The 576,716-nt window shown below is 37.0% G+C and overlaps 3 long non-coding RNA genes across 3 annotated transcripts; 1 reads left to right on the top strand and 2 right to left on the bottom strand.

Moving 5' to 3' along the window:
• Positions 1 to 88,918: 88,918 nt before the first annotated feature.
• On the bottom strand, positions 88,919 to 94,724 carry LOC129651479 (uncharacterized). The gene is made up of 3 exons (XR_008714170.1): positions 94,687 to 94,724; positions 91,272 to 91,331; positions 88,919 to 89,616 (listed from the first exon to the last, which is right to left on the bottom strand). It is a non-coding gene; the product is annotated as an uncharacterized LOC129651479 (long non-coding RNA).
• Positions 94,725 to 151,687: 56,963 nt separating this feature from the next.
• LOC129649903 (uncharacterized) lies at positions 151,688 to 510,337 on the top strand. The gene is made up of 6 exons (XR_008713420.1): positions 151,688 to 152,303; positions 243,332 to 243,414; positions 260,716 to 260,921; positions 307,852 to 307,923; positions 419,522 to 419,722; positions 509,612 to 510,337. It is a non-coding gene; the product is annotated as an uncharacterized LOC129649903 (long non-coding RNA).
• Positions 506,892 to 567,390, bottom strand: LOC129649904 (uncharacterized). Its single transcript, XR_008713421.1, has 2 exons — positions 567,274 to 567,390; positions 506,892 to 507,028 (listed from the first exon to the last, which is right to left on the bottom strand). It is a non-coding gene; the product is annotated as an uncharacterized LOC129649904 (long non-coding RNA).
• Positions 567,391 to 576,716: the final 9,326 nt, after the last annotated feature.

The raw sequence follows: 576,716 nt of genomic DNA, 5'->3' as shown, positions 1-576,716 counted from the left end.
CTATCTGTCATAAAGCTGTCAAGGGAAAAACCTAGGATTAAAATTTAGAACTGTTTATTCCTGCTACTGCTGCTGCTAAGTCGCTTCAGTCGTGTCCAACTCTGTGCGACCCCACAGACGGCAGCCCCCCAGGCTCCTCTGTCCATGGGATTCTCCAGGCAAGAACACTGGAGTGGGTTGCCATTTCCTTCTCCAATGCATGAAAGTGAAAAGTCAAAGTGAAGTCGCTCAGTCATGTCTGGTTCTTAGCGACCCCATGGACTGCAGCCTACCAGGCTTCTCTGTCCATGGGATTTTCCAGGCAAGAGTACTGGAGTGGGGTGCCATTGCCTTCTCCAGTTTATTCCTAGGCCATTGCAACTAAAGAAAAAAATGTCCTGAATTTCAACTCTATTTATGAACCAATACTTGTAATCCAGCACAATGAATAAATCTTATTTGGACTGGATATAGTAGAAAAGTTTGGATGGGCTAGTGTTATTAAACAAAAAGAACATGGAGAAGGGTATATAAAAATTGCTCTATTGAAAATCTGTGTATACTTAAGTATTAAGAGAGCCATTTAAATATGCATGCTGCTGCTGCTGCTAAGCCGCTTCAGTCGTGTCCGACTCTGTGTGACCCCATAGACGGCAGCCCACCAGGCTCTGCTGTCCCTGGGATTCTCCAGGCAAGAACACTGGAGTGGGTTGCCATTTCCTTCTCCAATGCATGAAAGTAAAAAGTGAAAGTAAAGTCACTCAGTAAGTGTCCAACTCTTCATGACCCCATGCACTGTAGCCTACCAGGCTCCTCTGTCCATGGGATTTTCCAAGCAAGAGTACTGGAGTGGGTTGCCATTGCCTTCTCCTTAAATATGCATACAATATTGGAATAATAGCAATAATTGGGAGGAAGTGAATATTTTGTATACATGGGGGAAAACCAATAGCAGTTGCCTAAAGAATCTATAGCCTCAGGGTAATCAGTCTGTTTTTTGGTAAGACAATTTGCAAAATATAAATATGTTGTTATAGAAGTATATAATTATACTTCAGATGACTATATTGAAACTCAGAGAGGCTAGAAGACTACATAGCACAGTATCTTTTCAATCAGTGAGATATTAAAAAGTGGTGTCAATCTTTTACCTCATTGGAAAATTAGTCCCATTTTTTTCTATTTTAGGAAATACTTTCTACTCTTCTTGACTTCAGTGACTTAGCATACTGGGTTGCTATTTATCATTTTACCTAAAAGTGTCCAAATTTGAGACATCCTATTCATTTAGATAGCTTAAAGTATCAAATTGAACTTTTATTTTATAATTTATTCATCACAAATGTATTGAGCACCTACTTTTTGTTTGAAGCCCCAGTGTTTTTTAAGAAAATAACAAATGAAGTTCAGAAAATAGCTCCCACTCAACTGACTGATCAGCATGTCAGAGTAGATCAGAGCATTCAATTTGGAAATAGGACTGGGAGGCTTTTTGCCCAGCTTTGTGTATAAATATTTAGGTGAGTCTAGATTAGATATTGTACCTCTCTGAGTCTTTATAGTTGTAATATATATCTTTATAGTATTCTATAAAAGTTGTGTGTGTGTGTGTGTGTGTGTGTGTGTATGTTAGTCGTTCAGTCGTGTCCAACTCTTTGTGACCCATAGTCTGTATCCCACCAGGCTCCTCTGTCCATGGAATTCTTCAGGCAAGAATACTGGAGGGGGTTGCCATTCCCTTATCCATCTATATATGATAATTTTGATAATTTGTATTATATATGGTATCTAATTGCATTATTATGTAATTATTTTATATAACATTTATATTTATGCATTTATATAAGATATATACATAATACCTATATATTTATCTCTGTAAATATATTCATTATGTTAAATGCCTATATATGTATTTATGTATATGTACATTTATTACATTATGTTATATTTCACATCTATAGCAGTTGTATATATACATTATATATGATTTATACATATAGTAGCTATAGCTATATTTTATACATATAATTGCTATATATGGAATGGCTAATATAGTAGTACAATAAATACTAGATACTTTATTAAGTCCTCCTTCTATGGAAAAGATAGTAGGAATTTTAGGACTAGTATTAAGGAGAAGAGAGGGCATGTATTTCATTATTGGGCAGTGTCAGGTTGATTATTAATACATTGAATTATTAACACATTCAACAAACTATGTTGGTCACACATCATGCACAGAGACTGGATATGTAAGTTTCAGTTCCTCATTTTAGGAAATCTATCATCCACTGGGAGTGACAGATACTGTAATATGTAACACTGATGATTCACTCTAATAACATTAAAATATAACTAATTCCTCTGAAATAGACATCAAGGTGAACTTGAAGAGGTGAATATGAGTTTAGAGCCTGGGTGGAAGTAGGCTAAATTATGAATATTTAAACTTTATTAACATATCAGAGATACGATGGTGACATATTTGATATATAAGTGTGGTAATAATGGTCAGGGGTCAGGGAATTGAAAAGAATAACTATCATAGAGGAGCTGAGGGAAAGCATTTAAGAAGTGCAAAGCAAACATGATTCACCAGAAAATGGCAGAATAAACATTCTGCAAAGAACAGAAAAGGATAAAGTAGATAAGGAAAATGTGGATTCACTTGATTCTAGGATGAAGATGGTTTCACTGGTGATCCAAGTATTCAATGAAGCTGATAGGTGAAGAGGATATGAAAATTCACACTGAATTTGACCAAAAGCTAGTCATAGTTGAATTTAGAAAACACAGCTTAATTTCAAGTGATTTGAAACCCAATTCTACAATTTACAAGTTATGTGACCTTGAGCAAGATAATTGGAACCATAGTTTTTGCCATCTTCCCTTATCTATTATGAGTGTAAGTGTGTGAGGTGTGTGGGGAGGGTCAGGGGAGAGAGGTGACTGGTGCTGAGCTAAGTTTTAATGCATCTACTCTATTACATGTAGGCACTAATATTTTTTTTTGAATTCTGAAAGTTTCAGATCTGGAATTTTATAGACTCATGCTAGGAGTATCCTCCTTATGGATCTGTGGAGTTTGCATTCCTAGTTAGCAGTGAATGGTGGGGATCCTCTTTGGATTCCTGTTGATTCTCTGTTGTCCTTCAGCACTGGAATTGTTACAGGCTTCTATCATCCAGGATTCTGCCTTTGATCTCATGTGCTTCATTTTGGCTTCTCTAAGCTGACATGCAATAAGTATATAATTTTTGGAATTCATCTGGCATGTGGAAATTGAAGCAGGGATACTCCGAGGGCTATCATTAGTGTTATTGAGGAAAACTCCATTCTCTGCAAAATAATAATAATAATCATAGTCCTCTGAATGAATGCTAATAACTTGGTAGTGGAAAATTATTTGATATTTCAAAGGCCAAAAGTAGGCTTATGTATGACTTTTCCTGTCTCTCTTTGGTACAGTTCTGTGCCTTTGCCATTGGTTTTATGTTGCAGTGAAAAAGATGATAGGAGAGATGTGTATTAAAACTGAAAGAGAACTGAGAAATACTCAAACAATTAAACAAAAGGATTTTGATGATAAATAAGTCCTGTTTATATTCCATTGCACAAAGTCGGAGATACTAATGACTGGTTCATATTATAGTTCAGGCTAACCAGTATGAAAAATGCCAATAAAATTCCTCAGCATTCTGAGTGAACCTGGTCCTCAGTGTCACTGGTATCCCATGGGTCATGGTTGTTTACAGACTGTATCTTAGCATTATAACGATTAGCCCTCACCTTCATCACCCATGTGTGTCATGAACAGAGTGACAAAACTGAACAAATAAAGGAGAATGGAGCTTCTTTTGTGAAGATAAGAATTGAAACATAACTAATGTGATATGCCCACGTGTCTCTCAAACTGTAATGTAAAAACTTTTGTCGATCTCCCCAGCCCCTTGATTTCCTTGGGAAGGAAGCAGGATCGCTATATTTCAATTCTCCATTTCATTTTTCTTCTGTAATAGAGATACATCCTGAATGATTTACTAGGTGTTTTTTCTCCTCTTTTTTCCTGGACTGTCTGACAGGTGAAGGAGAGAGTCTGTCAAAGCATAACATTCGAAAGGTCAGATTGAGACAGAGGAGAATTCATTCTTCTGACAAAGATATAACAAGACAAAATGGATTTTTAGTTGTCCCTAGCAGATATCTCTATAATGCAACATATTAGACATGTATAAAAGAGGTATGGAAGGAGAAATCAGAGATGTGGGTAGGAAACCTGTAGCATAAGAATTATCACCCAGTTATGAAATTTAGGAAGAGATGAAACATGAAGCATATCTTTAAGGAAAATTATTATTATTTGCAATGCATTTTGTCTATGTTGACATAAAAATGCAGGCTTAAGGAACTGTAAATATAATTTAAAGTATATGGACTGAAAAAAAAATTAGGCAAAAGGAAAGTGAGGATAAGAGTGGTTATGTGGGACCAAGATATAGATTGCAGACTTTAGAGTTTGAGCTCGGTCCAAATACCACTCCAAGTATTCTTCAGGTCATTGCAAAGATGGGCACGTGGTCACTTATAAAATTCAAAAAATCCATAACATAAAATTAAACTATTCAAAAGAATCATAGCCATTTCTAATACTGGTATAAAATTTTCCTTCAAAGTTGAGTCTATAGTAAAGAGACATAGATACTGTTATGAACATCTTCCTTGGTCTGCAGATACTGTATAGCAATACATTTTGTTAGAATATTCCACTAAACATCTCACATATCCAAAATATGATGCCAATCTATAATGTGGCAAATGCAGCCCTGGTTTTGGATTTGAAGAGGAAAAGTTTCAGGTGTTTATCTTGGAAAAGGTACTTTGATCTGTTTGAGTCTTTTTTTCTCAACTATTAAAGTAAGAGAAAAGATAATTGTATCTCCTGGTACATAGGTAGTCTAAGCTTATTCCAAAGCTTATTCCACCATCCAAAGAAAAGTAGGTTAGGGTTAGGGTTATTCCAGTCTAATAGAATGTGCTGAGTAAAGGTCAGATTTTTTTCCCCCTCATGAAGTTCTCTATAAGATTCTACTACACTATAGCATTGCAATCGCATTCTTGCTGTTGCTGCTGCTGCTAAGTCACATCAGTCGTGTCTGACTCTGTGCGACCCCATAGACGGCAGTCCACCAGGCTCCCCCATCCCTGGGATTCTCCAGGCAAGAACACTGAAGTGGGTTGCCATTTCCTTCTCCAGTGCATAAAAGTGAAAAGTGAAAGTGAAGTCGCTCAGTCGTGTCCAACCCTCAGCGACCCCATGGATTGTAGCCTATCAGGCTCCTCTGTCCATGGGATTTTCCAGGCAGGAGTACTGGAGTGGGGTGCCATTGCCTTCTCCGAAACACATTCTTATATATTGAAAAAATGATTTTTATAACATATTTGCCTCAACAGAGTTACAATATTATTTGTATATATGAACTGCATTTTTCAGTGAATACCACCTCCTTCTGCATTTCCAGCACTTAATCATGCTCAACTCTAGGACAGAGGCACCTTCTAAGGCCTTCTTACTTTTGTTCCATGCAAAGAGCTTGGCAACCATGGAAACAGTCCTGACTGCTCATTTTGCACATTTCTTCCCCAGTGTGTTAATCAGACACAGCTACTTACTAGATAGCATCAGATAACCCCATGCATACTCATTTTAAAAAGAAAACTACTCTAGCTTCTTTGTACTACCTTCACAAGATATTAAAGAGAGAAACATAACAAACATGATATATTTTACACTGTTTCAACCTTTCTCAGAGAAAAGGTACTGAAATTCAGAGAGACTGTTGGGAAATTCTAGCTGAAGTGGTGGGCGTTTTGTTTATTTCATCCAGAAGTGCTATTTGCTGTTATTTCACATACTGGGATCTAGCATTACTTTTCATTCCCTGGTAGCTGAATAAGGAGGTGGACTGTGTGTAATAATACAGAAAGAGAAGTTATTAGTTGTGAGCAGAAGGTAGGTACTACTAGTTTTATCAGTTGAATATGGTTCATAGTAGGAAATAGGAACCAAAATAGGGAAAAATAGGAACAAAAGAAAGAAAAACCTCTTGAAAATAGGTGAAGCCAAATAGTGAATAATAGATTGTTCCCCTTTGGTGTAATCATATCCTATGTTTTGTGATAACAAGTTTTTTGTTTTATCAATATGTGTATTTTTTAAATTTTATATGATATTTTAATGAAATATAAAATATGAAAACATTTTATATTTTATATGATAAAATATATACATATATTTTATCAATATATGTATTTAATTGAAGTATAGTTGATTTTTAAATGAAAAAATATTTTTAAACAAATGATGAGTTTTGCCGGAGGTTGAACTTCATGTGAATGGAATCATACTGGCGCGTTGTTTCTGTGTCCATTTCTTCTGCTTAATTTTATGCTTTGGAAATTCGTTTGTTACGTTTTAGTAGTAGTTTCTTCTCCTTCATTATTGTGAAGCATTCATTATGTGACTATATTACAATTGATTTATTTATTTTCATGATAACTATTTGAGTAATTTCCAGGCTGGTGCTATTATGAATAATACTGCTATGAGCACTTTTGCGCATGTGTGTGGATCATTAATTTCTTTAGGATATTCAATGAGGAGTTGAACTGCTAGGACATAAGATATGTGAATCTTCAAATTAACTACTTAATGTCAGATTATTTTCTAAAGTGATTTACTGATTTGTTCTCACAACAACAATGTGTGAGAATTCTCATTGCTTCATATACTCACTGATAGTATTATGGGGAAATTAAATTATTTGGGGGAAGTGGGGTCCACATTAGTGTTCAGCTGGAATCTCCAAGAAGTGGGCCATATACATACAATACTTTAAAAATCTTTTGAGATCTATTAATCACATCTATTCAGATAAAATCTAAAATCATAATTTTGTCTTAAATTGTAACATCTGCTTCCACCTGTCAATGGAAAAAAAATCTGTATATTTTAAAACTATATTTGTTTAGTGTTTCTGAAGTATATCATGAAATATTCAACATATACATTTAAAGAAATTCAAAATTAATTCCATTTTTTCTAGAGGAAGGAAGTGTATGAACCTTTTCCAGAAACATATCCATTAAATATTTTACAATCAAATAGTTGAATGTGAAACTTGCAATTCAATTTGTAATAAAAACTGAGGAGAAAATCAGGGTTATTTCCACTTTATTTTATAAAGCAATAAATATAGTAACAATGAATAACAGAAATGTGTGAAATTTAAAATCCACAAATTGTATTTTTTACTGACCATATTTCCTGTCTTGGCCTCAGGAATAAGGCAGATATAATGAGGAAGAAAATTCGCTAATGTGTTTTGCTGAATTCATGCCTGGATGCATGCACTCCCAGACACCAAGCCCATATTGATTAGCTAAACTTTGCCGGTAGCGGAACATGGCTGACTGCTGCTGTTCTGCCTTTCTTCACAGCATCTGCTGGCAGACTGCACAACAAGTCTGATTATTTCTCTTTTGTTATTTTGTTTTCTGTGAGGTCAGCAAAATCATCCTGTTGTCACAGTCTCTATTGGAACTCCAGGATACAAAATAGTGAAATAAACTTCTTTGAACAAGAGGGCTATGCTGTTTGGGGTACCATTAATTTTTTCATTGGCTTGTTGATTTACTGTATTCTAAGGGCAAGTACTGTATAGGCAACTACAATTAGAAAGCAAGCCTTTTATCCATTGGCAAGACCAGAGTACACTTATACACCTTCACACAGCACTTCCTGGGCTCAGAAAATTCAGGGGAAAACTTCCAGATTCACATAAATTTTGTTGTCTTTAGCCCCTAGAGTTCTCACTGAAGAAACAAGTGGCCAGAATTGTTGGTGTGCTGAACAGGACTTCAGAATGTTATTTTTTTGATCAGATACACAGCCTTTCACATGGGGCTTCCTAAAATAGAATAAGACTCTCTGATCCCCTGCATTTGTGAGTGCCTTCCCTTCCCTTCAGACTTTAGCCTAGATCCATAAAGATGGATAAAATCCAGCCAACTCATTGGGAAAGTCCCTGATGCAGGGAAAGATCAAGGGCAGAAGGAGAAGAGGGCATCAGAGGATGAGATGGCTGGATGGCATCACCAATGCAATGGACATGAATTTGGGCAAACTTTGGGAGATGGTGAGGGACAGAGAGGCCTGGTGTGCTGCAGTCCAAGGGGTTGTAAAGAGTCTTTATAACAAGTACTTTTTTTTCCTAAGGTATAGGAGCAGGTTGACTTTTGAAACCAGGATCTTTTAAAATCACTTTCAATGACTAGAGTTCTCACTGAAGAAACAAGTGGCCAGAATTGTTGGTGTGCTGAACAGGACTTTTATTGAATAAGATGAGGAACATGCAAGGATATTCATTCATATCAGTTTATATATTAAATATATATTAACTTTAAAAATTAGTTCTCTTCATATAATGAGGAGTTTATGTCTCTTTTACTTCTTATAACTTCCACTCCCAACAAGCAGCTCAGAGACCAATGAATGATGATTTTCTACAAACCATCTTCAGTTAAATATAGGAAATGAATAAGTAGAGCATATTTAGCCTGAAAAGCATCTACTTTCATACCAGTATTCACTCAACATTTCAAAATCTGTATTTTTAGGGCCTAATACTATATTACAGAGTATATGTCTAGGATTGCCCTTAAGATGAGGTGTGGGATCAAAGGTTAGGGTTTATAAGGAGAAATATTGTGACTCAGTGTAAAAAAGAAATATTTAATGTCAGAAGTAGAACCATATGTCATGATCTCCCCATTTTCTAAAACTAGTATGAAAATTAACTATCAACACTTCAGCTCAATTCAGTCACTTAGTCATGTCCAACTCTTGCAACTCCATGTACTGTAGCACTCCAGGCTTCTCTGTCCATCACCAACTCCCAGAGCTTACTCAAACTCATGTCCATTGACTTCGTGATGCCATCGCACCATCTCATCCTCTGTCATCCACTTCTCCTCCTACCTTTACTCTTTCTCAGCATCAGGGTCTTTTCCAATGAGTCAGTTTTTCACATCAGGTGGCCAAAGTATTAGAGCTTCAGCATCAGTCCTTCCAATGAATATTCAGAACTGATCTCCTTTAGGATGGACTGGTTGGATCTCCTTGTAGACCAAGGGACTCTCAAGAGTCTTCTCCAATACCACAGTTCAAATCCTCAATTCTCTGGTGCTCAGCTTTCTTTATGGTCCAACACTCATATCCATACATGACTACTGGAAAAATCATAGCTTTGACTAGACAGACCTTTGTTGGCAAAGTATTATCTCTGCTTTTTAATACACTGTCTAGGTTGATCATCTTTTCTTCCAAGGAGCAAGAGTCTTTTAATTTCATGGCTGTAGTCAGCATTTGCAATGATTTTGGAGCCCAAGGGTTGTGTCATCTACATATCTGAGGTTATTGATATTTCTCCCAGCCATCTTGATTCTGTCCTTTCTTCAAAGAAACTCTCTATTTCAAAAGAGGATTCTCTTCTCACTTGTCTTTCCCTTTTTTGGTATTATATCATTTACTAAGTTTGTATTTACTAAAGTTTGTATTATACTATATGTATTTTTTAGCTTGCTTGTTTAAAGTACATCAAACTTCACAAGGATAAGAGTTCTGTGTTCTTTTCATCTATATTCCCAGTGACCTTCAGATTTAATAAGTATTTGCCAGATAAATAGCACTATAAGATCATGACTGTTACAGAAGCTGAAAGGCAAAGGAAGATAGTGTCTGTATTGGTGTTTCTAGAAGTTTTTCCCAGAAGATGTGGTTTTACATGAAGCTGAATTTTACATGATAATAATAAAATAAGAATTGCCCAAGTGAAAATGGCTGAGCAAGAATAATTTACTAGGTTTCTTCCTGATATTGGCTTCGCTTGTAGCTCAGTTGGTTAAGAATCTGCCTGCAGTGCAGGAGACCCGGGTTCAATCCCTGGGTCAGGGAAGATCCCCTGGTGAAAGAAATGGCAACCCACTCCAGTATTCTTGCTTGGAAAATCTCATGGACACAGGAGCCTGGGGGGCGGCGGTCCATGGGGTCGCAAAGAGTCAGGCACGACTGAGCAACTAACACTCACTTACTTACTTACTTTCCTGATATTAGGGGTTACAGAAGGTAAGGAGAAGTTAATGAGAAAAAAGAGGGTATAAAAAATGACCTAGAAGTCTTACCATCAGAATTTATCCAACTGCTGATCCTTTGGAAAGCAGTCTTGGAGATGGAGGGCATGAAGTTGACAGAGTTAGTTGTTTCTGTTTGCGCAGACTGCTGACTGCCAGATGTAAGGTACTGCATGAAAGCGGAATACACAGGCAGAGGACAGAGCTTTATTCTGCTATCTTACTGCCAGGGACATTGATTTTACTCATTCTGAATAAAAATTTACACTTTGCTTGGATCAAAGTGCTTAATACATAGTAATTTCTATTGTGTGTGTGCTGAGTCAGTTTAGTCATGTCCAACTTTTGGGACTCTATGGACTGTAGCCCTCCAGGCTCCTCTGTTCATGGGATTCTTCAGGAAGAATACTGGAGTGGGTTGCCATTTCCTCCTCCAGGAGATCTTTCCAACCCAGGAATGGAACTGAACCTGCATCTCCTTTGGCTCCTGCAATGCAGGCAGATTCTTTACCCCTGAGCCATGGGGGAAGCCCAGTAATTTCTATTAGCCTTCTATTACTCAGTTTTGGTTACCCCTCTACAAAAACAGCATAGATAAACTTCTTTACGAAAATATACTCATTCTTTTCTAAAAAAATTATTGTAAGAAATGAAACATGCAAAAAATGAATTTGCCATATCCAATTGCAACATGCTAGAGAAAGCAACTGAGTGGACTCTGGATAAAGGAAAGTGGAGATAAGTCAGTGCACACGCATGCATGCATTCTCAGTCTCTTCAGTACTGTCTGAGTCTTTGAAACCCTGTGGACTGTAGCCCACCAGGCTCCTCTGTCCATGGGATTCTCCAGGCAAGAATACCAGACAGTATTCTGTTACTTATTTTGCTTTCCAGAAATCATTATATCGAAGAAGGCAAAAAAGAATCTTTTCTTTTTAAAGCCTTGGTTCTCCTTTTTATCCTTTTCTTTTCTAGAATTGAACTTCAAATTTGCATTACAAAGTCTGTAATTGGAATTCTAACTTGCAAATATGAGCTGCTTTCCATTTTAATTTTCATGAAAACAAAGAATCAATCTGTGGAAATAAAGTCTATGGAGTTTTCTGAAAATGTATACATGATAATTTAGGCTTATAAAACTTTTGTGCTTAGTTTGTAAGATACACAACAAGGAAAATCAAACATTTTAAACAGATTTTTTAAAGAAATTGTAGGCACAGTCCCCACTGATTCATGGACTGTTCTGAGAGGAACATGAAATATCATGAAACCCCTTTGCTTTAGTTGACAGAAAAGACCTTGGGGCTCAGTGAGGTGAAGTAAGTTTGAGTGGGTGGGTTGAAGTGAGGGATTTGGGGTAAAACTCAGGGTTCCAGTACATGTTGGCCTTATAGTCTACATTCACTAGTATAATCTGGAGAAAGTGCCAGTGCAAATTGCTTTGCTAAGTGATTCTTAAGAGTCTAGACTTTTTATCCAATGATCTTCTCTATATCATTAAAATTTTTTTATTGAATTATAATTACGATGTGTTAGTTTCTACTGTACAGCAAAGTGACTCAGCTATGTGTATACATATATCCCCTCTTTTTTGAATTTCCTTCCCATTTAGGGCACCACAGTGCATTGTGTAGAGTTCCCTGTGTTACACAGTAAGTTCTCATTAGTTATACGTTTTATACATAGTATCACTAGTGTATCTATGTCAGTCCCAGTCTCCCAATTTATCTCATCTCTGCATTTTTCCCTTGGTGTCCATACATTTGTTCTCTATGTTTGTGTCCTTATCTCTGCTTTGTAAATAAGATCATCTATATACGTCTTTTTCAGATTCCACACAGTATGTGTTATTTGTTTTTCTCTTTCTGACTTCATTCTGTATGACAGTCTCTAGGTCCATCCACATCTCTACAAATTATCCAATTTCATTCATTTTTGCATAAAATAGTAAGATTAACTACTTCTTATAGGGCTATTTTGAGAATTAAATGATATAATGTAGATGAAGTATTCATCCTAGGGCATGGCAAGCAGGTAAGAGATCAGGATGTGCATGTGTTGTTAAAAAAAATGATACAATTTCATGTTGACCTTCAATATCACTACATGTATCAAAATAACTTCAATGGTGTTTTATAGTGAACAAAGCTACTATATGTGTATATTTTATATACTTATGCTTCCTAGTTAAAAAGAATATTCAAGTAAACTACCAACCAGAAAATTAATTAATCCCTCACCAAGGGAGGGAATTACAGAACAAGAATGTGAAGGAAAACAATACCTTAGAGGTTTTGATCAAGTTTCTCAGTTTGGGAAGAATATGGAATAGATGATTGGACAAGCAAAATGGTAAGGCTCAGGGGATTTTTCTACTTCTCTTATACTTTCAGAATAAATGACTGAATGGCTTCGTTGAGGATTTTTAAGAAAATCCAACACATTGATGTTCAAGTGGAATTTCAGAAGCATTTTCCTTTTTATTATTCTCAATAAATTGCTGTAATGATTTTATTCATTTTTGTTTATTGTCTGTTCTCCTCCAGAGACTTAAAAAAAAAATCCTCAGAGTAAACATAATCCTCTAAATCACTATGCAGAGTATGTAAAGTTGCAATTATTCCATTAAAATTCTAATTAAATTAAGAAGAAAATCAACAAGAAACGTAAACATTCTGTGACTACTGATGGGAAGAGTGACTGTAGTTATTAAGCCCTTAATGCTATATGGGAGAAGGGAGGGAGGAGATGATGTGAAGCAGACAAAGAAAAAAAAAAGACTAGAATCAAAAAAGTATGTCATAAAGAACAAAACAAAACAACTAAATCTCCTTTGCCTAGCAGTCATGCTTTGCATTTAGATTATGTTTGCAACATTTTCAAAGCATTTTTTTCATCTGTCATTTCATTTAATCTGTACTGCTGTGGACCTCTGGCTTCAGTGTCATTATATTTTGTAGCTAAAGGAGTTTAAGAATCAAGTATAAAGTTGTTTGGGGCACTGTTGGAAAAATCAGAATGATGACGCAGGTTTCTGAACTCTTTACTGTTTCTTTTTCTTTTAAATCTGCACTATATAATCATTCCATGGCAGAAATTCAGAGTATAGTTGAGTCTAGAAATACTAGGCTTCTCATCTAAGTCCAGAGTTATATTGACTATTTGTTGTTATTAAGAAAATAAGAGAGAGAAGGAGAGAGATTTCTCTAGAAAAAGGACAAATTAGAAGGGCTCCCCTTCTAGACATGTATGGTTCTAGGGAGCATGGTTAGGAGAATAAAGGATGCCTTGTGAGAGAAGGGCCACCTTTTCCTGCAGGTAGACATGATCCATATTCTGGACTCAGGGTTGGGATAGTGAGTTTCAGCTGCTACTCAACTCTTGCCTGACTTTTGGTGCATTTCACAGACATATTTAATGGGTTCATTCTATCTACTTTATAGTTCCTGTCCTTTAGATCCCCTCTACCACCACCTCCACCTTTTATTTTATTTATTTATTTTTTTTTCACCTCCACCTTTTAAAATCATCACATCAGACTCCAGGGAAAAGAGCACAAGCAAATAAAAAAACTCCAAGGTTGGTACAAGAATAAGATGATCACAAAAAATCAGTGTTCTCTAACTTTCTTGAAACTAAAGCATTTAAGTAAAGAAGATTTGAAAAGTGAAAGTAAAGTCGCTCAGTCATGTCCAACACTTTGTGACTCCTCTGTCCATGGGATTTTCCAGGCAAGAATAGTGGAGTGGGTTGTCATTTCCTTCTCCAGGGGATGTTCCAGACCCAGGGATTGAGCTCCAGTCTCCCACGTTATATGCAGATTCTTTATTGTCTGAGCCACCAGGGAATCAAAAGAATTTTTACAAGTGAAAGTCACTTAGTCATGTCTGACTCTTTATGACCGCATGTACTGTACAGCCCATGGAATTCTCCAGGCCAGAATACTGGAGTGGGTAGCCTTTCCCTTCTCCAAGGGACCTTCCCAATCCAGGGATCGAACCCAGGTCTCTCACATTGCAGGTGGCTTCCTTACCAGCTGAACCACAAGGGGAGGCCCAAATGAGATTTAGAGCTCCATAATCCTAGATGGGGATCGTGGTTTTTGTTGTCTTTGGTAAATAAGGCTGACTAGTAGAATATAGTTTGCTTCTGGCTCTTTTTCAAGGGTTAGACCTTCAGTCCGTATATCAGGGAAGATATGTCAGGAAATAGTGAACAAAGGAAAGCCTTGTTCATTCACTAAGTTGTGTCTGAGTCTCTGTCACCCCATACACTGTAGCACTAGCTTCCCTGTCCTCTGTCTGCCAGAGTTTACTCAAATTCATGTCCACTGAGGCAGTGATGCTATCCAATCACCTCATCCTCTGTCCCCCCGTCTCCTCCTGCCCTCAGTCTATCCCAGCATCAGGGTATTATCCAATGAGTCTGCACTTCACATCAGGTGGCCAAAGTAAGGAAGGCCTGATCATCCTTAAATATTTCACCAGAGTTTCACAGGGTGTCACATTAAAGTCACCTTTTAAGAAAATGAAGATGCCTTCTCTGGGAAGCAGATGATGTACATGACTTTCTGCTCATGAATAGTGATTCAGAAAATGCAACTTTAGTGTTTTAAAGATTAGATGTAACTTGAAGGCACAGGTAGATTTCATTCAAATCTGTTTTGCTTTGCTTGATGTCCTTCTTAATGCCAACTTTCATGAAGGACTCAAATACAAACAGAAACACATTATAAAATTAATTACAATAATGTTGAATCACAATTACTAATGGACCCAAACCTGGTTGTTTGAGACCTAATAGCCATGATATTCTGACATATAGAGTAAAAGAAAGAAATTGCTCTGGGTACTGGTTACAAATGTGAAGGAAAACTTTATTCAAGACTATTGCCATAGGGAAAAAAGGTTGCACTCAATTCCATGAAACAAAAGGCTAGAGATTTTTGAAGCTTTGGATGAGCTAGTGGAAAAGTACTAGAGGATGTTAGGGAGTAAGTTGGTCATTGTGATTAGGCTCTCAGGATTTGCTAATTGAAGTATATCAAATTTAGGCCCCTGCTCTCACCCAGAGACTGGATGGATAGAGGCACTCTCTTCTTGATGATTACATTTCAAAGGGATTTGCTGGCTCCCAGGTTCTTGACAAAGACAAAGACATCCCTGGACTGTAGAAGATTTATATCTCAAAGGGGCAGAGAAAGAAATTACAATTGCACATTTTTCTAAACTAACTGTTCTAAGAAAAAGGTCAAATGAAAGAAACTCAGTAAGAAACTTATCTAAAATTCTACCGAATTGAGGGCAACATGGAGGTCGGCCGCTGGAGTTGGTCAAAATTAGACCCTTTTGATCTTCTTACACTTACACTTCTTACACTTACACTTACATTTATTATTTGAAAATAAATAAATGAAACTCTTGTAAGCAGTGTTATCTTAAAGATACGTGGTGGGCACCCAGACTATTAAAAAATGTAAGGAGAGGAGCAGCAAACTGAGGCCATGGGACAAACATGATCCAGTAATTTTCTACCTTCCTCACTTCCTTCCTTCCGTCCTTCCTTCCTTCCTTCCTTCCTCACTTCCTTCCTTCTTTCCTCCCTCCCTCTTTGTCTCCCTTCCCTTCTCTTTTCATTCCTATTCTTTTCCTTTCTCCCCTCCACTCCAATACTTTAGTCTGTTCTGGTTTAGTCGCTAAGTTCAGTCAAACTCTCTGTGACGCCAAGGACTGCAGCACACCAAGCTGTATCTCCAAAGAAAAATAAGACTTTTTTTAAACAGCGTCAGAACACTTCTCTACCTAATAAATTTAGTATCAACTTAGTAATCTTATATCGTATACAGTCCATATTCAGATATAACAGTCCACAAATTGTCCAGTATTTTGAAAAATTCATTCATGAAGAATTCAATCAAGGATTATGCATTGCTTTCACTTATCATGTCTGTTTCAGTTCAGTTCAGTCACTCAGTTGTGTCCAACTCTTTGCGACCCCATGAAAGGCAGCATGTCAGGCCTCACTGTCCATTACCAACTCCTGGACTTTACCCAAACTCATGTCCATTGAGTCGGTGATGCCATCCAACCATCTCATCCTCTGCCGTCCCCTTCTCCTCCTGCCCCCAATCCCTCCCAGCATCAGGGTCTTTCCCAATGAGTCAGCTCTTCGCATCAGGTGGTCAAAGTATTGGAGTTTCAGCTTCAGCATCAGTCCTTCCAATGAACACCCAGGACTGATCTCCTTTAGAATGGACTGGTTGGATCTCTTTGCAGTCCAAGGGACTCTCAAGAGTCTTCTCCAACACCACAGTTCAAAAACATCAATTCTTCAGCACTCAGCTTTCTTTATGGTCCAATTCTCACATCCATGCATGACTACTGGATAAACCATAGCCTTGACTAGACAGACCTTTGTTGGCAAAGTAATGTCTCTGCTTTTTAATATGCTATCTAGGTTGTTCATAGCTTTTCTTCCAAGGAGTAAGCGTCTTTTAATTTCATGCCTACAATCACTATCTGCAATGATTTTGGACCCCCCAAAAAATAAACTCAGCCACTGCTTCCACTATTTCCCCGTCTATTTCCCATGAAGTGATGGGACCAGATGCCATGATCTTTGTTTTCTGAATGTTAAGCTTTAAGCCACCTTTTTTACTCTCTTCTTTCACTTTCATCAAAGGTTCTTTAGTTCTTCTTTACTCTCTGCTGTAAAGGTGGTATCATCTGCATATCTGAGGTTACTGATATTTCTCCCAGCAGTCTTGATTCCAGCTTGTGGTTCTTCCAGCCCAGCATTTCTAATGATGTACTTTGCATATAAGTTAAATAAGCAGGGTGACAATGTACAGCCTTGACGTACACCTTTTCCTATTTTTAACCAATCTGTTGTTCCATGTCCAGTTCTAACTGTTGCTTCCTGACCTGCATAAAGATTTCTCAAGAGGCAAGTCAGGTGGTCTGGTATTCCGATCTCTTTCAGAAATTCCAGCTTATTGGGATCCACACAGTGAAAGGCTTTGGCCTTTGGCATAGTCAATAAAGCAGAATTAGATGTTTTTCTGGAACTCTCTTGCTTTTTCAATGGTCCAGTGGATTCTGGCAATTTCACCTCTGGTTCCTCTGCCTTTTCTAAAACCAGCTTGAACCTCTGGAAGTTCATGGTTCATATATTGCTGAAGCCTGGCTTGGAGAATTTTGAGTATTACTTTATTAGCATGTGAGATGAGTGCAATTGTGCAGTAGTTTGAGCGTTCTTTGGCATTGCCTTTCTTTGTGATTGGAATGAAGACTGACCTTTTCCAGTCCTGTGGCCACTGCTGAGTTATCCAAATTTGCTGACATATTGAGTGCAGCACTTTCACAGCATCATCTTTTAGCATTTAAAATAGCTCATCCAGAATTCCATCACCTCCACTAGCTTTGTTTGTAGTGATGCTTCCTAAGGCTGACTTGACTTCACATTCCATGTGAAGCTCTAGGTGGTGTCTGCTCTAGGAGAGTGATCGCACCATCATGATTATCTGGATTGTGAAGATCTTTTTTGTACAGTTCTTCTCTGTATTCTTGCTACCTCTTCATAATATCTTCTGCTTCTGTTAGGTTCATACCATTTCTGTCCTTTATTGAGCCCATCTTTGCATGAAATGTTCCCTGGTATCTCTAGTTTTCTTGAAGAGATCTCTAGTCCTTCCCATTCTATTGTTTTCCTCTATTTCTTTGCACTGATTGCTGAGGAAGGCTTTCTTATCTCTCCTTGTTATTCTTTGGAATTCTGTATTCAAATGGGTATAGATTTCCTTTTCTCCTTTGCTTCTCTTTTCACAGCTCCTCAGACAGCCATTTTGCTTTTTTGCATTTCTTTTTCTTGCATTTGCTTTTTCTTGCATTTCTTTATCTTGATCCCTGTCTCCTGTACAATGTCATGAACCTCCATCCATAGTTCATTAGGCACTCTGTCTATCAGATCTAGTCCCTTAAATCTATTTCTCACTTCCCCTCTGTAATCGTAAGGGATTTGATTTAGATCATACCTGAATGATCTAGTGGTTTTCCCTACGTTCTTCAATTTAAGTTTGAATTTGGCAATAAGGAGTTCCCTTTAATTTGGATGATTCTTTGTACCCAATACTTATTTGAGGAGCCTAGGTCAATAATTTTGTAGAATATTTTGCAACCAAAATTTAACTTATTGCTCCCTCTTTAATACATCAGGTAAAACTTATCACCATTTTTTATAAATAAAGATTTATGAGACACAATTATATTCATTAGTTTATATGCTGTTTATTACTATTTCCATGCTATGATACCAAACTGAATGGTTTTAACAGAGACTATTTAGTTAACTGAACCTAAAATACTAATTATCACTTTTGAGATAAATCTGTTGGCCCCTGATTTAGGATTTTATCTTTGAAAGAGCAGAGCTTAAATTTCTGAGTTACCCATATTTAGCTGTGTGACCTTGGAAATGACACTTAGCCCCTCTGAGCTTCACTTCAGTTTTACCTATCTTACTTCATAGGGTTTTTATGAAAATTACATGTAAACTTGCTTTGTTGTTGTCATTTAGTCACTCCATTGTATCAAACTCTTTTGTGACCTAGCCTACCAGGCTCCTCTGTCCATGGGACTTCCCAGGCAAGAATACTGGAGTAGGTTGCCATATCCTTCTCCAGGGAATCTTCCTAACCCAGGTATTGAACTGTTGCTGCTGCTGCTGCTAAGTCACTTCAGTCGTGTCTGACTCTGTGTGACCCCATAGATGGCAGCCCACCAGGCTCCTCTGTCCATGGGATTCTCCAGGAAGAATACTGGAATGGGTTGCCATTTCCTACTCCAGGGGATCTTCCTGACCCAGAGATTGAACCCGTCTCTCTTGTGTCTCCTGCTGCTGCTGCTGCTAAGTCACTTCAGTCGTGTCCGACTCTGTGTGACCCCATAGATGGCAGCCCACCAGGCTCCCCCATCCCTGGGATTCTCCAGGCAAGAACACTGGAGTGGGTTGCCATTTCCTTCTCCAATGCATGAAAGTGAAAAGTGAAAGTGAAGTCGCTCAGTCATGTCCAACTCTTCGTAACCCCACAGACTGCAGCCTCCAGGTTCCTCCGTCCATGGGATTTTCCAGGCAAGAGTACTGGAGTGGGTTGCCATTGCCTACTCTGAGGTATTGAACTAGCACCTGCTAATTTTGATAGTCTAGTTTAGTATATTAGCAATATTTAATACCTTGTAGAGAGATGAAACTTCCAAGGAAGAAATGTGTTTTACTAAAATTAAATTTGTACAAGGAATAAAATGGTGCTTGAAAAGGCCCATACCCTGTTAGTGGAGGAGTTTTTTGGGATATTTAAGAGTTTATCCCTACATGTGTGTATTTTGTTTGTGCCAGTATTTTTGTTGCAAACATTCCCCTTGTTAAGAGAAGAGTTTGTACATTCCCTTCCTAAGAGACATGACTCTCAAAGAGATAAGATCTCTCTTTAGTATTATACTGTGAATCTTGTTTTAAACCACCACTCGTCAGGGTGGTTTCAGTCTTCAAGCTGTAAACCAATATGAGTATATGGAAAAATGAAATAAAACCAAGTTATTGATTATGTTATTCAACTGATAAATTAACTAAGATTGGGAAATGTCTATTTCAAGTTTTCTTATTATCTGTGATGATAAGAACTTCTCCTTATGGCTTATGTAAGTAATTTATATTACTTCTAGGTTTAGTCTCTAGAACAAGGAAATAAATATTGCACCTTTTCTATTTCAAAGCATATTAAAGAACACCAAAGCACTCAACCTATCTCAAATGATCATTTTGCATTCACTCTTGTATCATTAATTTTCCAGATGGAAGATAATAATCTTCTTACATATTTTTTCTTAAAGTTTTCCTCAGAGTTCATTATAGTTTTCCTATAATCTAACTGCATTTTCTTAACTTTTTTTTCTATTTAAATGGCAATTTCACATTTAAATACAAAATACATAAAGTGCTCAAATCCTGTGTATACTTCAATAAAATTTAACACAGCAAACACACACATTTAAGCAGCTTCTAGATCAAAATGTGGAAATTACTAGCGTTCTCTTAACCTATCTCTCAATCACTGCTTCAAGGTTACACTCCAGAAATTAGCAGTATTCTGATGTCTGTTATCATGATTAGTTCTTCTTCTTCTTGACCCAATACATGTGGGATTAAATAAGTACTTACTCTTTCGTGTCTCACTTTTGTGAAACATTCATGCTATTGTATTCATCAGTAATACAATATCTTATTTTGATTTATGGTATTTGATTACATGGGCATACCACCAATTTGTTTTATCTATTCTAATGCTTTTGAGCATATGAGTTATTTTCACTTGAAGGCAATTATGGATAATGTGGCCAAGTTTAGTTGCTCAGTCGTGTCTGATGCTCTGCAAGCCCATGGACTGACTGTCGCATGCCAGACTTCCCTGTCTCAACCTGAAGCTTGCTCAAACTCATGTCCATTGAGTTGATGATGCCAACCAACCATATTGTCCTCTGTTGTCACCTTCTCCTCCTGCCTTCAATCTTTCCAAGCATCAGGATCTTAAGTGAGTCAGTTCTTCATATCAGGTGGCCAAAGTATTGGAGTTTAAGCTTCAGCATCAGTCCTTCCAATGAATATTCAGGACTGATTTCCTTTAGGATGGACTGGTTGGATCTACTTGCAGTCCAAGGGACTCTCAAGAGTCTCCTCCAATACCACAGTTCAAAAGCATCAATTCTTTGGTGCTCAGCTTTCTTTATAGTCCAACTCTCACATCCATACGTGACTACTGGAAAAACCATAGCCTTTACTAGATGGACCTTTGATGGCAAAGTAATGTCTCTGCTTTTGAATATGCTGTCTAGGTTTGTCACAGCTTTTCTTCTAAGGAGCAAGCGTCTTTTAATTTTATGGCTGCAGTCACCATCTGTAGATGGTTGGATTGCATCACCGACTCAATGGACATGAGCTTGAGCAAGCTTGGGGACTTGGTGATGGACAGGGAAGCTGGGCATGCTGCAGTCTATGGGGTCGCAAAGAGTCAGACATGACTGAGCAACTGAACTGAACTGAGTCACCATCTGCAGTGATTTTGGAGCCCCCCAAAATAAAGTCACTGTCACTGTTTCCATTGTTTCCCCTTCTATTTGCCATGAAGTGATGGACTGGATGCCATGATCTTCGTTTTTTGAAAACTGAGTTTTAAGCCAACTTTTTCACTCTCCTCTTTCACTTTCATCAAGAGGCACTCAATTATATTTTGGGGATATTTGTATACATTTCTATTAGCAACTACTTATGAGCAGAGTTGCCAGATTTTGGGGCTTCTCAGGTGGCACTAGCAATGAAGAAACTGACTGCCAATACCAGAGATGTAAGAGATGCAGGTTCAATCCTTAGGTCAGGAAGATCCCCTGGAGCAGGTCATGGCAAACCACTGTAGTATTCATGCATGGAAAGTCTCATGGACAGAGGACCTTATGGTCCATAGGGTCACAAAGAGTCAGACACGACTGTAGTGACTTAACACACACACACAGTGTTCTGTTATGTTCAACTTTAGTAAACATTGTGAGTTTTCCAAAATAGTTATACCAATTTTTACTCTCATCAGAAGCATCTGGAAAAAAAAAAGGAAATAAAAGTAGAACATGAGAATTCTAGTTACTCCACATTTTACTTGCTATTGGCAGTCTCTTAATTTTTATTCTGGTTGTTATATAATAGTATCTTTTCATCTTTTGTAGTTTTAAATTTACATTTCCCTAATAACTAAACATGTTAAGTGCCTTTGCACAAGTTTATTGGAGATCAGCATACCTTCTCTGGGAAATATTTAAAGCTTTTGCCCATTTTTTAAAAATTATGTTTTTATCTTTTATTATTGATTTATGTGGGCTTCCCTGGTGGCTCAGATGATAAAGAGTCTGCCTGCGGTGTGGGAGACCAGGATTCAATCCCTGGGTTGGGAAGATCCCCTAAAGAAGGAAATGGCAACTCACTCCAGTATTCTTGCCTGGAAAATCCCATGGGTGGAGGAGCCTGGCAGGCTACAGTCCATGCGGTCACAAAGAGTCAGACAGGACTGAGTGACTTCACTTTTACTTTATTGATTTATAGGAACCCTTTGCATATTTTGGTAATAGTCTTTATTTTTTATATGCAATTCCAAAATCTTAACTGTGTCTTATCTTTTTACTCTTTTGTATTGATTTTGTTTATGAACAGAGGTTTTGGGTTTTTTGTTTTTTGAAATCCAAATAATTAATTATTCCCTTTATGGTTATGTGTCTTACTGAAAAATCTTGGGCTACCATATATCAGGAAGATGTTCTGCTGTTTTATTTTCTGGAAATCCTTATCATTTTACCTTAAAGATTGAGACCTTTAGTCTACTAGAATTCATTTTTACTTACAGTATTATATATGGGTTTCCATTACTTTTTATATGCAGACTATACCAGGTAGTAAACTTGATAGCTTTCACTTTTATTTTACATGTTGATATTCTCAGCAAGCATGTAGTTTTCTGCTGTGGTGTTGATCCTGTTCAATTAAGTAATTATGTTTCTATGATGTGAAGACTCTATTTCTATGATTATGTTTAGTTGATGTATACTTTTCTTGGTCATGCCTTGAATACTCCAGAAAAGTTTAAAAATACTTTATAGATACATTCCTATCTAAATTCTTCTTTCAAAACTCTTTCTGACCCATCAACCCATTTCTGTCTTTGTTTTATAAAGGTCTGTACTTTAGAAAAGAGATTTTCATAGTATAGATAATATAGATTTTGAGAATAATTATCTTTTCAGGGGTTTCTATTGAGGAACAGAAATGACCACATCCAAAACCTCCTTCTCAGCTGCTGATAAGATTATTTTACTGATTAACACCTTTTCCAAGTTGGATTGGAGGTGAAAGTAATTCCATTTGGCAAGGCTTCATCCCATTTGCTGACATCTTCATTAACCTCACTGATAAAGAAACCATTTCACAATACAAATTTCTCAAGGCTGGAGATTGTATCTTCACAGAGAGTCACCTAACAATACTAATTTGAAGTATGAAACATGCAGGTTCAATTGCTTCAATAATTTCATTGTGCCCTCTCCTTTTATTTTTCCTATTTAAAAGGTTGACAAAAAGAAACCAATTATTTCACATTAACTAGTAGAGTTCATATTCAAAAGGACATTTTATATATATTCAGAAAAGAGAGTGCAAAAGTAAAGCTCAAAGTGAATGAAAGTATCATCATGCATGCTTAGTTGCTCAGTTGTGTTTGACTCTGCAACCCCATGGACTGTAGCACAAAAGACTCCTCTATCTATGGAATTCTTCAGACAAGAATACTGAAGTGGTAGCCATTCCTTTCTCCAGGGGATCTTCCCGACCCAGAGATCAAACCTGGTCTCCTGCATTGCAGGCAGATTCTTTACTGTCTGAGCCGCTAGAGAAGGGAGAAACAAATGGATGAAAATCTGTGAAAAGAAAGTAATATAGTTCTGTTTGAATTTTATTAAACACAAGAAAAAAACCCTAGAGTTGAAAAAATGCATATTAGCCATTCACCCTTTCCTTTGCACATTAAGTTTTTTGTTAAATTTTTAAAATGTGGATTTTTAAGTTTCATAATCAGTTAAATATCTTTAATTAACTTTAGCTTATATGACCTACATATAAGTCATATAAGCCATTTTCTCAACTTTATAGCAATTTTTCCAGTGTCTGCTGTCTGTTCTTCAAAAGCAGCTTTTAATAGGACTTCTAGAAATAGCCAGGGATGTGCAGGTAATGATGTTGTTGTTTAATTACCCAATCATGGCCGACTCTTTGCACCCTGGACCCTTTGCACCTTGTACCATGGACTGCAGCATGCAAGGACTCACTGTCCCTCACCATCTCCCTAAGTTTGCACAAGTTCAATTCCATTGCATTGGTGGTCCTATCCATCCTCTGGTGCCCTCTTCTTCTGCTCTCAATCTTTCCCAGCATCACTGATTTTTCTAATGAGTCAGCTGTTTGCATCAGAAATCCCAAAATACTGGAGTTTCAGCTTCAGCATCAGTCCTTCCAATGAATATTCAGGGTTGATTTCCCTTAAGATTGACTGCTTTAATCTCTTTGCTGTCCAAGGGACTCTCAGGAGTCTCCTTCAGCACCACAGTTCAAAGGCATCGATTCTTCGACGCTATACCTTCTTTATGGTCCAGTTCTCACACCCATACGTGACCTCTGGGAAAACCATAGATTTGACTATATGAACCTTTGTCAGCAGAGTAATGTCTCTGCTTTTCAGCACACTGTCTAGGCTTCTAGGTTTGTCATAACTTTCCTGCCAAGAAGCAAATGTCTTCTGATTTCATGGCAAGTGATGTAGATGACCTTAAATCATAGAAAAGCATGAGATTGAGTAAAATATTTGTGAAGCAAGGGTCTTTCAGTATATATTACTTTTGTTTTTAACACTGTGTTTAACATAATTTTAAATAAATAGCTGTGTTTTAACAACTAACTGCAAGATACTTAAAATTCAGAGATTTCCATATGTCTCAAGACAATTCCCTAATAGAACTCTGTCCCTAGGAGGTTCAGCCTTAGAGGCCCTGACTGTAGGACCTTGATAGAATTTAGGATGTTGGGCAGAAAAGAATTAGAAAATGTGGCTGCAAATGAGCTTTTTGAAATATGAAAGGAGAAAGAATACATCTTTAGCTTCAGGTTTTCCGTCTTAGAATAGTTGGTTCACTAGCACTCGTTTGTATTGATATAAGTTAATTTGTATACTGTGACACCTCAGGAAACATGATCATGCTTTTGTCTGAACAAAGCACGCAGAGTGCTCTGCCTGAAAAAGTGTGGTTTAAATCAGAGGTTTCTAAGCATTGGCATGCATCTGAATCACCAGGAGGGCTTGGTAAAACATGGATTTCTGGACCCAGCTCCTAGTTTTCTGATTTGGTGGGTGACCTGTGGAACCTAAGAATTTACCTTTCTAATAAGTTCCCTAGTGATGTTGTTGCAGTCCTGAGGACAAAAGTTTGAAAATCACTGGTTTCAATATTTTCAGTTTCATTCTGTTACCATGAAGGGTCAATCCTGTGTTGCATAGAGAAGCTAACATGCATTTATTGTGTAGCTTCAGGTATTAACTGCAATTACCTTGTCTTCTAGTGTCTGCCTTCAGTTATACTTAATGGAGATCCTAACTGGCTAATCTTAACTATGATGGTTCCTTTTTCCATCTGCCTCTCTTTAAAAAAGAGAGACAAATATTTACTATTTGAGTGCTTATACTGCTTTCTCCCTTCTCTTTAATTCTCCTTTCTTCCTTCTTTCCTTCCCATTTTCTTCCTACCTTCTTTATTCTTGTTTCCCTTGCCTTTTACTGTTTCCCCTTTCCCTTTCTTTTCTTCAGTCTCTGCATTTCTTCCTGCTTTCACCCCTTATCCAAGCCCCTTATTTGTTCTCCACAATTATTTTTATAAATGACAGTGCCTTTTCCCACTCCAGTAGCTATCAAGATGTGTTCTGTACTTACCACAATTGGTGTCTACACTGAAGAATTATTTGTTATAGTATCCTGTAAATACTTTTATTTGTTTAAATACAGAGATACAGCTGTTCATAAGCAAAAGAATGAATGTCTCCTTAGTAAAGCTTCTGGTTAAGTAAAAGTCTAATCTTTAGTAAAGTATCTAGATTTATAAAAGGAGTAGTGAGGGTAGGGAAGGGTCAAGTCATTGTCAAGGTACTTTAAAATCCTTCAGATATTGTTAATTTTAGGGTTTTTTGGTAACTTTTAAAAATTGTTTTTTTTAATTTTTATTTTTAGATTTTAACTTAATTTTTGTCTTATATTTAAAATATTTTGGTACTACCTGTCTTAAAAACATCTGCATATTATACATATATATCAATATATGTATATATATGTACACACACATACATAATGATATACTATAAGCAAGTAGTATGCATGATTGCATGCTCAGTCACTCAGTCGTGTCTGACTCTTTGCAACCCCATGAACTACACCACGCCAGGCCTCCCTGTCCATCACCAACTCCCAGAGTCCACCCAAACCCATGTCCATTCTGTCAGTGATGCCATCCAACCATCTCATCCTCTGTCATCCCCTTCTCCTGCTCTCAATCTTTCCCAGCATCAGAGTCTTTTCAAATGAGTCAGCTCTCCGCATCAGGTGGCCAAAGTATTGGAGTTTCAGCTTCAGCATCAGTCCTTCCAGTGAATATTCAAGGATGATTTCCTTTAGGATGGATTGGTTGGATCTCCTTGCAGTCCAAGGGACTTGCAAGAGTTTTCTCCAACACCATAGTTCAAAAGCATGAATTCTTCGGCGTTCAGCTTTCTTTATAGTCCAGCTTTCATACCCATACATGACTACTGGAAAAACCATAGCATTGACTAGACAGACTTTGTTGGCAAAGTGATGTCTCTGCTTTTTAATATGCTGTCTAGGTTGGTCACATCTTAGGTCCAGATAAGGTCACATTCTGAAATTCTAGTAGACATGAATTTTGGGGGCATAGGTGATAGAGAATGGTTCACACAATAGACCATCTTAACAAAATACTATTAATGATGACTAAAAAAAAGACAAGTTATAGATATCAAATATTGAAGAGCATCAGTTCAGTTCAGTTCAGTTGCTCAGTTGTGTCTGACTCTTTGCGAACCCATGAATTGCAACAAGCCAGGCCTCCCTGTCCATCATCAACTCCCGGAGTTCACCCAAACCCATGTCCATTGAGTCAGTGATGCCATCCAGCCATCTCATCCTCTGTCATCCCCTTCTCCTCCTGCCCCCAACCCCTCCCAGCATCAGAGTCTTTTCCAATGAGTCAACTCTTCGCATGAGGTGGCCAAAGTACTGGAGTTTCAGCTTTAGCATCATTCCTTCCAAAGAAATCCCAGGGCTGATCTCCTTCAGAATGGACTGGTTGGATCTCCTTGCAGTCCAAGGGACTCTCAAGAGTCTTTGCCAACACCACAGTTTGAAAGCATCAATTCTTTGGCGCTCAGTTTTCTTCACAGTCCAACTCTCACATCCATACATGACCACAGGAAAAACCATAGCCTTGACTAGACGGACCTTGTTGGCAAAGTAATGTCTCTGCTTTTGAATATGCTATCTAGGTTGGTCATAACTTTTCTTCCAAGGATTAAGTGTCTTTTAATTTCATGGCTACAATCACCATCTGCAGTGATTTTGGAGCCCTCAAAAATAAAGTCTTCCACTGTTTCCACTGTTTACCCATCTATTTCCCATGAAGAGATGGAACCGGATGCCATGATCCTCGTTTTCTGAATGTTGAGCTTTAAGCCAACTTATTCACTCTCCTTTTTCACTTTCATCAAGAGGCTTTTTAGTTCCTCTTCACTTTCTGCCATAAGGGTGGTGTCATCTGCATATCTGAGGTTATTGATATTTCCATGTGTAAAGTAGATTGCTAGTGCGAAGCTGCTGTGTAGCACAGGGAGCTCGGATTGGTGCTCCGTGTCGACCTAGTGGGGTGTGATGGGAGGATGGGAGAGAGGTTCCGGGGGGGGTATACATATATATATATACATATATATATATATATATATGTATATATATATATATATATGGCTGGTTCATGATGTTATACAGCATTGTAAAGCAACTATATTCCGATAAAAGTGTTAATAATTTTTTCCAAGGATGCAAGATAAAAATTAAAGATGTCTAAATGAGTTTAGAATTTATGTTGTTGATAATTTAAAGGTAAAATATCATAATTATATTGTCACAAAGTCTTTCAGACTTGCATCCCTGGGTATGGCTCCAGAACATATAGGGGAAGCCTCTTGGTGTGAGTTTTATTCCTCCTTATTATTATAAAATAAATTCCAAGATAGTGTCTGAGGTATCAATGATTTGGTGATCCTGATGGAGAAAAATAATACTTTATAAAATAACAAGTTTTAGAAATTATTTTAAACCATGGCATTTCTACAAAGGTCAGTAGCAAGCTCCTTAGTACCTAAGTGATTGTGCATTTCTGTGTGTGTGTGTGTGTGTGTGTGTGTGTTTAGCTTTGGTGGTGAAGGGGTAGGGAGTTACTTTTTATCTAATGTGTGTCTACTCAGTATGATAGTAGGATGTTAAGAAAGGGAAACATGCACTTTCATCATAAAGCAGTTTTAATTTAATTCTTATGGGAAATATACCTTTCATTTGGCTGTAATAAAAGTAAAGGCTGAAATTTAGGTTAAATATGTATCTGTCTTGTAATTAAATAAAAGACTTAAGATGTTTTTTCCATGGGTAGAAATAGATTTGCCATATAAAACTGATATGTTTTAGATGGCAGTTCTATTTGGAAACTTCCATTCATAGAATTAAAAAATCAACTTTCATTGTCTTCCACAAATAAATATGCTATTGTCACTTTAATTTGAAGATTATAACCCAATGGGACTCCTCATTTTTAAGTACATATATAATTCCTTTTCCTATTATCTTTATTGTCCATCCTGCTCTTTTAGGTTTAAAGTTTGTGTGACCATATATTAGACGTAAAAGGATAGTCTCTTAGAACTTGTGTCCAGTCTTTTAATTTGCTGATTGAGAAATGTAAGGTGATAGTCATTTTACTTGTACCAAGTCATAGATAATCAGTACTTCAGCCAAAATTAGAATCTAGGTTTTCTGATTACTAGTCCAGTGGACTTTCCATTGACTCAAACTACCATAGCAAAAGGCTGCTGTTGACTTATTACCTCTTTACTTCCTTTTGGTCTTCATTACTACTTCCTTGCTAAAATATTCTTCAAGTCCTTATGACTCAGTTTTCCTGTATGTGCAGATACCTGTTGACTGTACACATCCATTTAGAGTTTCTTATAAAATAGACATTGTGAGGTAAAACATTGCATGAAACTTGACTGAAGAGAGCATCAGGACTTCTTACTGAGGAATAATTTGTAATAATTGATAGATAGGTTTTTGGAGAACATGTTCATCAACTTTTTATTAGGTGATTATAGTGTCTTTCTTTGATCTTGCTGATAATTTTTGTGTAAAAATTTTAAAAAATTACATATGTCTAATTGTGTATCTTTTCATTATAAAAACTGAAATATGCATTATCATATTACCACCTTGAGTATACATAAGCAAATTAATATACATATATAATGATCTAGCCTAACCCCTTTTGTTTCTTTTTCTGGTTCTTCATTGACTTTTAACTAATTGTATCACCTGTGTTTAGCATATTTATTTTATTTATTTGGTATGATCTATTTATTAATTTTTTAATAAAGTTATATGAATATATAACTTTACAAATAAAATATTAAGCTTATCAGTCCTTTTATTAGCAGGCTTTTTCATCTTTAGTTAATAAATAATTTTCTTTAAAATGCTAAAATTATTGCTTTAATTTTTATTTTTTAAAATGTGGCATCTTTACAGATTTCTAGAGAAGATTGTGACATGAGCATATTTTTGGCTGTTTTTTCTAAACTAGTTGAAATGATTAAGGCAAAGTAAAGAAGAGGGCAAGTCTACATCAGCATTGAGAGCAAGTGAAGGATGTTAAATACATGTCAAGAGAGGGTGGGAAGATTTGGGAGAATGGCATTGAAACATGTAAAATATCATGTATGAAATGAGTTGCCAGTCCAGGTTCGATGCACGATACTGGATGCTTGGGGCTGGTGCACTGGGACGACCCAGAGGGATGGAATGGGGAGGGAGGAGGGAAGAGGGTTCAGGATGGGGAACACATGTATACCTGTGGTGGATTCATTTTGATATTTGGCAAATCTAATACAGTTATGTAAAGTTTAAAAATAAAATAAAATTAAAAAAAAAAAAAAAAAAAAAAAAGAACTCTAAGGAAGCAATAGGTGCTCAAGAGAAACACAGAAAATCTTGACTTTTAGAGGTACTCTAGATGAGAAGATTAAGGTTTGAATCAGAAAGGGAGAAGTTCTAATGAAGCAGAGAATACACCTCTTAATGGATCCTGTTCAATGGAATTGGTTTAGAGTTACTGCAGGGGCCTGTATTTTCTTTGAGTAATGATTATATAGTTGACTTTTTTTATTTGAGTTTTACTTAGTGTTTTCTATATGTTTCAACTGTAAGCATATGGTATTTTATAATTAGGAAATTTTATACCAGTTATATAAAACAATGATGGTGACCATTCCTTGGTTTTTTGAGTTTGTTTAAATTCTATGAGATGCATTAAGTTGAAATTTACTCTGAAGAAAAATGATACAGATTACCTAACATTTTTTCATATTTACTAGGTCAAGAGTTAAAACAATAGAATTGTTTTCTGGTCTAGCTACTCTCCTATTGATGTTGATCTCAGATCTAGCAGATGTAAAAAAAGGTGTATAAATTACATCTTCATGAATCTGGTACATTAGGCAAGAGTATCAGTCAACACTGTCAACTTATTGAAATTTTTGAGGAACATTTTAACACTTTGATGATAAAGAAAACCCATAGAGACATAAATGTGAAAGGACTAAATTTATGATTGATCCTATAGTATATAAATTCCAAATCTGAGGGCCTTAGGTTTAAACTTAAATTTTTCACTATAGAGGCAAAATTTCCACTCTTTTATGGGAAACATAATAAGATTGTTTCCAACTTTATTACACCCATACACAGGATCTCCCCATGTTAAAATAATGCAGCCTAGACTATAGTATACATTATTGTCAGCAGTACTGAGGTGTGGCTGGAAAAGATAACAGTGGATTCTCAGAGGATTAAAACAAAGTAGAGTGATAGTATATATTTTCACATGAGCTCTGAAAAGGTGAAGTGCATAATATGAAAAGTATAAGGATGGGAGAAATTTTTTAGATGAAAAAGATCTTTGAAATAAAAGATTAATATTCCCAAAAGATTTTAGCATAAAAAAAAAATTCCCATCAAAATAGGAAATGTGAACCTCTATGGAAAAAGAAAACAATCTCTTTAATTCTGCTTTCAGTTACTTTTCCTGGAGAAGGAAATGGCAACCCACTCCAGTACTCTTGCCTGGAGAATCCCATGGATGGAGGAGCCTTGTGGGCTACAGTCCATGGGGTGGCAAAGAGTTGGACACGGCTGAGCGACTTCACTTTCACTTTCAGTTACTTTTGGTCACACCTTATTTCAAACAAATTAATACATAATAAGATAAATGTTCCTCAGTCCCCAACAGTTATTATAAAATATGATCTACAGATTCAAGATTAAAATTGGCTCAGTTTAGGACACAGTTGAGTTTTTAGAGAGAGTAAGTCTAAAAACCCAGTTTGTGATTCGTTCTCTCCTGTTCATTAGATATTTAATTCTGTATAACTAAAATTGAGATAATTTATGTGAAAGGACTTTGAAAAATTCAGAGTGCAATATAAATGGTTGTTATAATATTGTTACATGATAATACAAACAGATACATTTTAACAAGTTTGTCATAAAAAAAAGTGAGGAATAGTAAGCCTTTTGAAAGACAGTTAAATTAAGTTGATAGAATATACTGGATAATACATATGTTTGCACATATTTGCAGAATAGTTTTTAATATGCAGAAACTTAATTTTGGATAAATCTGTATGCTTGAAAATACTGATGCTGTTAACCTAGATTCTAAAAATCTTATCAAATCCTAAATTATGACAGAAAAATCTAATGCGCAAATTGATGAAGAAGTGTTTAATAATGTTTAACAATAATTATCATAAGAACAAACCATCAGTTTTCTTTCTAAAACACTATTCTGCAGGAATCACTTATAGCCAGTTATTCACCAGGCTTTGTAGTTTAGAAAGAAGAAAGCCAGCAGGACACTGATACAATTATTTGACTGTTTTAATGATAACCAAATAATACGTTCTAGTACCAAGTCCTCTTTTGAAATTGATTGTGCTCTTTTGTCCACAGACACATCATAAAGGTGCTATATTTCATACTTTCTTAAGGTACATAAGGCTTGATCATCATTTCTTGTCACTTACAAAGTCATAAACACGAACCCAGAGGTATAAGGACCTTGCTGAAGGTTTCTCAACTCATCAGTCCTAAGTCAAGACTCCTAATTCTCAGGCTGGTGCAGTTTCCATTGCACTATGGAGTGTGTTATGAATGGAGCGATAGCTGACTGGACTAGCACTGCAGAGTTGGGACAACCTGGTGATTCTTTTTGATGTTGGCAGCACTGCCCTAGGAATAGGGAAGGGAGCTCCCATCGAATCCTGAAAAGATAACCAAGTCTTCTGAATGCCTTACTGTCCAGAATTTATATTGCAGGCCCCATGTAGGAGTCTGTGTTGCTCCAAGGTATATAAGGGTGCAGGAAGAAAATTTTTGAACTTCTATTAACTAAAATATGAAAGCTAGACGTTACTAATAAGTAATATACAAACAGATATCATCCAATTAAAGTGAGTAAATATGTATTTGGGGTTCATGCTCAACATTATTTTACTTTTAGAAGTACACAATAAAAACATGTGGAGATCATCTAAATTGCTAAAATTGATGAATACATTATTTACATTAATGCAATTTGGAGGCCCAGAGTAAATTTTTAGAATGCTTTTTTAATTATGTTATCAAATTATGAGTGAATCATACACTGAAATCCCCATTAATTAATTCAAGTTCATTACTTTAAATGTTTATTGATTGATTATTATGTGCCAAATACTGTGGTGAATGCTAGGAATACAGCAGTGAAGGAGTGTAATTCCTACCTTCATGAACCTTATTATTTATTTATGAAAAGCTGGAGGTTTAGAAACCAGACAGGATTTGAGAGATTATCAGTTTAGTTCAGTTCAGTTCAGTTCAGTTGCTCAGTGGTGTCCAACTCTTTGGACCCCGTGAGTCTCAGCACGCCAGGCCTCCCTGTCCATCACTAATACCCAGAGTTCACTCAGACTCATGTCCATCGAGTCGGTGATGCCATCCAGCCATTTCATCCTCTGTTGTCCCCTTCTCCTCCTGCCCCCAATCCCTCCCAGCATCAGAGTCTTTTCCAATGAGTCAACTCTTCGCATGAGGTGGCCAATGTAGTGGAGTTTCAGCTTTAGCATCATTCCTTCCAAAGAAATCCCAGGGCTGATCTCCTTCAGAATGGACTGGTTGGAGCTCCTTGCAGTCCAAGGGACTCTCAAGAGTCTTCTCCAACACCACAGTTCAAAAGTATCAATTCTTTGGTGCAAAGCTTTCTTCACAGTCCAACTTTCACATCCACATATGACCACTGGAAAAACCATAGCCTTGACTAGACAGATCTTTGTTGGCAAAGTAATGTCTCTGCTTTTGAATATGCTGTCAAGGTTGGTCATAACTTTTCTTCCAATGAGTAAGTGTCTTTTAATTTCATGGCTGCAGTCACCATCTGTAGTGACTTTGGAACCCCCTCAAAAAATAAAGTCTGACACTATTTCCACTGTTTCCCCATCTATTTCTCATGAAGTGGTGGGACCAGATGCCATGATCTTCGTTTTCTGAATGTTGAGCTTTAAGCCAACTTTTCACTCTCCTCTTTCACTTTCATCAAGCGGTTTTTTAGTTCCTCTTCATTTTCTGCCATAAGGGTGGTGTCATCTGCATATCTGAGGTTATTGATATTTCTCCTGGCAATCTTGACTCCAGCTTGTGCTTCTTCCAGCCCAGCGTTTCTCATGATGTACTCTGCATATAAGTTAAATAAACAGGGTTGTAAATATGTAAATATACAGCCTTGAGGTACTCCTTTTCCTATTTGGAACCAGTCTGTTGTTCCATGTCCAGTTCTAACTGTTGCTTCCTGACCTGCATACAAATTTCTCAAGAGGCAGGTCAGGTGGTCTGGTATTCCCATCTCTTTCAGAATTTTCCACAGTTTATTGTGATCCACACAGTCAAAGGCTTTGACATAGTCAAGAAAGCAGAAATAGATGTTTTTCTGGAACTCTCTTGCTTTTTCCATGATCCAGTGGATGTTGGCAATTTGATCTCTAGTTCCTCTGCCTTTTCTAAAACCAGCTGGAACATCTGGAAGTTCATGGTTCACGTATTGTTGAAGCCTGGCTTGGCGAATTTTGAGCATTACTTTACTAGCCTGTGAGATGAGTGCAATTGTGCGGTAGTTTGAGCATTCTTTGGCATTGCCTTTCTTTGGGATTGGAATGAAAACTGACCTTTTCCAGTCCTGTGGCCACTGCTGAGTTTTCCAAATGAGCTGGCATATTGAGTGCAGCACTTTCACAGCATCATCTTCCAGGATTTGAAATAGCTCAACTGGAATTCCATCACCTCCACTAGCTTTGTTCATAGAGATGCTTTCTAGGACCCACTTCACTTCACATTCCAGGATGTCTGGCTCTAGGTGAGTGATCACACCATTATGATTATCTTGGTTGTGAAGATCTTTTTTGTATAGTTCTTCTGTGTATTCCTGCCACCTCTTCTTAATATCTTCTGCTTCTGTTAGGTCCATACCATTTCTGTCCTTTATCAAGCCCATCTTTGCATGAAATATTCCCTTGGTATCTCTAATTTTCTTGAAGAAATCTCTAGTCTTTCCCATTCTGTTGTTTTCCCCTATTTCTTTGCATTGATTGCTGAGGAAGGATCTTACCTCTCCTTCCTATTCTTTGGAACTCTGCATTCAGATGCTTATATCTTTCCTTTTCTCCTTTGCTTTCGCTTCTCTTCTTTTCACAGCTATTTTGTAATGCCTCCTCAGACAGCCATTTTGCTTTTTTGCATTTATTTTCCATGGGGATGATCTTGATCCCTGTCTCCTGTACAAAGTCACGAACCTCCGTCGATAGTTCATCAGGCACTCTATCTATCAGATCTAGTCCCTTAAATCTATTTCTCACTTCCACTGTATAATCATAAGGGATTTGATTTAGGTCATACCTGAATGGTCTAATGGTTTTCCCTACTTTCTTCAATTTAAGTCTGAATTTGGCAATAAAGAGTTCATGATCTGAGCCACAGTCAGCTCCTGGTCTTGTTTTTGTTGACTGTATAGAGCTTCTCTATCTTTGGCTGCAAAGAATGTAATCAGTCTGATTTCGGTGTTGACCATCTGGTGATGTCCACGTATAGAGTCTTCTCTTGTGTTGTTGGAAGAGGGTGTTTGCTATGACCAGTGCATTTTCCTGGCAAAACTCTATTAGTCTTTGCCCTGCTTCATTCCTTATTCCAAGGTCAAATTTGCCTGTTACTCCAGGTGTTTCTTGACTTCCTACTTTTGCATTCCAGTCCCCTATAATGAAAAGGACATCTTTTTTGGGTGTTAGTTCTAAAAGGTCTTGTAGGTCTTCATAGAACCATTGAACTGCAGCTTCTTCAGCATTACTGGTTGGGGCATAGACTTGGATTATTGTGATATTGAATGGTTTGCCTTGGAAATGAACAGAGATCATTCTGTCATTTTTGAGATTGCATCCAAGTACTGCATTTTGGACTCTTTTGTTGACCATGATGGCTACTCCATTTCTTCTGAGGGATTCCTGTCTGCAGTAGTAGATATAATGGTCATCTGAGTTAAAGTCACCCATTCCAGTCCATTTTAGTTCGCTGATTCCTAGAATGTTGATGTTCACTCTTGCCATCTCCTGTTTGACCACTTTCAATTTGCCTTGATTCATGGATCTGACATTCCATGTTCCTATGCAATATTGCTCTTTACAGCATCAGACCTTGCTTCTATCACCAGTCACATCCACAGCTGGGTATTATTTTTGCTTTGGCTCCATCCCTTCATTTTTTTGTGGAGTTATTTCTCCACTGATCTCCAGTAGCATATTGGGTGCCTACTCACCTGGGGTGTTCCTCTTTCAGTATCCTATCATTTTGCCTTTTCATACTGTTCATGGGGTTCTCAAGGCCAGAATACTGAAGTGGTTTTCCATTCCCTTCTCCAGTGAACCACATTCTGTCAGATCTCTCCACAATGACCCTCCCGTCTTGGGTTGCCCCACGGGCATGGCTTAGTTTCATTGAGTTAGACAAGGCTGTGGTCATAGTGTGATTAGATTGACTAGTTTTCTGTGAGTATGGTTTCATTGTGTCTGCCCTCTGATGCTCTCTTGCACACCTACCATCTTACTTGAGATATAGAAGCAATTAATCCCCTATTTTATAGATAGAATCAGACTTAGGGAGGTTAGAGGTCTTATATGTGTTTAGTTTAAGGGATTTTGGTTTGTAGAATTCTCATAAATTTCCATCTTCTTCCTCCTGCTACTCCTTTCCTCAACCATCAAGTGTATGTTGGGCATTTTCTACCCCTGTTTTACTCAGCTGAATTCCTAGCGCTTTTGCTGATATTGACCACCATAGACCTGCTTTCTAACAACACAATTCCTCTCACTTCTCTGTGATTACACTCGTTCTCAAACTTTATTATTGGGAAGAAAGTATCTAACAAAAATGATCTATATTTTAAATGTTTATGGCAATCTACTTAAACTAAATTATAACTCAACAGAATTCTCATTTATTGAGTACTTAGTAAGTTTGAGACTGTTCTTCAAAGGGGATGATTCCTGAAGTCCCTACACTGTGGTTAGTGCAAAACTGTTTACAGTCTTGGTGGTCAATAAATGTTGATTAAATGGATGAATAACCTTCCAGTGTGTATCCAGATCTTGTGAAAAGTAATCTACTTGTGTGGAAATAGAATGACACTTGAATTCATAGATTGATTTTAATCTTATTTTTCTTCTTATTTTCTAGTGACCTTGCTTAGTTATTTAACTTTTCTAAGCCACAGTCTCTATTTAAAGTGAGACAGTATCTCACTTTGAGTTACAAGTAATGTTAGTATTGCAACTAATGTAGGTAAAGTGCCTTGGATATTGCATATAGTAGGCACTCATTGATTTAAAAAATAGTTAAAACAGGAATAAATCTTTTAAAAGAATTGTACTCAATGTCAAACTTATGAGAAACATTGACTAAGCTAAGTTTTTCTCAATATGGGGAAGAAGAACATTGGTGTATGGACTATTGACTGGACTATTGATAGAGGTGAAACCTATAAGAATCATGAAGTGTGAAACTTTTTAAAAATAAAACTTACTTTATGTGGTTTTGGCTTCCTAAGACAGAAGAAATAAGGATAAATTCAGCACAATCTTCTTCACGATAAACAAGAGGAAGGGTATTTTATTTAGATTGATGCCAGGGCTCCCCACGAGTTAACTCCATAGTCTTTGTCACGAGAATATTCAGTGGTCATGAATACGTACACAGACATAATGGGTGTGATGCCAGGTTAAAAAGTTATCAATAATATCTTAATTTTTCTAGAAAAATATTATGTTAATATTTATGAAACTTTAATCCCCAAAGTGGTATATTTCTCCAGTAAAAATCAAGTTCTTGGAAAGATATTGATGCAGCTCATAGACTTAAAGAATAATTTGAAAGCCCAACCTCTAGAAGCCCGGGGACCAGGGAGTTTTTGGAGGTCCAAGTAACAGCAACTAAAAGTTGACCTCTTTGAGGTGTCATCCTCAAATCGATCATTTCAAGAGATGATTGGTCAGGGCACCTTGACTAACAGTCCTGCCAAGTTTACATGAGGTGTGGAATGAGCAGTTACTCAAAGCAAATTTGAGAATTCTCAAATATGTTTAGAAGTATGTTTAAAAAAATTCTATGAACCAACTTAGTGTTATAAATATGTTTACTTTAAATTGAAATATATGACTTTACTAGTCATACAGCTAATATGAAGCTATGGTATAAAATTTGGTGTTAGTTGGGGTACTCTTAAAAAGCAGATACTTAGATGTGATGAGACATGAAAAAGATTAATGAGGCAAAACAGATATGAAGGACAAAGGAGAAGAGAGCTATAGTAAGAGGGAGAGACTTCAGAACAATTAGGTAAGAAGATTTTGATTTTTGAGTAATTTTTAGGGGGAAAAAAAAAAAAAAAAACTTAGCCAGGCTGTTAAGAACTTCTCTAACCAAAATTGTTTAAGAAGTACTAAATAATTACCTGTTAGAGGAGATGTTACTAGAGCCACGGTGGTTGCTCAGTCCTTGGCTCTGAGTGATCTGAGGAAAGCATGACCTGTGTGTGAATGAATCTACTTGTCTATCCAGAAGGTGGCATCTGAGGTGACCATTTGACCATGCTTCCTGTACCAGCAGGTCTGAGCAACACATTTCCATGGTTGCTACAATTACACAGGGAAAAACAAATTCTTTTCCTATAATTCCCCAGTTTCCTAGTCACTCAGTTTTCTTCCACACCATCTGTTTTCCCCAAATAAATGGTGCCTCACTATATACGGAATTTTTGTTCCTTAATCTGTCTTGCAGATCTTTCCATATTGTTTCATTAGAGATACTTTATTCTTTTTACCTGTTAATAATTCCATTGGGTGAGAAGTGTAAATGCACCATTCCTCCTTTGATAACTTTTTAGGTTATCATTTATTTATTTTAATTTTTTTAAGTAATTTATTTAATTAGAGGCTAATTACTTTGCAATATTGTGGTAGTTAGGTTATCTGTTTAAATGTCTGGGTGTCTGACCAATGCCAAATAAATTTGATTCTATTTTCTTTTATATACATTTGTGGATAAATCCTAGAAATAGGATTACAGTCACAAGTTTTAATTTCTTTTAAAATTAGTCACTTTATTTAGAGATAATTTTAGGTCTAAAATTTTAGAGATAATTTTAGGTCCCCATGTAGTTCTAAGAAATAATACAGAGGTTTACCCAGTTTCCAACAGGAATAACTTGTAAGCCTATAGTAATTGCAATATAGCAATTGGGATATTTAAGTTGTAAAATCACCTATTAACTATCTTATAAAGATTTTCTCCAGTGGCACTCATTTGTGTGTCTGTGTATTTGTATGTATAGGGATATATGTTTCTGTGCAGTGTATTTAGTTTTATGCAGTTTTATTATTAGTATAGGTTTATGTATACATTAGGATAGTCAAGATACTATAAATAGTTCCTTGACCATAGGAAACCGTTGTGTTGCCCTTTAATAGGCACTGTCACTTCTCTTTCATTATCCTACCCTAACACATGGCAATTACTAATCTGATCTGTTTCTAAAATTTTGTCATTTCTAGTATGTTCAGTCTTGGAACTGACTATTTTCATCAGAAAAATTCTCTTGAAATTTATCATAGGTCATGGTGTATATCAGCAGCTGATTTTTTTATTTATCATTGCTGAAGAGTATCACATAGTATAGATGTGCCAGCTTGTTTAACTGTTCAACCACTGAGAGACATTTGGGTGGTTTATAGCATTTGGCTATTATAATAAAGCCTCTATGAACTTTCATGTATAGGATTTTGTGTGAAAAGTCTGTCCTCTATTGGATTGCTTTATATCCTTGTCAAAATTTAGTTGATGATATTTCTTTAGGTCTTCTTCTGGGTTCTCTTATCTGTCTCATTTATCTAAGTATTTATCCTTCTGTGAAAGTCAGATTTTCTTGATTACTATAGATATATAATAAGTCTTAATACTGGTTCATAAGTCATTCTTAAGATTATATAGTACATTTATGACTGTAAAGTTCATTTGTCTCAACTTTCTTTCTAGAACCTAGGGTCTTCTAAAAAATTAAGCCATACTTTTCAATGTAGATTTATTGGCACCAATATCTGGTATCTTTTAATTCATGTTGATTTCTAGTTATAATATGACTTGGTCAAAAAAAAGTTGAAGGAATGAAGTAAGAAAATAAGTAAAGGAAAATGAAGCAAATTAGAAAGGAGGGGAAAAGAAGGGAAGGAAAATAAATTTATTTTTTCAAATAGAATTTTACCCTAGTACCTCAGCGCTGTTGCACAGAGAATTCACAACTATTCTGTTGTAGTGACGATTGCTATGCCTTTTTGGAAAAAGCCTGGGAATAGTTATTTTGAATTTAATGGCAGGGGGCATGCTATTTTTTTACCTAGAACTAAAATATTTTTATTTTCAAAGTTCCTTTTCAGGATCAAAGTTTACTGTAATAGAAGTTTCACTAGGATTTAAAGTAGGTCCTGTACTCAGTTGAACTTTGCAAGGAAGCTAATCAATGATGGTGGGATATCTATGGACTATTTATGGTTATATTTGTGATTTTTTTCCTGAAGAACTGCTTGGAAAATGAGGTTTATTTTTATAATTTATTGTATTTTTCCTTTGAAAGCATATTTTGTTTATGAGTCCAGGACTGTAAAAATAAAACCATTTGATTACTCTGTAGTGTTTATGATGTTCTATATAGCTCAATAAATTCAACAAATGCAACATTGATGAGAAAGAGAAAATGTGTTTTTGTTTATTTAATTTGAAAGGTATAGATGTAGCCATAAAATTCATCTTAATTTCAGAAAAAATACATTAAATCATTCCACTTGTTTACTTGGTGGGGATAAGGGAAAGAGAGGCAGTGAGAAATTAGCAAACTTCCTTACAAAATCAGAAAACATTGAATAAAGGTTTCATTTTCATATTAGATGTGAGAATAAACAAATGTTATTTCAAGAATCATCCTTACAGAAGTCCTATGATGTTATAAATTTTTTTCATGGATAAATTTTTACCCATTTTAATTAATTAGCTAATTGTCCCCTTGGAGCCATAAGAATATGAAGTTAACTTTTAAAAAGTAACTGAATCACATGAAGCAAAAGAGATAAGTAATTGTACAACTGTTAATATGAGGCAAATTGTTAGTCAATATAGTGTGAAGAATTTTGAGAACATTATTGTAATGAATTGAAAAATGACAAATTATAATTTCAGTCAGCATTCTGCATCCACAGATATGGAGACTGGACAGCACTAGACATAGTACATAAGGAACTTGAGTATCCATGTATTTGGGTATCCGTAGAAGTTGGGTATGGTGGGTTTTGATATCCTGGAGCCAATCTCCCATGGATACCAAAGGATGACTGTACATTCCAAAGTATTTCTGAATTGACTGAAAGGTTTTAAATAGCTCAATAGCTATTTTTGCTCTCAGAGGTAATCTTAGGTACTGCAAAGCATTAAGGATGAAGGAATTGCTGTTTTACTAAATGATAGAACATCTCTGATATAGTATAGACTAGAGAAATTGAAAACTTTTGTAGATAAATTCCGAACAACTATATGAGACATTGGGCTTCCCTGGAGGCTCAGATGGTAGAGTCCGCCTGAAATGTGGGACACCTGGGTTCGATCCCTGGGTTTGGAAGATCCTCTAGAGAAGGTAACAGCTACCTACTCCAGTTTTCTGGCCTGGAAAATTCTATGGACAGAGGAGCCTGCAGGCTATAGTCCATGGGGGGCAAAGAGTTGGACGCGACTGAGTGGCTTTCACTCACGCATACCAGCCATAGAGGTCTCCCTGCTCACAGAAATAAGACAAAAGGATAATGAAGAAATAGATTTTGGGAGGAAGAGTTTAAAAGATGGTAGAGGTATATTTTCTAGATTTATCATTTGTTAGTTATGGAAAAAGTCTTTAGGACTATCCTGTCTCCTAATTTTTACTGTATTTTCATTTTTGATTATTTGTTTTCTTCTCTGCTAAATCATTCATTTGTTAAAGGCAATAACTTATCTGTCTACCCTGGAATAGGTTTTAGTGTGCTGAAAATAGTTACTAAATTTTTTTTTCTGGGATATAAGTTATTCTAGACTTGTATAAAAGGCATATTGTAAAGTAATTAACCTACAATTAGAATAAATTAATTAATTTTAAAAAGGCATATCTTCAAATATACAAAATTAAACCATGATTAAGAGAGAAAATTTCTAATTTCCAGCTTGACAGAATGTATGTAACTTGTCAGTGCATTGAAAATTAGTATGATGTTGTGATGGAGGTAAGCTTTCTGGTTTTGAAATATAGTTGGTTTTGAATCCCAACTATATTCCTTAAAAAAAACTTTTTTATATCTGTTTTCTCATGTACATCCTGTTGATTCAAACTGTAAGATAATGAGTCAAACATACTGTCAAATTTTACACAGCGGGGACCTGCTTATGTTGACTTGTTCTGTCACAGTCTAAATTGGTGACCACCATGTTTTGGGATATTCATGAATTGTACATAATTAATGGGCTTTCCTGGTGGCTCAGACAGTAAAGAATCCACCTGCAATGTGGGAGACCTGGGTTCAATCCCTGGATTGGGAAGATCCCCTGGAGGAGGGCCTGGCAACCTACTCCAGTATTCTTGCCTGGAGAATCCCCATGGACAAAGGAGCCTGGCCAACTACAGTCCATGGGGTCGCTGATTCAAACTGTAAGATAATGAGTTAAGCACACTGTCAAATTTTACACAGTGGAGACCTGCTTATGTTGAGTTGTTCTATCACAGTCTAAATTGGTGACCACCATGTTTTGGGATATTTCATGAATTGTACATAATTAATGAGCTAACTACTATGTACTACTTATACAGTACTTTCACACCAAAATTCTACAATCAGAATATTTTCATGAGCTAAGAATTAAAATTAAGTTGTAGATGTATTCATTATTTGTGGGCTTATATTTCAAAAATTAATACATCTCAATAACCACATGTCAAAATATGCTAGAAAATTCCCAAATACTATCCAGTAGTGTAGCTAGCCATAGCCTTGATACCAAAGACTAGTGTTTGTTAATAGAAGAATTTTAGGATCATTTGAGTTTGTGTTATTTAAATAATTCTTATCCTAGTGCTGGTCAAATGCTTATATTCTGCTCAGGCAACAAAATTTCATGCAAAAGAAATCAGTAGAGCCTTGTGCAATTAGAACTTTTATTGACATCAGTTGCACAAATGAGGCTTCGGTAGAATCCTTTGTTCTTCTCAGTAGAATTCTTTGTTCTTTTTCCCTTTGTTCATTCATAAGGTGAGACAGGATATGTTGTGCTACGTTACCAAAGCTTGTCCTCATAAAATGTATATACAGCTTGATGAGTCAACTGATGTTGATGATCTGTTAGGTTACTAATATGTGTGAAGTAAGTAAAGAAGAAAATGATCACAGAGCAGTTATTGTGCTTTGAAAAAAAAATGTGATTAATGTAAAAGGAATCAATGTGTTCAATCATATCACAGACTTCTTTAGGAAGCCTAGCTCACCAGGGCTCCTTTTTGTTGCCTACAAAAAAGCAATTGGAATTTTTTTTATATGTCGGTGGGAGGAAAGAATCTTGATCATACAATGCATGTTGTACCTTCTTGCACTTGCTACTTAGACTTTGAATGAATTTAAAGTATAGATTTTTCTCGGATGTTATGAACACTAAATAACATCATAGGTATACTCTGAACTTTTGCCTTCTTGGAGGTTTTATTGAAGAAGTAGATACCAAGCAAATTATCCTTTGACAAACAAATGAAGGTGGCTCTCCTGGGGTGATTTAGTTACTACAATTTTTTAGAAAGTGGTAAAAATTACATTTTAGCTTATATAACATAGCAAAAAAGAAAACTAATCTTTCTTCCAGAAGATGTAACTTTTTCATAGGTGAGGTCAATAAATATTATATGGATAAGCAGGAAGAAAATATTAGAATATAAAGATATGTTGTGTTTTAAAAGAACTATATGTTTTGACAAAACATTCTAAAAATATATTTTAACTAAATTTTTATTTTGTGAAGGAGCATTTGTTTTAGAAAATAAAGGATGGATGCAGTAATTGGTGTGATAGTATTGGATCCATTTCATTTGAATTTTGTCAGTGATGACAATTTGATACACTAGTCTGTCCCAGAACCTGAATAATGTAAGTTAGTGAAACTTGAGTATTTGGTTTGTTTAGTTAGCTCCATTTGTATAAGCAGCAAAGTGACTACATAGGAAACTGGAATATTCTATTTTAGAGTGTAGATGTGTAAATTACTATTCCTAAAGGTATCTCAGAATATAGCATACTCCACTCAACTATCCAGAATGTCAAAAAGTTCAGTATTTTCTGTCTCTTAAGATGTCAAGCCTAATTTTTCCTCACATTCAAAAGGCAAGTACTGTTTGCCACTGAAACTCAAACTGTTCAGATAGATCTTCAGTTCATTCAATCTCTTGCCATTTTTGCTACCACTTTCATCTCACGCATAAAGAAATTAACAGCACTGTTAATTTTGTCCCAGGAGTAATGCTGAGTTGTGAAAATCTTTCTGTAAGCTTAAACACAGATAAGTCTCCTTGAGAGGCAGACAAAACACTGAAAGTTCCAAGTACTCATTACACTGCCAGAGGATCACGTCCTGGCATTGGTGGTGGGGCTGAGCTGCTTGTTTTTATCCCACCCATTTTGGGGACTGAAAATTCTATTTCAGGCTGCTGCTGCTGCTGCTGCTAAGTCACTTCAGTCCTGTCCGACTCTGTACGACCGCATAGACGGCAGCCCACCAGGCTCCCCCGTCCCTGGGATTCTCCAGGCAAGAACACTAGAGTGGGTTGCCATTTCCTTCTCCAATGCATGAAAGTGAAAAGTGAAAGTGAAGTCGCTCAGTCATGTCCGACTCTTAGCGACCCCGTGGACTGCAGCCTACCAGGCTCCTCCATCCATGGGATTTTCCAGGCAAGAGAACTGGAATGGGGTGCCATTGCCTTCTCCGATTTCAGGCTACCCTGAACCTATTCAGGCTCTGGGAAGGAATTCCTGTCCCAAACCCACTTGGTTCTTTTGTCAACTGCTTTGCCAAATTGTCCGGAATTCCTTAAGTGGCAGCACATTAGATTCAGCCATATGAAGACTTGATTAAGGAGAAGGCATATGTCTTGGTAGGATGTGGCTGAGCACAATTCAGAGTCTGCAATTTTGCAGACATGAAAAGATCTTTCACCACTAGACTTGATGCAGGATCAACTAATGATTGTTTCACTTCTTACCTCCATGGTTATTTTTCATGTTTCACTTTTACTTGTCTTTGTGTTGAGATTACCTGCTTGCAATCTGAGAAATGTTAATAATTTAGAATCTTTGGGATGATAGATTGGGTTCCTGTCTATTCCTTCTCAAAAGTCCTCTGGGCTCCTTAGTCAAACCAGTTTCCTCTTTTTCAGGAAAATTTAAGAAATGCTAATCAGTACTTTTCTCGAGGGTTCAGGATGGGGAACACATGTATACCTGTGGCGGATTCATTTTGATATTTGGCAAAACTAATACAATTATGTAAAGTTTAAAAAAAAAAAGACAAAAAGAGAATTCTGCATTATTGAACAAAATACTATTTGTATTTGACATGGGAGAATCATCACTATTATACATCAATACAAAAACTAACAACTGTCTAAAGAGGAGTGATAAAGTATATATGGCATTTCCCAAAGTAATTCCTCATTTATTGAATAGTATTGAATAATGTAGTACTGAGAAAGCTACTGAACCATTTAGCTATAAAAATGTTTAAGGCACACAGCTTTTATGTATTTTTTAATCATTACCTCAAAACTAAAATATGTTCTAATTTTTTATTATTTTATATTTATAACTTAAAAAATGAAAAACAGTGTCAATGAGTTTAAAGAGGTATAAAGAGCAGTTTTGAAGCAAATTGCAGGAAGGTTAAGACTCACTGGTCCGGTACAGATTAGGCCATTTGGGCTATATTTATTAAATGAATTGAGGACTTCCCTGGTGGTTCAGATGGTAAAGTATCTGCCTGCAATGCAGGAGACCTGCGTTCAATCCCTGGGTTGGGAAGATCCCCTGGAGAAGGCAATGGCAACCCACTCTAGTACTCTTGTCTGGGAAATCCCATGGACAGAGGAGCCTGGTAGGCTACAGTCTATGGGATCCCAAAGAATTGGACACAACTGAGGAACTTCACTTTTCCTATTAAATGAATTAGAAAATTAATATGATTTTATTCAATGAATGAATGCATGAATAAACATAATTTAGAGATAAAAAAACTTTATAAACATTATTTGAAAAGATTTTCCATTTATGGATTTTATGAGAAGAGAACATCATACACATAATTTTTATGTGCTAAAAATGATTCAAACAATGTTTTTAGAAATACTATCAACAACTGACAAAAGTTGTGACAAGCAACTAAGCAATTTCCAAGATTTAAGATATATATTTTCAGACAAAGGAGGCCAACATATCCTACAATCCTTATTAGGACTTAGAATTTAAGCATCATTGTCCTTAAGCTCATGCTGCTTCTGACCAGGCAGTAGTGGTTCTAACTCATGCACGCTCTTTTAAGACCTTCTCCGTCATTACATTTGAGATTTTTTTTGTAAAGCAGAAGTGCCTTTGCTGCTGCTGCTTGCTGCTGCTAAGTCGCTTCAGTCGTGTCCGACTCTGTGCAACCCCATAGACGGCAGCCCACCAGGCTCCCCTGCCTCTGGGATTCTCCAGGCAAGAACACTGGAGTGGGCTGCCATTTCCTTCTCCAATGCATGAAAGTGAAAAGTGGAAATGAAGTCGCTCAGTTTTGTCCGACTCTTAGCGACCCCATTGACTGCAGCCCACCAGGCTCCTCCGTCCATGGGATTGTCCAGGCAAGAGTACCGGAGTGGGTTGCCATTGCCTTCACCATGCCGCAATGATCGATAAAAATGATGTTCTTTGTATCAAGGAGAAAAGGTTCATATACATAATATAGAGTGCCCTGACTTAGGTATGAAAAATCCCTTGGGAGAGAATAAAGATCTGCACAGAGAGAACAACAAATAAAATAGGGACTGAAGGATTATATGGTATTTAGAATCTTCAAATGCTGCCTCACATTTATTCTGCTTACCTTTACTTCAACTCAGAGTCAATAATACTGCAGTACACCTAAGAATCATAGCTTAAGAAGTGTTGCCTAAAATAGTTCAGAACAAAACTAATTCATGTTGTAATACTTGAGGATATCTGCCTCTAGACATGGTATTTACATACAAGCAAAAATCATTTTAAAATCTAATTAACTATACCAGAATTCCAGACCTGTCCTTTTCACTTATGTTAATTATACATGAAGTTTTAAGTGATATCTCAGATTATATACCAACCTCAATCTGTGAATCAAGATGAAACACAGATTTAGAAAACATCCTTTTATACAGACTGAAATATTCACTGGTTGTCTTTCATTTTAGCAGTCGGCTTAGCATTGTGTTTATCCTTTAATCGGAGTGTTAAATTAGCTTAGTTCTCTGTGTCTAGTAGCTTCATTAAAAACATGATTATTTGCCACCAGAAGAAAGAAAATATTTTCTTTTCATATGCAATTCAAATGCCTTACAAAAAAAAAAAAATGTATCCCTGTCATTGTATTGTGAGCTTAAAATAGGAATATAGTTTCAGTTTGGTAAACTCTGATTGACTTATCTTTCATTATACATGGTCTTTCTCTTACCTTGTTTGATAGCATTCTTACGAATTATAGCACTCCTTTGTACTAAGGCATTGTTTCCAGAAGGCCCCTGTTAAAATGCAAATATGCCATCTGGCAAGCCTTTACCTCATTAGCTCACACCATCTCAGCAGCACATATTATGTATCATATTAGATATGGAAGAGACACTGAGCTGATGAACTCTAAGAGAAGACGGATGGAAAAATCCCAAGAAGGGGGTGCTTTGGGATATGGGCTAGCGGCAGTAGAGCTGAAAGGGAAGAGTAAGATGCAGAGTAGGGGAAACAGAAAACAGTTTTTCCAAGTTTGGCGTTTCATCCAGATCCTGGCTGTGATGGATTCAAAGAGACACAGAAAGCTGGTGCTGGAAGAGAAATTCACAAACATGTGATCGAACACTTTTACTTTACACACAAGTAATTGGAGGTTGCAAAGAGCTAAGTGACCGCTTTAAGTACCCTCAGCTGGATTCTGATCATTTGCTCTTAAACCCCACAGGGCCTGCACTTACCTAATGCCTTAACATTTCACAGTGTGTAAAGGTGCACAATTATTCACATCCAATTTTATGTGCATACTTGGCAGCTTTTACTGTCTTCAAGTGCATTGAAATCCCCTAAATATTTCTGTTGTGTTCTCTCACAGCAGTTGATAGAATAGGGTGATGCCTGCTCCAGTCATTGCTGACCAAGGTCAATCTCTCAGGAGAAGTCGAGTTTGGTTAAAAATTCAGGGAAATTAAACTCCAGGGTAGCCCTGTCTAGGAGACTGTGTGCTAAAATATTTAACAACATTTCTCCTGGGTTCATAGTCTTATACCCAAGTCCTGACATACATGGAGAAAAGTCTTATGCCCTGTGCTACAAACCATGTAACAACCCCTACCTTCCTTGTCCAGTTTCTGACTGCCACACGTGTGACTACATTGTCAAGTTGGGGATTTGAGGTGAGTAGGAGAGGCTCTATTTCTACAGATACATAGCAAATATGAGCAGAAACAGTTTATTTGTAACTGAAGAAATGGCTGTGTTTTGGGTTTTGAAACAGCAATGGATGAGATTTCTCAGGAAGTGGCCAGTAAACCTCTGAGATGTTGACATGTTTTATTAAAAAAAATTATAATTAGCTGGATTTCCCTCAGAAGCCCTAATTTCAAATTGACAAATTCTATGTCATTGCCCATACTCATTTTAAACATAACCACATTTTTTTTCTGATTATGAAACTAATGTGCTCAACTTGTGAAAGATATGGAAACTAAGAGAAATAGTCAGGCTAAAACATCCTCTTCCATTAAATTCCCTTATCTAGAAATAAACTCTATAAACCTCATATTATATTCCTGTTCGGGAATGTTAGTAGTGAATTCAGCAGTTTCACCATCATCTTCTGAAGTCTCCTCAGAGAAGCTGAGACTGTATGTCCTTGACTTCCTTCTCTGTGAATCCAGGTTAGAGTTTCCTAAGTGAGAGGCAGGAGATTCGAATAGAAGAAAATGAGAAACTATTATTAATATTATTTGGGAGAAGTGGAAGTGAGAGTAAAGAGCACACAAAAGATGGAAAATAGCTTTCTTAATGAAGAACTACCCACCTGCCTGCTTGCTGGCCGAGACAGCTATTGAGAGAGATTATGGAGAATTGCAGCAGCTCCTTTTGGAGAAATGAAACTCTTCATACCCTGGAACACACATTAAAATGTCTGCCGTTTCCTTAACTGAAGACTGACCATGTATTTTCCTTTTATTTTTAAAGTGTGTGTGTGTCTGTGTGTACACAGGTATATGTATGCACACACACATATATATTTGTCTCGTTTTGTATCTCAATATTATATTAAATGAACTCTATCATTAAACACCTTATTTTTTATATAATATTTTAAATCATTTTGGCATCTTTAATCTTTCTCCAATATGTGGCACTTTAAGATTATTCCATTTCAATAATGTCATAAATGGTAAATTCACAAAAGCAAGGAAAATTTTAGTTTATATAGCTGATTATTCCCCTAATAGATAGCCAGAAATAACTGGGGCAAAGAATAGAATTGATCATTAAGGCATTTGATATATATTGGTTTTTGTTCCGAAAGATTGTACAGATTGAATTATCATTAGCAATTTTTGACTGCTTTCATTAATTTATTGCATCATTAATATTAAATAATATACTCATTCTTGTCAAACCATGTATTGTTATGTATTTTAGAAAACTAGACAACTACCACTTGTGATTTGTTCAGAGTAAATGCACAATAATTGTTGATGATAGGAAACATGGTAGAATTATTGAAGAAGTAAGAATGGATTTTAAAACTGATATAACACTTCGTTTGCACCCAGGAGTTCCAAAAGGCAACCAAAATATCTTTCTCAGATGGAGCTCTGAAAACTCCCATTAAGTATTTTTGTTCGTTAGCAGACTGCTGTATGACTCTAATTATCAAGGCGATTGGCAAGAGTTTCAAGAAGAGCAGCCTGTTCTTTGGGACTTTAAAAGGAGAATACAGAATGGAGCATAGATCCAGCTGGTAGCCAGTGAGGTATTAATGGCATGCGATCTTCCTGTCCCCCTGACAAGTGAAAGGCGCTCAGTCGTGTCAGACTCTTTGCAACCCCATGGACTATAGAGTCCATGGAATTCTCCAGGCCAGAATACTGGAGTGGGTAGCCTTTCCTTTCTCCAGGGGATCTTCCCAGCCCAGGGATTGAACCCAGATCTCCCACACTGCAGGAGAATTCTTTACCAGATGAGCCACAAGGAAAGCCCAAGAATGCTGAAGTGGGTAGCCTATTTCTTCTCCAGCGGATCTTCCCGACCCAGGAATCGAACCGGGACCTCCTAAACCTGATGTGAGTAACACCTATAGGTTTTAAGTAAAATTGTTTATTTTTAAATTCTTTGAGCCATAGTCTGGCACTCTAAAGAAGAAAGAATTCCATCATGATTATATCTGATGGAACGATAGCTCTGGTCCATTGCCTTAGAGTGTAGAAAAGATCAGTGTCCTGAAAACATTCAACTTTTGCTACAGTTTTTCAAAAAGTTTAAATTAGAAACGGAAAGCAGCTGTACACAAAGAAGTAAACAGAAGAGGACCCTTAAAGGTGTCTTAAGAACAAGATCACTAATATGCCAGAATTTTTCTAAGAAAGATAAACAACAGACAGAAAAAATATCAGCAGGAAAATTTGGTTGACATTTAATAACTGGGAATACATTCTTTGAAGTCTGAGCAAATTGAATCACAAATAATGGCATGGTAAACAGCTAGAACATGTACATTTCTGGGCTGTAAAATTCCTGTCACTTATTTTAGATATTTTTACATAGAAACTTACAATATCACTTAGGTATTGCAGACATAAAATAGCATACCTAAAAATGATAAAATAATGGAATACATTTTAATTTAATGTGTATCAACCAAGTAAAGTTATAATCTGGTAACTTCCAAAGACCTGCTTCTCTTTGACCTCATATATTTTATTCTATATTGAAACTCTGAATTTTACATAGCCAATTTCTTGGTCTAAGTGCTAACATTTTTTTTGTTTGTTTGTTTCCAGAGAAATCTGTAAATTGTAACTCATAGCCTGTCTCATAGAATGTATCCTGTGACATAGAATTGAAACAAAGACAATGTCTTTCTCTTTTTGGAAACAGGATTTTTGCCAAAGTTCTCTTAATGTTCTTGCTTTCTGTTCATGCACAGAAAAGTCAGATAGTTATGGATTAATCAGCATTACTTGATTTTCAGACAGCTTTCTAAATAAATCTTGATGTTTACCTTAGTGAAATAGTACTTAGAACTTCCTGTGATTTAATTATATCTCATTTAGAATAATTCATTTCAAAACAAACAAAAGTATATTCAACAGTGCCATTATCCAGGAAAAGCTACATAATCTACTGGGCCTGGTGCAAAATTAAAATATGGATCAGATCAGATCAGATCAGTTGCTCAGTCGTGTCCGACTCTTTGAGACCCCATGAATCGCAGCACGCCAGGCCTCCCTGTCCATCACCAACTCCCGGAGTTCACTGAGACTCATGTCCATCGAGTCAGCGATGCCATCCAGCCATCTCATCCTCTGTCGTCCCCTTCTCCTCCTTCCCCCAATCCCTCCCAGCATCAGAGTCTTTTCCAATGAGTCAACTCTTCGCATAAGGTGGCCAAAGTACTGGAGTTTCAGCTTTAGCATCATTCCTTCCAAAGAAATCCCAGGGCTGATCTCCTTCAGAATGGACTGGTTGGATCTCCTTGCAGTCCCCTTTGCCAAATAATTATTAAGACATCAGACAGCAATAGCAGCACACCATTATGGCAAGTATGGGTTCTTCCAAGTGCAGAGTCCTGGGGAACATACACTTTGCACACTATTAAAATGGGAAATTAAGTTAAAAGCTTTTAAATAGAAAGAGACTATAGACCCATTTCAGGTGAGACTCAAGCCAAAATTTGATTACCTGTTCCATTCAGGTAAAGGGTCTGTGTTCAGTAGAATATAAGCTGGATATCTCAGTGTGTTCTACAGATTTGCCATTACATATTGTTGGTCACTGTAGAATGAGATTTCTCAACCATGGCACTTGGACTAGATAATACTGGAGTGGGTTACCATGCCCTCCTCCAGGGGATCTTCCCAACCCAGGGATGTCTCCTGCTTTGGCAATCGGGTTCTTTACCACTAGCGCCACCTCAACTGCCCGCAAACCAAAGTTGTGACAGAGGTGTCTGTAGACATTGCCAAATATTCCCTGGGTTAAAAAAATCATTGAATTACTGTTTTAGAGGCTACCTCATCTTGGACTTTACTGTTGACAAAGACCTTTGCCCTAAACAAACTTCAGTGGAGCTCCCTTGAGTCCTCTTTTAGACTAGACTCAGTGGGAGCTCTGCTGTTGGCCACTTTCGTTCAGTTTTAGCAACTAGTAGGTCAGTATAGGGAAAATCCCCCACCCTCCATATCTTAGAAGATTCCTCATCCCCCATTCTTGGTATCTGATTACCCTCTGTATCTGTTTAAGTTTCTTATCCCCCACCCTTAGTTAGTATCTTATCACCTTGGCATGGCTTAAGCAAAAGTCCTGTCAAGTTGGCTTATCCAGAATCTTCCTTACTCTTGATATTTCCTCTTAGTAATTTTCCATCCACTGACCCCCACCCTGCTGCTTGGCTCTAAATCTCCAGCGGTCCATATTGTGGACTGCTCTCCCCTCTATTAAAAAACTTGATCCCAGTAGCCCCCTGAATGAAGTCTGCCTTCTAGTCCTTTAGTAAGATGTGAATATTTTCTTTAACACTGTTCAAGAGAACCTCTGGGAGTGTTTGTTAAAAATTCAGTTTCTCCAGAATTTCAATCTCAGAGATTCTGATAGTGTAGATCTGGAGTAGGACTCACATATATGCATTTTAGAAAGAGCCTGGGTGACTCTGATATAGGTCATCTAACTTTATACTTAGAAAAATACTGATGTATGGATGGATCAACACAAATAGAGCTCTACCATTTGATGAGTAGAGCTTAATGATGACTGGATGCTATTGTCATATTTACTTAGGACAACACACACGCATATGGCCTCCAGATTAATGTTCAAGTCTCCAATTCAATTTGCTTTTGTAGACACAGACACAATCTGCTTTGCAATTAGGTAAGCACCCATCTGGCAGAGAGAAAATTTGGAGGCTGTAAAATAAAACAGGTAAAGATTTTTCTTTGTCAGCAAGGCTGCCTGAAATAATGATCAGCAAATGAAAGTACCGTAGGACTGAGCATTTGTGATTCTTGCAGGGGGAATTGGAATGGATGGCCCCTTGAAACAATATCTGATGTCAGATTATTAATGGAACCCTCCTTTATTTCTGACTAAGCTTAATTAGTTAAATATTTTTTGAGCATAAACAAGGTCAGATATCTGAAGGAAAGCTCAACCCATTCAAGCAATTACAGAATTTACAGAAATAAGATTTTAGAAATTAAGCTAATTCCCATATAATTGATAGAATCTTTTTTAATTTGCTTCCAGATGTTTTGGATTTCATACTGTGGCATGTTCACATGGCTAACAGGCAACAGAAACAACAGGAAATCCATTTCTTTCTGGGTATCCTCTCAGTTTTTTTCTGTGAATATATAAAGTCTCTCTCAGTGTATTTCTGCCTCAGGAACTCAGTCCCCAGGTTCTGCCTTCTAACTCCACTGTATTGAATGTCTTTATTCAGAAAGACAGGGATCAAATCTGATTAATATCAATTAATGAGTAATCAAGTCTCAAAAATTTCACTATTAATTTTACTTTTTTCCTAGTTACTCACTCACTGCCACTGACCATCCAGTCACTTTCAATCTCATGTTTAGCTAAGCTTCAAAGAATCCAATTCAAACAGAGTCTCTGAAAAACTCTTCCTCTCATCTCATACTCACCTAGGAGGCCAGAAATATTACAATCCAGATTGTTACAGCCTACCTTTTAAATACCCTTTCTACTGGAAATACATTCTATTGGAAATTGAAGATCAGTTGAAAAGAACAAATAAATCAGGATGCAGAACCCTGTCATTCCCATCTCATAAAAGTACAGCCTTGTGGCATCTTTCAGAGTCCATTTGGGTCTCAAAATTAGTAACTCCTTTGCATACAACTGTCAGGGTCAAGTGGTTTTCATTACATTTCACTGGTTTCTTTCAAGGAATCTATAATATATGTTCATCAAGGCTCATTTTCCTGGATGCCATGAATGTTGCTCATTGAATGAAGTACTTCAAGAAAATAATATGGAAATATATTATTTACAAATCATGAGATGACAAAATTTAGGCATAAGGAGGTCTAACTTTAGTCCAAAATATTTTTTGTGATTTCTTGCATTTTATTAATGTGCTGAAGAATCCTAAATAATTATGGGTTAAATTATTTTTAAAACCCTGTCCAATTTTAAGTCTTGATCAGAAACTAAATAGCTCAGTGAAGACCCTATCATGGAATGTGAAATATATGTACTATTCGGAATGGATAAAAATGTGCGGGGAAATCTCTGAATATGTATGTGCACAAACATGGATTTTGTGAACATGCATTTCAACTTTTCACACTTCACTGCAACAGTAAAGAATTGAAAGTCATGGACAAAGTGGGAAAATTGTACGTTTTGGTGCATTCCAAGCTGCTTTGGTACAGATAAATTTTTCAAGACACACTTCACAATGTTTCAGGTGGGATTTAATACTTGGAGTTACTGGTAACTCTTCTAAATCATGAAGAGAGAGAATACTAACAACTTGAAAAATAATTTGCACCTAGGTTGAGTCTGATATAGGGCCTTATTTGACCGCAAATGTAGATGTCTTCCAGTGTAAGATCCCTGGACTGGGACAAATTTAAGAATGCAGACATTTGGATGAGAAAGGAAGGAATTCCTCTAAGTGGACTGCCACCTTTTTCATTTTTATTTATTGGGTGAATCATTCTTATAGATTCTCATGGCACTGGATATTTATAACCCAGATCTCCTGCATCCTAATGGTACAACTTCAAGGGTATTTCCTCTTAAAACTCCAAGTTTTTGTCCATTGAAGTCCCTTTGCCAGAGTGCCCCACTGTAGAAACTTGGGGACCCATGTTTTTTCGATGCATTTATTTTTACTCTGATTTAATTATATCGTGCTACTTTTTCAGAAGGTCTGAATAGAAAGATATCTAATTTATAGAACTAATATTTTTAGGCTTTCTCTTGCCAATAAGTTTCACACGGGCAAACCTTTTTCATATGTATTTGTCTTATTTTTTACTCACAATCACCCTTTGAGGTAGTCGAGATGGTTGTTATATCCGTCCCACCAATAGCAAAATTTAGTCTTAGAGCTACTGAGAGTTCACTTCCCGAAGAACATACAGAGTAAATGACAAAGAACGGAGCCTGAGTCTGTGTATTATTGATACCATGCTCTTTTCATAACTCGATGTTGTTGCTTTGTGCCTCCTGTATATCAAAGAAACAGAAAAAGTGATCACGCCTGAGAGATAGCCTATGTAATTAAAAGGAACCTCATAATTCCTGTAAAAGAATGGATAAGGGTAGAGATCTCTGAAATAGGGCAATTAAATGGTTAATTGCAGAATAAATATCTTTCTATGATGTTCACTGAAATTGTATTTAATGTCTGATTTGCGTATTGCAAACCTGCTGTTTATTCTGGAATTAATCGTCTTCCTAAGTTGTCATCATTAGAACTAAGAAAAGTGATTCTGGCTAAAGTTGCCTAAAATAGAATTAGGTTTAGTTTGAATACTAGGCTCTAGGATAAAATAAATGATAATGGTAGTCATATTCATGAAATTGTATTATAGTCAGTTTTCTGATTTGTCACAGTGGCTATATGAAATTAATACAGATTCTGAAACAAATGCCTAAAACATTTGAACAAATGCCTAAAATTGTGGGAGTGACCTTGGAATTGCTAATGGGTAGAGAATGAAGGAGTTAGGGGCATCAAGACACAAAAAAATTACAGTGGCTTTAACAGGCTGTTGGTAGAAATATGGAAGCTAATGACTCTGCTGATGAGGAAGTGAGGATTATAATCAAGAAAGACTGTATTATCTAAGGGGGCTTCCCTGGTGGCTCAGTGGTAAAGAATCTGCCTACAATACAGGAGACCCGAGTTTGATCCCTGAGTCAGGAAGAACCCCTGTAGGAGGGCATGGCAACCACTCTAGTACTCTTGCTGGGGAAATCCCATGGACAAAGGAGCCTGGCAGGCTGCAGTCCATAGGGTCGCAGAGAGTCGGACAGTGGATATATTGTCATAAACAGAGTGTTAATAGAAATGTGAATGTTAAAGGTGCTTTTGCTGAGAGATCAGAAGGATATATGCTATTGGAAAGTAGAAGAAAGGTGATTCTTGTTATATAATGACATAAAACTTGGCTGGATTGCATCCTACAGTTTTAAAGATGTCAGAATTTATAGGGAATGAATTTGGATATTTAGCTGAGGAGATGTAGAAGCAAAGTGATAAAGGTACACACTAGCTTCTCCTTGCTGCTTGTAGTAAAATGTGAGTATCAGTATCAGTTCAGTCACTCAGTCATGTCTGACTCTTTGCAACCCCATGAACCACAGCACGCCAGGCCTCCCTGTCCATCAACAACTCCCAGACTTCACTCAAACTAACGTCCATCGAGTCAGTGATACCATCCAGCCATCTCATCCTCTGTCGTCCCCTTCTCCTCCTGCCCTCAATCTTTCCCAGATTAGGGTCTTTTCCAATGGGTCAGCTCTTTGCATGAGGTGGCCAAAGTACTGGAGTTTCAGCTTCAACATCAGTCCTTTCAAAGAACACCCAGGTCTGATCTCCTTTAGGATGGACTGGTTGGATCTCCTTGCAGTCCAAGGGACTCTCAAGAGTCTTCTCCAACACCACAGTTCAAAAGCATCAATTCCTTGGTGCTCAGCTTTCTTCACAGTCCAATTCTCACATCCATACATGACTACTGGAAAAACCATAGCCTTGACTAGATGGACTTTGTTGGCAAAGTAATGTCTCTGGCTTTTTAATATGCTGTCTGCTGCTGCTGCTAAGTCGCTTCAGTCGTGTCCAACTCTGTGCGACCCCATAGACGGCAGCCCACCAGGCTTCCCTGTCCCTGGGATTCTCCAGGCAAGAACACTGGAGTAGGCTGCCATTTCCTTCTCCAATGCATGAAAGTGAAAAGTGAAAGTGAAGTCGCTCAGTCGTGCCCCACCCTCAACGACCCCATGGATTGCAGCTTACCAGGCTCCTCAGTACATGGGATTTTCCAGGCAAGAGTACTGGAGTGGGGTGCCATTGCCTTCTCTGAATATGCTGTCTAGGTTGGTCATAATTTTCCTTCCAAGGAGTAAGTGTCCTTTAATTTCATGAGTGCATCACCATCTGCAGTGATTTTGGAGCCCAGAAAAATTAAGTCAGCCACTGTTTTCACTGTTTCCCCATCTATCTGCCATGAAGTGATGGGACTGGCTGCCATGATCTTAGTTTTCTGAATGTTGAGCTTTAAGCCAACTTTTTCATTCTCCTCTATCACTTTCATCAAGAGTAGATCACAATAAACTGTGGAAAATTCTGAAAAAGATGGGAATACCAGACCACCTGACCTGCCTCTTGAGAAACCTATATGCAGGTCAGGAAGCAACAGTTAGAACTGGACATGGAACAGCAGACTGGTTCCAAATAGGAAAAGGAGTACGTCAAGGCTGTATATTGTCACCCTGGTTATTTAACTTCTATGCAGAGTACATCATGAGAAACGCTGGGCTAGAGGAAGCACAAAATGGAATCAAGATTGCCGGGAGAAATATCAATCACCTCAGATATGCAGATGACACCACCCTTATGGAAGAAAGTGAAGAAGAACTAAAGAGCCTCTTGATGAAAGTGAAATGTGAGAGTGAAGAAATAAGTTGAGTGAAGATTTGTTGTTGTTGTCTGGTCTCTGCCATGTCCAGCTCTTTGCAACCCCCTGAACTGCAGCATGGCAGGCTTCCCTCAGAGTTTGCTCAAATTCATTGAGTCACTGATTCCATCCAACTGTCTCATCCTCTGTTGCCCCCTTCTCTTCCTTTCCTTAATCTTTCCCAGCTTTAGCATCTTTTCCAATGAGTCAGCTGTTTGCATCAGGTATTCACAAAGTATTGGAGCTTCAGATTCAGCATTGGTCCTTCCGATGAATATTTAGGACTGATTTCCTTTAGATTTGACTGGTTTGATCACCTGATTTAAAATTATTAAACAAAAATAATCTGGGGTTTTATGAATTGGAAAATTCTCAGTCTATCCACATTGTACAAGATGCCAAAATTAGGAGATTCACTGTTCTGAAGAGATAGTCATGGTTGTGGCTGGATAACTATTGGTTAAAGCCTTCAGAGCATCAAAAATGTGGAGCATTGCCTCACACATTGGAATTTTTAAAGAGACTAGGCATATGACTTATGGATATATTCAACCATCTCAGCAGAAGCCAAGAATAGAGATGGGAGTTTTTAAAGTAAGATCCTGTCTTTTTGTGTGAATCAACATTTATATTTATTAACATTAACTCAATGCATGGCATGACTTTATATTTTTCTATCTGATTTGGCTAAGTATTCTCTGAGAGTAAATTTTTAAAAAAAGTTTTTTTAGAATAGCTTTAGATTGATAGAAAGTTTCAGAGATAGTACAGAGAATACCCATATACCCAACACCCAATTGCTTTTATTATTAACATCTGTAGTAGTAGGTATTTTGTCACTATCAATGATCCAGTATAGACTCATTATTATTAACTGAAGTCCATCCATTCTTTACTCAGATTTCCTTAGTTACTACAGTCTTTTTGTTGTTGTTGTTGTTGCTGGAATTCGTGTCAGTTCTGAGTTAGTATCCAGTAATCCCTAAAACACTATTTCCTTTTTCCAATGCATCAGATCAGATCAGTCACTCAGTCGTGTCCAACTCTTTGTGACCCCATGAATCGCAGCACGCCAGGCCTCCCTGTCCATCACCAACTCTCAGAGTTCACTGAGACTCATGTCCATTGAGTCAGTGATGCCATCCAGCCATCTCATCCTCTGTCATCCCCTTCTCCTCCTGCCCCCAATCCCTCCCAGCATCAGAGTCTTTTCCAATGACTCAACTCTTTGCATGAGGTGGCCAAAGTACTGGAGTTTCAGCTTTAGCATCATTCCTCCCAAAGAAATCCCAGGGCTGATCTCCTTCAGAATGGACTGGTTGGATCTCCTTGCAGTCCAAGGGACTCTCAAGAGTCTTCTCCAACACCACAGTTCAAAAGCATCAATTCTTCGGCGCTCAGCCTTCTTCACAGTCCAACACTCATATCCATACATGACCAAAGGAAAAACCATAGCCTTGACTAGACGAACCTTTCCTGGCAAAGTAATGTCTCTGCTTTTGATATGCTATCTAGGTTGGTCATAACTTTCCTTCCAAGGAGTAAGCGTCTTTTAATTTCATGGCTGCAGTCACCATCTGCAGTGATTTTGGAGCCCCCCAAAATAAAGTCTGACACTGTTTCCACTGTTTCCCCATCTATTTCCCATGAAGTGGTGGGACCAGATGCCATGATCTTCGTTTTCTGAATGTTGAGCTTTAAGCCAACTATTTCCCTCTCCACTTTCACTTTCATCAAGAGGCTTTTTAGTTTCTCTTCACTTTCTGCCATAAGGGTGGTGTCATCTGCATATCTGAGGTTATTGATATTTCTCCCGGCAATCTTGATTCCAGCTTGTGTTTCTTCCAGTCCAGCATTTCTCATGATGTACTCTGCATATAAGTTAAATAAACAGGGTGACAATATACAGCCTTGATGAACTCCTTTTCCTATTTGGAACCAGTCTGTTGTTCCATGTCCAGTTCTAACTGTTGCTTCCTGAACTGCATACAGGTTTCTCAAGAGGCAGGTCAGGTGGTCTGGTATTCCCATCTCTTTCAGAATTTTCCACAGTTTATTGTGATCCACACAGTCAAAGGCTTTGGCATAGTGAATAAAGCAGAAATAGATGTTTTTCTGGAACTCTCTTGCTTTTTCGATGATCCAGCAGATGTTGGCAATTTGATCTCTGGTTCCTCTGCCTTTTCTAAAACCAGCTTGAACATCAGGAAGTTCATGGTTCACATATTGCTGAAGCCTGGCTTGGAGAATTTTGAGCATTACTTTACTAGCGTGTGAGATGAGTGCAATTCTGCGGTAGTTTGAGCATTCTTTGGCATTGCCTTTCTTTGGGATTGGAAGGAAATCTGACCTTCCATTCCTGTGGCCACTGCTGAGTTTTCCAAATGAGCTGCCATATTGAGTGCAGCACTTTCACAGCATCATCTTTCAGGATTTGGAATAGCTCAACTGGAATTCCATCACCTCCACTAGCTTTGTTCGTAGTGATGCTTTCTAAGGCCCACTTAACTTCACATTCCAGGATGTCTGGCTCTAGGTCATTGATCACACCATCGTGATTATCTGGGTCGTGAAGATCTTTTTTGTACAGTTCTTCTGTGTATTCTTGCCATCTCTTCTTAATATCTTCTGCTTCTGTTAGGTCCATACCATTTCTGTCCTTTATCAAGCTCATCTTTGCATGAAATGTTCCTTTGGTATCTCTGATTTTCTTGACGAGATCCCTAGTCTTTCCCATTCTGTTGTTTTCCTCAATTTCTTTGCATTGATCGCTGAAGAAGGCTTTCTTATCTCTTCTTGCTATTCTTTGGAACTCTGCATTCAGATGTTTATATCTTTCCTTTTCTCCTTTGCTTTTCGCTTCTCTTCTTTTCACAGCTATTTGTAAGGCCTCCCCAGACAGCCATTTTGCTTTTTTGCATTTCTTTTCTATGGGGATGGTCTTGATCCCTGTCTCCTGTACAATGTCACGAACCTCATTCCATAGTTCATCAGGCACTCTATCTATCAGATCTAGTCCCTTAAATCTATTTCTCACTTCCACTGTATAATCATAAGGGATTTGATTTAGGTCATACCTGAATGGTCTAGTGGTTTGCCCTACTTTCTTCAATTTAAGTCTGAATTTGGCAGTAAGGAGTTCATGATCTGAGCCACAGTCAGCTCCTGGTCTTGTTTTTGCATAGACACCATGAGAAAAGGCCTTTGGCTCCCAATAGGAAAGGCTAGAGAAAGATTAGCAGTATACCATTTAGGTAGTGTAATGTGATCCTTCTCCAAGAGTACCCAAACTGTCTTTCATTTAAGGGGTTCTAGGTCTATAAATTGATTCAAGTCAGGAAATTGATTGAGGGGCCATGTGTTAGGCTCTGTGAAATAACAAGTTATGGCATCAAACCTGAAGAGGGGGTTGTGGGAATCTCTAATTCATAGCCAAATTGGACAGAAGTTGTGGGTAACTGGGGACCTACTCCTGACCATTGGTGTCTGAAGTGGTCAACAACCTTGTGGGACTGGGCTTTTAGCCTGTGAGGTGTGCACTGACTCTGGTTAGTGTCAGAATTGAAATGAGTTGTAAGACACCCAGCTGGTGTTGGAGGATTGGTCAGAATCTATGGAGGTCAGTTAGTCAGTGGAATTTTAGCTCGTATCCATCTCATGTTGAGCCCAGTGGGTCCCTACACTCATCTTGCGGTTATTTCCTCAGTTCTGGAAGGCATGATTGAAATAAATACATTCATTGTCTAGTGGAATCCTCTCATTGGTTTCCCGATCAATGGAGTTAGGGCTGTTGTGGTAGGAAGGACCAAGTGGAAGCTACTTGAACTGACTCTATATAGGAAAATATGAGACCAGTAGTATTTTATTCCTAAGGGAGATTTCAGAGATTAGTGCCACCATCAAGGACTTGAAATATGCAGGTATAGTTACTGTTATCACAATCCCGTTTAATTAACCTTGCAGAAGAAAGATGGACCTTGGAGAATGACACTGAATTACCATAAGCTTAACTGGGTGATGAATTAAAATTGAAGCTGCTATACCATATATGGTTTCCTTGCTTGAACAAGTGAACACATCCACATCCAAGTATGTAGCTATTGATATGTTTTTCTCCTAGACATCTTTTAGAAGAAAGCACCAGAAGCAGTTTGCGTTTGTTTAGCAGGAACAGTAGTACACCCTACTTCAGGAGTATATAAGTTCTCCAACCCTATGTAATAATTTAATTTTGTAACTTATTTCCTGTGTCAGGAATTTGATCACTTTTCCCTTTCATAAGATTTTGCACTGGTTCATAACACTGGTGACATTATGCTGATTGGATCAAGGGAGCAAGAAGCAACCACTACTCTAGACTTATTGGTAAGACCTTTGAGTGTCAGAGAATAGGAAATAAATGTGACAGATATTGAAAGGTTTTCTCCCCCAGTGACATTTTTAGGAGTTCGGTGTTATGGAGCATGTCAAGACATTCCTGCCAAACTGAAGAATAAGTTGCTGAATCTGGCCCTTTCTGCAACAAGGGAAACACATCTAGTGCGCTTTCTTGGATTTTGGAATCAACATATGCTTTATTTGGGTGTGTTACTGGCCCAATGACTCAACAATTTGTTAGTTTTGAGAGGGGCCTAAAACAAAAGAAGGCTCAAAGACAGGTCCAGGCTGCTGTGCAGGGTGCTCTGCCACTTGGCCCACATGACTCAGCACATCCAAAGATGCCAGAAACACTGGTGTTCAGATAAGGAGCTTTTGGCAGGGCACTAAAGGTGAATCACAGCACACATCCTTAAGATTTTATAGGAAAGCCTTATAATTCTCCACAGATAACTGATTTACTTTTGAGAAACAGATTTGAACTGCTAGTGGGACTTAGCAGAGACTGAATGCTTACCATGAACCACAAAGTTACCATGCTACCTGAGCTACCATTAATGAACTGGGTGTCACCTAACCTATTAGGCCACAAATCTGAGTGGTACTCCACTCCGTTATCAAATGGAAGTGGTGTTTGCATAATTGGGCTAAGTAGACTCTGAAGGTGCAAGTAAGTTACATGAAAAAATGGCCCAAATACCCGTGGTCCCTAATCCTGCTACACTGCCTTCTTTCTCCTTTTCTGCACCTGTGACTTCATGGGAAGTTCCCTATGATCAACTGACATAGGAAGAAAAACCTCAGGCCTGGTTTACAGATAGTTATGCATGGCATGCAGACACCATTCAAAAATGGACAGCTATAACACTTATAGCCACTTTCTGGATATGCGCATAGTTCATATCCACAAAAACATTAAAATATGTTATGTTTATGATTTTATTATATACTTGGTCAACAGAAAAATTCTATATTTGAATTAGGTATAAATTAAATCTAAATATTTTTCTTGCAGTTTTACACATTGGATGCTTGAAAATGTTTTCAAAGTTAGGGCCTAGCTCCATATATTCAAACTCTGTCACTTCTCAATACATATCTGCTGGAGACCTTGCAATATACTCATGTCAGGTCTGGCCTTGCCATATTTTTCATATCGCAGTGTGAGTCAGAAGAGTGAGTTAGTAGTAATAACATCCCTACACAGGGAGCTAAGTGCACAGCACATAAAAATATTTCACTAAATTAAACTCAATATTTCCACAACTTAACTTTCCCTTATCTCAGTTCTCAAAATGTACATAGTCATTATCAAAACCACTGGACAAAAAGGATGTGTTAAGATGTGTTTAAGTGGAAATAAGAGTAGCCTTAACCAGTGATGGTCAAAATAGTTTATTTTCCACACACACACACGCACATATGCACTTCTAAGGTTCCTCCCAGGGTCATGCAGAGGGCTCTCTAAAAGTGAGGAGCCTTGGGTATTAATCTACATTAGCTTTATGTACATCTACCTCTGCTTTATAGAAGACATGCTGTATATTTAAGGATGAAAATAAGTTGGCCAAAACTAAAGGGAAAAAAGCATTCTAAGCAATGTGTACAGGATACACAGAATTTCTCTGGAGATACTTGAGGGAAATTTACACATGGGGAAATATAGATATTTCTATGTGAACTAATATAATTTCAGAAGATGGAAAGAGGAAGTCATATCATATTTTTCCAACAACTGAAAGTAAAACTCTCATCATTCATTATCTCTATTATCTATCGTTAATCTATCTATCATATGTCCAGGACTGAGATAAGATTTCAAAGTTAAGTTTCAGTTCAGTTCAGTCACTCAGTTGTGTCCGACTCTTTGTGACCCCATGAATCGCAGCACGCCAGGCCTCCCTGTCCATCACCAACTCCTGGAATTCACTCAGACTCACATCCATCAAACTGGTTAATAATCTATGGAAAAATAAGAATGTAATATATTCTACCTAACAAAACTAATTTGCACTTCTGAACAAAAATTAGTGGCAAGTCAGTGATTTTCTAGAAGTTTCCATTTCTTTGCAGATTCTGGACCTTAGTTAATAATGTTAATAGGGAATAGTATGCCAAATAAAATTCCATAATCCGTATCACCAGATAACCCATTAGATGTGCTTGTTATTCAGTACTTTATTTTGTCATTTAAAGTGCAGGAAATAACTCTTTTATCCTATTTTCAAATTCTATATAGTTTTTCTCAAGAGATGAGCTAGGGCAGGCTTCCCTTCAAGTATCTCCAAAGAAGTTCTGTGTATGTAGTTCACATTGCTTAGAATGCTTTTTTCCCATTAGTTTTGTCCAACTTATTTCCATCCTTAAATATATAGCACATCTTCTATGAAGCAGAGTTAGATTTGAAGTCTTCACCCCTTTTTCTCAAGGGGTGAGTTAGGTAGTCTTAAGTGGCTTGATGTCTAGACAAAGTAGTTTCTTTGGTTGCTTCTAAGCAAGGTAATAAGATTATTGATGTTTTTAAATCTTAACACTCTTATAGTTGGAAAAAGGAGAATTCAAAATCATCTGTACTAATAAACAGAGTTGTCAAGTACTATTACATTTGAGATAGTTTGACAGTGGGGAGTTTATGTTATTGTCATAGAACAGAATTAAATGGAACTGGTCTGAACTCTTCATCCAACTGACCAAGCTAATTATAATGCTAATAATCAAACCATTGGGTACTCTTCTCTGTACAGAATTTTCTACTTGAAAAGGATTTATGAGACACTTTCATTTTATTTCAAAATTCATGAAGCTTCTTCTATGATTTACTGAAATCTACTGTATATGGAAAACATTTTGTAAACATTCTAACATTTTTCTGAAGATTTATGTTATATAAATTTGATACTTTCCTCTAAGTTATATAATTCATTTTCTTTTCTTTGAAATGTAGAATAAGTAGTCCTTAGAGACATTACTATTACAGATTCATTTATAAATGCTACTTTTTAATTTTTTCAACTGTTCAACTGCCATTGTCCAATGGCAATGCCCCCAAAAATAAAAATATTACCATGCTTTTTTAACCAATTAAACTTTAAAGTAAGAATGACTTTTAAATTTCATAATATAAATATACAATATCATAATAATTCAACATTTCTATCAGTTTCAAAGTTTCTAAGGAGCTGTGGCTTTTCTCTGCAGAAATAGGCTTTTACCCTGTGTGGTTCATATGGGAAGTCAAACCAGTCTTTCAAGCTGGATTTCCCTTGTTGATAATTAATCAACAGAATATTCCCGGAATATCACTTAACTCATCTTCTGATGCCCTGCATGAATCATAGCTCCGGAAAGGAAGCGTCAGCGCACTTCACTAATGGGATCAAATGACTAAAATAATGGCGCAACCCTAAGATTGCATTTAATTGAATTTAGAATCTGTTACACTCAATCTAGAATAGGGTTTTCCAAATATGGGTTCATAAGATATCGTTTGCCTTTTTTTGGTCTCTTGTTTTGTTTTTTTTTTAACCACTGTCCACAGAGAACTGTTAATGCATTCTCTTCCCTTCCTCCCTCCTACTCCAGTATTTCTGGAGTTTGAAATTCAAATTTGATTTTTATAGCAATAGTCTTCTAGGGATCGGCAGCATCATGCCTGTAAGTGATGTAATCCTGGTGAGGAAAAGGAGACGGAGGTAGACCTGTGTGCTAGATGCGGAGCTGTTCAGTGCCACAGTGTGCAGCCACCAAAATTAGACCTGCCAGATGCCATTCTGGGTGAGCTGCTCTCAGAGAAAAGAGCAAGATTTCTCCCTCCGGATCAAAACTAACTTATGAAATTGTGACTGTAGTTATCCACTGGAATTGAGTGGCATTTATTTCAAGAGTGGTTTTGGCAATTTAAATTTGTTGCATAATCTGTGAGGGATAGAAATATATGGGACAAAACGCAGAAAACAGTATAGCAGTTTTCAGACACCTAATTCCTGGACATGATTTCCTATGAGGTGTTACTAGGCTGATAAAACAGCCAAATTTCCTGGTGCTTGTCAACTTGTTTATTGGCACATGTCAGTTAATCAAACACTAATGGTGAAAAATAGGAGAGGCCTGTTACTTGATTTCAGTTTATAGTAATGACTCCAACTCCCACTTAACCAAACATTTTATGTTTTGTAAAATAATACCATGAGTATTTCCTTCTTTCTCTCCCTTAATTTACACACACACACACATTTTCTTGTTACTTCAGAATATAATTAATATATCAAAATATTTTTAATGTTTATAGCACTTTTAATATGGAGAGGGAAATAGTGGATTAGTAGACTCTTGGAAATACCCAGCTTGAAAGATGCCATCTTAATGGAATTCATTTTTGAGCTTTCCTCTTTCCTGCTACAAATGTATCTCACTAGAATGAAACTCAATATGTTAAATGAAATTACCTGTTCTATTTCCTGAGTAAGACTGTATACAGAATTGAAAATCCCATAGTATTGAATGTAGTAATTGCAGTATTGCTTGTTTGTAGGCCTTGTCTCAAAGTTACAAATTATGTGGAGATCTGTTAAAATGTTGTATGATATGATGTCACTGCAAAAGTATTTTTTTCATCTTATTTGAAGAACATATAGTGACTGAGAATCTCTCATTTTCATCCATCCCTTGAATAGAATTTACAAAGCAATGAACAAAAAGAATGGAAGCAACTGCAAAGTTAACTTCCACTCATTATGTCAAGCGACAAAAGAATTTAATGTTTAAAAGGTCTTGGAATTAGAAAGATTATTTTCAATAAAATGTGAATGAAAATGACTTCATTAGAAAGCCAGTCATAAAACTCTCCTAATGAGATAAAACTTAAAGATATCTGAGTTGATATTTCTCTCAGAGAAGAGATAACAAAATGAGCTCTGGTGAATGTAATGCTCGGTTTAATGTCACTGCTTTTAGCCTGTAAATATATTTAATTATCTTTAAATATATTAATTATATTTTATAGTAATAGCTAAATTTATTGACAATTGTTACTTTATACCTTAGAGCACTCTTTTTAATACCTGTGATCTCATTCAATCCTCAGCAGCAATCCTAGGTGATATTATTAATTTTCTCTATTATGAATTTGAGGAAATTAAGGTATAGAGATATTGGTAAATTACGGAATAACCTGCTTTCTTCTTTCCCAAATATACAAACATTAAGATTGTTTTTTACTTTTAATGGCATAGTACTGTGGTATAGAATTATATAAACTCATCTCTCTTTCAGAATGCCTAATGCCTTTTTGGAATGAAGCATCTGTCAGTAGGTAGATTTGCAGTATGTATATTATAAATCTAATCCTAGATACTCAAAGCCAGCTAACTTCATAATGTTATCAAAATCAGGTCTTGCTCCCTCTCCCTTAGACCTCTGATTTCCCCTTGCTGGTGTACAGATTTCCTTTGATCTGCCTATCTCCTATTTGTTTATTATGACCTGCTCCAATGGTCATCTTGGTAAGAAGCATCTTCTTAAGATGGTACCCTAAACTCAGGTGATTATTTTAATGCTTTTGCTACTCTCCTGTCACACACACATATTCATGTTTTGCTCCCTTTCCTTAACATAGAAAAATGAGGAATGTTCTGTGATTTCAGATTTCAGAAGGTTGCTTATCCCAAGCCCAGTTTCCTATGAGACTTTGTCTACTTCTGTATGCTTGCCTGTCTCCTCTCAGTTTAAATGTCTGTGACTAGTGACTCTCTTGGGATCCAATATCCAGGGTTCTAAATTCACATTTCTACCATGGCACAAAATTGTATTTAGGATTGGAAATCTATCATTTACTTTGAATCCATTGTAATTCCAAAAAATGATGTTTTTATACTTTAAATTCAATGCCAGTCAAAAAAAAAAAAAAAAAAAAAAAGCTTTGTGACTTTTAAAAACCAATTTTTACTTTAAACAATAATATTTTGCTAGCTTCTGAGGAATATATTAAGTATGGTATTAGTCGCTCAGTCATGTCTGACTTTTTGCAACCCCATGGACTATACCCACCAGACTTCTCTGTCCATGGGATTCTCTAGGCAAAAACACTAGAGTAGGTTGCCATTTCCTCTTCCGGGTATCTTCCCAACTGTACATTGCCGGGGTCCAGCCCCGGTGGATCCAGGGAATTCAAAGCGGGGACGGCATCGGCGAAAATCAGGAAACAACTGCATAATTAAACGCTTATTAAGGCTATAAAGAGTGGTGAAATAAGGATAGCTCAGCGAAGAAATTCAGTGAAGAAAAGAGGCTGAATAAAATTCCAAAGCAGGGAATTTACGTCACCTACGAAGGCCGCAGGCGTCCTCCCGTTCTCCCGAAGGAGAGGAGACACTAAGGCCTCCCCGGTCAGATCTTAGAAGCCCAGGCAAAATTAGTAGGCTTGACAAGCTTCCCTGCCTCAGAGGAAAAGTTCAGCTAGAAGGTGAAAGAAAGAACGACATGGGGAGACCAAATTTCGGTGAACAAAAAAAAGGGCATACTTTATTTTCCAAAGTAGTTTTATACCTTAAGTTGTGCATAGAGAATAATGGGGGAAGGGGTAGAGTCATGCAAAGACAGCAGTTCCTGATCCTTATCGAAGCCAGACTTTCAAACTTATCATATGCAAAAGTTTAGGTGATTTACATCATCTTCTGGCCAGGATGCCTGTTAACATTTTAAGAAACTTATTTTTCTCTAAAGGTGATTATTCCAAAGTCAGGCGCCAGCCTCCAAAAAGCACTGGATAAAGTTGCATTCCTATAGGGCAAAGGTGAGGTGGGCTCAATCAAGAAAAGAATTAACTCAAGGGTCCAAGGTTACAAACATTGAGGCTACTACTTACATTTCTATACACCCATTATATCAATCAATACACCGCCAAGGACACAGTAGGTAAGGGATATGGAGACTTAGCAGCAAACATTGGCCCAACAAGTGAAAAACCCTTCACCAATACAATTTCTAATCAATCTTTTAACTACTCAAAGGAATCTGTGTTTAGATAGTTTAGAACATCTCCTGCCTCTCACAGTTGGGAGGCTCTGAACAATCACATGTTGCCGGAAAAAACCTATTCAGGCAGGCTAGAGGACTTCCAAAGGAGTTTGTAGGTTGAAACACTGTCACACCCAGAAATTATTAACTGGAGCTGTAAGCTAACTCTTTTTTCAGAGTGAGATAGTGGGGGACAGCCCCCCGTAAAGTCAGAGGTGTAGGTGAGAACACAAAGCAGAAAGTAGGCAGACTCTGGTTTTGGGGGTAGATGCTCAAGAATTTCCAGGGAGACTCCTGAGGCTCGATCCCGCCTTTGCGTATGCCAAGCCTCCTTCCTGAAGACCTTTGCCAGGGGCGGAGCTCACTCCCCGCAGTACATAAAGGGAACTTCATTAATGTGCATTAGAGGATACCCCAGGTTATTAAAAGAATATAAAATTTCTATTCTTACAGCCTTAGTAGCTGTTCAAATGTTTTTGAAAAGTATGCTGACAGGTGCTTAGTCAAATAGAGCCAACTGCTCCAAAACTTAATCTAAATGATAAGTGATTGCTTTGTTTTGAATATATTTCAGCTAAATACTTGAGTAATTCCTGAGATGTGTACTATTATTTATAGTAACACAGTGTCTCAACTCACATCTTTATATGTATATATAAATAAAAAATTTCCTTGATGTTAAAGAAATCACTAAGTTTTCTATTTGCCCCTAATATGTGCTCCATTAAATTTCAAAGTGTTAGTAGCAAGAAATATGCTACAGCTTGACAATATTCCTACTATTTAAACCTAGTTGTTTTACAAAATATATATTAGTATATAAGATATACTTAATGAACTTGGAACCACATGCTGACAGGAGGACAAAGGTAAATTTGCATAGTCTTAAAGGGAAGAAAGCTATTGTTTTAAAGTTGTTTTGAAGAAAGCACTGGGAATTCTATGGAGTCAACAAATGGGATTCTAAATTTTATGAAATGGTATTAAGTAGTTGTTTTCAGGAATGAGCATGTGTGTTTTTCTTGGTTTTAAGATTTTCTCCAGGAATCCAAAGATATTCATGATCCCCAAGTCAATATGAACCACAGCAACAAAAATTGCATTAAAAAAAGATTTTATTAATTCCAGAAACATGGTGAACTAGTGACTGAATCAATCTACAAAATAATGTCCTACTAATGTGAACTGTCCATAGTGAGGATTTTCCTTTAGGAAGTATGAGTTGAAGTCTGGAATATAAACTAGATAATAGCTCTGAAATAACTCCAGAAAGAATGAAGACAGAGAACCAAAGCAAAAACAACACCCAGTTGTGGATGTGACTGGTGATGGAGGTAAAGTCCGATCCTGTAAAGAGCAATATTGCATAGGAACCTGGAATGTTAGGTCCATGAATCAAGGCAAATTGGAAGTGGTTAAACAGAAGATTGCAAGAGTGAACATTGACAATTTAGGAATCAGCAAGCTAAAATGAACAGGAATGGGTGAATTTATCTCAGATGACCATTATATCTACTACTGTGGGCAAGAATCCCTTAGAAGAAATGGAGTAGCCATGGTAGTAAAAAAAAATAGTCCGAAATGCAGTACTTGGATGCAATTTCAAAAACGACAGAATAATTTCTGTTTGTTTCCAAGGCAAACCATTCAATATCACAGTAATCCAAGCCAATGCCCCGACCAGGAATGCAGAAGAAGCTAAAGTTGAACAGTTCTATGAAGATCAACAAGACCTTCTAGAACTAACACCCCCTAAAGATATCCTTTTCATTATAGGGGACTGGAATGCAAAAGTAGGAAGTCAAGAAATACCAGGAGAAACAGGCCATTTGGCCTTGGAGTACAGAATGAATCAGGGCAAAGACTAATAGACTTTTCCCAAGAGAACGAACTGGTCATAGCAAACACCCTCTTCCAACAACAAAAGAGAAGATGCATGTACATCACCAGATGGTCAATAGCAAAATCAGATTGATTATATTCTTTGCAGCCAAAGATGGACAAGCTCTATACAGTCAGCAAAAACAAGACCAGGACCTGACTGTGGCACAGACCATGAACTCCTTATTGCCAAATTCAGACGTAAATTGAAGTAGGGGAAACCACTAGACCATTCAGGTATGACCTAAATCAAATCCCTTATGATTGATTATACAGTGGAAGTGAGAAATAGATTTAAGAGCCTAGATCTGATAGATAGAGTGCCTGCAGAATTATGGATGGAGGTTTGTGACATTGTACAGGAAGCAAGGATCAAGACCATCCCCAAGGAAAAGAAATGCAAAATGCAAAAAGGCAAAATGCTTGTCTGAGGAGTCCTTACAAATAGCTGTGAATAGAAGAGACATGAAAGGCAAAGGAGAAAAGGAAAGATATACCCATTTGCATGAAGGGTTCTAAAGAAGAGCAAGGAGAGATAGGAAAGCCTTCCACAGTGATCAATGCAAAGAAATAGAGGAAAATAATAAAATAGGAAAGTCTATAGATCTCTTCAACAAAATTGGAGATACCAAGGGAATATTTCATGCAAAGATGGCACAATACAAAACAAAAATGGTATGGACCTAACAGAAGCAGAAAATATTAAGAAGAGGTAACAAGAATACACAGAAGAACTATACAAAAAGATCTTCATGACCCAGATAATCACAATGGTGGGATCACCAATGTAAAGCCAGACATCCTGGAATGAGAAGTCAAGTGGGACTTAGGAAGCATCACTACGAACACAGCTAGTGGAGGTGATGGAATTCCAGTTGAGCTATTTCAAATCCTAAAAGATGATGCTTTCAAAGTGCTGCACTCAATATGCCAGCAAATTTGAAAAATTCAGCAGTGTCCACAGGACTGGAAAAGGTCAGTTTTCATTCCAATTCCAAAGAAAGGCAATGCCAAAGAATGCTCAAACTACTACACAATTGCACTCATCTCACAATCTAGCAAAGTAATGCTCAAAATTCTCCAAGCCAGGCTTCGACAGTATATGAACTGTGAACTTCCAGATGTTCAAGCTGGATTTAGAAAAGGCAGAGGAATCAGAGATCACACTGCCAACATCCGTTGAATCATTGAAAAAGCAAGAAAGTTCAAGAAAAACGTTGACTTCTGCTTTATTGACAATGCTAAAACCTCTGACTGTGTGGACCACAACAAACTCTGGAAAATTCTCAAAAAGATGGGAATACCAGACCACCTGACTTGCTTTCTGAGAAATCTGTATGCAGGTCAGGGAGCAACAGTTAGAACTGCACATGGAACAACAGACTGGTTCCAAATAGGAAAAGGAGTACGTCAAGGCTGTATATTGTCACCCTGCTTATTTAACTTCTATGCAGAGTACATCATGAGAAACATAGGGCTGGAGGAAGCACAATCTGGAATCAAGACTGCTAGGAGAAATATCAATAACCTCAGATTAGCAGATGACACCACCCTTATGGCAGATAGTGAAGAAAAACTAAAGAACCTCTTTAGTTCTTTAGAAAGTGAAAGAGGAGAGTGAAAATTTTGGCTTAAAGCTCAACATTCATAAAACTAAGATCATGGCATCTGGCCCCATCTCTTTATGTCACATAGATGGGGAAGCAATGGAAACAGTGAGAGACTTTATTTTATGGGGCTCCAAAATCACTGCAGATGGTGACTGCAGCCTTGAAATTAAAAGACGCTTGCTCCTTGGAAAAAAGAGTTATGACCAACCTAGAAAGCATATTAAAAAGCAGAGACATTACTTTGTCAACAAAGGTCCATCTAGTCAAAGCTATGGTTTTTCCAGTAGTCATGTATGGTTGTGAGAGTTGGACTATAAAGAAAGCTGAGTGCCAAAGAATTGATGTTTTTGAACTGCGGTGTTGGAGAAGACTCTTGAGAGTCCCTTGGACTGCAAGGAGATCCAACCAGTCCATCCTAAAGGAAATCAGTCCTGAACATTCATTGGAAGGACTGATTCTGAGGCTGAAGCTCCAGTAGTTTGGCCACCTGATGCGAAGAGCTGACTCATTTGAAAAGACCCTGATGCTGGGAAAGATTGAAGGCAGGAGGAGAAGGAGCCAACAGGATGAGATGGTTGGATGGCATCACCGACCCAATGGATTTGAATTTGAGTAAACTCCAGGAGTTGGCGATGGACAGGGAGGCCTTTCGTGCTGCAGTCCATGGGGTTGCAAAGAGTAGGACATGACTGAGCGACTGAACTGAACTGAACTGAATAAAATTATTTCAAAACTTTATTGGTAGAAAGCAGAGATGGTGTTTATAGGGCAGATAGAACATTATAAAGTTCATTAATTCAATCATTTAAAGATACATACTGCAATTAGTAATTTACTCTAAGTCATTTCTCATGGAGCCAAATTTTTATTTTGACTTGAGATTTTATTTTTCTAGTTATATCAGTCTTTGCCTTGAATGGGTATCTTATAGCCGTACTCTAATCATGTTACTTCATTTCACTTTTATACTACAAAATAACACAAAATTTATTTTATCTAGTTTTAGTTTATATTATAGCCATGTGGAGTTTTTTCGTACTAAAACCACTATGTGTATGTTCCAAATTATCTATCTCATGTAACTTTCTGTAACTTCTGTAATTTGTCAATATATTAAACCACTACCCTAGACTCACCAGTTCTTAAGGGGCTCATCTGATAATACCAGTTATGATGTTAAGTGGTGAGAAGCATTATCCTTTATAACTTGTCTGGGTAGAGAAGAGAGTGTGAAATATGGAAAAACTTCATTCAGAAGGATTTTCCTTAGCCACATGGTATTAAATATTTCTCTGTGCACTTCAGTTTTCACATCTGTAAATAACATTTCACAAAATTATTGAAAGGATTAAATGTAAGAATTTATATGAGCCAACTTCACAAACTATACAGTGCTTGCACAAATGCTAAACTTTTTTCATACATTTAAACTTATCTTACCTCATGAGATTCTGAATCCTTCAAAGGGCGAGTTGTTTCTGGTTTGGGGGCTATTTTTGATGACTTCACCTTAGAGGAAACAGCTTGCCTAAGGCTCAACATGTAGACCTGCTGCTTTGCAAGCTCCCTTTGCTCATTTTTGGCAGGTTGTGCTGATTTATTGAGCTATTTGATTTATTCAATGTACCATGTCTTTGACTGCATTTACTCTATAGCAGTCACTCAAAATGCAAACAAACACATCATATGCTCTTTAATTACTCCCATCCCCCTTATTATCAATCACTGTCAATACCAATGGGACATCTGCGATCCATGCCATAAAATTAAGGTCAGCACACTTGGGTTTGCAAAAGTGAATAAGAGCAATTCAGCCTAAATTCCATAACTTAATGTTTAATGCTAAAACTGGTTCTCAGGAAAATGGTATTCAGGATAAGTCTTGCTCACAGTAAAAATGGAATGGAAAAAAGATATGATAATTGGGCAAGAGACAGGAAAGAACAGTAGAAGTAAAAGAAAAAAAAAGAGGAAGGAAAGAAGAGTAGGAAAAAAATTGTTGAAAGAAATGAGGAAAGAAAATATAAAGATGATAATATAGTTTCTTTTAATACTACTCATCCTGATTTAGAGAAGAATGCAATAATATTTAGCATGCACACACAGAAACACACATACATATACAACACACACACACACAATTGTAAAACTCCCAATAGGCCAGTCTTTGATACCAACTTAGAATCTTACTCTATTTTCTTCACCTCTTTTGTTGCTAATTCATTATTTATTCTGTTTTGTTTTCTTTCTCTTAATCTTAACCATCCTTAACTTTAGTAATTCTGTGTACACCTGCTTCAGGTAATACTGCAAATATGATCAATCTCTGCAATTTCCCATTGGTCTACTTTTGCAGAAAGCTTTCTGTCATGTTAATCCTTTTGTATACTCACAGAAAATACCCATTTTGAAAGGAGGCACTAATCCAACCAGTCCATCCTAAAGGAGATCAGTCCTAGGTGTTCACTGGAAGGACTAATGGTGAAGCTGAAACTCCAATACTTTGGCCACCTCATGCGAAGAGTTGACTCATTGGAAAAGACCCTAATGCTGGGAGGGATTGTGGGCAGGAGGAGAAGGAGACGACAGAGGATGAGATGGCTGGATGGCATCACCGACTCGATGAACATGGGTTTGGGTGAACTCCGGGAGTTGGTGATGGACAGGGAGGCCTGGCGTGCTGCGATTCATGGGGACGCAAAGAGTCGGACACAACTGAGCGACTGAACTGAACTGAACTGATACCAGTTTTCCATTAATTATTTTATCAATACTATATAATTTCAAGTCTGTCCCAGGTTTTCATAGATTTGTGGATGAAAATAATATTTTATATTATATTATATATACATATATGTGTATATATAATGTATATAATATATATGTATGTTATATATGTATGTATATATGTGTATGTGTGTATATATATGTATATATATATATACAAATATATGTATATATATAATATATTATTTTCATCCACAAATCTATGAAAACCTGGGACAGATTTGAAATTATATGGTACTGATAAATATATATAGTACTGAGATATATATATATATATATATATATATGTATGTATGAATGTATACAGGCATACCTTGGAGATATTTTGAGTTCAGCTTCAGATCACCACAATGAAACTAAGATTGAAGTAATGCCAAGTCACACAAATTTTGTTTTCACAGCACATATAAAAGTGATGTTTCTATTATACTATTAAGTGTGAAATAGCATTCTGTCTTTTAAAAGAAACTGTATACCTATCTTAATTTATAAATGCTTTATTGCTAAAATACAATAACCATCATTTGAGCCTTCAGTGAGTCATAGTAATAACATCAAATACCACTGATCACAGATCAGCATAACAAATATAACAATAATGCAAAAGCTTGAACTGTTGTGAACATGACAAAATGTGATACAAAGACATGAAATGTGCAAATTCTGTTGGAAAAATGGGACTAACACAGTTGCTCCATGCATGGTTGCTATAAATCTTCAATTTATAATTAAAAATGCAGAACCTTCAAGGCTCAATAAAGCAAAGCATAACTGTGTATATTTGAAAATTCAAACAGTGTTGCATATGCTCAATAACTTAGGACAGAATATCATTTTTATGCTATTGGGAGAACAGTAGAACTTCTTAGCCTGTATGTAACCTTAATGCTGCTGGATAAATACATACTTGGTAGCAGTGGCAAATGCCTCACTGCAATTTGTTGAGCTGTGTTTCTAGGGGGGCACTTGTGAAAATCAGCATTTGAGTAAGCTTTCTATTTGTCCAAAGGGTCTGAAATGCCTTCAAATTATATTTCCTCTCATTTGATTAGTCACTTCAGCTTATTGCAAGACATGGGTAATCTTCTGAGACAGAACTTTTCAAGTTTTAATGTTTATACAGTTATAATATTTGACAATGAGATATTTCATCAATTCCTGTTGACTTAGCAAAATTTATTGAAAACTCTATAAGAAAGAATATGATCAGATCAGATGAGTGGCTCAGTAGTGTCCGACTCTTTGAGACCCCATGAATCACAGCACGTCAGGCCTCCCTGTCCATCACCAACTCCCGGAGTTCACTCAGACTCACATCCATCGAGTCAGTGATGCCATCCAGCCATCTCATCCTCTGTCGTCCCCTTCTCCTCTTGCCCCCAATCCCTCCCAACATCAGAGTTTTTTCCAATGAGTCAACTCTTCGCATGAGGTGGCCAAAGTACTGGAGTTTCAGCTTCAGCATAATTCTTTCCAAAGAAATCCCAGGGCTGATCTCCTTCAGAATGGACTGGTTGGATCTCCTTGCAGTCCAAGGGACTCTCAAGAGTCTTCACCAGCACCACAGTTCAAAAGCATCAATTCTTCAGCGCTCAGCCTTCTTCATAGTCCAACTCTCATATCCATACATGACCACAGGAAAAACCATAGCCTTGACTAGACGAACCTTGGTTAACAAAGTAATGTCTCTGCTTTTGAATATGCTATCTAGGTTGGTCATAACTTTCCTTCCAAGGAGTAAGCATCTTTTCATTTCATGGCTGCAGTCACCATCTGCAGTGATTTTGGAGCCCCCCAAAATAAAGTCTGATGCTGTTTCCACTGTTTCCCCATCTATTTCCCATGAAGTGATGGGACTGGATGACATGATCTTCGTTTTCTGAATGTTGAGCTTTAAGCCAACTTTTTCACTCTCCACTTTCACTTTCATCAAGAGGCTTTTGAGTTCCTCTTCATTTTCTGCCATAAAAGTGGTATCATCTGCATATCTGAGGTTATTGATATTTCTCCTGGCAATCTTGATTCCAGCTTGTGTTTCTTCCAGTCCAGCGTTTCTCATGATGTACTCTGCATAGAAGTTAAATAAACAGGGTGACAATATACAGCCTTGATGTACTCCTTTTCCTATTTGGAACCAGTCTGTTGTTCCATGTCCAGTTCTAGCTGTTGGTTCCTGACCTGCCATCAAGAGGCAGATCAGGTGGTCTGGTATTCCCATCTCTTTCAGAATTTTCCACAGTTTATTGTGATCCACACAGTCAAAGGCTTTGGCATAGTCAATAAAGCAGAAATAGATGTTTTTCTGGAACTCTCTTGCTTTTTCCATGATCCAGTGGATGTTGGCAATTTGATCTCTGGTTCCTCTGCCTTTTCTAAAACCAGCTTGAGCATCAGGAAGTTCACGATTCACATATTGCTGAAGCCTGGCTTGGAGAATTTTTAGCATTACTTTACTAGCATGTGAGATAAGTGCAATTGTGTGGTAGTTTGAGCATTCCTTGGCATTGCCTTTCTTTGGGACTGGAATGAAAACTGACCTTTTCCAGTCCTGTGGCCACTGCTGAGTTTTCCAAATTTGCTGGCATATTGAGTGCAGCACTTTCACAGCATCATCTTTCAGCATTTGAAATAGCTCAACTGGAATTCCATCACCTCCACTAGCTTTGTGCATAGGGATGCTTTCTAAGGCCCACTTGACTTCACATTCCAGGATGTCTGGCTCTAGGTCAGTGATCACACCATCGTGATTATCTTGGTCATGAAGCTCTGTTTTGTACAGTTCTTCTATGGATTCTTGCCATCTCTTTTTAATATCTTCTACTTCTGTTAGGACCATACCATTTCTGTCCTTTATCGAGTCCATCTTTGCATGAAATGTTCCTTTGGTATCTTTGATTTTCTTGAAGAGATCTTTAGTCTTTCCCATTCTGTTGTTTTCCTCTATTCCTTTGCATTGATCGCTGAAGAAGGCTTTCTTATCTCTTCTTGCTATTCCTTGGAACTCTGCATTCAGATGTTTATATCTCTCCTTTTCTCCTTTGCTTTTCTCTTCTCTTCTTTTACAGCTGTTTTGTAAGGCCTCGTCAGAAAGCCATTTTGCTTTTTTGCATTTCTTTTCCATGGGGATGGTCTTGATCCCTGTCTCCTGTACAATGTCACGAACCTCATTCCATAGTTCATCAGGCACTCTATCTATCAGATCTAGTCCCTTAAATCTATTTGTCACTTCCACTGTATAATCATAAGGGATTTGATTTAGGTCATACCTGAATGGTCTAGTGGTTTTCCCTACTTTCTTCAATTTAAGTCTGAATTTGGCAATAAAGAGTTCATGATCTGAGCCACAGTCAGCTCCTGGTCTTGTTTTTGTTGACTGTATAGAGCTTCTCCATCTTTGGCTGCAAAGAATGTAATTAGTCTGATTTCGGTGTTGACCATCTGGTGATGTCCATGTGTAGAGTCTTCTCTTGTGTTGTTGGAAGAGGGTGTTTGCTATGACCAGTGCATTTTCCTGGCAAAACTCTATTTGTCTTTGCCCTGCTTCATTCTGTATTCCAAGGTCAAATTTGCCTGTTACTCCAGGTGTTTCTTGACTTCCTACTTTTGCATTCCAGTCCCCTATAATGAAAAGGACAGCTTTTTTGGGTGTTAGTTCTAAAAGGTCTTGTAGGTCTTCATAGAACCGTTCAACTTCAGCTTCTTCAGCGTTACTGGTTGGGGCATAGACTTGGATTACTGTGATATTGAATGGTTTGCCTTGGAAATGAACAGAGATCATTCTGTCATTTTTGAGATTGCATCCAAGTACTGCATTTTGGACTCTTTTGATGACCATGATGGCTACTCCATTTCTTCTGAGGGATTCCTGCCCACAGTAGTAGATATAATGGTCATCTGAGTGAAATTCACCCATTCCAGTCCATTTCAGTTCGCTGATTCCTAGAATGTCAACATTCACTCTTGCCATCTCTTGTTTGACCTCTTTCAATTTGCCTTGATTCATAGTCCTGACGTTCCAGGTTCCTACGCAATATTGCTCTTTACAACATCGGACCTTGCTTCTATCACCAGTCACATCCACAGCTGGGTATTGTTTTTGCTTTGGCTCCATCCCTTCATTCTTTCTGGAGTTATTTCTCCACTGATCTCCAGTAGCATATTGGGCACCTGCTTACCTGGGGAGTTCCTCTTTCAGTATCCTATCATTTTGCCTTTTCATACTGTTCATGGGGTTCTCAAGGCAAGAATACTGAAGTGGTTTGCCATTCCCTTCTCCAGTGGACCATATTCTGTCAGATCTCTCCACTATGACCCGCCCATCTTGGGTTGCCCCACGGGTATGCCTTAGTTTCATTGAGTTAGACAAGGCTGTGGTCCTAGTGTGATTAGATTGACCAGTTTTCTGTGAATATGGTTTCCGTGTGTTTGCCCTCTGATACCCTCTTGCAACACCTACCGTCTTACTTGGGTTTCTCTTGCCTTGGGCATGGGGTATCTGCTCACAGCTGCTCCAGCAAAGGGCAGCCATTGCTGCTTACCTTGGATGAAGGTTATCTCCTCACCACCGCCCTTCCTGACCTTCAACGTGGGATAGTTCCTCTAGGCCCTCCTGCTCCCGCACAGCCATGGCTCCTTGGATGTGGGGTTGGTCCTCCCGGTCACCACCCCTGGCCTCAGGCTTAGGGGCGTGGGATATCTCCTCTCGGCCACCGTCCCTGTCCTCAGACGCTGGGTATCTCCTCTCAGCCGCCCACCCCCCCCCCCCCCCGACCTTGGATGCGGAGTAGCTCCTCTCGGCCATTCCTGCGCCGTTGCAGTCTGGCACTCTCGGCTGCCGCCCCTGACCTCGGACTTGGGGTAACTCCTCTTGGCCGCCGCTGTTCGGGCATGGGGTCCTCCTGGCTTCTGCCCCTGACCTAGGACGTGGGGTGGCTCCCAGCGTGCCGGTCACAGCCGCCTGTGCTTAGTGCGCCGTTAGCAGCCATAATCACTGTCAAATTAAAAGGATTTCAAATAGTCAAAATAACTGCATAAATATAAAAACCAGTATTATTGATAAATGATATGGACCAATGCTTATATGTTTCACATCTAAATATCATAACAACCTTTGTGGTAAGAATTATTAACTCAGTTTTTATCTATGAATAAAATTCAATGCAGAAAAGTTAAGTTACCTAATTGTCTGAGTCACTCTGTGATAACTATCTGCTATCTGTGACAGATAGCATTGCCACAGAGGTGTCTTGAGTGAAAGACTACATTTCTTCCACTATACCATGTGGTCCTTTTAGGGCAAATATCCTATTAGAAAGAGAGTATGCAAATAGGAAAAAAAAAAATGTGCAATTTGTAAAAGTCTGAGTAACTGTTTTTTTTTGTTTTTTTCCCAAGTGAAGCTCTAAAACTTTCAACATTGATTGCTAAGTACTTGGAATGATTTTGGTGATCGGCAATGCATTGTTCTGTGTCCATTTTTTTAAATCGACAGATATCCCTAAAAGCAGTGAAAAATAGGAAGTGCATCTCAGAAGGGCACAAAGTAAGTTTGAAAGGGCAAGTTTGATTTTCTATTTTTACAGCTCTTCTCTTCTTTAAGATGATACATTTTGTGAGGTGAATTTTTTTTTTTTTTTTAATTCTGGAACATACCTCTGATTTTTGATTTTGAAGGTATTCAGAGGGGACCAGTTCTTCAAGTGAAAATTGTCACTTTGAGAATATGGATGATTTATCAGGTGCAGATTTTTTATTTCTTGCAGAATGTACGATGAGGTGAGATTCTTTCCTAACATCTTACAGATTAGTATCAAAAGCCTGAACAATACCATTGAAATCAAGGACATTCCTCAGAAAAGCAATCAATTGTTATGGAATAGATAATATGTTTTCTTGCAAAGCAAGAGAATAACTACCATTTGGGTGTTATTAATCTTCCCTGAAGTCATTTTAACATTCCAATGTGCTGTTAAACTCTTTTCTTTTTTTCTTTCTTCTTTTTTTAAGGAAATACAAGAATGTGTACTGATTTATTATCAAATTACAGGCAGCTGTATAGCTCAATCAAGGAAATTAAATTAATTATTTTCCAATAAGTCACACTATTGTTTGCTCCATGTAGTATAAATATGTCTTAAAGTTGTCCTTTTATAGGGTAAAAAGGAGGTAGACTGGTTAAAAGGAAATGCCTCTGTTTAAATGCGTCTGTTTAGCCAAAGTCAGACATGTCTATATTTATATAAATATGTGTGTATTTCTTTTCTAAATATATATATATACACATATATATACCTAGTACAAAATTAAAAAAAAAAAACTATTGTAAATAAATCCATATTAAGCAAAAAGAATGCCATTTTCTTCAATGCTATTTAATTTTGTCTCTCCCTCATTTTTGTAGGAACGGGGTGCCCTCCAGGGCCCCAAAAGTGGGCTCTTATCTAACACTCAGGAAAGAATTGTTTGAGGAGACACATACTGACAAAGCAAGAGACTTTATGGGTAAAGGGCACCCGGGTGGAGAGCAGCAGGGGTGAGAGAACCCGGGAGAACTGCTCTGCCATGTGGCTCGCAGTCTCGGGTTTTATGGTGATGGGATTAGTTTCCAGGTTGTCTTTGGCCAATCATTTCTGACTCAGAGTCCTTCCTGGTGGTGCATGTATCATTCAGACAAGATGGATGCTAGCCAGAGGGATTCTGGGAGGTGGACGGACATGCAGTATCTCCTTTTGACCTTTCCTGACCTCTTCTGGTTGGTGGTGGCTTATTACTTCCATGTTCCTTACCCAGATCTGCTGTTGTAAGACAACTTATGCAAATGGATCCTAGGGAGCCTGGCTAGGGTGAGCGGTTTCAGTCAGTGTGTTTCCCCTAACATCATGATAATTTTAATTTACTGGGAGATATTCTTTAGAGAATAATTCATGGGTGTATGAGTGTACCATTGCTGCTATAAATCACTTTAGTTGTAATAATGCTTGCTTTCATGTGAACTTTTAAGTTATATTTATTTAGGGGTATTATCTGTAAAATGATCTAAAATAATATTCATCTTATACACTTAATACAATGGCAGTCATGTACTTTTTAGCAAGTTAAAATCTTATCTTCCAAATTATGTTTTCCTTCTGGTTTTACTAAAGTATATTTGTAGTTAACAAAAGATCACAAATTGCCACCATTCACATTTGATATTAACACTTATTTTTTATTCACGTAGCGCTGTCTTGCACAGAGTATACTCCGTTTTATTTGAAACTTCTTTAAATTTTGAGTGCTTGATTTCATTTTCATTTATCAGCATATTAAGGATAGCGGTATATTATGCATATTTATTACTTTCTAGTAGCTTATTCTCTGATGAAAGTGGGAACTCTGTTTTCAAGAGTACAGTAACTAAAAAGTTATTATTTCAAAATATAGCTTCAAAACATTCATTTCCTTAGCATTTTTAAGCATTATGTTGTACTCTAGGTATAAAAAAATTGATGAAAATGTATTCCTTGACCTAAAAGACTTCAGAATGACAGAGAAAATATCCCTATAAAAATTATAATGAAGCATGATAACTGTTCTAAGTGTACAACATTTCCAGCTCTGTACGTAAAATGAAGTTTTGAACTCTGTGATAGTCAAAGATCTAGGTAATGCTGAAGTTAACAGTAGGAGATTGTGTTAAACTACGCCCTGCAAGGTGGTGCAGGAAGTCAGAGAGGGGAATGTGATGAGGCTTACAGAGTGTATGACATAAGTCTGTGTAAATTCATCATCAAATGCAGTGTCCTGTAAGGGGTAATAATGGGTGTTTATTGAATAGGAAAAGGAGAGTCAATAGAATTATAATGACTTAAACCTAAACAACCCATGGCTAACTAAAGAATGCCAAGCAGCAATGAACTGTTTTGAAAAGTGTTTAAGAACTTACCTGAAGCTAATGAAGCTCTTGATAAATCACATAGATGACTTTGCTGCTAACATCCTAGTGCTTAATTTTTTACTTTAGTCTGAGACATTAATAAGTTGAGACATCTCAACATGGATGCATTTCCCTTGAAACAGTGATCAAACGAACAAACCTAATTGGTTACAAAATTATGCTATATACCTAAAAAAATATTACTGTTTATCTCTAGTCTGTTTCTAAGCTGAGTCCACTGTAACATCTTAATCAGTTTGGTTAATAGAATATGTCTATCATATGGAAAGTTTTATTGAATAGAGATGTGTATAAAATTGGCACTCAGTCCAGGTATGGTGTAACAGTATTAACTGAATTCAGTTCAGTTCGGTTCAGTCGCTCAGTCGTGTCCGACTCTTTGCAACCCCATGAATCACAGCACGCCAGGCCTCCCTGTCCATCACCAGCTCCCGGAGTGCACTCAAACTCATGTCCATCGAGTCAGTGATGCCATCCAGCCATCTCATCCTCTGCGTCCCCTTCTCCTCCTGCCCCCAGTCCTTCAAAGCATCAGGATCTTTTCCAATGAGTCAACTCTTTGCATGAGGTGGCCAAAGTATTGGAGTTTCAGCTTCAGCATCAGTCCTTCCAATGAATATTCAGGGCTGATTTCCTTTAGGATTGACTGGTTGGATCTCCTTGCAGTCCAAGGGACTCTCAAGAGTCTTCTCCAACACCACAGTTCAAAAGCATAATTCTTCAGTGCTCAGCTTTCTTTATAGTCCAACTCACATCCATCTATGACTACTGGAAAAACCATAGCCTTGACTAGACGGACCTTTGTTGGCAAAGTAATGTCTCTGTTTTTTAATATGCTGTCTAGGTTGTTCATAACTTTCCTTCCAAGGAGTAAGCATCTTGAAATTTCATGGCTGCACTCACCATCTTCAGTGATTTTGGAGCCCCAAAAAATAAAGTCAGCCAAGGGAAGTAAGCATGGGGCATTTTAGAGGCGAGAACTCCAAGCAAAGGGGACCACAAGTACAGAGACCCTTAGGTGGGAGCACATGTGGTATATTCCAGAACCAGTAAATTTAGATTAAATTATTGAGAAGATTTAAGATAAATTGGAGCAGGGAAACATACTAGAGCATGATGATGATCCAGGGTGGTGTTTTTTTGGTGTGCTAGTTGTTATGTTTTGTTCTTGTTTAGGATGAATAATAGAAAAGGAGGAAATATAGAGATTCAGGAGAAATATTGGCTGGAGAAAAGTCTTTGAGCAGGTAAGAGAAGATTTTACAAGCTGAGGATCAGAGTTTGGGCTTAAAAAAGTGCATGGAGGAAAGTCAGAATATTGTATAGGGAAAGAGACAGAGAGGATGATAGACATTGTGTTTGAAGCACAGGAGAGGTTTTGTTTGCATGTTTGTTTAATTGCTTCTCTTTTCCCAGTGATAAGGGAAGAGAGGCATCAGCTAAGGATAAGGAGAGCAGGGAGGATTTTGAGGGTTTGAGGAGAGAAAAAAAAAAGGTATAAAATAGTTGTCATAAAAGAGGGAAAGAGATTATGGAACTGCAGGAAATGTAGTAAAGTTTGATGGGCTGGAAGTTAAGGTAAGGCTTGTCATTATAGTTATATGTTTAGCTTCCCTGATAGCTCAGTTGGTAAAGAATCCCCCTGCAATGCAGGAGACCCTGGTTCAATTCCTGGGTCTGGAAGATCCACTGGAGAAGGGATAGGCTACGCACTCCAGTATTCTTGGGCTTCCCTTGTGGCTCAGCTGGTAAAGAATCTGCCTACAATGCAGGAGACCTTGGTTCAATCCCTGGGTTGGGAAGATCCCCTGGAGAAGGGAAAGGGTACCCACTCCAGTATTCTGGCCTAGAGAATTCCATGGACTGTATAGTCCATGGGGTCACAAAGAGTTGGATATGACTAAGCAACTTTCACTTCACTTACCAACCATCATTAGGTTGATAGAGAGCTGGATTGGTTAGGGTTAGATTTTGTTGTTGTTGAGTGGGCTGATTCTAAGGGAGAGAAGAGAGTGATTCTAGCACTGTCTTATGAATCACAAGGATAATCTAGATAAAAATCTAGATAAGAAGAGAAATGAGCTATTAGAGATGAGAGTGTTGGAAACAATGGAGAGTTACTCCAAACTGTAAAAGAGTTTTTCAAAGCAGTTGTACCAAAGCAGTACTCCTTAAATATTTCATGGTATGTCAGATAGGTTATAAAGCTTGTAATAAATAAATGATCTGGGCGTTCTAGCTGTTCATGCCTAACCAGGCCTCCTAGAGGGCTAGAAAGATCAACATAGCCACACATTTATATTTTTATTCACTGCTTATTACTGTATAGTCCATTTTAAAAGCTGTTATATGAAAGAAGGTCATAGTAGACAAGGAATGGGTATTTAAACTGAGATTTTGGCAGAGTCAGGCCTTCATTTTTAGGGTAAAACCTTGTTGTTGGTGGATTTTTAACCAATGGAGTTCAAAATAGATTTGACTTTAGGGTAGAAAATGAATTTTCATGCGACAAAGGTAGCATGGAGAGGTTATTCAAATAGATAGGAAATTATTGTGGCTTTTATTAAGTTGGGAGAATTGGAAGACTTGTGAGAAGTAATTGGATTCTTAATCTAGCCATGGGATAATATTAATTAACTTTAATAATTGACAGGATATAAAATTAAAAAGAGATGGAGGAATCAGAATTGATACCTCAAATTTCTGCCCTTATTATCTACATGGGTGCAGAGCTAACAGCTGACTGAAAATATGGAAGTAAAGTTTTTCAGGGAAAAAAATCAATGTAATTTGGGACAAAGAGAAATATTGAACATATGGTAAAGATGATGGGTTGAGGGAAAAGATCAAGGATGGAGATATAAATTTGAGAATAATCTGTATAAATTGCATATAAAATATATGCCTATATGCCTCACAAATTCATCAGTTATGCATGCAGATTTTTTTCATTTACATGAGTATATTTCTTGTAAATTAAACTAAATACAACATATATGTTAAAAAAACATTTAAAAATAGAAAGTAAGCAACCCTGGATTCTCTAAAAGATCTTCATCAGGCGGGTGACTAAAAAATGATGGTTTCTAGTTGCCTAGTAGAGTTACTATCAAAAGTAGGAGATGCAAAATATAGTGAGTGTTTGAAATTGCTTGGATTTAAATATATTTGCCATATTTAAATAATATGTCATTTCATTTTCCTAATCTCTTCAAGTAGGTTATTCATTGAATTTAATTAAATTTAAATGAATTACACTGAGTATCATGGCATATAGTTATTCTTCTAGTTTTTTTTTCCTTTAGCTTATACATTTCTGAACATATGAGAGTCATGTTTCCTCCTTTGTATGCAATGAACTGATTGCCAACTATAATTTAGAAGCTTTTAATGAGACAACCTGAATAAATTCAGAGCTCTGCACACACAAAGCAATACAGATTGTCACTCAAGAGATGTTTTAGGTTTATAATGCACCCACAGAATCCAAATATGCTGGATCTGCAAAATAAAAAGGTGGGGATGGGAACAGCCACTCAGGTTTTATTTTTATCTTGCATGTAAGATATTGGATATTAATTTTCTTGTTTATTGGATACCATTTCTCCTTACTTGTTGAGGCCCATATTGTCTTTAGATTCAACCAAGATTAAAGCAGGAACAATTATCCTGCTTGTTCCCCCTCTCTGCCATGAATCCACCTTAAGGTGGATATATCATAATTTATTTGGTCAGTCTCATTCAGGCATTTCACTTTTTTTTTTTTTTAGTTGTAAAGAATGTAGTAACTTAAGTCTGTGTACTGAGTTGGACAAAAAGGTTTTTTTGGATTTTTCCAGCTCTTATGGAAAAGCCCAACTGAACTTTTTGGCCAACTGAGTATTTGCCTAATTGTGCACTTTGGCCATGCCTCATAAATGTTAATGAGGTATTCTTATTGACTTTGTGATATAAATATTATGAATAATTGTACTTTTGATTTTCTTGGAAGTTTAAATGGATCCTTTAATAATATTTGAAAATTTGGATTTTCCCCAATTATTATCTTAATAAACAGAGCTTAAACAAACAACTTAGGCATAAGTTTATGTATTTGTTTCATAATAATTGTTTTCCTCCAGATTTTAGTTATTTGTCTTCGTGTGAATATATGCTTTTACTGGCTTTTAAAACAAGTAAAGGATTATGCTAATTAATATACTCATTAGCAATGTATATGTGTGTATGTACATATCTAAGAGGGAGATATTGGCACTTGAGTAATAACCATCACTGATTTACATCACAGATAAACGATAACCCAAATCCTTCTCCATACCTACTTTTCTAGCATGATATTGGGAAACTTTCCCTAATTCACTAAATGCTGAACACACTTCAGGGCCTTTATTCATGGTGTTTCTTCCACCTGGAATGTTCTCCTTTGCTCCTTATACCCTCAATCTTGCTTATTCTTCAGTTCCCCGCCTAAATTGCACCTCAGTCAGTAGGAACCTGATTTGCTCTTTAAGGTAGCCATTCCTCCAGATCCTTTACGTTCTTCCAGCCCCCTTCTACTGTATTTATCACAGTTCACAAAATTTATCTGTTAGGCTTATTTCACTCTGTATAATTGAAAAGCACCAATACAGATTACTAATGCATATATATGGAATTTAGAAGGATGGTAACAATAACCCTGTATACGAGACAGCAAAAGAGACACTGATGTATAGAACAGCCTTTGGGACTCTGTGGGAGAGGGAGAGGGTGGGATGATTTGGGAGAATGTCATTGAAACATGTATAATATCATATATGAAATGAGTCGCCAACCCAGGTTCGATGCACGATACTGGATGCTTGGGGCTGGTGCACTGGGACGACCCAGAGGGATGGTACTGGGAGGGAGGAGGGAGGAGGGTTCAGGATGGGGAACACGTGTATACCTGTGGTGGATTCATGTTTATATATGGCAAAACCAATAAAATATTGTAAAGTTAAAAAATAAAAAATAAAAAAAAAGCTAAAAAAAATATATATATATATATCTATCTATCTATATCTGTTAGGACTTGCTTATTCTCTGTTCCATTCCCTAGATTTACATCTCCCTTGAGACTTAGAGATCTTGCCCTTTTCATTCCTCATTGTACATTCAGTTCTGAGTATGGTGTCTAGAAATTAATAGGTTTAGATGAATATTTGTTGAATTGTTGGGCAAATGAATAATGAAGAAATGAATGACTGGAGGTAAGAGACTCTTTTGTTTTCCTTTTCCGTGAATAACTAAAGGAAACTAAATACATGTAACTAATAATATAATACTTCAGAATTCATTGTAGTTACATGCTTTATTATTTTTAAGGTTAGTCAATGCATTATCTAATTAAGAAACATCCAAATTTAAACAAGTAATCACCAGCTCAATGATAGAGTAGTATTTTTTCGATTCATGTTGTCATTGTCTTATTTATTGGCATTGAACCAGAAAAAATCAGGAGGCTATATTTCACCATTAGAAAACCTACCACACAACGAAAATATTTAATCAATTTAATAAACATTTCTCAAATGATATGTAAGAGAAATGATTATTTTCATAGCAATATTGAAATTTCCAAGTAATTGCAATTGCAGTAAAAAAATTAATTGCTAATGAACTGTGTTTGAGATCTAAGTAATGCATAAATATTTTTTTTGACAGAAGATCTTTTTATGTTAACTGCTATTAACTGTATCCTGAAACAAATAGGATTTTAAACTATTTTGATTCATTTTTTCCCTGAAGTTTTGCTGGCTCGTTACTATTATCATATAGTGCTATTAAAGGGCATAATTTTGTGATTGTCACTTATAAAAATGACAGCTTTATTAGAGTAGTAGGAATGATTTTTTTTTTTCAATTGTGTAGCCAGTTCATCCCTGCATGTCACCGTGACAGTCACACTGAAGCCCTAAAGAATTTGGCTGCTCTTGAGTTCACAATTCTCAGACATTACGGGTGTTTCTTCTCTTCCTGCTTTCTCTTCTGTTCTGCCTTTTATCTAAAAGAGACACAACCATGAGTTTGAACAAAGTGCTGTTTCTATCCTTAAATAGCTAATGGTTACCTTCAAGTGACCTTCAGGGGTGTCCTGTTTACCACCCTTTTTGTGGGTGCTCAGATTTCAGTTCAACTTTACAGGAGATACACGTCCACTTTTAATGACAGGGTCCCTGTTGCTCTGATGAATGTCTGTCCCCTAGTCCTGATTGACACCAGCAGGCTGTGGAGGATGACAAATTGTCAGACAACAGATCAATCTGTTTTCTCCATTAAGTAATGAGGAATGAAAGGGCAGAGGCTTGGGGTGGGGGTGCTTTCTGCGATTACCTGGAGGCCTACTAAAGATGTTTGTAAATCAAGCATGTCAGCAGTATGCATATGCTTATTATACATGCAGTAGTGTGCATGTTTGAGTGATGAGGATCGAATACTCAACAGATACCTTCAACAATAAAACCACAAATAAAAATGATGAGAAGAAAAGTATTGAACTAGCTGTGAATGTAAAACTTCGTATCCCCTGGGGATGCTAAGAATACGCTGAGTAAAGAGATGGAAAGTATTAATAAAACCACCAGAATAATAGCCATTTGAAGAATAGGGAACTGTGTTAATTATTAGTTATTACCTTTTTTGCAAGTGTCTTTTGATTGACAATGAGGATTCATGGGAACAGCTTGAATTATAAAATATTTGTCATGGAGTATATTTCATAAAGACTGCCTGGGAATTATCATGGAATATGTATTTTGTCCAATTTTGTCAACTCAAAATTCCAAAAGAAGAGAGATCTACAAAAAATAGGTAGTTTTCAGGGAAATGATAGATATTTTTTATTTTCCTCGACTCAGCAAGCTAGAATTTATATGCCACTTTTTGGTTACATGATGTGCTTATGAAACAGTAAAGAATAAAAGTTAGGGGCTTAGAATGGAACTATGCTAACACTATGGTTATTAGGTGACCTTAGAACCTGCCTTCCAGGATGGGTATATACTATCTTTTTGCTTTTTCTCTTGGTTTCACAGTAGACACAGTGTAGTAGGTTTAACCAGAAAGAGGAATTTCTTAGAAAGACAAAAGGAACATTTCTAACTATCTAAGGAACGGGATACAATTACTCCATAGAGACAGATTTTAGCCTGGGCCTAGGAAAATTAATCCATCAATCTCTCTCATTTGCATTATTCCTTCCTACAATCTCTTCTGTTCTATTCATACAGACTATATATATATACACACACATATATATATGATATGTATGATATATATGTGATCTATGATCATAGATCATATATATATGATCTGTATAAAGACCAGATAGGTGTTTTCAATATTTCATCTTAAAAAATAATCTCTCTTTAACTATCCAGCCACATAAAAGGAACTACTAAATCTATATTCCAAATTTCCAAACCAAACTTCAGTTAACAACTTAAGTCAGGTGCATATCTAGTTGTGCTCAAAAAAAGAAAGAAAGAAAAGCCAATTAATTTAAGTGTACCTATGAGCATACAGACAAAGAAGAGACTGTTCCAGAAAATGGGAGACAGCTGCTCCCAAAGGGGGCTGCCTTGACAGCCAAAACAGTAAGATTCTCTGATAAAGAATGTTTTTGAAAAATTCCAGTGCAAGTAATAATTGTATACAGACCTTACTTCTCATAGAATTTTAGTTCAAGATTGTCAGTGCCTCTGGGAAAAATGATGACCCCTAAAACAAATCCAAACATATTTGAGATTGTAATAAAGTTTTAATTACCAGAAAATTTAAGGCCAACACACTTATTTTCATTGTACACTTTTAAGGACATACTTTATTAATTGCAGTGAGAGAAATTTAGTTTTAAAGTTAGGTCTTAAAGGATTATAGATGCCACTGGTGTTTGGAAATGATTTGAGTTAGTCTATACTAAATGGCAACAAAAATTTAAAAAACAAAGCAGCAATGAGAATACACATTATGAGAGACCAAGGGTATTGAATTACTTGCAGAATTTGCTTATGAACACATGTATACCTGTGGCGGATTCATTTTGATATTTGGCAAAACTAATACAGTTATGTAAAGTTTAAAAATAAAATAAAATTAAAAAAAAAAAGGCTTTAAAAAGTGTAGGTATAAGAATTGAAAGAGACACATATACCCCAATGTTCATCGCAGCTCTGTTTATAATAGCCAGGGCATGGAAGCAACCTAGATTTCCATCAGCAGATGAATGGATAAGAAAGCTGTGGTACATATACACAATGGAATATTATCAGCCATTAAAAAGAATACATTTGAATCAGTTCTAATGAGGTAGATGAAACTGGAGCCAATTATACAGAGTGAAGTAAGTCAGAAAGAAAAACACCAATACAGTATACTAACACATATATATGGATTTTAGAAAGATGGTAACAATAACCCTGTATGCGAGACAGCAAGAGACACAGATGTATAGAACAGTCTTTTAGACTCTGTGGGAGAGAGTGGGGTGATTTGGGAGAATGGCACTGAAACATGTATAATATATAAGAAGTGAATCGCTAGTCCAGATTCAATACAGGATACAGGAAGCTTGGGGCTGGTGCACTGGGATGACCCAGAGGGATGGTATGGGGAGGGAGGTGGGAGGGGGGTTCAGGATTTGGAACACGTGTACACCCGTGGTGGATTCATGTTGATGTATAGCAAAACCAATACAGTATTGTAAAGTAATTAGCCTCTAATTTAAATAAATAAATTTAAATTTAAAAAAAGAAATATATGTCTAGGAAAGGTTCATTTAACTTCAAAAAAAAAGTGTAGGTAGAAAACTATTTACTGAAACAAGTTCCTGACTTTTAAATTGCATAATTTCAATTTCAATATATTAAGTTCATTTGAAATGAATGAAAGTCTCAACAAAATGCTACCATCAAATATATGTGGCATTTTTATCATGTTTCCTGACTTCTTTTTGTTTTTTTCAATATAAGCCTCTTGAAATTACAAGTTTATGCTAGAGATCATTTAGTATAAATTTCCTATGCTCCATAGGAATTTTTCCTGCTGTACTTCCCTCTGTCACTCCACAGACATTTCCATGACCTGAACCAACTGTCAGGGTTCCCAGATACTCTATGTATTTGCCATATAAGGCCACCCCCAAAAACTGAACCAAATGATAGTTTAAACTACATGTAATCAGAGTTCTGTCTTTGTTAGAGAAACTAATATAATAGAATATTACACACTAAGTTTAGAGTGAGACAAAACTAATAGTATATGTCAAAAAGAGGGGAAAATCTTATAAAATTTGCAAAAATAGATGCACTAAAAACTTATCACATGGCCAAAGTCTCTTACACTAAGGATTTTTAAATTGTACTTATGAAGACTCAAGAGAATTTAAGATGATTGGAAAAACATGACCTTGCATCATAAAAAAAAAAAAAAAATTAGTTGGTGAAGATATAAAAAAAGGTAACTCTTGTTCACTGTTGGAGGGAATGTATATTGGTACAGCCACTATGGAAAACAGTGCAAAATTTCCTCAAAAATTAAAAATAGACTACTAGAGGATCCAGCTATTCCACTTCTGGGTACATATCCAAAGGAATTCAAGAGTCTTCTCTAGCATCACAATTCAAAAGTATCAGTGCTTCAGCGTTTCGCCTTCTTTATGGTCCAACTCTCACATCTATACATGACTACTGGAAAAACCATAGCTTTGATTATATGAACTGTTATCGGCAAAATGATGTCTCTGCTTTCTAAAACACTGTCTATGTTTGTCATAGCTTTTCTCCCAAGAAGCTCTTTCTGAGTGGGAACATTCAGCCATCTGTTATCTAAGCAATATTCAAATATATAATACAGTGTTATTAGGTATAATCATCCTCCTGTGCATAAGATTCCCTGAACTTGTTAATTTTATAACGCCTTTAACAAATATTCCCCCATTTTCCTCTTTGTGATCCTACGGATTATGTGACCCCATGGAGTCGTGTCTGACTCTTTGCTAGACTGCCAGGCTCCTCTGTCCATGGGATTCTCCAGGCAAGAAGATTAGAGTGGGTTGCCATTTCCTACTCCAGGGGATCTTTCCAACCCAGGGGTTGAACCTCATCTCTTATGTCTCCTGCATTGGTAGGCAGGTTCACCAGCGCCACCTGGGAAGCCCCTTCCACACCCCAGGCCCTGATAATCACCACTTTACTCTCTTGTTTCTCCCAATTTATCTGTTTTAGATTCACATATAAGTGATAAACAGTATTTGTCCTTCTCTGTCAGACTTATTTCACTTAGCATAATGCTCTCAAGTTTCATACAAATTGTTGTAGATGGCAAGATTTCCTTCTTTCTCATGGGTGAATAATATCCCTTTGTGTGTGTGTGTGTGTGTGTGTGTGTATGTGTGTATATATATATATATATACACATATATACATATATATATATATATATATATGTTTAGAGTTCCCTCGTGGCTCAGACAGTAAAGAATCTGCCTGGAATGTGGGAGACCTCGGTTTATCCCTGGGTTGGGAAGATCCCCTGGAAGAAGGCAAGGCAACCCACTCTAATCTTCTTGCCTGGAGAATCCCATGGACAGAGGAGCCTGGCAGGCTAGCAGAGTCAGACATGACTCCATGGGATCTCAAAGAGTTGGATATGACTGAGTGACTAAGTGTGTGTGTGTGTGTGTGTGTGTATACATTTATATATATCACACCATCTTCATCCATTCATCTGTTGATGAGCACTTAACTTGTTTCATATCTTGACAGTGAACACGCAGGTGCAGTAATCTCTTTAAGATCTGAAGTCAAGGAAATATTTACCAATAACCAGATATGGGCCACATGTCTGAGAGAATTCACATGAAGCCCTAGAGAATCAGCAGCTCAGAAGAAACTGAGGGGTGATGGAAACTCTAAAGGGTCTCACTGAATAAGAAAAGATCAGGATCGAGGAAGAGGGCTAGCTGTAAGAAAATCCATTACTTTTGACATAGGAAGTCCAGTTAGTTTTTCAACACCCCCACAGCACACATACAACACACGTACACCTTAAAAGGGAGAAAAGGAGTCAGCTTTACATCAGCCAGATCTAGAATGCAGAAGATGAGTAGAGAGCAGTGAACAGTTAGGTGCAAATAGCATAGCTCTTTTTATCTTTTACCACCCAGGCTCTTTCCATCATCTGATGAGTGGGGCATAATAGAATCAAGAAAGTAGAAGCCTGTCTGCAGGAGAGGTCTCAAGCAGCTGTGGGCCTCGCTGGGGCAACAGGAATTAGCTATAACTTACAATTGTATTGAAAGTTTTGACTATTTCATTAGACTGGACATTTAATTACTGAATTTAAGAACTGATGACAGAGGGACTGTAAGGCATTCTATTACTTAAAACTAATCAAAGACATAATGGCTCTGCCAAAGTTTTCATCCAGGAGTGTGGAGAAGCTCTGTCTGAATAACATTTAAATGAACAAAGTAAGTTTACTTTTGTCTTAGTCATCATGAATTATATTAGACACCAAAATATCCCATTCGGTGATAACATTTAATGCAGTATATGTGAAACTTGTGGTATTCACTTATTCAACAATTATCTGCTCTGAATACTCTGTGATGATTACATTCCTAAGTAATGGAGATAAAACATGAACTTAACAGAAATAATCCTTCCTGGACTGTTAACAGAACGTTCAGTACAATGGTAGAGAAAAATAAATAGACTTATTACTTGACAGCAGAGGTACAGAGCTGTGGGTGTGCTCCAAGAGCAATGGGGATACATAGCAGTATAACTCAATTTGGGCTTGAGTAATGAGAAAAGGGATCCCAAATTAAGATGTATCCAGATAGAGGTCTGAAGGCCACGTAGATTGTAGCCTAATGGGCAGACTGAGAAAGAATTTTCAGGTAGAAGAACTAGTTCTGATACTGAAAGAGAACATGGGTCATGCAAGGACTTAGAAGTTGAATGGGTGTATGAATCCTACTTTAAAAATAGAAGTATAGCATGATTCTGGAGAGAATTTCAAAAAATCGGACTGGAGAGAGAAAATCCAGATGACAAAAAGTAATACAAAAGGTGCTACCCAAGTGTGACTTCATTTTAAGGGCAATCAGCAGTCACTGAAAGATTTTCAATAGTTAATATATTTGCATATGGAAAAAAGAATTTTCTGAAAATATCAGTGGGCATTTTTGGCACCAGCTGGTGTTAAGGGAGTTATTTTAGATGGGCAAACAACGTTGTGCCCACATATATTAATAATTTAAATACACGTACTGAAACCCTACTGTCAGGAAAATTACAGATATTTTATTTAATCCTGTTTTGCCATGATGAAATGTATTAGCCATTTTTGTTACCTTTACCTTAGAATTAAGAATGCTGAATTACAAAGTGGTAAACATGTAGTTCATGAATCCACACCTAGAAAGTGGTAGAGCAGGAAATAAAGCTCAAATTTTTAACCCCAAAATCTAGACCATTCTGTTACCTACTGCCATAATTCTAGACACTGTGAGGAGAAGCTGAAACATTTAACTAATGATTAACTAAAGCTTAATCATTTAACTGATTCAAGCTTCACATTCAAGTGAACTCATGTCAGTTTTACTGATCCAAGATCACTTGCTCTTAGCATCCAAAAATTCTTGCACTATTTTCAGTTTTATGGACATGAACTTATAACTACAGTCTGCTTTTCCTCCTCAGTTGTAAAATTACTCCCATTTACCCTCTGTAATGTCCATGTATTTGTATGGTTGCTGCTGCTAAGTCACTTCAGTCGTGTCCGACTCTGTGCGACCCCATAGACGGCAGCCCCATAGACGGCAGCCCCCCAGGCTCCCCCGTCCCTGGGATTCTCCAGGCAAGAACACGAGTGGGCAATCAGCAAATTCTCTTCTCTATAACAATATATATTCATGCAGTCTTCAAGGCCTTTCTCACACAGTTCTAGTTCTGGGATCCATAGGTTTTATTGGAATACTCCAACAGTAACATTATACTGTAGGCCTGTACATTAAAATGATGTATCATAGTAATTCTAATGCAGTTATTCTAGTATGATTTAGATTGTAATCCTAAAGCATTATCTAGATATAACACTAAAGCAATCTCTGAGGAAATTTTGTTCATTCCAGCCAGGGAAAGGCAAGTCCTATTTCTATTTCATGCATGAATTATTAAATATGTACTTAAAGGGATAGCAGCTCTTTTAATTTGGCAAAGCTCGTGGTTTTAATTGGTAAAATTGACAAACGACCTAAAGTTTGCACCATCTAGACCCAAGGGAAACAAAAGAAAAGGAAGCAAAGAATGCATACTTGGCCTGGAACTGAGCTGTCTTTCTGTGAGTAGGAAAAAAAAAATTCTAGCAATTGTTTGACAGAGCTACCAATTAGTGTCCGACTCCATAGAAGAGATCATAAAGTTGAAGGAATTTCTGCACAATTAAGGGATGTAAACATAGGGACTTTTAGAAAACACAACTCAAAGAAAATAATGTGTCAGGCCCTTATAAGTGACTGAACATGCTATTAAAGCAGATGAAAAACCTAGTGGAGCAGTACTTGCTTGCATTAAGATGGAAGCTACCTACGGTCCTCAGATTTTACTACTTACCATTTCATCTTGGTGACATTTAGTTTAACCATGTTTTAGTAGAATACAAGGCAGAGGGCAGCTTCTGTTCTATACTCCGGTGCTTCTGAGATTATCCCCTTATCCTCGAAGCTCTCTAACTCTATATTCTTCAGAACAAAAGATGCAAAAAAAGAGACATAGTATGTCAACAGAATACAGATAAACAATTTAGAACATCCAGACCCCCAAAGACACAGAAATTACATGGTTGTTTTACTTTTGCAGCACAGATCCAGGTAAAAGACCTAAGAAATTACATGGTTGTTTTACTTTTGCAGCACAGATCCAGGTAAAAGACCTAAGTCTGTAGAGTCACAGCTTTGCAAAATCTGAGTCACTTTCAGGATAAATTGTAAGGTGTTTTTCCTTATCTTTTTTTTTTTAATACCAGTTCAGAAAAGTTTAAAGAAAAACACTATAGACATCCCTATAAAGAAAGAAAGTCACTCAGTTGTGTCTGACTCTTTCCAACCCCATGGACTGTAGCCTACCAGGCTCCTCTGTCCATGGGATTTTCCTGGCAAGAGTACTGGAGTGGGTTACCATTTCCTTTTTCAAGGGATCTTCCTGACGCAGGGATCGAACCCAGGTCTCCTGCATTGTAGGCAGATGCTTTGCCATCTGAGCCACCAGGGAAGTCAGATAGAATTTTTACCTATTTGCTTTATCTCTTTGTGTACAGAGGAGACACACACACACACATGCTCACAGAAGTATAGTTGTTTTGTTGCTGAGCAATTTGAAAAGAAATTGCAGCCGTAAGTATATTTTAAATCCTTCAGCATGCATATCCTAAGGAAAAGGACTTTTTCCTATATAATTAATTATGGATAGGATGTATACTTCTAACAACTAAGAAAATTAGCAAGTATATAATATCTAATATCGACAGAATACTCAAGTTTTCTCAATTGTCTTTGATTTACTTTCCAAATGAGAATCGAATCAAGGTCCACATATTTCATTTTTAAATAATCAATTTAATTTTTCAGAGCAGGCTTGGGTGTATAGCAAAACTGAACAGAAAATACAGGACAGTTCCAACATATATATTTTTAAAAATAATTTTATGTATTTTTGGCTGTGCTGGGTCTTCGTTGCTGCACGGGCTTTTCTCTAGTTGCAGAGAGCAGGGGCCACTCTCTGGCTGTGGCGTGTGGGCTTCTCATCATGGCGGCCTCCCTCGTTGTGGAGCACAGGCTCTAGGCACATAGGCTTCAGGAACTACAGCGTGTGGGCTCAGGGGTTGTGGCTTCTGGACTCGAGAGCACAGGCTCAATAGTTGTGGCAAACAAACTCAGTTGCTCCGTGGCATGTGGGATCTTCCTGGAATCCATGGATCGAACCCATGTCCTCTCCATTGGCAGTCCTCTCCATTTACCACTGAGCTACCAGGGAAACCTTCCAAAATATAATTTTAAAGAAATTTCCTTAATCCATTTTAATCTAAAATATACTCCTTGCTTTTTAAAATTCCATTGCCTTTTGAAGAAACCAAGGTTTTATAGAAGGCCTCATAGTCTGGGTTTGTCTAATTTCTAACGGTATCATGTAATATGTAACCCTATTCACCTTATTTTCTGTAAACAGAAATAAATAGCTCTAAGGGCTTATTTTCAAGTTAAAATTTTTTCACAACACTACTTTATTTGTAGGAGACACTTTATAATTGCATCACATGAGGAGGCATAGATGTCAGCTTCTCACAATATTAGTGATGATAATAAGTTGGATAACTTGTTTAAAGTGATAACCTGTAGGTTTCCTTAGTTTAAAAGTCTGGTATTCCCCTGTGTGATTTATGAATAATCTCTGGGGTGATACCTTGTCACTGTGGGGATATCTTTTCCCTCAAAAACTTTTAAATCCAGTGGTTTTCCGTGCATCGATGAAGCATGACTGAAACAATCACAGGGATTTGAAATTGATAATTTAGTAATTCTGTCATTCATTTTACATTTATGAACTGGCATTACTCTGTAAAGAGCTTTTCCTCATCGGCACTTTGTGATTTTTAAATATAAATTATTTGATTGTACCTTGGAAAAAAAAGTGTTGAAGGATTATTTACAGGTATTAACATTAGGGTAAGATGAACTGGAGCACTGGAAGGAACAGGTGGATATTTACCTTTTCTTTATAAAAATTTGTATTGTTTTACAATAAATTGGGCACACATAAATATTGTAATTAAAAATTAAAAGACATTGAAAATTGATCATTCCAATTTCAAGTGCAGTTTAATTACTAAGTTTGTGAATAAAAATCTATAGTTTTGAGCATTTAATGTGTGCTGGCCAATCTGTAAATTAACAACTATCCTTGCAAGTAGAAATCACTGTTTTGCAGAGGAGGAAGTAGATAAGAAAATGTATGCAGTTAAACATATTGTCAAATACTTAATTACTGATTAAGTTTCAGAGCCAAATTAGAACCTAAATATTTCTCTGTTCAAGAAAGCTTTGCTTTCTGTATTTTTCCTTATTAGCTCTCTTCCATGGAACCATAAACTTCACATCAAACTTTTCAATGGATAGAACTAAGGTGAACTTAGAATCTTTTGAAAGAAAATGGATTTGATTAGCTTGTTAGAATGTACTCAGAATTTGATTTTATTCAGTTATGGTGAAGGCGATAGATCAGGAGACTATTGCTACTCACAGTCTCCAAGAGAACGAGGCATGCCAAGCACTCAGGGCCATATGGGGAAGCACCCGAATTTGTCAGGTATCAAATGAACTGGCATGAGCCAGAGGCTTTTTTGTGGTTTTTATGAGAAGAAATAGGCCAAGCAGAGTAGGAAAGCTGAGCCGGTTTAGGATTGGATAGTTTGAATAATTTCAGGGATCTCTAGACTGTATGGCTTCCCAGGTGGCTCAGTGATAAAGAATCCACCGTCCAGTGCAGGAGATGCAGGTTTGATCCCTGGGTCAGAAAGATCCCCTGGGAAAGGCAATGGCAACCTACTCCAGTATCCTTACTTGGGAAATCTCATGGACAGAGAAGCCTGGCAGGCTACAGTTCATGAGGTCTCCAAAGAGTCGACACAACTTAGTGACTAAGCAACACCTGGACGGTATGGGTGGTTGCTAGTGGCCTGGTACCTGGCCCTGAGGTGAGTTAAGGCAGGAGGACAGAACACACCGCACACAGTGTCCTGGGATTGCAGGATTCCTATCAAAGGAGATAGACCAGGGATATTCACTTGGGACTGATTGTGCATTTAAAAGGTGTGTTTACTGGCAGCTTGTTTGCTATTTCTGTGAATTAGCTCTCCCTGAAAGGGTCAATCACTCTCTGAGTCTGCAAAGTCCTAATATGGCAAGATGTAATAAAATATATCAAATTTATTTTTTTTTAATATATCAAATTTAAAACCATATTAGTACAATTAGCAGTAGGCATGCTGAAAAGTTAAGAAACTATGATGAATAGGTTAGAATTCCCTGTAAGGTTATTCAAAATTGTGAGATTCTACACTTGTTAACACATAACCAAAAGTAATGCAAACTTATTAAAGAGAACTTATTAATTAACAAATGTTAATTTCATATCAGATGATATGTCTGTTAAGCACTGGATTTTATTTTTAATCAATGGAGAAACATAAGATACATATGCTCAGTTCAGTTCAGTCACTCAGTTGTGTCTGACTTTTTGCAACCCCATGGATTGCAGCACACCAGGGCTCCCTGTACATCACCAACTCCCAGAGCTTACTCAAACTGATGTCCATAGAGTTGGTGATGCCATCCAACTATTTCATCCTCTGTCGTCCCCTTCTCCCTTGCCTTCAATCTTTCCCAACATCAGGGTCTTTTCAAATGAGTCAGTTCTTCACATCAGGTGGCCAAAGAATTGGAGTTCCAGCTTCAGCATCAGTCCTTCCAATGAATATTCAGGACTGATTTCCTTTAGGATGGATTGGTTGGATCTCCTTGCAGTCCAAGGGACTCTCAAGAGTCTTCTCCAACACCACTGTTCAAAAGCATCAATTCTTTGGCACTCAGCTTTCTTTATAGTCCAACTCTCACATCCATACATGACTACTGGAAAAATCATAGCTTTGACTAGATGGACCTTTGTTGGAAAAGTAATGTCTCTGCTTTTTAATATGCTGTCTAGTTTGGTTATAGCTTGTCTTCCATATGTACATAATAAGATAATATACATATAGAAGTATATTAGGAAGATATTGCCAGTAATATAACTATAATTTTACTTTTCAGTTCAGTTCAGTTCAGCCGTGCCCCACTCGTTGCAACCCCATGAATCGCAGCACGCCAGGCCTCCCTGTCCATCACCAACTCCCAGACTTCACTCAAACTAACGTCCATCGAGTCAGTGATACCATCCAGCCATCTCATCCTCTGTCATCCCCTTCTCCTTCAGGGCTCCCTGTACATCACCAACTCCCAGAGCTTACTCAAACTGATGTCCATAGAGTCGGTGATGCCATCCAACTATTTCATCCTCTGTCGTCCCCTTCTCCCTTGCCTTCAATCCCTCCCAGCATCAGAGTCTTTTCCAATGAGTCAACTCTTCGCATGAGGTGGCCAAAGTACTGGAGTTTCAGTTTTAGCATCATTCCTTCCAAAGAACACCCAGGGCTGATCTCCTTCAGAATGGACTGGTTGGATCTCCTTGCAGTCCAAGGGACTCTCAAGAGTCTTCTCCAACACCACAGTTCAAAAGCATCAATTCTTCGGTGCTCAGCTTTCTTCACAGTCCAACTCTCACATCCATACGTGACCACTGGAAAAACCATAGCCTTGACTAGACCGACCTTTGTTGGCAAAGTAATGTCTCTGCTTTTCAACATGCTGTCTAGGTTGGTCATAACTTTCCTTCCAAGGAGTAAGCATCTTTTAATTTTATGGCTGTAGTCACCATCTGCAGTGATTTTGGAGCCCAAAAAAATAAAGTCTGACACTGTTTCCCCATCTATTTCCCATGGGTTTCCCAAGTGGCTCAGTGGTAAAGAATCTGCCTGCAATGTAGGATAAGCAGATTCAATCCCTCGATCAGAAAGATTCCCTGAGAAGGAAATGAGAGCCCACTCTAATATGTTTCCCTGATGGCTGAGTGGTAAAGAATCTGCCTGCCAATACAGGAGACATGGGTTTGATCCCTGGGTTGGAAAGATTCCCTGGAGAAAGAAATGGCAACCACTCCAGGATTTCTTGCCTGGGAAATCCCATGGACAGAGGAGTCTGGCAGTCTCCTCCGTGGGGTCATAAAGAGTAAGTCATGACTTAGTGACTAAGCAACAGCAACAAAAATATTACTTGCATTAAACTATCAGCAACTTTTGGAGTTTAATTGATTGTACTGGATATTAGCATATGGGTTCTAGATGCCCCTATACTTTCTTTGAAGAGGTTAATGTTTGTAAGTACTTTACCTATAGTTTGTATGCCATGTGGACAGCTTGTATTGTTTACCATATTGTCATGATAAGATGTACCATTTGCTCCAAAACAAAGTAAAAAATATTTTACACGTTCATTCCCATGTATTTATTAGTTTTAGTAGGAGTCCTGCTATTGGCATAGAGTGAGAGTTCTACATTTATCAGATGTCAGTGGCAAAGATGTGAGATTTACAAGATGTTAGGTGGCTTCCATCTGGGTAGCACTGGAGCATCTGCCAGTGCGTATGATCAAGCAGAGGACTCAGACAGCAAGTGCTGAAAAGCGGCAGTCTGACTCTCATTCTGTTGGATAAACAGAATATTTTTGGCTCCACCAACATATCAGTGGAACTAAAATAAATGTGCAGCAATCAAATCAGCTTCTAAAAAAAGTTACAACTTTATTTTTAACAGCCAGCATATTAATATGGAAATGGCAAATGATAAGAAATCACTTTTCTAGAATTTAAATGCCACTGTTAACTGCATCTATGATAAGCTTCAGAAACCTTCTGCTCTGAATAACCATTTCTATAGAAAGGTGTATCCAAGTTATTCATTTCTTTGTGCTTTAGTCTGAAGCTGTGCAAAATGGGGCAAATAATACCAAAATCAGTTTTAATATAAGAATTAAGATTTTGCAATGTGTTTCAATAGAAGATGCACTGATCACTTGTTAGCTTCATTCACTGGCTCCTGACAAGGACTGCATATTACAAAATCATGGAGAAAAAGAGATAGTCTATAAAGCTTACATGTACACAGGTCAATTCGTATAAACAATGTCCACTTGTATTTCTTTCATATATATATATTTCTTTTAGATTTCTTTTGCTTTTAATATTAATTTTTACTTATTTTAGTCCCAGTTATTTTACTTTCAATTATTTTTACCAACCTGTCCTTTTTGCCTATCTCATAATAAATTAATTTTATAATGATGCAAAAAGTAAGAAAATATGTTTTAGGCTTTATCTCTCTATACAGTGTGCATTTTATTATGAAGACTTAAATATGCAAAAAAAATCAGAGTAGGACAGGGACTCTTATATAATCTATAAACCTATATACTAATGTTTTTCCACATTTAACTGATAGATGTGTTTTACCTTCTTATTAATTTTTTTTCCTTTGTGAAGTATTAAAACACAAATCCCCTATGCCATGCCAGTAGCTACTTTAGTTTGCATCTTTAAAATCATGAATATTCTCTTGAATATTACAAAGACATTGTCACATCTAAGAACACTAATGTTAGTCTGTTTTCTTTCACTAGTTTTAAACAAATGGACTTCTTTCACTAGTTTTATACAAAAGTTCACTTTTACTATTATGGACTCTATTCTACAATTACTCTGAATCATATTGCAGGTACAAAATATTACTTTATACTCTTCTAAGTGAAAATAATTATTTGTAGCCCTGAAAGTACGCTTTCAGTCATGTCTGACCCCATGGACTATCACTCCCCAGGCTCTCCTGTCCGTGGGATTTCCCAGGCAAGAATACTGGAGTGAGTTGCCATTTCCTTCTCCAGGGGATCTTCCAGATCCAGAGATCAAAGCCACATCTCTTGCATCTCTTGCATTGGCAGGCAGATTCTTCTACCACTGTGCTAGCTGGGAAGCCCATAGCTCTGAAAGTATATACTAAATATTCATGGTGGAGCCAAGCCCTAGTACAGAACACAGATTTAAAGATTCAAGTGCCACCTTTTAAAACCATGTGCATAGTCTCCAATGCATCATAAAATACTAGAATGTATAAATTATTTTAATGATAATTTAGGGTGTAATGACTTAAATTCAATTCAGAGATAAATATTTAGGTCAAGCTTATCCTCACTTCATTATAGATCTGACCAATTGGGGGAAAAAAAAAGATCAATCAATGGCATATCTACTTAACTGTCCTAGTGGGGATTCTGATTTCTGAAAGCATTACTTTTGGCCCCTTAATTATTAGTATTTTAATTGTGTGAGTACCTTTATTAGACTATGTAAAATTATCATTATAAGAACACACAGGCAAAATCTGTATAAAGCTGCATTTCTAATGTTTCTGTGACAGGTGGGATCATGTCAAGAAAGCCCAAGTTATCCTGTTTTCCATTTTTGAAGTGTTTCAATCAAGGAAATGAAAGAAGTGTACAAGTGTTCATGGTTTAGTAAGAACAAAGGACAGGAAAGCCTCTCCTTCCAATGATTTCAGCCTTCAAAGCAATGCATGGGTCTCAAGAATGTGCCCCTCAAGCAGCTGAAACCAGGAGAACCTCTAGGAATCTTTCAGCAACTCATATGGAAGCTATTTGAATACTATAAACCACTGCTAAGAAATAAATAGGCTGGGGAAACCATTAAATGACATATGAACAAATATTAGCAGATTATGTAATTCAGAGTAATACTCAGAAAATCTAAGGTGGCAAATAAGAATGACTTCCAGGACTTTCTACCTAAGTTATCTATGGTGTGGTGTGTGAAGTAGTCTACCTGGTATCTACCTTTCAGGGGTGCAGGCATACTGCTTTGCTCCCTCAGTTGACTCCATCTTCTTCCAGACACCCACTTTTCTAACTGGGGAACTGCTCAGAAAAGCAAGCGCTGTCTCCTTTCTCTCACTTCCTACTACTTCTTCTGTCTCAGAGTAATTTCTTCCTACAGTTTTTTGTTACTCATAAAAATTGTTTCTACTAAAATAATTTCAGTAACTGTAAGATTGTATAAAGAAAAAAATTGTTTCTAGCAATTTCTTCTTGGTGCTCTGAAAATAACTGTATTAATTAATTGAACATCTAAGAGTTAAATGCTTTTTGAATAGTATTTGGCTACCCTCTTTGAATGGGTCACTGGGAGGAGAGGAGGGAAACACATGCAATATAATACCTTTGTAAATTCTTCTACTGTGTCCTCTGGAATAGAAATGATGAGATTGGGCGTTTGTATTAAGGGATGGTATAGAAATGATAAAAATAAAGGGAGAAGAGATAATCATTACTTTTACATATTGTATATGTAGAAAAGCTACAACGCACTGTGGTCTTATGTGTGAGAGAGATTCTGAATGCTTCAGACCCAAGGCACAAATTCTGGCTGGGTTTCATATTTTCACCAGATGTCCTACATGGGAACTGGTGATTCTCAAATCCTTGATCTTGTTTCAGATTCTGAGGGCACAGAGACAAGGCACTTCTTAAATAATGCAACTAGTGCAATCTCCTAGATAAATGGCAAATTAATCAGTCTCTAAATCCTTGTTTTTTGAAGACTTGTGCATTTTTAAAGAAGACAGAGTAAATTGTTTAGTGACTTGGTACCATTGATTTTCATTATGGATGGTGTTGGCTGGGTCTGTGTCAGGTCATCAGGGAGAGATAGCCTTTGCATAGCTAAATGAAATGGGAAAAGAGGCACTTCTAGTTTCATACTCAGGAGAAGAAACTCAAAGTCATAAAGAAGTTTTGCATGACCTTCCTTTAAGAACATCTTTTGCCCACTGCACGGTTTTTAGGGAATGACAAGAATCTCTCAGCACAGATAGCAACAGGATGTCTCAGCTTCAATGGTGCAAAAAAATTCCCCACGTGGGACAATTTTAAAGAAAGATGAGTCTGGAACAATATGAACAGGATAATTTAAAATATTCTATTGAAATCCATAGTGAATTTCATGTCTATGGTTGAACATGTTTAGAATAGAACAATCAAATCAAATGAACACTACTTGCTTCAGCTTATGCAGAGAACTGAAGTTTTGTGTTTTCAAAAGTTCCACTTAAGTTAGGTTTTCTGTGGTCTGATGAAGGTTTAACCACACATTTCATCTCCCAAGGCAGAATTCGTTATTGTTAGTCCCAAGATAGCTATTCTTTTCTGGATGGAATTCTCACACATTTGACTTGGACATAAAATTGTTTTCAGTTTCTACCCAAATTTCTCTCATCCTTCTCCATTTTGCTGAAAGGTTGGTTAAACTTTATTCACTGTTGATTCAGTTTTTTTTCTTTTTTAATGTAACCAACCTTACTTATTTATTCCCCAACCCAGATTTATTTAGTTTATATAAGACTTCAGCTTCAGAGTTTCTGTAAATGAAGTGTTTTCAGAGACTTCAATCTTTTTGAAATGAAATCTATAATTTTTGTGCTTCACAATGGCGCTTCTGCTGCTTTTTTTTTTTTTTTACAAGAAATCACACAGTTGTCATATTGTGACAACTCATTGAATTACTCCAGAGGAAACTGTAGTTCTTAAAGGATTTTCAACTTGATTTTTTTTAGATATATGCCACAGCAATTCCCTTTTTTAATGATAACTAAATGATTTGAGTCAGCAAGCTGTTACACAGTTTAGTAGAAAGAGAGGAGTTGTGCCTGGCTGGAATGAGGTATTTGTGAGATTTAGCCCTTCTAATCTATGATAATTTTCTTCTGAATATAGTGATCAATAGCTATTAAATAAATATATAAATTAAAAACATACTAAAAACACTCCCACATAATGGCAAACAAATCTTATTAGATGAGATGTTATGATACAATATTTCAGAAAATGTCATGGTAATTTTAGAGTCTATAAAGGTTTTTGATTCACTGACTGATGCTTTTGAACTGTGGTGTTGGAGAAAACTCTTGAGAGTCCCTTGGACTGCAAGGAAATCCAATCAGTCCATTTTGAAGGAGATCAGCCCTGGGATTTCTTTGGAAGGAATGATGCTAAAGCTGAAACTCCAGTACTTTGGCCACCTGATACGAAGAGTTGACTCATTGGAAAAGACTCTGATGCTGGGAGGGATTGGGGGCAGGAGGACAAGGGGACGACAGAGGATGAGATGGCTGGATGGCATCACTGACTCGATGGACGTGAGTTTGAGTGAACTCCGGGAGTTGATGATGGACAGGGAGGCCTGGTGTGCTGCAATTCATGGGGTTGCAAAGAATCGAACACAACTGAGTGACTGAACTGAATTGAACTGAACTGAACTGAAGTATGCCTTATATAAAGTTTAATCAAGGCCTGTTTAGAAGACAGTTAATGGTACTTAATACTTTTTTTGTTGTCCACATCATAAAAACAGTCCCAAGATATCAAATAATGATTTTTCATTTTCATCAGGTCAGTGAAGAAGGGTTTTAATATTCCCTTGTATATCCATTTGAATGTTGTTCTCCAGAGAGGAAAGTAAACATTGTGGTTCTAATCTAAAATGTCTAATCCTCAGACTATTCTAAGAAGTGTTAAGTTTCTATGACAGGAGATCACTTTTTTTTTCATTGATCAATTACCATTCCAGGGAACCTCTCAGTTATGAAACCTCAGGTAGACACTTTCAGAGAGCAGGAAAGGTAAAGTCTAATTTCATTTGCTTTCAAATTATTTGTGCATTCACATTTTGCCCTTATGTTTAATATTATGACTCATTTTATCTCTTAGTTGCAAATTTTTGTCCTGCATAGTATGAAAAATAATTCATCAGGAGTATTCCTAGAAGTTCATGTAATAGTTTTAATATATAAAAAGCTTTGTGACACCATTCCTGCCTTATTTATTCTTGATAATAGACTGCAAAATAAGGTATTATTTAAGAGACAGAGAAATAAAGGGAGAGACAGAGAAAAGAAGGAAAATGGAGGGGAGGAGAAAAAGGAAAAATAATAGAACAACTGGAAATTTGACAGACTTCACATAATATTTCCATTGTTTATCAATATGCAAGAATAATTGTGTGATTAATTAATTAAAAATTAATTGTCAACCTTAAAACTACATTGATAATGATGCAGTGTTTTGCTATGTGGATTACTACCTCCTATGTTCCTTTGAGTTTGAAATTTATCAATATGGATTTCTTACACAATAGGCAGGATGCAACAAAGTGTTCACTCCAGTTATTGATGAATAGGTCATGTTTTGGGAGGAATAAATGAAAGAGAATATGTATTGAACATATTAATATTTTCATCACTTGCACAGTAAATGGTTCTCTTTTTTTAAAAAACATATCTGTATAGAAAACAATGGTATGAATTAAATATTGGTAATTGGTGATGTAAATTATTTATCGGTAATTTACTGGTGAAAAATTTAGAATATGTATGTAATACATGCCATGTATATTCTCAATATATATTTCTATGTATATATTCTATATATGTAATTCCATATGTATTACATACTTATATATTTATAATTAGAGGTGTTGATTATATGGGGAAAATAATGTTGGACAGGTATCTCAGAAGTTTCCTATGAAGTAGAAACCAAATGTGTGTGCACTTGTATATTTCTGTACTTAAGAGAAAATGTACACATTTTCAAAATTCAGGATGCATACTGAGGCCTAGACATTAGGAGTGAGAGCAGGTGGTAAGCACACTTACAGGGTCAAAGAAGGTATCACAGGAGAGGAGGAAGCCCAGTGGTGAAGTTTGGAGGATGAGTTCAAGAGCATGACATATCAGAGTAATTGCCTGGTCAAATTTTGGATGTTAGTAGTTGTTTTTATAAGTTCTTGTGACCTCAAGGCAAAAGTAGACAGATTTTTCAGGGCCACAGGATGATTTGAGTGATAGGGATTGGAGAATAAGAAAAAAAATTGGATATTTTGAAGTCAAGTAAACTGTCTTAAAAACCCTGATAAATAACATATATAGTTTACTGGAGAAAATCTTATCAAATGACTGGAGCTGGCGCCTACTTGTCTTAAGATAAGTCTAGTCTTTCTCATGACATTCCAGTTATACATGCTACTTGCTGGTCTCCATTTGTAGACTATATGCTCTTTGAGGATAATGTCCATTAATCATCTGATTCATTTACAAGTGAGTTGTCATGGTTTATTAATATGATGAACATTTGAGTTAGAAAAAAAATTGGATTTCAACTTCCTAAGATGTTATTTATTAGTTGTTTGAATGTAGGCAAATTAGTTGAACTCTCTGAACATCATAGTCCTTAGATTACTTTTCAGAATTGTTGTGAGTATTAGGGAGAATGTCAATAAAAGGAGTTGAATTGTATTCCATCCATAAGGTTTAATAGCTGGTAGATATATTGGACACCCACAGTGTCTGACTCATGTAGATACTCTGTTTATCCTTCTCTAAATATACTTGATTCACTGAATGGCTTAGTTTGGATTCACTCAATAGTAGAGACAGAGACAAAGAAGTAGTTGTACCTGTTCCCCTCCTCGTGGGATTTAACTATCCTGAACATCTGGAACAAGCAAGTTCCTGTGCATTTGGAGAAGGTCAGAGCAGAAATGCATGTAACAGACTCTGGAAGAACCTGTCAATATATGCGGAACTGTCTCGTGCTGTTGTGCTGAAATCACAGCAGCTTTGTGGGATATGGTACATAGCACAAAGAAGGGTCTCTACAACAAATAAATCATGACAGTTGTGCTTAGAATTTCAAAAGCATAGATATTAGAAGCGGAGAGGTGGTTTTCTGCTTTATATCTGTATTCTGCATACCTAGCATAGTTCCTGGCTCGTATCAGATATTTAAAAAGAGTTTCTGATTTAAAATACATTAATCTACTAACAGGGTCCTACAGAACTGCCAACAAGTGCATGCTTATATTTTATGGTAAAGGGCAGTGTACCATTCTTCTTAATTAGCTCAGCATATTGACTGACACTGTTGCTGAAGTAATCCTCATAATTCTTTTGGCTTTTAATTAGTATCGTAATATCATTTTGAATTACCTAAATGTAATATTCTTGGTCAGTAATCAATGATAAAAGCCTACAGTATTATAAAGTATATAAAACATCTTTTGTGATTATATAAATGCTATTTTATAGTAGAGTTCTAATGGATTTATTTTCGTAAGAACATGAGAATACAAAAAGGCCATTTAACAGAAAGGAAAACAATTATGAAAATTCTCTCTTGACAGCAAGTTATTTGTATCACTTGTAAGGTGATACCTCTTTACTTAGTTAGATATGCAGTAATAAAAGAAGCCCTCTCCAAACGTGTATACATAGGATGCTGTTATTTTAACTATTACCTGGTTTATGTAATTTTTATTTTTATTGTTTCTATCATCTTTTCAGAGAAAAATATTAAAACGTCATGGTATTTTACTATGAATTAATGTGGTTTCTCTTATATACAGCTTTGTGTTTTGGTTTCTATGAGCTTTCACAAGGAATGTTTAAGCCCAGCAGTTCTGTGCAGTACAACTATCTTTTTTTAACAAATTTCTCAAGAGGGAATCATGGTCATTCTTGCACACTACATCTTCCCACTGTGAGAAGAGAAGGTGCAACCACCTGTCATCTTATAGGAGAAAGGGGAGTTGTTAGAATATATGCCAAATGTATTGTCTTTCAAATAGCAGAGTAGAAGTATGTTGTTTGGAGAAACAATGTCAGCAGAATAGGACAGCATTTCCTCTTGCAAAAACACAGTCTCAAAAGCAAGAGACTGGAGAGGTGATAATCTTTCTGACCCTCAGAACTCTGTGTTAGAGTTTCATCGTGTGTCTGAGTGTTATTTTTTTTCTTTTGTTTATTTAAGAATCAAGATACCAGATAAATCACTAAACCAGGAATGAATTTGAAATTAAGATCACTGAAGTTTTTCTCATGCCAATAAAATCCCTCACTGCAACCCCTAATCATAAGTGTGTCTAGTTCATAAAATACACTGACTAAAACATGTTGAAAAAAATTCAAACAAGTACACTTAGAATAATAAATATTGATGATACTAAGCTTCCTCATTATCTGTTTATTTTAATATAATTGACAACTGCTCTTTTTTTTCAAATTTATCTTAATCCAGAAACAAAAATGCAGACATAAACACATTTTTATATGATAAATTAGTGTCTGGGACATTTGAATGCTTCTTTGTAAACAAACACGGCTTTGTAATAACAATTGTGGAGTGATTAATTCAAAAGGCTAATGACCTCATAGAAGATGCAGTTTTATGCTTGAAATGATAACGGATGCCACGTAACACACCACTCAAACAACCTTCCTGTTTCTCTCTTGTTAGGCTACGGGGATTACAGACACATTCTTGTGGTTCAGTTGCATCCAGTTAGGCCCATTAGCAGGAATGTCTTTTCAACTCAGGTATGAAGCTGCAGTTTCTAACCACAGAATGTCTTTGCACTAGGAAAAGACACTTCTTAAAGTCAGTAGAGGTTTTTAAAAGACAAGAGAAGCTTTACAGAGTGTCCAGAAGCAGCATCTCAAGGGAGAAACTGAAAGGGATGGGGACCAAAGGGAGAATCTGTAGGAGAAAAAATAGGATGGGGACCAAGTTATGTAGAATTCAGGAGGTACAGGCTGTCTTCAACAAACTGTTAACTCCTGCTCTGTTGTTCCATCACCTGGCCTCAGAGCCTTTCAGTTTGCTTTCCATTTTAAATTTCTTTGGGCTCAAATACCCTTTTTCCTCCTTCACCTCTATTTCCCAGCAGAAGATTGAAATAAATAGAGGTGAGCAAGTCTAGAAAATATTGCAGAGTTTGTGTTAGTATTTTAGCAGGAAGAGCTTTTCTGCAAGACTGCAATAAAAAGAACTACAGTCTATATTCTTCTAAAGCTGCCTTCAGACTCCTTCCAGCTCTGACCTAATAAGAGAAGTGCTCTCTAAAGGTCTCCTCCTAACTATCCAGGGAGCCTCCTTTTGGCTCCTTTCCAATTATTCTTGAAATTAGTATTTTGATTCTTTGTTCTTGTTATTCAGTCACCAAGTTGTGTCTGACTCTTTGCAACCCCAGGGACTGCAGCCCACCAGGCTTCCCTGTCCCTCATCATCTCCTGGAGTTTGCCTTGGTGATGCCATCCAACCATCTCATCCTCTGTCACCTTCTTTTTCTGCCTTCAATTTTCCCCAGCATTAGGGTCTTTTCTAATGAGTCAGCTGATTGCATCAGGTGGCCAAAGTTTTGGAGCTTCAGCTTCAGCATCAGTCCTTCCAAAGAGTATTCAGTGTTGATTTCCTTAAGGATTTACTGTTTTAATCTCCTTGCTTTCCAGTTTTTTATTTTGATTTTCCAAATTTGGATACTACCTATACTGAATGTTGTCTCTATCTCTCCTTTAAGGCTCTTCTAATGTTGTTTGGACTTGCCCAAACATGACTCATAATTTAACAGTAGGTGGAACCAATACTTACTGAGGCTAAATGTTCTTATATTAGAGCTGTGTCCTTGTTCTGAGAACACTGTGCAAAACCTTTAAAAATTATTTAAAGATTTTTGTTGTTGTTGTGTGTATGAAATTTGTAATGATCAACTTCAGTGAGAAAAGTTGTTTCTCTCTCTTTTTTTTTTTTTTTATTACTTTTAAAATGACCTCACCTTGATTTGTTTCTCAGCTTTGCGTTGGCAAACTCTTGTCGTCATATTTATTTACATAGTCATATATTTTTGCTTAGTTCACTAGGAGTTCCTCAACTTTGAGGAGACTATATTCCCAAGGTCTAAGTCAATGAATGACAGATACTGATTATTCAATACTGTTTGCTTACAAGAATGAAATAAGAAGGCAAGGATATCATTGTACCTTTTCAGATGATAATTAATTTTTTATTTCTCTTATAAAATTTTTTATTGAATAAGTATTTGATTAGTCATGCTGGAGTCTTTGTGTCACAGGTAAGAAGAAGCCTACAATTTAATTTTAACTAATTATTTACTAACATTTATCTAGTGATCCAAATGCTTCACATGTTTTGGGGACCTAGAATATAGAATTTTTTCATTTCTTTGAATTGTCTTTTTTTCTTGTTTTGTCCTTTTTTAAATTAGTGTTGACTCACTTGTGTTTTTCTTCATCCATTTTTTCTTGGTTTGTATTTGTTTTTTGGATTTATTTACAAATTTATTTTTATGTTGTTTTTTAATTGAGATATAACTGACGAATAAAATTATGAGATATTTACAGCATTGTTGTTCAGTCGCTAAGTTGTGTCTGATTCTACAACCCAACTGACTACAGCATGCCAGGCTTCCCTGTCCTTCACCATCTCCTGGAGTTTACTCACACTCATGTCCATTGAGTCAATGATGCCATCCAAACATCTCATCCTCTGTTGCCCGCTTCTCCTCTGCTCTCAATCTTCCCCAGCATCAGAGTCTTTTCTAATGAGTTGGCTCTTCACATCAGGTAGCCAAAGTATTGGAGCTTCACCTTCAGCATCAGTCCTTCCAGTGAACATTCAGGGTTGATTTCCTTTAGGATTCACTGGGTTGACCTCATTGTTGTTCAGGGGATTCTCAAGAGTCCTCTGGCACCACAATTCAAAGCATCAATACTTTCTCACATCCATACATGGCCACTGGAAAAATCATGGCTTTATAGTATACATTGTGACAATTTGATAAATGTGTGCACTGTGAAAGGATTCCCACCACTAAATTAATTAACACATCCTTCACTTTACATATTTACTTTTTTGTGTGTGAGAACATTTAAGTTCTATTCTCTTAGCAAATTTTAATTATACATTGAAATATTAGTGTTGTCAGATACAGACCATGCAGAAGGGTTTCTAATTCTTTGTAACAGTGTTTGGGTACATTCCTAGCATTCCGATCCTAAAGTCCCAGGCATATGTGTGCTATGTACTATGTGTACTATGCATAATTGTATATATATCCTGTACTATGTATAACTCGCTTACACGATGAAAAATATCTCACTCCCTTAAAACATCAAAAGCATCCCCACTGAAAAATTCTACAGGATCTTGAGATAGAAATCAACATTTATTGAGTATCTATATTGTGCACATCCTTGTATTTGAACTGTGGAGACAGAGAAGGACTTGGGAGACGTATAGATGTTTAAAGTGCTTTCTCTTTCTGTGGGAGTTTAAAATCCAATTAGGAGATTACAAAGAACTTGAAAGCTAGAAATATGAAAGTGCTTATGTTCAGATTGTTTGTCATTACTTACCAATAACTAGCTCGCTGCACATTCTAAACTCACTTTTCCAATGAATCAGTATAAGCAACATGTGATAAAGATATGTAGCAAGGAGCGCATGTTTCAAGGGACATCAGGTGGACCACTAAGATCATAGAGGCTTTATTCATCTTGTGGAATAATTCAACATTTTGTATTGCTCTGCTGATAACAAACAAGAATACTCTCAGGGATATTAGGTACTACGTGGCTGACTTTGGGCAATAAGCGAATAGGGGATAAGTCTGGCATAACTTCCTGGATTATTAATTTTATTGGAAAGCTATTTTATAAAATTTTATTTTAGAATAAACAGATACATTGTCACCAATTACATTAGAGAATTTATATGAGTTGTAAACATAAAGCAGGTGATTCTGAAGATGTTTAATTCTTCTAACAGACTGCTTTAAGTTATATTCTTAGCCTCAGGGTGTGGAAGGGCTGATGTTGAAGTTGAAACCCCAATACTTTGGCCACCTGATGCGAAGAGCTGACTCATTTGAAAAGACCCTGATGCTGGGAAAGATTGAGGGCAGGAGGAGAAGGGGACAACAGAGGATGAGATGATTGATGGCATCACCAACTCAATGGACATGGGTTTGGGTGGACTCTGGGAGTTGGTGATGGACAGGGAGGCCTGGCGTGCTGCAGTTCATGGGGTCACAAAGAGTCGGACATGACTGAGAGACTGAACTGAACTGAACTGAACAGGGTGTATATGTTTGTTTGCTCTATTATAAGGGACATGTAGTGGAAAATTTTAAGAACACTGGAATTAATCAATAGTCTTCTAATCAAGCAAATCATTGCTAAAAAAAAGTCTACATCCAAGACCAGAAGAATAGTACAGTTCAGTTCAGTTCAGTTCAGTCACTCAGTCATGTCCGACTCTTTGTGACCCCATGGACTGCAGCATGTCAGGCCTCCCTGTCCATCACCAACTCGCGGAGTTTACTCAAACTCATGTCCATTGAGTTGAAGAACAGTACAGTGAGTGGCAATGAACCCTTTTAATATTTGTCGCCACAATCCTGAACTCCTCCTTTATGTAGAATTATTATGCTCACCAAGGAAGTGCTGATAAATGGGTTAGAAAAAAAATGAGACTGAATTAGCTGTCTGAAATTTCTAGGTCCTTCCTGATGAATCGGGGAACTTTCAAACAGACCATAAGCTCAGTCCCCAAAATCAGTTTTCCGAAGGACATAAGCTTTCTTTTCGATACAGAAACAAACTTTTGAAAATAGCTGTAGTACTGGCAGCCATGAGCATGAAAGTGCTGAAATCATAAATAGCTCAAGAAATAAAGGAACATTGAAAGACTCCCGGAGAAATTGATGAGACAATGTAGGTTGCCCACTACCTATATATTGCTTAAGCGATCCAGGTAAGAAACTATAGATGAATTGTAAATGAATACTCAGTGGCTTCTGCTTGAAAAATGATGGATAAAACTGCCCATTAGATGGTACTGATGAATAAGCACCAAATTCAATGTCTATTAAGGTTTATTTTTCATAAATGCTACCATAATTTAATTAAAGAGACAGAGAAGGTATTGAGGATTTGAACGAGTATTCTTTCAGTTTTTGCTTGCCATGAATAAGCATTTGTATTGCTATTACTATGAATTTGCCTCTTTTGTTATATCTAGAATGAAAATAACACCTTCATCCCAAGGTTTTCATGAGAAATAAAGGAGTAAATACCAGCATAATGTGCTGATAAAGTGAACACACAATAAGCAAGAGCTTTTAATTAAGCAAGGATGGTCTTCAACCATTCCTCTTTATTATTCTCTAGGAAAGAACACAGTCTGCCTGTTTCTGTTATCCGTTCTGATGACAGATGAACAAGATTTCAACCTGTCTAGAATTCTATATTTCTTCCTACCCTGAACCTCAAACAATTAGAATTTTATTTGTCATGATTATTTAAATTACAATCTTCGCAAGGTGGAGTGACACATCAAATTGCTTAGTTCAAACGTTTTATTTTCTCTGTGTACCCACTTACACTTGGCAAATTTGAATGCAGTTGCAGAATGTGTCATTTGACAGATATTTTGCACTGACCTGTTATGGTTCAGTACTATAGTTGTCACTGGGAAGGTAGCATGAATTCAGGAATAAGGCACACGAAAACTAAAAGAGTATTGTTAAATACTGTAGCAACTGTAAGAAATAAGTACAGTATGTTTGGGAACAAAACACAGAAGTGGTTAGTTTACATGTCTTGAGTGGGATGGGAAGGGGCAATTTGTAAAGAAGGTTTTTTGGAAATACTGCATCTTAAGAGTAAAGAGGATTTAGGACAGAGGAAGGGAAACCACTTATTCTTGGGCTAGTCTGCCTCTGCTGCAGGTATTTTACACATTTCAGCATTACTCGATTCAGATGTTTCTTTCTCAGTATCTGCTATCACTCATACCAACAAATAAGTTATCTGCTTTACAATGAGGCTTATGTATAACTCCTGCTATGCCAGTTAAATGTTATCAAATTGACTTAGGAAATGAAGCAAACTATGCATTCTCATCAATCACCTGGCATAGAGATAGCCCCCCTGCTGCTGCAGCTAAGTCACTTCAGTTGTGTCCGACTCTGTGTGACCCCATAGATGGCAGCCCACCAGGCTCCCCTGTCCCTGGGATTCTCCAGGCAAGAACACTGGAGTGGGTTACCATTTCCTTCTCCAATGCATGAACGTGAAAAGTGAAAGTGAAGTCGCTCAGTCGTGTCCGACTCTTCATAACCCCATGGGCTGCAACCTACCAGGCTCCTCCATCCATGGGATTTTTCAGGCGAGAGTCCTGGAGTGGGGTGCCATTGCCTTCACCCCACCCAAATCTGAAGAAGGGAATTTAAAAATGAAAGACTCAGACGGGAAATAGAATTAAAAAAAAAAAAAAAGTTTTGGCTTTACTGAGCACTGTCTACAATGGATACTTTTTTGAGGCACGGTGTGGTGAGTTTCTTCTAAACCCTTTTTCTCTATTTGGAGGGTTTAACATCTCATGAGTTTTTCCAGATGGCAGAGCCTGCTTACTATTATAAACATTAAAAATGACAAGCGTGTGTCTGCTTATCTTTGCAACCAAGGCCTTGGGCATATGATATAGACATTGCCCATCAGATACACTATCCCAAAGTTCACATCAGATGGTAAACTCAAAGGCATGGATTCTCTGGAGAATCTATCCTGACAGCAGGTGGCAGCAGCAGTGGCAGTGCCATCTCATTTGGTCATGTCTGTGACTATGAAAACAGTAACATTTAATGTTCCGGAGCAGAGGCTGAGGTTACTACCGATGTTGCCATGACTACCACATAGCCTTCCCTGAATTTTTACACGTCTCACGTTTTACTCAGCAACCTTTCCAGCAATCCTATATACTTCCTAAAATTCTTTCAATGTATTTTATTCTTAAGGATAAGAGTAGTTTATGTTGCTTGAAAATAAGGACCAGAAATGATTTAAAATAAGGGAGAGGGCCTTGGAAAGTCACTGTAACTGGTATTTTCCACGTATGACTATGCCAGATATGGAAGGAAGTGGCCCTGACAAGGTCTTGCAGACATGAGTGGCTATTTGTAACTGTCATGCACATCTTTTGGACTTTATAAACTCTTTTTAGACTTATTCTCTGAGTTTCATCAATGTTACTAATATTAACTTTTAGTAGATTTTTTTTAAAGCTTCTATTCTACCACATTTGTCCTAAAGAGGACCCAAGGATAATTTATAAATATATTTGATCAATTAAATATTTGCTTCTACCACTCTTTGTAATGGGAGCAATGGGAATTAGGACAAAATTTTCTTTATATGTGGTCATGTCATCAGAGGGGCTTCCCTGGTGGCTCAGATGGTAAAGAATCGGACTGCAGTGCAGGAGACCTGGGTTTGGTCTCTGGATTGGGAAGATCCCTGACAAAGGGAATGAAAACTCACTCTAGTATTCTTGCCTGGAGAATTCCATGGACAGAGGAGCCTGGCAGTCTATAGACCATGGGGTCACAAAGAGTTGGACATGACTGAGCAACTAACTATTTATGTCATCAGAAAACAGAGACAATTTTAGCTCAATATAATATAATATAAAAGGTCATATAAGACAAACCCACGACTCACATTATAGTCATTGGTAAGGCTGAAAGCTTTTCCTCTAAATTCAAGCACAAGTAAAGTGTTTCCACTCACTGCTGCTGCTGCTAAGTCACTTCAGTTGTGTCCGACTCTGTGCGACCCCATAGATGGCAGCCCACCAGGCTCACCTATCCCTGGGATTCTCCAGGCAAGAACACTAGAGTGGGTTGCCATTTCCTTCTCCAATGCATGAAAGTGAAAAGTGAAAGTGAAGTCACTCAGTCGTGTCCGACTCTTAGCGACCCCATGGACTGTAGCCCACCAGGCTCCTCCATCCATGGGATTTTCCAGGCAAGAGTACTGGAGTGGAGTGCCATTGCCTTCCTATTCAAAATAGTACCAGAAGTCCTAGCCAGAGCAATTAAATAGGAAAAAATAAATAAATAAAAGAAGAAGAAGAAGAAGGAAGAAAGAAAAGACATCCAATTAAAAAGTTAGAATTGCATTTCTGAAGCCAAAAACAACTATTCTCAATTCCAGTGTGCACAAATAACTACTAATTACATTTTAAGTAATTTTTTGGGCATATTATCAGTGAAATAGAATAAAGTCTAAGTGGATATTATTTTTATAATTTTCCTTCCATAACATTAGTGAATTAATATCTTAAACTTTAATGAATACTGTTTTAGTCCCTTTGACTGCTATAACAAAATACCAAGACAACAGAAATTCATTGGTCACAGTTCTAGAGGCCGAAAACTCCAAGATCAAGGCAATAGCATAGTCTCTTAGTGGGCCCTCTTCCTGGTTCATACCAGACACCTTGTTGCTGTGTCCTCACATGGTAGTGTGTGTGTGCTAAGTAGCTTCAGTAGTGTCTGACTCTGTGCAACACTGAGAACTGCAGTCCGCCAAGCTCCTCTGTCCATGGGATTCTCCAGGCAAGAATACTTGAATGGGTTGCCATGCCCTCCTCCAGGGAATCTTCCTGACCCGAGGATGGAACCGCAGGTGGTTTCTTTACCACTAGCCCCACCTGGGAAGTCCAAGGGGCTTCAGATCTCTCTGGAACCTCTTTGTTAAAAATTTCATACATGACAGTTCCACCCTCATGCCTCAAGCACCTTCCAAAGGCCCCACCCATTGGTACTATCACATTGGTCATTTGGATTTCAGCATATGAATTCAGGGGTGGGAGGACATAAGTATTCAGACTAATAATATTAAATATTGTAGCATATACTTATTATATATGACAAATACTGATCATATCTCATACTAAAAAAATTACGATCATACCAAATAACCTATGAAAAGTGAGAGAAGGAATAATTGGTTGAATACATTCTCATATGCTCTTTCTATGAATTTACTCTACACAGAAAATATAGTGAAGGGGATTTTCACCATCTGAGAATATTCTAATCTAGCTCTTTAGTTAATTTATTGATTCACAGAAAATTATATAATAATCAAGGGTTTTATTTTAATGGTGGGAATTAGACAAAGACAGAAATAATTGAACAATGAAGGGTAAGAGATGGAAGGTACAGTAGCAGAAATATGTATTTTTAAAATCAGAAACACCATTTGTAAAACACTGGTAACATATAGGGTAAGCAAAAAGTCTTGACTTTCTGATAAAGTGAACACTGTGACCTTCTAATATTGAAAAACTGACTGGAACCAGTGAGATGGTAACTGAGAAAAATGTCACAATACAGGTGGACTGTTACAGGGATTTTCTTAAGAGGATACTAAAATATTAGGATCGAGTGACTTAAACAGATCTCAAAGGAATATTAACCTCTCAGTGTGAATAAGCCTTTCTTCATACACTTAGAAATATTGATCTCTGTGATAAATAAAATAATAACCCGTAAGACAGTTCTCTATTTGACCTGCAAGAAGACATATCAGTATGGCCCTCAGGGTAAATGATGTTAAAATGAAGAAAAAACTTTATTCCTAGTTTCACCTTACTACAAGTTACTGATGTATATTCAGACAGTGTAAAAAAAAGATAGTAGGTAGTTTAAGCTATGACTGTTAATAGTCTAAGACAATGACAGCTCATACAGTGGTTTGCTAAAAAGGTTTTTTTAAACCTCACCCTTTGATTTAGGTGCTTCCTAAATAGAAAGCAATGTAAAAGCAGTTCTCTAGTCTCTAAGATTAATGGCTTGTTGAATAGCTACTATAAGAAATGGTAACTTGGAAAGAAAGGAAGCAGATGGCCAACCTCAGATTTTTTAAAAGGAAAAATATTTATAGACATGATCATCAAGATTTAAGCTCAAATCCACCAAATTTATTGAGTACCTGTTATGCCTGAGAGACTATGCTAGGTACTTAAGTATTTATTTATCTATCACGGACTCGATGGACTTGAGTCTGAGTGAATCCGGGAGTTGGTGATGGACAGGGAGGCCTGGCGTGCTGCAATTCATGGGTTCACAAAGAGTCGGACACAACTGAGCAACTGAACTGAACTGAACTGAAACCTCACAAAGTATGTATTTATTCATATGCATTGAAGTTGATAATTAACACAGAACAGATGTAACTTTGGTTCTTAACACTGATACTCATTAGTAGACAACTTGATATGAAGAACGATAAATTTGGTTGAGGAAGAAACAAAATCTATACATTGAATTGTCAACTAAGTAGTTTATTAAGGAGTTAAATACAAATAAACATATGACAAACACTACATAATAATTTTAGGGTTAACTTTAAGCCTCTTCTCACTGTTCTGCCATTTCTGTCCTTAATTGATGTTGCAGAACTTTGTGCATAGCAGGCAATGTGGGAAGGACGAGCCTTGTTGATGGTGCATGCACTCGGTCAATACTAAAAGCCGCATGCCTTCTACACATGAACGCCTTCAGAAAATGTCCTTTGCTTTCCTTTCTATCATTACTTAGTGCAGTGAGGGACACCTGAATATTTCTAGGAAGTGTTTTCAATTTATTCAAAAGCTTATTCTTCAATGTCCATTTTATATACTTGCAATTGTGCACTAACTACAGCAGGACTTTTTGCTTAATCCCTTTCATTCCAGCTGCATTTGAGTGACAACAGCAGTTGCTAATGTATCGTATCAAAGGTTGTCCTTTTAGAAACTTAAATGAATTAGAAGGTCTTGTATATAGGAGGACAGACAACAATTTAGATGTTGTAGAAAGGGCCCCAGAATGTATTTACAAATAGCAGTTATGGAAGCGGCTTGAATGAGTGTGAATGGAAATAGCTTTAAGTTTTCTCGTTCTTAAAAAAAAAAAAAAGTCATTTTATTTAGAGCTGACCTAGCTCAAATATTCCTTTGGACATGGCTTTTGAAGTCTTTAAAAAAACACTGACACCATTTCACTCATCTATCCTCATTCCCATAAATCTAAGGAGGTTTGGCAAAGTTTTGCAATTATGGTGGGTGAAATAGGGACTCCATGTATCACACTCTACGCAATACACCAGAAAGACAGGCATTTTCATCTGTCTAAATTTACTTTTCTTCTTAACAAAGGAAACCCCTTCCCACCAGGGCAGTGTCTCAACATTTGTAGGTCTGGGAGAGTGATGGCATAATCTGTGATTTAAAACAAAAATTGAATTAGTTACAAACTTCTAAAAGTCAGCGTCTTTTTATGTATTAAAAATGGTAATGTCTAATATCTTTCAAAAAATTGGATAGTATGGTAAGGCAGTTGTTATTGCTTACCAGACATTATATGCAATTCTCTCTATACTTTTTATTGTCTTCTGAACACTGAAGCATTTTGGTCAGCTCCCATTTATTACTGTATTCACATTGCTTTTCTTTATCGTAAATGTAGATGAAAATAAAACATATCTTGAACCTATGCCTCTATTAAGTGTGAAGAAATAAAGAATAGACATAGAAGGCTATAATTTACACTGGCTGTAGTAGTTGATACTGTGACTTCTGTAAAAACTCATTATTGGGTTTGTGTGTGTATATGTGATGGATAGATATTCACATTATCTATATTTATATTACTATCTGTATCAAGCCTTTCAGTGTAGTCACTTAATGACTTGAACTGGTTTGTTTGTTTGTTTTTTCATTTTAGTTGCTTCAATGGCTGTTATAAATCAGACACTTGAATAAAATTTAGTGAATAAACACTTAATACTTAAAATATAATGAAATTAGATCAGGAGGTAATGATCTGAAAGGAAATCTTACCAAAATTTCAACAAAATGTTTTCTACTGACTTTAGGACTTGTTTCAATTAGACATTAAATATTTCTCCTTGGCATAATACTGGCAAAACCTTAATGCATTTAATATTTTTACTTTCTCTACCATAGATTCTGTCACCAACCTATTTTATGGCAAAGCATTTTTTTTTAAAAGAAGAGAAAATGCTCTCCAGCAACCTGAACGGTGTGGAGCTAGACAGAGATGAAACGTGGTGATGAATAACGATTTAGCCGATGATCCCAGGGACAGCATAGAAGGAGGTCACTAGGAGACACAGAGTCAATTTAGAAAATCGGAGTCCAGAAAGGAAGAAAAAATATTGGAAAATAGGATTTACAGTTGTTTTCCAAGAGGCAAGGTCCTAGGAACAGTTTTAAGGTCTAACTCTGCTTTTTTTCTTTTGGTCCAAAATGACTTGTAACTATGCCACATGTATGAGTATAGAATCTTAAAGGCATTACTCTAATCTGCACCTAATCTAGGAAATTAACTATAGATGAATTTAAGTCATATTTTATAGTGATATACTTTGATTAGACTTGTATGGAAGTCTTGTTTCCTTGACTTAAATAATATAAAACATCAGTTTTTATTATTAGAGTGGAAGATACTCCAATTTAATCAGGCACACAATTAGTAAATTTTTATATGATAAAGGTCTACAAATAACTAGTATTACCCAGGTTATTATTAAATAAAAGGTAAATAATTGTTTATTATATTAATAAGAATAATTTCTTCATGTTTCTCTACATATTTGTGGAATATATTGTTGTAAATATATTTTATTATTTATTTTTATTTAATAATGCTAAACATTAATTTCAGAAAAAGATATTTGGATGAACTCATGTGTAGGAGAAGAAAACGTCTCACCCTAGGGCATAGTGATATGCACATTACTTTTTCAAGATTTTCAGTAAAGAAATGAGCTTGTTTTAAAATACAAGGTAAGGACTCAGAATTCTGTGTTGCTTGCAATTCCTTTGCTGTGGCTCTCATTCACATATGTTATGGTGCCTTCACTTGATTAATGTCCTCCTTTTATAGAACTGATAGAGACCTCAAACAGACACTGAAAAATACAAACAAACTTTCACTGAAACAAAGCAACACATTTAGAAATGCCACAGATAGAATTTCCACAAAACGGAGCATACAAAGAAATAACCTGTACATTCATATATAAGGCTTCTTGAATTATATATTTATGACAATTATGGAAAATTCTATATTTATCTTACAACTTGATACAAAATGGTAGCTTAAGAGTCAGAAGGTCTAGTTAGTAATGGATGTGTCATTTGTGGAGAACTGTGGGAAGGTTACTTTGTATTTGTGAACCTTCAGAGAGCAGGTATTAAGCTAAATCCTTTCAACAAGCTTGTGCTAAGAGACTTGTGATCTGGGGTTATACATGTATACAGTGGTTTCTTTGGTTATATGAGTTCTTTGCATGTACTGTCTGTTTAGGAGTAAAATTCCCTGAGGTTAGAGACTTCAAGTTTCTTATAATGCACCTTAAAAAGGTTAATATCCTTTTGAAAAATAAATAATTTTGAAAAAAATCATTTTTAATCCATAGTTTCAAACTGTGATGCTAAAACATTTTTTTTTGAAGGCTAAACTGATATCTACTATCAGTTTCTGTGATTTGCTTCCATCAGAGAGCAGCCTGACATGGATAATTGTATAATTCTTCATTTTTTATGCTTGTATGTCACCTGAAAAATTAAGGAAACTGTAGCATGTTCATGGAGGTTCTCTTCATGTCTACAAGGCCAACAGGCAATACTTCTCTTGTCCTAAATTAATAAGAATTTAATTGGATTATATTTCTCAATACATCTGCACCAATCTGTTCAGTTCAGTTTGGTCTCTTAGTCATGTCCAGCTCCTTGCGACCCCATGGACTGAAGCATGCCAGGCTTCCCTGTCCATCACCAACTCCTGAAGCTTACTCAAACTCATATCCATTTGAATCGGTGAAGCCATCCTACCATCTCATCCTCTGTTGACCCTTTTTCTCCTCTTATGTTCAATCTTTCCCAACATCATGGTCTTTTCCAATGAGTCAGTTCTTTGCCCAGGTGACCAAAGGATTGGAGTTCAGCTTCAGCATCAGTCCTTCCAATGAATATTCAGGACTGATTTCCTTTAGGATGGACTGGTTGGATCTCCTTGCAGTCCAAGGCACTCTCAAGAGTCTTCTCCAACACCACAGTTCAAAAGCATCAATTCTTCAGTGCTCAGCCTTCTTCACAGTCCAACTCTCACATCCATACATGACCACAGGAAAAACCATAGCCTTGACTAGATGAACCTTTGTTGGCAAAGTAATGTCTCTGCTTTTGAATATGCTATCTAGGTTGGTCATAACTTTCCTTCCAAGGAGTAAGCGTCTTTTAATTTCATGGCTGCAGTCACCATCTGCAGTGATTTTGGAGCCCAGAAAAATAAAGTCTGACACTGTTTCCACTGTTTCCCCATCTATTTCCCATGAAGTGATGAGACCGGATGCCATGATCTTCATTTTCTGAATGTTGAGTTTTAAGCCAACTTTTCACTCTCCACTTTCACTTTCATCAAGAGGCTTTTTAGTTCCTCTTCACTTTCTGCCATAAGGCTGTCATCTGCATATCTGAGGTTATTGCTATTTCTCCTGGCAATTTTGATTCCAGCTTGTGTTTCTTCCAGTCCAGCATTTCTCATGATGTACTCTGCATAGAAGTTAAATAAACAGGATGACAATATACAGCCTTGACGTCCTCCTTTTCCTATTTGGAACCAGTCTGTTGTTCCATGTCCAGTTCTAACTGTTGCTTCCTGACATGCATACAGATTTCTCAAGAGGCAGGTCAGGTGGTCTGGTATTCCCATCTCTTTCAGAATTTTCCACAGTTTATTGTGATCCACACAGTCAAAGGCTTTGGCATAGTCAATAAAGCAGAAATAGATGTTTTTCTGGAATTGTCTTGCTTTTTCCATGATCCAGCAGATGTTGGCAATTTGATCTCTGGTTCCTCTGCCTTTTCTAAAACCAGCTTGAACATCAGGAAGTTCATGGTTCGTGTATAGCTGAAGGTATATGTATTATACCTAGTTATAAATAATATACACTTTAGGGATCCAGACATTCATCAAGAAAATAGCATAAATGTATGTTGTTGAAGTATGTCATATGATGCATTTAAATATATACCACTTTGATATAGTTATTATATGTAAATATTTTAAATAATCATATATCATAATTATTTAGGGATGTATAGGTTAATAATGTGGAGAAGGCAATGGCACCCCACTCCAGTACTGTTGCCTGGAAAATCCCATGGATGGAGGAGCCTCGTAGGCTGCAGTCCATGGGGTCATACAGAGTTGGACATGACTGAAGTGACTTAGCAGCAGCAGCAGCAGGTTAATAATGAATCTCCCTGGAAGGTTTAGCTGTTTACTGAACATAAAAGATTATTAAATACACCAAAGATAAAATCTTCCAATTTCTAAATGTTTGATTTACCTGAAAATATACCTTTAGTAGAAAATATCTTCAAATCTTGGACATAATTTCATCTGTTAAAATTATAATATCATACTTGTCCAAGCGTTACTGAAATGATTAAATTAGAATATCTATGTATAATACAAGGCAAATTGTTTGAGGAAACACTATAATAATAAAACAGTAAAGCTGTGTTGAGGGGTATGTAAAACTATTTGATTTGTTTGCTGTGTTTAGAATGACTCATCCTCTAACTATTTGAAATCATTGTTTTCAGTTAGTTTCCTGAAGTAAAATACTTGAAATTTTTGTTTTAATTTAACTGTTAAATTTAAAAAAAGCACTAAAAATATAACCTAAATTTTATTCAGTTACCTTTTTCCCCCAAATTAATCAGTTATTTGATGAATGTTTAAAGCATCTAGTCATAATTCCATTGGGTTATTTGTTCAGTTTCTGCTGAAAAGTAATCAAGAAATTTTTATTTCACATTTGTTCCTAGATGAGTAGACCCTGCAATTAAGCTGCCTTTAAAATCTGTAATATAATAGATGTTTTGTTAGAATATTAATGTATTTTATAAATGCAGTGTATTTTGATGTTGTTAAAATGTTACATTAGCCATTGTATCTAATTACAAAAAGATTTGGCTCTTGTGAAATGTATACATCTTGTAGAGTGTGATTAAAGGCTGTTATTTTTAGGGGTGTAATTTGGGGAGCAATTTTCTATAAAACTGCTTAAACTGTTACTTTATAAATTTGAAATCATTTGGCACAATATTCATTTAACCAAATTACTGTTCTAAGAGCAATTCCACCTTCTAAATGGTTTTCAAAGAGTTAGTGAGTATGTGGCTCTCATTAACCTCTAGCATTTATGGCTTGAGTGATGGTTGTCCTTCTCTGAACAAGTCATATAGTTTACTTAACAATTCTTGGTTCTGGCCTTTATCTATAGCTCCAAAAGTTGCTAACATTGATTGAACTTCATTTATAGACAGTTTCTTCAAGGAGAAGAACCAATTTTCAAGGTTAAGATTCAAGTCTTCTTTTAACCAACCAGTAAAGTAAAATGGATAATTCATTTATTCTTCCATTAAAATTATTAAGAGCCTACTATTTATAAGTTATTAGCAGGTGAATCAAATTCAAGGACACAAAGTTTAAGACTTTATCTTTAAGCAAAGCAGATTAGGGGAGAGTTTCTTGCAAGATGGCAAGATTGGAAAAAAGCTTTAGGAATGCTCAAGTTATATAAATTAACCAAATGTTATAGAGGAAATGGCTTTAAAACTACGTTTGTAAACCAAGCTACAGGGTTGAGAAACTTGAGGATTTGTTTAGCATTGACAATTTGAAATTGTGTGGTGCTCAAAAAATGAGAAAAACAGACATGTAATATGTCAGTAGGGGCAGAATACAGCAGGTGTTATTAAAAACATAAAGAGAGAGAGACTACAGATATTCTTCAGCAAATAGTGGCTTAACATAGATGTGAGTAGCAGAAGAATGTGAATAGAGGCCCTGGTGGCTCAGATGGTAAAGCATCTGTCTACAATGCAGGAGACCTGGGTTCAATCCCTGGGTCGGGAAGCTGCCCTGGAGAAGGAAATGGCACCCCACTCCAGTACTATTGCCTGGAAAATCCCATGCAAGGAGGAGCCTGGTAGGCTACAGTCCATGGGTTTGCAAAGAGCCGGACATGACTGAGCAACTTCACTTCACTTCGCTTTGGTATGTATAGAATACATTTGGAATAGAGAAAAATAGAAATGTGAGGAGACTGAAAAAGGAAGATGGAACTAAGAATAGGAAAAGTATTTTCAAGAGACACTGAAGAATTGATAGGACTTCAGTTCAGTTCAGTTCAGTTCAGCTCAGTCGCTCAGTCAGTTCAGCCGACTCTTTGAGACCCCATGAATTGCAGCACGCCAGGCCTCCCTGTCTGGAGAAGACAATGGCACCCCACTCCAGTGCTCTTGCCTGGAAAATCCCATCGATGGAGGAGCCTGGTAGGCTACAGTCCATGGGGTCGCTAAGAGTCGGATACGACTGAACGACTTCACTTTCACTTTCCACTTTCATGCACTGGAGAAGGAAATGACAACTCACTCCAGTGTTCTTGCCTGGAGAATCCCAGGGATGGAGGAGCCTGGTTGGCTGCCATCTATGGAGTCGCACAGAGTCGGACACGACTGAAGTGACTTAGCAGCAGCAGCAGAAGGCCCCACTGTCCATCACCAACTCTTGGAGTTCACTCAAACTCATGTCCATCGAGTCAGTGATGCCATCCAGCCATCTCATCCCCTGCCGTCCCCTTCTCCTCTGGCCCCCAATCCCTCCCATCATCAGAGTCTTTTCCAGTGAGTCAACTCTTCGCATCAGGTGGCCAAAGTACTGGAGTTTCAGCTTTAGCATCATTCCTTCCAAAGAACACCCAGGACCGATTTCCTTTAAATGGACTGGTTGGATCTCCTTGCAGGCCAAGGGACTCTCAAGAGTCTTCTCCAACACCACAGTTCAAAAGCATCAATTCTTCGGTGCAAAGCTTTCTTCACAGTCCAACTCTCACATCCATACATGACTACTGGAAGAACCATAGCCTTGACTAGACGGACCTTTGTTGACAAAGTAATGTCTCTGCTTTTGAATATGCTATCTAGGTTGGTCATAACTTTCCTTCCAAGGAGTAAGTGTCTTTTAATTTCATGGCTGCAGTCACCATCTGCAGTGATTTTGGAGCCCCAAAAGATAAAGTCTGACACTGTTTCCCCATCTATTTCCCATGAAGTAATGGGACCAGATGCTATGATTTTGGTTTTCTGAATGTTGAGCTTTAAGCCAACCTTTTCACTGTCCTCTTTCACTTTCATCAAGAGGCTTTTTAGTTCCTCTTCACTTTCTGTCATATGGGTGGTATCATCTGCATATCTGAGGTTATTGATATTTCTCCTGGTAATCTTGATTCCAGCTTATGCTTCTTCCAGCCCAGCATTTCTCATGATGTACTCTGCATATAAGTTAAATAAACAGGGTGACAATATACAGCCTTGACGTACTCCTTTTCCTATTTGGAACCAGTCTGTTGTTCCATGTCTAGTTCTTACTCAGAAATTAGAAGTAAACGAAAAGGAGAGTCAAATTTTATTTGATTTTGACAATTTGATTATTAGGGTTTCTAGTTTTACTAATAGAGAGTGATATCATAGAAATAAATAGTTGTTAGGAGAAATATTTCACATCCTAAATATTTTGAATGTGACACCTGGGCACATATGCTACTATGAGACTGAGGAGAGGTAAAGTGAAGCCTTTGAGAACTATCAGGGTTGAAAGCAAACTTGTGTGAGTGATTCTAATAGAGGAGGTTACATGGAATTATGAGATTGCTTGAACTCTTTGAGGGTTCTTGGAAAAACAAAATCAGTCCAGGAATAATTTCTGGGAAAACATAACAGGTGTTTAGAAGCAAAAATGCAATAGAAAATAAGAAATGAAAACAGAGAATTGGGACAGTGAAGAGAGAGCATCTTTCCTCAAAAGAAGAAGGAAGAAGGTTTTGAGGAATCACCAAAGTTAAAAGGAAGGGCCAGAATGCACTACCCCCTGCATTCATAAACAAAAAGACTAATTGTTGAGCAGGGAGAGTCCAGTCTCATTAAGAATCTTGTGGACATTTTGACTCTCTTCCTAGGAAAATATAAACTACACAAAAAATTATATTTCAGATGACTGATGAATCTTTAAAGTTTATCCAGAGCCTCTAACTTAAGGAAATGTTGCAAAAAATATACCTTTTGATAACAATTTCAACAAGTTTCAAAGCACAGGTTAAGCTTATATAATGGGTTATGGTTTTGTTTAGTCCCTAAGTGGTGTCTGACTTTTTGCAACCTGAAGGACTGTAGCCCCACTCCCCCACACCCACCGCCAGGCTCTTCTGTCCATGCAATTTCCCAGGCAAGAACACTGCAGGTACATTGCTATTTTCTTCTTCAGGGAATCTTCCCATACCAGGGATTGAATTAATGTCTCCTGCATTGGCAGGTGGAGTCTTTACTACTGAGCTGCCAGGGAAGCCCCATGATTCCTTATAGACCTTTCTTCTCAGATTCTATCTCATTTACAATAACTTACTTTGTTTTCAATTTTCTCCTTATTTATGATTAATTTTAAGACTTACTATAAGGATAGAAATGTGTATGAATGGAATGGCCAGTGGTTCTGGTTTACAGCCCTCAGTTCAGTTACATCACTCAGTAATGTCCGACTCTTTGTGACCCCATGGACTGCAGCATTCCAGTTGTCCTGTCCATCACCAACTCCTGAAGCTTGCTCAAACTCATGTCCATTTGAAACAGTGATGCCGTCCAACCATCTCATCCTCTTTTGACCCCTTCTCCTGCATTGATCTTTCCCAGCATCAGAATCTTTTCCACTGAGTCAGTTCTTCTCAACAGGTGGCCAAAGGATTGGAGTTTCAGCTTAAAAATCAGTCCTTCCAATGAATATTCATGACTGATTTCCTTTTGGATGGACTGGTAGGATCTCCTTGCAGTCCAAGGGACTCTCAAGAGTCTTCTCCAGCACCACAGTTCAAAAGCATCAGTTCTTCTGCACTCAGCTTTCTTTATACTCCAACTTTCACATCCATATGTGACTATCAGAAAAACCAAAGCTTTGGCTAGGTGGACCTTTGTTAGCAAAGTAATGTCTCTGGTTTTTAATATGCTGTCTAGGTTGGTCATAACTTTTCTTCTAAGAAGCAAATGTGTTTTAATTTCATGGCTGCAGTTACCATCTGCAGTGATTTTAGAGCCCCCAAAAATAAAGTCTGTCACTGTTTCCATTGTTTCCCCATCTATTTCCTATGAAGTGATGGGAAAAGATGCCACGATCTTAGTTTTCTGAATGTTGGGTTGTAAGCCAGCTTTTTCACTTTAATCAAGAGGCTTTTTAGTTCTTCTTCACTTTCTGCCATAAGGGTGGTATCAGCTGCCTATCTGAGGTTATTGATATTTGTCCCAGTCAAGCACAAGCTTGATTCCAGCTTGTGCTTCATCCATCCTGGCATTTTGCATAATGTACTCTGCATATAAATTAAATAAGCAGGGTGACAATATACAAGGTTGATCTACTCCTTTCCCTATTTGGAACCAGTTTGTTGCTCCATGCTCAGTTCTAACTTACTTCTTAACCTGCATGCAGATTTCTCAGGAGGCAGGTACGGTGGTCTGGTTTTCACCTCTCTTTAAGAATTTTCCAGTTTGTTGTGATCCACACAGTCAAAGGCTTTGGCATAGTCAATAAAGCAGAAGTAGATATTTTTCTGGAACTCTCTTGCTTTCTTGATGATCCAAAGGCTGTTGGTAATTTGATCTCTGGTTCCTCTGCCTTTTCTAAATCCAGCTTAAACTTCTGGAAGTTCACTGTTCATGTGCTATTGAAGCCTGGCTTGGAGAATGTTGAGCATTACTATGTTAGTGTGTGAGATGAGATGCTTCCCAAGGCCCCACTTGATTTCACATTCCAGGATGTCTGACTCTAGGTGAGTTATCATACCATCATGATTATCTGGGTCATGAAGTTCTTTTCTGTATAGTTCTGTGTGTTCTTGCCACCTCTTCTTAATATCTTAATATCTTCTGTTAGTTCCCTACCATTTCTGTCCTTTATTGAGCCCATCTTTGCATGAAATGCTCCCTTGGTATCTCTAATTTTCTTGAAGAGATCTCTAGTCTTTCCCATTCTATTGCTTTCTTCTATTTCTTTGCATTGATCACTGAGGAAGGCTTTCTTATCTCTCCTTGCTATTCTTTGGAACTCTGCATTCAGATGGGTATATTTTTCCTTTTCTCCTTTGCCTTTAGTTTCTCTTCTTTTATCAGCTATTTGTAAGGCCTCCTCAGACAACCATTTTGCTTTTTTGCTCTTCTTTTTCTTGGGGATGGTCTTGATCACTGCCTCCTGTACAATGTCCCAAACCTCCATCCATAGTTCTTCAGGCACTCTGTCTATCAGATCCAATCCCTTGAATCTATTTGTCACTTCAACTGTATAATCGTAAGGGATTTGATTTAGGTCATACCTGAATGGTCTAGTGGTTTTCCCTACTTTCTTCAGTTTATATCTGAATTTGGCAATAAGGAGTTCATGATCTAAGCCACAGTCAGCTCCCAGTCTTGTTTTTGCTGACTGTATAGAATTTCTCCATATTTGGCTGCAAAGAATATAATTAATCTGATTTTGGTATTGACCATCTGGTGATGGTCTAATCCCAGGAAAATTTCATTCCTTAGCCAATCACTGCATGGTTAAAATAGATAGAAGGAATTAAGAACACTCTTAAATGGAAACTGCAGAAAATACTGTATATATAGTCCTCAAAGCTGTGGAGGTTTGTACCTTTGATAACATTTAAAAATGGACTCTGTCTTTTTTTTTTTCTTTCCTGCTCAGTATTATCCTCTTTTAAGGGAAAGCTTCTGAACTATCATCTTTAACAATTCATCCACCTCAGGGAAATTTCAAAAAAGAGTAAAACCCTGTAAGAAATATTTGTGTACAACTGAATGATTTATTAAGGAAGTGCTTCTAAATGAAATCTGCAATGGAGTGAGAAAAGCAGGCAAGAAGGGGAAGAGGCCTAGAAGCGATTTCAGGAAAAGTGCCAGACTCAGCTTGTTTCATCAAGGAACTCTGGACAATACATTAAACCTCAAAATCTGCTCCAACTGGAGGCAGGGAGCAAAATTTGCTAATACTGCTTCATCTTTCATAGTCACTAGTGTTGAAAGGCTTGGGGAGGGAGGGTTAATAGTAATCTCCAAGGCATTTAGAGATACCTTCAATGCAGGCAAAGCATTTGCAGTGTTCCTTGTGTACTGCTGATGATATTGTTGAAACGTTGATAATATTATCCAAAGAATATTGTGCCTGGTAATATTCTTTTCTATGAAATAAAGTTGGATATTAATATAGTCAGTATAGCTTTGTTTACCTGAGGGTAAGCCAGATAGAAGCTCAGTTGGTAAAGAATCCACCTGCAATGCAGGAGACCCTGGTTTGATTCCTGGGTTGGGAAGATTCCCTGGAGAAGGTATAGGCTACCCACTCCAGTAGTCTGACCTGGAGAATTTCATGGACTGAATGGTCCATGGGTTCACAAAGAGTTGGACACAACTGAGTGCCTTTCACTTTCACTTTTCAACCCAGATAGACATTTTTTATCCTTTTACAATTAACCTGTATATATTTTTATATTTTAAATGGATTTCTTGAGAGTGACCTATAGTTAGGTCTTGTGTTCTTTATTCAAACTGGCAATCTTTGTTTTTAATTGGGTCATTTTAACTGATTGCTTTAAGTATGATTATTGAGATGATTAGGTTTAAATATATTACCTTGCTAAATCTTTATATCTTATATCATCTGTTCTACATTCCCTTTTCTACTCTTACTACCCCCTTTTTTATTTTTAATGATTCTATTTTATCTCCTTTGTTAACTTCATAGCTATAATTCTTTGTATTGATATTTTTGTGCTTACTGTAGAATTGAGTCTAGAGCTTTAATTCATCACCATCTACTTTTAAATGACATTATAGTAATTCATTGTAAGGTGAATTTTAACTTTTAAGGTGACTGATGAATACAATCACCTGAATATTAATTTCTATGTTTGAGCTTTGTTTAGGGATGCAGGTTAGTTATTTGGGAACAGTGTGATCATTTTAGGGTTCTGATTTTTAAAATTTTGTGAAGTGAGACTGGAACAGTATCTGTCTAGGCTTGGACTGCAAGGAGATGAAACCAGTCAACCCTAAAGGAAATTAATCCTTGATATTTATTGGAAGGACTGATGCTGAAGCTCTAATACTTTGGCCACCTGATGCAGAGAGTTGACTCATTAGAAAAGACCCTGCTGCTGGGAAAGATTGAAGGCAGGAGGAAAAGGGGATGACAGAGGGCAGAGGATAAGATGGTTGGAAGGCATCGCTGACTCAATGGACGTGAGTTTGAGCAGACTCTGGGAGATGGTGAAGAACAGGGAAGTTCAGCTTGCTTCAGTCCATGGGGTCCCAAAGACTCAGACACGACTGACAGAACAACAACAAACTCTAGAGGCAAAGTTCATTTTTGGAATGTTGTGGTTTTCCAGCTGGCTACTGGGAAATATACTATTTTGAATCCCATTTGAGCGATGGATACTGTTTCATTTAAACCATTTGATAGCTTCTTTTCTGAAGAGTTTGTAAAATATCTATCTTTTAAATTAGTTTAGACTGTTTCTGAAGTATAATTGACCTATAATACTATATTAGTTCCTGTTTATACAATGTAATGATTCAATTTAATATTTCTATACATTTCAAAATAGTCACCACAGGTCTAGCTACAAATTGTCACCACAATAAAATACTATGTAACTATTGACTCTGTTCCTCACACTGTACATTTCATACTCATGCTTCACTTATATAGCAAATGGGCATTTGTATCTCTTAATATCCCTCACCTATTTCTTTCCTCTAGCACCCTCTCCCTGCTGGCAACCACCTGTTCATTTTCTGTATCTATGACTGTTTCTATTTTTTTATGTCCATTTGTTTTGTTTTGTTTTTTTTTTCAGAATTGACATATAAGTGAAATCATACAATATTTGTCTTTCTCTGAGATATTTCATTTAGCCTAGTATCCTCTAGGTCCATCCTTGATAACACAAATGACAATATTTTGTTTTTTTTTATGGTTGAGTAATATTCTATTATATATATTTTTATATATATATCATATTTTCTTTATTCATTCATCCATTGATGAGCATTTAGGTTGCTTTTTATCATGGCTATAATAAGTAATGTCATAATGAACATAGGGGTGCATATATCTTTTCAAAATGTATCATTGTCTTTGACTAAATACCCAGGAGTGAAATTGATGGGTTAATGGTAGTTCAAGCAGAAAAACAAACTTATAGAAAAGGAGATAATATCTCTGTTTACCAGAGATGGAGGGATGAGGGGATTGAATGAAGGAAGCAGAAAGGTACACATTTCTAGTTATAAGATAAATAAGTAGTACGGATTTAATATATAACATGATAAATATAATTGCCACTGTTATATTTTTTTATGAAAGTTTAAGAGTAAATCCTAAGAGTTCTCATCACAAGGAAATATATTTTTTTCTGCTTTTAAATTTTGCATTATGGGCAGATTCTTTATACCATCTGAGCCTCTGGAGAAACCCATTATTTGATGATATATATGAGTCAAATCATTATGTTGTAAACTCTATAGAGTGCTATACGTGAACTTCCTGATGTTCAAGCTGGTTTTAGAAAAGGCAGAGGAACCAGAGATCTAATTGCCAACATCTGCTGGATCATGGAAAAAGCAAGAGAGTTCCAGAAAAGCATCTATTTCTGCTTTATTGACTATGCCAAAGCCTTTGACTGTGTGGATCACAATAAACTGTGGAAAATTCTGAAAGAGATGGGAATACCAGACCACCTGATCTGCCTCTTGAGAAATTTGTATGCAGGTCAGGAAGCAACAGTTAGAACCGGACATGGAACAACAGACTGGTTCCAAATAGGGAAAGGAGTTCATCAAGGCTGTATATTGTCACCCTGTTTATTTAACTTATATGCAGAGTACATCATGAGAAACGCTGGACTGGAAGAAACACAAGCTGGAATCAAGATTGCTGGGAGAAATATCAATAACTTCAGATATGCAGATGACACCACCCTTATGTCAGAAAGTGAAGAGGAACTCAAAAGCCTCTTGATGAAAGTGAAAGTGGAGAGTGAAAAAGTTGGCTTAAAGCTCAACATTCAGAAAACGAAGATCATGGCATCCAGTCCCATCACTTCATGGGAAATAGATGGGGAAACAGAGGAAATAGTGTCAGACTTTATTTTTCTGGGCTCCAAAATCACTACAGATGGTGACTGCAGCCATGAAATTAAAAGATGGTTACTCCTTGGAAGGAAAGTTATGACCAACCTAGATAGCATATTCAAAAGCAGAGACATTACTTTGCCAACAAAGTTTCATCTAGTCAAGGCTATGGTTTTTCCTGTGGTCATGTATGGATGTGAGAGTTGGACCGTGAAGAAGGCTTAACGCCGAAGAATTGACACTTTTGAACTGTGGTGTTGGCGAAGACTCTTGAGAGTCCCTTGGACTGCAAGGAGATCCAACCAGTCCATTCTGAAGGAGATCAGCCCTGGGATTTCTTTGGAAGGAATGATGCTAAATCTGAAACTCCAGTACTTTGGTCACCTCATGCGAAGAGTTGACTCATTGGAAAAGACTCTGGTGCTGGGAGGGATTGGGGGCAAGAGGAGAAGGGGATGACAGAGGATGAGATGGCTGGATGGCATCACTGACTCAATGGACGTGAGTCTGGGTGAGCTCCAGGAGTTGTTGATGGACAGGGAGGCCTGGCATGCTGCGATTCATGGGGTGGCAAAGAGTTGGACATGACTGAGCAACTGATCTGATCTGATCTGATATGTCAGTTATATCTCAATAAAACTTGAAGCAAACAAAAGAAAAAAATATTACCTGACATGTACTTTATAGCATGTATATTCAATCTCAGTAAATGTTTCACATGCATTTGAACAGTAATTAGATTTTACAGCTGTTGGCTATAGTAAATGGCAGGTTAGGAGAGATCGTAGACAACAATATTCACTTTTTAAATATTCTTATTTATTTATTTGACCAGTTTGATCACCTTACAGTCCAAGGGACCATCAAGAGTCTTCTCCATTTGTGTTTTATTTAGAGTTTATAGTCCATTTGTATTTAATATAATTATTGATATCATTAGTTTTAAGTCTGCATCTACTATATTCATTTTCTGTTTGTCCCACCTGTTCTTTTTTCTTCTGTTTTCACCTATCTGGTTCTTTATATATTTTTATTATTAGGCTTTATTTAGCACTTTAGTATTACATTGTATTTTCTTTATTATCAGTATTGTTAGTGATATTTTATTGCATTATATAAAATATTATAATCTAATTATTGTATCTATGTTTCTATTAAGTTACTAGCTCTACCAATCAGGCAGCTCAGATAGAAACCTCTTGTTCTTGGACTTTAGTTTTAACTTACCTCTGATCAGGGTACCAGGTCTACTTTTACATTACCAAATCTTTTAAATCCATCACCTTGTCTTTAAAATTAATCAGTATGACTGCCATTGTTCAGGATCATATCACCTTTTACCTAATGAAGTATAGTGGCCTAACTAGTTTGTCTTCTTAGTTGCTAATTCCCAGTCTATCAATTTCAGATTAATTTTGAGATTCATGGTCTCATATAATGAAATGGGAGATCAAGTGACATGTGAGATCAAAGTACTTTAAAGATAAGGTTTTATATGGATATGTTTGTCCTGTGGATTTGTTCTATAATGGAGAAGCTACTGTGAGAAAAGAAGAATGGACAGAAAGAAAAATTAACTGGGGGAAAAGAAAGAGAATATTGAGGACTATTTTCAGTGAGTGTAGGTATTAGGTGTAAGGATTATGTATAAAATCAACAGTGGTGATGGAAACCAAAGGCTGGTGAGTGGCTAGAGGATCTCTTAACTGTTTGAGAAAAAGAGGATGCTCCCTGGAGAAAATCATCTTCAGTTTATGTCCTTTCTTTGTGTCCTTAATCTACTCAATTTCATGGTTATTTGCAGATACTGAGCACTCTGAATGGTTTAGTGGAAAGATAACTAGATGACTAAAGATGGGTGAATAAGTGAGACACTTTTGTTTATGTTTCATTTCACTGGGACTAAGGCCTGACATTTCCCCCCTAGTGTGGCAAAGAAAATTAAGGTTTTCAAAGGAAAGCATTTCTGGAATGTTGAGAAATGTAGAGTCATTGCCATAAAGTGAAGAATATCAAAAATGCAAAAATTCCAGATTGGTAGGAAGAAATATTGAAATGGCTAAAGGCATCGTGAATGACATGACATTTACACAGTGCCTACATAAATTTAAATGGTATGTCATAGGATTCAAGTAAGTTGGCCTTGTATTTTCAAAATGTTTTCTTTCAAAAATATTGTATGTCTGTTATGCTAATTGTAGAAATTAAAAGGTGATACTAGAAAATCTATTTTAATCTGAATTAATGTCTGGCAATCTTAAAGTTCCAAATTAAATTCAAATATATTCATGCTCCCTCAACATTGCAATGTTCTTATGATCTGATAGTATTCTAAAGCTTTGGATATGTTATGACATGTTATTCATACAAAATTAATTATTGAAAAAAATTGAAAGATTATCAACTGGATACTTAATAAGCAATATCATCTGGGATTTCTGCTTAAAATAGAAGTAGACTTTTTTCTTAATTTATCTGTATATATGTAAAAGAAAAGAGAATTCCATGGACAGAGAAGCCTGGCAGGCTACAGTCCATGGGGTTGCAAAGAGTTGGACATGACTGAGAAACTAACAGAGAAAAGGAAAGAAAGTGAAATTCTCTCAGTTGTGTCTAACTCTTTGTGACGCCACAGACTGAACCGAATTCTCCAGGCCAGAATACTGGAGTGGGTAGCCATTCCCTTCTCCAGGGATCTTCCTAACCCTGGGATTGAACTCAGGTCTTCCCAGCCCAGGCATCAAACCCAGGTCTCCCACATTTCAGGTGGATTCCTTACCAGCTGAGCCACCAAGGAAGCCCAAGAATACTGGAGTGGGTAGCCTATCCCTTATGCAGCGGATCTTCCCCACCCAGGAATGGAACCTGGGTCTCTTGCATTGCAGGCAGATTCTTTACTAGCTGAGCTTCCAGGGAAGCCCCTTTTGGTAAGGTTGTTTGTTTGTTTGTTTGTTTTTAATGTTTCTTTCCCTGACTGTACCCTCTGTGAAAGTATAGTAATTGCCAACTGATTGCTACCTTGCTTTCAACAATGCTCTGGATTATAACTGCTTCACAGACTGACCCGATCAAATTCAAGTTTTTTAAACCAATACATCCTGAGGTAGATGTATGAGGTTTTTTTTTTCTAAATCCAGGAGGGCCCTTTTCAAACTTCTCCTTCCCCTTTTCTACCTTCTCCTTCCCCTTTTCTGTCTGGCAAATTAGCTGATCCACAATTTAGCCACTGAGTCTATCAATTCCTCCAATTGCCCTTTCATTCAATCTCCACTTCTTTTGAGAGCAACCTTAGGCTTCATAACTACTTAGCAAAGAAAAAACCCTGTGTCACTTTATTAGGCTTATTACATTAAGTTGGACTTCCCAGGTGGCGTTAGTGGTGAAAAAAAACCAAACAAACAAACCTGCCTGCCAGTGCAGGAGGTATAAGAGACACAGTTTCAATCCCTGGGTCAGGAAGATCCCTTGGAAGAGGAAATGGCAACCCACTCCAGTATTCTTGCCTGGAGAATCCCATGGATAGAGCAGCCTGGAGGGCTACAGTCCATAAGGTTGAAAAGAGTCAGACATGATTGAAGCATCTTAGCACAGCATGCACAGTAACATTTTATTCAATGAGCTTTAAAATATTTTTTTCTCATTGCTTTTGTCTTGCATTCCTTTCTCTTGTGGAATAGCCATCCCATCAAGATGACCACAAGAACACATCAGCTGTGTAAACTTCACCTGATTCTCTCGCTTGGGTGAAAACTTTCTGGGCCATGTGAGGCCATACATTCATCATTCCTTTGAATTCCTTTAGTATTTATTATATATCATTCTGCATTGTTATTTCCCTTTGTGTCCATATTGTTAACTGAAACCCAAAGAGATTGGGAGTTATTTTCTGGCATGTTCTATGTTTTGAAGACTTTGCTAAAAAAAAAAATATATATGTACTTTATAGTATATTTATTGGTTCCAGTCACCCTTTGACTAACCATTCCTATTTTTCTATTAATATCTTCTTTTGAAATCTACATCCCTTTGACTACTCTAACCCATTCACATTTATTTGTTTTTCTTCTCTAATTTCATAGCATTTTCCCTTACATTTATCGATATAGACTATTGTATTTCTAATTTTGAACTGTGGTGTTGGAGAGGACTCTTGAGAGTCCCTTGGACTGCAAGGAGATCCAACCAGTCCATTCTGAAGGAGATCAGCCTTGGGAATTCTTTGGAAGGAATGATGCTAAGCTGAAACTCCAGTACTTTGGCCACCTCATGCGAAGAGTTGACTCATTGGAAAAGACTCTGATGCTGGGAGGGATTGGGGGCAGGAGGAGATGGGGATGCCAGAGGATGAGATGGCTGGATGGCATCACTGACTCGATGGATGTGAGTTTGAGTGAACTCTGGTAGTTGGTGATGGACAGGGAGGCCTGGCGTGCTGCAATTCATGGGGTCGCAAAGAGTCGGACACGACTGAGCGACTGAACTGAACTGAACTGAATGTAAATTTACATGTCTGCCTCTATATATTTAAAGGCAAGTATCCTGTCTATCGGTGAAGGCAATGGTGCCCCACTCCAGTACTCTTGCCTGGAAAATCCCATGGATGGAGGAGCCTGGTAGGCTGCAGTCCATGGGGTCACAAAGAGTCGGACACGACTGAGCGACTTCACTTTCACTTTTCACTTTCATGCATTGGAGAAGGAAATGGCAACCCACTCCAGCGTTCTTGCCTGGAGAATCCCAGGGACGGGAGCCTGGTGGGCTGCAGTCCGTGGGGTCGCATAGAGTTCAACACGACTGAAGCAACTTAGCAGCAGCAGCAGCAGTATCCTGTCTATGATTTATTTTACAACCATTCTACATTCACTGAGAGTTTTCTCTGATGCCAGTTATCATCCTTTTCCCTAACAGATACCAGGGATTGAGAGAATCTTAAACAGTTAGTACATGTGTTGTAATAGATAAATGTATGAAAAATATTTTATTCAGAACACATATTTGCTGATATTGTTCATGTTCAATAAATATTTTATTATTTTCTTGGATTAATAATAAGTATAGAAGATTCATGTATATTTGCAATTTTAGGCACCATTTATCTGACCAGTTGCAGTAGTATGAATTTATGAAGAATAGACTCAGCTACTGAGTACCTACATTTCAGTTAACTTGTTGGAATTATTTGTAATATTTAGTTTTCACTTTCCCAGTATATAAAATGAGGCATTTGGTTAATTGAAAGCTGTTGATTTTTGCACTAAACAAATCATGTCTTTCCAATGAGTCTGAGTGAGAAAATTAAATACATTTTTTCCATGAGATTTACACTTTTATGTGCAAGTCAGAACTGGCCTGCATAGCGGGTGAAATAATGCTACATGGTTCAGGCTCCTAGGCCCCCATGTTTCATAAATGTCTATAATATATCTCAAAAACATTGTACACACTGTGACAGAACCCAGAATCCAATAACTCTCTGCCTGGGAAAAGTAGTTTCCCTTTTTTGAAAAGCTTGTCTGTTTTGGTGAAATCATATAATTACTGGATGAATAAGAAATCTGAAATAAAGGCACAGGCATCCTTCCTTTATCCTGACCTTGCTTCTTAACTTATCAGACTCACCTAGTTGGCCAGCCAGCATGCTCTTTTTTTTTGCCAAATTTATTTTTTAATCATTCAATGTGACAAAAAATTGCCATTAGTACTAGAATAGTTAGACAGCAATAATGGTTTGCCACGTTGAAAGGAAATGTCTCTAGAGCTTTGTCTGTGGGAGATCAGAGTCCTGTCAAAACATTCTATTCCGTTGGATTAATCTCTTAAATATGTTAGAATACTTCCATTTATAGAACTCTCTTGTGACTTATAAGCAGTGATATTCAGGTACTGACAAATGGATTGATAAAATCTTTCTGTGGCTTAATGATAGAAATAGAGCAAGACAAGCTAGGCTTTTTCTTTTTCTTTTTGCACTAGTTATACAGGAATACATTGGTCTTAAGGGGTCAAACCATTCCTCCTTTGAATTTATATGATTCTATGATTTGCCCTTCCATTCTGTGATGCTGAAAGAATTTTTTAAATATTAGGCAGTGATTTTTTTTCTGATATAGGAATTTTTTAAACAAATATTGTATGAGATTGTGTTTATCTTATGCCTAGGACATTAGCATCTGGAGACACATACTGTTATATATTATATGAAAACCACTGCAAAAGGTATTATAGAAGATAATACACTTCATAATTCCACATAGCATCCAAAAAAATTCCCAGATACTTCTTGACTAACCACCTTTTATTGCAATTAACATAAGTAGTGCTCCTTTTCTCAAAATCTGTTTTTATAAATATTTTAGCACAAAATTAATTAAGATTTTTCATTCAATATGGCAAAGATATTGGCTAACCTCCACGATAAGACTATTAAAATTGTAATAGAGAAATAAAAATGACATTATTAAAGAGACTATTAGGACAGCAATTTAGCAAATCTTTAGATTTTATAATATGGAAGCGACTTTTGCTTTCATTCATTATTATTTCATTGGTAAAGGAATTGACCCCCATGAAAGAAAAAACACTGGAAAAAAAATTATATGAAACAGCTGTTTAGATATTGGACAAAAGGCAAACAAATGGAAAGAATGGAAAGAAAAGAGGCAATATCTACTCTTACCCTGGCTTCCTACCTGGAGGCACTTTTGGCAACACCACAGAGAAGGGGGAAAACCAAGCAGAACATAATAGTTGTATGGAGTTAGACTGAGATCAAAGTTCAGCCAGCCTGGGACACTGGAAGGTTACTGAAAGTGAAAGTGAAGTTGCTCAGTTGTGTCTGACTCTTTGCGACCCCATGGACTGTAGCCCACCAGGCTCCTCCCTCCATGGGATTCTCCAGGCAAGAGTACTGGAGTGGGTTGCCTCTGAACCACCAGGGATGTAACTGTGAAAAATAGGAGCTTCTGAAATCTGCCTAGGGGCCTACTGGAGTCTGTTGCTAAGTAGTGTATGTGTAGGGTGAAATTCCCAAAAGACAAAGCAAACTATCAGTGACATAAAATGAAATCACTCAACAGTATATAATGTTAGGAAATATGTAAGTTCTAATAAAGTAGAGAGAATTTGTTGAAACTTGGGGCATTCTGTAGATGCTCCAAAAGGGTTGTATTTTCTAGGAGGACTAAACACTATATACTCAAGAAATACCCTAACAAAGCTGATGTATAAACCTCAAGAGATTAAGCTGCTCTACAATTAACTTTATTCCAAAGCAATGATTGCTTTTCAAAAACAACAGAATCCAGACAACATCTACTATTCACAATATCCAACATGTTCAAAAAGAAGGAAACTCTCTTAACCTAGCAAAGGACACCTATGCTATGCTATGCTAAGTCACTTCATTCGTGTCCAACTCTGTGAGACCCCATAGACAGCAGCCCACCAGGATCCCCCGTACCTGGGATTCTCCAGGAAAGAACACTGGAGTGGGGTGCCATTGCCTTCTCCAAAAGGACACCTATTTTTTTTTTTTTTTTAATACATCTAACCTTATATATATCACTTTCCTGGTGGCTCAGACGGTAAAGCGTCTGTGTGCTGCTGCTGCTGCTGCTAAGTCACTTCAGTCGTGTCCGACTCTGTGTGACCCCATAGACAGCAGCCCACCAGGCTCCCCCGTCCCTGGGATTCTCCAGGCAAGAACACTGGAGTGGGTTGCCATTTCCTTCTCCAGTGCATGAAAGTGAAAAGTGAAAGTGAAGTCGCTCAGTCGTGTCCGACTCTTAGCGACCCCATGGACTGCAGCCCACCAGGCTCCTCCGTCCATAGGATTTTCCAGGCAAGAGTACTGGAGTGGGGTACCATTGCCTTCTCCGAAAGCATCTGTCTACAATGCGGGAGATCTGGGTTCTAGCCCTGGGTTGGGAAGATCCTCTGGAGAAGGAAATGGCAATCCACTCCAGTACTATAGCCTGCAAAATCCCATGGACAGAGGATCCTGGTAGGCTACAGTCTATGGGGTTGCAAAGAGTCGGACAAAACTGAGTGACTTCACTTTCAACCTTGTATATGGGCTTCCTTGATAGCTCAGTTGGTAGAGAATCCACCTGCAATGCAGGAGACCCTCATTCAATTATGATGGAAGACTATTTTTTAATTTAGGGAACTTGATCAGGATGTCTGTTCTCACTATTTACAGACAATAATGTCTTGGATTTTCCAGCTACTTTAATAAGGTGATATAACAATATAGAGAATAGAAAATAATTGATAAATTTGTTTTTATTTTCTTTTATTTATTTATTAATTTTTTTTTTACTTTACAATATTGTATTGGTTTTGCCATACATCAACATGCATCCACCATGGGTGTACATGTGTTCCCCATCCTGAACCCCCCTCCCACCTCCCTCCCCATACCATCCCTCTGGGTCATCCCAGTGCACCAGCCCCAAGCGTCCTGTATCCTGCATCAAACCTGGACTGGTGATACGTTTCTTATGTGATATTATACATGTTTTTATTTTCAAATACCAAGGTCATTTATGCAGAAGAGCCTAAGGAATCGCCAAAAAGCTATTATAACTGGTAAAGGATTTAGTAAGTAATAATGAAGATGTAGAGAAACTAGAGCCCTCATACAATGAAAATGAAAATGTAAAATGAATCAATCCCTTTGGAAAATAATTTAGTAGTTTATTAAAATGTTAAACATATACTTAACATAAAATCCCCAAATTCCAGAACTAAGTAGTGACCACTTGGGACATATGAAAACATATGTACATATAAAGACTTTCTGCAAATAATTATAATGGTTTAATTGTAATAACTCCCAAATGGAAACTATCTAAGTATATATCAACTGGCGAATGAGTAAGCTAGATCCACATAATGAAATACTAATTAGAAATAAAAACTATTGATATATGTATGTATAATATATAATGTATATATATGATATATATAGTATTTATATATAAATATACATATATGAGGGTCCAGGAGTCTCCAGCGGGGGCATGGGTTGGTGGTGGTCCACTGCAGGGTTGGGGGCACTGAGTATAGCAATGCATGCATGGGACCTTTTGAAGGAGGTCACAGTTATCTTTATTACCTCCACCATAGTTTGGCCTCAGGTCAAATAACAGGGAGAGAACACAGCCCCACCCATTAACATAAAATTGGACTGAAGATTTACTGAGCAGGGCCCTGCCCGTCAGAACAAGATCCAGTTCCCCCTCAGTCTCCCCCATCAGGTAGCTTCCATAAGCTTCTTATCCTTCTCATCAGAGGGCTGCTGCTGCTGCTGCTGCTGCTGCTAAGTCGCTTCAGTCGCGTCCGACTTTGTGCGACCCCATACATGGCCTCCCACCAGGCTCCCCCGTCCCTGGGATTCTCCAGGCAAGAACACTGGAGTGGGTTCCTTCTCCAATGCATGAAAGTGAAAAGTGAAAGTGAAGTCGCTCAGTCATGTCCGACTCTTGGTGACCCCATGGACTGCAGCCTACCAGGCTCCTCCGTCCATGGGATTTCCCAGGCAAGAGAACTGGAGTGAGGTGCCATTGCCTTCTCTGTCATCAGAAGGCAGACAGACTGAAAACCACAATCACAGAAAACTAACCAATCTGATCACATGGACCACAGCCTAGGCTAACTCAGTGAAACTATGAGCCATGCCATGTAGGGCCACCCAAATGGATGGGTCATGGTGGAGAGTTCTGACAAAATGTGGTCCACTGGAGAAGGGAATGGCAAACCACTTCAATATTCTTGCCTTGAGAACCCTATGAACAGTATGAAAAGGCAAAAAAATAGGACACTGAAAGATGAACTCCCCAGGTTGGTAGATGCCCATGTGCCACTAGAGATCAGTGGAGAAATAACTCCAGAAAGAATGAAGAGATGGAGCCAAAGCAAAACCAACAGCCAGCTGTGGATGTGACTAGTGATGGAAGTCAAGCCTGATGCTGTAAAGAGCGATATTGCATAGGAAACTGGAATGTTAGGTCCATGAATCAAAGCAAATTGAAAGTGGTCAAACAGGAGATGGCAAGAGTGAACATCAACATTTTAGGAATCTGCAAACTAAAATGGACTGGAATGGGTGAATCTAACTCAGATGACCATTATATCTACTACTGTGGGCAAGAATCCCTTAGAAGAAATGGAGAAGCCATCATAGTCAACAAAAGAGTCTGAAATGCAGTATTTGGATGCAACCTCAAAAATGACAGAATGATCTCTGTTCATTTCAAAGGCAAACCATTCAGTATCACGGTAATCTAAGTCTATGCCCCAACCCGTAATGCTGAAGAAGCTGAAGTTGAATGGTTCTATGAAGACCTACAAGACCTTCTAGAACTAACACCCCAAAAAGATGTCATTTTCATTATAGGGGACCAGAATGCAAAAGTAGGGAGTCAAGAAATACCTGTAGAAACAGGTAAATTAGTCCTCGGAGTACAGAATGAAGCAGGGCAAAGACTAATAGAGTTTTGCCAAGAGAATGCACTGGTCATAGCAAACACCTTCTTGTGACCACACAAGAGAAGTCATCACAGGATGATCAATACTGAAATCAGACTGACTATATCCTTTGCAGCCAAAGATGGAGAAGCTCTATACAGTCAGCAAAAACAAGACCAGGAGCTGACTGTGGCTCATTACATGAACTGCTTATTACCAAATTCAGACTTAAATGGAAGAAAGTAGGGAAAACCACTAGACCATTCAGGTATGACCTAAATCAAATCCCTAATGATTATACAGTGGAAGTGACAAATAGATTCTGGGGATTAGATCTGATAGAGTGCCTGAAGAACTATGGATAAGGTTTGGGACATTGTATAGGAGGCAGTGATCAAGACAATCCCCATGAAAAAGAAATGCAAAAAGGCCAAATGGCTGTCTGAAGAGCCTTTACAAATAGCTGTGAAAAGAAGAGAAGCAAAAGGGAAATGAGAAAAGGTAAAATAACACATCTGAATGCAGAGTTCCAAAGACTAGCAAGGAGAGATAAGAAAGCCGTACTCAGTGATCAGTGCAAAGAAATAGAGGAAAGCAACAGAATGGGAAATGCTAGAGATCTCTTTAAGAAAATTAGAGATACTAGGAACATTTCATGCAAAGATGGGCACATAAAGGACAGAAATGGTATGGACCTAACAGAAGCAGAAGATATTAAGAAGAGATGGCAAGAATACACAAAAGAATTATACAGAAAAGATCTTCATGACCCAGATAATCATGATTCTGTGAACAGTCACCTAGAGCCAGATATTCTGTAATGAAAAATCAAGTGGGCCTTAGGAAGCATCACTATGAACAAAGCTAGTGGATGTAATGGAATTCCAACTGAGTTATTTTAAATCCTAAAAGATGATGCTGTGAAATTGATGCACTCAATATGCCAGAAAATTCGGAAAACTCAGCAGTGGCCACAGGACTGGAAAAGGTCAGTTTTCGTTCCAGTCCCAAAAAAAGGCAATGCCAAAAATTGTTCAAACTACTGCACAATTGCATTCATCTCACATGCTAGCAAAGTAATGCTCAAAATTCTCCAAGCCAGGCTTCAACAGTACATGAACCGTGAACTTCCAGATATTCAAGTGGATTTAGAAAAGGTAGAGGAACGAAATCAAATTGCCAGTATCCACCATATTATCAAAAAGGCAAGAGAGTTCCAGAAAAACATCTATTTCTGCTTTATTGACTGTGCCAAAGCCTGTGACTGTGTAGATCACAACAAACTGGAAAATTCTTAAAGAGATGGGAATACCACACCATCTGACCTGCCTCCTGAGAAATCTGTATGCAAGTCAGAAGCAACAGTTAGGACTGGAAATGGAACAACAGACTGGTTCCAAAATGGAAAAGGAGTATGTCAAGGCTGTATATTGTCACCCTGCTTATTTAACTTATTTGCACAGTACATCATGAGAAACGCAGGGCTGGAGGAAGCACAAGCTGAAATCAAGATTGGTGGGAGAAATATCAATAACCTCAGATATGCAGATGACACCACCCTTACGACAGAAAGTGAAGAGGAACTAAAAAGACTCTTGATGAAAGTGAAAGAGGAGAGTGAAAAGGTTGGCTTAAAGATCAACATTCAAAAAACTAAGATCATGGCTTCTGGTCCCATCACTTCATGGGAAATAGATGGGGAAACAGTAGAAACAGTGTCAGTCTTTATTTTGGGGGGCTCAAAAATCACTGCAGATGGTGATTGCAGCCTTGGAATTAAAAGACGCTTACTCCTTGGAAAGAAAGTTATGACCAAACTGGATAGCATATTAAAAAGCAGAGACATTACTTTGCCAACAAATGTCTGTCTAGTCAAGGCTATGGTTTTCCAGTGGTCATGTATGGATGTGAGAGTTGGACTGTGAAGAAAGCTGAGCACAGAAGTATCGATTCTTTTAAACTGCAGTGTTGAAGTAGACTCTTGAGAGTCCTTTGGACTGCAAGGAGATCCAACCAGTCCATCCTAAAGGAGATCAGTCCTAGTTGTTCATTGGAAGCACTGATGCTGAAGCTGAAATTCCAATACTTTGGCCACCTGATGTGAAGAGTTGACTCATTGGAAAAGACCCTGATGCTGGGAGGGATTGGGGGCAGGAGGAGAAGGAGACGACAGAGGATGAGTTGGCTGGATGGCATCACCAACTCGATTTACAAGAGTTTGGGTAAACTCCAGGAGTTGGTGATGGACAGGGAGGCCTGGCATGCTGTGATTCATGGGGTTGCAAAGAGTTGGATACTACTGAGTGACTGTTATGTACTGAACTGATACCAAAGTAAAACATGTATTTCTGCTTTATTGACTATGCCAAAGCCTTTGACTGTGTGGATCACAATAAACTGGAAAATTCTGAAAGAGATGGGAATACCAGACCACCTGACCTGCCTCTTGAGAAATCTGTATGCATGTCAGGAAGCAACAGTTAAAACTGGATATGGAACAACAGACTGTTTCCAAAAAGGAAAAGGAGTACGTCAAGGGTATATACTGTCACCCTGCTTATTTAACTTATATGCAGAGTACATAATGAGAAATGCTGGGCTGGATGAAGCACAAGCTGGGATCAAGATTGCCAGGAGAAATATCAATAACCTCAGATATCCAGATGACATCACACTTATAGAAGAAAATGAAGAAGATCTAAAGAGCCTCTTGATAAAAGTGAAAGAGGAGTTGAAAAAGTTGACTTAAAGCTCAACATTCAGAAACCTAAATTCATGGCATCCAGTCCCATCACTTCATGGGAAATAGGTGGGGAAACAGTGGAAACAGTGTCTGACTTTATTTTGGGGGCTTCCAAAACCACTGCAGATTGTGATTGCAGCCATAAAATTAAAAGACACTAACTCTTTGGAAGCAAAGTTATGACCAACATAGACAGCATATTAAAAAGCAGAAGCATTACTTTGCCAGCAAAGGTCCATCTAGTCAAGGCTTTGGTTTTTCCAATAGTCACATATGGATGTGAGAGTTGGACTACAAAGAAAGCTGAGCACTGAATAATTGATGCTTTTGAACTGTGGTGCTGGAGAAGACTCTTGAGAGTCCCTTGGACTGCAAGCAGATACAACCAGTCCTAAAGGAATCAGTCCTGCGTGTTCATTGGAAGGACTGATGTTGAAGCTGAGACTCCAATACTTTGGCCACCTGGTGTGAAGAGCTGACTCATTAGAAAAGGCCCTGATGCTGGGAAAGATTGAGGGCAAGAGGGAAGGGGACCACAGAAGATGAGATGGTTGGATGGCATCACCGAGTCAGTAGCACATGAGTTTGGGTGAACTCCAGGAGTTGGTGATGGACGGGGAGACCTGGCATGCTGCGGTTCATGGGGTCACAAAGAGTCAGACACAACTGAGGGACTGAACTGAAGTGAACTGATACCAAAGTATAATACCATGAAATTTCAGGGTACCAAAGAAAATTTTTCCAAGAAGGTTAGAATATCACTTCACAAAGTAGTCAAATAAATAACTTGAAATCTGACTCTTAGAATTTTTATTAGAAACTTGATGATAAAAGAAAATCATGGAGACAGACACTGCAAAAAAGCTTTTTAAACTTACCAATGTTACTTAACAATATCTTTAATTATATTATTAATAATGGAGCTCTGAAAGCATATTTTTAATGTACTTTTCTAAGGAAGTTTCTTAAAGATGTTTTCCAGTTAAACTGAAATAAATAGAAACACATGAGCTTACTATTTTACAAATACTGCAACTCAAGTCTAGATATAAAGAAAAGAATTTGGCTGAGAATCATTATGCTGAGAAAAAAGGAAGTAAAGTGCCAGGTTTACATATTTTGTAAAGTTCTCAAAAATGCACATTAGCCTACACAGAAAGAAAGCTAATCAGTGGTTTCTTGGAGATAGAAGTGAAAAAAGGTATAGTTTACAAAGTGGCATGATGGAATTTGGGAATGTCGTGGGAAGATCTGTTATTTTAATTGTGGTAATACTTGCACAGGTTTATATATATGTCAAAGTAGAAGCAATTGTGCACTTTAAACAAGCGAAATTTAATACATTTCAATTATAGCTCAAAGAAATTGTAAAAACAAAAAAATAAAATCATATTTGAGTTGAAAATACACTTGACTAGCTTTTCTCTTCTCCAACATGTCCCTGATTACAAAAATCCACTTAGTTATTCAGTAAGATGTCAAAGCTCTGGTCCTATTGAGCATCAGGAAAAGATAAATGTGTCTTCTATTCTGCAGGTATGGAAATATATTTTGTAAATAACTTTTTTAAATAGGAAAAAAATCAAACCTTTGTAGTATACTAAGCACATTGTAAATGTATTAATTCTCCATCTCTTGTAACCACTTAAGGATAGCCATCTTTTGGAAGGATGATTTTTGAGGGATTTGTTTTTAAACTCTGTAAAACTTTTTTTTTTTTTTGCTTGAATTTGAGGTTAAACTTTTAGTAATAAATCAGAGACAATAAGTGTGTACAAATTTTTTATGTGTCCTGATGTTTCAGTTATTTATTGCTCTGTAACAAATGGCCCTAAATTTTCTTGTGTAAATAATAATAATTATTTTACTCAAAAATTTCATCTTGGACAGGAGTCAGTGGAAGCAAATCATGTCATTTCACAAGGTGTCACTTAGACCAGCTCAACTGCTGCAGACTGAAATCACATGAAGACTCTCCTGCTTACACTTTTGTGGTTGATTTTGGTAGTCCGCTCAGATCTCAGCTGAAGCCATCAGTCAGAACATCCACATATGGCTGCTCTGTATCCTCATAGACCGCTAGCTGGTTTCCAGGAGCTACCATTCTGCAAAACCAGGTGGACGCTGCTTATTAGTTATCTCGTGCTGTGTAAATACCTCCAAACTTAGTGGACTGAAACTACAACACATTACCTCGCAGTTTCTTTGGGTCAGGAATCTGAACATATTTTAACAGAGTGTTAAACAGTGCTGTGTGAGAGTGTTTCACAGGTTATAACTCAGGTGTTAACTTGGGTTTTAGCCTTCCTAAGTTTGGGGAAATTAGCCAAGATGGTATGTTCAGGCACTCTCGCCCACGTTTTGCTAATAACGACTAACAGCTGAGCTCGCTTGTAGCACTGTGCATGCGCGTCACAAGGTACTCGCTTGGTCATGGCCTACTTTGTACTGTAGGCCTGTATGCGCTGCACCTGAGAAGCAGCAGCATTACTGCTGCGTCAGGGCTGTGTCTGTTCAGTCATCCGGGAGAGGAGAGACTATAGCGTGTCTACCGCGTCACCCAGGATAGAGGCTGTGCTTGGCTGCCGCGCCAGCCAGGAGAGAATAAATGTGTCTGCAGTTCCTACATCTCCTCGAGTCTCCTTCCAGCCTTAGTTCGTGCCTTGCCTACCCTGGTGTTAGCGCACCGTGTGAACAGCAAGACAATTGGCCTTGGCGTCAGGAACAGGATCAGCAATAAACTAAGGTTTGATTGGACACATTTCGTTCTAAACTTGCTCACTAGGTTGTTGGCAGAATTGTTTCTAATAGGCTGTTGGACTGAAGGCCGTAGTTTCCCACTGGCTGTTGGCCAAAAGTCATCCTCGGTTCTTCAGTATGTGAGCCTCTGCAACTCGGTAACGTGCTCCAGCAATGTGTGCCTGCTGAGCAGGCAGTAGAGAGAAAGTCCAGTAAGAGAGCAATCAATCTTCATTCCCATTATCTCATGACCATTAGGAATTCCTTTCTGAAAATAAGTATGATTATCAGTATCTTAAATATGAAAAAGAGGACATTAGGAAATATTTGAGGATAAAATAGAAGACCTTTTTTAAAAATATATCTATTATTTTTCAGATTCTTTTCCATTATAGGCTATTATAAGATATTGAATAATGTTTTATATATGGTAGTATGTATCTGTTAATACCAAATTTCAAATTTATCCCTCCCCCACTTGTTCCATTTAGTAACCATTAGTTTGTTTTCTATGTCTGTGAATCTATTTCTGTTTTGTAAACAAGTTCATTAGTATGATATTTTTAGATTCCACATATAAGTGATACCATATGATATTCATCTTTGTCTGACTTCACTTACTGTGAAAATCTCTAGGCCTATCTATGTTGCTGCAAACGGCAGTATTTCATTCTTTTCTATGGCTTAGTGATATTCCATGTGAATAATATCATATTTTCTTTATCCATTCATATGTTGATGGACTTTTAGGTTGCTTTCATATCTTGACTATTATAAATAGTGCTATAGTAAACATTGGAGTGCATGTATCTTCTTAAATTAGTTTGCATCTTTTCCAGATATATGCTCACAAGTGGGATTGCTGGATCATATGGCAACTCTATTTTTAAAGCAAACTCCCTACTGTTCTCCACAGTGGCTGTACCAATTTACATTCCGACCAACAGTATAGGAGGGTTCCCTTTTCTCAGCACCTTCTCCAGAATTTATTGTAGACTTTTTAATCATGGCCATTCTGACCAATGTGAGCTGATTCCACATTTTCGTTCTGATTTACATTTTTCTTATAATTAGAGGCATTGAGCAATTTCTCATGTACCTCTTGGCCATCTATATGTCTTTTTTGGAGAAATGTCTGTTTAGATCTTCTGCCTATTTTTGATTAGTTTGTTCTTTTGTTATTGATCGGTATGAGCTGTTTATATATTTTGGAAATTAAGCCCCTATTGGTCACATCATTTGCAAATATTTTCACCCATTCTGTAGATTGTCTTTTGTTTTGTTTATGGTTTCGTTTTGTATACAAAAGCTTGTAAGTTAGAATTGTCTTTTGTTTTGTTTATGGTTTCGTTTTGTATACAAAAGCTTGTAAGTTTGATTATGTCCCGTTTATTTGTGCTTTTATTTCTTTTGCCTTAGGAGACTGACCTATGAAACTATTGGTATGTTTTCTATCAGAGAATGTTTTGCCTATGTTCTCTTATAGGAGTTTTATGGTGTCATGTCTTACACTTAACTCTTTAATGCGTTTTTAGTTTATTTCTATATATGGTGTGTGAACGTGTTCTAACTTCATTGATATATGTGTGGCTGTCCAACTTTCCCAACACCACTTGCTGAAGAGACTGTCTTTTCTCCTTTGTGCATTCTTGTATTCTTTGTAAGAGATTAACTGACCATTACTCTTGTGTGAACATGTTTCTGGGCTCTCTGTTCTGTTCCATTGATCCATATCTTTTGTGTGTGCACCAAGACCATGTTGTTCTCCTTACTATAGCTTTGTAGTATTATCTGCAGTCTGGATGTGTTATGCCTCCAGCTTTGGCTTTTTTCTCTCAGGATTTCTTTGTCAATTTGGGGTCTTCTGTGGTTCCATATACATTTTAGAATTATTTGTTTGAGTTTTGTGAAAAATGTAATGCGTAAATTGATAGAGATTGCATTAAACCTGTAGTTTGCTTTGAGTAGTATGGCCATTTTGACAATGTTAATTTTTCCAATCCAAGAACGTGGATTATCTTTCCATTTATTTGAATCATCTTCAACTTCTTTTATTCATATTTTATAGTTTTCAGCATATGCCTTTCACCTCCTTGGGCAGGTTTATTTCAAAGTATTTTATTTTTCTTATACAATTTTAAGATTTTTTTGTTTTACTTTCTCTTTTTGATATTTTATTGTTTAGTGTAAAGAAATGCACCCAATTTATATATGTTAATCTTGTATCCAGCTACCTTGCTGAATTTACCAATTCCAGTAGCTTTTGTATGGAGACTTTAGGGTTTTCTGTATACAGTATGTCATCTGCATGAAGTTGTACCTCTTTCCTTTCCATTTCAATACCTTTTATTTCTTTTTCTTAAAAAAAAAAAAGTGGAGTATAGTTGCTTTACAATATTGTGTTATTTTCTGCTGTACAGCAAAGTGAATCAACTGTACATATAGCCCCTCTTTTTTGTATTTCCTTCCCACTTACATCACCAAAGAGCAGTGAGTAGAGTTCCCTGTGGTATACAATAGGTTCTCATTAGTTATCTATCTTATACACAGTAGTATGTATATGTCAATCCTAATTTCCCCATTCATCCTGCCTCCTCCTCTCTGTTCCACTTGGTGTCCATATGTCTGTTCTTTATGTCTGTACCTCTGTTTCTGCTTTGCAAATAGGTTCATCACTACCATATTTCTAGATTCCCTATATATATATATATATATAGGGAATCTAGAAAAATACAAAAAATACAAAAAAATACAAAAAAACTTGTTTTTGTATCTTACTCCTCCTCAGTTTCATTTTTTTGCTCTCTCTTTAAAAAAATTCTATATATATATATATATATATATGTTAATATGTGATATTTGTTTTACTCTTTCTGACTTACTTCACTCTATTTGAGTCTCTCAGTCCATGTGTATCTCTGCAAATGGCACGATTTTGTTCCTTTTTATAGCTGAGTAATATTTCATTGCATACATGTGCCACATCTTTATCTGTTCCTCTGTTGATGATCATTCTTATCTGATTGCTGTGGTTAGGACTCCCAATACTATGTTGATTAGGAGTGTTGAGGGTGGGTATTCTTGTCTTGCTCCAGACTTTAGTGGGAAGGCTTTCAGCTTTTTATTGTTGAGTATTATATTGTCTCTGAATTTGTCATAAATAACTTATATTATTATGTATGTTCCCTCTGTACCTTTTTGGTAAGAGTTTTTATCATGACTAAATGTTGAATTTTATCAAATACTTTTTCTGCATCTATTGAGATGATCATGAGTTTCTTTGTCTTTTCTGTTGCTGATGTTGTATATTACATTGATTTGCACATGTTGGGCCATCCTTAAAACCCTGGGATGAATACAACTTGCTTATGGTATATGATCCTTTTTATATATTGTTAGATCTGGTTTGCTAATATTTTGTTAAGGATTTTTGCATCTATATTCATCAAATATAGGTAGTCTCTTTGTCTGGTTTTAGTATCAGGTTCATAGTGGCTTCATAGATTAACTTTGGGAGTTTTCCCTATGGAAGACCCTTTAAATTTGCCAGGTCTAAGGTAAAGAAATGACCGATAAACTTCCTGTCCTTGAAGACCTAATAATCTCACACTTTGTAATGAGAAACACAGATACTAGAATTTTTTTAAAGAGAGAGCAACAAAATGAAACTGAGGAGAAGGAGTAAGATACAAAAACAAAAGTGCAGAAAGATGGAGAAATGTGGAGAGGAGAATCAGCTCTTGAGAGGGTCTTGTTCCACATTATTATCCCTTACTTGGTCAATGCAGCAGATGTTATAGATCCATACAAAACTCATCAATTGTGCTCTTAGCTTTCCCCCCACCAAAAAAAAATCATGGATTGAGATTAACATTCCAGTTTTATGAACTGAGTCTAGAAGCATAAAATACTTTAGTGAATACTAGCTGTAAAGAAAGCTGTGCTACACTGAGGTTTAATATCACCTGCCTACACATCAGTTCAGTTCAGTTCAGTCACTCAGCCATGTCCAACACTTTGCGACCCCATGAATAGCAGCACGCCAGGCCTCCCTGTCCATCACCAACTCCTGGAGTTCACTCAGACTCACGTCCATTGAGTCAGTGATGCCATCCAGCCATCTCATCCTCTGTCGTCCCCTTCTCCCCCTGGCCCCAATCCCTCCCAGCATCAGAGTCTTTCCCAATGAGTCAACTCTTCGCATGAGGTGGCCAAAGTACTGGAGTTTCAGCTTTAGCATCATTCCCTCCAAAGAACTCCCAGGGCTGATCTCCTTCAGAATGGACTGGTTGGATCTCCTTGCAGTGCAAGGGACTCTCAAGAGTCTTCTCCAACACCACAGTTCAAAAGCATCAATTCTCCGGCACTCAGTTTTCTTCACAGTCCAACTCTCACATCCATACATGACCACAGGAAAAGCCATCACCTAACAAACACACACATACATTAACCCAGAATTTGTACTACTAAATCTTTACCTAGGAGAAATTAAAATTTATGTTCATACAAAAAATATGTATATTTATAGATATTTCATTCATAATTGTCTCAAATTGGAAATAATGAAAATGTGCTTCAACTGGTGAATGAACAAACTGTGTAAATTCTTACCATAGAAAAATCATATGGCGATTAGAAGGAGCAAACTGCAATAATTGCATGAACTCAAATGGCGTATTCCCAGGGAAAGAAAGCAGATTCAAATAGCTACATGCTCTCTATCTTGTCTGACTGTATAGTTTGTAGGACCCAGTGCAAAATGGAAATATGGAGCCTATTGTTCACAAATTAGGACTTTCAGTACAATTACAGTAGAGCTGTAAACCAAGCACAGAGCCTTCTAAGTGTGGGGTCCTGTACGACCGTCTTAGTCAGAATCCCTTGAATCTGGCACTGACTATTTCATTTCATTATTATGACATTCTCAAAAGGCACATTTCCAGGGAAAGAAAAAAGATCAGTTGCTGTCAGGGACTAGAGTGAAAGGGAGGAGTTCACTGCAAAGAGCATAAGGGAATTCATGAGGGTGATCAGACTGCCCTCTGTCTTGCTAAGCATGGTGGCTACAAAATTATATGTGTATGTCAAAATTTATAGAACTGGCCACTAAAAAGGGAAATTTTTTTCTATGTGAATAATATAAATCTGACTTTTAAAAACCTGCATATATAAAGAGAGTGTATGTTAACATTTTATTGAATAATTCCAGAGAAATATGCTCATGCTTATGAACATCATACGACTCAAAGAAACAAACTATAATGGAAAGATCAGGGATAATGAGCTGGGTTGAATATCATCTTGGCTTCTTACTAGCAGGATGAAATAACTTCTGTCATTTAACCTCTTCGAGTCACAATTTCATTATCTCTAAAATCAGATGGCAATAAGGATCGTCAAACTTACAGGAGGCTTATAAGGATCAAATAAAATAATACATGTAAAAATATTTTTCAAAACTATCATACTGAAGCATTTTCAAACCAGCAGTGGTAATAAAAGCACAAACTTAATACCATCTTTTTTCCCACAGATTTATTGTGTCATTCATGGTGCACACCACTCATTCAGAAAAGACAATCAATCACAAATTCACCTTAGCAGTGTCCTATAGAGATGTAATTTAATATATAACACATTTGAAACCTGGAGAGAATTACTTGTTTTCACAGTCAGAGGGATACAGTTTTGGGGAAGAATCAATTTTCTACCTGGAGAACTGTATTTCTCGAAGTAGGGAGTATTTTCCTCCATAAGGCTAAAATGAATGTACAAAGCAATATCATTCTTCTCCTTTATTTTTAAATGTCATTGTCTACTTTTGACAGTTTGGGAAGCTTCAAGTAGTATAAATAGTATGACTAAACAATGTGCTAAGTTGCTTCTGTCATGTCCTACTCTGTGACCCCATGGACTATAGGCTGCTAGGCTCCTCTGTCCATGGGATTCTCCAGGCATGAGTACTGGAGTGGGTTGCCATTTCCTTCTCCAGGGGTTCTTCCTGACCCAGGGATTGAACCAGCATTTCTTACATATACTGTATTAGCAGGCAGGGTCTTTACCACTAGGTAAAGGAGAAGGCAATGGCACCCCACTCCAGCACTCTTGCCTGGAAAATCCCATGGACAGGGGAGCCTGGTGGGCCACAGTCCATGGGGTTGCTAAGAGTCAGACACGACTGAGCGACTTCACTCTGACTTTTCACTTTCATGCATTGGAGAAGGAAATGGCAACCCACTCCAGTGTTCTTGCTTGGAGAATCCCAGAGACGGGGGATCCTTGTGGGCTGCCGTCTATTGGGTCACACAGAGTCGGGCACGACGGAAGTGACTTAGCAAAGACTAAACAATAATTGATTATAAATGTATACAAGGATTAAATAGTTAAAATTTGCACAGTTTATACAATTCTTGAGATACTTTTCAAGAAATGTAACTGGATACATAATAACAAATGTAAATACTGCAAATATGCAGCTTAACAATTATTATATGGGAAATTTTCTAACTAGACATATGACTTATATACTTTTAACTTGGAAGAGGAAAAGAGCTGAGTTCTGAGTTGCTTTATGTCCCCTTTGTGCCTGATAATGTAATTTCCATATAGCACCTTATCACACTGCAATATAAGTGGTTTATTTAGTACAAATTGGATAGGGTGCTGACTAGTGTCAAAATACTGTTATAACTCTGTTTTCTTATTAGATATGCAACATTGGTTATGAGACTTAACCTTTGTTGAGTCCCTGTTTTCTGAACAATTCAGTGCCAAGAAAAATACTTGACTTGCAGCAATCTCTGAGTAAATATCAACTACTTTCCCTAACACATCATGATGGACTACTTCACAGAAGTGATAAAATGGTCAAGTATAATAATGGATGTGAAATGTAAAAATACTTTTTTTTTGAATGTAAAGTTCTATTCCCAGATGGAAAGAGAGAAAGACTATTAGCCACTTGAGAAAAAAAGACCTTGACCACTAGCAAAACTTCTGTTACTAACCAGCTAAATTACCTTGGATAAGCTTTATACTATCTCTGGGTTTTTACTATAAAATAAAGTGTTCTAAATTTAGTTCTAATTTCTGAAATATTTGCTCCAATTAAAAAAGCTAAATACACATTTTATATAATGCTATTTGCCTCTATTTGAAAATATATAACTGGACACTTAACTAGAAAATTCAAGATTAGTGAAATATAAAGTGCTTCAAAGATCCCATTTTCAAACATATTCAAATTTTGCTATAGTATACCAACAAATGATTTTGTGGCATTAAACCATTTTGATTCTTTTAGCGTATGATAAAGTAACACAGATTTTGTTATGTTTTAGTTTTAGTAAAAAAAAAAAAAATGCATGGTGATGAAAGAGAAATATACCAAGAAAACTTTGTTGTTGTTGTTGTTGCATATCGGTTTTTTATTTTTTTGTTATTGTTGGTGATATTGACAGTTTGTTCATATGTTTGTTTTTTCATTCTTAAATTTCTGTTGATGTTACAGAATTGGTATTTTTGTCTCAACTATATTATAGAATTCATTAAAGCTGGATCATAGGTTATATATATATTTCAAATCTCCACACCAGCTAGACAGTGTCTTACACTTAGTAGTTGCTTAACAGATATGCATAGGTTTATGGATTCAACTCTGATGTCAGTGCAATTAATCATACTTTTTTGAATATTGATCCATGACTGGGTTCAGATAAAGGACAGGCTAGACAACAAACTCCTTAAATTTCACTGTGGAATTTAAAAACAAACTGCTTCAAATTATTTGAGATTACAATGAGCTATAATCAATTATAGTTATTCATTGTTGGACATCTAGGTCTATTATACAGTCCAGTGTAAGTGTAATTGTCTTATTATAATGATACAAAGAGAACTTCATAGAGATAAGACTAATGCATCTTCCCTAGACAATTACAGTCTTTTGTCCATTAGCCAGAATGAAGTAAGCTCTGTTTCCATCAGTCACAGCTTCTGACTCTGAAAGAGCGAGGGGGAAGGGGAGAACAAGATCTGATGCTCATGAGTAATTCCATTTGTCCCTTCTTTGGCTGGGCTCCAGTACCTAAGAGAAGGAAAAACTCATTGTGAATTGTGTCCTTTGTACTTCGTAATCAATTACACTTTACTGATAATAATGTCTTGCTTTTGCCTGAGACTTAGTGACCAATTACCTTCTATAAGTGATCTTTGCCACATGGAAGCCCTCATTTTGGGTACCTTAATTAACTTTCCAAGGACTTATAATCTGACTTAATCAGTTTATGTGATTCTTTAAAATTGCACAGTCAGTATCATCTCATTTCATTAATTTGGCTTAATTATTACACTTGCTACTTAGAAATTTTAGATTAATGTTAACTGAACCGAGGGACTTGTCTTAGATTCTTTTCACTGTCATTTCAGTTTGTTCATATAATCTTAAATAAAACTTAAATTTGCCCAATGTTAATAAAATGTTCAAACTTCCAATGTCATTAGCATCTAGAGTAGTTATTAAAAACAAGTTGATTTCAGAAAATGCCTTCTACTCATTTATAAATTGTCTTGAGTAACTGATTTTTGATAATAACCATGAATTAAAACAGTGCACAGTGAAATGTGTAAGAACATACTTTTAAGAACAGGCCGTTCACACTTTGGAATATCAGGGCAAAGGCTTTGCTGGCTTATAGTAATACAGATGTCCAGATTGCAGTTCAAGACATAACCTTTATTATGCATAAGTATTTTTTTCTTTGTGAGAAGTAACTTTGCACATAAAATTTTATGCGATTTTCAGGCTTTTTTTGACTACAATAAATCTTTTACTGAATACCCTCTATACTAGGATGGTGAACACAAGTGAGTAAGTCAGAAAATAGTTTGACTTAGCAAATCTGTAAAGTTATTACATGATAAGGAGGAATGTATGTATTCTGTAATCTAGCCTGGATAAGAGAGTGTGATTTGTTCCATCTAAATGATTTGTTTAATCTACATTCTCAGGATGTATTCTGATTTAAACATATTCCCACTTTTTTCTAATCTTTGGGATGTAACCTAGGGAAAGAACATGGACTTGTGTTTTAGATGGTTATTTAAATGCTGCCTCCAATTTCCAGACCTTGATAAGTAATTAAGTCTTTCTGAGCTACAATTACTTCATTTGTAAGAAGAATATATAATATAAATTCCACAGCATTATCGTCAGAAGAGTGATGGCATATGTAATATGCCCAACACAGTACCATGTATATATATATATAGTCAATACCCAATAAATGTCACTTCCTTTAGCTGTGGTTTCTTGTCTATGTCGTTTTGTTGTTCATAGCTCAATCATGTCCACCTCTTTGCAAGCCCACGGACAGCAGTACACCAGGCTCCCCTGTTCTTCACTATCTCCCAGAGTTTGCGCAAACTCATGGCCATTCGGTTGGTGATGCCATCCAACCATCTCATCCTCTGTTGCCCTCTTCTCCTGCCTTCAACCTTTCCCAGCATCAGGGTCTTTTCCAATGAGTTGAACTGTGGTGCTGGGGAAGACTCTTGAGAGTCCCTTGGACAGAGTGGAGATCAAACCAGTCTGTGTCCTAGTTTTACTGATCTATTCACATAATACTATTGTATAAGTTTTGCAAATTATTACAAATTACTTTTGTGCCAGTTGGCTGAAAAAAGTAGGAGTTACCATCCTTATTATTTCTGGAATGATTCTAATCCTTTTAGCTATAAAAATAAAAAGAAATGACTGTTATAATTCTTAGCTGAAAGTATGTCAGACACTTTGAGATGTTCAAGCATCTGTAATCTGGATCTATTAGAAAGATTTTGGTCTTTTTCCCACTTTCCTTTGGCCTTCACTGTACACTTAAAGAATTAGAGTCACTACCAGTTGTAGAAAAATATTAAAAGGGCAAAAACAGTCCTAGCTCTGGAAGCATTCATCCTTCTGACTATTGATAATAGAGTCCCAAATTACCTGACAGTAGGAAGTTGATTTTCTCAATAAGCAGATCAAGCATGTGAGAAGTTTAATGGGAAGTCTCTTAGATTCAGTATTTGAAGAATGGAGAGGAAGAGAAGAGGTGGGAGAGAAGGGAGCAGACCAGGCAAAGGGAGAAGTTGAATAACAATTTATTTCAGTGGGAATATCAGATGACCCCACAGGATTTCCAGCTGTTCCATGGGCTGAGGTGACTGGTTCTTTGTATGCATGTAATGCTCAGTCATTGGATACAAAATATTTGATAAGGGATGTAATCTAGAACAAGGGAGCACTCCTAAGTTGAGGTGGTGGCCCGAGAAGGGTGGGGAACTAGAAACTGTGAACTGTCTTCTGGTAACACTGCCAGCAGCTCAGAAATAAATCCTTGACAATTGAAGGGGGATCAGTGTGGCACACCTTGTTGGCTTTTGAGACTTTTAACTTGTATGATGATTTACTCATTCTCAATCCCTCAATATATGTACATAACAACCTTCAGTCGTTTCTTCTACTTGTCTCTGCTGGCTCATCAGATGAGAATTACCAGACTCCCATGAGTCCTGATTTACTGTCTGCTCAGAGTTTAGGTCTGTTTCATCTCCCAAGAGATAACTGAGTTCTTCATTTTGTGAGAGATGCTAAGTTAGGTTTTGCCCAAAACATTTCAGTAATGCAACTGCCCATGCGTCAACAAAATAACAAAGTAGATTATGCTTCTGTCCTCATATCTGTCTACTAAATGTGTGTGTGGAGAAAGAAAAATTGAAGATAAATCTTTCACCAGGTTGTGTTTATCCATATGAGTAGGTAACAGTTCCAGGTGGCAGATGCAGATACGGTTGTTTTATTCAGTGTGACAGGTAGTTCAAATCTAGTATATATTAGTTCCTAGAGAAGGAGAGTGTTTTCCTTTTCCACAGCAGGATAGATATTGAAATTTTTATCCTTGGCGACAGTTGCTCCTTTGACTCATAGTCATAGGTGTGAATAATAATTATCGATGTATTATCATCCCTTCTGGAATTTTTGCCATTTGCAAGTACCTATTTATTTTCTTTTTCTGTACTCTTTAAACCACAGGAATGGACTCAAAAATAAAACCCCAATCAAAATGGATAAAATAAAGAATTTCCTCATGCATGTGTGATCTGTAAGAACCCTATCTGTGGAAAGGGCTAACAGGTCTCATTAAGGGTGTACACTAGGGAAGATGAGGAAAAAGCAAATAAACGAAAGTGTAACTGGATAACAGAGGTCTGTAGTACCTTTCTAATTTGCCTTCAGTTTTCAAGCACTAGGGGACTACTGTTTTCTTTCCAATTGGCCTGAGAACACTGTAAACAAATAGGATTCTTTCAGTATAGAACAATTTTTTTCTCATTATGTAACAAGGTTTTTTTTTTTTATTATATAATTAGTTCCCATTATAGAACAAGTTCATTTGAATTTTTGTACAAGTCAAAATTTTCTCACATAAATTACGTTTCTGGGGGGAACTGTTCAACTGAACATTTTCTGGATAGTACCCTTTCTCCTTGTAACATCACAACACTGAACTTTGATCGTTTCTCATCCTTATCCTTTATTTTTCTAATCGGTACTATACTGTGAAAATAATGAGAAAACAGAGTGTCTAAGCATAACAATTGGGAGAATACTATATCCAACAAGGATACTCTCTTGTGGGGCTTTTTTAGTTCAGAAAAATACAGTGATCCCTGCAGTGTGGTTTGATATTTGAGGTCCTTGGTGTTTCTTTATCTCATGGTGTCTTTCAGCTTCAAGTTGGATAGGCCATTTGGATCTTTCATAGAAAATATGGCAAGATCATAGAATTTTTCTTTAAAAGTGCCTGATGAACTTTCTAAATCTTGACAAATAATGGAAACAATGTTGCATTGTGCCATATGACAAATCTGTTTCATTATGGAATATTAAAGAAAACTTACTAACTACAAGGAAAATTGTTCAGCTTATGAATGAAACTTCATTCTACATCTTGTGATTGGAGTTTTTTTCCTATTTTTGGCAATTACATTACTGTGCCAGAAATATTTTGTTTTCAGTTCTGTTGGTATCTTCTGATACTCGTCATTTTCTTTTTATGGCTTTTTAATTATTTCATTAATTTCACCTATCAGCATGAAGGATAATGCTCATTCAGAGAACGACATTTCTCCATTTGGCAAATTATTGCTATAGAGGGTATTGTGGGTTTGATGCTGAACTTGATAAAATATCCTATTTAAACATTCAAATTTGAGATTCACATAGTCTTTATATATGAGAACATTTCCTAGTAAGTATCATTTAGGAGGTCTTAACTTACAATATTTTATAGCATCCAGAATTAACAATGAAGAAAATAATTAGGAAGACTGGGATAGAAGAGACTGGTGAGTGTTCAGCTGAAACACAAAGTAGAAATAACTCAATTTATGGCTCTGTGTTGAAATCACGCCTACAAGTCACCATGGGGAGAAATAGAACATGTGCTGCAGATGCATGTGATAACTGATGAAACACTGAATTTATTGTCTGTTTGGAGAGGAGTCACAAATAAAAATTCAAATGTGTTATGCCTGGCAGAGAGGGTGACATCTACAAGTCAATTCAGTGAAACAAAGGACCCTGAAACTCTCCCATTTTTGAATTATCAGGTCAGCTTAATTCCATGGAGACTTGTCATTTCTGTGAGAAATGAAACCCAGCTGATGTTATTGCTAGACACAATCAATTCACTGCATACCATGAAGGCAAAGAACCATATTCTCCAGGGAAGAGATTAGTGGTTTTCTTCTTTTGGAGGAAAAAAAAAAAAAAAAACAATTTCAAAGTGACTTTTTGAGCAGAAAGAAAATGCAAGGGCCTCCCAGGAAAAATAATAGGTTGAACTTAGTAAAGGGGAATGGGATTTACCAGACCCAATGAAAATTCCTGCAGTCACATTTAGGAAGAACTTTGGCCAAAGTGGATGGACAGATGGAGCTATTCCCCCTATGTCCCCTTAAAAAGGAAAGTAAAACAAATACTAATGTGTGACCATTCTTTTCTTAGTTTTGGTAAATAATTAACCAGTTCACAAATAATAGACAAGACTATATGTTATGGATATAACCTCCCTAGGTTGGGAAGATCCCCTGGAGAGAAGGGCATGACAACCCACTCCAGTATTCTAGCCTGGAGAATCATAACTAAACCACGTGAAAGGTATCCTAATTCTTTAGGTACCAGAGACTTCTCCAGAGAATGTAAATGATAGAAAAGAAAACCAACCTGGAAATTACAAGTTCTGAATTTTAAAACACTTAGAGCCTATTTAGAGCCTTTTTTTTTTTTTTTTTTTTGATTAGTCTATTCAAGGTTTTTCAATTTTGTTTTCTTTTCAAAGAATCGGCTTAGTTTTGTCAATCTTTTCTACTATCCTCTTGTATTTTCCATTTTTTCCTACTCTAGTCTTTATTTTTCCTAACTTCTGCTTACTATGGGGTTAATTTGTTCTTGTTTTTCTAGTTCCTTGGGGTGTAAAGTTAGGAGTTCTTTATGCAAGACTTTTTTTTTTTTTTCCCTTGATGTGTGTTATTATAAGCATTCTTGTTAGAACTACTTTTGCTGTTTTAGTATTTTGTGTCTTTTTTTTTTTCATTTCTGTCAAGATTTTTTTTAATCCCCTTTGATTTCTTCTTTGATTCATTGATTGTACAGGAATATATTTTTAATTCTCAATATATTTCTCGATTTTCCAGCCTTCCTCTATTTATTGGTTTCTAGTATCATACCACTGTGATCAGAAAAAGTACTTGATATAATTTATAATTATATTACTGAATTCTAATTATATTACTAATTAATTTACTGAATTTTCTGAGACTTGTCCTGTGGCCTAACATGTGTATCCTAGAAAATGTTCTATGTGTACTTGAGAAGAATATGTATTCTATTGCTGTTGGACATAATATTCTATATATGTCTGTTAGGTACATTTGGTCTCCAGTGTTCAAAGCCACTGTTTTCTTATTGATTCTTGTCTAGGTTATTTATTCAGTGTTGAGAATGGACATTAAAGTGCTCAACTATTTTTGTATTGCTGTTTTCTTCCCTTAAAGTTCTATTAGAATTTGATTTTAATATTTAAGTGCTCTGCTACTGGGTGATAAATAATTAGATTTGTTATATCTTCTTGACAGTTTGACTCTTTTGTCATTATATAATGACCTTCTTTCAGTCTTTTGTCCATATTTAGCTTAAAGTCTATTTTGTTTGTTATAAGTATAGCTATTCCTACTATCTTTTGGTTACCATTTATTTACAAGAAATATTTTTCATTCCTTCACTTTGAGTCTACCTGTGTACTTAAGTCTAAAATAATCCTCTTGTAGACAGTACACAATTCGATCTTGTTTTGTTTTTTGTTCGTTTTTAAATCCATTCAACTGCCTTATGTCTTTTGATTGAATAATTTAGTCCATTTACATTTAAAGTAAGCATTGATAGATAAGAATTTCATGCTGCCATTTAGTTCATTGTTTTCTGATTGTTTTATAAATTCTTTGTTCCATGTTTAATATCTTGCTGCCTTCCTTTCTGATTTGATATCTTTTGGGAGTAGTATGCTTTGACCTCTTTATCGTAATCTTGTGTGCAGCTACTATAGGATTTTGCCTTTGTTACCATGAGGTTTACATAAAATATCTTATATTCATAAAGTCCTGTTTTACACTGATAACAATTAACTTTCATTTTCATTAAGTAAAACCTACCTTCATCCTCAAGTTAATGTTCTTATAAGCATGAAAACCCAATCACTGCTACAGACTCTGAAACACTGTCCCAGGTCCTCAAGAGCTTGACTTTACTATACAACACTATGCCTGTAATCAACAACAGTGTGTTGTAGACTTAAAAATGTAAGAAGGTATATCCCAGGTAAAGTGTTTTTATCACAATAAAATGCTTTTTAAAAATTTAAAAAGAAGAGAGCATGATTCCCCCTGACCCCCTTCTCCCTTTTTCTTTTATAAAAATAAGGTACAATACAGATGACCGAATTATTCACAAGAGCTTCAAGCCTGGAAAGCCAAGAAAGATTCTGTTTTCTAGGTAGAGACAATCTGCTGTCATGTTCTTTGCTGTACAGTAGGTTAATGGTCTATGAATCAACTCGTTAAGGAGCTCTGTTTAATGCTCTTGTTAAATCCAATATCAGTTTTACCCCTCAGCCTCAGGCCTTTTTTTTTTTTTTTTTTTTTGGCTTTTACATTTCACTTGGAAACCTATCTTCAGAGACATGTATGGTATAATGAGTAGTGCCAGTGGAAGCAGGATCATCTCACAGATTCACTGTTATAATCATAATGTTTCCTGAAACACTTAGGGACTGTTTAGTTTAGCGCTGGTCAAGGAACCTCTGTCAATATTTAATCTGTATTGACTGTTGGCTCAATTACAATGCATAAATGCTAATTATATCCATCTTCCCCTGTCAAATGATTACTTCTTGTGACAAAATTCTATTGATACTTTTGTCCTGACCATTCAAAGTTTCAAAAATGCTTGGATTTTTACTTTGATGTACTGTATTAGTTTTCTCATACAATGCATAAAACATTAAGTTATAACAGTTTTACCCTTTGTGAAACAGAGTTAACAGGTCCCATCACAATGTCATGTTACCACATTTGCACTTACTCTGTTTAGCATCATTCTGTAAATGAAAAAAAAAAAACAAAACATCTTTTTTATTGTTGTTGTTTAACATCCATATGAAATGTGACCTGGCAAAATACAACGTTCTTGGAAACATTGTTTTAGCAACAGTAAACTGAATGAACAGTTTCTGCTCTTGGAGTACTAAACACTTTGTCTATGGAAAAACCACCTAAATGTACAGGGAAAATTCTTCCTATTATAAATACAATAACTTGATAATATTACAAGTTTTAAGATAGCAGAATGAGACAGTGATTCTTTTCCTTTCAGTTCAGTCAGTCGCTCAGTCGTGTCCGACTCTTCACGACCCCATGAATCACAGCACGCCAGGCCTCCCTGTCCATCACCAACTCCCGGAGTTCACCCAGACCCACGTCCATCGAGTCAGTGATGCCATCCAGCCATCTCATCCTCAGTCGTCCCCTTCTCCTCCTGCCCCCAATCTCTCCCAGCATCAGAGTCTTTTCCAATGAGTCAACTCTTCACATGAGGTGGCCAAAGTACTGGAGTTTCAGCTTCAGCATCATTCCTTCCAAAGGAATCCCAGGGCTGATCTCCTTCAGAATGGACTGGTTGGATCTCCTTGCAGTCCAAGGGACTCCCAAGAGTCTTCTCCAACACTGCAGTTCAAAAGCATCAATTCTTCAGCACTCAGCCTTCTTCACAGTCCAACTCTCACATCCATACATGACCACAGGAAAAATCATAGCCTTGACTAGACAGAACTTTGTTGGCAAAGTAATGTCTCTGCTTTTGAATATGCTATCTAGTTTGGTCACAACTTTCCTTCCAAGGAATAAGCGTCTTTTAATTTCATGGCTGCAATCACCATCTGCAGTGATTATGCAGCTGCGACCTGCGCATTAAGCGCTGTGGCAGTGGCTGCGACCAGCGCACTAAGCGCGGCTGAGAGGAGCTACCCCACGTCCAAGGTCAGGGGCAGTGGCCGAGAGTTGCAGGCTGTGACGGCGCAGGAACGGCCGAGAAGAGCTACCCAAGTCCAAGGTCAGGGGCGGCGGCCGAGAGGAGATACCCTGCAAACGAGGTCAGGGGTGGTGGCCGGGAGGAGCTACCCCACACCCCCAGGCCCGAGGCCAGAGGCGGTGGCCAGGAGGAGCTACCCTAGGCCCGAGGCCAGGGGTAGCGGCCAGGAGGACCAACCCCACATCCAAGGTGCAGTGACTGCGCGGGCTCAGGAGGGCCTAGAGAAGCTATCCCACGTTGAAGGTCAGGAAGGGCGGCGGTGAGGAGATACCCCTCGTCCAAGGTAAGGAGCAGCAGCTGCACTTTGCTGGAGCAGCAAAGTGAAGAGATACCCCACACCCAAGGTAAGAGAAACCCAATAAGATGGTAGGTGTTGCAAGAGGGCATCAGAGGGAAGACACACTGAAACCATACTCACGGAAAACTAGTCAATCTAATCACACTAGGACCACAGCCTTGTCTAACTCAATGAAACTAAGCCATGTCCATGGGGCAACCCAAGATGGGTGGGTCATGGTGGAGAGATCTGACAGAATATGGTCCACTGGAGAAGGGAATGGCAAACCACTTCAGTATTCTTGCCTTGAGAACCCCATGAACAGTATGAAAAGACAAAATGATAGGATACTGAAAGAGGAACTACCCAGGTCAGTAGGGGCCCAATATGCTACTGGAGATCGGTGGAGAAATAACTCCAGAAAGAATGAAGGGATGGAGCCAAAGCAAAAACAATACCCAGCTGTGGATGTGACTGGTGATAGAAGCAAGGTCTGATGCTGTAAAGAACAATATTGCATAGGGACCTGGAATGTCAGGTCCATGAATCAAGGCAAATTGGAAGTGGTCAAACAAGAGATGGCAAGAGTGAATGTCAACATTCTAGGAATCAGTGAACTAAAATGGACTGGAATGGGTGAATTTAATTCAGATGACCATTATATCTACTACTGTGGGCAGGAATCCCTCAGAAGAAATGGAGTAGCCATCATGGTCAACAAGAGAGTCCAAAATGCAGTACTTGGATGCAATCTCAAAAATGACAGAATGATCTCTGTTCGTTTCCAAGGCAAACCATTCAGTATCATAGTAATCCAAGTCTATGCCCCAACCAGTAATGCTGAAGAAGCTGAAGTTGAACGGTTCTATGAAGACCTACAAGACCTTTTAGAACTAACACCCAAAAAAGATGTCCTTTTCATTATAGGGGACTGGAATGCAAAAGTAGGAAGTCAAGAAACACCTGGAGTAACAGGCAAGTTTGGACTTGGAATATGGAATGAAGCAGGGCAAAGACTAATAGAGTTTTGCCAATAAAATGCACTGATCATAGCAAACACCCTTTTCTTTTCCTTTCAGAAATCATCAAAAGTTATAATAAATAGAAATGCATACTATATTGAGATAAAATTATGGAGTGATAATATATGAAGTAGGGGAGGTAAATGTTCTGAGGTAAAATGGAGATAATAGAAGATGCCTGGATCTGCAGATTTGGGGCAAAACCAGCTCCAATACTTTGGCCACATGATACGAAGAGCCGGCTCATTGGAAAAGACCCTGATGCTGGGAAAGATTGAGGGTAGGAGCACAAGAGGGCAACAGAGGATAAGATGGTTGGGTGGCATCATTGACTCATGGATATGAGTTTGCACATTCTCTGCAAGACAGTGAAGGACAGGGAAGCCTGGAATGCTGCAGTCCATGGAGTCGCAAAGAGTCAGACATGACTGAGCAACTGAGCAACCATAACAGTGTTTGCCCCTGCAAGTGAGAAGGATATCTTGCAGGGGAAACTATAAATTACTTGTTTGAAAATGCAGACAAAATTTACATAGTTTGATGCTGAAAGATTCCTGATGCACTATTGCCCCAAAGAGAAGTGTTGGAGCTTCAGCTGAATGAGAAATCAAATAATTGAGTGGAAGATTGACTCTAGACAACTAGCATCCCAGAAACTGCTAATCTCTATTCACTGTGGAAAGATAAAAGCTAAAATAAATCCCACTCGCACATGCCAACAAGATATGCAATATAGTACAAGCATACTTATACATAAAAACCTACATAAAAACCTATTTTCATAGTTTTTCAGCGTCAAGAAAAAATGAACAATTAAAAGCCACACTGGGATGCTTGGTAGGAAAAAAAGAGATACTACTGAACAAATGAAATTCCTTCCAAGCATATTAATGTTACAACCCAAATAATTTAATCAGCCAAAGAACACTGAGGGCACATGCAACAAATCTGGGAAAATACAGAAAAAGATAAAATATGAACTATCAGAGTTCAGAAAAAGTAGTAGATGGTGAAATAAAACTGTTCTAAAATTTTAAGTCATACTGAGTGAGTGTTAGTCGCTCAGTTGTATCTGACTCTTTGCAACCTTATGGACCGTAATCTGCCAGGCTCCTCTGTCCATGGAATTCTCCAGGCAAGAATACTTGAGTGGGTAGCCATTCCCTTCTCCAGGAGATCTTCTGGCCCCAGGGATCAAACCCAGGTCTCCTGTATTGCAGGCAGATTCTTTACCATCTGAGCTGCCAAGCCACTTGTAAGTCACACTGGAAACAATGTAAGAGAAACTGCAATATAGTTGTTCTCCAGTTTGTTGGGTCACCCACTTGGGGGTACGGAATTTGATTTTATTGTGAGTGCACCCTTTCTACCCATCTTGTTGTGGCTCCTTCTTTATGTCTTTGGTTGCAGAAGATCTTTTCTGATAGATTCCAGTCTTTTTCTTCAATAGTTGTTCTGCAGATAGTTGTGATTTTGGTGTGCTCATGAGAGGAGATGGAGAAGGAAACGGCAACCCACTCCAGTACTCTTGCCTGGAGAATCCCATGGACAGAGGAGCCTGGCAGGCTGCAGTCCATGGGGTTGCCAGAGTCGGACATGACTTAGCAACTAAACCACCACCATCACCACCACCACCACCGTGAGAGGAGGTGAGCTGAGGTTGTTTTTACTCAATTATCTTGGCTGCTCTCCTGACCATTTAGTTGGCATTTCCCTGGCTGCTAATGAAGTAGATGATCTTTTTACATGTTTATTGACCATCCTATTTTTTTATGTGAATTTCTTAATGTACTTCCTGGTCTATTTTTATCTTGGTTGTCTTATCTTTCCTGTTTTTATTTGAAATCATATATACATTTAAAATTATGTTTTATGAATATCTTTTCTCAGCCTATGGATTGGCCTTCTACTTTCTTGTATTATTTTTCATTGACAGAAATGATTTCAATTTAGTTTGATTGCTTAGTCTTTTTCCTTATATAGTCTGTGCTCTGTATGCATCTTATGAAGCCTTTCCTACTCTGCAAGTACACTATCTTCAATACTTTAATTAAAAAATCACCTTGAATATCAATAACCTCAGATATGCAGATGACACCACCCTTATGGAAGAAAGTGAAGACGAACTAAAAAGCCTCTTGATGAAAGTGAAAGTGGAGAGTGAAAAAGTTGGCTTAAAGCTCAACATTCAGAAAACTAAGATCATGGCTTCTGGTCCCATCAGTTCATAGGAAATAGATGGGGAAACAGTGAAAACAGTAGATGAATTCTTTAAATTATTTTTTCAGTCAGCATAAATCCATCTGTGCTGCTTCATTGATCAACAGTTTGTTTGTTTTTTTATTGCTGATAGTACTTTTTATTATTTATTTTTATTAAAATATATTATTTTTATTCCATCCTGTGGGTATAGTAGTATATTTAATTGTCATCAGTTGTAGGTCACTTTTGTTGTTCTCATTTTTTATAATAAAGTGTCAGACTTTATTTTTGGGGGGCTCCAGAATCACTGCAGATGGTGACTGCAGCCATGAAATTAAAAGACGCTTACTCCTTGGAAGGAAATTTATGACCAACCTAGATAGCATATTGAAGAGCAGAGACATTACTTTGCCAACAAAGGTCCATCTAGTCAAGGCTATGGTTTTTCCTGTGGTCATGTATGGATGTGAGAGTTGGACTGTGAAGAAGGCTGAGTGCCGAAGAATTGATGCTTTTGAACTGTGGTGTTGGAGAAGACTCTTGAGAGTCCCTTGCACTGCAAGGAGATCCAATCAGTCCATTCTGAAGGAGATCAGCCCTGGGTGTTCTTTGGAGGGAATGATGCTGAAGCTGAAACTCCAGTACTTTGGCCACCTCATGCGAAGAGTTGACTCATTGGAAAAGACTCTGATGCTGGGAGGGATTGGGGGCAGGAGGAGAAGGGGACGACTGAGGATGAGATGGCTGGATGGCATCACTGACTCGATGGATGTGAGTCTGAGTGAACTCCGGGAGTTGGTGATGGACAGGGAGGCCTGGTGTGCTGTGATTCATGGGGTCGCGAAGAGTTGGACACGACTGAGTGACTGAACTGAACTGAACTGAATTTTAGATACACAGGAAATTGCAAAGGTAGGACAGAGAGCTCTCTTGTACCCTTTATGCTACTTTCCTAGCAGATCACATCTTATATACTCTGTACACAGCAACAGCAGGAAATTAACTTTGGAACCCTGTGTGTGAAAATTTTATCATCTTACCACAAGTTACTTCATGTTACCACCACCATAATCAAGACACAGAAATATTCCTTCACTATAAAGATTTCTCTTACAATACACATTCATAGTCACACCCTTGCCTCCCACCTACCATTCTTAACTCCAGGAAACCACTAATTTGTTCTCCATATGTATAATGTGTATTGAGAATGTTCTGTAAATGGAGTCGTATAGTAGATGACCTCTTTAAATTATTTTTTCAGTCAGCATAAATCCATCTGTGCTGCTTCATTGATCAACAGTTTGCTTTTTTTATTGCTGATAGTACTTTTTATTACTTATTTTTATTAAAATATATTATTTTTATTCCATCCTGTGGGTGTAGTAGTATATTTAATTGTCATCAATTGTAGGTCACTTTGGTTGTTCTCATTTTTTAACAATTACAAATAAAACATGAACAATCATGTAGAGATTTTTGTGTGGATATAAGTGGCTTTTATCTCTCTGATAAATGCCAAGGATGCCAAGGGGAATGATTCTTGAATTTTATAATGAATGTATGTTTATATATATATATATACACACACACACACATATATATACATATATATATATATATATTTAATTAAAATGTTTTCAAGAGTGACTGTAGCACTTTAAATTACCACCAACAGAGATTCGGTTTTACTGCACCCTTGTTAGAATTTGGTATTTTAATATTTTTTATTTTTAGTTCTCCTGATAGATACCCTAGTCTTAGTTTACATTTTACTGATGACTATGCATTGGAGAAGGAAATGGCAACCCACTCCAGTGTTCTTGCCTGAAGAATCCCAGGGACAGGGGAGCCTGGTGGGCTGCCGTCTCTGGGGTCGCACAGAGCCGGACACGACTGAAGCGACTTAGCAGCAGCAGCAGCAGCAGTGATTTGAATATCTTTTCATGTATTCATTTGTCATCTTTATATTCACCTTAATAATAAAGTGTATATTTATGTCTTTTCATTATGTATATTATCTATCTATATATACACTTATATCACATATAATTATATATGTAATAAATAATTGTATGGTTTTCTTTAATACATGTAAAACTGAGATTTGAGAGTGCTTTGTGTCTTCTTGATGCATCTCTTTTGTTGTATGTGTGATATACAAATATTTCCTGTTAAACCGTAGCTTGTCCTTTCACCCTTCTCTTGAAGTCTTTGACAGAGCAACTGATCATTTTTATAATGTTTAATTTGCTGTGTTCTTGTATTGTCCATGCTTTTGGTTCAGTGTTTCATAAGTTTTCAATGAGCCCTAGGTTACAAAAATTTCTCCTACATTTTGTTTTATTTTTATATTTAGTTTATGATCTATTTTAAGTTAATTTTTATATATAGAAGATACAAGGTTTACATTGTTATTATTTTTCATATGATTTTTCCAAGTGCTCAATAGCATTTATTGAAAAGGCTATTCTTCCTCCAATGAATTGCTTTTTCACTCTGTCAAAAATCACTTGACTGTACTTCTTTGAGTCATCTCTGGGTTAACTATTTGGTTCTATTGATTATGTGTTCCTGTGTCAGTAGCACATGGTCTTGGTTATTGTAGCTATCTAGAAAGACAATATTTAATGATTCTTCCAATTTTATTATTACTTTTTCTAAAGATTGTTTGTTAGCTCTTCTAGGGCCCATGCCCTTCCTTGTATGTTTCAGAATTAGCATGTCTGTCTACAAAAAACTTATGGGTGTTTTGATAGGAATTACATTAAGTTTTTGCATCAATTTGAAGAGACTGGCATCTTTATACTGTTGATTATCCCAGTCCATGAATATTTTTCTTATATAATTGTCTACACAATTTTCTACTTAGTTACCTGCGTCATATGCGTAATAGTCCATTAATTCTCTGGTTACACACAGGAAAAATCTGCACGCCTGATTCTTTTTCGTTTATTATGGGAATGTATATCCTGTTTCCTTGCTTTATTTGTATGCCTCTGCATCCACACCATAAGCTTTTAATTCTCATAGCTTTTTCTTAAACTTTTGTATCTGGAAGAGTAAGTACCTTATCTTAGTTTTCTACAAAATAATCTTTACTATTCTTGGACATTTGATCTTCCTATAAATTTTAGAATTAATGTCTTGATTTCTATGAAATAAAAGACTGAAACTAAATTAAATTTATAGGTTAATTTGGGAGAATATCAGCATATTTATGACAAAGAGACTACCTAACCTTAGGCATGGTATATTTCTTTGATTATTGAGTCTTATTTAATGTCTCTCAATAAAGTTTTATTATTTTCATTAAGGTCTTTCACATAGTTTATTAGATTTATGGCTGGATATTTAAAATTCAGTTACTATTGTAAATGTCATTATTTAAAATTAAATTTCCTAACTCTGAATTTGGTATGTGAAAATCTACTTCATTTTCAGATATTGATCTTATATCCAGAACTATTTAGAAATTCTCTTTAATTCTATTAGATAATTGAGGAATAAACAAGAGTAATAGGAATTGGGAGATGGTCGGGGTATGTACTATTGAACAAGGAGTAGAATCTTAAACTCCTGTATTTTTCTTCTGCTTTTCTGTAATCACAGACAATACAGTCTGATTACGGTTTTCCTTTTGTTTTGGCCACTCAAACACCAAAACCAAATTTGTCTACCTCTCACAAATGTGTCGATTGAATGCATTTTGTGTTTTTCTTTTATCTGTTATCTTCATTCCATTTCTACCATTACTTTTCGCTTAATCCCAGTTTTATATACAATAATAATTGCTGAGATTTTTTCACATATTTCAAGAAACTAAGCAAATTGTCAAAGATCACACAACCAGTAAGTGGCAGAGTCCATAACAGAATCCAGAAGATTTGGTTTCAAGACTTGTGTTCAGTTATTTAACTGCTATTAAGTACCATGGCATAGTTTTCAATATGACAGTGCAATATGTTTATCATTAATACTGTAATCAGTGGGGAGATACAACATATGTTTACAAGTAAAGATGTGGCAGGCTCAGTTTCTTCCTCATTGACTGTGCCATGAATGAACGTGATGGTCATCAACATGAACCAGAGTGAGAAATTTAGAAAATATCGTAGTAATTCAAGCAATGCTTCTGATTCTGAATAGGCAGCTTCCATTAAGATGAAACAGTGAAGCCTCATTTATGTGATGGTTCTATGGCAGAATCAGTGATACTAAGAAATTAATTACATGTGAGGAATGAGAGATATGTAGGGGGTGAATGTGATTATTAGGTTTTGTGACATGAATGATCAGGTACATGATGAAATAGAAAAGAGAGAACGCAGACTTTTGTGGATAATCAGAGACCAGTTATGAATAGGTTAAGCTAGGATGTGTGCAAAATTCAAGGTAGGAATATATAATGCAGAGTTAGAAACATGGGTAAAAGCTGGAAATTGGGGAGGCTTAAATATATATATTCCAGTTATTCAGCATGTAGGTAGCAGTTATAATCATGGGCTCAGATCCATTTCTTTTGTAAGAAATATAGAAAGAGAAAACAAGTACAAGGACAGGCCAGAGTACATCCCAGCATCTTTGATAATTTTTTTGGCTATGCTACGTTTTCATTGCTGCATGTAAGCTTTCTCTAGTTGCAGTGTGTGGGCTTACTGCAGTAACTTCTCTTGCTGCAGAGTACAGGCTCTAAGGCGTGCGGACTTCAGTAGTTGTTCACAGGCTCCAGAGTGGGGACCCAGTGGCACATGGGCTTAATTGATCTGCATCATGTGGGATCTTCCCAAATGAGGGCTCAAACCAGTGTCCCCTACATTACAAAGCAAATTCTTAACCATTGGACCACCAGGGAAGCCCCGTTTCAAAGATTTTTTAAGTGATTTTCTAAACATCAGTGTCTTGGCTTTGTCAGTTTCCTATGCTATGTATTATATAAGTTTCTCCTCTCTCAGTTTATCATCTATGAATAATGACATTGAGAATAAAAATTCACTTTCACTAAGCACTTATCTGGGCCAGACTCTGGCCTGTAAAGAATTTCTCATGCACCATGTCATTTAAACTTCCTAACAAGCTATTACTACAGTGGATATCAGTTTGTAAATGAGGAAACAATAATTTACCCAAAGTTACGCAGCTTATTAGCAGAGAAACTGGGATTTGATATTCCGCACTTACTCCCATTGTCATGCTTTCTGTCTAGCAGGAAGAATATTTTGATAAAATACTGATCTAATAAGGACTTTGTGTGTGTTAGTCATTCAGTCGTGTCTGACTCTTTGCAACCCTGTGGACTGTGGCCTGCCAGGCTCCACTGTCCACGGTATTTTCCAGGCAAGAATACTGGGGTGGATTGCCATTCCCTTCTCCAGGGGATCTTCCTGACCCAGGTATTGAACCCGGGTCTCCTGCATTGCAGGAGGATTCTTGAGTTTGGTGAGGATTAAATGTGATAAAGCAGGTAAAGTATTTAGCTTAGTTCCAGGTGTTTATTTCAAATAAAAATTTGAGTTATTAATGTTATAGTTTTGCTATGTTATTTCTTTTGATTTCTGTGGATACTGACTGGTTAATTCTAATTATTCCTATATCACTGAAATTATAATTTAAAAATTATACATTTAACAAAAAGCATCATTTTTATGTCTATATTACATATGCACATATACAAATGTATTGCATCCATATATTTTGTTCTCCATATTTTCTACCTTTTTAATGAGAGCTCAATTTTCCATCTGTTCACTGTCATATTAAATTTAAAGAGAGACAATTTGCCTGTGTACTGCTTCTTTCACTGTATCTTCATTTGACCTGAAAATCTATTATCAAAAGCTGTACAAATTGAATCATTAGACTGACTTTAACAGCATATTTTAGTTCAATTGCAGTATCTCCGTTGCCTCTGAAAGCAGTTAAATTGAAAAGAAATCATGCCTTCATACTTTATGAACATGTAGTTTCTTGTCAAACCAACATATTATCAACTTACTTCAAAGAGTGAAACCAAACTACCAGAACAGATTCATTTCTATCTTGAAGCCTCACTTCAGTAGTTTGGCTAGAGTTCTGATTTCCAAATGCTCCATCAGAATGACCTCCAGTAGAGGTTACTCTGTTTCTTCCAGTGAATGGCTGTTCAGTGACACTGACAAAGAAATAACTTTCAGTTATTTCTTAGATACTTGTCATAAGATAGTTGTCATCTTAGATACTGCAACAATGGGTATGTCCTTTGCCACTTTGCAAGTACAAAGCAATGTTTATATACCAGTTATCTGATGAACTGCTGAATTAGTCAGTTTTGTAAATTGTAAATATCCCAGCTTTATCTTTTAACATCTGTTTGACCTTGGATGGGGTCCTTAACTCTCTAAGCTTTAGTTCTGTCTTCAATAAAATAGGGTTAATAAATTGTACCTTCAACTTATAAGAATTATCTAAGTCAACCTTAACTCTATAATACTTGATATATGCCAAGTCCTCCTTAAATCCCTCAACATTTCAACATTCCTCTGAGTTTATCTCTTGTTTAAGATGATAGTTCTTATGACTTGGAAATTCCTTATCTGTGAGAGCATTTCATTGAGATACAGTCCTCTCTCTTCTATTAGCAGTCTTTGGACTCCTCTGTCCACTTCACTGAGTGCTTTGCAGTTTACTGAAATATTTGCTCTTGCAGTTGCTGAGGTTTCCCACAAAATATGTAAAGACATCAATATAAAATTGATAAACTAAATATAAAATGGGAAAATGCACTGTAACACTACCTAAATAGTCAACAACAGTTTACCTAGAAAGACAGCTCGACAGAGAAAAATTAAAAAAAAAATAAAATTAAAATTAAAAAAATCTCTACGTATAGAAGTGACATAAATTTGACCATTTATCTTAAAATTGACAGGGATCATCTACATGTTAACAGAGTATAACATAATTCTTAATTTGGGGGATATAAAACACTAAGGTCTAAACTCAAGGCCTGATTTCCTCAGTTCACCATGAGTTGGTTTTCAATAACTTTTTCCGGGTTATCAGTTCAGTTCAGTTGTGTCTGACTCTTTGCAACCCCATGAATCGAAGCACGCCAGGCCTCCTTGTCCATCACCAACTCCCAGAATTCACTCAAACTCATGTCCATCGAGTCAGTGATGCCATCTAGCCATCTCATCCTCTATCATCCCCTTCTCCTCCTGCCCCCAATCCCTCCCAGCATCAGAGTCTTTTCCAATGAGTCAACTCTTCGCATGAGGTGGCCAAAGTATTGGAGTTTCAGCTTTAGCATCAGTCCTTCCAATGAACACCCAGGACTGGTCTCCTTTAGAATGGACTGGTTGGATCTCTTTGCAGTGCAAGGGACTCTCAAGAGTCTTCTCCAACACCACAGTTCAGAAGCATCAATTCTTCGGCGCTCAGCTTTCTTCACAGTCCAACACTCACATCCATACATGACCACAGGAAAAACCATAGCCTTGACTAGACAGACCTCTGTTGGCAAAGTAATGTCTCTGCTTTTCAGTATGCTATCTAGGTTGGTCATAAATTTCTTCCAAGGAGTAAGCGTCTTTTAATTTCATGGCTGCAGTCACCATCTGCAGTGATTTTGGAGCCCCAAAAAGTAAAGTCTGACAGTTTCTACTGTTTCCCCATCTATTTCCCATGAAGTGATGGGACCAGATGCCATGATCTTAGTTTTCTAAATGTTGAGCTTTAAGCCAACTTTTTCACTCTCCTTTTCACTTTCATTAAGAAGCTTTTTGTTCCTCTTCACTTTCTGCTATAAGAGTGGTGTCATCTGCACATCTGAGGTTATTTATATTTCTCCCAGCAATCTTGATTCCAGCTTGTGCTTTTTGCAGCCCAGCATTTCTCATGGTGTACTCTGCATATAAGTTAAATAAGCAGGGTGACAATATACAGCCTTGACACACTCCTTTTCCTATTTGGAACCAGTCTCTTGTTCCATGTCCAGTTCTAACTGTTGCTTCCTGACCTGCATATAGATTTCTCAAGAGGCAGGTCAGGTGGTCTGGTATTCACATCTCTTTCAGAATTTTCCACAGTTTATTGTGAGCCACACAGTCAAAGGCTTTGGCATAGACAATAAGGCAGAAATAGATGTTTTTCTGCAACTCTTTTGCTTTTTTGATGATCCAGTGGATGTTGGCAATTTGATCTCTGGTTAAACATCTGGAAGTTCATGGTTCACGTATTGCTGAAGCCTGGCTTGGAGAATTTTGAGCATTACTTTACTAGCGTGTGAGATGAGTGCAATTGTGCGGTAGTTTGAGCATTCTTTGGTATTGCCTTTCTTTGGTATTGGAAGGAAAACTGACCTTTTCCAGTCCTGTGGCCACTGCTGAGTTCTCCAAATTTGCTGGCATATTGAGTGCAGCACTTTCACAGCATCATCTTTTAGGATTTGAAATAGCTCTACTGAAATTCCATCACCTCCACTAGCTTTGTTTGTGGTGATGCTTTCTAAGGCCCACTTGACTTCACATTCCAGGATGTCTGGCTCTAGGTGAGTGATCACACCATTGTGATTATCTGGATCATGAAGATCTTTTTTGTACAGTTCTTCTGTGTATTCTTGCCACCTCTTCTTAATATCGTCTGCTTCTATGAGGTCCATACCATTTCTATCCTTTATCGAGCCCATCTTTGCATGAAATGTTCCCTTGGTAACTCTAATTTTCTTGAAGAGATCTCTAGTGTTTCCCATTCTGTTGCTTTCCTCTATTTCTTTGCATTGATAGCTGAGGAAGGCTTTCTTATCTCTCCTTGCTATTCTTTGGATCTCTGCATTCAGATGCTTTTCTCCTTTCTTTTTCTCCTTTGCTTTTTGCTTCTCTTCATTAATGATGATATAAAAAAGTGCTCCTTCATATAATACTTGCATCCTATTTGTAGCAACTTCTTTGAAGTCTGTTATTTACATTTTCTAAACATTTTTTTTTTCTCTTTACCTAACATCCAGATTATCATTTTTTTCTCTCCCCTCATTAGCAGGACACTAAATACATAGTTTCTCTGTCTAGAGTTCAGGGTGAATTGTTAGGTCCTTATAGGTTGGGGTCTCACTAAACCAGAAGTTCTCTGGACCCTGTTGTTTAGAGGATTTTATAGAAGTTTCAGTACATAGACATGATTGATGAAATCATTAATCATTGGTCATTGAACTCAATCTCCAGTCCCTCTCCCCTCTCCAGAGGTCCAGGTATGAGACTGAAGTTCCAACATGCTAATCACATGGTTGACCCCTCTAGCAACCAGCCCCCATCCAGAAGGAATCTATAGATCCATCAAAAATCATCTCTTATCCTATCCCTTGTAACACTTGAGAAATTCAAGGCATTTAGGACTCTGTGTTAAGAACTGGGAACAATGAACAAACATGTGTGTGTGTGTGTGTGTGTGTGTGTGTGTATGTCTTATTGCATCAAACGTTAATTGTGGGCTTTTCTTAGTACTTTGACAAAGTGTTAAGTCCTTGAGTTTGCCCATCGTTTGCATCAGATCTGGCCTCTATTAGTAAGCACCATTTGTCCCACTCTCACCTGGGCTTGCTATACTGCAGGCACACTAGGTTTTCTGTTTCTGTGCTGCTCCATACCACTATACTCTCTTTACTTTTCATTGTCTTCTTAAAAAATCAAATATATATTTTAAAACAGTTTTAGGTTTACAGAAAAAGTAAGCATAAAGTCCAGAGTTTCCCATATACTTCCTCACCCATTGACATACAGTGTCTCCTATTATTAATATATACATACACATGTGTTACAATAAGTCAGTATTACTGACTAAAATCCATAGTTAACACTAGAGTTCACATGTCATATCATGTAGGTTCTGACACGTGTGATATCTGTCTACTGTTATAGTGTCAAATTATCTTGTAGAATATTTTGATTACTCTAAAATTCTCCTATGTGCCATCACTTCCTTCTTCCCTATTGTCCTTCTGAACTCTTGGCAACCACTGATCTTTTAACTGTCTCCAGGGTTTTTGCCTTTTCCAGAATATCACATAATTGTGAATATACATTATGTAGCCTTTGCAGATTGGTTTTCTTTAATCAATGATTTTCTTTCACTGTATGCATTTAAGACTTCTCTATGTCTTTGGAATATTAATAGTGTATTTCTTTTTGGTACTGAATAATACTCCACTGTCCAGATGTACTACAGTTTATTTATCCATTTGCCTATTGAAGGGCATCTTGCTTGCTTCCAAGTTTCGGCAACTATGAATAAAGCTGCTGTAAACATTCATATGCAGGTTTTTGTGTGGACATACATTGTCACATTCTTTGGATAAACCACAAGGAGTACTGAATCACAAGGAGTTGCTGAATCACAAGGAGTTGCTGAATCATGTGGTGAAATGCGTCTTGTTTTATAAGAAACTGCCAAACTGTCTTTCAAAGTGGCTGTACCATTTTTAATTTCCACCAGCAATGAATGGGAGTCCTGTTTTTTCATATCCTCACCAGTATTTTACATTCTAAGTGTTCTGGATTTTGGACATTCTAATAGGTGAACTAATCACCATATATAAACTGTGTGAAAAAGGTGTCATCCTCAATGCCATCATCAGTAAAGATATTTTTTCTTGGTCTTTTGATCTCTTAGGTGAGTCACCACTAATAATGATCTATGCAAATTTGACCTTTTTTACAGATCATTATAGATATAAGTGAATAAGACCTTATGGATAAAATAGTGCCGTGTTAAACACTTATCCCCCAGTGCTCAGGATTTCCCACCAGCAATGCTCTTTCTAATTCCTGTACTGTAAGAGATTTGATTTATGATCTTCTAGACAGGAAAAAAAATATCCAGAGAATATTGTAATCTAATTTTGCTTACAAACACAATACAAATATTTATATATGATTATTATTTAATTATGACTTCCTTGGTGCCTCAGATGCAAAAGAATCTGCCTGCAATGTGAGAGACCCGGTTTGATCTCTGGGTCCAGAAGATCCTCTGGAGAAGGAAATGGCCATACCCACTCCAGTACTCTTGACTGGAGAATTCCATGGACAGAGGAGCCTAATAAATTACTTTTAATCAATGTGGATGTGTGTAGAAATTATTAAGAGTATTCTGTAAACAGATCTTAATCTGAGTTCTGAGTATGCTTCTGAAAATGACTCAATACCTTTGTGTTCATTGAACTCATTAATAAAATGTGTGGATTAAATCAATTAATGAATACAACCTAACGTAATTACAGCCTCATGTTGTGTCCATTGAATGTTAACTATTGAACATTATTGCTATTCTCACACCATATCTTTAATTATGATAACTGCTGATGTATATTGCGAGTATACTACATATCCCAGTCTAAACCAGGCCACTACCATCTTACACAGTGGTGGTGGCTGACCAGGAGGTAGCAGTGGGAGATCTTAGTGGTAGTCAACCTGGAAATCAGAGAAGTAGGGGAATCTCTTTGGGAACTACCTGGAGCTCATCTCTATGGTGTAAAATTATGACTGCTGAGGGGAAATGTTGCTCACACAATAAAAGTTTTTTCTTTTGCTTTGGCAGTTTCTAATGAGAATCTCTGCAAGGTGAACAGCTAGCACCTTTTCTCTTTGTTTATAAATTTAATCAAAGTCCCTGTTTTCCTTATTTGTGGAGTCAAATTAATTGTGATCTAAATTATTCCACATGAATTTTTGCCATATAAGGTAATATCTAAAATACAAGAAGTCACGCCCATTTGAAAAACATATCTATAAATCAACAGTCTTGTACATATTCCATGATGTCTTTCCCTCTGGGCACTAGAGTAATATATATTGTTTCATCACAATAAATTTCATTTTAATAGAATGGCAGAAGTGGATTCTACAAATGCCTACACAGGAAAATTATATAGTCACTTCTGAATTGAACACAATCTTAAAAGACTGTAATATGCATAGATTTAATTCTGAACTCCCTGCCCACTTCTCCAAATAGTTATTTTTGTAGATTCAGTTCAGTTTAGTCACTCAGTCATGTCCGATTCTTTGCAACCCCATGGACTGCAGCACGACAGGCTTCCCTGTCCATCACCAACTCCCCAAACTTGCTCAAACTCACGTCCATTGAGTTGGTGATGCCATCCAACCAACTCGTCCTCTGTTGTCCTCTTCTCCTCCTGCCTTCAATCTTTCCCAGCATCAGGGTCTTTTCAAATGAGTCAGTTCTTTGCATTACGTGGCCAAAGTATTGGAGTTTCAGCTTCAGCATCAGTCCTTCCAATGAATATTCAGGACTGATTTCCTTTAGGATTGACTAGTTTGATCTCCTTGCAAATGAAGGGACTCTCAAGAATTTTCTCCAACACCACAGTTCAAAAGCATCAGTTCTTCAGCACTCAGCTTTCTTTATGGTCCAACTCTCGCATCCATATGTGACTACTGGAAAAACCTTGGCTTTGACTATACCGACCTTTATTGACAAAGTAATGTCTCTGCTTTTTAATATGCTGTCGAGATTTGTCGTGGCTTTTCTTCCAAGAAGAAAGACACTTTTCTTCCAGTGTCTTTTAATTTCATGGCTGCAGTCACCATCTGCAGTGATTTTGAAGCCCAAGAAAACAAAGTCTCTCACTATTTCCATTGTTTATCCATCTATATGCCATGAAGTGATGGGACTGGATGTCATGATCTTACTTTTGAATATTCAGTTTTAAGCCAGCTTTTTCACTCTCCTCTTTTACTTTCATCAAGATGCTCTTTAGTTCCTCTTCACTTTTGCCATTAGGGTGGTATCATCTGCATGTCTGACGTTATTGATATTTTTGTAGATATGTTTATGTATATAATAATGTAAATGTTAACCTTTAAAAATATAAAATTATTATAATTAAATAATTATTTGTATGTTTAGTTTTCGTTTAATAAGATATCATGTGAAAGTTAAAGTGTTAGTTGCTAGTCATGTCCAAATCCTTTGCAACCCCATGGACTGTAGCCCTCCATGCAATTCTCCAGGCAAGAATACTGGAGTGGGTAGCCATTCCTTTTTCCAGGAGATCTTCCTAACTCAGAGATCTAACCTGGGTCTCCTGCATTTCCGGCAGATCCTTTACCATCTGAGCCACAAGGGAAGCCCAAGATATCCTGTACCTGTATGTTTATGTTTATTCTCAATTTTTATTCTAATAAGATTTATAGCCATATATTTAAATTCTAAAAATAAAATCATCTGTCATTTAAAAAGTTGATTCTTTTCATTTATATCTATAATTGGAAATACTTGGCATTCTAAAAGAGCAAAAATTCCAACAGATGTAGATTCTTCCTTTTCTCTTGATTTTTATTCTAACTTTATTGGTTTCTCTTCTAGTAGTATTGGTGAAAGTGCTGTCTTGTATTTTGAACACATAACTTTAGAGCAGAGCTTCCAAGCTTTGTTCTGTAGAGCATTATTTTTTGCAGAATTTTAATAGATTTTACAAGTGTCCTATTTTCTCTGGAGTGGAATTAAGTCTGATGGGTTTGATGTACTCCTATTTCTTTTTGCTTTATTGCCTTGCTTGAGGAGACAGGTCTAAAATATATATATCTAACACCAGTGTCAAGGAGTTTACTGTCTTTGTTTGCTTCTAGGATTTTTATGGTTTTTACATCTTACATTTAAGTCTTTAATCCAATTTCAGTACTTTTTTTGGTCTGTTGTCTAGTTTTATTCATTTTCATGTAGCTGTCCAGTTTTTCCAACACCATTTTTTAAAACTTTTTTCAAACACTTGTATTGTTTCCAGTTTTTGGCAGTTATGAATAATTCTACTGTAAACATTAGGGCAGAGTTTTTGTGTAAACCTAGTTTACACAAAATCGTGCAATTTACACAATAATTATCCTGATTTACACAACAATTGTCCTTACTTCTCTTGGGCAAAATAGAGTTTCTCATTACTATAAGTGAAGGTTTAACTTTAAAATAAACTTCCATAATGATTGTAGCATTTTGCATTCCCACCATAATACATGACATATCTCATTGTTCTACATGCTCACCAGGACTGGATATTTCCCTTAAAATGATTTTACAAGTAAAAATCTCTCAATTAAGAGAGATAATATGAATTCAAATTTGCTGTGAATGAAATATATAATGTTTTAGGGTACAAGGTAATGAATCAGTAATTAGCAAATTGTGAAGAATTTTCTTCTGCCATCTGAATCTATCTTTCATGACCTTGATTTATATCTTGACATATCAACTTGATGATAGCACTCTGGTCAGATAATATACTTTGTGGTTTTAAATAGCCTTTTCCTAATGACTGATCACATTGATGACCTTTTAATGTGTTTGTCATTCATATACCATCTTTGGGTTAAGTGTTCAAATCTTTTACCCAGTTCTTAATTGGGTCATTTATTTTCTTATTCTTGATCAGTTAACCTGTTAGTATAATCTTGATTTCTCTGGATTAGCTATACTTATGGCCCTGCTGTTTGGCTCTTCATGTCTCATTTTAGACTGTTGTTCAGCAAATAGATTGACTTAACCATTACTAAAGAAATGATTATAGTGAAACAGCCACCATTCATTTATTATTGGTAATTGTAGAATTCTTAAAAGGCTATATCAAAAAAAGAAAAGATTTCAATCACACCTTACTTAATGGAGCAAACTCAACTAATGAGGACTTAAGGCAATTGCTTTAACTAACCATTTTACAGATGCTTTAGAAGCCAACATAAGTATTGGGAAATGTATTCATATATACACATATATGTGCACATTTAAATATATAAACCCCTCAGGCCCTCAGAGATAATGTACTCCTTATTTTAAAAATAATTCTAGCAGTTTGCGTTTTCAGTTCTTAAATCGTAGGCAAGAAATTTGAATTGAGGTAGAGACTGCTAAAGGCCGATTCAGTGCTTGTTATGAAGAAAGATTAGTGATAGTCTTTAAGGGAGATGAATAAGATTATAGATACAAGAGATTTTTTTGTTTTTTCTTTAACCAAGCAGTTTGGGGTGAGCCCACTTAGAAATTTATATGTAATACATTCAGTACTTCTGTGCTGCAGCCAGATAATACTTTTTGCAAATGGTAAATGTTAAACATTGAAAGTAGTATTAAGCTTAGCAGTCTCTGTTTAATAGAGGAGTGAGTGTAAATCATCTAAAATAATCTTCTCTAAAATATGGAAATTGTTTCATAACTGTTTATGGTGATAAAAAGTTAACTAAGTTAGTTCACATTTCTGGAGGCTATAGTCCTTCATATGTTACAAATAATTGTCTGGCAGGGCTTCCCTGATAGCTCAGTGATAAAGAACCCGCCTGCCAATGCAGGAGATGTGGGGTTGATCCCTGGATCAGGAAGATCCCTTGGAGTAAGGAATGGCAACCCACTCCAGTATTCTTTCTTGGGAAATCCCATGGACAGAGGAGCCTGATGGGCTACCATCTATGGTGTCCCAAAAGTGTCAGACACAATTAGCGGCTAAACAGCTAATTGTCTGACAAGGTCATATAAGCCTAATTGTCTGTGTCATAACATTTAAGAAAAAGACTCTCTGCTACATTGGAATAATTTTCATGTTACTATAAGCTACTGATGCTAAAAACAATTAGGATATTAAAGTAGCAGAGATATGTTAAAACAAGAAACATTATTATGGTAGAAAATAACATATGCTTATGCATATGTAGAGATTTAAAGAACTGCATTTTTAAAATGGCCAAGATATCCTTTCTGCACATCTCCACTTTAGTATATTATTCTCTGTTTATTTGGATGTCTTGGAAATATCCTGTGCACCTGTTCTGATGCTTCATTGCTATCTCACCTCCTAGTTTCAGGATATCCAGGGAATGCTTTACTGTTGGTTTTAACTTATTCCTACTCATTCTTAGTATTTTGGTAAAATTCAAACTCTTTCCTTTTATATAATGGATCAGCTTTACCTTTTTCTTCTGTATTTTTTTCAGTTTCAAGTTGTGATTTCCATTATCATTATGACATATTCTTTTATTTAATTTCCCAGCTCCTTCAAAGAGCTAGACAGTTTCAAGAAAAAAGAACTTGGCATTTTGATTTAGGAATTAGAATTCCAAACAAGTCACAATGCTTCCTCTCTTTCATAATAAGTAAATATTGCAGATAATTGCATATATCTTATTTCTTATAAATAATCTTTCCAACTTTAACTTCAGTGAATTCTCTAAGAGTGACAGAAATAGAAGTGACTCATGAATCACCATGCTGCTGCTGCTGTGTCACTTCAGTTATGTCCGACTCTATGTGACCCCATAGACAGCAGCCCACCAGGCTCCTCTGTCCCTGGGATTCTCCAGGCAAGAATACTGGAGTGGGTTGCCATTTCCTTCTCCAATGCATGCATGCATGCTAAGTCACTTCAGTCATCTCCGACTCTGTGCAACTCCATGGACAGCAGCCCACCAGCCTTCTCTGACCACGGGATTCTCCAGGCAAGAATAGTGGGTTGGATTGCCATTTCCTTCTCCAGAGAATCACCATACATCTGAATAAAAATGATCTCCTGGTTAATAGAGGTCATTTGAATTCATTGTACTTTTAACATGAATGCAATATTCATCTTTTTATTGGCAGGTAATTAATCAATATATATCAAATTATGAAGAATTTTATCCCTGCTAACTACTTCTGACTTGTTTGACCCTGATCTATGTCTTTGTTGTACTAACTTAATTCAAATAATTTGCTGTCTTGGATTAAATGTTACTTCAATGGAAATATTCAAATAAGCAATAGGAATTTTAGAGTTAAATATATTCATTCCCAAACCTGAATTCAGCCCTACATGTCTGGGTAATTGTTGGCACTTTATGGCAAAACACTTAGCTGTGATCAATTGTAGCTTTCTCAGTAAAATCCCAGAGCTCATCTCTAGGAAGAACATGTGGTTAAAGCAAAGGGGATGGAGGGACGAAAGATGTTAAAAAATTGCTTAGCTGAGTCTGACATTTTACTTTTTAAATATTAATTATACTGTGGGCTTCTTCCTATTTACATACCTAAGTGTTTGCTTGGGACATAAATGGTACTAAATTGTCTTGAGAAAGCCATAGAGCAGCTTTGTTAGATAAAATTTCTTGCAGCTGGTAATTTTTGGCAATTAATATTATGAATGCTAATGCAATGGGGAGAAGGGAAGGCACTTCCAGGATGCCACTTATCTCTATAAAACGAAAGAAAATGTCAGAAGTGGTGAGCCTGCTGAGAGTATTACTTCTGGGAAGGAAATAGATGGCAAATGTTAAAATTATCATATTTATGGACAGGCTAGAATTTTAAGACTGGGATATCTGATAAATAGTTTAGTAAACAGAGTTTATTGCAAATATTTTAAATGTTTGTTTTGGATTATTTAGTATTAACAATAAAGGTATTTTTTTAAGTTATATTGAATATATTACTGGCCCAAAATAAGAACTGGAAGTTTACTCACAGAAATTAGGTCATTAGATTATGTCAGTAATTGGTGAGGAATTAGGGGCAATTCATTTGATGCTATAGGGTTAATTAGAGATAAACATTAAAATGGTATATGTATTAGATACAGATGAGCTTGATAGATAAAAATGTAAAAGTATAGAGTTATGAGAAACAAAGTATCAGCAAATCTATTGAAATCCACTACTTGGATATTAGAATTGTCATCATGTATTTCAAAGTATTTACATTCTCTTACACTTTCCAAGAGAATGTAAAAAGTAGCTGTTCTATCACAGCTCATTAGGCAATATGATTTAAACCAGACTAACTCTTCACTGGAAAGAATGTAGGAGGAGATCAGTAAGAAGCATTATTAGCATATGAGTTGTTTACAATTCAGAAATGAAAATATTTTGTACATTTTTATTTATGATTTGAGGAACTCTGTGTTTCAGCTTATACTAGTTACTCTATGGTTTCAGATTTTCAGGTAAATTAATTTCACAAGGATTTAGGAAATATATAGTGTAAAATATCTTGGATTATATTTTTGACCCAGATGTAGGCTTAAATTATAGTGACTATGAGAAAATAGCATTTTGATTAGTAAGGGGAAGAGTATATTTATATTAAAACATAGCAATAGGAATAAATATATTTTATGTAGCCATTTTTCTATGCTCATGAGGAATGTTACTAATGTTAATGCTACTAAAATAAGCATTTCTAATTTTGTATGACAGTCTAAATCTTCAGTTTCAATTATTCTGCCCCGTAATGCCCACAAGTACATTCACAAGGGGTATGTCATGCTAATTTTTGTCTGTTAAATATAGTCACTGTTAAGAGAAAACATAAGAAAAGTAATATATTAAGAAAATATCCTTCCTGTTTTTAATTTAATTCATCAAGTCTTTATTAAATATCTGCTTTTTATCTTCAGATCTGCAAGGAAAAGGAAATAAATAATATTGTTATGTGTTAGAAAACCTATTTAATTTTTTTAGGAACAAATTTATAAATGTGAAAAAATTAAAATGTAAGTGAGTGGGCACTGAAAAGGATATATACTAAGACAGTCTCCTGTAAAGAGTTGATTTGAATAGGATGTAAGAAAAAAGTATCAGAATTATTTCTAGTTAGGTAGACCTAAACGTTAATATTGCAAGGTTGATAATATACTGTAGTTTAGAATTCTTCATTGGATGCTTGAATTTCTTTCTGAAGGAGAAAAAAAATGATTTCTTATGAAATATTCAGTAATACAGTTTAATCTTTTTACATAAAAATGTTTATTGTGAGGGTATTTATCATAGCAAACCATTTTAAAATAACCCTGGGTAAATGGATAAAATATATAATAGAATACCATGTGTTATTAGCTAGCCCATATTATGTATGGGCTTCCATACCAAAATACCAAAGACTAGGTGACCTAAATAATAGAAGTTTATCTTCCAACATTTTGGAGTTTGAGAATTCCCATGATGTATGTGGTTGCCAGCTAACTTGGTTCCTGGTGAGGACTGTCTTCCTGGATTGTATCCTCACGTGAGGAGAAGGGGTAGAGGAACAGTGAGTCACTTAGTATTTCTTCCTAAATTGAAGATTAAATAAAATCCCAATCAAAATTTTAGTAAACATTTAGAAGTCAGATTCTAAGGTGGGTTCTAAAATTCATATGAAAGGGAAATGTCAAGAATAACCCAACACCTTGGAAAAGAAGAAACTTGGAGTATATGACTTTGATTTCAAGACTTATTATAAAAAATATTAATCAACATATAGAAGTATCACCATAAATAAAAGATAAATGCAATAGAAAATAAAGTTTATAGATAAACATAGAAATAAGTTATTGACCTTCAGTGAAGGTACAAAACCAATTCAGTGGAAAATGATAAATTTTTAAATCAATATTGCTGCATCAATTGGATATTCATATTAAAATGAAAAAACTTTAAAAATTAAATCAAAATGGATCATATGTTAGTTTATCAAAAAAAAGAAAAAAACCTAAACGCTGTAAAAAAGAATTACAAAAGGAAACAGGAAAAACACTTATTTTTGAATTCAAGCAAACATTTCTTACATACAACACCAAAAAGTAACCAGTAAAAGAATGAACAAATTAAACTTAATTAAAATGAGTAACTTCTCTGAAAAAGCTATTTTTAAAAAACTAAGACTAGAAAAACATATTGACAAATATTTCCATTAGAGGATTTTCACTGAGGATACATGAAGAAACATCAAACCTTGGTAATAAGATAACAAATCATATGAATGGAAATTTCAAAAAAATATATATGGTTAGTAATTAACACATGAAAAATTGCTCAATGTGATGTTATTAAGAAAATGCAAATTAAAATCATGACATACACTGCACACCTATTTATCACTAACATTAGAAAGTTTGACCCTACCCAGTGTTGGTAAGGATCTAAGGGAACTCAAACCCTGGTTTTCTGGTGAGGATGTAAATACTTTATGAAAAATTGCGTTTTAATAAATATAATACCAACTACTCTGTGAAGTTGATGGGGAGCAGCTGGGGAAGGAAGGAGGGAGAGAGAGAAATAAGAGCACACATGCATACTCTTGCATGCTCTGGTATCTTTAAAAAATCATTGGAGTACAGTTGATTTAGAATTTGTTAGTTTCAGGTATACAACTCTGGTCTCTTCCATAAGCACACTAATCTCACTATAAAGCGTCTACCCTCCTGACCTCAACTAAAGCTAATTACTTCCCAAAGACCCAATCTTCAAATACTATCGCTTTGGGGTTAGAACTTCAACATCTGAAAATAGAGGGAACACAGTCCATAGTGACATAGAAAATTTTTTAAATATATATTTGTCACATATTTGCATGGCAAAATGTTAATGTAACATGCTAAATAATAAAGGATATTGCAAAATACTCAAATATAATGTCTATAAAAAGATAGATACAATAGAAAACATTAGCAAGAAAACCTCAAAGCTATTTCCTTGAGAAAAGAATCTCAAAGGTTTAAAAAAAAATAGATTTCTAAGTACTTTCTAGTAGTATCCAACTTATCTGCAATAAATTATATAACATTGGGAATTATAGAAATAAATGCATTACTAGAGGGGTATTAATATGACATTCTTTAATGAGTAATGCATATTTCAGAGTTTTAAACTCATAGATTTGACATAATATTAAGATGAAAATAATTGATAATTTTTTATGATGCAACAAGAAATCAGAAATTCTCTAGGCTGCTGGATGGAAGTAGAGAAGAAAATGGAAGCAGAATTCTGCATGGGAAAAACACAGTATGGTTTTGAAGTGCTTCACTATTTTCAAATAAAAAAGATCCTCACTGAAAATATTACTCCATACTAAGATATCTTAAGTAGAAAATTAGTTTTGACCAGAATTATGAGAATAAGTCTTATAAAGCAGTAAATACTTGAAAACTTATGTTTAAACTTGAAGGCTTTAGGAAAACTAAGGATCTCAAACAAAGTTACATATTAGAATCACTTAAAAATTTTTCAAAAATCCTTGTACACAGAGATCTTAATTTGCATGTGATGAGTCCAAGGATGGATAATTTATTTTATTTTATTTTATTTTCAAGGATGGATAATTTAAAATGACTCCTAAGTATTCAAAATATGCAGCCAGGAATGAGAACCACTGATGGCTAAACATTCAACCCATACATTGGGACTAATTGCCATACAGTCTGAATGGATGAGAACTGGTATTTGACACAATAAACATTCAGGATGCCATCAGGGTTGTTGAGTAGGTCTAATAAAAATTGTTTTATAACCTTAGTTGGTAACTGAAGAATTTGAATCAAATGTTACTAATTTTTATGAAATTTTGCATTGTTAATTAAGAAATAAAATGAGGGGATAAAAGACATAAGCTATATTCTGTTTTATAAAAAGAGTTACACTCAGAGCTAGTTGGCAATGTATGTGATTGTCACCTGATTAAATGAGTTGCATATTAGAGGAAGTATCAGGAGTAGGCAACATGAATAGCCATGTAATTGAAATATTTCAGAATATTTTTAATTCTTTTATTTTTTAAATAAAAGAAGAGAAGTGAAAGGCAAAGGAAAAAAGGAAAGGTATACCCATCTGAATACAGAGTTCCAAAAAACAGCAAGGAGAGATAAGAAAGCTTTTCTCAGTGACCAATGAAAAGAAATAGAGGAAAATGATAGAATGGGAAAGACTAGGGATCTCTTCAAGAATATTAGTGATATCAAGGGAACTTTTCATGCAAAGATGGGCACAATAAAGGACAGAATGGTATAGATCTAACAGAAGCAGAAGATATTAAGAAGAAGTGGCGAGAATACACAGATAAACCATACAAAAAAGATCTTCATGACCCAGATCACATGATGGTGTGATCACTCACCTAGAGCCAGACATCCTGGAATGTGAAGTCAAGTGGGCCTTAGGAAGCACCACTACAAACAAAGCTAGTGGAGGTGATAGAATTCCAGTTGAGTTATTTCAAATCTAAAAGATGATGCTGTGAAAAGCTGCACTCAGTATGCCAACAAATTTGGAAAACTCAGCAGTGGCCACAGGACTGGAAAAGGTCAGTTTTCATTCCAATCCCAACGAAAGACAAAGCCAAAGAATGTTCAAACTACTACACAATTGCACTCATCTCACATGCTAGTAAAGTAATGCTCAACATTCTCCAAGCCAGACTTCAGCAGTATGTGAACAGTGAACTTCCAGATGTTCAAGCTGGATTTAGAAAAGGCAGAGCAACCAGATATAATAACCCTGTGTATGAGACAGCAAAATAGACACTGATGTATAGAACAGTCTTATGGACTCTGTGAGAGAGGGAGAGGGTGGGAAGATTTGGGAGAGTGGCATTGAAACATGTAAAATATCATGTATGAAACGAGTTGCCAGTCCAGGTTCGATGTACGATACTGGATGCTTGGGGCTGGTGCACTGGGACGACCCAGAGGGATGGAATGGGGAGGGAGGAGGGAGGAGGGTTCAGGATGGGGAACACATATATACCTGTGGCGGATTCATTTTGATATTTGGCAAAACTAATGCAGTTATGTAAAGTTTAAAAATAAAATAAAATTAAAAAAAAAAAAGAAAAGGCAGAGCAACCAGATATCAAATTTCCAACATTCGATGGATCATAGAAAAAGGAAGAGAATTCCAGAAAAATATCTATTTCTGCTCTATTAATTACACCAAAGCCTTGGATTGTGTAGATCACAGCAAACTGGAAAATTCTTCAAAAGATGGGAATATCAGACCACCTGACCTGCCCTCTGAGAAATCTGTATGCACTTCAAGAAGCAACAGTTAGAACTGGACATGGAACAACAGACTGCTTCCAAAAAAGAAAAGGAGTACGTCAAGGCTATATATTGTCACCCTGATTATTTAACTTATATGCTGAGTACATCATGAGAAATGCTGGACTGGATGAAGCACAAGCTGCAATCAAGATTCCTGGAGAAGATCATGGCATCCAGTCCCATCACTTCATGGCAAATATGGGGAAACAGTGGAAACAGTGAGAGACTTTATTTTTGGGGGCTCCAAAATCACTGCAGTTGGTGACAGCAGCCATGAAATTAAAAGACATATGCTCCTTGGAAGAAAAGCTATGACCAACCTAGACAGCATATTAAAAAGCAGAAACATTACTTTGCCGACAAAGGTCTGTCTAGTCAAGGCTATGGTTTTTCCAGTAGTCATGTATGGATGTGAGTGATGGACTATAAAGAAAGCTGAATGCCACAGAATTGATGTTTTTTTAACTGTTGTGTTGGAGAAGACTCTTGAGAGTCTCTTGGACTGCAAGGAGATCAAACCAGTCAATCTTAAAGAAAATCAGTCCTGAATATTCATTGAAACAACTGACGCCACAGCTGAAACTGCAATCCTTTGGTCCCTTAATGTGAAGAATTGACTCATTGGAAAACACTCTGATACTTGGAAATATTGAAGACAGGAGGAGCAGGCGATGACAGAGGATAAGATGGTTGGATGGCATCACCGACTTGATGGACATGAGTTTGAGTAAGTTTCGGGAGTTCGTGATGGATATGGAAACCTGGCGTGCAGTCTGTGGGGTAGCAAAGAGTCAGACACGACTGAGCGACTGAACTGAACTGACTGATTTATTTTTAATTGAAAGATAATTGCTTTATAGAATTTTGTTTTTTCTTTCAGACATCAACATCAATCAGTTATAGATATACTTTTTTTTTTAAATTGGATGAGGAGTTATATAACATGAATATTTGTTGTTCATTCACTAAGTGTTAGACTGCAGTGCACCGGGGTTCCCTGTCTTGCACTATCTCCCTGAGTTTGCTCAAACTCATGTCAGTTGAGTCTGTGATGTCATCCAATCATCTTGTCCTCTGTTGTCCCCTGCTCCTGCCTTCAATTTTTCCCAGCATTAGGATCTTTTCCAATGAGTTGGTTTTTCACATTAGATGACCAAAGTATTGGAGCTTCAACTTCAGCATCAATCCTTCCAATGAATATTCTGAATTGATTTCCTTTAGGTTTGACTGATTTAATCTCCTTACAGTCCGAGGGACTCTGAAGAGTCTTCTGAAAGACAGTTTGAAAGCCTTTAGCACTAAGACTTCTTTATGGTCCACCTCTCATATCCGTACTTGAGTACTGGAAAAATCATAGTTTTGACTGAACAGACCTTTGTCAGCAAGTGATGTCTCTGATTTTTAATACGCTGTCTAGGTTTATCATTGCTTTTCTTCCAAGGAGCGGGCATCTTTTAATTTCATGGCTGCAGTCAATGTCTGCATTAATTTAGGAGCCCAAGAAAATAAAGTCTCTCACTGATTCCATTGTTTCCCCATCTGTTTTCCATGAAGTGATGGGACCAAATGCCATAATCTTCCTTTTTTGAATGTTGACTTTTAAGCCAGTTTTTTTTCACTCTTCTCTTTCACCTTCATCAAGAGGCTCTTTAGTTCCTCTTCACTTTCTGCCACTAGGGTGGGGTCATCTGCATATCTGAGGTTATTTATATTTCTCCCAGCAATCTTGATTCCAGCTTGAGCTTCTTCCAGCCCAGCATTTTGCATGATGTACTCTGCATAGAAGTTAAATAAGCAGGGTGTCAATAAACAGCCCTGACGTACTCCTTTCCCAATTTTGAACCAGTCTGTTGTTCCTTGTATGATTCTAACTGTTGCTCCTTGACCTGCATACAGGTTTCTCAGGAGGCAGGTAAGGTGGTCTGATATTCTCATCTCTTTAAGAATTTTCCATTTTGTTGTGATCCACACAGTCAAAGGCTTTAGCATAGTCAATGAACATGAATTTTTATATACCTTTAAACTCTAAGATTAAAAGGACAGAGGAAAATGATGGGACAATAGACTTGAGAGCAAAGTTAAGACTCATTATTGGTAGTTTCTTCCCCCTCCCCTCCCCTTTGTAAATGTCTACTGCATAATGTACTTATACTTAATATGTTCCAGTTAAGGACCTTTGTATTTACAGATCACATGTGACCATAGGGCAAATAGTCTTTGAGGGGATAAACATGAACTCATGAACTCAAGTTTGAAAAATGATGACTTTGAAGTATTGTTTTGTATTCATATTTGACTAATTGAATACAATTTGAGAATTGATAGTAGGGAAAGAAAGTTTTGGGTAGAGATGCTATGGAGGTAGTATAACTAACTCAGAAGAGCCCAAAACAAGAAGGTGTATGGGCAAAAGAGTTGGGATCTTCAGATAATTGATGGAAGTCTATTTGCTAAGAATCACTGAAAAGTCTTGATTTAATGGAGCATCAAGAAGATGGCAATCTGCTTTCCAGGATTTTGTTCCCTCAAATCTGTTCTATAAGCAAACAAGCAAGGAGCCATAAAATGACATGAATTAATTGCAAGAGTATAAATCACTTACTTCACTTGCATGTATTGTAAAATGAGAGAAGCAATTGCTGAACTGAAAAGCCTGTTGAAGATTTGGCTCCATTATCTTGCAGTACACAGAGACCTACTAGGTCTCCAATAAATGTTTGACAAGAGAAATTTTAATTCCACCAGCATAACATGGACTCTAGGTCTTGATAATTGTTTATCTCCTAATGTTTAACAATGGCAACCCACTCCAGTATTCTTGCCTGGCAAATCCCATGGACAGAGGAGCCTGGTAGGCTGCAGTCCATGGGGTCGCTAGTAGTCAGACACGACTGAGCGACTTCACTTTCACTTTTCGCGCATTGGAGAAGGAAATGGCAACCCACTCCAGTGTTCTTGCCTGGGGAATCCCAGTGACTGCGGAGCCTGGTGGGCTGCCATCTCTGGGGTCGCACAGAGTCGGACACGACTGAAGTGATTTAGCAGCAGCAGCCTTCCATATGACTTAGCAGGTAAAGAATCTACCCGCAATGCAGGAGATGCAAGAGATGCATTTTCATTCCCTCAATCAGGAAGATCCTCTGGAGCAGGTCATGGCAGTCCACTCCATTATCCTTGCCTGGAGTATCCCTTGAACAGAAGAGTCTAGCGGGCTATGGTCTATGGGGTCACAAAAAGTCGGACATGACCAAAGTGAAACTGAGTAAACCTTTCATATAAATGAGACCTTGGCAATTTCAGAAAGAGTAGAGTTAAAACTTACCCACCTTTCTAGGGGAAGGCAAGAAAATTTTCCAGTCTCGAATAGGTTCTGGATAAACAAGTTAAATTTTCCCAAAGAAGTGGTCACCTTAATCTAACCCACAGTATGATTGACAGAAAAATTCATATTGACTGTATGGCTCAGAACACTTCAAACTGAGAATTTAGTTTAAAGGAGCCCTGAATAATGCCCTCAGGTGCGTGGGTACATGGCAGAAGCAAACAGAATCCACACAGAAATGAAGGACAAAGTTTGAATAAAACTTATTTTAAAGAGGCTATATACAAAAGGCACAGTTAAGTGTTATAAAGCTGCAAAAGTTTGACAGTAAAAAAAATGAAAAATAGTATATTGGAAATAATTAGGCAAAAGACAATTATTATTGTCAAGTTCATGCTCAGTCCTGTCTGACTCTTTCTAACCTCATGGACTGCAGCCCGCCAGGCTCTTTTGTCCATGCAATTTCCCAGGCAAGAATACTAGCATAGGTTGCTCTTTCCTTCTCCAGGGAATCTATCCTGACTTAGGGATTAAACCCATGTCTCCTGTATCACCTGCATTGGAGGTGGATTCTTTACCTGCTGAGCCATCAGGGGATTGAGGAAAGAGGGTCAATATATAATTATACATGTTTTAATTCACCAGGAACAGACAAATTTTAAACTTGTGTACAGCTAATAACACACCCAGAAAATTAAATAGAATTTGACCGAACTGCAGAGGAGATTAATCTACCACCCTATTTAGAGATACTATATACATACTTTAATAATTGATAAGTAGGCAAAAATAAGTTACAAAATATAGAAAACCTAATAATAATCACTTGGAGATTTATATGCTGTATTTTATTTATGCAAATAAAATAAATAATGTGTTGTGAAGTTAATATTTCATTTAACCATTCTAAATATAGCCTTCATATTATTCCTACAATTGGAAAAAATAAAACTCTAAGACTGTCTGGAGAAAAAGTACTCAACTGAATATCCCAGGAACATAGTTGGGCATTTGATGGGTTGGAAAAATTAGGCTTTTGCTAAATTAGAGTATTTGTCCTCGAATCCTAGACCCTTGGTGCCAGGACAGAACCATAATAGATTAAATGAATATTATGAAAAGTTTTCAGATCTAGTCAAAAATTCATTTTGAAAGCTTTGAAATAAAATTGAACAGAATCCTGACAGCTTTTGTTCTACATCTGTCACGGGTGCTTCTGAGTATTACAGGATACAGAAATTTGATGGGCCATTGAAATAGCTCAAATACTTCTTTCCATTTCTTCTTAACCGAATGGGGTTGGGTTTCCCTGCCCTCAAAATATATCTTTCTTTTTCTTCACATATACTGATCTACTATTTTGTGTCTGTGTGTCTGCGGATTTTATTGAACTTTTTTTCTGTGTGACTTTGAGTACTTGAAAGTGTATATTCAATTTCTATTTTTTTTTTTAAGTAGGAGATTTCTTCATTTTTGGTTAACCAGAGCAAAATTAAGAACCTCCCATTTTTTTAATAAACCTCTATTTTCTTTTCTGTTCTTCTTTTTGGGATCCTTGGGACTTTTTATACTACCTCTATGATTCTTAGCAGATGATGCTTTGTGATGTATTATTAAATGTTTGCCTTCCAATTCTACCCTTCTGTTTCCTTTAGAATACAAAATGTGCCTTGTCTGTCTTTAATACTTAGATTCTCATATAGTTCTGTGTGTATTAAATAATCAAAGAATGCTTATTGAATGGATTACTGCATGAATGTATGCATAAAAGCCTAGCTAGCTAGAATATAAGGCCTCTTAGCTTAGTGAATGCAGCCTTTTGGTTGTGGATATCTTTCTTTCTATACTGCACTGGCTGACTTCCCAGTGCCCGAGGTAGTGCTAAAGTTGAGACCTGAGTTCAATCTGATTTGTTGGCAAATGCACTGGTGAACTTTAATTAAGAAAATTCTTTCTTGGACATTAAAATAGGATGAAATGGCTAAAAAGAACTGGTACAGTCATTTTTAGAGTTACAAAAGCAGTGTAAATAGTGTCCAAGATCTTCCAAAGGAAGAAATAGAGAGAAAAAAGGAGATATATTTTAAAAAATAAATAATCTTTCTAAATTCTTTCATGGTGTAGTTCATCATAACTGAAAAAATTTCTACCTAAAGATATCTCCTTCTGAAAATTTTTATTCTTGTAAAACCTCAGATTTATTAAATCAATCTTTGTTTTGTGTTTTTAATCCTAATTATGCCTCTTCTAAAAGGAGATTTCTTCACATGATGAGCTGTAGCAATAGCAACATTTTGAAGCAGCTCAGGATACTTTTTTCTCTAAACACCCAGTCTTTAGCTGAAGACAGTACACACACACACACACACACACACACACACACACACACACCTGTTATTGAGTTTTACTCTAGGGTTTTACAAAGTGAAAAGTGGGTCACTCAGTCGTGTCTGACTTTTTGCAGCCCCATGGACTGGGCCCCTCTGTCCGTGGGATTCTCAATGCGTGAAGACTGGAGTTTGTTGCCATTTCCTTCTCCAGAGGATCCTCGCAACCCATGAATTGAACCTGGGTCTTCTGCATTGCAGGTGGATTCTTTACCATCTGAGCCACAAGGGAAGCCCTAAGGTTTCAAATGGGTCTATTTTCCTTTGGCAAAAGTAAGTAATATTGCATGGAAATGTCCAAATATGCTAGATAATTTCATTAGTAGTTTTACACATAAATTAATATATTTGCTTTACATATTTACATACAGATATTTTTAAACACACATACACTAATACCACACACTGTGTCTACTTAGCTTGATTAAGTGTCCCAGAGGAAGAAGGAACAAGTAATAGCCTGTATTATGGATATTAACATGAGTGGGTCTCAATGTTTGGAAATGTGTGCGTGTGTGTGTGTTTGCATTCTCAGTCGTGTCAGACTCCTTGTGACACCATGGACTGTGGCCCGCCAGGCTCGTCTGTCCATGGAATTTTCCAGGAAAGAATACTGGAGTGGGTTGACATTTAGTCCTCCACAGGATCTTTCCAACCCAGGGATCAAACCCATGTCTCTTACCTCTCCTATATTGGCAGGCAGATTCTTTACCTAGGAAAGAATCACTAGTGCCACCTAGGAAGCAGCTTGGAAGCAGACCTATATGTGTGCGAAGTTGCTTTAGTTGTATCTGACTCTTTGCAACCCCATGGGCTGTAGCTCACCAGTCCAGGATCCCACGGACAGAATCTCCTCTGTCCATGGGATTCTCCAGGCAGGAATACTTAAGTGGGTTGCTGTATTCCTCAGTTCAGTTCAGTTCAGTTCAGTCGCTCAGTCATGTCCGAGTCTTTGTGACCGCATGAATCGCAGCACGCCAGGCCTCCCTGTTCATCACCAACTCCCGGAGTTCACTCAAACTCATATTCACCGAGTCGGTGATGCCATCCAACCATCTCATCCTCTGCCGTCCCCTTCTCCTCCTTCCTCCAATCCCTCCCAGCATCAGAGTCTTTTCCAATGAGTCAACTCTTCGCATGAGGTGGCCAAAGTACTGGAGTTTCAGCTTTAGCATCATTCCTTCCCATGAACACCCAGGACTGATTTCCTTTAGAATAGACTGGTTGAATCTCCTTGCAGTCCAAGGGACTCTCAATAGTCTTCTCCAACACCACAGTTCAAAAGCATCAATTCTTCAGCACTCAGCTTTATTCACAGTCCAACTCTCATATCCATACATAACCACTGGAAAAACCAAAGCCTTGTCTAGACAGACCTTTGTTGGCAAAGTAATGTTTCTACTTTTGAATATGCTCTCTAGGTTGGTCATAACTTTCCTTCCAAGGAGTAAACGTCTTTTAATTTCATGGCTGCAGTCACCATCTGCAGTGATTTTGGAGCCCCAAAAAAATAAAGTCTGACACTGTTTCCACTGTTTCCCCATCTATTTCCCATGAAGTGATGGGACCAGATGCCATGATCTTCATTTTCTGACTGTTGAGCTTTAAGCCAACTTTTTCACTCTCCACTTTCACTTTCATCAAGAGGCTTTTGAGTTCCTATTCACTTTCTGCCTTAAGGGTGGTGTCATCTGCATATCTGAGGTTATTGATATTTCTCCTGGTAATCTTGATTCCAGCTTGTGCTTCTTCCAGCCCAGCGTTTCTCATGATGTACTCTGCATATAAGTTAAATAAGCAGGGTGACAATATACAGCCTTGATGTCCTCCTTTTCCTATTTGGAATCAGTCTGTTGTTCCATGTCCAGTTCTAACTGTTGCTTCCTGACCTGCATACAGGTTTCTCAAGAGGCAGATCAGGTGGTCTGGTATTCCCATCTCTTTCAGAATTTTCCACAGTTTATTGTGATCCACACAGTCAAAGGCTTTGGCATAGTCAATAAAGCATAAATAGGTGTTTTTCTGGAACTCTCTTACTTTTTCGATGATCCAGCGGATGTTGGCAATTTGATCTCTGGTTCCTCTGCCTTTTCTAAATCCAGCTTGAACATCTGGAAGTTCACCGTTCCCCTCAGTTTACCATAAATAATCTTAACAACTTTACAAAACATGTTTTCTTAGCTTGTGTTTCCTAGATACAGAGCCTGAGTTGTTGATTCTTATACAAGTGATTGATGAGGGAAGGCTCACCATTGAAACCTGTAAGGGGACAAAGGAAGCAAGATAAGGAAATAAGTAGGCAAAGTTATGGGTTCAGCTAAAGTTCATAAGAAGCTCTGCAAGATAAAGTACCACCTTAAAATTGTCATACCTTGAGGCAAGGGGCCAACTTTTTGTACTTTTAACTAAATTAGTCATTGACTTTTACTGCCCTTGTGAGAGGGTATAACTTCCTAGGCATTTCTTGGTAAGTGACTCCTCTAGGTCCTGAGTCATTGTCAGAAAGGGGAAACTATGAACCATCAGCAGACAGCACTCTCAAAAGTTAGGGGTTAGTTGCACTGTCCCAACAGAGGGTTAGTGTGGAGCACCAGCAGCATCTAACCACCTACCCACTCTCAGTTTTCATCTGTGTATATGGGGAGCAGTCTTTGGAAGGGGAAATGTGAATGTTAATCAGAAAGGTGCCAGAGTAACCATCAAAATTGTATCCTTTTTGTGTGTGTCATATTTCAAAGTTATCTGACAATTATCCAGCTAGGAAATAGGACCCAGAATACACTCATTTGATACTTTTTTTTTTGCAATGAAAAGTGATGTGCTCATGATAAAGCAAATCTGGACTCCTTGAAGTCCCCTTCCTAACAAAATGGTATCAGCTCAAAGCCTTGATCCTGAATTGGAAATACATAGTCCTAGAGCCATAGCACTAGATCTTCAAGGAGATAGACCTGCCAGTTTTCAAAGGAATGAGAATTACACATGAGAGAGAATTCCCATATTTTCTTATATCTTCTCCAGAGATAAAACATATTTAAGAAGGATCACAGCATTCAACTTAATGTGACTATAGAATCAAAAAAACTTAAATTGAGATAAATTTATAAAGTTCCCCTCACTGAAGTTGCACCATTCCCGTACTGAAAGCAAAGTCCACCAGAGATTAGACAGCCATTTTTGTTTTTTAAATATGACCCCTTCCATTGAATTCTTTCAAAGGCTGTCTCCTATTTCTATTGGCTCATCCATGGGACACTTTGTGTGCTTTGGTGTTTTGTTAATTTTGATTGAGTTCGTTTCTTCTTAGAACTTTTATTTTTTTTTCTGTAGAATTTAATAAAATTAAATTTTACACAGTTTTAAAAATGTAAATGTATTTTCCATTTACAGTTATTACAAAATATTGGCTATTTTTATATTCTATTATTTTGATTTTCTTTAACTTTCATTTTGTTCTTGAAAGTTTCTTAGAGCATTTTTATAATCTTTGAATTTTTGTTTTTTTAAATTATATCTCTTTATATATACTTATACTTTAATAATTGATATAGTTGATAATTCCAGATCCAAGTTTGTTTGGATTTAATTCTATGTTTGTTCTTGCTGGCTTTCATAGTGGTAACTTCCCACATCTGTTTATAAGCTTTCTGGTTGTACTTATGTTATTATAGTGTGGATATTCTGAGGGACCTTAGATGAAGATACTTTCCTAGGAAAAATTCTTTCCTTCATATATATATATATAATATATATATAATTTATTTATTTTTAATTGGAGGATAATTGCCTTACAATATTGTTAATTTCTGCCATACATCAACATGAATCAGTCATAGGTATACATATGTTCCCTCCCTCTTAAACCATTTGTTTCTCCAAGGCGCGCTTCCAACTCAAGACCATTTTAGATCAATTTCTTACACTGTGGTTTCAATAACAACAGAGATTACGTAAAATTTAAACTTGAAATATATATGATGGCAGAGTTGTAATTACATGTGTTCATGTGATCTTTTTTCATGAAGGAGTGGTGATAAAATGGAGGAATGAAAGAGGCATTTTTACTAGTCAGAGGTGAGGTCAGATCAGTAGGATTGTTTGTAACCTCCCATTGCTGGAAGGTATATTGTGTTTCTTTTACCCAACCCATTTATCAAGAAGAAAATTTTTTCAAAATTTTCAGCTTAAATAGTTACAATTGTAACTGTACATCAATCCGATACACATTAGATTCATTTTTTTTTTTACTAGTTTTCTATGGCTGCTATAACAAATTAATGCAAACCTGGTGGCTTAACACAACAGAAATCCATCATCTTACATTTCTGGGGGACAGAAATCAAAAACAGGTCTCACCGAGCTCAAATCAAAGTGTTAGCAGGACTTCATTTATATATGAAGGATCTAGAGTAATAATTTGCTTTTTTGTTCCTTTGCTGTTTTCTATTTTCCTGCTTCTGCAGGTCCTCACATGCCATGGCTCATGGTCCTCTTTCATCTTCAAACCAGGAATGTACTTTGGGTGCTCACATTACATCATGTTCAATCACTCCAATCTTGCTTCATCATTACATCTTCTCTAACATGGGTTCACCTGCTTCTTCTGTCATCATATAAGGACCTGATACTTATATTGGACCTATCTAGATAATATAGAATATGATCCTCTCTTAGGTTTGCTGCTGCTGCTGCTGCTAAGTCGCTTGAGTCGTGTCCAACTCTGTGCAACCCCATAGACAGCAGCCCACTAGGCTCCTCTGTCCATTTCCTTCTCCGATGCATGAAAGTGAAAAGTGAAGGGAAAGTCACTTAGTCGTGCCCGACTCTTAGCAACCCCATGGACTGCAGCCTACCAGGCTCCTCTGTCCATGGGATTTTCCAGGCAAGAGTACTGGAGGAGGGTGCCATTGCCTTCTCCTCTCTTAAGTTTAGCTAATTCATAAATTTAATCTCATAAATTTCATTTGTAACTTTAATCTCCCTTTACCATATGACCTAAAATACTCATTGGGTCAAGGGATTAGGATGAGAACATCTTGGTTGTGGGCGGGGGGGGGGGGGGGCATTATTCTTCCCATCATAATATTTATATTTAAAGGAACTAATTTTGTTGTAAAATTATATGTGACCAGTTTATAATTTCTATGTCTAAATAATTAGTGATTTTTAAATATCATAAAAAATATCATAATTTGAATCTGCTCCATCCTAGTTATTTTCTTTTCCTTGAAGGATATTATATACACGAACAAATAATCAGATCAGATCAGTCGCTCAGTTGTGTCCAACTCTTTGCGACCCCATGAATCACAGCACCCCAGGCCTCCCTGTCCATCACCAACTCCTGGAGTTCACTCAGACTCACGTCCATTGAGTCAGTGATGCCATCCAGCCATCTCATCCTCAGTCGTCTCCTTCTCCTAATGCCCCCAATCCCTCCCAGCATCAGAGTCTTTTCCAATGAGTCAACTCTTCGCTTGAGATGGCCAAAGTACTGGAGTTTAAGCTTTAGCATCATTCCTTCCAAAGAAATCCCAGGGCTGATCTCCTTTAGAATGGACTGGTTGGATCTCCTTGCAGTCCAAGGGACTCTCAAGAGTCTTCTCCAACACCACAGTTCAAAAGCATCAATTCTTCGGCGTTCAGCCTTCTTCACAGTCCAACTCTCACATCCATACATGACCACAGGAAAAACCATAGCCTTGACTAGATGGACCTTTGTTGGCAAAGTAATATCTCTGCTTTTGAATATGCTATCTAGGTTGGTCATAACTTTCCTTCCAAGGAGTAAGCGTTTTTCAATTTCATGGCTGCAGTCACCATCTGTAGTGATTTTGGAGCCCCCAAAAATAAAGTCTGACACTGTTTCCACTGTTTCCCCATCTATTTCCCATGAAGTGGTGGGACCAGATGCCATGATCTTCATTTTCTGAATGTTGAGCTTTAAGCCAACGTTTTCACTCTCCTCTTTCACTTTCATCAAGAGGCTTTTTAGTTCCTCTTCACTTTGTGCCATAAAGGTGGTGTCATCTGCATATCTGAGGTGATTGATATTTCTCCCACCAATCTTGATTTCAGCTTGTGCTTCCTCCAGCCCAGCGTTTCTCATGTTCTCTGCATAGAAGTTAAATAAGCAGGGTGACAATATACAGCCTTGACGAACTCCTTTTCCTATTCGGAACCAGTCTGTTGTTCCATGTCCAGTTCTAACTGTTGCTTCCTGACCTGAACAAATAATGACCTGCCCCAAATCAAATATAATGCTTTTTCTAGTGTTGATCACTTTGATACCTAACTATGCCAGTATACTAGTGGGATAATATACATCTTGGGCAAATCATTGTATACATTTGAAAATTTATGCATTGTATACACTGAAGTTGGCTTAAAGCTCAACATTCAGAAAACTAAGATCATGGCATCTGGTCCCATCACTTCATGGCAAATAGATGGAGAAACAGTGGAAATAGTGTCAGACTTTATTTTTGGGGGCTCCAAAATCACAGCAGATGGTGATTGCAGCCATGAAATTAAAAGATGCTTCCTCCTTGGAAGGAAAGTTATGACCAACCTAGATAGCATATTCAAAAGCAGAGACAGTACTTTGCCAACAAAGATCCAACTAGTCAAGGCTTTGGTTTTCCCAGTGGTCATGTATGGATGTGAGAGTTGGACTGTGAAGAAGGCTGAACGCCGAAGAATTGATGCTTTTGAACTGTGGTGTTGGAGAAGACTCTTGAGAGTCCCTTGGACTGCAAGGAGATCCAACCAGTCCATTCTAAAGGAGATCAGTCCTGGGTGTTCATTGGAATGACTGATGTAGAAGCTTAAGCTCCAATACTTTTGCCACCTTATGCGAAAAGTTGACTCATTGAAAAAGACCCTGATGCTGGGAGGGATTGGGGGCAGGAGGAGAAGGGCATGACAGAAGATGAGATGGCTGGATGGCATCACTGACTCGATGGAAATGAGTTTGAGTGAACTCTGGGAGATGGTGATGTACAGAGAGGCCTGGCATGCTGCGATTTATGGGGTCAGACATGACTGAGCTGAACTGATACACTGAAACTTAAAATTTCATACGTGTTGTTAGTAAATCAGATACTAGTAGCCAATATAATCTGCTGTAAAACTGTACAACTTTTTTTTAGTAAATCAGTATGAATTGTAAATGTTATGTAATCATAGATTCTTTTCAGAGTTTTGTCCCGAAGCAAGTTTCCTTGCTTTAGTAGCGGAAAGGGTATCTGGAATCCAGAATATAAGCACTTCTGTCTTACTCTACTTCTAGAATCCACATTTAGTCATCATAAATTTTTGTCTGTAGTGATCCTCTAACTGGCCACCCATCTCCCATGATTATCTTCCAAATCTTATTTTCAGTGCATACTGTTGAATGATCCTTTAAAATGGCCTGAACAATCCTACAAAACAGTCAGGTTCCAATCATTCCTGTGTTTCAAACCATGCAAAGGATCCGTATTTCAGAAAGAGACAAGCCAGAGTGTTTAAAATGTTATAGTATACATTTCCCACATCTCTGACCATGTCTCCCACTATCCTTCCCTTGCCTAATCCACTCCATAGTCCCTGGCTTTATGGTGATTCCTCAGACCTCAAGCTCTCCGGTTATATTCCTCTCTTGAGAAGGCTTTCTCTCTGACTGGGCTGCCCTTCCTCCATATAACTGCTTGATCAACTTTTGGACATCTTTCAAATCTCTTCTCCACTATCCCCTTGTCAGTCAGTGTTTTTCTGAGCATTCTGTTTAAAATTGCAACCCCATTCCATTTTTTTAAACCTAATTCCCTTCACTCTTTTGTATTATGTTTCTGTGACATTTATTTTTTCTAACTAGTTTATGTTTAATACTTAGCAGTCCTGCGTGAAGAATACAGAGACCTACATACTGTGAATATAAATATTTTAAGTGTTTTAAATCAAGGTAAAAATTATTAAATAAAATGCATTTTATTCCTCTACCTTGATAAGTTTAAGCATTCTTGAACTCTGGTTTTGCATTTAAAGTAGCAGACTACTCAGTGTTCCAGCTCCTAGCTCAAATTTTGAATCCTGTGTTGTCCCATATTTTGAATCCCGTATTGTAATAATAAATCCGTATTGAGGAATGTTCAGGCCCCATTCCTCACCACAAGAACACCTATATTCTTCCTAGACAATAATTCAAGGCTTTGAGTTATACTTGCAGTACACAGGAACCCTTGGCTCCTTGGTCTCCAGGTACACACACAGGGAGGACTTTCTGGGCATGGGATCCTTTTGAACTGGAGATTATAGGGTCTGAGTACAAGAATCATGATGGGTGGGGGGAATGCTTGGCTTGCTGGTGAGCCAGTCCCTTAGACCTGTAAACTGCTTGCCCCATAAGGAGGCTGTTTCCTGAGACATGCTAGAGTGGAGGCTTCTAGTAGCGCCCAGTGTTTTGGGGGAGTCTAAGGGTGGCAGTGTACTCTAACCTAATTTACTCAGTTATTGTCTATATCTCTCCTTGTGGAATGTGCAGTTGATTTATGTCAGCATCTTTTAATCTATTTTGTCACTGATTTATCTCTAGTGTCTAGGATAATGCTTATCACACTATACATGTTCAACAAGTATCTATTGAGTGATGAGCAAAGTGTTTGAAAAGGCCCTCAGCATAAGTTAGCTTCCTTTCTGCTTTTCTGCATGAGCTTCTGGCTTCTGTCAAGGTCCAATTCTAAGTATTGAGAATAGGCTAAAAGTATTTGTTTTATTCTGCAGGTAATTGATGCTCTATTATTTGCTTCTGAGATGGGAAAAAATTTACCATTGTAAATATTCATAACTTATTGTTGAAAGAAAGTTTTTGATCAGAAGTTTCTACCAATGTCCAAGGTTTCTAAAAGGAAGGGAGAGACATACAGAAATGCTGAAGAAAGATCAACAGATACAAACTAAGATTTGACAACACACTTATTCTACTCTTTGGGTTATGGCATGTGATACATCTAAAGTGCACAATTTAAAGAAACCTCCAGCAGTTAGGTTTTGCAAGTACTGACTCTGTACTCTCACAGCTCTGAGAGCAAGCTCTCCTTTCAGTTTTGTTCCTTGGGCACTTTACTGGCCACACTCATGTCCTGGCCCGTGTGGTTTATCCATGTGTACCTGCATGCCCCTGCAAATTATAGAAATGGCACATCCTTTTTTCAGGTTGTATTCAATCTCTTAATAATATCAGTGTCTCTATTGATTATAATTGTGCACATGTAGCATTTCCAATTCAACTTAATTTTTTTCATCTGTAAAATGTGCATAATAAATCAACTTGACCAGGGATATTTGAATGATTTAAGGTAGGTAAAGGTATTACACACTTAATATGTGTTGTTTCCTTATCTTGTGTTTATTTTTATTTTTTGAACTAGAACTTTAGAAATTGTATTTTGACAAAGTCTGGAACCATTTATCTTTCATTACAGAATTAACTTTATTTATATTAAATAATTAAATGCTAATCCTCCCAAAGCAAAGCAACTGTTTTATTATAAAATTAAAGTATTAGATGTATATGAAATTATTCTTTTTATCAAAAATTATTATATTTTCTAGAAAATTTATTTTATTTTCCCAATGGTCATATTTGAATGTATAGATAGTGAAAGTTGTATCTAAAAGGGTGATTTACTACAAAGAGAAACAAATAGACTCAATATAAAGTCAGCCTGAGTAGCTTTTATAAATGAGAATTGCCAAAATACTTATACATACTCATAAAAATATGCACTTAATGTGGGAACACAGGAGTAAAGGTGCAGGTTTGAGGTTAATTTTTTATTCTTATATTTTCCTTGTAAGATAAACGTCTTTAACTTTTACTCCCTCTTTTGATAGCATTTGCTTATGTTAGCTCTGTCTCAATCTGAGTGGTAAATCCTTTTTATTTTAAGCATTTGCTAAATTATTTATAGTAATTATATGCTTTAATCATGGATGAGAGCATATTATTGTTGGATTTGCCAAAATAGAATACAGAACACTAGAAATTCCCTTCAATAGTCTGAACAACGAGTACCTATTGAGAGACAAAGGAAATATAATTAGAAACATACCCTTATGTAAGTGTGTTGTTATTATTACTGGTTTAAATGATTCAATGATTTTTCCAAGAATGATCTTTTTCACAAAAACACACTCATAATAAGATTAATTATGGAAACCAGCTGTACTTTTAAAACTAATGTATTTCAAAGGAAAAAAGAAGAGTCAGTATCTTCCTCTGCTTTCTCTCTCCACTGAAAGACAGTTTTCAGAATCACTTGTTGTGAAAGTAGAGGTGTTTTGTAGCAAGTTGTTCGGAAAAGCTGACTAACTAGCTCCCAGAGACACTGCCATGTTATAGATATGAGAACTACAAGGTCATTTTCAGTTTGGAGGTGAATCTCATGTCCACATCATTTCCATGATGCTGGAACACTAAATATGTGAGGGCAATATAAGAACCATTGTTTCTTATCATCTTAATTTAGCAACAACTGACAGGTATACAAAGCTAATAACCATAGAGAGGTAATTTTTCAAATGTTCAAAAGGAAGTAATAATGAGTAATAGTAAAAAAAAAATATAAAAAACCTTAACATTCATAATGCATTGTTTTGAAACAGATACTTTTTTCTAGGGGGAAGTTTTCTCCAGTGACTCAGCAGTAAAGAATCTGCCTGCAGTGCAGGAGCCACAGGGAACACAGATTCAATCCCTGGCAACCCACCCCAGTAGTCTTTCCTGGAGAATCCTATGGACAGAGGAGCCTGGTGGGATGTAGTCCATAGGATCACAGGGAGTCAGACAGGACTAAAGCTTCTGAGCATGCATGTACACACTTATTTTTCAATCATAATATGCATAAAATTCAAAGAAAAGCATATTTACTATTATCATTAACATGTGCACAGGTTATGACTGGGACAAAATTCATAAAAACTTCACCTTAGCTTTAATTTCCTAAAATGATCCCTAGTTAATGTTGCCAGCAAACAGTTCCTTAGCAGGTTCTTAGTTAACCTTATGAACCCCTGTATGAGCCTAACTGCTGATTAACTTTTAGTAAGTACTCGTATGCTAATACAGCTGGTTATGTGTAACTACTTATATTCACTGTGATAAAGGGTTATATGTACTATGTAACACGGTTTCATTTTCTAAACAATTACGTCTTCAGTTCAGTCGCTCAGTCATGTCTGACTCTGTCACCCCATGGACTGCAGCATGCCAGGCTTTCCAGTCCATCACCAACTCCTGGAGCTTGCTCAAACTCATTATATCCATCGAGTCGGTGATGCCATCCAACCATTTCATCCTCTGTCATCCCCTTCTCCTCCTGCCTTCAGTATTTCCTAGCATCAGAGTCTGTTCCAATGAGTCAGTTCTTCTCATCAGGTGGCCAAAGTATTGGAACTTCAGCTGTAGCATCAGTCCTTCCAATGAATATTCAGAACTGATTTCCTTTAGGATTGACTGGTTTGATCTCCTTGCAGTTCAATGGATTCTAGTCTTATTATCCTTATTTTATAAAAGAAGTATGTACTTTTTCATGTTCAAGTTAAACTTCATCTAAGGGCACACAGTTAATGACAGACAAAGTCAGAATTATAACTCATCTGCTCAACAATAGAAGGTGTGCTAAATTGCTTCATACTTATCTCAGTTGCCCTGTCACCTACCCCAGTTTGACAATTTCAGAAAACTTTGTAAGATCCTGATCCTGAAACCTGGGTCTGTATATCCTTCATATCTCTGACCATTTGATACCTATGTAGGACTCATCCTGATCAGAAGTAGAAAAGTTTTAAGGGCTTTAGACTGCCTCTTTGAATTTCAGCATCAAAGCTTTCCTTTTTTTGTACTCTAGATCTGACTGTGCTCCTGATCTCTACTTTGTAGGATGTTGCCTTATTTTTAATCATGACCTTATACTCCAGTTTTTCTTTCTGGATTCTAATCTTGGTATCTCTCCCACCCTTGGTAATAAGATACTAAGAAGTGTTCTTATTCTTTGACACCAAAGGGCTTGAATCTTGCTTCTGAGCTCTGATCTCTAGGATGGAGGGACTTCCCAAGTGGCTCAATAAAAGAAACCGCTTGCCATGAAGGAGCCGCAGGAGATGTGGGTTTGATCCCTGGGTCGGGAAGTTCCCTTGTAGAAGGGCATGGCAACCCCTTCCAGTATTCTTGCATAGAGAATCTCACGGACAGAGGAGCCTGGTGGGCTACAGTCCATAGGGTCACAGTCGGACATGACTGAGCATGCATTCACACACTGGGTGGAACCAGAATTTTTTCCTGATGGATCTTTTTAGATGCCTTTCCCCTGCTTCACTTACTCTTGTGCCATCCATTTCTTTGTTGAGAACTTCCTCTCTTGCTGCTACACGTCTTAGAGACTACTACCTGCTGTCTGGGAAAGGCCCTTTAGCTTCCTTAACTTTAACAGCCTCTTCTTCCGAGTCTAATTCTTTCTTGGCCCTCTTTCCTCTGCTCCATTCCACTGTTTTAATGGGACAATGTCATCACTTTTCTTTAAATAAATAAATACAACAAAGCAGGGAAAGCTGCTATTTTTTCATATTTTTAACATGTGTTGGTTGACAATCATTTTTTTTTGTCTGCCATTTTTGTCTTTCAATTTTCACAATATGTTATTAATGCTCACTAGTTATTAGCCAGGTCATAACCCAGTTTGTATAAATTGTGTTAAAAATACAGCAGGGAAGTTTGTATATAAGTAGACCATACAGATTATGCATGCTTTTAGCCTAGCCCCCTATTGTGTGGTAATTTATAAAAAGACCAGCAATTCACTCACCAACACTGATGCAATTAAGACATATTAAATTAGGAAATGATAATAATAAGAAAGGCCAAACCTAAATGAAACAGTTCAAGTCCTTGTAAAGTATATATCTGCATATGCATGTAGTAATAAGGTGACATTTGTCCATTACCCATTAAAGGTCAGAGCAAGTATTTTTTTAAGTGTCATTATCCTTTGAGATTGTCATTATATCAAAATGGGCTTTAGAACATACACAATAACTATTTTACATAAGGAACTAAATAAATAGAGTCATATTTTGCTGCTGTAATACCAAAATGTTCTTATTAATCATGAATGCAGTCTTAAGCAGGATGATTTTGTTTTTTTTATGCAAAGCAAATCTCTGTGTATCTGTCCCAGCTAGTAAGTGAAGAAGTGAAGTGAAGTCGCTCAGTCATGTCTGACTGTTTGCTACCCCGGGGACTGTACTCTGCCAGGCTCCTCTGTCCATGGACTTCTCCAGGCAAGAATACTGGAGTGGGTTGCCATTTCCTTCTCCAGGGGATCTTCCCAACCCAGGGATTGAACCTGGGTCTCCTGCATTGCAGGCAGACACTTTATCCTCTGAGCCACCAGTAAGGCTAGTCTCAACCCTTTGGAATGAGAATCTTAATATAAGTAGAACCTACCATAGGCATTAATTTATTTTAAAAATTACTTATTGGGCATCTATGATATTGCATTCACGGGGGATAGAGTGATGGACAGATAAGACAAACATCACTGCTCTCTTAACGTTTATGCTAGTGGAATAGTTACTACCTGTGTTAGAGACTAACTGTGTTAGAACAAGTTCTTCTACTAAAGACTGTGTGACCATGGATAGAACACCTGTTTTGCCTCAGCAAAAACACAGAGGCAAAAACTTGAACTTTTGCCTCTCTGTTTCATTTCTACATTTTTCAAATCCTTAGCTTTATTCTACTGCATTGCCTATTGGCTTTATTCACCTGGCAATAAAGATGATTATATAGCAAGCTTAAGACTCAGTATAATTTATGGTTATATGAGCCTATTACTTATATAAGTGCAGAAATTCTAGGGAAGAGAATTTTGGCCCAGCTCAAGTTAAATGCCTATCTCTGACCTGGTAAACACAACCAAGGGTAGGTACATGCAAGAGTATGTGATTTTTTTTTTTTTTAATGATGGCTATATGAATGGCAGTGAAGGAGGGTGGTTCTCAGAGATTGAGTTGACTCATACATTCTGAAGAGATATCTACTATAAAGAATAATGGGATTAGATATTGGGTTGACCAAAAAGGTCATTAAAGTTTTTCTTTAAGATGTTATGGAAAAACTCAAATGAACTTTTTGGCCATACTAATATACATATTGGAGAAGGAAATGGCAACCCACTACAGTATTCTTGCTTGGAGAATCCCATGGACAGAGGAGCCTGGCAGCAGCAGTCCATGGCATCACAAGAGTCATACACAACTTAGCAACTAAGCCACCAATATAAATATAAGCATGGTTTACTGTTTTGCTCATCATTCTAACTATATGAGGAAGAAATGTGATTTAAAATTATACAATGGAAATGAACTCATGTAAGTTTATTTATTTATTTATTTATTTGTATGCACTTGTTGAGGAAGTACAAGAATTGCATTCTAGAGTAAAGACTAAGAGTGGATATAATTATTTGTATCGTAGCCTACCATAGCTTGCGGAGTATTATGAGAACCAGTGGGGCAGTGTCTGTTTTCATGCACTGGGTGTGATCAACTTCTGGTACTTCTCACATTCTAATTCAGAGGCAGCCTAGAAATAGGACAGTGGATATAATAGTAACTTCAGTTTCTGTTGGGGAAAAAAATGTTACTAATATAGACATATTTTAAAGGTCGTGCACTTTAGATATCAGCCCTGGTAGTTTTCTATGGCCTCATTCTCCAAAATATGTGTTTATCCTTGAAGGTAAAAATCAATCAAATCTTTATGAAGTACTTTTATTGTATCCCAATAAAGAATATTACTGTCCTGACTTCTATTATTGGTTATTATAATCAGTTTATCACAGACATTCAGTTCTACCATCAGAAAATAGTTACTGTTTTACTCTCATATTTGCCTAAAAGTTGTTTATAAGTTATGAAACATAAGCTGAACTTCAGCTAAGATCAGTTGCAGATCTTATGGAAGTGCTATACCAAATACTCTTAGAAGTCAATGCTTCAAATAATAGAGTTTTCAAGATCCTAATTTCAATTCTTTCAGATAAATGCCTGAAAGTGAGATTTTTGGATCATGTGTCAGTTCCATTTTAAATGTCTATCAACAGATACATGGATAAAAAATACGGTGTATATAGATAGATAGATAGAGATATATATATGAAACATATACATGCATTCAGTTCAGTTCAGTCGCTCAGTTGTGTCCGACTCTTTGCCACCCCATGAATCGCAGCATGCCAGGCCTCCCTGTCCATCACCAACTCCCGGAGTTTACTCAGACTCACGTTCATCGAGTCGGAGATGTCATCCAGCCATCTCATCCTCTGTTGTCCCCTTCTCCTCCTGCCCCCAATCCCTCCCAGCATCAGAGTCTTTTCCAAGGAGTCAACTCTTCGCATACATGCATAGAATAGAATATTTTTAACTTTAAAAAAGAAGAAAATACCTTCATATGTGACAACATTTATAAGACATTATGTTAACTGAAATAAGCCACAGTTTCTACTCATATGAAATATCTAAAGAAAACAAACTCATAGAAGCAAAAAGTAGAATGGTGGCTGCCAGGAAGCAGGTGAAGAAGGAAATGCAGTATTGCTGTTGAGTGAGTATAAAGTTTCAGTTATGCAAGACAAATAAGTTTTAGAATCTACTAAACAACATTGTGTGTTTAGTTCACAATACTTTACACTTAAACATTCCAAAGGCTTGCTCTCATGGTGTATATGTTTTACTATAATAAAAATGCAAAAAAATAAAAATAAAAATGAATTGTAACTCAAAAAAGTCTTGGCACAGGGTTCTGAATAGACATTGCTCAGACACCTTCAATAATACCAAGGTCTAGAATAGCCTTTCCAGAATGTGTTTTAGATCAGAATCAGATAAACTTCTTAAAAGCAAACTACTGACCTAAGATCCAGAGGAAAGAGAATTATTTACACAGATTTGAATAGACAGATTAAGGAAATTTGATTGTGGTTATTAACTTGAAATTGTTGATGATATTTTTAATGTTTTCTTTTCTGATGGACACATGAGTAAGCTCTTTCTTTTCCCTCTTAAATCACTGCTTTGTATAAATTCAGTAAGAATATTGATAGCATTAGAGCAGCTGATTGTGCAACCAAGTCCAAATCTCTTGTGCAATGTTTGAGAACAAATTCTGTTTCACTTAATCAAGCATTATAAGCTGTCATTTAAGAACAAGGATATAACTTAATATGGAGCCAATGTCTCCATGCCCTTACTGGATTCTTGAATAATGGGTAAATTTGACTTGCAAAGACAGACTTCTGGCTGCCTAGAGGACCAATGTATATCCTAAAAATGCAGAGGTATTTGGCCATTGGGAGACGAGAATTTGGAGAAATCCAGTGGAGAAATAATTTACCTTTCCTCCAAAGATACATTGTATTGAGATGTGGTCCCATATAATTCCTCTAAAGATGACAAATAGTTTGAACCATCAGTTGTATTTGTTAGAAATTTATGGTCATCTCAGTAATGAAGTAATAAATTCACTTGTATTTATTTCTAGTGAATACATATAAACATATATTTAAAAATATATTGTTTAAACCCAAATAATGAAGGAAGGTCAAATATTTGAAGTGGATATGGTTACCAAAAAAAAAAAAAAAAAAAATTGGGCTTCCCTGGTAGCTCAGATGGTAAAGAATCTGCCTGCAATGCAGGAGACCCAGGTTCAATCCCCAGGTCAGAAAGATCCCCTGAGAAGGGAATGGCAACCCACTCCAGTATTCTTGCCTGGAGAATCCCATGGATGGAGGAGCCTGACAGGCTACAGTCCATGAGGTCACAAAGTCAGATACAACTGAGTGACTAACACAATTACTATTACTAAGGTTAAAAAATAAAACTTCAGATTTATATGCAAACTTGTCTTCCTCCATCTTTTTTATTTTAAGTAATTGATTTATATAGTAATGATGTATTTTAAAATAATTTTTGGCTTTAATCAAGCATTTCCCACAATGGATATTCTAGAGACTCCTTCCTCTAAAAATTGTAAAATAGAATGGCATCATGGAATAAAGTGCAATAAGGAAATAGAACAGCTCCATTTTTAGTCTGGCAGACTGCAATGAAAATCACTTAAGAAATCAAACAACAATCTTAAGCTTAATCAGCTGTTTCTAAATACAAGGGGCAATTTCACAAAATATATCCTTCTGGAATTGGCTAGACACTACATTGTTCTTCAGAACTTCAGTATTCCCTTGAGCAATATAGGAAAGCTTTTGATTTAATTTGAAAAATTGAAGAAACAAACTTTGGGATACATTGACAGGAAAGGGGAGCAATGCAGTCAAGTAAACAGAAAGTTTTTTAGAGTGTATGGTATTTGAAGATGGACTCTCTTTTGACATTAAGCAGCTGAGAAAAGGGACCTCAATTTAGGAACTGAAGGATCAACTCATGACTCAAAGTATCATCCCTTACAAAGAGTGGACCTCTGATTTTGTACTTTGAATCCTAAAAATTTATTTTAAGCAGAAAACTTTATCTCCTTCCATACCTCGAAAAAATTTGTACCTTGTCACACTATATTAAGGCAATGTATTTGGTATCAGCAGAGCCTGGAGCTATAGTCATGGAGAAAATCAAACGAAGGAGGACCTTTCATAGACCTTGTCCATGTCAGCATGGGTAGATCTGAAGCTTGAGCATCATTCTATCAAGCACATGTCCTCTGGGAGATAAAGCAATTTCAGCATCAAACTCTATGGTGGCAGGAGCAGCAAGTGTTAAGCCAGGCTGGAGCTCCAAACACAAGGGAACAGTGTAAGCTCAAAGAAACCTCTCCTAAGCAGATATCTCAAAAATTTGATAAGATCTAAGTCAGAGGAAATAGACCTTCAAGACAAGGAAAAGAAATAAATGTCTGTATCTCACTGAGATGTATTTACTTTTAAATGTGAAACTTTTTCAGCCAAAAAAGAGAGGAATCTAGGCATATAAATATTAAATCTGGCATTTTCACTAACTTTTATGTAGGAAACATAAATGTTTATGACCTCTATTTGTAACCTTAGCATTAAAAAGCCACCGTGAATGGGGAAAGCATTACTAAAAGACAATCCATTTTGTGCTACAATTCTTTAAGCTATATTTCAAAACCTAAGTCTACCTGTTTCTTTGCTACTGTAATCATCTAATTTTACAAGCAATTAAATCCACACAACGTCCGACCCACTTGACCTCTTAATTATATTTAGATTACACAACATGTTATTAATATGGGGTCTTTTCATATCTGCATGCCCCTGCGACTCCTTAGCACAATTATTTGCTTGAGTTTCCTCATAAGTAACCGTGATTACATGCCCATGCCCTCTACCTTAGTTTTTTCCCAAATTCCCCTACGGTTAAAAATTCTGAAATACTTACTTGAAAAATTCTCAAGCTTCATCTCACACTAACAAGCATAAAATATCTTTGATCCCATGACAGATCCATGGAAAGATATGTGTTTAATAAGAATTCCAAACAAATTTTACATTAGACAGATCTGAGGAGAGAGTTTCCACCCCAGTCCCTTTGTATTGATCCTCTCTTACATGATTGCAGTAGTCCGTGAATGCTGTTGATTTTTATTTTCCTCTCTCCTCCATTGTTTATACTGTGCACTGCATAATCAGAATTTTCTTTTTATAGTTGAAGAGTTGATAAAAGCACTTACAATTTTAGATGTTTTGTTGCTGTATAATTACCAAGATATTAAAAGAAACATATTTTTATATTTTGTGATAAATTGTGATAAAATCCTCCCAAATCTGATCCCAAGTTGCCTGGACTTCCTCTTCCACCAAGTTCCTGTGTGCATCACATTTCTGCCACTTTAGACCTCGTGTTTGTCCCAGATTATGGTTTGCCCTGTTCGTATTTTTGCTATGGCTTTTGCCTCTGATTGGATTGTCTTCTCCACAGATCCCCTCCACGGACATACTACTTCACATCTCTCCCTAAATTCATCTTCTCAATAATCCCCTACCCCAGTCTCCCATTTCTTTAGTCAGTGGAAATAATTCGGAGTCTATCTATCTATCATCTTTCAATCTACCAGTCGTGTTTTCTATCCCCTCCATAAGATTACAGAAACCTTGGAGGTAAGGAGATTATATTTCTTTGTTATGTTTTTCCCTCAGTATGAGGACAGTGTCTACACATAACAAGAGATTCATAATTAAGATATATAATTGAATGGATGGGTTAAAGGAAACACTTTAAGGATAATTTTCGTCATCAATCCAGCTTATTTGGACATAGTCTCTTTGAAATAATTAAACACATGTTCTCCCTTCCCTTTACTCCTACTCTCCTAGTCTCTTGAGCACTACCTTCGACCTCTCTCTCCTTATGTTTTCCTGCCTGCAATTTTTAATACCTTTGCATCAGCTTAATTGCTTACTAAATTAAGTCCTTTTACAGGATTGTCAGCATAATTCATTTACATGGAAAGAGAAGCTTCAGGGCTGACATACCTTTTGAGAGGCCATAGTGCCCACTCCAGTACTCTTGCCTGGAAAATCCCATGGGCAGAGGAGCCTGGTAGGCTGCAGCCCATGGCGTCTTAAAGAATCAGACACAACTGAGCGACTTCACTTTCATGCACTGGAGAAGGAAATGGCAACCCGCTCCAGTGTTCTTGCCTGGAGAATCCCAGGGACTGGGGAGCCTGGTGGGCTGCCATCTTTGGGGTCACACAGAGTTGGACACAACTGAAGCAACCTAGCAGCAGCAGCAGCAGCAGTGCATACTGGATGGTATGAAGGGGAAAGCTGATTTGGTGGCTTTGGAGGTTTGTTCAGTGGTAGGATGCTTTGAGTTAACGTTGTGGCCCTGTCCTCAAGAATGCATTGCTTCTGGGTTCTCTGCACATTTGGCTGCCTCATTCTCTCAATATTTCAGAAATTCTGGGGCTGCCCTCGGGTTATTTGTAATGTATGAATTTATATTTTTTGAATGATGAACTGTATTTAAATTCTTTTTAAACAAAGTTGACTTGAAAACAGCTAAATTCTTTGAAATTGCAAGTTGATTTTGCTGAGTGCCTTTCAGATTTTTAGTAGCCAACAGGCAGGGGAAGCCAAGAAAGATTGTTTGAAAAGATACTGAAACTTTAAAGATGTCCTGCTTCCCCTCAAGTGCTGTCAGCTACTATATCAAATAGAAAGAAGCTTTCAGACAGGGGAGCTCTCTGTCTAATGCCATTCTAAGGAAAGAACTGAACAGGGAATTGTGGCTACAAGATGGGAATTACATGATTACTCTTTTTAAAGGTATAATAGCTTGTAAGTTCCTAGGCAAGCAGCAATGCATTATTAATATTGGCACTCAGTACTGTAGTTGGCCAATTGGCATTCCTTATTCTGACTTCCCTCAAGAGAAAAGTTTATATAGCAGGTGGGTCAATGTTATGATATGTCAAGACACTCGTTTCAGATTTTTACCTAAAGGCCAAAACTTTAGACAACTCTGTCAAATTTCCTCTATCTCTAGACTAATCCCCTGATACATATTTTCTTAAGGAAACAGGTGATAGTAAAGGACTAGAGTCAAAGAAGATGATGATGGTGATTTTGCTTCAGCCTTGAAGAAACATTTTCAAATATTAATACTAATGCAAGTGACACGAGATTCTGAGAAACATGTTTCAATATCTGAGTCAGATTCAGCTTAATCTTATTTTACTCTTTTAAAAAGGAGTTAATGAAACAGAATAAAGAGTCTAATATTTTTTTAGTTGAATTACCATGGGAAACTTAGTCTATCTAAAATCCTGTGTAGTGAGAAAGGATTGAAGAAGTACAATTGGACCCACATGAGCATTTCCCCCTCTACTCTCCTGTTCTGTTAAGTTTAAATTTACTTTAATAATTTAGTGTCTCAAGCATGAAAATTTATCTGCATGACTGGTTCCATATTGGATTTAGGTGATATAAGCTAGATAGTTTTATCTATTAAATAATCACATGATCTAATTGACTGATCACAAATTCCAATTTTTCCCCACTGGAAAAAATTAGTACAATTCCTGGAGATTCAATAGAAAGAGAGTGAGTGAAAATTTCTATTAATTAAAGTGCATGCTTCTTTGAATGTAGATCAAGCATCATCAGAGAGTTCTGGAGGTGAAGTCTGGGAAAGAAGTGCATCTATTCTTAGTTGCCCTTTAGGGCTTAATGAAGTTTTCTTGTCATTTTCCTCACAGCTTGATAGAAGTGGACTAATGGTAAAGAGATCTGTGGTCCCGCTCTGCAGCCTCCAGGCTAAATAAAGCTAATGAAGTAGAAAAATGATATTGATAAAACTATCCCACATTTTATAAGTATGCCCATCAGATGGAAACTGTTCAGGGTTTGTGTTTAATCTGACCTGACCGCAATCATCTTTTCCTGACTTTTCCTGACTTCCAGGTAAATTGTTATTTAGACTCAATAAGCTTAAAAATAATCCCATTCTAAGTTGCTCACAATGCTTCAGTGCAGCGTACAAAGACAGAACCAACAGAATACATGTGTTTTTAATCTTAGATGGTAAAAGGATTACATAGAGGTTTCATGACTGCTGAAAAAGTCTTAGAAATAACTATTTTTATATGATAGTTTCATTATTGTAAATGCTTTGACTCCTGTTTCTTCAGATACAACAACAAACCAAAAAAGGTCTTTTGCAAAATTATTTGCATAGGTGTATTAAGTTGAAAAGTGTATCCCAGTTCCATGGGATTCTTGAGCTGAATGGAAACTTCTTGACAGCAGAGGCTTTATTTTATTTTCCACCGTATCTCCAAGAGTTTAGAGAAGTTCTTAACACATGGTAGGCACACAAAAATACCTAACAGATTTCAAGAACTAAGATACTTGACTGCACTGCCCATTTGTTGATTTCTTAATTTTGCCACTATTTGTTCAGAGAATGCTTTATTTTACTCTTACATTTTATTTTAAAAACCAGTGTTATTTTACAAACCAGATAAGTATCTTTAATTCGGGAAAGAATCAAATTATGGGAAAAGTGAGTAGGATATGGTAAATCATTTTCAAGGGCAATTCAACATACTTGCCTTTAAGTTTCAATGGAGAATTTATTGAACAACACTCAAAAATGCCTAAGAGTTACCTTGTAACTCACCCAGAGAACTATAAGACTTCACCACTTAAACCTTGGCATTCCTGTCTAGTGATATGCCAAATAGGGCTACAAAAAATAACTGTGCAAAGTGGACCTAGTATTTATATCAAAAATATTGGGTAGGAATATCTGAAAAGTGGTGAAATCCTTCCAGAGATTGTATTGAATATCTAACTATAAGGTTGGTTATAAGAAAGTGAGGCTTATAAACATATTAGCTTCAAGAAATTACAAAGGGATGACAGATGCAGCAATACACTTTTGTTGAAATTTACCTGGAGTATTTACAGTTTCCCTAACTCACTGACTATTAACAGTAATTCAGATTTTTATTCTTAGGCATTTAATAGGGAGGGACAAAAATATGTCATGTTAAATAAGAATCAGTAAAAACATTTGAACTTATAAATTAATAGGTGACAGTTTTCATCAGAAACTCTTCTTTTCAGTAAAAATAAGATGCTTCTCTTGCTGTTGGGTTTTTTAATTGACTTTTGAGAAGAAACAAATATAGTTCATTTAAAACAATGATAGATATTTTGAGGGTCTTCCCTGATGGCTCACTGGCAAAGAATTTGTCTGCTAATATAGGAGACGTGGATTTGATCCCTGGTCTGGGAAGATCCCTTGAAGAAGCAAATGGCAACCCATTCCAACATTCTTGCCTGGAAAATCCCGATTAGAAGAGCCTGGTGCGCTATAGTCCATGGGGCACAAAGAGTCAGACATGACTTAGCAACTGAGTAACAACAACAGATGTTTTTCAGAGACATCTTTGTTAAGGCTTGGCTCATCTACCCTGAGGTATAGGGGTTGATCTGAAGTTTTCAAATTAGTTCTGTTGTGACACTTTATACTGTAATTACTGGCTTCTTTGTTTAGGGAACTTCTTTTAATATATTAATTCAGTAAGATATTGGTCCTGAAATCTTACTTTGTGGCAGGAACTCAACAAGACAAAAAAACACTTTTGTTTCAATAGGTATTAAAAAAAAAAAAAACACATTTTGAGCTGTGAGATTTAGCATTGGCATGTTGGAAGGGAGTAGATATACACATGGTAGAGTATAGAATATTTCCATTGTTGTGTGTTTAGAATTTTTTATGTTAAATCTGTCAAATGGACTGGAACTGAAAGTGTGTTGTTTTTGCTGATGGGTGTCAGGGTGGTCAGTAATAATGAGGACACTATTTACTTAGCTTCTACTCTGTATCCCAAAAGCTATACATGCTAAGATTACCATTTTACAGATAAGGGACATAAAACTCAAGGTAATTGATATTTGCTCAAGCTCCTGAAGTTACAGAGTGAATGATCTCAAATCACAAGCATGATCTGCCTTCGTCCATAGCTTATTATTTTAGCGTGTGTTAGAAATAGGAATGGCAGACTAATGTGAGAGTGCTGAGGAAGAAAACTATTTACATTGTCACTGGAAATAAGATAAAAATTGTGAAAGAAAAGTTGTCATCATTCCTTCTCCAAACTGCATTCCTTACTAATGTAAATGAGATGTATGAGAATGTTCCAAAGTGATAGCAGTTGAGATTTTTCAGTATCATTATTTCAGTGATTCATCAGATAGTCTATTTACTCACCTTTTTTTTGTGTTTAAAGAAATGAGCTACATTTTCCTCACATTATGTCTATGTAAATTTCTTCTTTGCCTTTTTGGCTGGTTTTCTGTATATATTTACATGCCAGTTTTTAACTATTTGAGAGAAACAGATTTCTGGCATTCTAATGTTCTCTAAACCTTAAACTCTTTCAATTAAGGAGTTAAAAAATAGTATATTAAAGTTTCATTTTCTCTTCATCCTAGCCTACAGTTATTATAGTCATATTTTAATTTTAGCCACTCTGATGAGTGAGTAGCAGTATCTCATTATGGTTTTAATGTGCATTTCCCTGATAAATAATAATGTTAATTATCTTTTCATGTGTTCATTTGCCATGAGTATATGTTTTTAGTTGTCTGTTCAAACTGTTCAATTTTAAGTCAATTTATTTCCTTCTCTTAATTAAGTTTTAAGAATCATTTGTTCTTAATCATATTTCTCCAGGTGGCTCAGACAGTAAAGAATCCACCTGCAAGGCCAGAGACCCAGGTTCGATCCCTTGGCTGGGAAGATCCTCTGGAGAAGGGAATAGAAACCCACTCCAATACTCTTGCCCAGGAGCCAGGTGGCTACAGACCATGAAGTCACAGGGAGTTGGACACAACTAAGTGACTAACACACACACACACACACACACACACACACACTCTTTCTTTCTGCATTTTTAAAATGTTGCTCCACTGTCTTCTAGCATTTGTAGTTTCAGAAGAGAAGCCCATTGTAATTTAAAATAAATGTTGCCCTGTATGTCATGTGCTTCTTAAGATTTATTCTTCATTGACTTCTTAAGATTAATTCTTCACTTTCATTTTAACCAATTTTCCTATGATATACCTGTACATTGTTCTCTGAATTTATCAGAGCATGGGGTTCTCCATGATTCCTGAAACAAATTTATACAGTTTCATTAAATATGAGAAGTTTGGGGCCATTAGTTTTTTAAGCAGTTTTTTCTACTTATCCTAACTTTCCTCTCCTCAACAAACTCTTGTGACCTGCATGTCAGACATTTGATGATATCCTATAGGCCCCTGAGGCTTTCTTCATTTTATGAAAATTTTTGCATTTCTGTCCAGTTGGATAATTTATATTGATCTGTCTTAAAGTTCACTGACTCCTTTGTCATCTATATTTTGCTACTAAGCCAGTGAGTGAATCTTTTACTTAATATATTACATTAAATATTCTTGTATCTATTTTTTAATTATAAAATTTTATTTTGGTTCTTATGTTTTTTATTATTCTATTCTGATTTTATATTTTCATTTCCTGTATCTTTCTTTACTTAATTGAGCTGAGTTCTAATAGCTACTTTTTAGTCATTGTCTGATAAAATCATCATGGGGTTACCATGTATTAAGTTTCTTTTCTCTTGAAAATGGGTCACATTTTCTTTACTCTTCTTAAGTTTAGTGATTTTTGCTCTATCCTGCACAAGGTGAATATTAATGTTGTATACACTCATGATTCAACTACTGCATTCTTCTTACATGTGTTGATTTCTGTCTGGTTTTGATTCAATTCAGACTTAGCCTTGGCCAAGCCTGTAGTGGAAGGTATCCTCAGGAAGGTGTCCTCAGTTTAGTCCTTTAAGGCTTCACTCTAAACTGCTTTCAGTTTTAGCTTGTGCTGGCATGCTTCAGGATTTAACCTAAAATTTGGCCTTAATTTATATAAAAGTTAGGTTCCTCTTCCGATGCCTGTCTTTTTTGGAGTTCCTCATTCATATTTTAGTGTCTCTGGTTGCTGTGAAATTCCTTGCTCTGGTTTTAGAAAGACAGTGGGGTGTAATTGCTATGGGAGATTTAGTCTCCCTGAGCCACCACCTCTTAAACTGCTATCGCCTTCAGGTGTAGCCTCAAACAATGGAGAAGACAATACTGCAGATTTCTTCCACCCAATTCTGATTTTTAAAGATTTTTTTTATTATGTTTAGTTTTATTTTGTCCATACTTTGTAACTATTGCTTATAGAGGCAGAGGTGTACTACAAGCTAATTCTCTAATCTTTCTTTTTTTTTTTCTTTTTGCCATATGTTTTAAAGTTCTTGTTCATCATTTTCTTTTCAACTTTTATGAATCTCTGTATTGTAGAGGCATCTAAGTGTATGTTTTGCTCTAATTCCCTTAACATACTTAATAGAGTGTTGGCTTCCCTGGTAGCTTACTTGGTAAAGAATCTGCCTGCAGTGCAAGAGACCCAGGTTCAATCAATGGGTTGGGAAGATCCCCCAGAGAAGGAAATGACAAACTACTCCAGTATCTTTGCCTGGAAAATCCCATGGTCAGAGGAGCCTGATGGGCTGCAGCCCATGGGGTTGCAAAGAGTCAGGCATGACTAAGCAACTAAACACACACACAGCTTCCCTGGTGGCTCAGACCATAAAGAATCTGCATGTAATATGGGAAACCCAGGTTTGATCCATGGGTCAGGAAGATGGCCTGGAGAAGGGAATGGCCGCCGACTCCAGTATTCTTGTTTGGAGAATTCCATGAATGCAGCAGTCTGGCAGGCTACAGTCCATGGGGTTGCAAAGAGTCAGACACAACTAAGCGACTAACACTTTCACTTAATGGAGTAGAGTAATGTCTAAAATTTGGAATATTTGGAAATAGATAAATGTTTAATTTACACTTATCTGAATAAGCACTTGAACAATTAAACACAAACAAGGCCTTCAAAATTGAGGCAAATACATATATGTACAATCTAAAGAAGAGAATCCACTTCATGTCAAACATGAGGAGACAAAATAAATAAACCTCATTCAGAATACAATGATAGTATTATGTTTTCTATTGAGCCTTCACTCCAGTGCTCTTGCCTGGAAAGTCCCATGAGCGGAGGAACCTGTTAGGCTGCAGTCCATGGGGTCTCTAAAAGTCGAACACGACTGAGTGACTTCACTTTCACTTTTCCTTTTCATGCATTAGAGAAGGAAATGGCAACCCACTCCAGTGTTCTTGCCTGGAGAATCCCAGGACGGGGGAACCTGGTGGGTTGCCGTCGATGGGGTCACGCAGAGTCGGACACGACTGAAGCGACTTAGCAGCAGTGGCAGAAGCAGCACAAATTTACATTCCCACCAACAGTATAGGAATATTCCCTTTTCTCCACACCTTCTACAGCATTTATTATTTGTAGACATTTTGATGATAGCCATTCTGACTAGTGTGAGGTGATACCTCATTATAGCTTTGATTTGTCATACTCTAATAATTAGCAGTATTAATCATTTTTTCATGTGTTTGTTTGGATATCTGTATGTCTTTTTTTAGAAAAATGCCTCTTTTGAACTTGTGCCCATTATTTGTTTGTTTTGGGGTGTGCTGGGTCTTCATTGCTTTGTGCAGGCTCTCTCTAGTTGAGATGAGCAGGAGCCACTCTTTATTGTAGCGCGTGGGCTGCTCAGTGCAGTGGCTTCTCTTGTTGTGGAGCACAGGCTCTAGGTGTGTGAGCCTCAGTAGTTTGGCACACGGATTCAGGAGTTGCAGCTTGTGGGCCCTAGGGTACATGGGCTTCAGTAGCTATGGCATGTGGGCTCTAAAGCAGGGGCTAAGTCGTTGTGGCTCATGGTGTTAGTTGCTCAGTGGTGTGTGGAATCTTCCCAGACCAGGGATTGAACCCGTGTCCCCTGAATTGGCAGGCAGATTCCTATCCACTGTGATACCAGGGAATCCAGCCTTATGCCCATTTTTTGATTGAGTTGTTTATATTTCTTAATATTGAGTTGTTTGTATATTTTGGAAACAAGCTCCTTGTTGTCCCCCTAGTTTGTAAATATCTTCTTCCATTCTGTAGGTTGTCTTTTCATTTTATTGATATATTCCTTTTCTATGCAAAACCTTGTAAGTTTGATTAGGTCCCATTTGTTTATTTTTATTTCTTTCATCCTGGGAGACAGATCTAGGAAAATATTGCTAAAATTTATGTCAAAAATATTTTTTAATTAATTAATTTATTTTAATTGGAGGTTAATTACTTTACAATATTGTAGTGTTTTTGCCATACATTGACATGAATCAGCCACAGGCACACATGTGTTCCCCATCCAGAAGCCCCCTACCACCTCTCTCCCTATCCCATCCCCCAAGGTCATCCCAGTGCACCAGCCCTGAGCACCCTGTCTCATGTATTGAACCTGAACTGGCAATCCGCTTCACAAATGATAATATACATGTTTCAATGCTAACCTCTCAAATCATCCTACCCTCACCTTCTCCCACAGAGTCCAAAAGACTGTTCTATACATCTGTGTCTCTTTTGCTGTCTTGTATATAGGTTCATCATTACCATCTTTCTAAATTCCATATGTATGCATTAGTATACTGTATTGGTGTTTTTCTTTCTGACTTACTTCACTCTGTATAATAGGCTCCAGTTTCATCCATCTCTTTAGAACTGATTCAAATGCATTCTTTTAATAGCTGAGTAATATTCCATTGGGTATATCTACCACAGCTTTCTTATCCATTCATCTGCTGATGGACATCTAGGTTGCTTCCATGTCCTGGCTATTGTAAACAGTGCTGCAATGAACATTGGGGTACATGTGTCTCTTTCAATTCTGGTTTTCTCGGTGTGTCTGCCCAGCAGTGGGATTGCTGGGTTGTATGGCAGTTCTATTTCCAGTTTTTTACAGAATCTCCACACTGTTCTCTAGAGTGGCTATACTAGTTTGCATTCCTACCAACAGTGTAAGAGGGTTCCTTTTTCTCCACACCCTCTCCAGCATTTATTGTTTGTAGACTTTTGATAGCAGCCATTCTGACTGGCGTGAGATGGTACCTCATTGTGGTTTTGATTTGCATTTCTCTGATAATGAGTGATATTGAGAATCTTTTCATGCATTTCTTAGCCATCTGTATGCCTTCTTTGCAGAAATGTCTGTTTTGTTCTTTGGCCCATTTTTTGATTGAGTCATTTATTTTTCTGGAATTGACCCGCAGGAGCTGCTTGTATATTTTTGAGATTAATTCTTTGTCAGTTGCTTCGTTTGCTATTATTTTTTCCAATTCTGAAGGCTGTCTTTTCACCTTGCTTAGAGTTTCCTTCATTGTGTAAAAGCTTTGAAGTTTAACTAGGTCCCATTTGTTTATTTTTGTTTTTATTTCCATTACTTTGGGAGGTGGGTCTTAGAGGATCCTGCTGTGATTTTTTATAGTTTTATTTTATTTATTTGATTTTATAGTTTCTGGTCTTATGTTTAGATCTTTAATCCATTTTGAGTTTATTTTTGTGTATGGTGTTAGAAAGTGTTCTAGTTTCATTCTTTTACAAGTGGTTTGACCAGTTTTCCCAGCACCACTTGGTAAAGAGATTGTCTTTAATCCATTGTATATTTTTGCCTCCTTTGTCAAAGATAAGGTGTCCATAGGTGCATAGATTTATCTCTGGGCTTTCTATTCTGTTCCATTGATCTATATTTCTGTCTTTGTGCCAGTACCATACTGTCTTGATGACTGTAGCTTTGTAGTATAGTCTGAAGTCAGGCAGGTTGATTCTTCCAGCTCCATTCTTCTTTCTCAAGATTGCTTTGGCTATTCGAGGTTTTTTGTGTTTCCATACAAATTGTGAAGTTATTTGCTCTAGTTCTGTGGAAAATGCCATTGGTAGCTTGATAGAGATTGCACTGAATCTATAGATTGCTTTGAGTAGTGTACTCATTTTCACTATAGTGATTCTTCTGATCCATGAACATGGTATATTTCTCCATCTGTTTGTGTCACCTTTGATTTCTTTCATCAGTGTTTTATAGTTTTCTATACACAGGTCTTTTGTTTCTTTAGGTAGATTTATTCCTAAGTATTTTATTCTTTTTGTTGCAATGGTGAATGGAATTGTTTCCTTAATTTCTCTTTCTGTTTTCTCATTGTTAATGTGTAGGAATGCAAGGGATTTTCTGTGTTAATTTTATATCCTGTACCTTTACTATATTCATTGGTTAGCTCTAGTAATTTTCTGGTGGAGTCTTTAGGTTCTCTATGTAGAGGATCATGTCATCTGAAAACAGAGTTTTATTTCTTCTTTTCCAGTCTGGATTCCTTTTATTTCTTTTTTTTCTTTGATTGCTGTTGCTAAAACTTCCAAAACTATGTTGAATAGTAGTGGTGAGAGTGGGCACCCTTGTCTTTTCCTGACTTTAGGTGAAATGCTTTCTATTTTTCACCATTGAGGATAATGTTTGCTGTCGGTTTATCATATATGGCTTTTATTATATTGAGTTATGTCCCTTCTATTCCTGCTTTCTGCAGGGTTTTTATCATAAATGGATGTTGAATTTTGTCAAAAGCTTTCTCTGCATCTATTAAGATAATCATATGGTTTTTATCTTTCAGTTTGTTAATGTGGTGTATCACATTGATTGATTTGTGGATATTAAAGAAGCCTTGCATCCTTGGGATAAAGCCCACTTGGTCATGATGTATGGTCTTTTTAATATGTTGTTGGATTCTGTTTGCTAGAATTTTGTTAAGGATTTTTGCATCTATGTTCATCAGTGATATTCTCCTGTAGTTTTCTTTTTTTGTGGCATCTTTGTCTGGTTTTGGTATTAGGGTGATGGTGGCCTCATAGAATGAGTGTGGAAGTTTACCTTTTCTGGAAGAGTTTGAGTAGAATAGGTGTTAGCGCGTCTTTAAATTTTTTATAGAATTCAGCTGTGAACCTGTCTGGTCCTGGGCTTTTTTTTGGCTGGAAGATTTCTGATTACAGTTTTGATTTCCATGCTTGTGAAGGGTCTGTTAAGATTTTCTATTTCTTCCTTGCTCAGTTTTGGCAAGTTATACTTTTCTAAGAATTTTTCCATTTCTTCCAAGTTGTCCATTTTATTGGCATATAATTGTTGATAGTACTCTCTTATGATCCTTTGTATTTCTGTATTGTCTGTTGTGATTTCTCCACTTTCATTTCTAATTTTGTTGATTTGATTTTTTTCTCTTTTTTTCTTGATGAGTCTGGCTTATACTTTGTCTATTTTATTTATATTCTCAGAGAACCAGCTTTTAGCTTTGTTGATTTTTACTATGTCTCCTTTGTTTCTTTTTCATTTATTTCTGCCCTAATTTTTATGATTTCTTTCCTTCTACTAACCCTGGGGTTCTTCATTTCTTCCTTTTCTAGTTGTTTTAGGCATAGAATTTGGTTATTTATTTGACTTTTCTCTTGTTTCTTGAGGTAAGCTTGTTTTGCTATGAACCTTCCCCTTAGCAGTGCTTTTACTGAGTCCTGTAGGTTTGGGGTTGTTTAATTTTCATTCATTTCTATGCATATTTAGATTTCTTTTTTTATTTCTTCTGTGATTTGTTGGTTATTCAGAAGCGTGTGGTTTAGTCTCCATATGTCTGTGTTTTTAATTGTTTTTTTTTTCCTGTAGTTGACATCTAATCTTACCATATTGTGGTCAGAAAAGATGCTTGGAATGATTTCAGTTTTTTTGAGTTTACCAAGGCTAGATTTATGGCCCAGGATGTGATCTGTCCTGGAGAGGGTTCCATGTGCACTTGAGAAAACATTTGGAATTCACCGTTTTGGGGTGAAATGTCCTATAAATATCAATTACATCTAACTGGTCCATTGTATCATTTAAAGTTTGTGTTTCCTTGCTAATTTTCTGTTTAGTTGATCTATCCATAGGTGTGAGTGGGGTATTAAAGTCTCCGACTATTATTGTGTTACTGTTAATTTCCCCTTTCATACTTGTTAGCATTTGCCTTACATACTGTGGTGCTCCTATGTTGGGTGCATGTATATTTATAATTGTTATATCTTCTTCTTGGATTGACTCTTTGATCATTATATAGTGCCCTTCTTTGTCTCTTTTCATGTCTTTTATCTCAAAGTCTATTTTATCTGATATGAGTATTGCTACTCCTGCTTTCTTTTGGTCTCCATTTGCATGAAATATCTTTTTCCAGCCCTTCACTTTAAGTTTGTATGTGTCCCTTGTTTCGAGGTGGGTCTCTTGTAGACAGCATATATAGGGTTCTTGTTTTTGTATTCATCCAGCCAGTCTTTGTATTTTGGTTGGGGCATTCAACCCATTTACATTTAAGGTAATTATTGACAAGTATGATCCCATTGCCATTTACTTTGTTGTTTGGGTTCGAGTTTATAAACCTTTTCTGTGTTTCCTGTCTAGAGAAGATCCTTTAGCATTTGTTGAAGAGCTGGCTTGGTGGTGCTGAGTCCTCTCAGCTTTTGCTTTTCAGTAAAGCTTTTGATTTCTCCTTCATATTTGAATGAGATCCTTGCTGGGTACAGTAATCTGGGTTGTCAGTTTTTCTCTTTCATCACTTTAAGTATGTTCTGCCATTCCTTTTTGGTCTGAAGAGTTTCTATTGAAAGATCAGCTGTTATCCTTATGGGAATCCCCTTGTGTGTTATTCGTTGATTTTCCCTTGCTGCTTTTAATATTTTTCCTTTGTGTTTGATCTTCATTAATTTGATTAATATGTGTCTTGGGGTGTTTCACCTTGGTTTATCCTGTTTGGGACTCTCTGGGTTTCTTGGACTTGGGTGGCTATTTCCTTCCCCATTTTGGGAAGTTTTCAACTATTATCTCCTCTGGTATTTTCTCATGGCCTTTCTTTTTGTCTTCTTCTTCTGGGACTTCTATGATTCGAATATTGGGGCATTTGACATTGTCCCAGAGATCTCTGAGGTTGTCCCCATTTCGTTTAATTCTTTTTTCTTTTTTCCTCTCTGCTTCATTTATTTCCACCATTCTATCTTCCACTTCACTTATCCTATCTTCTCCCTCAGTTATTCTACTGTTGGTTCCCTCCAGAATGTTTTTGATCTCAGTTATTGCATTATTCATTATTGATTGACTCTTTTTTATTTCTTCTAGGTCATTGTTAAACATTTCTTGCACTGTCTGAATCCTTGTCTCCAGACTATTTATCTGTAACTCCATTTTGTTTTCAAGATTTTGGATCATTATTCTGAATTCTTTTTCAGGTAGAGGCCCTATCTCCTCCTCTTTTGTTTGGTCTGGTGGGCATTTATCATGTTCCTTTACCTGCTGAATATTTCTCTGCCTTTTCATCTTGTTTAGATTGCTGTGTTTGGTGTGGCCTTTCTGTATGCTGGAAGTTTGTGATTCCTCTTTATTGTTGAGGTTCCTCCCTGTGGGTGGGGTTGGACAAGTGGCTTTTCAAGGTTTCCTGATTAGGGAAGCTTGCGTCAGTGTTCTGGTGGATGGAGCTGGATCTCTTCTCTCTGGAGGGTAATGAAGTGTCCAGTAGTGAGTTTTGAGATGTCTATGGGTTGGGTGTTACTTTGGGTAGCCTGTATATTAATGCTCAGGGCTATGTTCCTGCGTTGCTGAAGAATTAGCATGGTATGTCTTGCTCTGGAACTTGTTGGCTTTTAGATGGAGCTTGGTTTCAGTGTATATATGGAGGTTTTTGGATCAGCTCTTGTCCTTAATGTTCCCTGGAGTCAGGAGTTTTCTGGTGTTCTCAAGTTTTGGATTTAAGCCTCCTGCTTCTGGTTTTCAGTCTTATTCTTACAGGAGCCTCAAGACTTCTCCATCCATACCACACCGATGATAAAACATCTAGGTTAATGGAGAAAAGATTCTCCACAGTGAGGGACATGCAGAGAGGTTCACAGAGTTTCATGGAGCAGAGAAGAGGGAGGAAGGAGATAGAGGTGACCAGGAGGAGAAGAGGGGGAGTCAAAAGGAGAGAGACAGATCTAACCAGTAATCAGTTCCCTAAGTGTTCTCCACAGCCTGGAATACCCAAAGAGATTCACAGAGTTGGATAGAGAGGAGAAGGGGGAGGGAGGAGATAGAGGTCACCTGGGGGAGAAAAAGGAGAGTCAAAGTGGGGAGAGGCCAATAAAGCCAGTAATCACACTCCTAAGTAAAACTGGGTGCTGAAGATTGGATTCTTAAAGGTACCAAATTGGTAACAAATACCAAAAACACAAAGATTAAAAATCTAGAGTAGAGGTTAGACTCTCAAAAATACCATATTAAAAAAACAAAGCAAAACCACAAAACTTATAAAAAATATATATGAAATTTGCTGTAAAAATCGGGTCTTTTTTTTGCAAGGTAATAGTAGGTTATAAAAATGAAAATTAAAGGAGTGATAAAGGACTTAAAATTTTTTTAAAAAAATTAAGTTTTAAAAATGGTAATAGTAAAATATATCTAGGAATTTCTTTTGAGCTGTTGTGGGCAGTGTGGAGTCAGTTCAGTTTCAGATAGTTCCTGTTCCAGCTTATACTTCTTCTTGGAGTCTGTAGGCCCCTTGCAATGTAGTTGGTGTTAACTACAGGGTTTTAATCTGTTGCACCTGTCACTCCCAAAGCGGTTCCTTCTGTTTATTTTGGCTTCTTCTGTTTGCAAGTCTCTTCAGTGTCTAATCTCCACCCTGATACAAGGAGGCGGAGGTGGTCACTTGTTTAGGCTCACTTGTTCAGCTGTGCTGTGGAGAGGGAGGAACACTGCAAACAAATATCACTGGGCTGTGTGGGGAGTGCTCACAGTATCTGGGCCACATCGGGTTTGCCCCCGCTCATGGCGTGTGCACTTTCCTGGTCTACACTGCTCAGACTCCAAGTTGCTTTGCAGGAGAACTGTCTAAAACAGGCCCTGGGTTGTGTACATTTCCCAGGTCTAAGCCACTCAGGTTCAGGTTCTCAGGTACTCCACAAAGGCACAGATTCAGTTGGGCCTGCGTTTTGCGCCCTTCCCAGGTCCAAGCAGCTCAGGCAACCAGGTGCTCAGCGACCACACTCTCCCCAGATGGGGCGGTATGTCTTATTGCCTCCCCTGTCCCAGCTGCTTGGATTCCTGGATGCACAGCGGGAGTGCTGTCTCAGGTGTGCCGTGTGTCTCCTCTGGGGAGCTGATCTCTGGCTGCAACCCTCCTGGTAGATGTCAACCTTCCAGGATCCCAGGAAGACTTGGTTAGCAACTGGGGGCCTGCTCACAGTTTGGTGGAGGATGCCATCTCTGGGGCCAAGATTGCCCCTTGCCTTCCTGCTCTGGCTGTAGCCTGCCTGCCTCCCTGCCTCTGGTGAGGGATGGACTGGTCCACAGCCAGCTAACTCTCCTCTGGTATTCGCTCAGTGGTTTGTTCTGTGTGTGGGCCCAGCAGTGCCTTAGGTTAGAGCTTTTTGTGGGAAAGTTCTCTCTCTCTCTCTCTCTTTTTTTTTTTCCTCTCTGCCTATCCCGCAGTTTGGGTTGCTATCTCACGTTAGCTTCCTCAGGTTGTCCTCAGGGTATTCAGGCCTGTTCCTTACCCTAAGCAATGCAGCCTGTGCCTCCCTGTTCAACCCCCGCTGGCTGGTGGAGGACGTGAGTGTCTGGGCTACTTCTCCGCTGGGAGTTGCAGTTAGGCATGTAATCTGTGGGTTTTATTTATTAATTTTTTTCCTCCCAGTTATGTTGCCCTCTGAGATTCCAAAATTCCCTGTAGACCCACCGGTCAGAGGGTTTCCTGGTGTTTGGAGACTTCTGTTTCATGACTTCCTCCACGGGACCGGTCTTCATCCTCAACTCTTTTATCTCTCTTTTTATCTTTTATATCTTTTCCTACCTTCTTTCAAAAACAATGGGCTGCCTTTCTGGGTGCCTGGTGTCCTCCGCCAGTGTTCAGAAGTTGTTTTGTGGAATTTTCTCAGTGTTCAAATGATCTTTCGATGAATTTGTGGGGAGAAAGTGGTCTTCCCGTCCTATTCCTCCACCATCTTAGGACCACCCCCATGTAAAAAATATTTTGCCTGTGTTTTCTTCTAGAAGTATTATGGTCCTATGCTTTATTTTTAAACCATCTTGAATTTATTTTTGTATATGATGTGAGGAAGTGTTCTAATTTCATTGATTTACACGCAGCTATCCAACTTCCCCAACACTGGCTGCTGAAGAGACTGTCTTTTCTCCATTGTACATTCTCACCCCCTTTGTTGAAGGTTAATTTACCATATGTGTGTGGATTTGAGTTCTCTATTTTGTTCTGTTGATTAATGTCTGTTTTTGTGCCAATATCATGCTGTTTTGGTTACTGTAGCTTTATAGTATTGTCAAAAGTCTGGGAAGGTTATGCCTCTAGCTTTGGGTTTTGTTTCCCCCCTCTGGATTGCTTTGGTAATTCTGAGTCTTTTGTGATTCCTTATAAACTTTAGGATTATTTTACTCGGTGGACATAGGTTTGGGTAGATGCCAGCAGTTGGTGATGGACAGGGAGGCCTGGTGTGCTGCAGTTCTTGGGGTCACAAAGTGTTGGACACTACTGAGCAACTGAACTGAACTAGTTCTGTTATAAATATCATGGATAATTTAATAAGGATTGCACTAAATCTGTAGAGCTTTGGATAGTATAGCCATCTTAGCAATATTAATGCTTCTACTCCAAAAGCATGAAGTATAATTCCATTTCTTTGAATTTTCTCCAGTTTCCTTTGTCATTGTTTTATATTTCTTAGTCTATTTCTTTATCAGGGCACGATGACCTTATAAAATTACTCTGGGGGAATGTCCCTCTTTTTCATTCTTCTAAAAGTGTTTGAGAATGAAATTCTACCAATTATTTGTTTTGTAGAATTCCCCAGTGAAGCCATCATGTCCTGGATATTTGTTTGCAGTATGTACTTTGTTTTTAAATTACAGGTTTTGTTTCATTTCCAGTGATCAGTCCATTCAAATTATCTGTTTTTTATTGACTCAATTTATGCAGACTGTGTCTCTAGACACTTGTCCATTTCTTCTTGGCTGTGTAATTTGTTGGCATATAGTTCATAGTATTTTCTTATGATTTTTTTTTTTTTTTTTGTATTTCTGCAGTGTTATTGCTTATTTTGTATATTTGGGTCTTCTCTTTTTTGTGTGTGAACCTAGGTAGAGGTTTGTTGATTTTGTTTATCCTTTCAAGTAACCAGCTCATAGATTCATTGATCTTTTATTGTTGTTGTTGTTGTTTTTTATCTCTATGCTTTTATTTCCTCTCTGGTATTTATTATTTCTTTCCTTCTGCTAACTTTAAATTTTGAATGTTCTTCTTTTCTAATTATTTTAAGTGGTAAGTTAGATTGTTTATTTGACATTTCTTATATCTTGAGTGTGACCTGTATTACTATGAACTGCCCTTTTAGAACTGCTTTTTCTGCATCCTATTGAAAATGTAAGGTTGTGTTTTCATTGTTATTTGTCTTGAGATATTTTCTGATTTCCTCTCTGATTTCATTGTTGAAGTAATTTCTATCTTCTTATATTTGCTGTGGCTTACTTTGTATGTTAATATATGGTCTATCCTAGAGAATGTCTCATGTGTGCTTGGAAAAACTTGTATCTGTATATTTTTAGGTGTAGTGTCCTACAGATATCAATTAAGTCCAACTGTTTCTATTGTGTCATTTAGGAGCTCTGTTGCCTTATTGATTTTTGTCTGGAAGATATTTCCGTTGATGTCAGTGGGTGTTAAGGTCTGTTGTTCTTATTATATTCCTGTCAATTCCTTCCTTTATGTCTGTTAGTATTTGTTTTATATATTTAAGTGTATCTATATTGGGTACATACATGTTAATGAGTGTAATATCCTCATCATGTATTTATCCCTTTATCATTATATAGTGTCCTCCTTTCTCTTTTATTATTTTAAAGTTTATTTTGTCTGATATGAGTGTTGCTACCCTGGCTTTCTTGTGTTTCGGTTTGTATGAAATACCTTTTTCCAATCCCTCACTTTTAATATTTATTTATCTTTCACCCTAAAGTGAATCTCTTGCAGGCAAAACTTTGTAGGTTCTTGTTTGTTTCCCAATATAATCCACCCCTCTATATCTTTTAGTTGGAGCTTTTAGTCCATTGCCATTTAAAATAATTATTGATAAGTATGTATTTGTTGCCATTTTAAACATTTTTCAGTTGATTTTAGAACTCTTCTTTGCTCTTCTCTTCTTTTTTATTTTTCCTTCTGTGGTTTGATAGTTTTCTTCTGTATTTTAGTTGAATTTCTCAGTTTCTTTCTCTTTGATTATAGTGAATCTGTTGTGTGTTTTTAGTTTGTGGTTACCCTGGTTTTCAGTATTAACCCATAACTGTATCTACTTGCTTTAGATTGATAGTCATGTAAGTTGAAATTCATTCTAAATGATAAACATTTGGGGGTTCCCTTGCAGTCTAGCAGTTAAGACTCAGCACTGTCACTGCTGTGACCTGGCTTAGTCCCTGGTCAGGGAACTTCCTGCAAGCCATGCAGCACAGCCAGAAAGCGGGGAGGGGGCGGGTAGCAAGCTAAATTGTATGCATTATTTTACTACCCTCCTCCATAGTTTGTGATTTTGATGTCCTATTTTACATCTTCATCTTATCTTTTTGCTCTTCATTGTATCTAGCATCACTTTTAAAAGACTTTTGTTACATTTTATCTGGGTGCTAGCTTATTTAAGTGATCTTCAATCATTTTATATACTTGCCTTTCCTCTTGTGTCATCCTCTTTCCTTTATATTCTTCCTTTCTATTTAGAAATGATTTTTCAGTTTTGTTTTTTTTTTTTCAGAATAGGTTTAATATTGCTGTATCCTTTTAGCTTTTGCTTATCTGAGAAGTTTTTAATTTCTCCTTCTATTCTAATGATAATCTTTATGGGTAGAGTACCCTAGGTTTCAGGTTATTCCCTTTCAGAACTTTGAATAAATGTAGAGCCTATTAAACAAAGTGAAGTAAGTCAGAAAGAGAAAAATAAATAATTTACATTAATACATATGAAAAATGGTATTGATAAACCTATTTGCAAAGAGAAGGAATGGAGATGCAGTTGTAGATAATGGACTTGTGACTAGATCATGACATGCCCTTCTGGCCTGTAAAGTTTCTGTAAAGAAATCAACTGATAGCCTAATGAAGGTTCCCTTGTAACTGATTTTTGTGTTTTCTTTCTTACTGCCTTTAAATCCTCTTTAATTTTTGCCATTTTAATTATGTTATATCTTAGAATGTGTCTATGTACTTTCACCTCATTTATGACCCTCTGTACTTTCTGTACCTGGATAGATTTTTCCTTCTTTAGTTGGGAAATTTTCAGCCATAATTTCTTTAAATATATTTTTGATTCCCTTTATCTTTCTTCTTCTGGAACCTCTATTACACATAAGGTGACAAACTTTATAGTATCCCATAGATCTTGTATGTTGCTTTTATTTTTCCTTCATTTGTCTTCTGTCTGCTATTCTGATTAGGTGATTTACATTATTCTGTCTTCCAGATTACTTATTCATTCCTTTGCATATTTAGTCTGCTGTTTATTGCCTTTAGCTCAGGTTTTATCCCCACAATTGAATTGTCTAATTTGATTGATTCTTGTTCAGTTTCTTGCTCCTTGTTTTAGTGATCTGCATTTCTATCAGTATTATTCTTTAATTCCTTTCAGTTCAGTTCAGTCACTTAGTCGTGTCTGACTCTTTGTGACCTGACAGACTGCAGCATGCTAGGCCTCCCTGTCTGTCACCAACTCCCAGAGTTTACTCAAACTCATGTCCATTGAGTCGGTGATGCCATCCAACCATCTCATCCTCTGTCGTCTCCTTCTCCTCCCTCCCTCAATCTTTCCCAGCATCAGGGTCTTTTCCTTTAGCATTTTCATTACCACCTTTTTGAACTAGGGATCTGCTAGACAGACAGGAGAGATCTGTTTAATTGTTTTTTCAAGGAATTTCTCTTATTCTTTAAATTGGGAATATTTCCTGTTTTTTCATTTTACTTAAATTTTTGTGTGACTCTGTGAATTAGGAGAAACAGTTATCTACTGTGATTTTGAAGGACTGCTTTTATGTGGGAGCCTTCCTGTGTAGCTTGTCCAACATTTTTGGTGTGAGGGCTGTTTTTGATATGGATTCCTGCCACATCTTCCTCATTGTCCCCTTGATAGGGCATGTATTAGGTATTGTGGTTACCAAAGCCTGCACTAGATGTTGGGTGAGGCCTTCTCTTTATTCTGTGGCTGTAAGCTCTGTTGAAAGGCAATATCTGCCCCCTAGTTGTTTAAATAGGAGATCCTGGATCTCATTCTATGCTGCAGTGAATGTAGGCGGGACATGAGTGCTCCACTGAGAAAAGAGCAGCTGTGTATCATTCTCCAGGGACTGTCTCCTGGGGCCCTGCAATTTCATGACACCACCGGACACCAGTGTGCACCCTGGTGCTGCCAGAAGAGCTGACCCTGGACCTGCCCCTCACTGAGGGAGCACTGATAACTGGCTCAGATGTTGGCTCTGCCCCTGGGATGTGCAAGCTAACTGTGGAGCCCCAGGCCACACTTCAGTTCCTTTAGGCTTCCTCTGTGCAGCTAAACTGAGTCCTCTCCTTGGGTCCATCCACTGAAGCCTGAGTTTCAGTACCTAGGCACTGCATGTACTAGCAGGCATTTGTTTTGAGTCAAGACGTGTGATGACATGGCAGCTGTCAGTGCTGGTCTCTTTCTGCCCTGTTTGTTAGCAAGCCAGCACTGTGCACACTATTCTTAAGCAGAGTCCAGTTCACTCCAGCTGTCTATTCTAGTGCACCTCCTAGCCAGTGGGTTCCTAGGGCAACCAAATCTTTCCTCTCTCTCACAGCTCCCTCTGAAGAGCATGAGTCCTGTCCTGATTTCTTTTTTTGTTTATTTGTTTTCTTCTCTTTTTGTCCTACTAGGTTATATGGGGCTTTTTCTTGCAGCTTTGGTTTTATAAGAAATCTTCTGACAGCCTTCATTTGGTTTTTTGTGTGAATTATTCCACATGTAGATATATTTTTGATGTGTTTTTGGGGGGACGTGAACACATTTTTGTACTCTGCCATCTTGATCTCCACTTTTTTTAAAATTATTTCAAAAATTTTAGTTGTGTTATAAACACAAATTTATTTTTTTAGGTACCAGGCACTACCTAAGATTTCCACAAACATCATTTATTTTAATCCTCAGCATAACTCTGAGTTAGGTGCATCTAATCTCTGCAATTATAGTTGAAGATACTGATTTACAGAGATGTTAAGTATCTTGCTTGAAATCACAACTAATAGACTGAAGCCACATATTCTTGCTCCAGTGTCAGTGTTTTTAAGCACTGCTACATCATCTATAAAACAATTTGTTACAAATTAATACAGTTGCTAACACTAGTCTGTTCATCAAGACCAATGTTGGCTGTGTCTCTTTCTCTTACAGCATATTTAGTGTTACCTTTCCTTTTTTTTAAATTATAGACCAGACTGGCCTGTTAGATGCTAATATTTCTCCACTTTTCTGTGGAACTTCCCTTGCTTATTAGAACAATTTGCTCCAAGTAACCTTGAGTAGCTTCTTGGATGGGCTAGTCTTGTTATTCTCTCCTGAGACAGAACATTTAATGGCCACTGAATATCCACATATTCTCCCACATTCCTCCACCTTCCTCTAATCAAGCAGGACCGTTGGACTAGTTCTGACAAATAAATTTTGAGAGAAAGTGATACGTACCTCTTCTTGGCAGTATAAACATCCCAGGCAATTCTCTAGCTTTTTTGCCTTGTCCTGCTTTCCCTCACCTTTCTTTTCTTTTCCTTTCCTTTCTGATTAAATTTCTGATTTTTGGAAGAACAATGAGACAACTGCTTGTTGTCAGTATGTAGTGTTAATAAGCGTTTGCAAACACATTTATTGGGTTATCTAATTGCTAAGTATATGATGATTTGGCATTTTATCATTTATAACCTGAAATAGATTTGAATTAACAATTTAGTGACTTGGTCAACCAAAATGATTGAGACTCTACTTGATACCAAGCAGTCTTGGTTAGTACCAAACTTGTAAAACAGTGTGTGACTCATAGGACTTCATGATATATATATATATATATAAATAAAATATATACACACACACACATATATATATGTATGTGTGTACATATATATCATATGTATACACACATATCATATATATATGTATACATATATATGATATAAAAATAATGTATTAAGCACCATAAGAGGAACATAAAGTATAGTGGAAGGATAGAGGAAAGAATTTGAAAAGGAGTGGATACAACTGAACCTCTGTGTTGTATGCCTGAAGCTATCACAACACTTCTAGACAACTATATTCCAATATAAAGTAATAAATCAAATAATTTTTCAAAAAAGGACAATTGGCTATTCATAACTGGCTCAATAAATGAATTAATATTTGAAATATATTGAATTTTCTAAAATCTTGATTTTAGTTTATCTTCTGTTTATTTGTCTCAATTATAAAAAGTAGGCTTTTTATGTCCCAGAGTGATGGTATGGGGAGGGAGGAGGGTTCAGGATGGGGAACCCATGTTATACCTGTGGCAGATTCATTTTGATATATGGCAAAACCAATACAATATTGTAAAGTTAAAAAAAATGAATGGTACATGTTTAAGGAGTTGTTTCACACTGCTATTTTTAAGAGATAGTGCTGGTGAACAGAATTAGATGAATAGAATTTTTAAAGTATATGCTATTATTTGGCATTTTTTTTTTACTTTCTTTCTTTCTCCATTTTTTTTTTCCTCCAGTATAGACCATACTTTGGTTCCCCCTAAGAAGTGGACCCTTACAAAGAAATTTTGACATACATGATCTGCTTTTAAGATTTAAGGTAAGAAAACATTTACTCTACTTGTTATTTTATATCTGAGGAAAGTCAAAACAATAGAAACTCAGTGAATTATCTCGGGCATCGCAGGTGATCCTCCTCTGCATCACTCTATTAAGAGAAAATACAACTATATTAGCTATAGATACAGGATGTAACTCAGGTGAAAGCAAGGCATGAGCTTGAACCATAAAGGGCTATGGAATAAATAACAGAAGATAGTGTAAATATAATCTAATCTAAGTGAAATAGATGAGAACTATATTTGTTTCATCTGACCGATTCAAAACTCACAAGCTGAGGAAAAAAAAAATGGCAAATTTTTCTAGGTTTACATACTGCGAGTCTAACATGAACCTTTGTATCTTTTATGATGATAGTTCTGAAATTATATATTTACTTATTTTTCTTTCTGTTTGCCCTTCCTTCAAAACCATCCAGTTGAGTTGCTGATGTAAAAGTCTGGGTACATTTTAATGTAATAAAAAATGTAATACAAAGCCCACAAAGCCAGTAAATACCCTCTTTGTCTCTGATGCATGTCAGGAAATTGAAGTAAATAGATTTAAAACTCTAACATTACAGACTATGAGATTAGAAAGCCATTAGCAGTCATAAGCCCATTAGAACTCTGGGCACCCAAAGACTGTTACAGAGAAATTTCTTGACCAGATTAAAAAAATATATATATATATCGATATCATCCTTCTTTCATTATTCAATGAAAGGTTTTATTGGATGCCTTGTTAGTATTCTGTTCCTTTCTGTAATGGATGCTTTTAAACAGAAAAAGTTTCATGAGTGTCCTCTTTAAAGAAAAAAATAAAAGAACAACAAAAGTGACCACTTGTTTCTTTGACATCGTAAGTGAGATGATGTCATTTAACAGTCTGAGTAGAGGAAAAAGCTTGACTATCTTCGATTTCTGTCTGTTTTCTTAGTCTTTTCTCTTGCTGCCATGTTATTTGTCCATATTCTTCACCAGAGACCTATGATAACTGGATCAATGAACATCTTCTCGAGTCTCCTCAAAGTAGTACTGTGTACTCCAGAAGATGATAGGGAAGAGAGTGTGTCCGTTCTTATTGCTTCCTCTCAGAGTTTTCATTCAAAAACTGGTTTCAAATTGAAATGAAATAACTTTAAGCCTACTGTTTAAGTACAGGATCAGAATGGGCAATGATAGGGAAAAGGAGATTAAGGATAAAAAAAAAAAACAACAACAACTGGTCAATAGGTGTGATCATCTAAGGCACTGATGGACTGAAATAATGAATAAACTGCAATGTTTTAAAACAGTAATTCATTCTTATTTGTGAAAGTTACCATTTGACATACTTACTAGAATTTCAAATCTTTCTCTAAAAGAGGAGGAGTACATGAATTTTACTATACTGAATTAAACAAAACCTTTACCAATGAGTGCTTGCATTGAATAGTGTACTATTTGCCACTCCCGTCCCTACAGTCCTGGAAAAAAAAAAAAAAGATGACTGGACAACAGTTAACACTGAAGGGAAATCATGCCATAAGATGACTGATGATAATTATTGCACTTGGCACAGTTCTCTTTATTGATACTTCACTTACATCACTGCAGTTTCCAGTTCTTTCCATCATTTTATTTTATTTTTCAGTTTGCTCCATTTACAGTTATTTCTGTGTCGTTTAAAATCTCCATCATTTTCACTCTGTATTACAAGCATTGCCATATTAAATACAAAGGCTAGGGAATATTAACAATTACAAAAGCAACCTTGCAATTCCACAAGAAGCTTTACTTTTATTACATTAAAAAGGCAGTGACTGAAAACTGAAACTCTATTCTTCCTTTCAACAACCTGAGTCAAAATTATTGTTTAATAATTCATATCAGAGTTCAGTCAACATATTTCTTTGATCAGTATACAACTATATACTGGTAACATAATAGGATTAAAAAAATATGACTACTTCATTACATACCTAGTTGTAGTTTGATTATTTACTAAGTTGACTGTTGGATGAAGCTAGTAGATGCCATTTTGTGTAAATGGGAATGCATTAAGTGTACAGTTTAAGAATTTGACTTGAAATTTTCAGGGGAAAAAAAATTGTTGCCTATTGTCTTATAGTTAGGACAGCATTCTTAGAGGTGATCTAATCACAATGCTTTTTGGATATGTTCCAAGTACAGGATGGGCTGGGGATGATGTTCCAGTCTTTGGTAAGCAACTAATGAGCTACCTAAGTGCTTTTATCTACTCCTGGCTTAATATGAGGCCCAGAAACTATAGAACCAGCAATTGGTGGTACAGGGCCCCGAGCCTCTTGGTTTTATCATACTATACAGCCAATCCATTACAAACGTGCTAGCCACACACATGGGGTGTTAATTGGAGCTTGGCACCCCCTGGAGCATGACAAATTAATTCTCCACCAGTTAGAAATAAACAAACCCTCAAAGGACTTGTATTAACTACTATGAATTTGGGACTTTTTAACCCTTTATGAACTACTCCATTTATTTAATACAAGTTTAAATGAAATTAAATCCCAAAAATGTACCTTTATTCTAAAGATGCAAAAATGCACTAAAGTAAAATTATGGTTAATATGTGAATTGTCTGATATGCTTTATTGATGTATGGTTTGATTTCTTTCCTTATTAATTGAAAAGTCATTCCAAAGTTGTTTTCTTTCTTTAAATGTGCTGTAGGGTAATCTCACTGTATTGCAATACTGCATAATGATTAAGAGAGTATTTAAAAAGGCAAGCAAATTTTAAAAGGACTCAGATTTTACAAGTCTGAAAACTGTCTCTACCAATTATTTTATTTGTAGCCTTGAGAAGCACCTATTCACTTTGTCCACACATGTAAAATGAGAAATCATAGTATTTTAGGATTGTTGTGAAAATTAAATGTGAATAGCACACATACTGCTGAATATAAAGTCTTTGTATATGGAACATAGCAATTCAAATGTGCAAATCATGGATTATATTTGGAAAAAATTCACACATCTTTCCCCAGAATATTGCACTAGGGGAACATGTATTTTTAAATATCCTTTCAACATCTGGCAAGACTGAAAAACTTCTTTTTAGTCAGGTTAACCCATTATAAAAGTTTGCATACCTGCCTTTGCATGCATACCAGAATATATTACTTCTCTGTACAAGACTCTTTCCAAAAGCCTTTCATCCCAACCAAAGTTAAAGCCATATATTTTTAGTAGCTTATGCGTGTTTATATTCTCTACTGTTCTCTATCTACCTCTTTTTCTACTCCTGCTATACTGGCCTACTTCTTGGTATTCTAACTTTCCAGGGGAAATAAGCTCCTACCTAAGGATTTAAATTTTTGTGTTCCCCAGATTTCTACATGATTCACTTCTGTATTTCCTTAAGATTTTTGCTCAAATGTCACCTTATAGAACTTTACTGGCCTCCTTATATAAAAGAGAAAGTCCTTCATCTTGGATCATCCCTCCTTTAAGCCATTTTTTAGTAGCCTACACCAGAATACAAGTTCTGTAAAAGCAGGGAATTCCTTTTTCCTCTATTGCCTACAACAGTTCCTGATATATAGAAAGAACTTGAAATAGCTTGACTAACAATTACAAAATCCAAAGTATCAGTGAATTAAACAAAATTGTAACCTGTTTTGCTCTCAAAGAAGTCCCCCATACATATCCATGTATGGTAGGACATTCCCATGTCAGACTATGGGTTTCTTGTTTTCAGAGTCTTAAGCTGCAGGATAGATGCTTTAACTCTAACTCCAGCTCTCCACCTGCTATGTCTGTATTCTAGTTGGCAGAAAGGAGGAAACAGAAGGCCATACCTCTTTCATTTTAAGGGCATTTTGCAGAAGTTGCAAATACCACTTCTAATATGTATCATTAGCGATTAGTCATATAACCAAACTTTATTACAAGAGATGTTGTAAAATAAAGTGTTTGGGGGCAGTCAGACATACAGCTAAAATTCCATAGTTCTGTTATTATAAGAGATGGGAAGAATAGATATTGATGGAAAGCTAGTGGACTCTGGGACATTTCTAAGTGAATATTTGTAGGAAAACTTTTTTCAGTTCAGTACAGTTGCTAAGTCGTGTCCGACTCTTTGTGACCCCATGAATCTCAGCACGCCAGGCCTCCCTGTCCATCACCAACTCCCGGAGTTTACCCAAACTCATGTCCATCGAGTTGGTGATGCCATCCAGCCATCTCATCCTCTGTCATCCCCTTCTCCTCCTGCCCCCAATCCCTCCTAGCATCAGCGTCTTTTCCAATGAGTCAGCTCTTCGCATGAGGTGGCCAAAGTATTGGAGTTTCAGTTTCAGCATCATTCCTTCCAAAGAATACCCAGGGCTGATCTCCTTCAGAATGGACTGGTTGGATCTCCTTACAGTCCAAGGGACTCTCAAGAGTCTTCTTCAACACCACAGCTCAAAAGCATCAGTTCTTCGGCACACAGCTTTCTTCACAGTCCAACTCTCACATCCACACATGACCACTGGAAAAACCATAGCCTTGACTAGACGGACCTTTGTTGGCACAGTAATGTCTCTGCTTTCGAATATGCTACCTAGGTTGGTCATAACTTTCCTTCCAAGGAGTAAGCATCTTTTAATTTCATGGCTAAAAAGGACTAATTTTTAAATTTTATTTTGATTCCATAAAGGGCAAAACCAGTTAATTCTAAACTAAAATATCATCAGTTATAAGGAGTTATGATGATTTTGTTATTGTTCAGTCACTAAGTCATGTCCAACTTTTTGTGACCCCATGGACTACAGCACACCAGTCTCCCCTGTCCTTTATTATCTCCCAGAATTTGCTCAGATTCATGTCCATTGAGTTGGTGATACTGTCAAACTATCTCATCCTCTACCACCCACTTCTCCTTTTGCCTTCAATCTTTCTGAGCATCAGGAATTTTTCCAGTGAGTCAGTTCTTTGCATCAGGTGGCCAAAGTATTGGAGCTTCAGTTTCATCATGAAACAGTTATGATGATAGTGAAATGTTGTTTTACATTCTTAACAAATCATTGCAAGAATGAATGCTGAGTATTCATTGAAATATTTCATTTTGATATTGGAGAAAAATGCTGTCTACAAAATCTAAACACATGAGTTGAACTCTTAGTTTTCATGTAGATTCAGAGAATAATATTCCCTAACTCTGTCTTTCATTGTTTTTGATCCATGCAATAAAGAATAGTGGTTGATTAGAGCAATCAGGTTACCTAGAGTTCAATAAATCCTATTCTGTTCCATTATATTCTACATCTTGAAGTTATTAAAGTCTGCTTTTAAACAAACAACAACAACAACAAAAGACTACTTAAAAACAATCTTACTTTCTTTAAAAAAAAAAAAAAAAAAGAGCTTCAGTGAATTTCCCCTGTCAATTGCATTTTCTGCCTCTGAGCCTTCTCTGAGCTATTTCCCTGATCTGTGAGGCAGGGGGATTCTGCCTGCCAGCTTCCTGAGCAGATCTAGGGGAAAATTAACACATCCACAACTGAGCTCAAGCATTGCTGACATCTGCTTTACTCATTTTCACAGCACACTCGCACTGCACCCTATTGCCTTCTTCTTATGCACTGTTTTATCATGTGGCTCATTTCAAGAAAATGCATTTAACTTTTAGGTACTACTCTGTGGTATGAAGTGTGGCAAATAGGAAATAAAATAACCTTGAAAGAGCATTTCCACCTATATGCAGCTATAATAATCACTGAGTCTCAAACCTCAGTGCTTATGATATGCTCTGTTTGGTAAAAGCTTATGAAGCCAGGGTCAATGTTCATACCTAAAGAAACCAATCTCACTTTTGAAGAGAAAACAACAAAATATCAACAACAAATCATCTCTTTACATGGACTGGAATCTATTGCTTCCCAGAAAGATAGTAAGCAGTCACTTTTACAGTCATTTATTTAATGGGTCTGTTTTGTTTTAATAGTAGGAAAATGAAACCAAAGTTAAAGGCTTTGGGTTTAATTTTGAGTTCTACCTTTGAAAAGAATTCTGTGTGTTTTCTGTGCTCTACTTTATTTCAGTTGTTCCATTTACATATAATTTAAAATTGAGAAGCCTCTTTAATGTAGATCCCATTTAATTTAGAATATATGATAGAGCAAATTGTACTAAAGACTGCTTTGATTCTATGGATACAGGCTTTGCTAAGAAGATGTATATTGTAAACAAGATTTTTATTATAGCATATCATCTACAGTGAAAGACATAATGAATGAATTATTAGTGCTTCATCACTAATAGCAAATTGACAGAGAAGGTCTGCCAAAAATAGCTTAATCTGAATTGTTCCAAACAGTATTATTGAAAATATACTTTAAAATGTCTCTCAGTTCAAACTTTAATAATTGTGATTTGTTCTTCTGTTCAGTCATTAACAGTGTATTCTTGAATCTTTTTTTTTTAAAGATACATTCTTTTTTAAATGTTTTAAATAAAAAAAACATTTATTATTGGTTTGTATCTGAATATCAACTCATATAACACTGTTATGTTCTTTTATAAATAAAGTACAGGAGAAAGAAGGAAAATATAGTTATTACAGTGTAACATTTACAAGAAATTGATTAACTTGTAAAACCAAGAGGTTATTTAAATACCTGTGAGATATTTAACAATATTATCAACTGTCAATTGTTGCTTTGAAAATCTTAATAAATATGTTCTCACAACAGTAATCTTTAGATAGAATGTGTAGGCATAGATAGGTTGAGGGTGGGTGTTAAATTCAACCATATTCCCTATATAGTCATTAGGAAAGTCTTTAAAATGCAACTTAAATTTTATTACAAATCCTACATTTTAGTTGTAAATTTAGTTATGCAGTTAATAAAACTACATTTGTAAGAGGAAATCTTTCTTTTTTATTAATAAAGTGTTAGGATATCTAAATTTAAATTATAGTGAATAACAACTTCAAAGGAACAATAATAGTATTTGGAAAATAAGACTAGTACATGAAGTCAAATTATCTAATAAATAAAATTTTTTATATGTCATTTTGCCATCCTGAGTCTCACTGATATGTACATTTGTATCCATGAAAGATGTTGTCATGTTTTGTCTCCTGAAGAGACCACCAGAAAAACCTTTTGATCAAAAAGTTAAGTTTATTAGATCTACCCCCTTAAGGAAGAACCCACCTTGCTTCCTATGTGGCTCAGATGGTAAGGAGTCTGCTTGTAATGCAAGAGACCCAGGTTGGATTGCTGAGTTGAGAAGACCCCCTGGAGAAGGAGATGGTTGCACACTCCAGTATTCTTGCCTGGAAAATTCCAGGGACAGGGCAGCTACAGAACAGTGGGCTTCAGTTCATGAGATCACATCAAATTACCTTTTTTTTTCCCCCCACTTAAGGGAGAACCCATCTTGAGTCTTAATAGTGCCTTAGAGGGAGGCATCAGAGGAAAACATGTATAGAGTTTTAGGGCCTAGAGTTGATTATTTTAAGGTAGATCCTGCAAGGAAGGGTACTGGTTAGGGTTGGTCAACATTTTAGACATGATAGTTTAGGATTGGCCAGCACAGCAAATCAAGGATTTTGAAGCATGTCATGATGAACAAGCTCTTAGTTTTGAAAGTACAAGAGGTCTTTTTAATGGGCTGTTTTAATTGGTTCACAGTCCTATTTTCCAGGGGCCAGTATTTCCTAGAGCAAGCAGCTCAGTTATTTTCACTTATTCTCATATTGTCTAGCATATGAAACTATACCTGTTACTTCTGTTATTTAACATAGGAGCAGGTAATTTTCTCAATTTAAAGTACCTGTTTTGTATGAGCACAAAGAAAAATTATTAATTAATGCTAGATACTGTTCACACCTTGGTGTATCCCTAGATGCAATCATTATATCTAAAACGTATTTAGATATACTTTTTCTTCTCTGTGCTCTCTCTTTACTTCTTTGTCAGTTCACAACACAAGGGCTTCCTGATTTATAACACTCCTATTATCAAAACTGATCAAAACCTAAAAATAAATGAAATTTTAATCTTGAAAATTAATTATCATGAAAAGTATAAAATTCATAACAGTGGTACTTTATGTGGATTATGTTATTTGTCATATCCTGTTCTATTATTAATGCCATTTAACATGCACTGTTACTAAGGCAGATGCAAGTTAAGTAGCTTGGAGATAGAATATGTGTTAACTTTTTAACCTCTATGGTTAAAGAAAATTTTCTAGGTAAAATAAATATAATCAATAATGAATAAATGAAAGAGACAGATATTAAAAATTTTGAGTAGACACATTGGTATTTCTATGCCAAACAAAAGTCTAAAGGTTTTCTTCTAAAGAAATGGAACTAATTATTTGGAATAACTAAAATATTTAAATATGTGGAAGAATAAGAGATTTGGTTAGAATGTGAGCTTTCCAAATCCTGGATTCAGTTAACCCAGATTTTTGGACAAATATATCCCTCTTATATTCTATCGTACATATAGTATGCAGCTTTTCTTGTACCCTACAAAACACTTTGGATCCCCAATTAGAAGTAGCTTTGGATCCCTAATCTAGGCTATGGCTTTCTGCTTCATGCATTTGTATACACCACTCCTTAAGTTGCTTTTCTTGTTATCACATGTATTGACAGTTGTCATGGGTTATCTATGTTCTGCATTGCTCTATCTCAAATATTCTTGCAGTTATTATTTCTGGAGGCTTATATTTAGTAATTCTACTATATGATCATACCTTTTGAACAAATCCGGCTCTTGAGGAATATGAATTAAAAGATGGAGTGATTGGTCTTGCTGCTCCTTTATCCCTTAGTGCCATCCTCTCTAAATCATCACGTTTCATGCCATGTATCTGACTGAAAATAGTTTGTGTTTTTGCTGGTGGGAAAAATCATTGGAAAATATAAAATGAGCTCAGTGGAGAGCTTGCCAATAGAGTGTTCTGGAGAAAGATAATACTATGGAGTTGGAAATTTCACTTGTTAGATATTTAGTTATCCTGGGCCTTTAAGGACTAATACTTCTGCATGTGTTCTTAAGTCACCCCCACCAGAATAAACTTGTGGTCTCTAAATTTGCTTATAGCAATTAGAGGGCAAAGAATTGAGAATGCTTTGCTGTAAACATTAATATAAACTTCTACTTTCAAATGGAAGTAGGAAAAACTCCCTAGCAAAACTGTTGATAAAACTGGTAAAAATTACTTTAAAAAAAGCATTTACTGTCTGAGGAAATTGTCCTAAGGGCACACAGCTAATGAAGAAACATTTATCCAAAACTGAAATGAGAAGTAGATAATTCAACAATAGTTGGAGAATTCAGTGTTCTACTTCCCCTAATGGATAGAATTGCTAAGCAAAAGATCAACAAGAACATAGCTGATTTAAATAACGGTATAAAGCAATTAGATTCAATAGAGATCCATAGAACATTCCATTTAACGACAATGGAATAAATATTCTTCTCAAGAGCACATGATATACCATCTATGAAAGACAATATATGAAGCCATGAAACATGACTCAATGAATGTAAGGTGCTGAGATCATAGAAACTATGTTTTCTAATAACAATGAAATTAAATTGAAAATCCAAACCCACAAAGAAATTTGGGGAATTAATAATTATGTAGGCATTAAATACTACTTTCCTAAACAACAAATGGGATAAGGAAGAAATCACAAGGAGAATTAGAAAATACTTTGTGATACTTAAAAATGAAGACTTATTAACATCTTTCAGTAAAAGCTGAAAAATATTAGTTCACTTTGGTAAAATAGACAAGTCCCAAGAAGGTCAAAAAGTACTGAAAGTCACTTGAAGAAATAGAAAATCTGAATAAACCTATAGTAGTGAAGAGATTGATTTAAGAAACAAAGTACCCCTAAAATGCCCAGAGTCAAATGGCTTTACTGGTGAACTCTGCCACATATTTAAAAAGTGATTAATATCATTTTCTCACAAATTATTCCAAAATATAGACAAGGAAGGAGTACTTCCCAACTCATTATATTAAGCCTATATTTCCTTGTATGGAAAACATTTTGGCAGTTGTTTAAAAGGTCAAAACATAGAGACATCACCGGACCCAGCAGCTCTACTAGATAAACCTCAAAGAAATAAAAGCATACGTCCACACATAAACACATACAGAAATATCCCTAGCAGTCTTACTCAAAGAGCCAAAAAGTGGAAACAACACAGATGTCCATGAACTGATAGATGAATTAATTAAGAATGGTATATCCATTAAAGGGAATATTATTTAGTAATTAAATAAAGGAATGAAGAACTGTTGGTGTCATTTTAGTTGCTAAATTGTGTCCAACTCTTTTGGGACCCCCATGGATTATACCAGCTCCTCTGTCCATGGGGTTCTCCAGGCAAGAATACTGGAGTGGGTTGCCATTTCCTATTCCAGGGGATCTTCCCAACCCAGGATTGAAACTGCATCTCCTGATTATGCTAGAATTTATGGTGGTAATAACTGCACAACTCTGTGAATATATTAAAAAACTTTAAGGGATTTCTCTGGTGGTCCAGCAGTGAAGACTCTGCACTTCACACAGGAGGTACGGGTTTGATCCCTGGTCAGGGAACGAAGATCCTACATGCTGTGTGGTGTAGCCAAAAAAAAAACATTGAATAGTACACTTTAAATAGGAAATTGTATATATGTATGTGAATTATATAAAGCTATTATAAAAAAAAGTCAAACTTTATATTTTGGGGCTCCAAAATCACTGCAGATGGTGATTGCAGCCATGAAATTAACAGATGCTTACTCCTTGGAAGGAAAGTTATGACCAACCTATACAGCATATTCAAAAGCAGAGACATTACTTTGCCAACAAAGGTCTGTCTAGTCAAGGCTATGGTTTTTCCAGTGGTCATGTATGGATGTGAGAGTCGGACGGTGAAGAAAGCTGAGCACCGAAGAATTGATGCTTTTGAGATGTGGTGTTGAAGAAGACTCCTGAGAGTCCCTTGGACTGCAAGGAGATCCAACCAGTCCATTCTGAAGGAGATCAGCCCTGGGTGTTCTTTGGAAGGACTGATGCTAAAGCTGAAACTCCAATACTTTGGCCACTTCATGCAAAGAGTTGATTCATTGGAAAAGACCTTGAAGCTGGGAGGGATTGGGGGCAGGAGGAGAAGGGGACGACATAGGATGAGATGGCTGGATGGCATCACTGACTCGATGGACATGAGTTTGGGTGAACCCTGGGAGTTGGTGATGGACAGGGAGGTCTGGCATGCTGTGATTCATGGGGTCGCAAAGAGTCAGACATGACTGAGCAACTGAACTGAACTGAATTATAAAAATAATACCTATTTCACTCATTTTTGTGATGTATGTAAAAACATGCCACTCTCAGTCACTTCAGTCATGTCCAACACTTTGCGAGCCTATGGACGGTAGCCTGCTAGGCTTCTCTGTTCACGGGATTCTCTAGGCAAGAATACTGGAGTAGGTTCCCATGCTGCCCTCCAGGGGATCTTCCTGACCCAGGGATAGAACCCTAGTCTCTTATGTCTCCTTCACTGGCAAGTAGATTCTTTACTACTAGTGCCACTAAGCAGGGATCTATGTTTACATGTACTTGGTAATAAATTTATGTGTGGGAGCAAAAGTTAACAAATACATATATGTATGAAGGAAAGTCCAATGCACACTGTGTACATCTTCATGTGATATTTGGGATCTGAAAGAATTGTTTACCTTCATATAAATGAACACTAAATTTCCTGAGTAAGAGTTATTCATTCTAACTTATAGAATCAGTTCCTGCTAAGTGAACATGTTCACCCTTCCAGGAGACTTCTGATGGTTAGCAACGAAAATCCCAACTATTGAGTTTTTATCATTATGACTAACAAACCCATGGGGAAGACAATAAAAAATAAGAGTAAAATTCCATGATATTTTAGGATTTCCTTATAGAGATATTAATTTTGAATAAAACATGAACATTTTGGTCCCCTGGTTTTTAAACAAATGGTTGCTTAATTGAAAATGTGTCCTAAAGCACTATAGTGATCATCTCACTTCCATAATATTATTGCTTCAAGCATATGCATTTTAATACATATTCTGACATTTCACAATATGTACATACTGCATAATCAAATGGCATAAAATATTCAGATAAAGCATAAGACATCCAAACAATGTCTTGAAAAATAAGGTTATGACAAGTGTGTTATTAGGAGATTATATAATATATATGTAAGAAAAAACTGAGTTTGTTTACATTATTAGTATTTTACAGGATTTATGCTTTTTTTCCAGCAGGAATACTTGTATGTATTTTTCCTTTCATTTACTGCAGCTGAGTTGATAATTGTTTTTCCAAATGTCACAGCTGCAAGAACATATTTTAAAAATGTTATAATCACAGGTATTAAATTCACCTCCTACTTCTTGGGAGTTTATACTTTTTAGCCTATAATTATAGAATCTGGTCTTTTAGCCTTCTTTTCACTTTTTGAGTTAGTAGCGGGCACCAGCGGTAGCTCATCTAATTTTGACAACCTTGAATGTGTTTGAATATCTAAGGAAACATTGTGATCTTTGCTCAGAATTTTCTCCGAGATTGTCTTCTTTTCTAGCTTGCGTGTGTGTGTGTGCATGTGGATTTTTCCTAAAGCAAGAAAGCTGAATTCAGAAATAATGTGCAGTGAAAAAAATAAATCTGGCCTTTTTGATACAAGAGAAAAAAACTGCTTCTTTTGTGTAAATACGCTTTTTCCAATTTTATTTATTTTTTAAAATTTGTATTGAAGTAGAGTTGATTTACAATGTTGTATTGGTTTTGGGTGTGTGTAGATGTTTTATTTTCATTTTTAAGCTGGCAAATTACTAGGAGAATGATAATAAACACAGTAGTTGCAGTGTTCTGATTTGGTCCCACCCAAAACAATTGTGGTTCCTTTGTGGCTAAGATGGTAAAGAATTTGCCTGAAATGCAGAAGACCCAGGCTCAGTCCCTGAGTTGGGAAGATTCCCTGGAGAAGGAAATGGTCATCCACTCCAGTAGTATTGCCTGAGAAATCCCATGGACAGAGGAGCTTGATGGGCTACAGTCCATGGGGTTACAAAGAATCGGACATATCTGAGTAATTAACACACATACAAAACAACTATATATTTTATCTTCCACGAAGGTTGAACTGTAATGACTAGCAGTAAGGCCTAAAAGTACTGAAGTAATCTAGTTCCAGTGAACTCTTTAAGGCTCCTTTCTTATTGAGGATGATGTTAAAATTAAACAGGGGAAAGACCACAGGAAAGCAGGCAAGAGTAAGTCCAAATAGAAGTGGAAGTGAAGTGAAGTCGGAGGGGAACAAAAGAGAGAAAATCTCAGAAAGCAGTTTACCATAGTTTTTAGCACTACCCTCTCAGGGGTCGCGCAGAGTCGGACACGACTGAAGTGACTTAGCAGCAACATAACAGAAGGGGGAGCTCTGGGAAGTTAAAAACACTATTCAGTTAAGTTCAGTTCATTTCAGTCGCTGAGTCGTGTCCGACTCTGGCGACCCCATGCATCACAGCATGCCAGGCCTCCCTGTCCATCACCAACTCCCGGAGTTCACTCAGACTCATGTCCATCGAGTCAGTGATGCCATCCAGCCATCTCGTCCTCTGTCATCCCCTTTTCCTCCTGCCCCCAATTCCTCCCAGCATCAGAGTCTTTTCCAATGAGTCAACTCTTCACATGAGGTGGTCAAAGTACTGGAGTTTCAGCTTTAGCATCATTCCTTCCAAAGAAATCCCAGGGCTGATCTCCTTCAGAATGGACTGGTTGGATCTCCTTGCAGTCCAAGGGACTCTCAGGAGTCTTCTCCAATACCACAGTTCAAAAGCATCAATTCTTCGTCCCTCAGTTTTCTTCACAATCCAACTCTCACATCCATACATGACCACTGGAAACACTCTTAGTCAATCCCTTTTTTTCTGGGTTTGGGAAAATTAAATTCAAATAGGAATGTACAACAGATAAGTATCAAGGCTAAATTTCATAGAAAATTATTTGAAGAAAAAAGAATGTAGAGTCTTATACTGGAAGTACTGAAGTACAAAGTAAAAACAAGAGCAAAATTTAAATATAAAGTAACAAAGGAAGTGATAAAAACATTGCAGAGATGGTGATAAGTACTGAAGATCAATAAAGAGTTTTAGGCATACAAATACTAGAGTTTCTAAAGGACCTAAGAAAAGCATCAGAGAAAATTATGAAAATGTACATTTCAAGGAAACTTTCCTTTAAATAAACGTTTAAACTTTACATTAAAAGACAAACTGTGAACTTGAGAATATTGACTATGATGACCAACAAGAATTAGTCTAGTAAAATTATTGTCCTTAAAACGAGGAAAAATTGAGAATGTGACTTGAAAGGGAAATAAAACTAGATCATCACCTGATTTTCAATGACTATTTTTATGCGAAATTGAGTATAGTACTCAACTTATTCAAGGAAAGAACATAAGAACCATGGATTTTGTGTCCAGGAAAATTGACCTCCATGTATAAAGGACTTTGTAAAGGATACTGTAAAACTAATATCAAGTGACAAAATCTCAGAGAATATGGTTCTTATAAGACTCTCCTAAATATTTTACTTAAGAAGAAGCTTCAAGAAAACAAAATGACTAGAGAGACACATAATAGAGAAGAGATTAGCATTAAGTAGGTAATTCTTATACTAAATGAGAATTAAAAGGGGAGTAAATAGCACACAATTCCCATCTGTTGTGATGATTTAGTTAGAGGACAATGATTGAAAATGAGGAGGATGAGGATAGCATATATCAACTATCAAAAAAAATAGTAATTGGTAATACAAAAGTATTATTAACATTGTTAGTCTAAAACTGTTATATATGAGAAGACACTGAAAATATTTAATTATAGTTCATTTGAATTCCATCATCCCTATTGTTCTAGAAAACTAGAGTTCTCTTTGTGAAACTAAGGAGATTCAGATGTAATATAGAAAAGGTTAAGTAGAAAACCCTGAATGCCACATATGTAATAGGAATATCAGTATAAAACATGAAATATTTTACCTTTATATATTTATACATAACTTATATACACATATGTGTGTTATATATGTATGTCTATGTAAATACACACACACACAAGATTTCAGCTAGTATATATTCCTAATAAATATCCTTAGCTCTGTCCTTCAAAAACATGATAGAAACAATGACCAGCTCAGCAGTTGTTTGCATCCCAAGCCCTAATAATGATCCTGATTTATCATTCCCCATTGGAAGAAAATAAGGTCTTGTAGAGAAACAAATGATTCTTGTTCTGGGGAAGAAAATATACAAGATGAGCCTGGGACATCTTGACATACTAGTTCTCAAGAAAGTTTTCCAAGAAAATAAAAGGAGTTAGGAACCCTCTCCCTCTTGGGGGGGGGGGAGCATTACTGAATACAGATATTAGAAACTGAGTATTTTAGCCATGTATTGGGTCAAAAAGATACAATGTATGAAGTAAGAGGGCTTCCCTGGTGGTTCAGTGGTAAAGAACTCTCCTGCCAATGCAGGAGAAGCAAGTTCAATCCCTGGATAAGGAAGATCCCATGGAGAAGGGAATGGCAACCCACTCTAATGTTCTTGCCTGGGAAATCCCATGGACAGAGGAGCTTGGTGGGCTGAAGTCCATGGGGTTGCAAAAGAATCAGATACTACTTAGCGACTAAGCAACAACAACAAAGTAAGAACTTGAAATGAGACAAAATTTCTGCAGTAATTAATATGTCCTTGTTGGTAATTTCTTTGAGATTCAACCTGTGTGATAAAAAGCTGGCCGATCTCCCAAAATGTGAAAGATTTGTTTCGTGGGCCAGCTCTTAAAAATAATACTTAAACATTTAAGAGATAGTGTCATAGCTTGTTCACTGTATACTCTAGAAACACAAATTGATTTTTATACCATCTCCAACTGATTAAATCATTCTGAAAAGGTCAGTGTTTTAGTTTATTTTGAATTTGGGTTATGTATCAAAGAAGTTCCATTTCCCTAGTACAGGTCATAAAAATTTGATACCTTGTAAGAGGGATTTAAGAAGAATTCTCCAATGAAGTATGAATAAAATAACAGATAGATGTTTGTAATTTAAAGGATTCTACTAAAAACCTGTGACTTCCCTACTGAATACCTATCATATCCAAATTGTAGAGAATAATTGATATCAATAACATAAAATAGCTTTAGTCATAAAGGAAAACATATACATTTGATTATATGACTATATTATGGGACATCAGTAAGCCATCTCCCATTTATTACCTTGACTAGCACTCAGTACAATGTAAAATTTTAAACGGACACAGCCAATGAATAACTGTGACTCCTGCATCTCACATACCAACTCATCCAGCTGCTGAAACATGGAGATTCTTGTTATTTTAGTTTTGTAAACAGAGTCAAAAAATAATTTTTTTTAAATTGTTACTTGCTTACTATCTTAGATCTAAACTTTAATGGACCCATTAAAGAAAAAAAAATAATTGTAGCATTACTAGTAATCAGGCTTTAATTAAAATAGTTCTGAAATTGTGAATACTTTAGCTAACTAATTAACATATAAATATTAATTTTTAATTATTAGAATAATCTAGAAAGAAGCACAAGTCTAGCTTATTATTGATTGCATCATCAACTCCCAATTACTCTAGAAAAATCATCTCCCATCTTCTTGGCTGTATCACTGCTCCACAGATTTGATGTCTCCTGTAGTAAGCAACATTTGCTTGGAGAACTCCATCGACAGAGGAGCTTGAGAGGTCACAGTCCATGGAGTCACAAAGAGTTGGACATGACTGAGGAGTAAACACTTTTAGCAACCTTACCAGTAACTACCTCAACACTTGCTTATTTATAACTACACTTGTCTGGTGTACTTTGTATGCACAGAAGTCCCTTAAAATGTTCACACTTAACCCTTCTGCTGTTCTACAATTTAAAAGAGAAAATGCTCTATAAAAATGGTGTCATATAAGTCAGCAATTAGAGAAGTAGGTCAACTTGCTGACACCATCTTCAAGTAATAGTTTTATTTATTTTGAAGAAAGAAGTGGTTCATTATTTGTCTTGAAGCATAGCTTAAAGATATTTGCCATACCCATTTAAATGTAAATACAAGACATATCAAAAAGTTAAAATAGGTTATCTCAAACCAAACCTATCATAATATAGCATCTTCTGAATTATGTATTTGATTTTGAAAAATACAGTCTCATTTACTTAATACAAATCCTCCTGTGTTTTCTCCATTGAACACAGGGAATGATGACAAGAAATCCTTTGTATCTGAAGTGATTTCGGTTCTTGTAAGCCGGAACTGGTCATATTCATCTCCAGCTGTGGATTAGAAACAGAACTTGGATTTAAGAAGATAAAAATGACAGATTCATGAGATTAGAACTCCTAAAGTGATATCCAATGAGTAACAGTCTGGACCAGAAAGGGAAAATACCCTACTGATGCAGGTAATACTCATCAACTTGTCTGAATGTTGAATTTGGGTAGAACGGTATTTCTCCTGAAAAATCTTAGTCTAAACCAGATCTTCCACTATACTGTCAAATTTTTATGGTCTGTAGTGTTAAAACCAACAGAAAAAAATTATATAAAAATTACTTTCAGGTCTGTTTTATATGTATAATATTTAGTTCTTATTTTAACCTGGTTCTCTGTCTGCCATGGAACAGATCATATACATGACCAGAAGATGATTTAAATTTTATTTTTACACTCTGAGATGAATCAGGATGTTGAGTTCTTTGGTTTGGCTTTATTTGTATGTATAAATGTTTTTGTTCAGTTGCTAAATTGTGTCCGACTCTTTGTGGCCTCATGGACTGTTGCACACCAGGCTTCTCTGTCCTTCACTATCTACCTGAGTTTGCTCAAACTCGTGTCCATTGAGTCAGTGATGCCTTCCAACCATCTCATGCTCTGATGCCCCCTTCTCCTCCTGCTGTCCATCTTTCACAGATCAGGGTCTTTTCCAATGTATTGGCTCTTCAAATCAGGTGGCTGAAGAATTGGAGCTTCAGTATCAGCCCTTCCAATGAATATTCAGGGTTGATTTTCTTTAGGATTGACTGCTTTGATCTCCTTGCACTCCAGGGGATTCTCAAGGGTCTTTTCCACCACTGCAATTTGAACACAACAGTTCTTTGGCGTTCAGCCTTCCTTAAGGTCCAACTCTCATATCCATACATGACTACTGGAAAAGTAATGTCTCTGCTTTTTAATACACTGTCTAGGTTTGTCATAACTTTTCTTCCAAGGAGTAAGACTTTTAATTTTGTGGCTATAGTCACCATCCTTAGTGATTTTGGAACCCAAGAAAATAAAATCAGTTACTATTTCCATTTTTTCTCCATCTATTTGCCATGAAGTGATGTGACCAGATGCCATGATCTTAGTTTTTTAAATGTTGAGTTTTAAACCAGCTTTCACTCTCCTCTTTCACCTTCATCAAGAGGCTCTTTAGTTCTTCTCTTCCTGCCATTAAAGTGGTATCATCTGTATATTAGAGGTTGTTAATATTTCTCCTGGCAGTCTTGATTTCAGCTTGTGATTCATCCAGCCCTGCATTTTCCATGATGTACTCTGTGTATAAGTTATATAAGTGGGGTTACTATATACATCCTTGGCATACTCCTTTCCCAATTTTGAACCAGTCCATTGTGCCATGTCAGTTTCTAATTGTTGATTCTCGATCAGCATACAGATATCTCAGGAGGCAGGTAAAGTGGTCTGGTATTCCATCTCTAAGAATTTTCCAGTTTTTGTGATCCACACAGTCAAAGGCTTTAGTGTAGTCAATGAAGCAGAAGTTGATGTTTTCCTGGAATTCCCTTGCTTTTTCTATTACCCAATGAATGCTGACAATTTGATCTCTGGTTCCTCTGCTTTTTCAAATTCAACTTGTACTTCTGGAATCTCTCAGTTCACATACTGTTGAAGCTTAGCTTGAAGGATTTTGAGCATCATTGTGCTAGCATGTGAAATGAATGCAATTGTGTTGTAGTTTGAACATTCTTTGGCATGGCCTTTCTTTGGGGTTGGAACGAAAACTGAACTTTTCTAGTCCTGTGGCCATTGTCGAGTTTTCCACATTTGCTGACAATATTAAGTGCAGCACTTTAACAGCATCATCTTTTAGGATTTGAGGTAGCTCAGCTGGCATTTCATCACCTCCACTAGCTTTTTTCATAGTAATGCTTCCTAAGGCCCACTTGACTTCACACTCAAGGTTGTCTGACTTTAGGTAAGTGACCACAGCATTGTGGTTATCCAGGTCATTAAGACCTTTTTTGTATAGTCTTCTGTGTATTCTTGCCACCGCTTCTTAATATCTTCTGCTTCTGTTAGGTCCTTGCTGTTTCTGTTCTTTATTGTGTCTATCTTTGCATGAAATGTTCCCTTGGTGTCTCAAATTTTCTTGAAGAGATCTCTCATCTTTCCCATTCTATTGTTTTCCTCTGTTTCTTTGCTTTGACCACTTAAGAAGGCCTTCTTATCTCTCCTTGCTATTCTCTGAAACTCTGCATTCAGTTGCGTATATCTTTCCTTTTCTCCTTTGCCTTTCACTTCTCTTCTTTTCACAGCTATTTATAAGGCCTCCTCAGACAGCCATTTTTTCCTTCTCGTATTTCTTTTTCTCAGGATGGTTTTGGTCACCAAAACCATCCATAGTTGGGATATTACGAACCTCCATCCAAAATTCTCCAGGCCTTCTCTCAGACCTAATCCCTGAATGTATTCATCACCTCCACTGTATTACTCAGAAGGGATTTGATTAGGTCATAGTTGAATGGTCTAGTGGTTTCCCATACTTTTTTCAGTTTAAGCCTGAATTTTACATATGTGTGTATGTATGTATTTTGTTGTTGTTATTATTATTTTGTTGTGTTTGATTGGTTATTTAAAAATTTTAAATATTTTTTATCAACATGGTATTTTAAATGGAATTCAGTGAAAATGGTGGACTGTCATATGAGAATTAAAATTTCAGCCAGTTGTTTCTTCTGAAATTTGGCTACTTTGCATTATGACATTTGGCAAAGAAAAGAAAAAAATCTCTTTCAGAAATCATACATTTCTATAATTTGATTTCTTTATCATGAGTGTAGCTCTAATAACCCAGAATTTCAGGCTGGAGGCCACTTCTGGCTGGTTGATTCAGGAAGAGAAACTCAGCAGCTTTGGTGATAGTAATGTAGCTATTGTACCTACTTTTAAAATTTATATCTAAATATTTCTCTTTTTAGTGGTAATATAGATGGTATTTTATATTTAATTTCAAATTCCATTGTTTGCTGTTAGAATATAAGAAAGCAATTGACTTTTGCATATTTAACTTGCGTCTGGTAACTGTGTTATAATCGCTTATTAGTTCTGGTATAATTTTGTTGATTCTTTGTGTTTTCTTAGTGTACAGTTATATCATCTGCAAACATAGATTGTTTTACTTCCTCCTTCCCAATATGGGCTTTTTCTTTTCTTTCTTTTGGTTTTTCTGTATTAACTATGACTTCCAATATACTGTCGAGTAGGAGCAATAAAAACAGATGTCCTTGCCTTGTCCCTGATGTTAACAGAAAACCATCTAGTTCCTAACATTAGTTATGATGTTAGCTGTGAATTTTTTGTGGATGTTCTTTAACAAGTCAATGAGGTTCCCTTTTATTCCTAGCTTGCTGAGTTTTTTTTTTTTTAATTATGAATGGGTAATGAATTTTTTTATATTTTTTGCATATGTTGATATGATATTATTTTTCTTGGTAATCTGTTGTTGTGATGATTGCATCAGTTGATTGTCAAATATCAAACCAGCATTGCACACCTGAGGTAAATCCCACTTGGTTATGTTGTATAACTATTTATAAATTTTTAATTAAGTATTTGCTAATATATCATTGAGGATCTTTACTTCTATGTTTGTGAGGATTATTGGTCTGTAGTTTCCTTGTCTTGAAACATCTTTGTCTGGTTTTTATATTAGGTTGATGCTGGCCTCATAGGATGAGTTAGGATGTATTCACCCTGTTTTCTAGGAGTCATAGTTGAAAATTGGTGTAATTTCCTCATTTTTTTGGCAGAATTCACCAGTGAAAACATCTGTGCTAGTATTTTGTTATGTAAGGTTATTAATTATTGATACAATTTCTTTAGTAAATATATGACTATTAGGATTACATGTTTTTCCTTGTGTAAGGTTTGACAGGTTCTGTCTTTCAAGGAATTTATCTATCTAAGCTTTCAAATATGTGGGCATAGCCTTGTTCATAATATTTATTTATCATCCTTTACCGTTGAAGGGACTAGCAGTGATCTCTTTTAATTTCCTATATTAGCAATTTGTATTTTTTCTTTTTTTCTTAACTTGGCAAGAAGTTTATCAACTTTATTGAGTTTTCATAAAGAACAGTTTTTGGTTTTGTTGATTTTCTTTATCGAGTTCCTGTTTCAAATTTCCTTGATTTCTGGTCTATTTTTTATTAGTTATTTCCTTCTGCTTGCTTTCCATTTTATGCAAGCTCATTTTAGAATTTCTCTCAATATTTCTTTCCTATATTCTTCCATTATGAAATACATTTCCAATACATTTACTGATATTCGGTTTGGAACATATCAGCATTTAAATGTGCTATTTCATTGTTTTGCAACTTAATTTCTGATGAGATGTCACTGTCATTTTATTTTTTAATTTTTGAAAGTTAGATGTCTTATACCAGCTTTGAGATTTTCTTGTTTTTGCTTTCTGTAGTTTGACTTATATAAGCCTAGGTATGTTTGGAAAAGGAAATGACAACCCACTCCAGTTTGCTTGCCTGGAGAATCCTTTGGACAGAGGAACCTGGTGAACTATAGTCCATAGGGTCACACTGAGTTGGACACGACTGAGTGACTAGCACTTTACTTTTATGCTTCTTTGTTCTCCTCTTAGGTATTTTCAACTTGTGAACTGGTAATTTTTTTTTCAGTTTTTGAATATTCTCAGGCATCATCTTAAATATTTATTCAATTATACATTCATAAGAACTTTCCAGTGTTTTTCATTTATTTATTGTGCAATTTTCTTCAATTTCCATTTTTCTTCTATTATTTTGCTTGAACATTTTTATTGCTCTTCTTTCATCAATCTTGTCTTATGCTAATTCTATCTGATATTCTAATAAAACACTGTCACAATTTTCATTCACATGGCAAACTTGGTCCTAGCCAGTTATGTAAGGCAAGTGAAGTTATAAAGTTTAAGAAAAAACATGTGAAGTTGTCACTCTTTGACAAAAATATGATTGTTTATATAGAAAACCTAATGAGTCTATGGATATACTTTTCTAATTGACAGTGAGTATATCAAATTTATTGAAGACCAGGTCATTGTAGAAAACAAACAGAAAAGATTTTAAATAGTGTCATTTATTACAGCTTTAGAAAACATCAAGCGCCTATGAGTAAATGTAACAAAATATGTACAAAATTTCTACACTTCTGTAAAAGATAATTAAATATGAATTTTAAAAAATCTAAGTAAATTTCTTGAATTAGAAAATGTTTTAAGATTTGAAAGCACTATTTTAGAACTGCTTTATAAATTCAATGAAAACATAGTCAAATCATATAAAAGTTTTTACACCGATGTAAATCCCAAATTTCATTCTAAATTGATAGTTAAAAGTCCTGAATAGTCAAGGAAAACTCAAAAAAGAAATACAAAGCTGGATAAATTAAAGATTTAGATATTAAAAAGCCATTAAAAATATCTATATATTATGGTATTTGGCATAAGAAGAGACAAAAAACAATGAAACATATATTAACATTCTTTTGATTAGTGACTATAGCAAGAAAAGAGGAAAATTAAATGGTTTTAATTCAACTGATCATTCACATTTTTAAGAAAGGAATGATAGCCCTTGATTAATATCATATGTGAGTCAATTACAGCTATATCACAGATTAAAAAAGAAAAGTAAAATAATAAAGCTTTTTGATGAAGCATATTTATTATCTTGGAGCAGGCTATTTCTTCAGCAGAATACAATGTGACATGATATTTGATAAATTAAATTCCATTAAGATTAAGTCCTGGTATTAATTAAAGTGCACCATTTAGAAGGCTAAATTTCAGCCTAATAGAGTGAGAAAAATGTATGCAATGCATAAATCTTGCAAAGACCTGTACCTAGATTATATATAATGGTCACAAAAAAATACTAAGAAAAAGGCAAATAAGCCAATAAACAATGGGCAAAAGGCTTGTTTAGACTTTTCAAATGAGGATTTGCCAATTGTCAATATGCATAGTAAGAGATATTCAAGTGCTTATTCATCAGAAGAATGAAAGTTAGGTACAACTACACAGCCAGAAGAATGGGTAAAATAAAAATGACACACAATACCAATGTTTATTGAAGATGTAGATCAATGGAAATTTCTGTGCACTTCTGTTGGGAATGTAAATTGGTAAAATTACTTTGGAAATTGTGCTGCAATACCTACTAACATAGAACATACATTTACTGAGCCAATTACCATAAAGTAATTCCTCTTTACTCCAGAAATGCATGCACATGCATAAGGATGGTCCTGGAAGCATTATTTATAATAACCAAACACTGGAGAAAATGCAAACATTCACAGCAGTGGAATGCATAAATAAATCGTTGTGTATTAAAGAACGTTGAACAAACTTTACAACGTATAGCAAAACGGAAGAAATTCTACGCATAATTTGAATAAATAAAGCTAGTGATAAAAGAGTATATATGATTCCATTTACATGAAGTTTAAAAAAATAGGGAAAACAAAAGATAATATTTCAAAATACCTACCAGTTGGTAAAACTATAAAAAAAAGTAAGAAAGCATTTATTTTCCATTACCATCAAAATAGTGGTTGTAACCTGCTGGGAGGAAAGAAATTATTAATTGCAGAGTCATGCAAGGATCACCTGAAATGCTGGCAATATTTTACCTTCTGACCTGGTAGGCAGTATGCAAGAATTCCTTCAGAATAATTTATTGAACAGTACACACCTTTCTCTGCACATTATTTATCCATAAACATTTCATAGTAAGTTTAAAATGCTTTTTAAAAACTAAAATTATGTGTGATTCATTAAAAGCTATTTCAGATTAAGTGAGCATTCTGATTCTTAAAGGTAGATTGACAGTTGTGAAAATAACACATTGTGTCATGATAAGTAGATTAAGCTAGTTTTTGTTTTGAAAAGTTGATTTCTAAAATAGATGAGTGAAGGGGATATTAACAAGGAAAATAGTTAAATTTGAATGAGAACCACAAAATCTAAGTGACAGTCATAATAAATAACTGTTTAAAATTAGAGTCAGAGACATCATTTCTATAAAAGACATCTCAGATCCATAGATTGTATGCTCTTTACTCTCATTTGCTTATTATCTTTCTCAATAACTTTAAATTTCAAATATATCTTATACAGTGTCAAAATCTGTCTAATTATTATTCAAATACAGTTTAATCTTTTTACAAAGTTTTCTAATTAAAAGAAAGTTTATATTTTTTCTTACTGTGATGTTCAAAGGTCTGTAATATTTGAGAACCTGATGACAGTCACACATTTCAGCCTACGTTTTCTTTTTGGGGGGAGGGAGGGGCCCTATTGTGAAATAAGGAATTAATCCATTCTTTTTTTTTATGTAACAATTTTGATACATATCCCCTTAAGAGGTCACAGCTTTAGCTAAAAGGAACATATTCACCCATAACTTCATAAATCAACCAGAAAAGCTCTGAAATGTTTATCACTGTATTTCACATATATCATGTCTTCTAACCAAAATGCTCATGATTAAGACAGTCCAGGGAACACTGCACTGTCTTTTGATTTCTAAAATAATCCTATCTTCTAACAGAGTCTTTCTCTGTTCTACTTTGTTGATAGGTTAAAAAGCTCAATGTGAACACATGTATACCTGTGGCGGAGTCATTTTGATATTTGGCAAAACTAATACAGTTATGTAAAGTTTAAAAATAAAATAAAATTAAAAAAAAAAAAGCTCAATGTGAATTAAAAATTCTGTGCTTAACTACTATTTTTGACAAAATTAAATAGATTTCTTTACTGAAGGATTTTTCATCCTTTTCTATTTGATAGTAGATATGTTGACTCTTGAAGAAAAAAAAAATTCAAATATATTTGACCATAGAGTTTTTTTGAGTAAGTTTTTATTGGCCAGGATTTCCAGACTGTGCCTTGGTAACATTGAACATAATTCTAGATAACAATAGCAGCAATCGTTTCTACAATATAATGTGTGTTAGTCATTCAGTTGTGTCTGACTCTTTGCAACCCCATGGACTTTAGCTCGCCAGGCTTCTCTGTCCATGGAATTTTCCAGGCAATAATACTGGAGTGGGTTGCCATTTCCTGTTCCATATTCTATAATAGATGTTATAAAATAAAGACTGTTTTATCTGTTACTTTTGGTAGCTTTCTTGATTTACTTCTTTTTTAATGCAATCATGTATATGTTACAAAGATCATGGCTTATCTGTTAGTATACTTCTCAAATGTTTTATCTTGGTAACTGAGAAGTGATGCATGAAAGAAATGAATCATTAGAGTTAGGACTTAGCACGGCTGTCATAAATGATAAATATTGTATGCTAGTTAAGACATCTTTCATCATAACTGTACCAACTAGGCATACTTTTATATCTGTTGGTCACAGAAATCAATGGTTGCTTGGAAAATGATATCATACCTGTAAGCTTCCCAAGGGTGCTAAGTAAAGTGAAGTTGCTCAGTCGTGTCCGACTCTTTGCAACCCCATGGACTGTAGCCCGCCAGGCTCCTCTGTCCATGGGATTCTCCAGGCAAGAATACTAGAGTGGATTGCCATTTCCTTCTCCAGGGGATCTTCCAAACCCAGGGATCGAACCCAGGTCTCCTGCACTGCAGGCAGATGCTTTATCCTCTGAGCCACCAGGGAAGCTAAGGGTGCTAATGCACTTAAGATTAAGAGATAAACTAAATTTACATAAATAACTCTTAGGCAGCCAGCTATGTGTCTGAAAAAACATATTCTAAATCTTGATTCTGAGCCAAAGGCATGGAACCACATCCAGTGATGTTTCCATATGTTTACTACTTTTTTTTTACCTTTGCACTTTTTAAGAATTGATACTTTAAAGGAAGAGAGGACTTTCTGCAAGATTGCTTAGTTCCAGTGGAAGTGTTCATTTGGCTTTATAAGTGGGTGCATGTCAATTAGGCATCAATTGGCAGGTAAGAGAGTATTGAGATTTATTATGAGAGATGCAGTGTAATCAATTTTAAATTATAGGACACTAATATAATTAGATTTTTAGCACATAAAAATTGTAAGGAATATTTAGGCACTTAATTGGAATTTTAAAAGCCCATGATAGCAAGTTAATAATTGTAACAACTAATAGAGTATCTAAATAAATGTCACTATTTTTATTAATTGATATTTAATTTGCTGTAGCCTGCCTTGGTAAATGTTAATTAAATGCCAGAAAATTCCTTATAATTTTAACATATTAATAATCTTATAATTATGTCTTTATTGCTTACATAATTATGTTAATTACACAGTTACTAGATTTACTGTACCCTTTATAGAAAGCTCAGGACTATTCATTTTTCTCCACAGGTCAATAAACTCAATTGCTTGGTAACCACTGTAGGTCATAGAACATCAAAACTATTTGTGAATTAATATATATTTCCATACAACACTGTGAACTTTACACATTAAATCAAGAGGAGTGAAATAATGGAAACCTGTCATTAGTCCTTTTATGAATGTATTATCTTTTACTTTAGAAAATATGTATCGATATGTGAGAAAACATGGAAATTGTCTTTCACAAACTTTTCTAAAATGGTATTTAATAACAGTATTTTCTTTCAATATGCTTTCATATGTATAGCCTGATTTTATATATACAGTAGATAAATTATATATATTTTATTATAGAATCAGATCAGATCAGTCGCTCAGTCGTGTCCGACTCTTTGCAACCCCATGAATCGCAGCACGCCAGGCCTCCCTGTCCATCACCAACTCCCGGAGTTCACTCAGACTCATGTCCATCCAGTCAGTGATGCCATCCAGCCATCTCATCCTCTGTCATCCCCTTCTCCTCCTGCCCCCAATCCCTCCCAGCATCAGAGTCTTTTCCAATGAGTCAACTCTTCGCATGAGGTGGCCAAAGTACTGGAGTTTCAGCTTTAGCATCATTCCTTCCAAGGAAATCCCAGGGCTGGTCTCCTTCAGAATGGACTGGTTGGATCTCCTTGCAGTCCAAGGGACTCTCAAGAGTCTTCTCCAACACCACTGTTCAAAAGCATCAATTCTTCGGCGCTCAGGCTTCTTCACAGTCCAACTCTCACATCCATACATGACCACAGGAAAAACCATAGCCTTGACTAGACGAACCTTTGTTGGCAAAGTAATGTCTCTGCTTTTGAATATGCTATTTAGGTTGGTTATAACCTTATAAAATTCAACTATCCTCATTTTAAGGAAACTGATTTAGAGATTACATTACTTTCCTGATATAATTCCACATTACTATTGCTTACATACACACTGAGCTTTGTCACTCTTTAGCCCCTTATATTTTCAGCCCTAACTTCCTACCAACTCTAAGTTTCCAATCTAGGCACATTGTTACAACCCTTTTTACCTCTATCTCTGATAAATAATTAGACCTATGAAGAAAAAAACCATAGTCATTGGTTCTTCAAAAAAGTCTGATTCTATCAGCTTTTCACCACTGTGGTCAAGCCTGGTGTTGAATAGGTCATGACTTACTCATCTGTGAATTCCTATTTGAGGCTCTATCACAGAATATGATCCAAAACTATATCGAATTCAAAACTTGTGTAAGTTTTGTTATTAGTTCCATTACTTCTTTCTCCTGGCAGTTCACATAGAGCATCATCTCTCCTCAATGTTCAGATTTTTTTTTTTTTTTGTCTAAACCCTCTGTTTCTTTTTTTTTTTTTTAATTTTATTTTATTTTTAAACTTTACATAATTGTATTAGTTTTGCCAAATATCAAAATGAATCCGCCACAGGTATACATGTGTTCCCCATCCTGAACCCTCCTCCCTCCTCCCTCCCCATTCAATCCCTCTGGGTCGTCCCAGTGCACCAGCCCCAAGCATCCAGTATCGTGCATCGAACCTGGACTGGCAACTCGTTTCATACATGATATTTTACATGTTTCAATGCCATTCTCCCAAATCTTCCCACCCTTTCCCTCTCTCACAGAGTCCATAAGACTGTTCTATACATCACTGTCTCTTTTGCTGTCTCGTACACAGGGTTATTGTTACCATCTTTCTAAATTCCATATATATGCGTTAGTATACTGTATTGGTGTTTTTCTTTCTGGCTTACTTCACTCTGTATAATAGGCTCCAGTTTCATCCACGTCATTAGAACTGATTCAAATGTATTCTTTTTAATGGCTGAGTAATACTCCATTGTGTATATGTACCACAGCTTTCTTATCCATTCGTCTGCTGATGGACATCTAGGTTGCTTCCATGTCCTGGCTATTATAAACAGTGCTGCGATGAACATTGGGGTACACGTGTCTCTTTCCCTTCTGGTTTCCTCAGTGTGTATGCCCAGCAGTGGGGTTGCTGGATCATAAGGCAGTTCTATTTCCAGTTTTTTAAGGAATCTCCACACTGTTCTCCATAGTGGCTGTACTAGTTTGCATTCCCACCAACAGTGCAAGAGGGTTCCCTTTTCTCCACACCCTCTCCAGCATTTATTGCTTGTAGACTTTTGGATCGCAGCCATTCTGACTGGTGTGAAATGGTACCTCATAGTGGTTTTGATTTGCATTTCTCTGATAATGAGTGATGTTGAGCATCTTTTCATGTGTTTGTTAGCCATCTGTATGTCTTCTTTGGAGAAATGTCTATTTAGTTCTTTGGCCCATTTTTTGATTGGGTCATTTATTTTTCTGGAGTTGAGCTGTAGGAGTTGCTTGTATATTCTCAAGATTAGTTGTTTGTCAGTTGCTTCATTTGCTATTATCTTTTCCCATTCTGAAGGCTGTCTTTTCACCTTGCTAATAGTTTCCTTTGATGTGCAGAAGCTTTTAAGGTTAATTAGGTCCCATTTGTTTATTTTTGCTTTTATTTCCAATATTCTGGGAGGTGGGTCATAGAGGATCCTGCTATGATGTATGTCAGAGAGTGTTTTGCCTATGTTCTCCTCTAGGAATTTTATAGTTTCTGGTCTTACGTTTAGATCTTTAATCCATTTTGAGTTTATTTTTGTGTATGGTGTTAGAAAGTGTTCTAGTTTCATTCTTTTACAAGTGGTTGACCAGATTTCCCAGCACCACTTGTTAAAGAGATTGTCTTTAATCCATTGTATATTCTTGCCTCCTTTGTCAAAGATAAGGTGTCCATATGTGCGTGGATTTATCTCTGGGCTTTTTATTTTGTTCCATTGATCTATATTTCTGTCTTTGTGCCAGTACCATACTGTCTTGATGACTCTGGCTTTGTAGTAGAGCCTGAAGTCAGGTAGGTTGATTCCTCCAGTTCCATTCTTCTTTCTCAAGATCGCTTTGGCTATTCGAGGTTTTTTGTATTTCCATACAAATTGTGGAATTATTTGTTCTAGCTCTGTGAAGAATGCTGTTGGTAGCTTGATAGGGATTGCATTGAATCTATAGATTGCTTTGGGTAGTATACTCATTTTCACTATATTGATTCTTCCAATCCATGAACATGGTATATTTCTCCATCTGTTAGTGTCCTCTTTGATTTCTTTCACCAGTGTTTTATAGTTTTCTATATATAGGTCTTTAGTTTCTTTAGATAGATATATTCCTAAGTATTTTATTCTTTCCGTTGCAATGATGAATGGAATTGTTTCCTTAATTTCTCTTTCTGTTTTCTCATTATTATTGTATAGGAATGCAAGTGATTTCTGTGTGTTGATTTTATATCCTGCAACTTTACTATAGTCATTGATTAGTTCTAGTAATTTTCTGGTGGACTCTTTAGGGTTTTCTATGTAGAGGATCATGTCATCTGCAAACAGTGAGAGCTTTACTTCTTCTTTTCCAATTTGGATTCCTTTTATTTCTCTTTCTGCTCTGATTGCTGTGGCCAAAACTTCCAAAACTATGTTGAATAGTAATGGTGAAAGTGGGCACCCTTGTCTTGTTCCTGACTTTAGAGGAAATGCTTTCAATTTTTCACCATTGAGGATAATGTTTGCTGTGGGTTTGTCATATATAGCTTTTATTATGTTGAGGTATGTTCCTTCTATTCCTGCTTTCTGGAGAGTTTTTATCATAAATGGATGTTGAATTTTGTCAAAGGCTTTCTCTGCATCTATTGAGATAATCATATGGTTTTTATTCTTCAATTTGTTAATGTGGTGTATTACATTGATTGATTTGCGGATATTGCAGAATCCTTGCATCCCTGGGATAAAGCCCACTTGGTCATGGTGTATGATCTTTTTAATGTGTTGTTGGATTCTGATTGCTAGAATTTTGTTAAGGATTTTTGCACCTATGTTCATCAGTGATATTGGCCTGTAGTTTTCTTTTTTTGTGGGATCTTTGTCAGGTTTTGGTATTAGGGTGATGGTGGCCTCATAGAATGAGTTTGGAAGTTTACCATCCTCTGCAATTTTCTGGAAGAGTTTGAGCAGGATAGGTGTTAGCTCTTCTCTAAATTTTTGGTAGAATTCAGGTGTGAAACCGTCTGGACCTGGGCTTTTGTTTGCTGGAAGATTTTTGATTACAGTTTCAATTTCCGTGTTTGTGATGGGTCTGTTAAGATTTTCTATTTCTTCCTGGTCGAGTTTTGGCAAGTTGTACTTTTCTAAGAATTTGTCCATTTCTTCCACGTTGTCCATTTTACTGGCATATAATTGTTGATAGTACTCTCTTATGATCCTTTGTATTTCTGTGTTGTCTGTTGTGATCTCTCCATTTTCATTTCTAATTTTATTGATTTGATTTTTCTCCCTTTGTTTCTTGATGAGTCTGGCTAATGGTTTGTCAATTTTATTTATACTTTCAAAGAACCAGCTTTTGGTTTTGTTGATTTTTGCTATGATCTCTTTTGTTTCTTTTGCATTTATTTCTGCTCTAAGTTTTAAGATTTCTTTCCTTCTACTAACCCTAGGGTTCTTCATTTCTTCCTTTTCTAGTTGCTTTAGGTGTAGAGTTAGGTTATTTATTTGACTTTTTTCTTGTTTCTTGAGGTGTGCCTGTATTGCTATTAACTTTCCCCTTAGGACTGCTTTTACCGTGTCCCACAGGTTTTGGGTTGTTGTGTTTTCATTTTCATTCGTTTCTATGCAAATTTTGATTTCTTTTTTGATTTTTTCTGTGATTTGTTGGTTATTCAGCAGCGTGTTGTTCAGCCTCCATATGTTGGAAGTTTTAATAGTTTTTCTCTTGTAATTGAGATCTAATCTTACTGCATTGTGGTCAGAAAAGATGCTTGGAATGATTTCTATTTTTTTGAATTTACCAAGGCTAGCTTTATGGCCCAGGATGTGATCTATCCTGGAGAAGGTTCCATGTGCGCTTGAGAAAAAGGTGAAATTCATTGTTTTGGGATGAAATGTCCTATAGATATCAATTAGGTCTAACTGGTCTATTGTATCGTTAAAGTTTGTGTTTCCTTGTTAATTTTCTGTTTAGTTGATCTATCCATAGGTGTGAGTGGGGTATTAAAGTCTCCCACTATTATTGTGTTATTGTTAATTTCTCCTTTCATACTTGTTAGCATTTGTCTTACATACTGCGGTGCTCCCGTGTTGGGTGTATATATATTTATAATTGTTATATCTTCTTCTTGGATTGATCCTTTGATCATTATGTAGTAACCATCTTTGTCTCTTTTCACAGTCTTTGTTTTAAAGTCTATTTTATCTGATATGAGTATTGCTACTCCTGCTTTCTTTTGGTCCCTATTTGCATGGAAAATCTTTTTCCAGCCCTTCACTTTCAGTCTGTATGTGTCCCCTGTTTTGAGGTGGGTCTCTTGTAGACAACATATGCAGGGGTCTTGTTTTTGTATCCATTCAGCCAGTCTTTGTCTTTTGGTTGGGGCATTCAACCCATTTACGTTTAAGGTAATTACTGATAAGTATGATCCCGTTGCCATTTACTTTATTGTTTTGGGTTCGAATTTATACACCATTTTTGTGTTTCCTGTCTAGAGAATATCCTTTAGTATTTGTTGGAGAGCTGGTTTGGTGGTGCAGAATTCTCTCAGCTTTTGCTTGTCTGAAAAACTTTTGATTTCTCCTTCATACTTGAATGAGATCCTTGCTGGGTACAATAATCTGGGCTGTAGGTTATTTTCTTTCATCATTTTAAGTATGTCTTGCCATTCCCTCCTGGCTTGAAGAGTTTCTATTGAAAGATCAGCTGTTATCCTTATGGGTATTCCCTTGTGTGTTATTTGTTGTTTTTCCCTTGCTGCTTTTAATATTTGTTCTTTGTGTTTGATCTTTGTTAATTTGATTACTATGTGTCTTGGGGTGTTTCGCCTTGGGTTTATCCTGTTTGGGACTCTCTGGGTTTCTTGGACTTGGGTGATTATTTCCTTCCCCATTTTAGGGAAGTTTTCAACTATTATCTCCTCAAGTATTTTCTCGTGGTCTTTCTTTTTGTCGTCTTCATCTGGGACCCCTATGATTCGAATGTTGTAGCGTTTAATATTGTCCTGGAGGTCTCTGAGATTGTCCTCATTTCTTTTAATTCATTTTTCTTTTATCCTCTCTGATTCATTTATTTCTACCATTCTATCTTCTAATTCACTAATCCTATCTTCTGCCTCTGTTATTCTACTATTTGTTGCCTCCAGAGTGTTTTTAATTTCAATTATTGCATTATTCATTATATATTGACTCTTTTTTATTTCTTCTAAGTCCTTGTTAAACCTTTCTTGCATCTTCTCAATCCTTGCCTCCAGGCTATTTATCTGTGATTCCATTTTAATGTCAAGATTTTGGATCAATTTCACTATCATTATTCGGAATTCTTTATCAGGTAGATTCCCTATCTCTTCCTCTTTTGTTTGGTTTGGTGGGCATTTATCCTGTTCCTTTATCTGCTGGCTATTCCTCTGTCTCTTCATCTTGTTTAAATTGCTGAGTTTGGGGTGTCCTTTCTGTGTTCTGGCAGTTTGTGGAGTTCTCTTTATTGTGGCGTTTCCTCACTGTGTGTGGGTTTGTACAGGTGGCTTGTCAAGGTTTCCTGGTTAGGGAAGCTTGTGTCGATGTTCTGGTGGATGGAGCTGTATTTCTTCTCTCTGGAGTGTAATGAAATGTCCAGTAATGTGTTATGAGATGTCTATGGTTTTGGGGTGACTTTGGGCAGCCTGTATCTTGAAGCTCAGGGCTGTGTTCCTTTGTTGCTGGAGAATTTGCTTGGTATGTCTTGCCCTGGAACTTGTTGGCCCTTGTGTGGTGCTTGGTTTCAGTGTCAGTATGGAGGCGTTTGATGAGCTCCTGTCAATTAATGTTCCTTGGAGTCAGGAGTTCCCTGGAGTCAGGGTTTGGACTTAAGCCTCCTACTTCCAGTTATCGGTCTTATTTTTACAGTAGTTTCAAAACTTCTCCTTCTATACAGCACCATTGATAAAACATCTACGTTAAAGATGAAAAGTTTCTCTACTGTGAGGGTTGCTCAGAGAGGTTCACAGCGTTACATGGAGAAGAGAAGTGGGAGGAGGGAGTTAGAGGTGACCCAAATGAGATGAGGTGGAATCAGTAGTGGAGAGAGTGGGCTAGCCAGTAGTCACTTCCTTATGTGCACTCCACAACTGGACCGCTCAGAGATGTTCACGGAGTTATACAGAGAAGAGAAGAAGGAGGAAGGAGACAGAGGTGGCCAGAAGGATAAAAGGGGGAAATGAAAAGGCGGGAGACAGATCCAGCCAGTAATCAGTTCCCTAAGTGTCCTCCACCGTCTGGAACACACAGAAATTCACAGAGTTGGGTAGAGTAGAGAGGGGTTAGGGAGGAGATACAGGCGACCTGGTGGAGAAAACAGAGAGTCCAAAGGGAGAGAGAGCAGTCAAGCCAGTAATCTCGTTCCCTAGTGAAAAATGGGTCCTGAAGATTGGGTTCTTAAAGGTACAAAATTGGTAACAAATACATAAAAGCAAAAATTAAAAATCTAGAGTAGAGTTTGGAATTTCAAAAATGCGATGTTAATGAAAAGAAGAAGGAAAAGAGAGAAAAAACGAACAAAGAAAAACAAACAAGGTTGCGAAAATTATAAAGAAACTACAGGTACAAAATTGATAACTAATACCAAAAAGCAAAAATTAAAAATCTAGAGTAGAGTTTGGAATTTCAAAAATACAATGTTAAAAAAAAAAGAAGAAGAAGAAGAAAAATAAAGAGAGAAAACAAACAAACCAACAAAAACAATGTCACAAAAATTATAAAGAAAATACAGGTACAAAATTGATATCAAATACCAAAAAGCATAAATTAAAAATCTTGAGTAGAGTTTGGAATTGCAGATATACGATGTTATACAAAAGAAGAAGAGAAAGAAATAGAGGGAAAAAAAAGTCACAGAAATTATGAAAAAAACTATAGGTACCAAATTGATAACATATACCAAAAGGCTAAAATTAAAAATCTAGAGTAGAGTTTGGAATTTCAAAAATACAATGTTAAAGAAAAGAAGAAAAAGAAAAAAACAAAACAAAACACGGTCAAAAAATTATAAAATATATATATGAACTTTGCTGAAGAAAAAAAAATAGGGTCTTTTTTTTTTTTTTGCAAAGTAATAGTTATAAAAGTGAAAATTAAAGGACAATAGAGGACTTAAAATTTTTTTTTATTAAAAAAAAAGAAAGAAAGATTGATTGTAAAAATAGTAAAAATATATCTAGGTCTTTCTCTGGTTTTGTTTTGAGTATTGTGGGTTCAGTTCATTTTTGGCTAGTTCCTTGGTCCGACTTATATGTCTCAAGATCTATAGGCCCCTTCCTATGTAGTTCGTAGTAACCACAGGGTTTTAATCTATGGCCTGTAGCTTCCAAGGTGTTTCCCTCTGTTATAGCTTCTTCTGTTTGCTGGTCTCTTCAGTGTCTGGTTCCCGCCCTGACACAAAGGGGACGGTGGAGGACACTATTTTTTTATTTTATTTAGGCTCACTTGTTCAGCCGCGCTGTGGGGAGGGAGGGAGGGATGCTGCAAACAGATAACACTGGCGTGCGCTCGCAGTGCCTCAGCCACACTGGGTCTGCCCCCGCTCACAGCGCGTGTAGCCTCCCTGCCCACACTGCTCGGGCTGTAGGTTGTTCCGCCGGGAACAATCAGAGGCCGGCCCTGGGCTGAGCTCCCAGGTCCAAGCCGCTCAGGTTCAGGCACTCGGGTAGTCCTCAGAGGCGCAGACTCGGTTGGGCCTGCGTTTTGTGCTCTTCCCAGGTCGAGCAGCTCAGGTGATGAGGTTTTTGGCGGGCGCCAATGCTGCGACTTATCGCCTCCCCGCCACTCGGTTATCTGGGTGTAAAACCGGTGCACCTTCTCAGGCAGCTGTTGACCGTCCAGACCCCCAAGAAGTTTTAGTTAGCAAAGAAGCCTGCTTACAGTTTTATAGATAGTGTCTCTCTTGGGCTGCGATTGCCCCCTTATGGCTCTGGCTGCCTGTCACCGGAGGGGGAAGGTCTGCAGCCGGCTATCTCTGTTCAGTCCTTTGTTCTGTGCGCGGGCCTGGCGGTGTCTTAGGTTAGGGCTGGCTTTTCGCGTGGTAGATATCCTACAGTCTGGTTTGCTAGCCCAAATTATTTCGCTCAGATAGCGCTCAGGACATTCGGGCCGATTCTTACTCTAAGGGACACAGCCCGCGCCCCGCTTCCCTGCCCAGCCCCCGCTTGCTAATGCTATGTGCAGGCGTCTGCGCTGCTTCTCAGCTGGGGGAGTTACCGTAGGGCTCACAATCCGCGATTTTTAATTGTTTATTTTTTTTTTTTTTCTCCCTTTTATGTTGCCCTCTGTGCTTCCAAAGCCCGGCACAGATTCGGCAGTGAGAAGGTTTCCTGGTATTTGGAAACGTCTCTCTTTTTAAGACTCCCTTCCAGGGACGGAACTCCGTCCCTCCCTCTTTTGTCTCTTTTTTTGTCTTTTATATTTTTTCCTACCTCCTTTCGAAGAGTTGGGTTGCTTTTCTGGGTGCCTGATGTCCTCTGCCGGCATTCAGAAGTTGTTTTGTGGAATTTACTCGACATTTAAATGCTCTTTTGATGAATTTGTGGGGGAGAAAGTGTTCTCCCCGTCCTACTTCTCCGCCATCTTGGCTCCTCCCCCTCTAAACCCTCTGTTTCTATTCTTGATCATCTCTATTTGCATCTTGTTTTTATAGCCAACCACAGATTTCATAAAATTTTTAAGTAAAAAGCTTATACCATTAATTAATAATACAATTGGCATGTCAGAATCACTGAAGTGAAACCTCACTATTTATTTTATATTTATATAAATATTTGTAATATAATAATAGACACATCTGGATTGCATTTTTAAATTAATTGCTTATTCTAAAATAGGTAAGTATAACTCCACACCATGGAGACATTAATATGTAGTATTAGTCTTTTCCAACATATTGCATCATGATGTAATAGGAAAAAAAATAGTTGGGTATTATGACATCTACAGTCCAAATTGTGCACTGGAAAATGTAATAAATGGATGGGAAAGCTTTTGTGGCCTTTTCTAATTCTAAGTTAAAAATTAAAATATTTGTTCTTCTACTGTATATAACATATTGATTAGATTGTTAAATAAGCAACAACCAGTTCTTCCATATTCTCATTCTTGATTTTATAAAAATGGTGTTTTATTCATGTTTACATAAATGTTATCAGAGTCATTCTTGCATCACATGAAAAAAATCTTTGTATTATTTTGATGAAAGAGACCACATTTTATAGTAATCAGTGCAGTGTCTTCTACTCTGCCTGTTGTCTATTTTTCTTCTTAATTTGATGTCATCCTACTTATTCTATATACTTTCACAGTTCTCTTCAGTATGTAATTAGAGTTCTTATTTCATTCTAACTCCGTAACTTGCAAATCTACCGCTTTGACAAAAAGATCCTATCTACTAATCTCTGAATATTCAGATGGTTCTCATTTTTAAAGAACCAACAAAGTCTTCTATTTTATCATCTTTATGCTGGGAGAGATTGGGGGCAGGAGGAGAAGGGGACGACAGAGGATGAGATGGCTGGATGGCATCACTGACTTGATGGACATGAGATTGGGTAAACTCTGGGAGATGGTGATGGACAGGGAGGCCTGGCGTGCTGCGATTCATGGGGTCGCAAAGAGTCGGACACGACTGAGTGACTGAACTGAACTGAACTGATGACACATTATCAAAAACTTGGGCTTGCAGTGATCTCCCTCAGTACTAACATCCCTCAGTAAATACTGTTTATTTAATTGATTGCTCTTTTATACATACTTGCCTTGTGCATTTTTAATTTTCCCAAACTGCATCATTGGCCCCTTCAGATTAATGACCAGGACTCTCATTTCTGTTTTATCCTTAACAGTCCCCAACATTGTATTATCCACATAACAGGCAGTAGGCATTGTTCAATTTAATTCTTGTTTGAATCGTGTACCATTACAGCATTTTTTATTCTGTGTTCTTCAATGAAAGACCATTAATTACCTAGAAGTTTGTTGAAATATGGATTTCTCTGGTTTTCCTGGACCTGAGAGTCATGTAGTGAGGGGCAGTACTTTTTAAAAGGAAGCACACTAAATCTTGTACATGATATCAACTAGGGGCATATAGAACTATAGACTGAGTTTGGATCTAGATTTCTAATAAATAAGGATTGCTTCTTATTTTATTGTTGCTGATGCTTATTTTATTGTTGCTTATTTTTGTTTCTTACTATTGTTGCTGATGAGCAACAACATGAAAAGGATCCTTCTATTCGTCATATATTTTTAGAACTTTTAGCTAACAATGTATTTTTAGAGTAAGTGTATGTACTTCCATTTCCATACATGCATTCTCCATGGATAACATTTACAATATCACACACAAAAAATATGTAACACCAACGAACCTAGACAGCATATTAAAAAGCAGAGACATTACTTTGCCAACAAAGGTCCATCTAGTCAAGGCTATAGTTTTTTCAGTGGTCATGCATGGTTGTGAGAGTTGGACTATAAAGAAAGGTGAGCACCGAAGAACTGATGCTTTTGAACTATGGTGTTGAAGAAGACTCTTGAGAGTCCCTTGAACTGCAAGGTGATCCAACCAGTCCATCCTAAAGGGAATCAGTCCTGAGTGTTCATTGGAAGGACTGATGTTGAAGCTGAAACTCCAATACTTTGGCCACCTGATGCGAAGAGCTGACTCATTTGCAAAGACCCTGATGCTGGGAAAGATTGAGGGCAGGAGGAGAAGGGGACGACAGAGGATGAGATGGTTGGATGGCATCACCGGCTCAATGGACATGAGTTTGGATAGACTCCGGAAGTTGGTGATGGACAGGGAGGCCTAGTGTGCTGCAGTCCATGGGGTCACAAAGAGTCGGACATGACTGAACGACTGAACTGAACTGAATGAAAGATCTTTGGATAATCTCATAGTTCATGTACTTTGAAATATAGTCTGTATAGTGAAAGAAACACTGTCCATGTTGAACAGCAAATTCATTTTAAATAATTAAACTAGATCTACTTCAAAAAAGACATTAAAGAAAATTCAGTGTATATCACTTTGTTCTTTTTTTTTTTTCTGACTTTCTAAATAGAGAAAGAAATTTATACAAAATATAATTGAAAGGAAAAATTGAATTATCCTGTTTGTCTTTATTTTGCTTTCCTGTGGGTAAGAGTCCACAGACCAGTCTGTGAATTTTATCAAGGAAAAAAATGTGTCTTAATCAACTGCCTAGGTAAAGCTCCATTTTAGAGTAAAAACTAAATTTCATGAGAAACCAATTTCTCCAAAGCTTTTCAGCTTAAAATGATTTTTAAAAATCCCTAATCATTACCTTTGGTTTAATTCAAGCATCAATCCAGAGTTTCATGAGCATGCTTTACAGAGGAAGTTGGTCTATAAACTTCAGTTTTTTTCTCTTTGGGTGTATAGAGATAATGTATTTTCCAGATATGTATTCAATTTGTAATTTATATTTGTGCCATTTTGAAACCCATTGGTTGCCTCATCTTGGTACAGAGCTCCTATGGTGGTAGTGGTGCCTTGGTATAGTTGCCAAGTCGTGTTCCACTCTTGAGACCCCGTTGACTATAGCCTGCCAGGCTCCTCTGTCCATGGGATTTTCTAGGCAAGAATACTGAAGTGGGTTGCCATTTCCTTCTGCAAAAGTTCCCATAGGACTGGACATTTATACATTGTAAATAAACAGTTGCAGAGTGTACTGGTTTCCAAGGCTCACATTAGTATAATGCTAATCCATGTATATTTGCAAATTGTTATGATCATTGCTCAGAAATGGCATCAGTTGCAGCTGCAGCATTCTGAAAATATTTCAGACTTGTGATAGCTGGAACTACAACACAGAAATTATAATCATCTGACATCCATCACCAGTGCTTTCACTTGATTACACCAGTCAACAAATTCTGGGCAGGAAGACAGTGAAATAAGGAACAGTACAAGCCTTATCTACTAAAGTAATTGTCATCCTTTTTTCAGATTCTTACTATTCCATATTTCTACCAATTTCCTTCTTCCAATTCAAACAGTATCTAATACACAAACAGAATAAGAACTATGATTTTTCAAAATGTCCATTAAAGTGCTACTTCTTAAGAACTAAGTCAACAAAGAGCTTCTGAGAAAACAAGAATCTGCCTGCAATGCAGGAGGCCTGGGTTCAGTTCCTGGCTGGAGAAGATCCCCTGGGGAAGGAAATGGCAATCCACTCCAGTATTCTTGCCTGGAGAATTCCATGCAGAGGAGCCCGTCAGGCTATACTCCATGGAGTTGCAAGAGTTGGATAGGATTTAGCCACCAAACCACCCAGACCCAGGTAATATGAAGTTGTTAAAAATATTAGTGTGAATAAGATTTTGTTTTTAGTATAAACATATTTATCTGCTTCTTTTTCTCCTTTCTTCCCCCTCTCTGTTTTCTGTTTTCTTCTTACTGAAAGACTAAGCATTCCCAATGTACAGGGTAGACAGGATTTCTTTTTCAATGCTTCTGTTTTTATCTTGTATCTTCTAATAGATATACTATGACCCAACAGTTCTCTGCTGAAGGCTATTCTGATAACTGATGTCTATGAAGTCACTACAGAAATTCAACCTATCATTTTTTTAAGTCTCAGTTGTAACCTTAGTTTACTATTTTTCTTTAATGTATCAGACAAGCTAAGCAACTTCATAAAATCCAACGTGAGGCAAAGTGCTTTTATTTAATGTATGCTAATAAATGCTGTGGAATGAACTAATGAAATAATATTTATATCAGATGACCTGCTATGAAATATACTGTGTCTTTTCAAATTAAGATCCAGTTAGACAAAAAAAAAAAAAATCCTAGTATTATAAAAGCTTTCATTGGCTGACCTTTCCTTGTCTATTATCCTGCTTGCAAACTCCATCTTTTCATCAATTACCACACCATATATTATGTCTGAATAGCCTCAGATCATAAGTATAATATTTCATTATTTGTACGTGATGTTCTTTCTGGGATAATTCTTACACTAATAATTTATTTCAAATGATACTTTCTCCAAAAATCTGCTTAAAACATACAACTCAGGGTTTTTTTTAGTAAAGTTAGAGTTGGACAAGCATTGCCATATCTAATATAGAACATTTTCATCACTCCCGTTTTAATTCTCTTGATTTTTTGTAGAAATTTGTGTTACCATCTTGCTGCTGCTGCTGCTGCTAAGTTGCTTTAGTCGTGTCCGACTCTGTGCGACCCCATAGACGGCAGCCCACCAGGCTCCCCTGTCCCTGGGATTCTCCAGGCAAGAACACTGGAGTGGGTTGCCATTTCCTTCTCCAATGCAGGAAAGTGAAAAGTGAAAGTGAAGTTGCTCAGTCGTGTCCGACTCTTAGTGACCCCATGGACTGCAGCCTACCAGGCTCCTCCATCCATGGGATTTTCCAGGCAAGAGTACTGGAGTGGGGTGCCATTGCCTTCCCTTGCAGTACACTTTTATTCCCACTTGCCTACTTTTGTATGGCTATTATATATTTGTATTAATTGACATGATATAAAATATATATGTATGTGTGTGTGTGTGTGTGTATATATATATATATATATACACCTCCAATAACAATTATATACATATTGTTATATTAAATTTTTAATTAGAGAAAGGAGAAGAAATATGTAATTACTTTTATAACTACCTGCATATTTTTTTAAACTAGCATTCTTTGTTTTTTCATGTGACTTTGAATTTATGTCTGCTCTCACTTACTTTGAACCTGAAGAGTTTTCTTTGATTATTTCATTGATATAATAGCAATTTGTTTTTGGTTTTACCTTTAGAACTTTGGATAACTTGTTCACAACAGTTATCCAACACAGTATCCACAACAGTATCACAACACTCTCTGGTCTCTACTGTTTCTGATAAGAAGTCTGATGACTCTTACTTGATTTCCTTCATATGAGTTGTTTCTCTCTCAACTGAGTTGTTGATGAGTTGTCTTCCTGCTTTTAAAAAATTTTATCTTTGGCTTTCAGCATTTGACTGTAATGTATCTGCGTGCAAATATCTTTGTAATTATCTTACTTGAAGTTCACTATATTTTTGGATGTATAGGTTAATATTTTTCATCAAATTTAGAATATTTTAAACCATTACTTCTTCAAATATTTTTTCTGCCCTTTTTTCTCTCTCTTCTCCTTTTAGCATTATGCATATATTGATGTTGTTAATGAAAGTGATAGTCACTCAGTCATGTCTAGATCATTGGGATGGACTCCGTGGACTTTAGCCCACCAGGCTCCTCTCTCCATGGAATTCTCAAGGCAATAATACTGGAGTGGTTTGCCGTTACCTTCTCCAGGGGATCTTCTGGACCCATGATCAAACTGGTGTCTCCTGCATTGCAGGCAGATTATTTACTATCTAAGCTGATGCCTCACATTTTTTCTGAGGCTTTATTTATATCACTTTATTTTTATCTCTTCTTTAGATTGATAATTTCTATACTCTTTATTCAAGTTTGCTAAATTTTTTTTCTGCTCATATCTACTACTGAGCATCTAGTGATTTTTCATTTTGATTTACTCTAGAATTTTCATGCAGTTCTTTATTATAATCTTTATCTTACTATTGATATTCACTGTTTAGATATTATCCTCATGATTTCCTTTCATTCTTTATACACAGTTTGCTTTGGTTCTTGGAATAGATTAATCTTAGCTGCTTGGTAATCTGTTGACTTTGATAAGTTGAAAATCTGGTTCCCACAGAAAGTTTCTGTTGTAGGTTTCATTTTGTTTTGTTTGTATGTGGTATGTGTTCCAGAACTTTGCATGTCTTATAATTTTTCAGCTGTAAATTATATCTTAAGATAATGTTAAATCTATGGAGACTGATTCCCACCTGCAAACACCTATGGGGAACTGCTATTGTTGTTTGATTGCTCATTTTTTTGTTTAATGACTCTATTGACCTGAAACATGATGGTTCTTTACCACAGTTAGATTTCTACTCTTTAATGTTGTATATGTGAGTAGTTTGTAAGCTATTTTACAGTTAGTTTTTAGCAAACATTCAGTCAGAAATAGTTGCTTGGATGTACCCATTCTGATTACTTTTAAGAGGGCATACCCTTGAGCATACACACACTCTTCCAGATGGGGTGCATGTTATTTGATTTTTAAACAAATAAAATTCCTAGTAGTTGTACCATGGTTAGAGTAGCCTAATATTCAGCCAACATTGATTAAAGGTTGTAGTTAAGCCCCCTGTGCTAGTTGTTTTCTGTTAATAGATAAGTGTGAGATACAGGGATTGTTTCCAAAGGTTGCTTCCTGTTCTGAGATTGGGTGCAGCCTAGTGAATGTGCACAGTCTTCATGATTCCCAGGGCTGAATGTAATCTCAAGAGGTCTCTTTTACCTTTCCCTATCAGGGTCTTATATTTCTGATTGCTCTGCTGTTTTGCCTGTCTCTGTCAGTATTATGGAGATACCAGACCCTCTTAACTGCTTTCTCCCAGGCTCTTCATTGCCTGTGGCAATGAAGGGACGATCAGTCCTGTTGTCAATGCTCACCCAGAAGAGTATGTCTGCAACATGGAGTTGAAGAAGACAAGATAAACTAGTGCCCTTCCCTTTTGGTGTGAAATCACAGCCCTAGACTAGGAGCTGGAAAGAGAAGGAGCTTCCTTTTTGCCACAACCATCCAGATTTTCCATATGCAGATCTGAAGAGAAACATAGGAGTAGTCTATGGTTCAAATTCCACAACCACAGGTTTTCTCACAAAGATTTAGAAGATTTCAGTGAGTGACTGTTTCCCTATTTGCTACGTATCATTTAGATAGTTTCTGGAGATTAAAAAAAATTTTTGTTGTTGTAATTATTTCTAGTTAAATAGTTGTTGTTGTTGTCGCTGTTGGAGACAGTGCCATCAAGTTCCTCATTTCACCATTCTAGAAGTAAAAATAGGGTTTATTACAACAATGTGAAGGTTTTGGTTGGAGTAACTTTATTAACATATCTATCATCAGATCAGATCAGTCGCTCAGTAGTGTCCGACTCTTTGCGACCCTATGAATCGCAGCACACCAGGCCTCCCTGTCCGTCACCAACTCCCGGAGTTCACTGGGACGCACGTCCATCGAGTCAGTGATGCCATCGAGCCATCTCATCCTTTGTCGTCCCCTTCTCCTCTTGCCCCCAATCCCTCCCAGCATCAGAGTCTTTTCCAGTGAGTCAACTCTTCGCATGAGGTGGCCAAAGTACTGGAGTTTCAGCTTTAGCATCATTCCTTCCAAAGAAATCCCAGGGCTGATCTCCTTCAGAATGGACTGGTTGGATCTCCTTGCAGTCCAAGGGACTCTCAAGAGTCTTCTCCAACACCACAGTTCAAAAGCATCAATTCTTCGGCGCTCAGGCTTCTTCACAGTCCAACTCTCACATCCATACATGACCACAGGAAAAACCATAGCCTTGACTAGACGAACCTTTGTTGGCAAAGTAATGTCTCTGGTTTTGAATATGCTATCTAGGTTGGTCATAACTTTCCTTCCAAGGAGTACTGCTACTGCTAAGTCATTTCAGTCATGTCCGACTCTGTGTGACCCCATAGACGGCAGCCCACCAGGCTCCCCCGTCCCTGGGATTCTCCAGGTAAGAACACTGGAGTGGATTGCCATTTCCTTCTCCAATGCATGAAAGTGAAAAGTGAAAGTGAAGTCACTCAGTCATGTCTGACTCTTAGCGACCCCATGAACTGCAGCCCACCAGGCTCCTCCATCCATGGGATTTTCCAGGCAAGAGTACTGGAGTGGGGTGCCATTGTCTTCTCCGTCCAAGGAGTAAGCATCTTTTAATTTCATGGCTGCAGTCACCATCTGCAGTGATTTTGGAGCCCAGAAAAATAAAGTCTGACACTGTTTCCACTGTTTCCCCATCTATTTCCCATGAAGTGATGGGACCAGATGCCATGATCTTCGTTTTCTGAATGTTGAGCTTTAAGCCAACTTTTTCACTCTCCACTTTCACTTTCATCAAGAGGCTTTTGAGTTCCTCTTCACTTTCTGCCATAAGGGTGGTGCCATCTGCATATCTGAGGTTATTGATATTTTTCCCGGCAATCTTGACTGCAGCTTGTGCTTCCTCCAGTCCAGCATTTCTCATGATGTACTCTGCATATAAGTTAAATAAACAGGGTGACAATATGCAGCCTTGATAAACTCCTTTTCCTATTTGGAACCAGTCTGTTGTCTATCATAGTAAAAGACTAATTTGTAAAATATCATATAATTAGATAATCATTTTCAAAAATGTAGTAGTAAGCATGGTCACTTGCTAAAAACTCACATTTAATTTTCATAGTTATTTTTGGCTTTGTAAAAACACAAATAAATAGATTATAAAGTTAACTCATTGATTGACTTGCCACCCATGTAAGTTTGATAAATATTTATGCTTTTATTTATCTTCTTTAGTATTATTTCCAAGAGTCATTACTGAATCATCATTCTTAGAAAGAATGAAATATTCTTGTATTTTAATAAAATTTTATCAAATCATCCAGCCAAATATCAAAATAATAATTAGCACAGTCAAGTTATGGCTTATTCCAGCAAGATAAGGATTTGTCTATTAATCAATCTGTTAACATAATTCTCTACAGTAGTAGACCAAAATTTTAGGAAAGTGTATTGTCTTCTTAGATTCTAAAAACTCAGTGATGAAACACATACTTCCTAAGTTCATTTCAATCACTCAGTCATGTCCGACTCTTTGTGACCCCATGAACCTCAGCACGCCAGACCTCCCTGTCCATCACCAACTCCCAGAGTCCACCCAAACCCATGTCCATTGAGTCAGTGATGCCATCCAACCATCTCATCCTCTGTCATTTCCTTCTCCTCCTGCCCTCAATCTTTCCCAGCATCAGGGTCTTTGCAAATGAGTCAGCTCTTCGCATCAGGTGGCCAAAGTACTGGAGTCTCAGCTTCAACATCAGTCCTTCCAATGAACCTCTAGGATGGACTCATTGGATATCCTTGCAGTCCAAGGGACTCTCAAGAGTATTCTCCAACACCACAGTTCAAAAGCATCAATTCTTCAGCACTCAGCTTTCTTTATAGTCCAAGTCTCACATCTTTACATGACCACTGGAAAAACCATAGCCTTGACTAGACAGACCTTTGTTAAAGTAATGTCTCTGCTTTTTAATATGCTGTCTAGGTTCGTCATAACTTTCCTTCCAAGGAGTAAGCATCTTTTAATTTCATGGCTGCAGTAACCATCTGCAGTGATTTTGGAGCCCAAAAAATATAAAGCAGCCACTGTTTCCACTCTTTCCCCATCTATTTGCATGAAGTGATGGAACCGGATGCCATGATCTTCATTTTCTGAATGTTGAGCTTTAAGCCAACTTTTTCACTCTCCTCTTTCACTTTCATCAAAAGGCTCTTTAGATCTTCTTCACTTTCTGCCATAGGGTGGTGTCATCTGCATATCAGAGGTTATTGATATTTCTCCTTGCAATGTTAAAACTTCCTCAAAAAAATAACTTGTAAGCATAATTTGAGCTATCTGCTTACTCACTTATTTCAACCAACACAATGTTAGCAACAAATCTAATGACCAAACTCTGAAACTTTCTCCAATAAAGTTAAGGAAAAGCATAAGGATCTCCTTTATCACTACAATCATTTAAGAGTCTTCTATAAGTATTTAAAAGAAATGAGGAGTAAAAATTAGGGGGAATAAAATTATTCTTATTTACACATCGTATTACCATTTACCTCAAGTACCCAAGAGACTTAATTAAAACAGCAAGTGATATGATAGTTCAATAAAGAGGTGGGTAACAACAGCCAGTGAGGTAATAAAATTAATGAAACAAATTATTTATACAAGCAAAAAAAAAAAAAAAAACCAAAACCTAGGAATTGATAAGAAATATACACGATCTGTTGGAAAAACAGTTTTAAATCCTACTGAAGGTCACAAAAAAATAGTTAAACAGGAAGACATGAATGTTTGGCTAAAGTAACATGACAGTAAAGTAGCATGAGTGCTAAGCAGTGGGTTATTATTAAGCGAATAGGCAATCAGTTGGATAACCAGATATTTTCTCACAATGACTGAGTGGTTTCCTGACGTCTCTACTTCATCACATTAATGGGCCACCAGAACACAGTCCTTATTTAAGCAAACAGTAAAAAACAAGCGTGTCTGCATTATGAAGGCCTATTAGAATTTCAGAGGAGGACGTCTCCTAGAAACTGAGCTGCAGTTGCGGGGCTGGGTAATTCTGTTTTTAAACATCATGATTGAACTCCATAGAGATGCCCTACCACCATGGCCAACCCAGCCAGGAATGTAATAGTTGCTGTATAATAACTATTAGAAAAAATAAAAAATACTCTAAGGCACTGGATTGTTTTCCAGTATAAGGGAGTTTTATATATAGTCTAATCTTATAAATGAGTTCAGTGCACTCTATTTACTGACGTTAAAAAAAATTGACTTTGGCTTATAAGGTTAATTAACTATATCTTTAAAAGGTATTCATCTTTCTGTATAAATAATGTCCAAAAATAGTGCCTCCATGTTTGGGTAATGTTAATAAAGCATTTTCTTTCTCTGGAGTCCAGAATAGAAATGTTTCTGTGGTTCTGCTTTTACAGAGGAAATTTATTGTATTAGGCCACAGCTGTAAATTTTCTCCCTCCAATCCTATAAATTTCTTCTAAATGTTTAATGGTTTATAACTGTAATTATTCTTGTGTGCCAACATTAAACTTTAAAAAGTTTAATTTGGAGACTATTCGGAGAAACTCATCTTTTTTACAGCCTCATAAATAGTTCTTTGATGAAATGAGCAGAGGCTCTGTGTCTGCCCGAGGTGAATACAAATGACACCACATAGACTGTCCTTATGGAGAGGAAACAAATGCATTGATGTTGAAAGTGATCAGCTGGTGCTCAGTGGCAATGGAGAGTGATATGTTCAAAGATGGGAAATGACATGGTTCTCAAGCTTTATGTCTTTCTCCTTCTCCTCCTCCTTCTCCTTATTTTTCTGAAAGTTCTCAATATTCCAAACCAGTTATAAGAAACAGAGGGTAGGGGTAGGCACCACAGAACATAACACAGATATATAGTTTGTGGCTTCTATTTAGTAACTGTGGTTCCGTGCCACTTTTGAATACTGTGTAATGGAGAGTATATAGCTATATATTATATATTGCAAAGATTATATCTTCTTTGCAGAGCTCAGTTGCTACATCCTATCATTTCAGAAACTTGAGATCAATGAGAAATTCTTTAGTTTCAATGTAGGCCATGAACATTGAGATAAGCATTGGAACTCTCAAGTAAATGGAAGTATGTAGAATGCTTCCAAATGTGAATTTATACACAATACTATAAGTTTAATTAATATAGAATAACCAGTCAATTTTATTTTATTGAATTAAAGGCAAAAAATGGAAAACTTCTTACCTACAGGTACCTAGAAAGACATAGGAATAAATTGGAAAGTACTCAAGGCTCCATTTCATTTTTAAATTGTTAATTACTTGTTTAAACACAAAAATATATTTTTATTTATATAATTTCTTGAGTTGAAAAAATTCAAATTAATTCATGATATATTAGCATACTGCCTTAACTGAAAAAACATTTAAGATGACAAATAAAATATATATCAAATAATTATATCATCTATATAGGCAATATACATATATTTGTAGCATATACGTTTAAAAAAATTAAAGCTAATACACAATTAAAGAAAAATATGCAAAATTGATATAAGCACAAACAAAAAAATAATCTATTTTTCTTTCCAAAGTAATCTATTGACACTAAAGGTAAAATTCAAATATGATGGTAAGAATTCTGAGTTACATAAATCTAAGATAACTTATATGTTGTCTGTAAGAAATGTATCTTAGATGTAAATACACATAAATTGAAAGATATATATGGAAAATAGATATACTATGGTAACACTAATAATGTAACACTAGTTTTGGTAACACTTTTCCTTAGAAGAAATGGAATAGCCCTCATAGTCAACAAAATAGTCTGGAATGCAGTACTTGGATGCAATCTCAAAAATGACAGAATGACCTCTGTTCATTTCCAAGGCAAACCATTTGTATCACAGTAATGCAAGTCTGTGGTCCAACCAGTAATGCTGAAGAAGCTGAAGTTGAATGGTTCTGTGAAGACCTACAAGACCTTCTAGAAAAATGCCCAAAAAAGATATCCTTTTCATTATAAGGGACTGGAATGCAAAAGTAGGAAGTCAGGAGCTACTTGGAGTAACAGGCAAATTTGGCCTTGGAGTACAAAATGGCAGAGTAAAGACTAATGGAGTTTTTCCAAGAGAACGAACTGGTCATAGCAAGCACCCTCTTGCGACAACACAAGAGAAGACTCGACACACGGACATCACCAGATGATCAGTACCGAAATCAGATTGATTATATTCCTTGTAGCTGAAGATGGAAAAGTCTATACTGTCAGCAAAAAAAAGGACTGGGAACTAACTGTGGCTCAGATCATGAAGTCTTTATTGCCAAATATAGACGTAAATTGAAGAAAGTAGGGAAAACCACTAGACCATTCAGGGATGATCTAAATCAAATCCCTTATGATTATACAGTGGAAGTGACAAGTAGGTTCAAGGGATTAGATCTGATAGAGAGAGTGCCTGAAGTATTATGGAAGGAGGTTTGTGACATTGTACAGGAGGCAGTGATCAAGACCATCCCAAAAAAAGAAATGCAAAATGGAAAAATGGTTTTCTAAGGAGGCCTTACAAATAGCTGAGAAAAGAAGAGAAGCAAAAGGCAAAGGATAAAAGGAAAGATATACCCATTTGAATGCAGAGTTCCAAAGAATAGCAAGGAGAGATGAGAAAGGCTTCCTCAGTGATTAGTGCAGAGAAATAGAGGGAAAGAATAGAATGGGAAAGAATAGAGATCTCGTCAAGAAAATTAGTAATACCAAGGGAACATTTCATGCAAAGATAAGCACAATAGAGGACAGAAATGGTGTGGACCTAACAGAAGCAGAAGATATTAAGAAGAGGTAGCAAGAATACAGAGGGGAACTATACAGAAAATGTCTTCACGACCCAGATAACCATGATGGTGTGATCACTCACCCAGAGCTAGACATCCTGGAAGGCAAAATCAAGTGGGCTTTAGGAAGCATCACTCCGAACAAAGCTAGCAGAGGTGATGGAATTCCAGTTGAGCTATTTCAGATCCTGAAAGATGATGCTGTGAAAAGCTGTACTCAATATGCCAGCAAATTTGGAAAACTCAGCAGTGGCCACAGGACTGGAAAAGGTCAGTTTTCATTCCAATCCCAAAGAAAGACAATGCCAAAGAATGCTCAAACTTACCACACAATTGCACTCATCTCACACACTAGCAAATTAATGCTCAACATTCTCTAAACCATGCTTCAACAGTGTGTGAACCATGAACTTCCAGATGTTCAAGCAGGATATAGAAAAGGCAGAGGAACCAGAGATCAAATTGCCAACATCAACTGGATCATTGAAAAAGCAAGAGAGTTCCAGGAAAACATCTACTTCTGCTTTATTGAGTAGGCCAAAGCCTTTGACTGGGTGGATCACAACAAACTGTGGAAAATTCTTAGAAATGGGAACACCAGAGCACCTTACTTGCCTCCTGAGAAATCTGTATGCAGGTAAAGAAGCAACAGTTAGAACTATAAATGGAACAACAGACTGGTTCTAAAATCTGGAAAGGAGTATGTCAAGGATGTAAATTGTCACCCTATTTATTTAACTTATATGCAGAATACATGCAAAATGCCAGGCTGGATGAAGCACAAGCTGGAATCAAGATTGCCAAGAGAAATACCAATAACCTCAGATAAGAAGATGGCACCAACCTTAGCACAGAAAGCAAAGAGAAACTAAAGAACTTCTTGATGAAAGAGAAAGAGGATAGTGAAAAATCTGGCTTAAAACTCAACTCTCAGAAAATTAAGATCATGGCATCTGGTCCCATCAGTTCAGTTCAGTTCAGTTGCTCAGTTGTGTCCTACTCTTTGTGACACCATGGACTGTAGCACGCCAGGCCTCCCTGTCCACTGCCAACTCCCGGAAGTTACTCAAACTCATGTCCATTGAGTCAGTGATGCCATCCAACTATCTCATCCTCTGCTGTCCCCTTCTCCTCGTGACTTCAATCTTTCCCAGCATCAGGGTCTTTTCCAATGAGTCACCTCTTCGCATCAGGTGGCCAAAGTATTGGAGTTTCAACTTCAGCATCAGTCCCTCCAATGAATATTCAGGACTGATTTTCTTTAGGATGGACTGGTAGGATCTCCTTACAGTCCAAGGGACTCTCAAGAGACTACTCCAACACCAAGTTCAAAAGCACCAATTCTTCGGCACTCAGCTTTCTTTATAGTCCAACTCTCACATCCATACATGACTACTGGAAAAACCATAGCTTTGACTAGATGGACCTTTGTGAAAAGTAATGTCTCTGCTTTTTAATATGCTTTCTAGGTTGGTCATAACTTTTCTTCCAAGGAGCAAGTGTCTTTTAATTTCATGGCTTCAGTCACCATCTAGAGTTATTTTGGAGTCCAAAAAAATAAAGTCTATCACTGTTTCCATTGTTTCAGCATCTGTTTGCCATGAAGTGATGGGACCAGATGCCATGACCTTAGTTTTCTGAATGTTGAGATTTAGGCTGTTGAGGTCCTTTATTGGACCGGAACCTAGTGGTCCGGAGATAATGATAAGAAAGTAAAGGAGAGAGAAAGAAGCTGATATTCCTTGGTTTATGCAGAAAACCAATAAAGTCCCTGACACAGGGCTTGCTCTGTTCACGAAGGCCTCTGGCGCCCTCTCAAGGGGGGTGAAGGCACAGAGCGCCCTCTCAAGAGGGTCTTAGAAGCCTGGGCAGGAAAGTGAACCCAGAGGGCCTCTACACTCCAGAGAATTAGCCTGAAAAAGAGAGAGAGAGAAAGAGAGAGAGTGAAAGAAAGCAAAACACGGGAACCAAAGCTCTGATGGAGCAGAGGTGTTTTAACCAACATGGTGTGGGCATATATACTGTCTTACAAGGTAGTTATTCTCAGATAAAGATTAAAATTCCAGACTTACAAAACATAGGCGATCCATATTAAAGAGAGAGAGAGTTGTAAAGAATCACTTTTACTGTATGGTTCACAAGAAGGAAGGAGGGTACTTATCACCGTACTGAAAAACTAATGAAGGAAATGCCTGGATCCCTCAGCCCTGGGAGAGGCTTGTGTCTCCTCTTAATTCCTGAATATTCAGGAATTAAAAAGGAACAGAGGATTCCTGACAGATCCAAAACAGCACACAGGAAGCCTCCTGTTAAATGCCTCCTGACAATTCCCCCTATTTTATTATATTTGTGAAATGAAATTTGATTTGTAGGCATTATGATTAAAATGAATCAAGAGTAGCACAAAATTAAAGTAATCTGGAAACAAGTCCAGCCATGGGACCTTCTTTCCAGGGTCGTTGGAGATTTACTGGTAACCGCAAATTACGTTGAGATTGAAGAATCAAAAGGGAATCATTTCTTAAAGAGATAAAGGAATTAAGACAAGTATATAGTTTACAATTAATACAAGTTACAGAACATAAAGTCTTATTGTAAGTTTCCTATGGCTATAACAAAAGGAATTGGGACATCAGATCAGATCAGTCACTCAGTCGTGTCCGACTCTTTGTGACCCCATGAATCGCAGCACACCAGGCCTCCCTGTCCATCACCAACTCCCGGAGTTCACTCAGACTCACGTCCATCGAGTCAGTGATGTCATCCAGCCGTCTCATCCTCTGTCGTCCCCTTCTACATAGGCCTGGATAAAATATGACTGATTATAGAAATAGTTACTATGACCACGACTGGTCCCTGTAAAATGTCCGGTCCAAGTTCCAAGTTTTTTGGTGCTCGCAGCAAGTTTCCAAATGTCCCATTGTTCAGGCCCACTCTGTTTATCGAGGATGATCCTAGAAGGAGGTGGGACTAATCCACTGTCAAGCCACCCAAGAAGTCCTTTGTCATAGTAATGTTCCATTGTAGTGTCAATGACCTTCCATATCACACAGTGTTGTTAATATCATCTGCGCAGTCAGATAATCACATACCACGGGGTCCCCAATCAACAATTGTATGATTACCACAAACATTAATTTTCTTGATTTGGTTTGACATTTGTCCCACTGAACAGGAGTATATGTAAAGTTTTTATAAGTAAACCCTTTGTATAATGTTCTTTGTTCTTTCCCTAATTCTTTCCCTAAAGTCTCAGTAGTATAAACATGGTTCACAGACAAAGAAAGGGCAGTAAATATTCTAAGCAACATCCAAAAATCCTTTTGGGGAGGCAGAGTGAAAGCCCAAGTTTGTCAGCTGACTTTTATGCTCAATTCTGCTGGGCCCATGAACAAGGGAAGGACTTCATAGCCTAAAGAAATGTTAATTAGTTTTCCCTCTTCCCCAGGGTGTGAAGGCCCATTCACATTCCAGGGAGGGGGCATATGGGTAGAGTAATTGGTTGATACGATCGGTCTTTTCTTGTCCATTCTACGACCTGCAATAGAAGGGGGCTGGGTATTAGTCCAAGCTCGAGTCAGGGGAAGTACAGGCCAAAAGGCTGGGCATTGCCAGGAGAATGTATTCAGGACTCTGAGGCAGTCCCTGTTGAGAGACCAAATTTTCAGCTTGATTAGTAAGGGTTTTTATTTGTCCTCAAGTGGGGAGATCATAAGGGTGATGCCACCGAGGGTGGTGCTTCCTATAGATCTTTAGAGCCACCATGGCCTGTATTAGAATTTCTTCCTCCTGGGGTCCTTGTTGTCCTGTCTCCATTTTCAAGGCAGGGGCCCCCCTTGGGTCAAATCTTCCAAAGATGAAGCCATGTGAGTTCATTGAATCTGGGGAAATACAAGCATACCCCTTTCCTTGTAAGATTAGTTTCCCAGATTTCCATTGTTTCGCTAACCTATCTTGGTACCAAATGGGCAGAGGAAGAGAAGTGTCCTTCAATTCCTCGAAATGAGTTTCTGCTCTCATTAAGATATCTCCCTGTGGTAAGTTTAAAAAATTTTAAACAAATAAAGCTGTATTAACAATAGTTACAGGTTTAGAAAATATCTTATGTTGGAATCTAGTAAAGTCTGCTTTAGATAAGGAAGACAGTAGTGTTCCTGTCACTACTTTATTCACCCTTTTTAAATTTTTTTATTTGTAACTTTAGTGTGTGATGTCCTTGTTCAACTATGCCTTGTGCCTGTGGATTATAAGGAATACCTGTAATATGTTTAATAGAAAAAGATTGTAAAAATTGTTTAAAGTGTCTAGAAATATAGGCAGGGCCATTGTCTGTTTTTATAAAACTAGGAGTTCCTATTACAGCAAAACAAGCTAATAAGTGAGTTATAACGTGTTGTGTAGCCTCACCGCGAAGAGGTGTGGCCCAAATAAAAGAAGAATTAGTGTTGATACAGACATTCAAGAAAGAAGATGGAGAGAGTTCAGGGCAATGAGTTACATCCATTTGCCATAGTTCATTAGTTTGCAAACCATGAGGATTAATACCCTGTGGGATGGGTCAAAGATGTAGAGGTCTACAAGTAGAGCAATTACTAATAATTTCTTTAGCCTGGCGTTATGGGAATTTCCATAGCTGTTGTAGAGAGCCAGCATTGTTATGCAACAGAGCATGCTGTTCCTCTGGAGTAGCAAAAGAAACCAGTTTATCAGCTTGCTCATTACTGTAAGTCATGGGGCCTGGAAGACAAGAATGTGCTCGAATGTGTGTAATATAAATGGAAGAATCGCCATTTCTAACAACAGATTGTAGTTCGAAAAAGAGTTGTTGAATAATAGGTTGATTGGAGTTTATGGTGGAGGTTTCTATATTTTTTAACACAAAAACAGGATATATAGAGTCAGTGACTATATTAATGGTATAAGGATGTAGGCAAATAACTTGAATAAGAGCATATAATTTGTCAGGTGCCACTTGTTGAGGTCCTTTAATGGACCAGAACCTGCTGGTCCAGAGTCAATGATAAGAAAGTAAAGGAGAAAGAGGCTTATATTCCTTGGTTTATGCAGAAAACCAATAAAGTCCCTAACACAGGGCTTGCTCTGTTCATGAAGGCCTCAGGCACACTCTTGAGACGGGTGAAGGCACAGAGCGCCTTCTTGAGAAGGTCTTAGAAGCCTGGGCAGGAAAGTGAACCCAGAGGGCCTCTATGCTCCAGGGAATTAGCCTGAAAAAGGGAGAGTGAGAAAGAGAGAGTGAAAGAAAGCAAGACACAGGGACCAAGGCTCTGATGGAGCAGAGGTGTTTTAATCAACATGGTATGGGCATATATACTGTCTTACAAGGTAGTTATTCTCAGATAAAGATTAAAATTCCAGACTTACAAAACATAGGTGATCCATATTAAAGAGAGAGAAAGTTGTAAAGAATCACTTTTACCATGTGGTTCACAAGTAGGAAGAGGGTACTTATCACCGTATTGAAAAACTAATGAAGGAAATGCCTGGATCCCTCAGCCTATCCTCTTAATTCCTGAATATTCAGGAATTAATAAGGAACAGAGGATTCCTGACAGATCCAAAACAGCACACAGGAAGCCTCCTGTTAAATGCTTCCTGACATTAAGCCAACTTTTTTTTTTTTTTTTTTGGGGTGTTCCATCACTTCATGTCAAATAAATGGGGAAACAATGGAATCCGTGAGATACTGTTTTTTGGGGGCTCCAAAGTCACTGCATATGGTGACTGCAGCCATGAAATTAAAAGACACTTGCTCCTTGGAAGAAAAGCTATGACCAACCTAAAAAGCAGAGATTATTTTGCCAACGAATGTCCGTCTAGTCAAAGCTATGGTTTTTCCCTTTGACATATATGGATGTGAGAGTTGGGCTATAAAGAAAGCTGAGTGCAGAAGAATTGATTATTTTGAACTGTGGTGTTGGAGAAGACTCTTGAGCGTGCCTAAACTGCAAGGAGATCCAGCCAGTCAGTCCTAAAGGAAATCAGTCCTGAATATTCATTGGAAGGACTGATGCTGAAGGTGAAACTTAAATGCTTTGGCTACCTAAGATCTAAAGAACTGACTCATTGGTAAAAAACCTGATGCTGGGAAAGATTGAATGCGGGAGCAGAAGGGGATGACAGAGGATGAGATGGTTGGATGGCATCACTACTCGATGGACATGAGTTTGAGTAAGTACCAGGATTTGGTGGTGGAAGGGGAAGCCTGGCGTACTGTAGTCCATGGGGTAGCAAAGAGTCAGACACAACTGAGCAACTGAACTGAACTGAACACTAATTATAAAAGGTTGATCTTAGCATCACACAACGTGATTATAAGCAAGTAATATTACCCAAAATAAAAAGATTATTTTATAATTGTAATAAGTTAATTATTCCAGGGGTTATAAAGTTTTTTAATAATTATGCATATAAAATTCAAAATATATGAAATCAAAATATATGCATCAAAATTGGTAGAATTGAAAGGAGGAAAATCCAAATCTACTATTATAAGGACAGATTTTGATATTCTTCTCTCAATAGTAGGCCACATAAGCAAAATCAGTAAGGATATAGAAAATTTGATCATTACGATTACCAAAATTAAACTAATTGACTTTATAGATTTTCAATCAAGCAGAGTACTCACATTCTTTTCATGGATACGTGAAACTTTTACCAAAATAGATATATTCTGGAATATAAAGCATGTTTCAATTGTTTAAAAGAATTCAAGATAAAAAGATTTAAGGGATGCTTACTGAAGCAGTATGTAGAAGAAAACTAGTAGCACAGGCCTATAACAGAAAAGAAAATATATATAATAACCTATTTGCATGTTAAGATATTCTAAAGATAAAAGAAAGTTAAATGCAGATAAGTATAAAAAGAAATAATATCAAAATACAAAATCAATTAAGTGAGAAAAGTCGAGGAAGTCACTGAAAGTGAAAGTTGTTTGAGAATATCAGTAAAAGTTCCCTAGTAGACTGACGAAAAAAAAAAAAAAAAGAAATGAGGAAAGATAGGCATTAACAAAGTCAGGAACAAGAGAGAGAACATCACTATAGATTCCTCAAATAATATAATTTAATAAATTAGAACTTCTTAGATGGCGCTAAAGATAAAGAACCTACCTACCAATGCAGGAAACTAAGAGACACGGGTTCCATTCCTGAGTCAGGAAAATCTCCTGGAGTAGATAATGGCAACCCACTACAGGATCCTTCCCTGGAGAATCTCATAGACAGAGGAAACCAGCTGGCTACAGTCCTTAAGGTCACAAAGAGTCAAAAGGACTGAAGTATATACAATCTTTTCAGAGAATGGAAGAAAAGGGAATTCCCAATTAATTCTGAGGTCAGTATTAACCTGATATTACATATCAGACTACATAAGGGCAAATTTCTAAACAAATATTTAGAAAATCTAACAATATACAGAAATATATAATACTTATCACCATTTGGGATTTATCATAGGAATAAAACTTGGTTTACCATGTAAATAATAAAAATGTAATCCACCATATAGGCATGTAATCTTCTAAATAGACATAGAAAAGGCAATTGGCAAAACCCAACATCCACTCAGATGAGAATCTCCAAGTAAGAATAGTAAGAACTTTTTCAACCTGATAAAGAGCATCTTAAAATAAATTGCAACCAACAGCTAACAACGTGTTTAATGGTGAGAGACTAGATTCCTTCTCTCTAAAATTGATAGCAAGAAAAAATATCTGCTTTTATCATTCCTATCTATCATGGTACTAGATATCCTACCTAGTGAAATAAGAGAAATAAAATTAAAAAGTCATATATATAGGAAAAAAAGAAATAACACCCCCTAATTGCAGACAACATGATTATGTAGAAAATACCAATCTACAAAAAATATCACAGAACTAGTGAGTGAGTTTAGTAAGATCACAGAATAAGAGGTCAACGTACAAAAAGTCAGTTATATTTCTATTTACTAGCAATGGGCAATTGGAAACAAACATTTTTCTTCTAAAACATCATTTGGTAACTCCTTTAATTAGTACATATATCACAACACATATCTTTGAATTCTCTCTGCCATAATTGTTTTTCCCATTGGCCGATATCTTTCAGGCATAGTTGATAGAAAGAAGAGCCTTATTTAATATCTCTGAGGATAAGAGGCTTACTCCTTGGAAGGGAAGTTATGACCAACCTAGACAGCATATTTTAAAAGCAGAGACATTACTTTGACAACAAAGGTCTGTCTAGTCAAGGCTTTGGTTTTTCCAGTAGTCATGTATGGATGTGAGAATTGGACCATAGAGAAAGCTGAGCGCCAAAGAATTGATGCTTTTGAACTGTGATGTTGGAGAAGACTCTTGAGAGTCCCTTGGATTGCAAGGAGATCCAACCAGCCCATCCTAAAGAAGATCAGTCCTGAGTGTTCATTGGAAGGACTGATGCTAAAGCTGCAACTCCAATACTTTGATCACCTGATGTGAAGAACTGACTCATTTGAAAAGACCCTGATGCTGGGAAAGATTGAAGGCGGGAGGAGAAGGAGATGACAGAGGATGAGATGGTTGGATGGTATCACTGACTCGATGGATATGGGTTTGGGTAGACTCCAGGAGTTGGTGATGGACAGCGAGGCCTGGGGTGCTGTGGTCCATGGGGTTGCAAAGAGTCAGATACGACTGAGTGACTGAACTGAACTGAGGATAAGAGCCCTATCCTTATTTGAACTTAGTTTAAAGTATCTTCCTTCATACTCCTTTGCTGGGTTCACTATCTAACCATTCATATCAATTTAAATCAAATCAAAAATTAGAAATTACACAGTAAGTTAAACAGGGAAATTGAGATTAAAAAAACTGTGAAAATCTGCTAAAATAGTAACTGTAAGTATAAGGAAACTGAAATATGTACCTGAGGAATGAGAGGTAGGACTCAAGAAAGGATAAACTTGGAAAAGATGAAGACTCTGTTAGAGAAACTTTAGTTTTTTAATTTTTTATTTTGTATTGGCGTATAGTTAACTAACAGTGTTGTGTTAGTTTCAGGTGTACAACAAAGTTTTTCAGTTGTAATACACATGTATCTATTCATTTTTAAATTATTTTCCCATTTAGGTTATTACAGAGTATAGACCAGTTTCCTGTGCTATACTGTAGGTCCTTGTGTGTTACCTGCTTTAAAAATAACAGTGTGTACATCTCAGTCCAAACTCCCAATCTATCCCTCCCTCCTCCCTTACCCTCTGGTAACCATAAGTTCAGTCTCTAAATCTGTGAGTCTGAAAGAGTCTGAACCACTGAGTGACTGAGCATTCATGCATACAGTTTAAAATCTTATATCCTTACACAGGTCAAATGGCAAAAGAGTTATGCATTCATGTGCCACATAGCTATATTTCCACAAACCAATATAAACTATTCATTTCCCAGAGATAGTTCCATGAGGACCTTAAAAGAACTTTAAAAAAAATTATATTCATCTCTTTTCATTAGTACAACAAATTTACTGTGATCACTACATTTGCCACCTGCATGCTCAGACTCTTCTTTCATTCCTTTTCCTGTCCTTGAAAGTGAAAGTGAAGTCACTCAGTCATGTCCAACTCTTTGCGACCCCATGGACTGTAGCCCACCAGGCTCCTCTGTCCATGGGATTCTCTAGGCAAGAGTACTGGAGTGGGTTTCCATTTCCTTCTCCAGAGGATCTTCCCAACTCAGGGATTGAACCCAGGTCTCCCACATTGCAGGCAGACGCTTTAACCTCTGAGCCACCAGGGAAGCCCTGTGTCCTTAGGTATTCCTAAACTTTATACTAATATACTAATTTCCCTTTCTGTATACAACCTCATCCCCTTTACTTTCTGGATTTCTTCATGATCTTTTATCTCTAAGTTTTTAAAACAGACGTATTGAGGAATAATTGACATAAAATAGGCTGTATGTATTTAAAATGTATAATTTAATAAATGACTAAAACTGGAAAACCATGGCAATCAAGATAATGAACATAATCATCAACCCCAAAGTCTGTGCAAGCTCTGATATACTCTCATTCTTGTTCCTCTCAACCTCATTGCTCATCTGCTAGCAACTACAAATAAGCTTTCTTTCTTCATAAGATGTCATTATTATCCTTTTTTTAACTCTAGAATCTTTAATGATATCACCTCTCTCATTCCTGATTTTGGCAATTCGTAGGTTCTCTCATTTTCACTGATCAATCTGGCTAGAGGTTTATCAGTTTAATTGATCTTCTCAAAGAACTAGGTATTCATCTCATGAGTTTTCTGTCTCTTTTTTGCTTACTATTTTGATTCCTGGTTGACTTTTACTTTTACTTACTTACACTGTATTATTTTATCTGAATTTAGTTTGTCTATGTTATAAGATGAGATCATTGACTTGAGACCTTTCTTCTTGTCTAATATCCATTGATAATTTTGTTTAAATTATCAATTATTAATAAAATATTCATTATTTTATAACTAAAGCTACATTTCACAAATTTTATGTTAATTTTTTAATGTTAATTTTTAATTTCATTTGGTTCAGTATACTCTGTAATTTCACTTTTGATTTCTTCTTTGATGTATTGTTTAGTAATATCATTTAGTTTCTGAGTTTGGGGGAATTTTCCAGAGTTCTTTCTGTTATTAGTATATTATCTATTTATTCACATATTTACCAGCTTTTCTCATTTATTTATGATGTTATTTTCAAATTATTCCATCCCTGTGGACACATCTTAATTTATTAAAAATGACACAGCAGACCATTTGAAGATAAGTGAGAAGTCAAAGAAAATTATAGGTGATATAAATGTAAATGGAAAATTCCAAAAGTAATTTGATTAAATTCCATATGATATTAATTTTAAAAGGAATTGATATATAAATGTATTATACTTACATAATACTCATCACAGACAATTGATCAGTAAGTATGCAAGTGTTTAGTTGTTGCACAGCTCAGGTCCCCCAAATAAACCATGGCTCTATATCTTCATGAATTTAATTATATTTCTTAAATAATATATTACTAATTTAGGTATCTGTTGAGGATTTACAACTACATACTGGATATATTGCTTTATATACTCATAAATGTCTTTTAAGAAATCATTAAAGTATCTATTTAACCTTAATAATGATCCTGTTAAATTTCAATTTAATGCCTAGTTAAGTATGTTTAGGGAAAATCACTTAGACTATGCCTATACAGATGAAATGAATTAAAGAATCAAACTAGTTATGTGAATAATTTCAGTCAAAAGTAAATTTTAAGATCTAAATTAACCAGGCAAATATTTTCTTTGATCATTTTTGTTAGGTACCTCTATAATTTTGGTTTTTTGTTTGTTTGTTTTTTTCTTAAAGATAAAGTTTATATGTCATTAAAACAAATGTGAAAGTTCCTCAGGGTAGTAAACCTTTTTTTTTTCTTTTCCCCCTGTTTCTTTTTTGCTGCAGTATTCCAATTGAATTAATTAGGATGTATAGAATTGATGCACAATAAATTCTTAATAAAAACTACATACCCTGAATTAGAAACACTAAATGATATCTACATAACATCAATTTTCATGGAGTATGAAATTTTATGGTTTTTATTATGAGTTTTATAAAATATTATTATGCTATAATTTTCTAAGTGTCTCTAATGTAAAACCAATTCATGAGGTTTTGTGTTTCTGTAAGAAATGAAAATTAGGGCACTAAATACTTTAGACGAAAGTTGTCTCAATTGTCTGGCAAAGAAAGCAGTTTTACTGATTCATTATTTGACTATCTAAAATTGTCACCATTAAAAGATAAAGTAAGGCGTATTGAAAATGTTGTTATTTGAGCAGAAATTAAGTTCAGTAGGGCAGTGCCAAACAGGAAGTAGTTATGAGTATTCCTCAGATAGGAGCCAAGATAAAGACTTATACAGATAAGGTACAGAAGCAAGGGAAGAAAATTGATTGGCTATAGCTTAAAGCCTGCTATTACTGCTAAGTCCCTTCAGTCGTGTCCAACTCTGTGACCCCATAGGCGGCAGCCCACCAGGCTCCCCCATCCCTGGGATTCTCCAGGCAAGAACACTGGAGTGGGTTGTTATTTCCTTCTCCAATGCATGAAAGTGAAAAGGGAAAGTGAAGTCTCTCAGTCATGTTTGACTCTTAGCGACCCCATGGACTGCAGCCTACCAGGCTCCTCCATCCACGGGATTTTCCAGGCAAGAGTACTGGAGTGGGTTGCCATTGCCTTCTGCAAGCTTAAAGCCTAGTTGGCTATTTGTGATTGGTTGTCCTTAGGTTTCAATTTCTTAACCTTAAGGTGTTTACAGGCTTATGTTTTTGTTTGTATATTTAGGCCATCAAAGCATTAGAGCCACTTCAGTCTAATGGGTATCTTATATAATTAATAAATTATAATTCTTATTTTTTACTTATAAGTACCACTATCTGGATACTGAATCTTATTTGAAGATTAAAAGTGTATAGATATCTAACCTTTCAGTCTTCATGTTTGCTAAGTCACTTCAGTCAAACCCAACTCTTTGTGAACCCATGATGCATAACTCACCTGACTGCTCTGTCCATGGGATTCTCCAGGCAAGAATACTGGAGTGGGTTGCCATACCCTCCTCCAAGGGAGCTTCACAACCCAAGGATCAACCTGGGTCACTTATGTCTCCTGCATTGCAGGCCTGTTTTATTTTACCACTGAGCCACCTGGGAAACCAGCCTAAATGGTAATATATATGGGAAAAAAAACCATAAAGAAGTACAAATAGAATGTGATAGATACAAAAAAAAAAGGGGGGGGGATAAACATGAAAATATTTGAGTGTTCAGAGGAAAAGGCAATTATTTCCAAAAATTAAGCGTTTTTTTTTTAATAAAAAATGACATTCAATCATATTCTTAAAAAAATGGTGAAATTTGGAAAATATCAAATATTTGAAAATCATTAATTAAAGAACTATCAGTTCAGTTCAGTTCAGTCACTCAGTCGTGTCCGACTCTGTGACCCCATGAATTGCAGCACGCCAGGCCTCCCTGTCCATCACCAACTCCCAGAGTTCACTCAAACTCACATCCATCGAGTCAGTGATGGCATCCAGCCATCTCATACTCTGTCATCCCCTTCTCCTCCTGCCCCCAATCCCCCAGCATCAGAGTCTTTTCCAATGAGTCAACTCTTCACATGAGGTTGCCAAAGTACTGGAGTTTCAGCTTCAGCATCATTCATTCCAAAGAAATCCCAGGGCTGATCTCCTTCAGAATGGACTGGTTGGATCTCCTTGCAGTCCAAGGGAATCTCAAGAGTCTTCTCCAACACCACAGTTCAAAAGTATCAATTCTTCAGCGCTCAGCTTTCTTCACGGTCCAACTCTTACATCCATACATGACCACTGGAAAAACCATAGCCTTGACTAGACAAACCTTTGTTGACAAAGTAATGTCTCTGCTTTTGAATATGTTATCTAGGTTGGTTATAACTTTCCTTCCAAGGAGTAAGCGTCTTTTAATTTCATGGCTGCAATCACCATCTGCAGTGATTTTGGAGCCCTCCAAAATAAAGTCTGACACTGTTTCCACTGTTTCCCCATCTATTTCCCATGAAGTGATGGGACCGGATGCCATGATCTTCGTTTTCTGAATGTTGAGCTTTAAGCCAACTTTTTCACTCTCCTCTTTCACTTTCATCAAGAGGCTTTTGAGTTCCTCTTCACTTTCTGCCATAAGGGTGGTGTCATCTGCATATCTGAGGTTATTGATATTTCTCCCAGCAATCTTGATTCCAGCTTGTGCTTCTTCCAGCCCAGCATTCATGATGTACTCTGCATAGAAGTTAAATAAGCAGGGTGACAATATACAGCCTTGATGTACTCCTTTTCCTATTTGGAACCAGTCTGTTTTTCCATGTCCAGTTCTAACTGTTGCTTCCTGACCTGCATACAGATTTCTCAAGAGGCAGGTGGTCTGGTATTCCCATCTCTTTCAGAATTTTCCACAGTTTATTGTGATCCACACAGTCAAAGGCTTTGGCATAGTCAATGAAGCAGAAATAGATGTTTTTCTGGAACTCTCTTGCTTTCTCAATGATCCAGTGGATGTTTGCAATTTGATCTCTGGTTCCTCTGCCTTTTCTAAAACCAGCTTGAACATCTGGAAGTTCATGGTTCACATACTGCTGAAGCCTGGCTTGGAGAATTTTGAGCATTACTTTACTAGCGTGTGAGATGAGTGCAATTGTGCGGTAGTTTGAGCATTCTTTGTCATTGCCTTTCGTTAGGATTGGAATGAAAACTCAACTCTTTCAGTCCTGTGGCCACGGCTGCCTGTTCCAAATTTGCAATTATAGAGAACTATAAATAGCCCCAAAAAGCTAAGTTGTAGGATAAAAATAAAAAAAATACTTACTATGAGCCCAAGAAATAGCTCCAATTTCCATGGAAATAAGCTATGTAAGAAGGACAATAGTTTAGTTGCTAAGTCATGTCTGACTCTTGCAAACACATGGACTGTAGCCTGCTAGCTCTTTTGGCCAAGGAATTCTACAGGGAAGAATATTAAATTGGGTTGCCTTTTCCTTCTCCAGAGGATCTTCCCCCGGGAATCAAACCCAGGTCTCCTGAATTGCAGGCAGATTCTTTACTCACTGAGCTATCAGGTAAGTCCAGTTTAGAATATAGTTGTCAGCATTGTCTGGTACAGTGAATGAATTGAATGACCAGTTAAGGAGTTCAAATATTAATGGGATTTATTAAAGTGACTATACTGAGTACAATTTTTCAAGGAGCAAATCGCATATATTAACCCAAGTTTTTCATTGACTCTGTATAACTGGCATATTATTTGTTTAAATAAGCTTAGGCATAGAAAAAAAACCTGAAAACCCTAAGTGTTTGTTCAGAAAATGAAACCTAAGATCAAGATGAGCCCTGAGAGCATTAATCATGTGTCAAATTTTAGTTTGTAATCTTTTAAATAACTATTGTAAAAAGACCTGTTATGTTCAATCCAATGGTGGGGGGGGGGGGGGATGCAATGCTCTGAATGTCTGTCCAATTATTTTCCTATTTCCTCTTCCTACACCACATCAGCTGCATCATTCACCTCAGGTCCTCACTGTTTTTACAATGCAGCAGCTCCTCTAGTTCTCATGAAAAGTGATCTATAATCATGCTGAAATTGATGTGTTAGTGACTTAACATGTAAATCACTACTTTAGACAAAGAGCAGGAAGGGCTAGTGTAATTCTCCATAAGAATTAAATGCTAATGCTGAACTTTTGGCGTCAATAAGGTCAGTTGGTATATTAGCTAGAACTCTGGTTTGCAAGTGGCATAGAATTCAAACCAAACCATCTTAAAGGGGAAATTACTGGTTGATGTCACTGTAATATTAAGTACAAGCTTGCTTACATAAGAGGAAGTTAGATAGGAAGTATTCTCACAGCTGTGCCTTTTTTTTTTTTTTTTAATCTTAACCCTGTTTCTCCTGACTCACTCCATATTCTGTGAGATTTCATTTCTTCCCTGGACTCTATTAGCAGCTTTAGATCTTACATTACTTCAGTTTGAATTGGGTGGTAGAAATCGGGTTTCTTTCCCAGAAGTTCCAATAATAACATTACCCTGTTTCATTCATATGATTAACTCAAGAACTTCCTCAGTGAACAATTAATGGAGTGTTTGGTCCAGAACAATTAATGATGTGTTTGGTCCAGAACACCTGCTTCATTCCCCATCTGAAGGCGGAAGTAGTTATAGGTAAGAGAAAGTGGTTATAGATAGGAAGTGGTTATAGGTAGAGAAAGGTAAACTTGGTGGTGTACTTACCAGAAGAGAAGCAAATGAGAGAAAGCACATGGTAAGTAAGTAACACACAAACCTAACTTTTAACTGACCCCCATCTGATAGGTAGAATTTTTCTTTCTGGAACTCTATTACTTTTGCAACAACATGTAAATAGTGTTTTGTCAAAATGTAAAGTTAACTTTGATTAAAATTGTATGGCTTATGAATTGTTTGTGCATTCAGTAATAGTTTCAGGTATGGGAAATTTATGTAGCAATATGAAATATTCCTGAACCTCTCCCTCAGCCAAAAAACCCTCATATTTTGTTCAGTGTCAAACCTCAGATTTTTAGAAAGGCTATACCTACTGTCATACTTCATAATTCAGGCTGAGTCACTTTTAATTATCTTCCTCTTTAACTGTTTCTCTGTAACTGCACTATTACATGAGGCCAGGTGGCTCTTGGTATAATTTCTGGATCCAGATACTCCCTCTCATTCTCAAAATACTTCAACTTTTGCAGCAAACATAACTTCTAAAAGTAGTCATTTTAAAAATCAAATTTTTGAGAGAATGTGAAAGTGTTGGATGAATTTCTGTAAGAAAGGACTTTATTATATTTATTTTGAATATGTTTAAAATAATCACTTCTAGTCAAAATTTTTGTACAAGGTTCTGAATCAGGTCCTTTCCTCTCCAGCCTCAAAATGTGTGGCCTCTCATTACATAGAAAAATCCCACACCATGTTATTAGTTCAAAGAGCTAGTGGCAAGAGAGTTTCCCATCTTAATATGTAGAGTACAGAAGGCATGGAAAGACAAGCATCCTTCTAAGACAGTCTAAGGATGATATTAAGACTGCCTAGTCTTCACCAATATTGGATGTTTTTGAACTGAAACTATGTTACTGTGCTGTTTTCTCTAGATTCTACTTATATTTAGATACACCGCTATTTAAAATGTTTAGAATTAGTATGATGATTTTTTAGATAAATTTGATCTTAAAGTTGATTTCTACTGGTATCATCACCTTTTATGTTACTTTTGAATCTACTACTTATGAATCTATTACTTATTTAACTATTTGTTGAGAGTCTTTTCTTTCTGGAATTCCCTCTTCTCCCTACCTTCACTGTAGTTATTTTAAGGACTCAGTTGATACTTCTGTGTCTATACTCTTAATACCTTAAATAATACCTTTATGTAGGATTCTATGACAAGGAACCTAGCAAACTCTCAATATGTCCTCTATATTGTTTGTAAAGACTTCAGGGGAAAAAAAACAAAGTCTCTTCTTTCCTCTTTTCTCACTCTCCCCATCCACACCCCACACCCCAACCTGGATGGATTTTTGTCAGCTAGGAAGCTGGTCACAGGTTCCACACAAAATTTTCAAATCTTAATGTAATGAAACAAAGAAAAGTAGATCGCTTATACTCAGTAAATTTGTATACCCTTAAAATTTTGCTGTTACATGGGGCATATATATTTATATGTGTATTTACATTGAGACATATATTAGTGTACACATTTATATTTAGCAAAAGTACTTTTATGGAAAGTTGTACTTTTGTTCATCTATCTTTTTCTATACAGATATAAATAATTTGGGATTTATATTGAGATCATGAAATATTATCCAAAGTTCATTACTGGCCTTAAATGTTGAAAAAGATTGAAGTCTTAAATGTTGAAAAAAGGTTAAAAGTATACAATTTTTTAATTTTTAGAGAAATTTCAAAGATGTAAAACAGAATGCTATATTCTTCCACCTGAATATATGCTTTATTTTTTGCTAAGCAGCAAACATGGGAAAAATTATTTCAATTGAAGGGGAGTGGAATTTGTCATTTCAAAATATACTCTTTGACGTAAGTATTATTTGGGGCTGAATGTGTTTAAGAGTTTCCCTGGTGGCTCAGTGTTAAAGAATCCACCTGCAAATCGCTGGGTAGGGAAGATCCCCTGGAGAAGGAAATGGCAACTCAGTCCAATATTCTTGACTGTGAAATCCCATGAACAAAAGAGACTGGTAGGCTATAGTCCATGGGATCACAACAGAATCAACAGGACTTAGCTACTAAACAACAACAACAGCAACAAATGTTTAAGAAACAAAGGACAAAGGAAAAGGTCTGAAAACTGAGCAGAAGTTACCCTTTTAGAAGACATTTACATTTATAAGGATATCTCCCTCTTTGTACCAGGAAGAGGAGGGATGACCAAGTCTCTGAAAACTCTTACAATAGAGAAGGTACTGACTTAAATCTTCATAACAACCACCTCTTTGTTTATTCTGCTTTTCCAGGTAACTTACCTCAACTGGCTTACTCTTCTTTCCCCCACACTTAACATCTTTATTTTGTCTTTAGCTGGAAATGATATTTAAGAGGATGGCTTGGATCATTTCAAGGAGTTTCTCTGTTTTCCTGGATATCTCCAATGTATATAGAATATATATATATATATATATATATATATATATATAATTAAATTTCTGTTTCTTTTTCTCCAGTTAATCTGTCTTTTATTTTAGGGAACTCTCAGCCAAGAATCTCAAAGGGTAGTGGGAAATTTATTTTTCCTCCCTACCAATCCAGCAAGCAAATCTCAGCTAAGGTTTCAGAGTTTGTTAGAGGAATCAGTCTCCTGTTTGTTTGTTTGTTTGTTTGTTTAATTATTATTTTTTTTTTTTGGTAGATGCTAAACTCCTCTATTTTTTCTTTTCCTTAGCACTGTATATCTACTAAAACATTCATTTAATTTTTCAACATGTGTACAAGCTTCTGATTCTCCTGTGTTGTGCATTTTGTGAATAGCCAACGATTTCAGAAGAAAACTGATAGTGTCAGGCATTAGATCCAGAGGCTGGGGACTGCTTGGTCTAACTTATTCTAAAATATGTGTGTGTCTATATATCTAGTTTTTTTTTTTTTTTTTTCCTATTTCTATCTGCTTAGTAAAGACATACATAATTCAGAGAGAGAGAAAGAAAACAACTTTTGGATTTTATGGGTAAATAAATTGTCATCTTTGGAAACACTGGCTACCTTACAAGTAAATATGAAGGTGAAAAAAGCAAAAAAGCCACAATGTGGTAAACATCTTTGCTGCATATGATATCCATCTCTTCCCCAAGCCCTTCCTAGTCTATGTCAGGAGAAGCACAAAACCTCACTTTATTTATTCCTTTTAATTGGAGGCTAATAACTTTAAAATATTGTGGTGGTTTTTGCCATACACTGATAAGGCAATGGCACCCCATTCCAGTACTCTTGCCTGGAAAAATCCCATGGACAGAAGAGCCTGGTAGGCTGCAGTCCATGGGGTCGCGAAGGGTCGGACGCGACTGAGCGACTTCACATTCACTTTTCACTTTCATGCTTTGGAGAAGGAAGTGGCAACCCACTCCAGTGTTCTTGTCTGGAGAATCCCAAGGACGGGAGAGCCTGGTGGGCTGCCATCCATGGGGTCGCAGAGAGTCGGACATGACTGAGAGACTTCACTTTCACTTTTCACTTTCATGCATTGGAGAAGGAAATGGCAACCCACTCCAGTGTTCTTGCCTGGAGAATCCCAGGGACAGGGGAGCCTAGTGGGCTGCCGTCCATGGGGTCGCACAGAGTCGGACATGACTGAAGCGACTTAGTAGTAGTAGTAGTAGTAGTAGTAGATGTGAATCAGCCACAGGTGTACATGTGTCCCCCATCCTTAACCCTCCTCCCACCTCCCTACCCATCCCATTCCTCTGGATTGTCCCAGTGTACTGGCTCTGAGTGCCCTGTTTCATGCATTGAACTTGGACTAGTGATCTATTTCACATATGGTAATATACATGTTTCAGTGCTAGTTTCTCAAATCATCCCACCATCACCTTCTCCCACAGAGTCTAAAAGTCTGTTCTTTATGTCTGTGTCTCTAGCTGTCTCGCATATAGGGTCATTGTTACCATCTTTCTATATCTCATATATATGAATTAATATACTGTATTGGTGTTTCTCTTTCTGACTTACTTCACTCTGTATAATAGGCTCTAGTTTCATCCACTTCATTAGAAATGATTCAATTGCATTCTTTTTAATAGCTGAGTAACATTCCATTGTATATCTGTATCACAGCTTTCTTATCCATTCGTCTATGGATGGGCATCTAGGTTACTTCCATGTCCTAGCTATCGTAAACAATACTGTGATGAACACTGGGGTACACGTGTCTCTTTCAGTTCGGTTTGCTCGGTGTGTATGCCCAACAATGCGATTGCTGGGTTGTATGGCAGCTCTATTTTTAGTGTTTTAAGGAATCTTCATGCTGTTCTCCATAGTGGCTGTACTAGTTTGCATTCCCACCAACAGTAAGAGGGTTCCCTTTTTCTACACCCTCTCCAGCATTTATTGTTTGTAGACTTTTTGATAGCAGCCCTTCTGACTGGCATGAGATGGTACATTATTATGATTTTGATTTGCATTTCTCTGATAATGAGTGATGTTGATCATTTTCTCATGTGTTTGTTAACCATCTGTATGTCTTCTTTGGAGAAATGTCTTCTTAGTTCTTGGCCCATTATTTGATTGGGTCATTTATTTTTCTGTTATCGAGCTGCATGAGCTGTTTGTATATTTTTGAGATAATTATTTGTCAGTTGCTTCATTTGCTATTATTTTCTCCCACTTGAAGGCTGTCTTTTCACCTTGCTTATAGTTTCCTTCATTGTGCAAAAGCTTTTAAGTTTAATTAGGTCCCATTTGTTTATTTTTGCTTTTATTTCCATTACTCTGGGAGGTGGGTCATAGAGGATCCTGCTGTGATGTATGTCAGAGAGTGTTTTGCCTATGTTTTCCTCTAAGAGTTTTATAGTTTCTGGTCTTACATTTAGATCTTTAATCCATTTTGAGTTTATTTTTGTGTATGGTGTTAGAAAGTGTTCTAGTTTCATTACTTTACAGGTGGTTGACCAGTTTTCCCAGCACCACTTGTTAAAGAGATTGTCTTTTCACCAATGTATATTTTTGCCTCCTTTGTCAAGGATAAGGTGTCCATAGATGCATGGGTTTATCTCTGGGCTTTCTATTTTGTTCCACTGGTCTATATTTCTGTTTTTATGCCAGTACCATACTGTCTTGATGACTGTCCAGACAAAGATGCTACAAAAAAAGAAAACTATAGTCCAATATCACTGATGAACATAGATGCAAAAATCGTCAACAAAATTCTAGCAAATAGAATCCAGAAACTTATTAAAAAGATCATATATCATGACCAAGTGGGCTTTATCCCAGGGATGCAAGGATTCTGCAATATTTGCACACCAATCAATGTGATACACCACATTAACAAATTGAAGGATAAAAACCAAATGATTATCTCAATAGATGCAGAGAAAACCTTTGACAAAATTCAACACTAATTTATGATAAAAATGCTTCAGAAAGAAGGCATAGAAGGAACATACCTCAACATAATAAAAGCCATATATGATAAACCCACAGCAAACATTATCCTCAATGGTGAAAAATTGAAAGCCTTTCCCCTAAAGTCAGGAACAAGACAAGGGTGCCCACTCTCACCACTACTATTCAACATAGTTTTGGAAGTTTTAGCTACAGCAATCAGAGAAGAAAAGGAAATAAAAGGAATCCAGATTGGAAAAAAAGAAGTAAAACTCTCACTGTTTGCAGACATTATGCAAATGACATTTGCAGATGACATTATCCTCTACATAGAAAACCCTAAAGACACTACCAGAAAATTACTAGAGCTGATCAATGAATATAGTAAAGTGGCAGGATATAAATTAATACACAAAAATCCCTTGCATTCCTATACACTAACAATGAAAAAACAGAAAGAGATATTAAAGAAACAATCCCATTCACCATTATCATGAAAATAATGAAATACTTAGGAATAAATCTACCTAAAGAAACAAAAGACCTGTATATAGAAAACTATAAAACACTGATGAAAGAAATCAAAGATGGCACAAATAGATGGAGAAATATACCATGTTCATGGATTGGAAGAAGCAATATAGTGAAAATGAGTATACTCCTCAAAGCAATCTATAGATTCAGTGCAATCCCTATCAAGCTACCAACGGCATTTTTCACAGAACTAGAACAAATAACTTCACAATTTGTGTTATGGAAATACAAAAAACCTTGAATAGCCAAAGCAATCTTGAGAAAGAAGAATGGAACTGGAGAAATCAACCTGCCTGACTTCAGACTATACTACAAAACCCACTTTTGATCACTTACTGAGTATTGTAAAACAAAAAATGTTGTTCCTATCCTTTTACAGGGATAAAATGATAAGCTGCTGCAGTAGTTGACACTATACCCTGAGAGAAATTAAGGATGAAAACCAAGTGAGGCATTCTGAGCTTTGGAAAACCAGGCCCCTTAGATAGTTAGATGTATATCTCAGGAAGAATTTTAATGAACCCAGATTATTGCATCTTCCCATACATTTAAAAAAAAATCACTAAAATAATTAACCAAGATATCTGTTCCTTTGAATAGAAGTAAATTTTAATTGAGGTGTGTGCTTAATTACATGTATTCCTTAACCAAAAAACATATATATATATATATATACACACACATTAACATACATACATACATATATACTGGCTTTTTCTCCTACCTTTTTGGAGCAGTTCTCTCAGAAGCCACGGAGAGGCTGTTTTCTGGCTATAGTCCTCAGCAAGGTCCTGAATAAAACTGATACAATTCTTATGTTGAATATGTTTCTTCCAGTTCACATTATCTATGTCTTTTTGATGGAGTCTTCAACTTGAATGGGTGAAATTCCATTAGTTTCAGCCATACTTGCTAACTCTATATTCCTTGCCAATGACAGTATTACAAATAATCCTGTAATGGAATCCTAGCTATGGATATGTACTAGAAAGCCTTCTTTGTTGCTTTAAAGTATGTCCTCTTCTTCTTCTTCTTTTTTTAAAGGCATATGAAGATTAGATGCTAATCTAACCCTCTTTGAGTTTTGGGAAATTTGACTTGAAAATATGATTTCTGGAGAATTTACAAACAGAAGCCCAGGGGTAAGGGAGAAACAACATGTAACAAATAACAGAATGAAAAGTTGAAAGGAACCTGCATCCATGAAAATTTAGTTGAGTTACTAAAGCAACTTGTTTGGGAGGATTCTATCATTGGGCATCTCAATATGATAAGTGAGATAGTGTGGCTGTATTGCATAATCCACTTTATTTATTTATTTTTAAATGTTTATTTATTTATTTAGCTACATTGGGTCTTAGTTGCAGAACACTGGATCTTTATTTGCAGCATGCAAATTCTTAGTTGTGGCATTTGGGACCTAGTTTCCTGACCAGAGATCAAAGCTGGGCCCCAGCATTTGGAGATGGAATCTTAGTCACTGGACCACTAAGGAAGTCCCCATAATACACTTTAAATTATGTCACTTAAAGTCAAGAGATGGGATACCAGACCACCTGATCTGCCTCTTGAGAAATCTGTATGCAGGTCAGGAAGCAACAGTTAGAACTGGACATGGAACAACAGACTGGTTCCAAATAGGAAAAGGAGTACGTCAAGGCTGTATATTGTCACCCTGCTTATTTAACTTATATGCAGAGTACATCATGAGAAATGCTGGACTGGAAGAAGCACAAGCTGGAATCAAGATTGCCAGGAGAAATCTCAATAACCTCAGATATGCAGATGACACCACCCTTATGGCAGAAAGTGAAGAGGAACTAAAAAGCCTCTTGATGAAGGTGAAAATGGAGAGTGAAAAAGTTGGCTTAAAGCACAACATTCAGAAAACTAAGATCATGGCATCCAGTCCCATCACTTCATGGGAAATAGATGGGGAAACAGTGGAAACAGTGTCAGACTTTATTTTGGGGGGCTCCAAAATCACTGCAGATGGTGACTGCAAGCATGAAATTAAAAGATGCTTACTCCTTGGAAGGAAAGTTATGACCAACCTAGATAACATATTCAAAAGCAGAGACATTACTTTGCCAACAAAGGTCCGTCTAGTCAGGCTATGGTTTTTCCTATGGTCATATATGGATGTGAGAGTTGGACTGTGAAGAAGGCTGAGCACCGAAGAATTGATGCTTTTGAACTGTGGTGTTGGAGAAGACTCTTGAGATTCCCTTGGACTGCAAGGAGATCCAACCAGTCCATTCTAAAGGAGATCAGCCCTGGGATTTCTTTGGAAGGAATGATGCTAAAGCTGAAACTCCAGTACTTTGGCCACCTCATGCAAAGAGTTGACTCATTGAAAAGACTCTGATGCTGGGAGAGATTGAGGGCAGGAGGAGAAGGGGATGACAGAGGATGAGATGGCTGGATGGCATCACTGAATCGGTGGACTTGAGTCTGAGTGAACTCCGGGAGTTTGTGGGGGACAGGGAGGCCTGGCGTGCTGCGATTCATGGGTTCTCAGAGTTGGATACGACTGAGCGACTGAACTGAACTGAACTGAAAGTCAAAAGTATCCTAACTTCTTCAGGGGCATCTGGGGATATATCTTGCCATCATCATATTTGCATTTCATAAAAACTGAAAACAGTGTCACAAAATGCGACTGCTACCTTCAGCTCAATTCATTATTACGGGTGAACAATTAGTTAAGGTTGCCATTTTATCTTTCAGCAGGCTTCTCTTTGCCCTTCATCTTGAAATTTTACCCCTTTCTAGTTCTATGGCTGTTGCTTTGTTTCTAGATGCTTTGTTTCAAGATCCATACCTCATGCCTTTGCTCATACCTGAAGTCCTCTGCCCATGCCCTGAGACTTCTACCTGTGAAAATGTGACCTTTCTTCAATGTCTACTTACTCCATATTGAAGGTTTTTGTTTTCTTTCCTAATAAAACTGCTTTTTATTTTTCCTGATTTTTCATAACATTTCTTTTTGGGACTCTTTTGTATCCACTTATATTTTATTCAGACTTTACATTTTGTAAGGTCAAAGATGGCCTCATGTATACAGTGAGGTTCTTGAAAAGGGGACGGGTTTTCATTCATCATTGTATTGACAGCCCCTGGTACATAGTAGGTGTCTAAGAAGCATTTATTTAATGAATTATATTAGAATGCCGATTTAGAAATTTTCTCTCATAGACTCTCTCATTTCAGCTCCTTACCTGGAAATTCACATTGCAGATGTCTGTGAGAATAGTTACCCCTTTGGATCCAATTAATGTTTAGCTTTTGCTTGCAAGAACAATTCAGTCCTGAAAGTAATATCAGCAATAAAAATGAGGCACAAAAATTAACTCTTTTTTTTTTTTTAAACAATTCATTCTCCCTATAGGAGGCATGCAGGTAGAAAAATAAATGAAATTAGCATTCTTATCTCCTCTCCCAGCATAGATCTTAAGGCACTCTGGATGAGTTTGCAAGATTAACGTGCCAGAATTTCACATAAGAATTGTTCACAGCTCCGTGGATGAATTTAAATGTAATTCAGAAATATCATGAAAGAATTTAATTTCCTAAAAGTGAGTGCAGACTTCGCAAGGATTAGAATGCAAAATACTACCAATTTTCACTAAGTATTTGCTGGAATTAACCTTGCTGTATACAACTATTCTATAATTCAGTATGCACTGGTTACTTTTCTATCAGATGTGGTGCTTAGTTTAATTTTTTTCTCTGCACACTTGAGAATGGGTGGTCTCTTAATCTAGAGAAGAACATGGTGTTGGCAGCTCCCTTCTGAATAGCTTTATACAGAGGGGACACATTGCGTGTGCTTTGAGATCTTCAATCTTACTGCTGCTCAGCAGAAACAGATGGGATCTAAGTCTAGTGGAATCTTAAAGGAAATGAATTTGAGGAGCTTGCACATTATTCAGTTCAGTTCCTTCGTTCTTTCCTTTAATCACAGTGGAAATAGGAATTCCTAACATGTATGGAGTTTGTACTGTGTCTCAAGTAGCTTGCTTAATACTTAGCATGCATTATCTCACTGAAGATCACAGACACAGCCATGGAAAATAAGCTATGCACCTTGCTTTTATCATTCTTGAAAATAAAGAAGAGGAAAAGTGCCGGGGTCCAGCCCCAGCTAATCCAGGGTATTCGAAGGAGAGACGGCGTAGGCGAGGGTCAGGAAACAACTGCTTAATTACACGTTAATTAAGGATACAAAGAGTAATAGAATGAGGATAGCTCAGTAGGAAAATTCAGTGGAGAAAAGAGGCTGAGTAGCTTGGTTTACACGGGAGACCAATAAAACTTCAAGACAAGAAGTTTGCACCACTTACATAGGCCGCAGGCATCCTTCCGTTCTCCCGAAGGAGAGGAGACACTGAGGCCTCCCCGGTCGGATCTTAGAAGCCCAGGCATAATTAGGAAGCATGGTGGGTTCCGTGCTCCAGATGGAGACTCAGCCAGAATTTGAGAGAGAGAGCGACATGGGGAGACCAAGTTTTGGTGAACAAGGCCCGCAGTTTATTTTCCAAAGTAGTTTTTATACCTTAAGTTATGCATAGAGGATAATGGGGGAAGGGGTGGAGTCATGCAAGGACAGCAGTTCCTGGTTCTAATCTAAGCCAGGCCTTCAAACTTATCATATGCAAAAGTTCAGGTGATTGACATCATCTTCTGGCCTGGAGGCCTGTTAACATTTTAAGAAACTTATTTTTCTCTAAAGGTGATTATTCCAAAGTCAGGCACCAGCCTCCAAAAAAGCATTGGACAAAGCTGCATTTTACATTTCTATACACCCATTATATCAATCAATACACTGCCAAGGACACAGTAGGTAAGGAGTATGGAGACTTAGCAGCAAACATTGGTCCAACAAGTGAAAAACCCTTCACCAATACAATTTCTAATCAATCTTTTAACTACTCAAAGGAATCTGTGTTTAGGCAGTTTAGAACATCTCCTGCCTCTCACAGATGGGAGGCTCTGAACAATCACATGTGGCCAGAAAAACCTATTCAGGCAGGCTAGAGGATTTCCAAAGGAGTTTTTAGGTTGAAACACTGTCACACCCAGGAATTATTAACTGGAGCTGTAAGCTAACTCTTTTTTCAGAGAGAGGTAGTGGGGGACAGCCCCCATAAAGTCAGAGGTGTAGGTGAAAGCAAAAAGCAGAAAGTAGGCAGACTCTGGTTTGGGGGGTAGATGCTCGAGAATTTCCAGGGGAACTCCTGAGGCTCGATCCCGCCTTTGCGTATGCCGAGCCTCCTTCCTCATGACCTTTGTCATGAGCGGAGTTCCTCACGCTGGCTCCCGGCAGTGATAGAATTCCAGTTGAGCTATTCCAGATCCTGAAAGATGATGCTGTGGAAAGTGCTGCACTCAATATGCAATATGCCGGCTCCCGGCAGAAAAGATCTAGGATCACTGTCTGCCTCTAATCATCCACTGACATCCATCCTTTATTACACATCATTTTGTAACTATAAAAATGAGGGCAAATTAGTTCACAGCATATATTTTATGGCTTCCCTGGTGTCTCATTGGTAAAGAAATACTCCACCAATGCAGGAGATGTGGGTTTGATCCCTGGATTGGGAAGATCCCCTGGAGAAGGAAATGGCAACCCACTTCAGTATTCTTACCTGCGAAATCCCCTGGACAGAGGAGCCTAGTGGGCTATAGCCCATGGAGTTGCAAAGAATCAGACATAACTTAGTGAATGAACAACAACAATATACATTTTATATTTTATTTTAATTGGTATGTTCTTATCTGATGGTATTGTCATGAGGACTTGAAATGTGGATACTGTTCATGAATGAAAGTACTTTTCTTCTGACTTATTATATTCAGTATCACCAAATCTGGACTAGATATTTTTTTATTTGTCCATAGGATTAACAAAATCATTAATCCTTCAGGAAATAAAAAATAAATAGAGAATGCAGGAAATAATAATAAAACAATTGAAAATGTTTTCATAAATGACATAATGAGAATGCAGTGAAATAACTGAACAGTGTGATTTAGACTTTGCAATGAAATGAATAAGTGTGGGTGGCTCTGAGCTTCAGCTTCCTCATCTGTAAAATAAAAGAGATTGGATTCTGTCTTCCCTGATATCCATTTAATTTAAAGTTATACATGGTACTAGGAAAGAAAAAGAAAGAAACTATTTTTTCTAAAACATGAACAAAGTTGAACAACTTGGTGTTGATTCTCCTGAATATTTGACACCAGGAAGGAAAAGCAATTTATTTTTGTTTTGTTTTGTTTTGTTTTCCTTCTAGCACTGGTAGTTTATACTGTAATCAAAGAGAAGTTACTACATTTGTTCTCAAAAAATGTATTGAAAATATAAAATTCAGAAATATTGAGAGAGCAAGCTATTGAATGATACATAGACTTACATTGATTCCTGTTTCTTATCATGCAAGGATAATGCTGTAATAAACACCTGAAAGGAAGTTTACTAGAATTTTTGCAAGAGTAAGAAAACAGGGCCTTAAGTACAAAACAAATAAATTAGTCTATTCAGTCCCTAAATCTATGAAGGCTGACACCTGTGGGACTCGCGACCTACACACTGAGCCCCTCGCTTCGAGCATTGCTGCGTGACAGTGGTGTGGCTCAGTGTTAGGTCTGTCTGCTTCTCTATTCACGGCCATGGTGGGAAATTTCTACTTTCACAGCTCCTGGCATAAAAGCTTATACACGGAAAGGAGTGGCAGGCCATTTTCCCTCTCAGTTTGGTAAATCCTTCATTTTAAATAATAAAATAGTATAAAATCACAATATACAATTACTTTACAAACTCAGAGCTCATAAATCATTTTCAGTTATTCAAATACTATGGGGGGGAAAAGAGAACAATAAGTAAAATATCTTCTGAACCACTGATACCTTGTAAAATGTACACATTAATACCCAGTCTAACAAACAAAACATTCAGACAACATTAAAACTAATAGCACAGAAATAAATGCTGGAGGCAGATCATTTTATAACCTTAATATATAAACACTTATTGAGCACTTGCTATTTGGCATTTATTGTCCTAAGTGCTATATCACCACCATGAAATAGAATTATTTTGTAAATGATTACCATGAATTATTATTTATTTCTATTTCACGATGATGAACCTGAGGCTCAGAAAGATGATGTAACTTATCCCAAGTCACACAGCTATAAATGATGTTGCCAGAATTTAATTTCAGGCAATATTAGTATAGAACTCAAATTTAAATCCGTGACATTTTATTACTTTTCTGACATTGGAAAAGTGGATAATTTATAGCCTAAAAGTAGAGATGAAATAAAGAAATAAAGAAACATTTTAAAACATCCATCAGGGAAAGACAAATTGGTAAAATATAAACAAATATTTGCTACTGCATTTACTACAATTGGATATCAACGCTTTCAGAAAATTATTTTTCTCTTAGATTTCTGTCATTTGTGTGTATTGAGTGGCAGAGCAAATTTTCTTAATTTACTGACCGTAGTTTTTCTCATTTATAAAATTGAAATGTCTTCATTGTGGAAGATGCTGTGATAATTAAATGACTCTGAAAGGTCTAGCACAATGTCAGACATATTTTGAACACTCCACACATGATGACTATTAGTCATTAGTTAATAACAATGTAATATAGAATGTGCTTAGATTCTTATATTGATTCAAGTGGATTGTATCACATTTATTTGTCTGGTGCATCATACCCGATTGCCTGATGCTTATATATATATATATATATAATATATATTATTATTATATATAATTGGAGAAGGAAATGGCAACCTACTCCAGTATTCTTGCCTGGAGAATCCCATGGACAGAGGAGCCTGATGGGCTACAATCCATGGAGTCACACGAGTTGGACACGACTTAGCGACTAAACCACCACCATATATATATAATATATCAATAGTAATACAAGAAAAAACTGAAAGCAATAGTCTTAGAAAAAGTTTGGAAAAGGAATCATTTTCAACCTCCAACATATTTAAGGATAAAATAAAATTATATCCTCTATTTCAAAGATTTTAAATAAATGATTCTTAGTCTGAATCCATCGTAGTCTAAAATGCTGATGTAGTGTAATTGCTCATATGAAACATAAATTGCCCATATCAGAGGCAAATCATTCATACAGCACATAACACAGATAGTATTGGTTATTTTTACAATTCCTTGGTAAAATCTGTTATAAATACTGAGTTTCTCAAGAAAAAGATATTTTTTACATGTCAGTTTAACCTGAAAAAAATGTCTTTTTCTTTAATCTTATAGTATAAAGCCTATTAATAAAGAGTTAGTAGACATACTTTTTTAAAATAAAGAATTATATGCATTGTGGCTACATTTTTATCTATTTGAGAGAAACTACTAAAATGTTGGGTAAATATCAAAACTCTTATTTTAACATATGGCTAACCTCTTGAACACAAAGGACATTTTGGTGACAAGAATAAAACTAGGTAATCATTGTAGCTGGAAGTTGCCCAAATGTATCTGATGACAGCTTTAGTGGATTAAGATATGAATATATTTAAAGGTGTGTCCAAACAACAGGGACAACATGGAACTTGAGACTATATCAGAGCAACCTGTTAATATTTACACATAAAGCCAGGACCCAGGACTCCCTAGAGACAACACTTGCAGTAAGAGAAATATTTGCACACATGCTCCCTCTACCCTACATCCCATGAAATCTGAGAAGGGAGATGTAAAGATACACAGTCTTAGTCAAGGGTTGCTTTAAGAATTCTAGCCAGAGTACTATACAAATGAGGGTTAAGATAACTTAGAAGTTTCTTCTGGATTGATAATGTTTCCAAGGGTCTGGCAAAGCCTACTATAGAGGAACTCACTTAAACTGGTAACTCAAAAGCTTGCCACAAAGAAAGTTGCAAGGAGTATGGCTCATCTTCAAAGCTCACTAAAATCATAGGGAAAGATAGGTCATCATGAGCCAATAAGAAAATGAATTGCAAAATCAGAACTGCCAAACTCATAAATGTTAGACTATCAATAATAGAGACATTATATAAAAATTTACTTAAGATATAATTTAACATCAGGTGAGGAGGGTTGAGTTAATCAAGGTCCTCAGTTCATAGAGTCACAGCAACGTTGGTCTCTGTGAAGTCCCTTTCATGTTTCATTTATCCCCCTTTAACCAAATCCTTAACTCCTTTCTGTATCTTTATAGGCAATGGTTGGGGTATGTGGATATATGTCCTTGAATTGGTGTATATTATTATAAATATGTAGTGAACTTCCAAGCTCTGATTTTGATTCACATATATGCTACTTTTGTTTAACATAATTACTCTGTGCTATTTTTTAAAAAATCTTTCCACAGTGTATTTCCATAATTGCTTTGCATTTTGAAATTCATATATTTCATGTAACAGTTCTCTCTGTTCACACAAATACTTCTTGATGAACATCTTACATGTTTCCTTTTAGAACTTTGTGTAAATGTGTGTGTGTGTGTGTATAAGTGTGTCTGTGTGCACATGCGTGCAAGAGGGAGAGAGAGTGAGAATAAACATGAATCAGGAGAGGAATGCTTGCTCCTAGGTACTTACTGAACATAAGCAAGTTACTCTTAAGAATGGCTGTATATGTCTTTTCTCTCCTCCATCTGACTTTAGTAATTAGAAATCTAAAGTTAATTGTGTTTGAACAAAAAAGGCCAGTCTCTAACCCATTGAAAATTTAAAGTTTGTTTACACAAGACAGGGGAAATAGATTCTTGGTGGGCACAAACAGAACCTTGTGCACACCAGGACCCAGAAGAAAGGAGCAGTGACCGCACAAGAAACTGACCCAGACTTGCCGTGAGTGTCCAGGAGACTCTGGCGGAGGTGTGGGTCAGCGGTGGCCTGTTGCAGGGTTGGGGGCACTGAGTGTAGCAGTACATGCATGGGATCTTTTGAAGGAGGTCACCATTATCTTCATTACCTCCACCATAGTTTTGCCCCAGGTAAATAACAGAGGGAACACAGCTCCACCCATTAACAGAAAATTGGATTAAAGATTTACTAGCATGGCCCTACCCATCAGAACAAGACCCAGTTTCCCCTTCAGTCAGTCACTCCCATTAGGAAGCTTCCATAAGCCCTTATTCTTCTCCATCAGAGGGCAGACAGACTGAAAACCACAGTCACAGGAAACGAACCAATCTGATCACATGGACCACAGCCTGTCTAATGCAATAAAACTATGAGCCATGCCATGTAGGGCCACTCAAGACGGACGGGTCATGGTGGCGAGTTCTGAGAAAACGTGGTCCCCTGGAGGAGGGAATGGCAAACCACTTCAGTATTCTTGCCTTGAGAACACCACAAACAGTATGAAAAGGCAAAAAGATAGGACACTGAACGATGAACTCCCCAGGTTGGTAGCGGCCCAATATGCTAATGGAGGTCAGAGGAGAAATAACTCCAGAAAGACTTAAGAGACAGATTCAAAGCAAAAAAAGCACCCAGTTGTGGATGTGGTGATGGAAGTAAGGTCCTATACTGTAAAGACTGATACTGCATATGAACCTGGAATGTTAGATCCATGAATTGAGGCAAATTGGAAGTGGTCAAACAGGAGATAGCAAGAGTGAATATCAACATTTTAGGAATCAGCGAACTAAGAAGGACTGAAATGGGAAAATTTAACTCCAATGACCATTACATTTACTACTGTGGGCAAGAATCCCTTAGAAGAAATGGAGTACCCATTATAGTCAACAAAAGAGTCCTAAATGCAGTACTTGATGCAATCTCAATAATGACAGAATGAACTCTGTTTGATTCCAAGGAAAACCATTCAATATCACAGTAATCCTAGTCTATGCCCCTACCAGGAATGCTGAGGAAGTTGAAGTTGAACGGTTCTGTGAAGACCTACAAGACCTTCTAGAACTAACCCAAAAAAGATGTCCTTTTCATTATAGGGGACCAGAATGCATAAGTAGGAAATCAAGAAATACCTAGAATAACAGGCAAAATTGGCCTAGAAGTACAGAATGAAGCAGGGCAAAGGCTAATAGAGTTTTGCCAAGAGAATGCACTGGTCATAGCAAATACCCTCTTCCAACAACACAGGAGAAGACCATACACATGGACATCACCAGATGGTCAATACCGAAATCAGATTTATTATATTTGCAGCCAAAGATGGAGAAGTTCTATACAGTCAGCAAAAACAAAACCAGGAGCTGACTGTAGCTCAGACCATGAACTCCTTATTGCCAAATTCAGACTCAAATTGAAGAAAGAAGGGAAAACCACTAGACCTAAATCAAATCCCTTATGATTATATAGTGGAAGTGACAAATAGATTCAAGGGATTAGATCTGATAGACAGAGTGCTGGAAGAACTATGGACAGAGGTTTGTGACATTGTACAGGAGGCAGGAATCAAGACCATCCCCAAGGAAAATAAATGCAAAAAGGCCATATGGTTGTCTGAGGAACACTTACAAATAACTGTGAAAAGAAGAGAAGCTAAAGGCAAAGGAGAAAAGGAAAGATATACCTACTTGAATGGAGAGTTCCAAAGAATAGAAGAAGAGATAAGAAAGCCTTCCTCAATGATCAAGGCATGAAATAGAGGGAAAAAATGGAATGAGAAAGACTAGAGATCTTTTCAAGAAAATTAGTGATACCATGGGAACATTTCATGCAAATATGGGCACAATGGACAGACATGGTATGGACCTAACAGAAGCAGATGATATTAAGAAGAAGTGGCAAGAATACACAGAAGAACTATACTAAAAAGATCTCATGACTCAGATAATCATGATGGTATTATCACTCACTCAGAGCTCGACATCCTGAAAGGCAAAATCAAGTGGGCTTTAGGAAGCATCACTATGAATAAAGCTAGTGGAGGTAATGGACTTCCAGTTGAGCTATTTCAAATCCTAAAAGATGATGCTGTGAAAGTGCTGGCACTCAATATGCCAGCAAATTGGGAAAACTCAGCAGTGGCCACAGGACTGGAAAAGGTCTAGTAAATTAAAAAACTGTAATAAAGTAATAAAAAAAAGTTTTTATTCCAATTCCAAAGAAAGGCAATGCCAAACAATGCTCAAACTACCACACAATTGCACTCATCTCACACACTAGTAAAGTAATGCTCAAAATTCTCCAAGCCAAGCTTCAATAGTACATCAACCATGAACTTCCAGATGTTCAAACTGGATTTAGAAAAGGCAGAGGAACAAGAGATCAAATTCTCAACATACATTTTATCATTGAAAAAGCGAGAGAGTTCCAGAAAAACATCTACTTCTGCTTTGTTGACTATGCCAAAGCCTTTGGCTGTGTGGATCACAATCAACTGTGGAAAATTCTTAGAGAAATGGGAACACCAGACCACCTGACCTACTTCTTGAGAAATCTGTATGCAGGTAAGGAAGCAACAGTTAGAACTGGACATGGAACAACAGACTGGTTCCAAAATCTGGAAAGGAGTAGGTCAAGGCTGTATATTGTCACCCTGCTTATTTAACTTATATGCAGAGTAAATCACGTGAAATGCTGGGCTGGATGAAGCACAAGCTGGAATCAAGATTGCCGGGAGAAATATTAATAACCTCAAATGTGCAAATGATACCACCCTTATGACAGAACACAAAGAAGAACTAAAGAGCCTCATGATGAAAGTGAAAGAGGAGAGTGAAAAAGTTGGCTTAAAACTCAACATTCAGAAAACTAAGATCATGGCATCCGGTCCCATCACTTCATGGGAAATAGATGGGGAAACAGTGCAAACAGTGAGAGACTTTATTTTGTGGGGCTCCAAAATCACTGCAGATGGTGACTGCAGCCATGAAATTAAAAGATGCTTGCTCCTTGGTAGAAAAGTTATGACCAACCTAGACAGCATATTAAAAAGCAGAGACATTATTTTGCCAACAGAGGTTCATCTAGTTGAATCTGTGGTTTTTCCAGTGGTCATGGATGGATGTGAGAGTTGGACTATAAAGAAAGCTGAGTGCCAAAGAATTGATGCTTTTGAACTGTGGTGTTGGAAAAGACTCTTGAGAGTCCCTTGGACTGCAAGGAGATCCAATCAGTCCATCCTACAGGAAATCAGAACTGAATATTCATTGGAAGGACTGATGCTGAAGCTGAAACTCCAATACTTTGGCCACCTGATGCGAAGAACTGACTCATTTGAAAAGACCCTGAATTGGGGAAATATTGTGGGCAAGAGGAGAAGTGGACAACAGAGGATGAGATGGTTGGATGGCATCACCGACTCAATGGAGATGAGTTTGAGTAACTCCAGGGGTTGGTGATGGGCAGGGATCCTGGCATCTTCCAACCAATGTGGTTGCAAAGGGTTGGACAGGACTGAGCGACTGAACTGAACTAACTGAAGTGAAATGTCTTTTATCAACGTTGCCCAAAAGGAAATTTCATGCTGTCCTTATTACAAAACAGGGAATTGATTTTTGTGTTGTCAGGATATAATGCTACTAGGAAGACATAAAATTTGGTTTCTGATCTGAACCTAATCTCTACATCTACCACATTCTGTGTGTGTAACACTGGGCTGGTGACTTAACTGACTTAGGAGCTTTGATATTGTCTTCTGTAGTTATGAGAATAAATACCTATTTTATATAATTATCATCATGATTAGTAAAAAGAATATAATTTCATTCCCCTTCACATATCCCCCCTTTTTGCTTTTCATAATGCTTCTCTTAGTGGCTCTTCATATTTTGAGGCATGGACTGCTTTGAGAAGTAAATGAAAGCATTCCAGCAGTTTTGTTTTAAAAGTCACATATATATTAAATAGCTTTCCTGGTGGCTCAGTGTTAAAGAACCCACCTGTCAGATGTAGGAGATGCGGGTTTGATCCCTGGGTCAGGAAGATCCTCTGGAGAAGGAAATGGCAACCTACTCCAGTATTCTTGCCTGGAAAATCCCATGGACAAAAAAGCCTGGTGGGCCACAGTCCATGGGGTTGCAAAGAGTTGGACACAATTTAGTAACTAAATAACAACAATAACATATATTAGATACAAAATATTACACAAATTGTCCGGGTGATCATAGAGACTAAATATGTGTTTAGTCTCTTAAAGACCTCTTTAGAGACCTCTAAAGACTAAATATGTTTAGAGACTAAATGTGATTTTAAAAATTTTTTCTGAGCCTCTGGCATTTACCTCCTTCCATGGAGGACAGCCCTCAAATATAAATTAGATTCACAATCCTCATGATTGGGATAAAGGAACTCTTTACTGGGAACTAATGTAACTTGTCCAGAGTTAGGCTGGCAGTAGCAGCACTCCAGAATTCTTTCTGCTCCATTCCACTTCCAGGAGATAAAGAATGAGAGCTTTCTGCATACCTTTTGCAAATTACAATTTGCTTTATATGGAGCATTCATTAATGGCTTTTGTTTTCTTGTCCTGAGGCACACATTTCTGTCTATGCCTTTGGTAAATGGTTTCATTTTCTGCCATTGTTTATTATTTGTACTTGTCAGATTTTTAATTGTATAATTAAGATGCTATTGGTCTTCACTAAAAATATCATCAAAGTGTTGTGACAGTGTTGTACTAAATAAATCCTGAAGTCACTGAATATAAAAGGAAATTTAAAGATTCTAAGCTACAGGATATGTAACATATTTCACTTATAGACATCCTAATCAGGTCTAGGAAATAACCAGTTTTGCTAATAGCCATTGGAAAGCAGACAGTTATTAGCTCTGTATCATTTAATGAAATGCCATTACATCAGTGACCAATGTTTGAAATGGGGAATTTTAGGAAAATAATATTCAGGAAAAACAAGTAGATCATTTTTCCAGTTTCTTTCTATGAAAACAGCGATATTGAGAAATAAATAAAATCAATTTAGAACTATAGGACATGACAAAACTGAGGTCTAGAAAATGTGTGTCATTTGCATGAGGTTATATGTTAATTGGGTTTTCTGGTCAACTTGATTTTTTAGTTATAGTTTTGTTGTTGTTGTTCTGATTTCTTTTCTCTCTATACTTTGGGCATGCCACTGCTTGGCCCCAGTGGTAATATTATTAGTTTAGACACACATGTCTCTAGGATGTGGAGGTTCTGGGAATGCAGATTAAAATATTTACAGCAAATTACATATGGCTATATATCATTTTTTTAATTGAAGTAGATTTTCTTTCAGGTGAATATTGATTTATACAAATCCAAACTGCCTGATTACAAAAACAAAAAAAACTTCTGAATTTGTGTAGATTAACATCATAAACAAGTGCTAAAACAAGTGCTCCCAGGTACTATGTAGACAGGACAATGTACAACTTTGTGAATATAAATTATTTTTATCCTTGGGCTGTTTTTTTTTTTGTTTTTTTTTTTTCTAATTTTTTCTTTTGGACACTTTGTTTCCAAGGTTCATCTTTTTTCCCCCGCCACTGTTCTGAAATGAGGCTTTTAAAAAATGCCTTTATATTTCTTCTTGTATTCATTGGAAGGACTGATGCTGAAGCTGACACTCCAATGCTTTGGCTACCTGATGTGAAGAACTGACTCATTTGAATGGACCCTGATGCTGGGAAAGATTGAAGGTGGGAGAAGGGGATGACAGAGGATGAGATGGTTGGATTGCATCACTGATGGACATGAGTTTGAGCAAGCTCCAGGAGTTGGTGATGGACAGGGAAGCCTGGCATGTTGCAGTCCATGGGGTTGCAGAGAGTCGAATACGACTGAGAGACTGAATTGAATTTCTTCTTGTATATCAATTGTATCATGCATCTGGTTTGGGGCCTTTTCCCCCTTTTAATGTGAGTAACTCTGAGACAGAAAAGTAGTGAAACAAAGCATTCCCAGTTCTCCTTATGAGAAATCTACTGACTCCTGAACTGGCTTCTATTGGAATTTGTTTTTGGCTGATCTTTACATGACCTTTGAAATTCTGGCATCTGACTTGCCTTGAGCTTGGACTCTATGGCTGTAAGTCTAATTCCTTCAGGGACCTTGTCCTCCCAATCTCGTATTTTCTGGACCTTTCTGTCTATCTTAACTCTCTGGAAGTCCAGATAGGAGAAACTGGAAGCTATTTTCTGGGCCTGTTTGTTGTTCTTAACCCTATGAAAGATAAAATACGTTAAGCAAAATACCACAAAACTCTTTTTAGTTTTGTTGTATCCCAGTGAATGTGCCAGTGCTGAAAGAGATGCTTATAGAAGGGAAATAATGAGTTAATTGGAAAACGCCAAAGACTGGGAAACTTCCGGCATTGACGTCCAAAAAAAGGGCTTCAGCCACTGATTCAGTATTTTTAAACCATTCTAAATGAGAGATGGCTAAAGTTAACAGATTAAAATTTTTGGAAACTTTCAAGAGCATGAGTCCAAAAAATAATATTTTTAATAATACATCCTTTCACACTCCACTGCACTTCTTGGTTCTGGCTTGGGCTATTGACAGATGTGCCAACATTCTCCTGGGGGGAAGGGGGGAAATGCAGTCCTCACAGGGCTCTTGCCCAACTGGAAAAGGGAAATTCCAGCCATCTCTTAATAAAGCATGTGCTCCAGAGATTTGCAACTCAATTTTGTAGACCTAATGAGTTTGAAGATGATTGGAATAAACATTGAAATTTTGGTAGCAGCTTAGCCGAATTCTGGCTAATCTCTGTGTCCTTTGTGGTTTTGCCCTTCACAGATGCAAACTCCACAGGGCTACTGCTCACCAAGATCATTAGTGCCATACAAAGCCAATTGAAAACAAGTCGAGTGACAATCCTTGTTGTGCATCTTTAATTTACAAAGGGAAATTCTCTGGGCAGTTTCATTAGCTTCTAGCAAGTTTAATTGGATGAAAACATTGCTTTCATGATCTTTGATACCATGTGTTGGTACAAATTAAAGCATAGCAGCTCCTAGTCACGGAATTTTGCTCCTCAAATGCCTCCAGAGGGTTAGACTTGACAAAGGAGGGTCCTTAACAGAATTATTACAAATCTCCCAGGGTGTAAATTGATGCTTGTGAATGTCAAGATTCAGTATCAAACAAAATAACAAAGTTCAGATAAACACATGCATAATCAAAGGTTCATGAAAAGCATAATGTGTTCAATACAGACAATGCATGTAGGCGTTCTGCATTGCATGCAAAGGGGGCAGGTACTTTTATAAAAAGATTGGTTTTAATATAGCATGGTATATGAATCTTGTCCATATGGTATCATAACATATTGAGAGTTTTCTTACCAACTTGAGTTTGTGTAATCACTGATGGCCTATTAAGTGAATTCTGTCAATAAGAAACATTGAACCCTGATTATTCTGTGTGCAATTTATATTGATTACCCCACTGAAGTAATCTTTGGGCTTGAAAAATATATTATTCTTGAGTTAGAGAAGGTAAAGAGAGGAGGCAGTGGAATAAGATTTGATATATTTGTCTAATAAGATAATCATAGAAATAGTCATGTCCAGATTTTTCTGGTTGAGAAACACCATTATGTTGATACTTGTAAGGGGGTCAGTCTTCAGAAGGTGGGCCATCACCAACAAAAATCACAAATTCCTAAAGCTGCACTAGGATATATGTCTGCTTCTACAGACCAGACTACTTAAGATCGGCGTCTCTTAATGAATCCCTAAATGAGAGCAAGGGGGAATGCTAAGGGACGTGTCACAGTTACAATAGTGCACACTAGTCACTTTTACTGTCTCCAGTTTTGTCTGCCACACATAGTAAATGTTTGTGTCACCCACTGACTCTAGTGGGTATTGACATATTGAGACCTTTTATCTTCCATTGACTAGACTCAAGTCGTTAGACTTGTGACTTCTTGTTTTGAAGATTGTCACCTTAAAAATAACCCCTTAATGAGTCTGTGAATAATTTTTGAGACATAACAAATATGTATCATGGATGTCTCCACACTCTATTCCAATGGTCATGACTAACGGCATATGGTCCTAAGAGTGCTTCGGGTGTCTCGGGCTGCCAATACCAGCCCATCAGGATGGGTGCATGAGTAGAAAAGTTTTGGTCTTGCTCTAACTATATGTCATGAATTTTATAAAGCACTCTGGTCTTATTAGGAAAACATGTCTAAACTGTCTCATAGGGAAGAATCTCCTTGTACATGATTCTTAGTAATCTAATGACACTAATTCTTAGTAATTTTGGAATCTGTTGGTAATATTTTCAGGCTTGTCCCTAACTCTAGTGTGTGTTCTCTATCTAAATAACAGGATTTTCAAATTTCAGTGGTCATTTTAGCAGAAGAGTTAAGAAGTTTGGAAGCATTCATTACCATATGACTCAGGGAACTCAAACCGGCCCCCATGAAAGAAGGCAGGAGGCAGGTTTAGGAGGGAGGGGTCATAAGTATACCTATGGCTGATTCATGTTGCCGTATGGCAGAAACCAAAACAATATTGCAAAGCAATTATCCTTCAATTGAAAATAAATAAATTTTAAAAAGTGTGAAAGCCTTCAAGTGATGTCAGGAAACATTTTCACCTTTTTTTTTTTTTTTTTGTATAAGTTATGCATACATTTAAACTATTGCTAATAATTCATTTGCTTGAATAGTCATAAACTTTAAATATAATATGTAGCTACTGAATTCAACTCCACTTTTTAATTAGAAAAAAATGAAATCATTTTAGCATTAAAAATCATTAATAATGTTTTAAATGGAAGATCGTGCCAGTGGTTGTAAAGAATTAATTCTAATCTCTAGAATAAAACAGTGAAGCACATTTTTGCTATTTAGAAAATGTTTCCAAAAAAGAAAAAAAAAATAGCATTTGTATGCAAGCACTTGTATTCCCTTCTTATGCAAATCTCAAAAATGCTTTAATTTTCCTGAACACTTAATTGACATTATACATAGCCATGAAAGCTTTATACAGAATCATGTTTATGTGAAAGCAAAGGTTCCTGTTGAACAGTACAGACTTGAAAGCTGAACCAGGAAGTCATGATAAGCAACTAAGTAAACACGGAAGTCAAATGTGTGCTGCGATGGTGGTGGTGTAATGGGATGAGTCTCAGTCAATGATACGAAACAAAAGAAGAAACACTACTTAAATCCTGTGACACCAAGTTTATCTTTCTCATTGTTCCCAAATATTTACAGTAAGTCAGGAGATGTTTCTTCCATCTTTTCCTTTTCTTTCTTTCTTTCTTTTTAAATATGTACTTATTTGTCTATATCCGGTCTTAGTTGGCGGCATGCGGGCTCTTTCCTTGTAGCACATGGACTCTCTACTTGTGGCAGAAGGCCTTTGGAGCACAAGGGCTCAGTAGTTGTTGTTCATGGGCTTAGTTATCCCCTGGCATGTGGGATCTTGGTTTCCCAATCAGGGATCAAACCTGTATCCCCTGCAGTGCAAGACAGATTCTTAACCATTGGACCAGGGAAGTCCCTATCTTTTCCTTTTCTATGCCCGCCCAATGGAAGAAAATAATTTCATCATCTCTTATGTTCTGCTTTCAGCTGCTCCTTGTAGAATACTCCCCAGATAATGTGGACCAAAGTTAGCAATGAATGGGAAGGGCAGGCATGGAGGGGTCCGTTCCCTATAGAGTTTTCTTGGGCTACTTACTAGAACTGCTTCACTGGGCATTACTTCTCTCTCTGAACCAAATAGAAGAAAATTTATCATTTCACTCTTTGCCTCAAGTTTTTTTTTTTTAACTCTTTTGATTCATAAAAGGCAAGATTTAACTCTCCATTTCACTGTAAAATTGTACTGGATTCCCTAGGATCCAACCCAGGAAGCTATTCTAATTATCACAAACTTTGTACAGTACCATTAGATTTTCTAATTTATCCTAATCTTGTGTTGTCAAATTGAGCTCAAAACTCCTGGACTCACCCCTACCCTGGACCATGCCTTTCTATAACACCTTCTTCATGCATCTGTAAAACTTATTTGAAGGCCTTACTTTGAATCACTTAGGCTTCTATATTTGATCTCTGGTTCCTCTGTCTTTTCTAAAACCAGCTTGAACATCTGGAAGTTCACGGTTCATGTATTGCTGAAGCCTGGCTTGGAGAATTTTGAGCATTACTTTACTAGCATGTGAGATGAGTACAATCGTGCAGTAGTTTGAGCATTCGTTGGCAATGAGTTTCTTTGGGATTGCAATGAAAACTGACCTTTTCCAGTCCTGTGGCCACTGCTGAGTTTTCCAAATTTGCTGGCATATTGAGTGCAGCACTTTCACAGCATCATCTTTCAGGATTTGAAGTAGCTCAACTAGAATTCCATCACCTCCACTAGCTTTGTTCATAGTGATGCTTTCTAAGGCCCACTTGACTTCACATTCCAGGATGTCTGGCTCTAGGTGAGTAATCACACCATCATGATTATCTGGGTCATGAAGACCTTTTTTGTACAGTTCTTCTGTGTATTCTTGCCATCTCTTCTTAATATCTTATGCTTCTGTCAGGTCCATACCATTTCTGTCCTTTATTGAGCCCATATTTGCATGAACCAACAGACTGGTTCCCTTGGTATCTCTAATTTTCTTGAAGAGATCTCTAGTCTTTCTCATTCTGTTGTTTTCCTCTATTTATTTGCATTGATCGCTGAGGAAGGCTTTCTTATCTCTCCTTGCTATTCTTTGGAACTCTGCATTCAGATGCTTATATTTTTCCTTTTCTCCTTTGCTTTTTTCTTTTCTTCTTTCACAGCTATTTTTAAGGCCTCCTCAGACAGCCATTTTGCTTTTTTGCATTTCTTTTCCATGGGCATGGTCTTGATCCCTGTCTCCTGTACCACGTCACAAACCTCCATCCATAGTTCATCAGGCACTCTGTATATCAAATCTAGTCCCTTAAAACTATTTCTCACCTTCCATTGTATAATCATAAGGGATTTGATTTAGGTCATACCTGAGTGGTCTAGTGGTTTCCCCTACTCTCTTCAATTTAAGTCTGAATTTGGCAAGAAGGAGTTCATGATCTGAGCCATAGTCAGCTCCCAGTCTTGTTTTTGCTGACTCTACAAGCTGGTTTTAGAAAAGGCAGAGGAACCAGAGATCAAATTGCCAACATCGCTGGATCATGTAATAAGCAAGAGAGTTCCAGAAAAACATCTATTTGTGGTTTATTGACTATGCCAAAGCCTTTGACTGTGTGGATCAAAATAAACTGTGGAAAACTCTGAAAGAGATGGGAATACCAGACCACCTGACCTGCCTCTTGAGAAACATATATGCAGGTCAGGAAGCAACAGTTAGAACTGAACATGGAACAACAGACTGGTTCCAAATAGGAAAAGGAGTACGTCAAGGCTGTATATTGTCACCCTGTTTATTTAACTTATATGCAGTGTACATCATGAGACATGGTGGGCTGGAGGAAGCACAAGCTGGAATCAAGATTGTGGGGAGAAATATCAATAACTTCAGATATGCAGATGACACCACCCTTATGGCAGAAACTGAAGAGGAACTAAAAAGCCTCTTGATGAAAGTGAAAGAGGAGAGAGAAAAAATTGGCTTAAAGCTGAACATTCAGAAAACGAAGATCATGGCATCCAGTCCCATCACTTCATGGGAAATAGATGGGGAAACAGTGGAAACAGTGAGAGACTTTATTTTGGGGGGCCCCAAAATCACTGCAGATGGTGATTGCAGCCATGAAATTAAAAGACGCTTACTCCTTGGAAGGAAAGTTATGACCAACCTAGATAGCATATTCAAAAGTAGAGACATTACTTTGCCAACAAAGGTCCGTCTAGTCAAGGCTATGGTTTTTCCAGTGGTCATCTATGGATGTGAGAGTTGGACTTTGAAGAAAGCTGAGTGCCGAAGAATTGATGATTTTGAACTATGGTGTTGGAGAAGACTCTTGAGAGTCCCTTGGACTGCAAGGAGATCCAACCGGTCCATTCTAAAGATCAGTCCTGGGTCTTCATTGGAAGGACTGATGCTGAAGATGAAACTCCAGTACTTTGCCACCTCATGTGAAGAGTTGACTCATTGGAAAAGACCCTAATGCTGGGAGGCATTGAGGGCAGGAGGAGAAGGGGATAACAGAGGATGAGATGGCTGGATGGCATCACTGACTCGATGGACATGAGTTTGGATAAAGTCTGGGAGTTGGTGATAGACCAGGAGGCCTGGCGTGCTGTGATTCATGGGGTCTCAAAGAGTCGGACACAACGGACCCACTGATCTGAACTGAACTGAGGCTTGTATATTATTGATGTCTCACATTATAAGAAAGCTCGGACATGTGAAAGGTGAATAGGGATTTAATGAACATGTTTGTATATCATGTGTCATACCAAAGATCACAGACTGTGGTGGAATGAGCAGTGAGGGAAACACAGGGCCTAGAATTGCGTTTTCTGGGTTTGAGCACTGACTCCACCTCTTCCTAGTTGAGTGAGCCCAGGAAAGTTACTTAATTTCTCTGTGCCTCAAAATACTTATCATCAAAATAGCACTTAAACTTAGAAACAAAACCATAAACAAAAAGAAAATCATTTGGGGAATAAAAGTATTGGTATATGTACAACACTGAGATGTCTGCCTAGCATTTAGTAAAGCATAGTGTACTTCTTAAGAAAGACGAAAAACTTGATCCATTTGTTTTTTTTTTTTTTTAATTTTTATCCTTTATTTATTTTTGGCTGTGTCAAGTCTTACTTGCTGAACGCAGGATCTTCCTTGTGGTGTGCAGGCTTCTCTCTTTGTGGTTATGGCCTCAGGAGTTGCAGTACATGGGCTTAGTTGCCCTGTGACATATGGAATCCTAGTTCCCTGACCAAGGATTGAACCCACATCCTAACTTGGGAAGTCCCAAGTTTGTCTTGTTCTTGACTTTGTAGAATATTCTTTATAACAATCATTATTGTTTCTGTGTGTTTTAAATGTCTTAGATAATGGCTTATGTTTTCATTATATTTTCAGTGGCATCTGCACACAGTTTTACATTTTAATATAAACACAAACAAGTATTTTTTTAAATAACTTATCTTTTTGGTATTTCATCTAATAAGTATTTAGCTTATGTTAAAATAAAGACAAAATACAACATTGTACATATAAATTATTTTGTTTACCTTAAAAATAATCATGGAAGACGCTTAAAGTAGAAATCTGATATAAATGTTACTGCTTTACATTGAGTGTGTCTCCCCAAAATTCATATGTTGAAATCCCAGCCTTCAAGGGGATTGTTTTTAGATGCAAGGCCTTTGGGAGGTGATTAGGCTGTGATGGTGGAGCACTTATCAGCGGATTAGTGTCCTTATAAAAGAGACCCTAGAGAGCTCCCTTGCCCTTTCTACCATTTGGGGACAGTGTGAGAACCAGGAAGTGGACTCACATCAAATCTGCAGGTCCTTGATCTTAGAATTACCAGCCTCCAGAACTGTAAGAAATACACGTTTGTTGTTTATTAGCCACTGAGAATTATGGCAGCCCAAACATACCAAAACAAGTGTTTTCTACTGTGTAATGGTCTTTTCCTCCTATGTGTTCTGCTCTTTTTTTCTTGGCTGAACTGGGTCTTTGTTGTGGTTCACTGGCCTTCTCTAGTTGAGGCATAGATGGGCTTCTTTCTATTTGTGGTGCACAAGCTTCGCTTAGTTCCCCAACCAGGGATCATCCCTCGGCCCTTGCACTGGAAGGTGGATTCTTGATAACTGGGCCACCAGGGAAGTCATTGGCCCACCAGGGAAGTCTACTCCCCACAAAATTCTATTATAACTATACTGCCAAGTATTATGTAAGTAAGTAATATTAAAAGTTTAAGAGACAGTAAGTGGTCTGCAGACACAGATAAACACACTCACGTGGACCAAAGGTAGCAATCTGATTGTCAAGATGGCAGGCACAGAGAAAATACATGGAGAATGACTTCCTCTTCAGTTGGAATCCCACGGGGAATCACAGTCATTGAAGATCCTCCACTGATTAAAATAGCACTCTCTTTTAAATCAGTACACAAAATACACCCTACAGACCTCATCCAGATTCTTCAAGTATTTTGATAAATAATCCTCTGATGGAGTGTTTTGAAAAGAGGAACTAACTGATGAGGGAGAGCAGAATGGTGACTAACCTGGAAAGAAGGAGACGATTATCAAACAGCAAGCACCCTCCACATAAATAATGTATCTCTCCGTGACCTCTTGCTTTGACAGCTGGTTGCTGCCTCTCTCTAGCAAGCTGAGGTCTTTCCTCCTGATTAGGTCACCTCCTTTGATGATCATAATTCTTCGTGTCACAACCACACAGAGACAACAATAAAGCAGTGATAATAACAAAGCCTTACGGGCACCGACATGGCTTTCATCTCTGCACACTGTATGGTTTTGTAAATTGTCTTCACTATGTAAATGTGCAAAGGCTGACTATCAGGTTTCTTTTCAAATTGGACTTTTATCTAATGAATGATACCATCAAAATCAGACAGTGGTAAGGGTTCCTGTACCACTCTCCTGGCAAAATGCTTTTATCATTATGCTCCAACTGATCACGTTTGAACTGTTTACTCCAGAGGGATTAGAAAGGATATAGTTTATTTTTAAGGATCCTCTGTTGGGGAGTTAAGTATAGAGATTCTCTAGTGAGTCTGGATAGGTTAAATTGTTGTTCAGTCGCTAAGTTGTTTCTCTGTCCATGGGATTTTCCAGGAAGGAATACTGGAGTGGATTGCTGTTTCCTTCTCCAGAATAGGCAAGTAGTTCATCCACTTTATAGTCTCACCACCAATGTATCCTTTGTGGGTTTTTCTCTGCATGTGTCTACATAGAGAAAGCATCTCTCCAGTTTTTTCCTTGAAGTCTATGGGATCCAAAAACTCAGATCATTTTTTTAAACAGGGAAACAGATAGTTATATAGGAAATTACAAGCTTGGAGATGTTTTAAAAAAAAGTTCCAGACATGCTTCTTGGTTAATAGTCCCTGACTCACTTCTGGGATGGTAACTAGAGACCATATTGTTTTTATGGCTCCAAAAAGACCTATCCTTCCCCAGTGTAGACTGAAGAGGCAATCCAAGTGAGAAAAATAAATGTCTATTTTTTCTCATTTAGGCAGTTTGCATGCCTAGGGATTTACGCTGCTGCTGCTGCTAAGTCGCTTCAGTCGTGTCCGACTCTGTGCGACCCCAGAGACGGCAGCCCACCAGGCTCCCCCATCCCTGGGATTCTCCAGGCAAGAACACTGGAGTCGGTTGTCATTTCCTTAAGACTTTACACCTCACTGAAGAACATTCTGAACATTTCTTACCTATACAGAGTATCCAGGAGAAAGTAGATTCTTTGTGCCCCCTTTTGTTACCTAAATGACTTATATGAGGTAGAATGTATTTTTGATGGCTTAGAAATTCTTTAATATTTTTATTTGTATGAAATATTTATTTTTTTTAATTTAATAAAAACAAATGCTTCCTATACACACACACAGGGACACACAAAGTTTATATGAATGTGAACATAACCATAGTGTATTATAAAGGCAAAAGAAATCTAAAGATATCATATCATCATTTATTATAGCTGTTGTATATCTCACAATTTTTTACACAGCTTTTTGTTTTAAATGTGTAAAATGTATGGGACAGGAGCTTCTGATGTTATCAATTTGAATTTAAATATTTCAAGTAACTTTTATTTTTTATTTGTTATAAATTTACTATTCATTATCTCTGATGAGATTGCCAGCATTTATGATAACATTAAAATTGTTATTTTCAACTGAACCATTAAATTATGAAATTGAAAATTAATCTAGTCATGTTCATGTATTAATTGTTCACTTACCCTGCCAACTCATGTTAGCCTTCTGTTGTTCTTCAAAATTATATATTCAAATTGTATGATGTATATCCAAAAGTAAAAATGAGTAAGCACAAAAAGTTCTATGTATTTTTTAAATATTTGTTTTCATTAATCCAGAGCATATTCACATTAAATTGGGTCTTAAACAAATTAATGTTCAAATTACCAATGAGAAAAACAAGACTGCAAAAGTTCAGTGACTGTACAGACCAATGACCAGAACTCTGGTTTATGGATTTCTTGTCACCAGAACTGTTAGTCTATAACTGATGGTAGGACCAGCTCTGTCACCTAATAAGTTGGCTAAGTCATAGAAATGATTTTACCTTCTGTTACCTTCATATATGAACTACAAAGTATGGAGGCCAACTAGATACTTTCTAAAGTAATTCTGGTCCAAATATTCTGTGATTACATTTCTACCCATTCTACCAAGCCTGTTTGCCCTCTTAATTTCCAGATTAAATTTAAGAGCTCCTATCCCCTAGAAGAATATTTCCTGCAAAAGAATTGGGAATTCTATTCTATTAAGGGAGAATCATTATTATATGAGCTTTCAGATAAAAATAATATTCTAACATGCATTTATCACACACACTTCAGATACAGAAATATAAGTTCTATAGTCTCTTCTTCAGAGTTGAGTAAGCAGTCTTTCTGTGGAATATTAAGAATGCAATATTGATTTTTTGGCTAAGTAATTTGATCCTTTAGACACATTAATCAATGACATTTTCAGAGTGCATTGAGTAACAGGTAATCAGTGGTATGGTAAGCATATTCAGTCAGTGGTCAAGACTGACAGCAAGATGGTAGGCACAAAATGTGTCTAGAAACCTTATAGTGGTTTGATATCCCTAGGATGGTTGTAAAGAAGGCAATGGCACCCCACTCCAGTACTCTTGCCTGGAAAATCCCGTGGATGGAGGAGCCTGGTAGGCTGCATGCAGTCCATGGGGTCGCTAAGTGTCGGACACGACTGAGCGACTTCACTTTCACTTTTCACTTTCATGCATTGGAGAAGGAAATGGCAACCCGCTCCAGTGTTCTTGCCTGGAGAATCCCAGGGATGGGGGAGCCTGGTGGGCTGCCGTCTATGGGGTTGTGCAGAGTCCGACACGACTGAAGTGACTTAGCAGCAGCAGCAGGATGGTTGTATTACTATTGAATCAATAAAAGATATTAGTAAAGTGAAAAGGGCATATGGGGTTTCTACTTTGGGGAAGTATTTCAACTTTGGAGAAGATAGGTTCCTGTGTTAATACTTTCAAGATTTTCAGGAAAGACATTCAGGTTAAACCCAGGCAGAAACTAGTTTATTCTTGTAATTGACATTTATGACAATTACATCATACAATTATAATTTATACAATTATACATTGTATACATAATGTATACATGTATGAATTTATACAATTACATTGTATACATAATGTATAAATGTATACATTTATACAATTACATCATCACAATTACTTTGTGATAGGCTAAGAAAGTAGCATACTCAGTGGCTATATTCTTTGTACTCCAAGTATGATCCACTGATTTTATCTGAAATCTTTTAGAAATGCAGACTCTCCAGCACCACCCCAGCCCAGAACTATTATATCAGAATCTTTTTTTAACAAGATGTTGTTCACTTGCTCAGTCTGAGTCTTTGTGACCCCATAGACTGCAGCACACCAGGCTTTCCTGTCCTTCAGAGTCTCATGGAGTTTGCTCAAACTCATGTCCATTGAGTTGGTGACACCACTCAGTCATCTCATCTCTGTTGTCCCCTTCTCCTCCTGCCTTCAATCTTTTCCAGCATCAGGGTCTTTTCCAATGAGTCAGCTTTTTGCATCAGATGGCCAAAGTACATGCATTTTAAAGTTTGTAAGGCATTTGTTTTAAACCTTTATGACTTTAACAATCTTATTCTCCCAAATTCAGGCCAAAATAACTAATAACTAATGTCCAGTTTTTCTCAACATTGTGAGAACACCTTTTTACAGAAGGTGGAGGACACCTTTTTACAGAAGAGGTATTTGTCATCATCTCATTGGAGAAGGCAATGGCACCCCACTCCAGCACTCTTGCCTGGCAAATCCCATGGACGGAGGAGCCTTGAAGGCTACAGCCCATGGGGTCGCTGAGGGTCAGACACGACTGAGCGACTTCACTTTCACTTTTCACTTTCATGCATTGGAGAAGGAAATGGCAACCCACTCCAGTGTTCTTGCCTGGAGAATCCCAGGGGCGGCGGAGCCTAGTGGACTGCCATCTTTGGGGTCGCACAGGGTTGGACATGACTGAAGTGACTTAGCAGTAGCAGCATTTTCCCCTGAAGGTCAGAGGCCAGCAAGCAAGGTGATGTTCCAGCCAAAAGTTGCTGTTCTAATGCATCTGCCCCTGCCCCCACCACTGTTTTCTACTCTGAGGTTTGCATTTGGGAATTTCTTTCAGGAGAGAAACAAAACTGCCAGCTTTATCATCTACACCTCAAATATGTCTCTATCAAATCCTAGTTTCCAGGCAAACCCTCCACCACTGAAAATTTCAAGTTTTTAAAGAAATAAAAAGTGGTTACTTTCAATGAAGAGGTTAGGGAAATTTGGGGCTTTTTTGGTTATTTCATTTGTTTATTTCTTGATATGAAAGAGGGTTTTTTTTTTGTTTTGTTTTTTTAACTTCTTATAAACCTCCATGACTCAATCACAGAAGTTTTTGTTTTGTTTCCCTGGCTAAAATGCCATTTTATTTCTGAACTTAAGACAAATTCTTTCCCCTCTATAGTGCAGACTAAGCCAAACTTGTTTTCATTGAATCTCAGAGAACCATGATCCTTTTTATACCACTCATTTAAATGTATAATACACTCTCATTTGTTACATTGGTTATTACTATCTAGCCACTAGAAAGCAGCAAGTATGTCTTATTTCTGTGTTATTTCCTTTGTTTAACACAATGCCTGACCCATAGTAATCATTTAATAGTATTTGCTGATTAACAAAGGGATATAAGACTCAGAAAATAATTGTTCAAAGAGTCACACAAACTTGAGATGTTTCTAAATATAAACTCTGTGCTTTTTCTTCTGTAGCAATAATTTTTTCCAATCTGGCTACATCCCAAAACAACTAAATCAGAATCTCTCGATATGGAACACTTGTTTTGGTATTGCTGCTGCTGCTGCTAAGTCGCTTCAGTTGTGTCCAACTCTGTGCGACCCCATAGACAGCAGCCCACCAGGCTCCCCCGTCCCTGGGGTTCTCCAGGCAAGAACATTGGAGTGGGTTGCCATTTCCTTCTCCAATGCATGAAAGTGAAAAGTGAAAATGAAGTTGCTCAGTGTGTCCGACTCTTAGCGACCCCATGGATTGTTAAGGTCCTGCAAATATTCTAATGAGAAGTGAGCCTTGAGAGCCTTGCTCTATACTTGGCTCTCTCTTTAATATAATAGCATAAAATCTTCTAGAATGATAAAGTGCAGCAATTGAGGAAGTCAAAATACACTTGTCAGTTGGTAGGAAAATACAAGGAGTGAAAAGTATTCAGTCTAAAGTAATGAAATCTCAAAAAGAACTGGCTATCTGTTTTTAACTATTTGAAAAATGTTCTTGTATAAATGGGATTAGATTTACTCTATATATTCTCAGAAGTCAGAACCCAGTGTATGCATGCAAATTATAGGAAGACAGTTTAGGGCTCAGTATGAGGAAAAAGCCTCTTAGAACTTAACACTAAAAATATATTGCACTATTTTTGGAGGTGATGAGGAACACATTGAGGGAGGTATTAGGTAAAACCAGATGGTGATTTGGCAAAGTCCAAATGCTGAATTAGGTTAGTTAGAATGTGACTGCATGGGATTCTGTGATTCTATGTCTATCAGAATATGTACTAGTTTTATTTTGATATTATTTGGTAATAATATTAAACATAATGATAGTGAATATTTGTTGAATGTTGTTTATGAGTGAAGCCCTATCTTAAACAATGTATATTATTATATTACCTCTATAAGCCCTGCAAAAACTTGGTGACATTGGTGTAATTTATAGCCCCATTTTAATGAAGAGGTAGCACAGACAGAGATTAGTCAACTTGCACATGGTCATTAGCCATAAATTATTGAAACAAAGATTCAGACTCAAGCAGTCCAAGCTTGAAGCCTGAATTCTAGGTCACTTGGCTCCAATCATCCATACAGATTTCTGTACTTGTCAAACAATTAAATACTGTTACTTTTATGGACATAAATGATTCTCACACATAGGTTCAAGCTACTTACTTTAAGATACAAGAATAAAGCCACTAGTAAAATAAATATTAAGTTCTGGTCTTTAAAACTGAGGTATTGCATCCATGTGTTTGAAGCAGCTAAGGATGAAACTTTGTTTTGTTGGCTAAGATGTTGAAGAGATATGCTTGATTCCTCTATCAAGTTATAGAAAGACAAGCCCTAGAGGAGAAAGAGGCAACCCACTCCAGAATTCTTGCCTGGGAAATCCCTTGGACAGAGGAGCCTGATGGGCTACAGTCCATTGGGTCACAAGAGTCGGACATGACTTAACGATTATACCACCACCACCACCAGGCTGAGGTGCTGCTTCTCAAAACCTGAACTCAGAAGTTTCCATTACAATGCTTTATACTCTTCTAAATAATGTTTCACCCAGCTTTTAGAGACAATAAAATCCTTTCTTTGTCTGGATCTTCCTAGATTTTTCTGTTGTTAGATCTATACTAAACCTGCAATTGAATTAGTTTTGGTACTCAGAAGCTAGTGTGGCTTGTCTTACATGTGTCATCATCTGACATATAAGGTTCACATATGTGAACCTACTTAAGGGATAAATATGTCACTGTTTATCCTTGTAAGACTGGTAGTCTGGGACTTGTATGATCTAGTGATCATTCCAGAAACTATATTCTCTAAGGGTAGATAAGTTAAATACCTCTGCTTCATGTAGTGAGGAAAAAGATATCTTCCTGATTAGCTTTGAACTTTTGTAGTTTATTCTTAGAACTTCAGTTTACTCATTGCTCTCAGAAGTGGAAAAAATTATGCCAATTTTGACAGACTCAATGAGAATTAAATGAAATAATTATCTAAAATACTTGGCAGAGTTCCTGGTTCTCAGCATATGTTAAGCAAGTTTTAATTGCTTTTCTTTTTCCCTTTTATATTCTTTGTTCCATCACCTTGAAAATGGGGCCAGTAAAACTCCCTGAGTTAAGCCATAGTGCAGTTATGAAGATAAAAAATGAATTTATGTATATTCAAGCTATGCATACTGTAATTTACTGTTTAGAGCTATCACTAATAGTCATTGTCCTTTTAATTATTTAGTTGTCTATCACTGTTGAGTTGCTTTAGTATTTTGATTCTCCAAAATGTGTGTCACCTCTGAAACACTGTAGAAATATTTCTAAAGAGAAAAAAAAAAGGTCATAAAGTTAGATATGTACCTAAGCTGTCACAGGGAGACAAAAAACTGTAAAGTACTAAAGAATATGGCTCTAGTAATTTCCATCTGTATCCTGTTTAGTTTTGCTCTCATCATCCTGCATAGTTTCAGCATAAAGAAACTGTGGGAGAAGCAAAAGAGGCCACTCTTCCAGCCCAAGGAAGTCTCTCTCTCTCTTCTCACCTATTCAGTCTTACTTGGAATTGAGTTCTCTGCCGCCATCATCTGTTGTTGTTGTTGTTGAGTTGCTAAATTGTGTCCGACTCTTTGCAACCTCGTGAATGGCAATAAACCAGGCTTTCCTGTCCTTCACTATCTCCTGGAGTTTGCTCAGACTCACGTCCAGTGAGTCAGTGATGCCAGCCAATCATCTCATCCTCTGTTGCCTGCTTCTCCTCTTTCCCTCAGTCTTCTCCAGCATCAGGGTCTTTTCCAATGAGTCAGCTCTTCACAGCAGGTGGCCAAAGTATTGGAGCTTCAGCATCAGTCCTTCCAAGAATATTCAGGGTTGATTTCCTTTAGGATTGACTGGTTTGATCCACTTGCTGCCCAAGGGACTCTCAAGAGGCTTCTCCAATACCACAGTTCGAAAGCATCGATTCTTTGGTGCTCAGCGTTCTTTATGGTCCAACTCTCACATCCATACATGGCTACTGGAAAAATCATAGTTCTGACTATACAGACTTCTGTCAGCAAAGTGATATTTCTACTTTTTCATATGCTGAGCTTTTCTTCCAAATAGCAAACGTCTTTAATTCCATGGCTGCAGTCATCACAGTGATTCTGGAGCCATTGTCTACAGCCATTGTCAAATATTTCTATTAGTATCAGGAAAACTGATGCATTTCTCTTCTTATTCAAGCTTATTCAGGCCATCCTCTTTCAAATGTTTTTACTCATAAATATCTGCTTCATTTCCAGGCATACATTATTCTGTTTCAGATTGAAACTTTTAGTACAGTGATGAACAGCTTGTGTTTGTGCTTTCTTTGCTAGAAAATGCATACACAAGAAGGATATAAGTTTGGTGTAATGTTAGGCCAATAACTCTAATAGAAGACTCTTCAGAATAAAAGCAATGTAGGTATTTTCCCCCAAACTAATCATGTTTGTGAACTGATAGTGACAAAGAGACAGAATAACCATGTCTGAGAAAGCACGTTTATTATTATGAACTTTTCAATACATAGGGCAAAGAACAAGCTGTGGTGAATTATGTTTTACTTAGGAGTGCATTTTCAAAGTTGTTAATAAAAGGAACTTTGGCTTCAAATGAAAGGCATAGTATTTAGTTATTTTGTATATACATCATCAAGAGAGAATGACTACAAATAGGTTTTACCCCAGTCCTTTATACTAGCAGAAATAATGGACTTAAATTTTCTGGGGAGTAGAAGTCAGTTCTCATGTAACTAAGTTAAAGAAACTACATAAAGCATCATCATAAATATGAAGAGTAGTTTGTTGAATATATCCTTCTGTATACGATTTTTCAAAATTTGTTTTTATTCAATCAGTTCAAATGTGCAGCCCATAAAACCAATGGTATCTTTCATTTACCCCAAAGGAGAAAATAGCTACATATTTTCTGGCAGATGGGATCAAGCTGCCTTGGTTTTAAATATAGGGAGAATGGAGTCTTGTCCTTCACATTTGGAAAGTACATTGTGGAAATGTGAAAGTTCTGCTGAATGTCACATTTTAGATTTTTCAGCTATCCAAACTCCCATATTGAGGGCTCGTTTACACACAGATTGATTTGTTTAAACCAGAGGAGCTGGCTTTCTCACCAAAAGTCATTCAGAATCATCAGGGCTTTTAAACCTTAGCCAAGGCGAGTTCCACAATATCCACAGTTTAAAAGGGATGAACGATTTCTTCACAAATACTCGGGGATATTTAGGAACTCATGTCAGTCATCCAGAATCATCCTGGTAAATTTCTCTTATAAACAGAATACACATTGATGGTGACATTCCAGCTTCCTGCAGCTATTCCAGAGGTAGTGTCTTTACATCTGTTACAGCACTTGAGGTTGATCTGTGCTTTTTGTCTTGTCTTTTTTTTTTTTGGGTGGGGGGGAGGGGTTGGTTCTGCTGCATCTTGAAGAGGACAGGGCATCTTTGGTTAGGTAGAACTGAATCAAGATTTACTACTCTTTGTGACTTTGGACAAGCTTCTTAGACTTTCTGAATCTCAGCATTCTTATTTATAAAACCAGTGGAATGAAATCAGTCTTGCACTGTCAGAGGTAAGCAGGTCAGCTTTGTACCACTTTGCAAGTGCTATGTTATCATTATCTGAGTAAATGAAATAAAGACTAACCCTTAATTACCAGGAATCTATGAAGATGTACAATTTTGAGGCATAAGAAATGGCTAATGAAATGTTTATGAATTTTTCAAATAAAAAATGTTTTCCAGATCTCCAAAATATCCATTGATGAATGGGATTATTACAATAAAATTTAGACCATACATTTGCATAAAGAGAAGTGTTTGTTTAGTTGGACTCATAAACTATGTCCATTAAGAAATTCAAAAACTTCTCTATTTAAGCTTTTCCAAAACCGTGATTCCCTGTTCCACTTTTTTTCTCCCTTCCGGAAACCCTTATGTCAAGCAAGTAAAAAACAATTTATGCAGAATCATTCTAGCATGTCACAGGTCTATTTAGCACTGAAGTGAATAAAATGACAACTCACAAGTCCCAACCCTGTTTTTGGTCAGGATTTTCAGTCCACAGTTTAAATGAAACTTCAGCATTTTCCTTAATGCCCAAAGTAATTTGGCAAACAGAATTTGAGAAAGGAACATTTTTGCTACTGCTCTGCAAGGCCCATATGCTCCATAAATATTATTTAGCATCTCCATGGTGCATTCTGTGTGCACTGTGCTTTATAATCATCGCTACAGCCATTAGCATAAAAATGCTTTTCTCCGGTCTTTTTTTTTCCATGCTTTGGCTTTCAAATTTTATCCTTATTCATAGCTCAAAAACTTTGCAAACAAATAAGATGCTGCACAGAATACTTTAGACAACTTCAATCCCAGTACTCATGTTCACTTTGTAGCATGAAACACATGTTAAGCAAGCATATAGCCAAGACTGGAGCACAGATAATAATATGTCATGAGACATAAGAATGGGAATATTTATTAATTTCATTAATTATAATATATGTTCCTCTTCACTTTCACTTTTCACTTTCATGCATTGGAGGAGGAAATGGCAACCCACTCCAGTGTTCTTGCCTGGAGAATCCCAGGGACGGCGGGGCCTGGTGGGCTGCCGTCTCTGGGGTCGCACAGAGTCGGACACGACTGAAGCGACTTAGCAGCAGCAGCAGCAGCAGCAGCAGTTCCTCTTATGAAATTTAAAGCTGATCACAGAAGTAAGCTTGTTGTCCTGTATATATATATGTGTATTATACATATATATGTATATATATATATAAACATAGTATATTTACACATATACACATACATAGTCTTCTTATAGTTCCTTTTTACTTTTATATTGATTATGTTTTTTGTATAAAAGGTTAATAGATATATATTAGGGCAATGGTCAAATAAAGACAAGGATAAGCTTAGTTTGGAGAAATGTATATATAGGTTCTTTTGTAGTTTATAAATGTGGGGTAAATATTTTTTGGGAAACAAAGCAAAAGAAAGGGATCCAGTCTGCCACAAAAACCATAGTTCCCATTGGCAAAAAAACTAATCCAATTGCCCAGCACAGAATTTCATGATTTTGAAACTTGAAGGAAGCTTTTTTGATGAATTATCTAAAAGATAAACCATGAGTAGAAGGTAGAGAATAAGTTTTTAATAGATTTTGACCATTGACAGTACACACAAAATAGACAACTATTAATGAGTGGGTTGCTTTTTCTAATACTGGTGTCTTTACACAGATTAAAAAAAAATACCTATCTTTGAGTCAAATCTTCCTCTATAGAATGTTATTACCATATTGAAAACCTGCATTTTTATTTCATTTAACAGACATAATTCTAAAGATTTGAATGAGAATCAAATTTTAATAAAAGATTCTATATTTTAAATAATATGTTTTTACTTAAAATCTCACAATTGTGTCCTTTGGTATGCAGAAGTTCTTAATTTCAAAGAAGTTTGAAGAAAGGGAAAAGAAAACCAACTCGTTTTTTTTTTTAAAGGCAAAATTGTTGCCTCATCAAAAGTGATAACCAAGTAGCTCATTAACCTATCAACATGTGCTTAATATCATCAGTTGTTGGGAAATATAAAGTAAGACAACTGCCAGATATACTATACATCTACCATAATAACTAAAATGAGCTGAAAAGCATACATGCATTTATAAGATAAATATATAAAAGGATATTAATAGAATTTATCATACTAGCTTCAAAGTAGAGACCATCCAAAGGTTCATCCCCAGTATCATGGGTAAATGCATTCTGGTATATTCATTCAATGAAATTGATATGGCAGTAACATTTCACAAACTCCAGCTACACAAAACAATATCAATGACTCTCACAAACGTGGTGTTATTAATAAAAATTCAGACTTGGGACTTCCCTGGCAGTCTAGTGGTTAAGATTCTGAGCTTCCAGAGCAGGGACCATGGGTTCAATGCTTGGTAGGGAACTAAGATCCCACACTTTGCGTGGTTCTCCTCACACCCCCCAAAAAAAGTACAGTTAAAATGTCAGAATTAAAAAAAGGACATACTGTAGGATTCTATTTATATGAAGTTAAAAAAACAGGCATCGCTAATCTATGGAGAGGGAAGAAAACTATGGTTACCTTTAAATGATGATTGGGGAATACTTACAGGGAGGAAGCATGAGGGAGGCATCCTGTGTTTTGGTAATGTCTGACTCAGGTGTGTTCATTATAAAGCTTCATCTAGATCTTATTAGTATATTTTTCTGAAATTTAACATGGGGGCTTAAAAATCTCAAAAATAAAGGGACCTCCTATATAGAATGGGCTTCCCTGGTGGTTCAGACGGTAAAGAATCTGCCTGCAATACAGGAAACCCAGGTTTGATCCCTGGGTCAGGAAGATCCCCTGGAGAAGGGAATAGCTACCCACTCCAGTATTCTTGCCTGGAGTGTTCCATGAACAGAGGATCCTGGTGGGTCCACGGGATCACAAAGAGTCAGACACAGCTGAGTGACTAACACTACAACTGCCATACAGAATAAATCACAAGTTTATTAATAAAGCAAAATAAAATATAGCAAACAGAGCCTTAAGAGTGTATGCATCTTTGCTGTATAATGCAATTTCTCAGAGTTATTCTGATGACTGTCCTTTGTGTCTGCCTTTCTTATGGAACTCATGCCACAGCATTGTGTTTATCTGTTTACGTCTTTGTCATTTTGGGTTAGCCTGGAAACTTTCCTTGGGAAAGGAAAAAGGTAATACAAATACATGAAATAGTTAGATTTCTGTGCTGTACTCTTTAGAAAGAGGCAACATTGCAGCAAGCCCTGTCATTCCTGTGGCCTGTGCTAGAATCTCTTTACCAAGCCTCAGGTTCTTGGGGCTGAGCTATCATCTCTGAAGCCACACATGCCAATAAGTCGTGCCAATAAGCCACGTTTCTGCCCTCAAACCCTAGCCCACTCCTGCTGCCATCAAGTTTGTGGAAGGTGATGACCTGAAAGCCAGTCAGACTATCTCTGTTAAACTTTTGTTCAGGAGATTTAGGACCAGAGATCAGTTGACATTTTTTTTTTTTTCTTACTGAAAATGAGAAAAAAAGATTCCTCATCTAAACAATCTTTTTCTGACAAATGCATAATAGAGAAGAAAGGCCAGTAAACATGCAGAATCAAGAATGAAACAGAGAGATGAGATGAGACCATGTTACCCTGAAATACAGATGAGACCATATTATCCTGAAAGCTGGAGGAAATTAGCTTCCTTTGTTCATAACTTTATTTTTCACCTTCTAGCTATATGTGAAGACAACTACACTTCCCTTCTCTAAGCAATAGCTGCATCATTTTAAATTGATGCCACTTCTCCATGCTTCTGTTACTTGCAAAACCAAGCAAGCAAACCCTAAACCCTTACTTTAATATACGTGTGTGTGTGTGTGTGTGTGTGTGTATATACATATATACACACACACTATATACACTTTTCAGTTACTTTACCAGAGCTTGGAAATTTGTTCTATATGTATAACTTTATTTTTTTTTTAATTTATACCTTGTTGATTTTGTTCATCTGAATTTAAATAAAGTAGCATCATAATTTATCATCTTGCTTAGGTTAACTATGGACTTCCCTGGTGGCTCAGATGGTAAAGCATCTGCCTACAATGCAGGAGACCTGGGTTCAATCCTTGGGTCAGGAAAATCTCCTGGAGAAGGAAATGGCAACCCACTCTAGAATTCTTGCCTGGGAAATCCCATGGACGGAGGAGCCTGGTAGGCTACAGTCCATGGGGTCACAAAGAGTCAGACATGACTGAGCAACTTCACTTTTCTTCACTTTTTTTAGGTTAACCATGGAAGAAAATCTGGTTTACTAGAAGGCAAGTTTGTTGAAAGTGAGGAAATCGTATTCTGTGTCTCATGTTCAATATTTAGTGGGGCTTGATGTAAAGAGAACTTCCAGTATATACAGACTAGAAAAATGAATTGTCCTGACATGCCGAAAGTCTGCCTAACTGTGGAAACCAGAAGAATCCTCTGTAAGGCATGGTGGTGGCAGTGGTTGTTAAGGGGGAGAGTTTAGGGTGAAACCATGGGTATTTGGTGAGTTTCAGTTTCATTTCAGTCCCTCAGTCATGTCCGACTCTTTGTAACATCATGAACCACAGCACACCAGGCCTCCTTGTCCATCACCAACTCCCAGAGTATACCCAAACTCATGTCCATTGAGTCGGTGATGCCATCCAACCATCTCATCCTCTGTTGTCCCCTTCTCCTCCTCCACTCAATCTTTCCCACAATCAGGGTCTTTTCAAATGAGTTAGCTCTTCGCATCAGTGGTCAAAGTACTGGAGTTTCAGCTTAAACATCAGTCCTTTCAATGAACACCCAGGACTGATCTCCTTTAGGATGGACTAGTTGGATCTCCTTGCAGTCCAAGGGACTCTCAGGAGTCTTCTCCAACACCACAGTTCAAAAGCATCAATTCTTCAGCACACAGCTTTCTTTATAGTCCAACTCTCACATCCATACATGACTACTGGGAAAACTATAGCCTTGACTAGACAGACCTTTGTTGACAAAGTAATGTCTCTGCTTTTTAATATGCTGTATAGGTTGATCATAACTTTCCATCCAAGAGTAAGCAGTCTTTTAATTTCATGGCTGCAATCACCATCTGCAGTGATTTTAGAGCCGAAAACAATAAAGTCAGCCACTGTTTCCACTGTTTCCCCATCTATTTGCTATGAAGTGATGGGATCAGATGCCATGATCTTAGTTTTCTGAATGTTGAGCTTTGAGCCAACTTTTTCACTCTCCTCTTTCACTTTCATCAAGAGGCTCTTTTGTTCTTCTTCACTTTCTGCCATAAGGGTCATGTCATCTGCATATCTGAGGTTATTGATATTTCTCCTGGCAATCTTGATTCCAGCTTGTGCTTCCTCCAGCCCAGTGTTTCTCATGATGTACTCTGCATATAAGTTAAATTAGCAAGGTGACAATGTACAGCCTTGACATGCTCCTTTTCCTATTTGGAACCAGTCTGTTGTTCCATGTCCAGTTCTAACTGTTGCTTCCTGACCTGCGTACAAATTTCTCAAGAGGCAGGTCAGGTGGTCTGGTATTCTCATCTTTTGAAGAATTTTCCACAGTTTATTGGGATCCACACAGTCAAAGGCTTTGGCATAGTCAAGAAAGCAGAAATAGATGTTTTTCATGAACTCTCTTGCTTTTTCCATGATCCAGCAGATGTTGGCAATTTGATCTCTGGTTCCTCTGCCTTTTCTAAAACCAGCTTGAGCATCTGGACGTTCATGGTTCACGTATTGCTGAAGCCTGGCTTGGAGAATTTGAGCATTACTTTACTAGCATGTGAGAATTGTGCAATTGCGTGGTAGTTTGAGCATTCTTTGGCATTGCCTTTCTTTGGGATTGGAATGAAAACTGACCCTTTCCAGTCCTGGAGCCACTTCTGAGTTTTCCAAATTTGTTGACATAGTGAGTGCAGCACTTTCACAGCATCATCTTTCAGGATTTGAAATAGCTGAACTGGAATTCCATCAACCTCCACTAGCTTTGTTCCTAGTGATAGTTCCTAAGGCCCACTTAACTTCGCATTCCAGGATGTCTGGCTCTAGGTAAGTGTGAGTAATCACACCATCGTGATTATCTGGGTCATGAAGATCTTTTTTGTACAGTTCTTCTGTGTATTCTTGCCACCTCTACTTAATATCTTCTGCGTCTGTTAGGTCCATACCATTTCTGCAGTGGCTGTGCTTTGCTGGAAGCCGTGGAGAGATACCCCACGTCCAAGGTAAGAGACACCCAAGTAAGACGGCAGGCACTGAGAGAGGGAATCAGAGGGCAGAAGGACTGAAACCACAATCACAGATAACTAGCCAACATGATCACACGGACCACAGCCTTGTCTAACTCAATGAAACTAAGCCATGTCATGTGGGGCCACCCAAGACGGACAGGTCATGGTGGAGAGGTCTGACAGAATGTGGTCCACTGGAGAAGGGAATGGAAAACCACTTCAGTATTCTTGCCTTGAGAACCCCATGAACAGTATGAAAAGGCCAAAAGATAGGACACTGAAAGATGAACTCCCCAGGTTGGTAGGTGCCCAATATGCTACTGGAGATCAGTGGAGAAATAACTCCAGAAAGAATTAAGGGATAGAGTTAAAGCAAAAACAGCACCCAGTTGTGGATAGGACTGGTATTAGAAGCAAAGTCTGATGCTGTAAAGAACAATATTGCATAGGGACCTGGAATGTTACGTCCATGAATCAAGGCAAATTGGAAGTGGTCAAACAGGAGATGGCAAGTGTGAACATTGACATTCTAGGAATCAGCGAACTAAGGTGGACTGAATTGGTGAGTTTAACTCAGATGACCATTATATCTACTACTGTGGGCAGGAATCCCTTAGAAGAAATGAAATAGCCATCATAGTCAACAAAAGAGTTTGAGATGCAGTACTTGGATGCAATCTCAAAACCAACAGAATGATCTCTGTTCGTTTCCAAGGCAAACCATTCAATATCACAGTAATCCAAGTCTATGCCCTGACCAGTAATGCTGAAGAAGCTGAAATTGAACGTTTTTATGAGGACCTACAAGACCTTTTAACACCCCAAATAGATGTCCTTCTTATTATAGGGGACTGGAATGCAAAAGTAGGAAGTCAAGAAACACCTGGAGAAACAGGCAAATTTGGCCTTGGAGTACAGAATGAAGCAGGGCAAAGGCTAATAGAGTTTTGCCAAGAGAACACACTGGTCATAGCAAATATCCTCTTCCAACAATGTAAGAGAAGACTCTACACATGGACATCACCAGATGGTCAACAGTGAAATCAGATCGAGTGTATTCTTTGCAGCCAGAGATGGAGAAGCTCTAAACAGTCAGCAAAAACAAGACCAGAAGCTGTTGTGGCTCAGATCATGAACTCCTTAATGCCAAAATCAGATTTAAATTGAAGAAAGTGTGGAAAACCACTAGACCATTCAGGTATGACCTAAACCAAATCCTTTATGACTATACAGTGGAAGTGAGAAATAGAGTTAAGGGACTAGATCTGATAGAGTGCCTGATGAACTATGGTTGGAGGTTTGTGACATTGTACAGGAATCAGGAATCAAGACCACCCCCAAGAAAAAGAAATGTTAAAAAAGCAAAACAGGTATTTGAGGAAGCCTTACAAATACCTGTGAAAAGAAGAGAAGTGAAAAGCAAAGAGAAAAGGAAAGATATACCCATTTGAATGCAGAGTTCCAAAGAATAGCAAGGAGAGATAAGAAAGCCTTCTTCAGTGATCAATGAAAAGAAATAGAGGAAGACAATAGAATGGGAAAGACTAGAGATCTCTTCAAGAAATTAGAGATACGAAGGGAACATTTCATGCAAAGATGGGCTCAATAAAGGACAGAAATGGTATTTGGTGAAGTGTGAGGGAAATCTTTAATAGAATTGAGGTGGGCCTAGCCTTGATGATTTTCTTCTCCCAAGAAACTGACTCCATAGCTCCAAAAATAACATCAATTTTTAAAGTTTATTTGCTGTCCAAATAGTGACCAACATCTTTTTCTTTCTTTCTTTCTTTTTTTTAATATTCATGGAATCAAGGAACAAAATGTAGCCATTAAAAGGGGCTGTTTGGACGTTTACACTTGAGAAACAAATTTCTTGTCTTATTTCTGCTTATGCTCCAGAATGCCTAATTTGAAGGCTCATGATTTTCTGAGGCAGTGCAGCAGCCTGAGCTGTGCATAGCAGCTGCATGTTTATGTCTGATCCACAGACAGGAAGATGTGTCCATAAAACATGAGAATGTGATTATCAAAGCTCTGAAATGAGCAGTAGTGTGTGAGCAGGCACAAGACTGACTGTGCCAGACCCACTGTGGGCCCTGGATGACAAAACAGCGTAAAACACACAATTTCAATTTTAATTTCCAAAAGGCTTAATTGATTTAAAACTGATACACAACCATGATTTACTATTTATTCCACTTCTGTTTAGTCAGTCTTTCAGTTAAACCCCATGGTTTCCTAAAGATATAGAGGGCCTATACCAAAAATGTTAACTAAGGCATACATTCTTACATGGCTGTTTTATTCAGACTCTTTGTTGTTGTTGGGCTTCCCCCATGGCTCAGCTGATAAAGAATCTACCCGCAATGCAGGAGACCTGGGTTCATTCCCTGGGTTGGAAGATCCCCTGGAGAAGGGAAAGGCTACCCACTCCAGTATTCTAGCCTGGAGAATTCCAAGAACTGTGTAGTCCATGGGGTCACAAAGAGTGGACACAACTGAGTGACTTTCATTTTGTTGTTGTTATTGTTTATTGCAAGGGGAAATTTTGGATGAATTTAAGAAATAGGGAGATAAGATAATGAAATGGAATGAGGCATAGTTCTGAACTTCAGGTTCCAAAACACCCTGATATATCACAATCATTCCTGAGGTAGGTGTAAAGACTTTGTACAGATAGGGGTCAACTTAATGAAAATTTTTTATGATTTCCTTTTTAAAACACATTATATATTTTGAAGTTATATTTTCGGGATGTTTTTCCAATTGTATTTTTCAAATCTTCTTTGAGAGAAGCTGAAGTTGTGGTTAGATCACCAGGTAAAGGTAGGATGAGCGGAGTACCATGTTGTAGGAAAAATCAACTTCATCCTTCATTTATCTGACAAGAGAGAAGAAGCTTTAAATTATCGAAATGAAAGGTCTCAGGATTTCATTACTGACACTCTTTATGTCTAAATACATCCTTAAAGTCCACTGAAGACACCTTTCATTTTTTCTCAAAAAATTATTGACTAACTGAAATCAACATGGTGTCCAATGTTTGGGGGGAATATAGGTTTTTGCCATGACCAGGTTATGGATAAATCACATGTAATTTTATTATAATCAAATATTGGGATAAAATTGCTTCTTGAAAGTCTTTAGACAAAGTAAGGACTTTGTCATCTTCAGGCATTGCCCCTTGAGGATGGGGACCAGGGCTGATGTGAATAGAGCAAAGGTTTATGCCGCCTTTTCCCAATGGACTGCAAGGTTTGTTCCACCAGAGTGGAATGTATGGCAAAAATGATATGGATATGACACTGTGAAATTCTCATCGTGGTTATTTTTGCTTTGTATCTTCTGAGTATTTGAAAGTGTTTTTTCTAACATTTGGGGCCCAAATTATTACTTTATTCTAAAGATGAGACAAACGTTCATTATGTAGATGTTGTGACCCAAAACATGGATACAGAACTGGACGTAAGAGGATCGTTATCACTGCTGTTGTGGTTTTTTTTTTTTTTTGCTATATTTCAGTGCAGGAGACAATTTATGTTAGAAGTTAATGTTTAGAACTTTAAGTTACATTTTCTAATGTTCATAGTTCATGAGGCCAATACAAAATAATGTTTTATATCTAAACCTTACTGAAATTTTAGAAGCTGGGATGATTAGAAAAGACTATAAACAAAGGTATTGCTCCTGGTGGCTTAGCAATAAAGAGTCCACTTGCACCAAAAAAAGGTCATGGTCAGTGTTTGGTGGTCTGCTGCCGGTCTGATCCACTACAGCTTTCTGAATTCTGGGAAAACCATTACATCTCAGAAGTATGCTCAGCAAATTGAGATACACCAAAAATTGCAGTGCCTACAGCTGGCATTGGTCAACAGGAAGGGTCCAGTTCTTCTCCACAATGCCTGTCCACACATTGCACAATCAGTGCTTCAAAAGTTGAACAAACTGGGCTGTGAAGTTATGTTTCATCTACCATATGCATATACAATGCAGGAGACATGGGTTCAATCCCTGGGTTGGGAGGATACCCTGGAGAAGAAAATTGCAATCCACTCCAGTATTCTTGACTGGGAAATTCCATGGGCAGAGGAACCTGGTAGGCTACAGTCCATGGGGTCACAAAAGAGTCAGATATGACTTAGCAGCTAAACAACAAAAACAAATTGTTCAGAAGACATCAAGTTCTTTAGGTAGATATGGTGAGTTTTAAGTCAACTCACACTTCTATAGTTCAATATATGGTAATTGTATAATTTTAAAGTTCTGTTTTTGAATAGAGGATGCAGTGGTTTGTTCTTGGGAGTAATGATTTTTAATCAAATAGATTTAGGTTTTCATATTTTTCTATTTACTACATGGTTCAGGAACCTCATAATATTCCAATATTTTGGTCAAAATGATGATATTATGTCTGATTCATAGTTTATGATGATAAATAAACTATATAAGATGTTTAAAATCTCCAGCATATAGTAACTAAGTAACCCATAAATGTTTGTTTATAGTTTCCTCATAATTAGAAAGATAAAACTTATATAATCTCACAGAGATACATGAATGTCTGTGCTAATGTTAGGTAATAAGGGTGAGAAAATATTAATAGTCTTTATTACAGTGAGAAAAGCATTTAATGGGGATTTCTCTTTTGATCATCACCATAACCTTAAGAGATAAGTGCTATTTTTGTCCTCACTTTATAAAAGAGAAAATAGAGAAGCAATATTTCATAACTTGTCCAAGAGCACATAGTGATGGAGGGGGTGTTTAGTGTTGGCAATTTGACTCTTCAACATGTAACCTTATATACACACCACATCTAGAAATATATTAGGTTGGTGCAAAATTAATTGCAGTTTTACATTGTTGAACTTTGCTGCTTCATATTGGAATTCTTAAATATGATTATGTCAACATCATTTTAATGCAAATTCTTGCTTTTTTTTTTTTTTTGCTAATGACCTATTGCTGTTTATTTTACATTTGTTTTTGGCTAGGGAAATGATTTTAGGTAAAGGCAATTTGAGTGTTTTTATTATCTGAGTTCAAAATCAGTCGTAAAGCAATGGAGATAACTTGCAACATCAATTCATTTGGCCCAGGAACTGCTAGTGAACGTACAGTACAGTGGCGGCTCAAGAAATTTTACAAAGGAGACAAGAGCCTTGAAGATGAGGAGCATAGTGGCTGGCCATCAGAAGGTGGCAACAGCCAACTGAGAGGATCACTGAAGCTGATATTCTGACAACTACACAAGAAGCTGCCAAAGAACTCAGCATTAACCATTCTCTGGAAATTCAGCATTTGAAGCAAATTAGAAAGGTGAGAAAGCTCAGTAGATGGGTGCCTCATGAGCTGACCTCAAATCAAAAAAAATCATTATTTTGAAGTGTCATCTCTTATTCTATGCAACAACAATGAACCATTTCTCAGTCAAAATATTGATCAGATTGTGACATGCTATGAAAAGTGGATTGTATATGACAACCAGTGACTAGCTCAGTGATTGTACTGAGAAGTGCCAAAGCACTTCTCAAAACCAAACTTGCACCCAAAAAAGGTCATGGTCAGTGTTTGGTGGTCTGCTGCCGGTCTGATCCACTACAGCTTTCTGAATTCTGGGAAAACCATTACATCTCAGAAGTATGCTCAGCAAATTGAGATACACCAAAAATTGCAGTGCCTACAGCTGGCATTGGTCAACAGGAAGGGTCCAGTTCTTCTCCACAATGCCTGTCCACACATTGCACAATCAGTGCTTCAAAAGTTGAACAAATTGGGCTGTGAAGTTATGTTTCATCTACCATATGCACCTGACCTCTTGACAACCGACTACTACTTCAAGCATCTCAACAACTTTTTGCAGGGAAAACATTTCCACAATCAGCAGGAGGCAGAAAATGCTTTCCAAGGGTTTGTCAAATCCTGAAGCATGGCTTTTTATGCTACAGGAATAAACAAACATTTCTTGTTGGCAAAAATGTGTTGATTTGTAATAGTTCCTATTTTGACTAATAAAGATATGCTTGAACCTAGTTATAATGTTTTAAAATTCACAGTCTGAAACTGCGGTTACTTTTGTACCAACCTAATAATAATCTGGCTGTAGAAAAATAAAAATAAATTTTAAAAAGTGCCTCAAAGATATGGAAACAGAATTAGGATGGATATAGAACTTCATACTTCTAAGTACCTACTTTAATATCCCACTTTGCAATTATTATTAAACCCATTCAAAGAATTGTTCATTCATTTTCTGGTTTAGATGTTAGAATTTCCATCTTCTTATAATTGCCTTTCTTCTGTTAAGCTTCCCTATCTGATTGAACATTAAGACTGTACTTTAATTTTGTAAATATTCTTGAAGTTTACTTTTTAACACTTTTTTAAGACAAAATTCATATGCTATACAATGCATTCATTTAAAGTACACAATTTCATTTTTTAAAGTAAATTCAGAGCTATGTAACTTCACAATTCAAGTTTGCGTGCTAAATTGCCACAGTCGTGTCCAACTCTGTGTAGCCCTATGGATTATAGCCTGCCACCTCCTCCATCCATGGAATTCTCTAGGCAAAATACTGGAGTGGATTGCCACGCCCTTCTCCAGGAGATCTTTCTGACCCAAGGATCGAACTCGTGTCTCTTACGTCTCCTGCATTGGCAGGCAGGTTTTTTACCACTAGTACCATGTCGGAAGCCCACCGTTCAAGTTTAGAACATAGCAAACTCTGTAAAAGAAACTCCATATCCTTTGTCAATCATTCCTCATTTCCCAATGCCACCCCATAGACAACTACTAATCTACCTTCTCTTTCTATGGATTTGCCTTTTCTGGATACTTAATATAAATGGAATCATAGAACATATGATCCTATGTGACTGCCTTTCTTCACTTAGTGTAATACTTGTAAGTTTCATCCACTTTGTAGTAAGAATCAATACTTCATTCCCTTTTAGTGCCAAGTAATATTCCATTGTATGCATATTTTGCATTTCATTTATCTATTTGTCAGTTAATAGGTATTTTCTTTCTACATTTTTGTTTTTATGAATAATGCTGCCAAGAACATTTATGAGCACATTTTTGCATCTATCTATATATATTTTTTAAATTTTTCTGGCATGTATACTTAGGAGTGGGCTTGCTACTGTAACAAAGTACCACAAACATATTGGTTTAAATTAATGCAAATGTATGATCTTACAGTTCTAGGCATCATGGGGTTCACTGGGAAAAATTCAAGGTGTTAGCTGGACTCTTTTCTTTCTAGAGGCTCTAGGGGAAAATCTATCACTCTTGCCTCTACCAGATTTTGGAGGCCATCTCCATTCCTTAGTTTCTGTGCCCTTTTCTCATCTTCAAAGCGAGCAAGGCATGACGTTTAAATCTCTGAGTCTTCTGTTTCCTGGCTTCACCTATAAAGGTCCTTATGATTTCACTGGACTCAGCCAGACGATTGAGAATAGTCTCAAATCACTCATCTTCTTTACATCTGCAAAGTCCCTTTGCCATGTAAAATAACATGCTCACAGATTCTGGAGTTGAGGACATGTATACCTTTGGGGAGGGGGCATTATGTTCCATACCACAGTGGGTCATATAGTGATCCTATGTTTAACATTTTAGGAATCGCTTATTTTTCAAAGTGGCTGCTGTACTTTATATCCACACATGCAATACCTAAGGGTTTTAATTTTTCTGTATTCTCACCAACACCTGTTTATTGTCTGTTTTTTGGTATTAATCATCCCAGACTGTATGGCATCATATCTTGCAATTTTGACTTGCATTTTCCTGATAAGTAATGATATTGATACTCTAGTAATGTGCTTATTGACCTTTATTTATTTTATAAAGAAATGTCTATTCATATCATCCGTTCATATTTTCTTGAGTTGTCTTCTTATTTTTGAGTTGTAAGAATGATTTCTATGTTAGAATATAGGCCCTTATCAGATATATGGTTTGCAAATATTTCTCCCGATATGCACTTTGTATTTTCACTTACTGGATGATATTGTTTGTAGTACTAAAATTTTAAGTTTTGAGCAAGTCCTAAAGAAAGTAGGGAAAACCACTAGACCATTCAGGTATGAGCTAAATCAAATCCCTTATGATTATACAGTGGAAGTCAGAAATAGATTTAAGGGCCTAGATCTGATAGATAGAGTACCTGATGAACTATGGAATGAGGTTCATGACATTGTACAGGAGACAGGGATCAAGACCATCCCCATGGAAAAGAAATGCAAAAAAGCAAAATGGCTGTCTGGGGAGGCCTTACAAATAGCTGTGAAAAGAAGAGAATTGAAAAGGAAAGGAGAAAAGGAAAGATATAAACATCTGAATGCAGAGTTCCAAAGAATAGCAAGAAGAGATAAGAAAGCCTTCTTCAGCGATCAATGCAAACAAATAGAGGAAAACAACAGAATGGGAAAGACTAGAGATCTCTTCAAGAAAATCAGAGATACCAAAGGAACATTTCATGCAAAGATGGGCTTGATAAAGGACAGAAATGGTATGGACCTAACAGAAGCAGAAGATATTAAGAAGAGGTGGCAAGAATACACAGAAGAACTGTACAAAAAAGAGCTTCATGACCCAGATAATCACGATGGTGTGATCACTGACCTAGAGCCAGACATCCTGGAATGTGAAGTCAAGTGGGAGAAAGCATCACTACGAGCAAAGCTGGTGGAGGTGATGGAATTCCAGTTGAGCAATTCCAAATCCTGAAAGATGATGCTGTGAAGGTGCTGCACTCAATATGCCAGCAAATTTGGAAAATTCAGCAGTGGCCACAGGACTGGATAAGGTCAGTTTTCATTCCAATCCCAAAGAAAGGTAATGACAAAGAATGCTCAAACTACCGCACAATTGCACTCATCTCACACGCTAGTAAAGTAATGCTCAAAATTCTCCAAGCCAGGCTTCAGCAATACATGAACCGTGAACTTCCAGATGTTCAAACTGGTTTTAGAAAAGTCAGAGGAACCAGAGATCAAATTGCCAACATCCGCTGGATCATCGAAAAAGCAAGAGAGTTCCAAAAAAACATCTATTTCTGCTTTATTGACTATGCCAAAGCCTTTGACTGTGTGGATCACAATAAACTGTGGAAAATTCTGAAAGAGATGGGAATACCAGACCACCTGACCTGCCTCTTGAGAAATTTGTACGCAGGTCAGGAAGCAACAGTTAGAACTGGACATGGAACAAGAGACTGGTTCCAAATAGGAAAAGAAGTACATCAAGGCTGTATATTGTCACCCTGCTTATTTAACTTATATGCAGAGTACATCATGAGAAATGCTGGGCTGGAAGAAGCACAAGCTGGAATCAAGATTGCCGGGAGAAATATCAATAACCTCAGATATGCAGATGACACCACCCTTATGGCAGAAAGTTTAGAGGAACTCAAAAGCCTCTTGATGAAAGTGAAAGTGGAGAGTGAAAAAGTTGGCTTAAAGCTCAACATTTAGAAAACAAAGATCATGGCATCCGGTTCCATCACTTCATGGGAAATAGATGGGGAAACAGTGGAAACAGTGTCAGACTTTATTTTTCTGGGCTCCAAAATCACTGCAGATGGTGATTGCAGCCATGAAATTAAAAGACGCTTACTCCTTGGAAGGAAAATTATGACCAACCTAGATAGCATATTCAAAAGTAGAGACATTACTTTGCCAACAAAGGTTCGTCTAGTCAAGGCTATGTTTTTTCCTGTGGTCATGTATGGATGTGAGAGTTGGACTGTGAAGAAGGCTGAGGGCCGAAGAATTGATGCTTTTGAACTGCGGTGTTGGAGAAGACTCTTGAGAGTCCCTTGGACTGCAAGGAGATCCAATCATTCCATTCTGAAGGAGATTAGCCCTGGGATTTCTTTGGAAGGAATGATGCTAAAGCTGAAACTCCAGTACTTTGACCACCTCATGTGAAGAGTTGACTCATTGGAAAAGACTCTGATGCTGGGAGGGATTGGGGGCAGGAGGACAAGGGGACGACAGAGGATGAGATGGCTTGATGGCATCACTGACTCGATGGACGTGAGTCTCAGTGAACTCTGGGAGTTGGTGATGGACAGGGAGGCCTGGCGTGCTGCGATTCATGGGGTCTCAAAGAGTCAGACATGACTGAGCGACTGATCTGATCTGAATTTATTCAACTTTTCTTTTGCTGCTTATATTTTTAAGTTGTATTTAAGAAACCATTACCTAACTTAAATTCATGAAAATTTATACCTGTATTTCCTTTCATTCTTTGAGCATATTTTTTAGCTACTTTTAACATATTTATTATAATTTATTTAAAATATTTGTCTCTAAATCTGATATTTTGTCACCTTAAGTTGATTACTGTTGACTTTTAACTTTTTTTCCTGAGTATAGTTCATATTTTTTTTTTTTTTTTTTGTACTTCTTATAGATCTTGAGTGTACTCTAGTTCTGCTGATAATTCATTGTGGAGACTCTTGTTTCTCTTATCTTCCTGTAAAGACTTTTATTTGAGCCAGTCATTCTTTTAGCAGATAATCACTTTTCACTTGTCTAGACTGGATCTTCTACATTATTAAAGCTATTTCTGGGAAGTCAAAAGAATTTTCAGGGCTGTCAAATTTAGAGGTACTAACCAGCCATATCTTGGTTCCTCTTTGGTACTTCAGATTTGATTTTAGGCTTCATTTGCGCAGATCCAGAATGAACCTTGTTCTACCATATAGTCTTCATTCCAAAGGCTTGGCTTTACTGACAGCTCAGATAAATTCCTGCAGCAGTACTGCAGGGGTATGTAAATATCTACACTTTAACTGGGCCGAATCTTCAATGTCACCCTCTATTGCTTACCATTTCATATCCTCGTTCCACTTTCAATTGTATCACCTGCTTTTTGGAAAGGTTTGTGTAATCTCATCCTGCATGTGTATAGGCCAGCCATAGTTCAGGGAATTGCAGAGCTCAATAACAGACACTGACACCTTCCCATGTACATCCCTTAACTGCTTTGTTTTGCACCTTCAGCCACTTTCAAATTCTGGACTCTCTCCTAGCTCAGTAGAAATGCTGGGCTCTGCTGAGATTCTAACTCCCTGTGTCATAGTTGGAAAATCATCCCCAATAGAGAATAAAAGCTATTATAGAGCTCACTCAAAGTTTCTTTCCTCTCGGGAATCATACTGTTCTAATGCCTCTTGTCCGATGTCAAAAAACTTTTTTCACTCATATGTTTTCCCCCTTTAATTAATATTATAATCTGATACAACTACTTCCTTATTACTCTTTACTATAAAATTTTACTGACTATTCTTGTGAGTGAGTGTGTGTGTGTGTGTGTGTGTGTGTCTGTTTCCAGATAGACTTTTAAACCATTTCCTCAAGCTCCAAAGTATATTTAAATTTTGTCTTTGAAGTTGCATTGATTTCATAGATTTAGGAGAACTAATATATTTATACTGTTGAGTTCTCTGAGCTGAGAAAAATATTATGTTGTTCCCTTTTTATTTTCTCTTATGTACCTCAGCAGTGTTTAATACCCTCTTTATATATGTTGTAAACATTTCTTCTATACTTCATCTCAAGGATTTCACTATTTTTGGCTTGTGTAAAAAGTTAATATGATCATTTGAATAACAATTAACTTACTGCCATTTATCATTTAAAATATTTTATATAGCTTTACAACCAGCTATTATAATAATTAAAAATTTTTTTTTACATGTCTTTATAGTTTCCTAGCTACTGGTCTTAAATTTCCAAATAAACAGTCAAATCTGCTGCGTATGATAATCTTATATTCTACTTTCTACCACCCCTTTCTTAGATAAAATATACTTTGCTTTTAAGATATTACTAAGACATAGATGTTTGATTTTTATCTAGTATCATACCAGCACTACACCTATGATCATGTGTTACTCATGTTGAATATTAATTTAATGTATTCAATTAACAGATGTCCCAAAATTGTGACATAATTTTACAATTTTTTAAAGAAAACCTGCTTTTCATTTCAGTGTAGATGTTGATGCAACTGCTCTTTTATTAATTTCTTCTTTCTATAGCTAATAATCTTTAATTTTGCATATGTAGAAAGGTTCATCTCAAAAGTATTCCTTGGGATTTTTGAAAAATTCCAGAGTACATTAATCATTAGTACTTTGTAATTAGAATTAGTATTTTCCTCCTCATATTTTTCTTCTTATTGGTAGTAACTAGTCAAGATAATTCTGTTTTCTTTCTGTTTGTTATCCCTCCTTGAATGGAAGTCCATTCTTTGTATTTGCTTGAGAATTTCCTATTTACTCTCTTTGCTCTTATTTGGCAACATTTCCTTTAGAACTTAGTTAAAAGATTGGAATTTGACTGTTCAATATATCTCTTGCTTGAAGGACAAGGAAAGAGAAACAAAAAGCTAGAGTACATGTTTCAATTTAGATATGTTATCTAAAGATGAACACTTTTCTGCAAAACATGACAGATGCTTTGTCTCTCTCAGTGTTTGATTTTTTTTTTTTTTGATTGGAAATAAATACAGAGGCTTGAATTAAACATATATCACATGCATCTTTTATTTGGTTGTTTGTGTGCATTTAAGTCTGCTGTTTATCTATAAAAACTTAAGTTAAATGTGTACTTCTCATACCTGTCTGCTTTAACAAGCCTCTAAATTCTTATTTGGGTAGCCAGTTGTGCAGGTAGGGGTTGGTTGGGAGGAGACAGGGAAGAGAAACAAGAAGGTAGGTGTGCCCCCTCGGAGGAAAGGGAGGAAGGAAGGTGACCTAACGTTATTTACTAGTCAGAGTTCTGTGTATACTGGATGGAAATTATTTAATAAATCTAATACTGTGTGGTGATAAAGGTTGGGAAAATCTAATTTAAAAATCTGGTCCTCTGTGTTAATTCATCTCTATTTCCCTCCTTCCTGAAGTCAATAGAAATCTCAGGGATCTCTGGTTCTTTTCAGTGCATGATAATATGTGCTTTTCTATCAAAAAAATATACAAAGTCATCTAATGTAAATTCTCTGTTCTAAAATGGTTGTTTTAGTCACTAAGTTGCATCTGACTTTTTGCAACCTCATGAACTGCAGCATACCAGGCTTCCCTGTTCTTCACTATCTCCTAGAGTTTGCTCAAATTCATGTCCATGAGTCGGTGATGCTATCTAACCATCTCATCCTCTGCCACCGCCTTCTCCTCCTGCCTTCAGTCTTTCCCAGCATCAGGGTCTTTTCCAATGAGTTGGTTCTTCGCATTGGGTGGCCAAAGTATTGAAGCCTCAGTTTCAGCATCAGTCCTTCCAATGTACATTCAGGGTTGATTTCCTTTAAGATTGACTGGTTTGCTCTCCTTGCAGTCCAAGGGACTCTCAAAAGTCTTCTCCAACCACAATTCAAAAGCATCGATTCTTTGATGCTCAGCCTTCTTTATGGTCCAACTTTCATATCTGTACATGACAACTGGAAAAACCATAGCTTTGACTGCATGGACCTTGGTAGTGAAATGATGTGTCTGCTTGTTAATAATATGCTGTCTAGATTTGATTTGATGAATTGATGCCTTTGAACTGTGGTGATGGAGAAGACTCTTTAGTCCCTTGGACAGCAAGAAGATCAAACCAGTCAGTCATGAAGGAAATGAACCCTGAATACTCACTGGAAGAACTGATACTGAAGCTGTAACTCCAGTATTTTGGTCACCTGATGCAAACAGCTGACTCATTGGAAAAGTCCCTGATGCTTGGAAAGATTGAGGGTAGAAGGAGAAGAGGGTGTCAGAGGATGAGATGGCTAGATGGCATCATCGATGCAATGAACATGAACTTGAGCCAACTCTGTGAGATGATGAGGGACAGGGAGGACTGGCATGATGCAGTCTATGGGGTAGTGAAGAGTCAGACACGACTAGGTGACTGAACAACAGCAACTAGGTTTGTTATACCTTTCCTTCCAAGGAGCAAGTGTCTTATTTTCATGACTGCAGTTACCATCCACAGTGATCTTGAACCCCAAGGAAAGAAACTCTGTCCTTGTTTCACATTTCCCCCTTCTATCTGCCATGAGGTGATAAGACTGGATGCCATGATCTTAATTTTTTGAATGTTGAGTTTTAAGACAGCTTTTTCACTCTCCTCTTTCACCCTCATCAAGAGACTCTTTAGTTTCTCTTCCCTTTCTGCCCTTAGGTAGTATCATCTGCATATCAGAGGTTATTAATATTTCTCATGGCAATTTTGATTCCAGCTTGTGATTCATCCAGCCCATTTGTCATAATGTATTTTGCATAAAAGTTAAATAGTGTGACAATATACAGCACTGGCATACTCGTTTCCCAATTTTGAACCAGTCTGTTGTTCCATGTCTAGTTCTAACAGTTGCTTACTGACTGGCATACAGATTTCTCAGGAGACAGGTAAGGTGGTCTAGTAATCTCATCACTTTAAGAATTTTCCACAGATTGTCATGATCCACATAGTCAAAAGCTTTAGAGCAGTGAATGAAACAAAAGTAGATTTTTTTTCTGGAATTCCCTTGCTTTTTCTATAACCCAGCAAATGTTGGCAATTTGATCTCTGGTTCCTCTGCCTTTTCTAAACCCAAATTTTATATCTGGAAGCTTTCAGTTCACATACTGCTGAAGCCTAGCTTGAAGAATTTTGAATATAGCCTTACTAGCATATGGATGAGTACAATTGTGAGGTAGTCTGAATATTCTTTGGGAATATTGCCCTTCTTTGGGATTGGAATTAAAACTGACCCTTTCCAGTCCTGTGCCCACTGCTGAGTTTTCCAAATCTGCTGACATACTTAGTGCAGCATTTTAACAGCATCATCTTTTATTATTTGAAATAGCTCAGCTGGAATTCCATCACCTCCATTAGCTTTGTTTGTAGTGATGATTACTAAGGCTCACTTGACTTTACACTCTAGCATGTCTGGCTCTAGGTGAGTGATCGCACCATCATGGTTATCTGGGTCATTAAGATCTTTTTTGTATAGTTCTTCTTTGTATTATTGCCACCTCTTCTTAATATCTTCTGCTTCTGTCAGGCCCATACCATTTCTGTCCTTTATTGAGCCCATCTCTGCATGAAATGTTCCCTTGATATCTCCAATTTTCTTGAAGAGATCTCTGGTCTTTCCCATTCTCTTGTTTTCTTCTTTTTTTTTTTTTCATTGTTCACTTAAGAAGGCCTTCTGATCTCTCCTTGTTATTCTCTGGAACTCTGCATTCAGTTGGGTGTATCTTTTTCTCCTTTGTGTTTCATTTCTCTTCTTTCCTTAGCTATTTGTAAAGCTTCCTCAGACAACCACTTTTCCTTCTTGCATTTCTTTTTCTTTCGAATGGTTTTGATTACCATCTCCTGTTCAGTGTTATGAACCTCTGTCAATAGTTTTTCAGGCACTCTATCTACCAAATCTAATTCCCTGAAAGTGTTCATCATCTGCATTGTATAATAATAAGGAATTTGGTTAGGTCATACCTGAATCCCTAGTGGTTTCCCCTGCTTTCTGAAATTTAAGTCTGATTTTGCAATAAGAAGCTCATGATCTGAGCAACAGTCACCTCTAGGTCTTGTTGCTGACTGTTTTGAGCTTCTTTGGAATCTTTGGTTCCAAAGAGGATAGTCTGATTTCAGTATTGACCTTCTGGTGATATCCATATATAGAGTGGTCTCTTTGTGTTGGGAGAGTGTGTTTGCTATGATCAGTGTGTTCTCTTGACTAGTGTGTTCTTAAAATAAAATGGAGTTTTATTATTTTCTGATATTACTGGACACTACTTTTCCTTTTTGTGTTTGTTTGCTTCTTTATGCATAACACCTTATTTTGGGACTTATTTTATACTCTAGTCTCTAAAAGCCCTTCCTCTTTCTGTTACATTCCTAACAATAACAATGTTATATTGGAAATATAATAGATGAAGAACTTAATATGGCCACAATTGGAGCTTGAGGGACCTACACAACCCAAGGAAAACATAAACAAAAGAAAATGAATAGGTAACTGGAGTGTAAAAAAAAAAAAAAAGGAAAACTCCAGAAATCTGTAAGAGCATTCACTGGTAAATATCTCAGATTTGTATTTAAAATTAAAATATTACTGTCTTGATGACTGTGGCTTTGTAGTAGAGCCTGAAGTCAGGCAGGTTGATTCTTCCAGTTCCATTCTTCTTTCTCAAGATTGCTTTGGCTATTTGAGGTTTTTTGTATTTCCATACAAATTGTGAAATTATTTGTTCTAGCTCTGTGAAAAATACCGTTGGTAGCTTGATAGGGATTGCATTGAATCTACAGATTGCTTTGGGTAGTATACTCATTTTTACTATATTGATTCTTCTGATCCATGAACACAGTATATTTCTCCATCTCTTAGTGTCCTCTTTGATTTCTTTCACCAGTGTTTTATAGTTTTCTATATATAGATCTTTTGTTTCTTTAGATAGATATATTCCTAAGTATTGGAGAAGGAAATGGCAACCCACTCCAGTGTTCTTGCCTGGAGAATCCCAGGGACGGGGAAGCCTGGTGGGCTGCCATCCATGGGGTTGCACAGAGTTGGACACGACTGAAGCGACTTAGCAGCAGCAGCAGCATTCCTAAGTATTTTATTCTTTTCGTTGCAATGGTGAATGGAATTGTTTCCTTAATTTCTCTTTCTGTCTTCTCATTATTAGTGTATAGAAATGCAAGGGATTTCTGTGTGTTGATTTTATATCCTGCAACTTTACTATATTCATTGATTAGCTCTAGTAATTTTCTGGTGGAGTCTTTAGGGTTTTCCATGCAGAGGATCATGTCATCTGCAACCAGTGAGAGTTTTACTTATTTTTTTCCAATTTGGATTCCTTTTATTTCTTTTTCTGTTCTGATAGCTGTGTCCAAAACTTCCAAAACTATGTTGAATAGTAGTGGTGAAAGTGGGCACCCTTGTCTTCTTCCTAACTTTAGGGGAAATGCTTTCAATTTTTCACCATTGAGGATAATGTTTGCTGTGGGTTTGTCATATATAGCTGTTATTATGTTGAGGTATGTTCCTTCTATTCCTGCTTTCTGGAAAGTTTTTATCATAAATGGATGTTGAATTTTGTCAAAAGCTTTCTCTGCATCTATTGAGATAATCATATGGCTTTTATTTTTCAATTTGTTAATGTGGTGTATTACATTGATTGATTTGTGGATATTGAAGAATCCTTGCATCCCTGGGATAAAGCCACCTTGATCATGATGTATGATATTTTTAATGTGTTGTTGGATTTTGATTGCTAGAGTTTTGTTGAAGATTTTTGCATCTATATTCATCAGTGATATTGGCCTGTAGTTTTCTTTTTTTGTGGGATCTTTGTCAGGTTTTGGTATTAGGGTGATGGTGGCCCCATAGAATGATTTTGGAGGTTTACCTTCCTCTGCAATTTTCTGGACGAGTTTAAGTAGGATAGGTGTTAGCTCTTCTCTAAATTTTTGGTAGAATTCAGGTGTGAAGCCATCTGGTCCTGGGCTTTGTTTGCTGGAAGACTTCTGATTACAGTTTCAATTTCTGTGCTTGTGATGGGTCTGTTAAGATTTTCTATTTCTTCCTGGTTCAGTTTTGGAAAGTTGTACTTTTCTAAGAATTTGTCCATTTCTTCCAGGTTGTCCATTTTACTGGCATATAATTGCTGATAGTAGTCTCCTACAAAGCCACAGTCATCAAGACAGTATGGTACTGGCACAAAGACAGAAATATAGATCAATGGAACAAAATAGAAAGCCCAGAGATAAATCCAAGCACCTATGGACACTTTATCTTTGACAAAGGAGGCAAGAATATACAATGGAGAAAAGACAATCTCTTTAACAAGTGGTGCTGGGAAAACAGGTCAACCACTTGTAAAAGAATGAAACTAGAACACTTTCTAACACCATACACAAAAATAAGCTCAAAATGGATTAAAGGTCTAAACTTGAGACCAGAAACTATAAAACTCCTAGAGGAGAACATAGGCAAAACACTCTCCAACATAAATCACAGCAGGATCCTCTATGACTAACCTCCCAGAACATTGGAAATCAAAGCAAAAATAAACAAATAAGACCTAATTAAAATTAAAAGCTTCTGCACAACAAAGGAAACTATAAGCAAGGTGAAAAGACAGCTTTCAGAATGGGAGAAAATAATAGCAAATGAAGCAACAGACAAACAATTAATCTCAAAAATATACAAGCATCTCCTGCAGCTCAATTCCAGAAAAATAAACGACCCAATCAAAAAATAGGCCAAAGAACTAAACAGATATTTCTCCAAAGAAGACATACATATGGCTAACAAACACATGAAAAGATGCTCAACATCACTCATTATCAGAGAAATGCAAATCAAAACCACTATGAGGTACCATTTCATGCCAGTCAGAATGGCTGCTATCCAAAAGTCTACAAGCAATAAATGCTGGAGAGGGTGTGGAGAAAAGGAAACCCTCTTACACTGTTGGTGGGAATGCAAACTAGTACAGCCACTATGGAGAGCAGTGTGGAGATTCCTTAAAAACCTGGAAATAGAACTGCCATACGACCCAGCAATCCCACTGCTGGGCATACACACCAAGGAAACCAGAATTGAAAGAGACACGTGTACCCCAATGTCCATCGCAGCACTGTTTATAATAGCCAGGACATGGAAGCAACCTAGATGTCCGTCAGCAGACGAATGGATAAGACAGCTGTGGTACATATACACAATGGGGTATTACTCAGCCATTAAAAAGAATACATTTGAATCAGTTCTAATGAGGTGGATGAAACTGGAGCCTATTATATGGAGTGAAGTAAGCCAGAAAGAAAAACACCAATACAGTATACTAAGGCATGTATATGGAATTTAGAAAGATGGTAACGATAACCCTGTATGGGAGACAGCAAAAGAGACACAGATGTATAGAACAGTCTTTAGGACTCTGTGGGAGAGGGCGAGGGTGGGATGATTTGGGAGAATGGCATTGAAACATGTATAATATCATATGTGAAATGAATCGCCAGTCCAGATTTGATGCATGATACAGGATGCTCGGGGCTGGTGCACGGGGATGACCCAGAGGGATGGTATGGGGAGGGAGGTGGGAGGGGCCTTCAGGATGGGGAACACGTGTACACCCGTGGCGGATTCATGTTGATGTATGGCAAAACCAATACAATATTGTAAAGTAATTAGCTCCAATTAAAATAAATAAATTTGTATTAAAAATTAAAATATTTATTGAGCTTATTTGATGCCAGAAATTGTACCAAAGACTCATTTTATAATTTTTTATGAAAGCAATTTCATAATATATTGGTAGGGTGTTTGACTGATGCAGGGTTGACTGAGCCAAGCCTTTTCTAATGGCCAGATTTCTTTTGATGCAAACTAACAGTGTAACTAAGCCAAAAATAATCTAGAAGAATATACCTCCAACCCTCCACTCACCCAATAATCAGTTGTTTATTGAGCAGCTCTTAAATGGCACATATAAGGTTTATGTATATTGAAAATAAATAAACATTGTTAATATCTTCAAAAAGCTTATAGTCTAGGGAGAGACAATGAAATATAAACATACAAATAAATGCATATTATAAGTTATGATGAATACTTTGAAAGAAGGAAATTGTTTATGGTGACAGTGGAAGAAAGACATCATTCAAGATGAAACTGTATTATCATAGTTGTGCTATGTTGATTGAAAAAAAAGGACAGGTGCCCATCACCAAAAAGAGTAAAAAGTAACTTTACAACAAGATGTTAAAATGTTTGGTTGCACCTGGTCAAAGTAGTTTTGTGCTTAGAAACAGCATTTTATTTTACAGTTCCTTTATAGTATAGTTTCTTTAATGTTGATGGAATTCAAAATATTGTAGCACTTTCAAGTACTAAACAATAGTGTAATATATTCTTTATGACTTTAAAAGAAAGCACTCAGGAGAAATTAAAGAGCTCCATAAGTAACCCACATGTGTGGCAGACCAAGGGAGCTCGTCACCCCTTCCAGTCCTTTAGGTTACAGAAGGTCCTTGTAACACCAGTGAAAAGGGAATCAATGAATGCCACATGTTTTAAGTGACAAGTGCAAGAGTATATATTATTCCTGTTCATCCTTGCAACAATGACAGAAGAACTATGTTAAGCTTATGGATAACTTTTCTTCAACAGATATTTGGCGAGAGTTCACAAGTGGTATTTCTTGGTACTTGGTGAAAAAGAAAATGATGAGGCTACTTTCCCAATTAGTATATTCAGCTGACTCTGTGGCAGAAGAAAATGCAGACTGATTATTCAGCGTCCAAATGAGTGTGTCCTGAACTTGCTCATTCCATAAGTGAGTGTTGATACATAGCTGCCTTCTATAAATGCCATAGGAATAAGTGAGAAAAAAAAGAGAGAAAATAAGAGGAACAGGAAGACAGGAAATAACGAGCATTTGGAGTACTCCAGGCATTATTTTCTTTTTCCAGTTTGGTTGACATATAATTAACATATAACATTGTGCAAGTTTAAGGTGTAGAACATAATGGCTTCATGATATATGCCGATATTGTGAAATTATCGTCACAATAGAAACATTTGAGATTTATTCCTTTATTCTCTCTCAAATATATGATATCGTTAACTATACTCACAGGGCTTCCCAGGTGGCATGGTAGTAGAGAATCCAGCTGCCAATGTAGACGATGCAGGAGACACAGTTCAATTCCTGGATTGGGAAGATCCCCTGGAGTAGGAAATGACAACCCACTCCAGTATTCTTGCCTGGAAAACTCCATGGACATAGAAGCCTAGTGGGCTATAGTCCATGAGGTCTCAAAGAGTCGGACATAACCGAGCAACTGAGCACACACACCATGCTGTACATTACACCCCCAGAAATTATTTATCTTACACCTGAAGGTTGTCCTGTGCCCACCTTTGCCCATTTCACTCCCACACCTCCACCTCTGACAAGCACCAAACTGTTCTCTGTTTCTATGAGTTTGTCTTCTTTAGAATCTGCATATAAGTTAAAACATGGTATTTGACTTTCTGCATCTGACATTATTATTAATTTGAAGTAACAAATGCATGACTGTGGCACCGGGGCAGGGAAACAAGGAAGACGATTACGTGTCATTAGTTAACAAGCTCTGAAATGAGCCAGCCTGAACTTGTGTTATGTTAATAGTACTGGACACAAAAATAGGACATATTACAAAAGATGCACACACATTTAAAAACAGACATGTTGGAAAAGGTTAACAGAGATATGTAACCAAAGTGAAAGTAGATATATCTATGTGACACGTTGACAGTCTTCCAAGGAATCTGTATTTCTCTCCCTCTCTTCTGAGTAAGAAGAATATTGATAAAATATTCATGTAAGATAAAGAGTATGTCTTTATTATTATTATTCTTTTTCTGGACAGAACTGTAGGTGTGGCAGGGACACCCATGGAAACAGAGCATGACTAGATGTCTTAGTGAGCTTTATGAATGTTTGAACATTTAAGAATTGAGACCTCCTGAATATGAAAGTCTAATTCATTTTGGCATTTGACAGTTTGCCGGCGGTTTACACTTGGTAAGTGCACCTGACTCTGTCAGTCTGTTTTCACAAGCTACCTATCTATCACATTGTGAGAGGCTTTTCCTCCGCTTTCACACAGGCTGTCTTTTTTATATTGTTTTCCTCATGGAGATTTAAAGACTGCGTGGTGAAAGGCCACATAATCAGTCTTTGGGATGACACCATGCCTGTACTCTAAATATCAAAATAGTAAGAAAAATGCATACTGTTTGGGAAACTGTGATTTAAGTTACAATCCAGTGCTGAATGGACATTGCACTTCAGGCACTTGTTAGCAATTTGTAGTTCTGTTTGTTTGTTATTGTTCATAATTTAGAATCTAGTCTTCCACAATACAAGTAGTGAAGCACAATGTGAGGAATCGAAATGATGCAAAGATAAATGGAGAAAAGTATTTGTAATCCCTAGAAGGATTGCAATCCCTTTTAATAGTAAACCCTCCCAAGAAGGTCTGTGAAAGTGTATTTGTCAGTCCTGAGATCTGTAATATAACAGACTGTGAATCACAGGGAGAATCCTGGTGTCCTTGTGATGATATTGCTAGCGGAGTTACACATAGCTGGGCTTCCCTCATGGCTCAGATAGTAAAGGATCTGGCTGCAATGCAGGAGACCCAGGTTTGATCCCTGGGTTGGGAAGATCCCCTGGAGGAGGGAATGGCTACCCATGCCAATATTCTTGCCTGGAGAATCCAATGAACAGAGGAGCCTGGTGGGCTACAGTCCATGAAGTCACAAATAGTTAGAGCACGACTAAGCGACTAACACTTACACTGACTCCAAATGTAGGCTAGACTGTGAAGAATGGTATGACACCATGAAAGAAAAGGTTCAGAGAAGAAAGGCAAAGGATCAGAAAGCTCCTGGGTCATTACATAAGACATTTTATCTCCTGACAACACAGCCTGCAAATGCACTAGGATATTTTTGTGCTGTTGAGGGCCACTTGACTATCTGGGGAATGTTGAGTAAACAGGCATCATAACAGGCAGTGTGTCTTGCATCTCATAGCAGTTGAGAGGTGGTACTGTTCAGTCACCCAGGGGAAAGAGCAAAGGAGGTTTTACCTCCAAATTTACCTCACACAGAATTAGCCTGGCCTGAACATAACTTCTCAGCCTTAGTAAGTCAAATAATAAGTCTTCTCTGAAAACTTTTAAAATGCCTGGTCTAGCATATAACTGTAAAAGTAGGGTTGGAAAATTTCATATCACTAACAAGAAGAATTCCTAAAGTCCTTTTCAGTAGAAATTTTTTCAACAGAAATTAAGGTTGTTAGTAGAAAATTTGTTAGGGTAATGCATTGATATTTTCAGTCTCCTTAATAAAATCATGAAACATGAAAATTAAACAAAAGATGTTTGTGGGCTAAAAGTAGATGTTTAACCATGCCATTGTGTAAAGAAAAAGTTGCAGTGCTCTTGATCAGAAGTTGATATTGGAGAAGTATTTCCTCATCCAACTGTCCAGGTAACATTTATCTGCTAACATGTACCTGGTGATTTTAAGTGATTACCATATATCAACTAAATGCCAGGCATGAAAACAGTTAGTTCATAAGAGAATTTTTTAAAAGACTGAAACACACTCTCTATTAGTCCCATCAGAAATTACAAGGATTAGAAATACTTTACTCTGAGAAGAGAACAGAAAGATAGAGATTTTACTGTTTTAACAACTGAATTATCGGTCCACAGTTAAGTATTAAAAATAAAACTGACACTGACTCTATCAATAAATAATTCATTACTGCCAAGAGAAATTTTATTAAAATTGAAATTGAGGATTATCAAAAGAACAATGATAAAGACTATGTATCAAGAAGTGTTTTATTGTGAAGATTAAAAGCCATGCTAAGAGAAGAGATAATTTAGTTTGTTTCAACACACAAAAAAAGGAATAGAAACAAAAAAAACACTCTTGTTTGAAAAATAAAAGTCTGAGAATTACTTCAAGCAGGCAAGACAAATATACAAACTGCCAGCCAATTTTCATTAAAAATAAGGAAGGAGATTAAAGGAAAAATTAAAATTCAAGCACAAATCACAACACATCATTTGAATGTGAAGGATGGCAAGGAGAATGCAGACTTTCTAGACCCCAATTATTAAGATATTAGATATATGCACTTGAAAAGCCTATATCAGAGAGGGAATTTAGCATTTACTTTGAGGATTCTGATAGATTATTTTGTGATATGATAGAAACAGTCAGAAGTTTTGTCCTTTTTTGTTTTTTTCACATAACCATTTTTTTTTTCAAGAACTCCTTGATGACTCATACAGACTACAAAATGTCATTTCCATATACTGAACCTATAAACCTAGCTGAGATGACAGTTATTTGCATCACATATTTTATGGTTCAGTTCAGTTCACTCATTTGTGTCTGACTCTTTGTGACCCCATGGACTGCAGCACACCAGGCCTCCCTGTCCATCACCAACTCTCAGAGCTTACTCAAACTCCTGTCCATAATCCGTGATGCCATCCAACCATCTCATCCTCTGTTGTCTCCTTCTCCTCCTGCCTTCAATCTTTCCCAGCATCAGAGTCTTTTCTAGGGAGTCAGTTCTTCATATCAGGTGGCCAAACTATTGGAATTTCAGCTTCTGCATCAGTCCTTCCAATGAATATTCAGGACTGATTTCCTTTAGGATGGACTGGTTGGATCTCCTTGCAGTCCAAGGGACTCTCAAAAGTCTTTTCCAGCACTCAGTTCAAAAGCATCAAGTCTTCGCTACTCAGCTTTCTTTATATTTTATATTTATATTATATGGTAGAGAATGGAAAATGAAATTAAGGAGTATAGAAGAGAAGAGAACAAAGGACCACAGACAAAATTTAAATGAGAGAAGGAATTTAGAATTCTCTGTAGCAAAGGACATTGGCATGTCTTTTTATTGAGTTATGGAGTAACTATACCATCCAGGTGAGAGAGATCTTTAAAATTCTTTTATTTAATGTTTACAGTGAACTAGATCTAAGAAACTCACAATCAGAAGGCTCCTTGGTCTCCAAATGACCTATGTTTCATATTTAGTTTCTAATCAAAGCAGCAACCCTTCCCATGAGCTTTATAAATTGTTGTTTAATATCTGGTTAAACTAATCAACCAGTCATCTACTTATGACAAGATTGGAAAATTTTAGTTACTTACCATTTTAGAAAGTTAGACCTTATTTTGATTACAAATATATCTTCATGTAACTTTTCTTACATGGTTTTATCTTGAGCTACAGAAGTCTAATTGCTTTCACATGAATGGTTTAAAATATTTGAAATTACATTTGTCCTCCTTTTTAAAGTAAATACCCTTGGATATTTTCTATAATTTCTTCAGGGGCATATAAATTTATCCTGTATATGAACTACTATATACCAAGAACTACTATATACCAAATGAATTAGATATATCATTTATATAAACTAAAGATGAAAGCATGAAAAACTTTAAAATTGGTATTCTATTTCCCCTTTCAGCTATAAGGAACTAGTTTTGTTGTATCAATCATTATTCTAAAAACAAATTAGAAATTAAATTCTCTCTCTTTCTCTATCTAGATAGAGAGATAGACATACACATATTAGTATCTCTGTAACCTCTGAAATCTTGGGCGAAAGGAACGGGTTCATGAAGACTAAAATGAATCTTTCAAACAGTTTAGTATCATAGGTTTGTACAGATGATTTACTTTTCATCTAACTTCTTGTTAGAATCAGAAGTACATGCTTTCTTGATTAGCAATGCACAATTCAAATACTAGGTTTTATGATAATTTCTGCATAGATTAAGTAATGTTCAGTAATAAATGTCCATGCATACAAGAAAATTTTACCAAGAGAAAAACAAGAGAACAAACCTATAGGCAATACAGACTATGGTGTTACTAGAGGCAAAATTTTAAATAATTGTGATTGATATGTTAAATGTTAAGAATTAGCTTTGCTGCTAACAGATATGGCATATGGATACTGTATAAAATAAAATATAAGAGATAAAATTTAAAAGCAAATGAATGGGTTTAATAGCAAAGTTCAGTTCAGTCGCTCAGTCATGTCCGAGTCTTTGTGGCCCCATGAACTGCAGCACGCCAGGCCTCCCTGTCCATCACCAACTCCCAGAGTCCACCCAAACCTATGTCCATTGTGTTGGTGATACCATCCAACCATCTCATCCTCTGTTGTCCCCTTCTCTTCCGGCCCTCAATGTTTCCCAGCATCAGGGTCTTCTCAAATGAGTCAGCTCTTTGCATCAGTGGCCAAAATATTGGAGTTTCAGCTTCACATCAGTCCCTCCAATGAACACCCAGGACTGATTCCCTTTAGGATGGACTGGTTGGATCTCCTTGCAGTCCAAGGGACTCGCAAGAATCTTCTCCAACACCACAGTTCAAAAACATCAATTCTTCAGTGCTCAGGTTTCTTTATAGTCCAACTCTCACATCCATACATGACCAATGGAAAAACCATAGCCCTGACTAGACAGACCTTTGTTGGCAGAGTAATGTCTCTGCTTTTTAATATGCTGTCTAAGTTGGTCATAACTTTCCTTCCAAGGGGTAAGTGTCTTTTAATTTCATGGCTGCAATCACCATCTGCAGTGATTTTGGAGCCCAAAAATATAAAGTCTGACACTGTTTCCACTGTTTCCCCATCTATTTGCCATGAAGTGATGGGACCAGGTGCCATGATCTTCGTTTTCTGAGTATTGCGCTTTCAGCCAACGTTTTCACTCTCCTCTTTCACTTTCATCAAGAGGCTCTTTTGTTCCTCTTCACTTTTTGCCATAAGGGTGGTGTCATCTGCATATCTGAGGTTATTGATATTTCTCCCGGCAATCTTGATTCCAGCTTGTGCTTCCTCTAGCGCAACATTTCTCATGATGTACTCTGCATATAAAAACAAGCAGGGTGTCAATATACAGTCTTTACGTACTCCTTTTCCTATTTGGAACCAGTCTGTTGTTCCGTGTCCAATTCTTACCGTTGCTTCCTGACCTGTAAGCAGGTTTCTCAAGAGGCATGTCAGGTGGTCTGGTATTCCCATCTCTTTCAGAATTTTCCACACTTTATTGTGATCCACACAGTCAAAGGCTTTGGCATAGTCAGTAAAACAGAAATGGATGTTTCTCTAGAACTCTCTTGCTTTTTCAATGATCCAGTGGATGTTGGCAATTTGATCTCTGATTCCTCTGCCTTTTCTTGAACTTCTGCAATTTCATGGTTCATGTATTGCTGAAGCCTGGCTTGGAGAATTTTGAGCATTACTTTACAAGCGTGTGAGATGAGTGCAATTGTGCAGTAGTTTGAGTATTCGTTGTCATTGCCTTTCTTTGGGGTTGGAATGAAAACTGACCTTTTCCAGTCCTGTGGCCACTGCTGAGTTTTCCCAAATTTGCTGACATATTGAGTGTAGCACTTTCACAGCATCATCTTTTAGGGTTTGAAATAGCTCAACTGGAATTCCATCACCTCCACTAGCTTTGTAGTGATGCTTTCTAAGGCCCACTTGACTTCACATTCCAGGATGTCTGGCTCTAGATTAGTGTGAGTGAACACACCATCGTGATTATCTGGGTCGTGAAGATTTTTTTGTATAGATCTTGTGTGTATTCTTGCCACCTCTTCTTAATATCTTCTGCTTCTGTTAGGTCCATACCATTTCTGTCCTTTATCAAGCCCATCTTTGCATGAAATGTTCCTTGATATCTCTAATTTTCTTGAAGAGATCTCTAGTCTTTCCCATTCTATTGTTTTCCTCATTTCTTTGCCTTGATCGCTGAGGAAGTCTTTCTTATCTCTCCTTGCTATTCTTTGGAACTCTGCATTCAAATGGGTATATCTTTCATTTTCTCCTTTGCTTTTCACTTCTCTTCTTTTTACAGCTATATGTAAGGCCTCCTCAGATAGTCATTTTGCTTTTTTGCATTTCTTTTTCTTGGGGATGGTCTTGATCCCTGTCTCCTATACAATGTTACAAACCTTTGTCCATAGTTCTTCAGGCACTCTGTCTATCACATCTAGTCCCTTAACTCTATTTCTCACTTCCACTGTATAGTCATAAAGGATTTGATTTAGGTCATACCTGAATGGTCTAGTGGTTTTCCCCACTCTCTTCAATTTAAGTCTGAATTTGGCAATAACGAGTTCATGATCTGAGCCACAGTCCACTCCCAGTCTTGTTTTTGCTGACTGTATATACCTTCCTCATCTTTGGCTGCAAAGAATATAATCAATCTGATTTCAGTGTTGACCATCTGGTGATGTCCATGTGTAGAGTCTTCTCTTGTGTTGTTGGAAGAGGGTGTTTGCTATGACCAATGTGTTCTCTTGAGAGAACTCTGTTAGCTTTTGTCCTGCTTCATTCTGTATTCCAAGGCCAAATTTGCCTGTTACTCCAGGTGTTTCTTTACTTCCTACTTTTGCATTCCAGTCCCCTGTAATGAAAACGACGTCTTTTTTGGGTTCTAGAAGGTCTTCATAGAACCATTCAACTTCAGCTTCTGCTGTGTTACTGGTGGGGATATAGACTTGGATTATCATGATATTGAATGATTTGCCTTGGAAATGAACAGAGATCATTCTGTCGGTTTTGAGATGCATCCAAGTACTGCATTTCAGACTCTTTTGTTGACTATGATGGCTATTCCATTTCTTCTAAGGGATTCCTGCCCACAGTAGTAGATATAATGGTCATCTGATTTAAATTCAACCATTCCAGTCCATCTTAGTTTGCGGATTCCTAGAATGTTAATGTTCACTCTTGCCATCTCCTGTTTGACCACTTCCAATTTGCCTTTGTTCATGGACCTAACATTCCAGGTCCTATGCAATATTCCTATGCAATATTGCTCTTTACAGCATCGAATCTTGCTTATATCACCAGTCCCATCCACAACTGTGTGTTGTTTTTGCTTTGTCTCCATCCCTTAATTCTTTCTGGTGTTATTTCTCCACTGATCTTCAGTAGCATATTGGGCACCTATTGACCTTGGGAGTTCATCTTTCAATGTCCTATCTTTTGCCTTTTCATACTGTTCATAGGGTTCTCAAGGCAAGAATACTGAAGTGGCTTGCCATTCCCTTCTCCAGTGGACCACATTCTGTCAGACCTCTCCACTATGAGCTGTCTATCTTGGGTGGCCCCACATGGCATGGCTCAGTTTCATTGAGTTAGAGAAGGCTGTCGTCCATGTGATCAGATTGTCTAGTTGTCTGTGATTGTGGTTTCAGTCTATCTGCCCTCTGATGCCCTCTCTCAGCACCTACCATCTTACTTGTGTTTCTCTTACCTTGGACATGGGGTATCTCTTCACGGCCACTACTTACCTTGGTCGTGGGGTAGCTCCTCTCGGCCAGCCACCCCTGCCTTCAGGCTCAGGGTAGCTCCTCTTGTCCATGCTCGTGTGCCGTCACAAATAAAATCAGTTCAGTTCAGTTTAGTCACTCAGTCGTGTCCGACTCTTTGTGACCCCATGAATCGCAACACGCCAGGCCTCCCTGTCCATCACCAACTCCCGGAGTTCACTCAGACTCACGTCCATCGAGTCAGCGATGCCATCCAGCCATCTCATTCTCTGTCGTCCTCTTTTTCTCCTGCCCCCAATCCCTCCCAGCATCAGAGTCTTTTCCAATGAGTCAACTCTTTGCATGAGGTGGCCAAAGTACTGGAGTTTCAGCTTCAGCATCATTCCTTCCAAAGAAATCCCAGGACTGATCTCCTTCAGAATAGACCGGTTGGATCCCCTTGCAGTCCAAGGGACTCTAAAGAGTCTTCTCCAATACCACAGTTCAAAAGCATCAATTCTTTGGTGCTCAGCCTTCTTCACAGTCCAACTCTCATATCCATACATGACCACTGGAAAAACCATAGCCTTGACTAGACGGATCTTTGTTGGCAAAGTAATGTCTCTGCTTTTGAATATGCTATCGAGGTTGGTCATAATTTTCCTTTCAAGGAGTAAGCGTCTTTTAATTTCATGGCTGTAATCACCATCTGCAGTGATTTTGGAGCCCAGAAAAATAAAGTCTGACACTGTTTCCACTGTTTCCCCATCTATTTGCCATGAAGTGATGGGACTGGATGCCATGATCTTCGTTTTCTGAATGTTGAGCTTTAAGCCAACTTTTTCACTCTCCACTGTCACCTTCATCAAGAGGCTTTTTAGTTCCTCTTCACTTTCTGCCATAACGATGGTGTCATCTGCATATCTGAGGTTATTGATATTTCTCCCGGCAATCTTGATTCCAGCTTGTGCTTCTTCCAGCCCAGCGTTTCTCCTGGTGTACTCTGCATATAAGTTAAAGAAGCAGGGTGACAATATACAGCCTTGACGTACTCCTTTTCCTATTTGGAACCAGTCTGTTGCTCCATGTCCAGTTCTAACTGTTGTTTCCTCACCTGAATATAGGTTTCTCAAGAGGAAGGTCAGGTGGTCTTATATTCCCATCTCTTTCAGAATTTTCCACACTTTATTGTGATCCACACAATCAAAGGCTTTGGCATAGTCAATAAAATAAAATGCTGCTGCTGCTAAGTCGCTTCAGTTGTGTCCAACTCTGTGCAACCCCATAGATGGCAGCCCACCAGGCTCCCCCATCCCTGGGATTCTCCAGGCAAGAACACCGGAGTGGATTGCCATTTCCTTCTCCAGTGCTTGGAAGTGAAAAGTGAAAGTGAAGTCACTCAGTCATGTCCGACTCTCAGAGACCCCATGGAATGCAGCCTACCAGGATCCTCCATCCATGGGATTTTCCAGGCAAGAGTACTGGAGTGGGGTTCCATTGCTTTCTCTGATAAAATAAAATATGAGAGCTAAAATTTAAAAGCAAATGAATGGGTTTAATAGCAAAGTTACATGGAGTTAAAAGGAAAATTAAGTAACTGGAAGATAGATTAGTAGAAAATATTTAAATGGAAGCATCAAACTTCAAAAGGGGGGAAATATAGAGAAAGGAGTGTGTTCTGTAGAGCATAGTAAGAAGTTTAGCTAATGTATAATTTGTTATCAAGTTAAGAGAAAGAACGGAGAAGGCAATGGCACCCCACTCCAGTACTCTTGCCTGGAAAATCCATGGACAGAGGAGCCTGGTGGGCTGCGGTCCATGGGATCGCTAAGAGTCGGACATGACTGAGCGACTTCACTTTCACTTTTCTCTTTCATGCATTGGAGAAGGAAATGGCAACCCACTCCAGTACACTTGCCTGGAGAATCCCAGGTACAGCAGAGCCTGGTGGGCTGCCATCTATGGAGTCGCACAGAGTCGGACACGACTGAAGTGACTTAGCATTAGCATTAGCATAAGAGAAAGAAATGGAGCAGATAAAGTACTTAAAAGGATAATAACTGGCATTTTATAAAATTGATTGAAAATATGTAACACAGATTAAAAATGCTATAGTGCTTCTGCTTCTGATTATGTTTAAAGAAACTAGATATATTCCCACATGTTAAATGGCTTCTGAAAATAAAAAATATACAACACACATTTGCCAGTCATTGGACCATGAGCAACAGAAGACAGCTATTCTTGAGGGAGAAAATGAATAAAATGAGGCTTCTGTTGGCCAAGCTTGTAGCCTAGCTAGACTTCCAGGGTGCAATGCGGGAGGGTGCCTGGACAGAGATTAACAATGTTCTTGAGTTGAGCAGTAGAGATCATCCATTGTTTATTTATTTGGCTGTGTCAGGTCTCGGTTGCTGCTTGTAGGATCTTCATTCCATCATGTGGGATCTTTCGTTGGGGTGCCAGGGACTCTTTAGGTGGGGTGCATGGGCTCCAAAACACAAGACCTTCACTAGCTGCAGTGCACAGGCTTAGTTGCTCTGAGGCATGTGGGATCTTAGTTCCCTGACCAGGAGCGGAACTCTCATTCCTTCCATTTCAAAAATTCTTAACCAATAAACCACCAGGGAAGTCCAAAGAGTTCCTAATTTGAAGCAGACAAGAAAGGTCGAACATGTGAGGCAAAGTGCTGGAGAAATACTGTGCATCATCTTAAGAAATTAAAATTATAGTTATGTATCTTTCCCTCAGAAAAGCAAAACACATGCACACACATACAAACAAAGCAAGAGTACTATTACAGGACCAGATGGCTATGCTGGCAAATTAAATCAAAAATCTACAAAGGAAATAATACCAAATCTATGTACATTTTTTTCAGAAAACAGAAAATAAAGAAATACTTCTCAATTCATTCTTGTCAACATGCCTTACCCTCTAGTACAACCAGTCAAGGAACACTAGCAGAAGAGAAAACCACAGATTCATGAATAAAGCTATACAGATTTTCATCAAAATGGACCAAATGGAATCTAAATATATGAAAAAGTATACTTGATTGTGACTAGGTGAGATTTATCCAAAAATTCAAGAGTATCTTAAAATGTTAAAATTTATTTTTTAAGATGAGCCTCAGTTGCTGACAAAAATAATTTTTTATATTGGGTATGAGTGTTAGTTGCTCAGTTGTGTCTGACTCTTTGTGACCCCATGGACTGTAGCCTGCCAGGATCCTCTGTCCATGGAATTATCCAGGCAAGAATACTGGAGTAGGTTGCCATTCCCTTTTCCAGGGAATCCTCCCAACCCAAGGATTGAACTTGCATCTCCTGTATTACAGGCAGATTCTTGACTGTCTGAGGCAGTATCATTAGGTATATTAGATATGAAGTTTTCATCTTATTCATTGCCCCTTTTACTGTCTTTGTTCTTGGTTGTTCAGTTGCCTAGTCGTATCTGACTCTTTGTGCTCCCATGGACTGTAGCATGCCAAGCCTTCCTGTCCCTCACCTACTCCCTAAGTATTCCCAAGTCCATGTCCATTGCATTGGTGATGCCATCCACCATCTCATCTTCTGACACCCTCTGGTCCTTCTATCCTCAATTTTTCCCAGCATCAGTGACTTTTACAATGAGTCAGCTCTTTGCATCAGATGACCAAAATACTGGAGCTTCAGTTTCAGCATCAGTACTTCCAATGAGTATTCAGGGTTCATTTCCTTTAAGATTGACTGGTTTGATCTCCTTGCTGTCCAAGGGACTCTCAGGAGTCTTCTCCATCACCACAGTTTGAATCACAAACCGTGTGGATCACAACAAACTGTGGAAAATTCTTAAAGAGATTGGAATACCAGACCACGTGACCTGCTGCCTGAGAAATTTGTATGCATGTCAAGAAGCAACAGTTAGAACTGGACATGGAACAACAGACTGGTTCCAAATGAGGAAAGGGGTACGTCAAGGCTGTATATTGTCACCCTGCTTAAATTATATGCAGAGTAATCATGAGAAAAGCTGGACTGGATGAAGCACAAGCTGGAATCAAGATTGATGGGAGAAATATCAATAACCTCAGATATGCAGATGACACCACCCTTATGGCAGAAAGTGAAGACAAACTAAAAAGCCTCTTGATGAAAGTGAAAGAGGAGAGTGGAAAAGTTGGCTTAAAGCTCAACATTCAGAAAACTAAGATCATGGCATCTGGTCCCATCACTTCATGGGAAATAGATGGGGAAACTATGGAAACAGAGTCAGACTTTTTTTTTGGGGGGGGGCTCCAAAATCACAGCAGATGGTGACTGCAGCCATGATATTAACAGACACTTGCTCCTTGGAAGAAAAGCTATGATCAACCTAGACAGCATATTAAAATGAAAGACATTATTTTGCCAACAAAGGTCCATCTAGTCAAAGCTATGGTTTTTCCAGTAGTCTTGTATGGATGTGAGAGTTGGACTGTGAAGAAAGCTGAGCACCGAAGAATTGATGCTTTTGAACTGTGGTGTTGGAAAAGACTCTTCAGAATCTCTTGGACTACAAGGAGATCCAATGAGTCTCTCCTATAGGAAATGAGTCCTGAATATTCATTGGAAAGACTGATGCTGACACTGAAACTCCAATAGTTTGGCCACCTGATGTGAAGAACTTACTGATTGGAAAAGACCCTGATACTGGGAAAGATTGAGGGCAGGAGGAGAAGGGGACGACAGAGGATGAGATGGTTGTATGGCAACACCAACTCTATGGACATGAGCATTCAACTTGAATCAGACTCACAGATTCATACCATGTAAGGGTAAAAACACATGTTATTTGTTCCTAACGCATCAGTTTCTCCCAATAAACAAGATATAATTTCAAAATATCAGAAAAGAACTAATGAAATCTATTTTCAATTATATCAACAAATCAAATGGAAACTTTTTTCAATTCTGTTTGCATTTAAACTTTTTTGGGGTATATATATATATATATATATATATATATATATATATATACCTCAAAATATATTGCTGTGCTTCTATTTTTGAACACAGCAGGTAAGCATATTTATGCAGAATTAGCATGAATGAACTAGTGTGCAGCATCTGTTCAGTGCAGTGTGGCTTTCCTCCAGGGTTAAAATGTCAACAGAGCATAGCAACTTTTTTAGAAAAGGGAAAAGTTAGCTTTCATTGTTTCTAGGCAGACATAAATATCAAAGGTAGTATCATGACAGACAGATTAATGGACTTAGGAAAGAGTGGAGAAAATGGAGCACTTTTATCATTTGATCAGTCTTGCATATTCTTTCCTAATTTTCTGGTTGTGCCAAAACATGCTTTTTTTTTTCTTTAAGATTAAAGAATCAATCAAGTGATTCATTGTAAGCACTGTATATTAAAGACTGTGATGTTATCATCTGACAGTCTACAGTAGAAGATGCTGAAGTGCTTATGGTCTAAGTACATGCTTCTATGTTTAAGAAACAATATGCATGCTTTGTTAGTTTTCATATGCATTTATAATATTTCATATAAATTCATACCTAAGTAATGATATGAAAATAAATATGTATATTCATGTCTAAATACATGTACATTATATACAAACATATATATATGGATACGGATACATATGGCATTCATGATGGCTCTAATGGTAAAGAACCTGCCTGCAATGAAGGAGACTCAGGTTTGATACCTGGCTCAGGATATCCCTTGGAAGAGGGCAAGTAAACTCACTGCAGTATTATTGCCTGGAGAATTCCATGGACAGAGGAGCTGTCCATGGTAGGCTACATGGGGTCCCGAAGAGTGAGACTTAGTAAGTGACTAACACTTTGAATTTTTTCCACTTTCATGGGTACATATATAAATAAATGTATAAATGTTAAAATATATATTCATTCAGTTCAGTTCAGTGTCTCAGTTGTGTCTGACTCTTTGCAACACCATGGAGTCCAGTATGCCAGGATCCCCTGTCCATCACCAACTCCCACAGCTTACTCAAACTCATGTCCATCGAGTCAGTGATGCCATCCAACCTTCTCACCCTCTGTCATCCCCTTCTCCCACCTTCAGTCTTTCCCAGCATCAGGGTCTTTTCCAATCAGTAAGTTCTTCATATTAGGTGGCCAAAGTATTGGAGTTTCAGCTTCAGCATCAGTCCTTCCAATGAATATTCAGGACTGATTTCCTTTAGGATGGACTGATTGGATCTCCTTGAAGTCTAAAGGACTCTCAAGAGTCTTCTCCAACACCACAGTTCAAAGCATCAATTCTTTGGCACTCAGCTTTCTTTATAGTCCAACTCTCACATCCATCCATGACGACTGGAAAAACCAGTTTTGACCAGACATTAATTATGACTGTATAAATATATAAATACAAATGCATAGGCATACAAAATTCTTATCAAACTAGAGTTTTTCACAATACAAAAATCTCTCATTTTATCATTAGGAATTTGCATTGCCATTCATAATAAATGACTATTGCTCTTTGATTTGATTTGTGAGCATCAAAAGTCTTGGATATGACCCATCCTTAAATTAATTTAGCTTTTATCAAAGTCAAAATGAGCTTTATTTGACTCTATTTTTTAACCTGTCTTCTTAAATGTACCTCCATTTTCACTTCAAGTATGAAGGCTTTTCTTTTCTGAAATAAAAATTTGTCTTCTGAAAGAATATACTTTAATAAATCACAAGGAATAGAATATGTATGCTTCTAGAAACTTAAAAACAATATGATTAGTCATTGCAACTTGGATTTAATAGCCAGGAAAATTATAATCATTTTAAATTTTTGAGAGGACCAACATGAGGGAAAGTAATTTTTACTATTGCCAAAAGAGAATTTTTGTTTGCAACAATATAAATTATTTTCTACAGAATTTATTTTGCTCTTAGTTTCTTACCAAAGCACCTTGTTTTCTTCACCTGTTTGTCTCTACTGGTAATTACACCTTATTTAAATTTTGTGAACATTTGTTCAGTGTAGGATAAGAAATACATCAATTCTTTTATATTTGAACATGATTGAAAGCCTGAAAATTACACATTTTAAGCTATGTCTTGGGTTGTAAGCGTCTTATGAAATCTTAAAGTGACTAAAATCATGCTTCTTAAATTTATCATGGAGAGAAAAATAATTTTATCATAAGTTATTAGTAGATAAATCAGAAGTTTGTGGGTTAAACACAGACAACAGTGTTTTTAAAGTTAGGATTAATTGGGAGGTAACTGCAGTTCAGGTTACTTAAACTTTAGCATATTTTATAATGTTTTGAGATAGTAGCCAAACATGAAGTGCTTTTTTTGTGATTTATCTAACTGGAGATAATGAAAAATCAACTTTAGTGTGAGTCATCAGCACTAATATCATTTTATTATCATTATCCCCATTTCTGTCACATAATAATGTTATATTAGGGACTAGTATATATCAACATAGCTTTGTATTCATGGATTTTTCAGAAAGTGAAGAAGAAAATAATCTTCATAGGAATAAAAGTGTTTGTGGAGATGACATAATGAAAAAAGTGTTACTATTAAAATAATTTAGGTAAGAAGTGAATTATTTCTTCCTTCATGTATTTTTTCTTTCTTTCTTTCTTTCTTTTTTTAAATCCTTCTTCCTTCATTATTTCTTAAAATTTTCATCCTGATGCTTTGGCATAATGTCGAAAATATGGCCTCTATTACTTAATAATTTCTCCTTATCCTTACAAGTCAATCTATGTTTTCTCCTCCTTCTGTTTTCAATAGAAAGTAAGATTGTGTTAAAAGTTACTGGTCATAGGATAAATATCATTATTCAGCAAATTTAGAGGAAAAAGTTATACTTTTTGCTATATAGAATTAGCTATATTACCTTTGAATTTCTCCATCAAAAACAATATGCCAGTATATTTCCTTCCCCACTCAGAAATAGCATCTGTTCAAAACTTATGTAAAACAGGAAGCTGCACATGAGAGTTGGGTCTTAAAAGAGTTTTGAGAATCACATAAAGGCAAGAGCTTAGCAGAACAGAGAAAGGACTTAAAGAAGAGCAGAGGCAGATGAATCTTCTGCCAGAATAAGAAAAACACATAAAATGCAACTTCTGAGTTTGATTCTGAAACTCAAATGTGTCTTCCCTGGCATAGAACCAGAGAGGAATGAAGCAAGCAGCACTTTCTGTTTGGCACAAGTCTCAAAATGTGCCTCCAAAAAACCAGATTTTTGGCACAGTGAGACCCCAAACATCCAAACGAATGGCTGACTTTTTCTTTTTCCATGAACTGAGTGATGCCATCCCAGCCTCTATGTATATGAAGCAGCCTATTCATGTGCATCATGTTTCAATCCCCAGGATTATCACTCCTCTATCTTTTGTGATTATACAGACCAATAGTTTCCAATATTTGTTGATATGGTGTGTGTGTGTCCAGTGTCTCGGCCTGAGAAATCACATGATGAAATACATAACATCTTATGTTGTCAAATTGGGAAATCATGTCAGAGAATGATGGAAGACCTACCAACAGAACATACTTTGAAGGAGTTTCTGTTAGACAGCTCTGAAACCATTTGAACATAAAATCTGATTATAAACCTTTATAACTTTCTGGATAAAATGGAAATCTATAAGGGAGGAATAAAAGTAAAACTTTTCTTACAATGGAACGTCCTTTAGCATAGGAAGATTGACAGATTTAGAAAATCACCACTTGAAAATCATAAAGGTATCATTTATTCAGACAAAACTAATCAATGCATGTTAAAATTATTTGATAAGATATTTATTACAGAAAGGAAAATTTTATAGTTGCAACACCAAGGCAAAAACCAACTCAAGTGACCAAAGTTAAGACCGTAAGCAATGGAATACATTTATACTGTGACGTCCAGACATGAAATACTAAGAATAATCAATATGACTCATGAACAAGAGGGAATATTAGAGAAATCTAAATTGAGATACATTTCACAAAATAATCACTGTGAGGTCTTAAAAACATTGCAAGGTCATGAAAGGCAAAGGAAGAGGGACAATTTGCTCCAAATTAAAAAGGATTAAAAATTCATGACATCTAAACATCATACATAATCTTGGCCAGATACTTTTTTTTTTTTGCTTTGAAATACATTATTAAATTTTGATAAATTTAAATAATAAATATACTTTCCTCAGCTCTTGACCTCCTTACCTCTAGTCTTGATGTAGACATGAGTTACTCAAGTGAAGCAGAAAATATATCATCCACCTATTCAAACAATCAGTGAAAAGTTATTAAGGTAAAATTCAAACTTCTTACTACAATTATGGTGACTTATTATTCCAAGCTGGGACACTTTTGAGAGTGAATACACATTTTTAATATTCACCCCTAAATAATAGGCATGCTGGTGCTGCTGCTAAGTCGCTTCAGTTGTGTCCGACTCTGTGCAACCCCATAGATGGCAGTCCACCAGGCTCCTCCATCCATGGGGTTTTCCAGGCAAGAAAATCAGGAGTGGGATGCCATTGCCTTCTCAAAATATCAGGCATAAAATTGGGTTTATGATCACCTTAGTTACAAAATCTCATGTAGCCCCCATTAATTCTCTGGTCTTCTCCTATTGTGTCTCCCTAACTATACTGTTGCAGTTACTTTGGCCTTTATCCTCCTATAAGCAAGCTAATAAGTCCTCCACCACAGAGTCTTTGCCAACATTGCTTAGCCCTGCCTGGAAGGCTCTTGAAACAGATTTCCTCACAGTGAACTCTTTTATTTCCTTGAAGTCTGTACAGCAAAGTCACTTTCTCAGTAATGCCTTCTCTGGCTGTCTTACATAAAACTTCAATATCCCATCTCTAAAATTTCATATCTCTCTTTCTGCCTTATTTTAGGCATTTACTTATAATTTATCAATATAAAAGAGAATATGTACTTTAATGATTTATCTTGATTGCTATCTGAATTCCATATGAGAATATAAGTTTAAAAAGGGCAAGTATTTTTGTTTGTAGGATACAAACAAAATATATCCATATCTATTACAATAATGCCTAGCACTTGATAGGCAATCAGTAAATATTCCTTGAAAGAACTTGACAGTGTTTTATCATTGCAATGAAAAATACTAAATTTACTGAATGTTTAAGAAAAATAGTCATGAATTATATGAAGAGTCAACCTAGATCTTTACTACAATACATATGTTTATTCATGGCAATAAAAAGAAATTAAGCATTTGTTATATTAAAATAATAATGTATATTTATATCAGAGTCATGATAAAAAATATAAATAGTGAATTCTGAGCAACATACAGTTATTATTCATCCTCAGATTGTGCTGAATGGATTTTATTTTATTGTTTTGCTTGCATCTCACTGATTAATTGTTAGGTAGATTATTATTTTTTCATGTTTTTTGAAACATTTTTTTACTATTCAGAATTGTGTCTCTTAAGTCCTTTTTATTTGGTTTTTAGTAATGTATTTATTTTCTATAAAATCATAAGCTTATTCATTGTTCAGCTCAGTTCAGTCACTCAGTCGTGCCCGACTCTTTGCAACCCCATGAATCGCAGCACGCCAGGCCTCCGTGTCCATCACCATCTCCTGGAGTTCACTCAAACTCACGCCCATCGAGTCGGTGATGCCATCCAGCCATCTCATCCTCTGTCGTCCCCTTCTCCTCCTGCCCCCAATCCCTCCCAGCATCAGAGTCTTTTCCAGTGAGTCAACTCTTCGCATGAGGTGGCCAAAGTTCTGGAGTTTCAGCTTTAGCATCATTCCTTCCAAGGAACACCCAGGGCTGATCTCCTTTAGAATGGACAGGTTGGATCTCCTTGCAGTCCAAGGGACTCTCAGGAGTCTTCTCCAACACCACAGTTCAAAAGCATCAATTCTTCGGCACACAGCTTTCTTCACAGTCCAACTCTCACATCCATACATGACCACTGGAAAAACCATAGCCTTGACTAGACGGACCTTTGTTGGCAAAGTAATGTCTCTGCTTTTCAATATGCTATCTAGGTTGGTCATAACTTTTCTCCCAAGGAGTAAGCGTTTTTTAATTTCATGGCCACAGTCACCATCTGTGGTTTCTATTAAATACAACATTTTATATTATTCTACCATAAAGAATATGCAACAGTATCTTATAAAGTTTAGGGACTAGAAATATATTTAAAGGATTCAAATGTAAGCTTACATTCCTAAATGTGGATTTGAAGTCAGAAACCTGGGTTTAAATTCCAAAACTGTACTGTATTCCTGTATGATTATTAGACCATTACATAAAATCTTCAAGCTTCAGGAACTCTTTCCATGGTTATTATAAAATAGAATGGAATAATGAATTCTAAGCACTTAGTGTTACATTGTTTTGTATTACTATATAGTAAGTTATCTCCTTTTAAGGTACTCTCCTATTATTAGGTTTTATTTTTATTGGTTATCGTCTTTGTTGAATAATTTCCATATGCATACATATTTGCAATGATGGAGTTATTTAATTTTATATCATGTGTTTTGCTTAATAGCATATCATCAATAAGGTTAATGCAACAACATAATATGCATAATTTTAATTTTAATGAAATGCATATTATTCCATCTAGTGATGGTATCATAACTTATTCAAATATTAGACTAGTAGTAGGCAGTTAATTAAAGTGCTTTTCAAGTTACAAATCAGATAGGGTGTATGAGAGGCATAATCATAAACTCATGAGCGGTGTACAAATATGATCATAAAGGCTTTTAGGAAAGCAAGTTTGGAATGATACCGAAACTTAAAACATATTCATTCTCATTGACTCAGCAATTCCATTTCTGGGACTCTGTCCTAAAGAATTTATCGGAAATGAAGACAAAGATTTATGCACAAAGATTTTTACCATGTCATTATTTATGGCAGCAAACAATTGGAAGCAGTCCAAATGTCCTGCAATGGATTATTACCCATTTCACAGTGCAGCCATAAGGATAAAGAATAAGCAGCTCTTTTAAAATATACTTGGAAGACTTTTAAAATAGGGAAAATGCTCAACATATAATGTTAAAAGAACAGATTTTATATGTATAAACTTTTAACATGTACATAAGCAGGAAAATGTTTGCAGTCTTATCTCTGAGTAGAGAAATCATAGGTGATTTTAAAAATTTGATCAATTTACCACATCTTTTACAATGAGCATGCATTACTTTAAAGCTCATTTTTTAAAGAAAGTAAAGCTACTGTTAAATTACTAATAGTGACATCTATGTTGAGGTGAGGAATTCTGAAGGATTTGGCATGCTGTGTGTTATAGTTCAACACTGATGGCCTGACACCCTTGTTGGCAAGCATGATAATGTATCCCAAAGGCAATGTCAAGCCTTAGCCAACCATTTTCAGCTTTTCTCTGCTCTGTGGAAAGTTTCCACATTGCAGTGCTGTAAAAGGAGAATAAAGTTAAAGTCTTATGAAGTTACAGACTAATGAACAGTAGCAGCAGGCTCATCTACAATCCAATTACTTGGAAAGTAAATGTACCATATCTAGTTAGTGATATTGTTTAATATTTAATCCTGTGAAACGAAAGCATGGACATTAAAGTTCTATAGCAAACCCTAGAAGCATGAAAATAAAGTATAAAGGTAGCAGGTCTTAATATTTCTACAGAAGAGCAAAACTCTGTATAAAAAAATTACCCTGCACATGTGCTGTTACAACAGGAGAAATGAAAACTGATTCAGTTCTCATTTTTTCCTTCTGTCCAAAATAATTAAAACTATACTAGGTCTGTCACAATCTTTGCAACTGTCTTCTCAGATTTTGTAATGACTGACAGTCCATTTAAAAATGAGCATTATTTAAGGTCACGTAGTTTTGAATCTGAACTTTTAAAAATAAGTTTCCAATAAAAATATAGTAGGAAGATGATTTGGGCTCAGTATTATAGGAAACATTATTTCCTATTTCTCCTGACTCCTCATAGCTAGAGAAACTGAGACCTCCGAACTGCAAGCTCACTCTCATCAAGACTTAAACCGGTTCTCATCTAGGAAGCAGAATGTAGTAAGCCTTATCCTTACCAATGGTAGAATTTGGAACCATCCATTTTATTCTTATTATAATACATGGTTATAGAGGGTGAATCTACCAATGAATAGCAAGTACACTCAATTGCAGAGTAGTTTACAGAAATGCCACATTTGCTTATTTTCTATGATTAGATCCAAGCTGCCACATACAGATTATTCTAATATGTATACATAAAACAACTAAAGAACTGTTAAAATAGTGGTTTGAAGTACTCTTAACTTTAAATATCAATGTAAATAAATTGTATTTTATTTTGTTATTTATTTACTTTTGTTTCACTGTAAACATCCAAAATACACTAATTTTAGGCAAACTGAATGTTTCCTAAATATGAAGAAAATTGGATTTAGACGTAATGCCTGTAGGAAAATATCTTTGTGACTCCTATTTCTACCCTGAGTTTATCTGTGCTAAGATATTATAGTAAGGGATAGCAAAAAGCTAAGAGAGTTTGAGTATTGCTTAACCATTTGTTAACTGTAAAAGGCTAGTGTTAGTCACTCAGTCATGTCTGACTCTTTGCGACCCCCTGGACTATAGCCCACCAGGCTCCTCTGTCCATGGGATGCTCCAGGCAAAATACTGGAGTGGGTTGCCATTCCCCTTCTCCAGATCTTCCTGAAGCAGGGATCGAGCCTGGGTCTTCTGCATTGCAGGCAGATTCTTTACCATCTTGAATATCGCTTAACAGTTCAGTCGCTCAGTCATGTCTGACTCTTTGAGACTCCATGGACTGCATCATTCCAGGCTTCCCTGTGGATCACCAACTCCCAGAGCCTGCTCAAACTCATGTCCATTGAGTCAGTGATGCCATCCAACAGAGCATCTCATCCTCTGTTGTCCCCTTTTCCTCTTTCCTTCAAACTTTCCCAGCATCAGGCTCTTTTCCAATGAGTCAGTTCAGGCTAGATAGTTTACTAAATCTTTGAGTCTGTTTCTTAATCAGTAAAGTACATATGCTTTCTTCTGCCACATAGGATTTCTAGAAAGATTAAACTAGGTACCATATAATGAACTAGTAACACATAAAATTATTATGCCCAAATACTGTGATATACTAAATTTGAGGAAGGTGTTAAGCCAGGGTCATAAATATCTCTGACTCCTTCACCTCCATCATTAATTTAGTCATTACAGGAAGATTTAGTGTCAGAAAGTTTGCACTGCATCCTAAATTTGTGTTTTCTTCACAGAAATTCCATATGAAGATGGCGTCAGTAATAAGTGTACCTCTTAAAATATTATAGGTAAATTATAAATGTTAACAGTAAAGTAAAATTGAAAAGGCCACATTGTGCAACTTTCACTGTTCTCAGAACTAAAGTTACTTGAGTCTTCAATAGAAGCAGAGTTGAAATCTGGGATCTGTGATGGAATGTACATACATGCAAGTTGCCTAGACCATGGAATCCATGATTTGCTAGAACTTCATCTATTTCTGCAAAAAGCATAAGTTCCTTTCCACAATTTGTCTGTTTTGTCATTAGAATCTCAGTCTACCTTTGTGACTGATACAGAATCAGCACCACCCATTGCTACTTCACCCACACACCTTAAGAACTAAAAACACCTTTTCTTCGCAACCCTTCCTCTGGGCCCACATCTCTGCTCTTAGGGAATGAGGGGAAATCCTTGACATACTCCTGGGCATTTCTGCTCCCTTTGCAGTTCCTTTCCCCAGTTTCCCACTTCTCAATAACCTGCTTGTTGATTCAGGAAACTCCAGCAGCATTTCGTCTAGTAAACTGTCCCTGATATACTGGTCTAAATTAAAGTATTCTTTGTGCCTTCTGTTACATCCCTTGAAAATTCCTACTCTTGAACTTCACATGTTATTAAATGAAAATAAATTAAGATTTAGTGTCTAGTCAAGAATAGGGGCTCAATGATTGTGCACTGAATGAATAAGTAAACAAGAGTCAAGGCTAATATAGAAGCTGATATAAGAGCTGAGTGTACTCCTTTTCTCATAGCTGATACCTTATCAATAACATATAGCTTTCTCGGGATGTCCTCTGAAACTTAGTTAATACAAAAGGCCACTAAACTATAGAGTTTTGCTACACAAAATGAACACACAATCTTTCTAATATTCAGGTTTTACGTTATTTGAAATTTCTAGTCGGCCTTGAAAAAAAAGCTGGGTAAAAGAATTAGAATGGCAGTCAGCACCTCCCCAACTCCCCACAAAATCTTAAGGAGCAACACAGTTACAAAATTCATTTTATAAAATTCAGTGACTGAAAAGTTCTAAGAACAGGCAAAAAAATCCTCTTTTATTCTTAGTTCAAAGAACATTCTTATACGGATGGGAAGTATATGAATATTTTGATGTTAAGAATAAAGATATATTGTACTTTGTACATATAAGATACATGTATATCTCAAACTTGAAATTTAAGATATTTACCATGTCACTGCAGATATTTAGCTATTGAATAAGGTAGCTGGACAAGTTTCAGTTTTTATTACTTAATCACAGAAATAATCTAAAGAAAAATGTTTTAACATTTCATTAATTCATGTAATTTATGATGTATTGAAACAACTATGTCTTCAACTGTATAAAATTGTCCATTTCATGAACCAAGGTCAGAGGGTTCAAACAGAGACTCAACCTGAGGATCAGTTCTCTCCTATAATACTGCAATAAATACCTTTTGTTGACGGTATATCTGACATTTGCTATCCCATTTTATGAATTGCTTAACTTCATTGAACCTCAGTTATTCATCAATACGATGAGAACAGTTCAGTTCAGTTCAGTTGCTCAGTCATGTCTGACTCTTTGCGACACCATGGACTGCAGCACACCAGTCTTCCCTGTCCCTCACCAACTCCAGGAGCCTGCTCAAACTCACGTCCATCAAGTCGATGATGCCATCCAACCATCTCATCCTCTGTTGTCCCCTTCTCCTCCTGCCTTCAATCGTTCCCAGCATTGGGGTCTTTTCCAATGAGTCAGTTCTTTGCATCGAGTGGCCAATGTATTGGAGCTTCAGCCTCAGCATCAGTCCTTCCAGTGAATATTCAGGATTGATTTCCTTTAAGATTGACTGGTTTGATCTCCTTGCAGTCCAAGGGACTCCTGAGTCCTTTCCAACACCACAGTTCAAAAGCATCAAAAAAAGATGAGAACAATAAAAATATATCTCAGCATTGGTGTGAAGATTGAAATGAGAAAATATATCTGACACATGAGAGACATCAAATAATCTTCCTTCAGGTTATAATGTATATATGTTGGAATTGGTTAGGGGAAGAAAGTGAGCCTTCAGCAAATTTGTCTGATTCATCACTGTGCTCTCTACAAAATTCAGGACAATTATGAATGAACATCCATGCCTGCATGCTATGCTAAGTCACTTCAGTCGTGTCCGACTCTGTGTGACCCCATAGACGGCAGCCCACCAGGCTCCCCCGTCCCTGGGATTCTCCAGGCAAGAACACTGGAGTGGGTCATGCCTGCATAGAATTGTGTAATTCTGCTCTGTAATGTTCATAATGTCCCATCAGCTTTATTTAGGAACCTGCACTATTTTAGTTCAAAATTAAATTTAAGCAAATATTACAAAGTTGACAATTGAATCATGTATCTAGATTGGGTCAGCAATCTATAGCCCACAAGATAAATCCAGCCTGCTCCCTATTTTGTAAATAAAGTTTTACTGTAACACAGCAGGCTCATTGTCTATGGCTGCTTTTATATTTCAGTAGCAGAGTTGAATTGTTGAAAAGAAATCACCTGGGTAAATATCTTATATTTAACCCTTTAAAGAAAATGTTTGCTGAGCCCTCATTTACACAATTGAGGAAACCAAAGCTATAGTACAGTTAAGAATGGCTTTATTTGATTGAAAGGGAAAATTTTGAATAGTTATGATTTGGAATATATATGCAGGAAACCCAAGAATAATTCAGTTTCTTTTCTGATTTCTCAATGAAGTACAGTTGATTTACAGTGTTGTTGATGTACAACACAGTGATTCAGTTATACACATATATACACTTTTAAATATTCTTTTCCATTATAGTTTAATCACAGAAAATTGAATATAGTTCTCTGGGCTGTACTTGGGACCTTATTGTTTACCCCTTCTGTATATAAAAGCTAATATCTGTTAACCCCAACCTCTCCCTCCATCCTTCTCCCAGTCTCTTCTCCTGGAAACCAACAGTCTGTTTTCTATGTCTGTGATTCTGTTTCTGTTTCAGTGATAGATTCACTTGTGTTATCTTTGAGATTCTACACATAAGTGATATCAGATGGTATTTGCCTTTTCCTTCCTGATTTACTTCACTTATTATTATAATCCCTAATTTCATCCATGTTGTTGCCAATGGCATTATTTTTTATGGCTGAGTAGTACTCTGCTGTAAAACTATACCGTGTCTTTTTTTATCCAAACATCTGTTGATGGACATTTAGGTTGTTTCTGCGTCTTGGTCATTGTGAATAGTGCCGCTATAAGCATAAGGATGCATGCATCTTTTTGAATTAGAGTTTTGTCTCAATATGTGCCCAGGAGTGAGATCCCTGCATTGTATAGTAATTCTATTTTTATTTTCCTAGGAACCTGCATGATGTTTTCCACAGTGGCTGCATCAACTTATATTCCTACCAACAATGTCAATACCCTTTCTAGCCTTTATTATTTGTGGACTTTTTAATGATGGCCTTTCTGACTGCTGCGAGTTGGTACCTCATTGTGGTTTTGATTTGCATTTTTCTTATAATTATTGATGTGGAGCATATTGTCATGCATCTTTCTGTATTTCTTCTTTGGAGAAATGTCTATTTCTTCTGCCCATTTTCTGGATAGGGCTTTTTGTGTTGTTGTTGACTTGTATGAGCTGTTGGTATAATTTGAAAATTAAGCCATAGTCTGTGACATCATTTGCAACCATTCTATAGGTTGTCTTTTTGTTTTGGTCATGGTTTCTTTTGCTTGTAAGTTTGATTGGGTCACTTTTTTTTTTTAATTTATTTGCTTTTATTTACATTGCCTTGGGAGACTGACCTTAGAAAACACTGGTAAAAATTTACGTCAGAGAATGTTTTGCCTATGTTCTGTACTAGGAGTTTTATGCTGTCATGTCTTATGTTTAAGTCTTTAAGGCATCTTGAGTTTATTTTCATATATGGTGAGAGGGTGTAGTCTAACTTCATTGATTTACATGTGGCTGTCTAGCTTTCCTAACACTACCTGCTGAAGAGAACACTGTCTTGCCATTATATAACTTTGCCTCCTTTGTGGAAGATTAATTGACCATAGGTGTGTTGGTTTGTTTCTGGACCCTTTATTCTGCTCCATCAATTCACATGTATGTTTTTGCACCAGTACCATACTGTTTTGATTACTGTAGCTTTGTAGTACTGTCTGAAGTCTGGGAGGGTTATGCCTCCTGCTTTGTTCTTTTTCTTCAGTGTTGTTTTGGCAATTCTGTGTCTTTTATGGTTCCGTATGAATTGTAGGATTATTTATTCTAGTGCTGTGGAAAATGTCATAGGTAATTTGATAGGGATCGCATTAAATCTGTATATTGCTTTGGGTAGAATAGACATTTTAATAATATTAATGTTTCTAATCCAAAAGCATAGGATATATTTCCATTTATTTGAATCATCGTCAATATCCTTTGTTAATGTTTTATAGTTCTTAGTGTATAAGCCTTTCACCTCTTTGGTCAGTTTTATTCCTAAGTATCTTATTTTGGGTGTTGTAATTTTAAAAGGTATATATATTTTAACATTCCCTTTCTTCTGATATTTCATTGTTGGTATAAAGAAAGTGAAAGTGTTAGTCACTCAGTCATGTCTGACTCTTGGCAACCCCATTGACTGTAGCCCATCAGACTCCTCTGTCCATGGAATTTTCCAGGCAAGAAAACTGGAGTGGGTAGCCATTACCTTCTCCAGGAGATCTTCCTGACCCAGGGACCAAACCTAGGTCTCCTGAATTGCAGGCAGATTCTTCACCATTGAGCCACCAGTTAGTATAAAGAAATGCAACAAATTTCTGTATGTTAATCTTGTATCCTGCTACCTTGCTGATAATTCAGTTTCTTGAAGCAAATTTTGAGACTGACTATAGATTTCAGCAGCAGTAAAATGTGGCAGTTTCCTTGTGGATCACTCAGAGTACACATGATTGATTCAGTTTAAAGGATTTCATCTTTTGGGCAGTTAAAATTGTTCAATGTGATCAAACTTGGTTGAAAAGCAGTATCTTCTCCACATGTTATTATAATCATATGATAGTCAAAAATCAATAAACTGGACAATAATAGTAACTTATGGGCAAGAGTTCTAACACTGATGTTATAGGTTTACAGTCAAACTGGTAGTTTATCATAAGACAGTCTTATTTAAGGGAATATTATTTAGTTCCCTACTTGCAATATAGATAGATAAATAGATAAAGTAATACATCACTACTTTTCATGCCTTTATTCCTCTTTCATTAGCTATACAAGGACTGGAACTGAAAAACTGAGCAATTATGACTGTCTAGTTTTAATATCTTTCATATTTAAGGCTCTCAGCAAATGTTTTATGATGGCAATACATCAAATTTACTGTAGTTGTCTTATGTGGCTAACTCAGGGTAGATTGTCTAATCCTGTCTATGGAAAAATCTTAAAGAATATATACATCCTGAAATGCAATACAAAAGAGAACAAAAGAAAAAGAAAAATCCTATGTAATCCATCTGACAGAGGAATAACAAATATTAACATTTTTCTCTGAGCAAGGTTAATATTCTCTGTGTTTGTATATCTTTTTCTCTTGTCATCAATTGTACAAACCACTCTAACTCTGCTTTATTTTTTTGTTTTTCAGCTACACTATATTGTACAAACCACTCTCTCTCTGCCTTTTTTTCCAGCTAGACACTACATTGTCTATCAATACACTTAGACACCACTATTTTTAGTATTCCAACATAGAAGTATGTTATATTTTATTTTTGGAACTTCCCATTACTAGTACACAAATTCTATAGTGTTTTTTATCATTTGCAGGTGTAAATAAAGCTGGGATATCTACCAAAGGCTTTTTTTCATCCACATCTCTAACTTCTTTTGAGAAATTCAAAATTTGAAGTAGCAAAACTGGTTCAAAGTGTATTTATTTATTCATTTTCTAACTTACATGTAGTTTATAGGATAACTACCATTCTACTTTTCTCTGTTTGAATAAAACCTTTGAATATTATAAATATATCAAAAGATCTGTTATTATAACATCAAAAAGACTGTGCAGACTTATTATTCTCATTTATAATTCAGAAATCCAGACATCTAGAGTTCACACAAAAATATGTTAGAAAATGTTTGCTTTGTCTATACTGGGCCCTGAAAGTATATATCCTAACACATAGAACTTCTTTAGTGGCATAAAAATGGAGAGTGTATACTATTATTCCACATTTATATCCTTGTGTATATGAGAGTAGTAATAGCAATATGCAAATACTTGCATTATGTCTAATATAATGGGAGCTGATCTACTATAGGAATTTATATCATCAAAGAAATTGATTATCATTACTTCCTAAAGGTTATTACATGGAAAAAAGAATGAAATAAATCAAAATTATTACTCTACAAAGAATGAATATTTTTAGCTTGATTTGACTGAAATAGTCTTATGTTTCCTTTAAGGTATTTTCCCAAAGATTTATAGCGTTCTAAAATACTTTCAGTACATTTTTAAAGCAAAAATAGTGCTGATTTTGCACAAGAAGCAAATGAAATTTCTTAATTTCATTTAAAATAAGCTATCATATTGCCTATTTAGTGAAGTAGCCAAGATTCTTAGTGCTTTACATACAAAATAGAGGCTGTTGAGTATTCTATAAATTAGATAATGAAATTGCCAATTGTATGAAACAAGCTATCTTTTCCTTAATCAGACTGCCTTCACTTACATATTTATAGATATTTTATAAAAATCTAGATTGACATTCCTTCAAAATTATATAAACAAAAGGGAAAATTTTATTTTTACTGATTAATCATTGAAAAAGAGCAAAAACCAAGCCATTTCCTTCTCCAGGGGATCTTGCCAGCCCAGGGATAGAACCCGCATCTCTTGTGTCTCCTGTAATGCAGGCATATTCTATATCTGCTAAGCCACTGAGAAATCCTAGTTATTGATCTAACCAACTTCAATATAGAAAATGTGACCCTAAAATTTTACAAATTAGCATTATTTATCCACATAAAAATTATTACCTATACTAAAAACTGTGGTAACTATTTTTGTTAACTGAAAAATTATGACACTGCCCCTTTCTGGCCACATTCCCACATATCTTCTTTCTCCTACATCTCACTTGTTGCCATAGTCTGTTCTTGAGGTGCATTACCATGATAGAACAAGTGGTCAGACTATATAGCATGTGTCCAGTGGAACCAGTAAGATTTTACAGAGGACATAAAGTCCAGGATGGTCAAGAATTTTCTTTGGGGCCAAAAGAGGCCCAGACTCAGAGTAATCAGTAGACCTAGCTGGTCTCTCTGAAAGACAGGTACAATAATGGAAATGAAACAATATATCTCCAATAACCTTTATTTTGTTATTGCGTGTATCTTACACACCTAACCCCATACCCTAAAAAGTAACTTCTGTGTTCCATAAATGAATGTTCATTTTGTTTCATATTTTTCCCGAGATTTATGCAGTGGAGAATGTATCCATTTTTGGAGATATTTGTGTTTAAACCTGCTTAGATGCTGGGGATGGAGTGGAGTTATATATTACATAGTCTTCATGGCCTGAATTGCAGTAATTTTCTTAAAATTTATATAAACTATATACATATAAAAGAATAGTTTGTCAGTTTTAAGACTCAAAGGCCAAGATCTTCAGTAATTTATGTTCATCAACTCATTTAAACCCATAACAACTGATAAAATAAGTACTTCTTTTAAAAACTACATATTTGTAATGAGACAACTGAGTCAGTATCAATGTCACAATGCAAATCCATGCTGTCTCACTTCTAAATACTGAATATGCACCTAAAATAACAATAACTAACCTTTAATGAGTTCTGTCTATGCCTAAGAGACTTTGATATACATTAAATGGATTGATTTATTTAATCCTTAAAATGAGCCTTAGAGGTAGCAATTAATATTAAAAGTATCACATCTAGTGCAACATATCTATGAGATAACAAAGACGGAAGAAAACCCAGGCAGTTTCTTTATTGTTCAGCCTAGAAAAATGGATTATTTATTATAACTTTGAATTAGAGCAAGGACTGCCTGCTCATTTTTCTCTCCCAAATTATCTTGGTTATTGTAACATTTTTATTTCTACATAGAAATTTGAAAGTCACTTGAAATATATATTTTAAGCCTTTAAACACCACTCTTTAGCAGCTATAAATTCATTTTTTGTTCAGTTCACATTAAGATTTTATAATCAGAAATATTACAGGAATAAAATATTAGTAACTGAGATATTCCCTGTGCATCTTTTATATTAAAAGCAATAGCAGTAAAAAAATACCTGTGTAACAGTTTTGGAAATCATTAACAGAAGCATGATCCCCGTATTGGCAAAAGATGGTAATTAAAATTGTCTTATGTTAATTTGAACTGTATATGTTTATCAAATTTGACCACTTTTGACCTACAAAAATGGCTTTGCCTATGTTTCAACCTAATACTGTGAATGATTATGTAAGCCCTAGAAGATACCCATAGATTTAGATGGAGAACTTGCAACTCTATCCAAAACTGAGATTAATTATGCATTATTATATCTAAACAAATTTCTCTATCAACTTCAATATGTATAGCTACAGTTTTTTTAGCCAATGATGGTTTGAAATTTACTGAATATGTGTTGCTTGAAATACAGAATATATAACCATCAACAACTTATATAACAGGAATCACAAATTGTATTCATGAGAACTTCACATTAGGAGTCAGTTTTTTTATTAATTAATTTTTTAATTGAAGGATAATGGCTTTACAGAATTTTGGTATTTTTTTTTCTGTCAAACCTCAACATGAATCAGCCATAGGAATGCATATATCCCCTCTTTAAGAGTCAGTTTTAATAAAGGTGTTCAGGGGTAGAATTTATGTAAGAATTTGCAAGCCGAACAATGAATTGATCCCACAGACCTCTTAAAGGTATGCTGTATAACTTAGTAAATGTTTCTTTTTGGCATTGACCCAAAAAAGCAGAGGTTATTAAGAAGAGTAACAGGCCACGATATTTATGTTTCATGTAGCTTCCATAATTATCCAGCACATGACATATATTTCTTTTAATTAAAGCATGGTAGAATGTAGGAATTTGGTAATCTGTCTCATAATGCTCATAAGCTTAGTAGTAATAAACTTTGCTAAATACTAAGTTTGAGAAAATGCTGTGCAGGCAGATGGTGACTATGAGCCTCGAGTCTCTCCCAGAGCTGCAAACAGTACCATCTGCTGCTCTGCTGATTTCTTTTTCATTCATTGGTATCAAATTTAATGGGGGATCACACTTTACATTTTAATTTTACACCCTGGCCACAATGGTGGGAGCTCTTGTCTCCCACAATATATAATTATTCAAGTAAATAGGGAATTTTTTTCTTCCTTAAAAACAAAAGCCAAAAAACAAACAAAAACAACTAGAGACTTCCACTTTTCTATTCATGATGCAGCAGTAAGAAATGGATTAAACCCTTCTGTTTGAAACAAACTAACACATCACATTAGGTATATCAACAACACTTTTCCAGACATAGGACAACAGTTTCCAGGTCAAGGCATGTAGAAGAAAAGCCTAGATGAAGCTCAGCAGACTTCCTGAATTAAGGATCGAGACCTGGAAGTCTGAGAAAACAAGGAAAGTAGAAATCATAGGGGAAATTATTAGAAAGGAGAGCTACATTCAGAGTGGTAACTCTGGATATCTGCAAAGATATTGACTCTGTATTTAGCAGAGTACTGATCAGCAAACCTGAGAGAAGAAACACTGGAAAATTGAGAAAGACTGATCAGAAAAGATTTAAGGTAACAATGCCTATACTTACATTGGGTTAAGAATAATGTCTGTCCATTCCCACAAATAAGGCTGGAATACTATGTTATTCACATTGTTTTGGGTAGGTTATGCAGGAGTATGTTATAACAGTTACTAAAAGTGAGACCTAAAGTGTCAAACTGTTTCCAAAAAACTACTTTCTAGATGAAAGCTCAATAACATTAATAGAATTTTTTTTTAATCCATAACTCAAATAGGTAAAGTTCATATTGTTTTATCATTACAAACAAAAATTAGCAGAAACACAAAGAACAGGAAAATAGGAGAAAGTCCAATCAATTGAAACTTGCACAGATATTAAAATTAACAGATAAGAACATTAAATCAGTTATTAAACCAATTCCCATATGTTGAAAAGTTAAGTAGAGGCAAGATTTTCAAAGAGCAAATCTTTTCCTCATAGCAATTTCAAAACTACAAAGTTGACAAAATTAATTATTAGACATTCTGTAAATCAAGCAAAGTGTACAACAGTATGAGAAGTATTTGTGTTTGTAAACCTGCCAAACTTAAGATCAGTGAAAATATGTGACTTTCTTGTTTTAAACTGCACCCAAATTTTCCCCATTATGACAGAATAGAGAATTACCACATGGGACAGGTCATGAAGACTAGCATCTTCTACACATAGTTTTAAGGAACTCACTGAATTTAGAGCATTGGATAATACTCATGATCAGTGGCATTGTCAATGGATCAGTAGAGTTATGTTAAGCTAATATGCATATCAAAATGGAAAAATATTTAAAATTATCAGAGACTCAGAAGTTTGTACAAAACCAGCAAGTACACCACCATATATGTAGTTGGAATCAAGAAGGAGAGGAGCAAAAATATTAGGAACAAATATTAAATAATGAGTAAAAAATGCTCAGAGGAAAGGAGGGAGGTAGGGAGAGGGTATAAAAGAAATAGAGGAAAGGAAAGGTATGATAAACACAGAGCTCTTCTCATGGATATATCATAAGTAAAGAGTTGAAATAAGGCATAGAAAATAAATTGAAATCCTTAACAGAAAAACTAAACTATCATGTTCAGACAACCCACAATAAGATTAGCATCTGACTTTTTATCAGAAACAAGGAGGCCAGAAATGAATGAAAAGACAAATTGAAACTAGTGTATGAGAAACAAAAAAATCAACCAAGAATTCTGTATCTAGCCAAAGTATCCTTCAAAAGAAGAGAAATAAAAAGATATTCCCAAAATAAAAATAGAGTGAGGCAGTTCATCACTGGCTGACTCATTTTACAAGGATTAATAAAGAAACTCCTTCAGACTGACACCAGATGTCAGAATAGTTAATTCAGATGGTCAGGTAAAAAATAAAAATGATTGTAAGCACTATTTATGTCACTTTAATATAAAAGACTCAATAGACATATGTATTTTTCATTTAGTCTGTTGACTTTGATACAAGGTTGCACAAGGCAATATTGTAACACTGTGTTGTTTGAATTCTAATGGCAATAGTAGCATAAAGGATGTCTCAGGAATTCCAGCTGAACTTGAGCAAATGGGCTATATTTTACCCAAAATAAATAATTATTAATCTGTAGTTGTTTGTGATAAGATATACCTTATAATATTATATCTAAAAAAATAAAAGCACAGTAAAAATAAAATTAATACATTGATATGAAGAAAAAACACATACTAAGATAGAATTTTAGTAGAAACAAAAAGGTGCATTTTATAATGATAAAGGGGTCAGTACCTCAAATATATAGGACAGTTACAAATGCATGTTCACCTAAATCAGAGCCCCAAAGTACAGGAAGAAAAACTGATAAAAAAGAAAAGAGGAAGATACAATTTAACAACTAAAATTGGAAATGTCAGTGTCCTGCCTTCAATAATTTATTTTTCTGTCTAGAAAATCTAGACAAAGATTTAGTAGATATATAGAATATTTGAAAAATATTTGTATCAATAACTAACTTCACATAATGGATTTATATAACATTTCACTGAAGAGTACAATAAACATTAATTTTTCAAATATGTACAAAACATATACTAGGCCATAAAACAAGGCAAATTAAGATTGAAGTTATACAAAGTAAATTCTCAACCTACAGTAAAGTTATATTAGACTAGAAATTAGCAAAAGAAATATTTAAAATTCTCTAAATATTTGGAAATTTGAACAGCATACTTTTAAGCAATCTGTGATTCAATTTAGATAATGCAAGATAATTTAGACAATATTCTGATTAAAAAATAACATATCAAAATTTATAAGAAGTAGCTAAAGCAGTGATTAGAAGAAAATATGTAACTTAAAATGCCTTTACCATAAATGAAGAAATTTTTCAGATAAATAACCTCTTGAATGTTAAAAATTTTTAAAAATAAGAATAAGTTAAACTCAAAACAAGCAGAGAGAAGAAAAGAAATATAGGAGACATCAAGGAAGTATAAAACAGAAAATTAAAGAAAATCAATAAAACCAAAGTTGATTCCTTTAAATATCAATAAAGCTGACAAATATTTATCTAGACTAAGAATAAAGCAGATAAGACACAAATTATCAAAATCAATAATGAAAGATAACACATTACAACAGACCATATAATTTAAGGGATTGTTATAAATAATTTTTGGCACTATATTGGAGACCTTAATGAAATAGGCAAATCCCTAGAATCACACCAGTATCAAAACTTATTCTAGAAGAAAAAACATTAAAATAGACCTGAAGTTAGTAAAGACATTGAATGACTAATTAAAAATATTCCCACACAAGTGGTACAGCACAGATGACTTACTGGTGAATTCTATCAAATATATAAAAAACAATACCAAATCTTTAGCAAACTCTATCAGATGATAGAGACCAGAATTATACTGATTTGAGAGCTAGAGACACTGCAAAAAAAAAAAACAAAACAAACTATAGACCAATAGCCATATGAACATAAATACAAAAACACAAAAATATTAGAGCTGAAAGCTAGCAATATTTCAAATGGGTTAGATGCCACAACCAAGTACAATTCATGCCAGAATGTGAGGTGGGATTAACATTAGAAAATTAACATAACACACACTATTAATAGAATAAAAGACAAAAACTACTAATTTCAATTGATACAATTAATGACATTCAGTTAATGTCAGATTGCAAATGCATTTGACAAAACTCAATGCTTCTTCAAAATAAAAACTCTCAACAAAAGTAAAAAGGAAATTTCATTTACCTTATAAAGTGAATCTAGGGAAAACCCACATCTAACATCGTAATTAAGCATAAAAGACTGAATTTCTTCTAAGATCAGGAACAGGCAAGGATGTCTACTTGCACTACTTCTACTGAACACTGAATTGAAAATTCTAGCTACTTCAACAGCAATGAAGAAAAAGTTAAAAGGTACTCTAGATATCCATGGTGAAAAGGGAGGGAAAAAAGATCCCTTTAATTGTAGGTGACAGCAAATTCTGAGAAATATACACATAACAAATTATAAACAAATTCTATATAGAACGTTCTAAGAAATGTACACATAACAAAACTGCTATAACTAATACAACACTTTAGGAAGCCACAGAACACAAAATCAAGATACAAAAATCAATTAATTTGTGCTAAAAATAAGCACATAAAGAAGATGTGAAGAAAACAATTTGATTTATAATAACACCAATATATAAAGTTCAGTTCAGTTCAGTTCAGTCTCTCAGTCATGTCCGACTCTTTGAGACCCCATGAATCGCAGCACGCCAGGCCTCCCTGTCTATCACCAACTCCCGGAGTTCACCCAGACTCACATTCATCGAGTCGGTGATGCCATCCAGCCATCTCATCCTCTGTCGTCCCCTTCTCCTCCTGCCCCCAATCCCTCCCAGCATCAGAGTCTTTTCCAATGAGTCAACTCTTCGCGTGAGGTGGCCAAAGTACTGGAGTTTCAGCTTTAGCATCATTCCTTCCAAAGAAATCCCAGGGCTGATCTCCTTCAGAATGGACTAGTTGGATCTCCTTGCAGTCCAAGGGACTCTCAGGAGTCTTCTCCAACGCCACAGTTCAAAAGCATCAATTCTTCGGCGCTCACCTTTCTTCACAGTCCAACTCTGGCATCCATACATGACCACAGGAAAAACCATAGCCTTGACTAGATGGATCTTTGTTGGCAAAGTAGTGTCTCTGCTTTTCAATATGCTATCTAGGTTGGTCATAAGTACTTATGAGCAAATTTAACCAAAAATAGTGCAAGATTTGTGTATGGAAAAATATACTGAGAGAAATTAAGGATGTAAATGAATGGAAAGGAGTTTCATGCTCAAAAGATAGAGAAACAATATTGTCAGGAAAGCAATTTATTCAAAATTGACTTACAAATTCAATGCAATTGTTATCAGAAACCTCATAGAATTATTATGGAGTTCAACAAGCTGATTTTTAAATGTGTTGGAAATTCAACAGACTGAGAACAGCCAAAACAATTTTGAAAAAAAACAGTAAAGTTGGAAGACTTATACTACATGATTTCAAAATTCACTATAAAGCCACAGCAATAAATGCACTGTGTTATTTGTACAAATATATGCATATAAGTCAGTGGAAGAGAACTGAAATCATTCAATGGAACATTCTGTCCTTCTGGAAGCAGAATGTACTTCTGTGGAATTATACTTCCAATATGTGCAGTTTTACCTCAGTAAAGTTGTTAAATAAAGCCCAGCTACAGTGTCATACTATACAGCCAAATATTAATCCTTGAAAAAGTGAGATATGGGTATTTTATTCATAGCATTCTTATTTGCTGTGTGTGTATTCTTGGACTTCCCATGTGGTGTAGTCATAAAGAATCTGGCTATCAGTGTAGGAGACACAAGAGAGGTGGGTTCAATATCTGGATTGGGAAGACCCACAGAGTAGGAAATGACAACCCACTCCAGGACTCTTGCCTGGAAAATTCTATGGACAGAGGAGCCTGGCAGACTATACTCCATAGGGTAGTATATACATACTAACTAGGGATCAATTTTGTTTTTCAGGTAAAATTGAGAAGCATCTTTCTTTAGGGCCTAATCCAACAATCCTAGAAAATGTAAAAAGTTTTTTTTGGCTTTTGTGATTGGAAGCATGATAGAAAAGAAAATTGACTTTCCTTTCTTGCTAACTTCTTATCGTTTGGGGGTAAAGTCGAAGGAAGTGAAGTGAAGTGAAGTCGCTCAGTTGTGTCTGACTCTTGGTGACCCCATGGACTATAACCCACCAGGCTCCTCCATCCGTGGAATTTTCGAGGCAAGAGTACTGGAGTGGGTTGCCATTTTCTTCTCCAGGGGATCTTCCCAACCCAGGGATCAAACCCAGGTCTCCGGCATTGCAGGTAGACACTTTATCCTCTGAGCCACCCGTGTTGAAGGAAGACCTGATAGTAAATGTGTAGTTTTAGGAATGAGACAATATGAGAATATGTTTATTTGAACTGAGAGATTTTATGAAAGTCATCTTCATGTACTGTGAAATTTGGTATGAAATAAAAGATGAAAGTATTTATTTAAACATTGTTCCAAGTAATTAAAAATCTGTGTTCCTTGGAGCTCTAATGACTATCTACTTTTGAGTAAAAACACATCACTAAATTGTTTCCTCATACATAAAATGAGGAATTTGGTCAGATAATAGCAAAAAATATTGTCTGTTTGTAAAATGCTACATTTCTAGAAAGTATGCTGCATTTCTATTCCTCTTGTTAATAAATTTCTTAAAATGAGCAAGGTTTTATTTTTCATTTTTATTGAATTATTTCCCTAGACTTTAGTTTAAGCAATTTATTTTATATTTTAGACATATTTTTTGATGAATGAAGAATCAGGGTGAAAAAGTTGTCAACAAACCACTTTGTTTAAATAAAAATACAAAAACCATTTAAGAACATGAGATACCAGTCTAAAAGAACTTTAACATGTTAATTGTAAAGGGAAAAAAAAAAAAGACGTATCAGCATCTGAACAAAATTACTTTGTTTTAAAAATAAGTAACTCTCAAAATGGTTAGTTTTGTTATTTTAATTAGCTTAATTATGAAATGATGTGTACTAAAGTCTGATTTTGATGTATTAATAGAGTTTTGTTGTTTTCATTTGCTAACTTCTTTCTGACTCTTTGAGACCCCATGGACTGCACACACCAGACCTCCCTGTCCTTCCTTGTCTCCCAGAGTTTGCTCAAAGTCATGTCCATTGAGTTGGTAATACTATCCAACCATCTTATCCTCTATTGCCGCCTTCTCGTCTTGCCCTCAATCTTTCCTAGCATCAGGATCTTTTGTAATGAGTTGGTTCTTTGGATCAAGTGGACAAAGTGTTGGAGCTTGAGCTTCAGCATCAGTCCTTCCAATGACTATTCAGGGTTGATTTCCTTTAGGATTGACAGTTTGATCTCCTTGCTGTCCAAGGGACTCTTTAGAGTCTTCTCCAGCATCATGATCTGAACACATCAATTCTTTGGTGCTCATTCTTCTTTATGGTCCAACTCTCACATCCATACATGACTACTGAAAAAACCATAGTTTTGACTATACAGACATTTTTCAACAAAATGATATCTCTGCTTTTTAATATGCTGTCCTGGTCTATCACAGCTTTTCTTTCAAGGAGCAAGCATCTTTTAATTTCGTGGCTACAGTGGCAGTCCACAGTGATTTTGGAGCCCAAGAAAATAAAATCTGTCACTGTTCCCACTTTTTCCCCCTTCTATTTGCCACAAAATGATGGGACCAGATGCCATGACCTTAGTTTATTGAATGTTGAGTTTTAAGCCAGCATTTCACTCCTCTTTCACTTTCATCAAGAGGCTCTTTAGTTCCTTTCCACTTTCAGTCATTAGAGTGGTATCATCTGCATATCTGAGGTTGCTGATATTTCTCCTGGCAATTTTAATTCCAGTTTTGTGATTCATCCAGCTTGGCATTTTGCATGATGTACACTGAACAGAAATTAAATAAGCAGGGTGACAATATATAACCTTGATGTATTCCTTTCCTGATATGGGACCACTCCCTTGTGTTGTTCCATGTCCAGTTCTAACTGTTGCTTCTTGTCCTGCACACAGGCTTCTCAGGAGACAGGTAAGGTGTTCTAGAATTCCCATCTCTTTAACAATTTTCCACAGTTTGTTGTGATCCACACAATCAAAGGCTTTAGTGTGGTCAGTGAAACAGATTTTTTTTTTTTTTAATTCCCTTGCTTTTTCTAGGATCCAATGGATGCTGGCAATTTGATCTCTGGTTCCTCTGCCTTTTCTAAATCCAGCTTGAATGTCTAGAAGTTCTCAGTTCACATACTTTTGAAGTCTAACTTAGAGGATTTTGAGCATTAACTTGCTAGCATGTGAAATAAGTACAGTTGTGTGGGAGTCTGAAATGTTTTTGTCATTGCCCTTCTTTGGGATTGGAATGAAAACTGACCTCTTTCAGTCCTGTGGCCACTGCTGAGTTTTCCAAATGTGCTGGCATATTAAATATAGCACATTAACAGCATCATCCTTTAAGATTTGAAATAGCCAAGCTGGAATTCCATCACCTCCACTAGCTCATAGTATGCTTCCGAAGGCCCACTTGACTTCACATTCTAGGATGTCTGACTCTACTTTAGTGGCTGGGTCATTAAGACTTTTATTGGATAGTTCTTATGTGTATTCTTGCCACCTCTTCTTAATCTTATCTGCTTCTGTTAGATCCTTGCCATTTCTGTCCTTTATTGTGCTCATTTTGCATGAAATGTTCTCTTGGTATCTCCAATTTTCTTGAAGTTTTTATTTATATTTGCTTTAATCCAGTTTTTCTAAGGATACCTATAATATATTGATTAAATCTTAAATTGTGTTAACAATTGTTTTCTAATACCATGGCAAAGTTACTCTAAGCAGAATGTCCTTCTGTGGAATTCTACTCTCAACATAAACTTAACTGGAATCCAATAAATTTCATTAGATGTGCAGGGTAATAAAATCATGTTTTTCTCTCTCATTTGAAGTATTATGACAGTAAACTAGACCAGTTTGATGAATGGGGTGGTTGAAGTCCATATAATCTTCCCATGAATGTATACTATATGTTCTGTTTCCAGTAGGGTTCAAAATATCTGGAATTTCAGAAAATAGAATTGCAAATTTTTATTTTGTTGTGTTGTTAAATACATTTTCTCTGTCATGTTGCTTGATGTCCAGTATATCTAAATAAGAGAAGCAATGTTTTCTCAAGATTTTATATTCAAGCCTTCCATTTTGGTGGACTATTTTTAAACACTATCATGCATATGTTTCTGAGATATTACCATTTTGAACTTTCACAGTATGCTGTTATTCTTATACAGTGTAAGATTTTTTCCCCACAACAAGAGCAAACATGTTTAATTGATGTAAAATATCAAGTAGAATTCAGCCACATTTTTTCTTAAAATTATTTTCACAGTAGATATTTTATACAGGATATTTTAAAAGTAAAGAAGATAGAGAAACTCATGTAAGTCCCTTCTTGCCAGCATCCCAAATAAAATAAGATCATGATATTTGAAGGGAGCTATGACATTAGAGGGTCTCATTTTATTTTACATTTAATTGAGCATGGAGAAAAAATTTTCTGTGTTGAAACAAATACTTTATTACTCTTTTGACTTTTTTTTTAATTGTTCAGCTGCCTTACATAAAAAAGATATTATTCCTTTATGATATCTGGGGCACTGTATAGCCAAACGTTAGACTTGCCAATGTGATGTGTTGTCCTCATAAATATTCCAACTGCTTAGTATATTTCAATTTCATTTGTCATTATTAACTTCCTTTATATTTGGGAATATTAATTTAGGTAAAAACTTGAAGTTAACACCTCATAAATAATGATTTGATGCTGTATCTCTTATCCAATGGAGACAGACAACTTTTACATATTTGCCCACTCTAAGAAATCCTCTCTGTTTCATAATTGTTACTCATTCTCAAAAATCTGGGGTTCTCTACCAAGTTTGCTATACCTGTCCCAACTGACTAGAGACTAGAAGTATGAATAAGGAAAGGGCAGTTGAGCCAAGCAGACACTCCCTGAAAGAAATTTGAAGTTGGATTTGAAATGACAGATATAGGTCATATAAACTTTAGAGAACCGGTTGTGATAATACAGTAAATAAGATAGCCTGTCTATTGTACAAAAAATGAATCAGATGTGAAAGAGACATGTAGCACCCAACAGAAGACTTAGCTTAGTTCCCAGCATGTTTTTTTTTTTTTTTTTTCCCCTCAACCATTCTGTGTCTTGACACTACTCTTTCTACTTGATTTTTCAACCTGAGACTTATCATTATAAAGAAATTATTATAGGGTCTTAAGCTAGTTTTAATGAAAGATAAAAATAAGAAAGAGATGTACTGCTTTCTATTTACCACACACTGCTCCAAAACCTTATTCATATAAACCCATCTAAGTGTTGCAGCTCCTGCTGCTGCTAAGTCACTTCAGTCGTGTCCGACTCTGTGCGACCCCATAGACAGCAGCCCACCAGGCTCCTCTGTCCCTGGGATTCTCCAGGCAATAACACTGGAGTGGGTGTTGCAGCTCCTAGAGTTAGGTATTATTACTGTCCTCATTTATAGATAATGAGGATACCAAGGCACATTGTCATTGTTTAGTCACTAAGTCATGTCCAACTCTTTTGCGACCCCATAGATTGTAGCCAACCAGGTTCCTCTCTCCATAGGATTTCCCAGGAGAGAATACTGGAGTGGATTGCCATTTCCTTCTCCAGGGGGTCTTCCCGAACTCCTGGTTAGCAGGTAGATTCTCTACCACTATGCCACCTGAGGGCTTCCCCTCATAACTTATGCCTCTTTTATATAAGGCAGTTGAATGAAAAAAATATGGAAAGTATAATAAAGAATTTATTTAAACACATTAAAACTTTTGTCCATGCTCTATTAAACATAGACTCCCATACTTGCAGCTAGAAAATCTAAAATAGGTTTCCTGATACTAAATAAATAAAACCAAGCAAAATAAAACAAACCAAACAAGTAGACAAAATAGGAACAATATTAAATAAGGAACCTGGTGAAGAGAGTTACATGAAGCAGAGAAGACGCTTGAGAATCCCTTGGGCTGCAAGGCGATCAAAATAGTGAAACCTAAGGGAAATGAATCCTGAATACTCATTGGAAGGACTGATTCTGAATCTGAAGCTCCAATACTTTGCCCACTTGATGTAAAGAGCCCACTCATGGGAAAAGACCCTGATACTGGGAAAGACTGAAGGCAAAAAAAAGGAGGAGGAGGCTGCAGGGGATGAGATGGTTAGATAGTGTCACTGACTTAAAGGACATGAATTTGAGCAAAATCCAGGAGATAGTGAAGGACAGAGGAGCCTGGCATGCTACATTCAATGGGGTTTAAGAGTTGGACATGACTTCTGCTGCTAAGTCACTTCAGTCGTGTCCGACTCTGTGCAACCCCATAGATGGCAGCCTACCAGGCTCCTGGTTCCCGGGATTCTCCAGGCAAGAACACTGGAGTGGGTTGCCATTTCCTTCTCCAATGCATGAAAGTGAAAATTCAAAGTAAAGTCGCTCAGTCGTGTCTGACTCTTTGTGACCCCATGGACTGCAGCCTATACACTGAATAACAATGGCACTTTTCCCATACAAAGACCAGAAACAAAGACACTCCCTTTGTAAATTATCACTTTAAGCCATTAATTCTCAAAGGAGATGGGTGATATTGTCCCCAGTGGAAATACAATTGGTTCCCTGTGGGGGGGAGGGGAATTATGTATATAGGCATATGTATATTGTATTCATGGTATCAAAGTTACATGTGAAAGGCAATTAGAAAAAGCGGTCCTAAAAAGGTATTTAAGGGGGCAATAATGGGAAAAAAAAAAGATTAAGAAGCATAGCTTTAAATTAATTCGTTTTTCCTATGTATATGGAACTCAACTTCCTCCATGATACAACCTATACATTTTTGTCATTAGAATTTCCTAAGAATTTATACTTCTAGGATTTGGAGTAAGCTTTTATCTACACTTCTCAAGTTCAAAAGCATTATGCAAGTTGTTTTCTGAATTAAAGAGCTGCAAAAAATATTTATGTTTTCTGTCATTAAAAAGCATTTCAAAAATAACACTTTTTTGAGCTCTCGTTTAACCAAAAATAGCTTTCCTTTTAACTGATGAAACTTGTCGCTGGCTCATTCTTCCATGGGAACAGCTGCACGTTGTATGTTTGAACATATTTGCTTAAGAAATACAAAATTATTAACATTCTAATCCTCTAACCTTTTAAGGCGAGCCAGCTGTGATTATTCACAGCTAGACTAGAGCGTTTGGTTTCAGCTTTGTAGAAATTTCTTCCCTTTATTTCTCATAGACTATTACCTGAACAATTTGATTTTCTGAGTAGGAGCTATGCCATATGTAAATCAACCTCAACTATTAGCCCCAAGAACTAGGGAAAATATTAAAAAATGTATTAATCTGGTTTTGCCAACAGTAAACATTGTTCATTGCATTTTCATCTTATTAAAAACTTAGAGCCCTTACTATGTACTATAGTACTGTTTTAAACACTTTAAAATATTAATTAGCTTAATCTTCATGAAGTAGGTACAGTCATTACCCTTGCTATTTTTATAATTTAAGAAATAGAACCAAAGAGTGGTTGAGCAAATTGCCAAGGGCCACACACATCTGGTAAGCTCCAATGCCACATTCAAATAGAGGCCATCTGGCTCCAAACCCTGTGCTAATGATCATTAAACTCCAATATTCCAAGCACCTAATTAATTATTTTGCTTGCTCTTTCTTATTTATCTTCACAGAAACCCAAAGAAGTAGCATGGTTATTACTTCCACGTTGATGGATGGAGAACATGAAGAAGATGGAGTTTGAGTGCTTGGCCCTAAATCTCAATATTGTTAAGAGGTAAACATCAGATTTGAACCTGGATCTTTTCTGACTCCAGAACACCGATGCTGCACTGTGACAGGACCTCACACCAATTGCTTCTCAACATATCAAGGTAATATGTATCATTTATGGAAAATCACCCCACAGGCTTGTTTATATCACTCTAATAGTTTGGCATAAATCAATCCATTAGTCATCGACTAAAAGTTTGTTTCTCACCTGTAATAGCACTTTTCGCCCAAGAGAATAATTGCTCTATCAAGTTGGTTGACACTTTGGCCACAGAGTTCCTTTTTTATTTACAAGAATTGAAAATATCTGTCTCTTTATGGCTTTGAATTATTACTGAAGTAGCCTTTTAATTTGACCTTGTAGATTCCAATACAAATGGTAATCACACACGTCTTTCCTGGGTTCTAAGTATGATGGGCCCTATCCCAGCATGTTGACCATGTTCTGAGTTCAGATATGAAGAAGACTGCCATCTACAAATATATGTAGTATCTTATTACCAAAGAAAGTGGTTTATTTCAGTTCAAAGTGATAAATATTCATATAGTAGTATTGTAAGTTATGCTGCTGCTGCTGCTAAGTCACTTCAGTTGTGTCCGACTCTGTGCGACCCCATAGACGGCAGCCCACCAGGCTCCCCCGTCCCTGGGATTCTCCAGGCAAGAACACTGGAGGGGGTTGCCATTTCCTTCTCCAGTGCATGAAAGGGAAAAGTGAAAGTGAAGTCTCTCAGTCGTGTCCGACTCCTAGGGACCCCATGGACTGCAGCCTACCAGGCTCCTCCGTCCATGGGATTTTCCAGGCAAGAGTACTGGAGTGGGGTGCCATTGCCTTCTCTGTAAGTTATGCTATACCATGCTTTATATTGTATTGAGTAACTCACTTAAAATCTCACTTTGCAATCCAATTATGTCGGCAAGACAGATATTTTACTACCATTTTATAGATGCTGAAATGCTCCAATGATGTCTAATGAAGGTAAAGTTAGAGTTGGGACTTGTTTGCCATTGTGTAGATTCTATTAAGTATATATTTGGTGGAAGAGTGAAGACAAGGGTGCTGCTTCCCATTGGAAAGGTTAGTTACTGTTTTTCTGTAATCCAGTATGCACTCAAATAACATTGATATCTATAATACAACAACTGGGTAAAACATTTAAAAACTGAAAAGTGAATAGGTATAATGTAATAATAAAATTTTTTCCCATTCAAGTACTAGCCAGGCCTGACCCTGCTTAGCTTCTGATATCAAATGAGATTGGGCACATTCAGGGTGGTATGGGAGTAGACAAAACTTTCTAAAGAAGTTGTACAGTTCATACCCAATCTGTACATTATCATAGATGTATATTATTTTAATTTTTGGTATTTTCAAAGTTCTTAACTATGGAATTTAGTAAATGTAAATTCTGTTTATTTCCACACATTTTTTTTGAAGGATAGTTTTATTAGATACACAATTCTAGGTTGATATTTACTTTTCACAACATCTTGGTAATATTTTCTACTTTCTTTTGGTATCATTTATTGATGCTAAAAAAAAAATGCTGTCTTTCAATTGTTGCTCCTTTATAAATGACCTGTGTTTTCTCTATATCCATTTTTAAGGCTCTTTTACTTTGTTCTGAAGCTTCAGTGTAATGAATTTGGACTTGACTAATTTTTTATTTGTGCCAATTTTAATACATATTCATGTATTTCATGAATTTATATTACCATTTCTGTCAGGACTAGGAAATTTGTAGCTATTTTTTCTCAATTCATTTTTAAAATTTTCTTCCTGTACAACACAAATTAAATTTATACTCTACATTTTCCTTCTGTCCCCTATATCTTTTGATTATTTCCTAATTGTCATCTCCTTTTCAGGGAATTACTTAAATCTGGGTGATTTCTTCAGATATATTTTCCAGCTTTCTTATTCTTTCTTCAGTTGTTTACTATCTGCAGATTAATGTACATTGGCTTTTTTTTTTTTTTCAAGGAATTTATTTTGCATCTAAAAAGTCTTTGTTTATAATTTGTTTTCAGATCTTTCTGTTTCAATTCTGATGCCCCTTTGTTGCAATTTTTCTAGTTGCATTTATTCTTTAAATATTTCTTACATAGTTGTTTTATATTATATGTTTGATAATATCAAAATCTGTAGTCCTTCAAGATCAAAATCAGTTATTTGCTTTTCATGCTTGTTTTCCAATGTCTTTATTGGCCCTGGGCTGTGAACTCATTCCTTGACCCTAATTTCTGTGAATATAAAAGGGATTAAATTAAGGAAACTTTATTCCAGAGAGGATTTAACTTTACTTCTACCAAAATCCAATGGTCCATTTCTGAACTATAAGCACTGTAGGCCCCTGCAAAATTAATGAATCAGTGTTGGGTCCCAGAGTCAACTTTTGTATTTTTCAGCTGATTCAAGACAGTACCTAATCCACTTCAGCTACTAGCATTTTCCTCTAAGGAAAAATTAGTCTTATTGGCAACCAATCCACTGCCAGCAAAAAGCTTTCTTGGAAATGAAAGGTTGCTCCTGAACTGTTGAAGGAAGGGGGAACCCCTTCCGGGCTCTTGTCTAACACTTGGAAATGAATTGTCCAAGGAGACACATTTGCTGACAAAGCAAGAGATTTTATTGGGAAAGGGCACCCAGGTGGAGAGCAGTAGGGCAAGAGAACCCAGGAGAACATCTCTGCCGCGTGGTTCACAGTCTCGGGTTTTATGTGATGAGATTAGTTTCCGTGTGGTCTTTGGCCAATCATTCTAATTCAGAGTCTTTCCTGGTGGTGCACGCATCGCTCAGCCAAGATGGATGCTAGTGAGAGGGATTCTGGGAAGTGCACGGACAGGCAGTGTCTCCTTTAGACCTTTCCCAAACTCTTCCGGTTGGTGGTGGCTTATTAGTTTCGTATTCCTTATCAGGATCTCCTGTCATAAACCAACTCATGCAAACAGTTACTATGGTGCCTGGCCAGGGTGGGTGGTTTTCAATCAATGTGCTTCCCCTAACAGAACCACGGAAGATGCCAGGATTCTTGGCCTCTGGAGAAGAATTCAATCTGGGGCCAGAGATGAGGCTTGATCACTCAGAGCTTTTGTGTAATAAAGTTTTATTAAAGTATAAAAGAGATAGAGAAAGCTTCTGACACAGATATCAGAAGGGGGCAGAAAGAGTGCCTCCTTGCTAGTCTTTAGCCAGATGTTATATAGCTACCAGCAGTCTGCTGATTCGAGAAAGGAAATGTCTCAAAACTCAGAGAATGGCACCAGGCCCCTCACCCAAAACATGCATTTTGAGATAACATTGGCACAATGTGAGTTGTCCCAGGCCATAAAATGATTGACACGAATCTTGAAGAAAGGCAGATTTCCAAGCAAATACAAGTCTCAGTAGCATAGCTTAAGAGGACATTTGCATGAGTAAAACATACTGGTTTCTTAAGTTTCTGATTGTTAGGGGGAACCTACTTGAAGACAAGAGTCTAGGGTAAATACATAGTTCGTTAACATAGCTTAAGATAAACATTTCCATAAGAAAAATGCATTGGTTAGCTCAAGGTTTGAGAAAAGTTAAGTTCAGGTGGAGTCAGGTGTCTTCATGGCAACACAGAATTTTAAGAGAAACCTTTTTAAATTCGTATAGAGAAGGGGAAAAAAATGTTAACACTTGTAGTTTGTTTCCTCCTGCCACTTAAGAGACAGAGAAAAAAATGTCTGACACTTGCAACCTATTTAGTCCCTTTGGAGACCCCTGGCCTTCCTCCCTGTTGCCCTCTCAGGGGAAGTAAGATGGGGAAGGGATTGTAGTTGGAGAACTATTTTTTACCACTTAAGACAGAATGGTGCTCCATTGTGATGGAACTATCTCAGTGAGCACCTTTTTAATCAAAACGCTGGAAAATAAGTTTAAAATAATGTCATTACTAATGTCTGCACTACAAATTTAAAATTTATATTTGAGGCATGGAAGTTGAATCATTAACCCTTTTACAGAAAGATATGCCTTTCTGATGAGTTTATGGCTTATAAAAATGGACATATATTGCTGTCTATGGAAAAAATTATTTCTAAAAACAATTATTTAATCTTCCACCTTTTCCCATCCCACTGGCTGTTTGTGGAAGGAATTGATTAAAAAGATATAAATATTTGAGAATGAAGTTGAAAAGACAAAGGTGGACCAAATAGGATGTCTCGAAGGCTAATGAGATTTAAAAGTATGCAAATAAAACCTTGGTTGAATTTGCATGACAATTTCAACATGATGACATATACACACTGTAAGTTCAATATTTAAGAAAAACAATAAAATTACCAATCAATTCTGCTAAATTTGATAAGAATCCCCAAAGGCATGCTGGGATGTGAGAGGTTAAAACTGACTAAACTGATGAGCTAATATTTTTTTAGCTTTATCTATTTACCTTCAGTAGTTCTTAAATTTTCCTCCCTAAATTCTTCCAACTAATGGGTTATGGAAAAAATAAAATAACATAGTTTCAGTGTTCATCTTGTTCAGGGAGGTAGAACCATTAGCTGTTATCAGATAGTTGTTAAATTTTACACAAATGTATAAACATACTAGGAGAAGGCAATGGCACCCCACTCCAGTACTCTTGCCTGGAAAATCCCATGGACGGAGGAGCCTGGAAGGCTGCAGTCCATGGGGTCTCTAAGAGTCAGATACGACTGAGCAACTTCACTTTCACTTGCATGCATTGGAGAAGGAAATGGCAACCCACTCCAGTGTTCTTGCCTGGAGAATCCCAGGGATGGGGGAGCCTGGTGAGCTGCTGTCTATGGGGTTGCGCAGAGTTGGACATGACTGAAGTGACTTAACAGTAGCAGTAGCATAAACAAACTAGTTATAAGTTAGTCTTACAGAGATAGGAGGAAGACCAAGGGGCCCAGGCAGTGAATCTGACAGGCCAAATGGGCCTGCAAAGGAGAAGGTGGTGGAGAAATCTGAGTGAAGTCTGAGAATCCTCTGCAAAGCATCTTGTCATGGACCTTGGCCCTTTACTGGTGAGCAAGGTCAGTAGTTTGACAGAAATGGTATGGACCTAACAGAAGCAGAAGATATTAAGAAGAGGTGGCAAGAATACACAGAAGAACTATACAAAAAAGATCTTCATGACCCAGATAATCACGATGGTGTGGTCACTCATCTAGAGCCAGACATCCTGGAATGTGAAGTCAAGTGGGCCTTAAAAGGCATCACTACAAACAAAGCTAGTGGAGGTGATGGAATTCCAGTTGAACTCTTTCAAATCCTGAAAGATGAGGCTGTGAAAGTGCTGCACTCAATATGCCAGCAAATTTGGAAAATTCAGCAGTGGTCACAGGACTGGAAAGGGTCAGTTTTCATTCCAATCCCAAAGAAAGGCAATGCCAAAGAATGCTCAAACTACCACACAATTGCACTCATCTCACATGCTAGTAAAGTAATGCTGAAAATTCTCCAAGATACGTGAACCGTGAACTTCCTGATGTTCAAGCTGGTTTTAGAAAAGGCAGAGGAACCAGAGATCAAATTGCCAACATCCACTGGATCATAGAAAAAGCAAGAGAGTTCCAGAAAAACATCTATTTCTGCTTTATTGACTATGCCAAAGCCTTTGACTGTGTGGATCACAATAAACTGTGGAAAATTCTGAAAGAAATGGGAATACCAAACCACCTGACCTGTCCCTTGAGAAATCTGTATGCAGGTCAGGAAGCAACAATTAGAACTGGACATGGAACAACAGACTGGTTCCAAATAGGACAAGGAGTACGTCAAGGCTGTATATTATCATCCTGCTTGTTTAACTTACATGCAGAGTACATCATGAGAAATGCTGGACTGGAAGAAACACAAGCTGGAATCAAGATTGCCGGGAGAAATATCAATAACCTCAGATATGCAGATGACACCACCCTTATGGCAGAAAGTGAAGAGGAACTAAAAAGCCTCTTGATGAAGGTGACAGTGGAGAGTGAAAAAGTTGGCTTAAAGCTCAACATTCAGAAAACGAAGATCATGGCATCCGGTCCCATCACTTCATGGGAAATAGATGGGGAAACAGTGGAAACAGTGTCAGACTTTACTTTTTGGGCTCCAAAATCACTGCAGATGGTGACTGCAGCCATGAAATTAAAAGACGCTTACTCCTTGGAAGGAAAGTTATGTCCAATTTAGATAGCATATTCAAAAGCAGAGACATTACTTTGACAACAAAGTCCGTTTAGTCAAGGCTATGGTTTTTCCAGTGGTCATGTATGGATGTGAGAGTTGGACTGTTAAGAAGGCTGAGCACTGAAGAATTGATGCTTTTGAACTGTGGCGTTGGAGAAGACTCTTGAGAGTCCCTTGGACTGCAAGGAGATCCAACCAGTCCATTCTGAAGGAGATCAGCCTCGGAATTTCTTTGGAGGGAATGATGCTGAAGCTGAAACTCCAGTACTTTGGCCACCTCATGCGAAAAGCTGACTCATTGGAAAAGACTCTGGTTCTGGGAGGAATGGGGGCAGGAGGAGAAGGGGACGACAGAGGATGAGATGGCTGGATGGCATCACCGACTCGATGGACATGAGTCTGAGTGAACTCCTGGAGTTGGTGATGGACAGGGAGGCCTGGCGTGCTGCAATTCATGGGGTCGCAAAGAGTCGGACATGACTGAGCGCCTGAACTGAACTGAACTGAACTGAAACAGAGAAGAAGAAGCAAGTGGCAGCTAGAATCTGTCAGCCGCCCTGTGTCTGCATGTCACCATAATCAAGCACCAGCCCCTGTAGACAGCGGTGAGTGTCGCTTCACTCTGCCTCCCTGTCCTCACAATTGTACCTTGTTTACCCACATTCCCTGGTGGCTCAGGTGGTGAAGAATCTGCCTGCAATGCAGGAGACCTGGCTGTCTTCCCTGGATTGGAAGATCCTCTGAAGAAGGGAATATTTCCAATATTCTTCCCTGGATAATTCCATTGACAGAGGAACCTGGTGAGCTACAGTCCACGCGGTCACAAAGAGTCTGACACGACTGGGTGACTAACATTTTCACTTTTTTTTTTTTTTAAACCCACAGTAACCCAAAACAGTACAGAGTAGGAGATTCTAGGAAATGTAGTTCCAATTAAACAAAACTGATTAAATAAAATTCTAAGACAATCACTTTCTTTTTTTTTTTTAATTTTATTTTGTTTTTAAACTTTACATAATTGTATTAGTTTTGCCAAATATCAAAATGAATCCACCACAGGTATACATGTGTTCCCCATCCTGAACCCTCCTCCCTCCTCCCTCTCCATTCCATCCCTCTGGGTTGTCCCAGTGCACCAGCCCCAAGCATCCAGTATCGTGCATCGAACCTGGACTGGCAACTCATTTCATACATGATATTTTACATGTTTCAATGCCATTCTCCCAAATCTTCAATTGAAATTAGTAGTTCTAAACATTCCTCACTTACCAAAGAATAACAGTAATAAAATTATAAGATATTAAATTTCATTGGAAGGTATATTTTCCTTATTAAAAGTTAAAATATTTTTCCTTATTAAAGATATACATGTAACTTTACATATATTAAAGATATATATATATAACTTTACACACACACACATATATACATACACACATACATCTAACAGAAAAATTAACTTTACAAAATGTTATAGGCCTGGGTATAACAGAATCATGAATTATTTAATATTGATATGAATTTTTCTATTCACCAGATGATTTTCCATTTTTTGCACATAGCACATGAACTTTCTGGATAGATTTATAAAGTCTTATTATTAAAAAATATGCTTCTCTGAGGAAAACTAGTATGTTCCATTAGATGTAAAAATTTTAGAAATCTGATAGTAGGCTTCAATTTAATGTTCTATCAAAAGGCAATAAGGAATTTCCCAGAAGAGATATATAATGTAAACATGTATTCATTCATATTTTCTGAGTTTTTTTCCTTTCATTCTAATAGGAGAAATTATTTAATTTGTGTTATCTTAGGCTCTTGAAAATATGTGCAGATTTTGTGGCAATACAATCTGATATTTAAAACATTATGCTAAATAAATTAGTATTTAAGCAAGTAAGAGAGATAAAGAAATTTGTATTTGAGTTAAAATAAATATGCTTGCATTTAAATAAGTAAAGATCTGTTCCTCCACATTTTTGACATGTTATCCAAAATATAATATTTAAAAGAATTTATTTAATCAACAAACATGTGACTCCCCTTATGTTATTTCTCTAATACATGCTTTAGTAGCTCTGCATCTCCCCTGGGATAGCACACAGAATCTTTAGTATAGGCTTCATATGTTTTGTAATGTGGCTAAGCTATAGTTTCAGGCTTATCCTCGCACTTTCTCATAGGCACACTCTCTCCAGTATCCTAAAATATTTGTGTTTCTCTGAATGACTCATACATTTCCTTGTCTGCCAGGCTTACCACTATGCTTTAATAATTAATTCCCATATGGTCTCAAAATTCTGTAAGTGGCAATGTCAACTAGCAATTTAAACCAAGGAATTTGAAGGGCAACCCACTCCAGTAATTTTGCTTGAAGAATTCCATGGACAGAGGAGACTGGCAGCCTATGGTCCATGGGATCAAAAAGAGTTGGATGGCATCTAGTAAATAGTGAATTTTATGTAGCATTATTTTTATCACTATACTTGTCTTTTCTTTTTTTTCTATTTTTAATTGAAGTATCATGGTTATCTTGGTCATGAAGATCTTTCTTTTATAGTTCTGTGTATTCTTTCCACCTCTTCATATCTTCTGCTTCTGTTAGGTCCATACCATTTCTGTCCTTTATTGTGCCCATCTTTGCATGAACTGTTCCCTTGGTGTCTCTGATTTTCTTGAAGAGATCTCTAGTCTTTCCTATTCTATTGTTTTCCTCTATTTCTTTGCACTGATTACTGAGGAAGGCTTTCTTATCTCTTTGCTATTCTTTGGAACTCTGCATTCAGTTAAAAAATAATATTATATTGCAAATAAAAAATAATATAGCATTGCTTTGCAATATTATATAAGCTGTGCTGTGTGCTTAGTCACTCAGTTGTGTCCAACTCTTTATGACTCAATGGACTGTAGTCTGCTAGGCTTTTCTGTCCTTGGGAATTCTCCAGGCAAGAATACTGGAGTGGGTTGTCATACCCTCCTCCAGGGGATTTTCCCAATCTAGGGATTGAACACAGTTCTCCCAATTTGCAGGCAGATTCTTTTACCATCTCAGCCACCAGGGAAGCCCATTATATAAGCTACAGGTGTACGATATAGTGATTCCCAATTACCAAAGGTTATGCTCCATTTATAGCTATTATAAAATATTGACTATATTTCTTTGTTGTAGAATGTATCCTTGTAGCCTACGTTCTATATGATAGTCTGTTCTTAATCCTCTACCACAATATTCCTCCTCTCCCCTCTTTTCTCTTCCCTTGTTAATACTGGCTACTTTTCTGTATCTATAAGTCTGCTTCTGTTTTGTTATATTCACTAGATTGTTATAATTTTTAGATTCCACATGTTAGTGATATCATACAGTATTTGTGTTTCTCTGTCTGACTTATTACACTTAGTACAATGCCCTTCAGGTCTTTCCATGTTGCTGCAAGTAGCAAAATTTTATTTTTTATGACTGACCATAATTCCATTGTGTGTGTATATGTGTGTATGTGTGTGTGTACACATCTTTATGCATCCATCTGTTGATAGAAATATAAGTTGTTTCCATATCTTGGCAATTATAAATAATGCTGCTCTGAACTTTGGGGTGCATGTATTTTTTTCTAATTAGTGTTGTTACTTTTTCAGACACATACTCAGAAATGAAACTGTCGGGTCATATAGTGGCTCTATTTTTAGTTTTTTTTGAGAAACCCCCATGCTGTTTCTTTACAGTGGTTGCAGCAGTTTACATTCCCACCAACAGTATAGGAGGCTTCCCTTTTCTCCACATCCACAACAACATTTATTATTTGCGTTCATTTTGAGGATAGACATTCTGACAGGGGTGAGGTGATATCTCATGATGGTCTTGACTTGTGTTTCTCTGATGATTAGCCATGTTGATCATCTTTTCATGCTCCTATTGGCCATCTGTGTGCCATTTTTGGAAAAGATCTATTCAGGTCTCCTGACTTTATTAAGTAGTGGCTTTATTTTTATATTGAGTTGTATGAGCTGTTTATATATGTCAGTCATATTATTTGTAAATGTTTTCTCCCATTAATTAGGTCATCTTTTTGTTTCATCAGTGGTTTCCTTGGCTGTGTGGAAGTTTGTAAATTTAACTAGGTCTCATTTATTCATTTATTGCCCTGAGAGAATTAACCTACAAAAATTTGGTATAATTTATGTCAGATAATGTTATGCCTATGATCTCTTCTAGGAATTTTATGGTGCCATGTCTTATGTTTAAGTCTTTAAGCCATCCTGAGTTTATTTTTGTTTATGGTGAGAGGGTATATTCTAACTTCATTGATTTCCATGTGGCTGTCCAAATTTCCCAACCCCACATGCTGAAGAGACTGCCTTTTTTTCATTGTATATTCTTACCTCCTTAGGCAAGAACTTAGGTGTTTGGTATGGGTTTATTTCTAGGCTCTCAATTCTGTTCCATTGATCCATATGTCTGTTTTTGTGCCAGTACCAAACTGTTTTGATTACTGTAGCTCTGTAGTACAATCTAAAGTCAGGGAGTGTGGTTCCTTTAGCTCTATTCTTCTTTCTCAAGACTGTTTTGGCTATTCTGTGTCTTTTTTGTTTCCATGCACATTTTTAAATTACTTTTTCTAATTCTGTGAGAAATGCATTGGTATTTTGATAGAGATTGCATTGAAGCTCTAGATTGCCTTTGATAGTATGACCATTTTAACAATATCACTTCCTCAATCCCTGAGCATGGGATATCTTTCTGTTTGTGTCAGTTTCTCTCATCATTGTCTTACAGTTGTCTGAGTAAAGAACTTTTACCTCCTTAGATAGGTTTAGTCCTGGGTTTTTTATGCTTTTTGATGTGGTGGCAAATGGGATTGTTTTCCTAATTTCCCTCTCTAACCTGTGTTGTTGGTGTATGGAAATGCAGCAGGTTTTTGTATATTAATTTTGTGTCCTGCAACTTTACCTAGTCTATTGAGGAATTTTAGTAGTTTTCTGGTGGCATCTTTAGGGTTTTCTATGTGTAGTATTCTGTCATCTGCAAACAGTGACAGTTTTACTTCTTCCCTTCCAATTTGATTCCTTTTATTTCTTTTTCTTCTCTGATTTCTTTGGCTAGGACTTCCTATACTGTGTTCAATAAGAATGGTGAGAGTGGGCATCCTTGTCTTGTTCCTGATCCTAGAGGAAATACTTTTAGCTTTTCACCACTGAGTGTGATGTTAGCTGTGGGTTTGGCACATATGGCCTTTATTATATTGAGGTATAGTTCCCTCTCTGTCTACTTTCTGGAGAATTTTTATGAACAATTGCTCTTGAATTGTGTCAAAATCTTCTGTGTCTATTGAGATGATCACATCATAGACAAATGATACCTTTGTCTAGTTTTGGTATCAAGGTGATGGTGGCTTCATAGAATGAAGCCTTGCTCTGCAATGTTTTGGAATAGTTTGAGAAGGATAGGTGTTAACTCTTCTCTTAGTGTTTTGTAGAATTCTATCTGGTCTTGAACTTTTGTTTGTTGGGAGTGTTTTAATTACTGCTTCTGTTTCACTACTGGTAATTGGTTTGTTTACATTTTCTATTTTTCCTGGTTCACTCTTGGGAGATGGTACCTATTTAAGAATCTGTTCGTTTCTTCTAGGTTGTCCATTTTATTGGCATACGATGAACAGGAGATTTAGCAATAAATAAAACGGGAAAAGTTCTCTTGTGCCCTTGTGAAACTTGCACTGTAACAGTGGAGATATATAACAAATACCAAAGTAATACCTATTTCTATTAATTCTTTATATTTCTTACTTAGCTGCTAAATCACTTCAGTTGTGTCCAACTTTGTATGACCCCATAGACGGCAGCCCACCCAGGCTCCCCTGTCCCTGGGATTCTCCAGGCAAGAACACCAGAGTGGGTTGCCATTTCCTTCTCCAATGCATGAAAGTGAAAAGTCCCCATGGACTGCAGTCTTCTGACTTAGAGTTACTTTTAAATGGACTGCAGCCTTCTTACTTAGAGTTACTTTTAAATATCCCTATTAATGAAAATGGAGAATATGACAGGGTAGGGAAAATTTTATTCCTTTTCCTCAATACTTTCCATAATACCTTGTCCAAAGAAACCATTCTATAAGTAGTTGCTGAATAAACTCATTAATAAATGAATGATAACTACAGAATCATAGAATTCCCCCCACATTTTTAATATATAACTTCTGACTCATTCTCATATGTATATTGGGTGATGTCCCAACTCTGTACAAAATATATTTATTTTATAAGTTTACATATTCAGGATTTGAAAGGTTTACAAATGCTGTACACTGTTGTTGTTCAGTCACCTAGTCATGTCCAGCTCTTTGCAATCCAATGGACTGCAGCACACCAGGCCTCCCTGTCCCTCACCATCTCCCAGAGTTTGCCCAAGTTAATGTTCATTGCATCAGTGACGGCGTCCAACTGTCTTATCCTCTGATGCCCTCTTCTCCTTCTTCCCTTGATCTTCCCCAGCATCAGGGACTTTTGCAATGAGTCGTCTGTTTGCATCAAATGACCAGACTACCAGACCTCCGCTTCAGCATCAGTTCTTCCAGTGAATATTCAGGGTTGATCTCCCTTAAGATTGACTGGTCTGATCTCCTTGCTGTCCAAGGGACTTTCAGAAGTCTTCTGCAGCACCGCAATTTGAAGGTATCAATTCTTTGGTGCTCTGCCTTCTTTATGGTCCAGCTCTCACAACTGTACCTGACCACTGGGAAGACCATGGCCTTGACTATACAGACCGCTGTCGGTAGAGTAATGTCTCTGCTTTTCAACACACTGTCTAGGTTTGTTATTGCTTTCCTGCCAAGAAGCAATTATCTTCTGATTTATGGCTGCAGTCACCATCCACAGTGATTTAGGATCCCAAGAAAAAGAAATCTCTCACTACTTCTGCATTTTCCCCTTCCATTTGCCATGAAGAAATGGGGCTGGATGCCATAATCTTAGTTTTTTTTTTTTAATATTTGGTCTTAAGCTGGATTTTTCATTCTCCTCCTTCACCCTCATCAAGAGACTCTTTAGTTCCTCTTTGCTTTCTGCCATTAGAGTGGTATCATCAGCATATCTGAGGTTGTTGGTGTTTCTCCTGTCTATCTTGATTCCAGCTTGTAACTTATCCAGCCTGGCATTTCTCATGATGTGCTTAGCGTATAGATTAAACAAACAGGGTGACAGCAGACAGCCCTTTGATACTCCTTTTTTGATCTTGAACCAATCAGTTTTTCCATACAGGGTTCTAACTGTTGCTGTTTGACCTGCATACAGGTTTCTCAGGAGACAGGTAAGATGGTCTGGTAATCCCATCTGTCTAAGAGCTTTCCACAGTTTGTTATGATCCACACCTTCAAAGGCTTTAGCATAGTCGATGAAATAGAGATAGATGTTTTTCTGAAATTCCCTTGCTTTCTCTATAATCCAGTGAATGCTGGCAATTTGATCTCTAGTTCCTCTTTCTTTTCTAAGCCCAGCTTGGACATCTGGAAGTTCTTGGTTCACATAATACTGAAGCCTAGTACGCAAGATTTTAAACATGACCTTACTAGTATGCTGCTAAGTCACTTCAGTCGTGTCCAACTCTGCGCAACCCCATAGACGGCAGCCCACAAGGCTCCGCTGTCCCTGGGATTCTCCAGGCAAGAACACTGGAGTGGGTTGCCATTTCCTTCTCCAATGGATGAAAGTGAAAAGTGAAAGTGAAGACGCTCAGTCGTGTCGGAATCCTAGAGACCCCATGGACTGCAGCCTACCAGGCTCCTCTGTCCATGGGATTTTCCAGGCAAGAGTGCTGGAGTGGGCTGCCATTGCCTTCTCCTACTAGTATGGAAGATGAGTGCAATTGTCCAATAATTTGAACATTCTTTGGTACTACCCTTCTTAGGAATTGGGATGAGGACTGACCTTTTTCCAGTCCTGTGGCCACTGCTGGATCTTCCTGACATAATGAATGCAAAACCTTGATGGCATCCCCATTTATCTATTTGAATAGTTCTGATGGAATTTCATTGCATCCACTAGCTTTATTAACAGCAGTGCTTTTTAGGGCCCATTTGACTTCACACTCCAGAATGTCTGGCCCTGGGTGACTATCCACACCATCATAGTAGTTCATTAAGATCTTTTTTATACACTTCTTCCATGTATTCTTTCCTTCTCTTCTTGATCTCTTCAGCATTTACTAGGTCTCTACCATTTTTATCCTTTATTGGGTGGAATGCTACCTTGATATTTATATTTTCCTGAAGAGATCTCTAGTCTTTCCCCTTTTATTGTTTTCTTCTATTATTAAACACTGTTCATTGAAGAAGACTTTCTTGTCTCCTAGCTATTCTTTGAAACTCTGTGTTTAATTGGATATAGCTTTCCCTCTCTCCCTTGCTTTTTGCCTCTCTTCATTCTTCCACCATTTGTAAAGTCTCCTCAGATAAGCACTTTGCCTTCTTGCTTTTCTTTTTCCCTAGGATGTTTTGTTTGCTGCCTCCTGTATAATACTATGGACCCCTGCCCATAGTTCTTCAGGGACACTGTTAACTAGATCTAGTCTCTTGAGTCTATTCATTACCTCTACTGAAAATTCATACAGAATTTAAGTCATACCTGGGTGGCCTAGTGTTTTTCCCAGTTTTCTTCAGTTTAAGCCTGAATTTTGTTATGAGAAGCAGAAGATCTGAGCCACAGTGAGCTCCAAGTCTTGTTTTTGCTGATTGTCTTCTCCATCTTCAGCTACAAAGAATGTAATCAATTTGATTTCATTATTTACCATTTGATGATGTCCATGTGTAAAGTCATGGCTTGTGTTGTTGAGAAAGAGTATTTGCTGTGACTAGTGCATTCTTTTGGCAGAATTCAGTTAGCCTTTGCCTTGCTTCATTTTGTTCTACAAGGCCAATCTTGCCTGTTACTCCAAGCATATCTTAACTTTCTACCTTTGCATTCCAATCCCCAATGATGCATAGAATATCTCTTTTTTTTTTTTTTTTTTTTTTTTTTTTGGCGTTAATCTTAGAAGGTCTTCTAGGGCTTCACAGAACTCATCAACTTTAGCTTCTTTGGCATTGGTGGTAGGGGTATATAGGCTTGGATTACTATAATGTTGAATGGCTTGCCTTGGAAACAAACTGAGATCATTCTGTCATTTTTTTAGTTTGTACCCAACTGCTGTATTTCAGACTCTTTTGTTGATTATGAGGGCTACTGCATTTCTTCAGTGGGATTCTTGCCCACAGTAGTAGATACAATGGTCATCTGAATTAAATTTGCCCATTCCCATCTATTTTAATTCTCTGATTCCTAGGATGTCAGTGTTTATTCTTACCATCTCCTGCTTGACCACATCCAATTTTCCTTGATTCATGAGCCTGACATTTCAGGTTCCTATACAGTGCTATTCTTTGCAGCAACGGATTTTACTTTTGTCACCAGCCACATCCACAACTGAGCATCGTATCTGCTTTGGCCCAGCCACTTCATTCATTCTGGGGCTACTGGTACTTCTCCGCTCTTCACTAGTAGGATATTGGACATCTTCAGACCGAGAAACTCATCTTTTGGTGTCCTAGCTTTTTGGCCTTTGATACAGTTCATGAAGTTCTCCTGGCAGGTACAGTGGGGTGGTTTGTTTTTCCCTTCTCCAGTGGATCACATTTTGTCAGAACTCTCTGCTATGACCCGTCCGTTCACCTTGGGTGGCCCTGTACTGCATAGTTCATAGCTTCATTGAGTTACACAAACCCCTTTGCCATGGCAAGGCAGTGATCTATGAAGGGGACAAATGCTGTATTCTTAAGTGTAATTTTCAACAAAAACATCAGTTATATTAAAATGGATATTTCTGAATCTTTACATCTATATATTATATATTTCTAAGTCTGTGTGTGGGAGCACATAATTCCAGAAAAATATAAATATCTATGAAATAAAAATGAGTATTTATGACTGATCATACAGGTGGGAAAAACTAAGGGTTGAAATATACAGAGAAAAATTGGTACATGGTTGTCATCAATTCTAAGTGTTATCTTTTATCCTGTACAAATGTGATTTCCCCCTCACTTTATAGTTTAGAAAAATAGTTCACCATTTAAGGCTCTAATCCTTGCTTTATTAGAGGGGAATCACAAAATAAATGTGCTCATATTAAGAGATTACTATCCTACATTAGAAAAGAAAAAAGAAAGGTTAGTAGAGAGTCTATTATATGCAAATGAGTGGTTGTACTCATGAAGTTATAATACCACAATGAATTTATAAGCATTTGTATCATGTTCTTGGCAAGATGAGCTTCTGTTTATCTACTTTTCTTATCAACATTCGGTTTTCATTTTCTCTCAGGTTGTTTTCTTCTTCTATTTATTTCAAGCAAATCTATAGAAGTTAATTCTTTACTACTTGCAGTGGGAATGTGAATCTTAGTAAACTAGATCTAAACAACTTCAGCTTATCAGGAAGACAGGGTATGCTAGATATCCTTCCTTCTCTATCCATCTATCACCAGATTGACCTATTTATATGAGTATATTTATTCCCTCACCTCTGGCTCCTCTTTCAGTTCAGCAAGTGGGGAACAACAAAAAGTGTTCTAGGTGAGGGAGGAGAGTGATGCGTTGGGATTTGTTTTTCCTCCTGCACAGGTCTGGCTTCATGGGTGTGACAGCTGTGGAAGTCACACATGGTCCCCCACTATAAAGGACTGGACATTGATTCAAGCAATAACTCAAGCTGAAGCAAGGATACAATATGTTTTTAAGCAAATGCAAGAAATTCCAAATGTCTAAAATGGTTGTTCTCGCTAAGTATGTTTTGGTAGGCTGTTGTGTCTCCATTTTTTTTTCCCCACTGAAAAGTAGAATGAAGCTTATCAGAATAAGAGTTGTAAATCTGCGTGACATCACCATACACACACATACACACATAACAAGGACAAACTTTGCCTCTAGGGATTTGTATGGCTCAATGGGGCATCTCACTGCTAAAAGATGACAAGAGTGACTTGTGTTCTCATAGTGAAAGTTTGTGTAAAGTATTTGAGATATTAGATTGCATTAGAGATTGAACTATTATCACTGGTGCTGTTTAATCTGATTTGAGTGTTTTATACCTTTGAATGTGCTACCCAGAGCCCTTGATTTTGAATGTGCCACATATCAAAAGAAGTAATCAACCTCTGGTCTATAGTATATTCAATTATGACTGAAAATAACTAAAATTTATTCCTCAATGTTGAACTCCAGCCAAGATCTAAAGAGTTTTCCTGACTATACTAAGTAGCTTGGAGTCCATCCTGTTGGCACAGAGAAGACACAGAAAAGTTCTAAGCAAAGGAGACCAATGAATTATTTTATGCTGTGGGAAAAATAGCTCTGACATATGAAGAATAAAATACTAATTCAGAAGACTTGGAATTTCAGATCTGTGACAGTTTCCATGCCAAATAATGGTATAATAATGTTTGAACTTGTCATCTAGCCTAAAAAGGAAAGAAAGAAAGGGAGAGAAGGGAGGAAGGGAGGGAATAAAGAAAGAAGGAATGAATGCATTAACTTGCATATTAGCTGATGTGAACACAGTGTTTTAGAAAGACAAGTCTTACTTTGGTCTTTATTCTTAACTTGGAGAAGGGTATATTTTACAGTATTTGAAATCTCTCCCTTTCATTCACAATTCAATATCTCTTTCCATATATATATATTTATTTATAAATATGCATATGCATATATATATATATATATAATCATTCAAAGATATCCTGGAAAATGTTTCTAAATAAATATTATCAGGAACAAGGTCCTAAATCCAATAAAGTTCGTCATATCCTAGTTCATCTTCAGTTTTCCCAGACATTCCATTTTTACTTCATATTTATCATTTTTTAAATCCTTTTCTTCAACAAACACATCTCAGCATGACAGCTTTTCCCTTCCAGTAGTTCAGCTTTAACCTCGGTGTTATTTATTTGACAAAATACCCCAGAAACTGCTGTTGTTCCATTGATTCCTGGTGGATTGATAAAGTTGTCATCCTTCCTATCTGTGTCCAGTAAATGGATTCTTATCATAATTGTCACAGGACATTCGAGCCAGAGTAACTCTAAGAGAGTAGAGCAGGTCTCACTTTAGTTTGTATGCTTGGCGTGGTTTTGAAAACTAGATTTTATATAGTTTCTATAAATTTCAGAACATAACAATTTAAAAAAATGATAAAAGTAATTTACTATTGCTATGATTTCCTAACTTCTGTCTCACTTCTTCTGCAAGGTATTTCCTTTTCCCATAAAAATAATAGTAGATAAAGAGATGCCCTCTGTAAATAATGTCTGGTTATATGCAGGTTATGTCTAAACCTTAGAGGAAGTTTTATGCATATGATGTGTTAGGAAAAAATGTGAAACAAAAGAAATAGAATGCATTTATTAATACCCTTTATTTGAAAGAATTAAATGTATAGATTTTGACAATAGGGAAAAATGTCTTTGTTGGGAAAAATTTAATCAGTCAAAATGCTTAATTTATTAAGGCGCCCTCTGGTTTTCTCTACTGATGTTACCACAATTTACAGCCTGGAGACTTTATTCTTAATACTGATGATTATATATGGCTTATTTTTCTTAAAGGCTACCACTCTACAAAATAAAAACAAAGGATGAGAAAACTCTAAAAAGGACTGTTTTTGGTTATATATCCTTTTTAGACAATATTTTTTGACTGTGTTAGCAGAGAACACATGCTATAATAATATATTTCTTCCCAGAAATATATCCTTAATTTAATAGTTTCATCTTTTTTGAAAGAGTGTATTCAGATCAGATCAGATCAGATCAGTCGCTCATTCGTGTCCGACTCTTTGCAACCCCATGAATCTCAGCACGCCAGGCCTCCCTGTCCATCACAAACTCCCAGAGTTCACTCAGACTCACGTCCATCGAGTCAGTGATGCCATCCAGCCATCTCATCCTCTGTCGTCCCTTCTCCTCCTGCCCCCAATCCCTCCCAGCATCAGAGTCTTTTCCAATGAGTCAACTCTTCACATGAGGTGGCCAAAGTACTGGAGTTTCAGCTTTAGCATCATTCCTTCCAAAGAAATCCCAGGGCTGGTCTCCTTCAGAATGGACTGGTTGGATCTCCTTGCAGTCCAAGGGACTCTCAAGAGTCTTCTCCAACACCACAGTTCAAAAGCATCAATTCTTTGGCGCTCAGACATCTAATAAATAGAGCATCACCTTTCTTTTTCAAAATGTGATCAGTTTTGATTACCTGATCACATTTGTAAAGTAGAAAAGGGAAAATAAGGAATCTATTTGTAAAGAAGGAAAGGCCTTCTGGGTAGCAGTCGGGGGCAACCAAATTCTTCTCAGCTATCTTCTCCCTTGCAGAACTTTAATAAAGTAAAGAACTGATTTATTTGCCTCTTTGGGAGACAAATAATTAAGACTATTTTAACTATTGTATCCTGGGACTTATATATATATTTATATTTTCAAGCAGTGAACATGTATTGCCCTTTTTTGTTTGTCAGTTTTACATATTATCCATTGACTTTCTGTGATTACAAATGACAATTGTTACACTGTTGTCATCTCTGCATTTCATCCAGTATTCCAGATATCATTATAATATAATCTTTGTTTCAATGTATATTTCATGTTTAGGCTTCTTAGGTGACTCAGTGATAAAGAATCTGCCTGCCAAGAAGAGGATGCAGGTTCAATTCCTGGTTCAGGAAGATCCCCTGGAGAAGAAAATGGCAACCCACTCCAGTATTCTTTCCTGGAAAATCCCGTGGGCAGAGGAGCCTGGTGGGCTGCAGTCCGTGGGGTTGCAAAAGAGTCAGATACTACTGAGTACAAAAATAATTGATGTTTACATTTTTATGTCTTCCTAAATATTATTCACAATGAAACAGTGGTGTATTATAATTATTTTTCTCTTGTTATTTTCTGTTACACTTGAAGTTAAACATTATCTTTCTTTTTTTCATTGAATTTTCTGTTTGCATGCATGTGTGCTAAGTCACTTCAGTAGTGTCTGACTCTTTGCAACCCTATGGACTGTAGCCCTTCAGGCTCCTCTATCCATGGGATTCTCCAGGCAGAAATACTGGAGTGGGTTGCCATTTTCTTCTCCAGGGAATCTTCCCAACCTAGGAATCCAACCAGCATCTCTTACGTCTCTGGCATTGGCAGGTGGTTTCTTTACCACTAGCGCCACCTGGGAAGCCCTATTTTCATTTTACCTATTATTAAAGAAGATTTTAAAGAAGATTTAAATAGATAAATCTTCTTAAAGTAGACTGTCTGATATCATTTCAGTGCAGCTTTGCAGAAAAAAAAATCATGTCTGCTAATCAGTTTGTTGTTTTTTTCTTCTTTGGAGATAGCTCTTTTCATCTCAGAGCAACCTATTCCCTTTGTCTCAGGATTGGAGATCCTACTTCCCTAAATTTAGGATTTTTTCTTTGTTGATTTTCTTGTTTGTTTTGGAATAAAGTAGTCAATGGTAGTTTTTCAGGTTTAAACTATGGCACAGGAAGGCAATAAACCTCTACTTCCATGTTTATTGAATTACACAGACATGATCTAGACTGGTATCCTTTCTGCCTGAGGTACAACTTTCACTTTATCATGTTGGGAGTGATCTAGACCATCAAACTGAAGATCCCCTTTACTTCTTTCCTTTACTGGCTATTTTAAAATTAGAGAACATAGGTTTCTGAGCAAAGATAAGTTTGGGGAATGAAGAGGGACTTTCATGGCATTAAAGGGGTCAATTAATTAAGAAGATCCTTAATGTTTCCTAATAGACATTTCAAAATATAGAAAGTCAAACTCATAGAAATGAAAAAAGAAATTAATAAGCTCCTAATTACAGTCAGATTTTAATATAAGAGATTTCAATACTCCTCTAGCAATGGCAAACAGAGCAAAACACACACACACACATGCACACACATACGCACATACCACTTAGAAAACAAGTTTGAAGTTTCTTTAAAAATTAAGGACACATCTGTCATTGGGTCCAGTCATTCTTCTTCAGAGTGAATCTCTCATGGCTCAGTCAGTAAAGACCCACCCCCAATGCAGGGGATGTAAGAGACCTGGGTTTGATCCCTGGGTTGGGAAGATCCCCTGGAGAAGGAAATGGCAATGCACTCCAGTATTCTTGCCTGGAAAATTCCATGGACAGAGGAGCCTGGAGAGCTTATAGTCCATGGGGTTGCAAGAGCCAGACACGACTGAGCAACTAAACCACCACCAAACCACCACATTCTTCTTCTACACAAAAGTGATGTCCACCTAAAATAAATGTCCATACCAACTTTATTTGTAAAAGTAAAAGCAGGAAAGAGCCTACATGTCCATCAATATGGTAATGGAGAAGTAAATTATGGCTTTTACATATAATGAAATAAGGTCATCAATAAAAACTAATAAAGACATAACCCTATAGGATGACCATAGAGCTAAAGTGCCTTCTTTTTCATATTATATCAAGGGTACATGCTTTCAGCCCTTATCACTGCTTATGGTGACCTTTGTTACCTGACTGAGAGAGCTTGACAGGGTTCTCCACTGTAATATTACTCTCTTTTCTGTTTTTCATTCATTCTCTGGAAAGAAGTTAGTATGCACAGGCCGTATTTATGAAGGGACAATTAAGCTTCACCTCCTCTAGGGCAAGTGTCAACATAAGTTCTTTGGTAAGTCTACACAAGTTCTTATGGTCCATAGGGTCGTAAAGGGTCAGATGTGACTGAAGTGACGTACTTTTTTATTTAATCTTAGAATATTTTCCTTTTGTTTGTGGTGTTTAACAGAATTTGTGTTTAGTATGATTACTGCTATGATGTATTCAAATCTCTCATTTTTCTATTTGATTTATATGTGTCCTATTGGCTCTTTGTTCCCTTTTTTATCTTTTATTCTTCCTCTTTCATATTGAGTACTTTTGAAGGTTTTATTTCACTCCCTTCATAGGTTTGATGGATATACCTTATTTTCTTAGTGTTTTTATGATTATAGAATACACAAGTAACTTATCTCATTTGACTTTCTAATAATATCACCGAATTTTACATAGGGAATAAGCACTTTACAACTATTTACTCTAACTTCTCCTCTCCTAGCCAGTATGGTTTTGTTGACATGCAAGTTATTGATTCAATTTTGAAATTATCTGTGATAAAAATTAAGGTTTTTTTTTTTTTCTGCCAACAAATATATTAAAATGGATATTGAAAGAAATGGGCTTTGAGAAGAAAAAAACATGGGGCAGAGAGGTATGGAATAGAAAATAAATAAGTATATATATTAGAAAATTGTCATTATTTTGCCTTAAAATGTCAGTTTTCTTTAAAAGGATATTTGAAATACATGTATTGGCATTCCTCCCTGTTTATCTTTATCAACGCTTTATTGCTTTGTTGTGGTCTATACCAGGTGTCATCTTTTCTTCTTTAACATTCTTGGCATACTACTGCTCTACTAGCAATAACTTTTTAGCTATTTTATTTCTAAAATAATCAGCATTTTGCTTTTGTTTTTAAAACATATTTTGCCTGAAACTACAATTCTAACTTGATCGTTTTTTGTCTTGTTTTGATTCCAGAGCTTCAGCGTTGTTTCTGGCTCACCTTCCAGGTTTTGCTGTTTCCAACAAGAATTCAGCTGTCATCTTTATCTCTGTTCCTCTGTGTAAAATGTTTCTTTTACTGTGAATTCCTTTAAGATTGTATCTCTGTTTTTTAACCAACTTGATTATGATATTCCTTGATAAAGTTTTCATCACATTTCTTCTACTTGGGGATGGTTGAGGTACTTCAGTCTCTAAATTCATTATTTCCAACAGATTTGGAAATTGTAGTTACTTTTCCTTTCAGTATTTTTTCCTGTTCCTGTCCTCTATGAGATTGACAGTTATATCTTATTATTTCTTGAAACTCTGATACTTTTTTAGTTTTTTCTTCTCTTTTTCATTTTAGATTGCATTTACTGTTATGTTCTCAGTTTCACTAATTTGTTTCAGTATTTCTTCTGCTGTTTATCATATCCATTGAGTTTTTTAATTTCCATTATAATTTTTATTGTTATCTTTTAAATATCTGCCATGTCTTTTCTTAATAGACTCACACCTTCCTTTAATGTAACAAAATATGGAGTATGTTTATTATAACTATTTTAATTTTTTTTACAACTCTTTTCACATCCTCATCTATGTACCATCTGTGTCAATTCTTCATTGGTTTTGACCAATTGCTTTTCCTCCTTTCATCAGTTATATTTTTGAGCTTCTAGTATTTTTGAGTAGATGCTAGAGATAATGAAGTTGATTTGTTGGTCTCTGTTCATCTTCCTATTACTATAACTATTAATCAGCTTTCTTCTGGGATGCAGTTAATTGTAAACAGTACTATTTTTTTTTAAAGATTTGTTTGAAATTATTGGTGGGTGGTACCAGAGCAACCTGGTATGCGAAGAGTTGACTCATTGGAAAAGACTCTGATGCTGGGAGGGATTGGGCGCAGGAGGACAAGGGGATGACAGAGGACGAGGTGGCTGGATGGCATCACTGACTCGATGGATGGGAGTCTGGATGAACTCTGGGAGTTGGTGATGGACAGGGAGGCCTGGCGTGCTGCGATTCATGGGGTCGCAAAGAGTCGGACATGACTGAGCGACTGAACTGAACTGACCAGAGCAACCTGTAGTCAAGGGCTACACTGAGCCTACACTGAAGCAGCATACTTCCAAGTACTCTTCCCAGTAGCTCATGTATTATGAGAATACTGCAGCAGCTGGATAAGTGAGTTATATCCAGTCCTGTGTAAGTTTCTTATATTGTTTGCTTTGTTCCATTTCTGTTATTCCTTTTCAGACTTCAAATAGTTGTCTCACATACACGCACTTATCTGTATTTAGATGCTAGCTAAAGAGGAATTCTCTGAAGATTCCAAGCCATCACTCTAAACTGCTTACTTTCTTCAAGTACGCTGCATTGGGAATTCATTCTAGCCACTTTGGTCTTCTCAAATCCTCAACTCTGTCTTCTTAATTTAGGAGGCCCAGTAAGTTCTATGCTTTCTCTCATTTCAGTATTACCTGGAAACTCTGATGATTATAAACTGAGGCAAATGTCGGGCTCTTCAGGTTTGTTTCCCCCTTCTTAGTGGTTGCTGCCCTTCACTACTTGATATTCAATGTCTGAATAATCATTGTTTACATACTGTCTGGTCTTTATTTAAGAATGTAATAGAAAATCTGATCTCCTTTGTTCAAACTTGTCTAGATGCAAAAGTCCTCATTCTTTTGTTTTGATAATATGAGAAATTAATCTATTGCATCAAGCTAGTAAAACTTTGAAATATCTTTATTATATCAGCTAATATTAATGGAACTTAAACATTATACCTAATCTATGTGTCACGGAGTTATTAGAAGGTGTCTTGGCATATATAAACTATCATTAGAGCTCAATGAACTCTAATTCAGCAGCTGTGCCTTAAATAATTTGTACATTTTTTAAGCATTTGTTTAGAACATTTGCTTCAATGTTTCTTTTTTCTCACCAGTGAAACTAACATCTCTTAAAGGAAAAAGTTGAAACACTCTAATTTCCTATATCCAAACAGACTTAATTTCTGATTCCCAGAACTCTGTTCTCTTGGTTATAAACATTATCAGATCAAGATGATTCCATAATAAAATAAAAGCAAAGTTGCAATTGAAAGTCTAAATTAACTCTGGTTGACAGAACAAGAATAAAGGAGTTTTAAAAGGGACAAAGTTTATACAATAATATATTATAATAAAATTATATATATATATATATATATATAGGCTTCCCTGGTGGATCAGATGGTAAATAATTTATATATATTAATAATATATTACATTTATTGTATAATATTATATATTACATTTAATTTATAAAATGTAATCATATGTTATTAATAGTTACAGTGGAAAGTCAAGGATAGATCATATCTAAATACTGTTATCTTTCCTGGATGGGAAGCTGTGAGGAAATGTTATATATATATTTTTATGCCAGGGTGTACCTGCTGAATTTTAGACACTGTTTTTCCTTATTACTAATATAAAGTGTGCTGTGTGTTAAGTCCCTCAGTTGTGCTTGACTCTTTGCAACCCTACGGCTTGTAAAACAATTACATATACAAGTGTAGAGACTGGATTTTTACTGTGACCCTGTATTTGGTGAAATTTGAGAGGAAAAAATGGAGTCAGCACACTTACTTCATGCTTATTTCCCCTATATCCACTTTTGAAAACCCAGTCCATTGGCAATTAACAGTTCAAGGGGCATCAGAGGTAGTTTCAAGTCGAAAACTATTGATTTTGAAAAGGCAAAAGGAAAAGAAAACAGGAATGAGGATAATCGAAGGTACTAAGCCAGCCAGAATAACAGATGGTTATAAGGAAACAGACTTACAAGACTTGCTTCCTTATCTGATTTTCACCCAAGACTTTAGAACAAGATAACTGGGTTATATTCCAAGATTCATGCTAAAAATAGGGCCTGCATGAGAATTTCCATTACTGGTATATTACTAGAGAAACCAGCTTTTTCAGCACTGGGGAAAGAAGAGACTCCATGTTTCCTCAGGGCCTGTATAGCAGGATTGCTTTTCTCTGTAGTCTGTTGAGCAGCCAACACGAATCCAGTGAATTCTGGACTTGGTCCCTGAAAGAGTGCCAAGTATGTTAAATAAGTTTCACATTGGGAGCATCTAAGATCGAATGATCATAGCATCATTAGATTTAAAATGCTCATGAGGCCAAGTTCTAAAGGAAACAACACAAAATTATCAGACTTTTTAAAATGCCAACTGTGAGGACGAATTGATTTAAAGAATGCTTATCAAAAGCATGGTATATGTAGGATCCATCACAAAAGAAAACAAAATAGAAAAAAAATACACTTATCAAGCAACGAACAGGAAAAGAAGAAAGAGTACGATTTAATGTATTCTATTAAAATCTGTCTGTACTAAAACACAAAAAAGGTCCAATGAGGTGTTAGGGACCAAATAAAAATGAAAGAGAGTTGTTGAAATGTACAAAGAATAACAAGGAAGTTAGGTAAGCAGCTGTCTCATTGAAGTGAAAAAGATTAGCTAATATCTACCAGTTAAGAACTTAAAAGTGTGGCTTAAACTCTCCCTCTATTACTTCCTTTCTGATTGGATTTTAGGGAAATCTGTTTTTGTGGATAAAGTCTGATCAAGGTCAGCCCAGGTGGTGGCCCACATGCTGCAACTTAAAAATGGTTGGATTAACCTCATTTCCTACAACCCCAAAAAGGACACATCTCAGGAGACTCAGTTGTAAGCCTCTTTTTAAAAATGTTAACATAACTTCAAGCGTGAACTTTTTAATTCCAGCTCTCTTCATTCGCAATTAAGATGAATAGATTCATATTTAGATAGTTTTTCCTCTTTGCTCAGGGAAATCAGTTTTCTAAAGTAAAGGAAAAGGTGTTTTGATGAAGTCGAACTACAAATTAATCAACTGTTTTTTAAGTATACCAAGGAGCCAGAGAATAAATCTTCTCAGGGAAAAAGCAATGGAGGCTATTAGCCAAACAGACTATAAACACACACACACACACACACACACACACACACACACACACACACAACTTAAAAAGCAAGAACACACAGCCACGGCATCCTAGGTCCCTGAGTGATTCAAGGAAGACATATGAAAATAGGTGGTTGGAGAGGGGTTTATTGGAAGAAAGGAGTTCAGGAAAGAATGTAAGAAAAATAATTCTTTTTTACCTCACTTTTTCCTATAAAACCCATTTTCTGTTTCTTTCTATACATGAAAAGATATGGTGGGGGGTTGATATGGAGACTTAGAGTTTTGCTATTCAAATGCAGTCTGAGAACTAGCAGCATGGATACCACTTGAGAGGTTGATAGAAACAGAGAATTCGTGCCATGCTCTAGACCTGCCAAGTCCTAAAATCAGTAAGATCCCTTAGTAACTGGTGGGCATATTTAAGTTAGATAAGCACTGATTTCAAACCTTGACTCTGCTGTTGGAAAAACCTGGGTTTGAGTTCCTGTTCTACAAATTATTATGTAAGCTTGGATAAAGTATTTAACTTCTAATAATTTTTCTCTGCTGGAAAAATGGAGCTAATAAGGACATCGAACTAATGAATGTATTGGTTTAAATGAAATATCATCTTAAAATTACCACAATGCCTGGTATATCAAACAAACTCTACATACACTGGATAGCAAGACAACAGACTTGGATTAAATGATTAGAACAAAGTTATAAAATATGTAAGAGATAAAATTAGCTCTTTCCTTTGTTGTGTTTCATTTAGTGATCATGTATCTGGTGTGGGTGTGAACTCCTAAGTAAGCTTTGTGCTATATTCCAGCTCTGGCTGTAAAGCAAGAGTGATTCATTTAAACAAAGTAATATTTGTCCATTCTATCATACAAGTGGGATCAGCTTCTCAATATAACTAAATAACTGGGCAGATATTGGTCATTAAAATAACAGAAAAAAAAGTAACAAGAGAGCTGATGCTGTCAACAGCCTTGCTTAAATGAAAAAACTGAGTGGAAAGAAGGTAGAATGTTGGAGATGGCTGTTGGAGATGCTGTCTAAAAGCAGTAAAGTCTGTTGCTATTCTAAATCTCTGACTTACCTATAATATTATATCTCCAACTACTTCATTCTTTGCATTGACAAATTCTATAGCATAATTTTGGTACTTCCTTTGTAAGTATAGAGGAAAATTGTTTCATTGGTCCATAGCTTTAAAATCATTCTGATTGCTGTAGGTTCCAGCCAAAATTACAGTTGCTACTGTATTTGGGCCAGTCCTTGCTGTTAAGAAAGCTTTAGAAGGTAGCATATACCTGCATTTATATATCCATGCCCAAAGAACCATCTTCATGATAATCCCCTTTTTACTGACTTTGATGCTTGGAGAGTTGCAATACAGAGAGATAACAGGTGATATTTCTCTAACTTAAAGGAGATGAAACCATGCTGATGATCAGCTTGTTAATAGATATTATAGTAACATATAACTAAAGCTCTTGGGCCTTCATTTGGCAAATGAAGGTTGATGATTTCACCTAAAAGAATTATTATGGGTCTAAAATCAATTAAATGTTAAACTACCTGTCAAGTGCTTATCAAGGAAGGACTCCAATAGGTATTAGTTTTCCTTCACTCTCAGTGAAGCATATTGTTTCATATCAGTTCAGTTCAGTCGCTCAGTCATGTCCAACTCTTGGCGACCCCATGGACTGCAGCAGGCCAGGCTTCCTTGTCATCACCAACTCCTGGTGCTTGCTCAAACTCATGTCCATTGAGTCGGTGATGCCATCCAACCATCTCATCCTCTGTCATCCCTTTCTCCTCCTGCCTTCAATCTTGCCCAGCATCAGGGTCTTTTCCAATGAGTCAGCTCTTAGCATCAGGTGGTCATCAGGAAGCTTCAGGTTTAGCATCAGTCCTTCCAATGAATATTCAGGATTAATTCCCTTTAGAATTGACCGATTTGATCTCCTTGCTGTCCAAGGTACTCTAAAGAGTCTTCTCCAACACCACAGTTCAAAAGCATCAATTCTTCAGTGCTCAGCCTTTTTTATATTTCAACTCTCACATCCATACATGACTACTAAAAAAACCATAGCTTTGACTAGACGGACTTTTGTTGGCAAAATAATGTCTCTGTTTTTTAATATGATGTCTAGGTTTGTCATAGCTTTTCTTCCAAGGAGCAAGCAACCTTTTAATTTCCTGGCTGCAGTCACCATCTGCAGTGATTTTGGAGCACCCCCCCCCCCCCCCCCGCAAATAAAGACTGTCACTGTTTCCATTGTTTCCCCATCTATTTGCAATGAAGTGACGGCTTGGATGCTGTGATCTTAGTTTTTTGAATGTTGAGTTTTAAGCTAACTTTTTAACTCTCCTCTTTCACTTTCATCAAGAGGCTTTTTAGTTCCTCTTTGCTTTCTGCCATAAAGGTGGTGTCTTCTGCATATGTGAAGTTATTGGTATTTCTCCTGGTAATCTATTGTTTCATATACATATGCTATATAATATACATCATATTTTAAGCTGGAAATATTGAACAAAATATACTTTACAGTGCATGTTTTGTGACCTACCATGTAAGACAAATAGCACTTTAACCCATCTGTTTCTGTTTTAATTCCTAAATACCTCCTGCCTCCCATTTTATCCCATCTCATAAATGAACAGTGATGACCAAAACCTTTCTGGCACAATTTGCAAATTAACTAATTAATTTGCTAATTTTAAACTTAATTTCCAAAACAATATCTCAAGTTTCTCCTATCCATGGATGATAATGTGAGTCATTGACAGAACTACTAACTTCTTTCTGCCTATTCTAGCTATGCAGAGTTTTCAGCTAGCTTCAAAAATTAGAGTACTTAAGAGCAAATAGAAAATTCAGGAAGACTTATTTCACACAAAGATGGTGAACATATCAAATAAATTGCTAACTTAGACCAGCGGAGCAGATAATATAATTTAGTTTAGCATTACAGAATTTATTTCTAAAGGAAGGTGAGGATGGCAGTAAGGAAGTAGAGAGAATTAATGCCAGTTGGCTTGGAGAATGTCAGATAAACCCAGATGAAGTTTCTTTAATGCTCACATGGCCTTCCCCCACCTCTTGTCTTGGTATTCTTTATGTCTTTAGGACCTTTTAATTTTGCAGAAATGAATATAACTGTGACTAGCTTAGCAAAAATTGCTGCTGTATACCATAATGCATGCTATAAACCATGCCGGGATCTTAAAGTGCATAATCGGGCTGCAGATGGCACTGTTAATTTCTATTACAGACTCTAAAACCATGAGGGAGTTAGTTCTTGCCTCACTGCCTCACTGTTCTACAAGAACGATTTTTGATAGTTTTCCTTACTGCACAGCTTTTCTGCAAAGTGTTTGTCTTTTAGAAAGGCCAAAAGGAACTTACTGCTTTTTTAAAAAAAAACCTATGCAAAACTCCCAACCTGCTCTGAGCCTGGCCTCCTGCAGTCCTCAGTTTGCTAGCCACCTTTAAGAAGGGACAGGTATCTGCCCCTGTCAGAGTGAAACAGCCTTTTCACTCAGAATGAAACGGCCTTCTTCTGGGCTTTGAGAATTTATGAAAAGACCAGCTATCTACTTCATACCAAATGTAGAGCATAATATTAGTTTCTAGCCAGGAAGGTTCTTTGGAGGATGGCAAAGTTAAATAAGAAGGTAAATATTAGAATATATGTGTATACATATATATCCATACACATATAAAAATGAATTTTGCATATTGTGACATATGATTCTGTATCCTTTAATGGCGTCTTACTTGAAATTATGTGCATTATCTGGTTTCACCCAATAGGCTACACATTTGTAAATTCTGTTTTTATTTTTGGGTTTCTGTGATTTTGAAACCACCAAATGCTTGTCAAATCCAAGAAACCAACCTTCTAGCCTACCTCTGAGATGAATCACTGGCAGGACATATGCTTTGTATCAGTAAACCTCACTTAGATTCTTAGAGATATCACATAATAAGTTTGTAATATACAGTCCTTCTAACTTTTTTATCTTTGTTTCACTATCTAAAATATCTAATTATAAGATAAAGTGAATTAAAGAATAAATGTATAGTGCTAACCATAAAGCAAGGCATGCAGTAAACCCACAGCAATTTTGACTGTCTGCTTTTGCATGTTTCTTTCATAAGAAAGTCACTACTATCATTTCCCAAAAGTTTTAGGCAACCTACAGTTCTCCCATACCAGTTAATATTTTAAGATTGGTGGTGGTGGTTTAAGTCACTAAGCTGTGTCTGACTCTTGTGATCCTGTGGACTGTAGCCTGCCAAGCTCCTCTGCCCAGGGGATTCTCCAGGCAAGAATACTGGAGTGGGTTGCCATTTCCTTCTCCAGAGTTTTTAAGATTGAATATCCTTAGAACTAAAGGATCTTGAGTATGACTTCATTAATTACCAATATCATATCAGTAGTTAAGTACTTCAGTCTTTGTGATTAATCTTTTACAATGTATGATTAGATGATACAAGTTAAGAGTATGAATGCAACTTCTTAAATTATTTTGTTTTCCCACAAAATAATATTGTATAGATTTATAATATGCCTCTTTTTCCTCAGTTTTTCATGCTTAAGTTAAATGTTTATATTAAGAAGCCATTGCTCTTGCTTCTTTCTTGACACACAGCTTCCTAATAATTTCCATTGAACAGCCCACCTTGATGTACATTTAAACAGTGTAATATATTTAAAAGTTAGTAACCCCCTATTGCGTGGAAGGCAATGAAACCCCCCTCCAGTACTTTTGCCTAGAAAATCCTTTGGATGGAGGAGCCTGGTAGGCTGCAGTCCATGGGGTCGCTAGAGTAGGACATGACTAAGCGACTTCACTTTCACTTTTCACTTTCATGCATTGGAGAAGGAAATGGCAACCCGCTCCAGTGTTCTTGCCTGGAGAATCCCAGGGTTGGGGAAGCCTGGTGGGCTGCCGTCTATGGGGTCACACAGAGTCGGACACGACTGAAGCAACTTAGCAGTAGCAGCAGCAGCAACCCCCTATTGAGAATCTAGTCCATCTCCTCATTTATCTACTGGAGTTTTGGGGGTTTTTTGTTTGTGTTTTTTGAAGACATATTCATTCAACAGATTCATCCATTATATTTGTTTTGTATAAAAAGTATATTGTTCTTTTTTATATCTTCAACTTCCAATACAGTTTTGGCATATAACATTAGCTTCATGAGTTTGGTTGAGTAGGAGAGAAGTTCAAGAGGTATGGGACATATGTATACCTATGGCTGATTCATGTTGATCTATGGAAGAAGCCAATACAGTATTATGGAGTATAATCCTTAAATTAAAAATAAATAAATTTAAAAAAGAGAAACTGTCCTTGCCCTTGAAGATGTTACATTCTAAAAGGCGAGAGAAGCATAAAAAAAAATCACAACTTAAAGTAACAAATAATCCAGCCAAAGAAAGATATTTCTGAAAGATTTATGGAGATACAATTTACATACCATAAAATTCATCTGTCTAACGTGTGCAGTTCAGTAATGTTTAAATATTTACAGAATTGTACCAGCATAACTATAATCTAATTTTACAGTATTTTTTTGTCACTTTCCATTGACCATTCCACCCCATTCTGCCTTGTCTTAGGCAACTACTAATTTTCTTTCTGTTTCTACATATGCTCCTTTTCTGTATATTTCAAATAAATAGAATAATAAAATATGTGGTCTTTTGTGGCTGACTTTTATCATGTCACATAGTGTTTTCAAGGTTCATTTATGTTGCAGTATCTATCATCACTTCATTCCTTTTACTGTCAGATATATATCCATTCAAAGGATATACCAAATATTTGACACAGCAATTTTGAATTTCCTAAATCAACGTGTATACTCACCAGCATATGTACGTTTGATAGTGTATTTGCTGTGTTTTCTCTTAAATGCCCAGTGAAGTCTCCTTCTTAAAGTTCTTGATGCGCCAAACTTATCAAGGATTTAAAAGATTGATAATACCCACTGCTATTGGGATGCATACTTTTTGGAGGCAACTTGACAGTATGAACCACATTATTAACTGTTCTTAATCTTTTGATATACCTTAAAGAAGTTATTTTATTTTATTTTATTTTGTACAATTTTAATGTAAACCTTTGGTAGCAATATAGTGTGCATACAGAAAAGTACGTAAGCCCTAAGTGCACAGCTTGGTATTTTCATAAAGTAAACACGCCTGTGAAACTAACATTCAGACAAAGAAATAGATGATGCATAATACTATTTGCCCTGGTGTTATGACATCTTTTTTTTTTTTAATTTTATTTTATTTTTAAACTTTACATAAAGAAGTTATTTTAAATGTATAAAAAATATGTACAAAATTATTTTTGATAGTGATGTTTGGAAGGGTTTAATATTACAAGCCAAATTCTCTACAAAATCAGATTGCTTACAAAAGTACAAACATATAGTCATATCATTGATACACTTCACTGATAAAAATGACGATGTAGATCCCTATTTTTGGCCTGGAAAGATTGAGATATTTTAATGTAAAAAATAAGCATGCAGATAATGCTCACAGTAAGGTCATGTTAAGGACACATAGATATATAGATTGATATCTTTAGCTAGTTAGGTAATCAACTATATGTGTTCTTATGTATAAATGGAAGGTTAATGAGTATATGTGGGGTTGGGGTGGTTATTGGTGGAGGGGAGTGGCATTAACCAATAAGCTTAGTTTATGAGAGACATACAAGGTGAAAGATAGAACATTGGGCCTGTAGAGGTGAAGTCAGGGTGTTGTAACTTAGGCACACACTCCTTGCCCTTTACATAGAGCTGTAAGCCCATCAGAGAGTATGTAGACCTTGATGAAAGGACAGAAGAGGAGGAAAAATAAATATGTATGTTACTGCAGTTTTTGAGCTTGTAGTTGACTAGTGTGAGAAAAGCTAGGAAGCAGGTGACAAGCATGACTAGGTCCTAATGCAGGGCATGGCTAGAACGTTGACTCCAGAATGCTGACAGACGACTAGCACATCATTGTGAGCCTCTGCTAATTTGTGGCACTGGTGTGAACAAACACAGAGCAGTTCACTGGTGTATGAGGCATCGTGTGCTCATACCCACTCATGTCTAACTCTTTGCAACCCCATGGACTATAGCCCGCCAGGCTCCCCTGTCCATGGAATTCTCCAGGCAAGAATACTGGTCTGGGAGCCATTCCCTTCTCCTGGCAATCTTCCTGATCCAGGGATCAAACCCAGGTCTCCTGCATTGCAAGCAGATTCTTTACCATCAGAGCTACCAGGGAAGCCTCAATAGGAGGCTCAGGAAGCAAAAGGGGGAAACCTCACCTCTGTCACCCAGGATTCCAGACAAATGTGAGCTCCTCCCAGGCTGGGAGTTTCCAGTAACAAACTTACCTGATAAAAGTCCACACGGGGCCGGTCAGGTACATCTGGCCACTGGCTCAGAATGAAAATTGGTCTTGCTGACAAGGCAAAGATCACCTCTAACAGGGGGATAATTTGCAGATCTGAAAATCACATCTTCCTCAAGTTTGAGTCTGGCAGTTATCAGATCAGAAGGTAAGTAATGAAGGAAGCTGAAGAGAAGTCCTAGGTAACGGGCTTCCTGACAGGTGTCTCTGCTCTTGTGGAGCAAAACTTTGCTTCTGGATAAGAGTTTAGAGTATGCAAAACCAAGAAAGCTGAAGAGTGTCAGTTACTAAGATTTTGAATGTGGAAGAGATGTTCAGGGAGCTATATTTTAAGAATTTATTATGTGTTAGGCAGAATTCTAATTCCTTGTGTGTATCTGTACATGTAATCCTTATACCACTCTACAAAGTGGGTATTAGCATGATTCCCAGTTTATAAAAATGGCCAAGTATGGTGAAGTAAGGTGATTTGTCCAAGGTCACATAAACAGAGGCAGGGATAAGATTCAAAGTGAGATTCTTCACTGAACTTTATTGAACAAAATGAAAAGACAAGACTAGTACTTTGTTTTAAACTGCATTGTTATTGTTCAGTCACTAAGTCATGTCCAACTCTTTGTGGCTTCATGGAATGTAGCCCACCAGACTCCTCTGTGCTCCAGCTCCACTATCTCCTGGAGTTTGCTCAGGTTCAGGTCCATGGAGTCAGTGATACTACGTAACCATCCCATCCTCTGCTGCTCCTTTCTACTTTTGCCTTAAATTGAAAAGCACTTTTTAAATGCATGTGTTCAACTTACCTATGGTAAGCAAACCTATTATTTATTGGTCATACTTTTTCCTTGATTGTGCCAATATATTTAAGAATATTTAAGGAAATTTAGTGTGTATGTATTTCAGAGTTTAGTTAAATGTGCACAAAATAGTTCCACTTAAAAATTATTGTTATTGTTTAGTTGTTCAGTTGTGTCTGACTCTTTGCAACTTCTTGGAATGAAGCACCCCAGGATTCCTTGTCCTTCACTATAGTACAAAGTTTGCTCAAACAAACATCCATTGAGTCCCTGATGCCATCCAATCATCCCATCCTCTGTCACCCTCTTCTCCTCATGCTGTCTATCTTTTCCAGCATCAGGCTCTTTTCCAACGAGTTGGCTCTTTGCATCAGGTGGCCAAAGTATTGGAGCTTCAGGCAGATTATTTTAAAAAATATATTCTTAAAGCAGAGAGAATATAGTGGCTGGAGCCCTATAAATTAACCAATGCTCAAAATAATTTTTTCAGCCTGGTACTTATAGTGTACCCTTATCCTGACCTTCAGTGTCTCTAGATTGGATTTTACCAGAAACACAGCCCAGTCCTGTCTTCTTCCAAGATTGAGTGTAGAATGAAGAGGCAGAGTGTTCTCTCTCGTTGTATGCCTTTAAGCCATTACAGTCCACCAAGAGAAGACCAAGGTTCCTATTTCATCTTCTGAAGTGTGTGTGTGTGTGTTAGTTGCTCAGTCATGTCTGATTCTTTGAGACTCCACAGACTGTAGCCTGCCAGTTTCTCTGTCCATCGAATTCTCCAGGCAAGAATACTGGAGTAGATTGCCATTCCCTTCTCCAGAGGAAATTCCCAACCCAGGGATTGAACCCTGGTCTCCTGCATTGCAGGTAGATTCTTTATCATTTGAGCTACAGGGAAGTCTGATTCCTACAAACTTTGCCTTTCAACTCATCACTTCACTCAGGAGCATCCCATGCTTTGTGTGTTGGCTTGTCGTTTTCAAGGTCTACTTGGGATTTAGTTAGTTGGTTTAATTCTTTCTAAGTCCTTCCTTATGCCACCTTGCCAGAAGCTTCTCCCATATGCAGACCAATCCTTCTATCATAATGTGTATGCGTGCTAAGTCGCTTCAGTCAAGTCCAACTCTTTGTGACCCCACGGACTGTAGCCCACCAGGCTCCTCTGTCCATGGGATTCTCCAAGCAAGAATACTGAAGTGAGTTGCCATGTCCTTCTCTAAGAGATCTTCCTGACCCAGGGATCAAACTTGCATCTCTTACATCTTGTGCATTCGCAGGTGAGTTCTTTACCATAAGTGCCACCTGGGAAGCCCCTTCTATCATAATACCTGCAATATAATTTCTGTACATGGAATTTCCCAATATTCATAAATACTCCGTATTTTCCTTTCTCCTTTCCTTCATTCTGTTCTTCCCTCCCTCCTTCCCTTTCCCATTTTCCTTCTCTCTTTCATTAGCATGTAAGTTTCTATCTTACAGTTGCCAGTTCTGCTAAGAATTTTACCCTACTTCTCTGCCTAGAACACTTACATACATCTTTGTATTTCAGTTGATCTCTAAAGCTTATTTCAATCTCTCTAATGTTTCCATTTCTAAATAATAAATACATTATATATTTTTGGTTTGTACTATGTCCATTACATAAATTTCCCTTGTTCTTAAACTATGGAAAGTGAGATTTCATATCTTATGCATTTTCATATTCAATACACTAGCTAGAAAAATATCTGACAGATAGTAACTATTCAATTTCTTTCCTAATGAATAAATCAGTGTCACTGCATCATGAGGAATTATGATTATTGGCATTATTCAGAATACTGGCCCAGACATATCTTTTTTTATATCCAAATAACATGAATCTGTATTCTCAATTGTATTGGCTTAAATAGTCACAAAACATAACTTCAGAGAAGGACTCATACTTGTAATGCAAAGAAAGTATTCAAAGAGTGCATTGATATATGTTAAAGGATACACAAAAATGAGAATGTGACCTGAAAAATCAAAACAGAACAACCCCTACCAAGTATCCATTATGCAAGACATTATGAACGAGAACTCTAGAGGAGCAACATATTTCCCACATTAATGATACAGTATTATGGTTGACTGTGATCCCAAATGAGATATGTAAAGTTGGCTATTGAAAATGATAACTTTTAATTTCACAATTATATGTGTATCAATTATGTTATAAAAGTCATATGGTCCCTTTGTACACATAACACTTGAGTAATTTTTATTTTTCTGAGTGTTTTTCATAGACAGTTCTTAAATAAGTTAGGCTTTCTGAGGAAAATAAACAGAAATCAATCACCATCCTAATCAGGATAATAACAAGTACAAAATTCATGCTGGCTAGAGCTTTTAATAGTACCCTTAAGTCTGTGGGTTGCTGAAATATTTGCTTCTGACAGGAATGAAAGCATATTTAATCACTACACTCAATAATTTATTAGGGCCATATGATCTTCACCATTATGCATGTGGAAAAAGCAAAGGGCACTGGCAAGATTCAAAACTAACTTAGGCATCTGACTCCCTGCAAATAGAAACTAAAGTAGCTATAAATGTAAGCATGGAGCATGAATTTTGGAAAGGAACATAAAAAAAAAATAATCTCTGGGAAGATCAAAGACTGTTAGGAGGTGGTATTGGTGGCACCATGGTTGTAAGACTTGTAGAGAGTGTCGCAGTCTGCTCACATTGCCATAACAAAATGCCACAGACTGAACAGCTTAAACAACAGACATACATTTCTCCCAAGTCCAGATTGGCTGGGGAGTCCAATATCAAGGTGCCAGTCAACTCGGCTCCTGGCGAGAGTCTCTTCCTAGCTTCCAGATAGCTGTCGTTGGGGTTGTATATTCCCATGCACCTTGGCATGTGCAAAGAGAGAGAGAGATCAGGATTTCTGGAGTCTTTCTTATAAGGAAACTGATAAAATCAGATTTAGGCCCTACCTTTAATAAAACAATGACTTTATTGTGTATTCTTCAGTCACTAAGAATAAAATAAAATAAATAAAACAAGAACAAAATAAAATAAAGAATAAAATAAAATAAAGAATAAGTCACTAAGAATAAAATAAATAAAATAAAACCCTTCAATAAAACAATGACTTTATTGTTTATTCTTCAATCACTAAGCTGTGTCTGACTCTTTGTGACCCCATGGAATGAAGCATGCCAGGACTCCCTGATCTTCACTATCTCCCAAGTTTGCTCAAAATCATGTCCACTGAGTTGATGATGCCATCCAACCATCTCACCTTCTGTCATCCCCTTCTTCTCCAGCCCTCAATCTTTCTCAGCATCAGGGTCTTTTCCAAGGAGTTGACACTTTGCATCAGGTGGCTGAAGTATTGGAGCTTCAGCTTCGTCATCAGTTCTTCCAATGAATAATCAGGGTTGATTTCCTTTAGGATTGACTGGCTTGATCTTCTTGCTGTCCAAGGGACTCTCAAGAGTCTTCTCAAGCACCACAGTTTAAAAGCATCACTTCTTTGGTGCTCAGCCTTCTTTATGATCTTATTTAACCTTGATTACTTTGGAAAAGCCCTAACTTTAAATATAGTCACATCTGTAGGTAGGGCAACATTTGAATGTTTTGCATTTGGGAGATATAGACATTCAGTCCATAACAGGGAAGAACTTCGTAATTATTTTCTTGTATCTCCCCTTATTGGCTTGGAAAAATTGAAGTCTGCCTCTTTGCAGGAAAAACAGACAGACATTAAATAAGCTGAATTAAATGTTATTTCAAGAATAGGTGACACTATTTACTTATCATAACAGGAGGCATACAATGATTTGGTTTCCCAGATTTTAGTGGTGTTAAGATCGATCAGTGCTATGGATGTTTTTGGCCTGATCAGTCCATTATTAATTCTTCATCAGCCATCTATTAGATAGTTGTTTTAGCAGCTATTGATAAGTGTTGCCCACATGTGTTATTTCTTCAGCAGGATGAAAAGAAAGTGAGAGAAGGAGATGAAATTAGTTTTCATCCACACCTGAAATATACCAATGCCTGGTTACACCTCAGCAGTTAAGATATCTTCCTTCCCGCCTCTGCCTTACCCCTTTGCTCAAGCCCTATGCTTTCCAGTCACAAGCAGCCCATAGATAGCATATTGAATACAGAGGAAAGTTGGAGCAATAAAGCAGAGAAATGGTTAAAAGAAAAAGAGTCACACATTCCTCCTCTTCCACAGTCTGAATCATTTTGTGATAAAGAAGCTTTAAATTGAATGAGAAACTGAAGGTTTGACATAACACTGGATTGACATTTTAAAAACCTAAAAAATGAGATTGATCCTTGATGAGTGAAAATGATCTGAAAGATATGGAGTGTGTCAGGAAGCAGGGAAAGAAAGTGAAAGTGAAGTCGTTCAGTCATGTCCGACTCTTTGTGACCCCATGGACTGTAGCCTACCAGGCTCCTCCCTCCATGGGATTCTCCAGGCAAGAGTACTGGAGTGGGTTGCCATTTCCTTCTCCAGGGATCTTCCTGACCCAGGGATCAAACCCGGGTCTCCTGCATTCCAGGCAGACACTTTAACCTCTGAGCCACCAGGGAAAGAAAAGCAGAGATTAAAAGAATAATGCTTTTGTTTTTCTCATACCCAACAGAGTCCAGTTTGTTAAATAAACAAGTTACATTAATATGAATTTGCCAAACAGTTTTCCATATACTGATTGGCCTTCATGATTTAAAGAAAGATTAAAGGAGTTCTTAATCAGCTGTTTTATAAACCAGGAATCAGCTAATTTCAGAAAGCAGAAATCTGCAAAACATATTGTGTATGTCAGAGATTACTGAATTAAAACAATGCTCTTGTTTGGGCATGCCACAATATTTTTTCTTAATTAAAATATACTCTATATGTCACAAAGTTATTTTTGGTAGAGATTACTAAGCATTTACTTATTTATATATTTACTTATTTCCTTATGTGGATATTACTTAATTGAAGCAAGCCAGGAAGGAATGTCAAGTAGGTGAGTGGATGGTTGTGAGGGGCTCACAAGGATGAAAGTGAGCAGATGTGGGAGGCAGAATCATTTAGAGCAGGGAGAGCTGGAAGAAGGGAAAGGGTCACTACCAATGAGGCAAATTTGGCAACTTAAAGTGGAACAAAGGATCAGAATTGTGAAGCCAAGCAGAATGAGGTCATAATTACTTAAAGCTGGAAACAGTGACTGAAACAGGCATATGTATTTTAAATTCCATATTTTAGAGTAGAATCAAATTGTGTATATTGCATTTTTAACCAAAATTGACTTTTTAGGTGAGTCCCAAGCCCAGGTACTTGTGAATATGACCGTAATTAGTCGATGCAATCAATTGAAAGATGGCACAGTGGAAAAGAATCCGTCTGCCAATGCAGATGAGAGGCAACAGACATGGATTTGATCCCTGGTCAGGAAGATTCCCTGGAGTAGAAAATGGCAACCTGCTCCAGTATTCTTTCCTGGGAAATCCCATGGACAGAGGAGAGTGTCAGGTTACAGTCCAAGGGGTCGCAAAGAATTGGACATGACTGAGCGACTGAGCACACACAGTCAATTACGATGCCATACGCATACAAGGAGAGCCCCATAATGGACAGAACTATGAGAGAATGAGTTTTTATAGTCTTAAGTACCCAGTTTGTGATACTTTGCTATGGCAGCCCTGGAAAACTAAAACAGTTATATATTATTATCAATTACTTAATAACTGATAGAAGTGGTCTTTGAGTAGAAATGGAACCCGAAAAAAGAAAACAAATATATAAGTATCTATTGCAACTTCTAAGCTAATAATTTTAAAACACAATTCACTAAGTTAACATTTATATAAATTCTTTGGAAGGAATGATGCTAAAGCTGAAACTCCAGTACTTTGGCCACCTCATGCGAAGAGTTGACTCATTGGAAAAGACTCTGATGCTGGGAGAGATTGGGGGCAGGAGGAGAAGGGGACGACAGAGGATGAGATGGCTGGATGGCATCACCGACTCAATGGACATGAGTTTGAGGGAACTCCGGGAGTTGGTGATGGACAGGGAGGCCCGGCGTGCTGCAATTCATGGGGTTGCAAAGTGTCGGACACGACTGAGCGACTGAACTGAACTGAAATTCAGTGAAATATATGTGATTTCTTCTTTAAAATATTGAAATTAACACTGATAAAAGCCTAATAATATGCTCTCATAAGAACATATATTGTGTTTCTTAGGTTATTCCAGCATTTACAGTGATATACTTTTTTGATAAATATTTACTGACCATCAATATGCTTTCAGGAACTGCTCTAGACACTGTATATACAACAGTTTTAAAAACATAGAAAAATATCTTTCCTGGTGGGGCTTCAATATAATGAAAGCAGAAAGATAATAAAATAAATAAATAAAATATATAGTATGTCAACAGTGATAAGAGTAATGAAGGAAATTTAAGAGAAACAAAGATTTCCAAAAGTGAGGCTTAATTTTTCAACCTAAATTTTACCAGGCAGAGAGATTTGAACAAAGACTTGAAGGGCAAGAGGGAAAGGACCATGCAGGTTCTGGGTGACGCACTCGGGCACATGTTTGAGTGAGAGATTATACCACATGTGTGACTAGTGGACTGGGCAGCGTTTCAGCTAGACAAGAGTGCTAAGTTAGTTCATATTAGTTAAAGGATACACATGTCAATGATACACTTTCAAAGTCACTAAAAGCTAAAGAGCCTTTTCTCTGAGGAAGATATGGCAGGCACTGTTTTAACATGGCCAAATGTGAGTCAGAATTGTTGGGCGACACCATACACGGAAAATAAAAAGGCAAAGATACAATAAACCTACCTTAAATTTGATCAATCCCTGAGTTTCTTAGTTGCTGAGCAAATAAATTCATTTTCTATTACTATTTTGTAGCCCAATTGGAGTTGGATTTGAGTCACTTTTAGTTAAGAAATAAAAAATACTTTAACTGATCCATTGAATAATTCTGACTCTTGTAAATGCAAATCATACAGTTACCCTGAATCCTGTCTATATGATCATTTCACCTTCCTCTGCCCTTGTGCATTAAAGAATTACATATCCTAAAAAGGCGTAAAAGATTTTTATAGGGAATGTATAGCAATTCATAGCTACAAAAAGTTACATGAGAATAATATGCCACTCAATGCATTACTATGTGTTTTTGTCTTTAGCAATATTCAAGCTTTAGTTTTAAATTAACCAAGTATTGCTTCCAACATCCCCTGTGAATACAAAGATATTGAAAAAAGAAAAAAGTACACAATAATGGCTTTCTTTGAGACATATTTATTAGTTAAATTACTTAGTCTATGTATACTCTTTCCACTGTACCACCCAAGAAAAGTAAAAAAATCTTTGAGCATCTACCTTAAAGTCCATTTCCTCCTTGAGCCAATTCTGCCATTTAAATTCCTTCTGCTTTCTCCATTTTTCTTTCATAGTATGATCTTTTTTTCCTGTCATGTTGCTATTTGTTGTTCATAAATTCCAAGGCATAACCAGTGCATGCAAATCACAATGTTTTTATGAGAAGAGGGGTTTAGTGCCAGTACAAAGATTTATGACACCATATATTTTTTTACTTGCTATTAGTCACATAGGCATTTTAATGTTGAGATTAATTTTTAATAACTCTTCCATTTGCATCTCTGGACTTATTGATTTGAAACGTCGTGGTGGTGATCATATCTTTTCATAGTCAAAGGAACTTTAAATAAGCCTTTCCCATAAGACCACACATTTCATATAGTCATATTCACTGAGCTGAAAAATGCTTTGTTGTTTGAAAATGATCAGAGTGGACATATTATGTGAATGATCAAAATTCTAATTAATTTTGAAGAGGCTGTGTAATATCATTTGACAATAGGAAGAAAGAAATTCATTTTATCTTTTTTTGGTACTTAAAATCACAAGCAAAATAAATGCAAAAGACTATAGCTTAGTAAGACCCAGTTTATTTAAGAATATAGAGACATCATGGTGTACCTTCTTTTATTATACTCACTCGAACAAAAATGAACTCTTATTTTTTAAAGTTACCAACATAATATGGGTCAATAAAACAATTAAGATCCTTCTAGAGAATCCCAGGGACGGGGGAGCCTGGTGGGCTGCCGTCTATGGGGTCGCACAGAGTCGGACACGACTGAAGCGACTTAGCAGCAGCAGCGGCAGCAGTGGTATATTCTTAAATTTATTTCTCCATGGAATTTGGCATGCAAAACTTATATTTAAATGGAGAAATAAACAAATAAAAATGAAGCAATTAGAAACCAGTGTACACACACACACACACACACAAATTGTCATGAAAACTTTTTAAAAAGTTTAAAAATATCTGACTGTCTAAATATCTAACAGCTGTGAGTGATTAATGGTACATTCATGAAATGACATATTATGCAGTTATTTCAGTATATGCTATAGAATAACATTAGTGACAAAAAATCACATTTGAGATTAAGGTATCATGGATACTTGAAAGGAGGAATGTATATACGTATGTGCAGAGAACACTATTGTAATCCATTATAGTATGCTATAGTATGTTAGTAATCGTTATCGCTTGGTGGTATGATTGCAAATGCTTTTATGTCATTATAATTTATTCATAATTTCTATGTTAATATTGGATAAATTACCTTAAAATGTATATACTCATAGGCAACTTGAGGGATATACAGTAAGAAATAATAAATCCTTACATTTAAGGAGTATGAGAAGAAGGATGATCTATGAAGCTGCACAGAAATGAAATAAACTCCCTTGAGAGGTATCTTCTTTCTGTAGAACTGTTTTTTTTTTCTTTTTTAAAAAAATTAATTTATTTATTTTAATTGGAGGCTAATTTACAATATTGTAGTGGTTTTTGCCATACATTGACATGAGTCAGCCATGGATGTACATGTGTTCCCCATCCTGAACCCCCCTCCCACCACCCTCTCCATCCCATCCCTCAGGGTCATCCCAGTGCACCAGCCCTGAGCACCCTGTCTCATGCATTGAATCTGGACTGGCGATCTATTTCACATACGGTAATATACATGTTTCAGTGCTATTCTCTCAATTCATCCCACCCTCACCTTCTCCCACAGAGTCCCGAAGTCTGTTCTATACATCTGTGTCTCTTTTGCTGTCTTGCATATAGGGTCATTGTTGCTATCTTTCTAATTTCCATATATATGTGTTAATTTTTTATTTTGTATTGGAGCATAGTTGATTAACAATGTTGTGATAGTTTTAGGTGCGCAGCAAAGTGATTTAGTTATACATATACATGTACTGGGGCTTCCCTGGTGGCTCAGACAGTAAAGCGTCTGCCTGCAGTACTGGAGACCCGGGTTCGATCCCTGGGTCAGAAAGATCCCCTGGAGAAGGCAATGGCAACCCACTCCAGTAGTCTTGCCTGGAGAATCCCGTGGATGGAGGAGCCTGGTAGGCCACAGTCCACGGGGTCGCAAAGAGTCGGCCATGATTGAGCGACTTTGCTTCGCTTATTCATGTATTATTTCCCGACTTCTTTTCCTATTTAGGTTGTTATATAATATTGAGCAGAGTTCCCTATGCTATCTATCCAATAGATCCTTGTTAGTTATCCATTTTATATATAGCAGTCTGTACATCTCAATCCCAAACTCCCTAACTATCCGTCTTCTACCCTTCCCCCCAGCAGCCATAAGTTTGTTCTCTGAGTCTGTGAATCTGTTTCTAACCTAGTCATTAAGTGCAAGATCATTAAAACTCATTTTTATGACATATCATATTAAATAATTCAGAAAGTTTTCAAAAACTGAGCAACCTAGCTGTTATTAAAAAAAGTATATTTCCCTGTGCTTTTTAATATTCCTGTCTACTTTTTTAAGAAAACAAATATACTTGATACTTTTATTAAAGTGAGATAGTGAAACAGAATTGATTTAAACCCTGTTTCATTGTATCAATAAATAATATTCATGAACTGATAAATGATGAAGATATATAAAGTTCAATATATGTCAGAAAAAAGTCATTTTCCCCCAAATTGCCTTTTTTATATTTACTGTTTATGTATCAAAACATGTAATTATTAATATTTTTGGTTCATTGGCTATGCTTTGTAAATGAAATAGTGATTTAAGTTACAAGAATTTTATTTTAATAGTATCTCAGGAATTTTAACACATGTATACCTGTGGCAGATTCATTTTGATATTTGGCAAAACTAATACAGTTATGTAAAGTTTAAAAATAAAATAAAATTAAAAAAAATGACTGTGCATATTAATGTTTAAAAGAAGTAGGAAAAATGATGGATATTGTGACAGACCCTTTAATGGATTTTATCAATGGAATCAGGGTTTGTAGCATACATGTGGGGAGAAAATTCTGTGCTAAGATTGGAAACTTTGTCCAGCTTTTGTAAAACTTTGCTCCAGAACACTTCATTCTTTGACAATAAGCAAGCCTGTCACCCAAGTTACAGTAAATCTGAATCTAGAATGACTAAAAGAGCCTCCCTAAATCAAGGTATTTCAACGCATATGTGTTGAGGTGAGAGTGAGGTGATCTTTAATCTTGGCAATGTGTGGATTCATGATATGTGAGGGGTTATGTTCCTTTTTTGAAAAATGATAAAAAGAATGGCAAAAATGATAAAAAGGAAAAAGGAAGAAGAGGGACTGTTTTATGCCAGTTATCAGACAAATCAAATTTAGAAAAAAACAGTATGAAAGGTGAAGATTTGAAAATTGATTCCCTAAATATTCACTTTGATGTGAGGCTTTTGAACTGTGGTGTTGGAGAAAACTCTTGAGAGTCCCTTGGACTGCAAGGAGATCCAATCAGTCCGTTCTGAAGGAGATCAGCCCTGGGATTTCTTTGGAAGGAATGATGCTAAAGCTGAAACTCCAGTACTTTGGCCACCTCATGCAAAGAGTTGACTCATTGGAAAAGACTCTGATGCTGGGAGGGATTGGGGGCAAGAGGAGAAGGGGACGACAGAGGATGAGATGGCTGGATGGTATCACTGACTCGATGGACGTGAATCTGGGTGAACTCCGGGAGTTGGTGATGGACGGGGAGGCCTGGCGTGCTGCGATTCATGGGGTCGCAAAGAGTCAGACATGACTGAGCGACTGAACTGAACTGAACTGAAATATTCACTTGGCAATATTTCCATGGTATAATACCCCAGTGTGAAGACTTGCTCATAAGGTTAAGAACACCCAGAGTTGTTCATACCTGCAATTTATGTTAAGAGAAACTGATTAGCAGTCATACTTTAGGTCAATGTTTTTCTAATTATATATCTTTATTATGTCATTAAATTGCTTTGGTAAATCTCATGTAAATATATTATAATTATGATAATTTTAAACAGAAAATATCAAAATACAGAGTTTGTCATAGTAAGAATAAGCATTAGTTTGGAAATTTTGTTACTGGGAAATTTGATTTTATATATGTGTATATGTACACATGCACATACATATAGATATATAGATATATGTAGTAGATTATATTGTGAAATATATTTCTTACTATGTATAATATTCAAAGACTATAAATGCAAAGACCTGGTTCCTTAGGCAGTAAAATATAGATTAATACTCAGTTTTCATCATATGGCTGTGAAATTCATCTCAGAATACTTTTCTTATTTTTTTTCTCTCTCTCTCTTTATATGCCAAGTGCCAAAAACTGAAATTTAAACGAACTGACCTTAGTGCTAATATACAGAACGGGTTAAGAGAATCTCATTTTGCAAGAACCAGTTTACCTAGTTGATGTTTTTAAAATGATCTTAGTGGCAAGAAAAATCAAATGAGGTGCCGGAGACAGGTTAAAATCAAATGAGGTGCCTGAGACAGGTTAAAATTTTACAAAGAGCACAGTAAGTTGAAGCAACCTTGTAACACAAGGTCACTTGGCTTAGTGTTGCATGCTATTTAAACAACTCTTTTATATACAGATGTTTGCAGGACTTTTCAGTGATGATGACTGACAATAACAAATTTTCCTGCCTCTGTTTTCCAATTGTGGTACTCATATAAACCAAAAAGAATTGTAAAAATTTAAATATACTGGAAACTGGTGAAAAACTGCAGAATCCCAGGAGTTCTCACTATCCAAAGAAAGAAAGAGTGAAGGATGAGAAAGACAAGTAACAGGCTGCCCATTACAGATAAATTCTATCTGTTGGAATTATACCACATTATTGCCTCCTGTAATCCCAGTATAACCATCAGATTTGCTTACCCCTACCCATAGCAATGGGCTTCTCTGATGGCTCAGAAGGTAAAGAATCTGCCTGCAATGAAGGAGACCGGGGTTCGATGCCTGGGTCAGGAAGATCCCTCGGAGAAGGAAATGGCAACCCACTCCAGTATTCTTGCCTGGGAAATCCCATGGACAGAGGAGCCTGGCAGTTTACAGTCCATGGGATCGCACACAGTGGGACACACCTGAGCATCAATGCACACCCACACCGATAGCAAAACCCATAGATATGTACACATATATCTCAAATCAATAGATCTCGAAGTACAGTTTTCTCAATAATATAAAGTGTATCTATTAGTAAAACAAAATTTTAAAAAGGAAAGGAAAGTAGATATTCTGCTGTAGGATAACCCATAGCCATCAATGAATCAGTCCTCTTTTCTCAGCATAGAGCATGGGGACCAAACAATTAATGAGTATATGAACATAAATATGAAGAGGTGCAATGCATGAACATAGGGGTGAATGTATCCTTTTGAATTACAGTTTTTGTTTTTGTTTTTGTTTTCCTGAATATATGCCCAGGAGTGGGATTGCTGGATCATAAGGTAATTCTGTTTTCAGTTTTCAGAGGAACCTCCATACTGTTTTCCATAGTAGGTGTACCAACTTACATTCCATCAAAAGAGTAGGAGGATTCCCTTTTCTCCACATCCTCTCTACTATTTGCTATTTGTAGACTTTTTAATGATGGCCATTCTGACTAGCGGTACCTCATTGTAGCTTTGATTTGCATTTCTCTAATGATAAGCAATGTTGATCATCTTTTCATGTGCCTCGTAGCCATCTGTATTTCTTCTTAGGAGAAATGTGTATTTAGGTATTCAACCCATTTTTCATTTTGTTTGGCTGAGTTGTATGATCTGTTTGTATGTTTTGGAAATTAACCCCTGTTGGCCACATCATTTGCAAATATTTTCTCCCATTCTGTATGTTGTCTTTTCATCTTGTTTATGGTTTCTTTTGCTGTGCAAAAGCTTGTAAGTTTGATTAGACCTAATGTATTTATTTATTTATTTTTATTTCTAGTGTCTTGGAACACTGACCCAAGAGAATACTGGTACTATTTATGTCAGAGAATGTTTTGCCTATGATCTCTTCTAGGAATTTTATGGTATTATGGCTCATGTTTAAGTCTTTAAGCCATGTTGAGTTTATTTTTGCATATGTTAAGACAGCATGTTCTAGCTTTGCTGATTAACATGTAGCTGTACAACTTTCCCACCATCGCTTGATGAAGAGACTGTCTTTTGCCCATTGTATATTCTTGTCTCCTTTGTTGAAGATTAATTGACCATAGGTGTGTGGGTTATTTCTGGGCTCTCTATTCTGTTCTACTGATCCGTATGTCTGTTTTTCTGCCAATACTATGCTATTTTTATTAGTATAGCTTTGCAGTATTGTCTGAAGTCTGTGAGGGTCATACCTTCTGCTTTGTTCTTTTTCCTCAGGATTGTTTGGGCAATCCTGGGTCTTTTATGATTCCATATATATTTTAGGTTTATTGTTTCTAGTTCTGTGAAAATGTCATGGGTAATTTGATGGGGACCACATTAAATCTGTAGATTGCTTGGATAGTATGGCCATTTTAATATTAATTCTTCCAATCCAAGAACATAGGATATCTTTCCATTTGTTGGAATCATCTTTAATTTCTTTTATTAATGTTTTATAGTTCTTTCACGTCCTTGGTCAGGTTTAGTCCAAAATATTTTATTTGGGGGTATGACTTTAAAAGATATTGTTTTTATACATTCCCTTTCTGTTATTTCTGAACATACCATGAAAACAGAAACAGTCTAATGGACATAGACAACAGAGTTGTTGAGAAGGAGGAGAATGTTGGGTGAGAGAGAAAGTGGGAGGTTGAGGTTAGCTGATGTAAGCTTTTGCATATACGTATATAGGTAATTGTTGTTAGTTTATATTAGTTTATAATTGTTGTTATACATATATAGAATTGTTAGTTGTTGTTAGTCCATTATATACATATAATATATAAGGTCCTACTGTACAGCACAGAGAAATATATTCAGTATCTTATGAGAAACCATAATAAAAATAATTTTTAAAGGAATATATACATATATACATAAAACTGAATCACTTTCCTGTACAGCAGAAATTAATACAACACTGTAAATCAACAATACTTCAATGTTAAAGTGAAAAAAAAAAGGGAAAGAGATACATTCTTAACAGTAGAATATGGGTAGTAGAATATGGGAATAACATAATAATGCACTTCCAGAATAGAGACCATGAATAGGTATATTAAAAGGGTGATCAAGAATGTCAATCTTGAGTTCACAAATAACCTATTTTATTTAGGAAAGAAATAGTCATGATAAAAAAAAATCTTAGTTATTTGCATGCTTCTTCCAATCAAGAATTAGGTTGTCAAGAGAGATTCAATGAGAGTGTTTGTAAAGGCCTGCAAGTTTTCCCTGAATGTCTTCACATAGCCCATAAAATACAGAAATAATGTGTTACATAACATTCTTATTTGTAAAAAGTCATTTTTTGTCTTCAGAAAACCTGAGTAAACTAAATATATTTGTTTCTCATCTTTAGACAGTATAATTGCAATTCAAATTTGTTAACATTTATATTTCATGAACATTGGTTTTTCTATCTTTGCTAAAGATAAATATGAACTAGTTATATGCAATAATTTGCCTATGAGGCAATGTCAAAAGACAGTACTATTTTATATAGCTAAGTGGATTTTTAACATATACATAAACAACAATCATCTTTCAGTGTCAGTGGTCTTATTTTAAGTACAATGATAATTTTTGTGTTTTTAACATAGTGTATAGACTATACTTTCCAAATTTCTGTAATTTAAAAAAAATTTTTGTAATTTACCTTGATTTTCCCCCCTGTATTTTGGATGAATCACAATAATTACAATTCTCCTTGATAGTATTAAAATAAAGCAGTCTTAATATGTATGAAAATCACATACATTTTTATGCATTGTTTCTGGGCATATTTCCAATAACTTACAGATTTATTAAAAGGTATTAATTTCAGAATGTTCCCATGTATTTATTTCCCTGGTGGCTCAGACACTAAAGAATCCACCTGCAATGCAGGAGACCCAAGTTTGATCCCTGGGTGGGGAAGATCCCCTGCAGAAGGGAATGTCAACCCACTCCAGTATTCTTGCCTGGAGAATTCCATGGACAGAGGAGCCTGGTGGAATACAGCCCATGGGGTCACAAAGAATAGGATACAACTGAGTGACGAACTTACACCTTCACTTTTTTCTTTTTCCCATGTATTTATATCCTTGAACTCCTGTCACATGGAATGGTTTATTTTTGCATTAAAGATAGAGATACACACACACACACACACACACACACACACATATATTCTGTTCATTTATATGACATAAGGCTAATAGTTGCAAACAATTAGCTAACCCTTGTAAAACTAGCATTTATATTAGTTAAAACCTATCAAAATAAAATTAATCTTGGTGTTTCACAAGAGAAAATACATGTCGCAGTTTTGATTTAAAATATATGTGAAACACCCAAAAACATACACATGCATCATGGAACATAAACTGTGAAGACAGTGGTAGGGATCAGAGGTAAAGAATAAATAAAATCACAGCAGACATTAAAGGGGTCCACCTCTCTGTGAATGTCAGCACCATGGGTATCTAATGGTATATCCATAATGGGTATCCAGTACACTGGATGTACTGGGGATTGGGTCTAAATACATATTTTCTGTGGAATTTAGTATTGAATGTAGCCTTATGTACAATAAGATCAAGGATGCTTTCTTCATCTCATTCTGCCTTTTAAAGTCACCAAATATAGGAGAATAAGAATTTCATAGATATGGAAATATCAGTTGGAGAGAATTTTACCCTTTTCAAAAATAGATATGCACACCAATATTCAACACCTTCAATAAAAAAAAATCCTATTTTCAGCTCTAATAAACCCCCATTAAATCACAGTAATCATGTGCTAGAGAACAGGTGTTTTAAATCACTAAATTTGGAAGTGGAGTGAAGTTGCAGGAGCATGTTGGAAGCTTTTCATTGGCTGAGTCTGACTGCAGTTTCCATGGCAATTCCACATTTACCCTGGTTCCCAAATCTTCTTCTCACTCTTTCAAAATGCAGTGGAAAATACTATTTAGTATGAGGAGAACAAATTGGGTCAAATTATCATCATTTATGTAGCTAGAAACAGGAATAGGAATAAAGAGACCCATGTGTGGACTCTCCTTTACAATTTGCTCACATTTTATTTCATCTATATTCATTTATGCATAATGTCTATACCCTCTGCTGTTAATCAACATATGTTACAAAAGAAAAATATCCATAGGGCAACAGCTTGTTACAATAACCATCATTTATGGAGAGAAAATGCCAGTCATATGAAATACACTTGGTGTTTGTGCCTAGAGTCTTACATATTTGTTGTTGTTCAGTTACTCAGTCGTGTCTGACTCTTTGCAAGCCCAAGGACTGCAGCTCGGGCTTCCCTGTCCTTCACCATCTGCCAGAGCCTGCTCAAATTCATGTCCATTGAGTTGGTGATGCTATCCCACAGTCTTGTCCTCTGTCATACTCTTCTCCTGCTTTCAATCTTTCCCAGCATCAGGGGCTTTTCCAATGAGTCAGCTCTTCCCATCAGGTGGCCAAATTATTAGAGCTTCAGCTTCAGCATCAGTCCGTCCAATGAATATTCAGGACTGATTTCCTTTAGGATGGATTGGTTTGATTTCCTTGCAGTCTAAGGGACTCTCAAGCGTCTTCTCCAAAATCACAGTTCAAAAGCATCAATTCTTTGGCACTTAGCCTTCTTTGTGGTCCAACTCTCACATCCGTACATGATTACTGGAAAAACCATAGCTTTGACTAGACAGACTTTTGTCGGCAAAGTAATGTCTCTGCTTTTAAATATACTGTCTAGGTTGGTCATATCTTTTCTTGCAAGGAGCAAGTGTCTTTTAATTTCATGGCTTCAGTCACTATCTGCAGTGATTTTAGAGATCAAGAGAAAAAAGTCTTTCACTGTTTCCGTTATTTCCCCATCTATTTGCCATGGAATGATGGGACCGGATGCCATGATCTTTGTTTTCTGAATGTTGAGTTTTAAGCCAGTTTTTTCACTCTCCCCTTTCACTTTCATCAGGAGGCTCTATAGTTCCTCTTCACTTTCTGCCATAAGGGTGGTGTGCAGAATATCTGAGTTTATAGATATTTCTCCTGGCAATCTTGATCCAGCGTGTGCTTCATCCAGCCCGGCATTTTGCATGATGTACTCTGCATATAAGTTAAATAATCAGGGTGACAGTATACAGCTTTGACATACTCCTTCCCAATTTGGAATCAGTCAGTCCTTTGTTCCATGTTCAGTTCTAACTATTGCTTCTTGACCTGCATACAGATTTCTCAGGAGGTAGATCAGGTGGTCTGATATTCCCATCTCTTGAAGAATTTTCTAGTTTGTTGTGATAACACAATCAAAGGCTTTGGCATAGTCAATAAAGCAAAAGTAGATGTTTTTCTCTTGCTTTTTCTGCCAATGGATGTTGGCAATTTGATCTCTGATTACTCTGCCTTTTCTAAATCTAGCTTGTACATCTGGAAGTTCTCAGTTCATGTACTGTTGAAGCCTCACTTGGAGAATTTTGACAATTACTTTGCTAGCGTGTGAGATGAGTGCAATTGTGTGGTAGTTTGAACATTCTTGGCATGTGCCTAGTAAATACTGTTTTAGAAAAGACAGTGAGAATTATCAAGGTAGAAAATTATTTCATAGGGTTCCTCTATCTGGGACTTTTCCTGTGTATCCTTCATCATTGAGGCTGACACCACTTGTTTCTGTTTTCAGCAAAAAATACCTAGTTCTTCAGAGAGGCTGAATGTACATTCTCTGTCTTGGGAAGTGGGGTCTAGGAGCATAGAAACTCCAAAGATTTTTTGTTTTTTTTTTTTTCATTTTAATTGAAGGATAGTTGTTTTACAGTATTGTGTTGGTTTCTACCAAACATCAACATGTATCGGCCATAGGTTTACTTATGTCCCCTCCCATTTGAACATCCCTCCCACCTGCTTCCCCATCCTAAGAACTCCAAAGTTTTGATAGTCAGTATTTCATGCCATCTTAGAACTTTGTGGAGGTGGATCTAAAAGTAGTAATATAAATGAGCTGTTAGCTTATCTTACTTCAGCCAAATAGTTTCCCCATAAAGTCTAATATCAACACTGTGATCTCTGGAACTAAAATGCAAGACATAGAGCAGCAAACTTACATTCCATTTCCTAATAGAGTTCCAATCCTGAACCTCTATCTCTGCTAACCTTTCTTATTCAGAGCCAACAAATAAATTTAACCATTTCACATGCTTTCTATATTTTCCCTGGGCCATGTCCTTCTCTTGGTATTTTCCAGAACTAGAAGCTGGTGTTTTACCAAGTCCCAAGTTTTACCACCTCATAATCAGATCAGATCAGATCAGATCAGTCGCTCAGTCGTGTCCGACTCTTTGTGACCCCATGAATCGCAGCATGCCAGGCCTCTCTGTCCATCATCAACTCCCGGAGTTCACTGAGACTCACGTCCATAGAGTCAGTGATGCCATCCAGCCATCTCATCCTGTGTCATCCCCTTCTCCTCCTGCCCCCAATCTCTCCCAGCATCAGAGTCTTTTCCAATGAGTCAACTCTTCACATGAGGTGGCCAAAGTACTGGAGTTTCAGCTTTAGCATCATTCCTTCCAAGGAAATCCCAGGGCTGATCTCCTTCAGAATGGACTGGTTGGATCTCCTTGCAGTCCAAGGGACTCTCAAGAGTCTTCTCCAACACTACAGTTCAAAAGCATCAATCCTTCGGCGCTCAGCCTTCTTCACAGTCCAACTCTCACATCCATACATGACCACAGGAAAAACCATAGCCTTGACTAGACGGACCTTTGTTGGCAAAGTAATGTCTCTGCTTTTGAATATGCTATCTAGGTTGGTCATAACTTTCCTTCCAAGGAGTAAGCGTCTTTTAATTTCATGGCTGCAGTCACCATCTGTAGTGATTTTGGAGCCCCCCAAAATAAAGTCTGACGCTGTTTCCACTGTTTCCCCATCTATTTCCCATGAAGTGGTGGGACCGGATGCCATGATCTTCGTTTTCTGAATGTTGAGCTTTAAGCCAACTTTTTCACTCTCCACTTTCACTTTCATCAAGAGGCTTTTGAGTTCCTCTTCACTTTCTGCCATAAGGGTGGTGTCATCTGCATATCTGAGGTTATTGATATTTATTCCAAAAAGGGAGACATATAAAAAGGCACAACAAGACAGGGCTTTTAAAAAATTTCTACTCCCTAACAATTAGAGGTTTTATACCCCAGCCCTAAGGAAAGGGATGTGTTATTCCATCTTTGAAGGAGCCCCCCTTATGCTTTGAAGAAGGCAATGGCAGCCCACTCAAGTACTCTTGCCTGGAAAATCCCATGGACGGAGGAGCCTGGTAGGCTGCAGTCCATGGGGTCGCTAGGAGTTGGACACAACTGAGTGACTTCACTTTCGATTTTCACTTTCATGTATTGGAGAAGAAAATGGCAACCCACTCCAGTGTTCTTGCCTGGAGAATCCCAGGGACAGGGGAGCCTGGTAGGCTGCCGTCTATGGGGTCACACAGAGTCGGACACGACTGAAGCGACTTAGCAGCAGCAGCAGCCTTATGTTTTCTCTAAAAAGAGACTTGAGAAATTCAAGGAGGATATTTATAATGAATAAGAGAGTCTTCCATTCTTAGCAGACTTGTCTGCCTGTAGGTAAAGACTATCCAAAGACAACAATTCATTCTTCATTAATTCTGCTTCCTTAACAATTTACCTAATTTTATTTATGTGCGTCCCAGATGGCACCAGTGGTAAAGAATCCTCCTGCCAATGCAGGAGACACAAGAAATGTGGTTAGATCCCTGGGTCAGGAAGATCCCCTGGAGAAGGGGAATGGCAGCCCATTCCAGTATCCTTGTCTGGAAAACCCCATGTGCAGAGGAACCTGGTGGGCTACAGTTCCAAAGAGTACAGTTCCAAATGGGGTCACAAAGAGTCAGACACGACTGAGCAGATATGCATGTATTTACTCACCCATGTGTGCGTGCGCACACACACACACACACACATGATTGATGCACATAGCCTTCTCAGAGCAGCTAATTTGAGGGCTCTTAGAGAAGTATTGGTAGCACAATGGCTGGAGCAAAGCTTGGGTGGGATTCTTATATCCCCTCAACTCTCCACAAATACAGACAGACTCACACCTTACTGAGAATTTGTCCTTGTAAGAATATCAAGGTTCCATATGAACATATAGAGATCCCTGAAGGACTCTGTCATCATTCTGCACGTGTAGCTACATGAGAGATTCCAAGTAAAGCAATATTGCAAATGTGATTTATTATAATCCATTATATGTCTGAGATTTTATGGCACTTCAATACACACTTCAATTATGTTGTTTAGGTCTCTGTATTGAAGTTATTTTATTGCATATATCTTTTCCACCTTATTTTCTATAAAGTCTAGGAAGGCAAGACATTAGTTTATGTTTTGTTTGTTTGAATTTTCATTCTGTGTGTCTGGATCCATTCAACAAATATTCATTTAGCAAGTTCTAAGAGCAATATTGCATAGGAACCTGGAATGTCAGGTCCATGAATCAAGGCAAATTGGAAGTGGTCAAACAAGAGATGGCAAGAGTGAATGTTGACATTCTAGGAATCAGCGAACTGAAATGGACTGGAATGGGTGAATTTAACTCAGATGACCATTATATTTACTACTGCAGGCAGGAATCCCTCAGAAGAAATGGAGTGGCCATCATGGTCAACAAAAGAGTCCAAAATACAGTACTTGGATAAAATCTCAAAAACGACAGAATGATCTCTGTTCATTTCCAAGGCAAACCATTCAATATCATAGTAATCCAAGTCTATGCCCCAACCAGTAACACTGAAGAAGTGGAAGTTGAATGGTTCTATGAAGATATACAAGACCTTTTAGAACTAACACCCCAAAAAAGATGTCCTTTTCATTATAGGGGATTGGAATGCAAAATTAGGAAGTCAATAAACACCTGGAGTAACAGGCAAATTTGGCCTTGGAATACGGAATGAAGCAGGGCAAAGGCTAATAGAGTTTTGCCAAGAAAATGCACTGCTCATAACAAACACCCTCTTCCAACAACACAAGAGAAGACTCTATACATGGACATCACCAGATGGTCAACACCAAAATCAGACTGATTATATTCTTTGCAGCCAAAGATGGAAAAGCTCTATACAGTCGGCAAAAACAAGACCAGGAGCTGACTGTGGCTCAGACCATGAACTCCTTATTGCCAAACTCAGACTTAAATTGAAGAAAGTAGGGAAAACCACTAGACCATTCAGGTATAACCTAAATCAAATCCCTTATGATTATACAGTGGAAATGAGAAATAGATGTAAGGGCCTAGATCTGATAGATAGAGTGCCTGATGAACTATGGAATGAGGTTCATGATATTGTACAGGAGACGGGATCAAGACCATTCCCATAGAAAAGAAATGCAAAGAAGCAAAATGGCTGTCTGGGGAGGCCTTACAAATAGCTGTGAAAAGAAGAGAATTGAAAAGCAAAGGAGAAAAGGAAAGATATAAACATCTGAATGCAGAGTTCCAAAGAATAGCAAGAAGAGATAAGAAAGCCTTCTTCAGCCATCAATGCAAGGAAATAGAGGAAACCAGCAGAATGGGAAAGACTAGGGATCTCTTCAAGAAAATCAGAGATACCAAAGGAACATTTCATGCAAAGATGAGCTCAATAAAGGACAGAAATGATATGGACCTAACAGAAGCAGAAGATATTAAGAAGAGATGGCAAGAATACACAGAACTGTACAAAAAAGATCTTCACGACCCAGATAATCATGATGGTGTGATCACTGACCTAAAGCCAGACATCCTGGAATGTGAAGTCAAGTGGGCCTTAGAAAGCATCACTATGAACAAAGCTAGTGGAGGTGATGGAATTCCAGTTGAGCTATTCCAAATCCTGAAAGATGATGCTGTGAAAGTGCTGCACTCAATATGCCAGCCAATTTGGAAAACTCAGCAGTGGTCACAGGACTGGAAAAGGTCAGTTTTCATTCCAATCCCAAAGAAAGGCAATGCCAAAGAATGCTCTAACTACCGCACAATTGCACTCATCTCACACGCTAGTGAAGTAATGCTCAAAATTCTCCAAGCCAGGCTTCAGCAATACGTGAGCCGTGAATTTCCTGATGTTCAAGCTGGTTTTAGAAAAGGCAGAGGAACCAGAGATCTAATTGCCAACATCCCCTGGATCATAGAAAAAGCAAGAGAGTTCCAGAAAAACATCTATTTCTGCTTTATTGACTATGCCAAAGCCTTTGACTGTGTGGATCACAATAAACTGTGGAAAATTCTGAAAGAGATAGGAATACCAGACCACCTGATCTGCCTCTTGAGAAACCTATATTCAGGTCAGGAAGCAACAGTTAGAACTGGACATGGAACAACAGACTGGTTCCAAATAGGAAAAGGAGTTCGTCAAGGCTGTATATTGTCACCCTGTTTAGTTAACTTCTATGCAGAGTACATCATGAGAAACGCTGGACTTGAAGAAACAAAAACTGGAATCAAGATTGCCGGGAGAAATATCAATAACCTCAGATATGCAGATGACATCACCCTTATGGCATAAAGTGAAGAGGAACTCAAAAGCCTCTTGATGAAAGTGAAAGTGGAGAGTGAAAAAGTTGGCTTAAAGCTCAACATTCAGAAAACGAAGATCATGGCATCCGGTCCCACCACTTCATGGGAAATAGATGGGGAAACAGTGGAAACAGCGTCAGACTTTATTTTGGGGGGCTCCAAAATCACTACAGATGGTGACTGCAGCCATGAAATTAAAAGACGCTTACTCCTTGGAAGGAAAGTTATGACCAACCTAGATAGCATATTCAAAAGCAGAGACATTACTTTGCCAACAAAGGTCCGTCTAGTCAAGGCTATGGTTTTTCCTGTGGTCATGTATGGATGTGAGAGTTGGACTGTGAAGAAGGCTGAGCGCCGAAGGATTGATGCTTTTGAACTGTAGTGTTGGAGAAGACTCTTGAGAGTCCCTTGGACTGCAAGGAGATCCAACCAGTCCATTCTGAAGGAGATCAGCCCTGGGATTTCCTTGGAAGGAATGATGCTAAAGCTGAAACTCCAGTACTTTGGCCACCTCATGTGAAGAGTTGACTCATTGGAAAAGACTCTGATGCTGGGAGAGATTGGGGGCAGGAGGAGAAGGGGATGACACAGGATGAGATGGCTGGATGGCATCACTGACTCAATGGACGTGAGTCTCAGTGAACTCTGGGAGTTGGTGATGGACAGGGAGGCCTGGCGTGCTGCAATTCATGGGGTCACAAAGAGTCCGACATGACTGAGTGACTGATCTGATCTGTTAGGACAAGCAGGTTTCCCTGGTGGCTCAGATGGTAAAGAATCTCCCTGAAATGTGGGAGATCTTGGTTCAATCCTTGGGTTGGGGCGATCCCCGGAGAAGGGAATGGCTACCCACTTCAATATTCTTGCCTGGAGAATTCCATGAACAGAGGAGCCTGGCAGGTTACAGTCCATGGGGTCACAGAGAGTCAGACACAACTGAGTGACTACTACTATAGAACAAACACTTAGCAAAAAGATAAATAAAATATGATCCCTTGTCGCTAGAATTTCAAACTGGTGAGCCATTTGGGCACTTATTGTGTACCAGAGCAGTCACTGTTTCTCAATTAAACATTTACCTTAAGGAGGAAAAGTTTTATCCCATTTTACATCATAGAAACTAAGAATCAAAGAGAATTTCAATCAAGTGGTTTCCAGAATAAATCTTAGGTAAGGATGGGATGCTTATAAAGAGAAATCTAAAAATCCATGTACTATACAGAAAAGAAGAATGTGATTCAGAAAAGTTAAAAAAACAGATCAAAAAAGAAAAGTCTAGAGAAAAATATCAGGAAAAAAAATGAGCCAAATGAATTATCTGAAGTTCTTGCTTTATTTTACATGCTGTGTGCTAAGTTGCCTCAGTTGTGTCCAACTCTTTGCAACCCTATGGACTGTAGGCTATGGACCCCAGGCTCCTATGTCCATGGGATTCTCCAAACAAGAATATTGGGTAGGGTTGCCATGGTCTCCTCCTTCCCAACTCTGGGATCGAACCCATGTCTCTTACATCGCCTGGATTGGCAGGTGGGTTCTTTACCACTAGCGCCACCTGGGAAGCCCATTTCACATGCTACCAAGATGGTAAATTGGCAGATATAAAGCTTTTCTGAGAAACACGCTGGTAATTAAGCAAGAACCTTTGTATATGGGTCTGTTTAACCCAGATCTATGTCAAAGTTGTGAAATGAAACAGGAGCTATTTCTCAAAAATCTTTGTCTTTAGGTAGTGTTTTCCCACCATGTAAATAGGTTGCCAAAGGGATATCACCTTTTATTTCCTGTGTAACTAACTGACATGTTTTTGAGCAAAGAATTCTACTTATTTTACAACTTAGTAATGAAATAGGAAATTATAAATGCTATTTATTCCATTGCTACTACGATTACCCAGTGATGGTGCCATACCAAAAATGTGTATATATTTTTCTATTATTCTGTATTTATTCCTTTTTTAATTGGAGGATAATTGCTTTAAAATTTTGTGTTGATTTCTTCTGTACAACAATGTGAATCAGCCATAAATATACATATGTCCTGTCCCTCTTGAGCCTCCCTGTCACCCAGCCCCTCATCTCACCCAACCCCTCATTCCACCCGTGTAGGTCATCACAGAGCACCAGGCTGTGCTCCCTGTTGTATAGCAGTTTCCACTAGCTCTCTGTTTCACACGTAGTAAAGTATATATTTCAGTGCTACTTCTTCTCAGTTTGTCCCACCCTCTCCTTCCCCCACTGTGTCCACAAGCCTGTTCTCTATGTCTGTGTCTCTATTCTTCCCTGCAAACAGGTTCATGGTATCTTTTTTCTACATTCCATATATGAGTTAATATACAATATGTTTCTCTCTCTTTCTTCACTCTGTATAATAGGCTTTAGGTTCGTCCACCTCAGTTCACCTGACTCAAACTCATTCCTTTTTATGACTGAGTAATATTCCATTGTATATACATACCACAACGTCCTTATCCATTCATCAAAAATGTATATCTTCAAGCCTTGTTATTTCAGAACTCTTTGTGCTGTCCAGAGATCTAAGATTGAAGATCAATTAAATTTCTCTTTTTTGAAAAGTCAATATTAATGCCACTGATTCATCCTAATTTATGAGGGGCAGTATGAGATCTTTATTATGTCTGAGCTAGTATCTCTTAAAGAGTAAGAATAATATTTTCATATATTTATATTTATTTTATAGAACTAAGAAGTTTTAGATTCTTTACAACTTTCCCCTTTTTTCTTTCATCTTTCTTTCTGTCACTTCCCCCATAATGGCTCCCACTTATTAATATGCACTGTGTTGAAATCAGCTTCCAAGGTGGCTCAGTGGTAAAGAATTTGCCTGCCAATGCAGGATCTGCAGTTGGTGTGAGTTCAATCTCTGTATCGGGAAGATCTCCTAGAGGAGGAAATCACAACTCTCTCCAGTATCCTTGCTGGGATAATCTCATAAACAGAGGAGCCTGGTGGACTACAGTCCATGGGGTTGCAAAGAGTTGGACACGACTGAGAACAGACACACATGTTGAAAGCAGCAAGCTAAGTATACAGCGTTTACCTCCTCACATCCTGCTTGTGTACGATTAGTAAAGTTTCTCTTCCCATTATCAGGGAGGCACTACAATGAAGGGAAAGAGCAGGGTCTGAATTTAACTCACCTGAGTCCAAGTCTAATTTTGGCTTCTTCTGTCTGTAAGACTTTATGCAAATTATTTAAATACATGAGCCTCAAATATTGTTTAAAAATCTTCCAAAGTGAATAACGTCACTATTCTCTAAATGTTTTGTGAGAAATTTATGAGATTTCCTTACCTACTGTCAGATCATATAGTTGTTAAATGAATACCTCCCTCCTTCTCCTTAGACCTCAGTCCTGGGCCAATGTATCAGCTTATTAAAGAACCACTGAATAGGGACTCATGCCTTCTGCTATTTAGAGAAACAAAGGATATTCTGAACCACTAGGGGTGCAGGACTTGTGCATTCAGCTTTTACCTAGCCCAAGCTCTTTAAAGTATGAAGTTGACCCCGATCTTGTATGTGAGACAGTCTGTTTTAAAGCATCAGAGAATTTGGCTCTCAGTATTTATCTACTGACTCTAAAATTATCACCACTAGATTCTGTAGAAAGGGGATTTTACTAGCTCTCTGACTTTAGGGAAGATCTGTATAGTTTTATAGTCAATCTGTCAGTATAGTCAATCTGTATAGTTTTCTAGTGAGTAAAATGAGATATTAGGTGATATCAAGCAGGCCATGGTGGAAACCCATGGTACTGCTGCTCCCTCCAGAGTCTCTAATAGAAACATTTGATCCATTACAAAGCTCCCTCCTTCTGGGACAGGGCGTCAAAATTCTGTTTAACACAACTCTTGTGTTGGGGATGTAATTTGATTGTTATTTGTTAGTGCTTGGGTTATATATTTCCTTATCTGCCTTCCAGTTTTTAATTGCACATTCTATGATTATTATTAAAATGAGACCCATTTGTTATCCTATGTTAGAGTTACATCCTCAAGAGTCAATTGAGTGCTTATGTCTCTTTGTTCCAGCCTACTGTGCTTTTTCATTCTTTTGTTTGCTCTCTAAATATAAAGATTATTAGCCAAAAAGCAGTCAACATTTGGAGAATGGTTGCCAAAAACCATCATTAGTTTTATAACCAATGATCTATAGTCCTTCTAGCAGTTAATTAGACATACCAATCCATGCTTATGAAAATAATAAAACCATGTCTTATAAAGAGGAAAAATGCTTGGTTTTTTTTTTTCCTATAGAATGATATTCAAATAACTGAAACAGTGATATCAAATCACTGTGATATAAATTTTAACAAGGGAAAGGACTGCTTAGAATTCATCTTTGATATGTGTCCTCTATAGTTTCTAACTTTCTCATTTAAGCTATCTTTCTATTGAACTTCCTTAAGTTTTAAGCTTAGGATCAGAATCATCAGAAGGGGTCACTGTTGGGGTCCCACAGTTTAGTTCTGGCTTGTTTCTATCCACTGTACAGTTCCATGCATTTGACAGCTGTCACGTGGCCACCATGACAGTATCCTGAAAGTACTCACACTGCCTTAAAATTTTTCACGCTTTAGCTATTTCCCCTACCCTTGCCAAACTCTGGGCATTGCTATTTTTATTGCCTCTATAGTTTCACCTTTTCCAGAATGTCAAATATTTGGAATCATGTAGTATACAGCCTTTACAGACTATCCTTTTTAACTTACCAATATGGATTTCAGGTTCTTCTACATCTTTTCATGACTTGATATATCATTTCTTTTGATCAGAAACATGTCCCATTGCATGGATATACCATAGTATTGATGCATTCATCTATTGAAAGGCTTCTTGGTTGTTTCAGTATAAACATTCATGATTAAATCATACAGAAATTTGCAATCAGTATTTTTTGTACATATGACTTTCCAAATAAATCTGATAAATACTTAAGAGTACAACTGCTGAATCATACGGTAGGGTTATATCTGGTTTTGTTAAGAAACTAGCAAATTGTCTTCCAAAGTGGCTGTACCATTTTGCATTTTCAAAAGCAATAAATGAAAAATTCTTGCTGTTCTACATTCTTGTCAACATTTGTATCGATAGGCTTTAGATTTTAGCCATCCTTATAGGTAGGTGTCTAGTGGTATCTCATTTTGTCTCACTTTTCAACTCTTAAAAATAAATGATGCTGAGCATCTTTTCATAACATTTTTTACCATCTGTATATCTTCTTTACTGAAATGTTTGTTCAGATCTTACACTCCTTTTTTTTTTAAGTTGGGTTGTTTCCTTATCATTAAATTTTCAAAGTTCTTTGTATATATTGGTTACAAATTCTTTATCAACTAGATAATAGCAAGTATTTTTCCCAGGCTGTGTCTTGTTCTTCCATTCTTTAACAGTGCCTTTGCAGAAGGTTTTGATTTTAACCAAGTCCAACTTATAATTTTTTCTTTCATGGACTCTGTTTTATGTTGTATCTGACAATGAATCACCTAACTGAAGGTTACCTAGAAACACAGGCATCCTGTGATATTTTCTAAAAGTTGTTTAGTTTTTGAAAAAGGAAAAAATAAGTTTATGATATATTTCTAGTTAACTTTTAAGAGAAGTGTAAAACCTTTGCTTTGATTCTTTTATTTTAGTCACATTACTTTTTTTCTTGGCTAGATAGACTATTACTAATTTTATATATCTTTTCAAAGAACTTGATTTTTATTTATGGACTTTCTGCAGTTTTCCTATTTTCAATTTTTTTTTTAAATTTCTTTCCTACATTGTACAGTTTCTGTTTGCTTCAGGCTTTATTTTTCTCTTTCTCTCTTGTGCTCTAAGATAGGAGCTTAAGTTATTGATTTTAGATCTCTCATCATTACTAATAAATGCTTTTAATGCTATAAATTCCCTTTAATAACTATTTTTGCTGTATTCTACAACTTTTGATGAGCTGTATTTCCATTTTCATTTAATCCAATTAAAAGATGTCTTTTGGGACTTCTATGACTCATGTTTTATTTAGAAGTCTGTTGTTTAATTTCAAAATGTTTCGGTATTTTCTGTCTTTCTGGTTTTGATTTCTAGTTTAATTTCATTGTGACTTGAAAAACTACTTTGTATGATTTCTGTTTTTAAATTTATTACATTTTTGGGGGGCTTGGGATATGGTTTGTTTTGTAGGAAATGCCATGTGAACTTGAGAGGATTGTGCATTCTATTCTTTTTTGATTGAATATGCTATAAATATTTATTGCATCAAGTTGATTAATAGTGAACTTTTGGTCAAGTGTATCCTTGCATGTATTCTACCCGATGGACCTTTCAACTATTGAAAGAGGGCTGTGAACGCATCCAACCATAGTAGCAGATTTCTTGTTGCGTTCTGTCAGTTCTTGTCTCTTATATTTCAGGACTCCATTATGAGGTGTATGCGTGTTAAGATTGTTATATCTTTTTTGAGAACTCCGAGCCCTTCATTATTATGTACAGTGAAGTTGCTCAGTCATGTCCGACTCTCCGCAACCCCTTGGACTGTAGCCTACCATGCTCCTCTGTCCATGGGATTTTCCAGGCAAGAGTACTGGAGTGGGTCGCCATTTCCTTCTCCAATTATTATGTATACCCCTCTTTATTTCTGATAATTTCCCTTGTTCTAAAGTATGCTGTGCTTGGAATTAATACAGCTTCCTTTAATTTACTTTAATTATTTTAGGATGGTATCTCTTTTTCCATCCTTTCAATTTTTATCTAAATGTGTCTTTAATGCTTTTTCAGTCAGATAAACTTTGCGTTTAATTGGTGTATTCACATTTAAAGTGATGATTTATATACCTGGACTAATGGCTACTATTTTGTGACTGTTCTCTAATCATTGCAGTTGCTCTTGGTGTATTTTTATATTTTCTTCTCTGTTTCTGCCTTCTCTGATTTTAGTTGGGAATTTTATATAATTTCATTTTCTCTTCTCTCTTAGCATAATAATTATGATGTTGTTGTTCAGTCACTCAGTTGTGTCTGACTCTTGGCAACCCAATGGACTCTAGCACGCTAGGCTTCCCTGACCATCACCAGCTTCTGGAACTTGCTCAAACTCACGTCCATCAAGTTGATGATGCTATCCACCATCTCATCCTCTGTCTTCCTCTTTGCCTCCTGCCTTCAATCTTCTCCAGCATCAGTATATTTTCCAAAGAGTCAACTCTTTGCATAAGGTGGCCAAAGTATTGGAGCTTCAGCTTCAGCATCAGTCTGTTCAAAAAATATTCAGGACTGATTTTGTTTATGATTGACTGGTTTGATCCCCTTTCAGTCCAAGGGATCTCAACAGTCTTCTCCAACACCACAGTTCAAAAGCATCAATTCTTTGGTGCTCAGCCTTCTTTATGGTCCAACTCTCACATCCATACATGACTACTGGAAAAACCATAGCTTTGACTAAATGGATCTTTGTTGGTAAAGTCAAGTCTTGGCTTTTTAAAATGCTGTCTAAGTTTGTCATAACTTTTCTTTCAAGGAGCAACCATCTTTTAATTTCATGGCTGCAGTCAAGATCTGCAGTGATGTTGGATATCAAGAAAATAAAGTCTGTCTCTGTTTCTATATTTTCCCCATCTATTTGCCATGAAGTGATGGGACCAGATACCATGATCTTAGTCTTTTTTAACGTTGAGTTTTAAGCCAGCTTTTTCACTCTCGCCTTTCACATTCATCAAGAGGCTTTAAGTTCTTCTTTGCTTTCTGCCATGAGGGTAGTATCATCTGTATATCTGAGGTTATTGATATTTCTCAGAGAAATCTTTCTTCCAGCTTGTGCTTCATCCAGTCTGGCATTTCTCATGATGTACTCTGCATATAATTTAAATAAGCAAGGATGATATACACCCTTGATGTACTCCTTTCCCAATTTGGAATCTGTCTGTTGTTTCATGTCTGATTCTAACTGTTGCTTCTTGACCTGCATACAGGTTTCTCAGGAGGCAGGTAAGGTGATCTGGTATTCCCATCTCCTGAAGAATTGTCCGTAGTTTGTTGTGATCCACACAGTCAAAGGCTTTAGCATAGTTAATGAAGCAGAAGTAGATGTTTTTCTGGAATTCTCTTGCTTTTCCTATGATCCAACAGATGTTGGCAATTTTATCTCTTTTTTTCTAAATCCAACTTGAACATCTGGAAGTTCTTGGTTCACATACTGCTGAAGCCTAGTGTGGAGAATTTTGAGCATTACTTTTCTAGCATATGAAATGAGTACAATTGTGCAGTAGTTTGAACATTCTTTGCATTGCCTTTCTTTGGAATCAGAATGAAAACTGACCTTTTCCAGTCCTGTGGCCACTAAGTTTTCCAAATTTGCTGGCATATTGAGTGCTGCACTTTCACAGCATCATCTTTTAGGTTTTGAAATAGCTCAGCTGGAATTTCATCACATCTACTAGCTTTGTTTGTACTGATGTTTCCTAAGGCCCACTTGACTTCACAGTCCAGGATATCTGGCTCTAGGTGAGTGATCACACCATCGTGGTTGTCTGGGTCATTAAGATCTTTTTTGTATAGTTCTTCTGGGTATTCTTGCCACCTCATCTTAATATAATTATACTTCTTAAAAAATTTAGTGGTATCCTAAACGTTTGTAATATATTTTAAGTGAATATGAGGATACTTTAAAATAAGATTATATTATTTCACAGATATTCAGATATTTGTAAAAGGGTATTTTTCCCAATTCCTCCCTTCCTTGCCTGACAATGTTGCTGTCATTTACTTCATATACTGAAATCTCACAATACATTTTGCTGTTATTACTCTGTAAAAAATACTTTGAAATTTCCCTTAGATTAAGAATAAGAAAACTAAGATATTTTATTTTTACCTTCATTTTATTCCTTCTCTGATATTCTTCCTTCTTTTATGTAGGTATACGTTTCTACATCATTTTCATTCTTCTTGAAGAATTTTTGTTAACAAGTTTGCAGATCATATACACCGATGATGACTTTCCTCAATTTTTGTTTGAAAAAGTCTTTATTTTTCTTTCACTTTTGAAAGTTGTTTTCTCTGTATAATTTGAGTATTCTGGCTTTTGCTTTTTCTTATCAAACTTTAAATATTTTACTCCAGTTTCTTCTTGCTTTGTGTGGTTTTTTCCTCCATTTCTCTGTAGGTAATGTGTTTTATTCTTCTGGCTTCATTCAAGATTTTCTCTTTGGATTTCTATAGTTTGAGTAGGATATGTCTTAGTTCAGTTTTTTTTTTTTTGTCTTTATTCTGTTTGGGTTTTATTTATTTATTTTAAAAAAGACAAAATATAATGTATTGGGTAATAGAAACTGAGATAAATAGACCTTCAGTGCAAAGTCTATGTTTATCTGTCTGGGTGCGAGGCTCTGTTTAATATCTTGTGTAGCTGCAGATGAAGGCAATGGCACCCCACTCCAGTACTCTTGCCTGGAAAATCCCATGGACAGAGGAGCCTGGTGGGCTGCAGTCCATGGTGTCGCTAAGAGTCGGACACGACTGGGTGACTTCACTTTCACTTTTCACTTTCATGCATTGGAGAATGAAATGGCAACCCACTCCAGTGTTCTTGCCTGGAGAATCCCAGGGACGCTGGAGCCTGGTGGGCTGCCGTCTATGTGGTTGCACAGAGTCAGACATGACTGAAGTGACTTAGCAGCAGCAGCAGCGTCTTTGTCCATGTCTCCTGTTGTCTTTGGGTTGTTGTAAGACCACTCTCGTAAGTAGAGTCTGTTTCTTGCAGCTTCTTCATCTGCGAATCGACTGCTATTAACTAGAGCTCTCATGATTTGGTAGTAAGATTGGGGGAGGGGAAGCATAATTTAATTTTGTAATTCAAATTTTATCTTTTAGTGGGCCTTCACCCTTCACTAATATTTCTTAGCTTTATCCTTTGCCACCTTAGATGTAACAGGAAGGGCAAAGGTGTTGAATATGGGTAACTACCCTTCTCTTAGGTTGGGTAAGTTTATGGTATAGTTTTCTCTTGGAGGGAGACCTTTGTTTTTGATAACTCTCTGGGCATACTGCAAATGATTACTTTTTTCTTACCCTGTCAGAAATGAAAGTGGATTTCCCTTGACTCTTCACTGTGAGAACCTCGTATTGTTCTTTGACATAAAACTCATGAAAGTGTGGGATTTCCTCTAAGACTGAACTTTAGGAAATGTATCATTCTCAAGCTAACCTGTACTCAGCCTCCAGCAACTAATGAAAATTACCATATAGGTGTTTCTACCAGTTAGTGTCTTCAGAAGTTTCTGCTTCAAATAAACTGATCTTGGCTCTGTTTCTCCATATTCAACTATCTTTCTAGATTTCTGGTTGGGTTTGCCTTGTGATATCAATTCTCTGAAAGATGCACACACAAAAAAAATTTATTTTCAGTTTGCTCAACTCTTTTCTTGTTTTAAGAGTGGAAGTGGTGATTTTTAAGTTTTTTTTATCTCATAGTTGAAAGCAGAAATCTGTTGGAATTCATTTTTTGATAGAAAGTCTAATGTTTTAATAACTAGTTCTCTACTTTCTGAATTAATATCCATCATAACAAATTTGGTTACAGTATGTACATCATGAACTGTTATGCAGTTTTTATAAAAAATTAGGAATTAGATATTGCTAATTACTATACAGGATAAAAAGAAATTTCCAGAGTATATTGTTTTGTGAAAAATAATGTCCAGAAAACTATTTAATAAGTGACCATTTGGGAAAATCAGGGGAAATATTTCATGTTTGCTTATATAAGAATAAATAATCTTGAGAAATCTATGAAAATATCACAAGTAGTTACTTATAGGAAATAAAGTTAAGGTGATGAGAAAGAATGAACAGAGGAGGATATGGAAATTATCATCATATACCATTGTAAGCAATATCCTTATTTTTGGATGCTATGATTATATCTCTCTCTCTCTTTCTCTCTCTCTCTCTCTCACACACACACACACAATTGAGCTATTAAGATGATGCTGTGAAAGTGCAGTACTCAATATGCCAGCAAATTTGGAAAATTCAGCAGTGGCCACAGGACTGGTAAAGGTCAGTTTTCATCCCAATCCCAAAGAAAGGGAATGCCAAAGAATGCTCAAACTACTGCACAACTGCACTCATCTCACATGGTAGCAAAGTAATACTCAAAATTCTCCAAGCCAGGCTTCAACAGTACATGAACTGTGAAATTCTAGATGTTCAAGCTGGATTTAGAAATGGCAGAAGAACCAGAGATCAAATTGCCAACATCTGTTGGATCATTGAAAAAGCAAGACAGTCCCAGAAAAACATCTATTTTTGCTTTATTGACTATGCCAAAGCCTTTGACTGTGTGGATCACAACAAACTGTGGAAAATTCTTCAAAAGATGGGAATACCAGACCACCTGACCTGCCTCCTGAGAAGTCTATATGCAGGTCAAAAAGCAACAGTTAGAACTGGACATGGAACAACAGATTGGTTCCAAATTGGGAAAGGAGTATGTCAAGGCTGTGTACTGCCACCCTGCTTATTTAACTTATATGCAGAGTAATAATGAGAAACACTGGGCTGGATGAAGCACAAGCTGGAATCAAGATTGCTGGAAGAAATATCAATAACCTCAGATACGCAGATGATACCACCCTTATGGCAGAAATCAAAGACGCACTAAAGAGCTTCTTGATGAATGTGAAAGAGGAGAGTGAAAAAGTTGGCTTAAAACTCAACATTCAGAAAACTAAGATCATGGCATTTGGTCCCATCACTTCATGGCAAATAGATGGGGAAACATTGGAAACATTGAGAGACTCTTTTTTGGGCTCCAAAATCCTGCAGATGGTAATTGCAGCCATGAAATTAAAAAACACTTGCTCCTTGGAATAAAAGCTATGACCAACCTATACAGCATATTATAAAGCAGAGACATTACTTTATCAACAAAGGTCCATGTAGTCAAAGCTATGGTTTTTCCAGGAGTCATGTATGGATGTGAGAGTTGGACTGTAAAGAAAGCTGAGCACTGAAGAATTGATGCTTTTGAATTGTGGTGTTGGAGAAGACTCTTGAGAATCCCTTAGGCAGCAAGGAGATCCAACCAGTCCATCCTACAGGAAATCATTCCTGAATATCCATTTGAAGGACTGATGCTGAAGCTGAAACTCCAATACTTTGGCCACCTGATGCAAAGAACCAACTCATTAGTAAAGACCCTGATGCTTGGAAAGATTGAAGGTGGGCAGAGAAAGGAACGACAGAGGATGAGGTGGTTGGATGGCATCCCTAATGCTATGAATTGACTTTGAATAGGCTCCAGGAGTTGGTTGATGGACAGGGAATCCTGGTGTGCTGCAGTCCATGGGGTGGCAAAGAGTTAGATATGACTGAGCGACTGTACTGAAGCATACAATATTTTCTAAGTAAATTTTAAGTTAAATATTTCCACTACAATATTGGCTTAAATAAGTGGCATGATGACAAAATCGACAGACAAAATAAATAGAAGCACTGAAATAAAGGGAAGGCAAAAAGCAAAATATGTAGGAAAAGTATCTCAAAATTTGCAATATAATATGCATATCTCCCCTTGCTTGTTTAAAAGAATTCCCACCATAGCCTTTATTCCATTAAAAAGGGTAAGTATTATGACATAGGACAGGTGGTGTGTTTACATCTTTGATCATACTATAAACTTAATTTTCATTGCAGAAGAAACTATTGGAAATGTAATAAAAACATAATGAAGTCAACATTGTTGCTTACCAAGTGGGATTTTGCCTCACAGTTAATTGGATGTCATTGTGAAATGCTGACAGAGAACAGAATGGAGGGAGAGACTTAAAGAGAAAATGATTTTATCTAAGCATTTGTATTTTCATAAGTAGCTTTTACCATCTGGGTATTTGCAACCATATAGATAAAATACATAGCTAGGTGAGGTTTTTGCTTTTCATCTAGATTCCCCTGTATCCTCTCCAGGGCTTAGACAGAAATGGACATTCAATAGGTACTTGATAAATACTCAATGATTAATATTTGCTATCCTGTAGCAAAAATCACAGGCTCTCTCTGAAACTGAATCGATTGGAGATTCAATATAAAAATGTCAGCCAGCTTTTTTCATTTATTTTTCGTCTTTGTAAAAAGTGGAGCTTTTTTGAATTTTTTAAGTTTTATCTAGATATAATTCATATACATACCATTTGCCACTTAAAAGTATACAATTTAATGTTTTCTTATTCTATTCACAACAATCATTAACAATTAAATTTACATTTTAGTTCCCTCAAAAGAAATCCAGTACATGCTATCAGTTAACACTGATTTCCCCATGCCTATCTCTGCCAGTCATAACCAACCACTAGTCTACTTCCTGTCTGCAATCATTTGCCTATTTTTGATATTTCATATAAATGGAATCACAAAATGTGTGACTTTTGTGATTCCCATATTTCATTAACATAATATTATTAATCTTCACCCATGTTTTAACATGTATCATCTATGTGTATTGCCAAATAGTATTCCACCTATATAGATATATCAGGTTTTATTTATCCATTCATCAGTTGATAGACATTTTTGGTTTATTGTAAACAATGTTGCTATGAAAACTGACCACATTTTTGTGTGGATATTTGTTTTCATTTCTCTTGCATATTTACTTAGTACAGTTGCCGGGCTGTACAATAACTCTGTTCTTAACCTGTTGAGGAACTACTAGACTGTTTTCCAAAGTGGCTATACCATTTCGAAATCTCACCAGGAGTATGCTGCTGCTGCTACGTCGCTTCAGTTGTGTCCGACTCTGTGCGACCCCATGGACAGCAGCCCACCAGGCTCCTCTGTCCACAGGATTCTGTACGCAAGATTACTGGATTGGGTTGCCATTTCTTCCTCATCACCAGGAGTATATGAGGGTTCTAATACTTCTAGTATTATAGGCCTTCTGTGCCTGGAATAAAGAGTTTTCCCAGTAAGTGGAGGCTGAGTAGGGGAAGAGAGAGACAGTCCGTCAGGCCTGCTCTGCTTGTCTGAAATTAGAGCTTCTATAAAATGGAGTTGGTAGAGGATGAGAAAGGCCAGCAGCCTGCTCTTTCTGGAGTGAAACCATAGGCCCAGGCTGGAAGCTGGGGAGGAAAGGAACCCTTATGTTCTTAGTTGTACACATTGAAAGTGGAACTTTTGAGGCAAAAAGAGGTGAAGGGAAAGAGTGGCCCAAATGCCACAGACTCCCTATTCTTACCAAGATTAAGTAAATTTTCTTGAATAAATAATTCTCCATTCTCTATGTGTCTTTAGGACAATTCCAAAGACTTAGAATGGTGGTTTTCTGTATATATAATTTTCACCAGTTAAATTGTTGATTAACAATGTTGTGTTAGTTTCAGGTGTACAACAAAGTTATTCAGTTACATATACAAGTATCCTTTTTCAAATTCTTTTCCCTTTAAGGTTATTCCAGAATATTGAGCAGAGTTTCCTGTGCAATACAGTCGGCCCTTATTGGTTACCTATTTTAAATATAAGAGTATGTATGTATCAAACCCAAACTCCCAATCTATCCCTCCCTTCGGGCTTTCCCTCCTGGTAACCACAAGTTCATTTTGATGAGTCTGTTTCTGTTTTGTGCATTTCATTTTTTAGATTCCACATATAAGCAATACCATATGCATTTTTCTTTCTCTGTTTGACAGTCCACTTAGTATGAAAATCTCCAGGTTCATCCATGTTGCTAAAGATGGCATTATTCCATTTTTTAAATGGCTGCTTAATATTCTGTGGTATAAATGTGCCACATCTTCTTTATTCATTCATCAGTGAACATTTAGGTTGCTTCCATATCTTGGCTGTTGGAAATAGTGCTGTGGAGAACACTGGAGTGTATGTATCCCTTCGAACCTGTTTTTCTCTGGATATACCCAGAAGTGGGGTTGCTGGATCATATGGTAGCTCTATCTTTAGTTTCTTAAGGGGATTCCCTCACTGTTCTCCTTAGTAGCTATGCCAATTTACATTCCCAACAACTGTGGGGGAGGGTTCCCTTTTTTTCCACATCCTTACCAGTATTTATTGTTTGCAGACTTGGATGATGGCCATTCTAATTGGTGTGAGGTGATACCTCACTGTAGTTTTGATTTGCATTTCTCTAATAATTAGCGATGTTGAGCATCTTTTCCTGTGCTTCTTGGCCTCTGTATGTCTTCTTTGGAGAAATGTCTATTTAGGACTTCTACCATTTTTTTGATTGGGTTGTTTGTTTTCCTGATATTAAGCCACATGAGTGGTTGAAAATTTTGGAGATTAATCCCTTGTGGGTCACATTATTTACAAATATTTTCTCCCATTCTCTATGTGGTCTTTTCATTTTGTTTATGATTTCCTTTGCTGTGCAAAAGATTTTGAGTTTAATTAGGTCCCATTTCTTTATTTTTGTTTTTGTTCCGTTACTCTAGGAGATTGATTGAAAAAGATCTTGCTGTGATTTGTGTCAAAGGATCTTACACCTATGTTTTACTCCAATAGTTTTTTATAGTATCTTGTCTTACATTTAGGTCTTCAATCCATTTTGAGGTTATCTTTGTGTTTGGTGTTAAAAAATGATCTAATTTCTTTTTTTTTTTTTTTTTTTTTTTTACATATAGCTGTCCAGTTTTCCCGGGACAACTTATTAAAGAGATTGTCTAAGCCATTATATAGTTGCCTCCTTTATCATAGACTAATTGGCCACTGATGCATGGATTTATTGCTGAGTTTCTATACTATTCCATTAATCTATACTTCTGATTTTGTGCTAGTACCATACTGTTTTGATGACTGTCTTTGTAGTGTAGTCTGAAGACAGAAAACCTTATTCCTCCACTCTGTTTTTGTTTTTTTTTCCTTCTCAAGAGGGCTTTGGCCATTCATGGTCTTTTTTTGTCTCCATACGAATCTCAAGAATTTTTTGTTCTAATTCTGTGAAAAATGCCATTGGTAATTTTACAGAGATTGCATTGAATCTGTAGATTGCTTTGGGTAGTACATTTTGGCAATATTGATTCTTCCAATCTGAGAACAGAGTGTATCTTTCCTTTGTGTCATCTTTGATTTAGTTCATCAGCATTTTACATTTTTTGGAGCATTGGCCTCTTTGTTGTTTTTCTTCAGTTGCCCAGTCATGTCTGACTCTATGCAGTCCCATGGACTGCAGCACATCAGGCTTTCCTGTCCCTCACCATCTCCCAAAGTGTGCCCAAGTTCATGTACATTGCATTGGTGATGCCTTCCAGCCATGTCATCCTCTGATCTCCTTCTGCCCTCAAATTTCCAAATATCAGGGATTTTTTCCAATGAGTCAACTGTTTGCATCAGGTGACCAAAATACAGGAGCTTAAGCCTCAGAATCAGTCCTTCCAATGAATATTCAGGGTTGATTTCCCTTAAGATTGACTGGTTTTTGATCTCCCTTATGTCCAAGGGACTCTCAGGAGTCTTCTCTAACACCACAATTCAAAGGCATTGATTCTTTGACACCCTGCCTTCTTTATGGTCCAGCTCTCATGACCACTGGGAAGACCATAGCCTTGGTTATAAGGACCTTTGTCAGCAGAGTAATGTCTCTGCTTTTCAACACACTGTCTAAGTTTGTATAGCTTTCCTGCCAAGAAGCAATGCTTTCTGATTTCATGGCTGCAGTCACCATCCACAGTGATTTTGGAACCCAAGAAGAGGAAATCTGTCACTACTTTCACCTTTTCCCCTTCTATTTGCTACGAAGTAACAGGGTCATGTGCCATGATCTTAGTTTTTAAATATTTAGTTTTAAGCTAGCTCTTTCACTCTCTTCCTTCACTCTGATTAAGAGGATCTTTAGTTCCTCTTTGCTTTCTGCCATTAGAGTGCTATCATCCACATATCTGAGGTTGTTTGTGTTTCTCCTGCCTATCTTGACTCCAGCTTATAACTCCTCCAGCCTGGCATATCTCATTATGTGTGCAGCATATAGGTTAAACAAACAGGGCAACAGCAGACAGCCCAGTCGTACTCTTTTCTCAATCCTGAACCAATCAGTTTTTCCAGACAGGGTTCTCTGTTGCTTCTTGACCCGCATACAGGTTTCTCAGGAGACAGATAAGATGCTCCCGTATCCCCATCTCTTTAAGAGGTTTACACAGTTTGTTATGACCCACACAGTCAAAGGCTTTAGTATAGTCGATGAAACAGAGGTAGATGTTTTTCTGGAATTTGTTGCTTCCTCTATGATCCAGCGAATGTTGGAGGTTTGAACTCTGGTTCCTCGGCTTTTCTAATCCCAGCTTGAACATCTGGAATTTCTTGGTTCACATAATGCTGAAGCTTAGCGTGCAAGATTTTAAGCATGACCTTTCTAGCATGGGAGAAGAGTGCAATTGTCTGATGGTTTGAACATTCTTTAGTGCTACCCTTCTTGGGAATTGGGATGAGGGCTGACCTTATCCAGTCTTTTGGCTACTGCTGGGTCTTGCAGATTTGTGGAACATATTGAATGTTAATACTTTAATAGCATCATCCTTTAGGGTTTTGAATAGTTCCACTGGAATTCCATTACATCCACTATCTTTATTAACAGCAGTGCTTCCTAAGGCTCACTTGACTTCACACTCCAGAATGTCTGGCTCTGGGTGACTGACCACAACATTGTAGTTATCCAATTCATTAAGATCTTTTTTGCACAGTTCTTCCATGTATTCTTTCCATCTCTTCTTGATCTCTCTAGCATCTCCTAGGCCTCTGTCATTTTTATCCTTTATTGTGCCTATCTTTGGGGAAAAATGTTCCTTTGATATTTTCAATTTTCCTGAAGAGATCTCTATTCTTACCCCTTCTGTTGTTTCCTCTATTTTTATATGCTGTTCATTGAAGAAGGCCTTCAATAATAATGAAGTGTCATATCTAATACTAAACCTACCTAAAGTGTTGTTGTTGTTATTCAGTCATGTCCAACTCTTTGTGACCCCATGGGCTATAGCACATCAGGCTTCCCTGACCTTTTCCATCTGCCAGAGCTCACTCAACTCATGTCCATTGAGTCAGTGATACCATCCAACCATCTCATCCTCTGTCATCCCTTTCTCCTCCTGCTTTCAATCTTTCCCAGCATCAGGGTCTTTACTAATGAGTGGCTTCATATCAGGTGGCCAAAGTATTGGAGTTTCAGGTTCAGCATCAGTCCTTCCAATGAATATTCAGGATTGATTTCCTTTAGGATTGACTGGTTTGATTTCCAAGGGACTGTTTGCATTCCAAAGGACTCTCAAGAGTCTTCTCCAAAACCACAGTTCACAGCATTAAATCTTTGATGCTCAGCCTTCTTTATGGTTCAACTCTCATATTCATACATGACTACTGAAAAAAAAACACATAGCTTTGACTACATGAACATTTGTCAGCAAAGTAATATCTCTGCTTTTTATACAATGTCTAGGTTGATCATAGCTTTTCTTCCAAGGAGCAAACGTCTTTTAATTTTATGGCTGCAGTGACCATCTGAAATAATTTTGGAGCCCAAGAAAATAAAATCTGTCACTGTTTCCATAGCTTCCCCATCTATTTGCCATGTTTCATCCAGTTTGGCATTTCACATGATGCACTATGCATATACGTTAAATAAGCAGGGTGACAGTACACAGCCTTGACGTGCTCCTTTCCCAATTTGGGACCAGTCCATTGTTCCATGTCTGGTTCTAGCTGTTGCTTCTTGACCTGCATATAGATTTCTCAGGAGGCAGGTAAGGTGGTCTAGTATTCCTATCTCTTGAAGAATATTCCAGTTTGTTGTGATCCACACAGTCAAAGGCTTTAACATAGTCAACGAAACAGAAGTAGGTGTTTTTCAGGAATTGTCTTGCTTTTTCTATGATCCATGAATATTGGCAATTTGGTCTCTGGTTCCTCTGCTTTTTATAAATCCAGCTTGAACATCTGGAAGTTCTTGGTTCACATACTGTTGAACTCTAACTTGAAGAATTTTGAGCATTACTTTGCTAGTGTACGAAATGAGTGCAGTTGTGTGGTAGTTTGAACATTCTTTGGCATTGCCTTTATTTGGGATTGGAATGAAAACTGACTTTTTTCAGTCCTGTGGCCACTGCTGAGTTTTCCAAATTTGCTGGCATATTGAGTACAACACTTTCACAGCATCATCTTTCAGGATCTGAAATAGCTCAGCTGGAATTCCATCACCTCCCCTAGCTTTGTTCATATTGATGCTTTCTAAGGCCCACTTGACATTGCATTCCAAGATGTCTAGCTCTAGGTGAGTGATCACACCATCATGGTTATCTAGGTCAGTAAAATCTCTTTTGTATAGTTCTTTTGTGTATTTTTGCCACCTCTTCTTAATATCTTCTGCTTCTGTTAGGTCCATACTGTTTCTGTCCTTTATTGTGCCCATCTTTGTATAAAATGTTCCCTTGGTATCTCTAATTTTCTTGAAGAAATCTCTAGTCTTTCCCATTCTATTGTTTTCCTCTATTTCTTTACATTGATCACTTAGGAAGGTGTTCTTATCTCTTCTTGCTATTCTTTGGAACTCTGCATTCAGATGAGTATATCTTTTCTTTTATTCTTTTCCTTTCACTTCTCTTCTTTTCTCAGCTATGTGTAAGACCTCCTCAGAGAACTATTTTGCCTTTTTGCATTTCTTTTTCTTGGGGATGGTCTTGATCACCACTTCCTGTATAATGTTACAAACCTTGTCCATAGTTCCTCAGGCACTCTGTCTATCAGATCTAATCCCTTAAATCTATGTGTTACTTCCACTGTATAATCAAAAGGATTTTATTTAGGTCATACCTGAATGACCTAGTGGTTTTCCCTACTTTCTTTCAATTTAAGTATGAATTTTGCTATAGAGTTCATGAATCTAAGCCACAGTCAACTCCTGGTCTTGTTTTTGCTGACTATATACAGCTTCTCCATCTTCACTGTAGGAGACAGGAAGAATAAAAGAAAAGCAGGCCCCAGCAAGGTCCACAAAAGATATTTATAATTATTGATAAACTGGATGCTATAAGGCATGAGACTCTTGGAACAAATGCAGAGGGAACAGTTCATAGTCTTGAAAACAAGATATGATCCTGGGGTCAGAAAATCAACCCCAGACTCTTTCTCAACTGGCATCTCAGAGTCACATGTTTTACATATCTGGTGGAAAATCTATAGATAAGAATATCAGTCTTAGTTTCTGATTTGTTATTGATTACTGTTTCTTAGTAATCAATGTTTCTTACTGTTTCTTACTCAGTGATGATCACTTTGTTCTTTGGCCCTGAAGGCCACATGAGTTATAGCTTAACTCCCTACATATTCTTTCCTTCATGGCTGAAATTATAGTAAAGCTGGCTTGGGTTCAGTTTCGGCACCTTCACCTTGGAGCCGTGTTGGTCCCCTGATCCTTGCTTTTCACTGAATTCTTGTGTCTTGTTTCTCATTCACCCGCTGAATCTTGCTGTTGGAAACCCTGCTTGTTGAGCCAATCCTGACAATCACCTCAAAGGATATAAACAATCTGACTTCCTTACTGATCATCTGGTGAGGTCCATGTGTAGAGTCATCTCTTGTGTTGCTGAAAGAGGATGTTTGCTATGACCAGTATGTTCTCTTGGCAAAACCCTGTTAGCCTTTGTCCTGCTTCATTTTGTATTCCAAGGCCAAACTTGCCTGTTACTCAAGATATCTCTTGAATTTCTAACTTTTGCATTCTAGTCCCATGATGAAAAGGACATCTTTTTTGGTGTTAGTTCTAGAAGGTCTTGTAGGTCTTCATAGAATCGTTCAGCTTCCACTTTTTTGGCATTAGTGTTTCAGGGATAGACTTGGATTACTGTGATACTGAATGATTTTCCTTGGAAATGAACAGAGATCATTTTGTCATTTTTGAGACTGCTCCCAAGTACTACGTTTCAGACTCTTTTGTTGACTATGAGGGCTACTCCATTTCTTCTAAGGGATTGTTGCCACAGTAGTAGATATAATGGTCATCTGAATTCACTTCGCCCATTCCAGTACATTTTGGTTCACTGATTCCTAAAATGTCAATGTTTACTCTTTCCATCTCCTATTTGATCATTTCCAATTTACCATGATTCATGGACCTGACATTCCAGGTTCCTATGCAATATTGTTCTTTACAGCGTTGGACTTTACTTTCACCACCAGACACATCGATAAGTGGGTGTTGTTTCCACTTTGGCTTAGCCTCTTCATTACCTCTGGAACTATTTCTCTGCTCTTGTCCAGTAACCTATTGGGCAGCTACTGACCTGGGAAGTTCATCTTTCAGTGTCATCTTTTTGTCTTTTCACACTGTTTATAGGTTTCTCAACACATAAACAAGAATGCTGAAGTAGTTCCCCATTCCCTTCTCCAGTGGACCTTGTTTTGTCAGATCTATCCACCATGACCCCTCCGTCTTGGGTGGCCCTACACGTTATGGCTCATAGTTTCATTGAGTTAGACAAGGCTGTAGGCCATGTGATCAGCTTGGTTAGTTTTCTGTGGTTGTGGTTTTCACTGTGTCTGCCCTCTGATAGATATGGGTAAGAGGCTTGTGGAAGTTTCCTGATTGGAGGAACTGGTTGTGGGGAAACTAGGTCTTGCTCTGATAGGCAGGACCATGCTCTGTAAATCTTTAATTCAATTTTCTACTGATGGATGGGGCTGTGTAATTGTAACCTCCTTCAAAAAGGCTTATGCCAGCATGCCCTGTGGCTCCCAGGACTGTTGTACTCAGTGCCCCTGAATGTGGACCCACGCCTCTGCCGGAGACACCTGGACACTCACAGGCAACTTGGGCTCAGTCTCTTGTGGGGTCGCTGCTCCTTTCTCCTGGGTCTGGTGTGCACAAGGTTTTATTTTTGCCCTCCAAGAGTCTGTTTCCCCATTCCTGTGGAAGTTCTGTAATCAAATCCCACTGGCTTCCAAAGTCAAATCCCCTGGGGGTTCTCAGTCCCTTTGCAGGGTCCCTAGGTTGGGAAATTTGTGGGGGCCTTAGAACTCCTGCAACAGTGCGAGATCTTCTTTGTTATAATTGTTCTCCAGTTGTGGGTCGTTTGCTCGGTGGCTCTATGGTGGGGCTAATGTTGACCTCCTCCAAGAGGACTTAATGCCACACACTGCGCCTCCCAGATCTGCTGCAGCCAGAGCCTCTGTCTCCGTGGCAGGCCACTGCTGACCCGTGCCTCTGCAGAAGACACTCAAACACTCAAAGGCAGGTCTGGCTCAGTCTCTTGTGGGGGTCACTACTCCTTTCCCTAGGTCCTGGTGTGCACAAGGGTTTTGTGTGTGCCCTCTGAGCATCTCTGGTGGGTATGGCAATAGATTCTAAACGGGATTTTGCCCCTCCTACCATCTTGTCAGGGCTTCTCCTTTGCCCTTGGACACATGTCATCTTTTTCTGGTGGGATCCAACATTCTCCTGTCAGTGGCTGTTTAGCAGCTAATTGTGATTTCAGTGTTCTCACAGGAGAAGATGAGCACACGTTCTTTTACTCTGCCAGCTTAAATCTTAAAGTATTAGTATTAGGCCTTCTTGTCTCTCCCTGCTATTCTTTGGAACTCTGCATTTAGTTGGATGTACCTTTCCCTTTCTTCCTTGCTTTTCACTTCTCTTCTTTCTTCAGCTGTTTGTAAAGCCTTCTCAGATAATCACATTGCCGTCTTGCTTTTCTTTTTCTTTGGGATGGTAGTGTTTGCTGCCTCCTATACAATATTACAGACCTCTGTCCATAGTTCTTCAGGCATACTCTTTACTACATCTAATCCCTTAAATCCATTTGTCAGCTCCACTGCAGATTCATAGGTTTATTCCTATGTATATTTTATTATTTTTGATGTGATGGTAAATGGGGTATTTCCTGTAGTTTTTCTTTCTGAACTTTCATTTTTAGTGTATGAAAGTGCAACAGATTTCTGTGTATTAATTTTGTATCCTGCAACTTTACCAAATTCATTGATGAGCTCTAGTAGTTTTCTGGCAGCATCTTTAGGATTTTCTATGTACGTATCATGTCATCTGCAAACAGTGATAGTTTTACTTCTTCTTTCCCAAGTTGGATTCCTTTTATTTCCTTTTCTTCTCAGATTTCCATGGCTAGGACTTCCAAAAATATGTTATGAAAATGGATATCCTTGTCTTGTTCCTAATTTTAGAAGAAATGCTTTCAGCTTTTGTCCATTGAGTATGATATCAGCTTTAGCTTTGTCATATATGGACTTTATTATATTGAGGTATGTTTCCTCTATGCCTACTTTCTAAAGAATTTTTATCACAAATAGATGTTGAATTTTGTCAAAAACTTTCTCTGCATTTATTGAGATTATCAGGTTTTATTCTTCAATTTGGTGATGTGGTTTATCACATTAATTGATTACTTGATCATCATGTATGATCAATTTAATGTATTATTGCATTGGGTTTGTTGATGTCTTTGCATCTATATTCATTGGTGATATTGGCCTATAATTTTCTTTTTTACTGATATTTTTGGTTTCAGGATCAGGGTAATGGTGGCCTCATAGAATGAGCTTGGGGACATTCCTTCCTCTGTAATTGTTTTTTGGAATGGTTTAAGAAGAACAGGTGCTAGTGCTTCTCTAAATGTTTGATAGAATTCGCCTGTGAAGCTATCCTGTCCTGGGCTTTTGTTTGATGGGAGTTTTCAAATCCTAGTTTCAATTTCAGTACTTGTGAGTAGTCTGTTCATATTTTCCATTTCTTCCTGGGTCATTCTTGGGATTTTGTCCCTTTGTAAGAATTTGTGCATTTCTTCTAGGTTGTCCATTTTATTGGCAAATAGTTGCTTGTAGTGTCTTATGATCCTTTATATTTCTATGGTGTCCATTTTAACTTCTCCTTTTTCATTTCCAATTGTATTGACTTAAGGCTTCTGACTCCTCTTCTTGATGACTCTGGCTAAAGGCTTACGGATTTTGTTTAACTTTTCAAAGAACCAGCTCTTAGTTTCATTGATCTTTTCTGTTGTTTTCATTGTCTCTATTTCATTTATTTCTTCTTTGATCTTTATGATTTCTTTTCTTCTGCTAACTTTGGGTTTTATTTATTATTCTTTCTCTACTTTCTTTAGGAGAATGGTTAGGTTGTTTGAGATTTGTCTTGCTTCCTGAGGTAAGATTGTTTTGCTATAAACTGCCCTCTTAGAACGGCTTTTGCTGCATGCCATAGGTTTTGGATCATTGTGCTTTCATTTGTCTCTAGGTATTTGTATCTATCCTCCAAGAGTGGAATTTCCATTTCCCCCAGTCTTGTGAAATTCTTGTGATCAAACCCCACTGACTTGCAAAACTGGATGTTCTATGGACTCCTCATCCCATTGCCAGATCTCCAGGCTGGAGAATTTGACATGGGACTCAGAACTTTCATTCCTGTGGGAGAACTTCTGTGGTATAATTACTTAACAGTTTGCAGGTCACATGCCTGGCAGGTATGCAGTTTGATTTTATCATAATTGTGCCCCTCCTACCATCTCATTATAGCTTCTTCCTTGACTTTCTTTCTGGATATAGGTCATCTTTTTTGATAGGTTCCAGAAGTTTTTTGTTGTTGTGATGACTGTTGAGCAGTTATGGTAAGTCCCCTACATACTAATGAATTTTGTTCTGAGAGTGTCTTCATAAGTCTAACTAAGTTGACCTAGTTACCCAACTAATGTAATCAGATATAACAGGTTTATAATACTTTTCACACAAATAATACACAAAAAACAAACACGAAAAAGAAAATAATTTTAATCTTACAGTATAGTATCTTGAGCAGTGTAATACCAGCTTTATCACCACTGCTTTTACACTTGCTTCCAGATATCCTAGGCTTGAAATAAAGCTGCTGTACTGCTATACTTTATACAGTGCTATACGATAAAGTATACAAAGCACAACCACTTGTAGGGGATGCACTCATGTCACAATATGCTCCAGACACAAGAACTAACTTACGTGATTGAATGTATGAACTCACACTCACATTTTCAAAAGTTCACAACTTGAAGGTTCATATGCAGGAGACTTACTATAGTTGTGATTTTGGTGTTTTTTAAAAAACAGGTGAGCTCATGTCTTTCTACTCCATGATCTTGTTTCCTTTCTCTAAACTGTACACTTCTAAATAACTCATAGGACAAATAAGAATTCACACAAGAAAAATATTTTTAAATGATTGCAGTTAAATTAATAGTAAGAAATTTACAGTTTTAAACCTTTATATGTGAAAAAATGCAAGATCTAAGTTTCCACTATACTCCAAAAATGGAGCAAAGAAACCCAAATGGTCAAAGAAAAGAATAAAGAACAGAAATCAACAAAATAGAAGAAAAATCATAGCTAAAATAATTCTATTACCATATACATACAAAGATATTGTAAAAAAAAAAAAAAAAGAAAATCACAGTACAAAATTCCTCAGGCATATCAATGCAAAATTCCGTAACTATATTAGCAATGAAGACATTAAGATCACATAATAAGGAAGATGTGAATACCAATAATACGTGTATTTAAGAAATAGATGGTGATTTAAAATAACCCTGTTGTCCCCTTTTCTGATGGATTCTTATCTGTGGTAGAAAGGTCAATGTGATTCCACAAGCTATTGAGGTAGTGATTGTGAAAAATGAAATATTGAATGTATTCTTAATGGGAAGCATTAAATGTGGGAAACTGGGGACTAGAAAATCTGAGATTCTAGAGTAAAACCTAGAGTACGATCAGGGAAATGGTGATAGGGTTTGTTCTAAGGTCATGATTTAATAAATATTCTGCTAGATTTCCTTCTAGTGGGTCTGGCCTTACTTTTATCTCAATTCAGTTAGACAAAAAACTAATTCTGAAGCTTTCTTATGAACAGGATATATGTTTCAACCTGAGCACACATACTAGCATGAAGAAAGCATGTACAGAGATACATAGTAAACAGAAGAACATCACAGATATTTGAATTTTCCCCACATTATGACTTTCAGAAACCTGAACATAATGAAAGAACGAAAACTTAAACTGGCTGTTTGAAAGTGCAGATCTTCCTCAGCTCATGATGGGTTACAATAAACCCATTCTAAACTGAAATTGTAAGCATATGGAATGCATTTAATAAACCTAGCACAGGAAACACTGTAGCTTAGCCTGCTGCTGCTGCTGCTAAGTCGCTTCAGTCGTGTCTGACTCTGAGCGACCCCATAGATGGCAGCCCACTAGGCTCCTCTGTCCCTGGGATTCTCCAGGCAAGAACACTGGAGTGGGTTGCCATTTCCTTCTCCAATGCATGCAAGTGAAAAGTGAAAGTGAAGTCGCTCAGTCGTGTCCGACTCTTAGCGACCCCATGGACTGGAGCCTACCAGGCTCCTCCATCCATGGGATTTTCCAGGCAAGAATACTGGAGTGGGGTGCCATTGCCTTCTCTGGTAGCTTAGCCTAGCCTACTTTAAACATGCCCAGAACACTTACATCATCCTAAGTGGGGTAAGACAATCTGGTACAAAGCCTATTTTATCACAGCATTAAATACATTGTGGGCATTTATTGAATAATACGTTGAAAGTTAAAAACAGGATGGTTGTGTTGGTAGAGAATGATTCAAAGTGTGTTAAGCAGTTCACCCTTGTACTCCTGTGGCTGCCACTGCCTAGCACTATAGTGAGCATCATATCAGATTAGTCTGGGGAAAAGTCAGCATTCCAAATCTGAAATTTGGTTTCAACTAAGTGAGTGTCACTTTCACAGTAAAGTCAAAAAATCGTTAAGTCAAACCATCATCAGTCAGGGGTCGTCTGTACTGGTGAAACTTATCTGAAAATAAGGAAGGAGTAAATGAATACCTGTAGGGAGTTTGGAATTGGACATTAAGTACAACTAATGCAGAATTTCTTTAAAATTTCAGGGTTTTAGAGAATTTTATTTCACTATATAAAGAGTAATGTTTCAATTTTATTTACTAGTTAAATTGTTTAAGGCCTTGTCCCTCAGTCGTGTCTGATTCTTTGTGACCCCATGAACTGTAGCCTGCCAGGCTCCTCTGTCCATGGAATTCTCCAGGCAAGAATACTGGAATGGGTAGCCATTTCCTTCTCCAAAGGATCTTCCCAACTGAGCGATCGAACCCAGGTCTCCTGCATTGCAGGCAGATTCTTTACCCTTTGAGCTACCAGGGAAGCCCCTCACCAAATCTTCAAGTAAAGTGCAACGTCAGGATTGTGTGCCATTTTATCTTATAGCATCGGATAAATCCTGTTCCTCCACCACATGCTTCCAGGGGTGTTTATACAATGAGAAACATATGAAGCAAAGTTCTGCTATTTTAGGAAAGCAGAATAAAAGGAGAATATTAAAATTAGGGCTATGCAATGGTATAATGAACTGCTATGAAAGTAAAGACCATAAGTTCTAGTTATTTTTCATCCACAGTGTTAGACACAGGAGTTCTCAATATGAATAACTGGTTACTTTTTTTAAAACCAGTTTTTCTCCCAATGCTTTGTCTCAGTAGCCCATTGATATTTTGTGTAAAGTTCACATTAGAGTTAAACCTTCCCTTCAATACAACCTTTTAATTTAGTGAGTCTAGAAAACACACATTTTTGTTTAACAAAAGTCCTGAAACAGCAGGTTTCTATTTGGAAGTTAAGACTCTACATCATGTACCTATGACATGAAATATATCTATTGTAAGGACGAGAACACTGAAACAATGTTTTACTGTACTTTTAACTTTTTTATTATCCTGAAATGTATAGTCTTAGAGTAAATTATTGTGAAAATAGAGATATTTCCATAAAACTACACTGTAGTTTATTCATATTTACAATTATAATAAATCTTTTCAAACTCAGCTATAATAATCTGATTGAGGCAAAAAAGAATTGCAGAAGAATGGCATCCGTAGCATTGCCACAATTTTATTGCAACATGTAAAAAGCAAAGTAATTATACAGTAAAAATAAACTTAAAGAATTATGAGCCAGGTTTACAGATTAAGGCATTAATTCTTTCAATATATGAGCAGTCAGTGGTGGTTTTAGTTATCTATGGCAATTCCTCAACTGCACAGTAAGAGTTGTAAGTCGTTGGTTACTAGAGATTTACTAAGGCCCAAACATTTACATTTCCAGTGCAAAGGAAGGTGGGGCTAATGATCTCATAACCAACAGCAGGACCTTAGTACCTTGTTAACAGACTGTATTTGCAATGGCCAGAAGGCTTATCACTTAAGAAGTTTGTTTCGACCTCAGTTGGTTCTCCTAAGTCCTCACTAGAATGCTGTGGTTATCTTTTCCCTAGAGTTTATCCCTCTTTTTTGCAATTTTCTTCTTAGAAGCCTGACTGCTCTACCAGACTGAGTTCAAATCTGCTGTGTTCTTTTTGGTGTTACTACCATAGTGCCATGGGTATCCGTGGTGGCTCAGATGGTAAGGAATCTGCCTTCAATGCAGGAGACCTGGCTTCAATCCCTGGGCTGGGAAGATCCCCTGGAGAAGGGAACAACTACCCACTCCAGTATTCTTGCCTGGAGAAATCGACAGACAGAGGAGCCTTGCAGACTACAGTCCGTGGGATCGCAAAGAGTCAGACACAGCAGAGAGACTTTCACTCACCATAGTGCCAGCCATTAGGAAACGTGGTCCATAAGGATGGAGCAAACATTATCTCAATGTCACAAGCATGTATTTATTCTGGATATATAACCAAGGAGATTTTGATGTTTATGTGTGACGTTTTTAGACAACTTTGGTCAGTTTACCTAGCCTGGGACCATATCTCCTTTTTCTAGTGCTTCCTTCTGTCTTTCAGCCCCATTCCCCACCCAGGACCCCACCAAAGGAATAAACCCCTTGGTAGAAAAAAGTCAATGGGCTTCCCTGGTGGCTCAGACAGTAAAGAATCCATCTGTAATGTGGGAGACCTGGGTTTGATCCCTGGTTGGGAAGATCCCCTGGAGGAGGGCATGGCAACCCACTCCAGTATTCTTGCCTGGAGAATCCCATGGAGATAGGAGTCTAGTGGGCTACTCTCCGTGGGTTCATAAAGAGTCAGACATGACTGAGTGACTAAACATAGCACAGCACAGCACAGCAAAAAAAAAAAAAAAAAAAAAAGTCAACAGAAGAGAAATGCAGGGATTATTTTCCCAGATCTTTAAGACTGATTTTAGTCTGTATATTAGAGTTCTCCAGAAAAAAAGGAACCAATTTCTCATCTATCTATCAACTGAGAGAGGTTTATTATAAAACATTGGTTCACATGATAATAGGGGCTGAGAAGTCCTGTGGTATGCAGAGTACAAGCTGGAGACCCAGGAGAGCTGGTGGTATAATTCCTGTCCAAGTTTGAAGACCTGAAAAGGAGGAGAGATGATAGTGTAAATTTTAGTCCAAGGGCAAGAGGAGATAAAATGAGATGTCCCATCTCAGTTTGGTAGGCCAGAATCGGATATATCTTCCTTTTTTCTACTTGGGTCCTCAATAGATTAGGGCCTGAGGAGAAAAAGTGGGCAGTAAGACTGCCCACTTACACCAGCGAGGGCAGTCTACTTTACTGTGTCCACCAATTCAAATGCTTTTATCATCCAGAAATGGCCTCACAGACACACCTATAAATAATGCTTAATCTGGGCACTCTGTGACCCAGTATGTTCACATATTAATAAACCAGCACAGTCCCACCTTGAGATCATATGTATTCCTGCCCCTGGGTTCAATGAAGCACTTCCTCTTTTTAATGATTTGCCTGTTTGGTTTAATCAAAATGGTTTTATTACAAGTAATGAAGTATTTTATCTAATGTATCATAACATAACTTTTAGCTTGAAGTGTCAGCAATTAAGAAGCTGTATTTTTCAAACCAAATGGTTTTCCCCCATTTATCTACATTGCCAGAAGATCATATAGTAAGTGGATTTATCATGGGCATTACTATAGCACAGTTAAATCTCAGTTAAACCTCATTCTGCTAAAAAAGAGAGGTTGGGATTGTCTGTTTAGTATCTTCCTTAATCTTTTTGTCATTTACATAAAAATCAACTTATTTGTTTACACAGCCAAATTTAACTTCAAGCCATAAGATAGGCACTCTTTAGAGTACGAACTTTAAAAAAATGATATTCCTGTTGGAAAAGACTCTGAGGCTGGGAGGGGTTGGGGGCAGGAGGAGAAGGGGACGACAGAGGATGAGCTGGCTGGATGGCATCACCAACTCGATGGATGTGAGTTTAGTGAACGCCGGGAGTTGGTGATGGACAGGGAGGCCTGGTGTGCTGCGATTCACGGGGTCACAAAGAGTCAGACACGACTGAGCAACTGAACTGAACTGAACAGATAGAGACAAGTTGGTATCTTAGCACTGAGCTTGTTTTATCGATTACATGATGTCCCAAACCACATCTTAGAAGCCCTTTTTACTGCTGACATCTGTGATTTGGGCGAGTGGCCAGTAAGAAGCAGCAAGTGGTGATAGATGTTTTGGAAGCAAACTGAGGCTTTCACATATAGATCCCAACCCTCAGTAACTCCTACACTTGCCCTGATACTCTCACTCAGGATATTTCTTTACAAGTAAATTTCTGTTCATTCTGGTGTTCATGCATGCTTTGTGCTGATCTTTGCAGTGTGACCAAAGGAAAGATATGTGTCCCTGCTCCCCTGTGAGGATTCTGTTATAAACAGCATGACATAATCAAAGAAAACAGTGAATTGACAATAGAGAGGAGGAATATCGGATCTGTGTTTTTTCATGATTTCACAAATTATTCATGCAAAATTTTTAAAGTTTTAGTTACCTTAGATGCATTGAGTACACTCAACTCATAAGTGAGGAAACTGAGGACCAGAGACCAACCCAAGATTAAAAGTTACTTGAAAACTACCAGTGAACAGGTTGTGGAGGTTCTGATTTCCTGTTTAGTAATCTTCCTACCTCAGTGAGGTTATTTCAGGTATAACAATTAGACAAACATCAAATTTATTTCCGAGAAGGCAATGGCACCACACTCCAGTACTCTTGCCTGGAAAATCCCATGGATGGAGGAGCCTGGTAGGCTGCAGTCCATGGGGTCGCTGAGAGTTGGACACGACTCAGCGACTTCACTTTCACTTTTCACTTTCATGCACTGGAGAAGGAAATGGCAACCCACTCCAGTGTTCTTGCCTGGAGAATCCCAGGGATAATGGAGCCTGATGGGCTACCATCTATGGGGTCACACAGAGTCAGACACGACTGAAGTGACTTAGCAGCAGTAGCAGCAAATTTATTTATTAATGGGAAAAAAAAATATTTGTGGATGGAAAGTATTCTTCTAAAACAATGTATAGGTGACCGGGTCATTTAAAATAACAGTATCTGAACCAAGACATCTAGGTGCAGGAACAGCTAACACACTGCCCACACTCTGACACTAACCAACCTGACTCCACTGGCTATAACGTGTTTGCCTGCAATGCGGGAGACTCAGGTTCAATCCCTGGGTCGGGAAGATCCCCTGGAGAAGGAAATGGCAACCCACTCCAGTACTACTCTTGCCTGAAAAACTCCATGGACTGTCGCCTGAGGAGCCTGGTGTAGGTGACAGTCCCTCAGGCGATAGTCCATGGAGTCGCAGAGTCAGACACGACTGAGCGACTTCACTTTCACTTCAAAACAATAACAACAATGCAACTAATACTAAATAATATGACTAAAACCCTCAATATTTTTTATCAATGTGAATAACCTCCCAAGTGACATAAGATTTTCTTTTCTAACATGTCTCAGATTAATTCCTTTAAACATTCAAAGCATCAATCTGACTAAAAACATGGAGCATTCCAAGGTGTTTCCAAGCCCAACATACTTATAGTATTCAATTACTATCTTGTTTTGTTCTATGAGGACCTACAAGACCTTCTAGAACTAACACCCAAAAAAGATGTCCTTTTCATTATAGGGGACTGGAAGGCAAAAGTAGGAAGTCAAGAAATACCTTGAATAACAGGTAAATTTGGCCTTAGAGTACAGAATGAAGCAGGGCAAAGGCTAGCAGAGTTTGGCCAAGAAAATGCACTGGTCATAGGAAACACCCTCTTCCAACAACACAAGAGAAGATTCTACACATGGACATCACCAGATACTCAATACTGAAATCAGATTGATTATATTCTTTGTAGCCAAAGATGAAGAAGCTTTATACAGTCAGCAAAAACAAAACTGGAAGCTGACAGTGGCTCAGATCAGGATCTCCTTATTGCCAAATTCAGGCTTATATTGAAGAAAGTAGGGAAAACCACTACACCATTCAGGTATGACCTAAATCAAATCCCTTATGATTATACAGCAGAAATGAGAAATAGATTCAAGGGATTAGATCTGACAGACAGAGTGCCTGAAGAACTATGAATGGAGGTTCATGACATTGTACAGGATGCAGGGATCAAGACCATCCCCAAGGAAAAGAAATGCAAAAAGGCAAAATGGTTGTCTGATGAGGCCTTACAAATAGCTGTGAAAAGAAGAGAAGCAAAAGGCAAAGGAGAAAATGAAAGATATACCCATTTCAATCAGAGTTTCAAAGAGGAGCGAGGAGAGATAAGAAAGCCTTCCTCAGTGAACAGTGCAAAGAAATAGAGGAAAACAATAGAATGAGAAAGACTAGAGATTTCTTCAAGAAAATTAGAGATACCAAGGGAACATTTCATGCAAAGATGGCCTTAATAAAGGACAGAAATGGTATGGACCTAACAGAAGCAGAAGATATTAAGAAGTGGCAAGAATGCACAGAAGAAATATACAAAAAAAGATCTTCATGACCCAGATAATCACAATGATGTGATCACTCACTCACAGCCAGACAGCCTGGAATGCAAAGTCAAGTGGGCCTTAGGAAGCATCACTACGAACAAAGCTAGTGGAGGTGATAGAATTCCAGCTGAGCTATTTCAAATCCTAAAAGATGATGCTGTGAAAGTGCTGCACTCAATATGCCAGCAAATTTGGAGAACTCAAAAGTGGCCACAGGACTGGAAAAGGCCAGTTTTCATTCCAATCCCAAAGAGAGGCAATGCCAAAGAATGCTTAAACAACTGTACAATTGCAACATCCCAAACCCTAGTAATGCTCAACATTCCCCAAGCCAGGCTTCAACAGTGTGTCAACCATGAACTTCCAGATGTTCAAGCTGGATTTAGAAAAGGCAGAGGAACAAGAGAGAAAATTGCCAACATCCGTTGGATTGTCAAAAAAGTAAGAGAGTTCTAGAAAAACATCTGCTTTATTGACTATGACAAAGCCTTTGACTGTGTGGATCACAACGAACTGTGGAAAATTGTCAAAGAGATGGGAATACCAGACCACTTGACCTGCCTCTTGAGAAATCTGTATGCAGGTCAGGAAGCAACAGTTAGAACTGGACATGGAACAACAGACTGGTTCCAAATCAGGAAAAGAGTACATCAAAGCTGTATATTGTCACCATGCTTATTTAACTTATATGCAGAGTACATCATGAGAAAATTGGGTTGGATGAAGCACAAGCTCTAATCAAGATTGCCAGGAGAAATATCAATAACTTCAGATATGCAGTGACACGACCCTTATGGCATAAAGCGAAGAAGAAATAAAAAGCTTCTTGATGCAAGTGAAAGAGGAGAGTTAAAAAGTTGGCTTAAAAATCAACATTCAGAAAAACTAAGATCATGGCATCTGATCCCATCACTTCTTGGCAAAGGGATGGGGAAACAGTGGAAACAGAGACAGACTTTATTTTAGGGGGCTCCAAAATCACTGCAGATGGTGGCTGCAGCCATGAAGTTAAAAGACGCGTGCTTCTTGGAAGAAAAGCTATGACCAACGGAGACAGCATATTAAAAAGCAGAGACATTACTTTGCCAACAAAGGTCTGTCTAGTCAAAGCTATGGCTTTCCAGTAGTCATGTATGGATGTGAGAGTTGAGCTATAAAGAAAGCTGAGCACTGAAGAATTGATGCTTTCGAACTGTGGTGTTAGACAAGACTCTTGAGAGTCCCTTGGACTGCAAGGAGATGCAACCAGTCCATCCCAAAGGAAATAGGTCCTGAATATTCATTGGAAGGACTGATGCAGAAGCTGAAACTCCAATCCTTTGGCCACCTGATGTGAAGAACTGACTCACCGGAAAAGACCCTGATGCTCGGAAAGATTGAAGGCAGGAGGAGAAGAGCACAACAGAGATGGGATGGTTGGATGGCATCATGGACATGAGTTTGAGTAGGCTCCAGGAATTAGTAATGGACAGGGAAGCCTGGCATGCTGCAGTCCATGTGGTCACAGAGAGTCAAACATGACTGAATGACTGAACTGAACTGAACTGATCTTGTTTTGGGACTATCTTTGCCTCGGGTGTCAAGTAAGGAGATTTCTATTTGTACATATGAGACATGAAGAATATGTAAAGTGTCCCTGTTGAAGGTGTTGTTGTTTGTAATGACTTTACAAAGTATAATAAAAGAGTCTGGGTATGCATGTGGCTGAAGTTTCCTAGGCCTTCTGTTTTGGCCACTATTCTACCACTCTTTTTAATCCATATCTATGTGGTGATGGAATATCGCTATTTGCAATATAAGCACACCTAAGTCTTCTGGAACTAGACCTATTTAGAAACAGAAAGTTCATGTGTGGAGAGTTCAAGATCTGAGAGAGATGGTCCAGACCAGTTTCTAGCTCTGCCACTTGATTTAGCCAATGGACTTGGGCAGTACGATTTTAAAGCTTGACTAGACTCTATGTTAAATTCACAGTTGTGAAAATCAAATGAAATTGCCATGAAGACACTTTATAAAAATAAAAATTACTTAATAAATATAAGGTATAGGCCCCAGGAAACAACTCATATCAAGATAAGTAAATGTTTACTTACTCTCACAATTAAAAAAGATCAAGAAGATATTTAAGTTCGATTTAATAAGACAAAATGCTAAGAGGAAAAAAAAATTGGAAAGTGCTTAATAACAGACTGTGATTAATCACTTTAACAAATGGGTTGATGTTGGCTATGCTACTGATCATCAAACCAATTTCAGTAATTCCATTATGCAATAAAGATATTCCATCCAAATTTTCTCAGCCAGTGGTTGGCTTACATTCAGATATGGACATTTCTGCTTGTGTTTTAAAATACATTGTGTCTTGTGGCAGTAAAAAGGAAACAAGACGTTCTCAATTGAATTAGTACAGTGATTTTCTAATGGATCTTAGGTACAAAATTTTTATCCAAAGAAAACCTTAGTAGGAAGCCCTTTATGTACCAGTAAAGCAACTTCATTTTCACTTTTTACTTTCATGCATTGGAGGAGGAAATGGCAACCCATTCCAGTATTCTTGCCTGGAGAATCCCAGGGACAGCAGAGCCTGGTGGGCTGCCGTCTATGGGGTCGCATAGAGTTGGACTCGACTGAAGCGACTTAGCAGCATGACCATTTCAGTTGTTTTCAGAGGGCTTCCCACAAACCCCACCCAAGCTTCCACCTGTCCTCTTTGCTCTAGAACACTTGGGGAATAGCTATATGATGCTCCTAGGAGCACAGTTTGAAAACAATTTTTTTTAAAATTGTAACAAAGCACTTTGAAGAATTTGAAATACAGTTTAATCATGACGCAGTCTCACAATAATGCCAAATGTTACCTTTGGCTCCATGAGATCTTGGGTATTTATCTGTTGACTGACTAGCTCTGTGGGTTCATGTAAGTAAACAATATAAATTATATTTTCTTTCCTCACACTTCTCATTGATTTAAAAATCCTGACCTCAGTGATATTGGATACTTTTTAATAGTACTGGCTACTCCCTACAGTACATGTAGGAACTAACCAGATATTGGGCTTATTAGTTTTTTGGTATAGCTTCCAGTTACAATCAGTTTTCATTCACTTTGATAATTTCTTTAATGAAAATGCTGTACATTTTATAAAGAAGATATATTCTCCCCATTCAAACAAACAAAACACTCTTGATTTGAAATATACTCTGGATGGAATTGTAGAGCAAAATTTTGTATTTGAGCATATGTTTCAGAAACATTTTGACATTACAGCTATTTAAACCTGGGAAACATTCCTAGCACTCTGGTTTGATCCAAAAAAATTGAAATCATGAGAATAAAGGGTGAACTCCTGTTTCCATAGACTTTCATGCTCAACAGGACAAAAAAGAGTGAGAACTTTAAGTGAATTAAAACCACTTCATTCGAGAATTATAAAGGTGCCCATAAAACTTTTCTTTGTCAGTTGATTCTGAATAGAGCCTGCTCTTGGCAGAATATGAAGGGAACCCTCTTTCCTCAGATGGTAGGACTTCTTCTGAATCCAGGTTTTTTAGGAAGCCTTTGTGATCCCTATTCCCAGAATTCAGCAAACAGAGAAAGAGAGAAAATCAGCAAGTGTTGTCATACAAGTTTCCTTATTTTTCCATATCCATCTTAGCTTATTGGAACCTCTTAATTGATGAATGAGGACTTTATCAAGCCTGGCAGGAGTCATTATGTCTCTGATTTTCCTTGAAATGTATCTGTCGTGCAGCTCAAAATTGAATAGCCAGTTTGGGGCTTAACCAGAGACATGGCACTGACTTAAGACACTCTGAAGGGAATGAATGATTAATGCAGTTTATAGACAGGCTAGCGCTTCTTCTGTCTCATGTGCTTTTTGTGTGTAATCTCCAGTGGTTCAAGTTCAGATGGATCTAATGAAAAAGGACTAGATGTTTTCCACCTTCCCTTCAGAGCATGCTGTACGATTTATCCACTGACAAAATGTGCTAATGAAATGTCACCTTGGACAGCTTGCTAAAGGATTGATGGGCTGAAAGTTTTGCACTTTATTTAACTTTTGCAGGAAAAATGAATAAGTCCTCCAAACTCTGTATGATATAGAGATCCATTATGGTTTTCTAACTCAGGAAGTAGCTATACCACTGACGGGATGGAGGATAGAGAAAGATGCTGATGGGGTAAAGTTTATAAATAAGCAGATTGAGGATGTGTGGCTTTATTATACCTCCATTCTAAATTATTGTCAAGTTACATGATTTTATGAAGGCATTTCCTTCTATATACTTTATACAATTGTTTTCAATCTATTAGTCTATCAAAGGGAAATAAAATCATCAACCTCTGTAACCAATTATCCCATTTCTTTATCTGTTCTTTTGTTCCTTCATTACCAGAATCCCAACTATAAAACCTATCCTGAGAATGGTTTTAAGCCTTTTAATTTATTCCACTCATAAAAACTTCATAATCTGTGAGCAATGGCCACTGAAGATCATTAAAGGGAATTGAAAATGGCAGACCAAAAAAAAAGCCAGGATATGGAAGGAGATAAAACTCTACATAATCAGAGAGTCTGTTGATAGCGGTAAAAGGGCGAAATATACAAAATGGACTAGCACTGAAATAAAATAAGGAAGTAAGTGAAAACTAAGCAAAAATAATGGAATGCAGGTAATGCAGTTATAAGCTATGTACATCTACACTAACCAAATAAATAAAAATAACCACACAGTGACTCAATACTCACACACAGAGAGAAGCTTAAAAATATATAGATCTACAGAAGGTAAGTTAATGCTTACTTTATCTAGAATGGTGAATGGAAGTATAAAGAAGGATATTTTCTCACTCCTTGCTGGTGCTGCTGCTAAGTTGCTTCAGTCGTGTCCGACTCTGTGTGACCCCAGAGACAGCAGCCCACCAGGCTCCGCCATCCCTGGGATTCTCCAGGCAAGAACACTGGAGTGGGTTGCCATTTCCTTCTCCAATGCATCAAAGTGAAAAGTGAAAGTGAAGTCGCTCAGTCGTGTCCGACTCCTAGCGACCCTATGGACTGCAGCCCAGGCTCCTCTGTCCATGGGATTTTCCAGGCAAGAGTACTGGAGTGGGGTGCCATTGCCTTCTCCATCTCACTCCTTAGTCCAGGGCAAAAATTTGGTAGAATCTACCTCTGGTGGTTCAGATGGTAAAGAATCTGCCTGTAATGCAGAAGACCTGGGTTCAATTCCTCAGTCAAAAAGATACCTTGGAGAAGAGCATGGCTACCCACTCCAGTATTCTTGCCTGGAGAGTTCCATGGACAGAGGAGCCTGGCAGGCTACAGTCCATGGATTAGCAAAGAGTGGGACATGACTGAGCAACTAACATGCCAAGGGAAGAAAGCTATCTAGTTTTTAATTTCCATAATTGTTAAAATGAGGATGAGAGTATTACGATAACACTAGTTGCTATAATAATTCTCTAAATTTCAGAGGCTTAATAAAGTAGAAATTGATTTTTCACATAGAGTCAAACTCAAAACAGTGGGGAGTTAACCTTATCCTCTGCTAAGATTGAGAGATCTTCATTTTTGTCATCTTGGGGCTTCTCTATTTTTAATACATAGATCTTTTAAGATTGTTTAATATAAAACTTCCAAGAAAAAGTAACAAAAGTGTCAGCATATGAGAGGTTTATGAGGCTAACTTAGTAGAGATCCACTACTCAGTAGGCTATATGACTGAGCCTAACTACAAGAGAGACTGGAAAATGTAGACTAGGTGAATGTATAGAAAAAGGAGGAAACAAGACCAGTAATCTGGTACAGTTCCTTTCACTTCTATTGGAAAAATCAAATAATATAATGCTTATAATAAGCTCAATATCTCATATGCATTTCTTTTTTATTTTACTCATCCCTTTAATATTAAATGACTAATAAGTATAAACCTTTGTTATTACTATTTGGTTCTACTTAGGATAGCTATTTTTGTAACCATTGGTGGGGAAGAAAGCATAGCGAAAAGACAATAGACTAAATAAAACTGAAAACAAATAGATTATGCCCTTTGGAATATAAAATCATTGAAAAGGAAGGAGTTCAAAACTCACTGACCTTTACAGTCATTTCAGAACCGAAAATATGTTTGTCTTTGATTTGTTAATAATTTTCTGCCACATTTAATTCTCTCAGCACATATTCTGTGTATTGTATCTCAGCATGATTTAATTTTTTTTTATTATGTACATACCTGGATGACAACCATGACATAAAAGTTGCTCAAAGGTATATTAAATATTTACACTTGTTTCATTTTTAAATCCTAAATTATAATCTGTTTTAAATGCATTGTTCTCAAGTTTTTTGAAACATACCAAAATAAAATTTGAAAAAATTACCACTTTGGTAATTAGAAATTCGAAGTCTAGGACTCAGTTTGTTTATTATCTTATGTTTTATGTGCTAGGTATTTCCAACTTTTGAAACTCTTATGTTTTCATGATGTGAAAAATGAGGGCTGTCACTGTGGCCTATACTTATCTTCCTTATAATAGTAGTGTGATTAGTACATGGATACTGACTCAATTACTGATGTTTATGTAAGTTTTTGTGATTTTATATACTTGTAAGAATTATGATTACTCGTAATTAAATATAAGTGTATATAAAGATTACCAAAAACATAACAAGATTTAGAGTTAGCAAGACTTAAGTTTGAATCTTGGGCTTCCCTGGTGGCTTAGACAGTAAAGAATCCTCAATGTGGGAAACCTGGGTTTGATCCCTAGGTTGGGAAGTTCCCCTGGAAGACGGCATGGCAGCCTACCCCAGTATTCTTGCCTAGAGAATCCCCACGGACAGAGGAGCCTGGCAGGCTACAGTCCATAGGGTCGAAGAGTCAGACGCGACTGAGCAACTAAGCACAGCATGAGTTTGAATCTTACATCTACTTTAAGAAACACTTAAATTAATTGAAACTCAGAATCTAAATGTATACATGTACCTGAAAAGTAGGGAAAATAATATTAATTCTGCATGATACAGAGGGCTCGGATGGTAAAGAATCTGCCTGCAGTGTGGGAGACCTGTGTTTGATCTCTGGGTCAGAAAGATCTGCTGGAGAAGGGAATGGCAACCCACCCCAGCATTCCTGCCTGGAGAATTCCATGGGTAGAGGAGATTGGTGGGCTACAGTCTATGGGGTTGCAAAGAGCAAGACACAACTGAGCAACTAACACTTCACTTTCTTTCTGCACTATACAAGATGGTCATACATTTTATAGGAGAAAACAAATTTTAATGGGCTTAGAATGTTTTCTGCCACAAAGTTAATTCTCAATAAATATTTCAAGAATGTGTCAAAGTTAAATTCCATACTATCAAAAATCCATGAATATAGTTTATATAATAATTTTGACACTAATTTATGTATGCTATAGGACTGAGTAAATGAATATTGTATGTTATCACTTACATGTGGAATCTAGAAAAGCTGAATTCATAGACACAGAGAGTAGAATGGTTGGTGGTTACCAGGGCTGGGGGTTGGGGGAATGAGCAGATCTGAACTAAATGGTACAGATGTGCTGTTAGAAGATAAGTAAGCTCTGGAGATCTATGTACAGCACTATGGTTATAGTTAACGATGCTGTAATGAATATTTCAAAGTTGCTAAGAAGTTAGATCTTAAATATTCTCATCACAAAAAGAATTAACTGTGTGACATAATGGAGGTTTAGCTAGCCCCAGAGTGTTAATCTGGAGAAGGCAATGGCACCCCACTCCAGTACTCTTGCCTGGAAAATCCCATGGACGGAGGAGCCTGGTAGGCTGCAGTCCATGGGGTTGCTGAGGCTTGGACACGACTAAGCGACTTCACTTTCACTTTTCACTTTGATGCATTGGAGAAGGAAATGGCAACCCACTCCAGTGTTCTTGCCTGGAGAATCCCAGGGACAGGGGACCCTGGTGGGCTGCTGTCTATGGGGTCGCACAGAGTCGGACACAACTGAAGTGACTTAGCAGCAGCAGCAGAGTGTTAATCATATGCAATCTATAAATGTATCAGATCAAGATTGTCCACCTTAAACATACACAATGCTGTACGTAATTTTTTTTTTTTATTTGTTGGTTTAGTCGTGATCCCAAGGACGGTAGCCTGCCAGACTCCTCTGTTCATGGGACTTCCCAGGCAAGAATGCTGGTGTGGGTTGCCATTTCCTTCTCCAGGGGATCTTCCCCACTCAGCAGTTGAACCTGTGTCTTCTGCATTGCAGGTGGAGTCTTTACTATTGAGCCACCTGGGAAGCCCTATATGTAAGTTACATCTCAATTTAAGAAAACATAAATGAAGGTGAGAGAAAATAATAGAAATGGCCTTCCCCCCAAATACATACAATCTATTTTTAAGAAAAATAGGCTTCCCTGGTGGCTCAGATGCTAAAGAATCCACCTACAATGTAGGAAACCTGGGTTCGATCCCTGGGTTGGGAAGATCCCCTGGAGGAGGAAATGGCAACCCACTCCAGTATTCTTGCCTGGGGAATCCCAATGGACAGAGGAGCCTGGTGGCTACAGTCCATGGGATCACAAAGAGTCAGACATGACTGAGCAACTAAGCACAGTACACAGCCAGTTTCAAGTATAACATTCTGAAATTGAGTATTTCTCTACTGTTTTCCCAGGATTATTGCTTTACTGTCAGACTCTGGTTGCTGAATTATGAGCCTCTTATAGATTAACTTACGTGCCCAAGGTATGATAATATTAATAAAGCACCCCTTATCAAACACCCAAGAACAATTTTGCCTTGTGCTTTATCTAATTATTTCATTTAAATTTATAATTATGAAGAAGCTAACGAACCATGTAAGATAAGCAGTTCATATATAGTACGGGTTTCTAAAAAGCTGAGAGGGTCAGAATGAGACAAAAGAGAGATATTAAATACAGAATAAGCACCTAGCAGGTTAAAGGTATTTTAGGGATTTCTAGCTAGAGTTTTCATTCACACTATGTGGTTAGGAAAAGAAACAGAAGTGCTTCTAAACAAACAGGAATTGCTTTGAACCTCCCTGGATTGTGATCATGGAAATGCTGAATTTGGCAAATAATGAGTAGTATGAAATAGTAAAACAATTATTTTTGAAGAAGTCTGTAGAAGGTTGCTGGAAATGGGCTTCCCTGATGGTTCAGCAGTAAAGAAGCCACTTTCAAGGAGACAGAGTTTTGATCCCTGGGTCGGAAAGATCCACTGGAGAAGGGAATGGCTACCCACTCCAGTATTCTTGCCTGGGAAGTCCCATGCACAAAGGGCCCTGTGGGCTTCAGTCCATGGGGGCTGCAGAGTCAGACACAACTGAGAACTAAGTACACATGCTGGAAAGGAGAGTGTGTAGGTGGTTGCAATTTCACTAACTTATCCAAATAAACCTCCTTTGTTTTCACTGTAGAGTGTCGGTAAAGGAAAATACAGTCCATTTCTTAGATTCCCTGGGAAGAGTAAAAATTAGGTGAAGGAATTAACGGAACTGAGATGCATTTGCAACAAATTCCTAAAGGAGTCTAGTTGGGATGACCCCCAAATGGAGCATGGGGACAGGGCCTTTGTTCCTCAGTGGAGACCAGCCACTGACTACAGCCTTGCCCCCAGGGATGGGTACAGGATATTACAGCCCAATATTTTCTACAGAGGGTAGATTTCCTACTGTAAAAAAGTGAAAAAAAAAATAATTCTTAACCCAAATGAAATTTTCAGATATTTACCACAAAATATTTAAGAGCAAGAAGGAGAACTGTTAAGTTATATAAAGGACTTGAGAAAATGGTAAGAAATAGCTAAAGTTAACATTATTTAAGAAGACTCAGATGAAATATATGAAATATGTATAAAAAATATAATAGAAATAAGCCCTTCATGGATCACAGCCTTGTCTTGGTGAAGGGGCTTGCATAACTCAATGAAGCTGTGAGCCAAGCCATGCAGGGCCACTCAAGATGGACATGTCATAGTGGAGAGTTCTGAGAAAATGTGTTCCACTGGAGGAGAAATGACAAACTACTCCAGTATCATTGCCGCAAAAAACCCCATTAATAGTACAAAAAGGCAAAAATACATGACACCAGAAAATGAGCCCCCCACAGTTGGAAGATGTCCAATATGCTATTGGGGAAGAGCAGAAGGCCATTACTAATATCTCCAGAAAGAATAAAGCAGCTGGGCCAAAGCAGAAACAACACTTAAATTGAGGATGTGTCTAGTGGTAAAAGTGAAGTCTGATGTTGTAAAGAACAGCACTGCATAGGAACCTGGACTGTTAGGTCCTGAATCAAGCTAAATTGGACGTGGTCAAACAGGACATGGCAATAGTGAACACTGACATCTTAGGAATCAGTAAAATGGAAGGGAATGGGTGAATTTAATTCAGATGGTCATTATATCTACTACACTGGGCAAGAATCCCTTAGAAGAAATGGAGTAGCCCTCATAGTCAACTAGAGTCTGAAACGCAGTACTTGGGTGCAATCTCAAAAATGACAGAATAATCTCAGTTTGATTCCAAGGCAAACCATTCAACATCACAGTAATCCAAGTCTAGGCCACAACCACTAATGCTGAGGAAGATGAAGTTGCCCATTTCTATGATGACCTACAAGATCTTCTAGAACTAACACCAAAAAAAGATGTCTTTTTTTTCATAAGTGACTGGAATGCAAAAGTAGAAAATCAAGATACTTGGAGTAACAGGCAAGTTTGGCCTTGGATTACAAAATGAAGCAGGGCAAAGGCTAACAGAGTTTTGCCAAGAGAATGCACTGGCCGTAGCAAACACCCTCTTCCAGCAACACAAGAGATTACTCTACACATGGACATCACCAGATGGCCAATACCAAAATCAGACTGATTATATTCTTTGCAGCTGAAGATTGGAGAAGCTCGATATAGTCAGGAAAAAAACAAGAACTGGAGCTGCCTGTGGCTCAAATCATCAGCTCCTTATTACAAATTTAGGGTTATATGGAAGAAAGTAGGGAAATATATTGAGATAATGGAAATAAAATAGGTCCCCTTGATGTCAGATATTTGTAATAATATGTGGATTTGTGGATTATTGAGTGTCTCATAATGAACTAAAAAATATGTGGATTTGTAATTTCCTGCATTTCTTGTCCCTATCTTTACTGATAACTGGTTAAATGAAATATTAAATTATAAATGTTTTATATCTATATATATTTATAAAATATCCCAAGTTTGAGATAAATATAAATGGATTAATCATTTCCCTTAAGCTCTTTTCAGTTGCAACAAAAATGCAACCACACAAGTTACTCTGAATACAAAATTTCCAAGAAGACCAAGATTTGTTGTGCTCCAGCTTCAGAAGGGAAATAAGTTGAGCTGGAAAAGAGGGACTCAAAGACTTGAGATGATCATAGAGAGAAGAATAGAAGATAGGTTAGGAAGGATTTTGTTAATCAGACAAAAGGTTTTGGATTTCATTCAGTAGGGTGATGGAGATGCTCAAACTGGTTTGTGAGAATTGATCACTAACTTTCATTAACATTGTGAGCTTGTTTTTTAAACATCATCCATATCAAAGATTAAATTAGTTATTTAAATTTATAACTAAATGAATTGTTTTGGAAACAAAGCTTACCACTTCCTAAATTATTTTGCTATAGTTTCCTATTATCACAGTAGACATTTGAAAATTATGTCATCTACATGCCAAGCATGCAATGCAATGAACTGCTAATACCCATCTCTTTCCAACTCCACATTCTCTGACATCACTCATGATGCTAGCTTGAAATTGGTGGGAGTTTTGAAACAAAGAAAATAATTATGCTAATCCATACAAAATATAGTTGTTGGGTTTTTGTTTGTTTTTTTTTTTTTAGCTCCAGAGATTTGGTTGCTTAACATTGATCACCAAATAATCTAATTGAAATACGAAAATATAGATTTTTAAAATATCTAATTGAAATAAGAAATAAGTTTAGCAAGGCAGTGGCATAATTAAACTTTGTTTTGTCTGCTTATTTTTTTTTGGGGGGGTGCTTTTTTAAGATAAGCAGAGAAAAGACTTGAGAGAAACAATGGAGAAAGTTGGAGGGGTTTTATTATAGTATGCTCATCTCAATAAGGCAAAGAGAAAAATTAAAAATAGGATAAATATTGTTGTCAGACTTGAGAAAGAGAGTTCTGAGAAAATGTACATTAATAGTACATCCTGGATGTACTAATATTCTGGCTTGAGCCAGATGACTAATATTCTGGCTTGAGCCATGTGTGTCTGATGGTACAATTTACAATGACCATTAAACTAGAGGAAGAAGCAGTAACAGAGAGCTGGTGACAGGAGCGGAGGAAGAAATAGTGCAGTTTTGAACATGCTAAATCTGAGGTACATTTTAAATATCCCACTTATATAGCCTGGAGGATCATGCCAGGGAGTTAAAGGGACATCAAAAGCATCGAGAGCCTTGAGAATGCATGAGATCACCAAGGACAGAAGGTGACAAAAGAGTAAAAGTCCTAGATCTCTCTTTATGGCACTGACGTCTCACATTTTTGCTTTGCATTTGATGTTGACAGAATATCTTAAATCTTTCCTACTTTTCTATCCTCCACGGACAAAACACACCACAGCCTAAATGTTTTGGTCTCTGTTTTACTTTGATGAGCTTTAGCCATATCCTAGCTAACTCTCTTCCTTTCAGTCCTGGCTTATTCTAAAATTCCTCCATCTTGCACACATTTTCCCTAATGAGGGGCACATAGCTGAAAAGAGAGATAACTCAATGATCCACTGACAAAATCTATGGACAAATTATGTAGCAACAAGAAGATGAGATTAAACAGCAAACCACCTTGATGACAATCATTATTATTCTTTTGTTTCTTCTTTAGAGAACAACCTCGTCAAGTTTCCATAATCATTGTCACCTGTAATTGACTCCCTTGATTCCAATTGTTCTCTCAGCAAGTATCCTAGCCTTTACTGGTTCCTTGAAGAATACACGCATAAAAGCTCGAGAATTAGGCAAACTTTCCTTGCACTAAGACTTGAACATCCCTGCCAGAAGTCAGTAATAGTCTGACATACACTACAGACTTCAATTGTACAGAGAACATATTGTAAAATATATATTACTATTTCAGGATTCTTACATTTGCAAATCTCTTGAGATATACATAATTTTTTTTTTATCAAGGATACAATTGTCCAGATGTTAATTTTGAAAACAGATCCAAAGCATCATGCCTATACCAGAGTCCTCTGTTGAAAGATCAGGTTGTGTAAGCAGCTTGATCATCAGCTGATGAAATATGCCATTAGAAGCAAAATAGAAATTATTGTTTGAAAATGTGAACATCTGGAAAGATCTACGTATCCTACATACAACCAACCTCTGGTTTTGAACGCTGAGTTCTGACTAAAATTCTAAGTCTGTACAGTACTACACATCTTCAGTAATCAAAGCAATGTGGTACTGGCACCAAAAACAAGCAAACAAACAAAAAAAAAACCGACATAGGGATCAATGGAACAGAATAAAGAGCCTATAAATAAGCCCGCACACCTATGGTCAATTAACCTTCAACAAAGCAGCTAAGAATACACAATGGGAAAAAGTCTCTTCAGCAAATGGTGCTGGGAAAGTTGGGCGGCTGCATGTAAATCAGTGATATTAGAACACACCCTCACACTATGCACAAAAATGTACTCAAAATGGCTGAAAGACAGAAACATAAGAATGCCACCATAAAACTCCTAGGAAAGATCATAAGCAAAACATCCTTTGACATAAATCATACCAATGTGTTCTTAGGTCTATCTCCCAAAGCAATAGAAATACAAACAAAAATAAATTAATGAGACCTAATAAAACTTCCAAGCTTTTGCACGGAAAATGATAGCATAAACAAAACAAAAAGACAGCCTACAGAATGGGAGAAATATTTGCAAACAGTGTGGCCAAGAAGTGCTTAATGTCCAAAATATACAAACAGCTCAATGAACTCATCAACAACAACAACAAAAAACAACCCTATCCAAAAATCGGCAGAAGACCTAAGCTGAGATTCTTCAAAGAAGAAACACAGATGTCCAAGAGCACATAAAAAGATGATCAACATCACTAATTATTAGAGAAATGCAAATCAAAGTTACAATGAGGTACCACCCTACACCAGTCAGAATGGCCATCATTAAAAACCCTAAATTAAAAGGCTGGAGAGGATGTGGAGAAAAGGGAACCCTCCTACACTATTGGTGGGAATATAAGTTGGTGCAGCCACGATAGAAAAAGTATGGAGGCTCTTCAAAAACTAAAAATAGAATTACCAAATGATTAGCAATCCCACTCTTGGGTATACATCCAGACAAAACTCAAATTCAAAAAGATACATACACCCCTATGTTCATAGGAGCAATAGTCACATTGCCAAGACATGGAAACACCTTAATGTCCATCAGCATAAGAGTGGATAAAGATGATGTGGTGTATATACACAATGGAATGTTACTCAACCATAGAAAAGAAATAATGCCATTTCTAGCAACATGGATACAACTAGAGATTATCATACTAAGTGAAGCAAGTCAGAAAGAGATATGTGAAATATAAAATATGATCTAGTTATAAGACAGAAACAGACTCACTGACATAGAAAACAGAATTGTGGTTGCCGTGGGGGAGGGAATTAGGGGAGGGATGGACTAAGAGTTTGGAGTTAGTAAATGCAAATTATTAAATATAGAATGAATAAACAAGTTCCTGCTATATGTAGCACAGGGAGCTATATTTAGTTCCTGAGATAAGCCAAAATGGAAAAGAATATTTAATAAAAAGTTTATGTATGTACAACTGAATCACTTTGCTGCATAGCAGAAATTAACACAACATTGTAAATCACCTGTATTTCAGTAAAAAATAAAATTCTAAGTCTGTAAAATAAAGTCCTTGTAAACTAATAGGTAAATCTTAAATCAGTTTTGCAAGCCATATATGCCTATATGGAATTTTTTTTTTTTTTTTTTTTTTTTACTATTTTAGCCAAGAAACAGAGTTGAGCCCAATTCTCACAAATGCACCTACTATCTACCATATATATAGCATTCCTTTCACTGTGCTTGACTTGTGACAATCTTCTGCATTTTACTAAGACTATATGTACCTGCTTTGATAGCTATTCTTTTCCTTGGAAAGTTATAATTCGTTAGAAAATTTCCTGTGTTTATTAATTTCTATTTCTTTGTCTTTTCTTTAACTTTCTGGATGCTCATGTATCCAAAAATAGGTAGCACAACTTAATAATGTCTATCTTTGGAAAGCACCACTTAAATCTCAAAAATAATCTTAATTGATTAACTGGGGAAAAGAAAAGATATCCCAAATACTCAAAACTTTAAATGACGTGTCTTGAGTTTTCTTTCTTTTTTTTTTTTTTTTGTCTTGAGTTTTCAATGGATTTTAATGTAAAAACTAAAATGAGCTAAATTTTGTTGCATAATGAATTTTTCCCTAAACTCTTGAATTCCCATCACTGGGAAGTAAAGACTTGGTAAGCATCTGCCAAAGGAACATTGGAGGATATTTCTTCACTGGTTGGAAGGAGTCTACTTTTTTATCTCTATTTATCAGTGTACAGATAAGGAAAAACTTGACCAGTTCACTTCTCTATGGAAGGGAAAGAGGCAAGAAACCTCATCCTATGAAATGTAGCATACTTAATGAAGATGAACAGCAAACTTTTCTCTTTCTTGCAGCAAACATGAAAAACACAGTCTAACATGATTTATAAATTCCATAATTCCATGGACTAATCCACCAGATTAAAATTATATATAATTCATTATATAATTTAAACTATTTTATATAAGTATATAGTTATATATATTATATTACATATATATGTATGATATATGCAATATATATATACATATATGATACACACACATATATATATATATGCATTCCTGACTCATGACACTGGGAAAAATTTTTCCCAAGGGTCTTTAATCAGAGACAGATGGTGGTGGTTTAGTTGCTAATTTGTATCCAACTCATGTGATCCTGTGGACTCTAACCTGCCAGGCTCCTCTATCCATGGGTTTTCTCAGGCAAGAATACTGGAGTGGTTTCTATTTCCTTCTCCAGGGGATCTTCCTGACACAGGGATCAAACCCAAGTCTCCTGCATTGCAGGTGGCTTCTTTACTGACTGAGTCACCATAAATTCTATAATTTCATGGACTAATCCACCAGATAAAAATAAGTTATACATATAATTTATTATATATTATAACTATATACTTATATAAAATATATATTTTATATTTGTATGTATATATATACATATATACATTCCTGACTCAAGACACTGAGCGAAATTTTTCATGAGGGTCTTTAATCAGAGACAGAAGTATATAATTCAAAATGTGTTCATAGCAAATATCAAAACTAATTCCAAGTTGTTCCCAAAGCAATATGAAATCTAACAAGGTAAAGCACTAAGACATTTTCATATTTTGTTAAGAAAAGATTTGAGTATCAAGTGTTCAAATTTCCAGATCTTATGAAATATTTTAGACAAAAGAAGACCAAAAATGTTTAACTATACTCAGTCTGAATTTTATTCTGTACGTATGTTATCACTCAGTCATGTCTGACTCTGCTACCTCATAGGCTGTAGCCTGCCGGGTTCCTCTGTCCATGGGATTCTCTAGGCAAGAATATTGGGAATCTTCCTCTAGGGAATCTTCCTGACCCAGGGATTGAACCCAAGTCTTCCACATTGAAGGCCAATTCTTTACCATTTGAGCTACCAAGGAAGCCCGCTATTCTGTATATTTTAGTCTAAGTATAAAACAATCATTTAGTTTGGAGATAAAGAAAATTTCTGTATACTTTGCTCAGTTCCCTTAACTTTTCTCCAACCTTTGCTGTACCTGCAATTTATAAAATTAAACAAAACACTTTTCATCATGTTTGTGGTTGTTTACCTGTGCTTTGGATATGCAAGAGAATGTAGCGATGAGAATACTGCATGGAGAATCCAACTGAGCCTTTAAAATATTTGAAACAATTTAAAGAGTAAACAGGAAGTGTCAATGTCAGTAACATCATGTTTCAGCATTGCTCAGAATAGAGAAAAGCTGGGAGTTATGCCGAGTCACAACAGAGAAGAAAGCACTGAACCTGAGTTAGTACTAGCTTTGGAATTCTATTTAATATTCACTAAGGGTATTCCAAAAATGTCAGGTCCTGCTCTTTAAACTTTTATTGTGCATCTGTGCATTTTCTGCCCTTTTAAAGCCCTGATTCACTAACTTTTTAAGCCAGTGGTGAAAATATTTCTAGCTTCCACTGAGACATATTGGGGGAAAATGGCATTTAATTTAATAATAATTAGTTGGAGAATGTTTCACATTTAGAATAAAAAGGAAATTCTAGGAACTTTTCTAAAGAGGTAGGCACAATACAATCTAAAATAGCTAATGATCTCCATAAAATAAACTGTGAGGGGAAACGATAATCTAAATGTTGTAACTTCATCATTCAAAAATTCTTGTTAAAAAAAATTGCTTCCTGACTCTTCAGTACATACGAAAGTATTTGATGTGTCATTAAGTTGTTTTGTCACTAAGTTGTATCCAACTCTTTTGAGACCGCATGGACGGTAGCCCACCAGGTTCCTCCGTCCATGGGATTTCCCAGGCAAGAATTGGTTGCCATTCCCTTCTCCAGAGCATCTTCCCAACCCAGGGATTAAACCTGCATCTCTCTTGTATTCGCAGGTAGATTCTTTACCACTGAGCCACCAGGGAAGCCAAATTAAACAATAACAATTAAATAAAAAACACTGTTGTACATATTGTATTACCTTTCTACTTTCTGTAAGTTTGTTTGACTCGAGTTTTTCAATTATCTTATTAAAGTGGATTCATCCACTCACTAGGCATTTATCACTAGCAATACAATCAGATATACAGATCAGATGCATTATGCTTTATTCAAAGAAATGGTTGTCTTCATGAAGAAATCAGACATGTAGATAGTAATCAAAACTTTATAGTATGAAAGAAGGATAAATAGTGTCATGTGAGAACTGAGAAAGAAAACCTAAACTAGTCATCTAAGAGGATGTAAATATGGACTTGCTCTAAATAAGTGCCTAACTAGAAGAAACTACATTGGCAAAGATTATCAAGATGGCAGGCACTTCATCTTGATTATAGCCTTGACATCTTACCTTCTATTTTAAATAAAATTTGACCATGATGTGGCCTCCTCCTTGGACTGCATATCTGTTTAGCCCCTTAAAGACTCATCTTGACTGAATTAAAGTGTAGTATTCTCTTTTTTAAATACTTTTTTTATTTTAAAATTAAAAATGAGATTCATTTTTTATGATTTAGCCACCGTAATTCCATTTGCAACCTACTCCTTCCTTGCTATGTAATATATTCACAGACTCTGAGGGTTAATATATGGGCATCTTGAGAGGGGGGCAATATTCTGCCCACCACACATGCCTGTTAAAATTAAACACTGAATAAAGGTACATGATCATCTGGTTCTCTAGAAAGCTCAAAATGAAATGTGAGCTATGCTAACATCTGCACCATAGGTTAATTCATCAAACATATACTTACTAAATGTCTACTCAGTGCCGGTGGCTCAGTTGGTAAAGAATCTGCCTGCAATGCAGGAGACCTGGGTTCGGTCCCTGGGTTGGGAAGGTCCCCTGAAGAGAATGGCAACCCACTCCAGTATTCTTGCTTGGAGAATTCCATGGACAGAGGTCCTAGCCGGCTACAGTCTATGTAGTTGCAAAGAGGATTAACACTTGTACACAGTGCCTGACACTGTTTTAGGTAAAAATTTTCTTGGGGAAACACGTGGGAAGAAGGAAGATTCCTTGGAAAGAACAGGAACTGGATATTCCTGGAAACCTTGTTTTATAGCCACTGAACAAATATCATTGAGATACTATTTTGTAGTAGATATGATTCTGGATATTGGATGCAAATTGGTAAAAAAAAAAAAAAAAAGCAACAGGCTGGTTCCCTACTTTTGCAAAAATTACAATCTAATCCAGCAAATATCAAACAAGTGAATAAAAAAATATTTGTAAAATCACAAATTAACTAATAAAGCCCAGGTTTCACAAACAGCAAAGGATCCTACATTAAAATGTAAAAAATATCTCAGAGAATTGACAGCTAAGCCAGGGTATGTAAAGTGACCTAACGACACCTAAAAAGTCTCTCATGTGTTCCCATGAATATCTGCATCACAAACACTGAGTGTTCCTGCTTAAAATTAATATCCTTTGACCTCTTTATAGGCTTAATAAAATCAGATTATCTGGTACTAGGACCAAGGTATCTATATTTTAACAACCCTGTCAAATGATCCTTCTGAACATTGAAGTTCATAAATCTTAGCACAATACTTAATGTTAGAAGGGTCAATCATTATAGTTTTTTGCTGTAATGCAAACAACAGTATTTCTGCCATAGAAGAGTCATATTTAACGATCAGAATATTTACCCACATAGTTGAAAACTGTTGTCTCCAGGAAGAAGGTTTTTGGATAAAAAGAAGAAACCCCTCTGAAGCATCAGCAAGAGTATTAGTTAGGGTTCTCCAGAGGAAAAAAATAACTGATAGGAGGGGTGGATAGGGTGGGGAGGCGTGTAGATTTAGCATAGCTATTGACTCACAGGGCTACAGAGACGGAGACGTACCAGGATCCGCTGTTTACAAGCTAGATAACCAGAACAGTTGGTGGAATAACTGAGTCTAAGTCTGAAGACCTGAGAAGCAGGAGAAGATCTTCAGGGGCAGAACAAGGGAAAAGAGAGAGGATTCGCCACTCCTTCCTTAATTTTTTCTATTCAGGCCCTCAACGGACTGATGCTGCCACACACAATGGTGAGAGCAGATCTACTTTATTCACCCTACTGAACCAAATGCCACTCTCTTCTGGAAATATCCTCACAGACATACTAAGAAATAAAGTATCATCTGGGCATCCCTTAGCCCAGTCCAGCTGACATAACATTAACCACCACAGGAATGGCACATGTAAATTGAAGATGGTTAAATGATGCTTTGACTTTTCTGTGATCCATGGTAAAACTTGGGGAGTTGTGCTATTTTAGGTCAAGTGTAAGTGGCCTGTGAGATTATTAACTTTATTCAACTAAAATAAAACATCACTTGAGTTTTGCAGACCCAAGTAAGCCTCTCAAACAATGGTTATGCCATTACATGATAAATGATGATAGTAAACATTTTAGAGTAATTTCATAATGATTTATTTGATTTCTTAGGCCTTTTGGTTTTGTGCTCTACTTATTTAAATCTCTCCCTTCAGTGATAATATAATTATTCTTATTTAGTTTAAAAAAAACAAGGTAGTAGAAACACTGAAAACCAGAAACTATATTAGAAATAACAGGAAGATTTATCAAGTATAAGCATAAGCACATATGTAATTGTTAAAGATCTATTTTTGTCCAATTAATAATTGCTCTCCATGTCAACTGGGATTCCCTCGTGGCTCAGATGGTAAATGGTCTGCCTACAATGCAGGAGACCCAAGTTTGATCCCTGGGTTGGGAAGATCCCCTGGAGAAGGAAATGGCATCCCACTCCAGTATTCTTGCCTGGAAAATCCCATGTATAGAGGAGCCTGGGGGGCTACAGTCCATGGGGTTGCAAAGAGTCAAACATGACTGAGTGACTTCATTTCCATATCATCCAAGGTCCATCTAGTCAAAGCTATGGTTTTTCCAGTAGTTATGCATGGATGTGAGAGTTGGATTATAAAGGAAGCTGAGCACCAAAGAATTGATGCTTTTGAACTGGTGTTGGAGAAGACTCTTGGGAGTCCCTTGGACTGCAAGGAGATCCCACCAGTCAATCCTAAAGGAAATTAGTCCTGATTATTCATTGGAAGGACTGATGCTGAGGCTGAAATTCCAATACTTTGGCCACCTGATGCGAAGAACTGACTCCTTGGAAAAGACCCTGATGGTGGGAAAGATTGAAGGCAGGAGAAGAAGGGGACAAGAGAGGATGAGCTGGTTGGATGGCATCACTGATTCAATAGACATGAGTTTGAGTAGGCTCTGGGTGATGGACAGGGAAGCCTGTCATGCTGCAGTACATCAGGTCCCAAAGAATCAGACATGACTGAGAGACTGAACTGACTGACTGACTGACTTCCATGTCAAACTAATATTAAAAAATAATTTGATGGAAAAGAGCACATATAGGCAAAATCCATTCAGTAAACAGAATCAGAATGGTCTTCCTGTGAGAAATTCCTTAGTTCTGTGATTTATCATCAAACTAAACTGAAATTTAAATACAAACTTAAATGAAAAAAAAAAAAAACTGTAAGAAGGAGAGCAGGGATGTTAACACTGGCACAATGTCTTAATTCAGGTAAATGGCACAATGGCCAAATCTGACCAACCACCTATTTTTGTACAGACATGGTGCTTCATTGGAAAAGCCCTGATACTGGGAAGGATTGAATGCCAAAGGAGATGTGGGCAGCAGAGGATGAGATGGTTAGATAACATCACCAACTCAATGGATATTAATTTGAGCAAACTCTGGGAGATAGTAGATGATAAAGGAAGAGTCTGGAGTGCTACAGCCCATGGCGTCACAAAGAGTCGGACATACCTCAGCGACTGAACGACAACAGCAACAACATGGAGCCAGAAACGGTTTTTACATTTTTAAATAGTTGGAAAGATATGTAAAAAAACAACAACTTCATGATGTGAAAAATAGATAAAACTTATATTTCAGTGTTCATAAACCTGAATTGGAACACAGCAGAGCTCATTCATTTACGTATGGTCCATGGTTTCTAGGCTGCTACCACAGCAGAATTGAGACGCTGTAATAGAGACCTTATAGCCCACAAAGCAGGACATATATACTGACTGGGTCTTCACAGAACAAATTCATCTGTTCTGTTTTTAATTCATTACCTGTTTGAATATTAATGTATATGTTTCTATCATGTTACCATGTAAAATTATGGTAAAATATTTAATAAAAATGTTAATACACTTATGTTTCTATCCTGAGGCCTTCCCTGGTGGCTCAGAGGGTAAAGAGTCTGTCTGTAGTGTGGGCGACCTAGGGTCACAAAGAGTCGGACATGACTGAGTGACCTCACTTTTCTTTCTTATATCATGTTAGTTAAGTTTTAGTAAAATGCCTAATAGAATATTATGCATATAAAATATGCATGGCATATAGTATAAACATGAGTGTGTAAATATATATATATGTGTATTTATATATGTGTGTATATATATATTACCCCTTACTATTGTCATATACTGTGCATGTCACATGCGTATCTCATTTAGTTCTCCCATGCAGTATATGCAATATTTGAGTTATTTCACTTAACTCTTGAAATAGTCATGCAAGGATGTGCTAGAATTAAACCTATTTAACAAATTGAAGTTTACATAGACTACCTGATTTCCAGAGTCACACAGCTGGAACTCAAGCCCCATTTAGCCTAACTCCAAAATATCATACTCTCATTCACTGTTAATACTGGGTTGGCCAAAAAGTTTGTTCAAGCTTTCGCATATATGAGAGTGCAGAAAAATCTGAACAAACCTTTTGGCCAACCCAATGTTTATATTTACTTACATATTTATACAAATAAAAATTTATACACACTTAAACACTGACTAACACATCAAAGGCTAAAGCACTTTTGTAACACATTTGTTTTAATTTCAATTTAAATACATCTTTTACTGTTTCAAGAAAATCTTTCTTCAGAACTGTAATAAGTAACACATCTAATGTTGCTAGACAGAGCCTGCTAATGCAGACAAAAGGCAGTTTCATAGAGGGCCAATATATTTTTTTAATCTTTGTCTCCTGGAATATTTTCTATCTTAGTGGAGTGAGTAGGCACACGGAATATCCTTCATTTTATAAACCTCCAGTGAATACTCATGAAAACACTGGTGAGTTAGGGGATACAAACTGAAGAAGGAGGGGAACTGAGGGAGTAGAAAGCAGAGGAAAACTGGCCATCTGCTTACCAATCTGAAATTACTCCAGTTTTTGTCCCATTCAATTTGCAGATTCTGTTTGAATGATTATATTGTACCCAGTGGGGATTCATAACCCTCCTAATTCTGTGAATCAGGAATTAATTACTGGAGGGAATATTTGTCCAGACTGTCCTGAGGACTTCCCTGGTGGCTCAGTGGTAAAGAATCCACCTGCCAGTGCAGGGGACATGGTCCAAGAAGATCCCGCTTGTCACAGAACTAAGCCCACACACCCCAGAGCCTGTGCTCCGCAACAACAGAAGCCACTGCAGTGAGAAACCTGTGCACCACAACCAAGAGCAGCCCCACTCGCTTCAACTAGAGAACGCCCACCACAGCAACGAAGACCCAGCACAACCAAAACTAAATAAATCTATTTAAAAAAAAGAAAAAAAGGCTGTCCTGACATTTGGACCCACAGAAGGCTCTTCCCCAGCCATTCTTTTAAATATGTTCCTGTGGGAAAAAGTCTCCATCTGGATCTTGGGCTGTAAATGACTCAATAGAATTAGAATACTTGAAGAGGTTTTAATAAAATTTTAACCTATAAAACTGTACATTATTTGAGACTAAAACAGTTTGTGACACTTTACTAAAGTGATTTTATTTTGAAAGGGAAAAGGGAGACACAAGTTAAAGAAAAAAAAATAATGTCACATGTATAAATCTAAGATGTAAAGTCTCCATTTTTTCCTTCATAAATGACATTTAACTTGGTACAACAAAGCTAAAATTTAAGAAACTTCTACATATCCCACTGTCTTTATTAGATGTTTCACATATGCTATTTTGTATAATTCCTATAGCAGCCCAGTGAAACATACATTTTTCTCTCATTTAAAAATTGATCTAAAAAAAAAAAAAGAAAGATTAAACAAACATAGTTGTTGTAGATTAAGTCCTTGCTCATGATCATTATGGGCTTCCCTGGTGGCTCAGAGGGTAAAGCATCTGCCTGCAATGCAGGAGACCTGGGTTTGATTCCTGGGTCAGGAAGATGCCCTGGAGAAGGAAATGGCAACCCACTCCAGTACCCTTGCCTGGAAAATCCCATGGATGGAGAAGCCTGGTAGGCTACAGTCCATGGGGTCGCAAAGAGTCAGACATGACTGAGCAACTTCACTTCACTTCACTTCATGATCATTATTCATTTCCTTTTCCCTTTATTCATACTGGAGGGCTACAGTCCAAGGGGTCGCAAAGAGTCAGGTATGACTGAGTGTATGGCACTTATATACTGGATAGTGTTCATCCTTTTCCCTTGACTTTAGGTTTGTCCATGAAACTTGCTTTGGCAAACGGAATACCGCACTAGTGAACTGATGACACAGGAGACTTAAAATATGCTTCAGTTTTGGCTTTCTCTCTTGTGCTTGTTCCCTTCTCATGAGAAGTTTTCCCTGGCATCTTAATACCCTTCAGCTGAGCCCATGAGCTGACCCAGGCTGACCCACAGACCATGGGCAAGAAAGATGCTTAATGTTGTGTGCCACTGAGATTTTATGTAAGACTTTTATGTAGAAAATATGACTATTAAAAATTGGTTATGGGATGAAGCTATAAGACAGAAGAAAAGACACAAATGAGAAAAACTCATTTTTTTGCATGAGTTTTGCAAAAAAACTCATTTTGCATGAAGTAAAATGTGTGCAATTTTAGGTAAAATTGCATGGGTGGCCACCAAGAGACTCTACAGAAAGCTGGAAGAATGATCCATGGGGTAGTGGTAAGACATTCAAGAGTTATGTAAAAGAGAGAAAACAGTTTTGAGGTGAAATGTTGAATGCATGAGTCAACTACTTAAACTACTACAAGAAAGTGATGAGCTCACTGAGGAAAAAAAAAACAAAATTAAAAACTGGCCAGTTAGCTAGCAAAACTTAGAGAGCTCAGAGATTGCATGGCTGGAAAAGGAACTGTCTGTCTTCGGATCAATGGTGTACCCTAACAAAGATGGCCTTCGTCTTCAGCTTGACTAAACTTTATAGAGGTGTCTTCCTGATTTTAGGCCTCTTGCCTCCATTTCCTTAGGGCTTTTACTTTAGAAAATTTTCTACTGTAAATTCTTTCTCTGCCCTTTTGAAATGTAAATATTCTCCCAGTTTCTTGCCAGTTTTACAGTCCAGAAAGATTTTTCTTATGGAATCTTAAAAAAAAAAAAGGTACAAATGAACTTATTTACAAAAGAAACAGAGTCACAGATGTAGAAAACAAGCTTATGGTTACCAGGAAAAAGAGTGGGAAGGGAGAAATTTGGAGATTGGGATTGACATATACACACTACTATAAATAAAATAGGTAACTATAATAAGGACCTACTGTATCACACAGGGAATTCTAGTCAATACTCTGTAATGACCTATATGGGAAATGAATCTAAAAAAGAGTAGATATACTGTAATGACCTATATAGGAAAAGAATCTAAAAAAGAGTAGATATATGTATATGTGTAACTGATTCAGTTTTCTGTATGCCTGAAACTAACACTACATTGTAAATCAACCATAGTCCAATAAAAATTTAAAAAGGAATGTTTTTAAGACTTGTAGCCATCCCTTTGAAATATAGTCATCGAGGAAGATAGTGTTCCTACCTCTCCAGTTCCTGTGGAAAGGTAGGAGCCTAGATTCTTCAATGAGCATCAGTAAGCAAACACAGATGGCCTCATCATCCAGAAAAACATTTGCAAACTCAGGAACAGCTCAATGTGATGACAGGTCCTTCTGACTAATCTCCTTCCCTAATGTCCTTCAGTACTTTTCCACTAGATCACTCACCTCAGCACTTAAAAATACATTCACCTTGAGTTCAATCTCTTTCCTCTGTTGCAATAATCTTAACTAAGCCTTTCTTGTCTAACTTTGTCCAGTGTAATTTTTCTTTGACAGTCCATTGAACAATAGGCTCAGATAAAGGACAATTACTCTAAGTGTTACAGTAAGACATGACCTCAGAGCAAAGACCAAATCAAGCCTGTAGCTGTGACATTCTTTGCTAAAACCTCTAAAAGGAGTAAGATACATCTAATGGATCTTCTAAGCCAAATAAGGCTCCTAGAAAACTTAGGGTCATAAGCACATCGAATCCTGATATAAACAAACTACTAGTAACTAAGGAGAGAGAAGTATTTTATAAAATAATTTTAGAAGTAACATTCAGCACATGGAGTTGACCAGAATCAAATACATAGAAATTCAGAATGTTTTAAGAAAGTTGTACTGGCAAAAGTGCCTCCTGCCTACACTATGAGATTTTTAAGATATTAAAAGACATTCACCAGGAAGCTGACCAAGAAATCTGCTCAATACCCTTTTCAAAGGCATCAAGGAGAGTGATGCCAAGGAGAAATTCCCAGAGAGTGGAGTCAAGAGCTATAAGCAATTGACTGGACTGAACTGAAGCTTAGTCAGAGAACATTTCCTATCCCCAAGGTACAAGATTCCGGCAATATTTGCTCATTAAGATCTCAGAATTGCAGACTCATAACTATTTGCCTCTTCTTCTTTGCATTTTGAGTTAGGGATTATCCTGCCCTTGTTCCACCATCATATGTTGGGTGCATGGGCTGGGAGGGGTGCAGACTATCTAGCTTTACAGATGCTGTTGCCCCTGGACCTGGTTGAGCCTGATGCCATGCAAAAAATGGGCCTATGGGGATATTTTGGAGAGAAATTGAGTTCTTTTTTCCACATGGGGAAATGAGGTGAATAAATATTTTTGACCGAAATGAAGCTCAAGTAGTAGCCACAATACAGACATCCCATTCTTATCTCCTGATTGTGGGGAGGGTGAATGTGATGCTGGATTATATGCAGATGACTATGAAATGACTGGTGGTCTGCTTGAAATAGGTTTATGACCTCCTCCCTCCCAGTCAGAGGAGCTCAGGGGTATTGAAGTAGTTCAAGTTTTGTATTTCTCAACAACATCTAAAGGAGCTTCCCTGGTGGCTCAGACACTAAAGAATCTGCCTACAATGCAGGAGGCCTGGATTCAATCCCTGGGTCAGGAAGATCCCCTGGAGAAGGGAATGGCTACCCACTCCAATATTCTTGCCTGGAGAATTCCATGGACAGAGGAGCCTGGCAGGCTATATAGTCCATGGGGTGGCAAAGAGTCAGACACAACTGAGTGACTGGCAATTCACTTAAAACTTATTTACTCAGTAAGTAACAAAATCCTCAAAGAGATAAAGTAGATATTTACATGCTAATTGTTAATAAATGATTTAAAATGTTATCCTACTTCCATGACAACATATTTTAATTAAGTTGTGATTGCATACCAATTGGTAAATCTAAGTTGAGTAGCGTCTCCTTGGAAATGTACATTTAATTTTACACAATGTTTTAAATAGATTTATCTCCCTGCATGTTTGAAATAAACTGTGTTAAAATCAGATTTTAATATTGCAGATATTATCATCACAACTGGTTAATATCTGTAAGGAAAAGAGTACTGAATTTGGAATGAGATGTGCTACTTACCACCTTTGTGGCCTGACATGTATTTAACTTCCCTGAACATCAGTATCATTTTCTATTACACAGGGCTGATATTAAATGTATTGTAGAGTTAGTGTGAAATTAATTGCTATAGTATATGTCAAGTTTCTATTGAACAGTAAACTCTCAGAAATTTAATTTCACACCTGCCCCCCTATGAACACCCACACACACTCTTTCCTCAGTGCATAAGAAATTGTTTATCTGACATGAAATACAAAGTTGGAATTTTTAAATCAATCTGTAGGCTTGGGACACAAAATACTCACTCCATTCACTCTTAATTTTCAGCCTGTCCTTTTCACAGTGCTGGTCTGTCATATCAGAACTAGTTGTTCTATTTTATGGCTACTTCTCTTCTATACCATGGTGGCTTAGAAGATCAAGAAATTAAAAAATCAAATTAACTGAATAAAACAGTAAGTTATTTGAAAATAAAGAGACTTTGTGTGTGTGTGTGTGTTTGCATCCATTGGGAGCAAAGTTTTTAGTTTTAATTGGAGGATAAGTGCTTTACACTGTTGTGTTGGTTTCTTTCTGCCATACAACAGTGTGAATCAGTCATAAACATATATGCCCTCCCTCTTGAACCTCCCCCCACCTCACCATCCCATCCCTCTAGGGAGTCACAGAGCACCAGGCTGAGCTCCTTGTGTTATACAGCAACTTCCCACTAGCTGTCGTTTTACATATGATAATGTATATAATTCAGTGCTACTCTCTCAATTCATCCCACCTTCTCCATCTCCTGCTGTGTCCATAAGTCTGTTCTTCATGTCTGTTTCTCTATTCCTGCCCTGAAAATAGGTTCATCAGTACCATTTTTTTCTAGATTCCATGTATCTGCATTTAATATATGATATTTACTTTCTCTTTCTGCCTTACTTCACTCTGTGTAACAGGCTTTAGGTTTGTCTACCTTTAGATTTAGGAGAATGTAAAAGTGAAAGTGAAGTCGCTCAGTCCTATCTGACTCTTTGCAACCCCCTGGACTGTAGCCTACCAGGCTCCTCCGTCCACGGGATTCTCCAGACAAGAATACTGGAGTGGGTTGCCATTTCCTTCTCCAGGGGATCTTCCCAACCCAGGGGATCTTAAGACCCAGGGATCATACCCAGGCCTCCCGCATTGCAGGCAGACGATTTAACCTCTGAGCCACCAGGGAAGCTCAGGAGAATGTAAGTCGCTGAGCAAAGAGATGTCAGCTGATCTAAACCTTGTCAAAATCCTATCTACTGGTTATATCTTCAGATCACTCCCCTTGTGTTTTGTGGTAGCTAGTTGCCACATTAGGCTGGAGATGGTATGAGGAGGGTAGATATAAGGCTTAGCTCATGCAGTGATGCCTATAAAAGGACTAGTGGTCTGTCTGAAATGACTGATAATCCTGAGGTGACATCTCTTTGGTTGGAAGGACTCAGGGAACTTGACTCATTCTACTTTTTCATCCTCTATCCTATGCAGGACCTGCTTTGCTGCCCTGCCTTCTCAATCTGTTGCTCTCTACATCTGGATCTATCTCACTGGAGAATGGGGTTAGATTGATTTAGATTCAACTCCCAACACCACTATCCAAATAATCGTATGATCTTGTATGCTGCTGCTGCTGCTAAGTCACTTCAGTCATGTCCGACTCTGTGCGACCCCATAGACGGCAGCCCACCAGGCTCCCCCGTCCCTGGGATTCTCCTGGCAAGAGCACTGGAGTGGGTTGCCATTTCCTTCTCCAATGCATGAAAGGGAAAAGTCAAAGTGAAGTCTCTCAGTCGTGTCTGACTCTTAGCGACCCCATGGACTGCAGCCCACCAGGCTCCTCCGTCCATGGGATTTTCCAGGCAAGAGTACTGGAGTGGGGTGCCATTGCCTTCTTTGGATCTTGTATAGATTTCCTAAAATCTTAGAAATCCCCTTCTTTAGCTATTAAATATATTAAAAAAAAATCCAGCTCATGAAATCCACACCTCTTCTCCAATAAAATGAAATAATATGTGTCTGTGATGTAGTATAGCCAATCTTCAGTAGTCACTCAATAGAAAATAGCTAATATTAGCATTTTAGCTACATCTCTTTAGAAAAAAAGTTGAATATAAACCTGAGGCAAACATTATGTTGAAGGTCCATGTGAAAATTTTATTAGATGTCCTTTGGAATTAAGAAATAGAAGAGAATCAGTAATTGACAAATTTCACATCTGGTTCTACTATGAAAATAGAACAGATTAATTTCTGAGTCAAGGAAACACTCACTTCTAGTGAGAGTGTGGTCTTCAGTATTAATTATTTGGATGACAAAGTAAGTTTCCTTTCATCAGTCTCTTTTAAAATCCTAATATAATTTGTTTGAAGTTGTTTTAAAAGCATTTGTTTCTGGTGACAGTCTAGCTAGAAATAGATAGGATGTCTTTATAAAAGATATTCTGAGAGCAAATATATCAGAACTAATCTTTTGAGTTAGAGCTGCAAAAAGATATACAGATAGTTACCTTAACCATTGCATTTCAAATGGTCCAGAAATGTCTGTTAAGTAGAAAGTGCAGTGAATATGTATGAGAAAAGAAACATAAAGACTTGAACTTTGCCAAGAGAACTTATTGAGAATACCGGAGAAAACAAAGGCAGACCTATTCTGAGCTTACCAAAAAGTTGTCATAAATACACATTTTGTACACATACAAACAAAATACACATTTGGCTCCAAGGAATTGAAGTACTGCTGGTGATACATTATAACAAGAAAATGAAATTTTAAACAAAGATTTAAAAAAAAATCCCTAATTATTTCCAAAAGAAAATTTGAGTCTAAATCATTAATGAATTTAGAGATTGAAATTTGTCATTTGATATGGAAAACTGAAAGGGAGGACAACAGATTATTATTTTTCTAATATTATTTATTTTTCTATTTTTCTAACACAGTGTTCTGTGTTAATATAGACTGCTAAAGAAAATAATCAGCAGGTTTGAAGTTTATTCAAAGGCCCAACATCAGAATGAGAGTTTTAAAATGTTGTACACTGGAAGTAGAAACAAGGAAATAGACACACTTAAATCTCCAAGGTCAGCAAGAGGCAGTTGTAGGCATATTTCAATTTAACCAAAGTGGGTTATTTATAGGAATACTTACACTATGTTAATATAAATGAGAGTAAAATATGGGTAGAGAAATGTGATGAACAGACTTTACCACCCCAACTGCTGTGTTCTTGTCCTTGTATTATTCCTCTACTACCATCCCCTTGATTTGTTTTTTTTCATTTCACATATGATATTATACATGTTTCAATGCCATTCTCCCAAATCAACCCACCCTCGCCCTCTCCTGCAGAGTTCAAAAGACCGTTCTATACATCTGTGTCTCTTTTGCTGTCTCACATACAGGGTTATTGTTACCATCTTTCTAAATCCAATATATATATGCATTAGTATACTGTATTGGTGTTTTTCTTTCTGGCTTACTTCACTCTGTATAATAGGCTCCAGTTTCATCCACCTCATTAGAACTAATTCAAATATATTCTTTTTAATGGCTGAGTAATACTCCATTGTGTATATGTACCACCGATTTCTTATCCATTCATCTGCTGATGGACATCTAGGTTGCTTCCATGTCCTGGCTATTATAAACAGTGCTGCGATGAACATTGGGGTACATGTTTCTCTTTCGGTTCTGGTTTCCTTGGTGTGTATGCCCAGCAGTGGGATTGCTGGGTCATATCACAGTTCTACTTCCAGTTTTTTAAGGAATCTCCACACTGTTCTCCATAGTGGCTGTACTAGTTTGCATTCCCACCAACGGTGTAAGAGGGTTCCCTTTTCTCCACACCCTCTCCAGCATTTATTGCTTGTAGACTTTTGCATAGCAGCCATTCTGACTGGTGTGAAATGGTACCTCATTGTGGTTTTGATTTGCATTTCTCTGATAATGAGTGATGTTGAGCATCTTTTCATTTGTTTGTTAGCCATCTGTATGTCTTCTTTGGAGAAATGTCTATTTAGTTCTTTGGCCCATTTTCTGATTGGGTCGTTTATTTTTCTGGAATTGAGCTGCAGGAGTTGCTTGTATATTTTTGAGATTAATTGTTTGTTAGTTGCTTCCTTTGCTATTATTTTCTCCCATTCTGAAGGCTGTCTTTTCACCTTGCTTATAGTTTCCTTTGTTTTGCAGAAGCTTTTAATTTTAATTAGGTCTCATTTGTTTACTTTTGCTTTTATTTCCAATATTCTGGGAGGTGGGTCATAGAGGATCCTGCTATGATGTATGTCAGAGAGTGTTTTGCCTATGTTCTCCTCTAGGAGTTGTACAGTTTCTGGTCTTACGTTTAGATCTTTAATCCATTTTGAGTTTATTTTTGTGTATGGTGTTAGAAAGTGTTCTAGTTTCATTCTATTACAAGTGGTTGACCAGTTTTCCCAGACCACTTGTTAAACAGATTGTCTTTTCTCCATTGTATATTCTTGTCTCCTTTGTCAAAGATAAGGTGTTCATAGGTGCGTGGATTTATCTCTGGGCTTTCTATTTTGTTCCATTGATCTATATTTCTGTCTTTGTGCCAGTACCATACTGTCTTGGTGACTGTGGCTTTGTAGTAGAGCCTAAAGTCAGGCAGGTTGATTCCTCCAGTTCCATTCTTCTTTTTCAAGATTGCTTTGGCTATTCGAGATTTTTTGTATTTCCATACAAATTTTGAAATTATTTGTTCTAGCTCTGTGAAAAATACTGTTGGTAGCTTGATAGGGATTGCATTGAATCTATAGATTGCTTTGGGTAGTATACTCATTTTCACTATATTTATTCTTCCAATCCATGAACATGGTATATTTCTCCATCTATTAGTGTCCTCTTTGATTTCTTTCACCAGTGTTTTATAATTTTCTGTATATGGGTCTTTAGTTTCTTTAGGTAGATATATTCCTAAGTATTTTACTCTTTTCATTGCAATGGTGAATGGAATAGTTTCCTTTATTTCTCTTTATGTTTTCTCATTATTAGTGTATAGGAATGGAAGGGATTTCTGTGTGTTGATTTTGTATCCTGCAACTTTACTATAGTCATTGATTAGCTCTAGTAATTTTCTGGTGGAGTCTTTAGGGTTTTCTATGTAGAGGATCATGTCATCTGCAAACAGTGAGAGTTTTACTTCTTCTTTTCCAATTTGGATTCCTTTTATTTCTTTTTCTGCTTTGATTGCTATGGCCAAAACTTCCAAAACTATGTTGAATAGTAATGGTGAAAGTGGGCACCCTTGTCTTGTTCCTGACTTTAGGGGAAATGTTTTCAATTTTTCACCATTGAGGGTAATGTTTGCTGTGGGCTTGTCATATATAGCTTTTATTATGTTGAGGTATTTTCCTATTATTCCTGCTTTCTGGAGAATTTTTTTTAATCATAAATGGATGTTGAATTTTGTCAAAGGCTTTCTCTGTATCTATTGAGATAATCATATGGCTTATATTTTTCATTTGTTAATGTGGTGTATTACATTGATTGATTTGCAGATATTGAAGAATCCTTACAAACCTGGGATAAAGCCCACTTGGTCATGATGTATGATCTTTTTAATGTGCTGTTGGATTCTGATTGCTAGAATTTTGTTAAGGATTTTTACAACTATGTTCATCAGTGATATTGGCCTGTAGTTTTCTTTTTTTGTGGCATCTTTGTCAGGTTTTGGTATTAGGGTGATGGTGGCCTCATAGAATGAGTTTGGAAGTTTACCTTCCTCTGCAATTTTCTGGAAGAGTTTGAGTAGGATAGGTGTTAGCTCTTCTCTAAATTTTTGGTAGAATTCAACTGTGAAGCTGTCTGGACCTGGGCTTTTGTTTGCTGGAAGATTTCTGATTGCAGTTCCAATTTCTGTGCTTGTGTTGGGTCTGTTAAGATTATCTATTTCTTGTTCAGTTTTGGAAAGTTGTACTTTTCTAAGAATTTGTCCATTTCTTCCAAGTTGTCCATTTTATTGGCATATAAATGCTGATAGTAGTCTCTTATGATCCTTTGTATTTCTGTGTTGTCTGTTGTGATCTCTCCATTTTCATTTCTAATTTTGTTGATTTGATTTTTCTCCCTTTGTTTCTTGATGAGACTGGCTAATGGTTTGTCAATTTTATTTATCCTTTCAAAGAACCAGCTTTTGGCTTTGTTGTTTTTTGCTATGGTCTCTTTTGTTTCTTTTGCGTTTATTTCTGCCCTAATTTGTAAGGTTTCTTTCCTTCTACTAACCCTGGGGTTCTTCATTTCTTCCTTTTCTAGTTGCTTTAGGTGTAGAGTTAGGTTATTTATTTGACTTTTTTCTTGTTTCTTGAGGTATGCCTGTATTGCTATGAACCATCCCCTTAGCACTGATTTTTACAGTGTCCCACAGGTTTGGGGTTGTTGTGTTTTCACTTTCATTTTTTCTATGCATATTTTTATTTTTTTATTTCTTCTGTGATTTGTTGGTTATTCAGCAGCATGTTGTTCAGCCTCCATATGTTGGAATTTTTAATAGTTTTTCTCCTGTAATTGAGATCTCATCTTACTGCATTGTGGTCAGAAAAGATGCTTGGAATGACTTCAATTTTTTTGAATTTACCAAGGCTAGATTTATGGTAAAAATCTATCCTGGAGAAGGTTCTATGTGTGCTTGAGAAAAAGGTGAAATTCATTGTTTTGGGGTGAAATGTCCTATAGATATCAATTAGGTTTAACTGGTCTATTGTATCATTTAAAGTTTGTGTTTCCTTGTTAATCTTCTGTTTAGTTGACCTATCCATACATGTGAGTGGGGTATTAAAGTCTCCCACTATTATTGTGTTATTTTAATTTCCCCTTTCATACTTGTTAGCATTTGTCTTACATATTGCGGTGCTCCTATGTTGGGTGCATGTTTATTTATAATTGTTATATCTTCTTCTTGGATTGATCCTTTGATCATGATGTAGTGTCCTTCTTTGTCTCTTTTCACAGCCTTTGTTTTAAAGTCTATTTTATCTGATATGAGTATTGCTACTCCTGCTTTCTTTTGGTCTCTATTTGCATGGAATATCTTTTTCCAGCCCTTCACTTTCAATCTGTATGTGTCCCTTGTTTTGAGGAGTATCTCTTGTAGACAGCATTTATAGGGGTCTTGTTTTTGTATCCATTCAGCCAGTCTTTGTCTTTTCATCCCCTTGATTGTGAACAAAACTTATGATTTGCTTCTATCAATAGAATATGACAAAAGTTATGTCACTGCCCTGATTAAGTCATGCTGTATCTATCTATCTTTCTATATATGTGTGTGTGTATAAGATTTTTATCTTGCTACCCAACTGCTTTACTTACCAACTTTGAAGAATCATCAAGCTTATATGGGTTGTATGGTCACAGGGAAATGAATTCTACTAGCAATATGAGTAATCTTGGAAGTTCATCTTCCAAAGTTCATCCCTGTCAATCCTCCCAATGGTATTCCAGTCCTGGCTGATATATTGATTGCAGCTTTCAGAAGGCCCAGCTAAGCTGTGTACCTAATCTGTGCCAAGGTACCTGACCCAGAGAATTTTTGAGATAGTAAATGCATATTGTTTTAGGTCTCCAAGTCTGTGATGATTTGTTACATAGCATAGAAAACTAATATAAGGAAATCTATCAGTTTTCACAGAATGTCAGAGAAGATAGAGGCTTCTTTGGAATGTTTTTTGGTTTAAAGATAGCTGACTGGAAAAGGTCAGTTTTCATTCCAATCCCAAAGAAAGGCAATGCCAAAGAATGCTCAAACTACCACATAGTTGAACTCATCTTACACACTAGTAAAGTAATGCTCAAAATTCTCCAAGCCAGGCTTCAGCAATACGTGAACCATGAACTTCCAGATGTTAAGCTGGTTTTAGAAAAGGCAGAGCAACCAGAGATCGAATTGCCAACATCTGCTGGATCATGGAAAAAGGAAGAGAGTTCCAGAAAAACATCTATTTCTGCTTTATTGACTATGCCAAAGCCTTTGACTATGTGGATCACAATAAAGTGTGGAAAATTCTGAAAGAGATGGGAATATCAGAGCACCTGACCTGCCTCTTGAGAAATCTGGATGCAGGTCAGGAAGCAACAGTTAGAAGTGGACATGGAACAACAGACTGGTTCCAAATAGGAAAAAGAGTATGTCAAGACTGTATATTGTCACCCTGCTTATTGAACTTACATGTAGAGTACATCATGAGAAACGCTGGGCTGGAAGAAGCACAAGCTGGAATCAAGATTGCCGGGAGAAATATCAATAACCTCAGATATGCAGATGACACCACCCTCATGGCAGAAATTGAAGAGGAACTAAAAAGTCTCTTGATGAAAGTGAAAAAGGAGAGTGAAAAAGTTGGCTTAACTCAACATTCAGAAAACGAAGATCATGGCATATGGTCTCATCACTTCATGGGAAATAGATGGGGAAACAGTGGAAACAGTGTCAGACTTTAATTTTGGGGGCTCCAAAACCACTGCAGATGGTGATTGCAGCCATGAAATTAAAAGACGCTTACTCCTTGGAAGGAAAGTTATGACCAACCTAGATAGCATATTGAAAAGCAGAGACATTACTTTGCCAACAAAGGTCTGCCTAGTCAAGGCTATATTTTTTCCAGTGGTCATGTATGGATGTGAGAGTTGGACCGTGAAGAAAGCTTAGCACCGAAGAATTGATGCTTTTGAACTGTGGTGTTGGAGAAGACTCTTGAGAGTCCCTTGGACTACAAGGAAATCCACCCATTCCATTCTAAAGGAAATCAGTCCTGGGTGTTCTTTGGAAGGACTGATGCTAAAGCTGAAACTCCAGTACTTTGGCCACCTCATGCGAAGAGTTGACTCATTGGAAAAGACTCTGATGCTGGTAGGGAATGGGGGCAGGAGGAGAAGGGGATGACAGGATGAGATGGCTGGATGGCATGACCAACTCAATGGACATGAGTTTGAGTGAACTCGGGGAGTTGGTGATGGACAGGGAGGCCTGGGGTGCTGCAATTAATGGGGTCGCAAAGAGTCGGACACGACTGAACAACTGAACTGAACTGAATCCCTTTTAAAGTGCCTTAGTAGTTCTGGGCTACATGTTATGCTGAGAGGGCTCATTGAACGCCAAGTAACTATATGACATGGCAGAGAAGCCTGGCGTGCTGCAGTTCATGGGGTCACAAAGAGTAGGACATGACTTAGAGACTAAACAACAACAGTTATGAAGTTATACTCAAGGGCCAAGTTCAAAATAATGAAGGATGAAAAGGGAAAACCTATCAGATTGATTATCCAAAGAACTTCATAACAAATTATAATTCAAAGCAAATTATAAATAACAAAGATAATTACAACACCTTATAGAGGTCATGTGGATGTGGTCATAGGGTTAAACATGGATGTGAGGGTCCTGCAAAAGTTAAGCTCCTTATAGTAAACTTACTAAGTCAGCATTTTCCAGACAGCAAGTGTCTTCTGGATATTTAAGGTTTTAATGCAAGAAGCATGCATATCATGGCCTGTTAATGTTATAAGAAGTCTTGACTTCTGTGTAGTTTATTTTGGCTGTAATAAAGTCTGAAACTTACATTTTGTATGCAATAAATGCATAGGCTCTATTTCTTTCAGGAGTTTTAACATCTATCTTTACCACCAAATCAAAGTATTTGAGTGAAAATGTATGATTTGTCGCTGCTCAATGTGGAGATAGGGTAAGGGACACAGTGGCATCATGGGCCATGTTGTATAAGAGATGCATTCTTTGGTTTACTGAGTGACCATTGCTCACTGGGAATTAAATTAAGGTCATATAGTCATAACTTTTCAGAGCCAGAAATATAGAACCATAGAGAAATAAGCCCATGAGGGCTCATTCTTTTAGTCATATTGGCCCCAACAAGACTCCTAAACAGTGTATGTACCAAGCTCAGTACAAATCGATACTGAACATATCGCTTTCCTTCTACCTTTGCTTTTCCTCTAACTTTTCTTTTCCATTATGAGGTGTGCTTAGCCATTCAGCAAACAATTATAGATGACAAACTATTGTACTAGTTATGTCATGAATAGCTAAAGAATATGTTGGCAGGGACATGAATAATGCTCAGAATTTTTCACTCAATCTTTAAGTGGAGTATTACTATTAATTCATTCTGGAATTATACAGACATTAGCAAGGTTCATAATTATGGTAGTAATTTTCTTTAATGTTATAATGTCATATAAATGTTAGGATTGCTTTTCCAGAGGAGGGAAGATAAAAGTTTCCATTATTCTGAACTTAATCATCTGTGAATGAGTTAACACTATTGCCTTCCCCAAAGTCTAGCTATGGAATTGAACTAGAAAACACATGTCCTACATAGCAGCTAAAGTTATTTGGCTTCAAAATATCCTTCTTGTAAATAAGAGGACTTATCCAGGAGATTTGCAGCATATTCTTGATAAGACAGTAAAAATGAAAGTGAAGTTGCTCAGTTATGTCCCACTCTCCCCAACCCCATGAACTGTAGCCCACCAGGCTCCCCCGTCCCTGGGATTCTCCAGGAAAGAACACTAGAGTGGGTTACCGTTTCCTTCTCCTGATGAATATAGTAAAGGAGCTAAATCTAGAGATTTTGCTGTATATTATAAACATGTAAATGGAAGGTCAATGATTTACTATTTTAAGTGAATCCAAGTGAAGAGGTGTGTTTTATTTTGTAAATAATTATGGCCTTACTTAAGTTCAAATTCCCATATGTCAAGTTTTATTAAATAGAGCACATCTTTATGAGATATAAATGGAAAAACTGAGAAGTTTATGTTTAATGTAGTGATGATTTAGTGAATGAATGATTCATTTGTATAGTGCATATTAACCATCATTTACCTAGAATCTATGTTGTTCTGAGTAGATTAGATCTTACTGCAGGAACAAATAACCACCATAACTGACTTTAAACAGACCAAAAATAAAAGGTTTACCTCCTATATCATACTAGCTATCAGTTCAGGTCAGTTCAGTTCAGTCGCTTAATCATGTCCGACTCTTTGTGATCCCATGGACTGCAGCACACCAGGCCTCCCTGTCCATCACCAACACTTGGAGTTCACTCAAACTCATGTGCATTGAGTCAGTGATGCCATCTAACCATCACATCCTCTGTCGTCCCCTTCTCCTGCCTTCAATCTTTCCCAGCATCAGGGTCTTTTCAAATGAGTCAGCTCTTCATATCAGGTGGCCAAAGTACTGGAGTTTCAGCTTCAACATCAGACCTTCCAATGAACACCCAGGACTGATCTCCTTTAGGATGGACTGGATGGATATCCTTGCAGTCCAAGGGACTCTCAAGAGTCTTCTCCAACACCACAGTTCAAAAGCATCAATTCTTCGGTGCTCAGCTTTCTTTATAGTCCAACTCTCACATCCATACGTGACTACTGGAAAAACCATAGCCTTGACTGGATGGACCTTTGTTGGCAAAGTAATGTCTCTGCTTTTTAATATGTTGTCTAGGTTGTAGTATAGTATGCTAGTTACATGTTGGTGACATGACACCTAGGTCCTCTGTTCATTATCATGTTGCCTTCTCTCTGGGACCCAGCCCGATGAAGCATTCATTAGCCACATCATGCCAAACAATGTGGTAGAATGGAAAAAAAAATATGTTGAAGCCTGCACTGTCTCTTAAATCTTCTACTTAGAAATGACACATATAACCATGACTCACCTTTCATTGGCCAAAGCAAGGCCCATAATTTTGAGTCTGAAGTGCAGTATGAGAAATGCAATAAACCAAATTTCATATTCCTATATTTAGGCATGATTTCTTGTCCCTAACTAAATACAGAAAATGAGCAAAAATCACTGTTACTTGTTCCAGAGAACACTTGATATGCATGTTAATCAAATAACTTGTTGACCAAAACTAACAGCCCATTGTTAAGAATGGCTTCAAGACTTTCACTTTGTTGTGGGCACCATACAAAGCCATTGTAATATAAATGTTTCCTGATCTCAACTAATTCCCATTTTGCAAGATGAAACTTAAAATCACTTAGCTTGGAGCCCAAAACGCCATAAAAATACTCCACTCTCTTCCCCTATCTCACACAATATTAAAAGTCTTTCAGAAGTGTTTTCTCTTACTGCAGCTGGTCAAAGAAACTTGCCTTGCTAAATCACTAGATTTTTATATTGGCCTTTTTGAGGAGTAATTATTTGACACAGGCCTCCTCCACACCTGGAAGGAGACAGGAAACCAAATATCACTGAACTGCACTAATGGTAATCATAGTATTTATATGTCAGGTGTTGCCATAGGCATTTGAAATACAAGTCTGAATAAGTTCCAAGCCTTGGCATATGATAGTTGTTTCACATTTGTTAAATGAACAACTGGAATATAGAAAAGAAGGCAAGCATGTGTGGAACTTATAATAATTTATGAAGAAAATGATAGTCATAGAATTAGCAAGGTAAACAATTAAAATATATACAGACTCACTGCCACATGACCCCATGTTTTATCCAGGGTTCATTGTTTCCTAATTCACTTGTTTCCCTAGCATGAGAGAGACAGAGAGTACTCTATGGAAAGGCTCACAGTTTCTCCTCAATATGGTTTGAAAGACATCACTTCATAAGAATTGAAGAACTTCAGAAAGAAAACCTTGTCTACAAGAGAATAACATATTTGACTGTTTCTCAAATTTCATTCTTTTCCGTATCTTCAAAGCATGAAGACAGACTGTTTTTACCTCCTAACACATAGCATATTGTATGAACGTACAATAAAGAGTTTTAACGAGGGAATGAAGGTCAACCCCATTCGTTCTTGTGGCATGTATTGTGCTTACACTGCATACAAAACTCTGTGCTTGGCAGCAGCAGCAGCACCTGAAGCTTCTTTATCAAAAGGAGCATAGATGCTGAAGACTAGCTGGGCCTTCTTTTAACCCTAAGAGGCTAGGCACATTTCCTAAGAAATAATTGTATGACAGGCAACATGATACAGTGGAAAGAGTTCTGAACTTAGAATCTGTTTCCAATGCCAGCTCTCACTTTTGATTCTCTATGCGAATTTTGGCAAGTCTCTGTGTGCCCCAAGCTTGGTTTCCTAGCCTACAAAATGGGAGATGATATATCTACATTTTAAATGTGTTATGAGCAAGCAGATATGTAATACTTGGAAAATAACTTAGCACCCTCTGCATTTAAACCTAGAAGAGTATTTCTGAGTCTCTCTCTCTTATCTCTCTTCATCTTTTGTCTGTGGTCCTTCAGCATTCTGTGGCATTTTATATCCTGCAGTGAGTTGAAATTCTCTCCTGATTTGTCAGTATACTTCCCTTTGCAACTTACCTGAGGACAAAACTATTTATTAATTTCTACATCCCACACTATTACAGAGCATGATGTATAGGAGATGATCAGTAAATGTTTGCAAAATGAAAGTATATATAATGTATAGAACTAATAAGTAAATGAATGAGTACATGAAATGAGCTGTACAATTAATAACTGTAAACAAAATTTTTGATGAGTCATTAAAGAGGGTCACTGGCTCCTCTCACCTGTGCAGCATTTTAAAGAACAAAGATGCAAATAATGTGCAGCAAAGGATGAAAATGAACCCTCTAAGCAACTTCCCCAAACTCCTCAATGATATGAATTACTTGGGTATTTATTAAATATACAGCTTTCCAGATCTTTGCCTTAATGATGGCAATTTTCCAGTCTGGAATATCACTAAGTAATTTGTATTTCTAACAGGCACTCCTAGGTAATATATAATATTGGGGAAAGTTGGTAAATACTAATTTAGAAGGTAAAGTATAATAATAGTTACAACAAAACATGGAGTGACTGCTGGGTTAAATTATTTCACTCCATTAATTGACTTCATTAATTTATAGATATTGACTCATTTAATTTTCATAACAACCCTACCATGAAGTTATTATTATTACCTCTGTTTTATAGATGAGTAAAACTTGGGTACAGAAAAGTTAAATAACTTACCCAGGTTATAAAACTGTATATGGAATAGCTGGGATTTGAAAACTGGCAACCTGACTTTTGAATCTGTACTCAATTTTTCTCAATTATTTCTTCCCCAACATTGAAAACAGGGCAGAGTGGTACACAACTTAAAATATATTATTTTTGCTACTTCTGAGAGCAAGTGATGTTCACAAAGATCCAGTAAGAGAATTCCCAAGGTGTATACCACTTTATAATCTGCGGGAGAGCACCATATAGTTACTGAACAGAGTCTTTGGAAAACTACTGTATTAGATTCCCACTGCTGCTGTAACAAATGACGACAAACTTAGTGGCTGAAAAGCACGTAAATGTTTTATCTTACATTTCTGGAGATCATAATTCCAGAATGAACCTTTTTACAAAGCTACACTCAAGGTGTTGGAACAGCTGATTCTTTCTGGAGACTCCAGAGGAGAATCCATTCCTCACCTCTTCCAGTTTCTAGAGGCTGCTGGGAAGCTTTGGCTTATGGCTGCAGCACTTTCATCTCTGCTTCCACTGTCATAATGCTCTCTCCTGTTTTGTTCCTCCTTCTCTCTTGTAAGAAACCTCATGATAACGTTGATTCAACCTTGACAATCAGGATAAACTCACCATTTAAAGATCCTTAACTTAAATCATCTCTGCTAAGTCCCTTTTGCCACACAAATTCACATATTCACAGGTTCTGGCACTTGGATACCTTTGGTGGCCTTCTGTTACCCTGGCAACACCAAGAGTAACGTTACAACAGTTTCTTAGTCCAGATGTCACCGTGTCTCCAGCTGTACTCTGTGTCAACCAAAGCATGGGGATTGGGTGAAACATGTTTTAATACCTTGGCTAGAAGACTGCATGCATGCTCAGTCATATCTGACTCTTTGTGACTGCATGGACTATAGCCTTCCAGGTTTATCTGTCCATGGACTTCTCCAGACAAGAATACTGGAGTGAATTGCCATTTCCTACTCCAGGGGATCTTCCCCACCCAGGGATTGAACCCATATCTCCTGAATTGGCAGACAGATCCTTTATCACTGTGCCACCTGGGAAGCACTTGGAGGGGATAAAAATAGAGGTTTTTATTTGATTAAGAAAGTGAAAGTCACTCAGTCATTTCTGACTCTTTGTAACCTCCCCACCCCACCCCCCGCCGACCCCCAACCCATGGACTATACAGTCCATGGAATTCTCCAGGTCAGAATACTGGAGTGGGTAGCCATTCCCTTCTCCAGGGGAATCTTCCCAACCCAGGGATCAAATCCAGGTCTCCCACATTGCAGGCTGATTCTTTACCAGCTGAGCCACAAGGGAAGCCCAAACCATCCCTAAAATACCTATGAAGAACATTATACCCAACTAATCTCAGTCAGCAACACCTTTTCTTTGTTACAGTTCTTACAGTTTCATCATCCTGAAGTAAAAACCATCCACTGGGAACTCAATGCTATCCTGGAAGCCTAAAACCAACTAATTTTCATATTCCACAAGAGCTTACTGGACAACTAATAGCAAATCACCCAAAATTTGAAGTAAAAAAATACATAGCAAGATAAATCAGGCCTGATTGAAAGATTCTACCTAAGACAGAAGTGTTTTTGTGTAGCACAGAGAAAATTCTGTAAAGGACTGTCCTGTATCTTAATGATAAATGCTCCTCTCCTGTTGAAAATCCTGCAGCAAGCTTTAGAAAACCAAATCACAGAGAGCTTGGGGAGCTGCTGGAGGTCACAAAGAACTAAAATCTGTAATAATTTGCATGTCTCTATCAGATAATAGGAAATAAGACGTTGACTGAAACCGTTTCATTTCAAATAATCTCTGTGATATTGATCAAATTGTGAGTATGCCAAATAAAAACATGTTTTCTTATTAATTCTTAAATTGCTTCTCTTGTTTGGCAAATTTAAGTTAATTCGTTGACAGGAAGAAAAATGTTATTTGAAGTAGAAACAAATATGAATCAGTTAGCAGATGTGAGATGCTAAGTAGCAGTCATTGTTGAACTAATGTTTCTAGGCTTTGCTAGTTCATATTTTATTGAGCTAAGAAGAAAGTGTTGAGTTTTCTGATCACAATTCTCAACTGAAATTATTTCCAGAATAAGCATCACCTTCTGTTGTGGATCTTGCAGTGCAGTATAGGACAGCATTGAGCATCCTCTGAATGACATGAAAGCAGTGAAATTAAGTTGTTTGCAAAGTTGCCTTTGGGATCAAGGCAAATGAATTGATCTGAAACTAATGGCAGTTTGGCTTAGGTCCTGGAACATTACCCTGAATGGCTTGGAGGTGTCTCTTGAAGCAAATGACTTAAATATTTTGTACTTGAATCTCTCCATTTGTATGACAGATACTATATATCTGCCATGTCTTTACCTAAAATCCAAGAGCACCTTAGAGCCTTGTAAGATTTCTTTTGGTTTTTAAGGAATTCCAAAAGAAAAGTTATAGAAATGTATGAGATAAGCATGAAAATAAAATAATAAAAATATAGGAAATATTTAATATAATCTTTTCATGCCATATTCTATATAAATTAAAAAAATATTCCTATCCTTACATTGACTAATATCATTCTGAGGAATTTATCTTAAGGAATTATCCAAAAGACAAAACATCCTATGGTCAAAGAACAAAGATATTCTTTTGAGTATTACATGTAATAAGAAATGAGCTCAGTCACTCAGTTGTGTCCAACTCTTTGCGATCTCATGGACTATAGCCTGCCAGTCTCCTCTGTTCATGGGATTTTCCAGGCAAGAATACTGGAGTGGGTTAACATTTCCTTTTTCAGAGATGTAATAAGAAATATATGAAAACAAATCTTCCCAACTGTTGATATTTGATTATATATAATAAATAATAGAAATGTGTTTAATTGATGAATACTTTCATTAAAAGAAATGATAATGAGGTCTATGTGGCACCATTAAAAATTACATAGTATTACATGGAATTTGTTACTAATATTCAAGTATGTTTTTCATGTGGATTAAAACTGGATATGAGATAGACACACTTTAACATGAATGCTGTGTTTGGGTAAAGGTCTGAATGACATGTATTTATCTATTTTCACATTTATTAAACATCCTCTAATGTTATATAAGATTTAAAATGTTTTAAAATATTTAACTTAGGATTGTAAAAGGAAAGACCTACGAGGGAACACTCACTTTTTTGCTCTTGCCATCCTGTTTTTCCTTGTTTGCATTCTCTAGACTTAGCCAACACTACTATCATCCCTGGAAGCTCTCTCTGTAATTCACAGGACTCTTTAAAGGTTTATCATTCACAGTGTTCTCATAGTTCACTGTGAGCACTCTAGAGGGGCCCGCAAGATCTGTCTAGCTGATCCTCTCCTGGCTGCCCTTAGGTCATCCACACCAGTGGCTGTAAAATGCCAAAAAGAAAATTAATGGAGCGTCCACATACACCCTGATTCCTTCCTTAGGGAGCCTGCCTCTGGGGAGCAACTGAAAGGGCAGGAAAAATGTGCAGAAATCTCATGAGAACAGAAAGATGTGAAGACAGCTGGTGGATCTGGCAAATCTACATCCCCGCAGAAACCTGTCGTTCAGAAATAATGTGACCTGATTCTCTATGAATATGTATTTTATTAAACTGAAAGTGGAGGTAGCCTCTCTCTGAACACAGCTGTTTTAAAAAGAGTGAACCAGACATTGTGGTCAAAAATATGCATGCATGGTGTCATTTAATTCTCACAACAACTCAAGAGAGAGAAAACATAATTTCCATCTTATTAGTAAGGAGGATGGGGCCCTGAAAGAGTTAGTGACTTTCCCGGTGGCACCCAAGCTTACTAGAAAGTGCTGCAACCTTCTACAGTTTCATTTAATCTCTGAAGACAGTGTAGCTAGGATTATGTAGACAATATAGCAAAACAAATAGAAACACCTTTTCCTCCATAGATCCACAGTCATGTCATTGGGTCTTTGGTCCAAGGCCTTCATATTATCTGCTTCAATTGATTAATTAGTTAGCCTTTAAGAATAAAAGCTTTTCTAATCAATCTAGCAGATGTTGACACCCCATTTTGTTTTTCAAACCCCTTAAGTTAACACTCCTGAGGTGAAAAAAAGCATACCATGTATATTACCTTATCTCTGGATACTTTATTGTGGATACCATGTCTTAGAACATGTGCCAGTGGTAAATGTTTATAATGATAAGTTTAGCCTGTGACCTCATGACCCATAATGGATGCTTGTTTTCTACTTGCCTTCTTAAAAACACAGTTAATTTGTATTTCAATTTCTGGATACTCCTTTTGTTTTAACGTCTTTTGCTATCTAGGCCAGATCGCTCTGTTGAAGTGAGAGTTTAGGTAGATTACATACATGATGAAACGGTAAGGGCAACAAGAATTCTAGTGGGTAACATATACCAGGCATGGTTCTGGACTCATTACACATTTATTTTAGTCTTTACAACTGGCCTTCATGATAGATACTGTTATTCCCATTTGTGCTTTCTGAGAAGATAAAGATGTATTAATTTGCCCAAGAGCACACTGCTAGTGAATTGTTTGAGCCAAGATTCTGATATAGATTTTCTAAAGTCTTTTTCAAATACACCAGTATTCCTTATATTCCCCAGAAAATCTCAAGCACAATGCTACTGCCAGGATCTTACTTCCCTTGCTGGCCTTGAATGGTACATGGATTAGTTGTAATCAACAGAAACTGACTCTGATTGATTTACTTTAAAGGGTGTTAGATAACCGGAGGGATCACTAGCAGGACTGCAGACTGAGACATGGGAAAACAACAGGAACAAGAACAGCTCCTAAAACCATATCCACAATCATCCTACAGAACTAGTCTAACCCACTCCAGTATTCTTGCCCATGGTCAGAGGAGTCTGGCCAGCTATAGTCCATGGAGTTGCAAAGAGTCAGACACAACTTAGTGACTAAAATAACAACAAACAAAAGATACCATGGCTGCCACCATTATCCACCTGATGACCCAGCTTGAACCTCCACCACCACTCCTGGCACTAGCTGCTCAACACTAGACACCACCTTTGCCCATGGCCCCTCCTGCCCTGAAAATTCGAGCTGTTGCCTCTTCCACTGCAGCATATATCCACATGGGTTCTTCAATGCCTCTGTTCTTTGCCTGACATTTCTTGGTTCAAAGTTAAAGTGCGGTCAGGAGTGTCTGATTAGTTGAGCCCACGTTTCATTCCTATAATTTAGTCACATGGGGTACTACAAAATCAAGTACCTGATATTCTCAGATTCTTTCATGATAGGCTATTGCAGTTCAGTTGCTAAGTCGTGTCTGACTCTTTGCGACCCCATGAACTGCAGCATGCCAGGCTTCTCTGTCCTTCACTATCCCCCTGAGTTTGCTCAAGTTCATGTCTATTTAGTCAGTGATGCCATCCAACAATTGCCTTTCACCAAAATTCAAAAAATGCTACCCTCCCATTAGCATTAAGAGAGGACAGCTCTCCTGCATTCCCACCATCCCTGATAAATGTCAACTAGACATCTGAGTTTCTGTTTCTCATCCATTTGCCTTCAGAATTTAACAGTTTCCTGTTAAAATAGAAAATGGATCACTTAAAGAAGACTCAGTGGACGTGAGTTTGAGCAAACTCTGGGAGATAGAGAAGGACAGGGAAGCCCGGCGTGCTGCAGTCCACGGGGTCGCAAAGAGTCAGACACAACTGAGCAACTGAACCGACACAAAAGAGGACAGACGTTTCTATCAATAAGCCAGACCTTTAGAGCCTTCTGGTTTAAATGAATATTTCAAGTAAAATTCAAAGTTCTAAAAAGGTGGAATATAAAAAGATCACATTGATTTAGGTTCAAGGGTAAGAAGAGAGTACAGGAAAAGAAAAGCTAATAGAGAAAGGCAAAACTAGTTTGCTGTTACTGTTGCCATTGTTTTACAGACCTGGGAGGTGATTCTAGGAAGTGACTGAGAGGAAAAAGGAGGCACCGTGACTAGAAATTACTTAAACAACACATGGGCATGCATTCATTCATTCTTTGATCCAATAAATATTTTTCAGTGTCTAAACTCCCAGGTACATCACTAAGTATTAGGAATACAAAAAAATGTGTAAAATCTGCTCACTTTTTTTTCCCCCACACTGCTTGCTTTCTTCCTGTTGAGGGTGCTCAGTAGCTCACAGATACAAGGGCTAATTCTCAGGAACTCAAACATGATCATTTTCTTCTAAAAATCTACCTGGCATGAAATGAAACTAGATGGCACTAGTTCAGCCTGTATTTAATATTCTGAAATCATAATTTGAGCCATAAATTCTGTTCCTTTCAAACAATTGCTGTCTGGGGATTCTTGCAGCAGCCTGGAGTTTGGGAGAGCTCAGCTCCTTTCCTGGCTGTCACTGGCTTGTTTAAGTGACCCTGAGCAAATGAGTTAAGCATCTCTGGGACTTGGTTTCTTCATCTCTAAAAGACAGATAAAAATACCAGTCACCTGTTGGGAAGATCAGGGAGCTAATATGTCTCAGAAGCTTTCAAATCTCTGGCTCTAAGCCTTTTGCTATCTATGCCTAAGAACAAAGACAAGTCCTCACTGCTTTCACCCAAATGCTGCATTCAAAGGAATGCAAAAATATATATACACAATATTTGAGCTCTACAAGACTTGAAGGTTATTTTGTATTAGTTTGAATTTCAAACTGTTTTTCTCTGTTGTACTCTTGGCACTGCCATTTTTTAAGTACAGCACTTCATTTGCATAGTAATTACAAAGTTTCACAAATAGCATTAATGTCTGAAAGAAAGAGGTACACTCCATTTAAATTACTGACAGTATTGCATGACACATTTTTAACCGCACTTAAAAAAAAAAAAAAAAGGAAAGCTATTCCATTCTAATGTGCTGTACAGATTCCCAGAGCTCAGCAATATTTGTGCTTTAAGAAGGTAAAATCTTTTCCTGTGCTCTTTAGTGACTTCTAAAACCCTATTCATAAATACTGATTAGGCACTATTTCACCGTAGGACACAGTGCTGTTGGCACAACTCCCTACTCAGAGCCAAATTGGAAATGTTAGTACAGTAAATTAGGCCAGATATCCTAGTTGTACTGCACAGGAAAGATCACCTTTAATAAATAGATGCTAATGTAGCACTTGGATCACTTATGGCTGTAAATGTAAATCTTTGGTCTTGATTTCAGGAAGTTAAAAAAAAACAAAAGGAAAGGAAAAAGACATTCAAGGAATGTGTGGTATTTGAATGAAAAAAGAATAATAAAGAGCAAATATGAAAGTATAATCTGTTTTTTTGGAATAATTGTAAATTTGAACAAAAATATGCTGCTTAATAGTAGTATGAGGGAAGGGAAAAAAGAAAGAAGAGGTCTCTAATTCTTTCCAGTTATGTCTCTGTAGTATATGTTTTCGGAGAAGGCAATGGCACCCCCACTCCAGTACTCTTGCCTGGAAAATCCCATGGACGGAGGAGCCTGGTAGGCTGCAGTCCATGGGGTCGCTAAGGCTCAGACATGACTGAGTGACTTCACTTTCACTTTTCACCTTCATGCATTGGAGAAGGAAATGGCAACCCACTCCAGTGTTCTTGCCTGGAGAATCCCAGGGATGGGGGAGCCTGGTGGGCTGCCATCTCTGGGGTCGCACAGAGTCGGACACAACTGAAGTGACTTAGTAGTAGTAGTAGTAGTATTTGTTTTCCTTTGTTTTTATCTAGGTCTGTTCCTGTATGCATTCTATACTATGTATTTTTAACTAGTTTTCCTTTCTCTTCAATTGTTTATACCTAATTACTCTGAACAAAGTTTGTTCCTCTAGAAATAAAGCATCCTTGATGAATGATTCCTGACTTAAACATCCTAAGCACTTCACTTATATGCTTTCTGTATCAAATTAACACACACAAAGAAGAGAAGTGAAAAGCAAAGGAGGAAAGGAAAGATATAGCCATTTGAATGCAGAGTTTCAAAGAATAGCAAGGAGAAATAAGAAAGCCTCCCTCAGTGATCAGTGCAAAGAAATAGAGGAAAACAAAAGAATGGGAAACACTAGAGATTTCTTCAAGAAAATTAGAGATACCAAGAGAATATTTCATTCAAAGATGGGCACAATAAAGGACAAAAATGGTATGGACCTAACAGAAACAGAAGATATTAAGAAGAGGTGGCAGGAATACACAGAAGAACTATACAAAAAAGATCTTCATGACCCAGATAATCACAATGGTGTGATCACTCACCTAGAGCCAGACATCCTGGAATGTGAAGGCAAGTGGGCCTTAGAAAGCATCACTACAAACAAAGCTAGTGGAGGTGATGGAATTCCACTTGAGCAATTTCAAATCCTAACAGATGATGCTGTGAAAGTGCAGCACTCAATATGCCAGCAAATTTGGAAAACTCAGCAGTGGCCATAGGACTGGAAAAATGTCAGTTTCATTCCAATCCCAAAGAAAGGTAATGCCAAAGAATGCTCAAACTACCACACAATTGTACTTATCTCACACGCTAGTAAAGTAATGCTCAAAATTCTCCAAGCCAGGCTTCAGCAATACATGAACCATGAACTTCCAGATGTTCAAGCTGGATTTAGAAAAGGCAGAGGAACCAGAGACCAAATTGCCAACATCTGCTGGATCATCAAGAAGCAAGAGAGTTCCAGAAAAACATCTACTTCTGCTTTATTGACTATGCCAAAACCTTTGACTGTGTGGATCACAACAAACTGTGGAAAATTCTAAAAGAGATGGGAATACCAGACCACCTGACCTGCCTCTTGAGAAATCTGTATGCAGGTCAGGAAGCAACAGTTAGAACTGGACATGGAACAACAGACTGGTTCCAAATAGGAAAAGGAGTACGTCAAGGCTGCATATTGTCACCCTGCTTATTTAATTAATATGCAGAGCACATCATGAGAAATGCTGGGCTGGAGGGAGCACAAGCTGGAATCAAGATTGCTGGGAGAAATATCAGGAGGAATTTGAAATTCTTTATGAAAATCAGTATCTAGAAGAAATCTTTATTTTTATATTATATTGCTTTAAAAAAAAAGAATGTAAACCACAGAACACACACTCTTTGAAATATAATAGTACAATTTGAGTATCTGAACTCATTTGTCCTTCGGCCCTGGAAATTGTTCTAGAAAATACATTTCTATTTACTTAAGAGCTCCCTGTTATTTTATTCTTGATCTTTCTCCCATTTGCTGGCACACAAGCATAGGTTACCATTCGCTCTAACAAGTTTTATTTTATTTTAGAGAGGAACAATGTTAATAAAATGCCTTGAAGTTTGAACTCTCTACTTTCACACTTTCATGGTAATTATCCATTCAGGAAGACACCTCAAGAAAGAAGCATCTTTCTGAAATCAATACAAAAGGAAAAACAAACAGTTGTATAATAGCATTTCTGCCAGTCCTTTCAACAGATATGCTTAAATCATAAATGTCAATTAGTTTTAGAGGGATTATGGTATCACCCTTATAAATAGAAGCTAGAATCATATAAATAGCTGTCTGCACATGCTTGGTGGCCTTCCCAGTTTCCATCTTTCCCAAAGAGACCTAATCCTGAAAACATGAAATATCCCAAGAAAGAAACTTTGAAAAATAAAAAAACATGTGATCCAAATCAAAATGGTTAAAGACTAGAAGGGCGTTAACAGATCTGAGAAATAATGAGACCAATTGTGGATCTCATTAGATTACCTCACTGAGAACGCTATACTGCCACTATTACTACTAATGCTGCAAATTATTATCATTATTGCACTGTTGCTGCTGCTGCTATTGTTTTTATTAGGTTTCAGAGCAAATCCCTTTTAACCTAACAAATCAGGGTTGGAAGGTCGTCACTGGGGAAACAGACGAAAATTTATTTTTCATTAATCATTTTAAATACATGACATTTAATTCTTATATCTAACTTGAGGTAGAAATTACTCTCATTTCATAGATGAGGAACAGAGATCTTAAATGACAATGCCACATTCACAGAACTAGAATATGAAGAAGTAAGGATTTGAACTCAGGAATATTTGACTTGAAAACTTTGTCATGTTTCCCCCATACCGTAATTCTTCTCATGTGAATCTCAAATTCACTGAACAAAGTAGATTTTATTTTCTATATTGCCTCAATTTTCAATGTCTTTTTTAATACGCAATGACAATTTTTAATATTTTTATTTATTATTTTAATATTATTTAACATTAATAAATTTAATATTATTTAATATTTTAAATATTATAATAATGTTTATTGTTTTATTTACACTAATTATACTCTACTGTCAGATCAGGGTTCACAGGTCATAGGTCGCTTTCCTATAATACAAGTCTATTGTGTACTGCATTAAATTTTGATTAATGAATCTATCCATTCATTCACTCACTTAATTATATTCAAATAGGTTTCCAGGTGGCAGTAGTGCTAAAGAATCCACCTGCCAATGCAGGAGACATAGACACGGATTCGAACCCTGGGTCGAAAAGATCCCCTGGAGGAGGGCTTGGCATGGCAACCCACTACAGTATTTTTGCCTGGAGAATCTCATGGACAGAGGAAGACTGAGGGCCTACAGTCCGTAGGGTTGCAAAGAGTCAGACCGAAGACTGAAGTGACTTAGCATGCATGCAAGTACTGTAATATTGTCAAGTAGTGAGGTTATGTAAAAATGAATGAATCACAATATTTCCCCTCAAGGAGTCCACAGTAGCATGGGAAAAACACAAACAAAGCAAATAATGGAAATATCTGAACATAGAAATGGTGTGGATAAAGAGATATAGGAGAAAAGAGAATGGAAAAGAGCCAAGTATGACTTTCAGGAAGATTTTGCAAATGGGACAACGTTTGAGCTAGAATATAAAGGATGGGATTTTTAAGTGGAGGGCATAGGAAACAGATGTGCACAACCAGTTATGGTTCAAGGGTGTTTCTGCCTCTCTGTGGCTGAAAGACCATAAGAAATCTGCTCAGCTTCCATCCGTCTCAGTTTCATTATCTCTAAAATGAAAAACATCATGGTTCCTACCACATAGGGCTACTGTGCAAAGTAAATTAAATAATTCATGTAAAAGTATTTTTCAGACTACCTAACCCAGAAAGAACACTCATTAAATATTAGCTAATATTATTTTACAATACACTGTAGCTATGCTTTCATTATTTAATAAGCACACTGTCTAGTATGGTAAGTGGAAATTCTGGTTAAATATTCTAGTTAATAGTTATGTTTCATTTGTGAACATACAATTTTCTAAAAATTAAAATATTGAAGATGACTTTGGCTTCAGAGAAGATTGAGTAAATCTTTTCCTTGTCCCTAAACCCAAGTGCAACTAGAAACTTTGGATTACATAAAGTAAACATAAGAATACTGAAAGACAGAGACAAGAAAGCAACCAGCTAGAGACTCTAGGACCCAAGAAACTACACAAGAGTGAGCTTTCCTTTAGTTTGCTTTTTGCTTTATATATCCTAGACTTCGAGCAGGAGAAGCCAGAAAACTGGAAACACCAATGGATAGAGACAGAGAAAGTCCCAGAAGGGGGCTGCTCTCGCTGAGACTTGGAAGGGGGCAGCCTAGTGAGATGGAAAGCATTTAAGATACTCCTTGCTTTTATCCAGTCAAATATCACAGAAAACACTGATGCCTCCTCCACCTGTGACAGCAAAGGCCAAGTGAGGATCCTGGACCTTCAACCTTCAAAAAGCCCTAATCACTCTCCTTCTGAGGTGGATCTGCCCCTCACAGCCCTCATCCACCACCCCTGACATCTGTACGAGAGAAGGACAAGTAAAAGCCTGGAACATCCAGCCCCACTAGGCAGTAATGATGCCTCCAGTCCTGCAATGTCAGTTGAGACCCATAATGAGATTGGACTTACATCCCTACCCAGCAGTAATGAGGCCCTCCTCTTACTCCCCATTGGGGTGTTATTGGCTGAGGTCCAGTGAAACGTCAGGATTTTGATGACTGCCTGGTGATAATGAAACCACCTTCCTCCCACATCCCATTCCTCTACTGGCAGCAGAGGCCAAGTAGAGACAGTGAGGTGGCATTCCTACACTTCCTAGAAATGGAGATATTAGTAGTGCCTAGTTGAGTGGGAACTGGAACTTCCACCCTTACCCAGCAGTAACACAAAGCTCCCACCTCAGGTGTCAATTGAGACCTAGTAGGGGGCCCGTCGGAAAAGGCAATGGCACCCCACTCCAGTACTTTTGCCTGGAAAATCCCACGGACAGAGGAGCCTGGTGGGCTGCAGTCCATGGGGTCGCTAGAGTCAGACACGACTTAGTGATTTCACTTTCACTTTTCACTTGCATGCATTGGAGAAGGAAATGGCAACCCACTCCAGTGTTCTTGCCTGGAGAATCCCAGGGATGGGGGAGCCTGGTGGGCTGCTATCTATGGGCTTGCACAGAGTTGGACATGACTGAAGTGACTTAGCAGCAGCAGCAGCAGAGGCCCGTACGGCAACCCCCACCTCCTCTTGCTAGAGCAGCATCAGAGGAATCCAGCTAAAATGGAAGGTTTAAATAAGATTCAGAGTCTTATAAAACACAGAATATCAAGTTTCAATTTAAAAATGTACTCATCAAAAAGATCTCAAAATGAATGAAAAAGATGTCAACACTAGGATGACAGAGGTATTAGAATATCTGACAATAATGTTTAAATAAGCATTATAAAAATACATCAAGAAACAATACACTTGAAGCAAATGAAGAAATAGAAAATATTAGTATAGAATTAGAAAATCATAGTGGAGAAGTAGAATATATGCAAAAGAATCAGATGGAGATTTTAGTGAAAAATACACTAATCAGAACAAAAGCTCAATGGATGGGCTTGGCAGTGGGTTATAGAGGACAGAGGGAAGAGACAGTAGACTTGAATGTAGAACAATAGCAAGGACTCAAAGTAAACAGCAGGGAGAAAAATGAATAAAATATCAGGGACACGTGAGACTATTAAGAAAAATAAAAGTATGACATTCAAATCATTGGAATCTCAGAAGGAGAGGGGAAAGAGTCCAGTGCTGAAAAATCACTGAACAAAGCAATGGATGTGGTGGATTTGGTAAAATTATAACCCTATTGCTGAACCAATACCAAGCAGGCTGCACATGTGTGTGCTGTCATGTCTGACTTTTTGTGACCCCATGGACAAGAGCTCACCAGGCTTCTCTGTCCGTGGGATTTCCCAGGCAAGAATACTGGAGTGGGTTGCCATTTCCTCCTCCAGGGAATCTTCCCAACCCAGGGGTCAAACCTGCATCTCCTGTGGCTCCCGCATTGGTAGGCGGCTTCCTCACCACTGAGCCACCTGGGAAGCCCCCAAGCACACAAAACCCAAAGAAATATACCAAAACACATGATATTTAAAATAGAAATCTAAACCATGTTCAGGAAGGCACAAAGATTAGAACAGAGAAATAAGAGAGAGAAAGAGAACAAGGGGAAAACAAAAAAAAAGAAAAAACAGGCAGAAGTACTAACATCAATAATTAAATTATATGGGGATGATCTAAACACATAATTAAAACACAGAGTATGAAAAAACATGAACTATCTACTAGAACCTTACTGAAAATGAAATAAAATAGTCAAGTTGGAAGTAAAAGGATTGGAAAAGATACACAAAGAGTAACCCCCCCCCAAAAAAAATGGTGTCTATATTAATATCAAGTAAAATTGATTTCATATCAAAGAAAATTACCAGAGACACAGAGAAACATTATATATTGATGAATCTATCCATTAAAAAGACATGGCAATTCTAAGTGCTTATACACCAAATGACAGAGTTACAAATTATTTGATGCAGGAACTGGTAAAACTGAAAGGAGAAATAGATAGACCTAAAATTAAAGTTGGAAAGTTCAACATCTCTCTCTAAACAATAGAGAGAACTAGACAGATATCAGCAAGGATCTAGAAGAAATCAGCAATACCATCAACCATCAATGTCCAATCAACTATAACACTTCACCCAACAACAGCAGAATAAATATATTTTAAAGGGTTTATGAACATTAACCAAGATAAGATCATATCCCAAGTCATAAAATAAACCTAAACAAATTTAAAAAACTGAAATCATACAAAATTTATTTTCTGATTACAATGGAATCAAACTAAAAAGTAACATATACCAGGAAAATTTCCAAACCCTTGGAAACTAACAACTCATCTGTAAATAATTCATAGGTCACAGAGAAAATCTCATGGGAAACACAAAATACATTGAATGGAATGAAAATAAAAGTATGCTATATCAAAATTTGTGGGATAGTGTGAAAGCGGTGCTGAAAGACACATTTATAGCACTAAGTATACATTAGAATAGAGAAAATATTTCTCATCAGTAATCCAAGCTTTTAACCTCAAGATTCTGGAAAATTAAGAGTTAAATAAATCCAAATTAACTGGAATGGAATAGTAAAGAAGCAGTTGAAGATGAACACACACACACACACACACACACAAAGAAAATCAATGAAACAAAGAGTTAGTTCTTTGAAAGGATCCATAAAGTTGACGTACCTACAAGAGTGACAAAAAAGAGAAAATAGAAGTCTGTCATATCAGGAAGGAAATAAGAGATATTGCTATAGACCCTGCAGACATCTAAAGGATCAATTCATAAAATTATGGGAAATTCTATATAAATTTGAAGAATCAGATGAATTGAGCCCATTCCTTGAAGAACATATTACCACAACTACCCAGCATGAAACAGATCATTTTAATAGCTCTGTAATTATTAAGTTAAATTCATAACTTAAATACTCCCCAAAAGGAAATATAGGGGCTCAAATAATTACAGTAGAGAATTCTAAATATTTTTAAAAGGATTAGTATCAATACTACAATCTCTTTCAGAAAATAGAAGAGCGGCTACTTCCAATTTCATTTTATGAAGCTAGTAATATCCTGATATCAAAAGCAACAAAACAACAAAACACACCATAAAAAAGAGAACTATAGGCCAATGTCTTTCTTCAATATAGATGCAAATATTCTTAACAAATATCAGCAAATAAAAAAGTGGGATTTATCCCCACCAAGTGGGATTTTTTTTCTAAGCATGAAAGTCTACTTCATATTTGAAAACCAATCATTAAAGTCTCAGTTCAGGCTGCTGTAAGAAAAATACCAGAGCCTAGGTGGCTTAGACAACAAACACTTATTTCTCACAGTTTTGGGGGCTGGAAGTCTGAGATCAGGGTGCCCGTGTGGTAAAGTTCTGGTGACAGCCCTCTTCTAGGTTGCAGACCACCATCTCTCCTTGTATCTTCACATGGCAGAAAGGTCAGACAGCTTTCTGGGGGTCTCTTTTATAAGGGAACTAATCTCATAGAGGAGGGCTCCACCCATATGACCTGATTATTTCTCAAAGCCTCCAACCCCTATCACAATAGAGGTTAGGATTTCTACATATGAATTTGGAGAAGACACAAATATTCAAGTCATTGTACCACCGTATTAACAAACTAAATTGGAAAAATCATATGATCACACAAATCAAAGTAGAAGCATGTGAAAAAATAACAGACATTCATGATAAAAGCTTTCAGAAAAGTAGGATTAGAGAACTTTCTAAACTGATAAAGTATATCTACAAAGCACCTCCTGCTAACACTGTTACTAATGGTGGAATAAACTGTCCTTATTTATGATTGTCTTTGTAGAACATATCAAGGAATCTACAAAATAAACCTAAAATGAAAAGGTGATTAAAGCTATATCACAGGATAAAAGATAAACATACAGAATCAATTGTAGTTCTGTGAACTACCACAAAATATGTGGGCATCGCAATTAAAATACAGTACTATTTATAATCCTTCAATAAGATATGAAATATTTAGGTATAAATCTAGCAAAGTTTCTACAGGATTTATATGATAAAAACTACAATGTACTGATAAAAAAAATCATAGGAGATCTAAATAAATGGAGACACATTTCACGTTTGTGTACTGGAAGATCCAACAAAGTCTCAAAAAATGATTTTTACACTTTAGTTTGTTAATATGGTGGTGCAAACTTTACAAAATTGTATTAGTTTTGCCAAATATCAAAATGAATCCGCCACAGGTATACATGTGTTCCAAAAATAAAATAAAATAAAATCAAGGAGCATTAAAAAAATATATATATATACGGTGGTACAATGACTTGAATATTTGTGTCTTCTCCAAATTCATATGTAGAAATCCTAACGTCTATTGTGATAGGAGGTGGAGCCTTTGAGAAATAATCAATTTCTTCCTAAATTGATATATAAGTTTAAAATGATTCATATAAAAACACAAGCAAGATTTTTGTGGATTTATATAACATTTTTCAAAAATTTATATGGAAATGCAAAGGAACTAAAACAGTTAAAACTATTTGGGAGATACAATGAGGAATAAAGTAGGAGAAATTCATTTATCTGACTTTAAGACATATATAGTCATAGTAGCAAGATTGTGTGGTGTTGGCAGAGGGATGGACAAATAGATTGAAGGAACAGACTAGAGAACCCAGGACTGGTCCTGGACACATATGCGCAACTAATGTTTGTCAAAAAGGAAAGTAGCCTTATGAAAACTGATGCCAAATTTTATTGCACACCCATAAGCCCCAAACTGTCTGAACCTAAATATCAGACCTTTTACAAAAGTCAATTAATTCAAAATGGATTTTGGATTTAAATATGAAATATAAAACTATAAAATGTTTAGAAAAACTCTATAGGAAAAAAAATCTTCAGGATCTAGAGCTAGCAAAAAGTGCTCGGACTTGGTACCAATAGCGCAGCCCAAGAAATGAAACAGTGATCATTTGGACTTTATCAAGTTAACTTTGTTATGTGAAACCCTGTTAAGAGAATGAAAGACAAACCAAAGACCAAGAGAAAATATTTGCAAACCACAAATACAGCAAAGAACTAGTATCTACAATATATAAAGCATTCTCCAAACTCAACATTTAAAAAATCCATTTAGAAAAATAAGCTAAAGATACGAACAGTGACTGAAGTGAATGCACAGATCCCAAATAAACACATAAGGAGATGTTCAACATCATTTGCTAGAAGGAAAATGAAAATTAAAACCATGAGATACCATTACATACTTATCATAATGACTAAATTTTAAAAGTGTGAGAGAACAATTGCCAGTGATGACATAAAGACACTGAATCACTCATCCGTTCCTGTTGCTGGTAGGAATGCAAGTAGTACAGCCACCCTGGAGAATTATCTGGCAGTTTCTTCCCCCTTTTTAAAAATGTTTGATGCTGGTAGAGAAAATAGACGGTAAGTCCAGTGGCAGTTTAAATTATACATCTTGGAATAAAATACCTAAGTTCTAGATACTTATGCTAACATCTTCATATGCACTATCTCATTTAACACTAACAGTGTCAGGAAGAGGAGGGTATTATTAATATCCCTATACTAAAAATGTACCTTTTTTACAAATCTGCAAGCTGAAGCTCAGAGAAGTAAACTTACTAAACCAAGGTCACACAGTTTGCAACTGACAGTGCTGGAAGCTTGCTTTGAAAACTGTATCCATTCAAGACTCCATCCACCCAATTAAGAGTCAGTTCATTATAGCAGGCAATTACTTTAACAACAACAACAACAAAAACTAAATGAAGCTACTCTATAATTCAGCAGTTTCACTCTTGGACACTCACTTCAGGGAAATGAAAGTTTGTGTTCACACAAAAATCTTTACATGAAGCTTTAAAACACCTTTATTCTTAATAGCTAAAAACTATAAGTAATCTGATTATTCTGCAAATGACATTTTTGGGTCAACAGAAAAAAAAAAAAAAAAAACTATTAACACACACAAGCTGGATGAATCTTGAATTATGCTGAGTGAAAAGTCCGTCCTAAAAGGTTACATACTGCAAGATCCCATTTTAAAAACATTCTTAAAATGGATAAATTATAAACATGGAGAACAGATTAGCGATGACCAGGCATTAAGGAGGGAATGAGGGAAGTAGGCAATGGCACCCCACTCCAGTACTTTTGCCTAGAAAAATCCCATGGACGGAGGAGCCTGGTGGGCTGCAGTCCATGGGGTCGCTAACAGTCAGACACGACTGCACAACTTCACTTTCACTTTTCACTTTCATGCATTGGAGAAGGAAATGGCAACCCACTCCAGTGTTCTTGCCTGGAGAATCCCAGGGACGGGAAGCCTGGTGGGCTGCCGTCCATGGGGTCGCACAGAGTCGGACACGACTGAAGTGACTTAGCAGCAGCAGCAGCAGAGGGAAGTAGGCAGTGAGGGTGGCTATGAAAGAACATCATGGGAGATCCCTGTGGTGATGGAAATACTTTCTGTCATGACTGTATCAATGTCAGTGTGCTCACTGTGATACAGTACAATACTTTCACAAGATTCTGTCTTAAGTTCAGTTCAGTTGCTCAGTCGTGCCTGACTCTTAGCAACCCCATGAATTGCAGCACTCCAGGCCTCCCTGTCCATCACCAACTCCCGGAGTTCACTCAGACTCACGTCCATCGAGTCAGTGATGCCATCCAGCCATCTCATCCTCTGTCGTCCCCTTCTCCTTCTGCCCCCAATCCCTCCCAGCATCAGAGTCTTTTCAAATGAGTCAACTCTTCACATGAGGTGGCCAAAGTATTGGAGTTTCAGCTTCAGCATCAGTTCTTCCAAAGAACACCCAGGACTGATCTCCTTTAGGATGGACTGGTTGGATCTCCTTGCAGTCCAAGGGACTCTCAAGAGTCTTCTCCAGCACTAGTGTACAAAAGCATCAATTCTTTGGTGCTCAGCTTTCTTCACAGTCAACTCTCACATCCATACATGACCACTGGAAAAACCATAGCCTTGACTAGATGGACCTTTGTTGGCAAAGTAATATCTCTGCTTTTGAATATGCTATCTAGGTTGGTCATAACTTTCCTTCCAAGGAGTAAGCGTCTTTTAATTTCATGGCTGCAGTCACCATCTGCAGTGATTTTGGAGCCCAGAAAAATAAAATCTGACACTGTTTCCACCGTTTCCCCATCTATTTCCCATGAAGTGATGGGACAAGATACCATGATCTTTGTTTTCTGAATGTTGAGCTTTAAGCCAACTTTTTCACTCTCCTCTTTCACTTTCATCAAGAGGCTCTTTAGTTCTTCACTTTCTGCCATAAGGTTGGTGTCATCTGCATATGTGAGGTTATTGATATTTCTCCCTGCAATCTTGATTCCAGCTTAAAGGGTAAATGAGATCTCTGTGTATTATTTCTTACAACTGCATGTATATCTACAGTTATCTCAAAGTTTAATGCAAAAAAAAAAATATATATATATATGTATATAGAATGCTATGAAGTGGATTGGGCTACCCTAGTGGCTCAGATGCTGAAGAATCCACCTGCAATGCAAGAGACATGGGTTCAATCCCTGGGTTGGGAAGATCCCCTGGAGAAGGGAATGGCAACCCACTCTAGTATTCTGGCCTGGAGAATTCCATGGACAGAGGAGCTTGGCAGGCTACAGTCCATGGGGTTGCAAAGAGTCAGACATGACTGAGAGACTTTCACAGACACACAGGAAGTGGATTAACTTTGTCTTCATGATTTTCATTTTCTTGATGCTTTTCTCCCATTTGAATTTTTCCCTTCTTGCCCCATACATCTCCCTGTTTTTCTTAGACAAATGTTTCTGACCACTTGTGGTACTCTACAGGTTTTGGGTGTTTTTTCAGTCTTAACTACTATCCAGATTTTCAACCCATGGTCTGTCTTGCTGCGTCTACAGTCAACCAGCTAAATTCCTCTTCTAAGTTCACTGATCACGTGACCAGAGTCTTGGCCCTTTGTCCTGCCACTTCTGGACTCCGATGAAATGGTACACTGCTTGATGCCACCCTGAAATGTGGACGAGTTGCCTCTCATAGGCAGCAGGGCCGAACAGGTGAGACCTAGGCATATAAAGTTTTTTAGTCCACCTAGGAGATTGCTCAAATCTACATGTGGTTTATAAAACAGTGGCTGTTGTGGTAGGATATTTTCTTGTTTTGTCTACTCTCCTTCCCTGCCTCGTTTTCTTACCTTCTTTATTCTTGCTGCACTGAGATTGAACACTGCTGCTGCTACTAAATCGCTTCAATCGTGTCCGACTCTGTGCCACCCGATAGACAGCAGCCCACCAGATTCCCCCGTCCCTGGGATTTTCCAGGCAAGAACACTGGAGTGGGTTGCCATTTCCTTCTCCAATGCATGAATGCATGCTAAGTCACTTCAGTCATTTCAGATTCTGTGCGACCCCATGGACAGCAGCCCACCAGGCTCCTCTGTCCACGGGATTCTCTAGGCAAGAATACTGGAGTGGGTTGCCATTGCCTTCTCCGGAGATTGAACACTACTCCCCTCAAAAAAAAAAAAAAGTTTTGGCAGTTAACTTCTATCTGCCTTTGTTTTTCAGAAAAACAATTTTTATAGTTCCTACTCCTAAATACCAAGTATCTTCTTTGAATTTCTTGACTAAAGCAGTCAGGCAATGATTTAAATGTGTTTAATTCTTTGGGCTTATTCTTGCCATTCTTTATGCCAGCAACCAGCTAATTAGGAAACAGCATAGCATAGTGGTTTAAAGAACAATTTTTGAAGTCAGACAAGCACTTCTTGCCATGACATTTACATTTGTTTGCATTTTAAACAAACTATTCAAAATTTAGAAGCATCTGTTTCATGAATAAATTGGTGATAATATCAATAGCAAATAATTTTTGTGAGGATGAAATAAATGATATTTAGAAGTACTGAACAGACCAACTAACCTGTAATTAATATTATTGAATGCTCCAGTCTTCTTGTCATCTTCTCAACAGAGATTCTTACCAATCACAGTGGTTTGACTTCATTATTTGGGGTATTCTTGCTTCTCCAAACAATTTTCCCTACCTATACTTTTTAGTGTGTGTGTATATATATATATATATATATTTTTTTTTTAAATTTTACGGCCCCTTCCCAAATCACGTTGGCAGCAGACTGCAAAGGAGCAGTACTTGAGTGCCTGATAGCCAAGTGTTTATACTGCTAATGATGAAAACATAGGCCAGTGACCTCACCTCTATTAGCTTTACTCTTCCTGTGTGTAAAAGAGAACAATGGGATATTATGTGGATTAATTAAGACAAGACTGATCCTAATAAATACCCATAAGGATCATAATATTCTAACAAACCCTCTTTCTTTTTTTTTTTTTAAATATTGCCACAAGGAGATAGATCTGTACAGGTAAAATTTCAACATATGAATTTAGTTTAGTAATTCAATAACTGATAGTCATGGATTTATAGCTTAGAAATACATGTTTATGGTATTTTTTAATTCCATGGTGCTAGAGTGAGGTACCAGTATTTTTTATATATTATTACATAGATACATGCAAAGGAGGCTTCCCTGGTAGCTTAGATGGTAAAGAATCTGCCTGCAATGTGGGCGACCAGAGTTCAGTCCCTGCCTTGGGAAGATCCCCTGGAGAAGGGAATGTCTACCCACTCCAATATTCTTGCCTGGGAAATCCCACGGACAGAGGAACCTGGCAAGCTATAGTCCATGGCGTCCCAAAGAGTCAGACATGACTTAGACTCTAACACTTTCACTGTCAAGCAAAAGAAATCAGGATATATGATGTTTTATGTTTTTATGTATTTCCACCACAGCAGTTTTCAAAATTCATTGTCATAATCTTTTTTTATTAATGAGTAACGATATTGTACAAAAGGATATCATTGTCTAAAACAAACTACATGACCTCTTTGCTGTGTTGGGAGAAAGAAGCAAAATAAATAGTTGCATAGCTACTGAATGTAGCAAGGATTGCCCTTAGTGTAAAAAAATGATAAAGGTAGAGGAAAAAAATGAATAAAGTTAATAAACAAAAAAGATAAATAAAAAGAAACCACTTAAAGAAGCATTCTCTAACTGTTGTTCCTCACCAGGCTGAAATGTGATATTAACCATAACTACCAATCATACAGCTTCATTCAAGTACATTAGCCACAGAGGAGTGTAATAAATTTAGTACTAACTTGTTTTTCATATTGAGTTACTTACTAATGTTAGTGGCAGTGGAATTACCATGATCAAATGAACACATTTATGTGCACGTGTGTAATTCAAGCGAGACATTAAATCACAAAAATATAAACAACAGTGTGTGCTATTTGTCAGAAACGTCCTGGGAAAATTGTCAACCAGGACTTTATTACTGCTCTGAGAAAAAAGTGTGCTCTGCCAGGGTAGGCAGCTGCCTCCCTCCAGAACTTCATGGAGAGGCCTCGCCCTGACTCTGTGCTAAGACACCAGGAACCATCACCTTATTTCCGGTGTACCACTTCCGGCTGTGCTTCTGGCAAAGAGACTTAATTTTTTCATTAGCTAGTCTAATTAAAATCCTCTTTGCCTTTTTATTTTTCACATCTGGACTTTATTTAAAAATTAAATAACTGGGAAGAAATATTTATAATATAAATATTTAGGCTGTGTCTATAACCATGAGTTAATTTGATCTTCTACACAAGGTTAACAGTCTAAAAACTGATAGGAAATGTTAGTAAGGAGCACAATTAGTATAATCAAAGAAATTTGTTCACCTAGAATAGTACTGTTGAATAAAAGTATAATATGAACCACGTAATTCAAAATTTTATAGTAGTCATATTTCAAAAAAGTTTTTTAAAAAAAGTGTATTTTAGAGTTTTAGAACATCTCAATGAAGACTAGTCTCATTTAAAAAGCTTAACTGACATGTGTGCCTAATGGCTACCATATTTAAAAGTACAGACCTCTGGCGAGAGTATAGGTATAATATAAGCTTAAGTGGCAAAGAATTCTGAGAAAGGACTTTGGGATAGTTCTGAATAACTGCAGACAAACACAGTCTTAACCAATAATTTTTAAAATGTTTGAAACAATGATCATTCAAAATTTCCGTATTCCAGAGGCAGAGACTGAGTATGAAGTATGTGGATGGAAAGAAGGCTATAGTATAGGAGATTACTTGCCTTAAGTTTTAAAGTTAATGATTTATCAAGATGACAGAGAAAGAGGCAATCAGGCTGAGCTGTGGGAAATAATTCATGTCACTGAATTTGCAACTCAATGATATCAGGGTTAAAATTAGAACTGAATTGAATTAAATTTTCCTGGTTAGCTCTCATACACCATACATATGGGAATATAAAGATAAATGAGGAAGACAAAATTCTTGTTCTTGAATGACTCACAATAAAGTGGATAGAGAATATGATCTAATTGAAAAGCATAATTTAAAACAAACAAACAAAAAAGCAAAATCCAGCTAAGTCCAAAAAAATTTAATTCATGAAATGGATCATTTTAAAAATGAGTAAGGTGACAGTAGGAAAACTTTATTTTCCTATTTTTTCAGGATTAAAAAATATTTTTATACTGAGACAAAAACATTTTATTTGTGGACGTCTGTTTTAATAAATAACTTGATATGTAGCAAAGATATATCCAAATGTTCTTGTCATATACACACTTATTTTTAAATTCACGTATTTGTAAGATGATTTGCTTTATAAATTATGCAGAAACCTGTTTATCCACAATTAATATAGCAGCAATGACTAGTCATATTTTTAAAGCAGGACCCCCAAATATCAAAATTGTAAAATAGTGGTTACTACACTGTATTTTTTTTCTTTTCTTTTTTTTTTTTTTTTTTTTGGCCAAGCATCAGTAAGAGGAGACTTCTCCAATTTTTTTATTTTTTTATTGAAGGATAATTGCTTTACAAAATTTTGTTTTCTGTCAAACCTCAACATGAATCAGCCATAGGTATACATATATCCCCTCCCATTTGAACCTCCCTCCCATCTCCCTCCCCATCCCACCCCTTTAGGTTGATACAGAGTCTCTGTTTGAGTTTCCTGAGCCATACAGCAAATTTCCTTTAGCTATCTATTTTACATATGGTAATGTAAGTTTCCATGTTACTCTTTCCATATATCTCACCCTCTCCTCCCCTCTCCCCATGTCAATAAGTCTATTCTCTATGTCTGTTTCTCCATTGTTGCCCTCTAAATAAATTCTTCAGAACCATTTTCTAGATTTCATATATGTGTGTTAGAATATGATATTTATCTCTCTCTTTCTGACTCACTTCACTCTGTATAATAGGTTCTAGGTTCACCCATCATTAAAGTTTTAAGTCAATAGATACTGAATCCAATACTTTATAAATGACACTGGAGCTAATGATAAGTTTTTTAAAGCCTTTTTGAGGGCTTCTTTAAAGCAAAAGGCTGAAAATCACATAGCATGAGAAATTCATATCATTCCTGGCAAGGTAAAAATGGTTAAAATAGTATGTGGCAAACAGTATGGCAACAAATTGAAGTGCATTTTTATTAGTAAATAGTGTTTGAATAGGTAGAGCATCACTGCTGTTGACTTTGTCATCAACATAACAGCAAAGAAACTACTTGACTAGAAACATTTCCAAATGTTGCTTATATCAGTCAGGCTTCAACCAGAGAATCAGAAAACTGTATCAGTAGCAAATATATATATATATATATGAAGTGAAGTGAAAGTTGCTCAGTTGTGTCTGACTCTTTGCAACCCCATGG

This window comes from Bubalus kerabau, chromosome 4, assembly GCF_029407905.1.
Source record: "Bubalus kerabau isolate K-KA32 ecotype Philippines breed swamp buffalo chromosome 4, PCC_UOA_SB_1v2, whole genome shotgun sequence".
Taxonomy (NCBI): domain Eukaryota; kingdom Metazoa; phylum Chordata; class Mammalia; order Artiodactyla; family Bovidae; genus Bubalus; species Bubalus kerabau.
Note: the sequence above shows the minus strand (reverse complement) of the source record. Positions and strands in the feature narration are given on the sequence as shown.